This window comes from Equus asinus, chromosome 4 (genome assembly GCF_041296235.1).
Source record: "Equus asinus isolate D_3611 breed Donkey chromosome 4, EquAss-T2T_v2, whole genome shotgun sequence".
Classification (NCBI taxonomy): domain Eukaryota; kingdom Metazoa; phylum Chordata; class Mammalia; order Perissodactyla; family Equidae; genus Equus; species Equus asinus.
The window spans coordinates 35,501,878-35,981,902 of record NC_091793.1 but is presented as its reverse complement, the minus strand read 5'-3'; the positions used below and the strand labels follow the sequence as shown (position 1 = coordinate 35,981,902).

The 480,025-nt window shown below is 42.4% G+C and overlaps 3 protein-coding genes and 2 long non-coding RNA genes across 22 annotated transcripts; 3 read left to right on the top strand and 2 right to left on the bottom strand.

The window, feature by feature from the left end:
- Positions 1-2,782: 2,782 nt before the first annotated feature.
- NR2C1 (nuclear receptor subfamily 2 group C member 1) lies at positions 2,783-67,229 on the top strand. 11 transcript variants are annotated; one of them, XM_070507073.1, is made up of 15 exons: positions 2,783-3,012; positions 19,965-20,038; positions 23,643-23,873; positions 27,642-27,723; positions 28,945-29,124; positions 30,190-30,337; positions 30,440-30,530; positions 33,382-33,566; positions 34,751-34,916; positions 41,225-41,346; positions 60,115-60,254; positions 61,878-62,000; positions 63,726-63,831; positions 65,782-65,872; positions 65,996-67,229. In XM_070507073.1, the coding sequence occupies exons 2-15, from the start codon at positions 19,985-19,987 to the stop codon at positions 66,089-66,091; spliced, it is 1,815 nt and encodes a 604-aa protein (XP_070363174.1). In that variant the 5' UTR covers positions 2,783-3,012; positions 19,965-19,984; the 3' UTR covers positions 66,092-67,229. The 11 variants fall into 11 exon arrangements, with proteins under 11 accessions (XP_070363174.1, XP_070363168.1, XP_070363173.1 ...); XM_070507067.1 differs by having other exon boundaries at positions 61,863-62,000; XM_070507068.1 differs by lacking the exon at positions 2,783-3,012 and adding an exon at positions 3,382-3,713 and having other exon boundaries at positions 61,863-62,000.
- Positions 67,230-81,232: 14,003 nt separating this feature from the next.
- Positions 81,233-103,952, top strand: NDUFA12 (NADH:ubiquinone oxidoreductase subunit A12). Its single transcript, XM_014841234.3, has 4 exons — positions 81,233-81,464; positions 82,367-82,449; positions 86,274-86,361; positions 103,677-103,952. The coding sequence occupies exons 1-4, from the start codon at positions 81,379-81,381 to the stop codon at positions 103,855-103,857; spliced, it is 438 nt and encodes a 145-aa protein (XP_014696720.3). The 5' UTR covers positions 81,233-81,378; the 3' UTR covers positions 103,858-103,952.
- A 13,749-nt stretch (positions 103,953-117,701) lies between these two features.
- Positions 117,702-188,242, bottom strand: LOC139045052 (uncharacterized). Of its 2 annotated transcripts, none has more exons than XR_011502640.1 (4): positions 184,257-188,242; positions 183,901-184,156; positions 130,884-131,861; positions 117,702-129,987 (listed from the first exon to the last, which is right to left on the bottom strand). It is a non-coding gene; the product is annotated as an uncharacterized lncRNA (long non-coding RNA). The 2 variants fall into 2 exon arrangements; XR_011502639.1 differs by having other exon boundaries at positions 183,901-183,982.
- Positions 151,719-182,735, bottom strand: LOC139045053 (uncharacterized). Its single transcript, XR_011502641.1, has 3 exons — positions 182,567-182,735; positions 178,289-180,410; positions 151,719-152,613 (listed from the first exon to the last, which is right to left on the bottom strand). It is a non-coding gene; the product is annotated as an uncharacterized lncRNA (long non-coding RNA).
- TMCC3 (transmembrane and coiled-coil domain family 3) lies at positions 182,885-424,215 on the top strand. Of its 7 annotated transcripts, none has more exons than XM_070507060.1 (4): positions 182,885-183,033; positions 411,264-412,180; positions 414,196-414,331; positions 419,706-424,215. In XM_070507060.1, exons 1-4 carry the CDS (start codon positions 183,025-183,027, stop codon positions 420,006-420,008), a joined length of 1,365 nt encoding a protein of 454 aa, XP_070363161.1. In that variant the 5' UTR covers positions 182,885-183,024; the 3' UTR covers positions 420,009-424,215. The 7 variants fall into 7 exon arrangements, with proteins under 7 accessions (XP_070363161.1, XP_070363164.1, XP_044600518.2 ...); XM_070507063.1 differs by lacking the exon at positions 182,885-183,033 and adding an exon at positions 221,557-221,686; XM_044744583.2 differs by lacking the exon at positions 182,885-183,033 and adding an exon at positions 354,299-354,549.
- Positions 424,216-480,025: the final 55,810 nt, after the last annotated feature.

Below are 480,025 nucleotides of genomic sequence, written 5' to 3'. Positions count from 1 at the left end.
TGTGCTTCCATTATACTCATTTTTTGAAGTTTGAGATCCACTGTAGTCAAATGTAGTCAGTGGGATTTCCAGAGAAGTAAGTCCTGTTTCTCTTAAACTGCATGTTCCTTGAAGGAAATACTATATCTAAGATATCAGTTTCTCACAAAATACCTACCCTAGGTCTTTTAACAGAAAATATTTGTTGAAGAAAGTGAGGACAGGATTCTTGTCATCTACAACTCAGACACAGCCCCCAAAACGCCTACATTTTAACCCAGATATTAGACCTACACTGTCCACCATCCTACAAAGCCTTATTTGCAACCACCTGTTGGATATCTACACATGAGTCCTTCTTAAGCGTTTTAAACTTTACGTGACTAAAACTCCACTTTCTTTTCATTCAAATCCGTTTATTTTCTTCTGTAATATAAAAATACCTCTCTAAGCTCCAGAATCTGCCTCCACGTCTCAACAAGACTCTGCAGTTGCTCTTGTATCCTTTCCATCTTCATTCCCTTCTGTTTGTGCATAGGCCCTGGCTCAAGTCCTTGTTTCCTCTTCCCAGTGATTAGAATAACTTTTCTTCTAATTCCAATGCCTTCTTTGTGTGGTCCCATTATAAACACGCCAGAGCCATCTTCTAAAGTTCTTCAAAAATCTAGTTTCATCCCTGCTCTTTACAATCTTCATTGGCTTCCCACTGGCTTGGCATTGAACACTTTTCCTCAGGTATCATACAATTCAGCTAACCTCAACCCAACCTCCCTCTGTTCTCATTGTTTTCTTCTGTTTTCTTACTCTCTCCCCTATTTCTGCCTATTTATCCAAGACTTCTCTGTAACAGTTGATCCTAGTTTTCTCTCCCCTATTCCTCCAGACATCTAGTCTCTCCGTCCTCTGTGCTCCCACAGCCTTTAGTTCATAAACTTTCTTACGGTGCTTATCCATTCTGTTCTTGAGAACAGCAACGGTATCTTGTTCATTTGAGATTCCCCCCAGCATCTGGCGGAATGCCTTGCATGGAGTGGACACTCACTATTTTTTGGTGAATTAAATTACTTCAAATGGATCCCTTCTGATTCTTTTTTTTTTTTTTTTCTTGAGGGCCTCCAATGCATAAATATTCTGGAGCCTATACCATTTTTAATGTTATTTTCTAAAAGAAAATTTTATCTATGACTTTTTCCCACTTTGAGATAATTTCTAGTAGATTTTTTTTAAAGATACTAGAAAATATTCAAAAAGCCAAATATCAAATTCCTTTTTTGGGGGTGGAGGGTGGAAAAGATGAAGGGGGGTAGCTTTCTCTCATATAAGTTGGTCATAGCGTGTTAAGAACAAATTTTGAAATACTGTTGTTTTTTTAAATGACTTAAGGAATTTCTAGACACTTTTTACTTAAAGTGATAATAGTTTATATCTTATTGTCCATATAGAGATATAGATCCTTTATAAATAAAATATTAGCTTTGTAAATAATGTTAATATGTATTATATTTATACAAAATAAATTTACTATATCTACTTTTGGTGTGATGATATCTTTTAAACCATAACTTTTTTTGAGAGTCACACATTTAAAGATGACCTCACTGACCTGTTTTCCTGAAGCATAATTAGGGCAAGCTCTTCTTCACCCACAAATGATGTTCCCAAAATGGCTTCTACTCCCAAGTTTTAGTAAGTCTACTTATTGTGACTTAAGTGAGTTAATTGGATTGACTGTAGGTAAGCACAGGCATTCACACAGGCATGCATATTAGCCAGTGAGAATAGAGAAAAGGTCTCAGATTGCCTTTTTCTATCTTTCAAAGTATACCTTCTTAACTTTCACGTTTGGGACCAACTTAAGGATTTGGGGGTGGAGGAAGGAGGGGCTGCCTTAAAACCACCAAACACACAAAAGATGATAAAAGGAAGAGGGGGGCTTTTAGAGAATGAGGCATAAAGCATATTTCCATGATTAGGGATTGCTGCATGCCCTTTTTCTGTCCAGGTACCTAGTTCCAGAGGGAAATGACAGAGGAGACATTCTCCTTCCCAGTGCACATTTGTTTTTCCTGACTTGGGTTTCTGGCCTGAATCCCTGACGGCTTTTCTAGTGCCAACCAATACACTACTACAGAAATTTCGAGGACCTCTTCTGTTAAAGTCCAAACCACGCAGTTCTTTGCACACAGGGCAGCTCTTCCTGCCACACCTCCATGCCCTTGGGTACTCCTGTCAGAATGCGACGTTCAGTCCGTCAATGCTTCTCTTATTTCACCAGGCTTTAGTGACCATCAGGAATTGTTCTGCACGCTTGGGAACACACTGCTGAGCAAAACGGACAAAAACCAGCCTTCAGGAAGCTTAAGTTCTAATTACATTATATTCTTGCTTCATTTAGCCATTATACCTATGTACTCACAAGAGTTGATAAGTAAAACTTTGCTTTGCTCTACAGGATTCTGCCCTAGCTTGTCGTTTTAATTAATGAAACTTTATCTTATTGGGATCTGCCCAGACTCGTTAGTCCTCTAATAAACCTTAGAGTTTAAGGTAAGAGCCTATAACAGAGCCTAGTTTTCCAAAATTTAGAAACCTGTCTAAAACTGATGATCCATTATTACTGAACTCTGAAACGTTCTCAAAACTTCCTTTAACCACACGGCCTTTGGCAAACAGTACGCTAAGCGCACGCGGCTTCTCCAAGCGCCCGACAGGCGCGCGCGCCCTGCGGGGCAGGCTCCCTCCAAGCCGACAGAGGGCAGCCGACTTGCACAGCAACGTCACGACCTCGCCGCTTCTCCACACCACTAGTGCGCAGGCGCGGGCGGGAGCGCGCAACGCGGAGCCGAAGGAGGGGTCACGAACTCTGACCCCCCCAAATACACAAACCCAGAAAGCTCCCTGCCCCCACTTTTCTTTACCCTCCCCCCTTCAGCTTTCTCCAAGCTGTCTGTTTCCGGAGGGCCCCCAGCAGCCGCTGCCGCGGGACTGTCCGCTCTACGCCCGGCGCGGGACGTAGCGCGCGGAGAAGGGCCGGTAAGAAGTGCCGAGTGAGGAGAAAAGCGGCCGCGGCTGCGCCCGGGACGGGGGACCGGGGTGTCCCTTCATCCCAACTGCCAAGGGACGCGCCTCCAGGGCCCCCGAGCCTGCGGGCTCTGGGCGGCAGGGCCCGCCCGTCTGGCAGTGCCGCGCGGCGGCTCGGGTTGGGCTGGGAGAGCAGTGGGGCCGAGGCCGTCGCCGCGGGGCCGGGAGCCCGGAGAGGGGCTGGGGCGGCGGGCGCGGGAGGGAGGCCGCGAGCCTCGGCGCGCCCTGCAGCCTCTCCCGCGGCGCCTCTGACCTTTCACCTCCAGGAAAAGCTTCCGTCTCGGCGCCGCCGCCGCTTCCCCCGCCCCGTGGGCGCCCCGAGGCTCGGCGCTGGCGGACGCGGGAGAGGCCGGCCCCCGCCTCCAGGAGCGGCGAGCCGAGGCCCCCTCCCCGAGGGCCTCCTGCTAACTCATGCTGACACAGGAGGGACGGAGCACCCCGCAACCTTCGCGGCAGATGGGGCGAGGCCGGCCGCCGCCTGGGGACCTGTATCTTTTGAGGAAAAAAGTGGCCCGGGCCGGGGTCCTGCCTGCGCGGGGCACGTCCCGGCTTCCAGGAGCTCTTTTGTTCGGAAACCCTGCCCCCAGCCCCTGCGGAGAGCGTCCTGTGCGGTACACACGTTGCCAGGTTGTCTCATAACCTTCACGAAGTAGGTCAGCCGGTTTAAGAGAAAATAACTGGAAGGGAAAAGCAAAGAAAGACTCGAAAGGGAGCCCTTTGGGGTTTTGTGCCGCCGGAAGTTGTAAATAGACTTTCGACTTTGAGGTTTTAAAACAGTGTCTGCTGTGTGGGTGGTGGGTTGATGCACTTTGATTGTTTTTAGATTTTGCTGATATATCCAGTTGGTAGATCTAAAATATATTCTTACTTATTTCTTATAAAGAAGTGGGTGGCATGAAGTGTAACTAATTTCATCATTCTTTGTAGGGGCATTTCAGCCTTCTTTTGGGAAGAGTTTTGAGGGAGACACAAATCAAAGGCCACAGACATTCCCAAAATATCTCTCTTGTCTGTCACGCAGAGTATAATTCCCACCCTTGCGGAATAGAAAAGACAAAAAAGCAACATACAATAAGTAATTAATAGTATCAGTATAATTCTTTGCCTTTTTTGAGTCATAGGACCCTCTGCAACCTCTTGAAATCTTTTATGGAAAAATGCACCTTTATGTAAAATTTTGCATACAATATCAGAAGTTAACAGAAGTTTGTTCGTGAATCCTAGTTAACCATCTTAGTACACATAGTAAATGCTGGACCTTGCTAGAAAGATTGGATTAAAAGAAAAATTAGGGGGCCGGTCCAGTGGCATAGCGGTTAAGTTCCAGCCCGGCGTTCGCAGGTTTGATCCTGGGCACAGACCTGGCACCACTGATCCAGCCACACTGTGGCGGCATCCCACGTACAAAATAGAAGAAGATGGGCACCGATGTTAGCTCAGGGCCAGTCTTCCTCACAAAAAAGAAAATTTGAAATGTGTCTTAAAGGTCAGGTGGAATTTACATAAGGGAGGAGGAGCTTTGAATGGTATATCGGGGAATAAAGAACACCTCAGTTTGACCTGAGGAGAAGTCCCTCTTGGAACTGAGAGGAGATAAAATGGGAAAATGAGAAAGTCAAACTATAAAGGAGCTCTCCTTTCTGTCCACAGCGCCAGGCAGATTATAGAGGCTGAATAAATACTGAAAAAATACCAAAAGGAGGACTGAAACTTTATTCTTTAGCCATTAAGGAGACGCTGATGGTTCTGAAGCAGGAGACTAAGCATGTGTTGTCCGTTCAGTAAGCGTCCTGAGATCTGGCTACTTGTGAAAGCTGCTGACAAAAAGATGGGTTTTCCCTCCTTGGGACTTGGAATATACACCGAGATGGTTCTTGCCTTCTAGGGACTTTGCATATACACAAAGTTGCATATATTAAATAAACATTTAGGAAACTCAGTGCTGGCAGTAGCTGAAATTTTACCCCAAGGATTCTTGAAGGCCTTGGACTGGCCACAGGAGGTTTTATGAACTCCTTGAAATTCAGCATATACCATCATTTGTAGTGTGAATGAATGTGAACTTGTGTTTTCTGGTAAGGGAAACTTTAAGTTCCATCAGATTTTCAAAAAGATGTTTGACCCACTCTCCACTGAAAAAAAAAAAGAATCATTGTTTTATATCATATTTTCAAACATTTTGACTACACCTCACAGAAAGAAATACATTTGCTGCATGACTCAGCACACTCATACACACAGATTAAATTGAAATAAAGTCTTCAAAAGACTGTTCTTGGGCCACCCTGGTGGCACAGCGGTTAAGTTTGTAGTTTCTGCTTCGGTGGCCCAGGATTCACTGGTTCGGATCCCAGGTGTGGAGCTATGCACTGCTTGGCACGCCATGCTGTGGTAGGCATCCCACATATAAAGTAGAAGAAGGTGGGCAGAGATGTTAGCTCAGGGCCAGTCTTCCTCAGCAAAAAGGAAGATTGATGGCAGATAGTAGCTCAGGGCTAATCTTCCTCAAAAAAAAAAGTGTTCTTACCCTCACTGTACCCGATGCACTATTTTCTGTTTCCCCTTTTTTAAAAAAAAATCTGACCTAAGTTAGTTTCCCCATCCATAAGTGGCTTACAACACAAAGTTTACAAAATACTACTTTGGTTGACAACAGCCTACATTCAGTTGATGGGACTGTGACTGGTGGGGAAAGGGTTGAGGGGAGAGCGCATGTTGGGAAAAGAACATGAACTGTATGTAATGTTATCAAAGGGCACAGTCTTAAAATTTTGAATCTGAATGAAAGAAGGATGGCACCATTGACACTACAAATTTTTCTTTTCTATGGGGTAGATATGTAAAATTGAGATTAAGGTAAATGTGAAAAAAATCAGGGCCAAAAATGTAGGACTGTGTGTCTTTTGTATCTTAATTAGCTCTAGAGTAGTAAAGGCAGTGTCCTCGAGCTTTTTGCTTTGTCCTTTAGGCTAGTAAAAATACTTATCCTTCAGTGCCCAACTCAGATGTCTCTTCTGTAAGGTGTTCCCAGACCCTTCTTCTCCAGTGTAGTGGTTCTTCTGGGATCCTGTTGTTCATTTATTGAGTACTTTTTGTTCATTCAGCTAGCTTTCAAGGACTGCCTCGTACCTGTAAGAGACTGTTAGCCATTGCTTTAGATATTTTCACTTACATTGAATTTTTACAACAACATTTTGAGGTAGATTTTATTGAATCCATTTCATTTATTAGGAGACTCAGCTCAGATTAAGTGACTGACATAAAGTCATGCATAAAAATGGAATTGGAGCCCTGATGGATTGATTTAAGGTCCAAGACACTCTACTACCTGTATAAGCTCCCTCCCTCTGTTTCTCTATGTATTAGTCCATCTTAGTTTGCTTCATAACATTTAGTACATGGTAATTTAAAAAAATTTGTTTTCTCACTAAAACATAAGTTCGTAGGGCAGAGATCTTTTCTGTGTTGTTCAGTGTCAAGTCCCAGAGTCTCACAGTGCCTCATAGAATGTTTCAGTAAATACTTACTTGAGTTAAGATAGGGGTACGAGGCACTAACAATATAGGTTCACTGAAAAATTTAGTTCATTGAGGAACTGCACACTTCTTTTCCTTAGAAGTCTGTTATTGGAGATGGTGATTTACTCAAATAAGGGCAGGGTGCTTCAGAAGATAAATGGCACAAGATAACAGTAGACTACAGATGAAGGAATGCTTGCTTTTCTGATTGCAATAATAGATACCCATTTAAAAAGCATAAAGAAGAAAATAAGTGGCCCATAAATCTCCACCTAGAAAAGTCACCATTAACATTTGAAAATGTTTATTTTTAGTCCTTTGGTGTTTTGCATAGTTAAAATTGCAAATAAAATTTTGTTTCTTGATCTTCTTATTTAGTTTGTCGTAAGCATTTTTTCTTCATCATTAAACGTTTTTCTTATGCATGATTTTAACGCGAATTTTTCTTTGCACAATTCTTTGTCCTTTTTCTTTACTAAAATGTCACCTCAGTAAGGCCATCTCTGACCTCTTATTAAACATTGCAACCCTCCCAACCCCCCAACATTTTCTGTTACTAGTGCCTGTTCTGTTTTCCTCCATTTCTCTTTTCACCATTTGGTGATATTTTATATTTTATTTATTGTCTGTTTCATCCCACCAAAATGTAAACTTCACAAGGAAAAATTTGTTTTAATACTCCCTACTGTATTGCTAACACTTAGAAAAATGCCTGACCCCTTGGTAAACACTCAACAAGTATTTGTTGAATGAAAGAAGAATGTTGAATGAATTATTGGGTTAATGAGTATGAACTTTTTTTCTTTTTTGGAATTACCAGCATTATAATAGGTATTCTTTGGAAACTATCTGCAGTCTTTAGCATGGCTGACGGGTGGTGTAGGTCTGTGCCCGGGATCCAAACCTGTGAATTCCGGCCACCAAAGCAGAGTATGCGGAACTTAATTGCTATGCCACAGGGCCAGCCCCTCAGTATGAACATTTTTAAGGCTCTTGATAGACATTGGCAAATTGCTTTTCTAGGAAGGTTATAACAGTTCATTTAATCTTCCATCAACAATATGTAAGTAATGCCTGTTTTGTCTCATTTTTGGAGTTAAATTTAGTCTTGGAAAACAAGCATATATTGGTCTAGTGATTTTGTAGCATTCATGGTAGAGAGAACATATACAGGAAGAGTTTTGATGTTGGAGAATATAACCAGCCATGTTCAGAGGACTACAACATTAGTAGTACCCTTGAGATCTGTATATAGTGTTATAGCTGGTATGCATAAATATACAAGATACTTAGTTTTATGCTCATTTGCCTATTTTTAGAATAGTGTACTGCCTTTGTAAAGAATAATGATTCCTTTTAAATTTCATTTTATTTAGAAAACATTCAAGACTGTGTATCTCTTTTCCCTGTTACTGAATCTACCCTCGTAAGCCTCATTTTTTAGCTTCCCTTTAAAGCTGGCAATAAAATATGGACTGGTCACACAAAACTATTGTGATTCTTTTTGAACTCTGTCGGTAGTCCCTCTCCATCAAGAAGATTCTGTATATCAGTACATCAGAGTAACTGGTAATCCCTGATATCTTTTGTTTCATGAGAAAGTATAACAGCCTCTAGTCCTTAAGACTCCAGGACTCAAGTTTTTAACATTGAGGATTGCAGGGCTGCAATGCCCTCACTCCTTATGCCTTTTTACCAACTTAAAAAAACGAAAAAGGTTTTGGTGTGTTTGAAAAAAAATTCATCAATATTTTATTTTGTGAATTCTCTGGAAACTTTAGAGGCTATTTAAAACAACAGCTATAAAACTAACTTTGTCATTTACTAAACTACTCACAAATCAAGAAATTAGAAGGACCTCGATCTGGAAGTAGCCAAAAGTAGACCTCATGATAAAGTATTGTATAAGAATAAGATTTTTTTTTCCTCTCTTCTTTTTGGAATTTCTTCAACTGACAACAGAGCATTGAAGTCAATGCTGAATTAAATTTTTTGCATAGCTCAGTAGTCTTCAGTGGACTTCTGGTAGAAGAGTTCTGTCTATCAGTAGTAGTGGAAACAAGTTGAACTGGTTGCCTGGCTCATGATGATTGTATCAGTAACCCCGTCTATGCTGAGCCCCATCATTTGGTGAATAGGCTTTCCAGAAATGAAAGCTGCCGATCACATTAACCTTCCTTTTCCTCTTCCTGACCACCCCCTACAGTGATTAATCCAAGAGATGAGCACATAATCTGAACTGGGCCAATCAGAATCCATTACCAAGATTTTAAAATTGGAATTAGAGAAGACTACTTTTCCTTTCCTGGTGCCTTACTACAAAGTTGAATTTAAGAAGCCACATAGGGAGAAGCTGAAAGTAGAGAGGGACATTGGTGACAGCATCAGAAATCCTAGTTCTAGGATTTTTCCAAAGCTCAACTCTTCTGCAGTCCTAGCAGTGTATACTCCCCATTCCCCTTCCCCCTACACTTTTTATTCCTTAAACTAGCAGTAGTTGAGATTTTTATCACAACCAAAGTGACTAATGCACTCTCGTAAATAATCTGCTTTCATGTCAAAAATCTATTTTATTCTCACTAATTTTCATCATTCCCCGTTGCTTATTTTTTTCTATCAAAGTGAGTAATACTCTCCTCTGAAAATTTCTGAATTTTAGTCAAGCTTAATTAATTTGGATAAGATTTGTAATTAACTTAGTCTGCCTCTTTTTTATAAATGGTAAAAAAATTTATTTGAAATGAACAGGATTATGTGATGTATTTGAATTACTTCATGCATCTATTTACCTGTAAATGTTTATCATATTCCTGGATAGTTTAATGAGAGCAATAGGTAATGATGAAAATAGGATTATAGGTTTCATTTTGTATCACTGTGTCTATGCCTTCCTGGACTTGAGTCTTAAGATAATTTAATGAGCTGACTTGACAGACACCCAACAGTTTATAAGTAGGGTATGATAAATACTGTGAGGTCACAATGGAAGATATGTTTGGTTGGAGAGGGGGTCAGAAGGGGAAAGGTTTTTAGTCTCCCTTTCTGATCAAATCTGTTTCCCAGATTCTGCTCATTTCTGTTTCGCTGAACACAGATTGAGATGTATGATCACTGAAGTAAATATTCTAAAAACTTCCCTTGAGCATTCTTCTATAAAACAACATGAAATAAGGGCTCTAGACTATTGCAGTAGTGCAGAGGGTTTATATAGAGAGAATGAGAAAATTAACATGTTGGATCAGAAGATGGAATCCACCAAATATATGTATTTGTATATTTTTCTGAGGATGGTGTGTAGCTTTAGTCAGATTCTCTAAGAAGTTTGTAACTCCAAAAAGGGTTAAGAATCCATTGCAGTTTCCTGCTCTTCTCTTCCTAAACAGAAGGAAAAAAAAAATCTGAGTATTCCTGAATTCAGCACTCAAGAACAGTATTCCAAGAATATTAATGTTCAAATCCATTAGCATTGTGTTACCTATAGCATTTAATAACAGAGCACACCATTAAACATGAATGTCTATGTGCGTACATACATGTGCATCACTTATCGTACCCTCATACTTTTTGGTTTCTTTGGCTAAAATAATGATTTAGAATAGTTGTTAGCTCATATAATAGTACTGAGATTTGAATTCAAGCCTTCCTATTCATATACTGTTAAGTACTCAAGCAACATATAGAATAATTTATTTACCTAAGTTTTCATTACAAAGTAGTGTCTAGGATTCTAATGCACTGATAACACTGGTGTTGATTTTAGGATTTCTGCAAAAGATTCCTTTTCTTTAAGCTTTTTTATTTTAATTAATTTTTGTGGCAATACTTGTAATTAAAATTTAAAATGAACAAACACTTATTCATTGAAAAATAAGTCTCCAACTCATCCCTGTTCCCAAATTTCCAGTTCTTCTCCCTGAAGATAGTCATTGTAACCATTTTCTTATGTGTTCTTCCAGGTAGGTTTTCCTCTCTCTGGTTAGCATTTTAAAGCTTTCTTTACATAGATCTTGCACATTTCTTATTAGATTTATGCCTAAGTGTTGTGGTCTGAATTGTTTCCCCCCAAAATTGACCTGTTGAACTCCTCACTCCCAGTACCTCAGAATGTAACTGTATTTGGAGGTAAGGCCTTAAAAAAGGTAATTGAGTGAAAATAAGGTCATTAGAGTGGGCCCTTATCCGATAAGAGTCTTGTCTCTATAAGAGATTACAACACAGACACAAACAGAGGGAAGATGTGAAGATACAGAGAGAAGACAGCCATTTGAAGCCAAGGAGATACCGTGCCTTAGACTCCTAGCCTTCAGAATTTTGAAAAAAATTTTTGTTTAAACCACCTAGGCTGTGCTACTTTTTACATCAATAACAACCCAATACAGATTTTGGTACTGGGAAGTGAAGTGCTGCTATGACAAATACCTAAAAATGTGGAACTGAGAAATGGGTAGAGGCCGGAAGAGTTTTGAGATGCATGCTAGGAAAAGCCTAGATTACCTTGAAGAGATTGTTGGTAGAAATATGATGTCAAAGGTGATTCTGGTGAGAGTTGAGAAAGAAAAGAAGAGAGTTATTAAAGAAGCTTCTGTCGTCTGCGAGATACATATATCATCATGAATAGAATGTTGGTAGAAATATGAACATTAAAGGTGCTTCTTATGAAGTCTCGGGTGGAAATGAGTAACATTGGAAACTGGAGGAAAGGCAAACCTTGTTGTGAAGTGGCAAAGAACTTGACCATATTATGTTCTAGTGTTTTGTGGAAAGTAGAATTTGTAAGTGATGAGCTTAGATATTTATCTGGGGAAATTTCTAAGCAAAGTGTTGAAGACACAGCCTGGTTTATCCTTGCTGCTTATTGGTAAATGTGAGAGAAGAGAGGTAAGTCAAAGAAGGAATTGTTAAGAAAAATGGAACCAGAACTTGAAGATTTGGAAAATACTCAGCCTATCCATGTTGCCAAAAAAAAAAAAAAAACAACCCTGTTCTGGATAGACTACTTAGGGTGTGACTGGACAACCATTTGCTAAAGAGATTGTTGGCATGTGATTGGTGGATTCGATCAGCCATCTCAATAGAAGCCAGGAATAGAGATGGGGTTATCCATTAGAGGTGTGTAGAGGACTGCCTAGTCTTATGACTTGGACACCCATGAATCACATTGGACACAACAGGATATTTGCGAGCTTCCTCCCAGCAGAAATGCTGCCACTTTGGACTGAAGAGGACAGAGAACGGATGAAATGAGAGAAGGCTGTTGGACTTGTGAGATTCTACTGGATGGGCCATAGAGCTATTCAGTTTTGAACATGTGTTGTGTTCAAGGAAAGGGTAGAATGGCCCCCTGGGGCACACAGGCCCAGGGAGTGGCGGTTTCTTCTTGGTTGATTCAAGAGAGCTTGAGGCCCCTGCTTTTCTTTTCTTTTTTTTTTTTTTGAGGAAGATTAGCCCTGAGCTAACTGCTACCAATCCTCCTCTCTTTGCTGAGGAAGACTGGCCCTGTGCTAATATCTGTGCCCTTCTTCCTCTACTTTGTATGTGGGACGCCTACCACAGCATGGCATGCCAAGCAGTGCCATGTCCACAGCCAGGATCCAAACCGGTGAATCCCAGGCCACCAAAGCGGAACATCTGCACTTAACCGCTGCGCCACCAGGCCAGCCCCGATGGCCACTGCTTTTCAATCTAGTGAGAGATGGTTGGATGCTCAAGCTAAATATTCAATATTGCTTTCACAACTAATCCAAGCATTTACAAATTTATAAGTAGGGGCCAGCCTGGTGGCGCAGCGGTTAAGTGCACACATTCTGCGTCTTGGCGGCCCAGGGTTCCACTGGTTCGGATCCTGGGTGCAGACATGGCACTGCTTGGCAAGCCATGCTGTGGTAGGCATCCCACATAAAAAGTAGAGGAAGATGGGCACGATGTTAGCTCAGGGCCAGGCTTCCTCAGCAAAAGGAAGAGGACTGGCAGTAGTTAGCTCAGGGCTAATCTTCCTCAAAAAGAAAAAAAAAATTATAAGTAGAGAGACATCAGCATCATGGCGGAGTGAGCACTCTCCTTAGCCTCTCCCCCCAAAGATACAAGGAAAAAGGCCATTCATTTACCAACAGAGGGCATTCACACAAGACAAAAGACGTCCAAGAGACCCACGCAGTCATACATCTGAAGATGAAGATGCTGGACCCCCCAGAGGAAGTGGAAGGAGGTAAAAGGAATCTCCTCTCCCTCCTGAATGGCACTAACCCTGGGACTTTGCATGGCTCTGAGAGGAGGGGGTGAGGGGCAGCCATCCGCAGGAACACCATCACTCTCCAAGTTCCCTCACAACCTGTGGGAAAGCCCCACACAGAGGTAACTAAGCTATTGCAGGAGTGTCTTCATCAAGCTAGCACCCTAGGAGAGCGGATAGCAAGGGCAGAGTGAGAAGGTCCCCCGGGATGGTGCAGACAAAAGAAAGCGCTCCTCCCCCAACCCAGCACTCCAGCTCAGCCAGTTGGCCAAAGCACCAGCACAGATAGAAAAGCAGCAGCTGTGAGCAATCAGTGGATCACAGTGGGCTCAGAATATATAGCTCTTGAACCCCACCCATTGGCAGTAGGTAGAAGCTGCAACCAGATAATATCATCATGCAAAGGCACAAATCTATGCCGTCAAACAGCCTGAAAAAATCTGTTAAATCTCCAGACCAGAAGGAAAATGACAAGCACCCAGAAATCAATCATGAAGACACAGAAATTTATCATCTAAATGACAGAGATGCAAAATAGGTATCATAAAAAGACTCAGCAAGTTACAAGAAATTACAGATAGTTCAATGGAATCAGGAACTTCTTCACAAAAGAGATAGAAACCATTAAGAAAAACCAATCAGAAATGTTGGAGATGAAAAACACAATGAATGAGATAAAGGAAAATCTGGACTCCATGAATAACAGAGTAAAATAGAGGACAGAAATATAGAAATGCTTCAGACGGAGAAAGAGAGAGAACCAAGACTAAAAAGAAATGAAGTTCTCTGAGAAATATCTGACTCAATTAGGAAATCCAACATAAGGATTATAGGTATTCCAGAGGGAGGAAGAGAAGAATGGAGCAGAAAACTTGTTCAGAGAAATAATAGCTGAGAACTTCCCAACACTGGGGAGGTAACTGGATACAATTGAAAGAAGCCAATAGATCTCCTAACTATGTCAATGTAAAAAGACCTTCTTCGAGGCATATAGTAGTAAAGCTGGCAAAAGTAAATAACAAAGAAAAAATATTAAGATCAGCAAGGCAGAAGAAAATGGCTTACAAAGGAACCCCTATTAGGCATTCCTCGGATTTCTCAGCAGAAACCTCACAGGCTAGAACATAGGGGAATGATATATTCAAAATTCTGAAAGACAAAAACTTGCAGCCAGGAATATGCTATCCAACGAAAATATCCTTCAGATATGATGGAGAAATAAAAACGTTCTCAGATAAACAAATCTAAGGGAGTTCATTGCCACAAGACCCCTCTCCCAGAAGAAATGCTCAAGAAGGCCTCATACCTGGGACAAAAAAGAAAGAAAGAGGTTACAAAGCTTTGAGCAAGGACATAAATAGGTAGACAAGATCAGAAAATTGCAGCTTTCTATCAGAACAGGTTAGCTCACACTTAATTATAACATTAAAGATAAGGGGAAGGAAAACACCAAAAATAAATATAATCTCATCATTTTAACTACAAACCCACAACACAAGATGGAATAAGTTGTGACAATGATAACTTAAAAAGGGAAAAGGAAAGGGATGGAATTGGCTTAGTCTCAGGAAATCAGAGGCTTTCAGAAAATAGAATATCTCATCTACAAGATGTTTTGTACAAACCTGGTAACCGCTAAACAAATAATCGGAAGAGTGACACATATGATAAAGAGAAAACTAAGAAGACTGCCTAACTGAATTGGTAGTCCAAAATACACAGGATGAGAAACAAAGGAAACGCAGAAAGACTGGAAAACAAGCGATAAAATGGCAGCATTAAGCCTCCATGTATCAATAATCACTTTAAATGTAAATAGATTGAATTCTCCAATCAAAAGAGACAGAGTGGTGGGATGGATTGAACAACAAGACCCAACAATATTCTGCCTATAGGAAACACATCTCGGCTCCAAAGACAAACACAGGCTCACAGTGAAGGGATGAAAAATGATACTCCAAGCAAATGGCAAACAGAAGAAATCAGGTGTTGTGATACTTATATCAGACAAAGCAGACTTCAAGATAGAACAGATAATGAGAGACAAAGAAGGGCAGTATATAATGATAAAAGGGACACTCCAACAAGAAGCCGTAACACTTATAAATATATGTGCACCCACCACAGGAGCACCAAAGTACATAAGGTAACTATTAGCAAACCTAAAAGAAGATGTTAACAATAACACAATAATGGTTGGGGACCTTAACACCCCACTTACATCAATGGATGGATTATCCAGACAGAAAGTCAGCAGGGAAATAATGCATTTAAACAAAAAACTAGAGTAGGCGGACTTAATAGATATATGTGGAATACTCCATCCAAAAACAGCAGATTACACATTCTTCTCAAGTGTGCATGGAACATTCTCAAGGATGGACCATATGTTTGGAAAGAAGGCAAGCCTCAATAGATTTAAGAAGATTGAAATCATATCAAGCATCTTTTCCAACCATAGTACTGTGAAACTAGAACTCAACTACAAGAAAAAAGCTGGGAAAGTGACAAAGATGTGGAGACTAAACAGCATGCTACTGAACAAGCAATGTATCATTGAAGAAATTAAAGGGGAAATCAAAAAATATCTGGAGACAAATGAAAATAAAAAAACACAACACCAACTCATATGGGATACAGCAAAAGTGGTCCTAAGAGGGAAATTCATGGCAATACAGGCCCACTTTAACAAACAAGAAAAATCTCAAATACGCAATCTTAAACTACATCTAACAGAAGTAGAAAAAGAACAAACAAAGCTCAAAGTCAGCAGGAGTGAAATAATAAAAATTAGCATAGAAATAAATGAAATTGAACCAAAAAAAAAGTACAGTAGAAAGGATCAATGAAACAAAGTGCTGGTTGTTTGAGAAGATAAACAAGATAGACAAACCTTTAGCCAGACTCACTAAGAAAAAAAGACAGAAGGCTCAAGTAAATAAACTCAGAAATGAAAGAGGAGAAATTGCACCAGATACCACAGAAATACAAAAGATTATAAGAGAATACTATGAAAAACTATAGGCCAATAAATTGGACAATCTAGAAGAAATGGATAAATTCTTAGACTCATACTACCTCCCAAAACTGAATCAAGAAGAAATAGAGAATCTGAATAGACCAATCACAAGTAAAGAGATTGAAACAGTAATCAAAACCTCCCAAAAAATAAAAGTTCAGGACCAGATGACTTTTCTGGAGAATTCTACAAAACATTCAAAGCAGATTTAATATCTATACTTCTCAAACCATTCCAAATAATTGGAGAAGATGGAACACTTCCTCACACATTCTACAAGGCCAACATCACTCTGATACCAAAGCCAGATGAGGACAAAACAAAGAAGGAAAATTACAGGCCAATGTCACTGATAAACATAGATGCAAAAATCTTCAACAAAATATTGGCAAACCAAATACAGCAATATATTAAAAGGATCATACACATAATCAAGTGGGATTTATACCAGGGATGCAGGTATGGTTCAGCATCCGCAAGTCAATCAATGTGATACACCCACATTAAAAAATGAGGAATAAAAACCACATGATCATCTCAATAGGTGCAAGGAAAGTATTTGACAAGATCCGACATCCATTTATGATAAAAACTCAATAAAATGGATATCGAAGGAAAGTACCTCAACATAATAAAGGCCATATATGACAAACCCCCAGCCAATATCACACTCAATGGGAAAAAACTGAAAGCCATCCCTCTGAGAATAAGAACAAGACAAGGGTGCCCACTCTTACTCCGCATAGTACTGGAGGTTTTGGCCAGAAGTTAGACAAGAAGGAGTAAAAAAATTTCAAATAGGCAATGAAGAAGTGAAACTCTCTGTTCGTGGATGACATAATTTTATATATCGAAAACCCTGAAGAATCCATCAGAAAACTGTTAGAAATAACCAATAAGAACAGTGAAGTTGCAGGGTACAAAATCAACTTACAAAAAGTGGTTACGTTTCTAGTCTCTAATGACGAACTAACAGAAAGATAAGAATACAATCCCATTTACAATTACGAGAAGAAGTGTAAAATATCTAGGTATGAATTCAACCAAGGAGGTGAAAGACCCATACAATAAAAACTATAAGATGTTACTGAAAGAACTCGATGGTGACAAAAGAAATGGTTAAATGACCATACTCCCTAAACCAATCTGCAGATTCAGTACAATCCCAATCAGAATCCCAGTGACATTCTTCTTGGAAATAGAACAGAGAATCCTAAAATTCGTCTGGGACAACAAAAAATACCAAATAGCTAAAGCAAGCCTGAGAAAAAAGAACAAAGTCATAGGCATCGCAATCCCTGACTTCAAAATATACTACAAAGCTATAGTAATCAAAACAGCATGTTACTGGTATAAACACAGGCACACAGATCAATGGAACAAAATTGAAATCCCAGAAATAAAACCATACATCTATGGACAGCTAATCTTTAACAAAGGAGCTAAGAACATACAATGGAGAAAGGAAACTCTTCAATAAATGGTGTTGGGAAAACAGGACAGGCACATGCAAAAGAATGGAAGTATACCGTTATCTTTCGCCATACACAAAAATTAACTCAAAATGGGTCAAAGACTTGAAGGTAAGACCTGGAATCATAAAACTCCTAGCAGAAAATGCAGGCAGTACAGTCTTTGACATTGATCTTAGAAGGATCTTTTCAAATACATGTGTACTTGGACAAGGGAAAGAAAAGCAAAAATAAACAAGTGGGACTTCATCAAACTAAAGAGCTTCGACAAGGCAACAGAAACCAGGATCAGAAATAAAGGCAACCCACCAACTGTGAGAAAATATTTGCAAATCATATCTCTGACAAGGGGTAAATCTCCAAAATATATAAAGAACTCACAACTGAAAAACAAAGAAACAAACTGGATCAAAAAATGGGTAGATGATGTGAACAGACATTTTTCTGAAGAAGATATACAGATGGCCAATAGTACATGAAAAGATGTTCAACGTGACTAATATTGGGAATGCAAATCAAAACTACACTAAGATATTACCTTACACCTGTTTGAATGGCTATAATCACCAAGACAAAAATTAATTAATCTTTGAGAGGCTGTGGAGAAAAGGGAACCCTCATACACTGCTGGTGGGAATGAAACCTGGTGCAGCCACTATAGAAAACAGTATGGAGATTTCTCAAAAAATTAAAAATAGAAATACCGTACTACCCAGCTATCCTACTACTGGGTATTTATGCGAAAAACTTGAAATCAGCAATTCAAAGAGACTTATGCACCCGTATGTTCATTGCAGCGTTATTCACAATAGCCAAGATGTGAAAGCAACCCAAATGCCCATCGACAGATGATTGGATAAAGAAGATGTGGTGTGTACACACACACACACACACACACACACACACACAGGAATACTACTCAGCCATAAAAAAGGCAAAATCGTCCCATTCACAACCATGTGGATGGACCTTGTGGGGATTATGTTAAACGAAATAAGCCAGACAGAGAAGGGCAAACACCCTTTGATTTCATTCATATGTAGAAGATAAACAAACACATGGACAAAGAGAAGAGTTTACTGGTTACAAGAAGGAAAGGAGTTGGGGGTTGGCACAAGGGGTGAAGGGGCCCATTTATATGGTGACTGACAAAACATGTTATACAACTGAAATTTCACAGTGTTATAAACTATTACAACCTCAATAAAAAAATACTTTAGTTGAAAGAAAACCAATTCAGATAATTTGCCAATTAATATTATAATTACAGAATATTGGTGAACTTGACAAACAATATATAGTATGATAGAAATAATTTTTGTATTTTTGACTACCTGATATAGAGAAAAAGCAAAACTCAAAGTCAACCCGTTAATCTTACAGGCTCTCAAATCAATTTGAAGACAGTTTTACGTTAAATAAAAATTAACCTTAATATCTAAAAAAATTGCCATTGAGGGCCAGCCCAGTGGTGTAGTTGTTAGGTTTATGTGCCCCACTTCGGGGGCCCAGGTTCACAGTTTCAGATCCTGGGCTCAGACCTACACACCACTAATCAAGCCATGCTGTGGCGGCATTCCACATCCAAGTAGAGGAAGATTGGCAAGGATGTTAGCTCAGGGACAATCTTCCTCACCAAAAAAACAAAGTGCCACGAATGAAGAACAATCAGGAAATTTTAGAGAAATCTTCTGTCCTGAATGACTGCAATTATTTTCAGTTTTTATGATATATTGATTAAAAAGTATGTTAAATGGCTACAGTGATATGTTTGTTTACAGATAGGGTTGCCCTTATTTAAAGCAGTAAACTACTACTCTTGGTCTGTATGATCTCTCCTGTTTAGGCTTCAGTATCTTTGAAAAGTGACATTGTTTGATATTGGATTTTTTTTTCATCTTTTTTTTTTCAAGAAGAAGAAGATGATTAGCCCTGAGCTAACTGCTGCCAATCCTCCTCTTTTTGCTGAGGAAGACTAGCCCTGAGCTAACATCCGTGCCCATCTTCCTCTACTTTATGTGTGGGATGCCTACCACAGCATGGCTTGCCAAACGGTACCATGTCCATACCCAGGATCCGAACCGGCAAACCCCAGGCTGCCAAAGCAGAGTGTGCAAACTTAACCACTGTGTGCCCCAAGGATAGTTTTTTAAGTAGACATTTTCAAAATACCTAAAAGCAGAGAGAATAGTTCTATGAACCCCTTTATAAACTTTTATCAGTCTTCAGTAATTGTCAGCGCATAGCCAGTCTTGTTTTTTTGTCCCCCCCACCAACCTCAACTGGATTATTTTAAAACAAATCTTAACCATCATGTAATTTCATTTGTAAATTTTTCAATAAATATGTTTTTGGGGCCAGCCCTGTGGCCGAGTGGTTAAGTTCGCGACCTCCGCTTCCGTGGCCCGGGGTTTCGCTGGTTCGGATCTTGGGCGCAGGCCTAGCACTGCTCATCAAACCATGCTTTGGCAGCCTCCCATATGACACAACCAAAAGGATCTGCAACTAGAATATACAACTGTGTACTAGGGGAATTTGGGGTGAGAGAGAAAAAAAAAAAGGTGGTTGGCAACAGCAGATGTTAGCTCAGTTGCCAATCTTTAATAAATAAATAAATATGTTTTTATGGGTATAATTGTGAAAAAGCATCTTTTTATTTTTGGCAGGACATCTTGACAATTAGATCATGGCAACCATAGAAGAAATTGCACATCAAATTATTGAACAACAGATGGGAGAGGTATGTCTAGTTTACACTTCGTTCACTGACTCACCAAACTTATTTACACCAAATGTATATGCTAGGTTCTGGAGGTGTAGAGAGAAAAGATAACCCCAACTTTAAGGTAGCTTTAATCTAGTGAGAGAGAGTTGAGTAATCAGACAATCACAATAGAACGTGGTAAGTGCTATGATAGATAATGGTATAGGGTGCTCTGGGAGTACAGAAGAAAAACAGATAATGAAGAGTTGTGGAGGGTTATGGAGACCTGGTCAGGGAATGTTTTTGGAGGATGCAAAGTCTGAGGCAAGTCTTGATAGACCAGTGGGAGGAGATCCATCTCAACAAACAGATCTTCGTGTTTTAAACAATGTCCTATTCCTTAGTAAGAGGTACCATGATCCAGAGGTTTTCAAATTGTCTCCTAAGGATTCTTTGAGAGAGTTAACAAGTTCAAAACTGTTTTCATAATAATACTAAAATGTTATTTGCCTTTTCACTGTTATTCTCTCACGAGTATACAGTGGAATTTTCCAGGGACTATATAACATGTGATATTATATGATGAAGTGTGTCAACATTTAAAAGGTGTTCATAACTCATTGCACCAGTGTTTTCCAAGTGAGCAATGCATGTTATTACAAAATCAGTCATGAATAAAGGATCCATTTCAATTGCAGGATAGACCAATGGATTTTGTTATAATTTCTGATTGCACATTGCAACTAACCTTTAAAAAGCTACCACTTGTCAAATTTTGGTATAGTATCAAAGAATAGTTTCCACAGTTTGGAGAGGCTATTAAGATATTCTTCCCCCTTTGAACCAATAAATGTAAGGCTGGATTTTCTTTATATATTTTAACCAGAACAACATATTGCAAGAGATTGAATGCAGAGGCAGGTATGAGAATCCAGCTTCTATTAAGCCAGACATTAAAACAATTTGTGAGAACGTAAATCACTACCTCTAGCCCCACTAAATTTTTGTTTGGAAAATATACTTATCTTTCATTAAAAAATGTTATGTTATTTATGTTACTGTTTTATTTATTATTTATTAATGAATTAATAAATATTTTTAAAATTTCTCTGTTTGAATTTCTAATACAGTAAACTTCAGTAGATATAACCCACATATAAACCAAAGCCCTTTGGGACTCAGTAAGTTTTTAGAATGTAAACTGATCCTAAGACCTGAGAACTGTTTCCATAATCTATTTACTGTTCTTTGTTGCAGGCCATTTGGATTGCTTCAGTTTCCAGTTGTAACTATTATGCCATAGTAAACATCTTTTTACTCATTTAACCGAAATATTTCAACCCAATGCTAATTGTGCCCTGCATGCACCTAATGCTCTTTTCTCTAAGAAATGTGTGAGGGGCCGGCCCAATGGTGCAGCAGTTAAGTGTGCATGTTCCCCTTAGGCGGCCCAGGGTCCGCCGATTCGGATCCCGGGTGCAGACATGCCACTGCTTGGCAAGCCATGCTGTGGCAGGCGTCCCACATATAAAGTAGAGGAAGATGGGCACGATGTTAGCTCAGGGCCAGGCTTCCTCAGCAAAAAGAGGAGGATTGGTAACAGATACTAGCTCAGGGCTAATCTTCCTCAAAAACAAAAAACAACAAAAAAAAGAAATGTGTGAGCCACTAGCCTTTTATTCAATTCACAATGAATATTACTGATAGAAGTAACCCAAAAGAAAATTAACAGCAGCTTAAACTTTACGTGGTAAAATATATTACAGATTTACTGATTCAAAGTCACATCTTCTAGGTATCATTGAAAATTTGAAAAATTATTGGATGGAGACTGGACTTAGTAGAAATAACCTATGTAAAATAAAATTGACAACAGTTAAAACTGCACCTAGAAAAATAGGACATGGTAGAAATGATGATCAACAAAGGAAACTCAAATTGACAGCAGCTATAATCAATACAATCTGCCCTAGACAAAAACTGATGAGTGATTCAGAACTTTGTTGTAAATTTCACATAGAAAAATAATCTTGATAAAAGTAATTTCAGGGAAGTGGAAAAAAGTTGGAAACAAATCAAATTTTGCCATTTTAAAATTGAATCAAGAAATCCAATTGGCTTAATGAATTTACTCTGTAAAATATTTGTTCAACAAAAACAAACCCTCAATGCTGTGCTAGTTCTCTTTATTCATGAACTTGCTCTTCAGCCAGACTACTCCATCTCAGTACTTGGCAGTTCTGTCCTCCCAGTTGCGCAGGCCAAAATTTCCCAGTCATCCTTGACTCTTCTCTCCTCATATTCTTCATCCAGTCCATTAGCACATCTTGTCACCTCTCTCTTCATAAAATATCCCAAATCAAATCACCCCCAGTATGGCTACTACCCTATTCCCAGCCAGTATCTCTTCCCATGTATAATATCCAGATATTGCCAGTATCTGCAATAGCATCCCTTCTGGTCTCTTTTAATTCTACTCTTGAATATTCACAGTCTAGTCTTCATGCTAAATTTAGAATGATCCTTTTTGAAAAATATCCTGCCACTCTTCTGCTCCATAACCCCTCCAGTGGATCTCCATCTCACACAATAGGAAATCCAAACTTTATATGACTTATGAAGCCCTGTGTGATTTGGCTCCTGCTGTCACTCAGATCCCATCCTCTCCCATAATCCATCTCTTTCACTCTGTTTCACTCACGCAGCTCTCGTCCTATGCCTCTTGCCTCCTCCTGCTTCATGGCCTTCTTTTATGTTCTGTTTCCTCTACCTAAGCTGCTCTTCTCCTAGCTAGTCCTAAGCCTTGGTCTGTTACTTCACTCAGGTCTGTGCAAAAAGGTCATGTCCTGGGCTGGCCCCGTGGCCGAGTGGTTAAGTTCGCACGCTCCGGTGCAGGCGGCCCAGTGTTTCGTTGGTTCTAATCCTGGGCGCGGACATGGCACTGCTCATCAGACCACGCTGAGGCAGCATCCCACATGCCACAACTAGAAGGACCCACAACGAAATATACAACTATGTACCCGGGGGGCTTTGGGGAGAAAAAGGAGAAAAATAAAATCTTTAAAAAAAAAAAAAAAAAAAAAGTCATGTCCTGATTACCCTTATTCCATCAGTGACTCTCACCTTACCCTGTTTTAATGCTAACACTGTTATTTGCTTCATAGCAATTAATACTACCTGATAATGTTATTTGCTTATTGTTTTTTATCTGCTTTTCCTCACTAAAAAGCCTTATGAGAACAAAGACTTTGTTTTGTTTATTGCTGTATCTCAGGGCCTAGAACAAACAGTGCTTGGCAGGTAGAATGCACCTGGTATGTTTTTGTCTAAATGGAAGGTGGAAGAGAAGAGGAAGGAAGGAATGAAAATAGTGAGGTCCACATGTTCTTACTATTATACCGTTATTTATTTGCACGTTTGTTTATTTCTGTAGGATAGGAGTTCATGAAAGTATAAAAGGTGTTTAAAAGGTGTGTGTATGTATGTGCTAGTTTAAAAGGTGTGTGTAATGTGTAGTACATTGAATATATAGGTAATGGTGTGCTTTTCCAGCTCTGTTTGAAGGTATAACAAAATTGTATCCTTAGAGGAAAAAAAAGATTGAGTTGAATTGATTACTAATTTGACATGATTGTGTTAGATTGTTACAGAGCAGCAAACAGGCCAGAAAATCCAGATCGTGACAGCACTTGATCATAATACACAAGGCAAGCAGTTCCTCCTGACAAATCACGATGGCTCTACTCCAAGCAAAGTCATTCTGGCCAGGCAAGATTCTACTCCAGGGAAAGTTTTCCTCACAACTCCAGATGCAGCAGGTGTCAACCAGTTATTTTTTACAGCTCCTGATCTATCTGGGCAGCACCTCCAGGTAAATAACTATAAAAGTGTCTTTTCATCTTATACATGAAAAAATTAGAAAGCATGTCATAAGTCTTGCCATTAAGACTTTAAGTCTTGCATGTTCAGTAGGAAAAAACTTGCATAAAATTATGTGCTGTGCAGATTATCTATGGTGACTGCCCTCTCCTATGGGCGTCTATGCTTTTCCTCACAGCCATATATTTTGGGGGGCTCTTAGTTGCATGTAGGAAGATCCACTCTGGCTGGTTTGGCCAGGAAAGGATTTAGTAAAGGATGAGAGCTCAAAGAATTGTTGGGAAGGCTAGAGAAACAGTGCTAGGTCAGGTTTCCAAGAATAACTACTGGCACATGCTGCAGAACTGGCTTCTGAGAGACCTGCTACTTCTGCACAATTAGGAAACTGCCAGATCAGGAGCATCTTCTGGAGCTGCAGTTCGCCCAACCAAGCTGCCTGAGCCTTGAGCAAAAAGCTGCCAAATCAAGAAGTCAGAACTATAGCTGCCAGCTTTGTCGCTTTGCCTCTCTGTTTTCATCTACATCTTCACTGATGTAGCAAGCTGTCTACCCCACGGTCTGCTTTAACACTGGAACTCAGTTAGTAGTGTGGATTAACTTCACATCATTTTAATTTTTGCAAGTTGTACATCATTCTTCAAAGAGCCAGTTAAGACTTTTACACACTTCATGCCTGTGGTTATGTAGATATTTTTACTGGTGGTTGCTGTGATTGAATACAAATACAATGAATCCTTAAGTTTGCCTTCAGAGATTTTTTGGAGGGGAACGCCCACTTAAAATTGGATTACATATTTTGTGATGAACAACTGATCAAAGAAAATTCCTTTTAGGATTGCAAAACTCCTAATTCATAAAATAGAAAATTTTGCCTATATATCCTGATAGATTGTGTTATTCCTCCAATTATATCATTTATATTATGTTTAGAAATTGCTACGTTGTGGATGAGGATGACGTTGACCTCTTAGAGGTGGTTCCTGAGTTTACTAAGGAGGAGTTGTTAGAACTAAAACACGAATGAAGAAGAGGCAAGAGAAAAGGAAACTAGGAGAAGAAAAAGAAGGAGAACCCTCAATTAAATTCATAGTGAAGGGTTTAGCAGAAGCTTTTGCAGACATCAGCAAGCTCCATAAAACATGGACCCCAACACCAAAAGATTTTCATCAATGGAGAAGAATATTCGTGGTGCACTATCTACTTACAAGCAAATCTATGATGAAAAATGGATAGGATTTATAAGAAGTTATTTCATCAAGACAGAAGTCACTAAAAAATTTATAACATTATACATACCTTAGTTTTTGGGGTTTTTTGTTTGTTTTTTGAGGAAGATTAGCCCTGAGCTAACTGCTGCCAATCGTCCTCTTTTTGCTGAGGAAGGCTGGCCCTGAGCTAACATCCATGCCCATCTTCCTGTACTTTATATGTGGGACGCCCTCCACAGCATGGCTTGACAACGGGTGCCATGTCCAAACCTGGCGTCCAAACCGGCATACCCTGGGCCGCCGAAGCAAAACGTGTGAACTTAACTATAGCACCACTGGGCCAGCCCCCAGTTTATTTTTATTTTTATTAATAGACTTGATTTTAGTTATCGTGTCTCCTTATACTCCTCTTAGCTGTTTTAGTTTCTCAGACTTAACTTGTATTTGACAACCTTGACAGTTTTGAAGTATACTGTTTGGGTATGTTTAGGTTGCCCCACTATGGGACTTTGGCTGTTTTTTTTTTTTTCTTATTGTTAGACTGTGGTTGTGGGTTTTAGGAGGAGGATCACAGAGGTTAAGTGCCATTTTTATCACATCATATGAAGGGTACTTGACTATCATGTTTTATGTCTTGTGATGTTGACCTAGACCACCTGGCAGAAGTAATGTAATCAGATTTCTCCAGTGTAAATTTCTCCACTTTTTTTTTATTTCTTTTTTTTTCTTTTTCAGGGGAAGACTTGCCCTAAGCTAACATCCATTGTCAGTCTTCCTCCTTTTCTCTTCCTTTCCCCTCCTCCAAAGCCACAGTACATAGTTGTGTGTAGTTGTAAGTTTCTCTGGTTCTTCTATGTGAGCTACCACCAAAGCTTGGCTACTGACAGACAAGTGGTGTGGTTCCATGCCCAGGAACCAAACCCAGGCCACCACAGCAGAGTGTGCCGAACCTTAACCACCAGGCCATGAGGGCTGGCCCTATTTCTCTGTTTTAACAATAAAGATAATATTGGTGCTTTGCCTACTTTATGGATCATCTCTAAGGGCAATGAAAGAGAAATAAGTATAGGATGGAATTCCCCAGGTCCACGAAGATTTGATTTCTGGTCTAGTGACCTAAGATGGGATGTGGGCAAGTCTCTTAACCTCTCAATATCTCTTCTACTCTTAGGAATAATAGCAGATAAAAGATTAGCACCATTTACAATAGATATGCAATTCAGGAAAAGAATACTTTTCATAGATGCTTTCAAAGGACATCTAATACCAGAAATTGTTGGATATTTTTTTTAAGTTGGTTGGAGACTGGTTTTTATGGTGATAAAGGAAGAAATGATGCCACTATGATGTAGTAGGGACAGCCGTTTTTTTTTTGAGGAAGATTAGCCCTGAGCTAACTACTGCCAATCCTCCTCTTTTTGCTGAGGAAGACTGGCCCTGAGCTAACATCCACACCCATCTTCCTCTATGTGTGGGACGCATGGCTTTTGCCAAGCTGTGCCATGTCCGCACCTGGGATCTGAACTGGTGAACCCTGGGGTCGAGAAGCAGAACGTGCGTACTTAACCGCTGCGCCACCGGGCCAGCCCCTAGGGACAGCCATTTTAAGGACTGTTTAAAGTTTTTGAAATCAGAATTGCTCCTGAAGGCATTCCCACCCCTACGAGAAGAAAGTCAAAATAGAGGATTACTTTGTGGGTTGTTTTAAAGCAGGAGGAAGGGATTTACTAAATGCTGTATCATATTTTTTCAATTGGATTAATTTGTTCACGTTTCAAAAGATTGAAAGAAAATGGTGAAAAGGTTGAAGGATAACCCTAAAGAAGAAGCTGGTATTTCTTTGCCAACATTATTTTAGCCGTCCCTTGTGATGAGCTCTTTATATAATTTAAAGAGGCTTAGTTAGTAATTTGCCCAAAGCCACCACACCTAGTTCCACTGACTTGCTACCATTTATCAGACTCCAGAGTCCATGCTCTCAACCACTACCCCCAACCCAAATCTTAGCTCATTAAATGAAAAGTTTATACCTTTGTATATCAGTCATATTTCCATAATGATAAGTAAAAGTATATCAATAAAATGTTTTTTTTAGAAAATTATCTTTTTATGCTATTATAGTTTATTTTAGTGATGTCATTCCATGTGGAAAGGTTCTGAGCTGTTCGAAGACAAATGTAATAGGACTGATAACTACTGCAGTAATTTGGCATGTTCCGTGTGAATAATAAGTGCTTAATGGGTGAGATGCGTTAAGAAATACTCATATTTGTGTGCTTAACAGTCTTTTACTTTAATGAAATTGTTATGGAAAAATTAAGGTATTCTTACTGTCTTTGTTTCTTATAACATTGCAATTTTTATCTATATATAAAGAAAATTAAGAATAGTTCTATATATGCATAATAAAAGAATTCAAAAGTTTCAGAATAACTTATGAAAAAGAAAGCAAAAAGTAAGACTGAATGAATGTTCTTTTAATTTTTTACATGAGAGCATTATTGAGTAACAACAGATTACTTTTTTTTTTTGTTTTGGGGGGTTTTCTTTAGCTCTTAACAGATAATTCTTCCCCAGACCAAGGACCGAATAAAGTTTTTGATCTTTGCGTAGTATGTGGAGACAAAGCATCAGGTAACATTAAAAATAACCTCCTATATGTGTTGTGTCGTTAAAATAACCACCATTCTACCATGTGTTTTTCTACTGAAAGTAAAAAGAAAAAGGAGCATGTCATCTTTGTGGTTCATATTTGTGGCCTCTGAAATTTAACTGATTTTTCCCCAAAGTTTTTTATTCACCTAAAGATTTTTTCACTTCAGTGCAGTTTACTTTGATCTTGCAGTAACATAAAATGCATATTTCAAAGAATTCTGAAAGACAGTTTTGCTTTTTGAAAGTAAACTGTACGTGTGGAAATTTTTTTGAATGTGAAACCAGTTTTGTCAAAAAAATTGCTTTAAAAATTAGTTGTGATCCTTAATAATATATAATATGAAGTTAACTACCTGTTGAGCCCTCTTCTCATTTCAAGAATACAGAGTGACTTGACTTATTGAGATGGAGAAAGCTCTGGTTAACTTTATTTACTGCTCTACATAGCTGAGCAGACATTCTCCAAGCCTGTTACTAGTACTCAGGGCTATTCGTTTTAGTTCTGGCCATTGTTGCTTCATGCCAGAAATACACACCCATGTTCACTCATATGTATTCACAAGTGCCAGTGGGATATAGTTTAAGGGCCCAGTTTGTTTCCTCTCATTTTTAATCTTTTCCATAGCTTCATTACAAAAACCTCCACTAGAGCTTTTCCCAGAGTATGTTCAATTTGTTAATAGATATTGTGCCAAAGAAATTGTCTGTGAAATGATAGATTAATCAAAGTGTAACAGATTTCTCCAGAAATCTAAAAATTGGAACCCACAATGAGGAAGGATTGTTATAGTTCAAATACTAGCAGACATTGTATCCGTTTTTTGGAGCATAGTTTTCAAAATAAAATATCTTTATACAATAATTAACTAAACTGTAATTTATAAGTGATCTCAGAAATGAAAATAGTTGTTATGTTGAATCATAGGCTTATGGGTGATCTTGTTTCTTCTCTTTCCCAAGTTTTCCATACCATTGTGAAGGTTACTTTACAAAATTTAAGAACTCATATTGCTTAGTGTATTTTATCAGAAAATATGGTTGTTTCATTCTTTTTAGTAACTCCTAAAAATATTTTTCATGTCATAATCTAAAAAAATCTCAGTTTTATCTTATATATTGTTTACAGGAAAGAAATGGGCTTATTTCATTTCTGTTCTAAAATGTCTGACTTTTGTGTTTTCTTAAACATTTTGTCTCTAGGGCGTCATTATGGAGCAGTAACTTGTGAAGGCTGCAAAGGATTTTTTAAAAGAAGCATCCGAAAAAATTTAGTTTATTCATGTCGAGGATCAAAGGACTGTATTATCAATAAACACCATCGAAACCGCTGTCAATACTGCAGGTTACAGAGATGTATTGCATTTGGAATGAAACAAGATTGTATGTATTAGCTTTAAAGGAAAATACTTTTAAGGGTTCAGGCAAACTCTAAAAGTATGTTAAAATTAACACATTAAAATGTATCAAGTATATATGCTTTTTAATTTACAGTGTTCCAACTAAAAATATAAAAATATGTACATTCGTATATATTTTTAATAGGTAGAACAAATATTTATTGAGTGCCTATATGCCACACATGTATTTGTAGTTTGAACATGGTAGAAAAACAACACAGACACACAACTAACTAGATGCCAGTTTACTTTTTGATTAAACTATTAAAGTGATTAACAATATAATGACTAGTTAATATTGATGGCACTTTCACTATGCCTAAATCTGTGTAGTATATGGATTAACTTAATTATTCTCACAGCAAAGTTCTATGCAGTGGGTACTACTGTTATCCATTTTACATTTGAGTAAACAGAGAAATTGAGTAACTTGCCCCAGGTCACACAGTAAGTGGCAGAACTTGGATTTGAATCTTGGCAGGTCTTCTTTCCTCAGAAAATGTACATTTAACAACTACAGTATCCTATCTCCTAAACATCATGAAATAAAGTTCCTATAAAGTAAGTGAAATAAATTACCTATATTTTATAAATGAGACTAAGCAGTTGAATTACTTCTCAAAAATCTCCCTGCCCTTAGCTAAAAAAAACAGATCTAACTTTGGTCTTTTGTGACTCTCTAAGGTATTTTTGTCAGTTGGTAAATATTTCATTTTTTTACACTCTCATATAAATAGAAAAGGACTCCTAACTTCAATTTTTCCTCCTTGACACTGAGCTTCTAAAAATTAAGAATTCCTCTACATTTCTACCACAGTGGGGGTAGGGAGAGAAAAGAGAACTAGAGATGAAAATTGGCTGGTTTTACCCTTCTGACGTAACTTTTTTTTTTTGAACTTACAAATAATTTCTAAAGATAGGTGGTTATCTTTGGAGTTCAGTTATGGTAACTATGTCTCCCATTAGCAGCATTGCTGACCTTGAGCTTACATTTATAATTGCCTATAAATTCTGCATTGTGATATAATAGTTTAACGCATTTTTGTAGCTGTTCAATGTGAAAGAAAACCTATTGAAGTATCACGAGAAAAATCTTCCAACTGTGCCGCTTCAACAGAAAAAATCTACATCCGAAAAGACCTTCGAAGCCCATTAGCTGCAACTCCAACTTTTGTAACAGATAGTGAAACTGCAAGGTATAGTAAAAACAACAAACAAAATATATGTTAAATAGTAGCTGGTCATTTGTTTCTCTTCCCATTGAAACTAAGGCTAAAATTTGTACTTATTTGTTACAGGTCAGCAGGACTATTAGATTCAGGAATGTTTGTGAATATTCATCAGTCTGGAATAAAAACTGAGTCAACTGTGCTGATGACACCAGATAAGGTGTGTTTAGTGCAAAATAATTTAAAGCTTAAATTTTTTTAAGCTTTTAAAAATTTTTCCTTTTCTTTTTTTCTCCATCAATTTGGTCAATTGATTTGGTCTTAAATATTCCCCGTTACAAGTTGGCCTTTTTTTTAAAGATAAATTATCAGCTATTTGGTTGAAGTGTTTATTATTCCACTAGGTGAATTATAGCTTCAGTGTGAAAGTGACCAACATTTAAGTGTCTTCCAGGTTTCTTTCATCTTGAAACAAAAGTCCTCAGAAATAGAATTTATACTAAGTGCAAATTCTTAGTATTCCTTTCATGTTCTCCTACAGATTTTGTAGTGCCATAATACTTAAAATATTTCAGGTGAAGAGAAATTCTTAGCACACCTTACTCAAAACATTGACTTGAGTCAAAAGTAGGAATAGGTTTGTAAGAGCTCTCACAAATTTGTATCCAAGTTGTCTGACTTCTGATAGAGATTTGGAGCAGCTGTTTATTGAGCAAGGGGTATAAAGTAAAAAAAGTTTATTTAGATTGAGCATGTAGAGGTTTTGTAGTTTTCAGAAACCCCTTATGAGAACAAAAAGCAAAAATTTCTCCAGAAGACTCTTATCTGAAAACAGATTTTAGGGGCCCTCTGACTAGTGTTTTTCTCAGCCTGTACTGTGATCTGGTTTTATGTAACCTATAAGATTGTTCATTCTATTTATGGCCTGATTTGTTATATATTTGTTGCTTGATACTTTAAGGCACTCTAATACTTGTGCTCTGAAATGAAATTTCATCTGCCACTTACTAGCTGTGTAACCTTGGGCAAGTTATTTGATCTCTCAGTGCCTCACTTTCCTTCCTCATCTGTAAAATGGTGATAATGAATGTCTACCTTACAGATTGGGCTTTAGCATGTTATTATTGAGTAAAGAGATTTAGCCTCTTGCCATTTATTTTGAAATGATAAGATTTCACTTTAGCCTTCTACACAACTCAAGGTTAGAATGATAGTTACAATTTCATTGACATGTTAACTCCTTTAGGAAAAGTAAGGAAACTAAGTTTTGTTGTAAAATTACTGTTTGCTCAGACACTGTGCTTTTCTATATATCTTTGTATTAAATTATAATAAAACTTTGTGTGGTAAGTTTCTGACAAATGATCCCAGAACTGTCAAGTCACAGGATGAGGTCTTTTCACATTGCCTAGGAGTTTTTAGTGGCAAAAACTTAAAAATCTATTTGGATAGACATGTTATGGAATGGAAGAGAATGTATAAGTATTTGTCTTAGTTGGAAATTAAAACACCTAAAAATGTTAACTCTTTTTACTCATATAAGAAGGCTGGAGCACTGGCTTGGAGCATGGGCTTTCCCATCAGACAGACCTGAATTCCCATCCTGCCTCCACTATTTATTGCTGGAGAGCAATGGATAATTCCTGTCGGTAATGAAGGAATTATTTCTATTTCACAGGGTTGTTGTCAGGGTTAAATAAAATACATATATAAGTAGTAATCATGTAAGAACTCAGTAGCTGATGAGTTTTTCAGTAAATGATTCTGCAACCATTCATTAATTTGGGGAGAGCACAAAAATTGTTTTATTCTACTTATTCACCAAAATCAATTTCACATAAACTAAAGAATTGATATAGCAATGAAACATCAAGGAAACATATGTTCTCTTAGGATAAGAACATTAAAACCAAAAACCATAAAGGAATAATCAAAAATACCATTAAGGAATCCTGTCAGTAGGCTGTGGAAGGCAACTGAATGGCCTCTCATTAGATTAAGATGGGATAATTTGAGCATTTAAAAAAGAATGACTAATGAACTGAAACACATCAAGTATATAAAAATCTGTGAATTTAAAATGATACTCAGGGGCCGGCCCGGTGGCGCAGTGGTTAAGCACACACGTTCCACTTTTCAGTGGCCCGGGGTTTGCCGGTTCGGATCCAGGTGTGGACATGTCACCACTTGGCATGCCATGCTGTGGTAGGCATCCCACATATAAATTAGAGGAGGATGGGCGTGGATGTTAGCTCAGGGCTAGGCTTCCTCAGCAAAAAGAGGTGGACTGGCACTAGTTAACTCAGTGCTAATCTTCCGCAAAGAAATAAAATGATACTCAGAACTCATCTGTCACCATTAGAGGTTGCTAGGACATTGACTCATTGCTCTGAAAATTAATAAATGGAAGGAAAAATCAAGCACTTAATCTGCCTTTCCTATACAAATTATATTTCTGGATAGTCAAAGAGTTAAGGAGAGAAATTTCATCATGAAAGAATTATAGCTAATTAATGCATAAAGAATGTATACATCATTAACAAAAATAAAAACTGAAGACAGAGAAAAATATCATATATGTAAAGAGATTTCTCAGCTACACAGTGGCTGGTAAAAGTTGGCATCCTAGGAAGTCTGTGCAATAATACATTTACTTTTTTTTTTCTCTTTTTACTAATATTAATTTTATTACATCTATAAAACTTTATAGTTTGTATAATAAATTTTAGAAATTATCATAACGATATCAGAATTTTAACGCTAAAAAGAACTTGAAAGGTTATCTGATTTAATATCCTTTTACAGAGGAAGCAATTGATATGAGTAGATTAAGTGCAATTTTTGGCTTAAAATTTTCTATAAACATTCCCTAGGAAATGTGCCGAATGTTTTTAAACTTGTATTTTCCTCAAGCAGTTTCTAAAAACTAGGTGATCTTTGGTCATACTTTCTAGTTTTCACTTAGAGTACTTTTCTTTTGGCCTTTCATAACCTAGAATTAGATATTTCAGATTTACAAGTTTATTGATGCCAGCTTGCAGAATTTTAATACTTTTTTTTTTTTTTTTAAGGCTGAATCATGTCAGGGAGATTTAAGTACCTTGGCCAGTGTGGTTACATCATTAGCAAATCTTGGAAAAACTAAAGATCTTTCTCAAAATAATAATGAAATGTCTATGATTGAAAGCCTAAACAATGGTGATACCTCTGTGTGTGAATTTCGTCAAGAAACGCAGACCAATGGTGATGTTTCAAGGTAAGGTCTGTTTTGATCTTAAGTATCCTTTAGTATTGCTTAAAATATTTTTATGTTGAATACTACTTACAGAAATTTCAGAAAACAAGTATTTTTATTAGACTTAGAAAATTTGTCTTCGTAGATTTTCACTGAAAAACTGTATTCAATGTAAAATGTTGTCCAGCAGGTTACATTCTAAATAATGAGCAATAAGTGAATATTAGAAGATTAGAAACGTAGTCATAAAATTTAGGAATTTGTTTTCCTGCTAAAGATGATTTGGGTCTGACATTTCACATATCTTAGTTGCCGAATTTTATCTTCTGTGTATTTACACTTAAACATTTGTCTTAGTAGGCAGTCATGTTCATTTTTCCCCACCAATTTCTAGCGATGAAAGTAGATCAAAGACTTAGTTGAATCAACTACAATTTTAAGTTACACCTCAGAAAACATGTATTAGAATTCTATTTTTCATTCTCTTAATACTTAAGATGTAGAAATTAGATTTCTTCAGACTTTTTTTCATACACCGTTCATCATCTAAAATATTGGAAAAACTGCATTTAAGTGTCTCACTAAGTCCTTTGTTGAGCATGAGATTTTAAGGAATTCTAGAAGGCATCTCATTGAAAGATATGGGGAGCTATTTTGAATAATTATGTGCTAATATTGGTTAATTATTTGCCATCCTAATAGGAAATTCTTGCAGTTTAGATATAGCTATGTTACCACAAGTTTAAAAATATTCTCTGAATTTTTAAAGAAAATTGAAACCTAACTGTGTTGTGTAGACTACAGTAAGGTCAGCATACTTGCCCTTGTTCTTTCTAAATAACTTCTATGTGTAAAATAAATGGGCTGATATCTTGTATCGGGTGTATAACTTATAAAAGCGTACTTTCATACCAAAGTATGAGGATTTTTCTCCCCCTTAATTACATGAGTTTTTTTTTAAGACTTTAATTCTTTGGTAATACATTAGTATAATAATACAGTTTGTCATACTATACATAAGAATTTTAATTTGTTGCTTTTGGAGAGAGTCGTAGATGTCACTGAAATAGAGTGCTCAGTGATACACCAGTGTTCTGTTTTCTAATCAATTTTTGGGCCTAAATGTTAATTCCAGAATTTTATATAGAATTTTCATTTTATTGTGGAGATTGGCCAAGCTCACAGCTTCTGATGTCTCCTTATAGGGCTTTTGACACTCTTGCAAAAGCATTGAATCCTGGAGAGAGCACAACCTGTCAGAGCTCAGTAGAGGGCATGGAAGGAAGCGTACATCTTATTGCTGGAGACTCGAGCATAAATTACATCGAAAAAGAGGGGCCACTTCTCAGCGATTCACATGTAGCTTTCAGGGTATTTCCATATATATATTTTACGACTTTTATGTTGTGTTACCCATTTTGATTTTAATCTTCCTTTCAAAAATCGAAGTATATTTGTTATGCTTTTAAAGTCAGAAATATCCCTGATAGAATTCAAAACAGCAGCTAAAATGTATACATCTAGCTATATAAAATAATGGCTTAATGACATCCTGTTTATAAATCAGAATTATAATATCAATTAATGGATTTAAATCTAAAAAGTTAGCTTTTAGAACATTTAGACATAGTTCTTTGCTGTTGCTTTGTTTGTTTTAGCTGTAACTTGGCATTCATGATGTGTTGAATGCACTGGTTTTGTTCAATGCCTAGTTACTACTACTTCAGTATAAATCAGTATCTAAGACCCAGATATTCTGCTCTTACCATAGTAACTATGAAGAGCTCCATTAATTATGTATTACCCAATTTAGCTAGTTCTCAGCATTATTTTAAGCAGGTAAAATTATTTAGTACATTTTAACTTTTGGCTTTTAACTTTTTATACTTTAACCATTTTAGAGAAGGTATATTTGTAATTTCTTTTTTGCTCCCCTAAATACATTAATTGTGTTGGAAACAATACATGTAGAATATTAGAAAATAACTTTCTAGCATTTGATTTGTCATTCACATAATGTTTGGACCACAGCTATAGATGTGCTGACCGTTGAGGCCCTACATTAAGACCCTTCTGGGGGCTGGGCCAGTGGCACAGCAGTTAAGTTCGCAGGTTCCACTTTGGCTGCCTGGATTCACCGATTCAGATCCCAGGTACAGACCTATATGTACCACTTATCAAACCATGCTGTGGCAGGTGTCCCACATATAAAATAGAGGAAGAATGGGCACGGATAATAGCTCAGAGCTAATCTTCCTCAGCAAAAAGAGGAGGCTTGGCGGCAGTTGTTAGCTCAGGGATGATCTTCCTCAAAAAAAAAACACATTAAGACACTGCTGTTTTGACTGGTCCCTTTTTTTGGTGAGGAATATTGGCCCTAAGCTAACAGATCTGTTGCCAGTCTTCCTTTTTTTGCTTGAGGAAGATTGTCCCTGAGCTAATATCCGTGCCAGTCTTCCTCTATTTTGTATGTGGGATGCTACCACAGCATGGCTTGATGAGCAGCGTGTAGGTCTGCCCCTTGGATCTGAACCCTCGAACCCCAGGCTACTGAAGCAGGGCATGCAAACTTAACCACTGTGCCGCCAGGCCAGCCCATGACCCCTCCATTTTAACCACTCTATATCTTTGCTTTGTCAGCTATGAGTACTGTTAGCAAATGGTATGCAAAGTGATTGAAAGTACGTAGGAGATTTCAGTTAGCAATACATAGCAGCCCTGGAATACCTGAGGGTAATTGCTCCTAACTTTGCTATAGATTGTAAATTTCCATGTGTTTCTTAGGAGAATATCGACAGTTATCAAATAGATATGTGTATTACTGGTAGAAATAATGAACACAAATCTAACACCGGCCAAAACTGCATAAGATAAAATTTATATTTGCAAAATTTGACTTGGTAGAAATAGCCACAGAGAAAAATCACAGTGACTTAAATAATAATTGCTGTAATTTGATGTAGTCAATAAAACGTATCAATGAAATAGATCTTCATGTAAAATTTTACTGAAGATAATGTCTGGAAAAAAATTAGTAAAGTTTTATTTGCATCATACAAGAAAATTTTTTATGGGCACTGTAAGAAAAAGCAATGGGAATAATCAATGTCATCCTTAAAAATTGTAGTGGGAGCTATGGACAAGAATGGAGCAAAGCAAAACTGATTTTTCCCATTGTACTTTCTTACTCTAAATAAAAGATATTCTTTTGTTTGCTTAGTTTTACTTGCTGCCTTCAGATTTAAATGGGAAGGAAGGTGAAAAGGCAAATGGGGGACAAGGACTCACGCAAGAAAAAAGTATAGAGCACTTCCATAGAAAGTAGAAGTAGTTGCCTTTTTTTATTGTTGATATTGGTCCTCAGAATTTTTGATTCTTTCAAATATTTGTTTTAGACAGATGAATTAGGCAAGTTATAACTTTTTTCCTTTCTGGAATTGGCTTTTTTCCGTTCTGTCTTTGGCCTGCTGTACTCTGGGTACCCTCAGAATCAGCTCTGTAAAGTTTCTTGCCCTCCTCGGAAGCACAGCTCCTTCTTTCTTTGTTTCTGTCAACAGCTTCTGTGAAATCAAGAGCTTTACTTTTCAGTGACTTCTTAGCCCAGGACTTTCATGTTTAGTTCTTTAATTGAGGTTTTATGGTCATGAGTTTCAAGAGCTGACACCTGTAATCAACTCAATCCTCTTAATCGCCGAGCTAAATGGCGTTTTGTTCCTCTCACATTTTTATGTGTAGTATAGTTGGCAGCATGCTTGCATGTACGTTCTTTCATTTGAGCCTCACCCCAGGCTGTTGAGGAGGTTTGGATTTTTGTTGTCATGTTGTGAGTGAGAAAAAAGCTTTGGAGGTTTTCAATGTCTTGTTCAAAGCAGTCCAGACCGTAAGGAGAAATAGTCTAATAACGCAACTTGCATTTTGTTTCTGATGAATCTAAGACAATAGAAATACTTAACATTTTTGTTAAATTTTAGAGGTTTTGGTATGATTTCGTATACTTTATCTCACTTGATTCGTACAATTTCCTTATACAAATAGTCAAGGTGGGTAGTATTCCCATTTAGAAATAGGTATATGAGGCAGAGGGAGGTGATTTCCACAGCTGTTCTTCCCTGATGTTTATTATCTTATATTAGAATCACAATCCTTATACTCACCATATGTGATGTTTGGGACTCATCATCATTCTCCCCACGCTGCACTTATCTCTATTCTCTGAGTGAATCCTAACCCTTCTATTGTTTGAATTTCTCGCTTCCTCTTTATTTTTATCACCATATTTTAGGCCTTTTAAAATTTCTTAACCTGTCACAGTAATGTCTTTGTTTCCAGTCTCTCTTCTCCATTTTATCCTGTGCACTGGTAAGAGTGATACTTGTTAAAAATCAATCCAGTTATGTTATTCTGCTACCTAAAGCCCTTCAATAGCTTCCCGTTGCCTGTATTAGATAAGTTCCAATCTCTATAACTAGACATTTTAGGACCCTCCACATTCTGATCCAGTTGCCCATGATTTCTGACATACTGTTCCCTTTCTTAGCCCTTTCTATAGCTGATTCAATTTCCATTTTATTCTTCTCTTGAGACTATAGCACTTAGCTTAGTGGCTCACAGTGAACTCTCAGTAAATGGTTGCTGAATTATATGTAATCTGGGGTCATACAACTAATTAATGACAAGTTGGGAGTAGAATCCAGATCTCCTAACTCAAATCAAATGATTTTTTAAAAGCTATATCATTCAACCTATTATCAGAATTACATACAGAAACTGCTAGAAAGGTAATTGAGAACAAGTAATAACTTCTAAAATAGGTAGCCAAGTTTAGTTCATGTCACCACTCTTTAAAAAAATTGTTTCAATATATTAAAAGTGTATAATTTGAAAAATGTGTATAATTCAGTTTATAAACCTAAAAGTCCACAGGCATTTTAGAGAAGCTTTAACATCTCTGTAGTAGAAACTTACCTTCTCTGTATAGAGGAAGAAATCTTTGTCTTTTCAATCTAAAAGACTTGTTGAATGAATTCTTGTTTCTTCAGCCAGCATTGGCTTTCTCATTCATAGTGCTAAAGGTGTATCTTGCTTTAAGAAAATTAAGTATATAAAACAGATAAATTACGGGACATTTCCCTTAGAAAATAATACAACATGGTAGTCCTTTAAATAATGAATTCCTCTCGTGTATAGTGCCAATGTTTTCAATTTTATGATTAAAGCAACAAAAAGTTTTCAATATTACCACCACTATTGTGTAAATGAAAGTACATCTGTATCTTTTAGCCCTTGTATCCAATTCTACATAAGTATTTTATTTGTTTAAAAGCGATTTTAAACTATTTAGCAAAGGGTATTCTTTATTGTCATTTTGCATCTTACTCCTCCACCCTAAAACTAGTAATCTTTGGTAATTCCACTAATTTTTTAGGCCTTTTTCCCGACTCACTTTGGGCAGTTCGGAAAAGGTATGATAGTAACCAGTTTGTTTTTTATCTACTTATGTGTAGAAACAATTGCATCCTAATAATTACATTTACGATGTTTAATATCTGTTTGCCTTCAATTCTCTTAAGAATTGTCTTAAATAATATTTTAATTTACTGCTCCAGTAAACATTTCTCAGACATTTAAAAAATTATTACTTGGTACCATTTATAAATAGGTAAACCATTTGTGGTTAATACTGAACAAAGGCAGTTAATATTTTTTAGATTTTTATCTAACATTTCTGGAGAACTTTTACATCATTTTAATGAAAACTTTTTGATCTGTTTGGCATCATGGACACCTTTGAAAATCTGATGAAAGTTATATATCCATTCCCCAGAAAAATACATGTGGGCACATCCACCTTAGGTAGCCACTGTTAACTGTGTGGGGTATCCCTTCTGTCCTTTATATGTGTACCACATGCACTCTCTATCTTTAACATAAATTGGGTCATCTGCATAATGTTTTACAGTTTTTTTCCGCTTAGATGTCTGTGAGATGTTTTTTCTATGCCATTACATCTCAGTTTATCTTAGTAATTTTAATGCCTACAAGGTACTCTATAGCATGGATTATTCTTTTCCTTAGCCATGGAAATTTGGATTATTACCAGCATTTAATTTCTCTGTTAGGAGGACCACTACAATGGACATCCTTATGTGTGCTTTTTTGTGTGTGTGTATGCAAGTATTTTTCTGGAATAGAGATTTAGAAGTGGTGTTGCTGCAAATAATCAATAACCAATCTATAGATTTGAAAGATAAGATGAGATTTATTGGAGCCGAGGACTAGCCCAGAAGTGCAATCTCCACAGGGAAGAAAGCACTCCAGAGAACCGTAGTTTTTAGCATGGTAGTATACCATTTCAGAACAAAGAACATGAAGCATGACAGAATACAATTTTTTTTCGAAGTTACAAGGAGATGTCTTGCTGCAATTTAGCACATATGCAGCAGGTCAACTTGACCCTGGCTTTCTGGGAAGAAAGCTTATCTTCAAAGAAGTACTGGTATTGGCATCAGAGGGAGACATTCATGCCTGTGTCTAAGAGTGCATTCTATGCTTTGGGATAATGTTTGAAGCAGGTGTACAATGCATGTTTGGCAGGCCATAAGTCAGACTGCTCTAAGAAAAACAAGTTTTAGTTTGAATCAGGTTTAAACCAGAATGGCTTCCCCATATAACTCAGTATGTGAGAACTTATTCTTACTATTTTCATCAGTGTCATTATTAGATCGCAGGATGTATTTGGCTTTAAAATTTTGATAGATAGAGCCAACTTGCTCTCCAGCTTACCCACCCTCAGTAGTATGTGAATACTTGTTTCCCTGTATCATCACCTACACTTAATGTTATTGATCATTTCAATAATTTTAAAATAGAAGTAAATATTTCTTATGAGTGAAATTATATTTATAGCAATAAAGGTTCTCTTTAACAGGATTTTCAAAAATACTTTTAGAAGGTTTTGATATAGGATATTTATTTTCAACAGTGGTCACACGTTTAAAATAACTGCCTAAGGTCAGTGGTACAAATTGACAGCCTGTGAGTATTATAGCCACAGACACATTTTGTTTAACCTGATTAGATTAAATGGGGAGATTTCACTCAGAATCTGCTCTTTGAAAAATTGAAAGAGCAGGCATTGCTGAGCCAAAATTACCATATGTTTTCAGTGTGTTGAATTCAAGTCACAGCTGTGCCCTTTATCTGGGACTATACACTTCCCAGATGGCACCAGCAGGCCCACTTCACTCATTAATTACTCTCCTGACCCTCTAAGCATTTGAATTTGCTAAACCCCATAGTCTAAATGAAAGGGACATTTAACATACAGGATTGCTCCTTAAACTGAATTTGTTGTATACCGTTGTGAATAAAGGAAAAACATTTAGATCAAGGGAGAAGGTAACTCTTAAAAATAGAACCAGAGAATATCATGGTTGGTATTTATTAAGTAAGATTCTGTTTGCCTGAGTATTTCTTTCTTAGCATCTGTGATTTCCTCATTTATTCTGAATCCTGTCTTTAGCTGTAAATTCCAGTGACTTGGATTGAATTATTGGATTTGTCTTTTGGTAAATATATTAGACTCTTATTTGATATGTTTACATTTAACTTTTTCAAAGAAACGATAATTTAGAACTGTCCGTCATAAGATAATTTAGCTCAATCCCTGTTCCTCCCAGCTCACCATGCCCTCTCCTATGCCCGAGTACCTGAACGTGCACTACATTGGAGAGTCTGCCTCCAGACTGCTGTTCTTATCCATGCACTGGGCACTTTCGATTCCTTCCTTCCAGGCTCTAGGGTAAGTGTTTTGAAGTCCTGAATATAAATGTGATTTTGTAGCACAAATGTACATTAGAGGACTTTTATTTTGAGAGGATTTACATTAAAGGAAAAAAATGGTTTAGCATTTTAACTTTTGTCATTTATTTGACAAATTATGGCAGCCAGTATTTTCTGTGTATTATTTTTATGTGGAAGAGTATCCATAGTTCATAATTTGAGTAAGTTAACAATTCAAATGGAATATATGCAGTGGAGCTGATAAATCATGGCCAGGATTTGTAATAGGCCACCTTTGATTGACTTAAAGATAGGGAGACTGTAGGGATGTCCTAGGCTTTTTGTTTCCCTCCCGCCACCACTGTTTCATTGTTCATCTCAGGCATGTTAATAAGGAGCTGAAACTTGCATACAGTGAATATGTTTAAAAATAGACATAATTGTTTTCCAATGTGTGGTTGCAAAAAAAAGGGTGAGGAGGACAGAAAATGGAAACCCCATAGTATCACTGTGATAATTTAGAAGTTTGGTCCTACCATTAAGTGAACATCTATATTCTGTTTTCAAGTAATCACATGATAATGGAAAATGGTCTGTTAAGAAACCCATACTGTACCTAAAGTGTGCGAAATTTATTTAGATTGCTTTAAAGTCACTGGTATGAAGAGGCAAAGAGACCAGGGAAAAGGTTAAGCCCATAGTAAGAAAAGTATTCTGGTTACAGGACCCTGCTCACTGGTATGATTTCATGAACAGTTCACTTTTATATCCTGTATATGTGTTTTCCCATTTGCCAAATAGGATTAATAGCTGCCCATTCTTTATCCTTACAGCATATTTTGACTATAACTAATAAACGTATCTGAATCATGACTTTAAAAGGCATACACAGAACCCCACTGTAATTTGGCTTATTAATCGTTGTTGGATATACCATATATTAATCATGTACTTAAATAATACAGTTATATATCCTAAAAGCCTGATTTAGAATTGTTAAACTTTAAAATGATTGTTAGCTCTTTCTCTTAAAATAACATTTAACTTTGAGAATTTCTCCAGTCTGTTCTTTTAAGAAAACATTAAAATATAATGTAAATTTACATATTAGCACTGTTTTTTTTTTTAAAAGATTGGCACCTGAGGTAACGTCTGTTGCCAATCTTGCTTTTTTTTTTTTCTTCTTCTTTTCTCCAAAGCCCCCCAGTACATGGTTGTATATTCTAGTTGTAGGTCCTTCTGGTTCTGCTATGTGGGACACCACCTCAACATGGCCTGAGGAGCAGTGCCATGTCCACGCCCAGCATCCGAACCAGCGAACCCTGGGCCGCCGAGGCAGAGCGCGTGAACTTAAGCACTTGGCCATGGGGCTGGCCCCCATATTAGCAGTTTATTTTTAAAGTATTAAGTGTAGTTTTCTTAGCTTGAAACTGGCATACTTATACCTTGAACAGTAACCTGGTGATATTTTTCACAATACAGTAACAATTATTATAGTAAAACAACAAAAGAAAGGATTCTTGGAGTGATTTGAACTCCTTGAGTTATTTATAAGACCGCTGACCTTAGGTACTTCTGTTAAATTAATTGTGATTATCCTATGGAAATAATCCAAATGTTGAATAAACCAAAAATAAAGCTTGAGGTTTCTGCTTATAATATAATTTTATAGTGGCAGCCGCATTTCCCTGTGATCTGTATTGAAAATTAGTTTCAATGTAATAGCTACAGGATTATTTGCAATTAGAATTAACCATTGATGTAGCATTCAAGGCCATTAGTTGCTCTATAAACTTTTAATGATTATCCCTCTCTAGAAAATTTATAGTTTAAATTAATCTGATGTATGAGGACTATGTCTTAATGATGTAAAATTCTGTTATGTGGTAATAAAAGCTATTCTAAGTCTCCCAGAAACTAGCATTGGTTGCATTTTTATCCCTAGATACAAAACTTGGAAACAAAGCCCTCATTTTACAGAGAGAAACAGATAAGCAACATTAATCATTTTCCACAAGTGGAGCTTGTTTTGATCACTTACTTTAATGGAGGGGAACAGTAGCTTAAAGAATCTTAAACTATGGTTTGGTAAATTTGTATTTTACAAGGCTTCTGGGTTTTACAAGGATGTTGCTTTTCTGTTTAAGATTTGTAGTTTTGGTACTTACAGGAATTCAGTTGTTCAATTTTACCTGCATAATTTGCATAAGTGCACAGTAGTTGATTCAGTTAGGGGCACTTGGCATGATTTGTCTAGAATAAGGGCAGCAGTCCTCTCTACCTAGATTCTTAGAAAAGTTCCACGCCACCACCATTTGCTACAGGAGACTTTATTGAATAATTTAAGAAACTTTCCATTAAATAATAAGCTTGAAAGTTGGATCTTAAAATCTTCTGGAACAAAATAATGTTTACCGTAACTGTGGGTTTGAAACCAGCTCTGTTGCTGTATCACTGACTGTTTTTCCCTAAAGGCCATGCCTTCATTTCGAACAGATGCTGCCAGGTAAAATACAGTGCCTTGAGTTTATTCAAAAGTCGTATTCCTTTATCAAAATAAATAGTATAGGGCCCGCCCAGGAGCACAGTGGTTAAGTGCACACATTCCACTTCGGCAGCCTGGGGTTCGCCGGTTCGGATCCTGGGTGTGGACATGGCACTGCTCGGCAAGCCATGCTGTGGTAGGGGTCCCACATATAAAGTAGAGGAAGATGGGCACAAATGTTAGCTCAGGGCCAGTCTTCCTCAGCAAAAAGAGGAGGATTGGCAGCAGATGTTAGCTCAGGGCTGATCTTCCTCAAAAATAAATAAATAGTATAAATAATGATCTGATCTCCAATTATGAATACTGTGTACATATTTAATAAACATTGACAATATAGTACAGTAGTTAGAAGTACCTATTTCTAAAGGAAGTTGACATATTTATTGTTATGCAACTTAGTGCTTTTGCTTATTAACATTTGCATTGCTTTCAGCATACCTGACTGATAATTTAATTAGCTCCTCTACCCAGCTCCTTTTACTTCTCAACAGAAAGATGTTTTGAAAAGAGCTAGTATAATGTGACTGCAATAGTCATTTGTTTGTTTGTTTGTTTTCCTTAACAGGAAAAAACTGGTATCAAACATGCCCTTAGCATCACAAAATGTTAGCCTTAAATGGGAAGTCTCTACTGAGAAATTTCACTTTAGCATTTTACTTGCTAAAATTTGTAATGATTTTTAAGAGTACAGACTTTGAAACTTGGGTTCAAATACTGGATTTATTCATCTGCTAGCTTTGTTATTTAACTCAGGCTGCATTCCCACATCGTAAATTAGGAGCAGAAATGCTTCCTTGCCTGCTATACTACATAGCTGAGGTGATGAATGTAAATTTATCTAACCCAGCGCTGCTACAAAGTAGATAGTCAATGCTCATTTTCACTTATTCTCTTAGGAACCTTTTTTTTAAAGGGGATTTGCTTGGGTTTTTTCTGACAAACTTTTAAAAATCATATTTGGACAACGTAACTAGCTATACTTGAAGATCTTTTGTTTCTATTTCAGATAAAAATGTGAACAGATATCTTTCTATAACTGATGTCTACATTTAGCTCTTTCACTTTTCCTTTGGAAGCAAAATAATCTGGTAATTTATTCCTCAGTTGCCCCTTTCATCTTTTTTCCTTTGGGGGTACTCATAACAATTTTGATGATCCTCATTCTCTGCACTGATACCCCTTAACCTTTTCTCTGAGTCTCTGCCAACATCAAAGTACTTTTTTACTATGAGATACAGCACGGGACAGTAAGAACTTGATTTTTTTTTGGTGCGGGGGGTGAGGAAGATTGGCCCTGAGCTAACGTCTGTTACCAACCTTCCTCTTTTTGCTTGAGGAAGATTGTCACTGAGCTAACATCTATGCCAGTCTTCCTCTATTTTGTATGTGGGATGCCGCCACAGCGTGGCTTGAGCAGTGGTAGGTCCACACCCGGGATCCAAACCTGTGAACCCTTGGCTCTGTTCTTTTTCCTGTCCTGTGTTCACTAGTTAAGTACCCTAGTTAGCTGTTTCTTCTTTAAAACTTGAGGATCAGAAGTTAAGGTGAAAACTGACTTACTTCACACTTGAAGCATCATGTTTACTTTTTTTTTATTAAGATTATGATAGATTACAACCTTGTGAGATTTCAGTTGTACATTATTGTTAGTCATGTTGTGGGTACACCACTTCCTTTGTGCCCTCCCCCCATCCCCCCTTTTTCCCTGGTAACCACCGATCAGTTCTCCTTGTCTATATGTTAACTTCCACCTGTGAGTGGAGTCATACAGAGTTTGTCTTTCTCTGTCTGGCTTATTTTGCTTAACATAATACCCTCAAGGTCCATCCATGTTGTTGTGAATGGGACGATTTTATCTTTTGTTATGGCTGAGTAGTATTCCATGGTATATATATACCATATCTTCTTTATCCAATCATCACTTGATGGGCACTTAGGTTGCTTCCACATCTTGGCTGTTGTAAATAATGCTGCAACGAACATAGGGGTGCATGGGACTTCTGGAATTGCTGACTTCAGGTTCCTTGGATAGATACCCAGTAGTGGGATGGCTGGATCATGTGGTAGTTCTATTTTTAATTTTTTGAGAAATCTCCATACTGTTTTCCGTAGTGGCTGCACTAGTTTGCATTCCCACCAGCAGTGTATGAGGGGTCCTTTTTCTCCACAACCTCTCTAACATTTGTCACTTTTTGTTTTGGTTATTTTTGCCATTCTAACAGACATAAGGTGATATCTTAGTGTAGTTTTGAGTTGCATTTCCCAGATGATTAGTGATGATGAGCTTCTTTTCATGTGTCTATTGGCCATCCGTATATCTTTTTTGGAGAAATGTCTGTTCATGTTCCCTGCCCATTTTTTGATCGGGTTGTTTGATTTTTTGTTGTTGAGTTGTGTGAGTTCTTTATAAAAGTTGGATATATGACTTGCAAATATTTCTTCCCAATTGGTGGGTTGTTTTTTTGTTTCACTCCTGTGTTCCCTTGCCTTGAAGAAGCTCTTTAGTCTTATGAAGTCCCATTTGTTTATTCTTTCTATTGTTTCCCTTGTCTGAGAAGACATGGTGTCCAAAAAGATCCTTTTGATACTGATGTCAAAGAGTGTACAGCCTATATTTTCTTCTGGAAGCCTTATGGTTTCCGGTCTTACCTTTAGGTCTTTGATCCATTTTGAGTTAATTTTTGTGAATGGTGAAAAAGAATGGTCAATTTTCATTCTTTTACAAGTGGCTGTCCAGTTTTCCCAGCATAATTAGTGAAAGAGACTGTTTTCTCCATTGTATGCCCTCGGTTCCTTTGTTGAAGGTTAGCTGTCCATAGATGTGTGGTTTTATTTCTGGACTTTCAGTTCTGTTCCATTCATCTGCACCTGTTTTTGTACCAGTACCATGCTGTTTTGATTACTGTAGCTTTGTAGTATGTTTTGAAGTCAGGGATTTTCATGCCTCCAGCTTTGTTCTTTTTTCTCAGGATTGCTTTAGCGATTCAGGGTCTTTTGTTGCCCCACATGAATTTTAGGATTCTTTGTTCTATTTTTTTAAAGAATGTCATTGGGATTCTGATTGGGATAGCGTTGACTCTGTAGATTGCTTTAGGTGGAATGGACATTTTAACTGTTTATTCTTCCACTCCATGTGTGTGGAATGTCTTTCCATCTCTTTATGTCATCGTCAATTTCTTTCAGGAAAGCCTTATAGTTTTCATTGTATAGCTCTTTGACTTCCTTGGTTAAATTTACCCCAAGGTATTTTATTCTTTTTGTTGCGATTGTGAATGGGATTGTGTTGTTGAGTTCTTTTTCTGTTAGTTTGTTGTTAGAGTATAGAAATGCTACTGGTTTATGTATGTTGATTTTGTACCCTGCAACTATGCTGTAGTAGTTGATTATTTCTAATAGTTTTCCAGTGGATTATTTGGGGTATTTTATATATTAGATAATGTCATCTGCAAACGGCGAGAGTGTCACGTCTTCATTGGCTATTTGGATTCCTTTTATTTCTTTTTCCTGCCTAATTGCTCTGGCCAAAACCTCCAGTACTATGTTGAATAAGAGTAGTGAGAGTGGACACCCTTGTCTTGTTCCTGTTCTCAGAGGGATGGCTTTCAGTTTTGGCCCATTGGGTATGATGTTGGCTGTGGGTTTGTCATATATGGCCTTTATTATGTTGAGGTACTTTTCTTCTATACCCATTTTATTAAGAGTTTCTATCATAAATGGATGTTGGATCTTGTCGAATGCCTTCTCTGCATCTATTTAAATGATCATATGGTTTTTGTTTCTCATTTTGTTAATGTAGTGTATCACGTTGATTGCCTTGCAGATGTTGAACCATCCCTGTGTCCGTGGTTTAAATCCCATTTGATCATGGTGTGTGATCTTTTTAATGTACTGCTGTATTTGGTTTGCCAGAATTTTGTTGAGGTTTTTTGCATTTATGTTCATCAGTGAAATTGGCCTGTAGTTTTCCTTCTTTGTTTTGTCCTTGTCTGATTTTGGGATCAGGGTGATGTTGGCTTCATAGAATGTGTTAGGAAGTACTCCATCTTCCTCAGTTTTCTGGAATAGTTTGAAAAGGATAGGTATTAAATCTTTGAATCTTTAGTAGAATTCTCCAGAGAAGCTCTCTGGTCCTGGACTTTTATTTTGGGGGAATTTTTGATGACTGTTTGAATTTCTTGTGATTGGTCTATTCAGATTCTCTATTTCTTCCTGCTTCAGTTTTGGGAGGTTGTAACAGTCTGAGAATTTATCCATTTCTTCTAGGTTGTCCAGTTTGTTGGCATATAGTTTTTCATAGTATTCTCTTATGATCCTTTGTATTTCTGTGGTATCCATTGTGATTTCTCCTCTTTCATTTCTAGTTTTATGTATTTGCATCTTCTCTCTTTTTTTCTTAGTGACCCTGGCTGAGAGTTTGTCAATTTTGTTTATTTTCTCAGAGAACCAACTCTTTGTTTCATTGATCCTTTCTACTGTCTTTTTTTTTCAATTTCAGTTATTTCTGCTCTTTTATTATTTCCCTCCTTCTACTGACTTTAGGCTTTGTTCATCTTTTTCTAGTTCTGTCATGTGTTGTTTGAGATTGCTTATGTGAGATTTTTCTTCTTTATTGAGGTGAGCCTGTGTTGCAGTGAATTTCCCTCTTAGGACCACTTTTGCTGCATCCCAAATGAGTTGCTATGGCATGTTTTCATTTTCATCTGTCTCCAGATAACATTTGATTTCTTCTTTAATTTCTTCAGTGGTCCATTGGTTGTTCAGTGGGATGTTGTTTAATCTCCATTTTTGCCCCTTTCCCAACTTTATTCTTATAGTTGATTTCTAGTTTCCTAGCATCATGGTCAGAAAAGATGCTTGATGCTATTTCAACCCTCTTGAATTTGTTGAGGCTTGCTTTATTTCCCAGGATATGGTCTATCCTTGAGAATGTTCCATGTGCACTTGAGACGAATGTGTAACCTGCTGTTTTTGGATGGAGTGTTCTATATATATCTATTAAGTCCATCTGGTCTAGTTTTTCATTTAATTCTACAATTTCCATGTTAACTTTCTGTTTGGATGATCTATCCATTGGTGTTAGTGGAGTGTTGAGGTCCCCTACTATTATTGTATTGCTGTTGATATCTCCTTTTAGTTTTGTTGATAGTTCCTTTACATACTTTGGTGCTCCTGTGTTGAATGTATATATATTTATAAGTGTTATGTTTTCTTGTTGGAGTGTCCCTTTTATCATTATAAACTGCCCCTCTTTCTCTCTATCTGTTTTGCTTTGAAATCTACTTTGTCTGATATAAGTATGACGACACTTGCTTTCTTATGTTCATTATTAGCTTGGAGTATCATCTTCCATCCCTTCGCTCTGAATCTGTGTTTGTCTTTGGGGATGAGGTGTGTTTCCAGGAGGCAGCATATTGTTGGGTGTTGTTCTTTAATCCATCCTGCCACTCTTGTGTCTTTTGATTGAAGAATTCAATCCATTTACATTTAGAGTGATTATTGAAATGTGGGGGCCTAATGCTGCCATTTTATCGCTTGTTTTCCAGTTCTCTTGCATTTCCTTTGTTTCTCGTCCCATGATTTTTGGACTACCAATTCAAGTAGGTAGTTTTCTCTATTGGCTTACTTCTTATTTGTAATTTGTGTCTTTATTCTTGTTATTTGTTTAGTGGTTACCATGTGGTTTGTATAAAACATCTTATAGTTGAGATAGTCCATTTTCTGATAGCCTCTTATTTCCTTAGATTAAGCCATTCTATCCCTTTCCTCTTCCCCTTCCATGTTGTTGTTGTTGTCAGATTTTTTTCTTCTTCATCTTATGTTGTGAGTTTGTGGTTAAAATGACAACATTATATTTATTCTTGGTGTTTCCCTTCCTTTTATCTTTAATGTTATACTTAGCCTTTGCTAACCTGTTCTGATGGAGAGCTGCAACTTTCTGATTTTGTTGTTCTACTTATCTCCTTTGCTCTGGGTTTTGTAACCCCTTTCCTTTTTTTGTTTTTTCAGGTATGAGGGTCTTCCTGAGCATTTCTTGTAGGGGGGATCTTGGGGCAATGAACTCCCTTAACTTTTGTTTATCTGGGAAAGTTTTTATTTCTCCATCATATTTGAAGGATATTTTCGCTAGATAGAGTATTCTTGGCTGCAAGTTTTTGACCTTCAGAGTTTTGAATATATCATTCCACTCTCTTCTAGCCTGTAAGCTATCTGCTGAGAAATCTGCTGACAGCCTTATGGGGGTTACTGTGTAGGTTATTTTCTTCTGCCTTGCTGCCCTTAATATTTTCTCTGTGTCATTGACTTTTGCAAGCTTTACTACTGTATGCCTTAGGGTTGGTCTTCTTACATTGATAAAGTTTGGAGATCTATTAGCTTCTGTCACATGGAGTTCCGTCTCTCTCCCCAGGTTTGGGAAGTTCTCAGCCATTATTTCTTTGAACAGGCTTTCTGCCCCCTTCTCCTTGTCTTCTTCCTCTGGGATACCTATAATCCTTATATTGCATTTCCCAATTAAGCCAGATATTCCTCGGAGAGTTTCTTCATTTCTTTTTAGTCTTAGTTCTCTCTCCTCCTCTATCTGTAGCATTTCTATATTTGTATCCTCCAAATTGCTAATTCTGTCTGCTGTATTATCAACCCTACTGTTCAGAGTCCAGATTTTTCTTAATCTCCTGCATCTCCAATATTTGTGATTGGTTCTTCTTTATAGTGTCAAGGTCTTTTGTGACATAGCTCCTGAACTTGCTGAGTTGTCTATCTGTGTTCTCTTTTAATTCATTGAGTTTTTTAATGATGTCTATTTTGAATTCATTGTCATTTAGGTTATAGATTTCAGTGTCTTCGGGATTGTTTTCTGGGTACTTATCATTTTCCTTCTGTTCTGGACCTTTAATATATTTTTTCACACTGCTTGATGGTGTGGATTTGTGCCTCTGAATAGAGATAGAGCTTTGTTACTGCTTCTACTTGCTTCTACTGGTCAGGGTTGGGGGCAGCTGTGTAATCTGCACCAACCAGGATCCCTCTCAGCTGTTCCTCACCGAGCCTGGGCCCCTCCTTGTGATCACAGTGGCCCTGTGGGGTCTCTCGTCAGCTGCGTGGACAATCGAAAGGGGGCCTCAGGTTGCTGGTGCCTACTCTCACAGACCGCCTAGACACATTCCCTGCTTAGGGTCTACAGCGGTGTTATGGGCTTTCACAGTGGCCAGGAGCAAGTTCAGCTAGACTCGCAGCTCTGCCACCATCAAGTCCCACAAGAGCTCACTTGTCCACTATGGGCTGCAGCAGAGCTATGGGTATCTACTGCAGTCTGTGGTTAGCTCACCTAGCTGTGCCACTTCTGCGCCAGGGCCTTCCAGCCTTATGAGTGCCAGGCAGGGAGGGCCTCTCCACTAACGCTGAGCAGAGTCTTTCCCTCTAGCTTCTGTAGGACTGTGGATTTTTCCTCTGGACCAGGGAGCAGTCTCCCTGGGGCTCCAAATTGTCACTGCCCCCTCACACATCCCCCTGGGTCTCCCTTGTTCCCTTTGGGCCACAGCAGGGCTGTGTGTGTTAAATGCAGCCGATGGTTGCTCAGTTGGTGGAGCCCCTTTTGCCTCAGGGCCTCCCAGCAGTCTGATTGCTGGGCAGGGCCTCTCTTCTGAGGCCAAATAGAGGCTTTCCTGGCGGCTGCTGTGGGACTGTGGATTTTCCCACTGGGCTAAGGAGGAATCAGTGGGGGCTTAAGCCTGTAGTCACCTGTTTCTGCTGTCATGCCTCCAATGTGCGCGCACACCCACCCTTGGTGCTGTGGCGATGCTATGAGCGTATCAGCCGGTAGAAAGTCACTTGCAGGTGCTAGGCTGTCTGGGGGCCAGAGAGTTTTCACCTATCTCCACCTCCTCCTGGGGGAAAGTCCATCCACCTTCCAATGTATAGCAATGTGGGTCTCTCAGGCGTCCTGAGGTGCGGTGTGGATATCCTTTGTTGACCAGTGAATGTCCAATTAGTTGTAGTTCAAAGGGAGAGAGACAAAGAAAACTGCTCACTCCGCCATGTTACTGACCACATTCTAGATTTTTAGTAGGTGCTACCACATTGTCCTCCAAAAATATGATAAGCCATTTTATACTCACATCAGCAGTGTATGAAAATGAATGTTTATTTCCTCATATCCTCTTCAATTCTGGATTTTATCCATTTTTTCTGATAAATGAAAATAGTATCTTATCTTTTTTGTTGTTGGAGATTGAAATTTTAATCTTTTATATGGAGATTTTGAAATATTGATTTTCTTTTCACTTAAATTTTACTTTCAAATAGATTTTGATTGCCAGTTTCTTATGACGAGTAATCCTTCTCAGATAGTGAATGGAAAAGAGAGCTCTGCCTGGAGTTAAAATTTCACTTGAATAATTCCCAGTGAGAAAAACTACGTTCCGTAACTCTTAATTTGGCAATAATAGCTTTTGTTTGAGCATGTTCAAATCTTTTTTATTTTTTCAGTTATTTTATTGAGGTGTTATTGGTTTATAACATTGTATAGTTTCAGGTGTACATTATTATATATCAGCTTCTGCATGGACTGCATCATGCTCACCACCAATAGTCTAATTGTTATCTGTCATCATACATATGTGCCCCTTTGTCCCTTTCACCCACCCTTCTCTATCCCCTTCCCTGCTGGTAACCACTAATCTCTTCTCTTTGTCATGTGTTTATCTTCTACATATGAGTGAAATCATACAATGTTTGTCTTTCTCTGTCTGACTTATTTCGCGTAACATAATACCCTCAAGGTCCATCCATGTTGTTGCAAATGGGACGATTTTGTCTTGTTTTTTTCTCTTTTTAAAGATTGGCACCTGAGCTGACCACTGTTGCCAATCTTCTTTTTTTTCCTCCCCAAATCCCCCCAGTACATAGTTGTATATTTCAGTTATGGATCCTTCTAGTCGTGGCATGTGGGACGCCGCTTCAGCGTGGCCTGATGAGTGGTGCCATGTCCACGCCCAGGATCCGAAGCAGCAAAACCCTAGGGTGCTGCAGCAGAGTGCATGAACTTAACCACTTGGTCATGGGGCTGGCCCCGATTTTATCTTTTTTATAGACGAGTGGTATTCCATTGTGTGTGTATACCACATCTTCTTTGTCCAAACATCAGTCACTGGGCACGTGGGTTGGTTCCACTTCTTGGCTATTGTGAATAATGCTACAATGAACATAGGGGTGCGTAAATCTCTTTGAATTGTTTATTTCATGTTCTTTGGGGAAATACCCAGTATTGGGATAGCTGGATCATATAATATTTCTATTTTTAGTTTTTTAAGAAATCTCTATACTGTTTTCCATAGTGGCTGCACCAATTTAGTCCCACCAGCAGTGTATGAGGGTTCCCTTTTCTCCACATCCTCTTCAACAATTGTTTTTTTGTCATGCTAATTATAGCCATTCTGACAGGTCTAAGGTGATATCTCACTGTGGTTTTTATTTGCATTTCCCTAATATTTAGTGATATTGAACATCTTTTCATGTGCCTGTTGGCCATCTGTATATCTTCTTTGGAAAAATGTCTGCTCATATCCTTCTTTCCATTTTTTGATCAGGTTGTTTGTTTTTGTTGTTGTTGAGTTTTATGAATTCTTTATATATTTTGGAAATTATCCCCTTGTTGGATATATGATTTGCAAATATTTTCTCCCAGTTGGTGTGTTGTCTTTTCATTTTGTTCATGATTTCCTTTGCCTTGGAGAAGCTCTTTACTCTGATAGTCCCTTTTGTTTATTTTTTCTTTTGTTTCCCTTGACTGAGTAGATGTGGTATCCGAAAAGATGCTGCTAAGACCTTTGTCAGAGAGTGTTCTACCTATATTTTCTTGTAGGAGTTTTATGGTTTCAGGTCTTACATTAAAGTTTTTAATCCATTTTGAGTTCATTTTTGTGCATGGTGTAAGATGATGGTCTACTTTCATTCTTTTGCATGTGGCTGTTGAATTTTCCCAACACCGTTTATTGAAGAGACTTGCCTTTCTCCATTGTTAGGTTCTTGGCTCCTTTGTCAAAGATGAACTGTCCAGAGATGTGTGGTTTTATTTCTGGGCTTTCAGTTCTGTTCCGTTGATCTGTGTGCCTGTTTTTGTACCAATGCCATGCTGTTTTAATTACTGTAGCTTTGTAGTATAGTTTGAAGTCAGAGTCATGATGCTTCCAGCTTTGTTCTGTTCTCTCAGGATTGTTCTAGCTATTCAAGGCATTTTGTTGCGCCATATTAATTTTAGGATTCTTTGTTCTATTTCCATGAAGAATGTCATTGGGTTTCTGATTGGGATTGCATTCAATCTGTAGATTGCTTTAGGTAATAGTGACGTTTTAACTATGTTTATTCTTCAAATCCTTGTGCATGGAGTATCTTTTCCATTTCTTTATGTCATCATTGATTTCTTTCAGTAATGCCTTACAGTTTTTATTGTATAGGTCTTTCACCTCCTTGGTTGAATTTGTTCCTGGATATTTTATTCTCTGTGTCAATTATAAATGGTACTGTATCCTTGACTTCTCTTTCTGCTAGTTCATTACTAGTGTCTAAAAATGCAACTGACTTTTGTAAGTTGACTTTGGACCCTGCAACTTTGCTGTAGTTGGTGATTATTTCTTTCTTTTTTTATTTTTGAGGAAGATTAGCCCTGAGCTAACTGCTGCCAATCCTCCTCTTTTTTGCTGAGGAAGACTGGCCCTGAGCTAACATCCATGCCCATCTTCCTCTACTTTATGTATGGGACGCCTACCACAGCATGGCTTTTGCAAAGCAGTGCCATGTCTGCACCCAGAATCTGAACCAGCAAACCCTGGGCCACTGTGAAGCGGAATGTGAGAACTTAACCGCTGCGCCACCAGGCTGGCCCCGGTGATTATTTCTAATAGTTTTCTGGTGGATTCTTTAGGGTTTTCTGTATATAGAATCATTTCATCAGCAAACAGCAACAGTTTTACCTCTTCCTTTTCAATTTGGATACCTTTTATTTCTTTTTCTTGCCTGATTGCTCTGGCCAAAACCTCCAGTACTGTGTGGAGTAGGAATGGTGAGAGTTGGCACCCTTGTCTTCTTCCTGTTCTTAGAAAGATGGCTTTCAGTTTTTCACTGTTAAGTATGTTGTTGGCTGTAAGTTTATAGTATAATATACGGCCTTTATTTTGTCAAGGTACTTTCTTTCTATACCCATTTTATTGAGAGTTTTAATCATAAATCTATGTTGAATCTTGTCAAATGCTTTCTCTGCATCTATTGAGATGATCATGTGGTTTTTATTCCTCATTTTGTTAATGTGGTGTATCACATTGATTGATTTGCGGATGTTGAACCATCCTTGTGTCCCTGGTATAAATCCCATTTGATCATGGTGTATGATCCTTTTAATGTATTGCTGTACTGAGTTTGCCAATACTTTGTTGAGGATTTTTGCGTGTATGTTCATCAGTGATACCTGCCTGTCATTTTCCTTCTTTGTGTTGTCCTTGTCTGGTTTTGGTATCAGGGTGATATTGCCCTCCTAGAATGTGTTAGAAAGCATACTGTCTTCTTCATTTTTTGGAATAGTTTGAGAAGGATAGCTGTTAAATCTTTGAATGTTTGGTAGAATTTGCCAGAGAAGACATCTGGTCCTGGGCTTTTGTTTTTTGGAAGGTTTTTGATTACTGTTTTAATGTCTTTACGTGTGATTGGTCTATTCAGATTCTCTGTTGCTTCTTGATTTAGTTTTGGGAGGTTGTATGAGTCTAAGAATTTATCCATTTCTTCTAGATTGTCCAATTTGTTGGCGTATAGTTTTTCATAGTATTGTCCTAGTTCTTTCTATTTCTGTGGTTTCCATCCCTTCACTCTGAGCCTGTGTTTTTCTTTTGAGCTGAGATGTGTTTCCTGGAGCCAGCATATTCTTGGGTCTTGTTTTTTAATCCATCCAGCCTCTCTGTCTGTTTTGATTTGAGAATTCAATTTATTTACATTTAGAGTGATTACTGATATATGATGGCTTACTACTGCCATTGTATCTCTTGTTTTCCAATTATTCTATATTTCCATTGTTTCTCTTCCCTTGCTTTTCTGACTGCCATTTCAGTTTGGTGGTTTTTTCTGATAGTTTTCTATTTATGATTTGTGGCTCTATTCTGATTCTTCATTTAGTGGTTACCATGAGGTTTATGTAAAAGCCCTTATAGATGAAGTAGTCCATTTTCTAATAACATCTTATGTCCATTTGCCTAAGCACGTTCCATCCCTTTCCTCTTCTCCTTCTGAGTTACTGTTGTCACAAATTCTTTTTTGTGTTGTGAGTTTATGACTAAATTGAAATGTTTATAGTTATTTTTGATGCCTTCCTTCCCTTTATCTTTTATGTTATAATGAAGTGTTTCCTAACCTGTTATGATAGAATCCTGCAGTTTTCTTATTTTGTCTGTCTGTTTATCTCCTTGCACAAGGCTTTCTAAACCTTTGGCTTTTTCTTTCAGGTGGAAGGGCTTCCTTCATCATTTCTTGTAAGGGGGATCCGGTGGCGATGAACTCCCTCAGCTTTTGTTTATCCAGGAAAGCTTTTATTTCTCCATTGTAGCTGAAGGATAGTTTTGCTGGATAGAGTATTCTTGGCTGAAAGTTTCTGTCTTTCAGTATTTTGAATATACCATTCTAGTCTTTTCTAACCTGTAAGGTTTCTGCCAAGAAATCTGCTGAAAGCCTGATAGGGTTCCTTTGTTGGTTATTTTCTTCTGCCTTGCTGCCCTTAATGTTTTTTCTTTGTCAGTCTCTTTTGCCAGTTTTAATATTATATGCTTTGGAGAAGGTCTTTTTGCATTGATGTAATTAGGAGTTCTCTTGGTTTCATGTGCTTGTAAATCTAGTTTCTTCCCCAGGTTTGGGAAGTTCTCAGCTATTATTTCTTTCAACAAGCTCTCTGTTCCTTTCTCATTCTCTTCTCACTCTGGAATACCTATAATCCTTATATTGCTTTTCCTAATTGAGTCAGATATTTCTTGATGGATTTCTTCATTTTTAAAAAACCTTAGTTCTCTCTCCTCCTCTACCTGAAGTATTTCCATATTTCTGTCCTCTAGTTCACTAATTCTGTCCTCCATAGCATCAGCTGTATTTTTTTAATGGTTTCTAGATTATTTTTTTATGTTATTGTTTTCTTCATATACAGCATTTCTCTTTGGTTTGTTTTGTTTTGTTTTGGTATAGTTTTGATCTCTGGTGAAGTATTCCTTCTATTCATTAATTTTGTTCCTGAGCTCATTGCACTGTCTTTCTGAGTTTTCTTGTAACTCTCTGAGTTTCCTTATGACAGCTATTTTAAATTCTCTGTCATTTATATTGTAAATTTCTGTGACTTCAGTATTGGTTTCTGGAGACTGGTCTTTTTCCTTCTGCTCTGAAGTGTTACTGTAGTTCTTCATGGTGTTTGATGAATCGATCCTTTGTCGGCACATTTGTGGTAGTATCAGGTTGCAGATTCTACCTGCCACCACTGAGGGGATGGCAGAAGCTCTGTTTTCTGAGCTGCCCCTGTTTGCTGGAAGTTGTGCGAGTAGGGCTACTCTGCATTTGCCCAGACTGATCCCAGCCACTGTGCAGGTTGTGCTTACGGGGGCAGGGCATCTGCACTGGGCAGGCAGGTTGAGGCAGCTGGGGCCTCTGTGCTCAGCTGGGGACCGGCTGAGCTGCTGCACACTAGGCAAGAGGGGTGCCTACATGGGTGCTGAGCCAGTACTTGGTGTAGAGCATTCCCACTGGCAGGGCTGCCGTGGCACGATGGACACCCCCATGGGCTAAGCTGCAACTCTGAAATTGTTTGCACAGGCCGGGATGTCCCCACCTCATTTTACAGTCGCATCAGCTGCTGCATTAAGATCCACGAACTGGCTCACTCCTGCTAGGGAGGGGGAGGCAGAGGGGTGCACACACCTAGTTCCACAGCCTACCAGGTATCCAGTCTACTCACCTTCAGATGTATAGCCACATGGATCTCTCAGACCTCCGGTTGTGCTGTGCAGGGTATCCTCTGCTGATAAATGAATGTCCCTTTAGGGGAGAGACTAAGAGAACACCTCACCTCACTCCACCATGACTGACATCACTCTCCTCAATACTTAAATAAAATGCAGTGTTTGTAAAAAAAAAAAAAAAAAAAAAAGGCTATGATTCTTAACTTGATGAATGACTTCTGTTAAACATACTGATTATCCCAATTTTAAATATTTATTAGGGAGAAAAACATTTAAGTGCCTTTCATCAGGATGTTCTTACCAACTTAAATCTTTTTGAAGAAAGGGGAAAATATCTTATACTTTCATTATCTTATTTATAATAAAGTATATAGGTTTTGTTTTAAAGATTGTTTAATTGGAAAAGGTTCTGTGCCCACAGCTTTTCTCATTCTCTCTTTTCTAAGTTCTAACTTCTGCCTGTTCTATTACCTTCGCAATCAGAAATCACTTACTGGATTCCTTCTGTATTCCTGCTACTGTGCTGTTCACTGAGATACATAAATGAATAAGGAAGTCTCTGCCTTCAGTGAGGGTTTAATCTAGTACAGGAGACATACTCCTAAACCAATAAATCAGAATACCATTTAATAAGTATAAAATAGAAACGTATATGTGGCACTGAAGGGGGTATGATTAACTATCTTGGGAGAGGAATGTGGTAAGAGAATTTTTCTTCAAAAAATTGAGCTCCGAAATATATTTTAAGGGGTAAATAGGAATTAACTAGTAAAACAAGGTCAGGAAAAGACATTCCAAAAAAGGAGGACAGCATTTGTAATTCATTCAACAGTTTTTATTGAACATGTACTACGTGCTGGTTCTCACCTCAGCAGGTTTGCCCTTATTTATTCTTACTCTTCCTGGAATACTATTCTCCTAGATCTTTTTTTTTTTTTAGGTTCTTTCCCATCTTTTTTCTATTCACCTGTCAGCCCCTCAGAAAGGTCTTCTCCAGACACCTTACTCCCACCTCTGCCCCCCCCATTATGTAATTCATCATCCTACTTAATATTGTGGAACTTTTATTAATTGAAACTAGCTTAATGTTTGTATAATCATATGCATTTGTGTGCATAATGTTTATATAAAATATTCCAAGTGATGTATTTGTTTATGTTTCTCTTCTGTTTCATGAAGGCATTTAATCTATCTTGTTTATTGCTATTTCTCCAGTGCCTGGCATATACTTTATGTTATAACTTGTTCACATAATTCTTATATTTGAGTCTCATAATAACTCTGAGCAAGATATAGGGTGTAATGCTTTTCTGCATTTTATATGGCTAAGCACTTGAGACCTGAGAAGCTTATTTGCCTAATTTCAAATGGAAAATAAGTGGATGATAGGGGTTTAAAATCCCTGGTGTCTTGGCTTCGATTCTAATACTTTTTCTGCTCTCTCATGCTGCTGAGATTTCTTATTCAGAAGTTCAGGAAAGGACTTCTAAACTTTCTTATTTTTGTTAATCCTAGTGAAATCCTTGTTATCTCATTTATATGGATACTAATATCCCATCTGTACCATAGTTACAGAGTAAACTATTTCTCCCAGGAAATTGGTTGCTTACCCACCATCAAACAATGTTAATTACCCTTTCTAAAAAAATATTTACCTGCATTTAAAGCAAAAGAAAACTTGGGAAAGCTTTTTAAATGTATTCCTTTACTTTTAACTTTTTTAAAACAATCTTTTTTTTTTTTTAAGATTTTATTTTTCCTTTTTCTCCCAAAGCCTCCCAGTATGTAGTTGTGTATTTTTAGTTGTGGATCCTTCTTCTTGTGGCATGTGGGATGCCGCCTCAGCGTGGCTTGACGAGCGGCACCATGTCCGCACCCAGGATTCAAACTGGTGAAACCTGGGCTGCTGAAGCACAGTGTGAGACATTCAACCATTCGGCCACAAGGCCAGCCTGTAAAACAGTCTTTATTTCATCTGTTTCCATGAAATGTGGGATTAAAGCCCCAACTTATAGTGTGAAATACTACTTGGAACTGTTCTCATAAACTGGCTGATTGATTAATGAGCTAGCTAATATTTAAATTTCTAAGCCTTTCTTATCAATTGCTATCAGCTATACAAAACACAGAATTGATCAAGCCCAAGCCCAGTTGGTCTTTCTAGAATAGTTTTAGTTCAGTAATATTTTATTTTTAAATATCTGACTCAATTGTAAATTTTATAAAATATATGTTAATAATCTGTGACATGTTTGTTTTGTTTTAATAGGCAAGAAAACAGCATATCATTGGTAAAAGCTTATTGGAATGAACTTTTTACACTTGGTCTTGCCCAATGCTGGCAAGTGATGAATGTGGCAACTATATTAGCAACATTTGTCAATTGTCTTCACAGTAGCCTTCAACAAGGTAAAAAAAGCACCTTCTTAATTTCCTTTTCCAGGATATAAGATGGGGATCAGTTTTATAAAGCGTTATGATTTAAGTTAGATATCTGATCATTAATGTTTTAGATACCAACACCCTTTTTACTTTAGGTAATTTTCACATTTTGATAAATTCATTCTTTAATCACCCCAAAATATTTTTAAATGAGAGTATAACCAAATTAACACAAGTATCTTTACATCTGGCAGGCTGTTTCTGACAAGGCCTTGTGAATTTTTGCACTTTGGCATAAGTACCAAAGAATCCAGGGTTAACATATATAGAGGTGATCAAATCTTTATGAATATATACTTCCCACTAATTTTTAAACTGTCTTTCTTCATTGTAGCCCTTTGTATCCCAAGATAGGCTGATTTTTTTTTTTTTTTATTCAATTCATCAGGATGTATTCTCTCACTTGAACAGTATTGGAGAGTCACAGAACAGTCCTTACTCTCCTTTTCTTTTTCTTGATACCAAGGTGATTACAGCTCTTATTTATTTGAGGAGACAGGCAGTTACTGATTTATAACTGTTTAACTTCAGAATGGCTTGTGACTAACCAAAAGGATGTGCATCCTCAAATGAGAACTGCCTTTTGAGTTCAGAAATAATTTATAAATTGGGAATTACATTTTATTGCCTTAGCATATTCAATTTGCCATTGTTTTACATTATTTTTAAGTTATCTGCTTCCTCCTATTTAAGAACAGAGAAATCACCTTAAAATCTCATCAACAGTAGACCTACTAGAAGGGAGCACTACATACCCATCTTATTTAGGGACTCCTAGTCTTGATTGATTTCTCATAAATTTGTAATGTATTCTACAGCCTACCTTCACTTAAAGCTTTGGTTGACTCATCAAATGTGTTTTTTGTTTGGTTGGTGAGGAAGATTGGCCCTGAGCTAACATCTGTTGCCAATCTTCCTCTATTTTGTATGTGGGATGCCACCATAGCATGGCTTCATGAGTGATATGTAGGTCTGTGCCTAGGATCTGAACCTGCAAACCCCAGGCCACCAAAGCAGAGTGCATGAACCTAACCACTATGCCGCCAGGCTGGCCCCAGATGTGCTTTAAACATAAAAAATAAATTCAAAAAGTTATCATAAAACTTTGACTCAACTTTTGCCTTGGCAGTGTTTTTTGCTAAATATTTTTTTCTATTTTAGTAGTGTACCTAACTTTTAGAAATCTAAATGATTTTCGTCATCTTTTTTCAACCAATATAAGTTTAAATCCTGTTACCAAAATTTGAGTTTTTTGTAAAATTTTGGTTGACCAGTCTTTTAGGTGGTTGTCTTTACAGCTTATCTTCTCAAAGGTGTATTTTGAAAGGAAACATTACATTTGGGGTTTTTTTATACTAACAGCTTGTTTCATTTTTTTCTTGAATGAACAATGTCCGAAGATCATTAATTAGTTTCATTTTTACTTGCAGAGATACTGAATTTTAAACATGTATGGATTGGTTATATTCAAAGCTGGAAATTAGTGAGAAGGAAATATTTTGGATAGAAATAGTTGTGCATTTTAGCCAAAAACTAGAAGCTTTTGTTAGCTTGTTTCTTTGTTTTTAATTAAAGATAAAATGTCCACAGAAAGAAGAAAATTATTGATGGAGCACATCTTCAAACTACAGGAGTTTTGTAATAGCATGGTTAAACTCTGCATCGATGGATATGAATATGCCTACCTGAAGGCAATAGTACTGTTCAGTCCAGGTATGTAAACATTTACTTTTTATTTAAAATAAAGCATTTGATGGTGTAAAGAAATTGGAACCCTTGTACATCTGGTAAGAATGTAAAATGGTGCACTTAAAGTGGAAACAACCCAAGTGTCCATCAACAAATGAATGGATAAACAAATGTAATATATACATATAGTGGAATATCATTCAGCTATAAAAAGGAGAGAAATTCTGCTACATGCTACAAACATAGATGAAACTTGAAAACAGTATGCAAGTGAAAGAAGCCAGTCACAAAAGACCACATATTCTATGATTGCATTTATGTGAAATGTCTAGAACAATCAAGTTTGTGGAGACATTAGATGAGTGGCTCCTAGGGACTAATGAGAGGGGAGAATGGAGAGTGATTACTAATGGGTACAGAATTTCTTTTGGGGTAACAAAAATATTCTAAAATGAGACTGTGGTGATGGTTGCACAACTCTGTGAATATATTAAAAACCATTGAATTATTCACTTCAAATTGCTGAATTTTACAGATGTTAGACATTTATCTGGGTACGGAAAGGAAAGTTGAAGAAATCAGTAAAATGAAATCATAGACCTTTAGTTCTGTTGTCAATCAACATTTGAATTCTTAGGTATATTTTGCTAGACATCATTAAAAGTCAAATTGTTTTGTTAATGGGTTAAATTTTCAAACATCTTTTTAGAGTTACCAATAAATAGAAAATTGTCTCTCTTATTTTCCTGCCAGTTTCTAGTTTTCACATATAGTAAAATGACAAGTAAGCTCAATGAGAAATTTCTGAATAAGAAAAATTAACTGTTATCTTAAGCTCTATATTTTTTATTTTGGTGTGTATTTCTATTCCTATACATCATAATAAAATTACCTGAGGAAACCTGCTTCTTACCCTCAGTGATACCAATAAAATAATTAAAGCTTTTTTGTGCTGTTTCTTATAATGTTTCAGATAAGGTAATAACATGTATCTCCATTTTTATCACAACCCGTTTGCCACCTTCATTAAAATGGAAAAAACATAGATTTGAAGTTTGAATTATAATGAAATTGTATTATGTATTCCCAATATTTTCTATTTATTACTTTTTTATTCTTTTCAGGACAGAGCTTTCCATACTTTTCAATATATCTTAAGTTAGGCATAATTTTTATGAAGTTCCTTTAATATTTCCACTTTTGTGAAATTTTATAGTGACCATTGAAATATTTAAATACATTATTTCATATTTCTACATTATCATAAATTTTCTGATGGAGATAATGTTCACAGTTTTATAATTTCATAAGTACCTTTTTATGTAGCAATGGTGGGGAGGTTTTTCTCATAAACATAGTATAAAACATAAGCTGCAAATATTTTATTGTATTAAAAATGCTTTTTTAACTAAGCTGAGTCATTTTATTTTTTGTTCCTTTTGAAAGCAAAATGATCACACTCCCTTCCACCACTTTTGGAATAGAGAAAGCTATTTATTCTAGTAGAGCTCAGTGGTCTCAGTTTTGAGATATGTAGATGAGATAAAATAGTTTTAAAGATTTAAAGTACAGTGCTTGGTGTTTAGTAGGTGGGCTACTAAATATATTTGTGGAATGGAAGAGACACACATATGATGGGGATTCTTTTTTAACTAAACTATTCTTCCCATCCGCCTTCCATCTCCACTCTCGGTGCATTTTAAAATGAGCATTCAGAACTAGGGTAACATACATTCTTTAATATTTCAGATCATCCAGGCCTAGAAAACATGGAACAGATTGAGAAATTTCAGGAGAAGGCATACGTGGAATTCCAAGATTATATAACCAAAACATACCCAGATGACACCTACAGGTATCTAGAAGTTAAATACTATTTAACTAAATTCATCTTAAAACTTTTTTGTCAGTCTATTCATTATTTTCCATTCCAAGAGTAATTCAACATTTAGTCAACCTTGACCTTTGAAATTGCTGCTGTTAAAAGCGGTACTGCATTGTTGCAAGTGCTTTACATGTATTATGTCCTCCAGTTCTTCCATTTTATATGCGGAGACTTCAGCACAGAGAAGTTAAGTAACTTGCCCAAGATCACACAATAAACGGCAGAGCTGACTGTGAACCGAGGTAGTCTAACTCTAGCACCCAAACTCTATTTCTTAGCATGAAATAAGGGATTTTATTTGTAAAAGGGGAAAAATATGAATGAATACAAAAACCAGACTATTTTATACATAATTTTGAAATTTGGCTTATGACATTTCTACCAAGATATTTCTTAGCAGTGTCCTTTGAAAAAAATTGTTTTTTTATAAGATCAACTCAATTTTTGAAGGGGGACAGTATTATAGAGTAAACACATAACTATCAGAGCCAAAGTAGCTGGATTTGATCCCCTACCCTACCACTTACTAGCTATATGACCTTGGACAACTTACTCAACTTCTGTTTCAATTTCTCTACCTGTAAAATGGAAATAGTAGTACCCACATTTTACAATTAGTATAAAGATTAAATCAGTTAATATATGTGAAGAGCTTAGAACAGTGCCCTTTACACAGTAAGGGCTATATGATGTGTTTACTAATAATACTGTTAATTTAACAGCTTCAAACTAGTAAAAGAACATTTTACATAAAATGAGTTTTTATGTGTATTAAGTAATAGCTTTATAAGCCAGTTCTATCATGAAAATCAGCCTTAGTTTATCTAACCAGTTTTCCTGCCAGTTCTGTTAATACATTAACATTAGCTCAGCTGGTGGGAACAAACAGAACTGAGTAATTTGAGGAGTAGAGTACATGACTACAGGAAGATACTCAATCCTGGGCTGCTGGTCTCATTGGGTCTCAAGTATTAGAGTGCAAGGCCTTAGAGGAAGAATAAACATACCACAAGCTTTTTGGAAAAGTGGTTCTTTTGTTGTTGGTTTTGTTATGATTATTTTTTAGTTTTTTAAAGTGTCAAAAGTCATTGTATGCCTCATTATACAAATAAATACAGTATTTAAATTTCTCCTCCTCTTTGACATCTAGCTGTTTGGTGACCTCTGTTCTATTAGGTTCCAGGTGCTTTGACCTCTGGAACTCTTTCTCCGTTTCTTACATTCCTAGTTATTTAAAAATAATACATTGTTTTTGGATAGCAGTTTTCAACTTATAGTGTACTTTCACACAAGACATGGTCCTGCTTTTACAAACCTCACTAGCACGGGAACTGGCAGGGATCATTGCGTTAATCTTCACAACACTTGAGAGACAGGAAGTAAGTGGCTTAAACACATTCTCACAGCTAGGGGGCGGTTGAGTCAACATTTGAACCCAGTGTTAATCCCATGTTCTGTGCTCTTCATGGTAATAACTGTTGCCTGTTTTACCGTTTCCTGTAGTTTTTTGCAAAGAAAAACCAAGAAAACTATTATCATTGAACTTCGTGTGTCCTGATAACACAAAACATTGCTGTTCTTACAACCTCAAATGAGTTCTTAAGCCATTCTTAAATGTATAACTTGATCCGTGGTTTAATAACTTAGTTCCATGGTCCATACAGCCAAGTGGAGGCAGCACAGCGTAGCAGTTAAGAGCAAGGCTTTCCTATGAAGTCTGTCAAACTGCATTTATATCCAAGTGATTGTCATAACACTCTAAGGCTTGAGAATACTAAAGTTTTCATTTTAACTTTTGAAAATTAGATCTTTACTTGATTAGGCCACAAAGAATATACATGTAGAAATTACTCATATTTTCCTACTAAATCTCTCTTTGATTTACAACCTGTTCCCCTCTGCCCCTTTTTTACTTTTTAGGTTGTCCAGACTACTACTCAGATTGCCAGCTTTGAGATTGATGAATGCTACCATCACTGAAGAATTGTTTTTCAAAGGTCTCATTGGCAATGTACGAATTGACAGTGTCATCCCACATATTTTAAAAATGGAACCTGCAGATTATAACTCACAAATAATTGGTCACAGCATTTGAAAGCTGAGATCTCAGTGTAAACTTACTGTTCTTTTTCAGAACACAGAAGACACCAAATTGAACTCTTTGTTTCCAGGGCACCTGGAAATTTTGACTTTAAAGAGTAACCAAAAAACAAAGGTATTTTTATTTTAACTTCCATAAGAAGAATTTTTGAAGCGACTGGGCAGGTAGCAGGAATTAGAATTTCCTTTCCTGTCTTATTTAAGTAAATAAGAAATACTATGAATTTACTCTTGGTTAAGATGACACCTAAAGCCATCACCTCTTGATTATCTAAACTAAGATCTCTCGTTATATTTTATTTTATAAAACAAATAAATTAGTCGGTTTTTTCCCCAGAATTGTGTTCTCTTCATGTCTTTTATAATGAACTAGTACAAACACTTAATTATCAGAAATCCCTAAGAAGGATTTCCTTGCATTTTACTCTTCCATAATATACTATGTTTGTTTTAATTATCATGTCAAGAGAGGATTATTTTATGCCCCATGGTATAATGATAACATTAGAACTAGGGAAGTAATAATTGAATCTATATATTTTTTGTCTTTTGTAAATATCCTGGCACCCTTAGCATATACTAGTCTCATTGCTGGCAATGAGACATCAGCTGTTCGTGATCTTAAGAGTTGATTTCTTTAGTGTTGTATATTAGTTACAAGCACTTTTTATTTATGTATGTAGCAGAAAATTGTTTTTGAGAATAAGAGAGGGTTTGTGTTTTAATATTTTTGGTTTACTGCTGTGTTTTAAAAGTAGTAGAGACTGATTCAGCCCAGAATGTTTCAGTATTTCAAAATAGCATTAAAATTGTTGCTCTTCCATTCCACAGAAAGCATCTGACCTCTCTCCCTCTCTTCTGACCTGCATTATAACTTCCTCAACCTTCCATGGGTTTTAGCTAGGTTTTAGGTCATTACAAATACCCAATTTGTTAAATAATGGATTTATCATATTCAATCTGTGTTTTCAAGGTGAGTTAAATAATTATTTTAAAGCAAATTTATAGTTTGTAAAAATTTGTTTTTTCACGTGTAAACGAATATGCACTGATTTTTCACTGTAAATTGGGGAGAGCTCTTTTAACAAGAGTAGGAGCATCAGCCTGAAGCCTTGTTATTGCCACAGCAAAAGCATTTTAGACTCCTTGGATGTCTTCCACAGTAATGTTTTCCTTATCAAACCTGATACTGTTAAATATTTCTTTGCTCTGATTTCTGATGAATTATTTTGGTATGTCTATTTGTTGATTTTTTTTTTTAAAGAAAACAAATATGGAGATTTTATTGCACTCAGAGTACATTTTTTATGAAGATTTTTGCAATAGAAGCTGAATTTTTTGGGGAGGGGTATGGATTTTACTAATTGCTACTTTATAGTAAATCAAAAGTTTAAAAGTATCACTTACAGTCTTTACCAACTTATTAAGGGAAACTTTTCTCCCTATTTAAAACATGATTTTTGTTCAGCAGGTTTATATATAATTATCACCTGGGAAAAACTACATTTAGTACAAAATACTCAAATGGAAAAGTCAGTAGGTTTATACCTTTATAAACCCAATGAAGTAAGCCAAGGATTCAGGAAAATAATTCTTTAAAATAATGTACTGATGGTTAATTAAGATACATGTTTCTTTCAGGTATTTTTCCTAATTAAATTTGTAGTTATATTTGGAAGTGTTTTTAAAACTATATTAAAATGTGACCTGCATTACAAATTTCTGTTTCTTGCCAATATATTTGATTTCAGAGTCCTATTTGTTCAGTGTTTAGTCATCCCTCTGTTTGTTTGTTCTATTATTAAGAAATCTCTGGTAAGATTTATTAGAGTACTTCAGGAAGAGAAGAGTGTGGAAAACATTTCCATGGCCAGTATTTTAGGATTATTTGCAATTCAGTTTAAAGACTTGCAGCTAAATATTGCAGATGGACAATTTATTTTTTACTCTCCTGAAATCTCAGTAAAATGACAGTACAGTATAACCACACAAGGACAAATAAAACAGGAGAGAAGAAAAACTCTCTTATCTCTTGATCTTCTCTCTTATCAAGAGATAAGAGAGTTCAACACATTTTTAGAAAGAAAAGTGCAGGTAGAGAAGACTGCCTGAGTTAGCAGAGCCAGAACCAAGGAACCTCTAATCTGAGTGCTTGCAAAAGGCCATGCAGTGAGAAAGAAGCCAGCATACCTTGCAGTATCCAGCAAATGTGCTTATACCTGAGGAACCAGGTGCTCATATTCAGAGATGGTGCTTGGAACACTGAAACAAAAGGATTGGTTGCAAGTCTTATATAGAATCATTGAATTATCTTTCTCTACTCTTACTTAAACCAGGTGATCACTTTCTGTCCTTAGACTTTTTTGAGCAGGAGGCCAGAAGGTAATTCTCTTGAGAAATGGAACTGAAAGAGTATAGGACTTAAAGGATACCAGGGATATCAGAAGGCCTGGATTAGGTATAGGGTTAAAAATATGGCTTAAGTGAAAATCTGTGCTCTGAATGGGGTTTCCCTGTGTTTCCAGAATGATGGCCATCAGGTATAGGCTTCTCTGCCAGAATTTTTTCCTTTGGAGAAACTAATTGGCCCCAGAGAAAAGATCTCCATACACTTTTGGTGTACCTTGATAAAAAGCCTGCTTGCCACTTTATCACTCTCAGTGGACCCCACTAATTTCCAAGTCATATATGTATACATGGGGTTTCCATTTAGCTCTTTAATGCCTACTATTAAATATGAACTTAGAGTGAGGATCACCAGATATTTGAAGAAAATCTAATACATAAGAGATGAGATATTGGTCGGGTAGATACAATTCAGGGATCAGAAAAATATCCAACCCCAAATATAATTAATATTTTGAAAGAGAGTAGATGTTGTATATATTAAATGAGAAGAGTATGCTTTGAAAAGGAAAATTTGGAGCAAGAAACTGCCCCTGGAAATTAAAAATGATAGCTACGGCAATTCATTAGAGGGGTTGGAAGATAAAGTTGTTGAGGAACTTGCCCTGAAAGTATAACCAAAAGACAAAGAAATAGAAAATGAGAAGACAAAATTGGAGAATCAAGTCAGGAGGTCTAACATTTTAATAGTAAGAGTTTAAGAAAGAAGACTTAAGGAGGTAAGGAAATTATTGAATAATACAAGAAAAGTTCCACAAAAGGACATGCATCTCTAGGTTGAAAGGATCTCCACACTTTAAATGAAAAAGATCCATACCATCTTGAAATCAGAACAGTGTAGTCAAAGAGAAGATACTGTTTTGCTGCTTCTAGCAGTAGAGTGGCATAGATAACTGAAGGCCTTTGATCTGTTGCTGGGTTCACAGGAAGTCTGGCATGAGTTTTCAAAGAAGGCTAAGATTGTTACAGGTCATGAGTCTCCCCTGGTCCTGGCAGAGGCAAATATAAATCTTCTCTGGAGAAAATATCCATAATTTACACCAGAAGTTGGTACACTTTTCTGTAAAGGGCCAGAAAGTGAGTATTTTTTACTTTGCAGCCTATGTGGTTCCCCTAGCAACTACTCAACTCAGCTATTGTAGTGCAAAAGCAGCCATAGACAATACTTAAATGAATGTGCCTGGCTGTGATCTAATAAAACATTTACAAAAACAGGCAATGGACTGGACTTGGCCCTTGGGGCATAGTTTGTTGACCCCTAATATAGAACCTCAAGATTGTCACAAATTAAGCCCAACCAAATAAGAACTCACAAAATACCAAACTCACAAGGAAACAAGCCACTTGAGTGAGTTCAAAATAAGCAACACAAATAGACCCTGAAAGGCAATATTAGCTACATCATAACTGTTTATATGTTTTAAGATAAAAAGATGAAATCAAACAGGAAGAAACAGGACAACAAAAATGACCAAACAGATTTTAAAACAAGCCAAAACAACATTTAGAAATAAAAAACTTACTGAAATTTTTTAAATCACTCCATGGTGAAAGATTATGCCTTCAACACGTGCGTGTAATTCTAATGCCTTCTTAAAACTGCATTAAAACACAGCCAGAGGATTTTTTTTAAGGCATTATCTGACAAAGACAAAAATAATGGGAGAGAAATAAATGATAGCCACCAAATTTTGAAAGCTGGAAGGTAGATTAGTGGTGATCATCTTAGCAGACCTGAGAAGGCTGACTTGGCCTGCAGTGGGGAAAGCCAAGAAGCAACCTGATTTGTACCACAGATCCTCCAGGATGCTAACTCATGGCAGCATCTCCTCTGGAAGGGGAAATAGGGATTTGTTGAAAGTTTCTTTAGGAAGCAGACACACATGTACCAGAACGATAAAATTTAAAGGGCTGGTGATATCAAGTGTAGAGCATGTGGAGCACCAGGATGTGCATTGATGGTGAGAGTCTCAGTTGACATAACCACCTCTAGAAAGTAATTTTACTTTACATAGTGAAGTTCAATGTGCAGGTACCTGCTTATTTACCCTAGAGAAACTCTTACACATGTGCCAGGAGACATACAAAAATGTTCATGTCAGCATTGTAAGAGCAGAAAAACAGTTCAATACTCATTGACAGGAGAATGGATAAGTAAATTGTAGTATAGTCACCCAGTGGAATATTCTGCAACACCAAAAAAAGGAATAGAATACCAACATAGATTAATCCCAAAAAATCATGTTGTATCAAAAAAGCAAGCCCAGGGCCAACCCCAGTGGCCTAGTGGTTAAGTTCAGCACGTTCCACTTTGGCAGTCCAAGTGCACTTCCCAGGCGTGGACCTACACTGCTCTGTTGGCAGCCATGCTGTACTGGTGGCCCTATACTAAAAAGTAGGGGAATATTGGCACGGATGTTAGCTCAGGATGAATAATCCTCAGCAAAAAAAAAAAAAAAAAAACGAAAAACCAGAAGTATGCAAGAGTATGATTTAACCTGTTTGTTGAAAATAGGTTCAACAAAAATAAATAATAAACAATAGATAAATAATAAAAGTAATAGATTGTTGGGAGGTACTTATATAAATGGTAAAACTGACTTTTAATAAGCAAGGGAATTAGTAATAAATTTAGAATACTAGGTACTTCTGGAAGAGTAGGAGGAGGATGCACACAGGGAGGGACATAGAAAAGGCTTCCAAAGTATCAATAGTGTTCCAGTTTTCTATTGCTTTGTAACGAACTACCCCAAAACTTAGTGGTTTAAAACCACATTTCGTAGGATCATGAATCTTCAATGAGGACAGAGCTTGGCAGGGACAGCTTGTGTGCTCCATGCAGCCACAGCTGGGTCAGCTCAAAGGTGGGCTTTGGAATCTTTGGAATCAGGCATGTGGCTGGCGGTTGATAATTCAGGTGAGGCTGAAACCAGAACGCCTATTCCCTCTGTTTGACTTCCTCTTCATCAGAGAAGTCACAAAGGTCTGTGCAGAAGTGGCAAACTTCTGGAAAAGCACGTGGAACCAGAAACATTGCAGCCATTTGGGAGAAAGGAGATATATTAGCAGCTTCAAGAGAAACCCAATGTAAAGAAGGGCTTATCTTGACCAGATTTGTTGGTGCACCTTTTGTCTAATAGAGTTGTATTATAACTTGATAAATCAGAAACTTTGTGAGAAGTTAAAACAGTTGTATCATCTTGGATTAAAAGGTATAGAACAGCACACAATCAAAAGGCCTTTGGACCTTCACACTTCTTTGGACTTCTTCAAACTTCTTAGGAAGGCTAAGAAAACTACTCAGCTACAGACATGGGCTTCATTTTGTGAGAAATGAAGGGTAATTTCTGTGTGGCTGCTGGAGCAAGTGTTGAGAGAGAGAGACAACGCCAGGTAGAAGGAAGCCAGACAGTCTTTTCTAAGCTAACCTCAGTGTCTTAGTCTGTTCAAGCAAATATAACAAAATACCACAGACTGGGTAGCTAAAGACAACATACTTTTATTTTTCACTGTTCTGGATGTTGGAAGTCCAGGATCAGGGTGCCAGCATGGTCAGGTTCTTGTGAAGGCCCTCTTCTGGTTTGCAGACTGCTGACATCTCAGTGTTCTCACATTGTGGAAGGGGCTAAGCATCCCTCTGGAGCCTCTTCTGTAAGGCACTAATCCCATTCATGAGCCTCTACCCATATGACTTAAGCACTTCCCAAAGGCCCCACCTATTAATACTATCACCTTTTGGAGTTAGGATTTCAACATGAATTTTGGGAGGACACATTCTGACCACAGCACTCAGAAACCAAGCAGCATTCCTTCCATGTCACTTTATTCATTGAGGCAGACACAAAGGCCTCCAAAACTCACGGGGAGATACAATAAACTATACCTCTTGATGAGAGAGTGAAAAAATTCTAGAAGAGTGTAGGGAACTAGAATTTTTTGCAGCCATTTTTGGAAAACAATCTGTCACAGTATTCTATTTCTTAAACTCAATTGTAGACTCTTTAAGTAGACAATTTTGTACATATATTTCATAATATTTAATAGAAAAATAATCCTTAAGTGGAAGAAAATTAGGTACTCTTAGACTATCCCAGATCTCCACAATTCCCTGTATGGGGGCTGGGGGGTGGTGAGGTAAGTCCTTGAGAAGTTGTAAGCACAAATTGGCCCTTACATGGATACGTATCAGAAAAACCAGTAAATTATATTAGAAGAATGGAACAAGAATGTGTGTGTGTGTGTGTGTGTAGTGAAAGAGCTAAATCCTCATCTTCTGTGTTGGGAAGTCAGATATTGTCTAACGTTACAAAAATCAAGAAATAATATAAGCACATGATTTCGAGATATGGTAGTGAATACCAAAATAAGGAGCTATGGGTTGAAACTACTCCCAATTGTTCTTGGGAGTTGGAAATTGGGTCAGGAAGTGGACCTATATGATTCTTTTGACCAGCTACGTATATTCAATACACTAAATTTAAAAGAAGGGGAAAAAATATATGCACTAAACAGCAGATTAGATTGCTGAAGACAGAATTAAGGTTTCCGGCAATATTTTTGTTCACATGACCAGGGCAATATGTGAATGGATTCTGATATCTCCTTAGCTTTCTTTGGCTTTGTAATAATGATACTAATATCAGGTTATTGACAAAAATCAGAACAGGATGCTATGAAAAAGGAGCAATCAGAGATCAAGAAAGAGTCCTTGAAATCAAAGATATTAGTGTTGAAATGGAAAAAAATCTGTATCGGGACTGAATGGACTATACCCAGGTAAGGAAGAAATTAGTGAACTGATACATAAAGGTAAAGAACTGGCTCAGAATATAAAGCACAAAGTCGAAATGGAAAATGTGCGGGTGAAGTTAAAAGATATAGAAGATCCAGAAGGGCCAGTGTTCAACGAATATCCAGATTCCAGGAAAAAAAACAAAATAGAGGAGGAAAATTATTAAATGAACAATTTCTACAACTAAGAATGACAAATCTCCAAATTTAAAGATGGTATTGAATTCCAACAAGGATCAAACAAAACAAAACAAAAGCCCAAGATAAATCCTCGTGAAATTTTAGAACTTTAAAGACAAAGAGAAAAATAAATCTGAAAAACAAGTTCTTGCAAAGGAATAAACATCAGATTAGCAGCAAGATTCTCATCAACTATATTAGATATTAGAGGGCAATGGAACAATGCTTCCAAAGTCCTGTGAGAAAATCATTTTGAGGGCTGGCCCCGTGGCCGAGTGGTTAAGTTCGCGCGCTCCGCTGCAGGCGGCCCAGTGTTTCGTCGGTTCGAATCCTGGGCGCGGACATGGCACTGCTCGTCAGACCACGCTGAGGCAGCGTCCCACATGCCACAACTAGAGGAACCCACAACGAAGAATACACAACTATGTGCCGGGGGGCTTTGGGGAGAAAAAGGAAAAAATAAAATCTTTAAAAAAAAAAGAAAAAATCATTTTGAACCTAAAATTCTATGTCCAGGTAAATGATCGATCAGGAGGGAAATTTTATTTCCTACACGCATTTTTTGAAAAAAATGCCTCAATAAAGTACTCTAACAAAACAAATACAAACAAAAGAAAAACAAGCAAACCAACAAATGACAGAATTCTAAGAGAAAAATATGCAAGATCAAAGAAATAGTAAGACTCATTTATTCCAGAAGCACAAGATAATAGCTGTTCACCAGGCCTAAAGATAATTGATGAAAATTAAAACAGGAAGTCAAAATATTTAGTGGAAAAATTATTCAAGAAGGCATATGTTTCTTCTATTAAGAAGTAATTTATCAAACTAACATTTATTGAGTACTATGATATACCGGGTGCTGGGTTAAATATTTTATGTACCTTATTTAATCCTCACAATGGTCCCACGAGGTAGGCAGTATTAATAACAAATTACAAATTAGTAAACTGAGCCTTATAGAAGCTAAGCAACTTGCCCTATAAAGCTAGTAAGTGATAGAGCTGAGATTTCAATAAGCAAAAAACCCCAGGGAATGGCTCCCTAGAGAAATGGCTGATGGCGGTGCCGGCCTCGTGGCTGAGTGGTTAAGTTTGCACACTCTGCTTCAGTGGCCCAGGGTTTCGCCAGTTTGAATCCTGGGTGCCAACATAGCACCGCTCATCAAGCCACGCTGAGGTGGCATCCCACATAACACAGTCAGAAGGACGTGCAACTAGAGTATACAACTATGTACTGGGGGGCTTTGGGGAGAAGAAGAAGAAAAGAAAAAAAAAAGATTGGCAACAGCTGTTAGCTCAGGTGCCAATCTTAAAAAAAAAAAAAGAGAAATGACTGATTGCAGGTATAGGGCAGGAAACATACAAGGTAAGTTGGTGACATCTTGTCATACCAAAAGGAAGAAAACCATCAAAGATCACTGGGTTGCATCTCAAGGATTCAGGAACCTGAAGAGGTTTCTACTTGCCAAATATAAGACAATTTGGTAATTAGAGTAATAACTGCAATAGATTGAAACATATCAAACATTTAAATCCACGAGTTTGTAATCATACTTTAAAAGTGCTAGGGACATGGCAACCACGAAGAAAGACCTATAGAGGGTACACAAAAGAAAATTAGAAAGGAATCAAAGTAAGTCACTACAAAAAGTGAGACACAAAAGAAGGCAGCAAGAGAAGAAAAAGGAGCAAAACAACAAGATGTGCAGAAAATGAACAAAATGGCAATAGGAAGTCCTTCCTATCAGTAATTACTTTAAAATGTAAGTGGATTAAATTCTCCAGTCAAAAGACATTGAGTAGCTGAATGGATTAAGAAAAGATCCAACTATACACTACCTAAAGGAAACTCAATTTAGATGTAAGGACACACAAAGGCTGAAAGTGAGAGGATAGAAAAAGATATCCCATGCAAATAGTAACCAAAAGAGAGTAGGGGTAGCAAGAAAAAGAAAAAAAAGGCATCCAAATTGGAACGGAAGAAGTGAAACTCACTATTTGCAGATGACATGATTTTATATAGAGAAAACACTAAAGAATCCACAAAAAAACTTTTAGAAATAATAAATGAATACAGTAAAGTTGCAGGATACAAAATCAACATACAAATATCAGTTGCGTTTCTATATACTAACAACAAAGTAGCAGAATGAGAATTAAGAATATAATCCCATTTACAATCACAACAAAAACACAATACCTAGGAATAAACTTAACCAAAGAGATGAATGATGTCTACATTGAAAATTATAAAACATTGTTGAAAGAAATTGAAGAAGACACAAAGAAATGGAAAGATATTCCATGCTCTTGGATTGGAGGAATTAACAGTTAAAACTGCCCAAACTTCCCAAAGCAATCTACAGATTCAATACAATCCCTATCAAAGTTCCAACAACATTTTTCACTGAAACAGAACAAAGAATCCTAAAATTTATATGGAACTACAAAAGACCCTGAATAGCCCAAGGAATCCTGAGAAAAAAGAATGAAGCTGGCGGTATCACACTCCTCGATTCCAAAATATACTACAAAGCTATAGTAACCAAAACAGCATGATACTGGCACAAAAAAACTGATCAATGGAACAGAATCGAGAGTCCATAAATAAACCTACACATGTATGAATGGCTGATTTTCGACAAGGAGCCATTCGACAATGGAGAAGGGAAAGTCTCTTCAATAAGTTGTGTTGGGAAAACTGGACAGCCATATGCAAAAGAATGAAAGTAGACCATTATCGTATACCATACACAAAAATTAACTCAAAATGGATTAAAGATTTGAATGTAAGGCCAGAAACCATGAAACTTCTAGAAGAAAACATAGGCAGTACGCTCTTCAACATCGGTCTTAGCAGCATATTTTCAAGTACCATGTCTGATGGGGCAAGGGAAACAATAGAAAAAATAAACAAATGAGACTACATCAAACTAAAAAGCTTCTGCACAACAAAGGAAATGATCAACAAAATAAAAAGACAACCTAACAATTGTGAGAAGATATTTGCAAACTATGTATCTGATAAGGGGTTAATATCCAAAATATACAAAGAACTCATACATCTCAACAACAAAAAAACTAACGACCCAATTAAAAAATGAGAAAAGATCTGAACAGACATTTCTCCAAAGAAGATATACAGATGGCCAATGGGCACATGAAAAGATATTCAGGGGCCAGCCCGGTGGCGCAGCGGTTAAGTGTGCACGTTCCACTTCAGCGGCCCGGAGTTCGCCAATCCAGATCCCAGGTGCGGACATGGCACTGCTTGGCAAAGCCATGCTGTGGCAGGCATCCCACATATAAAGTAGAGGAAGACGGGCACAGATGTTAGCTGAGGGCCAGTCTTCCTCAGCAAAAAGAGGAGGATCAGCAGCAGATGTTAGCTCAGGGCTAATCTTCCTCAAAAAAAAAAAAAAAAAGATATTCAACATCATTAACTATCAGGGAATTGCAAATCAAAACTGCAATGAGATATTGTCTCACTCCCATCAGAATGGCTATAATTAACAAGACAGGAAACAACAAATGTTGGAGAGGATGTGGAGAGAAGGGAACCCTTATGCACTGCTGGTGGGAGTGCAAACTGGTGCAGCCACTACAGAAAACATTATGGAGATTCTTCAAAAAATTAAGAATAGAATTACATATGATCCAGCTATTCCACTGCTGGGTATTTATCCCAAGAACATGAAAACACAAATGCATAAAGATACATGCACCCCTATGTTCATTGCAGCATCATTCACAATAGCCAAGACTTGGAAGCAACCTCAGTGGCCATCAAGGGATGAAGGGATAGAAGACGTGGTATGTATACACAATGATATACTGCTCAGCCATAAGAAATGATGAAATCTGGCCATTTGTGACAAGATGGATGGACCTTGAAGGTACTATGCTAAGCAAAATAAGTCAGAGGGATAAAGTCAAATACCGCATGATCTCACTCATAAGTAGAAGATAAAAACAATAACAAACAACCATGTAGAGACAGAGATTGGATTGGTGGTTACCAGTGGAGAAGTGGGGAGGGAGGAAGGTGAAAGGAGTGATTAGGCACCTGTGTGTGCTGATGGATGGTACTTAGTCTTTGTGTGGCGAACATGATGTAATCTACACAGAAATTGAAACATAATGATGTACACCTGAAATTTATATAATGTTATAAACCAATGTTACCACAATAAAAAATAAATAAATGGAAAAAAAGAGAAGACTCAACAAAAATCAGAAATGAAAGGGGAGCCATTACAACTGATGCCACAGAAATAAAAAGGATTTTAAGAACCTATTATGAACCCTTATATGCCAACAAATTGGATAACCTAGAAGACAGAGATCAATTCCAGGAAACATACAACCCACCAAAACTGAATCATGAAGAAATAAAAAATATGAACAGACCTGTAACTACTAAAGAGATTGAATCAGTAATCATAAATCTCCCAATAAAGAAAAGCTCAGATGGTTTCAAAACAAGCTGGAAGGCTCACACTTCCTGATTTCAAAATATATTACAAAGCTACAGTAATCAAAACAGTGTGGTACTGGCATAAAGAAAGACTTATAGACCAACATAACAGAATAGAGTGCCCAGAAATAAACCCTCACATACATGGTCAAATGATCTTCAATAAGCATGCCAAGGCTACACAACAGGGAAGGGATAGTCTCTTCAGCAAATGGTGTTGGGAAAACTGGATATCCACATGCAGAAGAATGAAGTTGAGCCCTTATCTTACACCAAATGAAAGAATTACTCAAAATTGACCAAAGATCTATACATGAGACCTGAAACTTTAAAACTCCTGTAAGAAAACATAGGGGGAAAGCTTCATGACATTGGATTTGACAATAATTTCATGGATATGACACCAAAAGCAGAGGCAACAAAACAAAAATAGACAGATGGGTCTACATCAAACTTAGGAACTTCTGTGCAGCAAGGGAAACAACCAAGTGAGAAGGCAACCTACAGAAGAGGAGAAAACATTTGCAAACCCTATATCTGATAAAGGGTTAATAACCAGAATATATAAAGAACTCCTACAACTCATCAACTAAAAAATAAACTGATTTTTAAAAAGGAGCAAAGGACTTGAATAGACATTTCTCCAAAGAAGACATACAAATGGTCTACAAGCATATGAAAAGATGCTCCACATCACTAATCATCCGGGAAATGCAAATCAATGCTACAATAAGATATCACCTCACACCCATCAGAATGAGCACTATCAATAAAAAACAGAAAATAACAAACATTGGCAGGGATATGGTGAAATTGGAACCTTTCTGCACTGTTGGTGGGAATCTAACATGGTGCAGCCATTATGGAACACAATATGGAAATTCCTCAAAAAAATTTAAAATATAATTACCATATAATCCAGCATATATATATATATATATACACACACACACACATATGTGCACACACACACACTATATATATATATATATATATATATATACAGAAACACACCATTTCCGAGTATATATCCAAAAGAATTGAAAACAAGATCTGGAGGAGACAGCTGCACTTCCATGTTCATTTTAGCATTGTTCATAGTAGCCAAGAAGTGGAAGCAACCTAAAATGTCCATTGAAAGATGAATGGATAAAGAAAATGTGATATATACATACAATGGAATATTATTCCATCTTTAAAAACAAGAAAATCCTGTCACATGCTACAATATAGATGAACCTTAACAACATTATGCTAAGTAAAAGAAGCTAGTCACAAAAAGACAAGTCCTTCATGATTCGACTTATAGCAGGTATCTAAAGTAGTCACATTCTTAGAAACAGAAAGAAGAATGGTGGTTACCAGCGGCTGGGAGTAGAGGAAAAGGGGAGTTTTTGTTCAATGGATAGAGTTTCGGTCTTGCAAGATGAAAACGTTCTAGAGATCTGTTGCACAACAATGTGGATATAGTTAACATGACTGTACTGTACACTGAAAAATGGTTAAGATGGTAAATTTTATGTTGCGTTTTTTGCCACTATTAAAAAAGATTCTAGGAAACCACCTTATAATTTTGAAAACTGTTAAATAAGGGATAGAATCAACCACCTATCCTGCCTTTCGTATATGAACTGTATCTCAGGAACAAAAATAGTTGAGGGGAAGTTTCTCTTTACAGAAGAATTGTGGCTAATAAATGAAGAAATGAAGAAGGAATGAAATTATTTAGGCAATGCTCAGCAAATGGCTGCTAAAATCACAAAAAGTGAAACAAGCTGACACCATGTGTGTTTCCTCATGGAAAGATATCATCACCTATGAAATGTACTCAACAACGACAAGAATATGAACCCAAATGTGATCAAGCACTTAGGTCTAATTAGTAATATACAGGAAATACAGGAGATAGAGGAATGCAGGGACACAATCAACAAAATCTAGACGGTGGAAAATTCTACAGGAGAAACTGCCAGCTTCTTTGTTAAATAAGTTGGAAGGACAAAAAAAGCAGGGGGTGGAAAATGGCAGAACGTATAGATTAAAAGAAAACTAACCAGTTACAATATATAGACCTTATTTGGATAAACTGTAAAAAAATTCTGAAACAATTGGGGAAATTTGAACCCTCCTCAGTGGATATTTGATGATATTAAGGAATTATTAACTTTTTGATAAGAGATAATGGTAATATAGTTATGTTTTTAAAGAATTTTTAGATATACATGGAAATATTTCATATAGAATTTTTTAAAAACAGGAAAACAAAAAAGTGCATGAAAGTCACGGTTCGACGTAAAACAAATTCAAATGTGACATGATTTTGAGCAATTGGTAGAGTCTAAGAAAAGAAAATTTAATCCTAATATTTGGGAATTTTTCTTTTAGGGTTGAAGATTTAGTAGCATAAAATTATGTTCCTTCTATGAGTCCAGTCATAATACTTGGTCCTTTCAAGAAATAATATTGTTTCCATTTTTAAAACTCTTATATATACACCACTTATAGACAACCATGAAAGCTTCTAGTTGCAGATTAGAATGTAAATATTATATACCTTGACCTTTTTAAAGAAATGATATAGTAGATTGGAGTCTAGAAGAGCATATGTTGAGAAGTGGTGAAGGAAGTGACCATGTGGGTACATTTCTCATCTCAAATAGTAGTTTGGAATCAGAGAATGTTCTAAATTGATGGGTCAAGGAATATAGGTTTTAAAGCATATTTAAAATCATAAAGATAGATGCTAGAAAATTAGAAACAATAAGGTTAACACCCTTCTTCATTATTTAAAACATTTAAATATCATGCACAGATTATTTTTCTAATAATACATTTTAAATGTTTAAATTTTGAATTTTAACGTTGCAACTAAATCATCAAATCCTGGAGAGTAGATACTTAATCTCATACTTTTCTACTCCCCCTCTTCGATTGCCTACCTACAGAACGCTATATGGACTCAATATTGAATGTGCAACATTATTATGTGCTCAATATTGAATTTCTTAATGGTATCTTTTTTTTTTTAAGATTTGCACCTGACCTAACATCTGTTGCCAATCTTCTTTTTTCTTCTTCTTCTTTTTCTTGTTCTCCCCAAAGCCCCCCAGTACATGGTTGTATATTTTAGTTGTAGGTCCTTCTGGTTGTGCCCTTAATGGTATCTTGTTTCGAAAGAATCTTGGCACTAGAAAGAATTTTTAGAACAGTCTGAGCCAATCATTTTAGATAAGGAAACCGGGGTCCCCAAAGGAGGAACCTCCACCTGTAGAAGCCTAGTCTAGGTGAGTTTCCCACTACATGCCCTGCCTTCTAAATGCAACCTCTAAAAACTCCTAGAAGTTTACCGTGCCCTTGATGCTGAGGAAAATCAACCACGCCTTTTTTCGAAACCGGAAAGCGGCCGCACGGGGGAGCTCCAGACTCACGCATGCGCAGAACTACCTTGTCGCGCTGCTCCTGGGTAGGAACCTTCTGTCGTGGGCTCCCTGCAGCTGAGTGGACGCTTCCTCCCGGTGTGTTTTGCGCGGCGCACCCGGGAGGCTGTGCCTGCGGAGCAAGATGGAGTTCCTGCAGGTCCTGAGGCGCGGGCTGCAGCGGATCAGCGGCCACGGCGGCCTCCGCGGCTACCTGCGAGTTTTCTTCAGGTAGGCGGCCAGGGCCCTGCGCTCGGCCGCTGGCGCTGGACTTGCGCTGGCCGGTTTTTTGAAAAGGGGCCCGGACTTGGGTCACCTTGGAGAATCTGCAGCTCTTGTCAAGGGCAGCCGGCACATCTCGGCCTGGCTTCCGCGAGCGAAGCCTCTCTCCAGGGCTCTCCCGGACACGGGACCGAAGCCGGCTCTGGAGACAGAGCTGCGAGGTGGAGGCCAGGGCGTCTGGGCAGCGCCCCTGCCCTGCTTCCTGCGGCGTGATGAGCGTGGCCACACGCGCCCCGTGTGACCTTGGGGTAGCCTCTCCCTCCCCGGCCCCCGGGTGCCTCCTCTGTGCAGCGAGGCGGGGGGCGAGGCGATCGTCGGGTCCCGTCGAGTCCTGACAGGCGCCAGTTGGACGAGCCGCATCGTCCGCGGAAGCCGAACTGGAGACCCAGCGTAGAAGGCAAGAGCCAGGAAATCAAAGTGTTCTTTTAAGATGAATTACGTTGGCTTCTTGACTTCCTGAAGGTTTTTGTTAACTCTGGTGCCTCCTGGCCTAGGGATAGTGGGTAAAAGGAGTCTGGTAATTTGAAGATACAGCACCTGTGTATTCAGTGTGCTTTAAGCACGTCAGTTGGGTCAGTGTATCTTTGCTCGTGCTGTCTACACGGTGCTGGGGGCGACACGAGCAGGGGTTCTAGAGCTCTTACCCGAAGGCTGATTGTTCAGCAGTGGGTGGCGTGAGCCTGGAGGTGAAGGCTGGAAGCATACAGCTGGTAACCCTGCCCAGCCTCGCCTCGTGTTCTAGTTGATGCGGCAACCTTGGTTTCTGGAAGTTGGTATTGTCACCTTGTTTACGTTTCTGTTTTGAAAGAAGAATCATTCTAAAGTGTCTGTTTTCTTTTGGTCGTTCACAGGGCAAATGATGCGAGGGTTGGTACCTTAGTGGGGGAAGACAAGTATGGAAACAAATACTATGAAGACAACAAGCAATTTTTTGGTGAGTGCTGTATTTTTTGGTTTGACTCATGGGAGTGAGATTGAGATTTGATTTCACTCTATTTTTCATAATATACAAGGAGCTTTTACAAAGCACTTAAAAAGGGTGAAGAATTCACTAGAAAAGGGAAAAAAGGTAATTTACAGAGAAAGAAAACTAAAGGACCAACAAAGGCGTGAAAGGATGCTCATCCTCCTGTGTCATTACAGAAATGCAACTCAAAAAACAGTGCTGTTTTTCACCTATCAAATTTTGAAGTATTTGCCAATCTGATAAATCTCAATGTGGGGAAAGGCCGTAGGAGAATTATAGGTTAACACAGTCTTTTTGGAGGACATTTGGTAGTATTTGTCAAAATTTACATTGCATTTACCCTTTGTCCCAGCATTTCTACTTCTGAGAATTCATCCTACAAATATCCTTGCAAATCAAAGAGACCCATGGCAGCATTGTTTTAGTAGTAAATTCTAAAAGCAACATTAGTGTTCATCAGTTGGGTTCTGATGAATTACACATTTTTAGAACACTTTGTATCTATTAAGAATGATATAAACATAAATTTTATATAGATGTCAAAGATGTATGTGACATGAAAAACTCCAGGTGCAGAACAGTGTTTGGTAGCCTGAAAAGGAAAAAATATGTTTTTTGTGTCTGTATTAAATTTTGGAAGGAAACTCAAGAAACTTAGAGGTGGAATCAGAAGGTGGGGGTTCAACCATTTGTCCCTCCGCTTTTTAACTTTGTGGGTTGATTAACTTCTCTAAGCCTCAGTTTCTTTATCTATAAAATAGAATGATAATAATATTTGCCTCATAAAGTTATATAAAAAAATAGATGAAAAGTGAATGGAGCTTATCCTAATGTCGCAGCCTCAGCACTGTTGACCCTATGGGCCAGATAATTCTTTGCCGTGAGGAGCTGTTCTGTGTATTATAGAATATTTAGCAACATCGCTGGCGTCTCCCCCCTAGATGCCAGTGGCATCTCCCCTCTGCAGTTTTGACACCAAAAATGTCTCCAGACTGCCAAGCGTCCTGTGGACAGAATTCCCCCCTGTTGAGAACCACTGGCCTAATGCTTAGCACGTAAGTGCTCAATAAGTATTAGTACCATTGTTGTTGTTGTTATTACCTGAGCTATTGAATTTTTTTACCATCTGCATTTGTTACTTTTATTATTATAAAAAGTTTCTCTCTTGATTGAGATGAAAAGTATCAAAGAGGAAAAAAATATTAGTCTTCATCCAGGGGAAAAAAATATACTATGAAGTAATAATGGCCTAGCATTTATTGAGTGCTTACCGTGTGCCAGTGCTGTGCTAAGCACATAACATACATTGTCTGCTTTAATCTTCCACGTCTCCTTGAGATGCTTTAATCCTCCTGCCCCCGCCCCCCATTTTACAGATGAAGAAACTGAGTCATTGAGTTTAAGAATGTTTTTAGGAATATGTAAACGATGTGTCCATGTGTGGTTGCATTGGAAGCAAGCTGGTCTACAAGAGGTAAACAAGGTCTTAATACTCTAAAACCGTAATATTTTTAGTATTAACACAAATCATAGAGTTTTAGACCTGGAATAGATTTTAAGAGATTGTCTAAGAACTGTTGTTTTATAGATGAAGAAACTGAGGCCCGAGGAAGCGTCTGAACCAAAAAGACTTAAATAACACAACTAGGTAGTAGCAGAGCCGCAGGCCAGTGTTCTTTCTACTCACTTTATTGTTACAAACTGTAGCTTTAAATTTCCTTCCATCTTTTTTTTTCCTTCCTTCTTTCTTCATGTTGGAAATATCTTTATTTTTGCTAATTTGAAAAATAATATATGCTGTCGTAAAACATTAAAATTTGGTATATAAAATGAAAAATGAAACCTCCCAACCCTTGTAATTTTACTTCTTTTAATAGTTTAGCATATATATTTTTTAAAGATTCATTAATAAATCTATAAATGTACACTTTTTTTTATTTCATGGGATTTTGTTATGCATATTGTATATAAACTGAAATATTTTTACTTAAAAATCATGGGCCATTAGGCCCGGCGGCATAGTGGTTAAGTTCATACACTCTGCTTTGGCAGCCTGGGGTTCGCACAGGTCTGGGGCGCAAACCACTCGTCAAGCCATGCTGTGGGGGCATCCCACATGCCAAGTGGAGGAAGATTGGCACAGATGTTAGCTCAGGGCCCGTCTTCCTCAAGCAAAAAGAGGAAGACTGGCAAAAGATGTTACCTCAGGGCATATCTTCCTCACCAAAAATAAAAATAAAAATAAATCATGGGCCATTTTTCCATATTTGTAAGTTGGATGTATCTGTAGCCTTCTTTTTTGTTTGGGCATTTGTTTGTGTTTTCTTATTTAAAATTTTTTTCAGAGCAGTCTTTTTAATTGCAACACAATATTCCACTGTATGGAAGAACCATTATTTTTTCAAACCCCTCACTATTGATAACATTTAGATTGCCTTCGACTTTTTGCTATTACAAACAATGCTGCAGTGAACTTACTTATAACTACATCCACATTTGTTTGTTTAAATAGTCTAAGAATAAATTCCTGGAAGTGGAATTGTTGAGTCTGAATATGCACATTTAAAATTTATATATATATATTTCAAGATTGTTAAGGCCCAGCTCTATCATCATTGCCTAACTCTATGAAACCATTCCCAAGGTTTCCTCCATCTGCCTTCACATTCCCCCGCCTCACTGGGTTATAGTTTGCTTTTACTTATTCTCAAGATTGATTTCTCTAATAGAAGAAGCAAATCCTGACTGAAATCTGTATTTCTTTTAATAGATAAGATCATGTTTAGATAGCATTAGTCGATATTTGTTAATTATATATTTACCCAGGAAAACTCTGTAAATGCAGATTACCTTTTGCTTATTTCTTTAAAATTCATTATAGAGATGGATTCAGTATTACCTATTTGAGGGGTGGAGGCCCTGAGGAAGAAATAGAAGGAATTAAAACTTATATACTTATATGCCCAATGCTGAACTAGGTGTATGTGTGTGATATTTCGTTTTCATAGCAACTTTAAGATTTAGGTATAAATCATCTACTTTTAATAGATAAAGAAACTGAGGCTCATGAAATTTGCCTAATATCCACTGATAATAAGTGACAAACTCTTGATTGGAATCCAAATCTTTGCCCAGCTTGAGGTCCCAATAGAAACAGTTTTGTGTATTGTGGTTAGGCCCCCAACCATTTGACAAAAATTTGTTAAATAGAGAATGCAGCCATACTATTTTGATGATATCAACTGTCCTACTTATCTAACCATCATCTATAATGTTTACTTATTATTTATAACCACCAATTTCCAAAAGGATCTCCAGTGGTCATTTTAAAATATTTATATGGAAACATGTAATTCAAGAACAATTGCTGTGAGTACGTTTCTTCTGCCCAGGTCCCAGGAGGAGCAGCACTTCCTTTCCTGAATACCCTGAACAGCTGGGAACACCTTCTCCTACCCTCTCCACAACTGCCCTGGCTGGGGGCCTGGGGGAGAAGCAAGGGTTCTCCACTGTGGGAAAGGCCTAAGCCCCACCCACAGAGTGAGTCTTAGTCCCTGTGTGGGGACTTTGCTGTGGTGGCCACCAAGCTGCTAATAAAAGCTTCCACATACTTCTCGGAGCTTGCCTTCACTAATACACCCAGGGTGCTATTCCTCTAACATTTCTCTTATGTATAAAAGTATTTTCTTAATAAGAAGTTTGGTTTCTTTGATGTTCTGCAATTGTGGGGTTTTTTTTAAAGGTTGTCTGTATTTCCTCACATCTTTCTAAACATTCATCTTTCCACGCAGGCCGTCACCGATGGGTTATATATACTACGGAAATGAATGGCAAAAACACATACTGGGATGTAGATGGAAGCATGGTGCCACCTGAATGGTAAGCTAAGTCAACATTTTATTTTATTTGACTTGGCAATATTTGTTTTATTACACAAATATTTATTGGATATCTGTTTATTTATAAGGCAGTAAGTGGTGTTCTGAAAGCATCTGTCCCAGTTACAATGGCTACACAATAAGTTACCCTAAAACTTAGTGGCTTAAAATCCCATTAAGTATGTATCTCTTGTAGTTTTTGTGGGTCAGGAGTCCAGAGGAGGCACAACAAGGATGGCTTATCTCTGCTCTAGGACTTCTGAGGATTCAGGTAGAAGACTCAAAGGCTGGATACTAGAGTCATCTGAGGACTTGTTCACTCAGTGTCTGGCAGTTGACGGTGGCTGTCATCTGGGGCATTGGAAGGGAACACCCTCAGGTAGCCTGAGCATCCTCAGGCTCTGAGAGAGGGTGCCAGGCAGAAGCCATATTGCCTTATCCAGCTTGGTCTTGGAAATCATCTTGTATCAATTCTGCATTTCATTGGTCAAGGCAATTAGAAAACTCTGCCCAAGTTCAAGAGGAGAGAACATAGACTCTACCTCTTGATGGAGGTGTGTCAACATCACATTATATGTTGGGATATATATATAGTGTGGCTGTCTTTGCAGAGAAACAGTGTACCACAGTATCACCTGGCTGTGAGTGAAGGGAAAGGCAAAAAGAACTCTGACTTTGATTTTATTTGGCAGTTGACTTCAGGCAAGTTCCTTAACCTCTCTGGGGCTTAGTTTTCTCATCTGTAAAATGAGAGTGCCCAAATTTTTTAAGTCTCTAAAAACTATAATTTTATAATATACCTATTTTGAAATAAAACTCTAGATTCTTTTACTTATATTACCAAGTTTTGTATAAAATATTTTAAAGCATCGTACTTATATCTATTTCATAGATTGCTGAAATAATATCATATGGTTGCTATACAATTAAACTCTGGAGATCCTTTCTAGTTGGTCTGGTAAATTCTACCAACTAGGAATAAGTGTATCACGTTATCTGTGACATTTTATTTTAGTTGAACTTGATCATCAAGAATAGTTTGGGGCTCTATTGAGTAGAAACTGGGATAATCTCAGAGTACTATTCACTTCCATTCTGTAGTCTCAATTAGAAATCTAGGCGTGTGACATAAGTGAGTGAAGTGCAGATGTGAGGCAATAGGGAATAGTGGGGACTGTAATGAACTGAAAAGCACATAGTCCATAAAAGAAAGCAGCAGCCCTATTTATCTCTCCCTAGTTCCATTAGGTGAGAATTCAGCCAGGGATTTCTAGATAAAATTCTCCACGAGAAAGTGGAAGTTTGTATTTCTTTGTGAGATTCCTTATTTTTTTTAATGTTGATTTTTAAAAATATTTGTCAATTTAAATACAGCGCTATCCAATAGACCATTCTGTGATGATGGAAATGTTCTATATCTGCCATCTAGTAGGGTAGCCACTAGTCACATGTGGCCCAAAGCACTTTGAAATGTGGCTAATGCAACTAAGAAAGCGAATTTTTAAAATTTTATTTAAATAAAAATAGGCTACTTGATTGGACAGAATAGTTTAAAACAAAAATGTGTGAGCTAAACAAAATTTGTGTAAGATTTCAGCTACACGCTGTTTTCAACCTTTGATTTACTACTTGAACTAATTGGGAGCATTGGCTCCTGTCAGTGATGTAGTTTGAAAATAATGATGTTGGATTGTGTGTTTATAATAAAACTCGTTGGCTCAACATGAGAAAGCAGCACTGATGCTACATTTGAGGCTGGTTTTTGTGCTCTTTTTAATGGGAAATAATAACCTGTGGTTCTATTAAGGTCTGAGGAGCTGTAACTTTAAGTTTAGAACTGTCTCCCTTCTCCAAAGCAGCATTCTCTATGTCAGGGGCACTATTTGAGACCAAGGTGTCAAAGTGGGATGTTGGCTTTAACAGGTGAGGTGTCCTCCTAGTTTTTGTTTAGTTGATTGTTTTTTGGGTGGCGTTGGTCCTGGGATGATGTGGAAGGCATGTGGGCTGCCTTGTTCAAAGCCCTCATCTAACATGGGTGCTCAGGGTCTATATTTTGGATGATTAAGGGGGTGGGGGAGGGAACTGACTTAAATTATGTGAGGTGAAACACACTTAAAAGTGTAAAATGGTAAAAAAAATCTGAAAAGATAAAAGTACTGTTCAGCCAAGTAAGTCCTTTTATGTGATCTGAGATCACGTGAAAAAGAAGCTGAAAGCTGTAGAAGACATCACTCTAGCAGGTGCCTGAGGGTAACTGAGGATACCAAGCTGAATTTCTTTATGTGTTGGAGCCTCCTAAGGGCTGAGTACCTTTGGTGACCCTTGCTTGTAAGGGAAGCTTGAAGGCTTGTCAGACGTGGTGGTGGACAAGCTCACCTGTTTGTTTGAGGATACCAAGCTGAATTTCTTTATGTGTTGGAGCCTCCTAAGGGCTGAGTACCTTTGGTGACCCTTGCTTGTAAGGGAAGCTTGAAGGCTTGTCAGACGTGGTGGTGGACAAGCTCACCTGTTTGTTTCTCAGACTCCCTTTTGCTGAGTGTAATACTGCATCGTAGAATTCTAAATCTGTGGGTCATTACCTTTGATTAAATTTGAATAAATTTGAAGTTGAGTTGATTTATATTTAACTAGAAAGCCAGGTATTGTCTTAAATGTAGAGTAATGAATAACAAATACAATTTATCATCTTCATTCATTCAGTTAACTATTTATTGTGTACCTACCAGGTGCCAAGAGCTTTTGTAGGCACTGGGGATACAACAGTGAATAAAACAAAGTCCTTGCTCTCATGGAGGAGGCAGAAAAAGAAATGTGTTATGTACTTTAGGCAATGATAAATGCAAGGAAGATAATATGAAGCTGGCATTCATAAAGGGATAAAGAGCAAGGAGAGGGTCAGGTGGCTATTTTATACAGGGGTTAGGGAAGCCTTCTTTGAGGAAGTGACATTTGCAGGGGGGAGCAAAGAGGGGTTGGGTGGTGAAGAGCTCCAGGCAGCAGGAACCAGAGGTGCAAAAGCCCTGTGTATTTGAGATGTATTACTTGTATTCAAAGCACAGCAATACGGCCAATTTGGCTGGAAAGGAGTGAGTGAGGGCACGACGTTAAGCAATGAGGTAAGAGAATTGCTAGGCCTAGATCATGCAGATCTTGTAAGTCATGGTAAACACTTTGGCTTTTTTTCTAAATTTCTTTGGAAGTCACTGGAAGGTAAGGCAGGATGTGATGTGTTTTACAATTTTTTAAAATTGGGAGCAATCCCAAACTTTCTGAAAAGTTACAAGTATTGAGTCATTTCAAAGTAAGTTGCCAAAGTGATGCCCTTTCATTCACGGATGCTTTAGTGTGTAATTCCTACAAAGAAAGACATTCTCCTACATAACCACAATATAACCATCAAAGTCAGGAAATTAACAATGATGCACCACTGCTGTCTAATCTTCAGACTCTGTTCAACTTTCATCACTTGTCCCAACAATGTCCATTATAGCAAGAGAATCTAATTGTGCATTTCATGTGGATCTCATTTCTCTCTAGTTTCTCTCACACTGAATTGGTTCCTCAGCTTTTCCTTGATTTTTATGACCTTGACACTTGTGAAATTTACAGGCCAGTTATGTTGTAGAATGTCCCTCAATGTGGGTTTGACCAGTGTTTCCTCATGACGAGATTCAGGCTATGCATCTTTGGCAGGAATGTCACAGAAGCAGTGTCGGATTCTTACTGTTGCATTCTATTAAATGGGACCTGATTTTGATTTGTGTCATTACTGATAACATCTATCACTTAATTAGGGTGTGTCTGCCAGGTTTCTTGATTCCAAAGTTACTTATTTTCATTTGAAATTAATTAGCATTACGTGCAAAGATACTTTGAGGTTATATTACTATCCCGTTGCTCATCAAACTTTCAATCTACTCATTTATTTATTTATATAAGTATGAACTCTTATTTTAATCAATGAGTTATAATCCATGACTGTGATTGCTTCTTTTATTGCTCAAATTGAACTCAATTAGTGAGAACTTATCCAAGCTGCATTTGGGGTCCTTTTGACATGTCCCCGCCATTCTTGGAGAACTTTCTTGCTTTCTGACAAAACACGTTCCAGGTTCATCTTTTGTTTTCCCTATATCACCCATGGAGACAGTCATTTCCCTGAGGAGCCCTGTGTTTGCTTGTTTTGTTTTCCTGCTTACTGTTTTTTTAGTGGAAAATTGTATTTAGAAACTAAGATTTGAGTGCGAGGTATGCTCATTGCTGTTGGAGTGTCAGTGCTCTCAGGCCCTCTCAGTGGAGAAGCTAGGGAATATATGTTATGATTGTGTGTGTGTGTGTGTGTGTGTACATTTCTATGTCTGCATCTCTTTTTCTCTCTATATATTGAAAACTGTAGGTCTACAACAATGCCATGATTCCAGTCCAATACCACAGGTTATATTCTAGTTTTCTCTTTCCATATTTGTATCTGCTTTTTTCTTAATATAGTTATGTATTTGATCAGTTCCACTGTGTGTAACCAGGTTCCCGTTGCTGCCATCCCCCACATTGGACTCCCTCCTTACCCCACTTTGCCTCCAACACCCCACACCAGGTTGCCACCCTCCCACGCTGCCTGTGTGGGCACCCTCATCTCCCCATACAGGTTCTGACATGTTACTGGGCTACTGCAGCACTCCCTCTACCCACACCCATGCCGAGCACAGATGCCTACCTTGTTTGGCCACACCTAATGGCTTTTGGACTCTGATTTACATTTTTAAAGCATTTCTGTGCTGTGAAGAGAGGAAGAGAGCCATGCGCAAGTAGACTAATCACTGAGGAAGCTGTTTGTGCAGTTGTCTGGGCCAGAGATGATGATGGCTGAATCAGGTGCTAGTGATGCAGGTTGTGAGATTTGGGATTGTATCAGCTATCTATTACTGTGTAATAGGTTATCCCAAATTTAGTTTGAAACAATGAACATAATCTCACAGTTTCTGTGGGTAAAGAATTTGAGTGCAGCTTGGCTGGATACCTCTGGGACATGGTCTCTCACAAGGCTGCAGTCAAGATGGCCCCTGGGTCTGCAGTCATTGCAAAGTTTGACTTGGAAAGGATCCACTGCCAAACTCATTCACATGGCTGTGAACCTCAGAAGATTTGCTTCTGAGCTCACTCATGTGGGTCCCTCCACAAAGACACCTCATAACATGGCAGCTGGCTTGCTCAGAGCGAGCAATCAGAGTGAGCGAAAGAGGGCACCCAGGTTGGAAGCCATGGTCTTTTAAAACCTAATCTCAGAAGTGACATCCCACACTTCGCTGTGTTCTGTTTCTCAGAAGTAAGTCAGTAAGTCTAGCCCACACTGAAGGAGAGGGGTATCACAAGGGGGTGAATGCCAGGAGGATGTGCTCATTGGAGGCCATTTTAGAGGCTGCCTGCCACAGGGATATATTTTGAAGTAAGATGGAGTCAACAGGATCTGCTGATGGATCGGATTTCGAGACAAAAAGGATTCAAGGATGGATGACTTCAAGATGTTTGAACTGAACTACTGGAGGTGCATTTACTGAGAAGAGGAAGGCAGGGTAGGATGAGGGAAGCAGAATTGGAAGGGGGAGGTAAACAAGAGTTCTACTTTGTCCATGTTCAGTATGAGAGGCCTGTTAGACAACCAAGTGGGGATGGTGGGTAGACGGTTGAAAACATGGGTCTGGAGGTCAGGATAGGGGTTGGTGCTGGAGATAGGACTTAGTGTGGTTTTACCTAGTGTAGTAAACAATTTAACTTCATAATTATGGGTAAAAGGGTTAAGAGAATCTGACCTTCAGTTAAATGCTTAGCTCTCTTACCCTGGAAACCACATTAGGTTGTATCAACCATATTGCTAGATAAAACTCATCCTTGATTGGTAAATTGCCTCTGGATTGGGAGGAATTGTAAATGCCTGATGAGTTAGCTATGTTTGGACTTCGCTGTGCTGCTGCTCTTGGAACTGGCATGTCCCTTGTGGGAGTGGGGATCCTGAAGCCATGCCTCTGGCGCTGTTGTTATTAGAGGTGTTAGCTTCTGTGGAGCGTGAAGCTTTTAGGTCAGGGCAGCTCCGGCTCCTGTCTGATGTGGCTCTCATCTCCCTTGAGCCTGTGCTGTGTCATTTAGGGTGTCAAAATAGCTCCTGGATGGCTGAGTGAACTGTCACCTGCATGAACTACTGCAAAGACTCCCAGTGAGAGGAACACGTGATACCGCCCAGCTCACAAGGCTGGTTCCTGTCCTCCGTCCTTCTGAGTCATCTGATGCCAAGTGTGCCTGTGATAGTCTGTGAGTCCGTTCAGTAGCTGCATAATCTCACCTAGAGAAGGGTTTCCCTTCAGAAGCATCAGTGTTTTTGAAGGAGTCAGAGCATATCTTTAATGAACTTCTGTGGTTCACTTAATGTTCCCTAACCTTGTGGGAACATTAGGAATCTTGTAGGAAAATGAGTTCATTTTATCTATGTTGTCACAAGGCCTTCATTTCTTTGAATCTGTCAGCAGCCAGTAAAGCTGCTAGGTCTACTAGTAGATTAATAAAAGGTGTACATGATGGTGCAAACATCAGGAATGGGCAGTGGAGCTACACATACTTTGAAAATAAAAAACTTACTACCTAGGACCTGGTGCAGTGCTCAGCTTACAAACAGCTCAGTCATTCAACAAATATTTTTTGAGCAGCCCACTCTGTGTCAGGCACTGATAAGTTTATCCATTCACAGTGGTGAGCAAAATATATGGTCCTTGCTTTCTTAGAGTTCATAGTCACTTAATGAGTACTAACTGGTAGACTAATACTGTACTATAACTTAGCGTCTGTTATTTTTCTTTGTTACAGTACCTTCATTTTCTTATCTAAGTCTTATTCTCTTATGGGATCAGCAATGAGATTTTAATTTCTTTCTTTGGAATTTATATTAGTTTAACTTGATTGAATAGAATACTCAAAGTATTTCAGTGGATTGCAAATACCGTTTTTTACCATTTTTGATTGCCCTTAATTTTATCTTTGTTAGCTAATTAACACCATCTATACATTAATGCACAAAAGTCCTTATTTTCATTTTTATAGTAATAAACCAAGTAAGTAATCAGTATCCACGTGAAATTTGACAAGATAAAATGTTGAGGGTAGAAAGGTAGAAAGTTTTGGCTATTTTATGCGTAATAGTATAAAATTACTGTTTTCACTTACATCAGGAGAAACAAAGACGCTTTTTTTGTGGTTTAAAGTATTGGAACTCTGAAATCCTTTGTACCAAGTTAAAAAAAAAAAAACACGGCTTGTGTAGATTTTTCTCTACTGTGTATATACTTTTTTCCCCACTTGGTGGCACCTTCTGTTCATTTCTAAGTAACGTGTCTCTTCTTCCTCCATGTAGTACATTAGTCTCCTTGTATATTGATTTTTCTTATTAAAATTCATGGTTAATTACCAAGTAATACATAAATATATTCTTTTAAAAATAATAGTGTATGTTGAAAGATTTCTTTTTTTTTTTTTGATGAGGAAGATTCACCCCGAGCCAACATCAATTGCCAATCTTCCTCTTTTTTGGCTTGAGGAAGATTGGCCCTGAGCTAACATCTGTGCCAGTCTTCCTCTATTCTGTATGTGGGTCACTGCCATAGCATGGCCGCTGATGAGTGGTATAGGTCCACACCCAGGATCCGAACCCACAAACCCGGCCCACCAAAGCAGAGCGCACTGAACTTAACCACTATGCCATGGGGCCAGCCCCTGAAAGGTTTCTTTTTTTTAACAGGAAATAATTTTGTCCTTGAAGATTTTTCCAGTGCCATGGTGAAATTCACAAATGTTTTTGCTCTTGTATGGTTGATTTATATGAGATACTTAACATCATTGTGGTCAGCTTTTTTTCACTTGGCATAAGATGTTCTAGAAGCCTTTGTAGAGAAGTAGGGTAGCAGATGGGGGGATTACTTGGAGGTGATAGAGAGGAATCAAGGATGGTTCTTAGGTTTCAGGCTTGAGAGGTTGGATAGGTGGTGGCACGGTTCATTCAGAGGGGAAGACTAGGAGAAAGGTAGGTTGGGGAGGTGGAGGGTTGGGATCAGAAGCCTTTTTTGGACATAGTAAGTTTGAGATACCTGTCAGAAATCCAAGTGAATTGAAATGTCATGTAAACAGCTGGATATCTGAATCTGGAGCTTAGGACAGAGGTCAAGCCAGCAAAGAATGAGAAGTAGCTAGCAAGCTAAGAGGAAAGGCAAGAGAGATTAGCATTCAACAAACATGGAAAGACTAGCTGTGTTGATTATTACTGAGATGTCGAGTAAGATAAGGACAGAGAAGTGTCCATGGTGGTTTAGCACTATGAACTTCATTGAATCTAAATGGGATCTGCTATTGAAAAAATCTACAGAGATCAGAGGAGTTTAAAGAATCTGGAGGAGGGCAGGCATAATCCACACAGACTCCTAAGAGACAACCTCTGTCAACATTTGGTATATTTCCTTTAGTCCTTTTAAATAATTTTTTAGATAGTTGTGTTCATATTCATAGTCAATTTTATTTTCTGTTTTCTCTCTCAATATAATAAGCAATTTTCCATGTTATTAAAACAATCCTTATAATCCTTGTTAAAGTGTTTTTTTCCTGGGGCCCGGCCTGGTGGTGTAGTGGTTAAGCTCACTTGCTCCACTTTGGTGGCCCGGGGTTCATGGGTTTGGATCCTGGGCACAGACCTACACGCTGCTCATCAAGCCATGCTGTGGCGGCATCACACATACAAAATAGAGGGAGATTGGCACGGTGTTAGCTCAGCAACAGTCTTCCTCAAGCAAAAAGAAGAAGATTGGCAACAGATATTAGCTCAGGACCAATCTCTTCCTCACCAAAAAAAAAAAAAAAAAAATATATATATATATATATATGTATGTATGTATTTTAAAAGTGTACAATTGTTACAAAAAACTTGGAAAATCCAGAGAAATGCAAGGTGGAAACAAAAATAAACTTTAACTCCTTGGCCCAGAAACAAGCAGTTAACATTTCATTCACTGATTCAGCAAATATTTGAGGGTCGGTCTGCTTTTGAGTAGAGATGGAATGTTTTTAAAGGATCACAGTGTGGAGAACAGATTGTAGTTTAATTGGTCACACCTTCTTTAAAAGAAGGTTTGTGATTATAAATAACTTGTATAGATAAATATATGTGTATATATACATATCTGTTTATTATACACAATATTTTGTTTGCTTCCCCCTCCCCTCATTTAATATATCACAGATATTTTCCCCATTTCACTAAATATTCTCGTTGTCAGTTTGAGTTTTTTAGTGTCTGAGGGGCTTTTGTATGTTGAAAGGATTAATGGCAATTTGGGCTTAAAAATAATATTCTATTTATTACAGCTGCAAATTTTAAAACCTAATTGTTCTTAAGCCCTGAGATTCAATTTATAAATAGGATAACAAGATTAGTAAACTGAATATTTTTTGCATAAAAATAAAGAACAATAATATTCTCTTGTTCTTTGGTGAATGTTTGATAAACTCTAATGGAAAGGATTAAATTCTCCTAAACAATTATCTCCCTTTGCAGGCTTAGTTAATTGCATTCCTTTAAGCATTTTAGGTCACATTTATAAATGTAATGTATTTTCATTTTTTTTAAATGCCCAGTGTAGGTAGATTAACAAACCTATCAAGCAAAGTGTTCCTAGGCACTTAACTTCTTATTTACTCAAGGCAAAAATTTACGAGTCATCCTCAACTCTTCTTTCTCTAATATCCTCTCTCTCAGCAAGTTCTTTCTGCTTTACTTTCTGAATATATCCCACATCTGATCACTACTCCTGTGACTATTATCCTGGTCCAAGCCACAATTATCTCTTGCCTGGACTTCTATAACCTCTGAACTGGTCTGATTACATTCTTGCAATATATTAGTATTCTCTACTACGTAATTAGAGTGATTATTTTAAAGTGTAAATCAGATCACATCACATCTCTGCCCAGAACTACCTATCCCCTTGGCTTCCCATCGTGGTGAGAATTGAACCCCCAGCTCTTTACGTGGTCTGCAAGGCCTTACCTGATCTCGGCCTTGCCAGGCCCTGCACACACTGTCCTGTTCACTGCTCTGCTGACTCTCAACATAGCCACATTGGCCTTCTCGCTTTTCCTTGAACAGTGAGCAGCTCCCACATCGGTTACTTTGCACTAGCTGTTTCCCCAGATGTTGCACGGCTCATGCCTTCACTCTATTCGAGTGCCTGCTCCAGTGGCTCCTCAAACTACCCATCTTAAAGGGCCCTATTCTCTCACCCTCTGTCCCCTTGCCCTGCTCTGGTTTTTCCCTTGGTAGCATTTACCTCTGCCTGGCATTTTTTTATTTATTATTTAATGTTTACCCAAGTACCATGCTTCTTCATGATAAGAACTTTGTTCACTGTTGTGTTCCCTAAAACAGTGTCTAGCACATAGTAGTTGCTCGATAAATATTTGTTGCATGAATGTAGATATACTGTTTTACTTGAAACAACTGTTATTTTGTTTTTTGGATACAATGATTCTCTTCCCTTCTTTTAGCTGATCCACATAGGGTATGTCTGTCACTGCTTTCATAGCTTTTGTGTGAATTTGAAGCAGATTTACCTCTGCATTCCATTCTGACTTCAACCTGTCCTTTTTAATACCCTTGTCCCACTGAATCATTTCTTATAGTCTTTTAAAATATTATTCCCCTAAATAAATGCCTTCTCTCAATGGCAGAGAATATTGTCTTCTTCCTCTTAGTGTATCTGCTTAATCTAGCCTTTTTCAGATAGTGATTATTGTGTAAAATACTCTTTGAACTGAATTGAAATGTGTTACTCAGTACAATGAGTTACAAGATTCTTTTCAAAATAAATCCTAATGTTTACTTTATTTTCTGATCCAGAAAATCAAAATATTAAGAGGCTGTATTCTGAAAAACTATAAACTGCATGTTTAGGTAGATTTTCCTGTGTTACAGAATGTTACTTTTTTAATTTTTCTGTGTTAAAATGTGTTCATTATAAGCAGAAGACAAGATTGTTTTGATTATTTAAATTCATCTTTCGTTTAACACATTTCACTCACTGTTTAGTGCCTTGTTTAAGACTGATTCTAACATTTTACAAAGATGAGTTGTTGGAAAATTTCATACCTGGGGTGTGGAAATAAACTATGTGTTACTCTTGGTGAACAAGGCACTGCCCTTGATTCCAATTTCCAGAATAAATCTTTATTGTGTTGATAAATTAGAAATAGTCATATATAGAAAATTTTGAGGTTTTTAGATTTTAAAAAACAATTTGAACCTTTTCTATGTGACTGTAGTGAATGGCACTGAGGTGTGGAATTGACTGAGAAAACGTTTCCATTAAGGTAGACTGAGAGAAACAGTCTTTCTGCCACTAAAACATGAGCACTTCAGAGAGAGTGATTTTGTTTTTTTAATGATGGCTTGAGTGGGATGAAATGAGGTTAGAAGTAGACATGACCTATTTATAGTCTCAAAATAAATGACAGATGACTTGGGCAGGATTTAGAAAGCATCTCTAGGGGCCAGCCTGGTGGCGCAGCGGTTAAGTTTGCACGTTCCGCTTGGGCGGCCTGGGGTTCACCACTTCGGATCCCAAGTGTGGACATGGCACAACTTGGCAAGCCATACTGTGGTAGGCGTCCCACAAATAAAGTAGAGGAAGATGGGCACGGGTGTTAACTCAGGGCCAGGCTTCCTCAGCAAAAAGAGGAGGATTGGCAGCAGATGTTAGCTCTGGGCTAATCTTCCTCAAAAAAAAAAAAAAAGAAAAGAAAAAGAAAACATCTCTAGCTGGTTTGGATTAGAACGATTTTTCTTTTTAATAGCTTTCTGTCTTCTTATAAAGTAGTACATGTTCCTTACAGGAAATAACAAAGCAAATAAAAATAACCTATTATCCTACCACACAGAGATAAACTTGAACGCTTTGATGATATAGTCTTCTTTTTTTTTTTTTGGTGAGGATGACTGCCCTGAGCTAACATCTAAGCCAATCTTCCTCTGTTGTACATGGGATGCCACCACAGCATGTCTTGACGAGCAGTGCAAGGTCTGTGCCAGCTATCTGAACCTGTGAACCCTGGGCTACCGAAGTGGAGCACGCCAACTTAACCACTATGCCACCAGACCACCCCCATATATAGTCTTCTAATCTCTTCTTTTTCTATGCATATGCATCCTTTTGTTTTTGTTTTTAATGTAAGTGGGCTTTTTGAAGAGAGAGCCTGGATTTGAATCCTGGCTCCACTACCTTGGCAAGTTATTTAAACTCTTGGTGCCCCAGTTTCCTCCTTTATTAAATTGAGATAATATCTGTCTCATAGAGTTGTTATAAGGATTAAAGGAGTTAATATTTGTGAAGTGTTTAGAATGATGCCCATGACTTATAAATGCTGAGTATTGTTAAATAAAGTAAATAACCTGCTTTTTAGACTTAATGTTTTCTCATCATAAAATATGCTCTGTAACATAATTTTTAATGACACTTTAATCTTCCGTCATATGGATATGCCATGAATTATTTAAATATTCCCTGTTATTCTTGGTTTTGTTCTTTCCGTTTTTTCACTGTTATAAGTTGAACTGTGGACAACTTTCTTGTACTTAAGCATATACCCACTCAGCCTCATTTCCTTAAGGCGATTTCCTACAAGTAAAATTGTTGCATCCAGGAGTATACTACATGTCTCATAAGGTTTTGGTACCTCCTGCAAAATTGCCCTCAATATGCATTCTCAGGTAGATACAGTCATCTGTATATGAGTGTTGATTTTTCTATAACTTCACCAATATTGGGTATTATTATTTTTTTTAGTCTTTGCCAGTTTAGCAAGTAAAAAGTTATATCTTGTTTTAAATTGCATTGCTTTCATTAAGCTCTTTTTTGTTTGCCATTTTTATTTTTTCCTTTTATGACTTTTAATGTCTTTTGTCTGTTTTTCTATTGGATGTTTGACTTTTCTTTGCGATTTGTAATGATAGATGAACTACTTTTCTGTGTATTACAGCTATTTCCCCATTTCTTTTATTCTTTACTTTTGTTTGCAGAGTTGTAGGAGATAGGTATTTCAATTTTTATGTAGTAAAATTGCCATTTTTTTCTTTATTGCTTTTTGCCTTTGATATTAAGCTTAGAAATGGTCCTTCAAATTGTATAAGCATCAATATATCTTATAAATATTCACCCATATTGTACCTGAGCATTATTAATCTGTCTGGAATCTATTTGATATATGACGGGAAATCTAACTTGATTTCTTTTCCCCCAACAAAATTAATTATCCTAGCATAATTTGTTGAGAAGTGTTGACTTTCCCCAATAATTTGAAATGCCAACCTTATATATACTTTAGTCTGGGGGATTTTATTCTGTTTTATCATTGTACTTTTGTAGCAGTTTTTATACCATTCTAATGTTTGAGACTTTAATGTCTGGTAATGCCAACCTTCCTGACTGTTGTGAGTTTTCAAAATTTTCTTGGATAAACTTTAAGCTTATCCTTAGAATTATAATTGTCAAACCCTATTGGAATTTTGATTCAGATTGCATTTAATTAAAAATAATAGTTACTGGGGCTGGCCCAGTGGCGCAACGGTTGTGTTTGCGTGCTCCACTTCAGCGGCCTGGGGTTCACTGGTTCAGATCCTGGGTGTGGACCTATGCACCGCTTGTCAAGCCATGCTGTGGTAGGCATCCCACATATAAAGTAGAGGAAGATGGGCATTGATGTTAGCTCAGGGCCAATCTTCCTCAACAAAAAAGAAGAGGGTTCGTGGCAGATGTTAGCTCAGGGCTAATCTTCCTCAAAATAATAATAATAATAGTTACTGAGTTAAGTTTGAATTGGCTATCGTTTAATGAACTGTTTTTTAAATTTGTTAAATTTGTCAATCTGATCCTGGTGTTAGATTGATCACAGGATTTTGGCTGATACTTAGATGCCATCATAATCCTAACCCACGTTTCATCTATTGATTGTAATTAAGTTTCTGGTCAGAAGGTTCTCTTCGGCCATTGGGAAGCTGAGTTCAAGCCTCAGCTCTGTATCGTACATGCTGTGAGACCTTGGAAAAGTCATTTCAATTCTGTGTCCTCAATTTTAAAATATGAAGTACCTAGATTGGTATTAAATAAGTGACTGAGTGTATGTGTGACTATGTTTCATGAACTAAAAACAGTTTTAGAATGATGAATATTTTTACCTCAAAAAACAATCTGGAAGTTTTTCTGTAGTCTTTCACATTTATTTGAAAAATTGAAAAATCTTTGGCATTTCTGCGCTCTTTGATGTTAAGGAAAACCATCTAAAACATGAACATTATGGTCAGAAGTCAGCCTTGATTCCCCAAGTTAATAATGTATGTATGTCATCCAAAGAGAAGGAAATTCAAAACTGCCTCTATTTTAATGTTGTTGTTGGCTGTTACTTGGTAATGTTTTATCTCTGAGATTTTCTGAAAGGGAAGATTATGCTTTCTTATCTCTGTTGTTAATGCCAACCTTAAAGACTGTTTTCGTTTACACTGATTTTTAAAAATTATTTTATGTGATGTATATTTTTATTCCTTAAATTTGCTGTTCGGCTGTTCTAGTCTTCCTTCACAAGTGCATCGCTTTGTTTTGCACTTTGAATGGCCGACAGCCTCAAACTAGGGCTGGTTAAGTGAAGCAGTATCTTTTCAAAGATGGGAGAAGTCTTCTTTCCCTGTTGCTTTTTTTCCCCCCTATTTCTTGACACACTTTTTCCTCTTAACTGAAAATGCGATCAACCACTTAGGAGATTTGTTTCCATTTGAGTTGTGTTGTAATTGTGATTTAATACTTTTGTTTCCAGTTATTTTGACACAACTTCAATATGTTTGAGTACTGAGTTTTCCTCAAAATGTAATATATTTTCATTATAAATATTTATCTTTTTTATTTATAACTTTTTGCCTTTCTGCCAGTCTCCTTATTTGTAGTCTCACCAACCTTATCATCAAATTTAAGTAATTTCATATTTTGTCCTTGAAGATAATAACAGTGGTATAAAATTGAGGTGGATCTAATGCTGGCTGCAACACACTTCTAGACAGTGCTGTTAGTCAGTTAGTGCCTTAAATTAATTGGAATAAAAAGGACCCAGCTGAAAACCTGTTTTGCAAAAACTGTTTGGTGTGGAGATCTGAAAGGTATGATTTCTTTAGCTTTTATTTAATAACAACTGTAACAGAGGAGATATATTAGCCTAGCAGACTATAAACATTTTCTTGTTTCTTATAGTTCCTTATACTGCTGTAATGAGAATAAATTATCATTTACTCATTCCCTGACTTGCTGGTATCCTTACTGGATAAACATTTTCAGATTTTGTGTATTGTGGTAAAAAATATCTTTTAGTTTTCTTTAGCATCTTCTATTTCTCCGTGAGCTACAGTAACTGAATGGGCATATAAAAGCTTTGGACTGTGGTTCCTTAAATATCATTTTAACCTTCAGGAGTCTTGACAGCAATTATTTAAATAAAATTTTTCTTTAGTTACTTAAGCTGACTCAACAAGGCAAAAGTTAAATATTTCTGCTGTGCCTTAAGCTTACATAAAGCCTCTTGATAAGTAACAGCCTTGATTTTGACAGCTAATCCCTCCTTTGAGTGGCTCGTGGAGCCTGTCTCACCACTGTAGTGTCTCGCAGGGTTTCAGAGCTCATGTTAATAGTCGTGGTTTATTGGTCCAGGTCACTTTCACTAATCCCCAGTTTCCTTTGGAGGATGGAAGAGACACCAGCCCAGTGTATACAGACTTCATTGTTCATTGTGTTAGCTGATCGTGATACAATTATCTGTAGACACAAATAGAGCAACAGTAATAATATTTTATCTCTCTTCTTATTGGTTTTAGCCAGTTCCCTAGCTATATCTATCACTTATTGCTAGCAAATATTCTTAAACTTAATTAGCATCATAAATTTTTCTCATTAGCTTCAGTCTTAGTTATTTTACTGAAACTTCCTCCTCTTGCCCTTTTCTCTGTAGCTGGGCAATCTGTTTTTTTCTTGGAGCTGCAGTTCTATGCCTGTCCCCTCAGTCCCTTTTCCCACAGGGTCATCTCTGTCTTGTGAGCTCCAAGCCTTGGAAGATCTGGTATGAATTCTCTCTCCCCTACTTTCCCATATAAACTCAGCTTCCTGCTGAAGTCTGCCCTTTTTCCCTTGGATTTTGGTTCTTCCTTTATCTGTCATTAGAGAGACATTCCTCTGTGTACTCGAAGGAAGCACCCAGCTTCCTTCTTTTTTTTTAGGTTGGCACCTGAACTAACAACTGTTGAACTGTTGCCAATCTTCTCTCTTTTTTTTTTTCCTTCCTCTTCTCCCCAAAGCCCCCCAGTACACAGTTGTATATTCTAATTGTGAGTGCCTCTGGCTGTACTATGTGGGATGCCACCTCAACATGGCCTGATGAGCAGTGCCATGTCCACTCCCAGCACCCGAACCGGCGAATCCCTGGGCCACCGGAGCGGAGTACACGAACTTAACCGCTTGGCTCTGGGGCCAACTCCCCAGCTTCCTTCTTTAAGGACAGATTGCTGGCATCTCCCAGCAAATACCCTTTGAAATTAAACTGTTAAACTCTTAAAGCTGAAACACTTGTGAACTCTGGGCTGTGATTTAATAATTTTAATATAAGAAATTGTATGTTCTCAGTGTTCTGACTTATGCTTGAATTTAAGATACATGCAGAGACCTTCTTCTTCAGCAGGAGCCTCACTGGCTTTCAGACTAGAGCTTCATGAGCCAGAGCAACCTGAGCAGACTGAAACTCCAGAGTCAGCCTCCAGCATCGAATAGTGATACTGTATTTCATCAATTCTAAAATGCATTTTAGCATCTAAAGTTAGGATACGTGTTATAATCAATAGTATCATAATTTAATAGGCAGCATTTTTCTTTCTCAAAGATAATTAGGGCATACCTTAAAGTTGATAGTGTCCTAGATTTGATGAAATACAGTAATTAATGATAATAGCAATAGGTAACATTGGTTGAGTCCCTGCTATGCACAGGTATTTTTCTCGGTGCTTTGTGTGTATTATTCATTTAATCCTTAAACATCTTTAGGAAGTAAAGATGTTCAGATGACAAAACTAAGGCATAGAAAAGTTCAGCTAGTAAGTGATGGAGCTGAGATTTGAGCTCAAGTAACAAAATAGCTCCAGAGCTGTCCTCTTAACCCTCCTCCCACTACGCTACACTGCCTCTTCATAACTCTCTTTTTTCCTTCTTTAAGGCATCGTTGGCTTCACTCCATGACTGATGATCCTCCAACAACAAAACCACCTACTGCTCGTAAATTCATTTGGACAAACCATAAATTCAACGTGAGTGGCACTCCAGAACAATATGTACCTTATTCCACCACTAGAAAGAAGATTCAGGAGTGGGTCCCACCTTCAACACCTTACAAGTAAAGACAATGAAAAACAATTTAAACATGTAAAATATGGGGATTTCATGTAATTGCTTTTACTGCTGATTATTGACCTAATTAAAATTGTTTGATTAAGCAGTGTCTTTTGTGCCTTTTTGCCCTTAACTTTGTCATTTATCAACTGCAAAATAGAAGCTTACAGACATGGGTAATTGAAGTAAACTTCTGTTGAGAGAGCTGCCTGGTGTACAGTTCCCCCTTGCCCCAGTGGTCGTGTCTGTGCTTCGTGCCTCTGCCCCGCTACCATAGGATGTGGTTCTTATAGGAAGGGAGAAGGTGAAGGAGGGGGTACTTAGGAAATGGTCTAATTTGCAGCAATCTCTGACTCTGGTTAAGTAATCTTAGTGTCTCTAGGAATGAAAGCAACAGGCAGCCACCTTGGATGCTAACCTGATTTTTTTTGAAGCCAAAGTTATATATCTAGATAACAGACGCTTGAATCAAGCTAGAAGATCACAGCTTCTGTCTTAAGTCCTAGACCTGAGTTAATTCCTAGGACCAGAACCCTTGATTTAAGGGCTGTGCTGTAATAATTGCTATGTGTACTATGAACATTCCACCCAGCTACTCTTCAGGTGATGTATACTTGAAAAAGAAATATCCAGAATTTTCAGGGGTCAGTGGACACTTATTCCAAATTAGCACCAACTTTGGGGGTATTGAGAACACTATGGTCAGAACAGAGGTTAGGGGAGACAGATTGGACCCAATTCCAGTAAGCCCACTGGAACACTGAACTCTCCCCTTTTCCCCATCGCATGGTTTATTTCCTCAACTCCTAAGTGTAGATGGGATGGATGTCCTTTGCAGAATCTCAACATTGGCTACCTGCCCTGAGGAATATGTGTTCCTGTGGTAGAAGGCAAAGGGAAATGCATGGAGCATTCCTTCCCTACCAAAATAACAAGTGAAAACGCAGTATATCTCTGGGTAATTACAGAAGTTAGTACAACCATCAAAGGGTAGAAAGATACAAATGTGGTAGTTCCTATCATATCCTCAAGTGTATGGTGTATTTCCATTTGACCAGTGAGAAAAGTTGATGGGCCTTGGAGAATGACCATGGCCTCTACAATAAAACTTAATCTTGAGGTGATCCAAATTGTAGCTGCTGTTCCTGAAATGGTCTTTTATTGGAGCAATTTGGTACAGCCTCTGGCATTTGATATGTAACTATTGGTCCAACCACTGCATTTTTATCCGTTTTGGTTTGTAGAGTCCACCAGCAGTTGTTTGCTTTTACCCAGCAGAGACAGAAATAGCTTCATAAATCTGTCCCATGGATGTCAACTGTAGGCATTTGCTACACAAGGACATTTAATGCCTCACCAACCATAGGATGTCACGTTAGTCCAATATGTTGACATAGAGTAGGGAATACCAGATGCCCAAATGCCTTGGTAAGCCATGTATATGCCAAAGGATGGAATCTGAGTCTTGGAGAAGTACAGGCCCTTGACTCCTTAGTAAGATTCCCAAGGATTCAATGGTCTAGCACGTGTGAGATAGCCCCTCCAGTGTTCAGGACAAATTACTACACCTTGCCTGTTTTACAGCTGAGAAGGGTACAGTACCTTGTAGTGCCCTAGATTTTAGAGACAGCATATAACACGCAGGTTTCTGCACTTGTTTATTTACCAGGTGACCTGAAAATCTGGCAGTGCAAAAACGGTCTCTGTAGGAAGCCCATGCTGCCATCCAAGCAGCTCCACTGCTCAGCCCTCTCAGAATATCTGGAAGATTGGAATACTTACTGAAGTCAGAAACACATCTCTCCAGGAGAATCACAGTGGAAGCCCACAGGATTTTGGAGCAAGGCCATGACCCCCTTCAGGAAGATTACTATTTTCCTTTGGAGAAACAGCTCCAATTTGCTATTGGTATGTTGGAGACCATGGGACACCAGGTGCTCTCTGATCCACCTACTCATACAGTTGACCATTTCCAGTAGTACTCCATCACCCAGTACATGGGGCCAGGAAGGCACATTTAGTTTGTGTGAGCAGATTTCTTCCCATTTGTGCCGTTAACTACCCTATTCCCACACCTTGCCCCTACCAATCTGTCCCTCTGCCCTCTTGGAGAGTTGTTGGCCAATTAACTAAGAATGAAAAAAAGTTAAGCCTGGCTTTAGATGTTGTTGGACAATGTGTACTGTTGTATACCACAGCCCCTATTAGCAGTTGTCTTGAAGGGCACATCTCAGTAGGCAGGATTTCAAGCAATGCCTCTTATCAGGTACTTTGACTTGAGGAAACAAGACCTGAGTGAGGGTCTGTAACCACTCACTGGCTAGATGGTCTGAGACTTGGAAAGAGCAACATTGAAAATTGGGGTGAAGGTTTTGGGAAGGGCTTTGCAAGTAAGCCGTGAGGATTGGACCTAGAAAATGAGGAGATTTAGAATAAAGCAGCCAGATGCTTACAGGATTACCTCTCAAGCACAAATCCTTGTCTCACTGTTGACTTCTGGGGAACCCAACGTAAATCACATATCTAAGACCAGCAGCCTTGTGGTGGCAAATTCATTTCGTTGGACTTCTTCCATTTTGGAGGAAGCTGTTTGTTATAGAAACAGGAATGTATTCTGAATTTGGATCTGCTTTCCTTGCCTATCATACCTTGGCTAACACCAACATTCATGGGTTTAGAATGCCTTCTGCTTTATCATACATGAGACAGTGCCCCTGACCAAGAAAGAAAAGAGCAATGAACTCGTGTCCGTGGGAGTCCTTGCTTGTGTTTGTGATGTGCCCCTGTCCCCCTCTGAGACATTATCTTTCTCATTTCTCCCTCTATCACCCATCATATGTCCATCACACCAAACTTCTGTCTATTTTTAAGCAGCCAGGTTCATTCTTGTCTTGGGGCCTTTGCACATGCTGTTCCTGCTATCTGGAATAGTAATGTCTTGGTCTTGCTCTGTTTTGTGTCACTGATGTCTCACTTTACCAATATCACCTCTTCAGCAAGATGTTCTGTGTCCATCTAATCTAAAGCAGCCCCCTCAAAACTTCCTATTATTCTTTCATTTTATTCATATAAATTTGCTTGTTTTATTTTCTTCATAGTACTTATATTCCTTTTTGAGAAAAGACATGGACTTCCAGTAAATTATTCCAGTAACTAATCTGTGTTCGGCATTTACTGAACACCTACTATCTACCTGAAGTAAAATCGTATCAATCAGATTTAATAATTTTGCTAGAGGTAAGATAACAACTGAAACTAAACAGCAGCAGTCCTGAACAGCAAATTCTGAAATTTCAGGAAGTAAAAGCCCTCGTGGGAAATGACATTAAACATGCAAATAGTTATAAATAGGAAAATGAAAATGTTTCAATGAGCAATTTTTATAAGAGAAGGAAAAAAGTGCACTAATTGCCATGATGTCATGCTGTGTTTCCAAAAATAATGGTGATTATTTCAAGGGTTTGTAATCACTTGTGTGATCGGCTTGCAAAGACCTCCAGGCCTGCATCCATCCGTGCTTTAAATCATGCTCCTGCATATGGAGAAATCCTATTTATAACATTCTCCTCAAATAAAGGTTGTTTTGTACACTGGCGCCAAGTGTCCATCAGGATAAAATGCAGTTGCATTGTAAGTGCACAGTAATCAAGCCACATTTGTCAGCTCTGGCTCCAGGAAGGTAATGTCTGTGTATATTCCTAAGACTTATGGAAATAATGGAATTACAGAAGTGGACAGGTAGTGGCAGATTGTTTAACAAACGCATTGGTTCAGAACTAGTCTTAGAAAATTGTTTTCCAGGCTGATATCTGGTGTTGATCTAGTCCTCCTGGTCCAGAGCAAAGAGGACACATAAGGACCATTGTGTTGCACATCTCACCTGTGGGAATACCATATGAATGGTGTCCCTTGGAGTTGTGCAACATGTTAGTTCTGGGTTATCCACCAGGATGTGTCAGGGAGAGAATCCTGGAAATTCCTGGAAAGCGTATGTCTGGACATCTGTTGTTTGTGCTTGCCCAGCATCCCTTTTCCTTTCTTCTGTCATAGAAGACTGACTTCTCTTGGAGACCATCCCTCCCCTGCTTTCAACCATATGGGTCAGTGGATTTGCACCACTCTCTATTTCTCAGAGTATTGTATCCCACCGGCTTCAGTGATTGGTTCAGGAATGAATAAGTGACCCAAAACAAGCCAATGAAACTCAAGTCCAGGACTTTATTTGGAAATACTGGAAAATAGAATTCCTCATTCTATGAGATTGAAGCTTGGAGATATTTGCCAGGTATGGCTTGGAGGCACTACACCAAGGAAGGCAGCCTGAAAGTAAAGTCAAGGCAAAGGAAAGAGTAGCCAAGAGAAGGAACAAGACAGATTTGACACATGGCTCCAGATGTGCCTGAGGCCAAAATTTGCTTAGATTTTCCAGTTATGTGAACCTAATAAGTTTCCCTAACTTTTTCAGTTATGTGAACCTAAGAAGTTTCCCTAACTTTTTTTCTGAACCTAGAATAACTTAGGCTTTTTAAATTTGCAACTGAATGTTCTTACTGGTATAACATCCTTATGATTTTATTACTTCTCTGTAGTAATGAAATTTGTTATTGGTATGTACCATCTTCCTTGCTAGATGTAGCCCTGATTATGAGTTTACTGATTCTTAAATATGGGCTAATTATGAACCAGTGGTGTTTGTTAGGATTTATTATTGTAAACAAATAGCCTTATTTTAAAAACTTAAGGTTTGTGTTGAAGTGGATGCATACATTCCATGAAGCCTCTGTATGTGCATTTGTGGATATATCCAGGTCTTTAAAATTCCTGTAAGCGATGGCTCTTCTGGATGATTACAGTTAGGTAAAGGTCTGCAAATTTGCAGATTTGGCTGCATGTAGCCTGGACTTGGAACTTTGAGGCACAATAAAATTGCTAAAAAATTGACGATCATTTTTATGTCACTAAATAAGGCTAAGCATCAACCTCACAATCTTAGGTGATTTATGCTTTTCAAAGCAATAGAAAGAGGATGAAAAATTATGTGCTAGAAAATCTGCTTCCTAATTTGAAATTTAAATACTAAGTTACCATGAAAAATTATTTTCATATTCATGAAAAGCTATCTCTTTGCAGGTAGGATTAATAAATTTGTAATGTTAAGAGTTTCATCTAAGGCAACACAAATCACTAGAACCGTTAACTCTAACTTGAGCTGGGTGGAAAAAACAAAAAAATTACTTATGGAAGAAGCAATTGGCCCTATAAAGCTATCCACACAAAATATGCCTATCTCACAAGTGTCATCTAATCTAATAGCTCACGCTCAGAGAGGATGCCCATGGGGGTGGGGTTCGTCCTCAGAGTCTGGGAGGCATCTGTTGTTTGAAAAAGCACATACAACATTGAAACATAATTTTGTATTAGCAAAATGAATGAAACAATCCACTGTATTATTTTCATAACAAAAACTTCAAGAAACAAAACTCAGTAAGATTCTTGGCTGTTAGGACATGTAAATTAAAAAAAAGATTGAGGGGCTGGCCCCGTGGCCGAGTGGTTAAGTTCATGCACTCCACTGCGGCGGCCCAGGGTTTCGCTGGTTCGGATCCTGGGCGTGGGCATGGCACAGCTCATCAGGCCATGCTGAGGTGACGTCCCACGTGCCATAACTACAACTAGGACCCACAACTAGAATATACAACTATGTACCGGGGGGATTTGGGGAGAAAAGGAAAAAAGAAAAAAAAAATATTGGCAACAGTTGTTAGCTCAGGTGCCAATCTTTAAAAAAAAAAAAGATTGAGAATTGTGATCAACTGCTAACAGGTATAGGGTTTCTTTTTGGGGTGGTGGAAATTTTTAGAATCAGAGTGATAACAGATGCACAACATTGTGAATATACTAAAAACTACCAAGTTATACACCTTAAAATGGTGACTTTTGTGCCATGTGTCTTATCTCATTTTTTTAAAAAAGATTAAGAGACTCAGTTCTAATGCGTTATTAACAGTAATCCTGTATCCTCGGCATAAAAGAAAGTGACATTTACCCTACTATAGATCCCCTTAAAAATAACTCTGTCTCCTGGGCAAGCGCCATATGATTATTCCATCTTTTGGCAATTGCGCTTAACATAGATTGAACTGAGTCTCTCTGCAAATTCCGTTACCTGAAGGTAAGTACAGTGTGGCTTGAGGGTGGATAAGTTATAGAGTAAAGGTCTGGGCGGGGAGTGGCAAGGAAGGGAGGGAGGAGAAGGAGGATGGGGATGCTAAGTTCCTGAACATTATAAGACCACACAAAAATCTGACTGCACATAGGGAGGGCTGGAAGGCTGATCTGACCAGGATGTCCAGAGACTGGATTTTGATACATCTGGCTTGGGGAGAATCTTAGTTAAGAAGCTTTGGCTATAAAGAAAACCGATCTAAAAATGCCTTCAATAGTGAGACATTTAATAATGTTTATACTAAAGAATCTCTAGTTAGATTTTAGTAACATGGATAGTTTAGTAACATAGAGAGTTTCCTCAACATGGTGATTTATTCCCTTAGTTTCACTCCTTTTATAGTCCTAAAATGGCTACCACAGTTCTGGCCGTCACATGCAGATGACAACATCCAGAGCCAGGAAAAGGGAGATGCCTCTGTCTTATATCCTTTCTTGACAGCATGAAAATCTTCCCAGAATTTTTCAGCAGTCTCATTGACCTGAATTGCTTCTCATGCATTTCTAAACCAGTCACTTGACAAAGATCATAATACAACCATTGGTTTATTAATCAACAATCATTCCCAGAGGCTGGACAAGGACGCAGTCTTGTTGAAAGACATGTAGAGTGAACAAAATTAAGGTTTTGTTAGCAAAAACTGGAGTAATAACTCTTGGTTAGCATTAATCATGTCTGTCACAGAAAATCCTAATCTGAGCTTAGTGGTGCCCACCTGGCTCCAGTGGTGTCTTGATTAATATTCCCCAGTAGAGAAAGTGGCCTTGTCCACTGGAAAAAATACCATCCTACTGAGGCTTTGTCCAAAAATGTAGAGATCTCTTGACAACCTCCTCCTTATTTTGAATTATGTACTTCTCTGTGATCTTAGATGACCTTCCTTACTTAGGTAGTTTTACCAGAGAATCTCAAAAAAGGTTGTTGGTTTTGGAGGTGGCTTCCCCTACAGGCTGACCTGAATCTTTTAGTTTGAGAACTGAGATGACCATTAATATTTGTCATATAGCTGTGCTTGTTCCAGTTCTCTTACTGTGCCCACACCCTAAATTAAAATCCTTAGCTAGTTATCCACTGATAAAGGGGACCTAAGATCTTATTCTCACATTTTCTTCGTGGTCCCTTGGAGCTCCAAGTCTGCCTTACCTTCATTTCTTGTTAGTCGGTGTTTGATCATTGAGTTTGATACTGAGATTTCTTTTAGGGTCCTCGAATTAGCAACTGTTTCATTTTGCACACTGCAAATCTGTCTACTCTTTTTGGAGAACATTTTGGAATCTAAGAAATGAACTTTGTCCAACTATAAAGTACATTTGTACAATTTATGGTTCAATAATTATTTCAGAACATTCAGTTGTTAGACTCCACACAGTTTTGCTCTCTCCAGCATTCCTGAGTCAGGGAAGCAGTATGGCAGAGTGGGAAGATAACTGGCTCTAGAGTGGACCTAGGTCCACCCTAGAGCTTATTAGACATGTAGCTTCGGGCAACTTAAAGGATTCAATTTCCTTATCTGTGCCAAGGGGTAATTAAACCCTCCCCGCAGAGCTGTCAGGTAAAGCATCAGACGTGGTAGCTGTTAGTATTGTTATCACACCTTGGTCATCTTGGTAGAATCATAGGCAAAAGATCCAAAAACCAAACAAAAAATTTTAAATAATGATAATTTAGTTTACTGATTTACAGTTCTTGAAAGAATGATCAATTTTAGGCCTTTTTACTATTATTTATTTTAAATAAATAGAATCATATTAATACTGACTAGTTCAACAAAACTGTCAGTATAGATCACTATACATGAATGACAGAGACTTTTAAAAGTTATTTTATGTAATATTCCTTTGTTTTAATAAAAACTCAATTTTAAATTACTTTACTGATTAAAAAATTTCCAAGAAATTTGTTATATTTGGAAACAACTACATTTTTATCTTTATAGCAGCTTCTTTTTGTGGGAAAAATGGGATTTGATACTTTCAGAGATGTACAGCTAATGCCCTGCTTCCTATGGTGGCTAATTACAGATAGTTTAGGAAGCTCAGACCAAATCCATAGTACATTCCAGACAGCTGTGGATTCTGTAGTGTTTTGCCTTTGCCAAGGCAACTTAGACAAGCTCAGATAGTAGCAGGTTAAGAAAATCGCTCTCTTGATTCAATAAATGTGGTGGATATTTGTTATTTGCTCACTGCCAGTTTTTTCTCTTTCTGAAAATAGCATCCCCTTCCTTTGAGGAACTTTCTCCTTCCCATCCCAGCCCTGCTAACCAGAGTACCCCACCTCCTGTCCTTACATCAGGGGTGAGCATGGCCCAGGCCCAGCCAATCCTCGCACTGTCCTCCTGGCTGCAAATAGTGGCCCAGGAATAGGCATGCAGCCCATACCAGGCTAACCAAATCCTTCCCCAGGGTTTTTTCCAAGTGAAACTAGTAGGGAAAGTGCTCTTTCTTCCTGGGGCCACAAAATTATATAGAGCTCCAGGGTGGTTGGTGGCCACATTTTTAGCTTTGGAAAAAAGCCTAAGGAAATAACGGTAACACACAGAAAAGCAGAGAGAGGAAGGCCCAGGTGTGTGAAGTCCCTGGTCTCTAGTTCCGGAGGTCCTCAGAGCCGCCTGATTCATGGATGCTTTCCTTTGATTCTATGACTTACTCCTTTGCCCAAAACGCCATTTTTCTCATGAAGTTCATGCCAAATTTCTTTTATTGGCAGTAAAAACAGCCCTGACAAATGCAATAGGACATTAGGATTCTTCAGTTGGTACTTGGCTAACCATCAGTGCTTTCCAAATTTACAAAGAGGGTAATGGAAGAGAGTCGTTTTTATTCGTGTGAAACATGATTATTAGTGTCTTATTTAATACTATGTGGCTTTATAAGAGTAAATGTCATTTGTAATTAGATGAAAGGGATCTATTTGACAACCTTCTACGACCTTCAGTTTTCTACAGACAGAACATTGTTCTCTGGCTAAGGCTGTCACTCCAAACGTGGACTTTGATTGAGCATTGTGATTTGGGGCCATTTTTATGAGGCCTCCTTTAGCCTAACTCAGCCCTTTGCTCTTGCGTCATCTGTGCAGCATCCTAACAGAAGGTCAGCTTACAGTTGCTAGTTTTGATTTGACAGTCAGAACCTAGGTCCACGTTACTTCTGACCGCGTTTCAGTGGATCTTTCGCTTCTACTCATGGAGCTTGTGTCACTTGACGTTGATTTCTTTTCAGCTGTTGCTAGGATACACCATCAGCATCCATTCTTCCTTTAGAATTACAGCCAACTCAGGCTCTTCCTGACTTCTCAGTATTGCAAAAGCAGAGGCAATGTCAGAAGATTCCCATTCAATTTTGTGAAGGGTCATTGGGAGTGTTGTTGGGGACCAGGGCAGGGTAGGTACTAGCTACTCAACTCAAATGTCAGTTAGAGTCTTCCTGCTCCTTTAGGTCCAGATGAAATTGACTCAAACTCTCCCCTCTCCTCCGCATTTGAAGAAAGTCCAATAATCTGTCCAAGGATTTGGGGAAGGGTAGAGCTTATGTTCTTACAGATTAAGCTCTCGCTCTAGATTCTGATTTTTGTTGAATTAGTCCATTCCATAGAATATATAGTCCTATATATGCTGCTGATTTCTGCTCTACGTCAACACACATACAGAACTCAGCCCCTTCTCATAATTTCCAGAAAAAATTACTCACATTAGATATTTTAGTGCCTAGCTGACTTTAAAAGGAAGATTTGGGGTGACAGATGGTCTTATATTTAAAAAAGATTATCAATCACAAAATTAATATCAGATATTCATAAATGTCCTTCTCCACTCTGCTATGCCGCTTGCTTCTCCTCTCTTCCCTTCTCTTTCCTGTTGTTTCCTGCTCTGACAGGAAAAAAACAGGAAAGTGACTTCTCGTTTTTTAATACAGAACAATTCAGCTCTCATCTATCCTATGCCCAACTCTCTTTACGTATCTGAGGATTTCCCTTTGTCATTGCAGTGTATAAGGGCCCAGGTTATCAAAGGGTGGGGATGGGGTTCATCCTGTCTTACACCAGCATTTATGGGGCTCACTGTGCTGCGGGCTTGGTGCTAAGTGCATTTCATGTGCTATCTCATTTAATTCTCACAACCATCCTGTGAAGCAGGTGTTGTTATTGTCCATCTTACAAATGAGGAAACAGAGGCATAGAAAGATAAATGGCTGTGCCCAGGGACACTCACCTAGTTGATGTCAAATTCAAGTTTCAGTGTATTCTAGCAACCGCTAAAAAGAAACCCAAGCCAAGTGATTCAACATGATGACTTCATGGAGCTGCACACAGCCCTAGACTGCCCACCTTTGAACTCTTTCAGGTGAGAGAGAAATAAGTCTCTACTTTAAGCCATATTTTTTTTCATTTCTGTTACTAACAACTGAACAGAATTCCTAACTGGGACAGATCTACATTAGGGTTAAAAAAAAACAGAACTGTTGTCAATGTTTAAAAATTGGGAGATTACACATAATAATCTAGATTTCTGCTTTTTCTGGAAAAATTTAAAAACCTATCAACACTGGGCCTGTATTACCCTTGGCAATAATCTGCTACAGCTCAGCAACTAGTGGATAACTTGTTTATGTTACTTGCAGGTTTTTGAGTTTCTTTCGTCTCCATTTTTGTCACTTTGTGTCCCCAAATCTAGCAGACTGGTGAGCAGCAAGAGGGAGAGGTATTGTGGGACTGAGATGGAAGGTTGATGTTCCACCTTCTTCCCTACCTGGGGAAAGCCCTGTGATGGGACCTTTGCATTTCTAGACTCTGGAGGCTGTTGAGAGGGAGTTTGTCTTTGCTGAGGACTGAAGAAGAGGGGAGTGGCCTCTAACAAATCTGGAGTGTGGTGGCAGCAGTGATGATGGCCACTGGTGAGGTCTATGTACGGGTGGCAGTCCTGGAGAAGGTGGCTGAAGCAGTGGACTTCGCCTAAAACCCTGGCTTGAGTGTGAAAGTCAAGGAGCCCCTGAGGTCCAGCAGTGATGGCATTCCGTTGGAGATCAAACATGGCCCGCCCTGGAGAGCTGGAGGGATTTATATATCATGAGAAGGAAAATGCCACATAAGGTCGAGGGAGGAGGTGACTGACCCCTTGCTAGAGTTTGAGAATCTAGACTCTTGAGATGACACTCTTGGGAGCAAGAAAACTCCATCTCCAGACCTAGAAGCACGAAAACGCCCCATGGGACTGGGACTAGGACTAATCTCCTGGAATTGGATCTCATTTAGATGTTAACTAAATCAAAGTAAGGGAACAGAGAGGCGTCTTGGGACTCCCCAGAGCTTCCTTCACTGCTCTAATTGGTGCTGTGTTTATTCATTCGCTCATTTACCCATGCATGTATGCCTTTCCTCCCTCACCTCATTCCACAGAGGACTTGTGGCTGCTTACAAGAAGAATATCAGATTTTTTGCAGAATCAAATATAAGTACAATTAAAGATATACAGATGTAGTGGATATAATTTTTTAATTGAAAATATCTCTACTATATTTTTCTTGTTACAAAGCAATAAATGCATATTGTAGAAAATTTAGAAAATATAAACAAGAAAAGAAAAAAGATTTTAAAAGAGTATTCATGATCTGACCACCCAGAGAAAACCACTGGAAACACCTTAAAGTATATTTTCTCATTCTTTCTGTGCAAAAATGTAAATATTTTAATATTTTATAAATGTGTGATTATAACCTCCATGTTGTTTTCTAACCTGCTTTTTTTACTCAACCATATAATGTGAATATCATATAAAGTTACATTTTCATCTACAGCATTATTTTAAATGAATGAATAGAATTCCATTATAAGGATATATATTAATTTATTTAAATAATCACCTCACACCAGGCAAGACTTTGAAATTTACTGCTATATCCTGACATACTGGTTGGAGAATTCTACTTCAGAGCAACATAGTGGCTCTCTCAGTCTTGTGGATCCCTGGCATGAACCAAGGACAAGTAGCCCAGGAGGAAAAAAAAAAATCTATTGAACAATTGTCATGCTAACAAATCTATTTTACTATTCTTTTCTAAGCACAAAAGAATGTTCTCATTATTCTGTATCTTCCATGTTCTATAACTTGTTAGAGTTACTAACTGGGCTACCCTAACATTATTAATCATATCTGTTCTTTAAGTTGGGAAATTCTTGAGTGAATGAAGAGTAATCCATCTATTTGGGTTCAAGTAAGCCCAAAGTGACATGTAGAATGTTAGTATAGTGCTGGGTGTCAGGAAGAAACCATCCTTGTAAATAAATAAAGCGAGAACTTAACAGAACATTAACTCACTCTTTGGGGTGTGTCCTGTGAGTCCCTCCGAGAACACTGGGTAAAGTATATGTATCAAGATCCATCTTCAGAGATTATTCATGTGAGTCGTTTTCCTGTGGGTCTCATTTCATTTGGCGGAGCAGCTGCTAGCCAGCTGAGCAAGCCCACAGTCACACCACGGCAGCCTTCTATTCCAGTCATCATCATTTTTTTAAAGGACAAGTGAGTTCCAGGAGACTTTCAGTCTTTACCTTTATCTTTGATTTAGAATATGCATATATGCATTTCACCTATTCCTGTTCATCTGATGCTAGGACACCTATCGTTGGCTGTCCGACCTCTGTTCCCCTTCCTTCAGAGTAACAATATCCTGTTTATTTTAGGAAACCATCACTCCCACCATTCTCAGCCATGCAGAATTTATGTGATGGACTCCATAGCCATCTAATTAGAACCTGATTTACCTCCGCCTAGACACAGGGGTTGGGTCAAAGGTAGTCACAAGACTTAAGCTAGTCCCATCAGAGGTCCTTTGATTGGGAGTCTGGGCCACATAGTCCTTTCTCTTCTATTTGGTATTAATAAGGAAGCATGCCTCCAACTAGGAGAGCCAGCCTTAGAATAAGAGAGTAGACATGGGAGAAACTGAATCCTTTGAGTTGCTGGATCAAATCTTGTCCAAAGTCCATTCTACATTTGTCTCTTTCAAATATGTAAGCTAATAAATTCTTTTTCTAAGCCAGTTTGGGGAAGGTTTTCTAACGCCTACAGCTGAACGATACCTAACCTAACTGAAGCCGTTTGTGAAGAAACCGTAGCAGACTTCCAGCTGTCTTTCCTCTGATGGCCTTATTTACAAATTCTTATTCCTGTGTAACCCATGGGTTTTCTGCCCGTGAAGCCCACACACTGCCTTCTCATCACTGCCTTTATGTACCTTTCCTCTGTTCCATAGGTCCCAAGCATCCAAACTCCCTTTCTTTTTTTTTTTTTTAAGATTGGCACCTGAGCTAACAACTGTTGCCAGTATTTTTTTTTCCCTGCTTTTTCTCCCCAAATCCCCTGAGTACATAGTTGTATATTTTAATTGTGGGTCCTTCTAGTTGTGGCATGTGGGATGCCGCCTCAGCGTGGCCTGATGAGTGGTGCCATGTCTACGCCCAGGATCCAAACCAGGGAAACCCTGAGCCGCTGAAGCGGAGTGCCCGAACTTAACCACTCGGCCACAGGGCCAACCCTCCCTTTCTTTTCTTTATTTTATTTTATTATTTTTTCCTTTTTCTCCCCAAAGCCCCCCGGTACATAGCTGTATACTCTTCGTTGTAGGTCCCTCCAGCTGTAGCATGTGGGACGCTGCCCCAGCGTGGCCCGATGAGCAGTGCCATGTCCGCGCCCAGGATTGGAACCAACGAAACACTGGGCCGCCTGCAGCGGAGCACGCGAACCCAACCACTCGGCCATGGGGCCAGCCCCCCTCCCTTTCTTTTCAAAGCTGTCATCTCCCTCTCTGTCTCTGGGAGATTTTCTGTTTCCAAGAGTGGAAAAGAAATAGGACACAATCCCTCAGCTGCCTTCCCCTGGAAGGCAAGCACCTAGCACCTTTCTGACTTGAGGAGTTTGTTGCTAACACTTTGGGGAAATCTTTGGGGAAACAAAATTACAAACATGAAGTGTTTGCACAGTTTGCAGAAATCACTTGCTATTATTATTTTTGGGCTGTAAGACCTAGTTCCTGGCTGGTTCCAAGGTTTCCCCTTAAATGATGTTGGAAAGTTGTCCTAAAGTGTTTAGCCCAGGAAAATTCAAGCTGGTGTCTTTGCTAAGTCTGAGGACATTCTGAGTTGTAACCTAAACTTGTTTCCTCATTTTTGTGGCAGGTGTGGATTCCTAGGTCTCTCGTAAGAGGAAAGTACTTCCAAACTAGTCCCCAGAAGTTATTTCCTCGGGGTCAGGCCACTCCGCCCCTGCTTTATAGATGCCTCGTCTGCCCTTCTAGAAAAGCTCTCTGGTCCTTGTGAAACCTGCCCAGTGTAAATAACACCTATTGTTTATTCCTCAGCATTAAGTCTCTGCCTTCATGGTAAGAGTACCCCAGTTCCCTTAGGGGAGCCACCTCTCCCCACTCTTAATCACGCGGTTTAGGTGGGAACGCCCTTAGCTCCACATGTGGGCTCTGATGAACTCAAACCAATCAGCAAAGCCCATTTCTGACCACAGTGATTGGCCCACGATGGGCACATGACCCCATTAAGGCCAAAGAGACATGAGGAAATAGTTGCTGAAGTTCTTCACTAGACTTCAGCCTGGCTAGTGTCATCTCCTGTAACTTTGTGGATGCCTCACTGACTCCAGCCCCTGGAATTCTTCCCTTCTTTCTTGCCCAGATCTCTCTGTTTTACAAAATGTGCCCCTGGTGCTTTCTCAAGACAGATATTAATGCAGATCCTATTCTAACTAACGGTTGGTTCCTTTACCTCTTGTTCTAAACCAGGGATAACAAATGGGTTTTATCTTGTGGGTCAACTCTGATCAGTAAGTATTAGGTCCAAGATCTGTGCTAAAAAAGATTCTGAGGCCACCTCTGGCTTCATCAAGAAAGTGTGCAGTGATCACTTAGTAATGTCTGCCATGGACATGGGATGAAGAGTGACTATGAACCTCTTCTGGATATCACTGTTCTAAGTCAAGGTCTGAGCCTAACTTTCCTAGTAGTTGCATAGCCACCCAGACGTCTCCCTGCAGCTCCTGACTGCATGCATCTTTTGCTGGTTCATAACTCTTATGGGTACACCCAATAAACTCCTGCTCCTTGTGTGAGAAACACATGGACTTCACAGTCCTTTTGCAGACCTGAAATGATTGACAGATCCTAAGACAAATGACTTGCTTGGCACCTTTGCTGGGTTATATTATTTGCTCCTTCCATCTGTTCAAGTCTCTAGTGATTCATTCAGGTGTCCCAGTGGGGTTCCTTCCTCTTTCCTTCAGCTACGAAGGTCATTTTAGGATTATAGATTTACAATATCAAAATAGCTTAAACATGAATAGACATGATTTCCACCAAGAGAACAGGTGGGCTGTTGATCACACACCAACCCCCATCCATGACTAATGAAGTTTCATCTTTTTTATAGACATAGCTGAACCAAGCTTTATTCATGATTCTTTCCTTGAAACCACAGCAAAGTCTTTGGCACTCTAGAAATTCTGATTCCTGAGCAGAGCCCATTTGCATTTTAGCATTTGAGCCCTACGAACGTCTTAGTATGTTTAGCTTTGTGTTCTGTGATTATAAACCATTTCTTATATGGGTATCCATTGTAGTATGTAATCAGTGCCAAATTTCAGTTAATCTCACGGCTCAGAGACAGATCTGCCTGAGGTCCCACTCACCTTTGTCAGCATATTCTTACCAGCGATGGGAACAGTGATGAGGGCTCTGCATGGTATTTGCAGAGGGTGTCTACCCTGTGAGCCCCTCACCTCATGGTCTGAGCTGTGGAAGTGCAAGGGAGCCCGGAGTCTCCTGTAAGGATTGGAGAATCTCGAGATCCTGCATTTAATCACACCTGCAGAGCCCCTCTTACCATCTAAGGAAACAGGTTCCAAGGATTAAGACAGGATATCTTTCGGAGGCCCATTATTCAGACCTGCACAGACCTATAGCTAGAGGGGGACCTGCTGCCGAAGAGGATCTGCTCAGAAGGGACGAGGTTGGCCTGATGTCGTTTGCTTGTCCTACATTGTAACTGTTGGAAATATGATACAACCGCATACAGTCCACACAATTTAATGAAATTTTTACTGTGTAAGTCACGATTCTCCCTGTGGTAGACCTTTTGTGGTTTTGCCACCCAGGATCCATCTCCCTCTCTCAATATAGCCAGACTCGCTGAGTTCATCTCTAGCTCTGCCACTTACTGGCTGTGTGACCTTGGGGAATGTCCTTAAGCTGTCTGTGTCTCAGGCTCCTTATATGTAAAATAAAATGACAATTGTACCTCCAGTATACTGTTGTTGTGAGAATTAATTGAGTTAATGTTATAAAGTGTTTTGAACACTGCTTGGCACATCATTTAAACATGAGCTGTTGTTGCTATAACCCCAACTGTCCTCTGGTGAAACCTCTCTTCCCTTCCTTCAGTGTGTGTCTTTCAGAGTTGCCTCCCCTTCTCCCTCTGCTTGGGGTCAGATGTCTCACCGAAGCCCTCCCTGAGTCCAGGGTTTGCGGGCCCAACTCTCCAGAAAGAGAACTTCTTGGCCAGGGATGCAGAGTGGGTCTGGGGTAAAAATCAGCTTGCTCCTGATTAACTGCCCCTATTTGGCAAATGAAAGCTCTTCATTCTATAACCTTTCGTGATCCATGTTATAAAAGAAAATAATCCCATAACTCATAAATTCAAATTACTTTGTGAAAGCCATCAGTTCTGGCCTGGAGTAGGATGAGTGTTTCTGATCCAGCTTTCTCTGTCCTGCCAGGTCCCACTTCTCAGCACTACAGCTTCCACTGTGTCGGCGGTCATCTTCTCTCTCATTCTTTTTGTACTTGTGGATTTATACCTATTTTATTCTTCTACAGTCGTGTTATTGGGATTTCAGAAGGGAGAAGAGATGAAAGCCTGTGTTCAACCCCCTTTGTTTAACCATAAAGGCTTTCTGTACAGTCTTTAAGGAATCAAAGAAGCTTGGCTGGAACATGGGCAGGCGGCCTTGCCCTGGGCAGGCCATCTTTCCAAAGCCCTGAGCCACGCCAACTTATGTAGAAATTACATCCGCAAATCCCACGAACTATATTTGAGGAAATGTGAGCACTCAGAAACCTAATACACTTTAGGGTGAAATGTCTTCATTCTGAAAGAAATAATAAATGACATATTAAGAATTAATCCCTGTGTGTTGTTCGTTGAGAAGAATAGTCATGGCTCTGCAGCCTGTAGTCTCACAAAGGAGACCAGCTGGCTCTGGCTCCTGTGGCCTTTCACCACCCACGTCCCTGCTCTGCCTGCTTCAGGTATTGTCCTTGGCGCTTCTGGAAGGACACCGGCGTTGTGTCAGGATTGAGGGCATGTTCTGGTGGGCTTTTTTTTTTTTTACCATTGTCTTTCTTTGCTCCCTACCGCGTGAGAGGCTGTGGAGTCATGGCTAAACAGTCATCTGCCCCTTGCCCGGTTCTCTCTCCTGTTATCAGCTGCCACCACGACTACAGAACAAAAACAAGGAGAAACGAGGACATAATTCAGTCATCTGAAAATGACATTCAGGAAGCGCCAGTTGCTGACTCACTTACCTTGAAATAACACATCTTGACATCTCGGGCATCAGGATGAGCTGCCCATTCAGATAATTTTCTATAAATAGGCCCCAAGACCCTCTCACTTTACCTCTTCACACCCAAGCAATTCACGTAATAAAGTGTGATGCCCGAGGAAGATCCAGGTTTTGTGGAATCTAAAGCTTACACAGTTTGGGGGTAGGTGGGTGCTTTCCTTAGGAAAGAGAATGCAAAATTATGAACATAAAATTAAGTATGAAGTTGAATATTTACTGAAAAAAGGAAGAGAAATTATGGCAAATTAAATTTAAAAAGCTGACAAATACTACAAAAATCTAGAAAAATAATCTTTTTCTTTTTTGAGGAAGATTAGCCCTGAGCCTACTTCTGCCAATCCTCCTTTTTTCGCTGAGGAAGATTGGCCCTGAGCTAACATCCATGCCCATCGTCCTCTACTTTTTTTTTTTTACATGTGGGATGCCTGTCACAGCATGGCGTGCCAAGCGGTGCCATGTCTGCACGTGGGATCCGAACCATCGAACTCTGGGCCGCCGAAGCAGAACGTGGGCACTTAACTGCTGCACCACTGGGCCGGCCCTAGAAAAATAATATCTTTATTCTTTGACTACTTGACACATCTCTTTAATGCCTTTATCTGTATATTTTTTGATGACATACCTCTGTATACTTCTTCATATGACAATGATTTTGTAATATTTTCCATAGAAAGATAATTCAGTCTTTCCTCTAGCATGGTTAAATAATTTTTTTTATTATTGATATATTAGAAAAGGCTTTTCACTCTTAGAACTGGTTATTGGTAACTCATGTAAGTTTTTTAAATTGCCAAATTTGAGAACCCCTACATCATGTGTCTTTCACATACAAGCTGTAAGACTTCACACACATTTCAAGTTTTCTCGCACAAGGGCTAATCTTAAATACTTTTTGAACTGATGACTTCCTAACCAGTTTGTCATTGGTAACCCATTGTACTGGTGGATTATGATGTCTAGTATTGCAAATTAGATCAATATAAAAGCCTATTCTTTATTCTAAAACTTATCTCTTCCTCTTAATAATTCCTGCTTTGGGTATAATTTGAAAAAAAAAATTGTCTTACAAAAAGTGCTTCTCAATGTCAGAATAATTTCTATTGATTCTATTGCTTATTTATGACCCCCTTCTCTTCCCATTACCAGCTCCATTCCACACCATGAGGGGCCTCTCACAACGTGAGTGGACACTCTAGTCCACACATCCAGGATTTATCCATAACCTCCAGCAACCAGCCATGCCTCAACCAGCTGTTAGGCCAAGGGATGTGCACCCCTACAGCATGGTCCACTCTTGGGAGGCTGGACTTAGAGGAGAGGCCCATGTAGATCCCAGAAGCAGACTCCAGGCCATTTGGGCAGGGAATTCTGGGGTCCTGGGTACTCAAAGTAGGGGCGAGAATGGGAGGGCATAAATTCTGGGTTGGCATACCCCCTTGACCCTGAAGACTTCTCATCTTGAGGGGAGGGGTACAGCAGGAGGAGAGCCAGAGTGAGGCCCTTTAACATGTGGGGCCCAGGGCAGGAGCCCCTATTGCTCAAGTCCAAAGGTAGTGCTGAAATGCACCTCAACTTTCCTTTAACCAGATCTCCAAAATGTCCACACCCACTCTAATTCCACCCAACATGAGGGGAAGTGCAATGCAAATTTTACTGAAACGTGAGACTATGTTGAGTGCATTACTAGGGGTCTTCTAGGACCTTGGAAATCACCTGTGCAAGTGGGGGATTTCTTTGGTTTCACAGTAAGTTGCCTCTGTATAGTATAGCTATCACTTGGTGATCTGGCCCGTTGAATGAGCACCAGTCTCAAGGGTGGACCTCAGATTTAAATGTTTGTCTCATTCAGAACCAAAGTTTTAAGGGAATCTCTGTGCTGATCCTGGGCCTACATTCTCAGAACCACTTCTTGCCTTTCCCTTGTTCTGCTGCGTGTGTGAGGAGGCCAACACCAGCCTGCAGGAGACTGAGGGGGCAGGGGAGAAGCCAGGATATTTCTCCCTTTCCCTCTCTGCCTAAGGCTTCTTTCCCTGTTTCAAACTTTCACTAGACTTCTCTGCTTGATGGTTCCAGCTTTTCCTGGGTGACCTTGGGTTCTGAACACCAGCTCCTCCTTTTGTCCCTCTAGCTCAGTGGTTCTCAGCTGGGAAGATTTCTGTCTATCCCTCCTCCCTACCCCCCACCTTCCCCACTCACGCGACATTTAGCAATGTCTGGAAATAGTTTTGGTTGTTACAACTTGGGTGGAGGGTGCTACTGGCATCTAGTGGATAAAAGCCAGAGAGAACGGTAAACATCCTGTGATGCATAGGACAGCGCCCCCACGACAGGGGATTATCTGACCCAAAATGTCAGCAGTGCCCAGATCAAGAAAGCTGCTCTAGCCTAAGGCTACAGCAATGGTTGCTTCCGTTGTCAGTTTCAGGTTTGCCTCATTGTCGTGTTTGGTGCTTAGCTCTTCCATAATGTGTAATCAATTCCCTGTATTAAATTCCCTCTATTCGAACATTCAAACGGCTTCTGTTTTCCTGGTTAGATTGACCAGTGCATCCTGAAACTATTGGCCTCTTTTCTTTTTTCTTCTCTATTCAAATCCGTCAATGATAATTTCTCTGCCACCTCCCCATGAATTCTGGAAAATTTCACCTCCCCATCTGTATTAGTCACAGTTCTCCAGAGAAATAGAAACAATAAGATATATAGAGATATATATAGGGAGATTTATTATTGGAACTGGCTCATGGAGTTATGGAGGCTGAGAAGTCCCCTAGTCTGCTGTTTGCAAGGTTCCTGGAGAACCAGGAAGGTCAGTGGTGTAATTCAGTCTAAGTCTGAAGGCCCAAGAACCAGAAGCATCAATGTCCGAGGGCAGAAGATGGATGTCGCAACTCAAGCAAAGAGCAAATTTGTCCTTCTTCCGCTTTTTTGTTCTATTCAGGCCCTCAATGGATTGGACAATGCCTGTCTACTTTCATGAGGGCCATCTGCTTTACTCAGTCTACTGATCAAATGCTAATCTCTTCCAGAAGCACCCTCACAGGTATACTCAGAAATAAGGTCTTACCAGCTATCTGGGCATCCCTTAGCCCAGTCAAGTTAACGCATAAAATTAACCATCACACCATCCCACTGTTTTGGCTCAGAACTTTATAGTTTTCATAGAGTACTTTTTGATTAATAGATTCTTTTATTTTAAAATAAAGTCTCATCTAAGATTGTAAAATGAGCGGAAGAAAATGCATAACTTTCTTTTACTAAATAAAAATAGAGTACTCAATTTAATATAATCAATTTCCACTGTTCAGAATACTTTATTATTATAAAAATGCATTCAGTTAATTTAATATTACTCTAAACACAAAATGTAGATTAATTTAAACCTGATTAAAGTGAGGTCTTTGGGGATTCTTCTTAATTCTCTGTTAGGCAAAATTGAGGAGAGTTCTGTTTGGGTTTTTTCCTGTACTTTTTCATTTTCAGCATAAAGAGTTTAGTTATATTTATGGAATGCCAAAGTGACAAAGCAAAGAAAATACATTCTGAGCTTCCTCTTTGTTGGGGGATGTATGTATTCATTTCCCAGGGGTGTCATGACAAAGCATCAAAAACTGGGTGGCTTAGAATGACAGAAATCTATTGTCTCAGTTTTGGAGACCAGCAGTCCAAAATGAACATGTTGGCAGAGCCGTGCTCCCTCTGAAACTGCCAGGAAGGAACCATTCTGGGTCTCCCTCCTAGCTTCTGGGAGCCCGAGCATTCCTTGGCTTGCAGATGCTTCACTGCAACCCGCCATCTTCACAAGGCGCTCTCCCTGTGTCTTCACGTGGTCTTCCCCCTGTGTGTGTCTGTCTCTGCATCCAGATTTGCCCTTTCTATAAGAACGTCAGTTATGTTGGATTAGAGCCCACCCTACTGGCCTCATCTTAAATTGATTAACTCTACAAAGACCCTATTTCCAAATAAAATCCCGTTCTGAGGTATTGGGAATTAGGACTTAAATATATCTTTTTTTTTTTTTTTTTTGGCAGGAATGGGGTGGTCGAGGACACAATTCCACCATAACAGGGAATGTTCATATTTTTGTATTCTTTAAGATGATTTTTTGAGTGAGGGGACTTGTATGTGTATTTAGGTTATATATATATTTAGGTTATGTATATATATATATATAAGAAGATTAGCCCTGAGCTAACTGCTGCCAATCCTCCTCTTTTTGCTGAGGAAGACTGGTCCTGAGCTAACATCCATGCCCATCTTCCTCCACTTTATATGTGGGACGCCTACCACAGCATGGCTTGCCAAGCGGTGCCATGTCCGTACCCGGGATCAGAACCAGTGAACCCCAGGCCACCGAAGCAGAATGTGTGAACTTAACTGCTGTGCCACTGGGCCAGCCCCCTTTTTTTTTAATGAGTTTTCTTTGCTTCAGAGCCAAATCATTTTTAAAGGTATGGTTTTTGGTGAGGACTGGCCCTGAACTAACATCTGTTGCCAATCTTCCTCTTTTTTTTTCTCCCCAAAGCCCCAGTACATAGTTGTAAGTCCTTCTATTCTTCTATGTGGGATGCCACCACAGCATGGCTTGATGAGCAGTGTGTAGGTCCACGCCCAGGATCCATCGAAGCGTAGAACACAAACTTAACCACTACGCCACCAGCCAGCCCCCAAAAAGTATATTTTAAACTTTGCATTTCATTTAAGAATAGTTAGAACTCCTATTTGAAATAATAGTCTTTGGGGAATTTCTTCAACAAATACCCAGTAGGCATCTGCTAGGATTAGGTGTTGTGCTGGGCACTAAAGATGCACAAAACACAGTTCCACCTGTAGAGGAGTTCATCTCTAATGGGTGAAATGAATAGGAAAACAATTCTAATGCAGCCTGAGGAGTGCTGTAGTAGAGATCTGAGCAGGGGGTTTGTGAGAGTCTAGAGAATGGCTCAGACAACACTATCTGGAGGTGGAATCAGGGCTGGGTCAGGGGTGCGACATCCATCCGGAGCAAGGGAAGGGCAGCGCACGTCCCAGAAACTGTGTGCACAGACCCGGAGAGCAGGGGATGCTAAGAGAGGTGGGACCAGTCTGTGCCTGCAGCTCAGAGGAAGCATGGGCAAAAGAGTGAGGGGGTGGAGTGAGAGCAGAAGGCGGGCAAGCTGGGAAGAAGCAGGTCAATGTGCCCTGCTAAGGAGTTGGTGGTGAGCCACTGAATTTTGTAATCAAGGGTATAACATTATCAGATTTGTTTTAGAAGGATCCGTCTGAGGGCACTGCTGTAAAGGGTGGATTTTTTTTCTTTCTAAATTTAAAGCTCATTTCCTTGTCCTCGTCTTACTAATCTCTCAACAGCGTTCACCAGAGTTGACCGCTTCCTTCTTTTTGAAGTATTTTTCTCTTTTGGTCTCTATCCCCCTGACTGTGCTTGTTTCCCTCCTGGGTCCCAGCTTCTCTCCCTTTGTGACTCTTCCTCTGTGAGTCTCAAGACCATGCAGGAGAACCTCGAAGCTGGAACTTTCCCATTCTCTTCTCTCCCCTCTTTCCTGATAAATTCATCCAATCCCACGACTTCTAATTTGTACCCCAGCCCTGGCCTCTCCTTTGAGACCAGACTTATCCATCTAACTGCCTAACTCATTCTGCCACTGGGTCCCTATAGGCACCTCAAACTCAATTTCTTAAATCTGTTTCTTCCCCAGGCTTCCTCATCTCAGCAAATGGCCCCACATTCGCCCAAGTAGTTGCTCAAACCCCAGTGTCAAGATCAATCTTTAATTCCTCTCTGTCCTTCCTCACGCGCATACAAATCCATCTCTGGATCTTCCTGGTCCTACAACCAAAATATATCTTTAATCCATGCATTTCTCTCCATCTCCCCCACCATCCCCTTAGGATAAGTCCCCATTGTCTACTACCTAGACAATTGCAATGGCCTCCTAACAAGTCTCCCTACACATGCCCTTAACCATTCTACTCTGTGCCCAACCACTCTAATTATCTTACTAGGATTTTAACCACACAAGGCATTCAGTGTGGAACTTAGTTCTTACTACGGTCTGAAAGGCCTTCTATGATGTTTCCTACCTACCTTTTTAATCTCACCATTCCACCTTCCACCATGGCTTTCCTTCTGTTCCTTGAACACACCCATCCCTTTCCTGCCTCAGGGCCTTTGCACTTGCTGTTCTCTCTGTCTAGAACCCTCTCTCCAAATTCTTTGCATGGCAATATCTTTCTTATCCTTCAAGTCTCAGCTCACATATCACCTTCTCTGAGAGGCCTTCCGGGTCTATGCTAGCTAAAGGAGGTCTCCACACTTATTACTCTATCAGATTTGGAGTTTGTTGGTTTTTCTTGTTTATTTCTATCAGAGCACTTTTTATTCCCTCCCTCTACCTCACAAGTTAGGAGCCTGTCTACAATGTTTGTTACACAATATGATACTTCAGGGGGATTTCTAAATGTCCACCATCCACCAAGCACTTCCAATTCTCCCAACACCGTGCTTCTTCGTTTACATTATATCATTTCATCTCCCCAACAATCCTATGGGGGCGGAATTATTATCCATGCAAACAGTGGAGAAACTCTCTTAGAGAAGGTTAGATGACTTGCCCAAGGCCACATAGTTAGGAGCCTGTCTACAATGTTTGTTACACAATATGATACTTCAGGGGGATTTCTAAATGTCCACCATCCACCAAGCACTTCCAATTCTCCCAACACCGTGCTTCTTCGTTTACATTATATCATTTCATCTCCCCAACAATCCTATGGGGGTGGAATTATTATCCATGCAAACAGTGGAGAAACTCTCTTAGAGAAGGTTAGATGACTTGCCCAAGGCCACATACCCACTCAGAAGTAATGGAGGCAGAATTTGAGCCCATGTCTGTCTGGTTCTGGAATCCTCTCTCTCTTCCATGCTGTATGCCTCAGTGCCTGACCCTTAGAGGAGTCCGAAGAAACACAGAAAAAGCATAATTTACAATGCTACTTCTTTTCTTCTTTACCTGACTAACTTTAAACATTAACTTTCTGACATTTGGTGGATGTTCATTGGCCCATCATGCTTTCATTTGGGAAACTACCCTCTCCTTTGGCTGTATGGTGCCAAAGAGACTACCACTGCCCTTCCCTTCCCCACCCTGAGAGTGCGCATGTGACCTGGGCTGGCCAATCAGAATATTCCTTTCCCAGTCTCTGTGCCAGTACAGCAATGAGCATGTGATCTGAACCAGGCCAATCAGCATCCTCCTTGGGACTTTGCTGGGGCTCTGAGATCATCTTTCATTAGCACTACAGTCGTCAGGAGCTGCAAATGGCCATCTTAGTCTCAGAGAGAGAGGATGCTGAAGAGGAAGCCAAATAGAAGACAGAAGAGCTAAGAGATGGATGGAGAGGGAGACAGAATCAGAGACCTAATGTAATTTCAGCACTCAATCCCAACCATTTATTTATTTGATTATTCACTTAACATCTATCTACTCACTAAACCAGCTCCACAAGTGTACGACTTACGTCTTGCTTTTCTTCACCCTTGTCTTCCCAGTGCCCAAGACAGGGCCTGACAGCGAGTCAGTGCTCCATATATATCTGAATGATTGAGAGTCTTGCCTCTACCAGCAGTGTCTGAGCTCACAGCATAATGATAATATGCAAGAGAAATCGTTTCAATCTCCAGCTTTGGAATGAGCTGCCTGGTATGTGAGGCTTGATTAAAATTGGAGGAAGCTTAGTTAATCTTAGAGTCATATTCAATCTTATGATGTATAATGGGTCATTTTTCTAAAAAATTAGGTTATAATGGGTGTAGATTGAAATTGGGCAGCGATAATGCTTTCTTGCTCTATTCTTTACAAATGTATGTGATGTCTGAGGCACGGTAATTTAATTTGCTGCTAATATGTCTTTAAGCACACTGTCAGATTATAACCTGATTCGTCACTCTCATGGAGGCTAAAAATAGAGGATGACACAAGAGGTTAACATCACCTAGCGATGAGCGTTTTCTCAAAGGGAGGGGCATAAATTGGAGGAAGCACGTCACTCACTCCTATCCAAAGCCACAGGCTGGGTACCCCTGGGCTTGGCAATTGTTTCAGAATGAAGTGACTCCTGAACCGAAACTGCTGTCGTTCAGGGGTGGCAGTTTCCGAAGATGTGACGATGGACGATGGAAAACCTGCCCCCAGCCAGTCCCTGCTGAGCATTCCTCGGGGGCCATGCAGTGGTCCCTGATTGCCGGCTGCTGTCATCTGGCTTCCAGGGGAGCAATTCCAATACTGGGATGGACTGTGGGAAGGAAGAAAATTTGGAATTTCTTTTGAATTTTTCCAGGAAAACCGTTGATCTTGCATTGTGTCCCAGCTTCCCTCTTGGCAAAATAAAAATGGTTTATATTTTCCTCCCTGGGGTCTGCCAAGCCCTTAGGGATCCTCAGAGGAGAGACAGTACAAAAATAAAGGATGCAGTTTGTAAAGGTGCTGGCAAAAGGAAGGAGAGGTACTGACCTCTGATATCTCAGATCCAGGCAGCAGGATGAGTGAAACGCAGCAATTTCTGCACACTGCGGGGTCGGCAGAGTGCAGGACTAGAATTATGGGTGAGGGAGGAAGACAAACATCTACAGAACATGCAGCTCTGTGCCGGGCGTGGTAGTAGGTGTTACCTTAATAGGTGTTATCTCTTAGGTGTTACCTGCTCGCCTCATAGGTATTGCACGGCATACGGCGTTACCTTCATAAGTTGATATGTAACTATTCTCTAGATGAGGAAATGGACTCTCAGGGAAGTTAATAAAGAGGCAGCAGTCATCTGCAAGAATGGCTTCAAAGTCCCAGTGTCCTTCCCCTCCCCATTCCACCACGCTAGCTATATACATTTACAGGACATAAAAATGAGAGAGATTTGCCCCAGTGTAATGAGGACTCCAGGCCCATTCTAGGGGTCCCTGGTTTAGGGAGAAATGGGCACCTGCTCTGAGGGACAATGACAAGAATAATTACAGCAGCATGGAATTTTATTATTTGCTGTTTCGGGAAGCGGTGTAGTGTAGGGGGTAAAGATGTGAGCTTTGAGGCCTGACAAGATAAATATTAGCTCTGCCATTTCTAAACCTTGGACAAGTTACTTAAACTCTCTGTGCCTCAGTTCCTGAACTATAAAATGAAGAGAATCACAGTACTTACTTCAAAGGGTTTTTGCGAGGTTACCTGATAGAAGCCACGTAAATCCATGTAAAGTATTTGGAACACTTCCTGACACATCTCAAGGACTCGGCAAATGTAATAATTTCATATCTGCTCTTTGCAGGCTACTCATAGTGCTAATGACAACAATGCTTGGAATATTCCGCCTGTTATTCACGGAGTGACCCACTGACCACACTATGGCCAACCTTCTGCTTCTTGATGCTCTTGACCACAGAAACCTATCCCTTGAGGTCCAGAGCCAAGTGGCCTCCTCTCCTGGACAGCCTCTAGTTTTCCATCAAAATCTCAGCCCCTGCCTTTCCTCCCCCGAGCCAGGAGGCAGTGGTATGAGAAGGGAGGTTGAAACTAGACACGTCTGTCTCTGCTGTTTATCAGCTGGGTGATCTTAGACAAATTACATGCCTCTCCAAGCCACCATTTCCCCTCCGCCAGGTGCCTTGGGATTTGTGAAGACTGGAGGTAATGTATCTGGAGCATCTAGATCAGCATCTGGACCACGGTGGTCAGTCAATCAATCAATCAAGCTCTTCATGCAGGCAAAGAGGGAAATATTTTAGGCTAAATCCCTTTCGACAGCAGACTTCAAATTGGACATGTGGCCTTCAACACGTGTGTGCTCTCTCCTCCTGCTTGTTGGCAGAGTCACTGTTCTGGAGTGCCATGGATGTTTCGATAGGAAAGGGTTTCAGTGCCATTTACCAACAGGCTTAGCTCAACATTGCTGTATTAGGGTGCATTAAATTGTAACAAGACCTAATCATTTAGTGGCATGAATAAGGAAGTTTATTTCTTGCTCATAAAACTGTCCAGTGTGTGGTGTTCCCAGCTGGTTGGTGGCTCTGCTCCACAGGGTAATTCTGTGACTCAAGCTCTTTCCATCTAGCAGCTCTGCTCGATCTTAGGGCCTGTTGTCATCTGCGTGGTCCAAGTTGAGTCACCACATCCAGTTTCCAGCTGTTGGAAAGGAAAGGAGAAAATGGAAGAATGTAATGTGCACCTGCCCAGAAATGGCACACATCATTTCCACTAGTATTCCATAGGCTAGAATTTGGTCTCACAACCACGCCTAATGACGAGGGAGCCTGAGAAGAAGAAACAAGTTTTTTCTCTATCATAGTAGGTAAGGAGGAATTCTCCATTGGTGTCAAGGATCCTCTAGCAACTTCCTGATCTAAGTTCTAGAGCTTTAGCTCTGCTGAGGGCAGCTTCCTGCCAGAGCATGGTGGAACCCAGCTGGATACACTGCCCTGACTCTATCAGCCCCATCTCCACTTCCTCCACCATTCCTCCACCTTGATATTTCTGCTGTCAACCACTGTATCTCCCTTTTCTCCAACTCTTTTTTTTTTAAAGATTTTATTTTTCCTTTTTCTCCCCAAAGCCCCCCAATACATAGTTGTGTACTTTTAGTTGTGGGTTCTTCTAGTTGTGGCATGTGGGACACTGCCTCAGCACAGCCCAATGAGCAGTGCCACATCCACGCCCAGGATTCGAACCGGTGAAACCCTGGGCTGCCGAAGTGGAGCACTCGAACTTAACCATTCAGCCACGAAGCCGGCCCTCTTTCTAACTCTTGGTTAACTCTTCTTGTAAGTATGGACAATTAATTCCTAGTGGGACACCTGGCTCTTGCACCCTTAAGAGTGATAACAAAAAAGAGGTAGATACTATTATTACCCTCATATTACAGATAAAGAAGCTGGGGTATAGAACAATGAAATAACTTGTCCATGGTTACTAGTCACAGGTGACACTTTGAAAAGGGATGTTTCAATCCCCTTTGCTGGGTAGGGATTTTATTCCAGAATCTGGCCAAGGAGCGTACTGTGAAAATGCTACTCTTGCCAAACTAGCAGCCTTGATTTGTGAAGATTTGCATAAATATTTTTTTTTCCGATTTGCAGAAATATTCTTTGCTAACTGCTGTCTACCTTTTTGTCTATGCAGAATTGGTTTTTCTTTTTCCCTGATGGATAGAAGGCTTACATTTTTATGCAATAAAACCTGCTGATCTTTTCCTTTATGATTTTTTCTCCTTATTGCAGGCTTAAAAACATCGTCCTCCATTGAGAATGATGATAAATATTTGATTTGAATTTTTTCCAGTTTTTCAATGTTTGATTTTTTATATTATTTACTCTTATCTGTCTTTGGTTTTGTCTGTGGCTGTGGAAAAATGAAGATTCCCATTGTATTTAGTTTTGAATCTGCCAGACAGAGGATTTATTTCAAACAGGCTTAATTGAAGAAACTTCATACCAGTGACTGACCACCAAGAAATCTATTCCATATTGATAGTGGTACAATTGCTTAATACAAAGCTAGCAAGGTTCTAGACAGTGGACTGATTTTCCCAAGGCACGTGAGTTTATTTGACAGTCGTAGTGAGTGTACAGGATGCTGTTCAGGCACTGGCCACGTGCCGTTCCTGGCTCGTGCACCCATCTCTCAGGTGCTGTGAGTTTGGGCTGCTAAGCATTTACAGCTGCCCCTTCTCCAAAGAATTGCCCTCAGCCCAAAGGGAGCCACCCCACCCAGGAAATTGCACCCACCCCCAGTGGTAACCACCTGCCAATGACTGATTGACACAGGGGTGCAAAAGGCTCTCCTCCTTGCGTCAATGTGGGACCGACTCTGAGATGTGATTTGTTGCAGAGCTCCCCGTGGGATCATTCTGAAGCTCAACTCCAGCTGAGGCGCTCCCCTCGCTTAGCTCCTCCTGCCCGTCCTTCCCCTCACCCGCTGCCTGCTGAGTGGACTCCTTCATTAAACCGTGTGCACTGCAGTCCGTGTCTCAGGCTCTACTTCTAGGGAATGTGTAAGACAGTGAGAAAAGCCAATTTCCTATAACTAACAATCGAACAATCTAATTTATAGTCTAATATATAAAACATGTTTTACAAATTTTCTAGACATTACAGACTCAAGGTTAAGGGTTATATGTTTGAGAGTTTAAACAAACGTGTAATAAATTGTTAACTATACTGGAGAGTTTTTACCCTTAAATATTGAAACTGTTGTGATCAGGATTCTGGGAGATAATAAGAATTTTTGAACTTAAGATATTTGATCTACCAGGATGATATTTATTGGTCCTTGTTATTCTGAGGTTTCTGGGGGTGTAAATATTCCCTAATCTCCTCTCATCAGCTTATGAGAAGGGTAACATAACCCCAGGATTTTGAATTCTTCATGGACCTTTTCAGTGAGATTTTCTTCTCTCAAGCCTTATCAGTGAACACCATGGAGCACTTACCCTCCGTCTCTTTGAGTTGTAGTCAAAGCTGGAGCAAAACATTTCCACAGTGGCGTGAATTGATTTTGTTCTTTAGCTCGTACGCAGCATCAGCTATGGAATAATACTTCCCTTCCCCCCATAATTATTATTTTCCGAGGAGAAACCACTTGAGTACTAGCATTTCATTTTCTTTTCCATCCCAGGCGTGGCCTCCAAGGATTTTGGCTGTGCTCTACTGCACGTCTGAAGAAGCAGAGATGCAGGGACTTGCTTAAAGTGGGAGGGCCCAGCTTCGTGCTCAGAGTCCCAAGTACTAAAGGTACTGTTGTTCCTTCCTGGCCCCCAGCAGCACCTCAGTCTCTTGTGTTTTCACGCTTGTGCACTCAGCCACCTATGTTTGTGTCATTGATCTGTCAAGCAATGACCCTTCCCTCAGTGCCACCATATTCTGTCTCACTCCATTGGTTTATTAAAAATGAACACTATACGCGCTGTGTTTTGAAAATGAACTCTAACACTCCTGGGCCTTACTTTGGGTTCCTCTCTCTGTTCAAACAGAACAGCTGGAAGGTGATTCAATATTGATTTATTCGCTTTTTTGATTTAGATTATTTCTCTTTGCCTGAGATCCCAAGGGTACTGTTCAAAAACCTTCTTAAGCTGCACCGTGGAGGAACATAAGAGGCGGGGGTTTGGGCAGGGGAGAGCTGAGGAGCAAAAGGGTTAGTTGAGGAAGGGGGCAGGGGAGAAGCAAGGTTAGTGATGTTCTTCAGTTGGCTGTTGATCTGAGTGCTGTTGCATTTCTCCCAGTCTAAACCTCTCTTCTCTACTGCTCATCCTCCAATCCACAGGGCTGCACAAAGAGAAGAGTATGGAAAAAGCTTCAAATTAGGCTTTGGAGTTAGTTACACCTGGCTTTGTACTCAGCGCTTCCTATCTGTTGACCTTTGGAAAGTTCCTTGTATGCTCCCATATCTTGCGAGGTGCAGTATGTCATTTGGGATTTGTTTTAGGTGGATTCACGTTAGTTGGGCTTTTTCCAAAACCAGTTAGACTCAGATAAAGAAATTATCCTAAATTTTCAGATACCCCTGACCTTAATTACTTGGCCACTTGGTTTATGCTGCCAAGGCCCAGCATTTTTGAGGCAAAAAAGGGACATCTGGTCACCTTACCCCAACCCACAAGTCACTCACTCTTTCAAAGGCCCCTGCCCCAACACTGGACTCCCAGGGTTGTGGTTAGGGTCAAATGGCATGGTAGGAGATATAGGTACTATTATTACCAGCATCTCCATGTTATAGATATGTAAACTGAGACACAGAGAAGTTAGATAACTTGCCCAAGATCACACAGCTAGTAATTGACATAGTTATGGTTTGAACCCAGGCACAACTCACAACAGACCCAAATTTATAGTAAATAGTAAAAATGAAATAAAATTATGGGACAATATTATTTTTTCTTATATTTAAGTTTAGGTTATTTAGGTTTTTTGCATCTAGGCAATTTTCTTAGAATGAATAAAGATACATTTATTCATAATATTTCTCCAAGATAGCAGGATACATAATCTTCCATACTCAAATTTCTCAATATGATCAAAACAAGAATCATTTTATAAAAATCATTTGAGGGCTTCATCGGTTTTCCCAAGAGCCTCTCCAAAGCCTCTGGTATTCGAATAATTTTCTTTTGAAGTGCCGGTGCAATTGGTTTGATCGTATTTGCATTGCAGACTGGCACAATTAGCAAAATGAGACGTACGAGGACCTATGCTCACATTAAAAGGAGAAATGTTGTTTGAGTGGGGACTAATTTGATTTTAGCGAATATTTTCGTCTCATGATGACCTTTGCTTCACTGTGCAAACTGACAAAGCAGGGACTTGGATAATGAAGCCTGGGCTAATGAGGGCCTGCTGGCATTTTGCAGACATTAACTATCCTGCCTTCCTTAGAGAATGGCTACAGCTTAGCTGATCTGATGAAGATCAGCTAGAGGCTATCTGGTGAATTATTGAGGCAGACAAACTCTCACATAGCCCCAACGATCCCTGCCTCTTAGCGTCTATGCTCTTGTGTAATTCTCTCCTTGTGAGTGTTACTGAACCAGGCTCGTTTTGCCTGCCACACAGTATGCCAATCACTGAGACACTAAGTTTTGCAGCAGAGAAAGTGTTTATTCCTTAGGCAGCCTGGTGAGGAGACAGGACAATAAGTCTCAAATTCACCTCCCCCAAAATGGGGATTAGGGGTATTTATGGGATAAAGGAGCAGGGTGGTCTGAAGTGTGGGGATAGACAGTTGGAGGTAAGGATAAGTGAGGTAAGTGATGATCTGCGCAAGTGTAGTCAAGCTTCACGGCTCTTCATAGGACGCATGTTCACAAAACAATGGCGTTAGCATGATCTGAGGGTGGAGTTTTCGGTCCCCTGACATCAAAGGGTCACCTATAGGGCATTCGCAAAGGCTCAGTTGATGAGTCAGTGATCTTAAACAGCCTGAATTGGATGAGGAGTGGACTCTCAGTTCCTGAAAAACAATTTAAGCACCTGTTACCATGGTGATCCCAGCGTCAGAGATGTTATCTATAGGGTGCGCTTTAGTAATGCATTATCTAACTCTTTTTGCAAACAGACAACTGAGTATAGTTAAAGCAAGTTGGTGCCCGGTTTCAAGCATGGGTGGGCCAAGTGACTTGCCTGTAACCAACAGATAATGGGATATATGTGATGACATGTACACTGGTATGTTACATAAGGTTGTAACACCCATCTTACTAACAGACCCTCTTCCTTGCTGGCTTTGATGAAGCAAGTTGCCATGCTGTGAGCTGCCTTAAGGAGAGGCCCACATGGCAAGAACTGAGAGTAATCTTCAACTGAGAGCCAGCGAGTAAGTGGGGCCCTCAGTCCAACAACCTACAAGGAACTGAATTCTACCAAGAACCATGTGAGCTTATCAGTGGATCCTTCCCCAGTCAAACCTTGAGATAAGACTGCAGCCTTGACCAAGACTGTGATTGCAGCTTTCAGGTGAGACTCTAGAGTAGAGGACCTGACAAAGCCATGCCTGGACTCCTGACTACGGAAACTGTGAGATAATAAATGTATGTGGTTCTAAGCTACTAAGTTTGTAGTAATTTGTTATTGAGCAATAGATAATTAACACTACTATCATATTCAGAATCACTGGGTCATTGATTCCAATATTTCTTGACAGAATCCCATGTGCAGAACGCTGCACTATCTCTGGGGGTGCCTCAGTGAACAAGAGAGAAAATGGTGAACAAGAGATCTTCATAGAGCTTACAATCTAATGAACTGGATGACTGTGATATTGTGATTTGTATCAAGAAATATATGTTTGGCCTTCATCCCTGGTTTCTGGCACAAAGCTCCTAAAAACACTTGGAATTTACTGAGTGATAGGAGCATCTTTTGTTATTCATAAGGAGCCCCTTTTGAGCACACATGAGTTTGTGCTAATGAGGTGACAGGGTGGGACCCCTAGAAAGCCTGAGGATGGGGATGGCCACCAGAAAGACCAAGTGATTAAAAGGTTGGAACTTGCAGCTCCACCCACCGACCTCTGGGAAAGGGAAGGATGGGGGCCTGCAGATTAAGCTCTGTAAAAACTGTTGAACAACAAGATTTGATGAGCTTCTGGGTTGATGAACATATTTACATGCTGGCAGGATGGAGCACCCCAGTTCCATGAGGACAGATGCTCCCAAGCTTGGGACTCTTCCAGATCTCGCCCTATGTACCTCTTCATCTGACTGTTCATCCGTATCCTTTATAATAAACTGGTAAACATAAGCAAACATTTCTCTGAGTTCTGTGAGCTGCTCTAGCAAATTATTTGAAATGGAGGAGAGGGGTCATGGAAATCTCCAATTTATAGCTAGTCAGTCAGAAGCACAGGTGACAACCTAGACTTTCTATTGGCATCTGAAGTGCTGGCAGCCTTGTGGGCATGAGCCCTTAACCTTGGGTCTGAGGCTATCTGCATGTAGACAGTGTCAGAATTGAGTTAAATTTGTAAGATGCCCAGTCATTGTCTGCTGAGAATTGCTCATTGGTGTCAGAAAAAACACATCAGAATGACATTAAACAAATAATTTTTATGTGAATTCTGCACTTTAATTCTACTGTCAGCATTCAGGTCAGGAACCAGTATCATATGTCAACTTGGGCAAATGGCTTAGCTTCTCTGTGCCTCAGTTTCCTCATCTGTAAATGGGGATGATGATAGATCCTATGTCATAGGATTATTGTGAAAATTAAGTAAATTAATATATACAAAGCATTTTGGTTTATTATTTTAGTATGGAGGGATAGTTCCAGAGTCTTCCACCTAACCCTTCCTACCATAATGACATTCACATCACAGGTCAGGGAGCCAGTGTAAGCATTCTGCCAGTACTCCAGCTACAAATAAGCACTCAAGAACTGAGGAAATAACTTTAGGACGGGTTCAAGGATCACTAGGATCACTATGACTGGGCCTGCTGTGAGTGAGTCCGACTCTCACCTGTTTTCCGTAAACCTCCATACACCCCCCTGAGAACCACGGGTGACATTTGGAGCCTCCAGGGATTAACCTTGGCCAGGAGATAATAATAATCCCAAAAGACCTGTGTAAGTGCCTTTTCCCAGGGCTCAGTTGCCCCGGTAAATGGCTCCAAGTGCCTTTATTAAAGGAAAGGAGGAGGGCATCAGCATACACTGTGGTGCCATCACAGCGTTGTTCCTCAAGAACATCTGGTCTCCCCTTTATTCAAGGGGGTCTGGGTGTGGAAAGTGGCTCACGTGTGGAATTGGGTAAATGACTGTGATTGTCCATCATCGTGACTAAAGTCAGTCCTCTGATCCCCAGACTTAGATTTTGTTGTTGTTGTACAAATTAAGTAACACTTTAGTGCCCATGTATTTCAGCCCTAAAGACCCTACGGTCTATTGGACATCCTTGAATATCCCTTCTGATAATCACAGCTAAGCCTTCTGCTTATTTCAGGAATCACAACCTGCCTGTCTCTCCAGGAAACCTTTGTCTTCGGAAGTATCTCCCGCTCTCACCCCTGGCCTACAGAGGGCAAGTACTGTTCAAGAATGCTAATACTCCTCCCATCAGTGTTTTGGTTTTTTTGTGTGAAGTCGAGTGAGTAGATCAGGTATTATAAATCCACTCAAATGTTCCTGTTTCCTTAAGTCTTTGGATTCCCTTCTCTATATTACATCAAGGAATGTGTGGCATCTGAACTTCACAAGCACAGGCCACCACTGAGACTCAGTTTCAGACAAAAAGCAAGAAGTTTAAACCTCTTCCAGTTGTTTAGTCTAGCACATGGAATCCAGAATTTTTGGTAAGGGCACCTATATGACGAATTTGACCTGATCTAAAATTGTATTCTTCTCTTCCCAACACTCTCAAAATTCTTTCCCATAATCTTACGATGCTTTTGGTGTGTAAGCCCTTTCTTCCCAGGTTTGATTTTGATTTCAGGGCGTGCTAGAATCTGACTTTAGCTATGGGTCTAGAGTCAGTGAACAGAGGCAGGGGTGGGCCAGGAAGACACCCCCTTGCAAGATGATCATTCAGTGAACTCCTTAACAATGTCGTTGAACAAGACAGGGCCAGCCTCATCAGAATGGGAGGAAGGGCTATTTTCATTGGCCCAGGAAGCTCTGAGAGTTTTGGGGCTTTTAGATTCTTGGGGTTATCTGACACCTCCAAAATACCTCCATTCCTGTACTCAGGGGAAGAGCCACTTTTTCCAATAAATGTCCTGAAAGACTCGTGAGACTGAATTCAATCTACTTCGTAACTCATCAGTCTCCAGGCTCCGTCTCTGCCCCTGATTTTCAGCTTCATTAGCCCTGTGCCCGCGTGAGATAAAAAAGAGTACTCTATTTTAGAGAAGTCATAGAAACATCCTCATTCACTGATCATGCTTTGAAGTGAGAATTTAAGTCCCTAAGCCTGTGATTTTTTTCTTTAAATTTTATCATGCAATTAGACAGAACTACTCACCTCGTAGCCTCTACATTCCTCCCTCCTCTGTCCACCAGAGCCTTGCTTTCACTGGGCATTTCTTCCATGTGACTGTAGGTGATAATTTTGGTGTTTTGCCACTGGTGCCATGGACTCCTTCCAGCCCAACTCACGATATAATCAAAATGCAGTGTGATATTTACCTTCTACCAGCTCCTTAAACTTCATTCAGGGTTGGAAGAAGAGAAGATGATCTGCCTCTATACCTGGATGAAACTTCTGACAGCTTCTATGGCTTCTCTTTCCCTCCCTGCTTCCCCTCTACCTGCCTTCTGTCATTTTCTTTCTCTCTGAGGGCTGAAGGTAGGATAGAGATTAGAGAGAAAGCGGTAAGTGAGTTATGATGTGGTTGGACATTCTTCCTGGCTGCTTTACTCTGACTATGTGACATCCAGGCTTTTTTCTTTGGCCCTGCCAGAAATTCTAATTAATACCAAGTAATAAATTTCTACTGAAACTAACCAGAGTGGATTCTTTCCCCGAAAGACATGCCCAGGCATTGGGAATCTCATTGACGAGGTGACTTGGTTAGATTTGAAAGCAGTAAGGATGAGATTCAGGTAAAACACTGGCACCCAGCAGCAAAAATGTCACTAAAGCTATTGTGATAGAAGTTAGGATGATACTATTCCTGCCTCAGTTTAGATGAATGCATCAACAGATTATACCTTGCAATGCGAAAATTACAGTGAGACCAACCTCCCCCTCCCCAACCTCACCGTGCCACCTGGATTTATAACGGGAGTGAAGAACAACCTGTTCCACATCTCCTGGGGTTCTCAGGGAAGTCAGGGATGTAAACAGGGTCAGAGAGAGGCTATGGAGAAGAAGGCTGAGATTTTTTTTGAAGAGGATTTTGCTCTGGTTTAAGTCCTCTCCCCTTTGGACAAGGGGCACAGATACTATCTCTCAACTCCAGGCCTAGTGAGAGGGCCTCCAGCAGGCCACCAGGAAAGCTTTGAAATGTGTTCCTTGCAATTGGAAGACACAAAAGACTAGGGTCCAACCAATGACTAAGAAAGCTCAGTCAGGATGTGGACTGAAGTCCCACTGCACCAACAAAATACAGGATGTTAGGAAGGGCTGGCTAAGTGCTTTGGAGATGGAGGAGCCAGGAGGGCTGCTACATGGAATTACTGGGCACTCCCAGACTTTGTTGGGCCAAGGGATGAGGAGATTTCCCATGATTACACGCGGGTTACACTGGAGAAGGCCTCGGGTCCTATCCAATAGACCCTCTTAGAAGGACCTCAGCAGAAAGAAGCCAAACATGCACAGCTGGATATCCAGGGGCTGAGGAAAGAGCTGAAAGAGACCACTCAGAATAGCAAGACATCCACTTGAGTCAAGGGGACTGCAGGAGAGGGAGCCTGGAGAGAGAGGATCAGCTTGAGCCATCCTACAGGCCCCACAGGAGTCACCAGCGTTAATTGTCTGCAAGGCCCAGAGAACAAGAAGCCACCAGATCAAACGTCCATTACAAACTCTTACGAAAAAGTTTATGGTCCCAATCAATAAACTTTTGAACTATATAAAGCAAACGAATAAACAGAAAAACGCTCTTATGTATCTTTTGAATTTTGTACTATTGCATATAATACTTGTTCAAAATATAAATTAAGAAAAATTCCAACTCTTTTCTTATCCTCACTCCCCTTAGGCTATTGGGATCTTCCTAACGTCTTGCCTTGTCATTGTTCTTCAACATTGGTGATGCTTTTGATTGACCCTTTGATAGTCTTTGATCTCAGTCCTTCTAATGATATAAAGAGAAATGTGGTAATTTATTTAAAACATTTAGCACAGTCCTTGGCACATAGTAGGTAATGGACTCTGGCAATCCTCCCATTTCTCCTCTCCCTAATATTTATTGCCTAAGGTTATTCAAGTCTTGATTGTAAAGAACTCATTGAAACGTAGTAGGTGCATTTGAGGGGTTTTCCAGCTCACGTTCTGCAACTTAAACATGGGCATTGTGATACTGTGATTTATAATAAGAAATGTATATTTGGTCTTTGTCTTCCTTTCTGTCACTGGGCTCCTAAAAGTCTTGGAATTTCCTAAGTGACGAGAGCAATAAAGGTGTCTTGATATTCATAACAAACCCCTTTCCACCAAACACGGGTTTATGTTAATGAGGTGAATTTTGGAAAGCACCTAAGGAGGGGGGCTGGTTGCCAGGGGAACGGATTATGTGATTAGAGGGTTGAAACTTTCAGTCCTACGTACCCTCCCTGCCCCCCATGCCCCACACCCCTGCCCCCCTCACCACTGCCCCGTGACCTCGGGGAAGGGAAGAGGGGCAGGAGGTCGAATCATTTGCCAAAGGCCAATTATTTCATCAAGTATGCCTATGTAATGAAGCCTCCATAAAAACCTACAAGGATGGGGTTCAGAGAGATTCTGGGTTGGTGAACACGTGGAGGTGCTGGGAGAGTGTTGCCCCTGGAGAGGGCATGGAAGCGCCACACTCCTCCCCATATACCTTGCCCTATTGCATTTCTTCCATCTGCTTGTTCCTAAGTTATATCCTTGTATAATAGACCAGTAATCTAGTAAGTACAATGTTTCTGTGAGCCGCTGTAGCCAATTAATTAAACCCAAGGCGTGAGTCATGGGAACCTCCAATCTATAGCCAGTTGGTAAGAAGCACAGGTGACAACCTGGCCTTGCAATTGGTGTCTGAAGTTGGGGTGGGGAGAGTCTTTTGGACTGAGCCCTAATGGGATCTGATGCTATCTCCACGTGTCAGAACTGAGTTAAATTGTAGGGCCCAGTTAGTGTCTGCTGAAAATTGGAGACTTGCTTGGTAGTGCTGAAGAAACCATAGTAGAGACACTAATCCAAGCTAAACCATTAGACTTTTTTCTAGAGAAGGGGTTAGATGCTTGAGAGAGAAGATCACGTATAAACGGGATTAGAGGTGGTACCAAAACAGCCCAAAGATACACACCCTAGCTAAAGAAAGGAGGAGCAGAACCTGGGAAGCTGTATAGTCATCCTGGTGGTGAATATGGGCTCTCTAGTCAGGTTGCCTCAGATCCCTGCCCTGCCACTTACTGACTGTGGGGTCTTAGGCAAGGCACTCAAGCTCTGCAAGCTTCCATTTCTTCATCTATGAAATAGAGATAACAAAGGATTCTATCTCATTCAGTTTTGCTAATTGCTTTGGATGATTCCTATCATCTAGGTAATTTGATTTCTTGATTTAGTTTACCTGAAAGTTTATGTTTGAAAAACATTTCAATTCCCCAAGTCTTCATTCTCCAGTGAACTAATGATCCTGCATTGCATGTCTCCTGGGTGTTGTAGAATATCTGTAAACATAGTTAAGATGTTTTAAAAGAAGATTTTAGATCAGCTTTAATTTAAAACTCAGTATCTCGTCACTAAAAAGAATGGAAAAGAGCCTGAAGATCACCAAAGGTGTATAAGTGTGAAGTCTAGTTTAGCTCAGAGTTTTCTTAGAGAGAAAGTTTCTCTTTAAGGCTAGGTTGTCATCCATTCCCTGGGTGAATTGATTTGCTATGTTGTTCAGTAGGGTTAATCCCAAGCAGGAATAAGAAAGTGTGTCATTTCACAATTGGGTCAAGCACTTCATGTGAAATACAGAACTAAAAGTAAGCTTATGAAAATGTCTGTCTACAGTCGTACATTGCTTAACAATGGGGACAGGTTGTGAGAAAGGCGTCATTAGGTGATTTTGTCATTGTGCGAACATCACGGAGCGTGCTTACACAAACCTAGGTGGTATAGCCTACCATACACCTAGGCTACATGGTGCTAATCTTATGGGCCCACTGTCATGTATGTGGTCTGTCGGTGACTGAAATGTCATTATATGGCACATGATTCTACTTCTTTCCCAACTGAGCTCAAGGCAAGATCTCTGTGGCTAACTACCCACAGACCGTGATTTTATAAAGGTGACATTCAGACCTATAACCCTGGAATATAAGCTTTCTGTGGTCCCATTCTACTTTACTGAATTAATAGAAAAAATCTCACCATGCTAAATTATAAAGTATTTCTTTTAGTAGATGTCATTTCATAAATACCTTGTGAGTTGTAAAGAAGCCTTTGAAGGAAAATCCCACAGGTAATTTCATTTTAGTTTTCTTGGTTATTGTTTTTTAATTTTATTCTTTTCAAGGAAGATTGGCCCTAAGCTAACATCTGTGCCCATCTTCCTCTACTTTATATGTGGGATGCCTGCTACAGCAAGGCTTGATAAGTGGTGTGTAGGTCTGCGCCTGGGATCCGAACCAGCAAACCCTGAACCACCAAAGCGGAGCGTGCAAACTCAACCACTACACCACCAGACTGGCCCTATTTTCTTGGTTATTTTATTCCTTCACTTTTTAATTTTTTAAAGTAAATGTAATGCTATGAATCTGAATTTTCTGATTTCCTTGGCCTGTGGGTTGAAATGGGAACACATTTATGGTGATAACTCACATTTTGCCGAATTTATTTCACATCTTCAAGTTTCAGAGACTTGACTCCCCCCATTCAAGTCTTACTCAGTTATTTTGGGGAGGCCCCAGTGAGTATATTGCAAACGAGTCTGTCCACTACAGTTAGCAAGGGGTGTTCATGCTGTCTTCTTCCTGTGCTCTGACCACCTCCCCACAGCTGTTGCCCACTGAGCCATTTGAAGATGTGCATTTCCACAATCCACACAGCTTGTGTCCACAGGGATAAGGCTGAGGATTGTGCCACGAATGCCAGCTTCCAGTGATCCCCAGCCAGCCAACCCTTGTGATGCCAGAACAGTTCCATGCACCCTGGAATGCTAAATGTGCAAAGCTGGGCTGCATCCCTCACAGAAGAGAGCGAAGGCCCTGCCCTGTGTGGTACTTTGTCACTTGGGCACAAAAGCTGTGCTTCTTTTGGAGGGAAGCTGTGTAAGACAGAGGCTTCATCATCTGTTTGTGGCTTCTCTTGCTGCGCTGCTCAGACACGGATCGCTAAGACTGGCTGGGCAGTCCTCCCTGTCTATTCCCTCTTCCTGTGAAGGGACTGCTTGCTTCCTCTCATGCAAATCATCTCATGTAAATAGATGCCTCTTCTTTCAGTTCATCAGTGCATTTGTTGGAACTCTTTTGGTTTCAAATAACAGACATCAACTTGAGGCAGCAGAAGCGAATAAAGGGACTGAATTATAAAGCTCTTGGAGTGTCTGGTGAAATGAAATGGCAGGACTGCAGCTGGGCCTCCAGGAAAAAACAGGGCACTGAAAAGCTATCAGGATGGTCCCTGTCTTTTCCTGGTCCCCACACCACTAGGGGAAAAACATGCCTGTCCATAGGCTTTGCTGGGGAAATGCAGTGAACTGGCCATTTCTGAAGCATAAGGTGACGGTGAAGGTGGGGATTAGAGAAGGGGCTTGGTGTAGATTTCAGAGATGTGGGTGAGGGCCAGATCTAGGATGATTTTAACAAGTGGGAACTTGATCCTGAAGGCAATGAATGCCAGAGCCACTGAAGAGAGTGGAGTAGAGCCAACAAATGTCTATTATAGTTAGATCAGGCTGGTGGTATTCAGAGAATAGATTGGAGGGAGCAAGCCCAGAGTCAGGTAGAGTAGTTAGGACACTATTGCAATATGTAGTCTTGGAAGGAACTTCAGAAGTTATGCTGGGAGCAGCAATAGAGAGGGAGGGATGGACTGCAAAACAATTTAAATGATAGAATCCACAGCACTTGGCCATAGATTGGCTCTAAGGAGAGGGAGGAAAATCCTAAAATGATTGCTGGGTTGTTGGCCTTGAAGACTGGGTAAATGGTGGTGATATGGACTGAGATGGGGGCTATGGGAGAAGGGGGAGATTTTGTCTGGGGAAGATGTAATGGCATGCTTTCCGCAGCCTGGCTGGGACCAACCTGACTGTGCACACAGCAAATGAAGTCAACTTTGCATTGTTGAGTCGGGGCGGCCTAAAGGATGCTCAAGGGGTGACGTCTAGGAAGCCGTGAACATTGAATCCTGTCACTCTGGGAGAGGCAGCACTGGAGATTTACAGCAGACCTGGGACTCATCAGTATAAAATATGGTCGTTCAATCACGATACTGAATAATATGACCCAAGGACAGCGTATAGTAAGAACAGCAGTTGACACAGGATGGAAGCCTGGAGAACGCCCAGCATTTAACGGGAGAAGGAGGAGGGGATTGAGGAGGAAGAGGCCCAGGAAGGAGATAATTAGCAGTGTTAAACACAACAGAGAATGTCAATGAGATGATTAAAAGATGTCCGTTCATTCATTTATCCATAAAATATTTGTTCAGCACCCACTATGTTCAGTATGCTGTAGCAGCTAAGAGCTCAGGCTCTGGAGCCAGGATGCCTTAGAAACAAGATAGTATAATGTAATATAATAGTATAATAAATGCTATTATTATCATCTATCAGCTACTCTTCTGGACTCGAGGGATATAGCTGAGAACAAGACAGACTAAATCTCTGCTCTTATGGAATTTTCCATTCTATTTAGAGGTAAGGGAGTACAGGCCAACTAAAAACCAACAAGAAAATGACAGACAAGTGCTAAATAGAAAATAAAAGGATGATATGATGAGAGTGACGTGGGACAAAGAGAGGAATGAGAAAGAGAAGGCCTTTCTGAGGAGGTGACATTCATGCTGGACCTTGAATGTGAGGTAGGGATGAACCCTGAGAAGATATAAGGGCAGAGAGTTCCAGGTAAAATGTGAACAGACACAATGACCCTAAGACAGGAACAGGTTTGGTGTGTCCAAGAAAAAGAAAGAACCCACATTTATCTGACGTCACAGCCCATGATCTTTTCACTATACCTCATTGCCTTTCTGATGCAAGTCATATAAATAAAGCCACGGGGAAATAGGAAGCCCTAAAATTGGTGTGGCAGATACTAAGTTGGCTCACTCAACACGTTCTAACCTCTTTCTGTCCAGAAAGCTAAAAACTGCATTCTTAGACTCCTTGTAGCTAGATTGAAAAAAATTTTTTAAGGCTTTTTCTTTTTTCTCCCCAAAGCCCCAGTGCATAGTTGTATATCCTAGTTGTGGGTCCTTCTAGTTCTTCTACATGAGCTGCGGCCACAGCATGGCAACTGACAGATGAGTGGTGTGGTTCCGAGACTGGGAAGCAAACCCAGGCCACTGAAGTGGGAGAATGCTGAACGTTAACCACTAGGCCATCAGGCCTGGCTCTCGATTGAAACTTGTGACATAGTTTCTGCCAACTTGTGAGACACAGATGCAAGATGGCGGCTGAGCCCAGAGAGAGGGAGTCGATTCTCTGCTCAGCTGGGCAGTAGAAGCCCTCGGTTCTTCTGGGGCACACATTAACAGCTCCATCTTGTGGGAGAGCATCTTTTTCTGGCTGCATTGTTTCTGACCGAGTAGCATTCAAGCCTGGTTCTCTGGTCTTCCCAAAGTTTTGTAAGCTCTTTAGTTCCTTTCAAGTGTTTATTTCTGCTTAAGCCAGCTAGAGTGAATTCTGTTGTCTGCAACAAAGAACCTCAATTTATATAATTCCCTACTAATCCTGAAATCTCATCAGCCACTCAGCCTCTTCCCCCATCCCCCTGCTCTATACCATTCTTCTTTGGTAGATCTGCCTGTGTCTAAGAACAGGTGTATCAACCCCACTCCAGAACTGCCTCTCTTCAGCTGAGTCATCCAAGATGATTTGTCAAGACTTAAGATGAAAACAATCATCACAAGATGATATAAAAACAGGTAGAGAATAATAATGACTAGGAAAATAATAATAACAATAACACAGTAGTTATTCGTTTAACGAGTGCTTACTAGATGCTAGGGAATAAAGTAAGAGAATTACATGCATTGCCTAATTTTATCCTCAAAGTCCTATGAAGCATGTATCATTATCATGCACTTTTAAAGATGAGAGAACTGAGACCCAGAGAGGTCAAGTGACTTTCCCAAAGGCACACAGCTAGTAAATGGTGGAGGCAGGATTTCAACCTCTCGTCTAACTCTAGAGCCATACACTTAAAACCATGGGCTTGCTGTGTGCTGGACACTGAAACAAATGTTATCTTATTTAATCTGCTCAATGGTTATGTGAGGTGGATACTATTTTTCCAACATAATAGATAAGGAATTGAGTCTCAGAAAGACCAGGTAATCTGCTCAAGGTTCCAGGGCTCTTAGTGATAGAGCCACAAGCTGAACCAACATCTTCTGCCCCAAGGTCTAGGGTTCTTTCTGCTAAACCACACCTTTTCTTCCAGTTGAACTCACTAGTCTTAGGATTGAATTCAGCTGCATATTAGAGAGCCAGAAATAATAGTAGCTTAAGCAAACATGGGTGATAAAAAAGGATCAGAAGTAGGCAGTCTAGGCTAGTATGGAGGCTCTATAAAGGCAGGAACCCAAGTTCCTTCAGGCTTTCCATCCCACCAACCTTAAGGTGTAGCCTCTATTCTCGTGGTCTAAGACAGCTGCTGGAGCGCCAACTCTCATAATCATGTTCCAAGCAGTAGGGTAGAGGAAGGAACATAGAAAAAGAAAGACCAAATGACGCAATCTAGCTATCTTTTTTTTTTTTTTGAGGACGATTAGCCCTGAGCTAACATCTACTGCCAATCCTCCTCTTTTTGCTGAGGAAGACTGGCCCTGACTAACATCCGTGCCCATCTTCCTGTACTTTATATGTGGGATGCCTGCCACAGCACGGTGTGCCAAGCGGTGCCGTGTCCGCACCTGGGATCCGAACCGGTGAACCCCGGGCCGTCGAAGCAGAACATGCGCACTTAACCGCTGAGCCACCGGGCCTCCCCGATCTAGCTATCTTTAAAGGTTCCCCAGAAGCTGCTACATTTTACTTCTGCTTACATCTTGCTGGCCAGAACTAAATCACATGGTCATAGCTAATTCCAAAGGAGGCTGGGAAAATAGATCTTTCTTGAGGGCAGCCACGTCCCAGCTAAAAATGATGCATCCTTTACTAAGGCAGAAGGAAAGCGGATATTGGAAGAGGCAGATAGTAAGCGCTGCCCATCCCCTTTTGGTGTGAATCTTTAAAGGCTACTGTAGCTGTTAGGGTCCTAGCAGAAACAGATGGCACACTCAGAAGAATTTAAATGAAAATAAATTAATGGAGAGATTATTTTCAAAGGTTTGGGAAAGATTAAGGGAACTGTGCATGGACGGTGAGATATCCAGAAGCTAGAAACAGAAGGAAGTTGCTACCACCCCTAGACCCAAAGGGAGAGCGACCAGAGAGTAAAGACCCCAGCCCCCTATCCTCCCCTCCTCCTCTCTTCTGCAGGCAGCTCCCTGGGTCTACCCTGAGGGCGTGGGGGCCTGGGCGATGCAGCCCTAGCGACCAGACTTCTGGGGGCCTAGAGCAGGTAGGGGAGGGCAGAGGATGCTGTGCATCAAATGGGGACTATTCTGCATGGTCACCTCTGCAGGTGCCACCAAGCCTTATGTCTTTCCATGTACCGGGGCAAGGTGGCTGGCCCTTATGATGAGAAGAACAGCAGCAGTTCGAGTTCAAGGAGAGATGGAAGCTTCCAGTAAGGGTACAGGAGGGGGGCGTCCCCAGCTGTGGCTTGGAGATGTTGGAGGAAGGCTCTGTCAACTCAAGACTCAGTGCAGAAACGACACCACCACCTGCCTTCTCTTTGGCCAAAGAGGGCAAGGAAAGTTACCTGCTTTTTCTCTTTACTCTGTTTTACAGCTGCTGAGCGAGCTGCAAACAGTGTGCAAGAGTGAGTGGTTGGGTGGCTGCTTGGAACACAAATGCCCATGTGCATGCTTCTAAACCTCCCCATGTAGACAAGGGAACGCGAATGTCCATGTGCATACTTCCAGACCTCCTCATGCAGAGAGGGGAACGCAAACGCCTGTGTGCGTGCTTCTAAACCTCCCCACGCAGACAGGGGAACCAAACGCCTGTGTGCGTGCTTCTAAACCTCCCCACGCAGACAGGGGAACGCAAACGCCTGTGTGCGTGCTTCTAAACCTCCCCACGCAGACAGGGGAACCAGAATGCCTATGTGCTCGCTTCTAAACGTCCCCATGCAGGCTGAGAAGAGCAGGAAAACTGGGAAGCAAGAGAGATTCGTCTTCTCACAGTTTTCTCTCCTCTTTCTGATTCTGGATGTAAATTGCGTATTGTCTTATATTGCCTGCCATTGTTTCAAATGTATGTTTTTCTCCCTTAGACTTTTGCAGGATTGGTGTCCCACTTTACCTATGTCCTCCAACACCTAGCACCGAGGTAGTGTAGTACACAGTACCACAGTCCAGAAGACTTGGGGTCAAGAGCCTGCTTGCAAAGAGCACACACGGTCTGATTCCATTTGTAGGAAATATCCTGAATAGGCCGCTCTATAGAGACACAAGGGAGACTAGAGGCTGCCAGGGGCTGGGAGGGTAGGGGACGGGGAATGACCGCTAAAGGGGATGGGGTGCTTAGAGGAGTGACGAAAAGCTTCTAAAATTGATCATGGTGCTGGTTGCACAACTCAATGTACTAAAAACCACTGAATTTTACACTTTAAAAGGTGAGCTGTATGGGATGCGAATTATATCTCAACAAATCTGTAACAGAAAAAAAGATTCTCCTTGGCATTTATTTGCAGCTTCAGCATCTATAAAATGGCCATAGTAACATCAACTGCACAGAGCTGCTTCAAGGATTAAATGACATACTGTGTAGGAGGCAGTTAGCACTGTGCCTTGGTCATAGTGAGTGCTAAAAAAAGTTCACTCTCTTGGTATAATATGCTCTTTAAATGTTTGCCAGCGGATTCCTACATTTTTAAGTCAAAGGGGAATTAGTATAAAGATGAATGTGAAAGCAGAAAGGTTGCTTAGAAATCAGTCTAGGTCTAGCCTCTCATTTTGCAAATGAGAAATTAGTGATAAACCCAGAAAACTACCACTGATAAGAAAAGTTCGAAGGAGGTTATGAAAGAGTGAGTGAATTCGAGATCTTAGAAAGATAACCAGGGCCGGCCTGGTGGCGCAGCGGTTAAGTCTGCAGGTTCCGCTTCGGTGGCCTGGGGTTCCCAGTTTGGATCCCGGGTGTGGACATGGCACCACTTGGTAAGCCATGCTGTGGCAGGAGTCCCACCTATAAAGTAGAGGAATATGGACACGGATGTTAGCTCAGGGCCAGTCTTCCTCAGAAAAAGAAAAGGATTGGCGGCAGATGTTAGCTAGGGGCTAATTTCCTCCCCCCCCCAAAAAAACTAAGAAAGGTAACCATTTGCCACATTACTTAATTATATGCACCCTGCTGAGGCAGCAACACCCAACCTGGTTTGGCCCTTTGCAGGAAGAGCAGGTGGAAAGAGCAATTCCATAGCTCATTTTCATGGTAGAGAACTGGGTATGTGCTTACTAGAGTCTAAAACAGAACTTCATCCAGTTTATAATCTTAAAAATTCTATTAAAATTCCCTAAGTAGATTTTTTAAAGCAATCTAAGTTATTTTCCTTAATCTTAGAAATAATAAAAATATTAAATAACTGCTCCAAACTATTTACATGAGGGTTTTTTTTGAACTACATCTTTCTCTTTGTCCCTACAAACACACCCACAGGTAATTCTAAGATGCACAATTTTTTACAGCTTATCTCTGATCAACACACAACTTATAGCCAATGGCTTATTCTAGTTTAATTGACAGCATCATTTTCTTTCTTAGCTTTACGTAAAATACTGGTGCCTCAAAATGGATGACAAATTAAAGCATGGTACATGTACATACATATACTTAAAAGATGAACTAGAAATTTGTGCTGGTTGAATGTTCAGGAACACTAAAGTGGTGATAACTGATCCAAGTGTTAGAAAAACCAGAGTTCAAGCACTTCTCCTGGGGCACCGTCTGCTTTATGCGAATAGAATGTGCATCCTCGAACCTGGGAGGAGTTAATAGGCACTCCGGCCTGATTGATAGTTTTGCTAATATAATTCTGGAAAAATGATTAATCAACACAGCTATGCTTGGATATACCTGGATCCTTTTAGGACAAGAAACCATGAACATTTATTAGTTGCTGCATATTCTAGTATTCCACCCTTGGAATGCTCAATGTTTGTGCTGGGCTTCTGTAGGCAATGCTTCAGCTGTTAGGCGATGCTGCAGAAGCCAGCGGGTTGGCTGAGGCCTCCCACCTGAATCCGCAAAGCCTTTCTCTAATAGCTGTGCTTAGTTTAGGGGTGAAGGGATTTCTGCAGCTGAGAGGCTGAGTACTTGGCGTGCTTTGAAGGTCCCTAATGGATGTGCCGAAGGGTCTGACTGGCAAACTCCTCACAAAACAGCAATTGTCTAGATGCTGCTGAAGATAATTAATTCGGGCTTTGGAAAGCTTCCTTCTTGGTGCATTCAATTTAAAGGTCTCCTTCTCTCAGCGTGTGCCTGCAAACACAATTCCTGCAATGACAAGAGAGGATAATAAAAGCTGAAAGTATTGCCAGTACTGGCCTTTCGAACTCGCTTGGAGTTTCCATGGAAGTGGGCACCGGGGTGGATGGATTTGCTTTCTTCTCTGCTTGAGCAATGAGCATTTGCTGGTTGGTTTGGAGTGTTTAGAACAGTGTCCCCAGACACGTCTCCATCCAGAGCACGTGGGGAGCCAGAGACACTCGGGGAGACTGGCACATGGCTTTGCCCATGAGCCTCTTCTGCCAAACCAACCAAGCAGAAATACAAAACACGAAAGCTAGCCAGCCAGAAAAGATCTGTTCAGGATCATCCTGGAGTTTTGATTCCTAAGGTGGAAAAGAGTACAGAATGGAGTGTCCCCTGAAAGCTTGATTTCGGGGTGGGCAGCTGAAGCTGTCGGCAGAGGTGTTCTGTCCAGCTGGCATGAGCATGTCCAGAAGGCTCTTTCCATTCACTCATTCACTAAGTATGTATTGACACCTACTGTGCGTACACATTCTCCCAGGCGCTGCGGATACAGAAATAGCCAATAAAACAGACAAAATCTCTATACACGTGAGTCCTCCCTTCTAGAGGATGGAGACAAGAAGCAAACAGGTGAACAGATACATCCAGTAGTGATAAGTGATAAATACTGTGAAAAAAATAAGGCAGGTTTGGGGCCGGCACAGTGGCGTAGCGGTTAAGTTTGCACACTCCGCTTTGGTGGCCCAGGGTTTGCTGGTTCAGATCCCATGCATGGACATGGCATGGCTCACCAAACCATGCTTTGGCAGGTGTCCCACATATAAAAAATAGAGGAAGATGGGCTCAGATGTTAGCTCAGGGCCAATCTTCCTAAAAAAAAAAAAAGGCAGGTTAAGGGAGACGGGGTGCCCAGGTGAGGGCAGCTTATTGCTGTTTTATGCAGAGGGGCCCGTGTAGTCCTCTCTGATAGGGCGAGGTTGAGTAGTGTAGAGAGCTGAAGGACATTAGGGAGTAAGTGGTGGAGTGTGTCGGGTGGAGAGGAGAGCAAGTGCAGGCGCCCTCCTGTGGAAGCCTGCTCAGCATTGCAAGGACTGGAATGGAGGCCTAATGGCTGGAGCAGATGGAGCTGAGGAGAGTGGTGAGAGGCGAGGGCTACAGATCATAGTGGGCTTTTCAGGCTTTGGAAGGCCTCGACTTTCCTCTGAGATGAGAGGGTTTGGAAGAGTTTGAGCAGAGGGGTGATGTGATCTGAGTCCTGTTTTCACAAGAGAACTTGGGCTGCTGTGTGAAGAGCGCACCATGGCAGGAGCCAGGGTGGGAACAGGGAGACCAGCTGAGAGTCTGCTGCAATGGTCCAGGAGAAGAGGAGATGGCATGGTCCAGAAGAAGAGCAGATGGCATGGGCCAGGAGAAGAGGAGATGGCATGGACCGGCATGGTCCAGGAGAAGAGGAGATGGCATGGGCTGGGATGGTCCAGGAGAAGAGGAGATGGCATGGGCCAGGATGGTCCAGGAGAAGAGGAGATGGCATGGGCCAGGATGGTCCAGGAGAAGAGGAGATGGCATGGACTGTCATGGTCCAGGAGAAGAGGAGATGGCATGGACCGGGAGAAGAGGAGATGGCATGGACCGGGATGGGCCAGGAGAAGAGGAGATGGCATGGACCGGGAGAAGAGGAGATGGTGTGGACCAGGATGATCAGGGTGCAGATGGCAGGGGTGCTTTCATTCTAGGTGTATTTTGAATGTAGAACTGACAGGATTGGATGAGGGATGAGCTGATGGATCTGGTACCAGAGGCACGAGAAAGAGAGGAGTGAAGGGCAACCCTGAGTCTTTAGGTCTGCACAACTAGAAGAATGGAGTCATCATACATTGAACCAGGGGCACCGGAGGCAAAGCCAATTTTTCAAGTAAGATCCTGTTTTGGACTTGCTAAGTCTGAGACGTGCATTAGATATCCAAGTGGAGATGGTGAGCAGGCAGCTGTGAGTCAGTCACAAGAAAGTAGGATCCCAATCTGGTTTGCAAATGTTTGGGTGAGGTTTGTAACTAAACAAAGGGTCCTATCCTCTCTACCAAATACACCAGTCCAAACCTCTCCTGACACCCTCCCTCCCCACTCCACAGAAGCAATGACTGTAGGGGGAGTTGTCTCCTCCCTGAAGAGCTACCACCTTACCACCTGTGTACTTTCCATCTGTTATCATCCATTATGATATTGGGTAGTCAAGAGAATAGTGGCTTTAAACTGTAATTGGTACTTAAATAATCTTGGCTTTGCTGTGTGCTAGCTGTGTGACTTTGGGCAAGTCTCTTATCCTCTCTGAGCCTCAGTTTCCTGTTGTCCACATATCTCACAGGCTTGTTTTGACAATTGAATGGGGTTAATGTGTAAAGAGGCTACCCCTGCGTCTGGCAAATAAGAGGTAATTATAATAGTAAATAACATGTGTCAGGCTCTATTTTATACATCTTTTATATATTTGCTTAATTCTCACAACAACCCCATGAGGCAGATACTGTTATTATTTCCATTTTACAGATAAGGTTAAATAACTTGGCCAGCTTGCAACTCAAGCAGCCCAGCTGTAGGAATTATTCATTTAACCACTATGCTATACTGCTTCTTGAGAATATTCTAGAAATTTTCTTCTCTCTCATTTCCAAGTGTTTTTATTATATGGTTTCAGTTTTCAATTCACAGTTTTGTTTTTTCCTTGTTATTAAATTTTATTCATTATCTGACCCTAAGCCAACTGTTATCCCCTTTATACTAAAATAGGCAGTTTAATGCAATGGCAAGGAAAGAAAAATTCAAATTTTCTGAAACACAAGAGATAAGGCCTATTGCCAGCCTTCTCTGTGGGAAGCCGGGTCAGGGTGACTGGGCCCACGGAGGAAGCTGGAGACATGACTTTCTGCTTGAATAGACAGGAATTGACCAAAAAGAAAAATTATTTTTTTTGGAAAGCCATGAAAATCTGAACAAAGAGGGAGAGATTTGCATTTCAGAATGTTAGGAGAAATGGAAGTCTGTTTGTCCCCTGCGTGTCTGCATATGTATACATATACGTGAAAGTGTGTGCATGCTTGTGTTTGAAGGTGCGTGGTGCATGTGAATGAATGTGTGCACAGCGTGCGAGGGTGTGTGCATTTGGAATACGTAATACTTGTTCGCTACCAAAGGAGTTGGCCTGGTGAGGGTTTGGCAGCAAATGATGGGCTGGGATTAATTTTCTGGTTCATGCGTCTTCGAATCATTGGGCTGGTGACATTGAGAAGGGCAAATAGTCTCCAAGGAGAAAATAAAGTCATGTTCCCCATGAAATAGGTCTGTCATATTTAGCAGATGAAAATACAGGACTCCCCATTAAATTCGAATTTCAGATAAGCAACGAGTAATTCTTTAGTATAAATATGTTCCATGCAATATTTGGGACATCTTTTGCCAAAAAATTATTTATCTAAAATTCAAATCTAACTGGGCGTGCTGTATTTTATCTGACAACCTTCCCATGAAAGAGAATGAGTTTAAATATTTGCTGATTTTTAGAAATCTTTAAAATCCACAAACCACTTTTGGACTAGCAAAGATCTTTGGTTCTGGCTAAAGAGTCAACTCATTCTTTTCTTTCTAAGGAAGTCCCTTAACGACTTGGCACCCCCATCTGTGAAATGGGGAACTAGTCTGATGAGCACTCTATTCTCTCCCCAGGGGAAAACCCCACAGAATTTCACATCCTTATCTTCACGTATCATGGCCTGGGGCTCCTCACAGATCTTCATTCTCCACTTCAATAAAAATCCAATTAAGAATTTTGAAAAAGGATTCTTATGACATGCCTTAATAGCCAGCCAGTATCCTGCGGTGTTCAATTTCTTCTCTCTTTTCCCTCTCCCTACTTGCATAGTGACAGAATTCTTCCTTGTAGGCGAGTAGCAAACTCTGGGAAGTCTCTGTAAGGAAAGCACACTGATGGGAAGGCAGAGAGGAAATCTCCGTTGACTCCTGGGAAGCTCAAAGCAGGAACAGGTGAGGCCCAGGATGCAGAGGGCCTGTGATGGTGTGATGGGAGGGGAGCCCTTGGTGCCCAGGCTGGGCTTTGGACCACACGGGACTTCTTCCAACCGGAACAAAGTAGCATGTGGGGGTAAGGCTACCTCGTCTCTCAGCTAACAGTCCCTGGGTTCACACTGTGTCTGTCACTCTTGTGTCTGAACTAGAACCTCTTGGACCTCCGCTTTTCGCATCTGTAAAATGGCTAAATACGAGTGCCTACATCACAGAGTTATTATAAGGACTAAATGACAACATTAATAAAACCGTGTCTGGCTCCCAGGAAGCACTTAATAATTGTTGTCATTAATACTATTATTATTATCTGGGACTATTTTTCCAAATAAGTTCAGTTATAATTTTTATTAATAATCTTTTCTGATGGTAGATGTAATGCACATTCACAGAACAATATGTAAAAATATAGAAAAACCACAGGAAAAGAAAGTAAATCAGAAATACCCCACAAAGCTATCTCTGGTCTTTTTTTTCCCCTCTGTGTATGTACCAGTAGTTCTCAGTGCTGACAGTGCATCCGAACCACCTGGGAAGCTTTTAAAATACAGACACCTGGGCCCCAAACCAGATCTAATAAATCAGAACCTCTAGGGGTAGGGGTATGGAGTTGTATTTTTAAGAAAACATTCCAGAACATTCTATTGCAAAATCAGGCTTAAGAATCCTGGCAGTCACTTATACATGTGCCCTCTCTCTCTCTCATATATAGTTTTCAAACATTGGACAATATTGTACATTCGGTTTTGTAACCTGCTGCTGTCAAGTTGCTTTCTCTCTCATCATCATTCATCCACAATATCTTATTTTTTTCTTAAGGCTTCACCTGTGGTTTCTAGTAAGGCCCAATCCACTGCTTTTCATTCAGCGGTCCTCTCACAAAATGAATCCATTTAAAAATGTCATCCGTCCCGTCTTCTCTTGCCCTCCAGTCTACCACAGTTGGTGAAGAGAGACCCATTCACCGTTATCCTTTCTCCCCTTCTCTTGGATTTCAGCGCCCTAACTGGTGGCCTTGAGTGGCTCCAGCCTTTCAGTTGTCACTCTGTGGCTTTGTGGCTAAGGCCCGAGATCACGCTGGCAGGCATGTCAGCGCAGGTTTGCACATTTTCTTCCCTAAAATATTAATTTGACCCGTAACGCTCTTTTTCATTTAGCGCTCAGCCGACCATGGTGGTGGTGATTTCAGTTCGAAACAACCTCCAAGGACTCTGGGAGTAGGTTTCCTTGGCTGTTGAACTGACATTTTAGGAAAATAAAATGGCATTAAAACACCATAAAAACCCCTGGTAGACGGCTGTCTCCAATTACTGATTAATGGGAATGGACATGGGGTGAGCCAGGGCCTGAAACCAATTAAGAAGTAAGCGCCCAACCATTTATGCCCCTCGTGCTGCCAGTGTCTGAAATGACCACAATAAATGCCGTAGTCGCAGGACCGCGAACATCGCCCTGACTTTCTGTCCTCCTGGGCTGACACTCTAACTGCCGAATGGAAGCGCAAGTGATGGTCATTTGAAAATTCAGGCACCACAGAGAGAATTTTCCATGCTGGGAGCTAACATCGCCAAGCACCTGCAAACAGCCAAACAGCGTTAGATACTGTACGAAATGATTTCACAGCAGCTCTTCTCATTTTAGAGATAAGAAAACTGAGGTTTTTAGCTAGGAAAACCTGGAAGAGAGATCAAGGAAGCATATGCCTGGGCCGTGGGAGGTTTGATGATAACAAATCCTGCCTTCCCTTTGATGAGAAAAGGATCAGCAAAGTGCACGTGGAGAATGAAAGCAACTCTGAGCCTGGGTTCCGGCAGAATCTGGTTGACAAAGGACACGAAGGGACTTGTGAACCTCTTGTATAAGTCCAGATTCTTGGGTGCAAGTGGCAGAAATCAAACTCAAGCTAGCTTAAACTGAAACAGAAGACGCACAAGTGATGGTCGTTTGAAAATTCTTCAAAACCTCGTAGACCAGGGGTTTCTCGAGAAGAGCCTTGATGAAGTGTGCATTTGGGCATCATTTGTATGAGTAGCAGGAAGCATGGGGTATGGCAGGTTACCAACTGGTCTTTGAGTGAGGAAACCAGAGCGGGTCTGGACCCCAGAGCAGGACCATTTGCTTTGGTCTCTGGCCAGGCCAACTGAGGGATCATAATCAGGGCTGCAGGCCACTCTGAGGACAGCAGGGCACTGCAGAGAGAAGTCTGGCCTGGTTAGCACATGAACAGATGTGAACGAAGGAGAGTGCAGTTCCAGAGGAGTGCCGTGCCGGGGGCTCTCAAGGCTGATGGAGAAAGCATCGGGGACGGCCTCTCCTCTCTTGGGAGAGTAAACGTTTTAAACAGTGCCGGTAGGATGGCTTTCTATTTAAGAGCAAAAAGTGATGAAGATCATTAGAGAGATGAAGCGCATGAAATTAGCCAGGGTGTGCTGGCCTATCCCTCATCACAAACCTTAGCAACGGGAGTCTTAATGTGTGGAAACTTTTTATTGCAGTGGGAAAGAATGTGGGTGTTGTAGTCACACAGACTTGCAAGTTCTTCCCCTTCTAACTGGTTATTTAAAGCTCAGTTTCTTCCTCTATATAATGGGGATAGGTACCCACTCATAGGGTGGGGACTGAACAAGATAAGCGCATGCACAGTGGCTGGGACATGTTGTGCTGGTTTCCTATAGCTGATGGGGCCAGAAGGGAAGGGAAGTGAAAGTCTCAACAGCAGGCCGAGATGGCATGGGGTTGCTGTCAGGGGTGGCGGAAGGCTTAGCCTGAGGGGCAATACGACTCACGTCCCAGTCCCATCCGTGGCAGGGAAGGCCCCTACTGCCCTGGCTGAGGCCGGCCCACTCAGTGCGATGGTTTAATGATTTGCCAAGCTGGTGTGAGCATGGCCCTGCTCCGGTTGGTTGGTTAGCAAGGCTGGACTGATAACAGAAGTCATTCTGGGGTCTGCCAATGTTAAGAACGCTTCTCTTCTGTGGGGCAGTTTATACTGCAATTCTTTTTGATCCCAAATAATGGAAATTGTAGGATCCCAGAAGGCTGAGACCAGACAGAGGGATTTTACACTTCCCTTATCCCCTATCATATCAGACGCACCAGCCAAGTAATAGCCCCACAGCTCCTGTCTTCAGCCTGAATATGGGCTTCCTCAGTTTTCCAAACCATCCTCACCCCTGGGTGGTATCTCCCATTTGCCGGTGATGGTGGACAGCAGAGGAGTTGCCCAGGATCCAACCAAGTCTTTGCACCCTGACCAAATGCCCATGCCAGAGAAGGCTTGCTAACCCTCTTTATTCGTTTCCTCGGAGCAGAAACTGAGCATCCAGGGGGACATTTAATTTCATCTCTCCTTCCTGGACACCAAAGGAATGGTTTCTTCCCATTCTTGAAACAAGAACAGTAAGCAAGAATGATTACTAAACAAAGTGTGGTTTTCACGCAGAGGATTTACGTACTGGGAGGGAATGAAGATATTATTGTAAACTCAACAGATACTGATCTTAATCTGTTCATTGCTTCTGCTTTTCATTAGAAGAAAGAAAAGATTGCTACATGGCAGCAACGGCCAGGTCCTCAGGCACCAGAGAGAGAATTTTCCATGCTGGGAGCTAACATCACCAAGCACCTACAAACAGCATTAGATACTGTACGAAATGATTTCACAGCAGCTCTTCTCATTTTAGAGATAAGAAAACTGAGGTTTTTAGCTAGGAAAACCTGGAAGAGAGATCAAGGAAGCATATGCCTGGGCCGTGGGAGGTTTGATGATAACAAATCCTGCCTTCCCTTTGATGAGAAAAGGATCAGCAAAGTGCACGTGGAGAATGAAAGCAACTCTGAGCCTGGGTTCCAGCAGAATCTGGTTGACAAAGGACACGAAGGGACTTGTGAACCTCTTGTATAAGTCCAGATTCTTGGGTGCAAGTGACAGAAATCAAACTCAAGCTAGGTTAAGCTGAAAGAGAAGAAATATACCGGCTCATCTAACTGGGGAACCAGGAGTAGGCATGGGACGTGGATAGAATCAGGTATTTAAGTAACGTTTCCTCTCTCTTTTCTTTGCTCTCATTTTTTCTCATTACAGTCAGGCTTTTTACACTCAGCCAGGCTTGTATGATCCTTGCTCAGCAAGACTAGTGGAAAAAGCAAGTTCTCTCAATGAATATCAAATACACACGGTATGTCCTGAATATAAATGTAGAGAAGGACTCTGATAGGTCCTGTTTGTGTAGTGTCGCTGCCACTGTACCAATTATGATCACCATTGTCAGGGCGATAGGGTGCTATCGCAAGCCCATGTCCAGGGTAGAGCAGTAAATTGTGATTGACAACCCCACGTAAACTATATAGCCTGAGGGTGAAGGAGCTCCCCAAAGGAAGTCAGGGAAGCAGAGCCGACAAAAGAACAGATGCTCACTAGGCCCCTGAACTGACAAGTAGGATCTGAGTGACATCATTTTAATATTGATCCTTTTGTACCCTGATTACTCTAAATACGACAATATCACACACACCACGTGTATTAGTTTGCTGGGGCTGCTATAACAAAATACTACAGCCTAAGGGGCTTAAACCACAGAAATTTTCTTTCTCAGTTCTGGAGGTGGAAGTCTGAGATGAGGGTGCCAGCATGGTTGGGTCCTGGTGAGAACACTCTTCCCGGCTTGCAGATGTCTGCCTTCTTGCTGTGCACCCACGTGGCCTTTCCTCAGTGTGTGCACAGGGAGAAAGCACTCTGCTATCTCTTCCTCTCTTTATAAGGGCACCAGCTCTGCTGGATCAGGGTTCCACTCTTATGACCTCACTTAACCTTAATCCTCCATAAATGCCCTGTCTTCAGTATAATCACATGGCGGGTTACGGCTTCAACATATGAATCTGGGAGACAAAATTCAGTCTACAGTATCCTGGGATCTAGCTATTTCCAGAGGATACAGTCTACTTCTCTGTTCCATGAAAATATCAGTATTCTAAAAAACATTTCATTCTTGATAAATAACTGCTAGAAATATTTGAAATTCCAGGTAAGTGAGATTCAAAAGGGAAGAACTTGCATTGTCTCTCGATTCTAAGGTCCAGGAGGGCAGTGTTTCAGCCTGGAGCACAGCAGCAGAGCTGAGAAACATGTGAGCTGAGGAAAGTGGCCCTTGCTAAAGACATAACAAGATCAGTAGTTTGGGGGCCATTATCTCACCGTCATTGGATCCCAGTTGGGAACACAAAGGAGGGAGGGAGGCGGGGAGGGCCCCTGTTGTCACTGGGGCGTTGACTAATCTAGAATGTTGAGAGGCAGCCGGTTTCCTGCTGCTGCTTCCCCTGTCTGGTCTGGTTCTGGGTCTGAAGACACACCTGCTAATGATCAGCTCTGATGCTCTGCCTGCACTGTCCTCAGAGAAATAGAATTTTGGTGGAACAAAAGCATTTTTAACAGAACTAAATATGGTATATATACACATGCACACCGGATCAGTTAATTTAAAACCGGCCTCAGAAAAATTCTCATTCTCATGTTTTTAAAAATGTCCTCCTAAAACCTGGTGCAGTTTTTACAGTTTTTTCTGTTTATTCTCTTTACTGGGTTTTGTATTTCAGACCCAGTTATAGTTTGTTGCTGGGTTAAAGGAACTATTGCTGCTTCCTTAAATTTTTAAGAATAAAGAGGAACAGGTGTGACTGCTTCCAAACAGCACTCATTTTCATGGAGTGTTGGCTGCTTGCTCTGGAGCTGCCAGCCTGGGTACCAGGCCCACCTCACTATTTACCTGCTCTGTGGCTCTGGGCTGGTTAATCTTTCTTAGCCTCATAAAATTGTAGGATATATGAAATAATATATGCAAAGCACATATAACACAATGCCTATCCATAACAAATGCTCTAAAATGATAATGACATTATAATTATCCTTCTCTTTTGCAAATTGCTCCATGTCTCAAATGCAGGGGTCTAAAACTCAAATGCCTTCTGGGGCCAGTAAAATAATTTAAGTGTGTAAAGCTACTTGGCGTAGGGCAATAGGGAATGGAGGAAACTACGATGAAGGGGGGAGCGCATGCTCCGCCAAAAGAAAGTCACATTTTATAACAAAAAGGAAAGGAAGGAGGGGAGGAAAGTAGGCAACACTGCATGTGTCTGCTAGCTGGATCTGGGCCTGGAGCCACCAGTTTGCGACTCTTACTCTGATTTAAAGGTGAATATATTTTAAGGAGCTGAGTGAGCTATGTTTGGGAAACAGATCCCAGGTCTTAACCCTCAGTTTTCAACTGTTAGTGACAAAGGAATCTCCCTCTCAAATTTCTAACCAAGAGGAGTCAAGTCACTCTAAGTGCTTTGGGGTAAAGGACCGATCTGCCCCCAAACCAGCGCAAATGAGATACTCGACGATTTTCAATAATTTAGTATCAATGACAGCAACACAACAGCTCTGTCTTTATTTTTGTTTATTCTCAGGATGAGACTAGATTTGGAGACAGGCATTTTTCTGGTAATTGAATGGCATGATACTGGTTTCAAAGGTGAAGCTATGAGTTGCTTTGTTAGACACTCTCTGGGGACAAGCCTGAAAAATTCTATAAGCCATGGATAATATTTACTAATATGATTTGCAATCTATACACATTTATGTATGCTCTTTAAAGGAGAACAAGGGAGGGAGTTCAGGCTTTTCTTAACACGGAAAAGACAACACGATATGATTTGGGGAAGATGACAAGTATTCATATCCCTTTTCCAAAATCTCTCTTCCATGGTGCCTGAAATTGTTATATTACTCAGACCTTTGTTATAAGGACATTAGCATTCTTCTTAAAATATCACCTCCCAGGCAATCCTGGAAGAAATGTTACATTGAGCTGTTATCCGTCACTTATCCCCCATGTCCTGTTAGCTTATCAAATTCCAGTAACCTAGCTGTCTTCAAAGGAAGACAATAAGAGAGAAGTGATCTGAATCAGTAGATGCAGTAAAGGTGATGGCCCTCCCCAGTTGAGTGGACCTCATCCCATCTACTGAAGGCCTGAATAGAAGAAAAGACTAAGAGAGACTCCTCCCTGCCTGACTGTCTTTGAGCTGAGACACCAATCTTCTCCTGCCTTTGGACGTGGACTCAGACTCGGACTGAAACTCACAGCATTGCTTTCCTTGTTCTCGTGCCTTTGGACTCAGACTGGAACGACACCATCGACTTTCCTGGGTCTCCAGCTTGCCAACTGCAGATCTTGGACTTCTCAGCCTCCATAATCATGTGAGGCAATTCCTTACAGTAAATCTCCTTAGGTAGATAGGTAGATAGATAGATAGACAGACAGACAGGCAGACAGATAGTTATCCTCTTGGTTCTGTGTCTCTGGAGGGCCCAGACTAATGTAGGCATCCTCCTTGGTCTGGGCAGGGAGTCTTGGGAAGAGAGGGGAGTTGTAAGTATCACTTCATGGAAGCTGATATTTGGGCTGAATTCTGAAGAATACAGCAGAGTCAACAAGGAGGGAGATTGTTTATTGCATGCTTCAAGCCTCTGTCCCCAGATCTTTCCAGTTCAGAATTTTAATCAACTACTTGGGTGACTATATAAAACGCACATTTATCACTGGCAGATGGCACAAAGTTAAGAGAGATAAGGGTTACTTTGGACAGTGGCAAAGTCAGTGCTCGGAGAGGTCTTGGCAGGGTAGAGGAGGGGCCAAGTCCCACAAAATGAAGCTGAACAGAGGTCAGCGAAAGGCCTCGCACTTCTGTCAAGAAACAAGATAAAGCAAAACAACAAAAACAACCAGCTGCACAAGCTGGGCAGGGGGTGAGAGGTGGGGAAAAAAAGACATTAAAAAAAAATTATTGGGGCCAGCCCAGTGACATAGTGGTTAAGTTTGCAGGCTCTGCTTCTGCAGCCTGGGGTTCGCGGGTTTGGATCCTGGGCCTGGACCTACACACCACTCATCAAGCCATGCTGTGGCAGCAGCCTGCGTACAAAATAGAGGAAGATTGGCACAGATGTTCGCTCAGGGCCTATCTGCCTCACCAAAAAAAAAAATATGTATATTTTTTATGGAGATATTATTGACAGGTAACATTGTATTAGCTTCAGGTATACAACATAATGCTTTGATATATGTATATATTGCAAAATGATCACCACAATAAGTCTAATTAACATCCATCACAACACATAGTTACAATTTTTTTCTTATGATGAGAACTTTTAAGATTTACTCTCTTAGCAACTTTCAAATATACAATACAATATTGTTAACTGTAGTCCCCATGCTGTACATTACATCCCCAGGACTTATTTATCTCATAATTGGAAGTTTGTTCTTTTTGACCCCCTTCACCCATTTTGCCCATCCCCCACCCCACACCTCTGGCAACCACCAACCTGTTCTCTATCTCTACGAGTTTTGTTTTGTTTCTCTAGATTCCACACATAAATGAAATCACGCAGCATTTGTCTTTCTCTGTCTGCCTTATTTCACTTAGCATAATGCCCTCAACGTCCGTCCTTGTTGCTGCAAATGGCAAGAATTTTTCTTTTTTATGGCTGAATAATACTTTGTTGTATACAGATAGATAGAGAGATGGATAGATAGATACCATACCTTCTTTATCCATTCCTCCATCGATGGACACCTAGGTTGTTTCCATGTCTTGGCTACTGTGAATAATGCTGCAGTGAACATGGGGGTGTAAATATCTTTTTGAGCTAGTGATTTTGTTTCTTTGGATAAATATCCAGAAGTGGAATTGCTGGATCATATGCTAAAAAGATTTATTTATATTATATGTTTTAGTTCAGAAGTTGGCAAACTATGGTTCATCAGCCAAATTCAGCCAATTGCCTGTTTTTTGTAAATCAAGTTTTACGTATTGTCTATGGCTGCTTTCATGCCACAGCAGCAGAGTGGAGTAGTTGCAACAGAGACCGTATGGATTGCGAAGTCAAAAACACTTGCCATCTGGCTCTTTATAGAAAAGTTTGCTGATCCCTGGTCTAGTCCATACTGGGTTCAATGTGAGTCAACAGTGTGATATGTGCAATAAAAAAGCCAATTCTCTCTTAGGATCCACTTATAAAAATACAGATGTTTAAAATCATTTCTCAGTGATTTTACAATGAATGAACAAACACCCAAATAATGGCCCATCCTGGTCTTTGTGGCCCAGAGCCCACCAGAGTCCTGGGCTCCATACTGCGGATAGAGTTAAAGAGGGATTCTGGAGCTGGAAACTAGCAACTGGAGCTCAGTCTGAGGAAAGGGGTGAAGGGTATTGGGAATTGTATCAGGGACAAATGAAGGCAACAGAGTCTGAAGAAGCAACTGCCCAAGAGGGTTACCAACTGCATCAGTTGTTGATGACATTTATGTACACCACACACATAATGTCTGTATGATGACATTTACTGAGTCTTATGTACCAGGCTCTTTAAAGATATGATCTCATTCTATCCTCACAACAACCCTATGAGATTGGTAGTATAAGTATGCCTATTTTGCAAATGAGGAATCTGTGGCATAGAAGGATTAATTTGCCAAGATCATACAACCAACAAATGGAGAGGAGGAGATTCAATCTTTGCAATGTGACTACAGCCCATATGCTTAATTGTATACCATTAGCTGTCCTCTGTTATTTAAAGGGATATTAATAAGCTTGTCATCTGTGATTCTAATGGACAGAGCATCAGCCAGAGGAAACAGGAAAACAGATTCCAGCGCAATGCAAGGGAGACTTTTCAAATGTCCAGATATGGAACAAGTGTTTCAGTGGGGAGGAAACCCTGTCATTAGGGTGTGATCAAGTAGGAGCCAGACAACTTGGCCAAGATTTCAGAGAGAGGATACCAGAATGGATAAAAGCAGATGGTCTCCAAGATTCCTTCCCCCTCTGGAGTCTCTCATGGTCTGAGGCTTGGGACACTCCCTAGAATGGTTGGCTTAGGTCAGCAAGAGGCAGCAGTAGATTGGGACCTGGGAGAGAGGCCCTTTTCTAAGTATATGTGTTAACTTGTTTAATCCTCAACACAATTGAGTGAAAAGATATCACGAAAGTCATCATTGCCATTTTACAGATGCAAAAACTGAGTCATTTAGTGGCTACATAATTTATCCAGAGTCACACAACTAATAAGTATTAGAGGCAGGAGGTGAATTTAGGCAGTCCAACTCCAAAGCCTGTGCTCTTAAACATTTCCATATAAAAGTCTCTTATTAAGAGGGAATGTGTAATCTGAAAATGCTCCTTTTATTTCACCCTGCCTTCTCACCAAGATTTGGATACGTCCCCTTCCCGTATTGCAAACCACTGTGTTCCTAGACATTATTGGCAGCAGCTGCTAATGCAACAGTCTCATTTTGTCAGGTGATAATTTATAGGGTCTGATTCTTCTGCTTTGGAAATAGGCTCCAAGGTGGGGAGTTCCCAAATGCATCACAAACTCCTGCAGGCTAATCAAGCCGCAATGACTGTGCTCATTCTCTCAGAAGTCCCATCTGAATGTATAAACAATAATGGCCTACTCACAATATAGGTCTGGTTCCTGTTTAAGTATTATCTCTGCTGTGGGAACCACTGACTTTCCATATCTCTTCGACAGAGGCAAGGCCAAGCTTTAAACCAGTGATTTCTGCTTATTAATTTCCCCGATGGGCAAGGTGGAATTTGGCCATAATAGGGACTACACTTAACACATAGTAGGTGCTCAATATGTATTTGCTTAATACGTGCGATCCATTGGGATTTATTGACTTTGGGGAAATGAAGGTGTTGCGGTAATTTACTTTCCCTTATGGTGATTTTTGGACTTTGACAGTGAGTAACTAGTCTTATTTTAATTTTTTTCCCCCAAGAGATTTGTGCTTCCAGTAACTGGGCAACAAAAATGAAAGTATCTCCTAAATTGCATCACATTCTGGAATGTAAAAGTCTTGCTTCAGAAAAGTTGTTGTCATTATTTAGACAAAACAGTGTGTTTCTAGCCTGCTTTTCTTCCAGATCTTTTTCTCCATATTCAAAGAAAGCATTGCCAGTCCAATCAGGACATGAACATGAATTGTGAAATAATTGATTCACTCTATAGATAAGGATACAGGCTTTTGTGTCTAAGGAGACCGCTTGATTCACTGTGAGCAAGGACAGAGCGTTCCTTGCCTGGCTTATTTACCACGTGTTTTAACCACCCAGCCTCTCAGGGCAGCCTCCGTTCCAAAAGGACAGAGATTTGAGCTTGTTAGGGTGATGGCTTAGATAAGAGCCTTGTCACCAGTTCTGCACTTTTCTTCCTCCTCTCACTTCTGCTCAGGAACTAAGCTCCGTCACCTGATATGGCAAGACTGGCATCCTCCCAGTGGGTAAGTTTCCCAGAGACGGGGCACTATGTTGTGGGCTCCTCAATGGCAAGAGCTTTGTCTTACTGTCTTTGTACCCTGTCACCTTCTATACCACCTAGCACACAGGAAGTACTTAAGAAACGTTGGTTGGGCTATTCGACTGAGGCCCGTCCAGAATGCACACACTCTGTCACCCTCTCTCTCACCTCCCACATCCCGTCAGTCTCCAAACCCTGTGCATTTGCCCAGAGGTAATATTCAAAATATTAAACCAATAGTACAGCATGGACACTGACCAATCAGCCTTGGAGGTAGACCAGGATACTGAAGGCCCCTCCTGCGATGGACGTGAACCCTTTAGTTCCAGTTTTACTGAGGGGCATGTAGAGAAGGGACATTCAAGGGAGGGGAACTGGGGGTCGGAGCAGCAGCTACCTCCCAGCTGAAATGGAAGTATTTAAATATTTTAACAGTGGGACAGCTGTCCTTGTGCATACCAGCTGATCATATCTGCTTAATTCCCTCAAAGCCATCCAATACAGTGCAGCCAGACTTATCTTTTTTTCCCCCCAAAATGGAAATGTCATTTCTTTTCTCCCCAGATAAACATGGTTGTTGTAAAAATATAATAAAATAAAATGAGCTGGGAAGATGGTAGCTGCAGGATCGTTTCTGAAATTTTTCTGAATCTCCAGATAAAGACAGAACAGCTAGATGGCTAACTAAAAATGCAGGAACACATTTACGACAAAACTGGGTGACAAGATATCCCCCCAAATCTCTGTATACATGAAGACCTGCGTGGTATTAACGTCTGTGCAGAAGAAAGCAGAGGGAAGCTGTGGGGCGTTGGGTGGATCTGAGAACAGGAGAATCCCCAAACAGTCAACAGGCAGCCACTGGAAAGCATGGCCGGCCCATCCAAGAACAGCAGCTGTAACTGGGACCAGGTTTGCTGAGTCCAACAGCAGGAAAGTGGAACAGGTTTGCAGTGAAAACTGAAGGAGATGGAGCATTCCAGCCCCTATGAACTGTTGAAACAACCAGTGAGGGACCCCTTTCAAGACCGGACAGTAGAGAATGAAAAAAATAGGCCGCATGTAAGTGGAGGAAGGGAAGAGGGCCAGGAAATCTCAGAAAATAAGGTGCTGGGGTCCGGCCAGGTGGCGCAGCAGTTAAGTGTGCACGTTCTGCTTCAGCTGCCTAGGGTTCCCTGGCCCAATCCCTGGTGGAGAGATGGCACCACGTGTCAAGCCATGCTGTGGCAGGCATCCCACATATAAAGTAGAGGAAGATGGGCATGGATGTTAGCTCAGGGCCAGTCTTCCTCAAGCAAAAAGTGGAAGATTGGCAGCAGATGTTAGCTCAGGGCTAATCTTCCTAAAAAAAAAAAAAGAAAAAGAAAATAACGTGCTGTATTTTTTAGCTCCCATAAAAATATCAGGGAGCTCTGTTAAGTTAAAAAAAAACTACCTTGGGCCACACTTCCTCTTAAAATTTCAGGAAAACTGATTTTCCATAAAAATAAGCAATAAAAACTATCAAGATCAAATCCCACACAAAGCTATTTTAGGGAAAAAAATATGTGGAACAGAACAACATCTGTTCAGACAATGAAATCACACCAGAAAGACACGCCCACAGAAGCAAGACTATAACCTTCTATTTAAAAGCCAGTTAAAAGATATTAAGAACACGATAAAAGATATGAAAAAGTAAAAGATCAAATTAGAAAAAAATTTTAAATGAATGATAGAACTCAGGAAAGAATTGGGAATAAAAGAAATAAAGACCAAACTAAAAACAAATAAATACAATAGATAAGCCCTTAAGAAAAGCAGAATGTGAAAAGGAATTTTTTAAGTGTAAAAACAAATAATTAAGAAAAGAAAATTTCAAGAGAAAGTGACAAATATTGAGGAAAGGAAAAAAAGATCCAACATACAGACAATAGGAATCCCTGAAGACAAAAACTAAAGGAAGAAAACAGAACACACACTAAGATTACAATTTAAGACAATTTTCCCAAAGTTAAAAAAAATATTTGAAACTACACATGAAAAGAACACATGCACACTTGAAATGTGATACCAAAACTACCCATACTTACACATATTCTGGAAAAATTACTGTCGTTTAAAGAAAAAGAAAAACATTCCTTTGATCATTTAAGTAAAACAGCAAGAGAAAGAAAATTATATTAGTATCAGACTTTTTGAGAGCAATGATTTATCCCAGGAAAAACTAGAATAACATATTTAACTAATTTAAGATACTCAAGGAAAGAAAATGTGAACCAAGAATTTTATATACAGTAAAACTGACTTTCAAGTATTTAAGTATTTTAGCTGACAAATGTTATCAATAGACAAACTGTTATCAGTATTCAAGCACTCAGGGAATATTGTTCCCATGAACCTTTCAGAGGATTCTACTTGAGAACAAGCCTCAGACAAGAGCATGATGGTGAGAATTAAACGCACAGTTGTTTTTTTATTATTTTTTTAGATTTATTTTTATTTTTTATTTTATTTTATTTTTTTAAGATTTTATTTTTTTCCTTTTTCTCCCCAAAGCCCCCTGGTATATAGTTGTGTATTCTTCGTTGTGGGTTCTTCTAGTTGTGGCATGTGGGACGCTGCCTCAGCGTGGTTTGATGAGCAGTGCCATGTCCGCGCCCAGGATTCGAACCAACGGAACACTGGGCTGCCTGCAGCAGAGTGCGCAAACTTAACCACTCGGCCACGGGGCCAGCCCCCAGTTGTTTTTTTAATTAAGACAAGATGGGTGTTAAAAGCAAGAGAGTATGATATGTAATGGCTATATGATCAGATAATGTAGACATAGCACTATTTAAAAATGAGGGACCAGAGAGAGTAAATTCAAAAATGTTCTTTAACGTTTTCTGTAATAATATTTAGTAGTATCAGTACTGCCATTCTGAGACAGTTGTACGAAAATGTAAATTATTAATTATAGGATGTTCTAATTCTATCATCGTCTGTGTTCACAAGAGCCAGGATCCTGATTTGGAAGAAAGAAGGTACGGATATAACACAAAAAAGGCTCAGTAAAACCACACAAATTTAAATTGGAAGTATTAGTATTTCTATATCATCCAAGACTATACACACTATAATATGTGTATAGACTGTAGATTAAAAGAGACTTAAGTCTTGTAGTCTTAGCTCTGTGTCCTAAAGAGGCCTAAAGCTTTTGACCAAGGGAACCATATGGAGCATCTCTAGTACCAATATCATGGACTTGAGATGCCATTTACCACTAGATGAAATTAAGGCTTCTTAGATGCCTTATGGATGATTCTTGGAGAAATAGCGGGTTCCTATCTGGCACAGAAAATATACAAGATGAGTCTAGAACATTTTTCATACCCGATAGTAAGGAAAGTATCAAAAATTTTTAGGGACATGGCAGAAAAACCTCAGAAGCTGAATTGAAGAGTCTTTCACTGACCAAAGATGAGACAGTTTGAGCCTTCAGAAAGCATAATAATTGCAATTGATTAAAATCCATCAAATATGTTTAAATCCATGAATTGATACAAATATTTAAAAATATAAATGATCGCTTTGGGAAGATGATAGGAAACCAATTCATTGTCTTGAAAACAGGTAAAGAAAGAAATAGAACCAGGCATTTATCTTGCCTTTTCTGTGTAAACTGTAACACTGGGTAACCAATAGGGAGCAATTATTTCTTTATAAAAGCATTTCAATTAATGGAAAAAAAATAAATATACAACTAGAAATTTTATATTATTGTTATTTTTTTTTATTGAGGTATGTAGAAATCTTTATTTTGCAATCCTTAAAAAGTCAGTGGATTGAGGGGCTGGTGCTGTGGCCTAGTGGTTGAGTTTGGTGTGTTCCACTTCGGTGGCCTGGGTTTGGTTCCCAGGCATGACCTACACCACTCATTGCTGGCCATGCTGTTGCGGTGACCCACATACAAAATAGAAGAAGATTGGTACAGATGTTAGCTCAGGGCAAATCTTCCTCCGGAAAAAAAAGGTCAATGGATTGAGGTACTGATTAATAGCTGCTAACAGCACCAAAAGAGATACTGCCAGACATGACACGCCTCTTGATAAAAATGCAACACCACCAAAGAGAATCTGAATGCAGCTGCCATTTTGTAGGAAACACAGAGGACAGAGGAACAAATTGAAGTGACCACAACTGTACAAGCTGCAAAATCGAGACTGTGGGAGACTCGACAAGACAAATGCCCCACGAGTTCTTCAACAGATATGGGAAAAGAAAGGAAGGGAGAGGGAACCTGCAACTTCAGCAACACATCAGATTATTTTTAAATGGGCACGACATCTAGAAATGCTTCCACACCTGAGTGATAAAACTATAAAGAAATGTACAGAAACTAGGAATTAAAAAGTCAAGCTAGTACTTACTTTTGCAGGGAGGAGAGGGGATGGGATATGAGGGGTTTCTGCCTTATCTGGCAAAGTCGTATTTGTTGACTTGGGTGGTGGTTGCAAGAATGTTCACCTTAAAAAGCTATGCATTTGTTTTTTGTTTGAGTTTGTATCTGTGTTTTATTTTCAAATAAAAAGTTTAAAAATGATACTGAAAAATTGTAAACTTTCCCCTTAATTCTCTACCCTGACCTCAGAGATTAACACTGTTAACATTTTGGTGTTTGTCTTTCTAGACTTTTAAAAAAATTTTACTGAGGAAGTTTTGCCCTGAGCTAACATCTGTTGCCAGTCTTCCTCTTTTTTTGCCTTTTTTTTTTTTTTAGGAAGATTAGCCCTGAGCCAACATCTATGTCAATTTTCCTCCATTTTGCACGTAGGTCACCACCACAGCATGCCTGACAAGTAGTGTAGGTCCACACTGGGGATCTGAACCCAGGAATCCAGTCCGCCGAAGTGGAGAGCACCAAACTCAACCACCATGCCATGGGGCTGGCCCCCTTTCTAGAATTTTTAAAGCATTTAAGCATGTATGATATGTAGGTTTTATCTAACTGGGATTATTCTGCAGATGCAATTTTGAAACCAGTCTTTTTACTCAGCAATATATCATAGATATTTTTCCATGTCAAATCATCTAGAGCAGCCATATTCATTTATGATAAAAAAGTAATTATTTTTAAATAAAAATATCTGTTCCTAAACAAAAAGACAACCCACCAACTGAGAGAGAATATTTGCAAATCATATATCTGACAAGAGGTTAATCTCCAAAATATATAAAGAACTCACACAACTCAACAGCAAAAAACAACAACCTGATCAAAAAATGGGCAGAGGATGTGAACAGACATTTTCCCAAAGAAGATACACAGATGACCACTAGGCACATGAAATGATGTTCAACATCATTAATCATCAGAGAAATGCAAATCAAAACTACACTAAGATATCACCTTACACCCTTTAGAACGGCTATAATCACCAAGACAAAAAAATAACAAATGCTGGAGAGGATGTGGAGAAAAGGGAACCCTCATTCACTGCTGGTGGGAATGCAAACTGGTGCAGCCACTGTGGAAAACAGTATGGAGATTTCTCAAAAATTTTAAAATAGAAATATCATATAACCTAGCTATCTCACTACTGGGTATTTATCCAAAGAACTTTAAATCAACAATTCAAAGTGACTTATGCACCCCTATGTTCACTGCAGCATTATTCACAACAGCAACCCAAGTGCCCACTGACTGATGACTGGATAAAGAAGATGCAGTATATATATACACAATGGAATACTACTCAGCCATAAAAAAGACAAAATCACCCCATTCGCAACAACATGGATGGACCTTAAGGGTATTATGTTAAGCGAAATAAGCCAGACAGAGAAAGACAAACACTGTATGATTTCACTCCTATGTGGAAGATAAACTAACACAAGGACAAAGAGAACAGTTTAGTGGTTACTAGAGGGGAAATGGGGTTGGGGGGTGGGCACAAGGGGTGAAGGGGCACATTTATATGGTGACTGATAAATAACAAGGTACAACTGAAATTTCTCAATGTTATAAACTATTATGACCTCAACTAAAAAAACATCCGTTCTTTACCAAAAATTTCAGGCATTTCAGAAAAGTACAAAGAAAAGTAGCACATTCCTCAAAACCTTACCACCCAAAAAAGAAATCCTGCCATTGTAACTATGTGAGGTGATGGATGTTAACTAAAGTTCTTGTGACAATCATTTCGCAATATACGTATATCAAATCAATATGTTGTATACTCTAAGGTAATACAATGTTATATGTCAATTATATCTCAATAAAACTGGAAAAAATCTCACCACCCCAAAACAATGAGCGCTAATATAATTCAAGAAGTCTCTCTAAATATATAAAGGTAGGTGAGAGGGAGAATTTTATGATTATTTCCCAAAGTTATTTTAATTGAAATATCAAATTTAAGTTTCACTTTTACAGAAGAAAAAACTGCAATAAATGCAAATAATTCAGTTTCAGATAACTGTATTTTTCCACCGTAAGAGAAATGTTTTACAAGACATTCCTGAAGTTAAGAAAAAAAATTAGGAAATCATTGAGAGGTTAAAGTTGTGATATATCTCGACTAATTTCAGTTTCAGATGCTCACAATTGGTTCCCTGATGGTGAAAGATGAGATAATTAGTATTTTACTTCCTCCTTCTCTCACCTCCTGGTTTTTAAAATCTTTCTACTATGTTTACTTTGTGAGGATTCATAACATTTACATTTTGTTCCACAGCTAGAATTCCATCAGTTGTTTGGTCTTAGTTCCGTATTTACGCAGCTTACCTGCCTATCTTCAGTACTTTTACCTGTTACCTTGGTGTCTTCTGTTCCCGAATTCTTTTTTTTTTTTTTTAAATTCATCTCCTGGTCCTGATTGGTTGGATTTTATTAAGAAAGATTCATGGGGGTTTTACTCTCTCAGTTCTTTCATGCTTGAGACATCTACCTGTGGCTAGGTGTCATATTCCCAGGTCACACTTTTTTCTCTCCAAACTCTGTAGACATTGCTTCATTGTCTTCTGACATTGAGGTGGTTTGGAAATGTTTGTATCTAGCTTGCTTCCACCCTTACCCACCTCCACCTCTGTGGATGATTGTCTTTTCTGCCCAGATGTCTAAATAATTATTTTCCCTTAAAAATTAGTAACTTAACCTGGCTATATCTTGATGTTAGCTCAAAGTAGTTTTTTTCCTGGTATACAGTAGAACATTTCCTCTGCAGATTCTGTCCTTCCCTCATTTTAGGAAAATGTTCCTGTATTGTGTTTCTGAATGCATATTTTGTTGCATTTATTGGATTCCCTACATCAATTAGGGACACCAATTATCTTTATGTCTGATTATCTCTTGATTCATTTATTATCTTCTCTCTAATTGCTTTACTCCCTCTGCGCTTTCTCTTTGTATTTGCCATAATTATTTCAAGCCTTTTATCTATGCCATTAATTCAATTTTCAATTGTGTCTTTCCTGTTATTTGGCATTTCTAATTTATGTTTTGGATATATAATGGTGTTGTTTCAGTTCTTGATTCATTTCCTTAGCCCTGAAGTCTCCTTTTTACTCTCCTTCTGTCATTTTATTATTTCAACTTTGCGGTCTTATTTTCTCAGGTTCATATTCTTATTAAAGTCTTTATAGTGCAAGGCACTCCCTGGGGATCTCCTGTATCTTGGGGTTATGTTTTCTTCCAGATTGGTTTCTTCATAGTTCACCCATTATCTTCCTTCCTCCTCAGCCCTCCTTTTTTTGTCTGTACCACCGTTGCATGGTCATCATGCAGATTTTTCATCTCATTCTTGTTTAACAGGGGTGGCTCCAACCAGATCTTTTGGTCACTGTTATACAGTGTGGATGAAGTCTCCTCGCCCAACTTCCCACCTTAGTAGGATGAGCTTGTTGCCTTCTCTCTGCGCTAGTTTTTGTCCATTAGGTTAGGTATTAGGAAAAGGAGAATCTGTGATCATGTTTTACTCTACTATCTTTGCCCTGAAATCTTAGGATGGTTTTTCTAAAATACAAATTTTATCCTGCTTAAAATATCTTGCTTAAAACTCTTCAGTAGCTTCTCATTGCTTTTAGGGAAAATGTCTAAACTTCATAACTTACATCCAAAACGCTTCATTATTTGGCCCACCTACTTCCCTAGTCTCAGGTCTCCTATCATTCTCTACCTTATTTGCTAACTGATCACAGGAGGTTTTTTGCTGACCCTGGATCTGGCCTCGGAACCTTTCTGAACACAGGGTTTCAGGTAGCCTATTGGTCATCTGCTCTAGTTAAATCCCATCTAAAACTTAGTTCTAGTGTTCTCTTTCCTGGGGAGGTTTCCCAGAATAATCCTCCCTTCCTTGTCCAACATGTGCACCTCAGATATCATTCTTTTGGGCCTTTCTGTCATAGAATTTATCATACTTAACTGTAATTGTCTTTTACAGTATGGCATAATGGGTTTGGGAGCCAGAGTACCTGGGTTCAGAAATTAGCTCTGCCACTTGCTATCTGTGTGACTTTGGGGGACATTACATAAACTTTCTGTGCCTGTTTCCTTATGAGAATTAACTAAGTTAATGCATGTAAAACCTTCACTGAGCACATGCTCAATAAATATTATTTATTGCTTTTTATTAACCCTCTTGAATTTATTGATGCTTGCTTTGTTTCCCAAGATATGGTCTATCCTTGAGAATGTTCCATGCACGCTTGAGAAGAATGTGTAACCTGCTCTTTTTGGATGAAGTGTTCTATATATATCTATTAAGTCCATCTGGTCTAATTTTTCATTTAATTCTATAATTTCCTTGTTGATTTTCTGTCTGGATGATCTATCCATTGGTGTTAGTGGGGTGTTGAGGTCCCCTACTATTATTGTATTGTTGTTGATGTCTCCTTTTAGTTTTGTTAATAGTTTCTTTACAAATTTTGGTGCTGCTGTGTTGGGTGCGTATATATTTATAAGTGTTATGTCATCTTGGTGGAGTGTCCCTTTTATCACTATATACTGCCCCTCTTTGTCTTTCTTTATCTGTTTTGCTTTGAAGTCTACTTTGTCTGATATGAGTATGGCAACACCTGCTTTATTTTGTTCATTATTAGCTTGGAGTATTGTCTTCTATCCCTTCATATTGCTTTTTATTAAAATGAGCCATCACTGACAGCAATAATGGCCCCATGTCACCCAGAGGCCCTACCTGACTATCCAGGAGCTGTCCGTGGTGCTAAAATAATGTTCTTCATCACAGAACAATGTCCCCACCGTCTGTCATACATTTAGCCCTAAATGGGGTAAATCTGTGGCGTCTTTCCAGCTTAGCAGCAGATACAGAAACTGTTTCTCCCTTTCCATTTCCACAACCACCATCCTAGTCCTGGCCTTGGTCACCTCATCAGCTCCATTTGGTGTGAGTGAGGCGAGCCTCTTAACTGGTTTCCCTACCTCTGGACCATTTGATTGACCACGTTCACATTATCCTCCTCCAAACCTTTCTTTATATCAAGTTATGTCCCTACTCATTAACTCACAAGGATTTTTGAAAGAATAGAAGCAACTCAAATGGCAACATGAGGGAATAATTAAATGACAACACATTTATTAATGAGATGTGCACATTAAGCAGCCAATAAAGGTTATTATTAAGGCCATGTAAAAATATAAGAAACCATTTGGTGAGGAAAAATAGCAAACTACAATACGATTTTAACATCATTCATTTATTGAACATGTATCGAGTACCTATTTTGTGATAGGCCTTAGAGATGTAAGAATTATTAAGTCAGTCCCTTCTTTAAAGGAGCTCAGAGTCTAGCAGAAGAGAGAGCCATGTAAACAGATTGTAAACAGATATGTATGTGGACAAAGACCAATAAGAAGTATAGAAATATGTAAGTAGTATTGGGGTAGGAGTGTGGGTGAACTTTGTCTTTTAAAAAATCCATTAGGGAGTGAACCCAGGCACAGGATCTCAGAGGAGAGAGCAGAATCAAATTCCTCTGACAAAGGCTACATACAGCTCCAGGTAAGCTCTTCCCCATTCCACTCCTGAATCTTCAGGCCACCAAAACAACCCCAAAAAGGATCAGTGGAGTGCCCAATCCCCAGACTGTGGTTCAGAGAAGTCAAAAAGGCCTTGACAAGGACAAGAAGAAAAGAGATGGCATAGCAGCCATGCAGACCTTCTAGAGCAAAATAAATGAATATTTTTTGAGTGACTGTGATAATACAATAAAACAACTGGAGGAAATATGGGTAATGGTACCCTGATGAGTATCCCCAGCACCTCATTAACTGGCCACAAGGCTTACCTCCTCAGTTATGTGCCCTAGGATTCCCCAGGAGATCCGCTCTTTCCATCGTCACCACCTCCATGTTGTTGGTCATTCTGCTGTCATCTATCAAGGATATTCTTCACTCTTTTAATTCAAATCTTGTACCTTTTTTTAAGCTAAGGATTCACGTTCTTCAAGAGCTCTTTCTTAGTTAACTCTGTTCTATTCTATTATAAATACTTGAAAGTCAGTTTTACTAGATATAAAATTCTTGGCTCACATTTTCCCTACTTTGAAGAAGTTCCAGAGAAAGAAGAGTCTGTGACACATTAGCATCCACCTGTCATTGGTTAATTTCACAGGTTCTGGAGTCAGATTTGGATTAGATCTGCACCCCTTAGTAGCCATTAACCTTTGGAAAGTGTTTAATTTCGGTAAATCTTGTCTCCTAATCTATCCCATAGAGATAATACAACTATCTAATAGGGTTTGGTGAGGATGAAACAGATTGATACATGTAAATTGGCTTGTCACAGTGCCTGGGACATAGAAAGTGCTCAATACATGTAATGGTGACCACTTCACTTCCTTGAAATTATTCTTGATCTGTTTCAGGGAAATATGAATTGATTCAACCAATAACGTATGTCCCCTGTAGCAGGTATTTAACAGATGACTTCTGTAGGGTTCTAATTTAAGAACATGGTAAAGAAAAACAATATTTCATTACTAATGCATTTCCAAATGGAGGATGACAGACTGGTACGGAGTTATGCTAACTGGAAACATTTCTTATTTACAAAAAGTAGACCAAATTATTCATTTCTTTTTCACTATTCATGTGAAATTGTAAACTAGTTCATTTTGGCTCAACTTTATATCACATGCCCATCCATGTTAAAGAAGTTAGGTTGACCTCCCTATTGTAGTAAATTTCCTGCTGTATTTAAGTCAGAGGCCTAGGAATCCAGCCTGAAGATCAGGAGGCCTAAATATCACTGTTGTTTGTGACTAGTGGGGATGTTGTTATACAACTGAGAAAAAAGAAGAAAAGTCAAAAAAATACTATGTTCTCAAATATTTGGTGGTTTTCAAGGAAACAAACAAAATGCCTGAGTTTAGAAGGCGAATGGAGGTGTGATAATATGAAATAGAGACATAACTCTTATCATTAAAACACTTTGAAGATCCTTTAAATACATGATAGAAATAAAGACCCTCCTCCTCATCCTCCTCCCCCCAAAGAGGAAAACCTGATTCAGTCTAGTTTCGCTTTTAAATTGGTTCCTCAAGCTAGTTAACGATAGCATTGGAAACATGGGGATTTCCGTCAACGAGCAGTATGACTGTGTTCCGTTAGCATCTGATGTGTTGTCATTTATTTGGTACAGTTGAATAATTGTCTTGGTTTCTGAAGGGAGTTTAAAAACTATTCACGCTAACTAATGCTTGAAGATCACCCTAATAATTACTTAACTGAAACAGGCTCCTTCACACCAGGGGTCTTATTCAAGCTCAGTAAGAAATTAAGATTAATTGGATTAGATATTGCATTCACAAAGCAAAGATCGTTAATTAGAAGGAGGAGAGAGAGGTAGTGCAAAGGGTTCCTGGACCCAATTCCAAAGTATGTGGAGGCTTCCCCACACCAACGAGCAGTTCTCCGACAGACGCCAGCAGAGCGTTGGAGAATTCAACTCAATTCCGACACTATCTACCCAGAGAGAGAACCAGATTCCACAGGTAAAGGGCTTAGTCCTACAAGAACGCCCTCCACTTCAGATGCCAGTCGCAAGCCCGGGTTGTTACTGGCGTTTCTGACTGACTGGCTACAAACTGGAGATGCCAACGACCCCTCCCCGCCCAACTCAGGATGCCAACCACAAGCCCAGGCTGTTGCCTGCACTTCTGGCTGACTGGCTGTAAATCAGAGGTTCCCATGACACTCCTCCTCGGGTTGGATTACTTTGCTAGAAAGGCTCACAAAACTCAAGAAAACCTCTTTACTCCCTAGATTACCGATTTACTGCAAAGGATATGAATCAACAGCCGGATGAAGGGCTACAAGGGTGAGGTCATGGATAAAGGAGCTTCTGTCTTCTTGGAGTCTGGAACAGTGGCACGAGGGAGCGTTCTGGTCCCCCAATGCAGAAGCTCTCTGACAAAAAGACCAAAAGCTGTCCTTTTGGGTTTTTATGAAGCTTCATGACACAGTCATGATTGACTAACTCATTGGCCATTGGCAATTGATTCAACCTTAAGCTCCCCTCCACTCCCCCGAAATCAAGGGGTGGGGCTGAAAATTCCAATCCTCTAATCACACGCTAGTTCTCCTGGCAACTACTGCCCACTCTTGGGCGGAGTCCAAAAGTCACCTAACAAGATACCCATTTCATCTTTATGGCCCTGAAGGGTTTTCAGGAACTGAGGACAAGAGACCAAATATTATAACAGAAGATGCTTCCACTGCTATTATCTTTCAGGAAATTCCAAGGGTTTTGGGAGCTGTGAGCCAGGAACTGTGGACTGAAGACCAAATATATCTGAGAAATATATTTTGGTCATCTGAATGACCAAATACGTGTATTTCGTATAAATCACAATATCACAAGTAGTGTTGTAGAAAGCAGTGTAAGCACTGTAAAACAAGGGGCTGAGGTAAGATATCGTACAAACCAATGAAGGTGCTAACATTGTACCTCCAGGTTCAGATTACCCACAATGCCCAGGGCAAAATATTCACATGGTAATTCTCTAAAACTAGAACTTTATTTCTGGACAGGTCCTTAATGTATCTTTTTAGTCCAAGCCCTCATTTTACAGATGAGCAAGCTAAAGCCCAGAAATTAGAAATGTCTAATTTAACCTATGACAAAAGCTCATGTTTTCACTTTGATGAACACCTTTCTATTGCTGTACCTTTCATATGAAGCAGAGCACAAGAGGGCAGTAAAGCATGGGGATTAAGCGGGTAGGCCCTGGTGTCAGACTGCCTGCATTCAAATCCTGGCTGTGCCACCCACAAGCTGTTTGACCTTGGACAAATTACCCACCCTCTCTGAGCCTTAGTAGCTCCCTCTGAAAAACCGTAAAATCATAATACTCACTTCATAGGGTTGTGTGGATTGAAAGTGATAACATAGGAAAGGCCCATGGTACACGAGTAAGTACACTTACTAAAATTATTTCCCCAAAGGCAAAACATCAAAGACCAATTTGAAGAATTCATATCAAACAAGGAAAAAACCCACTGTGTGCAGATCATAAGTTAAAGTAAAAAGGGCATTAGCAGGCTTCATCAATTTCCTTCCTTTACTTTTTCTCCTAAAACGTCAGTCACCCTTCCTCTTATCTGTGCTAGTAGGCACCAAGGAGAAATCCAGACAAAACGTTTTTATTCATTGATCATAAGGGTACTTAGTCTGTTTAATCTCTAGTCTCTATAGTGCTGCTGACACTCTATCAGTGTTAGAAAATTATAAGGGTATTGCCTTGACAGTGCTGATCTGCCAGAATAATTGGCAGCCAGGCAATGGAAACGCCGAAACATTCCTCCGAAGTGTTTACCCAGCACAAGGCTTTGCATTCCCACCGCCGTTCCTGCTCACCTGTCACAGCCCGGTTTGAAAACACAAGCGTCCTTGTACGCTTTTCAAAGGATCCTTTGGTAAACAAGGGATATTTTTTTCTACATTGAATTCAGGCTGCCTTGAATTCTGTGCTGTTTGATTTAGTTTGTGTAGCAGTAGAAGCCGAATAGAAAAAGGCCAGACTTCTTCCCCAAGACCCACGTGTATCATTCCATCCTGCTCTTGTTCCTGAGGGTTTGGATCCTGCCTTCCCCTGGCTCAGGGGTGCGCAGTGTTCTCCTGATCTGGAGGAATAAATCCCCCTCCCTCATCGTTTTCCCAGAAGCATTAGCATTTGGGGATGGGCCCTCCCTGCTGTTTGGAGAAGTTGGGGTGGGGGATGAGAAGGCCGTTTGTGAAGAGGAAGCTTTGCACGCAGGAGTTTGCCAGGAAGCCCTGTGGGTTCTGCAGTAGTGGGGATGCAGGCCCCTTCCCCTGCTGAGCTCCTTCATCTGGCTAAGACTGGACCACGTCTCTCCCATGAGGTGGTCTTCCCTCCAGCCCTGGGTTGATCTGCTGTTTCCCACCAACTCTCACCCCACCCCTCCCCCATAAAGCTTTCTGAATGCCCAGGACTTCCAAAAGCCAATCGCAGAAGCCACAGAGGAGGAAGGGACACTAGTGGGCCGGCCACCTTCCCATCCAACGAGGAGAAAAGTACTTTTAAAGTGGTGAGAACGCCCACCTTAGTTCTCCACCAATCCCCTCTTGCTCTTCTAACTTCGCCGCGCGGTCGGCCCCAGCGTTCAACTCCAACCTTCTCCAGCCCAGAGCCGGGGTGGGGGCCGGGGGCAGACACCGGGGACCCGCTCCTTGCCGGGTCGGGCAGAAACTCGAAAGGAGGAGGAGAGGGGCGAAGCGGCCCAGGAAGGTGGCGACGCCGCGACGCGGGAAGAAGGGCCCCAGGGCCGGGAGGTCCTGGAGCTGTGCACGCGGGGGGCGGGCCCGGGAACCCCGCGGCCGGCGCGCCCCCGCCCGCCTGCCCCGCCCCGCCTCGCCTCGCGGAGGCCACCGCCCGCCCGCCCGCCGCTTCGCCGGCCGCGGCGCACGCGTGTGCGGGCGGGGCAGTGCGGAGCATCCCCGGTGCCTGACCTGGCCGCCTAACGCCCGTGCCCGCGCCCCCGGCCCGGACGGCCCGGCACCATGCGGAGGGTGAGTGCGCCGTCGCCCCCCGGGGCGCGAGGGGCAGGTGAGGAGGTCCTGGCGAGCGGGAGAGCGCGTCCCTCCGCCCCGCTCCAGGCTGCCGCCGCTGGCGGAGAGCCTCGCGGGGCAGCCGGGCGGGAAGGGCGCAGGGCGAGGCGGGCTCTTGCGGGGCCGCGGCCGTAGCCTAGGCGCGGGGAGGGCGCCCCTCGGACGATGGCGGGCGAGGGGGCTGGGAGGTCTCTCCCCGCAGAGGGCACTGGCCCCGCGCGCCCTGCGGCGGCACCGACACGTCGGGGCTCTCCCTGCGCCTCCCGGGGCCGGGGGAGGGGGTCTTCCCAGCGTCCCCGTCTCCGGCTTGGGGAGCCCCTCCGCGGCGCCCTGCATGCCCGCTTGGCTCGTTCCCCGCTGCGTTCGGCTGCCGCGCGCCGCGCTCCTTCCTGGAGCCTGATCCTTGGCCGCCGGGCGTCGGTTGGGCTCCCTCGGCGCGCACCCTAGGGAGGGCGCGCCCCAGGCCCAGGCTATGAGGGTGTGTGTTTCGGGGAGGCGGTCCCCACCCCAGACGTGCCCTCGCTCCTGGCGTTCGGAAGGCGCGAGGGAGTGTGAACTGGAGCTGCTCCCTCTGCCCGAGGAGCGGAGTCCCCGAGGCGGGCTCCCAGCACGTGCGCCCGGGGCGCCCGCGGCGGGGCTGCTTCCCAAACAGCGGGTGTGAGGGGCCCCTGGCGCAGCCTCCTCTCCGGCCAGAGCTCGCAGGAAAACTCCGGCCTACACACACACCTGCAGGGTTTATTCCACCTCAAGAAACAGCCTCGCAGGTTGGTGCTGCTTATTGTCAGCCCCGGAGAGCACGCCCGCGGGCCCTGCGCAGTTTCATCTTACCTGTCTGGGGGCGCTGATTGACAACGAAAGTGGTGGTGATCTCGTAAGTTCCCAGTCCCAATGTGCCGTCTGGATTTTAACCCTGGGGATGGAGGCCGCTTTAATCAAATGCACTTACAGAGTAGAAGGGTGGGAGAGCAAACTTAAGGAAGTCCACGTAGGTACCCTTGACGTTTTCCCAGACCACCTAAGGCCAACGCTGATCACAGTTTAGGCGCCAAGGAAAGGGTGATGGGTGTTTTCTGAAGAGACAAGGCTGAGAAGGAATGACAAAAACAGAAGACGATTCTTTCTCACTAGAGCCTGTGAGTTTCTCTGGGTTGCAGTTTGGGATGCCTTGTTCCTAAGGTATGTACCTGCCTATCGCTTTGGTCCCCTGATGGTCCTTTCGAAGATTTCTTCCTCTCAGCTGCTAGGTTGCTTCAAAGGGAACTCTGGCTTGTCCTTTTGCAGATGGCGCCAGAGTTGGGTCTTCTGTGTTTGTTGGGGGGAGAGGGGGGTTGGGGGTGGTATTCGGAGGCAATGGAGAGCAAGTGGAATTGGCCCCAGCTGCCTCTGGAAAGTCTGTTAGTGAGCAGGCATGGAAATTTACCTGACTTCCCTGTTGGAGTTAGTCCAAACCTGCTCAGGTGTTTCTGGGGCGAACAGGATTCCAGCCAGGCTGGCCAGCTAGTTTGACCTGCCGGGCACTGGTGGAGCAGAAATGAAAACTGGCGGGGTTACTTGTTTGAACTCCAAATTCAGGGGTCAGCAACCTCCTTTTACGCTCAGTGCTCCCGGGGTGACTAAGGCAAGCAGCTGGCGGGAGATCTGTAGGTCTAAGTAAGGTGTGTTAGAGGGAGAATCAAGATTTAGAGACGGAGGGCATTAAAGATGGAGAGCATCTTAAAATGTGATTTGCATACTACCTGCTTTAGGATGAAGGAGATGGATGCTTGCTAGACATGCAGCTTCCTGAGCTCTCCTTCAGACCTGCTTATGTGAATCTCTGGGACTGGAGCTCAGCAAGTTGCATTTTAAACCTCCAGCACCATCACCATAAGGCCTATGTGTTAAGCCCCTACCCTGTGTGGGCACTGTTCTAAGCCCCCGGAGTACAGTGGGGAGATGACAGCCAAGAGCCTTGTTCTTTTAGAGGCCACATTCTAGTTGAGAAATGAGACAGTAAAGAACTAAACATACCAATAATTTTGGATATTGATGAGTGCTATGAAGAAAATAAAGCAGGATAATGAAATGGGGAGCAAATCGGGGGATGAAGCCATTTTATTTTGCGTGTCAGGGAAGACATTTCTGAGGAATTGACATCTGGACTGTGAGTCACGTGATGAAAGGAAGCCAGCTCTGTGAAGGTTCGGGGAACGGTGTCCCAGACTGAGGGGCATCAGATGAAAGGCTCTGAGGCAGGAACGGGCTTGGCCTGTGTGAGAAACAGAAAGACGACTGTGAGCGGAAGCAGAGAGGAGCGTGTCCGGGGCGGGGAGAGTGGAGTGAAGTGAGGTTGGACACCAAGGTGGGGCTCAAGTTCTCTAGGGCCCCGTTGGCCATGGTAAGAAATTTGGATTTTAGCCCAAATGCAGAGGGATGTTATTTAGATAATTTTAAGCAGAGGACTAGAATGACATGCTCTGGTTTATTTTTTGAAGATCAACTTGGCTGTTGTGTGTGGAGTAGATGCTGGATTGGGTATGGAATTGTAAAGGGAGGCCACCTTAGTGTGCAGGGGTGATGGAGAGAGGTGGAGAGACAGGCGGTGTATACTGGAGGTACGGTCAAGTGAACTTGCTGATGTGGGAGGAAGAGAGAGGTGGGAATCCTCTCATGTACACCTAAGGTGGCTAATCATTGTGTGTGTGTGTGTGTGAGAAAGAGCAATGGAGAAGAGCAGGTGGTGCGGCCTCCGTTGGAATGCCCCCAGTGATAATGGGAAAATCGCAAACACTTAGTGAGCGTTTACTGTGTCCTTGGTACTGTGGGACATCAAGAGTCCTGTGAAATAGTAACCATTGTCACCATTTTGCAGACGTGATAAGAAAGGTTGAGTATCTAGGCCACTCAGCAGGTGTTGGAGCTGGGCTTTGAACCTGGGTTTGCCTGGCTCTTGCCATTTCGCTCTGCTGCCTGCGCACCGCCCGCTCCTGCCCCAGACCATTTCTGGTTCGGGAGAAGCAGCTGATTTAGCAGGTTGGCAGATGCGTGTGGCAACCTTTGGACTGGTGTGAGTCAGTAACTGCAGAGGGAGGGCAGACACACCTTAAGAAGGGACAGTGCTGACTTTCCTGTGGTCTTCCGGAGGGAAGGCGGGTGCAGAGGGAATGTAGAGAGGAGGAGCTCCGAAAATGCCCAGTCTCTGGGTTTCTCTGAGGAGGGGCTGAGATGGTGCATTCCTAGTCTGCCCAGTCCTTTCAAAGAGGCTGACTCTTCCTTCACCTCTTCATGCAGCCAGTTCATGTTTTGTTCTTTATTTTCACCTCCACAATGAGCTCTTTGCTGTGCAGAGCCAGGAGTTTCAGGATTGATTACTTAAAAATTATCTGTATTAGAGTTAGAAATCAGTTGTGGAAAATAATGATAATGGTAGCTACTGTTTATTGATTGCATTCTCTGTGCCAGGCATCTCTTGTCTCCTGTGTGATCGTAACAACCTTTTAAGTTAAAATTAATAGCTGATGCATTTACATAATATAAAATTCAAAAGATAGGAAAACGTTTCCAGTGGAAATTACCCCTCGTGTTCTGGTGGCCAGCCAGCTGTTCCCTTTTCCCAGAAGTAATTAATGTTGAACCTGTTTCTCGTGTCCTTCCAGAAATAATTTATGCAGATACGAGCAGTTACATATTCATCCTGTTTTCTCTTTTTTATACACAAATATAAATGGGAGCGTATAAGTAAAATGTTTTACACACAAATGTAAATGTAGTATATAAGGGCACTTTGCTTTTTTCCTTCGTATGAGATCAGTATTTGTAGATCTACCTGGGTTTTTTTATGGCTGCATGTGGGATGCCTTTATATGGATATACGAGAGTTGGTTGTTTCTAGTCTTTTGCTGTTACCAGCAGTGCTGCAGTGAATAATCGTAATATACGTGGTTTGACAAGTGTGCAAGTGTATCTGTATGAGAAATTTCTGGGCCAACCCATATGAGCATCTTTACCCTTGCTAGGTGAAGCAGCACAGTATGGGGGAAATATATATACGTATATATCCGAGTATAGCGCAGGCTTAGAGCCGGACTGCTTGAGGTTGAAGCATGACTCCGCCATTTACAAGCTGTGCAAGTCACTTAACCTCTCTCTGCCTCAGTTGCCTGATTTGTAAAATAGGAATAATAACGGTACCTGCCTAATAGGATTGTTGTGAATGTTGTGTCAGTTAGTTTGTGTTGCATAACAAATCACCCCAAAACTTAGTGGCTTAAAACAATAACTGTTTTACTCAGCCCCAGAGTCTGGGTGGCTCTTCTTGTCTGGGTCGGCCCAGCTGAGCTCAGCTGGGTTCTCTCATGCGTCTCTGGTCACCTGGTGGCTCAGATGGTAGCAGGAGGGTCCAGGCTGGCCTCACTCACATGTCTGGTAGTTGACAAGTAGATGGTGTCTGGGGACCTTGTTTGGGATGGCCCGTGATCTCTTATGCTCCAGTGCATTAGCTCAGGTCTCTTCATATGGTGGTCTCAGGGTTCCAGAGAGCAGCGAGAAATGGCAAACCCCAAGCACAAGCATTTTTCAAATTTCTGCTTGCGTCACATTCGCTCTTGTCCCATTGACCAAAGCAAGTGTCACCGCCAAGCTCGGAGTCTGTGTGAGAGGAGACGCCAAGGACAAGGATACAGGGAGGGGAATCATTGCTGCCACTTTTGCAGACAGTCTCCCACCAAAATTGAATGAGGTAATATTTGTAAAGTGACTAGTGTAGTGCCTGGCACATTGTGAGTGCTATATGGTGGTTAAATTAAAAAAAAAGAGAAATTACCAAATTGCCCTGCGTCTGCACCTCCTCCAGCAGTGTGTGAGTGTGCCCGTCCCCTGACACTGTATCAAAGTGCTGTATCTGTGGAGAGACAGGTGATCTTGTTCCCATTTCACAGAGGGAAAAAGTCATGCCCAGAGATGGTAAGTCATTTTACTGATGTAACGTCCAGGCCAAACAAGAATTTGACAGGGCTGGCCTGTTGGTGTAGTGGGTAAGTTTGGTGCAGTCTACTTCAGGGGCCTGGGTTTGTGGGTTCTGATCCCAAGTGCGGACCTATACCCCTTGTCAGCCATGCTGTGGTGCCATCCCACATACAAAGTAGAGGAAGATTGGCACAGATGTTAGCTCAGGGCGAATCTTCCTCAAGCAAAAAGGAAAAAAAAAAGAAGATTGGCAACAGATGTTAGTTCAGGGCTAATCTTCCTCAGCAAAACAAACAAAAAAGGAATTCGAATCCTCCTTCTCTCTGACTCTAGAGCACCTCACCTTGTCCTGCCACTCTAGACAGAGGTATGACTTCCGTGTCCCTAACTCTACCACCCACCGCTCTCCTGCCCTCGCTCATTTCATACCCCTCATTTCCCTTTCCTGTTTGGATCTCACTGGGTTGAGAAGAATCTGTCAGTCTGTTGAAGTGTTTGACAGTGATTTTGATTTCACCCGGGCCTACTGAATTCAAAGGAAGGCGTCCACAGAGATAGCGGGCTCTGTTATGTCTGTGAAGGGACGATAAAGGGAATCCTGCCACTTCACCTCTTTTAGACTGAGAAAATAGATGAATCTGGCCTTATTTTGTTTACTGTTTCTTCCTTTCTGTTCCTTACATCTTTTTGCTTCACTTTCTCCCTTACAACTCAGGATCTCCATGCCCAGGGGCAGGTGTGAAAGTAGGAGACATGATTTCTTGGTGGTTCAGGGCTCGGTCTCTGAAGACAGATTGCCCGGATTCAGACCCAGCTCAGCTGTTTAGTCGCTGCACGACTTGGCTTGGTAACCTGCGCTGGAGGGTTTTTCTGAGGTCTGGATGGCGATCTGTTCAGAGTGCTCAATTTTTCCTCCAGAGCAGGCTGCTTTTGCTTCTGCCTTCTCTGTTCTGTTTCACACCCTTTCTTCTCCCAACCTGTTCCACTGCCCCTGGATATGTCCCTTCCTCTAAGTGCCTTATGTGTAATCAGCTCCTTTCATCCTCACAGCAAACCTATGGAGTAAGTGCTACTTTATTCCCCTGTTCAAGTGAGGAAGCTCGAGGCTCAGTGGCTGAGGGATTTGCCCAGCGCACCAGAGCTAAAAAGTGGGGTAGCAGGGCTTTGAAAGCAAACTTTCTGGCAGCAGAGTCTGTGTTCTTAATGTTTATGCTAAGAACAAAAAACTAGGGTGGAACGTTGGGGATTTAAAATTGAGAGCTTCTGCTCTAGGTAAACTGCTGGTGAACTCGCATCCTTGGCAGAAGCTGGCTGCACCCAGCTGTGCCTTAGACCCAAAATCCCAGCACAAAAAAACAGAAACCTTCAATCCTTTTGCCAGAAGCCTTTCCACTTCAATCCCTGTAATCCTAACGAGACTTCAGACTGTGCCTCCCTCGTAGCTAAGGTGTGACTGTTAAAATACGTGGGGCTTTTTTTTTTAAGCTTTGAAAATCAAGCTGGCTCGTTCTGAGTCTTGCCATCTCTTGCGCCTTTTGATGGACTGCCTCTCGGTGGCAGACCATGTTTGCCAAAGCAACAGGAGAATAAAACATAAACACTGCAGATAATAAATGACTTTCTGAATTTAGAATTGTGCGTATCTTCAAGTTGAAGGGCACAACTGAGGCTGTTTCATAAGCTTTGTTTGCATGTAGACTAGATGTAATGTGGTAACACTCATCAAACAAATATTTAAAAGGAACTGGGAGTCTGTTGTGAGTGAGCAAGCCGGCATGGCCGGGATCTCCTCATAGAGTTTGCAGTCTATCTAAGAAGATAGTTAAGCAGTTCTGTGAATTGTGATGTACCGCAAAAGAAGTTGTTGCTAGGAGCTTGTAGTGGGAGCTCCTAACCTAGTCTGGGGGCTTCATAAAAGCCTTCCAGACCAGGTGACCATTTAGCTGGGTATGGGTAAGCAAGGGCAGCTGGAGACAGAGGAGGATGGCATTCCAGGTGGGATGAACAGCAGATGCCAAAGGGGAGAGGGGAAGGACACATTTAAGGAAGCGGGATGCAGTCAGCGTAGCTAAATGGGTAGAGTGCAAGGGGTAATGGCAGAAGTTGAGGTTGGAAAGATAGGGAGAGGCAGGGTCATGAAAGGCTGTGTAAGTCCTGTTGAGAAGTGTCTTAAGGGCAACACAAAGCCATTGAGAGGTTCTAGGTAGATTTTTCAAAATCAAATATTTGTTTCAGAAGGCTGCTTTGGCCACAAGGTAGAGAATGGACTGGAGGTAGGAAGACTGGTTAGGACGCTGTTAACAGTAATCCAGATGCCCTGGACTAAGGAGATGGTAAAGGGAGTGGAGAGATGTATTCTATTCAAGAGCTGTTGGAGCAGCAGCATCAGCAGGACTTAGAGAATGATAGGATGTGGGGTTACGGGAGGAGACGAGTTAAGAATGACAGACTCCCAGATTTCAACAGTGGTTCATCAAATCTGTTGTACATAAGAATCAGTTGGGGAGCATGTTAAAAGTGCGGGTTTCTGGGCAACCCCTAAGCTGTGGATTCAGTAGATCCATGGTCAGAGACCGGAATCTGCAATATCTAGTAGAGTAGACAATACTACAACCCAGCTATCTCACCGTTAGGTATATGTCTTAGAGAATCGCTAGCACTCTGTGACTTACATTTTTTTTAAAAAGGAAATATTTAATATATAAAAAAAGTATAAAGAAGAATACATTGACCCTTAGACACCCAGCCCCTGGTCTACGCCTGCCGGGCACTGTTGTTTCCAGCCAGCTACAGCTAAAGCTAAGTGATGCTCAGGACGTCAAAGCTTCCTGTGGTCCTTCCAGCATCATAAAAAGAATGCATTTGAGAGCAGCCGGCATTGATAACAGCTTTGGTAAATACGGTATTGGCTGAGTCTGTTGTATTTTCAATTAAGATTTTAGCTTTCACACAGCAGGGCTTTAATAGAAGTCATAAGCCTGTGAGTAGGTCGTTGAGAACGTTGAATACCTTTTTTAATGAACCAAATAGCAGGACTTTTGCTGCCATTCCAGGATTTTTTTTTTTAAGTTTTCTTCTGTCTCTCGTCTTTCCGATACATAGCTGAAGATAATTCTTTTTCCTCGCAACACCGTGTTATTCCCTCCACTCCATTAATTACTACCTTAGTTTTTTGGTCCCTTATAAAGCTTTTTAATCCTAGTAATCCAAGAGATAAACTAGTAGGTGGAATTTTCTGTTCTTTATAGTAGGCTGTGGTCAAAATCACACACATTGTTGACAGGATACGAAGAAATGAGACACATATCCCAAGGAGACTGGCCACGGCAAAAGGCGGTGTGATTGCTCTCTGCCAATACTTCATGCTTCCCTCAAAATGACCTCTCCAGGTTTTGGCAGCGGGCTCTGGATAACATCATGTTTCTGTAAATCAGCTCGGTTGTGCAGATATGATTTAGCTATTTATCCCCCAGGACGACAGGATGTTGGTTGATTTAGATTTGATGTTTAGAGAGAAATGAGGAGGCCAGCCCTACCCACTGCTTGCCTCCTTGTCGCGGGGTACAGGGACACGTTTGCCAGTACACCAAGATGTGAGCTTCCTGGCTTCGGGTTGACATTTACAAGGCATCTCCCATGAAAGAGATGAGCAGGAGACGGCATGGTCCAAACCATGGCAAGGCCTTCAGAGCCTTGCAGAGGTAGAGGACGCCACAGAGGTTCTCAAGAAAAGCAGTGAGTTAAATAGATACCTCAGCAGAATGGTGAATAAAATAGGGCAAATATGTACACATAAATGCAGTAAATTCCCATCTGTCCGGGTTTGTGACATGCCACGTGGTTACTGCCTTTTCTCAAAACTTCTTTCATCTATTCAATCATCCAACAAACAGTCACTGAATGCTGACTGGGTGTGTTTTGAAATTGAAAGCACTGAAAGCACTGGGGATTATGGTGAACTAGGTATCTCCTCATGTAGCTTACAGTCTGGAGTTTACAGCTTAGGTAATAAACAAAATTATAGCCGCTGCCCATTAAAAATACCAAATAATTGGGGAAAGAGGGAGAGTTTTAACACATCGATGTTCTGGACAATTGAGAATTACCATTTACACCTTAAATGGCTTCTCCAGTTTCAGATAAGTAGACATACCTGTAAGTAGTCTATTTATAAATGAGTAAACCGAAATCATGGTTCTGTTCATTCAGAAAATGTTTGTTGAGGAGCAGCTGTGCTCTCATTACTGTTTTAAATAGTGGGTTATAAAAGTGACAAAATTCCTGTCCTTAATGAGCTCACCATCTAAGTGAGAAGATGAGAAAATTAACAAAGAGCTTCCATATAGGTGATCAAGGCTTTCATGAAGGATGAAAAAAAATCTAGAAGAAGGGGGATGGGGCAGGTAATGCTGGTTGGAAGGAGGATGGCAATGAAGACTTTGAGCTGAGTCTTGAAGAATGAGTAAGGCGATGCCAGGCAGGCCAGGGGTTGGGGAGTTCACGTCAGATGGAGGGAACATCATGTACATTCCCAACTGAAAATAGTGCCTTCAGGGTGCACAGAGAGTGCATCTGGGAAGCAGCCAAAGATAAGCCTAGAAAGGGAAACAGCCACGTCTTGAAGGGCTCTGTGTGCCCTGGCAGTGTAGCTGGACTTTATCTGGCAGGCATGGAAAGCCTCTACTGTGTTTTGAGCACGATTGGATTAAATGATTAGATTTGCCTGTTGAGACTCAGGCTGAGGTAGTGTGCGCTTCCTAAGGTGTGGCTGAAGGTGTAAAGCCCAGAGGCGGGGAGGGAGCTCCAGGTAAGCAATGATGATGCCGTGGCGGAAGGATAATAATCGTCAGGTGTGCTTTGAGTTTGGTTCCAAATCAAAGAGAGTTTAATTGAAAATGAAAGAAACATATCTAAAAAGAAGTCATACGTTACAATTGAATCTGGTCTCCTCACTTAAAAACGAACAAAAACAACCTAGAATCATATTACAAGAGAAATAAAACTGCTTGTGCCTTTTGACCTGGTAATTCTATTAAGGGATTCCCGAGAAAACAATCTAGAGAAGAGAAAAATAACTTTGTTCAAAGAGGTTTTTAACTATACTACTCAAATAGCCAACAGATGAAAATAATCCAAATGTCTGAAAATAAGGGATGTTGGCCAAGTGTCATCTATCAAGATGACTGAATACTACATAAATATTAGAATAACCATAGCTATCCATGGGAACATGTATGGGGGAGAAGGGAAGACTCCAAAACAATATATACACAGTGACCACTACTGTAAGTTCCTACTATGTTGGCCCCAGTGCTGGGTTTTGGGAACACAAAAATAAGCCAGACACAGTCCCCGTCCTCTGAGATCTCCTAGTCCACTGAGAAAGCCAAAGTCTTACAATTACAACAATGCCAGGAGTTCTAGACCGAGCTGGGCACCATGAGAGCCCAGAAGAGGACTTTCCCAACTTAGAGCCTACACACAACACAACACAGCACAAACGTGGATGTTGAAATCAGTGGCAGAACTCAGTTGCAAATCTAGATGACCCCAACATGTACTTGTTAGTTTTGTTAGATTGTCCTGGACATGAAAACAGAAATTGTAGAATTTATGATCACTCAAATCCTCAAGAATATTTGCATGGAGCCCCTTAAGAGTCCTTGGACCCTGGTTTGAGAAACGAAGAACTAAAAATAGAAGAGTGGCCATGAGTAGAAGAGAAAGAAGACAAAGATTCTCCCCACAGTATTTATCTCCTGATTAGGATTGAGAGAGAGAGAAAGAGTCAGAGATGACATCGAAGATTGAAGCCTCAGCCTCTGGGAGAATGGCAGCAGGGCTCCCTGAAATGAGAAACCCAACGAGAAGATCAAGTCTGAGAGTGAAAAGTAAGTTCCTTTTCTGACTTACTGAGTCTGAGGAACATTTGGGAGAAGAGAGGTAGCGGTATTCAGGACTTGGCTGGAAATTTCTCTCTGGAGATTTGGAGCCGTAGGGTAGAGACTCAGTGTCCTGTCACCTTCTGAAGTTAGTTGAAGCTGGAAGTGGGTGCTGAACAGTAGGTATGAACTAGCTAACTAACATCACTAAATGTAGAGGATATACCCCTTTCAATCTCTCAAATATTTGTTATACATTTACTTAATTTCAAAGTAGTATCTCCATCAAGTTAATAAAATAATAATAAGTGGAATAAATAATAAAGGGTAATAATAAATTATCATAAATAATAAATGATGGAGTGAAGGATCAGGCTACGCACAGAGTAGATACATTGATATTTTTGCATGGGAAAAATTCTCTACTTTTATAATGAATATAATTTGGAGATATGATTTGACTAATATAATTAAGATGAAAGCTAGCTTTTTGCACAGTGGTATATTCATGACCATCTTTCTACCAAGCCTGTGAACTTCTAAGGGACGGACTATGGAACCACATCTCACGTAAGTTTCTAACACGGTATCTGGAAAATAGCAAATACTTAATATTTGTGGAAGGAATTTTGCAAACGGAATACTTTATGTGGCTCCCAGACGTTGGAAAGTTGTGCAGTACTGTAAGAGAGCATTTGTATGTATGTACATACTGCTGAGTTGTGTTGAAAACAGTTTGGGCTGCCAGTGTGGAGGTGCATGCTTCCACTCATTTGAAATCTACAATTACTCATATGTAAATTAGCGGCAGTGCAGAAAATGTGAGAAATTCAGAATCAATTTATCTTTTTAGTACTACTGAGATTCTTTTTGTGTTTCTGATCTGTATGTGCCAACACTACAATTATGTTATTTCCAGAAATAACTTGAAAAAAAACATTTTCAACGATGAGTTTTGAGTAGCAAAACTGGAAAGGATATTGCCAGTCTGTTGTACATTCGTGGTGTGCTGAATCTCAATGCTCTTTCTTTCACAAACGTGCTTCAATGCACAGAAGAAAGTGGAAACACTGTAAATCTCAGAGCCGCAGAGGGAGAGCTGAAGGAGGAGAAACACAATTTGGGGTTCATCCCCTGGGTTGGACGTCAAAACACCAGTTGTCTCTCTGTTTCCACTTGCTGAAACAGACATTCCCGAGAAGGTGAAGTGAAGGTAATTCTTCTTCTTTCTGACCCTCTCTTCCGATTCCCTTATGGTCTATGAAGACAAATGACATGAACTTTTAGGGGGAAAGTTGAAGCTAGAATTAAGAGGAAAGTGTTTGGTTTTTAAAAATCCGCCCGCTGAGGCTTATGAACAAAATGGAGCTTTCCAAACACGTAATAATTACCGAGGGCACCAGTTAAGAATATAACTTCCAGGTCCTCTCACAGAATCCTGATTCAGGAAGTTTGGGGTGAGACTGGGGATCTGTATTTTCCCGAAGCCTCCCCCCCCCCGCCTACTCCCACAAATGTTTCTAATAACAAGCCGGTTTTGTGAACCATGCACAAGAGACTGCACTCAGACTTAGCAAATAACATAATGGCTTTCCTATGGACGGCACTTCAGAGTTTGCAAAAAGCGCCTTCTCCTAAACTGTTTCATCCCCATTTCACAGATGAGGAAAATGAGGCTCGGAGTGGTCCAAGGTCACAAGCCTGTTTGTGTCAGGCAGTTCAGATGCCACAGTATAACGCTGCCTCCACTGCACCGTTATTCCAGCACCAACTTTCTGAGCACTGGTGAGCTCTAACCTGATCTTGGTTCTCATTTCACAGAGTGCCCATGCCTCCGACCAGCTATAACTGTGGTGTGCCTGGACAATTCTTGCACCCATCCATAGTTTAGAAAGACCTTCTGCATCCCAATTAACCACTTTTCACTATATAAGCACTAAAAAAAACCCTATTCAAATAGAACTTGAATAAATTTGTAGAATACTCACCTTGTAACACGCTAAAAGTAATTTCATTTTGGTAACTTGTAATGAGAGATTATCTGAAGATAAAGGAAGGAAACAAATGTATCCGTTTGTGCAAAGAAAGCAATGTCCATACCCTCCCTTCTAATTTCTGTAACATTCTGCTGCATGCCAGTTGCTTTATTTTTATTTCAATGCATAATTCTAAATTTCTAGTTAATGTAACTTACCAGAATCCCAAAGGATAGGAATAAGATCCCTTGGAATGAGGAAAGAGAGCCGTGAACATTAAATAAAGGTAGGTAGGGCTGTGTGTGTGTGCATGCGTGTGTGCATCTGCGGCAACTGAGGCAGGCAGGGGACTGACATCTTGGTTTGGGGTGCGTTTCTGGTTTCTGCCCATGTAGCTCTGCATAACCCACTGAGTTTGAGGATGGGCTGTGGCTGAAATGGCTGATTCACGTACTGGAAAACAAATTGCAGACAAACCTGGAACAAAGGGCATCTCTAATGCTGTAGGCAGATTATGCGCCACAGGCCAAATCCAGCAACATGATTTTTTGATGGCCCACAAGTTAAGAATGGTTTTAACATTTTTAAATGATTGAAAAAAATCAGAAGAATAATATTTTATGACGTGTGAAAATTATATGAAATTCGGATTTGTGTCCATAAATAAAGTTTTATTGGGACACTGCCATACTTATTCATTTTATGTATTGTCTAAGGCTGCTCTCATGCTTCAGTGGCAGGGTTAAGTAGTTGTGACAAGAGTCTGTATGACCATGAAGCCTAAAGTATTTGCTCTCTGGCCCTTCAAAGGAAAAGGTTGTCAATCCCTGGTTTAGGGGCTCTGTTAGGTTGCTTCCTGAAAACTGACTCTGATCTAGCCTTCGTTTGCTGAATATGAAATAAAATACTGAACTTAGAATCATCTCAGATATATTTTCTTTAATATTGACCCAAAAAGCATCCCACAGTCTAGTTACTTCTGCCTGAGTGTCCCAATATTGAATTGAGACTGTTCCTGTGGTTTCCTGCTCCAGAAGTAGGTCCAGGAGGGGCTTCTGCACGTTCAATTCCATTATTAGGATGACAGGTGCGTAAAGAGAGGCAGCCGAGTGTGCTAATCCAGCAGGACCCTCTGCGTGGGCTGTGTTTGAGCCTTCCCATTTTTTTGAGGAATGGATAGCTTTACCCTATTAGAAAATATCTCAAGCACTGTTGCCATTTTCTCAGCAGCATTCTTCAAAAATTGGAAATGCAGCATGTAAAGCGTAACTCCAGGTAGAACGGCGGGAGCTCTCTTCCACTGAGGGTCGGGGGGCGACTATCTGTAGTCCAGGCACATCGGGTCCGTTATCAGCAGCCTAATTTCTGCCATCGCTGAAGCAACACAAATTGGAAAGCATTCGCCGTTGTTGCGCCAGTCAGCTAATTCAACTGTCAGAACGTTTCAGACCCCGCAATTTAGACTGGGAAAAGTGGGGTGCCTCAGTCCATGGCAGTGCCCATTGGACTATTCCATGTCACAGCTTGCTTGGGAGTAGGAAAAAGAAATATCCTCCATTAAGAAATTAGTGTTTGTGAACACCCTGCAAAGCCAAATAATAAGCATATAGGTTTAGAATAAAAGTAACCAGAGTGGCTTATTATTAACATTCCAGGTACATATTTTAATTTGTGGCTTTTTCACACATGTTGATTGTTGATTCAGCTCTTTTTTTGTTTTTTAAGGGTTTGACGTTGGGGTTTTGTTTGGCTGGTTGTATGTGTTGGTTCAACTCAAAGTATTTTACCCACGTTTCAACCACCACCTCATCCAGCCCTCTTTCCCAGCATTTTTACCTAAACCCTCTGTGAGTGACAGTTTCCAGTTTCATAACATACCTAGTCCTTAGATTCCGAGGTAAGAAAGAAGGTGCCCTTACACTGAAGGAGTCTGCGCTTGTTCCCCTTTGACAACTTGGATATGCTTTAATGAGCCATCATTCGAGTCTGAATTCCAGCTCTGCCACGTATGGTTTGGAGGTGTGTGAATATGACGCTTCATTTCCCTGAGCCCCAGTTTCCACCTGGAAAATGGAGTTAATACTGCTTAAAATGATGGTTTCAACTCCGTAAACTTACTTAAATTCATTGAATTATACACTTGGCATTGGTCAATTTTATAATATGTAAATCATTCCTCGAAGTTATTAAAAAGTTAAATTTTTTTTTTTTGGTGAGGAAGATTGACCCTGAGCTAACATCTGTTGCCAATCTTCCTCCTTTTTTTTTTTTTCTCCTCAAAGCCCCAGCATATAGTTGTATATCCTAGTTGTAAGTCATTCTATTTCCTCTATGTAGGATGCTGCCACAGCATGGTTTGGTGAGCCATGTGTAGGTCTGCGCCCAGGATCCAAACTGACGAACCCCGGGCCGCTGAAGTGGAGCACATGAACTTAACCACTCGGCCATGGGGCCAGTCCCTAAAAAAGTTAATTTTTAAAAATTGTAGTTAAGGGAGGAAGCTGTGGCCAAGAAACCATCGGTGAATAAAGCAAGATGGAAGACGAGTTCGTTGAGAAGGGGAGACCAGAGGAAGGTCGGAGTAACCTGATCAAGCTAGAGGAGAGAGAAGACTTCAGGGGTGTGTCCAGGGGTCGTGTCTTATTTAAACCCCCTGCCTAGCTTCCCCTGACACCACGACTTTTCTCCCCTGCCCCTCACAGTCAGTCATGCTCTTTTCTAGACTGTATTTTGGATAAATTTTTTTGTAAATGCAATCATCACACTGCATTTGGTAACTATTTAAAAGTCTGCTTCTCTACCCTCATGCACTGCTGGTGGGAATGCACACTGGTGCAGCCACCATGGAAAACAGTGTGGAGATTTCTCAAAACATTAAAAATGGAAATACCACATGACCCAGATATCCCACTACTGAGTATTTATCCGAAGAATGTGAAATCAACCACTCAGTGTTCATTACAGCATTAGTCACAATAGCCAAGATGTGGAAGCAACCCAAATGCCCATCGATTGATGATTGGATAAAGAAGTAGTGGCATATATATGCAATGGAATACTATTCAGCCATAAAAAAGAATCACCCCATTCACAACAACGTGGATGGACCTTCAGGATATGATGTTAAGTGAAATAAGCCAGACAGAGAAACACAGACACCATATGATTTCACTCATTTGTGGAAGATAAACACACAAAGAGAACAGTTCACTGGTTACCGGGGGAAGGGGGTTGGGGGGTGGGCACAAAGGGTGAAGGTATGCACTTATATGGTAACTGACAAATAATAATATACAACTGAAATTTCACAATGTTGTGAACTATTATGACATCAATAAAAAAGAGAAAAAAGTCTGTTCGTCACTAAACTGTGAGTTCCTGGTGCTTGGGAGCTGTCTATTTTGCCAGTCCTAGTCCCTAACTCAGCCCAAGGGCTCAAGAATGTTAGATGAATGAAAGAATGAATCAATGTTGCTTACTGCAAAAAGCCAAAAAAAAAAAAGTGATGGTTTTGGAGCGTCAATGAAATATATATGCATATGCAAAGTGCTTAGCCCAGTGCCTTGCATGTAGCAAGCATTAAGGAAATGGTGGTTCTTTTTATTATTATTGACAAAGCATGCCAAGAACTCTGCTGCAGAAAGAATCCATTTTGAAGCAAAACTAGCCTACAAAATAAAAATGTTCAAGTGCATAGACCTAATTTTAGATGACCAGTTGTCCTATTTCCAAAGCTTAAGGGCCCAGATATTGGCCAGCTTTGAAAGACCTCACAGAGCTCTTTCCAATTTGTGATCAGAACCCCTCCAAGTCACAATTAGCAGCAATGCCACTCTCGCTAGACCCTGTATGTGCAGGCGGTAGCCATACTGTGAGTAGTAGTTATTGGGCTTGCTGAGGATTTTTCTTCAAGATTCTGGTCTGAATGAGAAGGGACAGAGGGTAAGAGAGAGCAAGAGAGAGTGTAAGCAAGAGACAGTGCTCCCAGCAGCCGCCTCGTCCTCTCCCCAGGGGTAGAACACTGTCCAGCATGTCAGGGAACTGCTGAACTATTTATTTAGCTGGTACTGGATGAGATTCTTCAGTCATTTAATAGATATTTATTGAGTCCCTACATGGGCCTGCCAGTATTCTAGGCACTATATACGTCAATGAAGAACACATTTAAACAAATTAGTAGGGAAATGCAGACCAAATCACAATGAGATAGCACCTTACACCTGTCAGAATGGCTATAATTAGCAAGACAAATGACAAATGTTGGAGAGGATGTGGTGAAAAGGGAACCCTCATACACTGCTGGTGGGAATGCAAACTGGTACAGCCACTATGGAAAACAGTATGGAGATTTCTCAAAAAATTAAAAGTAGAAATACCACATGACCCAGATATCCCACTACTGAGTATTTATCTGAAGAACGTGAAATCAACAATTCAAAGAGACGTATGCATCCCTAGGTTCATCACAGCATTATTCACCATAACCAAGACGTGGAAGCAACCCAAGTGTGTATCAACGGAAGATGTGGTATATATCTACAGTGGAATACTACTCAGCTATAAAAAAGACAAAATTGTGCCATTGCAACAACATGGATGGACCTTGAGGGTGTTATACTAAGTAAAATAAGCCAGACAGAGAAAGACAAACACCATATGATTTTACTCATATGTGGAAGATAAACACATGGATAAAGAGAAGGAGATTAGTGGTTACCAGAGAGGAAGGGGGTGGGGGAGGGTGAAAGGAGTAAAGGGGCATGTATATATGGTGACAGTTAAAAACTGGACTGTTGGTGGTGAACACGATGCAGTCTGTACAGAAACTGATATATAATAACGTACACCTGAAGTTTACAATGTTATATAGGCCAGTATGACCTCAATAAAATGATTAAAATTTTTTTTAAAAAACCTCAAAGCATTTAAACATTCTCAAGATCAATGAGGTGAGTCACTCTACCTATCATATACTAAGACTTAGTATAAATAAGTAGGAAATAAGATCTGAATAAGGAGCCCACAGACTCATCCACACATGGAGACTTGATATAGGACAAAGGTGGCGTGGCACGTTGGTAGGGAAAAGAAGTGTTGCTGGAAGTTATATCTATATAGGAAAAAACCGATTCCCTACCTCACTTAATACACTAAATTTAATTCCAAATGGATTAATGTTCTAAATATTAAAGACAAGACTAAAACTCTTATTAGAAAATGTAGGTAAATATCTTTAGTCTGCAGACATGGAAGGATTCCTTATGAAACAGAAAGCAAAAGCCTTAAAATAATGAATTGATAACCTTGAAAACATTAAAACTTATCCACATATTCCATTAAAAAAAGACACAAAGTGGAAAAATATATTTGCAGCTCAGTAAGAAAAAGACAATCCAAAAGAAAAATGAGCAAAAGCTATGAACAGATAAATTGGAGGAAACTCAAATGGCCATGAATACATAAAAATATGTTAACCACACTAGTAATCAGGGAACCACAAATTAAAACCACGATGAGATAATATTTCAGCCCTGTCAGATTTGCAAAAAAGTTAAAGTCGGGCAGTATTAAGTGTTTGGTAAAAATATAGGTCGTTCATCCACCGTTGATCTCTGGAGAAGAACACGGCAGTATCTAGCAGAACTGACGGTCTGCTTGTCCTGCAGCCCCACCACTCCACCCCAAATGCCCCAGCACTCACATACAAGTAGATACACAAAAGCATAGCAGCCCTGCTTTGAAACAGCCTAAATATATGGCAAAAAAGGGATAACAATTTTATAGTATTCTATTACAGGAATATACTTAGCTCTAAAAATTCATGATCAGCTACTGGTATCAGATGGATGAATCTCACGTATATAATGTTGAGCAAAAAAAAACAAATCACAGAAGAATCCATCCATCCATACATACACACAGGTGTATGCGTGATATACATAAAGTTTAAAGGCATGAAAAATAATCGCATATATTGCTTGAAGATGTATGTTTCTATAATAAAAGTGTTAAAGTGCGTAGATGTGTTAAATTCAGGATGGAGTCTACCTCTGGTTGGAAGGAAAGGTCCTGGGAGAGCTCCATCTCTATTGTTTTCTGTATTTTAGTGAGGCATAATTTACATACAGTGATACAGATGTTAAGTGTGCAGTTCAGTGAGTTTGACTGGTGTGTACACCCATGTGAACCACAGCCCTGTAAAGAAGTACATTTCCATCATCCCAGAAAATTCTTTCATGCCCCTTCCTAGTCAGTCCCCTCCAGCAGCCACTGTTTTGATTCCCAGCACCATAATTTATTTTTTCCTGTTCTAGAATTTCATATAAATAGAATCACACGGTATGTACTCTTTTGTGTCTAGCTTGGGTTCATCCATATTCGTGCATGTACAGTAAGTAGTATGTTCCTTTGTATGACTGAGTAGTATTCCATTTTATAAATTTACTACAGTCTAGCTGAGGGATTTTTTATTTTTAAGTTTTGGTGGATTCTTGGGTGTCAGAGTATGGCTGACGGGCCAGAAGGAGTGTTGTGCCCATGTGGCAGGTGGTGCAGAATGAGGCTATCTCCTGTCAGGACATGGGTGAGCAGTCACAGGGGCAGGTGAACGGTGCCTGGCACAAGGGAGAAAGCTGAATATTGAACGAAAGAGGACCAGAGTGGACAGAGGAAAGCAAGGACTTGAATCTGAAATTGATGTATGTTTCTCTTGCTCCATATCCAAGGCCATTGAAGTTTCCTTGGCCCTGAAATGCAAGGGAAGCTGATGTATTAGGCAGGGTTCTCCAGAGAAACAGACCAATAGGATGTGTATAAATATTAAAATATATATATATATATATATGTATAGATACACACACACACACACACACACACACACGAGGAGGTTTCTTACAGGAATTGACTTACACAATTATGGAGGCCAAGAAATCCCATGATCTGCTCTCTACAAGCTGGAGACCCAGGAAAGCCTGTGATATAATTCTGTCTGAGTTCAAAGGCCTAAGAATTGACCGATGGTATAAGTCCTGATCTGAGTCTGAATCCAGAGTATTGGGAGGGCACATGTGATATCCAGGAGCAGGAGAAGATGGATGTCTCAGGTCAAGCAGAGGGTGTGAATCTGCCTTTTGTTTTACTCCCTCAACTGACTAGATGATGCCCATCCGCAGTGGGGAGAGCCATCTGCTTTACTCAGTTCATCAATTCAAATGCTGACCTCTTCCAGAAACACCCTCACAGACACACCCAGAAATGATCTTTTACCAGCTACCTCGGCATCCTTTAGCCCAGTTGACACATAAAGTTAACCGTCACAGCTGGTTAATTCTTAAGTGCCCGTAAAAACACAAGTATGTGTTTCTAGAGGCCCCCTCTCTCTCCACCATGGGCGCTACAGAAAAGGCCAGGCTCTGGTAGCATAAAGGAGGAAAGTGAGGTGGAGACTATTTATAAGGATTGCTGGAAAAAACCCACACGTATAGAATGGATGGATGATTACTATTTGGGCCTGCAAGACTTCAGAATTCTCCAGATACTCAGAAGAGAGGAGGTTTCCTATTTTTTGGTTGTTGTCTGTCATCCACCCCACGTCCATCACCCCACCCCCCATCCCCGCCAATGAAGAGGACTAAAAATGAAGAGGACATTTTGGTGGAGAGAGGAGCAGATCAGCCCTAAGACCCGAGGGCCGTGAGATGGGGAGGCAGAGAGTGGGCTAGGGTGTTGGCTGGACCAGTTGTTCTTTTTGTTTGTTTTTTAGATTCTGGACATGTGAGGAATTGTGGTTTGGGGGAAAGCTATGAGACTGGGAGGCAGAAGTCCTGGGTTCTAGTCCTGAATCTGCCACAAATTCATGGTGACCAGAGTTGAATCTGGAGCAAGTCATTTGGATGTGGGCCTTCAGATTGTTTAGGAAACAATGAGGTTGGTCCCTGCACATGGGTTTGACATGGAGATCCCTCAATCTGAAGCAAAATCTGCAGAAAGGAAATGACTGTGGTTGGCTTTTCATGAAGCTGAGTGTGCTCAATAGATTTCTCCTTTCTTCTGAGATTGGATCTGTCCTCCTCTTGGATATTAAATTCCTTTCTTTTATGAAGTGATGGTGAAAGTAGATGGTGGTTGGATTGTTTTTATTTTTTAGTGACTTGGCTTGGCAAAATAAAAAGTTGGCAATGTTGTGTTAAGCCTTTAAATTCTGTTTGAAATTTTAGTGGTTTACAAAATCCATAATGCTCAGACGAGATATCCTTTTAAGTTCCTTTCAGTTCTGACAGTTGGAGATTGTAACCTTTTCTTGCCACTTGTGACTGTGAGGTGAGAAACGCAAGTTTCTGTCTGCATCCTGAGACAAGCCTGGGAAAGTCGCAGGGCCAGTATATGAGGGTTATAGATGCTTTGACTGAAACAAAACCCGGAGCATTACTTTAAATCTTTATTCGACCAAAGATTAGACCTGAAATCGTGGAGAAACACTGTCATCCGTCGCTAGAGGGAGTGTAAATTGGCCTGGTGGAGGGGTCAGCAAACCTTTTCTGTAAAGGACCAGAGAGTAAAATATTTTAAGTTTCTGGGTCACATGAGGTCTCTGTCACCTATTCCCCTCCCCCCTTTTTAAAAAACAACTCTTTAAAAATGCGTAAACATCTGTAGTTCATGGGCTGGATTTGGCCTATGGATCATAGTTTGCCAGCCCCTGACCCAGTGTCTATGGAAGGTGGTGTGACTTTATCTGTCCAAAGTTACAAGTGGACCATTATCCACAAGCTGAGGGATTCCACTGGCAGAAAGATGCGCTTGCCTCTGTAAAATGGCCTGAGTACATAGTTACTCATAGTAGCTTGGTGTGAAATTCCAAAATGCTGGAAACCACCTAAATATTCACTGATGGGAACTGGTTAAATAATAGATTATCCATACAGCAGAATGTGATATGATTTTTTAAAGAATGAGGCAGCTGTATATGGAATAACGCCTGATATACCGTTAAGAGGGGAAATCAGGGTGCAAAGCAATGTTTTTAGTGTGACACCGTTTCTTAGTTTAAGAAGAGTAGTATGTGTGTATGTGTGTGCACCTGTTATGCGTATAGAGTACTGGTAACTGGTTGTCGCTGACAAGTTGATTGAGTATCTTAGGAATAGAGATGATAGGGAAACTTACTTTTTACTTTATAGTATTTTCTAACTTATGAGTTTAGTGCCCTGTGCATGGATCATCTATTCCAAAAATAAATTGAATTTTTAAAAAATAACTGAAAGGAGGGAAATAATGGTAATCCTCATTGTGATCAAATTCAAAGTCCTTATTGTTTGAAGCAGATCTGAGTCTTCTTCAATCACGAGTGAACCTGCGCTGCCCTGAAAAACACACACAGTTGGCTCCCTTTGTACAAAGGTACTTTGACAGAATAATGGTCCTTTGTCAGCTTTTGATCATCTAAGGTGGTAGAATACCCGTCTCGAGAGGGTGGGTTTAAGGTTATGCTGTTGGTAGCGTTTCTTCTGATCTTTAAAATTGAGAGCAGTCATACCACAAGTTGACCTGGAGAATGAAGATACATGCAGAAAGTGTAGCTTGATAGCAAAATAAAATCCACAGCCATGGATTGTTGGCACTGGAAGGTTCCCTGAGGCTCGTCCAACTTCTTGGTTTTATTGGTGTGCTCAGCGGTCTAGAGCCGGCCCGTGAGCAGGCAGCTCTTGATTGCAAAGCCTGTTCCCCAGACTGCCCAGCTTCACACGTAGGATGACGTGGCGAAGGCTGCACCTTTAATGGGTGTTACTTGTACAGTCCCAACCTTTATTTCTCTGTATTCCTGACTCAGTAAAAGACAGAGATGCTCAGCAGTCATTGTCCTCTGAGTCATACCCAGCCACATCTCTGTGGTCTGCTGTGGAGTCTCTGTTCTCTCTCTTCTTTGACTTCCCACCTGGGACATCTTTGAACCTCTCACTTAGCAGGCTTGCTGCTTACCCTGACCAGAAGGCCCGGCTGCTTCTTTGGGTCCCTGAGAGAGCTAACGTGTTTGGGGAGAAAGACAGCGCTGTCTCTTCTAGAGGGAAAGGGTGACTTGTGGCCAAGCATTGTGGTTGGGAGAAGATGTGAGGGGGGGCTTCAGGGTCACTGATGTTTAGACGGAGTGAGCTGAAGACAGGAGATGTAGTGTGGTAGATTGCAAGGATGGCCAATTCTGCGCTTCTCCGTGATCCACGCCTTTTTCAGTTCTTTTTCCTAAAGAGGCAGAGTCTGTTTCCTCAACCCTGGAGTCTGACCTGGCCTTGTGACTTTGGCTCTGGCCAGTGGGGGGCTGTAGCAGTGATGAATGGTGTGCCGGTTCCAGGCCTCCACCTCAAGAGACTCCGCATGGTTCTGCTTGCTCTCTCGCGCTTCCACCGTTGCTGTGAGAATGTTGTCCGAGCAGAGCCAAACAACCATAGTTTCCCCAGCCAGGGACTTCTTGTGTCAGCGGACAACCAGCTGACTCTAGGGTGATAATTACACCAGGGTAAGTCTTCCCAGCCAAGATCAGCAGAACCACCTAACTGACCACCACACCTAACAGTAAGAGCTATAAGCACTTTCGTTGTATGCTGGACACGTTTCCGGATTGCTTCCTCTGCAGCATTATTGTGAAAATGCATCACTGATACATATGGGGGTGGAAATGAACAGGTGGTTGGCTCTGTGTTCAGACATGGAGAAACCAGCGTTTTCTTTCCACTCCTAGATAATACTGTCTGGAAACATGGAGAAGTGTTTCTGGTAGATAGAACAAAACAACAAAAAGCCAGGGCTGGGTCCTGCCATCAGGAAAGGATTGCAGAGTTGGCAAAGTGCTACAAAGGAACAGGGAGCCCTTAGGCGAGGACTGGATCTAGCAGGAGCTGTAGAAATGTCAGTGTACTATAATACTAGCATTTCAAAGACTGCCCTTCCTTCTCTGTAAACTGTTTAACTCCATCTGTTGGGGTTTCCCCCCTCTTACCATGGCATAATGGGTCGCTATTGCAATTTTACCAATGAACTTGTTTAAATTTCAAAATATCAGGTAACTCCCATGTTATTTATATAATTGATATCACACTCAAGTAGAAGAGCTACCCTAGTCATATGATTAAAAAAACCTGATAAAGCACATGAAGAAGTTACAAAAGAAACTCTAGTAGAAGAATCCTTCAGGATGTTGGTTTTATCCCAGGAATATAAGTATGTTTTTAGTGAGTCTGTAAATAGACCCTATGGTTGCTTGTTCCAGTAAGATAAACCTTATGCACACCCATTCTTATTTATTTATTTATTTTTGGTGAAGAAGACTGGCAACAGATATTAGCTCAGAGATAATCTTCCTTTTTTTGTGCTTGAGGAAGATTTCCCCTGAGATAACATCTGTGTCGATCTTCCTCTATTTTATATGTGGGATGCCACCACAGCATGGCTGGATGATGGTATATCGGTCCTCACCCAGGATCCGAACCTGTGAACCCTGGACTGCCAAAGTGGAGCATGTGAACCTAACCGCTATGCCACCAGGCTGGCCCCCTTAATTTTAAAAATAAAATTCTTGGAAAAATAGAATATTTACATAGCATGATTTAAGTATATGATAAACCAAAAAATGTGTACATGTATCCACATATATATATCTTAAACCAACATTTAACATCATACTTAGTGGGAAACACTAGACCTTTCCATTAAAATTTTTTTAAAAGACCTAGAACACAAGATAATGTTTATTATTGTTCTGGCATTGCTTGCCAGTGCAATAAAGCATGAAACATATTTGAAGTGGAGCTGATAATAGGAAGAAAAAAAATTTTTTTTTTTAGGAAGATTATCCCTGAGCTAACATCTGCTGCCAATCCTCCTCTTTTTGCTGAGGAAGACTGGCCCTGAGCTAACATCCGTGCCCATCTTCCTTTACTTTATATGTGGGATGCCTATCACAGCACATGGCTTGTCAAGCGGTACCGTTTCTGCCCCTGGGATCCGAACCGGTGAACCCTGGGCCACTGAAGCGGAACATGTGAACTTAACTGCTGCACTACTGGGCCAGCCCCTGAAAGAAAATTTTTAATAAACAATGTAATGACATGCCAGTGAAAACAAGCAAATGTATGATAACACTCCTAAAATTAATGAGAGCTCAGTAAACTTGTGGGTGCGTATATACATGAGGAATAATAGCTATAGTATATACCAGCAACAATTTGTTAGCTATAATGGGAAAAATGCTCCCATTCACACTAGCAGTAAAAAGCATAACACCCATGGAAAAACTCACAGCACATTGCTGGACTTTCGTAAACAAAAGGATTTATTAGGAGATAGTTTTTTGAAAATTTGAACAAATGAGACCTACAGGTTACCAGTTTGGGCTTCTTAGCTGGGGTTGCTCGTGTATCTGAGTCAGCTGCTGGGTTGGTTGGAGACTAGCTGGGGGACCTCATCTTTATACCACAAGTTTTCTCATCCTAGAGCAGGCTAAACCTGGCTTGTTCTCATGGCAGTCGAGCAGGGTTCCAAGAGAGTGAGCAGAAGTAAACAGAGCCTGTTGGGCCTAGGTTCAGAACTGGCACACTGTCAATTCTGCCACATTCTGTTGGCCAAAGCAACTTACAAGCACAGCCCAGCTTCAGGGGCTAGGAAATGACACCCCCACCCCCATGCCCTTGTTGGAAGAAGCCACAAAATCACGTTGGGAATAATGGATATGGATACAAGAGGGGTGGAGAATTTGGGGCCATTTTTGCAAATAACCTGTCAATGCATCTTAAAGAAAAAACAAAATGAGAAAATGTTACCCACTGATTACAGAAATAAACTATGAAGTAAAAGGCATGTGTTTGGGGGGGTGAGACTTTTTAAATGTTTTCCTTCAAGGTTATTGGGAAGATTTTTATGTTCTTGCTCGTGGCCGGTGGAGCGTTTAGGGACAGCTTGTCTTCAGAGGTAGCACTAAGCATTTAAGTCAAGCTGTTTTTAGAAGGAGGGAGGGGAAGCAAAATCCTCTCTGTAAATGAATTAATATTGATGCACACTCAGAATTTGTCCTTTGGGTGTGTCGGTAGCTCATCCTGTGTAGGTCTTAGCAAAGTGCTGAGTGAGGGGACCGCAGCCAGAAGCAACAGGCTGGAACCTCGCCGTGCTCAGAACCTTACCCATGTTTTCATCTTGTTCCCCATATGAATGGAATTTAGAAAAGGTCCTTGGTATAAAGACTCAGTTGAATAATTACGATGATACATGCCGTTCCTTCTTGATGTGTAATCATCACGGCTCCGGCATTAGTAAATAGTTGATAACTGAGAGATCTCGTGATGCTTCTCAAACTGGGAGTGACGAGGCACACCTACGGGTTTTGTGGAGACCTGAAGGCTTGGCATAAGCACAATGCATCTTCCTGGAGCATCAGTCTTGTTTTATTTTTAAACTTTTTTATTTTGAAGTAATCTTAGATTTACAGAAGAGTTGCAGATACAGTGTAGAGAATTCTTGTATATCCTTCACTTGCCTTCTCCTACTTGACACTAACATTTTACATAACCATGGTACACTTGTCAAAACTAAGAAATTTACATCAGTTCAGTACTGTTAACGTTAGTTATTAAGTACAGACTTCACTCAGATTTCCCCAGTTTTTCTACTAGTGTTCTTCTGTGTTCCAAGATCTAGTTCATGTTGCATTTACTTGTCATGTCTCATTCTCCTCCAGTGATGGCAGTGTTATCTTCCCTTGTCTTCCGTGACCTTCGCACTTCTGAAGAGTTGTGGTCAGGTACTTTGTAGAAAGTCGCTTGATTTGGGTTGTTCTAGTGTTTTCTCATGATTAGACTGAGGTTATGGATGTTGGGGAAGAGTACAATAGAGGTGATATGCCCTTCTCGTTGCGTCACATCAGGGAGTACATGGCGTCGACATGACTTACCACTGGTGATATTAACCTTGATCACTTGGTTTTAGGGTAGTGTCTGCCAGTTGTCACTACTTTAAAGTTACTATTTTTCCATTTCCACGATCTATTTATTAGAAGAAAATCACTGAGACCAGCCCATTGCTGGAGGGAAAGATGCAGAGGTGCTGGGGTTGGGGGAGGGTGCTTGTGAAACTCGTCACTGGGTCACAGGCTTGTGGGGACTAGTGGGAGCTGGGAGGACCCTGATGCTGCCCTCTGCTGTCTGTTCTGTGTCTTCTTTTTGGTCTGTTGTCTGTCGGCCCCTTCGTATGAGCTACAAGGAATCTCTGCAAGAGGTAAGCTGAGAACTCAAGCTGGAAGAAGTGGGGCCTGAAGACAAGCGAGGAAGATTCGCAGAGAAAGGTGTCCTGGTTAACTCAGTCTTCTTAGACCCCATGGGGAGTTCTCTCTGGGCTCTGGCTTAAGTGTGTCAGTGGCACCAGTGTCAGCAGATCTAGTTCTGCCATCTGGATGCTGAAAGGAAGGAAATTCTTGGTCCTCGCTGGGATCAGGGGATGGTCTCAGACTTGGAGAGTAGCTGGGAGCACCAGCCCGGATGGCTTGTCCCAGCCTTGCCCCCAGGAGGGGCCCACAGTTCCTTTTTTTGGCTATTTTGGTTTTTTTCTTTTTCGTTTTGGTGCCTGAGCTTCTGTCTCAGCCAGGGAAAGAAAGTGGGCTGCTGATTAGCTTTCTCCAGGATTCCTTTTTATCTAGATCTTTAGAATCTCTCACAGTTAAATTAGAGACTGCTGAAATCATCGCTCCCATTTTTTTCTCTGTTTGAAATTCATTCCTGGTTTACAGAGCTCTGCCCCTCCCTGACCCGACACTTTCAGGCGTCATCTTTCCCACTGGCTTGGGGGTTGGGGGTTGCCCTGCTCTCCATCTCTTGGTTGTCCTCATGCCCCCGCCCCGTCAAAGCTGCTCTATAGTCGGCCTTCAGCCATCTGAGACCAGGCCGGTGTCAAATTTCTTCTTTAAAAATAATCTTTATCTATTTTGGAAATTAACCTCTTTCGGATACGTGATTTGCAAATATTTTCTCCCAGTTGGTGGGCTGTCTTTTCATTTTGTTCATGGTTTCCTTTGCCTTGCAGAATCTTTTTAGTCTGATGTAGTCCCATTGGTTTATATTTTCTTTTGTTTCCCTTGCCTTGAGTAGACATGGTATTTGAAAAGATGTCAAAGAGCTTATAGCGTATATTTTCTTCTAAGAGTTTTATGGTTTCAGACCCTCCGTTCAAGTCTTTAATCCATTTTGAGTTAATTTTTGTATATGGCAGGAGGTAAGGGTCTACTTTCATTCTTTTGCGTGTGGCTGTCCAGTTTTCCCAACACCATTTATTGAAGAGACTTTCCTTTCTCTTTTGTATGTTCTTGGCTCCTATGTCAAAGATTAGCTGTCCAGAGATGTGTGGTTTTATTTCTGTTCTCTCAATTCTGTTCCATTGATCTTTGTATCTGTTGCCAGTACCATGCTGTTTTGATTACTATAGCTTTGTACTATAATTTGATTCAGGGAGTGTGATACCTCCAACTTTGTTCTTTTTTATCAGGATTATTTTGGCTATTTGGGGTCTTTTGTTTTTCCATGTAAATTTTAGGATTCTTTGTTCTATTTCCGTGAGGAACATCATTGGGATTCTGATTGGGATTGCATTGAATCTGTAGATTGCTTTAGTTAATATGGGCATTTTAACTATGTTTATTCTTCCAATCCACGAGCATAGATTATCTTTCCATTTCTGTATGTCTTCTTTGATTTCTTTCAATAATGTCATAGTATTCAGTGAAAATGTCTTTCACCTCCTTGGTTAAGTTTATTCCTAGGTTAACTTCCAAAATATATGAAGAACTCGTACAACTTAACAAAAAAAAAATGAACAACCCTGATCAAAAAATGGGCAGAGGATACGAACAGACATTTTTCCAAAGAAGATATACAGGTGGCCAACAGGCACATGAAAAGATGTTCAACATCACTAATTATTAGGGAAATGCAAATCAAAACTACAATGAGATATCACTTCACGTCCATCAGAATGGCTGTAATTAGCAAGACAAGAAATAACAAGTGTTGGAGACGGTGTGGAAAAAGGGAACCCTCATACACTGCTGGTGGGAATGCAAACTGCTGCAGCCACTACGGAAAACAGTATGGAGATTTCTCAAAAAATTAAACATAGAAATACCATATTATCCAGCTATTTGCTACTGGGTGTTTATCCAAAGAACAGGAAATCAACAATTCAAAAAGATTTGTTTACTGCAGCATCATTCACAATAGCCAAGACATGGAAGCAACCCAGTGCCCATCAACGGATGAGGATAAAGAAGATGTGGTGTATATATACATAATGGGATACTGCTTAGCCATAAACAAGACAGAATTGTGCCATTTACAACAACATAGATGGACCTTGGGGGTATTATGCTAAGTGAGATAAGTCAGAGAAAGACAAACACCATATAATTTCACTCATATGTGGAAGATAAACAAACACACATATAGATCCAGAGGACAGATTGGTGGTCACCAGAGGAAAAGGGGGTGGGGGGAGGGTGGAAGGGGTAAAGGGGCACATGTGTATGGTGATGAATAAAAACTAGACTATTGGTGGTGAATACAGTGCATTCTACACAGAAACTGAAATATGATGTATGCTTGAAATTTACACAACGTTATAAGCCAATGTGACCTCAGTAAAATAAAATAAAATTATTTTCTTGATTCCTGTACAAAAAAAGAATCTTTAAAACAAGTATTTATTTTGATTTCTAAAGTAATACATATCTGCTGCATAGGACTTGGGAAATAGAGAAGACATTAAAAGTCTACCATAATCCCACTGCCCAGAGAAAGCTGTTAATGTTTTGTTTATTTTCCGTCTGTCTCTTTTTGAAGTGTGTATGGGTTTGATTATTTAACATAATTGGAGCCATATTTTACCTAATGTTTTATATCATGTTCTTCTTGTGCTTTCATTTTCCCACTAGCTTCTGTTAACATGACGCTCGGTGAGTATAAATTTTGTGAAGTTAAATGAGGTTCTACTTATTTAATGACCACACGTTGGCTTTCTTTTTTCATATAATCCGCAGTGTTTTCACTTTCCTTTCCCCTGTTTTCGGGTGATGACAATGATGAGTTACATAGTCCTGACATCAGGCACTATTTTTGAAATGCTCTGTATTGGCACGTTTCATCCTCAGAATGGTCCACGGGTTTGGTGCTTTTATTAGCTGCTTATAGGCTGGATGAGGAAACGGAGATTAAGGAACTTGCCTGAAGTCACACACTCTAGGGGAAGGGATGGAACTGGATTTGAACATTGTCATCAGCTCAGAATCCATATTCCTAACTCCCTCGATAGTCCCCTCGTGAGCCCTTTCTTTTTGGGTCAGGGGCATGCTCTTTAATGGAGAGGGCAGATCGTAATCCAGAACAATAACGTTTTCCAGTTTTTGTGGGTGAAGCTTGGGGTTAGTCTCAGTTTGGCCACCTCCATGCTCTGTGATCTTTAGTACGTTACTTCACCTCCCTGGGCCCCTTTGGGCCTTCTCAGCTCTCAAGTTCTGTGACTGTAGTGGCAAAAGCAGAACAGAGGCAGCATTTAAGGACAGACCAAGAATGACAGGCACTTTATTCTCCACTCAGATTCCAGGGGCTCTTACATTTGGCCCCAGTAGCTGTTCCTGTGAGGGAATTGTTTTTCTCCCCAGTTTACTGAGCAGGGGGTAGGTGGTGCCCAGGAGAAATCCCCATAGAGGCAGTGAGGTTTTCTTGGACACTCAGCTAAAGCAGGCCTCACGCTAGGTGAATCCCATGACATACTTCCTTTGAATATTTTGAGGTCTTGGGGCTTTTGTGGCGGACCCGCAAGTGTGGAGACTGAGGAGCATGTGTCTGGCCCCTGTCACGTTGTTGGAGTCTCTTCCCAGATGTTCTCTGAGGTCTGTGGCTAGAAGGATTTGCTGGGAGACTCGGGTTCTTCAGGGGCAGGGCGTGCTGGTGGGTTAGAGGGCTGGGCTGGGCAGGCCAGAGGTGACCCCTCTGCTTTTCCTGACGTCAGTGGTGAGGTGTGGTCCGCCTGGTACCGCAGATATTTTTCCAGGATCCTGTCCCCTCACCCCTGCCCAGGGGAGAGAGAAGAGGAGAACTAGAAGATGCTTGTCTTGCTGCTGTGCAGTTTCCCTTCCCTTTTCATATAGACTTGAAAAAAAAAGGCTAGGGGTTTTTGAGCTTGGCCATGTCCCAGCTGTTTACCAGGAAGTGGCAGTTGTGCAGTACCACCCCTGGCCCTGCTCTGGGCTGTCGGCGCTTCTCTGGTGCGGGGTCTGGTAATCGTGTTCCCGTGCCAGCTCCTCTGGCAGATGGCTTTATTTTTCTAGTGTTATTTTCCCCTGTTTGCCAGGCATCTCCGAGGAGATGCTGACATTTTCTTCTTGGTCCAGTTCTCCTGGAAACAAACAACAAAGACGTACCTATTTAAAATTTTTTTTTTCTGTTGTTGACTTGGAAAATAGCTCGCCTTTGCCAGGGGATCGGACCGCTTTTGTTCTAGCCAGTGAAATGATTTGGGGGCTTTATCTCAAAGTCCACGCCCCTGAGATAACGAAGGAAGGTTCCGAGAAACTCTCGTTATGTTTGGGCACTGGGAGTGCAAATTAAATTGAACAGAGCAGTGATGAAGCACGAAATGTGCATTCAGGACACACAGGTCTCCATCATATTTTCAAGCTTCCTGAGGGAACCAGGGTCATAGTGCTGGTAAGGATGATGTGTTGATAATAAAAATAATAACGTGAGCATCTGTTGAATACTTACCGTGTGCTGGCTAGGGTGCTCCTTTAAACAACTCTGTGGTATGTATGAATTCTGTTTTACAGGAATAAGAAACTGAGGCTCAGGCCAAGTTGCTTGCTCAAGGTCACCTAGTAAGTGGGAGAGCTGGGTTTCAGACACAGATTGAGCCCACGATCCCCATTTCCAGGCAAACTGCCTCCAAAATCATGTTATAAGAGAATCTAGGCATTTATAGCTTCAAATTCAAATTTTGAGAGACCTGAAGAAATGGCTTCTGATAAGTAAAACAGGAAAAAAAAGGAAAATTTGTTCTTCCTTGCCATTAGGTTTCTTTGAACCGAGCATACCTTATACAATGAATATAACTAAAAGATCTGCCCTCTGATCCAGGCCTGCTAGTTCATTTGTCTCAGGGCTATATACTGCCTTTTTTTTGGTGAGGAAGATTGGCCCTGAGCTAACATCTCTTGCCAGTCTTCCTCTATTTTGCTGTGGGTCACTGCCACAGCATGGTTTGATGAGTGGTGTGGGTCCCTGCCTGGGATCTGAACCCCTAAACCCAGGCTACCAAAGCAGAGTGTGCTGAACTTAACCACTATGCCATGGAGCCAGCCCCTATACCGTTTTTGAAAAAGAGTTTTATTGAGTTATAATTTACATATCATAAAATTCTATTATAAATTTAGTGATTTTTAGTGAATTTATAGTGCAGACATCCCCATAATCCATGTTTAGAACATTTCCATTACTGCAAAAAGTGGTCTTGTCCCTGTTTGCAGTCATTGTCTGCCCCACCCCCAGCCCCAGGCAACCACTAGTCTGCTTGCTTTCTCTCTAGATTTGCCTTTTCTGGAAATTTCACATAAACGGAATAATTCAATGTATATAGTCTTTTGTGTCTGGCTTTTTTTCACTTAGTGTAATGTTTTTGACATTTGTCAGTGTTGTAATGTGTATTAATAGTTCATTTTAATAGTTCATTTTAATGCTGATCCTTTTTCATGCTGAATAATATTTCGTTCTATGGATATGCCGCATTTTGTTAATTCACTCACCAGTTGATTAATTTTTGGCTATTATGACTAATGCTGCTGTGATCATTTGTGTGCAAGTCTTTATGTGGACAGATGTTTTCAATTCTCTTTGGTAGACACCTGGGTGTGAATTTGCTGGTATGTTTAACATATGGTATGTTTAACTTTTTAAACAAACTGTTAAACTGTTTTCCAAAGTGGCTATACCATTTTACCTTCCCACAGTTGAGGCACGAGGGGGTTCCAGTGGCTTCACATCCTTGTCAACATTTGATATTATCTGCCTTTTTGATTATAGCCTTTCTAGTGGAGGTGTGGGGGCATCTCATTGTGGTTTTAATGTGCATCTCCCTAAATAAATAATGCTGTGGAGCATCTTTGCAGATGCTAATAACCTTTGCTTATTAGCTATTCTTATATCTTCTTTGGTGAAATGTCCATTCAATTTTTTGCCTATTTTTTACTTGGGTTCTTTGTCTTCTTATTATCATTGAATTGTAAGAGTTCTTTATATATTCTGGAAATAAATCCCTTATCAGATATGATTTGTAAATATTTTCTCCTATCTGTGGCTTATCTTTTCATTTTCTTAATCATGACTTTTGAAGAGCAAAGCTTTCAGTTTTGTTTAAGTCCAGTTCATCAGTTTTTTCTTTTGCAGATTTTGCTTGGACTATGTCTTTTAGCCTGTCTCTTTGGTTTATTCTTAGCTTGAGAGCCCCAGTTTTCACTCTCACATCCTCCCCAGAGCCTGCATTTATTCCTGTTGAGGACAGGAGGCAAAGCCCAGCCTCCAAGTTCTCTCACTAACACTCTGTGGCCGGCACACTGCTGGAATCTCATGAGCAGGCCTCGGGCACTCTGGTTACCAAATCTTGAGACGAAGGTGAAATTAGATCTGCCTTGGCAGTTTACAACTGAGAGTCAGAAAAGAAAAAACAATGGCTCCATATGGAAGTGTTTTCTTTTTTGAAAGTTCATTGGATGCTTCTCTGCTTATTGATAACCATCAGAAATAATAAATATCCCTTACATTGCTTTGAGGTTTTCAGAGTTTATTCACCTTTATCATCTCATTTAAGTCCTTTTACACATAAGGAATGGAAAGATCTAAGTATAATAGAAAGGTATTTAACAAAAACAAGTAGTTAATATTTGAGACACAAGTATTATTTAATCATTTTTCCAGGGCCTACCAAGAATGTTTTAAAATGCTCACCATTCATCACGTAAAGATGGGTTGGAGGAGAGATGAACACTAGGCTTTGTCTACTAATTTGATGAATCTCAGCCATAATCAATCCTAGAATTGTGGTTCTTGGTGTTGGAAGGTACCTTAAAACTTTGGGCTGCATCCTCTTACCCCCACAGGAATCCTCAGGTTGTTCTCGCGGCACATAACCCTCTGTTTGGTTCCCAGCCATGTCCAACAAAGGAGAGCTTATAAATTCTCAAGCCCGTGGGATCAATTCTTGGATAATTTTAAGTATTAGAAAATTATTTCATCTATGGACCATAACATTCCCCTGTAATTTTCACCCTTTGGCAACACAAAACAATGCCGTTCTTTATTGGCAATTCTTCAAATATTTGAGTAGCTACCTTAAACCTTCATGTCTACAGGTCCACATACCTCCTGTTCCATTAACTAGAGCCAGTTAATTTGGATTCTAGACCTATAGCCATTCCAGTCACCTCTTGCTAGATACCCTTTAGATTGTCCATATCTTTTGTGTCCAAATCAGACCTACCCATCAGGCATGGCCTGGCTGTAGAGTTTAGTGAGCCTGGTGCTTCCTTTGGTGTGGCCGGGGGCTACCTAGTGGGGAGAGTTATTTTTTTTCCTCCTGTGGATTTTGGTCAAAATTACTCTCTTTTTATTTAATTGCTGTTTTAAACATAAATTCAGCACTTTACAGTTAATATTATTCCTTAATATTAATGATAACACTAATAACTACCTTCTCTTCAGAATTCACCATGTTTATCTTGTGTTTTCCCCAGGATTTGCCTTTTGGGATCATTTTGAATCTTGTTTCTTCCCTTTTCTTGTTTCTTTCCCAAGAAACTTCTCTCAATCTATTGAGAGAGAAGTTTGCATATCTAGTTCCTACCCGTCTGGTGTCCTCTGTACCAGGTATGTTTTGCTTTGGGCTGGTTTCTCATGATGATGGGTGTGTGGGAGGCAGAGCCCATGGCGGGGAGTAAAGCTGCCTGGATCTCTGCACGTGTGTCCATGTACTCCTCCAGACCCTCTTGGTCCTGGGGGAACATGGCTCATTATTACACATTTCTGCTCTTTTGTGGATCAAGTCAGGTTCTCCAGATCATTGCCCCATATGGTTTATATAGTGATGATTAGGAAGTACTTGGACCCATTTAGAGAAAAAGTGATGAAGATGAATTTAAAACAAAATAGAAGAAGAAAAAAAGATGCACAATTTTTTCATTTTAAAATCTGTACTTCATCGTCTCAGCCCTAACGTTTCTTTCCCAATCTGTTCCATCCTACAGTCGCTGTGTTTAGGTCATCAGTGCCCCCTCCATGCTGTGAACTAAGCATCTCTCAACTGCTCCTCATCAGAAACTGAGTCGCTCTTTTAAAAAATGTTGTAGTTTGTGTTTTCAGGTGATGTTTTTCTTCCTGAGCAAGGAATGGGCTGTTTGCTGGAGAACCTGATGACTCATAGAAGAGCAGATTCAAAATAGGAGAAAATATTTGCAAATCATGTATCTGACGAGGACTTGTATCCGGGATACACACACACACATATACATGCATACATAAATACATACATATAACTCTTACAACTTCACAATGAAATCAACTCCTTTAAAAATGGGCAAAAGATTTGAATAGACATTTCTCTGAAGAAGATGCAGATGGCCCATAAACACATGAAAAGATGTTCAGCATCACTAGTCGTTAGGGAAATGCAAATTAAATCATAAATAATACCATTTCACACCAACAAGAATGGCTAAAATAAAGGAGGCAGAGGGCTGGCCCCGTGGCCGAGTGGTTAAGTTCGCGCGCTCTGCTGCAGGCAACGTGTTTCGTTGGTTCGAATCCTGGGCGTGGACATGGCACTGCTCATCAGACCACGCTGAGGCGGCGTCCCACATGCCACAACTAGAAGGACCCACAACGAAGAATATACAACTATGTACCGGGGGGCTTTGGGGAGAAAAAGGAAAAAAATAAAATCTTTAAACAAAAAAAATAAATAAAAAAATAAAGGAGGCAGACAATAACAAGTGTTGATGAGATTGTGGGGAAATTTGAACCCTCAACCACTGCTAGTTAGATTATAAGGTGGTGCAGCCACTTTGGAAAACGGTTTGGCATGTCCTCAAAATGCGAACATAGGCTTACCACGTGACTCAGGATTCCACTTCTGGACCAAAAAGAAGTGTGAACATATGTCCACAGAAAAACGTGGCAGGTTGTCTTTTTATTTTTGAGTTGTAAGAGTTTTTAAAAAATATGGTTTGGATGCAAGTCTCTTGTCAGGTATGTGATTTGCAAATGTTTCCTCCCATTTTGTCTTTTTGCTTTGTTGATGATGTCTTTGATGCGCAAAAGTTTTTAATTTTGACGAAGTCTCATTTATCTGTTTTTTCTCTTGTCGCTTGTACTTTTAGTTCTGTATGTTTTTGAAGTGCTAGAAACATCAGTTTATTATTCTGGCGCCGTTGGTTGCTATCATACACAAGAGGAGCTAGCTGTGAGTAATTGAATAATTAATGTACTTTGTTAGCAAAGAGTGACAAGCCCGCACAACTCTGAGGTTCGGTGTATTGATGGTTCTCCTTGTTTATCTTTGTATCTAACCTCCCCCCCCCAGCACCATGCATATAATAGATGCTCAAAAAATACTTGTTGACTGAATCCAGAAAGGAAAATTTGTCTTTGCCAAAGACCTAAACTGTGTTTTGTTCAGGCTTTGAAGATAGGTCTGAATTCAAATCTCAGCTCCCCTTATGGTGTGGCCTTTCCTAAGCCTCTCAACCTCCTGGAACCTCAGTTTCCACATCAATAAAAGAAAGAGTAGTGTTTATCTTGGAGGATTGTGGTAAAGATCGCATATAAAACCCTTTGCACACATAGAGTCTGCCAATAGCACTAACTGTTTATGTCAATTAATTGACCTATATCTTAGTTTCTCGATTTAGTAAAATAGGAATGATGCTCATCTTTAGCCAGTCAGTCATGTACGTAAAGATTCATGAGACAGTGGACTCCATTCTTCCCTGCTTCCTTTGATAAGTAAAATAGTCCATTTCCAAGAACCTCAGAGAACCTTCCTCTGTTCCTGACCATCTCTATTTCTGTGGAATCCGTGTTGAAGGAACTTTGAGTGTATAAGCTGGTTGCACTACCTAACACAGTAGCCATAGGCCACATGTGGTTATTTAAGTTATCATTAACCGACATGGAAAATTCGGTTCCTCAGTTGCACTAGCCGCACTCCAAGCGCTGAGTAGCCACATGTGGCTCGTGGCTACCATATTGAACAGTGCTTGTATGAAACATTTTCGTCATCACAGAAAGTTCTGCTGGGCAGCACTGGAGGCAAATGTTGGACAATTTTAACAATTTTGTTGTTCAACAGCAGAGCCTTCGAGACGTGGCTTTTCCATTTGCTCAGTGAAGTGGCCCCTCCCCGGCACCTCTGCTCCCCCACTGAGGGCATGCCCAGGCTCAAGGACCATGAGTGCTTTAGAATCCTGGGCAACAAAGAGTTACGGCACCCAGGATGGTTTTATTCTTTGTTATTTCAGAAATTTCAGCTTCCTCTCTGCTGATGCCGTACCTTCTTAAGCGAGTTTGGTCATTAGGAAGGCCAGTAGGGGGCCCTTTGGTGCAGTTACGGTCAGGTGACTATCACAGTGACCTGAGGGGGAATGCGTCCCCAAATCCCTGATTTCCTGTGAGATGTCAGGTGCTAGAACAAAACCTATTTTACAAACAGATATTTAAGATTCTGGACATTTTGTCCAGGTATAGAATTAAGATAATGTTCCAGAGATTGGAGTCTTTGGAGATATTGACAAGGAACCCCTGAACGTTCCTCTCTGCTTTTGACATCATTGAACTGACATCAGTGGATTTCTTCCTGACGACTTCGGGCATCTTGTAATTAGGTTGTAATGCACCTGCATCCTTCTCCCTGACTTAAAGCAGGAGGAGAGTGAAATTCTTTTGGTGGACAGGTTTGCTCCCCTTCTTTCTTCTTATCCTCCAAATCTTCTGAAATCATGCTTCCTTCCTAGAATTCATGGGTCCCTTTCCTGGGTGTGGGACACACCTCAGATAGATCCTGAGGATGGTTTCTTTTTAACTTGATCCAAGACATGAAAACATGCATTAAGTAAGGGACTGTGGGAATGCAGAAGGGTCAGTATTCTTTCTCCTCTGCTTTTAAGCAAGTGTTGCCTTTGCCAAGCCAGGAGAATGAACCTGTAGTCACTCTAAGTGGGAAGAAGTGATTAATTTAGACTGTTTCAACGTTTCCAAGACCTAGAGTCTAGAATGTTCCTTGGGAAAGGAGGGCTGTGGTTAAGTAAGTTTTCAAACAATGAACGAAGCACAACTCAACAGATTTCTTTCCTGAAAGGGGCTCAGGACCTTTAATATGTTGATGGGCATTGTGGATTTCCAGGAGAGGAGTATAGTGTGTATTTCCCAAACTGACTTGCTCTTAGAACCCTTACATAGCCCAGCATTTGGGGGGACTAGCGGCCCACAGGACACCCATTAAGGAATTGCTGGACTGAAGGATGATGTTCTGCATGACAGGAAAACACCCACAGCGGGAGAGAGCGAATGGAGCGATTTGGTAAATACTTCTGCTTTTCGTTTCTCAGTTTCTCAATTTTTGTTTCTCGGTGATTATTTTTAGCCCGAACAGTAGTCATTTGAAGCTCTCATAAACGCATGGGCCCTTATCAGACAAGAGTGCCCTAAACCTGGTGGAATCAGGGGCATCATCTGGCTTGAAGAGAAGGTAAAAATGGCTTTCTGATTTTTTTTTTTAAAGGAACCTTTTAGTGAAGCTGCTAATTCAGTTCTTTCTGGGATACGTTTAGGGTCTGCTAAATGTATATTTCTGCTTCAAGGTACAATCACATTCTAAGAAATCAGCAATTTATAGGCAATTCTTATATGATGAAGATCCATTAATGGCTTTTAGAAGACATCTAAAGCTCTGAGGGCAAATTCTGTTGTCAAGGGGATAGATTATGTGTGCATCTTGCTTCTATTACTACTTTTCTCAGCAAATTAACTAAATGAACTTCTATTTAACTTGGTCTAATAGTGTTAGCCAGCATAGTGCCTGATAATAACAACAGCAGTAATAATGACTAACATTTCTTAAGTGGCCACTGTCTGCTAGGCGCTGTTCTGAGTACTGTTCATGTGTGAACTCTCTTAATCCTCACAGAGATGCAGTGAGGTAGCTGTTGTTTTCCTGCTTTCTCAGTGGGAAAATACTGTAGGCATTCTACAATAGCAAGGGCTAGGATTAATTATCGGGTCTGTGTTCATAGCAGTGAATAACAAAGTGTATTTTATAGTATGTTTTCTTTAACTTTGAAGTGCTAATTTTCATAAAATCCTGGATATAGTATATAGTACAGAATTGATTTGGCAGTTAATTTGTTCTTCTTAAGATATCTATCATACGTTTTATGAGTTCTGATTTGGAATTGTCAGATGTCGGTGGATGCTAAAAAAGTGGAATTGACTTGTGTTTTTTCACCAGCCTTTTCTTGGGCCGGTTTCTGCGTTTGATGCTAGGAAGGCAGAGGCGACTGAGCCACAGTCCCTGTCCTCACAGACTTGTCATCAAAGGAGGAAGAGGTGTAATCCTCCAAATAGTTAACATTCCTTAAGCCGTGACAGGGAAAGTGGTTTCTTGCATTTTATTTTAAGAAGACAAAGAGGAAAAATCTGTAGGCTGCAGTGGGACAGGAAGTCGGGGAAAAGCCACAGGTCTCAGATGATTTTTTTCCCAGCTTTATTGAGATATTATTGACATTTATGTAAGTTGAAGGTATATAATGTGATGATTTGATATGTGTGTATGTTGCAAGGTGATTACCAAAATAAGGTTAGTTAACCTCCCTATCCCCTTACGCAATTAGTGTTTTTTTCGTAGTGGTAACATTTAAGATCTACTCCCTTAACAACTTGCAAGTGTGTGATACAGTGCTGTTAATTATAGTCACCGTGCTGTTCCTTAGATCCCCAGAACTGATCATCTTAAAGCTGGAAGTTGGCGCCCTTTGACCTACATTCCCCCATTTCCCCCACCCCCCAGCCTCTGGCAACCACCCTTCTACCGTCTATTCCTGTAAGCGTGGCCTTTTTAGATTTCACGTGTAAGTGAGAACAGACACTTTTTGCCTTTGTTTGGGTGACTTATTTCTCTCAGCACCATGGGTCCAGTGGGTCCCTTGGATGACTTCCAAGTTGTTCTGCAGCCCTCACTTGATTGGATCCCCCAGGACAGTCAGCTTCGGGTGGTCGCATAAAGCCACTGCTGACCCAGGATTCTGACTGCGGGGGGCGGTGGGGTTAGCAGGGAGAGAGAATCACAGCTATGAAAGGAATACCAAAGACCCCTTTGATGACTCCTGGATGCCCTCTCCAGGGCGGGGCCAGCTGTGCTTTGCTTAGTGCAAATGAAGAGAGGACAGCCAAGGTTGATGGGTGAATTCTCTTGTGATGAAAAATGGGAGTCTGGCCACGTGCCTGGTTGTTACGGGCCTCCTTCGACACAGGATTTGGGTTATTCTTGATGCACGGTGAGCCCCTGGCCGGGGCCCTGTGACCCATGTTAGGCCCTGGCCACAAAGCCCAGACTTCCCTCGGTTGCATGGACTTTAAAAACAAGGAGGGAGGTAGGAGGCAGAATCTCCCGGGCTATTCTGCACAAAGCCCCATTTTAGGTTGGTCGGCAGGGCTCTGAGCTCTTGGAGAAGCCACGTCTAGCAGCCAACACAGGACCTTACTGTAACCTGGAACGTGCCTCCCCGGCCCCCGAATTCCCCTTGCTGCTCGGTGTGCTGGGGTAATTCACTGTTCTTCTGTTGGGTTGCGTGATTTCACAGGTAATGATGCTCTCTGGATAAAATGATTGACTGAAAGCAATCTTGGGAAGGTTTTGCTTTTCAACCATGTATATTGAGTGCTTCCTATGTGCCAGGTGTTGTTCTAAGTATTTGTTGTGTCCTTAACTTATCTAGTCTCACCACAGCCCCCTGAAGTGTGTGTCACTATCCCCACTTAACTGACCAGGAAATGGACCATCAGAGAGGTTGAATGACTTGTCCAAACCAAGACTCAAATCAGAACGTCTGGTTTTGGGGGACTGTGGTTTGGCGTCTGCCTCAGGCAGGAATCTAGTTAAATCATCCTGGGAAGATGGAAATCTTTGTTTAAAAAAAAATCATCTAGGTACATGGCTGTAAACAAAGAAACAAAAATATCGTCTTTATTATTGTAGCCGTCATGTGATTGTTTATCTCCAGACATGACCGAGAGACTTTGAGTCATTTTTGGCTCCTTAGTTCTCTGGCCTGGGTGTCTGGATGGTGGTGGTGAGAAGCGAGCAGAGGACTAAGGAATTAACTTGATGGTCATTACCTCTAGGTCAGGAGACGAGACACGAATAAAATGTGGTATAATATAGCCCCGAATTGGAGGGGCCTGGAATGACTCAAGATGAGAATAAGCCCTTCCTGCCTCTGCCTCCCTCCTCGCTTCGCTGAACCGTCACTCTCCCCGTCTGTGATTGCCTGTCAGAACGTAAACTCGGACCTTTGTTTTGTTGCTTCCTGTATCCCCAGTGGCTGGCACATCAAAGGTACTCAGTGTTTGTTGAAAAAGTGAATAAAGAAATGGATAAATCTCATGTGGCTAAACATTTTGACTTTCTAGGTAGCAACATGGGAGTTGCTATCCTGTCTGTGGCAACAGCAATGACAGAAAGACACAGACTCTCCCAATTTTTAGAGGACAGGGCCCCACCGCCTGCCCTGACCCCAGCCAGCCATCCCAGGAGTGTGGCTGCTCCCCTGAGCTGTGATGGGGCTGAGGACCGGGGCGGTGCCTGGTCCACCCACGCTGCTCACTTAGGGAAGATCAGCAGCCACCCCGTCATTGGCACACCCCTGGTGGTTGCGAGGGTCCTTTAGGTTCTGGAGCCCCCAACAGTTGATTCCACCTACTCCGTCCACCTCAGTGGCTGCTTCCATAGAGGGATGACCCCGAGAGCTTCCTGCTGTGCCATTTTGTGAGACGTCACTCCTGAAAGCCTTGCTTTTAAATGGGGAAAACTTGTTCTTTATAGCAGAAGGAGCACCTGCAGGGAGATGCACCAGCCAGAGGTTCCCTTCCTTCCGTGTCTGTTGGGTACCTTTTGGGGTCCCCGCCCTCAAGGAGTTCACTGGGCAGGGGGGCAAGAGGCACGTGAAATGGAAAACTTACAGTTCCACAGAAGTGATGGAAATGCCGCAACAGAAGTAAGAACAAAATGCTCGGGGGACAAAAGGGACGGGGGGAGGGCTTTGGGGCTGTCGTAAAACTTCATGAATAAGGGAAAACTTTATTTCTCCAGGCACATCAAGGTGCTTGGTTAGCCGAAGGTCCAGACAAAGGGTGGTAACTGGTCTCCTCGCGCTCTCTGCTTCCTCCCGTCCTCTTCATGCCTGGGCCTCACTCCAGTCGCACTGTCAGCCTCACTGTCATGGAAACGGCTCTTGTCTGCTTCACTGTCAGCTCCTCAGAAGCCTGCCCCCACCACCCTGTTCCAAATGGCACGCCTGTCTCTGTCCTCTTACTCTGCTTTATTTTCGTTCATAGCTGTGAGACTCCGGCATTACGTCTATGAACGGGCAAGTGATATTCCTTGAATGCACGTATTCGTTTATTCAGCTGATATTGATTGAAGCCCACCGTGTGTCAGGCCCTGCTCTCGGCTCTGGAGACAAGTGGACAGGACCAAGTCCTGGTTTCGTGGGGTTTACGTTCTAGTGTGGAGAGGCAGGCCAAAGCCAAATAAACAAGTAGGATAATTTCTGGTAGTGGTAAGTGTATGAAGGAAATAAAATAGGGTGATAAGATGGTGACCGGTGGCTGAGGGAGAGCCACTTTCAATTGGGTGGTCAGGGAAGGCTTCAGAACTGTGAGACACATTTCTGTTGTTTAAGCACCTAGTTTGTGATACTTGGTTACAACAATGCTAGGAAACTGATACACCAGCCTTGGAAAGTTATGGGTCTGGGTATATAGTGTTTCCAGCAGAGGAAACAGCAAGTGCAAAGGCCCTGAGGCAGGAACTGTATTAACTAGCTAGCTCTCTGCATTGTAATTGTTTCCATATGCACCCTCCTTCCTTAGACTGTGAGCTCCTGAAGAACAAAGACAGTCTCTTATTTGTCATTATTCCCCTGCGCCTAGCACAGTACCTGACACAGGATGGGCGCTCAGAAGATACACATTTAACCTGTGCACATATGTTCCTTTAGCTGTAAATCTACCTTATTGTTTAGGACGCAGCTTGTTTTTAAACTCTCCAGCTCATCCTGAAGGTGTTAAATGTATTCCTTGGGATTCTTCTGCTGCAAGTTACAGACACTAATGGCTTAAATAATTAATTAATTGACTTGCGTAAACAGAACTTAGAAAAGCAGGCAGCACTGTGTGCCTCAGGTACAGATGGACCCACAGACTCGCACAGCCTACCCCACCCCTCTTTTTATCCATCCCTCTCTCGTTTTGCCCCTCTCCACGGTTGGCCCCATGCTCTAAGCACTTCCTTGTGCCTCCAGGTAGGGGGGTACAGCGCCCTGGCCACTTCGGAGTCATAGCCTTGCAGCTGTCCATCGAGGGGAGGATGAGGACAGTTTCTTCCTGGCTTCAGTAGAATGAACTCAGACATGGTCTCTGCCTGGTTATTCTGGGTCACGTATGCCCAGCCTTCTGGCAGAGGGTAGGATACAGGGCAGGTTCAGCTCTTCCAGAATCATACAGGCTGGAGGGAGAGGAGCGATTCCCAAAGGACACCTGCCTCTCTGAAATCAGGGAACATCAGGGAGAGTGTCCCCTAGTGGCTCTGAGCCCAGGCTCTGGAACTGCACTGCCTGGGTTGGAATCCTGACTCTGCCACTTGCCAGCTGTTGGACCTTGGGCATGTTACTCTCTGTGCCTCAGTTTCCTACCTACTCAGGGAGTGGTGTGAGGATGAAATGGGCCAGTACACATGAAGCCCTTGAACAGTGCCTGGCACGTTGTAAGTGTGGTCTCTCTGAGTGTTGTTTATTACTGTTGTTGTTGTAGAAGAGTACGTTGGTAAATGTGGAATAGTTACAGTAATAAGGTTGAGGAGAATAAGGTTGGCACTGTCCTGAATGCTGAAGTCATCCTTTCAGAGTCACCCTTTTCCTAGATAGTGTCTTTTTCTTATTCCTCTTTTCTTCCTGTTCTCTGCATAGGAAAACAACACACTGATCCTAATGAGATATTTTTAAAACAGTATTTTAAAGATATCGTCATATTTCCTCTTTGTTATTTGGGAACAGCTGGTTCATTTACCCATCAGCCAGTTCCTAACCCCTCAAGAGTTTTGTCTTTAAAATGCACATTCATGTATCTTATTAGGACGCTGAAGGTGGTTTTATCAGTTTGTCTTTGCTAGAAGATGGATGCATTTTCATTAGGCGTAAGCTGAAGGGGACCTGTTTTATGGCGGCTGGTAGGATTCGAGTGCGGAATCTGTAAGGCCTTCAGATTTCGAGAGCCAAAGCCTCAGGTGGAGTCTGAAGATTAATAATAAAAACAGTTACTGTGTATTGAGTGCTTCCTGTTTGCCATCACTGTGCCAAGCGTGTCACGTGGAGCATCTCATTGGTCCTCACAGAAGCCTTTCGAGATGGCTAACCTGTCCGTTTCACAGAGGAGCAAACGGAGGCTCTGGGAAGGGAAGCAGCTCGGCAGAGTTCTTCTGGACACTGAGCGGGGGGGTCTGTGGCTTAGGCGCAGGCTCTTCAGCCTAGTGTCTCAGCTTCCACCACTTACTTGGTGACCGTCATTTGCCCATACAGGATCATGACGGGCGAAAGACAGATTTCAAGTTCAAAAAACCAAAGCAAAAAACAAAAGAAAGGAAAGAAGTATCAGACAGTGCAACCTGCTGCAGATAAACAAATAGCGTCATAGGCTGTTGATCTGTAAAGAAGGTTTCCAGATTACTGTAGGAATCCTGACGTGTTAGTTCCACTACTTTACTTTAAAAAGTATATATATATATTTTTATATCATATATATGTTAAAAATTAATCTACGTAAGAAAGCAACACACTGATCTTAATTCAGATACTTCTAAAATGTTATTTTAAAGATGTATTTCCTCTTTGTTATTTGGGACTCCGAAGTCTAAATGGGATGCCACATATACACTTCTCCTTAAATCCACAAATGACCTCTGTTTTCAGACAAGAGGAAAAGAAACTAATGTCTGAGATGGGCCTTTCGTCATTTTCCTGTCTCTCACAGAGAAACGGCTGCTGTGCATGCTCTGGTGTACCCAAATGGAGGAGGAGGGAAAAAAACCTTTTTCCCTCTACCGTCCTAGGTTCTCCAGCTGAAGCCCTGTAAATTGGACGGACAGAAGACAGGTTCACAAGAAAAAAACAAAAGTTTGCTAACATGTACATCATGCATACACGTATGGGAGCATGCAGATGAGCAACTGAGAGGGGTGGTTAAACTTGGCCTTACATAGCATCTTAACAGAAGAGCAGTAAGTTTTCAGAGAAGTCACAAGACAAAGGAAAAGAACTGCTAGGGGCGGCAAATTGCGGGAAGGCAAATATGTGGGGAATCTAATGGTGGATGAGGGCTAGTTTTAGCAAGGGTTGTTAGACAGAAAACTCTGGTGCCTTCTCTGGGCTGACAAGGGTCTAGAATTATCTCTGGTGATTACCTTATGCCTCTCGTGGTAGAGAGGGGACTGGGGACACCTTTACAAGTTTGTGTCCTGCTTTATGTAAATAGGGGAGGGGCAGAGAGTTTTTCTAGTATCTACTGCTTCTCAGTTGTCTTCGGCTCAAAATAATCCTTGCGCTAAAGTAGCATATTTTGGGGCGGCGTATTCTACTCTTTGGGGATGTATTATGGGCTAAATCATTTTTTCCACCGAGAATGCCCGCACTTCTCCTGATATTGGAGACACGTCAATGAACAAGACAGATGCACCTGCCCCTCCCTGGAGCTCACAGACCAGTTGGGGAATACAGGCAGTGAAGAAGTACATGAGTGTAATATAAAGTGTATCAGATGGTGAAACTATGGAGAAAAATAGAGCAAGAAGAGGGAAAGAGAGCGCATTGAGGGAAAGGTTGTAGTTTAAAATAGAGCGATCAGGGAAAGGCCTCAGTAACAGTGTGCATTTGAATGAATAGCTGAGAAAGGTGAGGGAGTGAGCCTGTGGGTGCCCAGGGACGTGTTCCAAGTAGAGGGCATAGTGAGTGTGTAAATGAGGGCTGGCCGGAGGTGGGTGGGGGTCTAAGTGGAGATGAAGTCGGAGAGCTCAATGGAAGTGAGCAGGGTAAGATCCTGGGAGGACTTGTGAGCTATTGTAAGGACTTTGGATTTAACCCTCAGTACGCTGGGAGTCAGAGTCCGGGGGCTGAACACCTGGAAGGGCAGGGTGCCCATTGACTGCAGTGACCTTTTCCTGAGGGCAGAGTTGGGGGGAATATAGGAGTTCATTTTGGGGCAGGAGATGCCCGTTAGACATCCTGGCAGAGAGGCAGGGCAGGCAGCTGAGAGTAAGTCTGGAGTTCCCAGATGGGGATACGCCTTTGGGATTCATCAGCATGTGGACTGTGTTTGAATCCGTGTAACTGGATGAGAAGACCAAGGGGATTAGTGTAGACAAAGCGGCCTGGGACTAAACCCTGGGACACTCCCTGAGGCGGGGGGCTGAGGGTGAAGTAGCAAAGGAGACCTGGAAGGAGCAGCCGGGGGAGAGAGGAAAATCTGGTAGAGTGGTATCTTGGAAGTGAAGGAAAAAGGCTTCAAAGAGGAGAGAGTGTCACCGTATCGAATGCACTGATAGGTCAGTCAAGATGACCCAGAACTGACCACTGGATTTAGCAATGGCCACTGGAGGTCATTGTTGCTATTACATTGGGAGCTGACTGCTGACTAGTGCCATCTGTCAGGGCTTTTCTCTGCAGAGTGGACATGAGGCACTCCAGTGCACGCTCGGTGGCTTAGATTCAACTTTTTTTTACTCTACCATCCCAGTAAAATCGCTGCCCACACCTGTCCTTGCAGATGTGCCGTTTTAAGGCTGAGGGGAGTTCTAGTCCAGCCGCCGCGTCTTTGGCTGCGGAGAGCAAGGCTTAGACCGGTTAAGTGTTGCAAACAGGTTTGCTCATGGTGGAACCAGGACAAGCCAGGCTTCTGAGTGCCAGGCCTGTTGTCCTGTCCACACACCTGGCCTGTTCTGCTTAAAGGTGCCGAAGTCAAAGAATGTCAATTCTAGTGCATAGAGAGCAGCTCCTTCCTTGTCCCTCTGATCCTTACTGTTTGCTTTCTATCCGCTTGTCGAGCATAGATAGAATACTATACTCCAGAATGCTCTGGCGTTCTGGATTCGCCAAAACTGGGTTTGAATCCTAGTTCTTCCGCTCACTAGCTGTATGACTTTGGGCAGATTAATTCATCTCAGTTAGCCTCAGTTTCTTCATCTGCAAAATGGGGATGATGATGACACCCCATAGAGTTGTGAGCATTACACTGTCGCTTGCCTGTAAAGCGCTTTGCATGGTGCCAGTACTTAATCAGAGCTCCATACGTGATGGTTCTTACGATTGTTAGGACTTTAGTTTCTAGGGTGTTGTTCTTGTTAAAACCATCTTTAAAAAATATTTTTAATTGATGCCATTGCCTGGGGTTTATTTACGAAACAGATTGAGTAGAATTACACCCACAAATCTGTTAAGATTTTCCCTAAAGAAGTTACCAGCTGTCTTTTTTTTCCCCCTAGTTGCTGCTACTGGGGGGAAAACACCAACAAAACCACCTAAAACAACATACTGCACACTCAGGGAAAATACATAATTTGTTCCCCTTTATCAGCACTGAGAAAGCAGAACTGTCAGTTTCCAATTCCCGGCTTGCCATCACTCACGCAGGGAGGCAGCCGCGGGAGGAGGCAGCGGACGTGTCAGGCATGCCTGAGAACTTCTTAGCTGGGCTCTAGTGTTGACGGGCCTTCAAGATGCTTAAGGCTTACTCCCGCCGTGTAGAACACCTTGGTGGTTCCGGTTGGGAATAATACAGGTTTTTTTCAAATGAATCTGCACCAATTCTTTTCAAAATATATATAAAAAATTCGTTGGTAAGGGCCAGTTAAATGCTAATGTGTGTGTATAGATTTGCCTTTCTCAAATCAGCATCAGGTTAAAAAAATTATTGGCCAGCCTAAACCTTTAGTAACAGCAGAAAAGCATTTCTTAATTCCAATCATTTCTTTCTTTCTTTTTCTTTTTGTCAGTGAGCTGTTTTCCTGACTCGTGTGTGTGTGTGTGTGTGTCTACAGCAGAGCTTGAGAAAGAAGATGGCAGGGAGCATAAAGGAAAAGTGTGAGCTATAGAATATTTTTCAAAATTGTTGCAATTGTATTTCTTTAAGCACACACGGACTTGAACTCACTCCAAGGTGTTTCTGCCTGTGTTGTTAGAGTGGGATCTGATGTAGCGAACAGAAAAGATAAATGTGTTTAATTGGTAATTAATAGCATCATTTATTTACATTCATGCAATAGATAGTGGAATTCCAATTATATGCTGGACACTGTGCTCAGTGTAGGCCAATAAATAATAATTAATGCTAACTCCTTTTAGTAAGCTTTAAGATTATGAAAATAACATGAAAATGGTAAAGAATTCTATGTTACAAAAGTACAGTGAAAAATGAATTTCTTTTCCATCTTAGACTATCAGATTTTCTTGGTATTCTTTCCCTAGGATTTCACTGCGTATTCGTTTATTTACATATCTTCTTCACCTTCTTATTTTTGAATACAAATGGCATACTTTAAAGAGCATTCCACCTCTTCTTTTTTCATTCAGTGGTCGTTCTGACTAACATGTTAGCACTGACCGGCCTACCCCAGCGGTTTTATTACAGTTGCATAGCGTTCCGTTGTGTGGATGTGCAGTTATGTGCCGCATAGCGACGTTTCGGTCAGCGACGGGCGGCATACACAATCGTGGTCCCACAAGATTAGGACCATGTAGCCTAGGTGTGTCATAGGCTATACTGTCTAGGTTTGTGTAAGTACACCATATGATGGTCACATGACAAAATTGCCTAATGATGCATTTCTCAGAACATATCCTCGTTGTTAAGCAATGCATGGCTGTACCATAATTTAATTTTCCAGACTTCTAAGTTATTTTAAAATGGAGACGTTACTTCCTGGATGACAGAGTTCTCTTTTAATGAGAATTATACAAGATAATGTCTATGCTTGCTGCTCCAGTGCTGGCACATAATAGATTCACAAGAAATATTAGTAGGCTGGATGAATTGCTTGTTCATTTGTTTTTATGCATACTGTTTTTCTTTATAGATAATGAAAAAATAAAATTCAGAACTAGGAATTATCACATATTCCGAACTAATGGAGCCTATGTTATTAGGCTCGTGTCTTATCATCTGGATCCCTGCCACCTAATTTGCACAGTGATATACTCAGTAGGTGTCCCCGATGACGACAACATGAATAGGTCCATCAGCGGACCACAGAGGAAGTGGTAGCTCTCTACAGGCCTGCAAACTCTGTGGCATGCGCCCTTCTGTCTGGCAGGCATTTTAATTTGAATTAATGACAGAGGGCTTAAACTCAGACAGTTCAGACTCTAAAAGCATGTAAACATCGGTCTGAATTGTTCTCAGTTTTTCAAGCCTGTACGATCTGACTCTGAAAACCCCAGCACTGCGCTTTCGGTGGAGGGCCTTCTGTGTTTCGCTTCAGGCGCGTCTTGGTCCAGCAGACAGATGGTCTCCTTCAAGGTCCTCGGACAACATAGGGGTTTTGGACGTTGATTTAGTTGTGATTTGTCTGCTGATCAGATGTCACCGGTGTTTGGAGGGCTCGTGGTGGTGAGCTTCCCTGCTGGTCACCGTGGACATCACCGAGATGTGTCGGGTACGGGCTGTGCCCTGGGGCAGCTCGCAGGTTGCTTTGGGGCCACAACGCCACCCCCAGACAGCAAGCAGTGTGGTGCGTCCTGGCGATAGGAGCAGGGCTCTGGGGAGACAGCCTGACTTCCCCTCTCTAGCGGTGTGACCTTGGCAAGGTAGTTGACATCTTTGCCTCAGTTTCCTCATCTGGAGAATGGAGATAATAATAGTACTTACCTCGTTGTGAGTATTAAATGACTTAGTACATGGAAGGTGCTTGAACAGTGCCTGACACATGAGTGCTTAGTAATTGTTAGCTGTTGTTACCATGACGTCTAGCACTGCAAAGTGGAAAAGGAGATGATACACAGCTCCTGGGCTTCCAGATGCCAGCCTCTGTGCTAAGTGCCTCACATTCGCTCTTGCATCCCGTCCTTAGAATGCCCTGTGAAGTAAGATAGGGTCAAGATGAGAAAACTGGGGCTCAGAGAGGTTAAGTAGCTACCCAAGATCACACAGCCATTAAGTGATTTGAATCTGTATCTGATTCAAAAACTATGCTCTTCCCTCTAAACAGTATTTCTAAGGGGAGAAAGAAGGAAGGAGTCTTCATTTTGTGGATAAGGAACGAGGCTCAGCACATTTATGCAACTTGCCCAAGATCACATGGAAACCCAGATTTTCTTAGCCCAAATCCCACAGTGTTTCTAGACACTTGTAGGGCTGACATGTAAAGGGGGACAAACTAGAATATCTTGCTCCGGAGGAGAGAGCCAGGACCAGGGCATCAAAATAGCTGCTTGGGGTAAATGTAAGGGAAGTCCTGCTCACGAAGCTGTCCAGTGGGAAAGGAGGTGGGAGTGTATTTCTCTGGGCTGTCAGGGAGTTTGGAGGTAGGCTGTCCAGAGTTAGTTAGGATGGCTCCACAGGGCACTGGGGACCGGGGCACAGGGCGCTGGCCCTCTTTGTTGCACATCTCCCCAGAATCCACAAAGCCCAGCACAGGGCTCCGGCTGTGTGGCTCTGAAGGTCTTTCACGTACAGCAATTTTATCAAATTAACTGGAGCTTTTATGCCTTTGGGGAAACAGGCTATGGGAGATTTATTTTTTCTTATTAGTCTTATGTCCTGCAGTGTTTTCTTGATTTACTTTTCTTTTATATGCCACCATTTTATGAATTCAATGTTATACATCTTTTCAGTCTATTTAGTACCTATCGATCCTTTTGTGTGTGTCCTAAAGTCTGCCCCGAGGCCTTCAGTTGCTGGTAAAGAATGATTACTATGCCAGCTAGTGAAAATAGGAGTGGCACCATGTGACGCTGTGCTTAGGGGAATTGAGTGAAGGCTAGGTTTGCTTTATTATTCTAGGAAGAAAATACCGCTTATTAGAATATTTCCTGTTGAGATCTGTTATTTTCCAGTTTTTTTTCCTTACCTTAATTTGCTCATTCCTGGGAGAAAGTCATATTTTTTTTTTAAAGATTTTATTTTTTCCTTTTTCTCCCCAAAGCCCCCCGGTACATAGTTGTATATTCTTCATTGTGGGTTCTTCCAGTTGTGGCATGTGGGATGCTGCCTCAGCCTGGCTTGATGAGCGGTGCTACGTCCGCGCCCAGGATTTGAACCAATGAAACACTGGGCCGCCTGCAGCTGAGCACGCGAACCCAACCACTCGGCCACGGGGCCAGCCCCAGAAAGTCGTATTTTTTAAATGAAATCATTTACTCAACAGTTCTGAGCGATACCGATGCCATCCCTGCCTCCATATAGTTTACCAAATAGCAAGAAGTACAAGTGCAGTTGACTGTAAGAAATGCTGTGATGGAAGAGTGGAAGGTGCTGTAGGCACACGTGGGGGAGGCGCCTAACCCAGTATGTGGAGGTGAGGGAGGGCTTCCTGAGAAGATAAATTCAGGGTGAGCCCTGAGGGTGATAGGAACTAGCCACAAGAAGATTCTTCCAGGCAGATGAAGCAACATGCATAAACACCGAGAGCAGAAGGGAATGCTGGGGCTTTTGAGGGACTCAGGGGTGTTTTGCTGTTGAGAGACTGGAGGCAGCGGGTGCAGACTGGTCAATTTTGGCTAGCTCACAAAAATCATATGAGCCACATAAGGGATCCTTAGGGCATTGAGATGCCATTACAGGATTAAAACTGGGGACTGACATCTGAGATTTGAGTTGCAGAAGGGTCATGGCAGTTGGGGGTGGAGAGTATTTGAGCACGTGCAAAAAATGCCCTGAGGTGGAAAGAGCTGAATGTGAATGAGGAACCTAAAAGGTGGCCAGCTTGACTGGAGTGCGGGAAACAATGGGGAGGGGCCCTGTTTAAGGCTGGAGTCTCCACTTTGAGTCTTGTAGTCATAATGATTTTTTACTTTATCCTAATAACACCATTACTTGAGCTTCCGTGTAGCGGATGGACTGGGGCCAGGGGTGGCAACAGGAGCAGAGAGAAACCAGTTAGGAAACCACTAGTGACCCAGGGAAGAGAGAGGTGGTGATGGCTTGGACTGAGATGATCGAGTAGAAGAAACGGAGAGAAGGGACCCAACTTGCATAAAATTTGAAGAACTTGCTACGGGGCAAGGGAGAGAGATTCAAAGGAGAGTCAGGTGTTTATGCCCAGGCTGGTGTTTGGTTATGAGTTGCAGAGATGCCGACTCATGTGGTTGTCCACAGAGTAGACTGGTCTGCGAGGCCAGTAGAGGACAGCCTCAGGATGGTGCCAGTGGTTGCCCAAATGCTAACCAAATAATTCACTGGACACCTCGAGAGGAGCTCCTTGCTGTTGGGCAGGAAGGAAAGCTGAGGTTTATAGTGTGATCCTACGGCGTGCTTGCCTCTGGAGCTAAATCTCATCCTTCTCCCCCTCCTCCTGGGTACCTTTTATCTGTTGCTCTTGGTTCTGGCCTCTGGAGCCTAGTAGAGCAAGGGCAATCCTCCACATGATGCATGTTGCACCACAGCCATCCTGTTACCTGGTCTTCCCCAAGGCCCGCAGCCCATTCCTTCAGCCGGTCCTCATGGGGCTTCTTGTCGAAGCCCTTTGCCAACCTGTCAGTCACCTTCCCTCACACACCTTCCATGGTGTATTGTCCTTCCCAAAGTGTGATGGATTGCAGCTGGCTGCCATCTTGACAGCAGAGACGAAGGCCTTAGGAGAAGAGGGCACAAATTCTTTAACATTTATATTTCTGGTTATAAAAGGTAATATTTACTCATAGAAGAAAATTCAAAAATACAGAAAAGTAGAAGGAAGAAAAACGTAAATTCCTGTCATAGTATGATCTAGAGATAACTAGCTTAAATTTTGTTTTAATTCTAATCTTTTCTATGTGTATTTATTAATTGTTAAATGCGTGTAGATAGACCTCCTGCTTTTATATTCAACTTTTTCGTGTCATTGAAAGTTCTCATTGCCATTATTTTATTGAACTGTTTCCTGATATAGTAAGTTGTTTGCAGTTTTTCACTTTTATAAATAACATGCAGTTGCGCGTAAATAACAGCATCGCAGCACATAAATCTTGTTTGCGTGTCTCATCTCCTTAGGATGGGTTCCTAGGATGGAATTACTGGTGCAAACCTTTTTTGGGCTCTTGGTATATACATGGCCAGATTGTCCTCCAGAAGATACTTAACCCATTCTTCTCCCTAGCCCCGCACCAAGGGTAGGTGAACTTGTCCATTTCATTAAGCCCTCACCCAGTCCAGAGGATGTGATAGATGGAGATATAGGTCCCAATTATGAGGAGGGCAGGCATAGATGGAATACGACTAAGTCAAACACCTACCATTTTTGAAGGCTGGCGTGTGCCAGGCACTTGCTAAACATGTTTCATGTATTTATATCAAGTATTTCTCACATCGGCTCTACACGTCGGGTGCTAGTACAGATAAAGAAATAGACACACAGAAGTTAAGTGACTTGCCCAAGGTCACACAGATAGTTTAACAGTGAAGATAATTTTGGGACAAGTAACAGAGTACTTGACCAGTAGAGGCTTTAGTTCTAGATTTTTACAAAGTGGCCCTTTTTTCTCCGAGTGTAACATACATACAGAAAAGCACACACATCTTCAGTGGTGTTACTTGATAGAGTATCACCGTTACCAGCCCTGTAACCACCACCCAGATGGCGAAGTGGGATGGGCTGGCCCCGTGGCCGAGTGGTTGAGGTCACACGCTCTGCTTCCACGGCCCAGGGCTTCGCTGGTTCAGATCCTGGGCGCGGACATGGCACCACTCATCAAGCCATGCTGAGACAGCGTCCCACATGCCACAACTGGAAGGACCCACAACTAAAATATACAACTATGTACTGGGGGGACTTGGGGGTAAAAAAGCAGGAAAAAAAAAGAAGATTGGCAACAGTTGTTAGCTCAGGTGCCAATCTTTAAAAAAAAAAAAAAAAGAAGTGGGATGTTCTCAACATCCCCAGAGCAAACCTGGCGGCCCCTCCTAAGCAGGATTCTTCACCTCATCCGCAAAAGTCACCACCGTTCTCATTTCTAACATTGTAGGTTAGTTTTGCCCATTTTTGAACCTTATAGCAATGAAAGCATGGTGTAAAGACTTTTTTTGCTTCTTTCCCTCAATATTGTGCTTGTGAGATTAATTTATTGTGTGTAGCAGTAATCTGTGCATTTTTATTACTGGAGAGCATCCCTGTTGTGTGATTATACCACAGTTTATCATCTTCCCGTTGTTGGACGTTGCATGGTTTCTGGTTTGGGGCTGCTGTGACTAATGTGGTCCTGAACTTTCTCGTACAGCAAAGGACACACACGTGCTTCAGGCCAGGGGTACTGTTATGTTGTTCTCTGCTTTTCTGTGTCTAAAACATTTCTTTAAAAAAACTATTATGTGTGTTTGTGTGTGAGAGAGAGAACACACACACATGTGCGCACACATGCACATGCACAGAAAGAAGCGAGGCTGGGGGTCTCGAGGGACCTGCTGAGGGAAAGGGCTGCAGGTCCTCCGGCAGAGACCCTGGTCGCAGGCTCAGAGTGATGGTTGCCCCAGTGGCGGGACGTTGACCCTGCTGCCGGCAGCTCTGGACAGGAGGCGCTGCAGGAGGGGGATGTTGCTCTAATTTAATTACGAATCTCAGGGAAGCAAGTAATGAGACTCTCCTACCTCCTGTGCTGGATGGAAGATGCCGCTGGATGCCCCTCAGGTCTTTCCGGTGTTTGCAGAGCGAGGGGTGAGGGACTGTGTCTGTCCTTACAGGGTCATGCATCTCTGCCCAAAAGGAGTGTAAACACCAGAGATTTGGGTCCAAAAGCTGGTCAGTTCCCCTAATAGGTTGTATCTGAACTTGGAAGATTGTAAGAGCACATGGGAAAGGTAGGACCAGGTGATCAAATGTTCTGGTGGCCTGGGGCCACCCCTGGCCCCACGTGCTTTCCTGCTGCCGTTGTTAATTGCATCGTGTTGTCCTGATGTGTGTAATAAGTTACATGGTGAACCACTTAGACATGGTGTTTGAGGCTCTGCCAGTTACATGCATTGTGACCTTAGACAGTTACTCTACCTCTCTCAGCTTCATTTTGCACATCTGTGACACAGGGTTGTAGGAAAGATTAAGTGGGGCAGTAGATGCCAGGCCTTTAGCCCTGTCCTGACTCACAAAAAGGACTTGGATTTTAAGGCCTTTTATTTTATTTATTTATTTATTTTTTTAGGAAGATTAGCCCTGAGCTAACACCAATGCCAGTCCTCCTCCTTTTGCTGAAGAAGACTGGCCCTGAGCTAACATCTGGGCCCATCTTCCTCTATTTTATATGTGGGAAACCCACACAGCATGGCTTGATAAGCTGTCCTAGGTCTGTGCCTGGGATTTGAACTGGCCAACCCCGGGCCACTGAAGCAGAACTTGCGAACTTAACCAGTACACCACTGGGCCGGCCCCTTTAATGCCTTTAAAATTTATCTTTGCTTTTGTTATCGTAGCTGGAATTTTCTTGAAACAATGATGATAAACTGTGAATGTCTGAGACAGTGGAGGCTGGGAAGTTATGTGTTTTCTCCATTTTACCTCTTAAAGAATTTCCTTTTCTTCTTCCCAGGATAGAAAGAATAACAGTTAGGGCTTTCCTTCGGGGTTGCTCTCCAAAGGCAGAAGCTCACAGCGTCTGAATTGTGAACTAAGCGTCAGTGAAGCAAGGTTGGCCTTAGACGCCTCAGTCTTCACTTCCGGGGAGCAATGAAGAGACCCTGAGGTCGTATTCAGTATTTATGGGGTGACATGCAGTCTGGTTTATGCCTGTTGTCCTGGTGTCATTAGTAATAGTGTTCCCTTTCCCTTGCCAACGTGTCTCAGTTTGGACAATAAATTATATGGTTACCCTAAATATTTAGGATCTCTCTAAATATTTAAGCATCTCTTTTTTTTTTTTTTGGAGGAAGATTAGCCCTGAGCTAACATCTGCTGCCAATCCTCCTCTTTTTGCTGAGGAAGACTGGCCTTGAGCTGACACCCGTGCCCATCTTCCTCTACTTTATATGTGGGATGCCTGCCACAGCATGGCTTGACAAGTGGTGCCATGTCCGCACCCGGGATCCAGACTGTCGAACTCCGGGCTGCTGAAGAGGAACATGTGCACTTAGTCACTGTGCCTCCGGGCCGGCCCTGTGTAAGCATATCTTGAGGTTAGGAGTCTTAGACTAGAAACAAGGAAAATATTCATAAATAGCAGAATGGATAAGTAAATTGTGATGTATTCCCACAACCTATCAGTGAAAATGAAGTATAATTATGTGTGTAAACATGGATAAAACTCAAAAAACAAATAGTGAAAAAGCAAGTTGCAGAAGAATACCTGCTGTATAATTTCACTTACATGAAGTTTAATAGAGCAAAATTAAATGATTTATCACTTAGGGATACATATATATGAACTGTAACTATAAAGAAAAGCAAAAGAATGATTAACTCAAAATTGACCTTGGTGTTTACCTGTGCTGAGCAGGGGCAAGAAAGGACTGGGAATCATAGAAGGACACAAAAGGCTTCACACATACTGATTTTATTCTATTTCTTTTTTTTTTTAAAGTTATGCTTTTTTTTTTTTTTTTTTGGTGAGGAAGATTGGCCCTGAGCTAACATCTGTTGCCAATCTGCCCCCCTTCTTTCCCCCTCTCCAAAGCCCCAGTACATAGCTGTATATCCTAGTTGTAAGCCATTCCAGTTCTTCTATGTGGGACGCCACCACAGCATGGCTTGATGAGTGGTGTGTAGGTCTGCGCCCAGGATCCAAACCAGCAAACCCTGGGCTGCTGAAGTGGAGCACGCAAACTTAACCGCTTGGCCCTTGGGCCGGCCTCTATTCTGTTTCTTAAACTGGGATGGGTACATGGCTATTTCATTACTGTTCTTTTATTTAAAGAGGCATACATGTTGTGTACACTCTTGATTCCTTGGGATATTTCACTCACAAAAAAGCAAATAGATAAGAAAAACGTATACACAGAATACCAATAAAACAAGATGCTGTGTGACGTCGGATTGTCCCCCTTGTTTGTGTGTGTGGTTCGGGCTGATGGTTCATAGCTGAGTGCGTCTGGGGCCAGGGTGGGCAGACTGTGAGCTCTGAGGGAGAAGAGAGTGGTGGTTTGATGGCTTTAAATCTTTAGGGCTCTGGTGCTTCCAGGGCGAGCATTTGGTCTTGTTTCTTTCTCCTGCCGGTGACACTGCTACCTGCTAATGTGCTGACATTCATGGAGTGACCATTTTGTTAATCCCTTAACGTATATTATGTCTTTTAATCCCCCAAAAAGCGCTGTGAGATTCTGTTGTCGCCTCCATTGTCAGGTTAAGGACAGTGGCGCACAGAGGGGTTAGGAAGTCCACGAGGGAGGCGGGCGTCTGCACTGGGAATCTGACCTCATCCTCCCAGGCTGCTGCTGCCCCGGGGACTGATCTGGGACTGAGGTGGGGCCGTGCCCGACACTGTCAGCTGTCCGGAAGGCCCTCACCCCTTCGTATTTTTGAGGGTGACGTCTTTGTCAGGCTCCCCTTGCCCCACGTCTCAGCTGACAGCGAGTCCCTGTGGCTCTGTTGACAGGATGGCTGCTCTCCTGGGACCCTGGGAGAGCGAGCTTCCAGCCCCTGACACAGGTGCTTGGGGTGTGGCTGTTTTCTGCAGAGCAGAACCATGGGTACCTCAGATGCCCTTGGCCTCGCTGATCTGGACTTGGATCTTAGAAATGGGTGGGAAGGGGCTGACCCGAACAGTCCTGGCCAACTTTGAATACTCACTTCTCCACTTGAATTCATAGACTTAGTGTGGTTATCTCAAGAAAAAAAATGTATTATTTAGTGAAAGAAAAAAGGAGGGGACACTGTGGACGGAGTTGAGTCGATCCCAGCTGGAGGGACACTGCGGTCAGAGAGAGGCCACTCAGTGGAATAAAACAGCCCGGCCCCCATTGTGAGGCCCTGCTCTGCCGCCTTCCTAGCTGTGGCCTTTGGCAGGTTGCCTCGCCTCATGGAGGCCTGGTCTTCTCATCTGTAGGTTAGAGATGGTGTGACTATATCAGAGTGTTTTTCGCCCCAAAGCCATTACTCTTTCCTTCCTTGTGAACGAGTGACCAGAGGTCATTTAAACTTAGGAAAGATGGGCCCTGCCCCTGGCCTGAAGGGGCAGGCATGGCATGCCTTCTGGTCCATCAGATGTAAGGCGGAGTCTGCTCTGGGGCTTCTGGGTCCCTGATCAAAATAAATTTTTTTAAATGAACGCAAATGTATTTATTTTTTATAGGCTTATTAGGATTCATGGCTTAAAAACACAGTAAATGGCTACACCCTTAAAATCTTTCATGGTTATTCCTTTAAACAGGCGCCCAGGGAACAGTGCTTTTATACGCAGCAAGTGTTTCTGGTAGAGGATTATTCTAATGAGGCAAAGTCTCTCTTTTCAGCTCCCAATTCCCTTTCAGTCCAGTTGCCGTCATTAAACTGCGCTTTCGTTTAGTGTGCTGGAAGTTGGAGAAATGAGTGCATTATCGTCAAAGCATGCGAGGCTAGTGCTTTGCGTGATTATTGCTGGAACTAGTCCTCAGGTTTCGCATCTGTCACTCTCACCCTCCAGTGCCCTAGTTTGCGATTCTGCCCAAGCAAAGTTCTAGTTACTGTTTTTAATCATTTTCAAACCCTGCTGTGGATTGTCTCGTCACCCACAGGTGCTTTTTCTTCACGGCACATTTTTGCTTGAGGCAGACTCCCTGTGATGATTCCCAATTTGTTAAAATAAGAGAAAGAATATTCATAACTTGCTTGGTGCCGCTGACAAAGTGGATGTTTCAACATCATCTTAGGGCAAGGGGTGGGAGCCCCGGCTGGTTGCCTTCAATTATAGAAAAGTGGAGAAACTGAGGCCCTCATCCTCCTGGGAGAGGGGGGGAGGGAAAGTCTGATCTCCTGCAGAGCTTGCTGTGTCCAGGCGAGGGGGAGAGTTGCCGTGAGAAGGTGGGGAGGAACGAGGGAGGTGGGTGAATGGGACCGCGGTGTTGGATCTGTGGGCCAAGCCTGGAATGAGGAGGAGCAGGCCAGGGATGCTGTTAAAAGTGTTTACCAACCAGGACAAAACAAGCACTGTCCCTAACTGCTGTGGGCCAGGCGCTGGGGCTGTGTCACTCCTGACCTCGTGGAGGAGGTCTGGCTGCTGGAGGAGAGACCACTTAGCAGGGGGACAGCAAAGAGGCTTGAGATCCGAGAATACCTAAAAATATGAAGAAGTGGCACAACCGGACTGCAGCATACAAGCGGAAAATCAACTCTGAACAAAACCCTTTGTGTTCCCCCAAAATGACGCTGTGTAGGAAAAGGGCAGGCAGGCGCTCTGCCTTGCCTGGAGTGTGCACATAGTAGGTGCTGGATAAATATCTACTGCAAGAATTCATAAACGATTGTGCCCCGAAATGATGTCTCAGAAATCCTCCCTGTGTGCTAAGAGGAGAATCAATTTTCATGAGAACATTCCTGTGTTTTGCTGGGTTTGGGATTGCTTGTATTTTATATGATTTCCAAAACATGAAACAACGGCGTGGATAGGAAAGGAAAAATTGTATGTCCTTGTAGAGGGAAGAGAATAGTTTTTCCTTTAAATAGAATCAGAGAGCTATTGGATCTCCTGGTGTTTTGCTTTTGTGCTCTATCTCGTAAAATAATTGATGCAGGGCAGAGATCGATAGCCTTTACAAGGGCAGCTGGTTCAGGGTTTTACAGGGGCGACGTTAGATGGTCTGAAATATCTGTGTTGGAGAATTAGAATGGGATGTGCTTTTTTCTGATGAGAAGACATGAATAGAAAATGAGAGCAATCACTTTCTAACCACAGGCTCTGTATCAGGATGAAACATGGTGTTGTGTTTTAAGGCAGAATGTCTCCTCGAGGATCCTGAAGGTGTCAGCTGGCATGGCAGAGTCAGGCAGCATCTGTTTTATAATGAATAAAATTTTTACTGTGGCCTGTGAATGCCAAATTAACCCCAGTAAAGAAGTGCGTATCATAAAAGCTTTGAGCGGTGGATACTTCTGATGAGCTCACTTAGGAGGGGCTCGACTGTATGCTGTTTTTGGTGGAATATGAAAGACTCCTGGTAGTTTGTTTATTTGACTTACCCTGCTCCTGCCTAAAAAGAAGGTGAAGTGACTTTCAACAGATGCATAATAATGAAACTAGTAGAGTGGGTCTAGAAATTGAAAGTCAGAACTAAGGAAAAGAAGAGAATGTCAAAATACTGTCCATAAGTGTTAAAATAGATCTTTTGATAGATTTTACATGGAGCTTCCTGGTAGCTATGGCAAAAAGGGAAACATGATAAGGTATGTTACACTTTTTGAAAGGAGAGAGCATGGCAGTTTCTTAGAGGAGATAAACTTTTTCTAAAACCTTACAGCTATTATTATCATTATTATTATTCTGGAGCTGATGACTTAATTTTGACCATTCAGTTTGCTTGCCTCTTTCCCCTCTTGTTTCTTTAACTAGTAGTCCTTTCCTTCACAGACTCCACATTGTAAGTCATTTACTCATTATTAGAGCTGTTAGGACATACAGAGAACGAGAGGAGGTAAATTCAGAGTAGTCAGCTTTGTAGCTGGTTACAGTTCTGGTTAAAGCTGTATACAATATGTCATTTTAACTCAGTTTACGCTGTTGATCTGGAAAACTCTTTATTCTCCCAGACCAAAGAACAGAGAATTACTTATATTTTTAAAATACCTGTGACTTTATATAAAGCCCATTTAGCTTTGCATTGGGCTGGGGATTAGAGCCCCAAACCAGTCAGTTAGTGTTAAAACGTGAAAAGAGTTGTGTGCTTGGTCTGGAAGTAAGCAGATATTAATTCAGGAGGATGACCATAAATTGGAAGAAAACTGAGGGCCTTTTATTCCTTTGGGTTCCAAGCTGAGGGGAGGTTCAGAATCACCCAGCGAGCTTTTTGCAAAAGGCAGACTGTCAGGCCCCATCCTGTACCGAGTGGATTAGATTCCCAAATGGTGGCCCAGGTATGTAGCTTTCATTGTTTTGTTGTTTTGATTTTAAGGTCTCTTGATTGTTCTGCGAATCAGTCTGGCTTTGGAACTGCTGTCCATCTATTGGCAAAGGGAAAAAAATCCTCCCTCTGTGCTGTCAGTTGCCTTAGTCACCCCTCTGCATCAGACAAGTTTCCTGAGTAGGAATAGGGGCTTACTGTAGGGGTCCTAAGTTGTCCAGGCCAGGCCTGCTAAAAAAAAAAGACAGAAAGAACGAAAGAAAGAAATTCAAGCATCACCTTGGAAAATCAGAGAGAGCAGCAGCTCAGTGAGATTTCCGGGGAAAATGAGAGAGGACAAATTAAACATAACCCCATGTTGTCAGGGGAAATGCTGGACTCACAAGGGTCAGAAAGACACCCCCCCAGTCTGTGTTTGCCTTGGCCTTCCCTGGTGTCGTATCCCACTTATAACAATAGCGGCACTGAGGTGGAGAGATTGCTGTGTGTTAGGTTCCGTGCTAAACTCTGCATGTGTCCTCTCATATTACCTGCAAACAGTTCTGTGGAGTAGATACTGTAGTTTTCATTGCCAGTGACTAAACAGGCCTAGAGAATTAAGTGAGTTAGGCAGGGCCACGCCTAGCAAATGACAGGTTTGGGATTCAAAGCCCAGATCTGAATGACCCTTGAATTCAACTTGAATAAAATAAAGTGATACTTTTGAATATTTTTGTTCATTAAGTGCTACATTTTTGTTCAAAAGCCTCAACCCACACATCTGTTTGATCAAATTCTGCTCAGTACTTGGGTTGATAGAAGAGCATCCATTTAATCGTCCATATCATGGACCTCAAACATTCACATAAGGCTTTCTCTGTGCCCGACCCCGACAAGACACAGATACCCAAGGACTCAGCCCCGAGGAAACTCATGCTACAGAGCAGCACTGTCTCATGGGAATGTAGTGTGAGCCACGTATGGAATTTTAAACTTTCTCATTTTAAAATTAGACAAAAAGGTAATTTAAAATTTAAAAAAAAGTTTAAAAGAAGATGAATTTAATTTTAGTAATATATTTTAATTGACCCAATATCATTTGACCATCTAATTAATATAAAATCTTTAAAATTAAATACTTTAAATTCTTTTTTTAAAGTATTTTTAACACATTTTAACACTTCAAAAGGTGGTGCGTTTTATACTTATAGCACACCTCTGTTCAGACCAGCTGCAACTCAAGTGTTTAATAGCCAGCTGTGGCTCGTGGCTACCATATTGGATGGTGTAGGTCTGGAATGGGGGGGGGACACACAAATGTAATTTTTACACAATGTGGTAAAAGAAGAGGCAGAAATGTGTCCACGAGGTCTTAGAGCCGCCCACTTCCTCCGTTCTGATGGGGCTTAAGGGGTCGGTTATATCATGCAGAGCCATCTGCTTTTGGGTTTTGGTTTATTTTAATCCAAATCTTCTTTCTTTAATCTCATTGTAAAAATAGTAAAAACTTTTATAAAAAGACAACAGACTCAGCATCTTTCCATTTTTCTTTCTTTCTTGCTTTCTTTCTTTCTTTTTTTTTTTTTTTTTGAGGAAGACTGGCCCTGAGCTAACATCTGTGCCCGTCTTCCTCTACTTTATATGTGGGACGCCTGCCACAGCATGGCTTGCGGAGCGGTGCCATGTCCACACCCGGAATCCGAACCGGTGAACCCTGGGCCACCAAAGCAGAATGTGCACACTTAACTGCTGCACCACCAGGCTGGCCCTCCATTTTTCTTTTATAAAGGCTTTTTCACCCAGGTTTATTAAGCAAATAATTAGTGAATGCTTACCTTGAGTCATGCTAGACAAAATGCATATTATTCAGGACTTTTGGTGTTAATAACAGAAACCCAATTCACATTGGCTTAAGTAAAATGATGTTTCTTACAATGTTAGGTATGGCTGGACCCAGGCTCACAGACAAAGCCACCAAGGCTCATGGCTTCCCTCTCCAGCTCTGCGTTCTTTGATTGGTTTTCACCCTCAAGCAGGTGGCATGTTGGCAAGATGGCCTCCAGCAACTCCAGGCTTAAATTTTACTAGTGTACTAATTGATGGGAAGTGAGCACTTCTTTCCCCAAAGTTCGTGGAAAAACCTTGAGGTTGCACTGACTTGAGTCACATGCCCTCCTCTAAATCGATCCTGTGCCTGGGGCATGTGACGTGCTGATTGGTCAGGCCTGGGACCTGGCCCACCACAGGAGTCTGGGGAGTGGCTCTCCCAAGAGGAATCAAGGTTCTGTTAGGGAAGAAGGAGAAATGGTCGTTAGGGAAGAACCACTGGTGCCCACTGCATGTCCTTGCCTTCAGGAAGCTTATAATGGGAGAAGCTCACACAAAAACTGCGTAGTCACAAACTCTAGTAATTGTCCTCGAGAAAGGTGCGCGATGCTGTTAGCGCTCACAATGGGAGTCCCGAGCTAGTCCAGGTCCTTAGAAGGTTCCCCCTGAGAAAGCGATGTTTGAGTTGAGCTCTGATGAGTGAGTATAAGTTAAATTCATGTCCTCATTTGTGTACATTTAATGTATATCTAATTATAATCAACACTTTATGTTCACTTCATACGGTAAAGTTTTTGTTTGTACATGGTTCTCATTTTGAATGAGAATATACTATAACTATATAATATAATACAATGTTTTTAATACTAATTCAATCCTACTGTACAGTTGAGTATCTCTTTTCTCTCCTCACTGAATATTCTGCAACAAACATGTTTGTGTGTATAATTGGTTTTGCTGTTGAAGAAAATGCAGGAAATGGAGTTAGTGGATCAAAGAATATGCCCACCTTTACCATTGTACCACTTTCTGAAAGCATCGATGAAGTTTCTGTCACATCCTCATCATGGAGCCTCTTCTTGGCTGTCTCCAAGCAGTTTATCAGCAGCTCTTTTCATCTCCTTTGACTCACCTCTGCGACCTGTTCTCCCCAGGTTCTTGTTAATCTTTGCAGCTAGAGTTCTGCAAATTTCTCGTAATTCGCCCTTATTGACATCAGTGATGCCCTCCTTTTAAAGTACCCATTTATTGTATTTTGAGTTTCTAGCATATTGAATGTTGTGGCAGAGCCTGCTAGTTGTGCCAACATTTATTCTCTTTTTTCCAGAACCCACACGTTTTAGTGGGCACGTAGCCATCCAGAATAAAGACCGCATTTCCCAGCCTCCTTTACAACCAGAGGAGGCCAGGTGCCTGGTTCCGGCTCGTAGGACGTGGGTAGAAGGGTTGTTGGTAGCTTCTAGGATCCTTTTGAAAAACTTGATGGGTGCTTTTTGCCCTCTTTTTCTTGTTTATCCCTTCCTCCACCCTTCTGCCTGGAACACAGTTATGATGACTGGTGCTTTAGCCGCCATGATGGATCATGAGAACAAGGGCCATACTCGAAGGATGTAGGAACAGTGACCTAGAAGCCTTTTGGTTCTGTGAGGACTTTAAGGACCAGAGCTAGCATACTTAGCCCTGTGCTGCTTGCCTCTGGACTTTCACATGTAAGAAAAATGCATTTTAATCGTCTTTAAATCTTTCTTTTGGGTCTTTGCTACCCATAACTGAATCCAACCCTAACTGATGACTCGTGTTCATGTAAAAGAGGCCACATCCACAATTTACGTGTCTCAGCTATTATCATTTATTTATTAGACATGAATATTTCATGGTTAGGCTGAAAGTTGAGAGCAAAGTAAAAGCAAATTGCAACGATCAAGTGCTTTTCTCAATTCTTTTCTTACTATACTCCTTTCTGTTAAAAAAAAATCATCTTGATAAATAGCTATGTTTGTTGAGCTCTTGTGCGTATTTCATTTCCTCTCTTACGAGGAGGTATAATTGCTGTCCCCATTTTACAGATAAGAGAATTGAAGCTGGAAAAGATTGGTTAACTCTCAGTTTCACTCGTCTAACAAGAGGTGGAGTTTGACTCTATGCTGGATCTTCCTGACTCCAGAGCCCACTGTTTTACCCGTGTAGCTGAGCCATCCCCTTGTGTATGCTGACCTCTCTCCCAGGAGCACTGACCCTCTCTCTACCTTCATTGCCTGGTTACTTCTATGCACCTTAAGTCTTCACTCCTCCAGCAAGCCTTCCTTGACTTCTCCATGCCATTCCATAAGCCTGCTGCCTTCATAGCACCTTATACATCTTCTATACCCATTTATCACGTCTTATTGGCCATGTTGCTTATTTGTCTCCTGTGGTACATGCTGAGGTCCTGGGGAGGGTAGGGGTGGCTTGAGTCTTATTCTTTATTTTATCCCGAGAACCTTGCATGGTGCCTGACACATAATAGATGCTTAGTAAATATTTTTTGAGTTATTAAATGAACTCCTGTGGCCATCCAGAAGATGTTTCAGCTACTTTTTTAAAGCTCTTTTTGGGCATAGATTATTCTAACTAATCCCTCTGCTAGAACTTTTTCTTATTCTGGGGTAGTCTTGTGCCGTAGTGAAATTTCTCTCTAATTTTCAGAGACTTGATTTGGTAGATAATTTAGCCTGTGGTCTACATGGCATCTTCTCTTCGTTCTCAGCAGGCCTGCTCTGCTGTTAATGATTTCACAGTGTGAATAGACTTGCATACTATTAAACTGCAGTCAGGAAAAAATGAGACCGTTGTAAACAAGCATATGCATGAATTCATTCAGGAAGATGACTATCTGGATCCCAAATTGCATAATCATTCCCTTTTTATATTTAATGGACGAATAAGAGGTTTCGGCTTTTCAGAGAGTTGGAAGATGTGCTGTTGTGCTGGAGTGGGGAAGAAACCAGAGCGTCCCTGGTGTAGTCGGGCTGATTGCAGTGTCATTCAGTCCAACCTTTACCCTCATTCAGAAGATGTGCAGGTGGAACGAGCTCGAATCCCGTTCGTGGGATTGAAAATACATTCCTAATCTGAAACTTCCTCCAGGGCGCAGGGTCCTTGTTTTGACCGTGTCTGAATCCCCAGCCCTCAGCACAGTACCCCACGTGGTGTAGACCCTCCTCAGATATGGGAACCAACAGAAGGCATTTCCTTTACCTTTGCTGTCTCCTCTAACTCAGAAAGTTGCTTCTTGGATTGCTTCAACTTTTTACTTCTTGTGCTTTTGGACGCTCTTACCTGTTGGCATAGAATTTGGCGGGAAAGAGCAAGGTGATGAACTGAAACCCAAGGACGGGGAACGAACTAACTGCTCCCCTCTTCTTCATCTCTTTTTTGACTGTTTTCAATTGTGCAGTTCAGTGGCATTAAGTCCATTGACTTGGTTGTGCAGCTGTCGCCACTCTCCATCTCCAGAACTCTTTTCATTTTCCAGAACTGAAACTCGGACCCGTTGAACCCTAACTCCCCATTCTCCTCCCCTCAGCCTGTGGTAATCACCGTTCTTCTTTCTGTCTCTGAATTTGACCACTTGAAGTACCTTATATAAGTGGAATTGTACCGTATTTGTCCTTTTGTGACTGGCTCATTTCACTTAGCATAATACCTACAAGTTTCACCTATGTTATAGCATATGTCAGAATCTCCTTTCTTCTTAAGCCTGAATATTATTCCAGTGAATGTACCCATCTCATTTTGTTTACCCACTCATCAGTTAATGGACACTTTAGTTGCTTCCCCCTTTTGCCTCTTGTGAGTAATGCTGCTAAGAACGTGGGTGCAGAAATATGCCGTCATCTTAATTTCACCTCCCCTATAGGGTGCATACCAAGAGGATCCTGAAGATTCTTTAGCATCATCAAAATTAAAAATGTGTGCTTCAAAGGACACTATCAAGAAAGTGAGGGGCCAGCCCGTGGCTGAGTGGTTAAGTTCGCGTGCTCTGCTGCGGCGGCCCAGTGTTTCACCAGTTCAAATCCGGGGCGCGGACATGGCACTGCTCATTGGGCCACGCTGGGGCAGCGTCCCACATGCCACAACTGGAAGGACCCACAACTAAAAATACACAACTATGTATGGGGGAGCTTTGGGGGAAAAAAGGAAAAATAAAATCTTTAAAAAAAAAAAGAAAGTGAAAAGACAACTCATACCATAGGAGGAAATATTTTCAAATCACATGAGTGACTTGTATCCAGAATATAGAAAGAACTCTTACAATTCGACAATAACAACAAAAAAACCCAAATAACCCGATTAAAAAAGTGGGCCAAGGACTTGAATAGACGTTTCTCTAAAGAAGATATACGAATGGCCAATAAGCACATGATAAAATGCTCAACATCATCATTAGTCATCATGGACATGCAAATCAAAACCACTTGAGATACCACTTCACATCCACTAGGGTGACAGTAATCAAAGAGGCAGGCTGCGACGGGTGTTGGCAAGGATGTGTAAAAGTTGGAACTCATACACTGCTGGTGAGAACGCAACGTGGTACAGCTGCTTTGGAATAGCTTGACATTTCCTCAAAAAGCTGAACATAAAGTTACCATATGACCCAGCAATTCCACTCTAGGTATATATTGAAGAGCAATGAAACATGTCACACAAACCTTGTACAAAATGTTCACGGCAACATTATTCATAATAGCTAAAAAAAGTGGAAACAACCCAAATGTTCTACAGCTGATATATGGAGAAACAAAATGCGGTATATTCATATAATGAAATATTATTTGCTAATAAAAAGAATGAAGTATGATACATTCTATAACGTGGATGAACCTCAAAAACTTTATGCTAAGTGAAAGAAGCTAGTCACAAAATACCACATAATGTATGATTCCATTTATATAAAATGTCCAGATTAGGCAAATCTATAGAGACAGAAAATGTTTAATAGTTACTTAGAGTGGAAGGAGGGGACAGGTGGCATGGGAGAATGGAGAGTGACCACTAACGTGTGTAAGATTTCATTTTAGTCTGATGAAAATGTTCTAAAATTAGATTATGGTGATGGTTGCAATATACTAATATCCTAAAACCCATTGACTTCTATACTCTAAATGGGTAAACTTTATGGTGTGTAAATAGTATCTCAAGCTGTTGAAAATAACTTTAGCAGCAATAGCCCATAATTCCACAAGGTGAGAGTGTCATATCATGAAAGCAGTCTTTATTAACCCTCCATAAAATAGAATACTATACTATTTTTGGAGAAGAAATTATGGAATTTGCCAATGAAAATATGAGGGAAAAAGAAAATGAAAATATTTTGCTTCCCAAGGTTGTAGAAAATCAACACTTTGGCAATATTTATCCATTTCCCAAAAATGCGGCATTTTTTTCTTTCATAAATGAGGACAGAATTAATGAAATTGAACTTTGCTTCAGAGGACTTTAACAAACCTTAAAGATATTTTTGTTCTGTCTTTCCCTTGGTGTGTAAGTCTGTCTCTGACTTGTAGGCTACTGGGCAGTGGGCACCCTCTATGTCTGTCTTCTATACGTCTAGATCGCTGTATGTCTGGACTTCTCACCTGAAGTTGTCTCCTCCTTGTGCGTGATTCTCTTCTTCCCCAGTTGGTGTTTAGTCCCTGCCACTCAGCTGACCTTTGATAAACCATGAGTCCCTCTATCCTCCGTCTACGTCAGTCAGTCTTAGCCACCAGTAGGTGTGGTGAAGACCGAGAGAGATTTACCTGTTAATCTTTTGAAAATGTTTTACCTAGTAAATTAATTTAAATTGAGCGTTGTCTGTAGATTTCATTTATCCACATCCTTCCTGGCTTTGGTTTCCAAATGGCCAAACATTGATTGGACTCTCCTTTAACTCTTAGCTCCCATTGCCTTTATGATCCCCCTCACACAGGGCCCTGGCTCATTCTCTTCACCAGACTGTGGAATCCTGGGAGGACCAGGGACAGCTTTACACTTTTCGTTGTGCCTTGCGCTGTGTAGGTGTTTAGTAATCATTTGTTGGGTGGATAATTCTGGTAGATGGAACTTAAGGACATAAGCCACAGAAAAGTAGTTCCTATGTGGCAGCTTTGTTTTGTTATCTGCTAAAAGAATGTTACACCACCAGCTGAGAGAAGTGCTTACTGCGTGATCGATCATGACGTGGGTTTACAAGCATGCTAACATGGCGTTATAAGCATGCTAACATGCTAACAAAGCACAGGTATTAAACCACAAGAATGAAAAGTAAGGTTTGGCTTTTCTTCCTGATAATCTGTGAATAAAATTTGTCAGTCCAGAATCTCCCAAAGGCACCTCTGGAATGTGAGCTCTGGGTGTCTTTTGGGGTTTTGTGGGCGGGATTATCAGAGCCATTGGTCCTGTCAAGTGGTTTGACCAAGAGGAAGATAGATCTAATTCAGAGCCATGCACAGCCTTTTAAAACAAAAGTCTTGTTTCCCAGTGTCTTGGTTTGTACTATGACTTGATTTGAGTTGGCTGTGAAGAATGTAAGTGATTGTTCTCAAGTTCCCATGTGTTTTAAAATTTTTGTTAGAACCAGGATGTTTTAATGGTTACCATAGCAGAGTAGAAGACAAAAGCTTAACTTCCATTTCAGCAAGATGAGCTTTAGAGATGGAGGAACTGAGGATGTGAGTGAATGCGACTGATGTAAAGGTCTCCGTTCTTCTCCACATTGGTGACCAGCGCCAGAGGGACAAGAAGCTGCGGGCCTGACCTCACTGATGCGCAGCCTTCCCTCCACAGCTCTGGGTTCTGTGTCCTCTCTTCCCACCACCTCCCGTGTTTTCAGGGAGGAAGAGCCTTGCCCCAAACGTCCGGAGACCTGAGTCTGGGACCTGCCCTTCCTTTGACTTTGGACGGGCGTTAGCCTAGGGCATCCTGTTTCCTAGGTGGCACGTTGAACATTTGTGGGGACATTTTAGGTTGTCACAGTTATGGGTGTTACATTATGTAGGAGTTCGACTTCATTTCAGGATAATAAAGGTGGTGCTATGAGTATTATAAAAAGAGGGTGGTGGATCTTTAGCACTGGGGACCACTTGAGTAGATCATCGGGCTCTCTAAGCTTTAATTTACCTTTTTCTGAAATGGAGATGATGCCTGTCCTAGCCATCTCTCAGAATTATTTTGAAGATCAAATGTGGAAATAACGTGAATCTGACTCTCTCTGAGTGTGTTTCCTTGACTGCAAAATGGAGACAGTGCCGGCTTAGCCACGCCCTCGTAAGGGTTAAGTAGGTCACATATGTGAAGCACGTGGTGAGTGGTAAGCAGATTGCAACGAAAATGTGTCCACCATCAGTTAATTATTTGATCCTGACTTCCTGCCATTGAGTGCGCTCCCTCACCTCCTGTCTTCCTGGTGTCTGGATATGTTTGATGTTCCCTCTTTACATCCCAGACCTCACTGTGTGCTTTCTCTGGATTTTTTTTTTTTTCCATCTTCTCTGCCTGTCCTGATCTGCTCTTTCCTAAAAATTTCTCTTGTCTAACCTTGCATCAGGCCCAGCCGGAAGTGTCTTCTCCGTCTGTGCGTCTCCTGTTCAGTCGTTTACTCCTTGGAAGGATTGCTTGCAACTCTGTTGATTTTCCGCACCCGGGAGACACGCTCTAGGATGAAACAGACCGGCAAACCTAACCCTTTTCTTCCGTGAGGACAATAACCACCCAAGCAGTAAAGCTAAATAGTTATAGACTTTTCAATCAGGAAAGAGCTTTAGGGAATTACTCTTCATTGCATAGAATAGGTGCTTTACATACTTCATATCCTTTTTTTCTCATAATAGTATTAAAACGTAAGTATGGTTACTCACATTTTATAGGCAAAGAATCTGAGACTCAGAGATGTTAAATAACTTGCCCAAGGTCACTCATCTAGAAGGAGAAGGGCAATTGAAACCTCTCTCTTTGTCTTCAAAACCCAACTTCCACTATTTTATTCTCTGTCTTAAGGGAAATGAAGTTTTAATCATCACTGGAAAATAGTGTTTGGGATAACAAATCTGAAAGAGTCAATATTAAATTAAAAAAACATGAAACAGCAGTCTTCTCCAGTGTAGGAACAGCGAAGGCGTGGACGCTGAGGAACAGGTGTTAGATGGCCACATCAGATGCCAGATGGTTGTTTTGCTAGGATACCAAAGGAGGGGACAGGGGCTCATCCTCAACTGTCATGAGAAAACCCAGGAAAGCATACAGAATGCAGCAGCAAGCAAGTTTGACTACCATGGTGGCAAGTGCCCAGATGGGGTCTGGGTCCCAGCTCTACGGCTCTTTCAGCTGTGGGACCTTGGGCAGCTTCCTTATTTGTCCTTTCTGTGCCTCAGTTTCTGTGTTTGTAGAATATGGGGATGGTAATAGACCTACCCCTCAGGGTAGTTGTGAAAAGAAAAGAGATAATACACATAGAGATTTAGAACAGTGCCTGGCACATGATAAGGACTCCATAAGTGGTGGTGCTTCTTGTTATTATTGTTAATATTGAGGCTGAGGAAAGTATTGCAGAGACAACTTCAAAATTCCTGCTGCTTGGCAGGGGCCAGAAGCCGACGGCGTCGAATCAGTCTCAGAGGCCTCATGGCTGTGTGATCAGATCCTTGCTAACTCTGTGGACGGTCCTTCCAAGGTTCTCCCACCCACGTGTGTCTGGCAGTGTGTCCAGTGAAGGCAGGCCTTAGAGCCGGGCCACACTCTGCAATAACAGTAATAATTTTCTCTAAGAGACAAGCTTGAGGCGCTAAGCAGTTGTGATATTAAAAGCAAATAGCAACACACTCTGTTCTTCCTCCAGGAATCCAGGAGAGAGGCATGAATAGTTTATGAAGGTTTTTTATTTGCCGATCAGAGCCTTAATAAAGTTCGGTTTGCCTGCTTTTACTGCTTCGGTTATTAACTGTGTAAGGCTGTGTGCGCCTGAAGGCACCTGTTTGGCTGGCAAGGTGTTGAGGAACACCAGGGAGAGATTTCCTGATGAGATGCGGAAAACGTTAAAGGGCTAGATCTCGAAAGGGAATCTCAGCCTGTTCCTGGCCTCGCTGTTCTGGCCAGCTGTGGGCAGCTGCTCCTCTCCTCCCCACTGGAACATGGGAATGAGACCGAGATGGTCATCTAACCGACTGGCACTTGCTCATGCCGTGTGGGAAATGGCAGTTATTCTTTCTTCAGCTTCCTTTGATGCACCTTATGATACCTGTGTGGTTGTTTCCTCTTCATAAAGGCCTTAGAGCTGTGCTGCCAGCTGCAGGCGCACAGCCCTGCTGGTCACGGGCTTATGTGGCTCTGTGGCCATGACATGAAGCTTAGTTGCTAACAGAGAGGGTCCTCACCAGCCTTTACACCTGCCCCAGGGTCCCTTTCCCTAGAATTCCAGGAGGCCCACAGTGGCAACCCTGTCCCTAATTTCTAGGGTTTGGAAAAGCTGCTGTTGAATGGGGCCCTTGCTGTACAAAACACCATGGTTCAGAAAGATGGGAATGAAAGAGCCATGGGCAGTACCTGCGGCGGCTCCTTCCTAGGACTTCCCACAGCCGGAAATGCCGCTGCTGTTCAGGTGACAGCCACTCATTGTGTTTTCCCTGCCAGCTCAGGGTGGCGCGGGCCCTGCCCTTGCCCAGGAGAGCAAAGGGAGGGAGGTCAGGGAGGTTGGGTGTGGGAGGAGGTGCCGTGGCTCGCCCTCTGTTCTCTGAACGGTGCCCGAGAGGATTTCTCATAAACCGTACATGGAGATGCAAAAAATGAACAAATATTCTCCGTTTTTATTCCTAAAGGTCAACTTCATGTCTTAGCCCCTGTCGTGCATTAATAATGTGACATTCACTGGGCTCTTAACGTTTCTCATTAAATCCTCACAGCCCTCTGAGGAAATTACTAGTACCCTCATCTTTACAAAAAGGAAACCAAATCTGGGGCCAGCCTGGTGGCATAGTGGTTAAGTTCATACACACTACTTTGGAGGCCCAGGGTTCCCAGGCCCGGATCCCAGGCAGGGACCTATATACCACTTATCAAGCCATGCTGTGGCTTGTGTCCCACATATACAATAGAGGGAGATGGGCACAGATGTTAGCTCAGAGCCAATCTTCCTCAGCAAAAAGAGGAGGATTGACAGCAGATGTTAGCTCAGGGCTAATCTTCCTCAGCAAAAAAAAAAAAGGAAACCAAATCTGAGAGAGATTAACCTTCCCACAGTGTCCCATCTAGTAAGAGATGGCACAAGAATTTGAACCCAGGTCCAACTGCAAGGTCATCCATTTAGCCACGATGCTAAGCTTTCTCTTGGCTTTGTGTCCTTTATTCTTCTCTAACTCCACAGTGTAAATGCTGCCTGCAATATGTTGAGACCATTTCCTGGTCTGTGATTTGCATTGGTAAATTCATGTAAATTGATTTTTTAATATTCAGCTTTCTGTGCTTGGAGGTTCATTTCCATTCAGTTTCTTTATGCTCTGTAACGAGGAGCCTTCCTCTTTTGAACAGAGCACGGAATGTTCAGACATCCAGGACATGCCCAGGGGAGCCCTGAGGGAGAATCTCTGGTGGGAGGAGCTTACCAAGGGGACCGTGTTCTTCCTTCTCTCCCCTCCTGGTCTCCCTTCCTCTGATCCCTGCCACTCTTCTCCCCAACAGAGATCCTAATTCCCCTCTTTCTTTCCAGCCCGAAGCCCTTTCTTGAGGCATATGTGAGAAGTGAATTGACATTTTCAAAAGACCTTTTGCTGAACAGCAGGGAAAACCAAACGAAATTAGTAACAGAAAAGTATTTTTTTAACTGCATGTTTCTGTTTCTAAAACTATGAATTTTCCTGAGCCACTAACCCTTTGCCCTAAGATGGTTACCCTTTAGCACTTAATAGATGTGAACAACCTCCCAGCCCTTTGCCTGGCCTATAGGTGCCTTCTTATTTTCCCAGCCCCTGGGATCTTGTTTGTTTGCCACCCATTCCTTTTTGAAGTGCAAACCTTTTTCTCTAGATAGGGTCCTCACAATCAATTCTAGTTTCCAGTCTGCAGTATAGTGATGGTTTTAATATAAGTCCACAAATTCTCCTCCATTTATTAGGTGGAGACTAATTCTCTTCCCTTTGAGTGTGGTCTGTGCTCGATGACTCACTTCTAATTACTAGAAAGTTGAGGAAGTGATGGTGTTAGATCTTGGAGACTAGGTCATAAAAGGCACCGTGGTTTCCATTTTGCTCTCCTTTGGATTACTAGTTCTGGGGGAAGCCAGCTGCCACGTCGTGAGGATGTTGAATCCTGTGGAGAGGCCCACATGGCAAGGAAATGCTGGCTTCCTGCCAACAGCCATGTGAGCGAGCCACTGTGGAAATAGATCTTCCAGCCCCACTCAAGCCTTCAGATGAGCACAGCCCCACGTGGCGTCTTGACTGCAAACTCTTGAGAGATCTGGAGCCAGAACAAGCTAAGCTGAGCCACCCAGCTAAGCTGCTCCTGAATTCCTGACCCACAGAATCTGTGACATAATAAATGTTTGTTGTTTTAGACCACTAAGTTTTGGGAGTAACTTGTTATGTAGCAACATATAATCAATATAGGTCTGCACCTAATTTTTGAGTGCTATTTGGGGCAATGATTGTTATATACTAATTTTCCCATCTTTACTTTCAGTTTGTTCTCATGTTTAGGAACTTACCAGCTAGGTAGATTATTTAAGCTAAGCTTCCGTTTCTTTCTTTCTAAGATGAGGATAATAATAGATTCTACCTCAATGAGTTGTTGTGGGTACCTGGTTCGTAGTAGGGCACTCAATGAATGGGGAGCTGCTAGTATTTTTAGTATATTCCCAACTAATAGAATTCTTGGTTCCTCTCACTTTTTAACAATCCATTCTTTTCTCTTACTGCTACAAACTTCTCACTTCCTTGAGAAACCTGGTCAAGAACTTCCTGTAATACGTGGACATGGGTCTCTTTTTGTCCTTACCGTGTTGTACTATGGCTGATTGTGTATGGATCTCCCCGATTGACAATAAGCTTTGTGAGGATAGGGAGGAACCTCCTGTGTTTCTGTAGTACCTAAGACCAAATAAGTGAATGGATAAGTTACACAGCGTCCTCTACTGTATTTGCACATAAGTTGTTATTGGCACTTAATGTCATTAAAATGAGTAACTCCCATCTCCAGCCAAAGAGGGTACCTATTAAAAAACAAAAGTCAACTGAAGAATCTGTCGTTCCTTTTGCTCTCTGCCTTTCCAGCCCAAGAAACCTATGATTTTATTGCTGACTTGTTGTGGGTAGATAATTGCTCCATATTTTTTGGTCCGTAATTTTTTAGCCTATAGGGGCCATGTGGAAGTCAGCGAAAATGTTGCTGTGAGAACTTCTTCACAATAACTGAAATATAGTTGATTATTTGAGGCATTCTACATTTGAAACTATGATTCCAATTATTTACGCACAAATTTTCATAGAGAGAACATTAAACATTTTTCTCTAATGTTAGAAGGCAGTGTAGATCAGGGAAAGTGAACAGGATTGTTTCTGACCTCAGTCCAAATCCGGATTCCAGAATTAACAAGCTATGTAGCTGCCCAGCTGTGGCCCCAGCTGTTTTTCGCCGAGTGTCCGTGTGTTCGACAGTGAACAACGTCAGAGAATACTACTTACCCCACCCTACCCCTAGCCAGGCTTCCATGAATCTTCCCATCCTATATTCCCTTTCTCTGGTGTCTGCTGATCTATTAGACACTTAGTAGGTATTTACCATATACCAAACAATGCTGGGCACAGGGGCTCTACCTATAAACAAGACCTCGACTCTACCCCTTAGGACTTCCTGACTGATAAGTTGGGGTCTGCATGCGGTGTGAATGGGTACCAGGCAGCTCTCCAGCATGGCATTATTGGGTTAAATTTCTCTTAGCACAAATTCTGGGTCACATTCAGCCCCTGGTGATTGCATCTTTCCAGTTGGTAGGTTTGTGGGCTGTGGAGCACTGCAGTGTGTGTTTACTTTCAGTCTTGCTCTGCTGAGGGAAATCTGAGACTTCTTATTCTGCTGTTAAAATGTTAATTAGTTATACCTGAGACTGTAAACATCCTGTAAGCCAAAATTAGTCACTTTAATACTTCTTCTGCTGAAGCCAAATGGGAGGGAAGCCAGAACTGGTGGAATGTGAGCCTGATGCTCCAGAACCAAAGGCAAAGGGATGCTCAGCAGAATTTAACCAGGGAGGAGGGACTGTCCCCATGGTAAACACGAAACCAGTCAGGAGGGTCCTAGAAGCTGCAAAAAGACAACTTGTTCCTGTGGCCCAGTGTCTTTTCTGGTAGTTCTTGACAAAATGTGTCTATCCAAAGCGTCCCATCCCGTCCCGTCCCGTCCCATCCCAGCCCAGTGCCTGCTACAAATCAGAAGTAGTGCAGACACAAGAGACGAGGTTCTTATTCCCAAGAACTCTGTGATCTAATAGAGATGGATAATTGACAGTTACAACATGGTATTAGAGATTTTAAAAAAGCATTAGCATCCAGTGTTGGTAAAGAAAAAAGGAGATGAATATTCTTAAAACTGATGCTGAGAGAATTAATTGATGCAGTTGTTCTGAAGAGCGATTTGGTAATACTGAAATGCTCTAATTTGTATTTCCATTTGTCAAACAATCCCACTTACAGGAATCTATCTGGAGCACATAATAATGGAAATGTGCGTGGATGTGTAAGAATGTTTATTATTGATTCTTATGATAGCCAACAAATGAAATGTCCAGCAATCGATTATTAGTTAGTGACAACCTTGTCTGGACATAAATTGGAATATAATGCAGTCTTGAAACAATGTATTTTGGAAGAAAGGTGAGTGATCTATGAAATGTTAATGCCACGTTGTTAAATGAAAAGAGTGGGTCATAAAACAAGAAGAATAATGTTCCAATTTTATAGTATATTTATAATAAATATATGCATAAAAAACAATGTTGACGGCTGTCTCTGAATTACTTTAATCTTCAAATTCTTGTTCTTTGTGGATTCCCAAATTTTCTACAATGAACATGAATCACCTTTGTAGGCACGAAAAGCTGTTAACACTAGTAACGGTAGTAATATTACTAGCTACTAGTATAGCAACAGTTGTAATAGAAGTGCAGCTTGGCTAAGGGCTTTGGCCAAGTGCTCTGGGGCACCGAGACGAGAGTTCAGGAGCGGAGCTCAGCTGGAACGAAGCTGTTCTGTTTCTCATGTTCCCATGGGTACATTGATTCATCAACAAATACCTGTGTTTGCACATGTGAGTCAGGCAATCAGGTTAGAGAGGTAGGCAGGAGCCAGATCCTCTAGGGCTGTGCAGGCCATGTTAGGGTTTTGGATTTTATTCTAAATGAGATGGGAACTTTTGGAGGATTTTAAACTGAGGAGTGGCATGATCTGATCACGTTGTCTGCTCGTATTCTGTCAGAGGTAGGTGTGGAGAGAGGGCTGCCTGTTGAAGTGTTTGGAGAGCTGGAGTCCTTGCACTGCCACATGTTTGTCCACTTCAGTGCTGGCTCCATACGGTCAGGGAGGTGGCTGTGAGCCCCTGTGTGCCAGACAGCTTTCACTGGCCGCTCCGGATCCCCCTTCTCCACCCTGCTCGGAGCCTGGGACGTGGACTTGTGTGAACCAGTTGCCAGGTTCCCTCACCTGCTGGTTTCCCATGGTTTCAGCCAGTGGGGAGGCCAGCGAGAGTGGTCGGCGGGGAGAAGAGCGATACTGGGGGGATTTGCCTGACTTCCTCCCTGTTAAGTCGCCTCTGGCTGCTGAGTCCCTCAGCCGCAGGTTTCAGCTCCTGTCGAGGAGACTCCCGACCTTACTCTCCTCCTGCTGTCGGTAAATGTTCTCTCCCTTAACCCCTTCGGGCCGGGGTCGTGACAGTCCCTGTGGTTATGAGTCCTGGGGTGCGGTACTATCTCCTGAGGTTTCCCGACACTGCCCTTGCCTTTGCAAACACTCCCTTTATTAGTCTCCCCTCAAGTTAACGCACTTTGAGTTTGCATCTGTTTCTAGCAGGCACTCTGTCTGATGACCCACCTTCTTCCTGGTGAGATCTGGGATGTTCTGACTGAACAGGAGCCCGCAGCCCAGAGTGGCCTTGCTGAGGGCTTCCTTTAGTGGAACTTTCCAGAATAGGCCTGGATAGCCGTGGTTCCAGCTGAGGTCTAGGGAAGCGGATGCATTCAAGGGCACTTCTAGGTGATCAAAGAAATTAGAACACAGATGGGCTATTTGGTTATATTAAGGATTTATTGTCAAATTCTTTAGATATAATAGTTGTGTGGTTGTGTTTTAAAAAAGTCTTTTTAGAAATACATCCTAAAGTATTTATGGGTGAAATAGGATATTTGGGATCAATTTCAAAATTATGCGTGGGGAGGTGGATATTGATTGGGAGTTTAACCATAAATTAATAATTTATAACTAACACTTGATGATAGTTACATGGGAATTCAATGCATTTTGATGTTCTCTCTCTTTTGTATGTTTGAAGTTTTTATAATAAAAAGTTTGCAGTTCACATGCCAACATAGGTTTGGTGGAAGATGAGCCCCCCAGAAAATATCTCTTAAGTCCTCTTACTTCTTGAGAAGCAAACTAATGTATAACCTCCCTTTCTATGTGATGTTTACTACTCAGCCACTCACTGATGTTAAGCATCTTTTCAGAGGCTGTTTTGGGGTCGTCTGTCATCAAGAAGTGGCAGAGTGTTTTGCCATAACGACAGCAGAGGATGTTTTAAGTTATGCTGTCCTTTGTACTTTCTAAAATAATGTCTCCCATGGGAATAAGCTCACTGGATGGCAGGGTTTGCTTTTAGATTGGGTTAAAGTTGCACCAAAACAGTGGTTTTTCAGGGAAGTCAAAGGGTGCTGTGGAGACAGGGTACCGGGCTGAGAAACTGGGATGCCCTTGGGGTGTCTCAGCCTTCTCCCCAGCAAGCTGTGTGGGTTTGGACGTGTCATTTAGCTTCTCTAAGCCTCAATTTCCATATGTAAGGAGTAAGAGGATTGGACCAATTTCTCTAGTCCCTTCCAATTGCCACCATTTTATTTTTAATGATGCCTTTCTGACTAAATATATTCATGCTCACGAGAGAAAATCAGAAGCATGTGGAAAACGCAAACACAGAAATAAAAATTGCCTTAGCTCTGCCACCCAGAAGATAGCTCTTCATGTTTTCAATGCCTATACACGTTATCGTTCTGGAGAATCAAATTTGTGTAACGTATTTTGTTGAACAACTAATCTGTAGGTTATGTCGGCCATTGAAGGAGTATAAAGATGAATAAACGTGGTCTCCAGGAGTTGGTAATTGAATGGCAAACACTGTTCCCGACATCTTTATACGTCAGGTACTTCCCTCGAGAGAGAGAAGCCTTTCCATCTGTCACTTAAATCTGCCGAGTTTTAATGCCATTTGTGATATAGTTTTGCTCATATTTGAAGACTTTTTTTCTGAATGTTATTTCTTCTGATTATGTGGACGAGGAGAGCTCTATAGGCAGGCTCACGAGGAAGGGCCAGACTTTCTCCATTATCTTCAGTTCCTTTGATTGTTTACCCCAAGCGCATCAGGGCTGACGGGGAGAAGCAGCTTGTCTGCTGTGACTCTCACCTGCTCCTCCTCAGGCCACACTGCCGCCTCTGATGGAGGCGTGATGAGCAGTGTGACAGCCACAGAGGGGGAAGGCTGACAGCGGAGGAGAAAACCTTAGGAGTAACGGATCCTCTGGAAGCCAGCCCACCCCTTCCTCCCTGGGACAGTTCACCTTGCAACAGGAAGCTGCAAGAAAGCCTAGAAATCTGGCCTAACATGATAAAAAGGGGGAGAGAGCAGGAGGAAGGGTGGGAATATGGAGAGACTTATTCAGCTTATTTGGATGAAATGTGTTAATAAAGGCCGCTGAACTGACATCTAGCATGCCAGGGATGCTATATTTAATCATGAAGTTTGGGTGTGTTTTCCACTCCAGTTTTGAAGTGGAGATATGTGATCCCTGCCCGGCAGGATGCTCTGCTCACACAATGCCATCCTGTGACCGCGCCCTGGTTTCAGGGGAATCTGGGTCTGCAGCTGGAGCAATTAAGAGCAGTTTTCTTGCAGTATACTCACCTTTCCTGAATGTGACATCCCCACACCCCCTCCAATAGATGGAAGATTAGTTCAAATAGTAAATACTGTATTTATTTTTTCTACCACAACTTTTGAGTACGATTTTTTTGAATTTAAATTAGATGAATGTTGATTGCCATTCCTTTATTTGGAAAAGATCTTTCGCTCACTCCCAGAAATGAAATCTGTCTTCCAAGGTGCAGGAAAGAGACAGGAAAGAAGAAACAAATATTACTAAAGAAATGATTACTAATTAATGGCATGCATTTGAGATTTCCTCATTCTCAAGGAATTTGGGCCTGACTGTATCTTATTTGGGTATTATCCAGAAAGGCAGTTAGAAACAGAGAAAAATAAAACAGCGTCCAAGGCTGAAAATCCATGTTGGTTTCAATGTGGAGAAGGAAATTCAAATCCCATCACAGAAATGGACCTTGGAAAATCTACGTTGCTCATCAGAGTGACACAGATAGCACACAGCATAGGAACTCCGGTGCTCTTCATCTTGAAAGGTTCAGGAATAACATGCTTGCGGTCTACAGATGTTTGAAGGGCTGGCATGTGAAGAGGGGTTAATTTTTTTTCTGCATGTGTTGCAAAGGGGTTGAACTGATATGTTACTGTGTGAAAACTATGGAGAGACGGATTTCTCCGTGGTGTAAGGGGACGTTTCTAAGGAGCTGGACAAAGATGGAGGGACGTCTCTGCAGAGAGAGGTAGAAGGTTTCTGGTCACTGTGCAGAGGCCGGGCGGCTGCTCATCCTCTCTACTGATTCCACTCTTCCTCTTGCTGCCACCCTCCAACCACACTTGTTTTCTTCTGTTCCCCAAAGAAGCCAAGCTCTTTTCCACACTGTCCTTACCTCTGCCTGGAACCCCCCTTCCCCCACTCCCTTTCAGCCTGCTGAATCTTGCTTTTCCCTTAGGTCTCAGCTTAACTGTCACATCCTGATAGTTTATCTCAAGGTCTTTCCTGACCCCCTTATCTAAAGAAGCCCTTACTGTTAAAACTATACTATAACACCTTGTGTTTTTCCATGAAGGCACTTAACAAATTTGTGCACATATGTATGTGTGTATAGACATACACGTATATATCACACGTATGTCATATATATCTCACATACACACACACGTTTATATAAAACAACACAAATATAATTTGTGTGACCGTTTATTTAATATATATTTCACCACTAGAAGGCGAGCTTTGCCAAAGGTAACGTGTCTGTTTTGTTCACTCCTCTATTCTGTTGTGTACAGCGCTTAGAACATAGAAGGCGCTCAATAAATGTGTTAAATGGATAATGAATTAACGAGATTCAAGCCCCACAGTGTCTGGATTAGTATTCCTCTAAGAGCAGACGTGAACCACTAGAGGTGATTTTAGGGCCGGGATCCAGCACTATGTAATATTGCATCACCTTGGGTGAAAGTAATTTCTTTTCAATTTACTTTCAATCCTGATTTTGTCAAAGAGGAAAGTTTGGTTTGGTGACAGTCTTTAATCGCCTCTGTAACACTTACCCATCTCCTTTGTCAACGCAGAGAGAGATCGATCAGGCCTCAGCAAGCAACACTCTAGCTGAAATTTCATAATATATATATGTTTTTTATTGTATTCATTTGTTGGTTGCCTTTTCTTTGTGGCAAGTGATATTGATTTTTTCTTTATGGAAGTGATGCAAAGTTTTCGATTTAAAATAAAACTATATAAGTGAAAATGTGAGTTTATTTAATGAAAAATACTAAGGAAATAGTACTACAGTTGTGATATGATGGTGGTTCTTGAATGATTGGAATTTTGGTTTTTGAAGGGTCTGAAATTTTGGAACCACCTAGAAGGTCACTGCTTCCTAAGAACCCATCGCAAACCAGTACAGATCCATAACAAAGGAAATGCAGTAGGCTCAGCGTTTCCTAAAGCTGAATTTATCCATTTTATTCTGATAGCGTGTTTGTTTTTCATATTAAAGTATCCTTTTCCAAAATAGATGGTGATTTTTAAAAATGTCCTCAAGTTGGTGAAATAAAGTGTTGGCAGCCCCATGTTGTTCCTTCCCCGTTAATTATGTAGTGATGATAGCGTGGGGGAGGCAATGTCACCTGCCTTGGAATCCGAAAAGCTGGGACTTGCTCCTATTGGAGGACCTTAGTGGTCCCTTCCAGTGTGGAGAATGGATTTAATGGTTGCAGGTAAAATCTTGTCTGCCCTCTGTGCACATAGCTATGGAGGCAGAATATCCCACTGTGTGTGTGAGAGTGAGTGTGTGTGTCTGTTGGTCCCCAACGTATGTGCAGATGTATCATACCACCCTTCCTGTTAAAAGGATTTGTGTGTTTTCCATTTATTTCAAATAGGGATTCTAAGTACTACATTTATATTGAAAAGGGTGTGTAAATAATTGTAGAAATGATCAGTAGTATATGAGGAATAATGGGAGAGAGGGATGGTTGGGACACACAGGAAGGGAGGTGGTTTTCCTTTAGCAACTTCTTCCATTAGAGAGAGGAAAGCGATGGGAGGGGTCTGAGGGTGGTGGCTCCCAGATGGGAGGATGGCAGAATGAGGGCAGCAGCCTCCCCATTTCCTGAGGCGGGGTGTCAGGGGCTGGGCAAGGAGGAGAGCAGGGGAGAGGCAGGCTGGTCATCTATGGAAGGATCCAAAGGTCAGGTGCTGCTGAGCACCAGGAGGCCTCTGTCACACTGGCAGCAGCCTGAGAGAAGTCAGCCTGTTGCGGCTTTGTTGTGACTGTGACCTTTTCCTGCTGTTTGTATCTGTGCTGAATTTGCTTTACTTATAGAACTTAAACCCTGGGGCTAAGACTCTCTTGCCCCTGTTAGAAATATAGCAGAGATCTTAACACTAGAGAGATTATGGCCTTACTGATCGAATCAGTTTTGGCAACTGGCTGATTAAAAACATCCAAAGAACCAGACCCTTGAAGTGACTTAGCCTAAATGTAACCTGTGGTCAGTGTTTTGGCTTTACTCTTGAACTGCTGCCCTTGGTGACATAGTTACTGTGGTCAGTATCATTTGTTACCATCTGAGCTGGTTATCCATGGTGCCGACGTGTGTTTGTGTGTGTGCATGTGTGTGCTCACACATCTCCAAGTCAGTGACTCCTGTTAATGTTTGGATCTGAGCCATGTAATCAAAGGTCAACACCCTCAACTCAGCAAATACTCAGTGGATATTTATGAAGCACCTGCTGTTTGTTACGCATCATGGGGTCACTCTGGGAATGGTATGCGTTCATGTGTACTCATGCTTGCAACTCACGTTCACAGCAGCATCACATAAGTTAAGGTGAAACAAGTGCTATGGGAAAGAAATCAACCGAATACTCAAGGATCCCAGAGGAAGAATCATTTAATCCTAGGAGGAGAATTTAAGGAGGCCTTATTGAAGAGACATTTGATCTGGGCCCCAAAAAGAGGGCAGGGGGTGCCGGAGAGATGGTAAGGATATGCCAGCCTGACGTAATGAAAGCATGAGGAAAAAGGTGAGAAAGATTTGTTCAGGGAATGGTGCCCTGTGAAGTACACCCCTAGATTCTCGCTCAGTACTTGGATAACAGCGTTGGTAAGGAATGTCTTTACACTCGCTGTTCTGGGCAGGCTGCCCAGCAGTGGCCCTAGATGGTACTGATGGAAGCGTGTGAATGCTGCAGGGCAATGGAAGTCAGGAGGCAATGCAGATTGACGCTAGAAGAATTTAGACCTAATCTGCAGTCATCAGTTAATAAATGTCTTTGTAAAGAAGGTTCCAGTACATACTGATATTTGGGGGTATGTGTTTAAGAACATACAGACTGTTTGACATAAGACCAAATGAATAATGTTACACCCAGCAGAGACTGATTTTCTCTGATACTTAGACTGTGGTCAACAGAACTATATTTTGCTTTTGAAAGTCAGAATTCTTTTAATGTAACATGCTTAAAGATAGCTTCCTACTTTAAAGGATGTTTTTCATCCCGAGAGATGATCTTTTTCCAAAATAATCCGAATGGTACACTTTTAAATTAAAAACTCCTTGAAACTGATGAGCAGAACTACAAATTCGCTGCTTCTACTGTTAATCAGTCTGCGTTAAACTGAGCGGTCCTTCTAAGTGTTTGCCAGCAGGTGGGGGCAGTGCTGTCTGTGCAGTTCAAGTTCCCTTTTCTTTCTTTCTTTATTATGTATAAAATAAATACTGTCTGTTCATTGTGGGAGAAATTAGCACATTGGGGATGCACCGGCAGGAGTCACAGAATCCCCCCTCCGTAGATAATCTCTGCTAAAGTTCTGGCGTATGACAGCCTTCGTGCAAACTGACCCAAGCCCGTTCAGTAGTTCACGGTTAACAAGGTCATTTTGGGAGCTATCCGTATCCTCCAATGATTACAGATCCTTGGAGGTGAGGACCATGGGTCTCCATCACCACAACCTCCCTAAGAGGCGGAAGGATAAAGCAAAAGCAGTTCTCAGAACCAAACCCTGCCACCGGGACAAACCTGCACCAAGCGGGCACACAGCCTGTGCTGGGAACATCCAGTTCCCAGCGGGGACCCGGCTCCCGGGCTTCCAGGCGCTCAGAGCGCCTGCGTGAATGACTGTGGCGTCTGCGGCGGCCGCGTGGTGTCGGTCGAGTCCGCTAACCTCATGGACCAGCTCAGGCCTCAGAACCCGCCGTAACACGGGGCTCCAGGGACTTAGGCTGCTGGGTTCGCTTAGTTCTCATACCCGGGTCGTGAGAAGGCAGAACTGCCGTGTCTAACATTTCAGGCTGATCCATATGTTTTGAACGCCTGTCTTTTTATCAATAAAAAATCGCTTCTAATATCCATTGTGCTTATTTAACAAACCCTCTGATATTGATCAAAGATAGTTGAAGCCTTACAATAACCACCTCTGGATTGTCGACTTTTGACTAGAGTCTTTCAAATGCTAACTAACTGCTCTGAGGGTATAAATTAAAATTCACACATCTGTAAATCACACTCTTTTTGCTGCAGTATTTTGAAGAGAATTAGAGACAATCTTTTGGTTTTTTGCTGAGGAAGATTTTGCCCTGAGCTAACATCTGTGCCAGTCTTCTATTTTGTATGTGGGTTGATGCCATAGCATGGCTGTGGACATGTGGTGTGGGTCCATGCCCGGGAACTGACCCCAGGCCACCAAAAGTGGAGCCCATTGAACTTAGCCACTAGGGCACAGGCTGGCCCCTAGAGACAGTTTTTTAATTTATGTGTAGAGTTTGTATGGATAAGTTGCTTAACACTTTTCAATTTATATTCTTTATATGTGCATATATTGCTTAACAAAAGTGGAATTGTGTGCTAATATGGTTTTATAACCTGCCTTTGTCATTAATAATATATTATGAATATATTTCCAAATCAATATGTATACTTCTGCCTTACCAATTTTAATGACTGCATAGTATTCCATTTTATAACAATTTACTCATGGCTCACTGTTAATGGACATTTGTGATTTCAGCAACTTGCTATTTTAAGCATCACTATAAAGATTGTCTTTGTACATGTTTCTTTGTGGACTTGTTTATTTTATTAGAATATACTCCTAGAAACGGAATTACTGAATCATAGGGTATACACATTAAAAAAATGTTTGAAACAAAATTTCGGATTACTCTGAAAGAATGTAGCAATCCATAGTCTCACCAGCATCTGCTTTCTTAAATACCCTTCCACGCTATAAATAATATTAAAAAAAAAACATTTGCCCATCTGATAGGTAAAAAATGGTCACTCATGTTAATCTTATTAGCGAGGCTGGACTTCTATTTATTTATTTTTAATAAGGTGTTTTTCATTGTTCTATCGCACACAATTCTTTTTTTGTTTAAAATCATAGATGATACATTTTATTTTTTTAATTAAGGTATAATTGACATACATTATATCAGTTTCAGGTGCATGACATAATGATTCAATGTTTGTATGTATTGTGAAATAATCCCCACAATGTCTAATTGACATCCATCACCATATATAGTGACAGGATTTTTTTTCTTATGATGGATTCTTTTAAGATTTACTCTCTTAGCAACTTTAAAATATGCAATACAATGTTATTAACTATAGATGACATCCCCATGGCTTATTAGGACTTTAGAAAATATATTTGCAATTTGCATTTCTCCTTTTATTATTATTTCAAATGTTGGTAGTGTAGGAAGATTAACCCTCCATATGTTTACTCCACTTATCAGTTGCCAGATGCCTTAAAATTATTTATTTTTTAGATTGGGAAATATAAAGTCAACTTAAAGCATTTTAAATCATCATATTTTCCTAATTGAAGCCCTTGTCCAAAAGTGGGGCAGTGTTTTATTGTGCCTTTTCTGGTACTCCCCCTAGGATCAGTTGGGCATTGTTTTAGACCCTCCTTTAGAAAGGGCTAAGGATACTTTTTAGCTCCCGGACTATTCAGAGACATGGTGAGCCGCTTGGGTCATCAGCACTTAAACCTGCCAAAGTGATACTCATAACAACACAATGTGAAATGAGAGCTTCAAGTTCTTGAATTAATTTGATGGATGTAGACAGCCAAAAAGACCGTTTAAACAGCAGAGGGATACTTCTTCTGCAGAATTACCTACTTTTCTTGTCTGCAGTTGATTCAACTAAGCAGAAAATCGCTCTATCTTCACTTCGTCTGCTGGTGTGTTTTGAGGAAGTGGGATAGGGAATAATTCCTCCTCCTTCTACCCCCTCACTGTTTTAGAATTCAACTTACAGATCCTCGACCAAAATAGCAGATCTGAGAGAGGTGTTTCTAAGTTGTTTAGGCATAGGAAAAGAAGGCTCTGCTTCCAAATGTAGATGACCTTCCACCCCATGGCGACCAAAAACCTTCTCCCTCCTCCACTTCCACCTGTTGCCTGATGCTCAGAATTGCTTTAAAAAAGATAGGCCCTCTGAAGGATTTTCATTTATGGCTAAGGCCCAAAATTAACATAGTTGAAAGGTACGAATGACTGTAAGTTCGCGCTGAAGTATAAATGACTTACGTTAGATCTTTCTGAGAGAAGGATTGGGCTCCCAAAAGGGGATGAGGTGAGGGAGCTCCACCAAGAAGAAAGAACTAGAAAGGGAGAAGCTGGGGTCCAGAATGGCAGACTTGGTCTAAAACTCACCTTGGATGACAGGTTTGCCTTTGAGGGGTCTTTTCCATTGTGTCACTGGTATTTGTAATGGAGCCATTTGTGAGCGAATTGGCATCTTGTTTACTTCATCTCGCTTGTCCGGTGGCTTAGAAGAATTTTCTGTCTCCCTCTGCCTCTCCCAGGCCACACTAACAAAGTTATAGTAGGTATTTAGGGAAAATTTGGTTTTTAATTCTTTAATAGATGCCCTCCTTGTGTACGTCTGCTCTTCAGATGCTTCCTACTGAGTAAAATAGCGGCTCTGCACTCTTGAAGATCCTTGATCCGCTCTTCTCGGCAGTGTTCCTGTCTCTCTGAACATGTCCTTCAGTTCTCGTACTTCTGCTGTTTACTCGCTGTCCCACCTCTCTCGCTGTGTCCCCTTCACTGCTGTTCTCACGTCCCCCAAGCCAAAACCCCACATTTCTGTTTCTTCTTATTCAGTCTTCCTTAAATTCCGTCTCCTGGACTCCTCTGTCTCCTGTATTCAAACAACGCTAAACTGTTTCTGAAGAAGCGCTTTCACTAAAATCTCTGTTCTTTTGTATCTGTCACTGTACAATTAGTAAACTTTTTTTAAAAAAGACACTTTTTAAAATACAAAAGGAATGTATTGTCATTGTAAAAAATGTAAATACAGAGTAAATGAGAATGAAATTCTCTCTTCCCATCCCCACCCTGCCAGCTCTAATATGTCTCATGTGGTTTGTTATATATCTTTCAGACTTTTCCTGTTTATATACAAACATCCTTATGTGTAGAAAATATACAAAATTATTTCTATAAAAATAAGATCACACTATTCTATAACTTGCCTTTTAAAACTTAATATGCCAAATATAAATTTTATTTTATTCTTTTTCATGGCTATATTGTTCTGGCATATGGCTATATCATAATTTATATAAACAATCACGTGTTGATGGACATTTAAGTTATTTCCAGTGTCATCTTGTTATATACAGTGATGCAATAAACACCTTTTTACGCAGACCTTTGTGTGTCTTTCCTGGCATTCCTCTCAGTAGAAGAGGAACATCTGGGTCAAGGGTATGCACATTTTAAATACTGATAAATAGTCTTAGATTGCCCGCTAAAGAGGCTGTACTTATACTGATTTATACTCCTCTTGGCAAACTGTCATTCAGTCTTCAAGTCTCACCTTACGTGTCACCTTCTTAGCGAAGCCGGACTCATCATCTTTACCTCCAGGCAGCATGCAGTGTCCCTCCGTTCTTCTCAGGTGTCCCACCCAAGTACTGTTTCATTCTCAAATTTTGGTGCCTGTCTCATTATTTGAATATTTGTTAAATAATCTGTGTCTACCACACCACCATCTTTATTTTTCCTTTTGAGTTTTTTTCTGATTTTAAAAGTATCCCATCTTCACTCTATGAAATGCCACCATTCTGAAAATATCTTTCATTAAGGAAATGGCAAAGATGTTTGTCTATTTCAGATAGTTTTCCTCTGTGCTGCCCGCACATACCTGTCTTGTTGGCTCTTACAGCATGTACCGTACGCATCGTCTCACCCCCAAGCCTGACTTCCTAGAGGGAAGGGACCCTGTCTTTCCATCCTTGTGCCCCAGCACTTAATATGGCATCTGGTACACAGTGCATGCCCAGTAAATGTTTGTCACCTGAAAGAACGGGGATTGAGACAAGCCTCAGAAAACACGCCAAGTTGAGTAAGCACCTCTAGTAGAGCCTGGTGTGACCTAGGGATTGTTTTTGCTTAGCCTCCTTTAAAAGGGATGGCTGTGCACAGATTCTCCCACAGTGCCAGGCTCTCAACAGAAACTCTAATGCTGATGAAAGTCACCCTCTCTAGATGATTTGGTTTCATAGCTGTTAGGACCTGTTTAGTCCCTCTAACAAAGCAAATGCAGGAGCCGGGGAAGCAGTTATTAGCTGAGGGAGATTGGTTTACTGATGTGATTTGTTGCTGTGTGTGTTTATTATCCACTGACTCTGAACTCATGAAGTCAATGTTCCCTGCGTTCTGCTGAGCCAGGCAATCTGGTGAAATAAGAACTGAAGCCAGGCACTGTTCAGGTTCCAGAATCTCACAGCAGCAATGATAATAGCTCCCGTGTATTGAATGCCTAACGTGTATTGGATGTTTTACATGCCGTTTAATCCTCATAAAACCCTATTGTTTTTCTCCAGGTTCCAGATGATCTTCAGCTTCAGGGAGGTAAACTTTCCAAGGTCACACAGCTATTCAGTGGTAGTGTCTGGCTTTGAATCTGAGTCTTTTTAGTTTTAAACCATCTTTACTCCCTTCTTTTGACCCCCTTTCCTTGTCCCCAAGCCCCCCAAATGGTCCTTCCATTATGAAACAGGAAAAGTAGATTGTCTGATAGAAAAACTTGGAGTCCCTTCTCTTGTTCATTGAAAAGACTATTTGAATCCTTGAGAAAACACCTTATCTTTAGTGTCATTTTATTCTCCTCTTCTAAAATCATAGACCCCTGCAGATCCAAGGAGTCTGCTAGTTCACATTCTTCTAGGGGAGGAGGGGCAACTTTCCATTGCAGAAGAAAGACTTCAGATTTCCCTGCATGACTGTAAAGTCTGGCGTCGCCTTGGACTTACTATGGGCGCAGAGCTCGAGTTGAACAGAATCAGACATCATAGGTCAACTGTAAACTCGAACCGGAAACCAAAGGCTAGGCTCAGCCATGTGCCCCATGAGGGGTTCCCATGGGGACGTTGCCCCAAACCATGTTCCTACCAAGAGGCTAAACAAGCTTTTGCAGGTTTCTTTTTGATTCTATTCATCCCATCCCAGATAGTCAAACACTTCTTTCATTTTTCCTGATGTGTGGAAAAGGGCATACACGGGTGTCCACTGTGGAAAAGAATGTCCACAACCCCTTATCTGAACTTTTTAAGGAAATTCTTTGCTTGTTACACCCCTAGTGGGACTAGGATAGCACTCGGCAATCAGACATGTTAATATATCTGCAGTAAGACATATGATTATTCGTGTTCGATAAAGTAAAGACTATAATAAATACATGTCATTTCAGGTCAGATTTTTATTACTGAATGATTTGCACACATATAGGAAAAAACTGTCAGTTTTCAGGACTCTTTGGGTTTCAGAATTATAGATAAAGGATTGTGGACTAGAATTTTCTCCTTTTCTGCACTGGTAGAAATTTAACTCATGGACCACCAACAATATGTCTGAGAGAGGATCCTCATGCACCTTGTAAAAAGCAAAATAAACTTCATTTTCATGGAGGAGACCCTGACATTTAGGGTCTGCTTGGCTCCGTTCCTCTGTGTGTCCATTTGGTAGGTTAGTTCCAAGCTTGACAGTTCTCAGGGGTGGAGAATTCTCTCAGGATGCTCTCCGTGAACCCCAGCCCAACCAGTTCCTTCAGCCGCCTTCTCCCTGTCCTCTCCTGAGTGGATCTGGAGAACAGTTTCCATCACCGTCGTTGTGAGGACCGGGCACACCTCACAGTACTCAGCAGGCTGCTTTTGTGGATGACACACACTCCCCAAGCCTTTGTTCCTTGGTTTTGGGAGCCTTCACCATGGAAACCATTTTGGCTCATCTCATTCCATCCCCAGGTGGTCTCTGAGGCTTTGCCCACACGGTGCCACGCTGAAAAACGCAGTCTGGCCCACAGTCATTGCTTATTTTGGCTTACGGCACGATCCCAGGGATCTTGCTGCAGAGGGATGGGCTTCCCCATGCCTGGTGGCCAGGCTACTGTCTCTCACCGTGCTCAGTGCAAGACACATGCCCTTCTTACACCCATGGTGATGCCTCGTGGTTTCCAGAGCCATTCTGAGATAAGGACAGGCCAAAGCCAGATGGTTGACAGACTCCTGTTCCTGCTCTCACTTTGGTTCCTTTAGGCCTCTTACGTTCTGTTTAGCTATTGCTTTTCCAGTTCGCAGAGTACGTCAAGCAGCGAGTGTCTTCAGAAGCTATTTATTCCATGAAGTGTCTGGCCGGTATCGCTGGTGGCTGGAGTTAGACAGCTGGTACCATCAGCTTCTCCCAGCACCTGATTTATCAGGATGCAACATTCGTGCCATGTGGCTCTTCCGCAGGCCAAGAATCTTGAGTCAGCCTGGTGACTTAAATTGCCCAGGAAACAATGTCTGGTGAGACCTCAGGATTTACAGCCTGTTCCCAAGCTGCCAGGTTTTCTCTGGAATTCTTGCTGACACAGTTTACTCCCATAACCTCCCAGCTCTGTGGGGATGTATAAATCTTTGAACTTTTCTGCCGAATACACTTTCTTGCCTGCAGGGCCTTGAACAGGGGTCCAAAGAAGATGGGCTTCAGGGGACCCATGAACTTCTGGAAACTGTGGGCACTATTTCGTACGGACATTTTTTGTGAGGAGAGGTTTCCACTGAGTTATCAGCATCATAGCCTAAAGCAATGTAGCCTCAGAAAAAATATTTAGTCTTCTGAGCAACTGGAAAATGAGAATAATAGTAGCTCTTACCACATTCATTTGAATGGGGATGAAATGAGGAAATGAATATAAACTGCCTAGTACAGTATCTGTAAGCATTCAATGTTAGTTATCATTATTTCTCTGAATCTTTGATCCTCAAAGGTTATAGTTACATGTGACTGCCTTTTATTCCTTAGAGTTAGGTAGCAGATATACTGGTAATATTAGCGACATTTTTATAGCCCATTATGCCATATGAAGAATCTTGGCAGGACTGCCTCAAGGATCCTTACAGCATCCTTGTTGGTAGGTGGGAAGGAATGCTTAACTCTCCCATTTTACAGACGAGGAAACTGAGGCTCAAGAGAGACCAAGATCACCCAGCTAATCAGGCTCAGAAGAGTGGATCCTGCTCGCAGTCTGGGGGACAAACAGGTCATAACGCAAGCAGTTACAGTTCAGAGTGTGAAGAGTGATGGCACGCATCGAAGTACAGGATGTTAAGGCAGCCAGAGGTCAGGGCAGGCTTCCTGGAAGAAGCAACACAATCTGAGCTCTGAACCATAGGTAGGAATAGGCCAGGCGAAGAGTGGGCTGCAAGAGCATTGCATGTGGAGGCATCAGCAGGTGCCAGTTCCCAGAGGCAGGGAGGCCACAGGGGATGGGTGACGAGCACAAACTTAGGGCAAAAGCACAGTTTCCTGGGACCGCCCACCTGCCCCAAAAGAGATGACTATCTGAAGAAAAAGGAATAGAGAATGAAGTTCAGATTTGTCCACGTACCTACAAACCATGCAGCCATTTAAAATAATTCTGAGGAAGACTAACAACATGAGGATGTGTATGGCCTGTGAAGTGAGGAAGAGTGTTTATAAAATTGCCTAAATACCATGATTTCGGCTGTGTAGAGATGCATGTGTCAAGGACAAAGACTTAGAGTTAAGTGGAAGGAGAGTAACTCTTGTGTTAAGGTGATAACGTCTCTCAGACTCGTGTTATATTAATATGTTTGCAAGTTTTGTTTTAGTTGTCTGTTTTTCTGTCCCCTGCGCGGTTAGGGTTCCAGCATCCCTCTGGGCATCCAGCCTCTTTAGTTCTGATTCTTGAATTCATGAGTTCATTTCGTGCTTGCCCTGTTCCAGGCACGCTGCGTGGGCAAGTATCAGTTGTGTCTGTGTGTCCATCCCTGACAGGGTCTTCTCTCAGCCCAGCCCCTGACCCCTGGAGACCCCCTCCCTCCAGGGCTGGATAAAATCGCCTGCCCCCTCACTTCTTCTCAGCGACACCTTCATTAATATCCCCCTTTTGTTCTCGTGAGGAGAAAGAAAAGGCAACGCCCGCGGGTGAACAAGGCTCCTTCCAGGATCCAGAGGGGATGATGCAGCAGAGAAATTAAGTAACCAGAGAGGTGACGACTGGAATAACTGGGTATCAGGCAGAAACGTCCGTGTGACCTGGCTTATTACTGTTTGGAGGCTGGTGCTTTTGGAAACGTGCCTGGCTCCTTCCGAGCTTTTCTCAGGGATCAAAGGCTTTGTTTGCTCTGAGCGGGTTTCTAAGCAGTTCTTTGGGAACCTTCCCATTGCAGGTCAGTGAGAAAAAAAGCGGCACGCTGCCCTTAGACTGGGCATCCAGAAGCAGCCCCTTTACCTGCTGGCAGTCTGTCTGTATGTTCTGTGCGTCTCTAAGGCTGTGTCCCTTCTGAAGGCAGCCTCAGGACACAGGGACAGTTAAAAATTGTGTTTAAGACACGATATGTGGTATTTGCTTTAAAATGCTCCAACACTCACACGCAGAGTGTGGGAAGACATGAAATAAGAAGAGCGAAGGTTACATGGGCTCATTGTACTATTCCTTTTACCTTACGTTTGAAGATTTTCACAAGAAAAAAATTTGTAAGTAACATTAAAAGACTGAATACAAATTACCAGAAAAATATGAAAAGCCCCACGTGCCAGTATCCCCTCTGATCCCGTTGGGGACAGCCAACCCCAGATGCCGTGGCCCTCCCTGGGCCCTAGAGTTCAGTGGAGTGGGAGCTAATGAGCCAGGGGAAGCAGAGATGGCAGCTGTCCATGGACACTGGGCTCCCCTCAGCTCTCTGAGCGTTATTGCAAGTTACTAGCTCCCCAGAGCAGTTGATTCATCCATTGCTTTCCATGAGGATCTGATTGTGTGCTCGGTTAGAGGTGAGGAAACTGTCATTCGTTTGCTCATTCATTCATTCCTCCAAGGTTGACTGAGCACTGTCCTAGAAGCTGAGGATATAGCGGTTATGTTTATGCTCAGGTTGAGGATACATTCCACTGTGGGCAGACAGGTACACGTATAAGTAAGCACGACCATTTCAGGTGGCACTAAGTGAGCACCATGAAGAAAATCACACAGGACGACAGGAAGGTCAGGGAAGACCCAGAGCTCCTTTAGGTTGGGTGATGAGAGAAGACCCTCGAGGAGCTGCTATTGGAGATGAGTCACAAACGATGAGAAAGAGCCAGTGGCATATCTAGGGGACCAGCTTTCCAAACAGAGAACCGCAGAGACGAGAGGCAGCCTTGACGCGGTGGGAGGTGAGTACACCGAAGGTGCCATGTGGGCGCTGCCTTTAGCAACTTTCTTCCTTTTCTTTACTCCTTTTTGTGTCTCTTTATTCCTTTCAAAATTGTTTCTTCCCACAGATCAGCTTCTCTCTCTGGGTTCCATTTTCCAGTCATTTGTCTTTGTGACCCGTCTCTGAGCCCCCGCAGGTGTTCTGCATGGACTTTGGTCGGGGAGCCCCATGGTGCTGAGAGGAGACCAGGCTCCCACAGATGGGAAGATTTGTATGGATTCGAATTGTAACGCACCACCAGCAGCGTTTGCATTGCCCTGATGAATTGCAAGTCCGAATTCAGCCATCAGTCCTTTAAAGCCCACATTCAAATCTTTCCTTTTTCACAAGTTGAATCAGAGATGTTTAGTGGTAAAAGGAAACTTAGAAATTATATTCAAATGAGGTGTTTTTTTTGGCTTATCTGATTTTTAATTTTTTAAAAAATGACAATTCCCTGTATTGGAAAAATGAGGAGATGAAAACTCACATATACTGCTGGTTAGAGTACAAATTGGTATTGGCCTTAAAAATGTGCACGCCCTTTGACCGAGAAATTCCATCTCTAGGAGTTTATTCCAAGAAAACCATCAGGGATGTGTCCAAAGGTTTGTCTATAACAATCTTCATGACAGAGTTTATAGGGTTAAATGGGGAATGATCTAAGTGTTGAATAATAGGAAACTGGGTAAATGAATTGTATCACATCTCCATGATAGAATACTTTATAGCCATTTTAAATGATGTTGTAGGAGATCAATTCAATGGCATAGACAGCTGTTTACATTACATGTTGTGTTATATTTTATGTCAGCCATTGGCTTCATCTAATAAATCACTGCTAGTGACTGAGTTACCCAGGGATTCATTTTTCTCACACAAGAAGGTGGGACGCCGGCGGCTGCTCCCGTCGGTTTGGTGGTTCAGCAGCGTGAGGACTACCTCTCTGCAGTTCCTAGGAGCTTTCTAATACTTGTTTTTTTAATCAAGTTCGTAATAGTTTACATCAGTGCGAGATTTCAGTTGTACGTTGTTTCTTGACTGTCACCACATAAGTGCTCCCCTTCACCCCCTGTGCCCACCCCCCACCCGCCTTCCCCTGGTAACCACTGAACTGTTTTCTTTGTCCATGTGCATGTTCATATTCCACATACGAGTGAAATCATCTGGTGTTTGTCTTTCTCAGTCTGGCTTATTTCGCTTAGCATCATTCCCTCCAGGTTCCTTGTTGCAAATGGGATGATTTTTTTCTGGCTGAGTAGTATTCCATTGTATATATATATATACCACATCTTTATCCAATCATCAGTCAGTGGGCACTTGGGTTTCTTCCATGTCTTGGCTATTGTGAATAGTGCTGCAATGAACGTAGGGGTGCATATGTTACTTTGGATTGTTGATTTCAAGTTGTTTGGGTAGACACCCAGTAGGGGGATAGCTGGATGAACTTTCTAATACTTGACACCTCATAGTCACAAGAAGGCTGCTACAGCTTCAGGCATAGACTCCACCTCTGGAGCAGAGAGCAAGTGAAGGTGGCAACTGCTGCTTCTCTACCTTTTATGTTAGGAAAGCAAAAGCTTTCCTGGAAGCCCCTAGCTACCACCTCTTTACATTTTATTGGCCAAAACCCTATCACTGGCCACCCCAAGTGGAGATCTGCAAAAGAAATAGGGACTAACTAGGAAGAGACATGCAGAAAGATGAGGGGGAAGCTTTCTAGGCAAAGGAAAATAATTACGACCTTTCCCAAGGTATGTCTGAGAGCTGCAGAATATTAATATTTTTCATGGGAAAGAAGTATTATGGTTAAATAAAGTTAAGGAAGCTTAATGGGGGCCCACCTGGTGGTGCAGCGGTTAAGTTCTCACACTTTGGCGGCCCAGGGTTCACCAGTTCAGATCCCGGGTGCGGACATGGCACCACTTGGCAAGCCATGCTGTGGCAGGCGTCCCACATATAAAGTAGAGGAAGATGGGCATGGATGTTAGCTCAGGGCCAGTCTTCCTCAGCAAAAGAGAGGAGGATTGGTGGCAGATGTTAGCTCAGGGCTAATCTTCCTCAAAAAAAAAAAAAAAAGAAAGGAAGCTTAACAGGTTTGCAGAAAGTTCCAAACTTTCTTCAGCTCTTTTTTTCACACACCATGTTAGCAGACCACTTCTCTCTAGAGCTCTCGAGGTTTTTATAATGTTTATTTATTCTACTGAGTGTCATTGAATTGAATGACATAGATCAATTCATATTTTTACCTAATTTTTAATTTTCAAATACCACCAGTTCTCCTTTTCCTCACTATTTTTATCACATTTTGGAGCAGATTTTAAATTTGGAGAGGGGATAATTCTGAGGACATTTCTGGAAACCGACTCTTGGCGTTGCCTTCAGTTCACCGTAGGAGGGCTGATGTGAAGGAATGAGACACGAGGGATAAGAAGGTAAATTGGTTTTTAAAAATTGAGTAGATAAGGATTTGAAGGAATTTTTAGTAATCCTGGGGATTGTTTTTCTTGTCTTCAAGGTTGCAGAGTCTACTTGGTGAGTAGAGAGTTGTTTAAACCCAACAGAAGGGCAGCATACACTGGGTTTCAGATTGATTGCTGTGAGAACCCAGAAAAATGAGAGATGGCTGCATCTCTTCGAATTTGTTCCACCTGAGCGAGCCAGCCCCCTCGCTCTCTGAGGATGGTTGGCTGAGTAATGAGCAGCACCTCAAAGAGGAGAAGCCGGAATGCCAGGAAGTATCTGGATCCTGCTCACCCTGGATGTGCCAGGATTCCAGCCTTTCATCCTCCCTGGGGGTTCGGGCTCCTTCCAGTTCCCATTGCCATATGCAGAGTAGGATTGAATCCTCACAGCCTCTTCCTGCCTTTCTCCTGGAGTGCTCCAAAGCTTCAAAAGGTGTTCCTCCCTTTGCTTGCAAAGTAGCTATCTGTGGGTGGAAAAAGCAGGATCTTTGGAATCAGGCTGGGTTTGAGCCCTGGCTTATCACTTAGGACATTTTGCTTACCCTCTCTGAGCCTCAATTTGATCATCTATAAAATGGGGATCATTAATATCCGTTTCCTAAGATTACTGAGTTTGAAACATGATAATATGTGCAAAGCAGTGTGTAAACCTGGTGCATTGTAGGTATTCAGTAACTGCCTGGGTCTTCATTAGACCCCCTTTACCTTGGAAATAAAGTTGAAGCCCTTTAGATAGAAACCCTAGACCATGGGTCCTAGGCCCGTCATGACCCGTCCCCTCCCCTTGTCTTCCATCCCACTCCCATCACTTCCTGCCCGGTGCTTCAGACTCCAGCCACATCCCAGGCTGCTTCCCCTCTCTGCTTCTGCTTTACTGCCCTTTGCTCAGCTCAAGTTCCATTCACCGTTTAAGACTCAGCTCTGTGAAACAAGCCAGAACAAAAGCCAACATACGGATGATGCTGTCTTTATGAAGTCCAAGCACACGTTGAACTAATCTATGGTGGTGGAAGTCAGAAACGGGAACGGGGAGAGGTTGACTGGAAAGGGGCATGAGGGAACTTTCTGGGCCTGGGAAATGTTCTAAATCTTGATTTTGATAGTGGCTATACAAATGTATGCAGTTGTCAAAACCCGTCAAACTGAATATTTAGCATCTGTGCGTTTTGTTGTATATTAATATCTTAAAAGAAAAAAAAAAAGGCATGCGCATCCTCCCACCCCCCCGGGAATCTGTCCCTGGCCCGCCCAGGCTGGATTTAAGCCTCCCTTTGTGTAGATAAAGGATCCAGCACATACTAGCTTCACAGTAACCACTAGTCCAGTAACAGGGCAGAAAATTTACCACACTACACTCATAGTTGCACAGAAAGTGTAGCTTATTTTTCTAGGGCTTATCCCATCTTCCTTTGAGCCCCTCCTCTCCTCCAAGCTGGATAACAGAGGAAAACCAAGTTTTATTCCATTCTAGTAACTGTCTCAACCAACACCTGAAATGGGCTCTTTAGGTGACTCAGTTTTTTGTTCGAATGTCTCAGTCTTTCAGAGCCCTGTCCCCACTCCAGTTCCTCCTCAGGATGGCACCTGAGTGTAGCAGAGGAGAGAGGTTTGCATGACTGCGCAGTGTCAGGGATAATGGGGCCTCAAAGCCGTGATGACTCTTCTGGGTCTTGTTTGTGCCAGGTCTGGGCTGCTCCCTGGAGCCTAGCAGCTGAAATGCATCTGGCGCTGCCTGGCTTCTCAGGATGTTGTGTGGGCAACATCCAGTGGAGGCCATGGGGCTGTTCATTCATCACTGACCTCCAGGTCCCTGTGTGCTGCTAACCCATCAGCCCTCAAATACAAAAGGGGAAAAAGCATAACGATGTATTGTAACATTATCCCCATTTATTATCGTTATTCACTCAGCCTCTGGCATAGTTTCTGGCCACAAATGTTTGGTGCCTTAATTAACATATATTAGCTCCCCTTCCTCGTTCATCTGATCATTTCTTCTCTTCCCTTGAAGGGGGATGGAAGGGAGAGAGATCCTTACATGCTCAAAGCAGCATTTGGGAGATAAGACACTTGGTACTCAAACGATACGGGATTTCATACTTTTTAGATAATAAGGCAGAAGAAAACTGCCCATATTCTCTAAATTTATTGAAACCCTAGGTATTGTCAGTAAACAAAACAATAATAAGTCGTTATTACAATAAACATTTATAAAGTGCCTTACAGTAATTTTTGCACAACATGGTGGCTGGCTCATTGTAAGCGCTCGGTGAATTGCTGCTGCTGTTACAGCTGTTATTTTAACCTCGGCACTGTCCCTCTTTCTCAGATTAAGTTTTGATCCCTTTTCACAGATCAGGAAACTGAGGCTCTGATACAGTGACCTGCCCAAGAGCACTGTGTCGAGGGTGCTGGAGGCAGGTTGTCAACCTAGATCTTCCTGCTCCCTCTCCCAGGCTCCCTTCTCTTCCTCAGTCTCCTTGGCTCCTCCTCCATACCTGTCTCCCAGCCCCTCCGGTTCTCTTACAGAGTCTTGCGTGAGACAGGATTTCCCAATTTAAAGCAGCCCACAGGGAAAACCTGAAATTCTAAGACCTCATCTTCTTAGGACTTAAGCACAACCGAGCCACACGGGGTTAAAAAAATTTGCTTTTGATTTTGTCCAGCAGGTAAATTGAGCAATAAAGAAAAAGTATGAGCATGTTTAAACAATTGTTTAATGTCTCCAGCTTCTAACATTAGATCATCTATACACACACACAAACACCTGATAAATTGTTTTAGTAGGTATTGATGAGAGCAGAATGCATGCTACTCATTTTCTTCAGGCTTGCTAAGAGCTTTTTACATTGATTTAGAAGGTAATGCCCACCTGGAACCATTTCTAATTCCAGCAAACAAACCACCCTAGAGAAACTCTGAATTCTCTTGGCAGTTTGCAAATAGGTCATTAGTGTTACCGTTACTCTGCAGAAAACAAAAGTGAGCAAACCTTTTGACCTGAGTGTAGAAATCGAGACCTTTCTCCTGATGTTCAGTAGGAAGAGAGCTGGCCCAGGAGCGAGGTCTTCAGGCAGGAGGAGAATTAATCATTTAGTACCTTCCATTGTGACTCGACTGTGCTGCCTGTGCCAGTGGGCTCCATACCATTGTGCAGGTTAATAATTCACACTTGCAATGGCTTTGACCTCCCTGAGTTGGCTTCCTTATGAGCAGAGAGCACCCAACCATAGGAGGACACACCCTGGTCTCTGGGTGAGCTTCCATAAGGTCAGATCTTTGTTTGGCTCCCCCTTACTGCATCACTTGTTTCCGGTTCCGAGTGCTAATCCACAGTGCAGGGCACAGGAAGGCCAGCTGGTGTGGGGTGTGGGTTGAGTAATGGCCTCCAACAATCCAGATTCTGAAGCAGCCTCCACGAAGTGCATGAGGGGGTCCACTGAGCCTGGTTCTCCATGTGGAATGGGGCACTGGTGATGCCTTGAAGCTGAGGCTTGGAGGAATCATTTAACCTTCCAGAGCCTCACCTCCTCAGCCTCCAAAACCAGACCCGTAGTCCTCGCCCTGCCTGCCTCATGGGGGAGGAAGTGATAACACTGACACTTGGTAAATGTTTACAGTTTAAAGCACCTTTAAATGTAAGCTGTTTGCAAAAGGTCAAATACTCTGTGCTTCCACTCACTGAGCCACCTAGACCAATAAACTTCACAGAGACAGGAAGTAGCATGGTGGTTACCAGAGGCTGGAGGGAGGCAGGGATGGGGGTTATTGTTTAATGGGTATGGAGTTACAGTTTGGGAAGATGCAAAAGTTCTGGAGAGAGAAAGTGGTGATGGTTTTGCACAATGGTGTGAATGCACTTAATGCCACTGAACTATACACTTAAAAATGGTTAAAATGGTAAATTTTACATTATGTATATTTTAGCACACTTAAACATACTTAAGTTGTTTCAACGTTCCCATACCCGGGATTCATCACAAGCTGACCTCGAATAGCAGCCTCCCCACTTCTACAGGTCCTTGGAATGGGACCCCAAACGCCCTTCTCAGTCTTCTGTGGCCCCCTCCTCTGAGTGCACTGGTTGGGTAGAGGTCGCTTGACATCGCCACGTCTGCGTGAGCACCAGCTTGTGCTGGGTTCTGCACCAGGCTCTGGACACACAGATAGACGGATGGCATGGCCACCACCCGCCTTGCCTGCCTGGCTCCCTTTCCTTCCATGCTGCTCTGTTTGCTGTGCTGGTCCTTCAGCTAGAGTGCACTCTTTCCCTTCTTTCCCTGAAAATCCTCCTCGTCCTTAAAGTGCCAGCTCCGATGCCACCTCCCTTCTGGAAGCATTCCCTCAACCCAGCCAAAATTAATCTCCCCTCCTCCTGAACTCCCACAGCCACCTCTTATATCTCCATTTAGCACATATTTCATTCTGTCAGGTAATACGGCCGTTTATAGTTCTGCCTCTCTTGTTGGATATATATTGGGATTTTTATAGTTCCAAGTGAGAGAAACCAGCTGGAGCCAGCCTTAGCATAAAAGTCATTTATCAGAATACGGGTGCCTTCCCAGACCAAGACAGTTCCTGGCTGTCTCTGTTCCTGCTTCCCTCGTCTCTGCCTGCTTCCTGGTCCATGTGGCAGGAGCAGATGGCACTCCAGGCTCCCAGGGATGGTTTCTATTCTGCTTTGGTCCAGTGATCACCTCTTGACCAATTAACTGTGGCCAAGGGAACAGGATCACACGTACACATAGGGTGGCCAAAGCCCATGTATGCTGGAGAGGGGAGCCCCTGAGGGGTTAGTGTGAGCTGAACTCTGCAGGATTGGACACTGCAGACCACTCGGTCCTTCCAGCTTCCTCCCTGAGCTCCCCACTCTGCTCCCTACCCCACCACCATGGTGTTCTTCCTGCCTCTCTGGCCATTTTTTTTTGTTTTCTTGTTTGTGGATGCTGCTTCTTTCATCCATCCCTAATATTAGTGTTCTCTAAGGTTTCACTATGCATCTTCCCATTTTGTTCATTTTCTTTAGATGATCTCAGTGAGTCCTATGACATCAATAGCTAACTGTTTGCATTCAAATTATAGTTGCAGCTCAGATCTGAGTGCCTGACCCATACATTCTGTTGCCTAGTGGTTATCTCCATGAGGTATCCCACAGTGGACAAAACTGCGTGTACCATCTGCCTGTCACCCTCTGTGACACCCCCATTAACCTGGCTCCTGAAGTCTCCATTTCTGTGAATGGTGTCACCAGCCACCCTCTGTCACCCCTGAGGTCATCGTAATGCCCTCCTGTTTTGTCTTGCATGAATCCCGTCAGGCACCCGACCCCGTTCCCTTTTACCTCCTGTCCACTGCCATGGCCTTCATTCAGGCCTGCATTGTTTCTTACTATCTTGTAACTGGCCGCCTTGTGCCACCTTGCAGTTTGCTTCCCCGTAGTGCAGCCCATATGATCTTTGTAAGTAAAAAAATCTGGTTATGTCAATCCCTTGCTTAAACTCCTTCAGTGGCTCCTCACTGCCATTGGAATAAAGGTCAGACTTCAAGGTGTGATACACAGCACTCTCCCTCCCCTCCCAGCCTTTCTATGCAAGTTTACCTCTTGCGTTCTCTCCCACCTTATAGTTTCTGAATGTGCCTTGTTCTCTGAGAGACCCCTCCATGCCTTCTTTTTTGGAATAAATAAGTAGATAGGATTCATTATTTACAAATGAAGCATTAACATAAGAGTGAGTAAAGAAGCACAGAGTGCTTCTCAATTTACAAGAGGGGGAGAGATGAAGTCCTTAGGTTCAGGGGAGGTGTATCTACCTCTGTGGTGTCTATTTAAAAGCCTGCTGTTGAGACCAAGAATAGTAATAACCCTGTGTCAAATATACCAGGCACCTAGAAACCTACTTCCACCAAAAAACCAAAAAAGGCCTAAAGGTTCCGACAGTGTAATTGGACATGCCCTAAGGTAGACCATGTTAAACCTGTGTCCCATATCGGAATCTCTTGCATCAAAGGTGGAAGCTGGAAGAAGCTTAACTGTCTACACAATTGGCACAGCCCTTAAACTGACTAACTTTCCTAACTTCTGTTAGGCTTTGCCTCAGTGACTGAAATGGGACTTGCTTTGGGGCTGGGAAAGGTCATGTTGGTGAGAAAGAAGATGGGAACACATGTTGAGTAAACAGCCAACAGCCTCTGTAACAACCTTGGTTTGGTGTTTCATGATGATCCATGTTTTACACTGCTCCACACCAGATTGCTTACTTCCTGGTATCTGCACTGAGTCACTAATTACAGAGATTTCTCTATCTTGATAGCTACAGTTGCCCAAGGTTCAAACTTTTGAGTATAACCTTCTGTCTTGTACTATTCTATTAATAATGTTTGGTTGCAAATAACCAAAAACTCAAAGAACAGTGGTTTAAACAAATACCGGTGTATTTTTCTCAATGATAGGACGTCTAGAGGTAGGCTGGCTCAGCTTCTCACCAGAGCCACTTGGCACATTGGCTTTCATCCTCATGGAGATGACATGGTGGCATCAGGTCTACCTTTAAGGGGAGAAGAAGAGTAGGAAAAGAGTTTTTCTTGCCAACTGTCTCTTTTTATTAAGAACCAGAAACAGACTTTTACTTAGTTTTTATTCACCAGAACCATGATACATGGCCATCTATGACTTCAAGGGAGGCTGGGAAAGAATATATTTAGCAGGGCATATTAAAGTACTGAACAAAATTGGGGTTATATTAACAAGAAAGGAGTAAGGGTTAGTACATTCACGGCTGACAGGGTCTGTCTATCTTGCATCAAATGTGTTTCTATTGCCATAGCTACTCATCGTATTTTCTATTGCTGAAATCCTTTTAGTGTTGTTGTTTTAGCTCTTGAAGTTCAATGTGTTCTCATACTTTTGCAGAATGCTGCAGAATGCAGTTTTACATTGGATAACCCTGGCTTTAAATGGGCAAAAGATACTGGTTGGACTAAGTGTTTTCTGGAAACCACACTCCCGAATTGTATCAGTTTTTCCACTATGGAGCTATTTAATCCGACATTTCTAATATGTATTCAAATCTTGTTACTCTTCTGTTAATAACGGTGAGTCTGGATGGTCTGCGCTTGACGCCGGAACATTAGAACGACTCAGTGCACACATGGAGACTTCGTTCGCATCTCTACTGCTTGTATCAGTCATTCTTCACAATTGTTTAATTTTATGATGTAAATTTGTTGGGATTAAACTTGAACAGCTCATAAATAGTATAATTAATTTTTGTTCCACTTCAGTTCCGGTTACTAATTGATTTAAACCCACTGCTGTGTATTCTCTCTTTTCCCCATATATTCCCTGGATCACAACACCCTGGCGCTATTTTACTTTCCACCACAATTGTGAGATCTGGGAGTCCATGAACCGCATCTGTCTTGTTTATCATCTGCTTAGCAGAGTGCCTGGCTCATAGTAGGTACATCATAAACCTCGGTTGAATAATTCGATTACCAAATGACTCTTGACAATAATCAGCTACATAGCAGCAGCAGAGGCAGTCCCAGCTGGCCTACTGGTTCCTGTGTGCCAACCAATGTTTTATTTAAAAAGAAAAAGTAGAAAACATAGGCTACACACTAGACTATGTCCAGCTATCTTTGGCCATTTCGGTTGTATATTTAGGCTGTATTTGGATATTTGAACTGTATTAGGATATTTGGGTATGGTTGTTTCCTGTTTTCCTCTGAAAGGTATTTATGTTTTATAGTCCAAGTGCCCAGAAAGAGAATGGCTTCGTGATTCCAGTTCCCGAGGCCCAGGGAATTGTTAGGATTGCTCTGACTCAGGTCAGAGTCTGCCCCTGCACCGGGCGTCTGTGTCCAGGAGGTGGGCCACTTGTAAAGTTCTTTTTGTAAGCAGTTAAGTAGGGGTGGAAGCAATGCCTAGAGAAGAGGTTTGAGGCAGACAATCCCGTGGAATGACAAGGCCGCCTCACTGGTTTTGCTGTTGAACTGCTTCAAGCCCACCTCACTGTGTGTAACACAGGCGCACTCGCATTTCATTTATTCATTTACTCAGTGATCATCGAGCACCAGCTGTGGATCGATGTCCAGTTTTGTGGTCTGCTGCTGACCCGCTGTATGTTCCTTGTGCTCTCTATGCATTAGTTTCCTTATCTGAAAAATAAATAAATTAGGGACTGGCCCGGTGGCATAGCGGTTAAGTTTGCACTCTCTGCTTTGGTGGCCTGGGGTTGACTAGTTTGGATCCTGGGTGTGGAGCTACACACTGTTTATCAAGCCATGCTGTGGTGGCATCCCACATACAAAATAGAGGGGGATGGGCATGGATATTAGCTCAGGGCTAATCTTCCTCAGTAAATAAATAAATAATGTGGTAATACTTTATAGGATTGTTTTGAGGATAAAATGAGATTTTATGTATACATCCTATATATATGTAATATATATTAATGTAGGTATAGAACATCTGTTATGTTATATATAATTGTACATAAACTTGGCGCAGTGCCTGGCACCTGAGTATTAATGAAACGTCAGCTGTTACAAGTCCACAGTCCCTTTTACATAGTTCTAAAAATTGAAAGCTCTTGACAACCAAAATTTCTTCATAACTTTGGCAGAAAATTCTGACCTGATTTGAATTAAATGACTTGCAAAGCCTGACCTGAAGGGATGTGAGGATGTTTTAAGGCTTTATTTAGTCACTTAGTGTGAATATTCACACGTTGTGCTTCAGAAATATCAGTGTGGCAGATTACAGGGTGCTGCCCCAGCTCCGCTGGCAAAGTTACATAATATTATCATTTTCAAGTGAAAAATTCTGGATTCCAAAACACATCTGGGCCCAGGGTTTCAAATGAGGGATTGTGGTCCTTGTATTATCTTTTACCAGTCTCATCCTCATCAGCCACACTAGATGAATGGATTATAGCCTCTGCCTGGAAGGAACTCTCAGAGCCCTGAGTGGATTAATGTCAGTGGCGTGTGTCAGAAGCTAGGTCAGAGGTAACCAGGGGTCCAGGGAGCACTGGGACAGCCCTTAACTCACGTAATGTGGAGAAGGTGATGGGGTTAAGGAAAGCATCTCAAAGGGGATGCCTGAGATGAGACTGGAAGAATCCGGTGTCTCCTCGTGTCAGGCCTGGTGTGGGGGACTGAGGATTAGGCAATGAAGAAAGCCAGCGTTGCCCCAGCCCGGAGGCAGCCCACTGTGCTTTGTAGAAGGCAGCAGCTGCCACTAAATAAGAGATTGCAGATGTGATAAGGGGTGTTCTGGATGCTGTGGGAGCCCATGAGAGGGAGCCAGCCTTGTCTCAGGGGTCAGAGGAGGCCTCCCTGCCCGTGTTACATCTGGTCTGAGAACCAGAGAAGGGATGACTAGGAGGAAGCCAGGTGAAGAAGCTGCAAACGCATGGAACAGGTGGAGGAAAGTGTGTGTCAAGGGTCAGGAGGCTCTGGAAAGCCTGCCCCTTTCAAAAACCTGAGAGAAGTCAGTGTGGTTGGAGGAGACAGCCAGCAGACGGATGGTGCGAGAGAAGAGGGTAGATCACAGGGCTAAGTCAGACTACCACGGGGTGGGGTGCCCGTAGTCTGGTCTCTCAGTGTGGAAGTCCTGCTTTAAGGCTATTGTCCCAGCATTATTATTAATAGCACTGTCTGTCCCTGTTTGAACCATTAAAGTGTATGCTCCACCCTACTTAAAGGCCAACTTGGGGAACTGAGAATTTATCCTTAGGGAAGTGGGAATCCATTGAAAGATTTTAAACAATGCACATTTAGAAAAGTTATTTGGGATGATCTGGGCCACTAGGCTTTGCACAATAAAAAGGTCTTTTGTCTTATTCTCCTGATCATTCTGTTGGTCCCACGGGTTGCTGGAATAGACCCAGGGAAATAAACTCGAATGCTGGTCGGCAGAATGACCTTTGCTGCCCTAAGAGAGTGGAACTGTTTGCTAGTCTCTGTGTGTGCATGCTCATGGAAATGGAACCAGTATCTGACTATCCTGTGAAATGAAAATGTTCCCTCTCCTTAGCTGAACTCTCCGGAGTTCCTGTGTTGTCTGGACCACCCTCTGAAACAATTAGAGGTCTGTTTCTGAAAATTCAGGAAGGGTGGTGGCCTTTTCTTTCCTTTCTCCCTGAGTCTGGGGCGTGCATTTGCCTGTGTGCAAGCCCGTGCTCAGAAGCCTGCCTTTCCCGGTTTGATTTTCCTTCTTGGCCAGAGCCAGCAGTTGGCAGACACTTATTTAGCAGTCTCCTGATTTCAGCCAAGAAAAGACAGAGGAGAATTCAGGAAAACCCAAGATTCGTGTTTTACATTTGAGTAGGATGCTTGCAGTGCCTCAGAGAGACACAGATTCACCCCTTTGGGAATTCCCGTACTCTTGGTTCTTATTTCTGTCACATTTTGAGCTCTCCTGTCTGCTGCTGGGAAGGTGGAAAGATACAAGCTACGTGACAGCTGGTAATCCCCTTTAGGCCTGACAGTGGGGTGCATTTAAGGAGGTTTAGCGATAAGAAGATTAGTCCTCCGTGATGAGAAGGAATTGCAACTGTTCAAAGCTGTGAAAAGGCTCCAGTATGGGCTAGTGCCCTCAACTTGATGGTGGCGGTGAAGATAGGCTGTTGTAGATGGGAGGAGGTTAACGGAGCGCCCCTGGGTGAGCAACTGGGGACCCAGTGAGGGACCCTAGTCAGGCTGGCGCTCACCTGGGTGAGTTCATCTCAGTCTGGTAAACCGGGAAATGGCACCCGGAGAGATGAGTGATTCATCTCTCGGGCAGACTCACATAAACACATACACACAACGCGCACACACGCACACATGAAATACCAAAATTTATTAATTTACTCTCAAGTTAAATACTTGCAGTTTCCCCCCAAACACAAGCTAAGTTATAATTTGAAAGCCTAAAAAAAAAAGCCTTTTGTCATTTTATTCTTTAAAAAACCATGGTCTGTAGCCCAGTCCATATTCCATCTAGGGCAAACTCCGCAGTGAGAACATTGGTGTTTTAGAATGTGTCTACTACAGTCCATCAAGTTGCACGTACTCGCTGTAGTGAGGTTTTCAGACTTGGGGTCTCTGACCATGCACCAGGAGTCTGAGAGCACCACAGATTTGGGGGTGTTTGTGCACGTGTGTATTTCTCTGGGGAAAGAATCTATATATAGCTTTCATGAGATCCTCGCCAGAAAAAAAAAGGTGAGACATGTGGACATCCACAGCTGGCTAATAATTTGACACCCTTTGAAGTGATGTTTTTTAATACTTGTGTAGTATGTACTTAAAGGGATGGTGTATAAGATGGCACTCAGCTTTTCCACCATTGTCCCAAAAAATTCAACTCCGATCTCTACTTGTGTTTGCCGGTTAGCATAAGCGAAGCCCTGCAGATATCTAGATCTGTCATTACCTCCACACCGCCTTCCCTTCCAGTATTGAAACAGTTCTTAATAAGAGGAGAAAGCGTTCTGTGAAAAAGGGAGGTATTTCCATTAATGAAGGCTGAGGGAGTTGGGCAAAGCATGAAGAAATGGGCTTCTAGAGTTATTGACCAATGCCGTGTTCTTCAAGGATGTCTCCAGATGGTGTTATTCCTAAAAGCCTTCTATAAATGCTGTCAGTGTTCCCAGCAGAGGAATAGCATTGCGCTTTATTGGCCGACAGAGAGCACGCTTTGCATTCTAGGGTGAGACCCGAGCTGTTCGGGAGGTAGCCGTGCACACAGCCACTCGGGCTCACCCTGCCGGCATGGGGTGTGGTGGTTCAGGCTCTGCCCCGCCCCTCCTGGGGCCTCTGCTTCCATTCTTGGATGCCTGCTTTGCCGTGGACTTTGGATTCTAGGCTGGCTTGATGGGATGTTTAATGCAGTGTCACTGTGGGGCTCTGATTCCATTCCCTGTCTCTCCTTGAATTTCACAGGTGAGATGCTGGCAACTCTCCCCACCTTTTCCATCTGATTTTTGGCCCGTTTCTATTTATGGCTCCAATACTCCTGTTTCAATAACAACAGATCTCAGGGATGATGCTGACTCTCATATGAAACTGGCACAGGACAATAGCAATTAAGCATTAGCTGTAACCTAGCTTTAATTTTCTTTGAAATCTTAGTGTAGAGTGTTCTCACTAAGGGCTTATCAGAGACTCTTCCACATTGTGTATTTTTATAATATTTAAACTTTTCTTGAACATGTATGATTTTTGTGTGTGGTTTGTATGACTGTAATTAAAGCAGCGCTCAGAACACCCAGTTCTCAGCGTTGGCTCCAGCACTTGGATCCACACGTGTGATGGAGGTGGAGGTGAGTTTTCCAGTGAGGGATCAGCAGACTTATTGTGCAGTGGGCCAGGGAGTAAATATTTTAGGCTTTGTAGGCGTATGGTCTCCATCTCAGCTACTCACCTCTGCAGCTGTAGTGCAAAAGCAGCCGTAGATAATACGTAAACAAATGGAGTGGCTTTGTGCCAATACAACTTTTCTATAAGCGCTGAAATGTGAATTTCATGAAATTTTCACATCACAAAGTATTATTCCTCTTTTGATTTTTCTTTCAACCGTTGAAAAATGTAAAAATCATTCTTAGCTTCTGGGTCATGCAAAAACAGACGGTGGGCTGCATTTGACTGATCCTGGTCTTCATCAACTTAGCACAAAAGTAGGCTGTAGGGAGAGAAGTCATAAAAGTAAGCTGTGAGGATAGAAGTCGGTCAGTGTTTGCAGCTAGGGGTGCGGTGGGGATTGACTCATAAGGGCCAGCAGGTGACTTTCTGGCATTACGGCAATGTTCTGTGTCTTGTTAAGGGTGTGGGTTTCACAAGCGAGTACATTTGTCAAAACCAATCAAAGGTGTATTTAAGATCTGAACATTTCTTTGTGTGTACATTTTACTTCAATAAAAAGAAAAGGAACAATTGTTGCATAAAAACTACAAAATCTCAGTGGCATGTAATAGACAGTAAGTATTTAATCGCTCATTCACAAGTCTGTGGGTCAGCTGAGGCGGCTCTGCACGATCGTGTACCTCTTCTGGGCTAGAGGCTGGACGCAGGTAGGTCTTCTCTTGGTGATGGCATAAGCACAGACAGCAAAGTGAACAGCGTGTGCACATTTCAATCCTCCACATGTTATATTGCTTGAACGCAGCCTGACTGCAAGTGGCTATGTATCCTAGTTTAAGAAAATGTAAGTAAGATGCAAAAAAGCTGCATCTCTTATGTACAAAACCTGCCAAATCTGAACCTTTGAAAGGATGGCAAATGAAATCATAGAAGAGCAAAACAAGACTGAATATAACCAAGTCCCAGATATGTTTCCAGATAAAAATAGGTTTCTGGCAGATCAGAAAGGGCAGGGCCTCTGTTGTCCATGCAGTGGTGAGCACACCTGAGCTGGTGCTCCCTCTGCCTAGCCCTCCAGATGGTGATGCTGTCACTCTGCTCATGCAGCAGGCTCTCCCTGAGTGAACTCATCCTGTCCTTGGCTTCCACAGCCCCCTTTTGCCGCAGCCTGGCCTCTTGAGCTCTAGACCCTCATTTGCAGCTGCCCACTCTGTCTCCCAGATTTGAATGCACCCAAAGCTGGCCTCGTGAACTGATGCTTCGTGTTCCTCTCTCAGTGAAACAGCACCATTAGCAAGCCAGGCATGTAGGAATCGTCCCAAACTCTTCACTCTCTTTCATCCCCAAATCCAAGTACTGGCTGTATCTAACTGACCCATCCCCCTAAATATTTCACAAATTCTTCATGTTGCCATGGTCCTGTTTCACGATCTCATCATGATTTACCAGGACTGTTGCAGTAGCCTCTATGCTGGTCTCTGCACTACCCCTTCTTCCACTCTACCCGGAAGGACATCATCTGATCGTGCCACTCTCTTTCCCATTTGTGTGTCTGTGTTTTTAACGGCAGTTGCTCCAGAAAAGCGCACTTGGAGTCTGGAATGGGAGGGAGACTTACTTTTTATTACATGTCTTTTTATGGAGTTAGACCGTCTTACCGTGAGTATGTGTTTTTAATTTTGAAATACAATAATTATAAAAAGAAATATTAGGGGCCAGCCTGGTGGTGTAAGTTTGCATGATCCACTTTGGCTGCCCAGGGTTCACAGGTTCGGATCCTGGGCACAGACCTAGTGCCACTCATCAAGCCATTCTGTGGCAGAGTCCCACATACAAAGTAGAGGAAGCTTGGCAGAGATGTCAGCTCAGGGCCACTCTTCCTCACACAAAAGGAAAAAAATGCAAGAATTTGTGGCTGGATTTTATGATTCATTGGCGTCAGAGAAGGAAGTAGAAGGAAGGGTCAGATGATTTTGAAACGTGAAGCCTGAATTACTGGGAGATGATGGTGTTTGGGGAGCTAAGCAACATGCTGATATTCTGCAGTTATAAATTAAGGGCTTCGTCTTACAGCTCATGGATCACAAGCCTCGCCAGGCAGCATAGGGCCGCTTGGCTTCCTAAACCCCACTGCTTCTCCAGAGCAGGTTAGTGTTTCCATACGAGCCCTTAGTTGCATCCAGCGTAATGAGTAAATGCTGGTGCAGTACAGCATTAAGTTCAAAAACCAGGCTTTGGAATCATGATTCCAGATCCAAACACATTCTAATTCTGTAAATTTGGGCAAATTACCTGACTTCTTTGAACTATACTCCTCTCATCTGTGCAATGAGGAGTATTAGTAGTGCCTCCTCCATAACGGTATTTTGGGAATGAGATATTTCATGTAGAGCTCTTACTACAGTGTCTAGTTCGTCTTATACACTTGGTGAATACTAGCTATTTCTGTTAATAAACTGTGTGAGAAGCAGTTTTCCTCTTTTTGCTTGAAAACCTCCCCTGCCCAGAAGATCCTGCGTTTGGCAGCTGCAGCTCGCTGACCGGCTGTGTTGGGTTGGGTCCACTATGATTCATCCCTCAGAGTCGTCTTTACATTTTATGTTACTCATGTTTTCTCAGCCCTGTCCCCTCACTCCACCTGTACCCTCACCCCAATATTTTGTAGGCTTTACCGTTGCTTTCACTGCATTTCATCTTGTTTAGTCGTACCCTGAGAACAGATCTAGAATGAAAATATCGATGAGTTTGAAAAGCAGGGCAATGATGGGATTGTATTTGGTTTTTAAAAGAACAGGTTGTTAGGCAGGAGGGACCGCAAGGAGGCCCATTAGGAGGCTGTGGCTGTCATCACAGGAGAGACATGGCGGAGGCCCGGGTTAAGGTGGTGGCAGCGAGATGGAGAGGAATGAACAGATTTTGGTTACAGAGCCAACAGGAACTGCTGATGGCGTGTTGGTGGGCATACAGAAGAAAAAGAAATCAAGGGTGATGCTGAATTGGGACTTATGCACGCAGGTGCCGTTTATTGAAATGGGGAAGACAGGAAACGGAAGAGACGTAGAGGGAAATGGTGCATTCTGTTTTGGACATGTTAAGACTTAAGATGCCTATCAGACATCCAAGTCTGTGTCGAATAAGCGATGGCTCCATCAGCAGAGGTTTCAGAAGAGAGATCATCTGCGTGTCCCCTCACCCCAGACACTGCCTGCCCTCCCACAGAATTTCTCTGATGCCACCGTCCCTGACAGACTCCCGGCTGACGAAACTTGACCCAGTGTGGCGTTTTACTCCGTGTTTTTATCTTTCATCCTGGGCTCATTTTTCACTGCCTCCTCAGTGTAAGCTGAATGAGCAATTAACAGAGTCTAAAATGATGCCCAGTATGTTTGATAACTAAAGAGTGATGAAAAACCATTTAGATTAATTTGTGCCCCAAATGTGTACTGTTATTCGGTGCTTTTTCAGAGAGCTAAATGGGTTTTGTGAATTTTAATTGATGTTTAACTTTTAATTGTGTTCCTGTTGGGTAGCCAGTTGGAACGATGCCTAATAAGATGATGGGTGCACACACATTTGCATACGGCAGGCCTTGGGGGACAGCCAGGGAGAGAGGGGCTGGAAGTAAAGGGAGTGGATAAAATGGAAACACATTTGTTTTCAGAAAAATGAAAAATTGCTGAATACTTTTGTTTTCTAGCCATCTTAAATAATGTAAGGTTTACTATTTTCTCTCGTTGTTGTTATTTTTTTCTTTTTCAGAAATAACTTGTGTTGTAAGAGGAACTAGGTTGTTATTTACAATGGAAAGAATTCTGATTTGCGTAAGTGTACAGTTCAGATTATGAGCCAGACCAACAAGATGTTGTTTACTCACCATCTTTTCTCTGTGAAGTGCTTTGCTCAGTGCTGTAGGGGGTACAGTAATTAGGCTGCTTTTTGGCCAAATCATTGGCTTGAGCAATAAGGAAATTTGTTATCTTACACAAGAAGAAGTAGGGCGGCCTGCAGGCACAGTGTCAAGTTCCTGCTCTCCTCGGTGATTCTCAGGGCTCTGCCCTCATCTTTAGGTGAGGAGCAAGATGGCTGCAGTGATTCCAGGCATCACATCCAGATCTGATAACATCCAAAGGAAAAAGAAGGGTTGTCTTTTCCTTGTGTGTCTTAAGTGAAATCATCTTTCCTAGAAGCCCCTCAGCAGACTCTCCTCACATCCCATGTGCCAAGATTGGGTCACATGCCCATTTGTAAACCAGCCACTGGCTGAGGAAATGGAATAGACTTAGACCAGGGGTTGGCAAACTACTGCTAGCCCCTTGTTTTTATAAATAAAGTCTTATTGGCACAAGCCATGCCCATTCATTTACATATTGCCTGTTGCTATATGGGAGTGACCTGTGCTTGGACTTGAGGTGTCCAGGCCATACTGGTCAGAGTTCCTTCAAGGTGAGGAAAATGAAACCAGAAGCAATAGACCAGGAGGGCTGGCAGGAAGTAGGCAGACGTTCAAGACTGGACTCCAGGGGCCGGCCCGGTTGCATAATGGTTAAGTTCACATGCTTTGCTTCGGTGACCCAAGGTTTGTGGGTTTGCATCCCGGCTGCAGACCTACATACCACTCATCAAGCCATGCTGTGGTGGCATCCCACATACAAAAAATAGAGGAAGATTGGCACAGATGTTAACTCAGGGACGATCTTCCTCAAGCAAAAAAGAGGAAGATTGGCAACAGGTGTTAGCTCAGGGCCAGTCTTCCTCACCAAAAAAAAAAAAAAAAAAAAAAATTGGACTCCAGTCCTCTCTGAGAACTGAGGGGAGCCCAGGGAAGAAGTGCTCTGGGAAGAAGTGCTGAGGATTACAACAAGATCAAGGAATGGGGCTACACTGAGGAAAGTGTACCAGGGTTCAGGACACTGTCGTTGGAGTCTGCCAAAACATTCTCTATCCAGGCCTTCCTCCGTGTGTGTGCCTGGGACAGGTTACTTGACATTTCTGAGGCTTAGTTTTTGCATTTGTTCAATGGGGATGGTAATAATATCTGCTTCCCAGAATTGTTGGGAGAATTAAATGTGGTTTATTAAATGCTTGGTGCAGTTCCTGAGTTGTATAGTAGAAGTTCTGTCAGCCACCTTAGGCTACATTTACAGATAGGGAGCTGCTGACGAATTCCAGAACATATTCCCTGTTAGCAGGGATTTCCTCTTGCAGTGGCTCTGAATCCTGGCTGTACGTTAGAATCACTTCAGGAGCTTTTTAAAAAATACCGATTGTTAAAAGGATAGCCAGATCAATTCAGTCCAAACCCCTGGAGTTAGAACAAGGCATTGATACTTTTTAAAGCTCTCCAGATGATTCTGATCTGCAGCCAGCACTGAGAACCATTGTCTTAATGTATCGTCAGCCTTGGTTGTCGTTGGCTCAGGGCCTCACTGAATCTGCAGGTGGACCCCTCTGGGGAGACAGCCTGCTAGGGCTGTGGCCCGTGGAAACTGACAGGCAACTCTGAGCTTGAGATGAGCAGACAGAGAAGGGAAGCTGCTAAAAACCAGACCCACAAACACATTCACCAATGCCACCCATGTGCCTGAAAAGAAGCACTGAGTGGAGTGGGGAGAGAACAGGCCACCTGAACTCTGAGCTGATCAGGCACACTTGGGGTGTTGTTTTTAGGAGGGATGGAGATGAAAGCAGACACTGTCTTTGCCAGGCCTCTGGACTGAGCTGGGAAGAGTAGCAGTGTTGAGATAGGCGGCCTGTGCCCAGGCATCGCTGTCCAGTGGAGCAGATCACAGCATAAGACATTTGCCCAGAGTTTTCAGTCTGGGGAGACACAGTATGCGGAGAGGAGGAGATACGTAGGTTCAGGAAGCAGAGCAAGGGGTCAAGAGCTGCATTTCGATGAGCATTCTCAGGCTGCTGAGATGCAAACATTGAGAGGTAGAAACAGGGTTGACTGATAGAGCTAGAACACGCATGCGTTGTTAAAAGCCAGTTGAGAAATAAATTCCACAGACGCTGAGCCATTGGCACACTTCCTGGGTCAAAGACATATTCTTAAAGCACCAAGAAAACACCAGGTGGAAAGAGAGCAGGATGATAAAAGGAACACAGATTGTGTTCAGTGAACAGCAGTCAAAGAACTCAGGATGTTGAGCCTAGAGAAGGCTGGATAGCTGAGTGTCTTAAGATACTGGAAATATCAACTTGTAGAAGAATGTTTTGGACCACTGAATAGACTTTACAGGGCATCAGACTTTTGCTCAGTGGTAAGAAATTGTTTTCGCATCAGGACTTCAAACTAGGATAAGATTATGTCTTGTGAGATGGTAAACTTCCTGTCACTGGACATATTCAAGCTGACATCATGAGGGGGTTCTAGTAGGACTGGGTCAGTGTAAGGGCTTCAGGTCCTCCACTCTCATTTCAGCAGGCTCAATACAACTTTTATTTGATAAGGTGTTGTGTCGCATTGCAGGATTTTTTTTTCTGAGGAAGATTAGCCCTGAGCTAACATCTGTGCCAGTCTTCCTCTATTTTGTATGTGGGTCACTGCCACAACATGGCTGCTGACAAGTGGCGTAGGTCCACACCGCTGAAGCAGAGTGCACTGAACTTAAGCACTAGGCCATGGGGCCAGCCCCTAGAATTTCATTTCTTAAGGGGTTATGCCCCCTCCCCAACTTGGGTTGTTATGTTTCCTTGATTTCTATAACAAGGAAAGAAGCCTTCTGTCTTCCTAGCAGTCCCCATTTTCATTTAGGGATCTGTGTGTTTCTGGGGAAGCTGACCGTACCTTCATCAGGAGGTGGAGCGTGTGTGAGGGTAAGCTGATTTGTCCCTCTTGCCACTGTGAGGTTGAAGGTCACATGACTCAATCTGGACCAATCAGAGTGGATTTCAGGACTGTCATGGAGAAGGCTGGGACACAGACATGCTCTTTTTCTCGCTTGACTTGAGCAAGAAATTTGTGGTCCGGGGAGCTGGAGGTGGTGGCTGTCGTGCAGCTATGGTAAGGCTAGTTTCAGAATGAGCTGACCTAAGGAGTGGAGAAATAGAGAAAATGGGGTCTCTGGCGACATCACCCTATGTCACCACACATCTGCTGGGTTAAACTTTGCCGAGTGCCCAAACTACTTCTGGACTTTCCAAATATATAAATTCCCTTTATGTTTAAGCCCATTTGACTTAGGTCTTCTTTGACTTAGAACCAGAAGATTCTTCAGTGATCAATATGGTGGTTATTTTTGAGGGGCAGAGTTAGAGCTTTCATTTTATCAGTCACTTAAGTGTATTGGCTAAATTGTCTATAGTTAACATGGATTGCTTTTTTTTTTTTAAGATTTTATTTTTCCTTTTTCTCCCAAAGCCCTCCGGTACATAGTTGTGTATTTTTAATTGTGGGTCCCTCTAGTTGTGGCATGTGGGACGCTGCCTCAGCAAGGCTTGATAAGCGGTGTCACATCTGCGCCCAGGATCCGAACCGGTGAAACCCTGGGCCGCCAAAGTGGAGCATGCGAACCCAACCACTCGGCCACGGGGCTGGCCCCAACATGGATTACTTTTGTCACGAAAAGTAACAGCAAAAATAATCTATTGACATGTAACTGCAGCATCCACCCTGCGTGGGAGTTAGTTATCTAGGAAGGTAGACATTGTTCACTAGGGCTGAACCGGACACACTGACGGCTAAGCCCATCTGTCTGTTGCTTCACGTGGCCCTCTGATGACTGCTTGCACGGCCATCTGTGTTCTTGTCCTACTGATAATTCACTAGTTTTGTAAATTCACTTTTTAAACAATTTTGCTATATTGGTGCACTCTTGTCTAGTTACTCCTTTGGGGACAGAGAAACAGAGAAATACCGTCTAATGAAACTGTGCCTTTTCCCACTGCTGACTTTTTTCTACTTTTTGAGCAGTGAAGGAACTGAGTGCTGTGCTGTCAGTGATTTCATTTTTCCCTCCTCTTGACTTATTAAAAAAATACATTTTTGTGGCCAATTTTAAATTAATAGATATATATATTTTTTTCTTTTTTTGAGGAAGATTAGTGCTGAGCTAACTGCTGCCAATCCTCCTCTTTTTGCTGAGGAAGACTGGCCCTGAGCTAACATCCATGCCCATCTTCCTCTACTTTATACATGGGACACCTACCACAGCATGGCGTGCCAAGCGGTGCCATGTCGGCACCTGGGATCCGAACCAGTGAACCCCCGGCCACCGAAGCGGAACGTGCGCACTTAACCGCTATGCCACCAGGCTGGCCGTGGTTTTGGCTTTATTTAGTTAAATAGACTCATGATGCGTGTTGATCTACAACTTTCTTTTTGTTTGGGGAGGGGCTTAACATGTCATGGACATTTTGCCGTTTAAGTTCGTATTGGAGCAGTTGATGATTTTTTTTCCCTAAAGAGAACAAAATCCTTTGCGTCTAACGGTGCAGCCTGTGCACCGCAGCGGGTAGTTTTGGCTCTTTGTGGGGAATACCTGCACTTGGAGCCTGGCGTTGCTGTGGGCTTTCGTCACAGCTGTAGTTGCGAGTCTTGGGCAGTTCCCACTCGTCTGATTGTGAGTCTTGCCAGCGCAGGATCCCCCGCGTCAGCCCCAGCTGCCTCCACAGGATTTTGCTGTCCGACTGCAGTCATAAAACCTGTTGGAAAATTCAACAGTCTCTGTTGTCTACTGTCTGGGGGACAAACATTTGTGAAAGCTAGAAAAGCATTGTTGAATTCCTGTTGCTTTTTTGTGATTTTATATAATGTGAATTCTTAGTAATTCATATTCATTGATAAGAGAGAGAATTTGTGTGAGAGGGTGGTTTGTTTTTAAAAGAATAGGGTGGATGGGGCCAGCCCGGTGGCTCAGCGGTTAAGTTCACACGTTCCGCTTCAGCGGCCCAGGGTTGACAGGTTTGGATCCCAGGTGCAGACCTACACACTGCTTGTCAAGCCATGCTGTGGTAGGCATCTCACATATAATGTAGAGGAAGATGGGCACAGATGTTAGCTCAGGGCCAGTCTTCCTCAGCAAAAAAAGGAGGGTTGGCAGCAGATGTTAGCTCAGGGCTAATCTTCCTCAAAAAAGAAAAAAGAATAGGGTGGATGAGTAGGTGACCCACCTTGGCTCCTTGATGGAGCTTTCTGTTATTGTTATGCTGGAGAATTGACACAGTTTAATTCCAGTGCACCTTTCAATGTCTGCTCTTGTTCATTTCCCTTTTATCCTGAGGGGAGAAAGACTATCTAAGCCTAGAGTACCTTGTCTTTCTCCCTTACCCCCAGGAACACAGTGAATATCATACTTTTCATGATGTATTTTCAAAGTGCTTTAAAATATTGCTCTGATCATTTCATCATCTCATCACATAGTTTCAGAGCAGCTGCTCTGTGCCAGTCTCAGTACCAGGCCTTTGGGGGCAGGGTATGCAAGATATATCAGTTTTCACATCATTGTCGTCTGGGTGGACGTGCTGAGGTTGGGCATTGAGAAAGGATGGATCTATGGTTAGAGGGGTGAGTATTTGTTAAACAGGCGTCTTTGTGTATTTATGCGGTAATGACAGGTACCGATACATTACCATGAGCTAAGTGCCTTTCTAAAAGTTTTGTATCAGTTATCTCATTTAATACAGAAAACCTTATGATGTATGTGCTCTTCTCATTCCCCTTTTATAAACAAGAAACTGAGGCACAGAGTTTAAAGAATTTGCTCAAAATCACATAGCCAAAAAGTGACATAATCTGGATTTAAACTCAGACGACCCAACTCTGGAATCTGTGCTCGTTGTGGAGTTATTACTAAGGAATCTATTGGCTCATTGATATATTGCATTAGTGGCTTCCAGTTTTTAACAAAGAAAAAGATAGTTAATTATTGTTAACCATCAATGTCCCTGGAGTCTATTGAGTTTTCAACCTGTGACACATGTTGAAGATACGGCTCTCAGCAGATACCATATCATATTGCAGTCGGGGGTCAGAACTAATTTCTAGATGTACGGAAAACTGATCGAATTTTTACTGTGTGTTGGTACTTTGAGGGGGTGAAATTTTACCTGTTTCAGAGTCTAGAGTCCTATCAGAATGAATCTGATTCTGTCACTTGCAGTGTTGTCTGCGGTAAAAAGATCTATTGAGCTGTTATTTTTGTTAAGTCAATTTTACCACTTTCAGTTATTCCGCATGAAGTTTACCTCAGTGTGTGAAAGGGTATGTTTCCCCAGTGTGCCTAAGTGTGTACAGAGATGTGTATATGCATGTATACATGCTCTGCTTAATGAAAATCTCAGTCCACTGCTAGATTCTTGTTGTGTGTGGCCCGTACTCAGTGATTCTAAACTCTTTCAATTGGGAATCGAGTCTGAAGCTAAGAACTCCACGTTACTACAAGCCAGGCTGTGGAACCCTCAGTTTGCACTCATAGTCCCAGATGACCTTTTCTCCTCCTCATTTCATTGTGATGATGATGACAGCCTCATTCACTGGACGTTGACTTTGTGCCACACTTTGGATTAAGCACTTTACCTGTATTATCTCATTTAATCCTCAGAATAACCCTCTGGGGTAAGTATTGTTATTCTCGTTTTACACGTGAAGCAGCGAAGGCTTTTAGACGGGTGAAGTTACTCGTCCAAAGTCACGTAGGTATAAGTGGGAACATAAACCCAGGTTTGTCTGCCTCCAAGGTCAGTTGGTTTCCTGTGTGGAGACACCGAGGCCTTGATGAAGGAAGGAAGATGTTCAGAGCGGTGTGTGCTTGTTTGAGAGTATGTGTGTATGTAGTTTAATTTAAAAAGATAAGCAACAGTAACTATAGCTTCTTATGCACTGGTGAAGTAGAAGGACATTCGAGTTTGTATCCTAGCTCTGTTTAAGACAAAGATATTAAATCAATTTTTCTGAGTCTGAGTTCCCTCATCTGTAAAATGAAGATGATAATACCCATTTAATCTACATTGTAAGGTTGTTGTTAGGATTAGATGAGATAATGGAAATGCAGTGCTGAGTAAGTACTGCACACATGTAAGGAGCTCTTAGCCAGTACTTTCATCCCTCCCTCCCAGGAACTTTTAAAACTCATTTCTTGGGGGGCCAGCCCCAAGGCCAAGAGGTTAAGTTCTTGCACTCTGCTTCAGGGGCCCAGGGTTTCACCAGTTTGGATCCTGGGCGTGGACATGGCACCGCTCATCAGGCCACACTGAGGCGGTGTCCCACATGCCACAACCAGAGGCTCTCACAACTAGAATATACAACTACATACCAGGGGGCTTTGGGGAGAAGAAGACGATTGGTAACAAATGTTAGGTCAAGTGCCAATCTTTAAAAAAAAACCATTTCTTGGGATTAAAATTAGATACTTCCGTGGATTTACTTTAACAGATTCCTTAAAAAGGACTTAGTGCTGTTTTTTACTTCATTCATTCAGCTAACTTTTGTTGACTATCTCCTAAACAGTGGCATTGTTGCTGGAGGCGCAACAATGACTGAGACCTCGTCACAGACTGTTCAGGACATTTCTTTTTGGTAGGATTGCTGTCTGTAATCCAGTCTAACCCAACCACATGCTAACGGACCACATGTAAAGTGAGCAGGGTCAAATTCCTCCTGTGGCCGCCCAGACTCAGCTGCATGAAGAAATCTCGGGGCAGATGGGGCATCCAGCACCTGTTCTGATGTTGCCTATTGTCCTGGGGGTGAGTGAGGGATGGGGCAAGGCTTCGAGGGAAGCAAAGGGACAGCTATCCCCAGACGCCGGGACACAATGTGGGGCCCTCTTTGGGCTTCGTCACAGCCCAAACTCAAGAGGCCCCTACCAAGTTTGTTTACACTGGAACTGCCTGTGTAGTTTTTTAAATCCCCCAAAATGGAAAGAACCACGTTTTCCTCTCAGCCCACCGGTAAACAAGAATGGAAAATAGACTCTAGTCCATTTTGAATATATTTAAATTGTGTGTGCTGCAAAATTTCGCACTGGCACTGTTTGTTTAGCGTTTGAACTGAAGACAGTCCTCGAGGCAGCTAGACTGGAGAGAAATGTCGCTCAGTTCACTGTTTACTGAGCGCTTCCTAAGGTAGGCATCGTGCGAGATCAGAACACACACCGTCACATCCAACAGGAATCATCAGAACTCCAGCAGCAAGACCTCTGGATCTTTTAGATGCCACGCTGTTGGTCCAGGCGCTAATGCAGTACCAGAAACTCGGAGACCATCGATCTCATTCCCCCAGGAGGGTGGGCAGATAAGTCGTCTGAGACCTGGAAAGGTAGAGAGTGCAAGGTTTGAGCGTTCATTAGGGAAAGCATTAAAATCACCTCTGTGTTCTCAGATAGCAAATGTATGCACCTGCCCTGCTCATCCCCATACTGCCCCATGCACACGTGTACACACGTAAACACATCAGTTTCAGAAGGCCACCAGCAAGTACACTTAGAACCAGTAAAATATGTAATTTAGGGTAGTGAGAGGGACACGCTTTGCTGGGAAAAGGAGGAGGAGAATACGTTTCTATTTCTAAAAGTTGGGATCAGAACTGTTTTCCAAAACATCATTTAACTGAGTCAGTGCAGCAGAGGTTAGCTTGTAGGGGAATTATAGCTTAATGGAAACAACAGCAGCATCAGGCTTGGGTTGCACATTTTAAAGCAGTAAAGTGATAGTGAACCCAAATGCCAGTCCCTGCGCCTCCCCCAGCGGCAGCTGTCACTGTGTGGGTGGACTTGGCTGTGCGTGTCTCAGCTCACCCTGATGTGTTCCTGTGTTGTGTTGCACTGTCGGCGAGCACATGGTGGCCACTGCAGAGCGTCCCAGGCTCGTGCTAGAGACCATCTGACCCGTAGGTAACCAGGAGAGTCAGAGCCTCAGAATCCACACACAGACTGGCTTACACTTTTCATTTAAACTGTGCTTGAAGCTTGAAATGTTTCCAGCTGTACACATATTAGAGGAGAGGATCTTCAAAAATTACAGTGGTATTCCAAAAGAGGCCTCGGTGATTCTAAATGGCCGGCAGGGCAGGCCAGAGGTCATTGAGTATTCAGGCTGTATGAGAGAAAGAAATCTCCAATGGGATTGCTCGGACGGACGGGCAGCTGGGACAGCCGCCTTTCCTGCCCTGCAGCATGCTAACAGCAAGACAGATATTCCTAGGGCCCAATCTTTGTGCCCTTCTGCTCCTGGGGAAATTAACTCCCATTCCTGTTCCTCCAGCTCCACCCTCACTGAGTACATTCTGTTCTTTCAGTGATTTTTCAGGAATTTTTGAGAGGCTATGGTATACTCAGCTCCTGGTCTAGGTAGAAATCAGAGGGGGCTGCTGATCACTCAGTCTCCAGACCTCCTGCCTGGGACGTGCATCCTCATCTTCTCCAGGCCACCAGTTCTGAAAGAAGAAGGAGGGAAGTTCCAGATGTGCCAGGGATTAAATATGTATGGATGCATATAGTGGTTACAAAATTTAAAGGGTATAAAGTAGATCTCTTTCCCAACCCTGTCCTCTCCCCAGAAACAACCACTATTAAGATTCAGTCTATTCTTACAAATATATTCTATTCATATGTAAATGTATATGCATATTGAATTATCCTCTTTATTTTCACAGATGGTAGCATACTATACATATTATTCCCTGCTTACTTTTTTCCCTTGTCTTGGGAATTGTTCCAGGATAGCACATGGAGAGTTGCTGTATTCTTTTTTAATAGCAAGAGAATGTTTGTTCCATTGTTTAGATAAACCATCATTTACTTAACCAGTCTTTTATTGTTGGACATTTTGGCTGTACGATCTTTTGCTATCCCAACAATACTTAATTGAATATCTTTGAACATATATCTTTGGGCACATATGCTAATTTGTCTATAGAATCAGTTTGCAGAAGAATTACTAGGCCAGATAGTATATTAATAGAAAATGCCAAGTTGCCTTCCTGTACAGGATTTATTCATTTACACTTTCCAAGTGATGCATAAGAATATATCCCCCTGATCACCTTTTCCCTATCCTTATCCCCTTCTAGGCCATAGCAGAGTCTGTCAATTATAGGGGAAAAGGTTTGGGGCTGGATATGAGCATAAATATTTTTAAAGCTCACCCTGTGTGTGTTAGTAGTCTTTCAATTAGTTACAAGCCACAGATAATCTACCTCAGGAACCAAAAATTTAAAAAGAAAAAAAAGAATTTATTGGCATATATAACAAAAGTCCAAAGTCAAAATGTGGATCAGGCATAGCTGGATCCAGGAAGAGCTGCCATCCATTCCAGGGGACACCATCACACTGTTTCTAATACAATGTGAATGTGCCCCCTGGAGTTAGTGGCCCTGTGTTCGGGGCACAGTTGAAGTCGTGGGGACTTGGTCTCTTTCCACTTCTAAACCCTGTTTTCTTGGGGTTTGCTTCATTCTCAGGCAGGCCTTCTCCAGGTAGTAGCCCTGGTAGCTCTAGGCTTATCAACTTTATCAACTTTATAACCTAAGAACCAAGAGCTTCCCTTTCTCTGTAGATGGAGCAGAAGTTCAACAAGTGAGCTTCATTGACCTGGCTTGGGTCAGATGCTCATTCTTGACAATCACTTCTGGGAATACCTTTTAATTTGCTTGCCCATAATCCATCCCGTCTTCTTCTGATAATAGCACCTTGATTGATTTTCTTCAGCTCTCGGTCAACATGGTCTGGGGCCCTCTCTTCCTCCAGGGGTGAGCATGCTACCCCAGCACCCATCCTACCAACGACCAAAGCAATTCTGAATCTCAGATACCACCACTAACCATCTGTAGGCTAGATGAGAGCTTCTCAAACTCAGGAGAGTTACAGCTGAAGAAGAGGGTTACAAATATGCACACAGACCACCTGGGGATCTTGTACTAGAGCAGATTCTAATTCATTAGATCTGAGGTGGGGCCCGAGATCCTGCAGGCTTTTGGGTGATGCTGATGCTGCTGCTGCAAGGGCCATATTTTGAAGCAGGGGATAGAGTGCGGAGGCCATGATCTCTTTAAGTTTCTTCTAATCTAAGAATTTTGAGATGTCATAGCGTGTACAGAAGGATATGAAACAAACAAAATCTCCACAAGCAATCAATTCCAGTTTGTTTCCATTTCGCAAAGAGAAGTCGCCGTTATGATTGCATTTATCAAGGTATTATTAAACATTTGTTCATTTTAGAAATACAATTCTATTGCCTGTCTTGGTAGGGAGCAGGGAGGAAGCCTTTGCTGAATTGTTCCTAAAGAATTGTACTTCTGACCAATATTGGCAAGAAAATAACTTCCTTCTGGGAACTATGAGCTCTCTGTTGTCTTAGTGAAAAAAACTGCCACTGCTTCCACCATCAAGCCAGTAACTTATTAGAGTTTTGCCTGAGGAACCAATCTGCCCTTGGCAGACACTGGGCTTTATGTATCTAGTGATGCCATCATAGCTGGGTGGCCTGGGAGCAAATTCTGGGGACGATATACTGGTTTCTTGAGAATAACAAAATCAATATCTCTCTTGTGGCCAGCTACTCTTTAGGTTTTCTTTTTAAATGAATTCTTTTCTCATCATCTCTCAGAACCAATACCTCAATCCAAGACTAGCTTGAATAGCATTAAAGATTTTCTTTGCTGTCCCTAATTCAGATCAGGTATTGAATGGACCCCCCTCCCCAGCACTACTTATTGAATCAGAAAAATGATTTCTTCTGTAAAGCAATTTCATGCCTTGTTATCCCCAATATGTCTCTAAAATGCAAAGTTAGATGGCATTACCAGAAAGCCCCTATTCATTTCAGAGATTGAAAGGAGAAAAGAAATTTTTTGAAGAGGCTCAACAAGCCCGTGACACCATCCACTTGGCATCTTCATTTGCTTTTAAATCATGCCTCCTGCAAGGAAAGCTGTGGCCTCAAACACTTGTGTCATTATGTAAATAGGGGTTAATGAATTGATTGTACAAAGTGTACTGTGATTGAGAGATTGGCTCTTTTTATGAGAAAGTAACGGAAAGACAGCTGGATTTTTCTTCTGCTTTCTTTGGGCATCCTAATACTCTTCTATTTTACAGATTTGGCCTTTACCAGAAGGCTAGTATAGAGAATTCTGCAGAATTCTCATCTTGCATTTCATTTTCTTATTGTTAAATAAAGCCAGTTCCATCTGTAAGCTTGGAAAGCTTTAAGACTTAGTTATTAAAAGGTAACATCTCCTCTATAAATACTGATCCTTTATAAATGCTGTAGTGTCCACATTTGCCTTTTGAGATTGATGTATCCATCCCCTTAATTAACTTAAAATGCTCAAGAAATGGGAAGTTTAGTCCCCCTCCTGCTCTCTGTATCAACAGCGGGCTCACTGAGTGGCAGAGCTGCCCGTAGGTGATGCCCAGGCTGGCAAGTGCCGAATCAACCAATTGACTTTGAAGGTGGAAGAGAAGGAAGAGGGGCGTTTATTGCAGCAAGGGATCATCTTCATCCATTAGCAATATAAATAGCAGGAGAGAGATGATTTGGGGATTTGTCAACTGGCTGAATGCTATTTTTCTTTATTGAACACCTGCTGCGTTCCAAGGCATGGGCGTGGGTTCTGGGTAAACAGTGATGAATCCCACATACTGGGTGTGTAGTGATGAGCCCTGACTTCATGGAGATAACTTAAATGAGCCATTTCTTTGGGCTTTACTTTTAAAATGAGGCTAACTCCTCACCTCCCAGGGGTGCTATGATAATCAAACACACTTAGAAAAAGTATGAAGTGTTAAACAGTTGTAGAGTTCTTTAGGTCAACGTGGTTACACAGCCTCAGCAACATCCTTAACCTTGAACTCTCCAGGGTCAGCTGTTTTGCTTGTTATCTGCTTTCATGAAGTCATCCTCAAATGGCCCTCCTTTGCTGTTTTGTGACAGTTGCATTTTCCTCTCCAAAGATGATCCCATTTTCCTGATCCTTGATCAATGCCAGCTTCTTATCTGCTTGGCAAAATAGTCTTCAAAAGGAGGAGCCTGCTAACTAAGAAATTTCATAGGCATTTGATGGGAACTCAGAAAGAGAAAAATGACTATTCATAAAAGACATTAAGAAAAAATCAAAAGTAATTTTCTGTGTTTTATACACAATAAAAATCAGATACTTAAAATAACACCCCAGGATACAATTATCATGAGACATTGCTGTCATTTCCTAGAGTTAGAAATAAACAGAACAGTTTTGGAGTTGGGCGAGGAGCCAGGCTTGTCGTTTGTGGATGGGAATGATGGGGGTCGTGCTCTGAGCCAGAGAGCGGGCTGCGTGGGGCTCTCTCGGGATTACCCTGGAGCAGCTGAGACTTGAAAACATGCGGGGAGAGTTTCTAAGAATGCCTGTGCCATACGGGTAGGGGGAGGATCTCAATGCTTGCATTTAGAGACCTCTGGCCTGTCACAGAGTCTCCCAGGGTACAGATTTTTGGCTCATTTCACAAATTTTGTGTGTTATCTGCTAATTGAGGGACTCCGTCCTCCCATCTCCAGTTCTGACGTCCAGGGCAATGTATGTTTCTCTGTCTCTCTCTGTTCTGTGACCCTGTCTGTGCCTCTCTCCCACCCCAACCTCCTCCGCCCCACATAGATGATTTCATCACTAAGAACGAGAAAGCCCAGCAAACATCAAATCCGGGCCCCCTAAAGAAATGTGCTAAAGCGTCTTGTTTTCCACTTTGTTAATTGTACAGTTAAGAGGTCGTCTTATGAATGAAGGGTTGCTTCTTTTTTCCATCCTCTGACAAAGAGGCTGCTTGGTGGGTAGTTAGCATCACGGTGGAGTGCAGTGTTGGCAAACGTTTTCCTAAAGGGCCAGATAGTAAAGATTCTAAGCTTTGTGGGCCATACAGTAGCTGTCACAACTGTTGAACTTGGCCGAGGTATCGTAGAAGTGCTGATAGGCAATATGTGAACAAGGAGCGTAGCTGTTAAATTTGAATCTTATATAAATTTTACGTGTCATGAAATATTCTTCTTTTGACTTGTTTACTGTTTGAAGGCACAGAAACCAGGCTTAGCCTCTAGGCCTCGTGGAAACAGGCAGCAGCTTGGGTTTGGCCCACAGAGCATCACAGTTTGCCAGCCCCTGGTGTTGCGGGAGAAATGCAGAACTAGGAGTGAGAAGCCTTGCGTTCCAGCCTCAGTCTTACTACTTTTTAACCTTGACCTAGTCCTTGAATGTCTAACCTCAGTTTCTGTATCTGCAAAATGAGTATCGAGAGAGGCGGAAAGGTGATTTTTAAGTTGAGAAACCTGGCACGACATCAACCAGGTGATCGGGGTGACATCATCAGTGGTCAGTCATGTTGATAGAATGTCCCCTTAATAGGTGATGAAAATGGCGCTTCACTTCTGTGGCTGTCCCCGTAGAAACCTAATACTCCAGTCTAAAGATGAGAAAAATGTCAGACAAACACACATTGAGGGACATTCTGGAAAATACCTCACCAGTATTCCTCAAAACCGTCCAGGTCATCCAAAACAAGGAAAGTCTGAGAAACTGTCACAGACCAGAGACGACTAAGGAGACAGGATGAGTACATGTGAAGCAGCCTGGAGGTGGGATCTTGGCACAGAAAAAGGACATTTGGGAAAAATTAGTGACACCTGAGTAAAGTGTGGAGTTAATAGTATTGGGTCCGTGTTGATTCCTTAGGGGTGGCCCATGTACCATGATAATGTCAGATATTAACATTAGGGGGATCTAGGTTAGGAGATTATGGGAACTCTGTACTATCTTTGCAATTTTGCAGTAGATCTAAAACTATTCTAACATAAAATGCTTATTTATGTTAAAAAAAGTAACTAAGAAAGAAACATCTCCAGGATTGAGCAGTTGATTAGGGTTGGAGGGCAAGGGAGAAGGAGAAATAAAGATTATGTCAAAGTCTTCAGCCTGAGTACCTGGGCAGATAGCCATGCCACTGGACAGAAGTCACGAATGTCGGAGGCAAATCAGGATTGGAATAGAAAATAACGAACTTGGAGTTCCAGGGACACATCCAGGAATGTGAGGTACCACTTAACACTTAAAGTGATGGAACACTCAGAAAGGGCTTTTGGATTTCAGATGTTTTGGTTAAAATGATCTCCAGCTCTGCAGTATGTGACATTTAAGTCTTAATTTAAGAAAGAAAGATTAACTGGATTAAATAATAATAGAGTTATTGGACATTGTGCTAGAAGCTGGACCCCTGCTCGTGTGTGTATGTCTCTACGTGCGTATATTTATCCTGTCGTCATTAATGCATCGCTTGGAGCTTGGAGAGCTATAAGCCCCTCTTTATTTGCAAAAGGAGTTTAAGTCGTGTTGCCAAGTGGAAGATTATTTATTAAAATGACTCATTAGCCAGAGCCAGCCCATTTTCTTTAGCAAATAAGTGCTAGTTGTGTTGACCCACACTGGAGAGAGTGTTTTGTTTACTTCAGACAAGAAGTAAGAGCTTTGTTTGAGTCATTCCTTTTTCTGTCTCACCCTACTTATATTTTACAGCCAGAATTGCTTCAAAAGTGCACACGGGCCTTCATCAGAGGCCTGTGATGTTTGCTGTGCATTAACAATGTACACGATAAAACCGCAGCCGAGACCTCACACTGCATTGGTAGTGAACAGACAGTTCACAACAGAAGAACTTCAGATGGCAATAAATGTATGAAAAAATTAAACCTTATAAATAATCAAAGATATTTAATTAAACAGATGTCAATGAGATGGTAAAGATAGTGAAGAAATAAAGGACCCTGTGCTGGCAAGGGTATGAGGAAGAGTACTCTGGTGTGAATGTCAATCCATAGGATCTTTTGGGAGGGAAGTTTGAAATCTATATTCCAAACTTGAAAATGTGTATATTCTTTGTTCCAGCAACTCCACTTCTAGGAGACTGTCATAAGGAAATAATGGGACAGGCGTGTAAAGATATCCGTAAAAATTGATCAGTTAAGCACTATTTAAATAGTGAAACATGGGCTGGCCTGGTGGTGTAGTGGTTGAGTTCACATGTGCCACTTGGGTGGCCTGGGGTTCACAGGTTCAGATCCCGGACATGGACCTATACACCTCTAGTCAAGCCATGCTGTGGTGGCGTCCCACATACAAAATAGAGGAAGACTGGCGCAAATGTTAGCTCAGGGTTAATCTTCCTCAAGCAAACAGAGGAGGATTAGCAATAGATGTTAGCTCAGGGCTAATCTTCCTCACCAATAAATAAATAATCAAATAAATAGTGAAACATTGGACACAATATCCAATAATAGGACATTGGTGAGCATCAACATTGTAGATGTAGCTATTATAACAGAAAGACTTGCATTATTAAGTTTTTGTAAAAACATATTTCAAAATGAATTCATAGTCCAGTTTATGTAAAAATGTATGTGTGCATTTGTGTTTCTATAGGAACATATGCTAAATTTTATTTTTTTATATGCTAAATTTTATTTTTTTTATATGCTAAATTTTAAATGCCTTTAAAATGTAGATGCAAATAAAAATGCTTTAAAATTTAAAACAGAATGTAGAGTCTCTTGGTAAATCCTGAGTGGTATAAACCACTTGTCTCATAAATTACTATTATTTGTAGCCTAAAATATGTTCCCATCACCACCCATACTCTCCCTCTCCAACATAATCCTTTCTTAAATAAAAGTTATAGCTCATCGTAAATTATTGAGTAAAGATTTTTATTCACAGTATAAAGAATCTAGTGTTGTCTTAACCAAAGAGAAGCCAATAAATAGTTGTCATGCCTTAGTTTTGTTTTATGCTACAGTAGTTGAAACACCCCAGACAGTGCTTCATAAAAAATACTATTCTTAAGTATGCAGGGTGAAAAAAATGAGATTTGGGGTAAAATTTTTTTTCTTCACTTTGATGTCATTAATTTATATCTTGCCTCATTCCAAATGTATTTAACGTATGTAGATCTCTCAATAGAATGTGTGCTGAGCATAAAAATGTGTTCATACACAAGAACAAACCAGCTATACTGTTATACTGCCTCCAAGGTCGTGATGATTTATAGAGGACAGAATGTATTTCCAAAAACATGCAGAATCTCTGAACTAGAGACTTGACTTTTAACACAAGAATGAAATGATTCAGAATCATCTTTCTTCCCAGGTCAATAGGAAACCAGTGTGGCCATGTAGTTCCGGTCAGTCAGGGAGTAGAGCTTGCGAGAAAGAGCTGACCTTAACCAGCGGGATCCTTAAGTAGATAAAGCTTCATGTAACCACACACAGCCTGAGAGAGCCAAAGAAGAGAGGAAGGGGAAAGGGGAGAGGGGAGAGGGAAAGGCCATAGATCCTCTGCCCTTTGCCAGGCACTAAGCCTAAAGGCTTATTGTGCGCTGGCTCGTTTAGCAAGCTGCAGGCCCATCTATAATGTTCAGATGGTAGCTGGAGCTAAATATTTCTGAATAAATCAATCCTCTTCCTGATGTTGCTCTCACCAGCTGCATCCCGTGGGCAGCCATCGGCTAGATCAGCCGGTTATGCAGTTACTTGCTAATGATCCCAGATTTCCCCTCCTCCCACCTCTACTCAGAACTGCAGGAGCCACTGCTTCAGCTGTGTGCCTGAGCCGGGGCAAGGAGGGCTCGGGATTATTTGAAGAGGTCCACCAGATGCCTCAGATTTCATAGACAGGGATGTCAACAGGACTGCATTTTCATCTCGCTAATTTGTATCCGCCTTTTTCCAGAAAGGATTTGAGGTGCTGAAATCTTCCTGCAGTATGTGTCCTGTGAGACGTTTCCTAGGACGGAGAACTTAGGAACCCCACAGAGAAGCATAATATTTTAAAGAAAAGCAAGACAAGACAGTGAGGAAGGTAAACTTCTCCCTCTGTGTGGAAAGGAGCAAAAGGAACAGGGGAGAACTGTTTAGGATGGTTGGTCACGGGAGGGGGTGCTCCCACTGCAGATGCTTTAGTGATTAAAGTAGGTGGCGCAGGTGAAGGGTGAGCACTTGGCTTCGTAGGCAGGTCTGCCTCTGAGTCTTTCCCAACATCAGGAAGCCTTCTTCCTGTGTTAGGACAACTTCAAGCCAAGATTCCTTCCAGAACCTTGAGTCCAGTGAATTCCATACTCGTTATCCCTGCCATGCTTAGCTATACCTAAAATGTCAGCTCTCTTATGCTGCCATCCCCTTATTATTGTGCACCCTTCCATCTTCCCATCCCCTTACCACTATTCCAGACCCTCCCCATGCTCCTCAAGGCATGCGCCCTGCTAACACCTCCTATTTGCAAAGTCTCAAACAGGCCCGTGGACTAAGAGTAGCCCTCTGCCATGTTTTGTGCAGCCTGCACACTCCACTTTTATCCCTACATGGCAGCCACTGACAAGAGCCAAGAATCTGCTGTCTCCATGAGAGGGGAGGCCACGCCCTCCTGTTTGCCAAAGTCCCTACCACTCCCTATTGTTTCCCCAATCCTGGCAGTGTTTCATTTCATGGTCTGGGTGGTGGACAGATGAGTGTGTTCAGTTTGTGAAAATTCATACAGCACTTATCATTTTGCGTTTTCCTGTGTGTATGTTATATATCAGTTTTTTAATTAATTAAAAAACAGAATCTTGATTTCCCCAGATAAACCCTATGTAGTAGACTTTATTATTTTTTCCATTTTGTAGATGAGGATATGGGGACATGGAAAGGTCAAGCAGTGTGTCCATGGCCATATGGCTGGTACGTGACAGAGCTAGGAATCACACCCAGGCAGCCTATGCTCTTGACTCCTATGGTTTACTTCCTCCCAGGAGAGTTGGTTCAGTCATGAGATATTCTATTTGTGGTTTCTCTTTGCTGCCACTTCAATATCCAAAACATGATTTTCAGAAATGCATTTACATTATTTCTTTTATATGGTAGATTAAAGATGGCCATAAATTCTTTGCAACTCCTCCTATTGAGATGTGGGATCAAATTCCCCTCCTTTGAAATTGAGCTGGCCTTAATGATTTGCCTCATTGGTAGAATGCAGCGGAAATGACACCATGTGACATACAGGGTGAACTATAAGATGACTTGCAGCATCTGCCTTGGCTTCTTTGATCTCTGACTCTTACAACCCAGTTGCCATGCTGTGAGGAAGCTCAAGGAGCCCCGTCGAGAGGCCCACAAAGAAAGGAAATAAGGACACTGTCTGACAGCCCCAGCCGAGCTCCCAGCCTACAGCCAGCACCAACTTAACCAGCCGTGTGAGTGAGCCATCTTGCCAGTGGATCCTCCAGCCTCGGTTGAGTGATCCCACTTAATGCCTATAGAGCAGAGATGAGCTGTCCCCACTGAGCACTGCCCAGATTGCAGATTTCATGAGCAAAATAAATGATTATCGTTGTTTTAAGCCGCTAAATTTTGACATAGTATGTTGTACAGCAATTGGTGATTGGAACACCCACCAACTTAACCAACATAAATTAGAATCAAATGTAAAGTCAAAAAAGGGTTCATTTTCTTTAATATTGGTGCTATTATAGGAAGTGACCTCTTATAGTGCTATTATAGGAAAATGCTTAACTCTTAATTCAAACCATCCCTGAAAATCATCCCAGAAATTATTTTTGCATTGTTAAAGTGATTTTTCTCTGTCTTCACTAAAGCAAATACCAAAGACTATCTACGTTAGCACAGATTTACTGACCAAATTGGAATCTTCTAAGAAAAAAACATTTGCTGGTAGAATGTCAACAAAGTGCCATCAAAATAATTGCGGAAACTAAATCAAGGTAAAATCAGATTCTATGTGAATCTGTGAGTCACTGGAAATTATGTATAAGAACTACAGTGTGAAGTTAGTTCCTCATACTAGCTAAAAGGGCAAAAGAATAAAACTGAGCATTTTTGTTTGGGGCTTCCCACTCCCCCTAGACGTTGCTTGACAAATAATCTCCTCACCGGACCGCAAAATTACATGGGCCAGCAGACCTGACCAGCCAAGTTGGAGAGTGATTGATTATCAGGGTGGTGTGTTTACTGCAAAGGAAAGTTGCAGGGTTATCACTCCCACTTCTCCTGAGCCCTTTCCAATACATACTCCCTGTGCTCAGTATTCCTTACAAGATAAGCGAGGAGGGGAAGAAACGCCCTTGAATGCATGGCTGGTGATAAAATGCCTTTGAGAAACTTGGTAGGGTAGTGGCGGTGGTGAAATACCCATTAGAAAGTTGATGGGTCTATGAAAACTTAAGGTGGCCACTTTATACAGTAGAATGAAAAAAGCATGTTTTCAGACAAACAGGAGGTATTGTGTCAAGCAATTTGTTTGATATATAGATGGATGAATATGACATAGTGAATTAGAAAGAGAGGTGTTTTTCCAAAAGGCTGACAGGATCTGTTCTCTTAGACCAGCAGTGCTGCTCAGTTCTGCAGCTCGGGTGTAGAAGCAGACACAGACAATAGATAAAAACAAACCGATGTGGCTGTGTGCCAAGACAACTTAATTTATGGACATTGAAAACTGAATTTCATGTAATTTTCATGTGCCACAAAATCTTCTTCTGATTTTTTCCAACCATTTAAAAACGTGAAAACCGTTCTTAGCTCACAGGCTGTACAAAACCAAGGGGCAGGCTGGGTTTGGCCCACGGGCCACAGTTTGCTGACCCCTGTTGTCATTTGAGTCAGGGAAGCTGGGTGATTGCTGAGAGAGGAAGTGGCTTGCCCTCCACTTTCTACTTTGTAAACTTTTGTATTTTGGGAACTTTTTAGAATAAGTATGCATGACTTTTAGAATAAAAAAAATTAAAGCTATGTCCATGTTAGGGTCAAAAAAGAAAAGTCTCTATACAAGGCCTTGTTCTGTTTCAGTGGAAAAAGGATAAGTGATAGCCCTTGGGACTCATGTTCAAATACTTCAAGATCTCATTCGTTCACACTCACCCACTCAGAATTTGCTGGAAGGTCCCTTTTGCTCATTCTAAAAAGAAGAGATTTATTTATCAACTTAAATTGTAAACAGTTTAAGACAAATGGTGTTACTAATTGTAACTTATTTTCATCTGCTTGTTAAAGCAGGCCTATTAGAATATCTGCCAGAGGAGACTGTGCGCCAAGATCAAGATGCTCGAAAGCAATGCCATGTTTCTTTTTAGTGCTGTGTTACTCAGACTACTCTCTTCTCTCATTTTACCCACAATTTGTTACTCTTTTGTGGTACCTATCTTGGGCTAATTTGCATTGGGGATTTTCTGTTCTTCTTTTTGTCCATGATAATTCTCTGTAAATTACGAAGCCATGGTACTGGCTCTGACAGATTTCATTCATGTCAACATCGTATAGATTTTATTCACAGCTTTTATTGATTGATTCATTCAACAAGTGTTTACTGATTGCTTCCATGGACCAGGCATTGTTCTAGGGGAGTGTGATGTGGTGAGGGTGAAATGTTCGGTGTCAGACGGGGTTCACAGTAATTACTCTTCTGTCTCTTCTTTGTGATGTAGTTCATGAAGCCTCAGTTTCCTCATCTTTAAAATGGGGGAAATGATACCCACTTCAGGAGATTGTTATAAGGGATATTTGTCCTTCTGATCATAACTATTGTCATCATCAATGTCATTATTAATAGCTCATATTTATTGACTGTGTATCGTGTCCTGTCATAGGCACTTTATATGTGTTATCTCATTTAATTCTCTCGATAACACTGCAAGATAGGTCCTATTATTTTTCCCATTTTACAGATGAAAAACTGGGATGGAAAGAGATTACAAGTCTGTTCCGGGTTACACAGCTCATGATGACATGATATGTGTGAAAGTCCCTCCACTGGGCCTGGCGCGTGATAGGTGCTCACTGTGTGTCCCTTTGTCCCCCCACACACCGCACCCCTTGCTGCCTAGCAACAGATGTTGAGGGACCACATCCTTGTGGGTGGTTTGTGGGCTGGTAGAGAAACCCCATTCCTTCCTTCTTTCTCCTCCAGGCCTCTTAAGATTGGTTACGTCCCTTAGGATGCTTCTAAGGTGTCCTTCTATTCATTTATCCTGAAGGCTTCAGCTTGGGCCAGCAACAAGACTCCAGTATCAGCTAGAGTCCAAAAGAGAGCTAGATGATACACGCAAATCTGGTACTTGAAGAGAATTAATAAAGAAATTCCTTACAAAGGTGGAGAGAAGACGCAGGAGATAGTGCAGGGCTACTTCAGGCTGATGCCAGCCCTAGACCCGAAGAGGAAGCGAGTGGCTACTAGAACCCGTGGACAAGATGGGGGTGGGTGCCTGGCCAGAGCGTGACTTTTGATGAAGGGATACAGCCAGCCCCCAGTGAGCCAGCGAGAGAGAAATGGGGGAATGACTATCCAGCCTCACTCTTCTCTCTCCCTCCCCTGCCAGTGCCCAGGGGTGAGCCACACTGGGAGCCCTTGATGTGGTCCGTGTAGATTGGGCTCCCAGAGAAGGTTGAGTAGATCCTAAGAGACAAGTGGAAGAGATTCAGCACTGGTGCCACCCCTGGGCATGACTGGGAAACGGTGAGGTGGACTGAAGATACAGTTTCTCACGCTTCTTGGTATTTGTGCACATTCAAGCATTCTTGGCTCCAGCTATTTAACAGATGGCCAGATCCACCAGGTAGACAGTGACAAATTACTTTTTTAAGTGCACATGTGGGAAAAGTCTCTTGCAGTGATTTAGTTGGAGGACAACGAGTTGGAGTTGGTACTTCCACGAAGCCTTTGAGTCTGATTCCCCATCTCATTAGCCATAATCTTAAAATCTCAGTTCACTTACATAAAATGAGCATAGTAATACATCCTCTCAGGGACGTGTGAGGCTTCAACTAATCCAAGTCTATACAGTTTTTGAGATTTTTCATGAAGATAAGTCTTATTGTGATGAGTATCGTACGAACTAGTAGTTAGACGTAAATCTCTTAAGTTAGATTTGAGATAAAAGTGCCCTTGACTTTGGATTGCTGATTCTGTGACATATTTTGGACTCTCACATCCTAGAGGTTCATCTTGGAGGTGAATAGCTTGACTTGAAAGGTCATGGGGTTTTTCTCTGACATGTTGAGTGTTAGATGGTCTCAGGCATGCTGACCAGGATGATAACGGGGGCAGAATGAACCACTTGAATCACCTGTCTAAACCCTCCTTCATTATTGTACTCAGGGCTGAAACCCAGAATAAATTACTGAAATATAAATTGAACATGTAAAAACCATCACAACATATCTACCAAGGACCTTAAGGTTTAGACAGTATGTAGGTAACCATGGGGCATAACTGGAACTCTCACATGTTACTCATGGGAATGTCAGTTGGTTCAGCCATTTTGAAAGACTAGCAGTTTCCGCCAAAGCCATACACATCCCTACCCCATGGACAGCAGTTCCACTCCTGGATGCACACACAAGAGATGAGTGCGTGTGCCCACCAAAGACATGCACAGGACTGTCCCTGGCGGCCTTATTCCCAAGAGCCCCAAACTAGTTACCCCAATGGACATCGACAGGAAAATGGGGAAAACAAGTTGGAGTACTTTCATACAGTGATATAAAAATTCTTCCAACTGTATACTTTAGATTGTGTAGTTTACCCTTTTTACTTTCTGTATATTATACTTGAATAAAAATGTTTTTTAAAAAAAGTGTATTGAATGTTGCAGCCAAACCCTGGCCAAGGTCAATGATAATACCAGGAAAACACAATGAAACACTTACCTTACTACAGAGTGTACATAAATACATTTTTTCTGGAGAGTTTGCCAATGCATATAAAATGCCTTAGGAATGAGCGTATGTCTGACCTAGCAATGTCCTCTAGAAATCATTAATAACATATGTACAAATTTATCCATAAAGGATGTTTGTTTCAACGACCTTTGTAACATTAAGTATTTGGAGACAATCCAATGTTCAATTTAGAGAATTGGTAAATACGTCCTGTAATAATATGCAACTCTTTAAAAAACATAGTGGAGAAAGGGGCTGTGTTTGCATTCATGCGTGTTTCTGTTGAGGAAACAAGATAGACATAGCAGAGACTCCAGAAAATGGAGTTAGTTGACTCGAAAAATGGCTTTAGTGATGATGAAGACATTTCAAATCTGTACACTGCATCAAGTTAATAGATGTTAGTAGACATCTGATTACACGTTGTTCACGTCCCTGGGAGATGAATGTCAGTCTTCCTTCTTTGAGTCAACTTATTCTCCTGTTTTTTGGTTTAGCCTTGGCTTTAAGGTCTGTGCGTCTGATTGAGGGTCAGCAAATGCAGTCTTGTCTGTGGCCTGACGTGGCAGTTTTCGTTTTTAGCAATAGGGCTGCTTAAAGAGGCTCTAGGCCTCTGAGAGAGGCTGTTAGTGTAGGTCTAGAGACAGGCTAAGCAGTAAAGCCACTGAAGAGAAAACTGTTGGATGAAGTTGAAGGCTGAAAACATTCCAGTAATAAAATCCTACTGTGATTTTAGTAACCATTAAATATCTTTTTAGCGTTGTCTCTAAGAAACCCACTTGGAGACATCCAGACTTTCTAAAATTTAATATCCTCTCCTGTGGAAATAATGTTACATGCTAATTAATTGTCATGCTGCAACATTATTCAAATTGGTAATGTAACTCCCCAAGCTTATATAACATTTTGACTATTTTGTCAAGAAAGGGATCCTCAGAAATGTATTTCTGTCTCTTCTTTTGGCCAAAGGAAAAATTGGGTCAGTGATCCTGGTAGGTTCCTTATTTTGAACAGTGCACATAAGAGATTTTGTACTGTGTTTTGTGTGTGTGTGTGTGAGGAAAAGTGGCCTTGACATCTGTTGCCAAGCTTCCTCTTTTTGCTTGAGGAAGATTGTCACTGAGCTCATATCTGGGCCAGTCTTCCGCTGTTTTGTATGTGGGATGCCGCCACAGCGTGGCTTGAGGAGTGGTGGTAGGTCCGCACCCGGGATCGGAACCTGCCAACCTGGGGCCGCTGGAATGGAGCACACAAACGTAACCACTATGCCACCAGGTTGGCCCTTGTACTGTCGATTTTAAAACCTTTTTTTTTTTCAAGTTAGCCAGAAATGTTTGAAAGGGGGTAATTTTTTCATTGGGAAGGAAAAGATCATCTCATTTTCAAGGTTGCCTTATATTCAGCTGTTTTTGTAAACTTCTCAGAGCCTCGATTTCTGCATCTGTAAAATGCAAATAATAATGCTACAGCATCTTAATGGTATTAGAAGAATTAAATAGTGTCTGGCATGAGGCAAGAGCTTGAAAAAATTGTGCCTCTGTGTATGTATATCTGTGTGTCCATGCATTCTAACTCACATGCCTATAGCGCTGTACAAGAGTCATTATCTTAGTTTCTCATCTCCCACCTAGCACCATATTAGGCACAAACTAGGCACCACCATTTTTGTCTGAAGCTCCCTTTTCTGGTTTTTCATATATGGGGGAAAAAAGCTTTGATGATGTATATTTTATTCTCCGGGCCACACCAACCAGAGGTTTCAGTAGAATTACAGATATTTTCTAGTAAAATTAAACATGACAGCATGGAGTTTAACTTCTTCCAAAACTCTCCTTTTTGTTCAAGAGGATTCTTGTAGTCCCCTGTCCTTCTGTGTCATTCATTCATTCGTTCCACAGATAACTGCTGAGCAGCAGTCATGACTCGTGCACACAGCTGGGTGCTGGAGACACAGTGAGGAAAACGAGAGGCCCCTGCCTTCGCTCATGGAGATTATGTTCTGCTAGGGGTGCCCTCATGGGGTCATTTCTTTTGCTGCTCCAGTGTTCACCGAGCAGTTCCCAGCCCCCATTCCCCTGGTGCTTATGAGCTGGTCCTGGAGTTCAGCCACTTGCTTGAGTGGACACAGCTGGCCTCTGAGCGGTGAGCGTCCCTGCCTTCCAAGCAAAGAAGCCCGCACCTCGTTTTCCTTGCTGGACCTCTAAATAGGTCCATGGTTACCTACCACATAGTGATCCGAGCCTTCTCTCCAGGAACTCCATTGACACGAACTTATTGTTGCCCAGAATCTTGGCTCAAGACTTGAAAAATATCCCCTAAACAAATAGCGGGTTATCTGAGGCTTGTCCGCGTGATTTACTAGCATCTTTGTGATGTGACAGGAAAACCGGGGAAGTGTGTCAGCCCCTATTGGCGTGAACCAGAGAGATTTTCAGAGAAGGGTGAGGGATTCCAGTCCAGACTCTCTCCAGATTCTTGAAACAGCGTGGATTATGCTAAGATAAAAAGCAGAAGTAAACACTAAAACTGTGAACAAAGAATGAACACAAAGGGGGGAAATCCTTCTATGGAAACATGCTTTCCTTTGGGGGAGAAAAACAAGAACCTGCTAAAACATCTGTCAGCCCGAGTAATAAATGGAGGCTGGCTGGAGTCTGCCCAGTGCCGCCTCAGTCCACATTTCTTTGCTAAAACATTATGTTTTTAAGTGGAAGTTAATATTTGGCAGCTCAGGGATTGATGTTGCAGACACCGGCTCCATTGTAGAGTGGGGACACAAACAACAAATTGGGAAGGTCATTTGCGGAGAGGGTCAGTAAAGTGAGGAAACACAAGCAAATTCCATGAAGTCTGGCGTGAAGGTAGAGACGGCTCAATCGGAGAAGTTACTGCTCCCGAGTGACGCATTTGTTCATTAACGTAATGTTTGTTGCGCATCCGCTCTGTGTCTTACATTGTGCCGGGCTCTGGGGACACAGCGGAGGTTGGGGTGGGGAGGAGCTAACATCGCAGTGGTTGGGGCTTTGTGTTGACGACTCCACCACCCTGAGAGCCACACCGTCCCCGCGCTGGGAGGTGCTGGAGCCGACCTCAAACCAGTCTTCCCGACTCCAGAGCTCACTGCCTCTCTGTTGTTTTGGAATCTCTATTCTGTTGTCGTTTTGTTTTTGTTTTTAGTTTTAATCACAGCTAAAAAGCTTTATTTCTGATGCGGCATGCCACCTTTCCTTAGATCCTTGGAAGCTCCTTTGGGCCACAGTGTTGTTTGATCCCGAGAACCACATTCTCGGGCGTTATGACTGATTCCACCGTCTCTGTCCAGCTCCTCTGCTTTCCCCTCAGCCCCTGAAGGGGTTTCATGTCTAAGCTCTGAATAGTGCTTTCTGTTGCCAAATATTCTTTCTGAAGTCCCCCCAAGACTTTCTCTGCTCCCTCCCCAAGACGGACACAAAAGCCTCCTCTCTCCAGACCAGACTTTCAGTATAAACCAAAATGAAAGCAAAGAAAGAGACTCAGTGAATTGCTGACAACACTCCAGGATTTTCACTTTTCTCGTACTGAAGTCAAATTCTATTTGAAAGACAAAGACATGTTTGCAGTTGAACGTGATAAAACATAGGGCCGTCCAGATGTTCCATTCAGAGAGCTCTAATGCAGAGGCTCCAGAAGAATCATAAATAAGCATGATTATGAAAACCTTATAAGACTTTATGTCTGTGTCTTTAATTTAAATCATTCATTCATTCAGTGTGTATTCATTGAGCACCTACCATGTGCCAAGGCCTGCAGTGCTGGGGATCCATGTGGCAGTAAAGGAAGCAGATGGAAGAATTCTTGCTTTATAGAGCTTATCTCCTGGCTCCATGAATATTTACGGGGAAACGGTCAGTAGACCTGACAAGTGAGCACGTTGTATGATGTGTGAGGAAGTGATAAGTGCTAAGAAGAAAAATAAAGCCGGGAAGATAGGGACTCTTGGGGTGTGGCTGCAATGCGGTGGGAAGCGAGCGATGGGCATTCAGATATCTTGAGGGACAGCATTCCAGTCAGAGGCAGCAGCAAGTAGGGAGGCCCTGAGAAGACAAGCCTGGTGTGTGTTCTAGGAAAAGTCACACCAGCCCGCCTGGAGCAGAGGGTAAAGTGGTAGGTGAGGTCCGGCTGTGCTGGTTCTTGTAGGATTTTGGCTTTTCTCTGCATGAGACGGGAGCCACTAAGTTGTTTTGAGCAGGAGTGACAAGATTTGACTTCATTTTAATGGGGTTACTGGGGTCAAGAGAGGCATTTTTAAGGATGGGGGAAACAACAGCATGTTTGTGTGCAGTTGGAAACGATCCACGGAGAGCGATCGTGTGATGCTGCGGCAAAGAGGGGAGAATTGCTGGCATGATTCCCTTGAGGAGGGAGGGGTCGGGATCCGGGCAGCAGCGGGGAAGGCACAGATGGAGGTGGGGGATCCACGTGCTGGTGGCAACTCACGGAAGTTCTCTCCTGAGTGCTCCATCTTTTTTGCAGAGAAGTAGAAAACAAGAATGTGAGCCAAGAGTGAGGATGGGAGAGGAGGAGGTGTCAGAGGTGTGAGAAGTGAGTATGAATTAGCCATCTAGGAGGGAGGGAGAGTAAATGGACCAGGGAAGTGTGGTAGGATCAGCAGGTGGCAATCTTGGTTTCTGGTCATGAACCTAAATGAGACCAGCCTCGTGGGTATATGCTTTTCTCCAGCCACATTGAACTGCATGAGTGTAGGCACAGAGTAAGTGGAGAGTCAGATTTAACCAAAGCGGAGGTTTTGCTGGGGGAGTGTTATGAAGGGAAGGAAAGGCAAGGGAATTGGGGGTATATGTAAGTGAGTGGTGATAAGCTGCTTAAGAAGTTAAGTGCAGATATGGAGAATGTCACTAATAGTGAAAAGGTGGTAGCATTGGTGCATCCTAGGTCTCCTTGGATTGCGAGGGCACTAAAGGGAGTGAGCTGGAAATCAAGGAAGTGATGGTTGGGATGCTTGAAATGGAGGATGGAGGCAGTGTGGTTTTGGAAGTGACATGGTCCAGGGCATGACTGTGGGCGAAGCTGAGGTAGGGTGGAGGACAAGGTATTTGACGGAAAGGAACATAGAGGCAGGGAGTTTGGGAGGCTCCTCTGTGGATTTTGGAATCACCAAGTATTTTATCACATGAATGATGATGGCAAAGGTAACAGTGAGTCAGGGGCTAAGCTCTTCAAAGAATGAGGAGAGTGATGGTGAGGGGTATGGCTCTAGCGATAACTGCAGCAAAGAGGGGTAGGTAGTCTGTGGTGTAGTCTGATGACAATAGCTCTTGAAAGTTGGTGAGTATAGAGAGGAAGGCAGATCATTGACAAGGAGGGGCAAGGAGGCTGGCTGTGGCGCAATGGGAGTGGGAGAGAAAACAGCAGAAGGACCAGTGTCCTCAGGGAAGACCTAGGCTTCAGTTAGGATAAGAAAGTGGAGACAGTGTTCAAAGTTTGGGGATAGAGGACTGTGCTGGTGATGGACTGTGGATTCTGAGGACAGAGTGGAAGGGTTTGGGGCATTGGGCTGTCAGAACTGTAAGGGGGGGTGATCATCATCATTTGATGATCATGTTGATGATGATGATGTTCATTTGCCTGCCTCCCTGGAGATTCTGGGCTGTAGAGATGAACCTTAGGTCCATCCAAGGACCTCACCACTGAACTCAGTTTAAAAATTCAATCACCTCTTGCTTGTATTTTAAATAAAACATCCAATGCTCTTTTACAGAGTTCAAATTATGTTGCCTAGAATTTGCAAAAACACGCATTGAAAACAACGATGACCACCAATTAATTATTCCTGCTGATGCGGGTGTTCTGAATGTGTTTTCACAGGATATCCTTGATAGAGCAGATGCCTTTCTGTCCTTGAACACGGCTAAGGACAATGCAGCCTGCCCCAGCCAGGGTTGCATTTTGTTGGCCAGATCCAAACCTCTCGGGTTCTTGCAGGAAGTGGGTTTCTAAAAATTTCCAAAGGCTGTGGCGAGAGTTCTCATGTGCCCAAGACACAGATGTAATTAGTAAGAGCTAAAGGGTTCTTTATGTCTTTGTTAAATCATCTGAAGCCTCAGGGGCCATTATTTTAAGTGAAGTTATTTTAAATTTCCAGGTTGGTTGTCAAATCTCTTTATTTTTATTAGATGAAGAGTAGGGTTGTTTCCTTAACCGTCGTCCCTCCTTATCCCCAGCAGTTCTTTGTAATTAAACCTCCTGGTCCTGCAAGCCAAGGTGATTGCACAAATACAGAAACTTGTCAGTTTATCATCTACCTAACACACTAAATGCCAGACAATAATTTTTAAATTCCCTCTCGTGAATTATGTTAAGTGAAATAAGCCAGCGAGAGAAAGATAATCTGTGTATGACTCCACTCATATGAGGAATTTAAAACTATGGACCAAGAACAGTTTAGTGGATACCAGGGGAAAGGCGGGGTAGGGGGTGGGCACAAAGGGTGAAGTGGTGCACCTACAACATGACTGACAAACATTAATGTACAATTGAAATTTCACAAGATTGTAACCTATCAATAACTCAATAAAAAAAAATTTTTTAAAAAATACTTTCACAGCAAAAAAAAAAAAATTCCCTCTCGTATTTTGCTTTAAGGGAGTATTTTTTCCTCCCGGTTGCAGGTAGAACACCGTCTAATCTAAAGAGAGAGACACTGGAATTGAACATAAATATAGGGAATACACTTACTCTCTGTGAGTTTCTTGAATGAATGAATGAATGAATATTTGATTATACTGTAAAGACTCTCTTAACCTCCAAGTGTTTCCAGACATTGACCTGAATCTCGAGTATGAAATCCTGCAAGAAAAGTAGGAACTGCTTGAAACTCACAACATAGAAATACAGATTCTTGAGTGTGTCTAATAGTAAGTCCTTCTGTCAATTTGGGCAGGTGGCTTAGCTTCTTAGGTCCTTCGCTTTATCATAAAAAATCAGGACATTCGACTGAAACTGTAGAATTATGTAGAGTATTAAGGGATCATGAGGATTTTCTAATTTCCCTAAAAAAAAAAACCAGTTCATTTCCTTCTCCATTATGCTGTACTGAGCTTTAAGCCACTTCCAAATCAAAAAGTCAATGATTCCGACTTTAAAAGTAGTTTCAAAATTGTGGTGACTGTGGAAGCAGATTTGCACACGCCCGTCGCCCCCGCCATCCACACCCCGTGCCTAGTGAGCCATCTCTGAGGAGTTTTGGATAAAAATCCTACGTCATAGTTATGGTTGTGTAACTCTGTGAATGTACTAAAAAACATTGGATTTTACACTTTAAATGGGTGGATGGTATGTAAGTGAATTATACATTGATAAAGCTAGGTCAGAATTCTTTTGTTTGTGGGTGGTAGAAACTGACTCTTACCGACTCAAGCAAAAAAACGGGAGAGCCCATGTCATTGAAAAGTCCCACACTGGGCGTCCAGTTGTGATTAGGTTCTGGTCTCAAACAATAGCAGTGAACCCCAGACGTTCTCTCCATCTCTCAGCCCTCTGTCCTCTGTGGGAGCTTCCCTCTCAGGAAGACTTTCTCCACAGGTGGCCCCTGGCAGTTCTCAGCTTATATTTTTACCAACTTCACAACTCTAGCAGAAAACATCTCCAGCAAAAGTTCTGAGACTGAGTGTCATTGGCTTGGTTTGGGTCACATGAGCATCCAATAATAATAACATTTATTATTATTATCCAATAATGATAACACTTACCATGCACCAACTTTATTTTTACAACATCCCATTTTTTAGATGAAGAAATTGAGGCACCGAGAGGTTAAGTAACTTGCCCAGGATCACACAGTAGTGAGTGTAGGAGCTGGATTTGAAACTCAGGCAGTCTGCCCCTAGAGTTTGTGGTTTTCTTGGTCTTAAATGCTGTGCTGCCACCTCACTGGAGTCAAGGAAAAGGAATGTTCTGACCGGCCAGTCCTAGAGGGGATCCAATATTTACAACTGCATTCTCTCCTGAGACCCTGTGTTCCCGACCTTTGAGGACTGATTATATATATGTATAAAATATATGTCACATGGATATATCTCATACCAGATGTTAATGATCTAGGTTTGTGAGCGCCGTCTGCTTCAGAGACTGCTGCCAGTTCTGCATCCTATTCTCCGTAATCACCAACATCACTCTGACCGTAGCCCTTTGCAAAGGAAGCCTCAGTTTGTCAGGAATAATAAGACTCAGGCCTCCTTGTTCCAGAATCAGGAGAACCATGTCAAGATCCTGGCCTGCCGTGAAGAAAATTAGACCAGTACACAGCTTTGGGAAGGAACAATAGAGTCAGTGTTCAGTGCTTCATCAGCAACAAGGAGTTAAGAGAGACTTTAAAAGCTACTCACCAGAAAAAATCATGACTAACAGAAATGCCCATTACTGTGGAATCCAAGGAATAGGCTTAAAATGAACGTTAGTTTTAAAAAATGTAGATGTAGAGTTAGAGAATTAGAGGAAGTTTTTCCATCTTTTTCTGCTGCAGGAAATAAACCTATGCGTGATAACTCTTTCTAAGGTGTCAGTTGTGCCCCTGTTTTCAGTGTGGTTCCCAGGACCTCTGGCATTGGGATCACCTGGGATGCTCTTCATTAAATCATACTCCCTTGTGGGCCCAACAATCTGCATTTGTTAAACACCCTAAGTGATTATAATGTCCACTGAAGTTTGAGCATCATCGTTGTAGGTGGCTGGGGAAAATTGACTAGGATCCTAGAAGTTGGACTTTAGGAGTCTTAAGTTGAACCAAGGGCAACATCCAGAGGAGGCAGGAAAGGGAGAGGCTCACAACCTCGGATTTCAAGCAGCTTTAATTGGTGGCCGGCACCGCTACAGTTTGCGCCTCCTCCTTTGTGTTCAGAGGTGTGGGTGTCATTCCAGCTCTGTGGAGCAGAAAAGAATAGCGCGAACCCATGAACTTCAGTAGAAAACTTTTCAGATGCAAAAATTGCTCCTGTGAGCTATAAACCATGACTAGCAACAGTAGCAATTAATATTAATAATAGCAATTGTTACATAGTAAGAGCTAACGTATTGAGTGCACTGTGCTAAGCATTTTATATGCAGCGTCCCATTCTGTTGTCCCAGTCACCTGATGAATAGGGGCTGATGTTACCTCCGTTGTCAGATAAGGAGATGGAGGCATGCACAATAAGTAACTTGTCGCACATCACAAAGGTGGGGGCAGAGTTGGGACTGAGGGGCTGCAGGACACGCTACCCCAGACTACGGCACCTTGGCATATGGAATATTTTAAGCTGGAGGAGTTTGAGAAAACAGCAGAAGTGGGAAGGTCACTCTGACCTCCCTCCCCCTGCGCCCTTGTCCCCTGAAACAGGTCGTGGAGCCCTCGTCTGAGAGGTGGCCTCCGTGTACCTGGAAGAAGGGAACATCCTTATCTCCAAAGACAAAGGGACACCAAGAGGAATCCTAACAAACAGGCCTTGCTAAGCTTTTTATTTACACTTCTCTCGTACTCCTCAAGCGATCATGTTCCTCCTCGTGTGACTGTCCACTCCTCATCACACTGCACGTAAAAATACTCAGGTCCAGCTGCTTCGTCGGGTGTTCCTTTCCTTATGGAGGCTCCTGTGTCAGGCAATACGTCCATTAAAGAGATGTATTTGCTTTTCTGCTTTTCATCTGTCTTTGTTGGTTCACTTTGCAGACCCAGCCAGGGACCCTAAGAGGGCTGAGGACAACTTCTCCGCCCTTGCAGAGCTCATTCCGACGAGTCCATTTAGCATCAAAGCCCATGTGCTTTCACCTTTGAGCCGTGCCGCCTTATTCTCTCAACAGGAATGTATTCTTCTCCAGGTAAAAACAGAGAATCTGAAGAAACATTGACTGCAACACACGTAAGTTTATAATAACACACTTACCTGAAAAGAAAGACACCCCTTCACCCCAGGACACGCCATTCTGAAGGATCCATTTGAGGTGCACAGAGGCACTTCTTTCATGTCTCAGATACTTGGTCACCAAAATTAGGAAACAATGGTGCCCGTGTCCTGTGGGCTCCTTTGATGCTTCTAGAAAGTTTCAGGGGTCAGATTTCTCCAGTTCTCTGGGTCTTGGATTCTTGACTTTGGAAGGCTGGTGAAAATGGCTGCTCTTGACCTGTCCTAAAGCCTTTTGCTGGATTAAGGATGGGGTAGACAGAGCACGCCTGGAAAAATCAGCCACAGCAGTCTGTCTAGAGATATATAAATCCACACTGTTACCACCCAAGTGGGCTCGTCTGCTCGCCGCAAGGCATGCCAGTAGTCAGGAGGCACTGTGGTGGAGAGAAAGGACTTTCCTATAGCTTGCTAGCAAGATGGAAGATGGGTGACTCATGTCCAAAAGAACCATCTCACAGAAGACTACAGGCTGGTTGTATATGGGGCCAGTCTCCAGGTGGGGGAGGTGGCTTGGTCTCTGGGTGGGGCAGACATCTGGTCCCAGTTCCTGGTAGTCCTTTGTTTTACTGGATATGCATCAAAGAATGGAGCAGCTGCCCTACACCCTGAGCTTTCAGTTGTCATTGATGATGGCTGTCTGCATAGGCTCTCTGCCCCGGGGTCATCACATTCCTGAGGAGCTCAAAAGAACAAAGTTACCATCTTAAAGCAGCTGAGAGGGGCCACAAAATCTACGGAACAGGTCTGGGCTAGTTAGTCAGAGGTCATTTACAGTTACAATATGATTTCTTTTCTACAATATGGCTTCCCTTATGTGAACCTTGTGTTGAGCAGGTATCAACACTGACAAATAAAAATGGCAAGCAATAGGATATATTGGAAAATATGAGGAAGCCATTTGGTATAAACGTAATTCGGCCTGACCTTGTCTTTCCAAAAGGGCCTGACCGAGGACGTTGAGCATGCATTGTATATATGCTTTAGATATTCCCTATGGCAAGAACGAAGGCCCTTGAGATAAAGGTGCAACTTCCCTCCCCCGCCCAACGTTGGCATCTCCTTAAGGATTAAGCATCTTTCCTTAGGCTAGAAACTGATTGCTGCACTCACCTGTGACCACCCAGCTCAAGACAATAGACTTGCCTCTTGCTACGCCCTCCAAGAGAGCAGACCCACTACCTGCTGTGTCCGTCAAGCGCTGTGCTGACAGGGCAATCTTGTGACTCTTGTGGGAGGGACATTTCAATCATACGTGAAACGTCCTGCTTGGGGGTATATAACCACTCTGTACACCTCACTTCTTTGGTGCCCGTTCTTCCTTCGGAAAGAAAGGCCCCGGGCCATGGTCCTCAGATTTCAGCTCAGAATAAACTCACCCAAATTTTCATTTATAGATTGGTTATGGATTATTTTCGTCGACAGCACCAAAGTATTTTTGCTCAAATTCAAGCCCCCACTTTTAGCCAGGCCCTGAGTTAATGTACTGGGGTATCCGAAGATGCACGACCTCACGAATTCATAGAGCAGATGGGTCACGTGCACAGATCATCGGTGGAAGGCAGCATGCAGTAGGGTGTGCGAGCTCTGGAGTCACACTGCCTAGCCCAAGCCCCCTGCCCCCACTACCCTTCACCTTCCTCAGCCTGTTTTCTTGTCTGCAAAAGAGAATAATAATAATTGCGTGTTCACATGGAGGTCATTGTGAGGATCAAATGAAATAAAATGTATAAAGTGCTTCACTTGATACCAGTCCCATAGGATATGCTCAGTAAGTCATCTCATTACCAGCTCTTATGACTGTTGTAAACAAAATAATATTTGTGGCAAGAGGAAGGAGATATTGCTTCTAGTAATCGAGGAAGACTTCTTGGAGGATGAGCATTTGACCTGGGCCCACATGGGAGGAATTTCTGTGAGAGAGGAGGAGTTATTCCATCCAGCGGGAACATAACTTGCAAAAGCTCAGAGATGGGGCGGGCAAGGCACGTGCAGGGCATGGTGGGAGATGCAGATATGGCTGAGCTCCAGAGGGTGGGGGAGCTGCAGCAAGGGAAGGGGCAAAGCCTGGTCAGAGGGAGTCTGTGGAAGGTTTCAAATGGCGAGCATCATCGTATTAATTCCCCCGTCCACACTTCAGTCTTAGTGCCAAATACCCAGGAAAGAAGAATTCTACTGTCTTTTTTTTTTTTTTTTTAATACTCATGATCCTAGCTGGAGCTGACTTGGAGGCAAGGAGAATTCCCTAGCAGCCTTAGGAGGCAACAAGGATTCCTCCTGAAGTCACTGGCCTCTCAACTCTTTTATAAGCCATGAGTGCATTACTGGAGCTCCACTCTCGCCTCAGCCCACATGCCTGGCCACAGCCACAGGGGCCTGAGCAGCCCAGAAGACAGTGTGATTTGGGTGTTACTGTCACCGGGCAGCCCAGGACCCCGGGCCCTGGGGTGAGGGGGAGGAAGAAGAACCAGGCTCCTTTCTCAAGGACAGAAGAGGATGCCGGGAAGAATTGTGCTGAGAGGGTGATTTGAACTGTTATCTACTTGGATGTGGGTCTGACTCACTCCCACTCAGAGGTTCTTGGAGCCCAGAATGTTACCCAAGAGAAACGCCTGATGCGTTTGGTCTCTGTAACGCTTAATCCACTGCCTCGGCCCCCGTGCAACATTTTCAATATTTGTGATATCCAGTGAGAGCTAAAGGGCAGGCCTCGTATGTTTTACAATTAAAGGAGTTAAAAGTAAAGCCCTAATGGTTGTCTACCATCTTTGTCCCTCTAATTGGAGGTGGATTCATCTGTGTCTCCGTAGGAAATGGCCGTGGGGAATTGGTGCATGGCTGGCGTCACTGTGATCTCGTCTGAAGGCCTGGTTTCGGAAATGTTTAAGGGAGCGTCTCGCCACTCAGCTGGTCTATAATTAGACTGGCTGTACTGGTTTGAGTTAATGCACAGGCGTTTACTCGGTGGCGGGACTTGCGCACAGAACTGGTACACTGTCAGACCCAGAGCAAACTGAAAGTATGTCACACTTGAGCGTTTCCAGAGAGCAGACATGGCCCCAAGCTTAGGCCTCGCTTAACCTGATTCTCAGGAAACTGCTTCAACAGCACCAGTTGGAGGAATGGAAGGTAAACAGGCAGGCATTTCTAAATATGTGACACGTGGCATTGTTAAGCTATCCCTGAATTTTTTTCCCCCTTGAATCAGTTGGGGAATGTTTGTACACATATCCAGACAGGTTGCTTCCAGGCTGTGTACATTGTAATAAGTATCTTTTAATGCTTACTATCCATCACAAGAAATACTGGAAATACCTTGCATGTGTACAAAGCACTTTTCCTGCCTCCACCTCATCTGATTCTGCCCAGAACCAAGAGAAGCATAATAAATATTATCCTGACACTGAAGTTGGGTGACTTGCACAGGGGACAAAGTTAAACAGTGGCTGGCCCAGAAGGGGCAGTCAGTTAGGTTTTCTGCCTCCAAATACAGCCTGTGGGCTTCTCCTCCACGTTGTCACATAGTCAGATGGCTTGATTGATCTTTCTAAAGCCCTGATTTTTCAGCTTCCCCAGAGAACAGGAGGAGGTCATCCTTTTGTTTCTTTCTTTTGTCGACCCAATTGCACATCTTCTCTTCCATAGATTTCTCCATCTCGTAGGATGTGGGAAGCAAATTTTATGCATAGCCAAGGATTTTTTTAAAAACCAAATTCATAAACAAAATCTGAATTTCTTTGGAGCCGGAAACAGGGAAAACAAATACCTTATCTATGCTGATTGCGTGTATAGACATGCTAACCAAACCTCTCAAAAGGGGTTGGGTTTTAGAAATTCACGTTATTTTGTTGTCACCTAAAATAAACCCCTCCTTTAACTGCAGACCTAGCTGTCTCTTCAGTCTTCCTTTTCACAGGCCAGCTCTGGAGAGAGCAGGCTGCCTCCCTGTCCTCATTTCCTCCCTCCCTCTCATCTCTCCCTCCTCTCCAGTTGGGCCACTGCCCAGGTTTTTGTTAAGGTCACCAGTGGTCTCCAGGTGAATCCATTCAGTGGACGGTTTTTAGGCCTCAATTTAATTCCTCTCTTAGAAGGATTTAGTACACATCGTGACCTTGGGAAAGTTACTTAACTTCTCTGAGTTTTTTATACAGCGAGGGTAGCACCTTCCTCCCAGGCTTGTGAGCACAGTGTGTGCTACACTGATAAGCAACAAGAAACAGTAACCGTCACTTATGTAGCCATGCGCTTCCTTGGTCTCCGTGATGCTGTGTTTCCTTGTTTTCCTCCCACATCTCTGGTCCTTTTTACTTTTCTATGGTATCATGAAATGTGGAATTTATTCATTCCACAAATAATTTAGCAAGTTCATGCCAGGAAATTTTCTTGGCTCTGGGGGTACATCAGTGAGCAAAATTAAATTGCTGGCTTCATGAGTTACATTTGGGGCTGAGGTATTATAAAAATTAATATACAATAGACTAGATGATGACTGATGTGTATTAAATATAAATATAGTATATAACAAGTATAATAGATAATACTGTATTATATATATAATGAGCTATATGTCAGGTGGACATATTAGCTGTTAGTAAGTTTTAGAAAGCAGGAAAAGGATATGGATGAATGTTGCATTTAGGACGCTCAGGGAAGTCCTCACTGATTGGCCGATATTTAACCAGAGACCTCAGGAAGTGAAGGAGTAATATGTATGGAATATCTAGAAGAAGGCCATTCAGGCAAAGGGAATAGCAAGTGCAAAGGCCCTGTGGTGGGGAATGCTTGGTACATTTGAGGAACAGCAAGAAAGCCAGTGTGTGGCCAGCCTGGTGGCCTAGTGGTTAAGTTTGGCATGCTCTACTTCAGCAACCCAGGTTTGGTTCCTGGGCGTGGACTTTTTTTTTTTTTTTTTTAAAAACAAGAGTAGGTATGGTACGTATGCATGTTCACTTATTTATTTGGTTTTACCAGAAAGAAACTATACTCCCTGGTTCCATCCAAACTGCAGCCAGAGTGACCTAAAATGACCACAAATAATAATAACCATCTGGTCCTGTGACACCTTTGCTTAGAAGTGATCAGTGGTTTCTTTTTTTTTTCTTCCCAAAGTCCCCCATGATGAGGATTTTAGGCTAGTTAATTCTAAAACTGCAGATGAGAAGCAGGCTCCAAGGAGTGGAATTTGCTCTCCACTCGCCCTTTGATGAGAGAGATTTGCATTTGTGAAGGATCTCTGGAAACTCTTAATGGGGAAGGCAAGAACTTAAGTTGTTTACTGTCTGGCAACTTCATGTAACTGACTCCCCCCCCCCCCCCCCCCCCCCCCCGCCAATCCTCCTTTGTCTTTGGCTGAGGATAACATTTAAGCGGTGGCTTCTGCCATTTACTCAATCCGGTTTGATTCTTATCTAAAAGTTGTGGGACCGCCCAATGGCCAGACCCTACCGGCACTGGTACCATTTTAACTTTTTTTTGTCTTGTAAAGAGATAACTCACATACCTATGCCTTAAATTTAGCCTTACTCTCCACCCATGTTTGCAGCAGAAGCGGCAGCAGCGGCTCCTCCTGCCCGTGGGCCCTGTCCCCACGCAGCAGCTCTGACTGCCCATGGGTCCTGTCCCCAAGCTATTCCACGCTATTCTCTAAATAAAAGAGCACTACTGCCAGACCTTGAGAGTCCAAGAAATCTTTCTTTCGACTCCTCGGCTCACCGACCCCACATCATCCCATGCATAGTTGTAGGTCATTCTAGTTCTTCTGTGTGGGGTGCCACCACAGCATGTCTTGATGAGCAGTGTGTAGGTCCATGCCCAGGATCTGAACTAGCGAGCCCTGGGCCACCAAAGTGGAGCACAGGAACCTAACCACTCAGCCACGGGACCGGCCCCCTGATCAATGGTTTCTAATGGCACTGACAATAAATTCTCAATCCCCTCATCTGGCCCACCAGGCCCTGTATGATCCAGGACTGTCCTCTCTCAGCTTCACCCCTTTCTTTTTCCAGCTACACTGAATTTATCTGCATTTCTCAAATACACGACTCTCCCCTCTGCTGGCTTTCTCTATCCCTTCTGTACCCACTTAGAACTGTTCTTCCTTTAGGCCTTGACTTAAGCGTCTCTTTGTCAGGGAATCCTTCCCAAGTCCTGGGTCTGGTGAGGTCTCCCTGTCATGTGCCCTCATCACCCCTCTGTTTCTTCCTCAGAGCCTGGACCTCACTGCACTTACTTGTTTAATGTCTGTCTTCTCCAATCAATGCTTTGCTCCATCGGCCAGGTTCTGCTGGTGGTCTCATTCTGCTGCTTTCTTCCTGCAGCCTGGCCAGACCTGACACACAGTAGGCCCTCAGTAAATATCAACTGACTGGTTGGCTTGGGTTTCGCTGTAAATGTCAGGGTATTTCATAAAACAAAATGTTTTCCAAGTGAAGATTGACGTTGCCACTCTCATTCGTTTGGTGATCCATTTCAATAACAGAAGAGAGGTACAGTAATTGTATGAACGGTACCTCTTAAAAAACGGAAATAGATTTTCCAAGAGGAATGGTGAACTAAGAGAGCAGGAGGGCCGAGGTAATCCCAGGCTTCATTTCACTTCGTCCTGTTTCATAAACTGTGATGATTTTATCTGCCTAATTCAGTAAAATGGGGTTCCTCACAATCTAAATTTGAATTGAATATTCATAAGTGAATATTCATAATTTGCTCTCTGAGTTGAGGTTCAAGAGAAGTCTGGGATAGTGAAGATAGAAAGTATCTTCACAAACCCATAAATCCAAGATTAAGGTACTTTGGGCCTCTCTCCCCACCCACAAGGTTGCCGTCTGAAGCAGCACGTGCCTTTGGCGGAGCTGGTGCTGTGGCCCGGTATGCTTTACGATTGGTATAGTAAAGTCCGTGAAATAAGGGACAGGTTTCCAGCTTCCATTGGTGTAGGAGGCACTCAAGTCCTGCCAAAAGTTTTTTCCGTTTTGAAAAGAATTATCTGGAGCTGAAAGACTTCAGCTTCCTTTTTTAAGACATGGCTCCCTTTTCTTCAGGAAATGTGTGTTTCTGCCGGGATACCAATGGATTGAAAACACTGAAGGAAGTCGATTTGATTCACTGAATATACTCTTGGCAACTGAGAGGAGGCTATCTGAGATTAAAAAAGAATAATGACCGGGTTTGTCAGAGCAACCCTCTGGATTACAAAACCGCACAAGGTTACACGGTCATTGTGCTTGGAACTTTTCGGTCCTTCTCTTTTTAAAAACACTGCCTAATTACAGATGTGTTGACATGAAAACAAAAGCAGCGCATTCGCTTCCCAGTTTCCATTCTGCTGACTATGACCCAAGGGCAGACTTAGATTTTCAGAGTGATCGTAGAGAAAATTGAGTATTATTAAGGAAAAACAATTTTAACTTTAGACTCTAACCTTGTGCATTAAATGTGAGTAGGACACAAAAAGTCTGCCATTGAGTGTTACTTGCTGTCTGTTGAAAACTAATATTATGCTGCTGAGCTCCTACAAATAGTAATAGTGTGACCGCGCAAAGGGGACAATCTGCTTGCCACAAGACAAAATCCAATCGTTAAGATGGTGGCAGAGAAAGGGCATTTTATTACAGCTTGCTAGCAAGAGGGAAGATGGCCGACCAATGCCCAAAAGAAGCATCTTAAGGGGGCCACAGAATCTTGAAGCAGTTATATAGGCCAGCAGGTTATAGGGGAGGGGGTTAGGAGTGTTGACTCTCTGGTGTTACACACTGGGAGTCGGCACACCAGATCTTTCAGTTGTCATTGATGATTGCTATCAGCATAGACTCTGGAGGGTCATCACATTCCTAAGGAACTCAAAAGAACGAAGTTATCGTCTTGTCGCAGCTGGGAGGTATATGCACTAGCAGGGGCCATAAAATCCACAGAGCAGGTGGATCTCTTGGAGGGTGCAAATCCAGCTGGAGGTCATTCAAAGTTACGACATGGTCTCTTTTCTGCAGTATGGCTTCCCTTATGTCAACCTCGTGTTGAGCCGGTTTCAATAGTACCTGCCCTTTGAGCTGTTTTTATTGCAGTGGTAATAGATCCCGTAATCACTCATGCGATTCAGACTTCGAGTGTGGGGGTGTGAGGGTGACCATGTTTACAGGGCTTGGAGTCCATAGGTGTGAAGCATCAGCTATCATTAGCTTTGTCATCCAGCCGTGAGGAGCAGCGAGTTTAGCTGTAGATGAGTAGTTACCAAGCTATATCAAATAAATATCAATTATTTATTCTCTCTGCCAAATAAAACTCTTTCTAATTAACAGGATCACAGAAATGGAGCACCAGTGCTCAGTTTGATGAAACATTTCCCGACTACAGTTCTATGAAACAAATACAAGGTTCTAAGAAGCGTTCACATTTAAATAGGCTTGAAATATTTTAAACGTGTGCTGTAAACTTTCTTGGCTTGGTTTCTGGTGTCAGATCGTCTTGGGTTGGAATCAATTACAGCTGAATCTTGTACCTTTTCGTGTCTCACCATGCACATCAGGTGATGGGTGTAGAAGATGTCCGCAGCAAATTTGCTATCAGGTGAGACACACTCAAGCTAACTGCATTGCATTTTCGTTCAAATAATTGCATTCAAAATAAAAACACTCGAAAAATTATGGAATTTTTCATCACTGATTAATTAAGGTTAAATAGCCAGGATTTCACCTGATGTGCACCTAAATATGTATTAATTTAGACTTTCTTAAGTAAATGTCAATTATGCTGCCCAAATAGAAACCAGTAACAATCCAGAGATTGGATAGTAGGCAATAAACCCAAGGTTTTGAGTAGCTGGTGAATCTAATTTTGTGTAATGCCATTAGAAATATCAGTTTTGAACTTAATCATATAACTTAGTTCTGTTTATTTTCTTTGAAAGTGTGGAAAATGGGAAAGGGTTGGTGTGTGGTATCAGACAGACAGGTTTCGGTCAGTCGCTCCGAGTGACAGTGGGCAAGTTTCCGAACCTTGCAGTCTCAGCCCTGCTGTCCTAGGACTGTGGCAAGGATGCCATGAGGTGTGTGTGTGTAAAAGTGCCTAGGAGGGGTCCCAGCCACCCAGCAGTTGCCCACAGTAACTGTAAAGTCTCTCTTCTCCCACTTCTCTTCTTTCTCCAGCTCTCTCATGATTAGCAAGTCATTTGACATACCCGTGCCTCAGTTTCCTCGTCTAAAAAAGAAGGGTGGATCAAACGCTCTTGAAGGTTCTGAAAAGTCCTACAATTCTAGGCTTTAAAAGTGTAAATACTTTTAAAAAATGGTTCCTACTTGGAAAAAATAGTTACCACACTTAGAAGTATGATTGCGATGTAAATGAAAATATCTACAGACCATGAACTGTGTCTGTTCTTCATGCTAACAGTAAACTTCCTGAGAGCCAGTTAATCGGAAAATCCAGAAAGTGTCAACAGTTTCTTGCATTCACCTTAAAAGAGCAGTGAAATTCCACATCCTGCAGTCTTGAGTAAATGGAGGGATGTAAATATTTATGGGAATGAGAGTGGAGCAGAGGGAAGATCCGCTTTGTCTACTGGTGGGTGGTGACACATCTATGGATCATTGCGCTAAGCATTTAATAGTCCCGGCTGTTGGAAATGTGTATTCGGAGGTACTTTGAACGTGCTGTAAGCTACCTAGAAATTGGCAGGGAGGTAATCCTGGAGAGATTCCAAACTCTGCAGCAGACCAGGAAATCCAATATAAATCAATATGTCAAGATAAAATCCCAGCTTTGACCAAGTTCTTTAAGTATATTTATTTAGGGATAGTATAGACTGTTAACAGCAGAATCGGGACTTGCTGGTCTCAGGTTCAGTTCTTTGGGGGTATGTCTATTTGATCTGACAAACCCACTCCTCATTTGAGCCAGCAATGGCAGAACTTTCTCCTGCCCCCCGAGTTGCTATCGCATTATCTCCATTGATAAGTCCTTGTCTCCCAAGTCCTTTTAAGTAGATTATATCTCGTTTCAAAAATGAATCACTGAGTCTTATAAGAACTTTATATTTCTCTTTCCTTCCTAACCTCTTTTGCACACCAGGAACTCACTTGGTGAGCCCTGTCCTGGCGTTTCATTCAGAGAAGCACCATTTCAGTACATTCTTACCTCATCGATAGTGTGTTTATTTTTCTGACTGCTCTTCTTTCTTTAAAATCTCAATTCACTGGTTTCCCTGTTCTCTCATCTCTTCTGTTCCTCTCCCCACACTCTCGTTTTCTGCCCCTTTATCACTGGGCCCTACACATATGTTTTACACAGAGGGATGGCATATTGAGAATTGTAGCTGCTCCGAAGGAGAAAAGACGGGATATCTTGCAGGAGCTGTTAAAGACATTTAAAGGATCATTACCTCTCTAGTTCTCTCTTTTGGTGAAATTCTTTACGTAACTCTGTCTCTATGTGAAATTAAAGTAGGAGTTTAAGAGAGTATGTACCTCGTCAAAATGAGCAGTTTTCAACAAAAGAAATCAGGGTTTTATTTTCCCAGGGACATCAAGTTTCTCGGTCTGTTTAGAGATCTCTTTTCCTTCCCTTCCCAGCAGCTGCTCCTCCTTGCCTCACAGCATGCTCGCTTACATATATTTGCCAATTAATCATCATGTAATTGGTGTTTTGGGCTGAATTGTGTGTCCTGAAATTCATGTGTTGAAGCCCTAACCCCCAGTACCTCAGAATATGACTGTATTTGGAGGGAGGGTCTTTAACGAGGTGCTGAAGTTAAAATGAGGCCGCTAGGTAGGGCCCTATTCCAGTCTGGCTGCTGTCCTTATAAGGACATTTGAACACACTGGAACACCAGGATGCGTGTACACAGAGGGGTGACCACATGAAGAGGCAAGGCATCCAGGGGCAGCCGTCTGCAGGCCAAGGAGAGAGGCCTCGGGGAAGACAGCCCTGCCGGCACCTTGATCTTGGACTTCGTCCTCCAGAACTGTGAGAAAGAGAAATTTCTGTTGTTTAAGCCCCCCAGTCTGTGATATCTTGTTCTGACAGCCCCACAAACTGATACAAAGGGTCATAGCAATACCACATCTGTGTTAGGAGATCACCACAGGGTCAAACAGAGAATCCAAGATAGGAGATCTGGAAAACAGGGTGAAACGACTCTCAAGCAGGAAAGAAACTCCCTTGAGGGATGGACTGGAACATACGTGGTATGTAATGTGTTTGAAACATTCTCTTTCTGTCAAAGCTCCGTTTTGGGGTTTTGGCCTCCCTCGAAGCCAGGGAAGAAACTTCACCTCAGGCTCAGAACTACAGAAGTGAGCAACCCTGCGGCATCCAGAGAGAGCTGTCTCCGGGCTGAGGCTCGGAATGCCTGCTGCGTGGGGTTAACCGGCTTAGATCTGGGCGAGGGAGGGTAAAACAGCCCAGGTGGAGGTGATTCGAGCCGTGCTGCTTAATAGCCCTGGGGCACTGTCACTGTTCGGCTGGATTTTGGTTTCACCTTTATGAAGGTAGCTTCAAAGAAGTCTTTAGAAGTGCTTTGCACAGTAACTGAGTCCCTCCGTGTGTTTATTGGCCTCGCCCTCAGTTCAAAAATTTTGACCTTCGTAAAGCCACGATGACTTATGGCTTGGTACAATACTTTAAAGAAGAAAAAAATGTTTGATGTACACTGTTGTGGGGACATCTTGAAAATAAGTCCTTCAAAACCATCATTTCTGTTCCTTTTTATTTCCGTTGGGTAGGAACAATGTATTAACAATGTATAATTCATGTATTGTGTAGTCTGCTTGGAATTCTCAATAAATCATTATTAATAGAAAATATGACATAATTCTCAGAGACCTGCATTTTTATTTTGGTTTGAGATAAGGACCTCCTGCAGTTTTACATTTTTCTGTGTGAACTACCAATATTTTCCTTTTCCCATTGATTTATAATGCTGTCTCTGTGATAGATTATGCTTCCAAATATGCATGCACCTGTTTCTGAGATCTCTCTTCATTGATCCATATGCTTATTCCTAGTCATGTTAACTGAATTGCTGTTACTTATAAAATGACTTGATATCTGGAATGGAGAACCCACCCTGCTTACCCCCACTTGCCATATTTTTTCCCCAAAGTTATATGTTTTCTTCCACTGAATTTTAAAATAAGCTGAAGTTTAGGAAAACCTTTCTTGATTGGGTTCTGTTTCATTTGTCAATTGATTTAGGGAAAATTGACATCTGATTGATACTGTATCTTTCCTTCCATGAGCATGGAATCCCTCAGAATTAGTTTTAGGCTTTCTGTTATAGAACAATGAATTTTTTGAAAACACTGTATTCGTATCTCCAAACATTTGTGGAAGGATTTCCACTGCGATAACTGTGCTCGGCATTGATGGATATTTACAATGAGCAAGTTAGTCTTCTGTTTCAAAAAGAACAGAATCTAGTAGAGAGGGGTATGGTAGACATATACACAATTTATTTAATATTCGTTAGGCTGTCATGAATACTGTGCTAAAGTTATATATAACATGCTGCTACCAGGGAAAGAAGATTAATTTTGACCTGAGAGATCACCTAGAGGAAAGAGCCGTGTTTAATGCGTGTATTACTATGTTTATGTAATATTTGTCTCGTATTTTCTATAATGAGATGTAGAGAATACTTGTCAGCCTCTGTGTTTTCATATTTTGGCAACTAAATGAAAGTGGCCTTTGTTTTTTATGTTGACATATTCTCAGTATAAAAAATATTAATGAGATACTTTGCATTTTTATACTGTCCTTAAAATGTAATTTAATTAAAATTAAATAAAATTTGGGGCCAGCCTGGTGATGCGGCGGTTAAGTTTGCACGTTCTGCTTTGGTGGGCTGAGTTCGCCAGTTCAGATCCTGGATACGGACCTATGCACTGCTTGTCAAGCCATGCTTTGGCAGGCGTCCCACATATACACTAGAGGAAGATGGGCACGGATGTTAGCTCAGGACTGGTCTTCCTCAGCAAAAAGAGGAGGATTGGTGGCAGATGTTAACTCAGGGCTAATCTTCCTCAAAAAAAAAAAAAAATTAATTTAAAATTCAGTTCCTCAGTCTCAGTAGGCACATTTCAAGTGCTCATTGGCCACGTGTGGGTAGTGTCTACTGTACTGGACCATGCACGTTTAGGCATTTATTATACAATAATAAATTATTATGCAATTTATTAACATTTATTATATAATTAACATTTATTATACAATTACTCTTGATATCTAAAATATTAAAAGCACAGCAATTTGGATGTTTCTGGTCTGGAGTTTTATGAATAATATATATTCCAATTGATAATCTATATTCTAATTGATTATATCTGAAACATTCTGATTTTTTTGAATTGAAGAAAATGCAATTCTGTTTGTAAAGGATCTTCCCAGTGGAGCATTGTCTAAAAAATAGTTTTGCAATTACAAGTGTCAGGAGGCTACAGTGAAACTTATGGGTTTTCTTTGCTGTTTGGGTGGAGCAGAAATTCTAAATCCAGCTTTACAAACTGTTTGGTCTCTTCTCAGATCTTTTATTTGTTTTTCTTCTTATTACTTCCAAGATTCTCTGTTTGCAGTTGAAATGAATATTGTTTTTAACTCCAGTGACGAAACCTTGCTGATATTCTGAAAAATATGCTACCAGGGAAAGAAGATTAATTTTGCATGTATATGTGTGTGCTCAGTGCATGCTCATGCTTGTGAGCAGGTGTGCCGGTTGCTGGCTCCCCTGTATACACCTTGGTATTATATTAGATACTTTAAATTTTGTGCCTGGTATAGCAGTTTTCTCCTTTTGTGAAAGACATTCCTTCAGTGGAATGCCAGAAATATTAACTGGGAGTGCATCAGCCACAGCCGATCTGGGAAGAAGCAATGAGAAATAATAGAACTATAGAATACCTTTCAAAACTGTCAGTTAGGATAGTGAGTTCTTTAAATACTTGGAGGAAATTTAACCTTCGCTTCCAAAGTGATATGAGAATTGATTTCTCTTTTTGTGAAACTTGAAATGCAAAACTGAAAATGTAGAAGTGCTTGGAAATGATTAAAAAAATAAAAAGAGGTGCAAGGAGCCTTCAGATGGAGGATAAAGTCATAATTTTGAATGTCAAAAGCCCTGTTTGTTCTTTCTTTAGGGGAAGAACTGGTAACAAGAGGCTTAGAATATAGCAGTGATCTTCTTGGGGTTCTTAGGAATGCTGGATGTTCATTAAACTGGGAGAAACAGGGAAAGGTCGGGCAGGTGGTGGGGGCAAGTCGGGTTCATATCAGTTAACTGTTATGTGAGGGGACATCAATAGTGGGGTTTCCAGATGCACTGAGCTTCTTCCCCTTTCATGTTCTGAGTAGTGTCAGCATAGGCGTTTCATTAAGAGACAGCCATTGTTGGGGCTCACCCGGTGGCGTAGTGGTTAAGTTCTCATGCTCCGCTTCAGCAGCCTGGGGTTCATAGGTTTGGATCCTGGGCATGGATCTAGCACCACTCGTGTCAAGCCATGCTGTGGCAGCATCCCACGTGAAACAGAGGAAGATCGGCCCAGATATTAGCTCAGTGACAGTCTTCCTCAAGCAGAAAGAGGAAGATTGGCAACAGATGTTAGCTCAGGGCCAATCTTCCTCACACACACACAAAAAACAAGAGACAGTCATTGTTTAATGGGTGCAGTTATTCCCATTCTACACATGAGGAAACTGAGGCCTATAAAAAGTAAATCATCCAAGGATATACACCTGGTAAATGAGCTCTGGAGCCAGACATCCCTGGAATTCGGACTCCACTTTTGCCATTTTTGAGCTGGGCGTGCTTGGTCAAACCACTTCCTCTCTTCAGAGACCCTGGCTGCTACTCAGTGAAATGGGAAAATAGCAGCGCTGCCATGGTAGCTGCTGGGGCGGGCTGGGGATTTGGCGTAACTTAGAAGTGATGTATTTAAAGCTCCTGGTACAGATGAAGCAGGCTCAATAAATAATAACTATGATCATTTGCTGACTCTGTACAGAATACTACAGAGATGCTGTAGGAAGACAGAAAAGAAGTGGAGAAAGATTTTTTTTCTTACTCTTCAGTAGCAAGATTTTGGGCTTCTATCGACCATTTTACCCTAAACATTTGATGGGGGTGGGAGGGTGGGGCAGGAAGTGTCACCATTTGTGATACTTCACACCAGGCGTTTCCTCAGGCTCTGTGTCAGCTCTGCCTACATAAAACAGAAAAACCCTACTTTGTAAAGTGAATTAAGATAATGGGAAATAGGCTCTGGTTAGCATTTTCACGCAGAACATTTGATTTCCAGCAACAGACTGCTGACGGTAATTGGGAAATAACTGTCCTGCAATTTACTTATCCATTCTGCCGTCGATGACAGTTGGGTTGTTTCCAGATGGGGACGATTACCGCTATGAACATCCTCGTCTGTGTGTCCTGCTTGACTTATGTCCTCTAGGGTATCTGCGGAGGAGTGGAGAGGCTGGGCCATAAGGTACATGTGTACATGGCTTCGACTTTATGAGATTGTGCCAAATCGTGCTTCAAAAGGGTTGTACTGTTTACACTGCCACCTCCAGTGTGTGAGAGTTCCTGCTGCTCCAGGCCATTGCCAACACTAAGTATCATCATACTTTTTAATTTTTGTCAATCTGGTGGGCTTTTTCTGATTTTGTTTATGGCATAACATCATTGCATAAACATCGCCCACATGATTACAAATTCTTCCTAAGTATAATTCGTAATACATGTACTGTATTTTCTGTAGGTATCATAATTTATATAATCGGCCCTTTATTCTTCATAAACAATTGTTTCATAAACAATCCTTTAGATTGTTTCCAACTGTTCAGAATGGTGAAACACTGTGATGGAAGGTGTTTGCCTATAAAACTTTTCCTGTATTGTATTATTTCTTTAGGATAGATTCTTAGAAGTGGAATTATTTGGTCAAAGCGTACAAGCAAAAAGAAACTATGTTATGTGTGGGAGTGGATACCTCCAGGGACAAAGGGAATTGATGATTCGTGAAAAAGGAGGAAGGTTGCCTTTCTTGGTCCTGCGGGTTTGCAGACTCTGGGGTGGTAGCAGTGGCATCTGCAGGAGCCCAGGGGGAGGGGACAGGCTGGAGTCCAGAGTCAGGGCCCAGAGCTTAGCCAGAGGCCTAGCTTTCTTTCTAGTGCTGTTCCCAAAATTTGTCATAGTGAGGTATGACTTTGGAATACAGACTTTTCCTTAGTAGAACACTTTGCAGGATCACAGCATAAATCCTTTAAGTCTTACTGGGTAAGGAGAAGAAGAAATTACATGAAGACAGATTTTAGGTTTTGTTTTGTTTCCTACAGACATTTATGGAGCTCTCATTTGGAAGTGCTCTACATACATTATGTGTTTTACAATAATATGAGGTGGGTTCTATTATCATCCTCAGCATGTGAATGAGAGAATTGAAGCTTTATAGCTAGTAGGGAGCAGCACCAAGATTTGAATCCAGCCAGTCTGTCTCCAGTGTATCACACTGCCTCGCTGTAACGGCGCAAGATCATTTATACTTAAACATTGATGTGAGTGGTATAAGCAACAGATACTGTCAGAATTCACAGAGGGGAGAGATGAGTGTGGACTGGAGTGGACAAGGAAGGCTTCAGCAAGCAGCTGCCTCTCTTTTGATAGGACCGTGACGTGGACTGTTTTTAGACATCACATTGGATTTCTCCGGCAGTTTCATCTCCCACCATCCTTATCTTGCACAATGAATTGATAAAATGCAAAGTGAATTCACGGACAGTGTGTTCCAAAGTGTAGCCAGCTCATCCTCCAGATTCAGTATGTGCTTAATGAAAAAGAATTGTGCTGGGCTGGCCGTGCATAGAATAGAGTTGGCTAGAGGTCTCCAGAGAACTGCTTCCCCTGTGATTGAATGAATAGGAACCCTCAGCTTCACAGCTCTAGTTAAAAACTTAACCAAACGGAACACTCTGTGCCTAGTGCAAAGTAAGGCATTTTCATCTACGTTGGTTTTCTGTCCTTGTTGTAGACTTCTGGGAAAACGCAATAGCAGACAGCCAAGAGTCATACACAGCCAGTGAAACTCTTTCCTAGTAAATGATAGGGTCAAAAGGTTAGAAATAACAAAGCACTCACGTTATAATTTGTGTGAATATGATATAAAACAAAGACTCAGACCAATATAGGAACCCCCCAATAGCACAGAGCACACAAATTTATGGAATTCTCTACTCAACCTTACAATGTAAATTTTTACTAAACAACTCAGTATGTAATGAGTCACTTTGAACCTGAACCAAGTCTGTGTACTTATATACTCTTCCAACCAAATCAGGACTTAATTGTCAGTCATTTATTCAACAGAAACTTTCTAGAATCACTGCTTTCTGTCAGGCACTGTGCTGGGCACTGGCAGGCCGAGAATACAGGACACTGCCCTTGGCCCTCAAGTTCTTCATGGTTGACTTGAGCTTCAGACACAGTGGACGCTACTGTGGCCAGGTACTGATGGCAGTGGTCACATTAATGGGCACCACCACAGCCTCTCCTTTGCTCCTCGGTTTCTACAGCTGGTCGCCTCCTCTGGAGTAATAAAGGGCCAGAACCTGCAAGAACTTTGCTCTGTGGGCAACTTCTCCAGAGATAAAAAATCCCTATACTTCCCACTCCTGCTTGCCGTGTTGTTCCCCTCCCTTCCCAAATGCAAAGTTTTTCCTGTGAAAGTTACCACAATTGCACCTAAATTTAAAATACGTTCTTAATTAAAATTTTAATTTTGAGATTATTGTAGATTCAATGTAGTTGTAAGGAACAATACAGAGAGATCCTGTATACCCTTTACCCAGTTTCCCCTGAGGTAACATCTTGCAAAACTATAGTACAAATATCATATTAACATGGATACAATCCACAGTCTTACTCAGATTTTAGCAGTTTTGTTTGTATTTATTACAGTGTGTGTGTGTGTATTCTCTGCAGTTTTATCACATGAGTAGGTCCTATCCACCAGAGCATCAAGATAGAAAACAGTTCCGTCACCACAGGACCTCTGGTGTTGCCGTTTTATAACCACACCCACCCTACCTCTTGCAACCCCCTTCCACGCCTGGAAACTTCTGATCCTCAATATAAACATATGTATATATATCTGATCAGCATGCATTCACCTCAAGCTAGTTGAATAAATTTTTAAAATCTGATTTCTTTTCTCTCTCTGTCCTTAAATCCTCAGGAAAAAAAGCTTACTGTACTTTTTGTCTTATAAATCTCTCCCCCAGTGAGAACGCTTTCCTGTACTATGAAGTCAAAATGGAATATAAAAGGAAGTACGTTGTCCTTTCCTCTGTAAAAGGCTTACATTTTCATCTTTAAAATCAGACTTTCCTTTATGTCTATTTCCCTCTCGCTGCTGTGGTGACGTGGTAAGCCTGAAACACCTAGGAGGGCAAGTTCAAGAGGAGACCACTTGCGTCCTTGTCCTGCTCCTGAACCTAGGACATAGCTATCTTTGCATCTGTAGCAACCTTTCTTTTTTTTTTTTTTTTGACTGTCTGTCTCCCTGTCTAGGTGGGATGTCCCTTCAGGATTGGACCACGTTGTACTCATTTTTATCTTTCCAGCACCAAGAACAGAGCCTGTCACACCAACGGTGCTCAGTAAATAATTAGAGAATTCACAAACTTCAGTAACTAGTCCGTATCTGAAAATTGGTAACATTCATCATTCAGCAAATTTTCATTCTTATATATTATTCATTCCAACCTCTTGAGGGCAAAAGCTACCTTTTGCTTATGTCTTAGTCATTTTTTAAATCCCAGAGCTTGGAAAATAAGCGGACATTTAATAAATGTTGGATTCATCCATTCATTCAACAAGTATGTGTTGAATACAGTTTACTATGTTAGGAACCATCGGGAATATACACACTTACCTTCTGGTAACCTACGATCGAGTGGAGGCGGGCACATGTAGATTATCACATCAGATATTTAAATAGCATGATAAAATATTGTAACTTTTGTGTTAAAATGAGTTGTGTTATAACTAGTTTCACAGTCCACAGGAGTCATCTGGCATGGACTGGCCAAGGACGGCTCTCTAGCTAGTGGGCTGAGAAAACTCTGCCCCCACTAGACTTCTCTGCTCACTCCCCCTCTGTTCATGCATCCACGGTTCTCACCTTCTCTTGAAATGCTGCCCTTCTCTTCATCTTCTTTCTACCCATAGCCAACATCGAATGTTGTATTAGGATTCTTGAAACCGGCTTAAGCAAGAAGAGGAGTACATTGCTTCATATAACTGGGAAGGGGGTCCAGCCATGTCTGATGTGGTGCATCGACTGCCATGACGGCAGCCAGCAATGTCTCCCATCCCTATATGCACACACTACGCCTTCCATCAAGAGGTACATCCTATTTCTCCTGTCTTTGAGTCTGGGCTGGTATTTCAACTCGTTTTGACCAATAGAATGTGACAGAAGTGATACTCTGCGGTTCCAGGCTAGGTCTTTGGAGGTTTGGCAGCTTTTGTTTTTGCTCTCCTGGAACCGAGTCACCATATAAAGAAGTCCAGCTACCCTGATGGAGAGAGAGGAGCCCTGGAAGATAAAAGACTATAAAATAGAAAAACACTGGGGCCGGCCTGGTGGTGTAGTGGTTAAGTTTGCTCACTCTGCTTCAGCAGCCTGGGGTTTGTGGGTTCCGATCCCAGGCGCCAACCTGCACTCCACTCATCAAGCCATGCTGTGGCAGCGTCCCACATACAAAATAGGGGAAGATGGGTATAGCTGTTAGCTCAGGGACAATCTTCCTAAGCAAAAAGAGTAAGATTGGCAAGAGATGTTAGCTCAGGGCCAATCTTCCTCACCAAAAAAAAAATAATATATATATATATATATATGTTAAGCAAAATATAAACATATGCAAATAGAGACAGAGGCCTGGCCAGCCCCAGAAATTCCAGCCCCCATTCCTATAGGTGCTGACACGTGAGTGAAGCCATCTTGGAATACTCTGGCCCCAGCCAGTGTCACATGGAGCAGAGAAAAGCCAGCCCCCTAGGAGGCCTGCTCAATTACAGAATCATGAGCAAATAAATGAATGGGAGTTGTTGCAAGCCTGTACATTTTAGGGTGGTTTGTCATTCAGCAATAGATAATGGAAAAAGCTGGATTTAGTGCTCTAACAATTCCGTTATTGAGTTTTTCTCCTTTCATGGCCCTGCTTTCCTCAGGGAGGCTGTCTTTGTGGTAGCAAGGCTGTCCACCACCACAGCAGGCTTGCGTTCTACCAGTTTAGCAACGCCTACTGAAAGGACACACCTCTTTCCTAGTAGTTCCAGCAGAAGTCTCAGGGGAACTCTGATTGGCTCTGGCCGGGTCATGTACCTGTCCCTGCACAGGTCTCAGCCACTCGGATTGGCCAAGGCTGGATCATGTGCCTTTCCCTGGAGTCAGAGATGGGGCGTGGTCGGCCTCACGTAAGCCACTTGGATTGAGGGTAGGGTAGGATAGGGCCCAACAGAAAAATCCTGGCACTGTTTGGAGAATAAAGAGCTGGATGCTGGGCAGGCAAAAACAAGTATGCACCACAGAAGTCAAGCGTAATCGTGTCTCTTTTATGAAGCCCTTTCTGGTCATTCCAAACTTTAAACTATTACGGCTCAAATGACCTGTTCCACTTCTTTGAGTCTTAGCATGTGGTGCCTTATTGTGCTGTCTACACTTTGGAAGTAAATTATTTCACAACCGAGATTTTGTACCTTTGTTTTCCTTATTGTTCTGACTGCATTTGTTATTTAAATATGTGATTTTTTTTTCATTTCTTTTTGCAGAGAGAGGCTTTTGGAAGTATCTTCAGAGGCACAGACACTTCCTACAGTGACAGGAGAAATTTGCATGTTCTCTCTCTCTCAGTCTTTCTGCCTTTCTCAGGGACTGACAAAACCCTAGGCATTTCCTCCAAAGGAAGGGACATGGTCTGTTTCCCCCTTTCGGTCTTATTTACCCATAGGAAAGCCGAATGGTGATCAGCACGACTTGTTTTCTTTCTTTTCTGGGGAGCTTGCTCTTGTGCTATTTAATTTGTGTTTTTTAAAAAATTATTTTGTATGAGTGCCCAGTAGAGCAGCTTTTGGGCAACTAACTTATGAAATAAATCTAAATGAGGTAAAAAAGAACATTTTAATTGAAATTTAAGTAAGCCTAATGAAGTTTTAATTCATCCTTTTCATTGAGGGTCAGCATTTCCAGGATAGAGTTCTAAGGAACACCGAGACAGTGATATGCATGGAAAGGAGATGCCTTTGGTGCACCGACCAAAGCCCAGCCTTGGTTTGTCAGCGACCTCATTTAGGTCCGGCCTCTCTAAGATGGTGCACACACTCCTCAGTAATATACTTCTTATAGCCCTAAGTAGCTGGAGAAAAGAAACAAAACAGGTATCAGGTAAATGAGAGGGAAAACCCAGAGATGGACTCAGAGATTTTCAGAATGGATCTTTGAAAGATTAAATTGACATGATGACTAAAGTTAATAATAAAAGACTACCTTGCCTTTATATCAAGCTTTATACCTGTAAAAGTGTTATTACGTTTATTTGAGAAGTGACTAGTGACCCTCACTAGTGACTTAAATCCTGGGATTAAGGATGCTGTCATCACATCTGTCCCTTGAGTCTTTGTTTTCTTTAAAATTTTGAATTGTTCTAAAATATTGTGTGTGTGTGTGTGTGTAAATGAACACATAGCCAGTGTACCAATAGTCATTTGTTAAACAGAGCCTTGTTTATAATCTTGTACCCCTCTCCTATTGGATCCTTCTTCATCTCCCGCCAGAGAGAAATACTGTCCTGAAATTTATCACTCTTGCTTTTCTTAATAGTTTTACTATATATCTTTATTCCCCCCAAAAACTAAGTTGTTTATTCTTCATATTTTTTGAATTTACATGAATAGAATCTTCCTGCATGTAATTTTGTGTGGTTTGCTTTTTTTGTTGTTTCTCAGTATTCTTTGTGAAATTCATCCATATTGATCTTTTTAGCTCAGATTCTGTCTGTGGTTTATCTTTTCACTTTGTTATTGTTTCTTTTCATAAGCAGAAGTTTAAAAATTTTAATGTAGTCAAATCTTTATGGTTTATGCTTTTTGTGACCTGCTTTTCATGACTTGAGATTATAATGAGATTCTCCCATTTTCTTTTCACAGTTTTAAAAGTTATGTTTTTTTCTCCTTTAGGTCTTTAATATATCTGGTATTGATTTTTGTGTATAGATTATGCCACTCCACACTCCTTTGCTCAGAAATGTCCACATCTTCTTATCTTCCTCAGAATTAAAGTCAGAGTTCTTAAAAATAGCCTAAATGGCCCCACATGATGCACCCCTGTGAAATATCTCTGACTTCATCTCCTACTGTCTTTTCCAGTGAACGCTGGCCTCCATGCTCTTTTTTGACCACTCCCCAGATGTTCCTGCCTCAGGGCCTTTGTACCTGTTCTTTGGGTCTGAAATTTTTAGAAATTTACATCATTGGCTCCCTCAATTCTCAGGTGTCTGCTCAAATGTCACCTTATCGTGGAGGCCTTCTCTGGCCACCCTAGCTAAAAATCACACACACGTATATCCCAGCATTTGATCTCTCTCTTCTCTGCTTTGGAAGAACTTACCTGAAAAACTCTGTGGGCCCCGTGTAGTTGTGTGTGTGAGTCTGTGTGCCTGTGTCTCTGTGTGTGTGTGTGCACGTGCATGCAAATATTCATGTGGTGGGGGGAGAGTATTTTAAAGTGTTGATTAAATTTGTTGAACGGTTTTAGGACTATATATGGGGTTTTCTGTTTCGTCTTGTTAGTTTTAATGTTACCAGTTTGCTCTATTCAAAAATATTTTTTATTTTACTTTCAAATAGTTAATATATGCACACAATTCAAGCATTCAAGTTTAAAAAACATATGCAGTGAAAAATAAATCTCTCTGCTATCCCTGCCTCCTAGCTGCCTAGTTCCCTTTTCCTGCCATCAGTTTCTTGTCTATTTCCCTAGTTTCTTGTGTATACTCCCAGAAACATGCTCTGCGTATATAAGCACATACATATATTGTTTTTACCTAAATGGTGGAATAACACATATATTATTCTGCCCGTTGCTTTTTTCCACTTAACCACGTATGTTGGAGATATTTTCATAGCTCTACATAGAGATCTGCCTCATTCTACTACAGTTACCTGATACTCCACTGGATGGGTGTATCATCATTTACTTGCTCAGTCTCCTTCTGCAGGACATTAGGTTGTTCTCAGTCTTTGCAATGGCCTTCTATCCAGTGTCCCTTACCAGTGGCTATCAGATACATCTTCATCTTAAATTTCCACTCTGATATTATTTCCCCATTCGGAAACCTCCAGACCCTGCCCACAGAATAAGGCTGAACTTCCTAGTCTTGAAGGCAGAGCCCGCACCACATGGTCTCCACCAGCTTTTTCCATCATGTCCTATTCCTGAAGACACCCCCTAAACTGATGACTTGAGGTTTTCCAAATACCTTAGTTTTTATCCCCAGTATTTTCCTTCAGCCTGCACCACACTCCCCCCTCAACCTGTGAAGGGGCGGAGCAAATCCCTCTTTTTCTTCTAGGCTGGTCAGATTGACTCTGACTCCTCTCTGGAGCAGCTGCACTTTCATATTTCAACCCCATGTTCCAGCAGTGCACCCGACATCAGCAGCCCAGGTGTTCTGAATGTTGGTTTAGGTAACATATTTAACTTTCACCAGTCAGTCCTTTCTCTTGTACACTCCCAATTCCTTGTGGGCAGGGACTTTGTGGAAATAGGAAATACTAAAATGAAAAGATATGTCTTGACTTTCCAGTAGCCTACAACGTAAAGGTGAGCCAGACATGCAAAATTAAAATACACAACATCGCAGGATCTATGTCTAAGTGAAAGTGTGTTCTATGCTCACTGGAATCGTAAGAAAAATACGGGTTTTGTTTTTTTTTTAAATCTCTGGTCCGTCCCTAAAGCAGGATCTGGCACATGGTGGATGCCCAGTAAATGCATGCTGAATAAAAGAGTAACAGAGGCGTTTAAGGCAAGCCTCAACATCTTGCCAAAAAGCTATCTTTTATCATAAGCATACAAATAAGTCAACAAATAGTGTAGCTGTCGCTCATCTTTTGAGGAAAAAGAGGGCGGTGTGGGAGGGGGTGGAATCAAGTCTCGGCAAGGGAAGGCGGCGTAGCGATCGCGGTGCAGAGGGGTCTCCGGGAACCGCGGGGCGCGCAGGGGGAGGCGGGGACGGGGAGGGGGAGGAGCCTCTCGCGTCCCTGCCCCGCCTCCCCGCCCACCCCGCGGCGGTGGCGGCGGCGGCGCAGGGCGGCCGCGCGGGTGTCGGCGACAGCTGCGGCAGCCCGCGCCGCCCCCTCGACCGCGGCTCCCGGGGCGAGCCCGAGCACGGCGGGCAGCTCGCGGCGCGGCGGCCCCGGGGGACGGGAAAGTTGCCAGCGCGGGCGCCGAGATGCCGGGCAGCGACACCCCGCTCACCGTGGACCGGACCTACTCCGACCCGGGCCGGCACCGCTGCAAGAGACGGGTGAGCGGCGGGGGCGCCGGGCAGAGCGGCGAGGCCGGGTGGGCTCTGGCTCCCGGGTTCAGAAACTCGCCCTCCCCGCGTCTCGCTGCTGCCTCCGTCCCTCTCTCCCTCGGCGGCTGCCCCGGGTCCGGGCTTCCGCCACTGTGTCCGAGCTGCCGGGGCTGGGAAGGGGGGCGCTGGAGCCCGGCCTGCGGCTCCGAGACCCCCGCTCCGCCGCCGGGGTGGGGGACAGAGCAGCCCCCGGGCCCTCCGCCCCTCGGTCCCTGCGCGCCTGGCGGGGATGCCCGGCTCTCCCCGACGGCCCGCGCTCCGCCGCCCTCTCCGCCAGGGAGCGCCCGCGCGCGTGGGAACCCGCCCCCCGCCGCCCCGAGGCCCCGGCTGGACGGCCCCTCTTCCGTGCGGATCGCCCGGGCTGCCGCCGCCACTGCCCAGCCCTCGGGGCTCCGGGCTCGGGCCCGGCGGCCGGCGCGCAAGAGGCGGCACGGGCGGCCCAGTCTCCCGCGGCGCTGCGCCCGCCCGGATCGCCCGGGGAAAAAGTCACTCTTGGCGCTGCCTCTCCGGAGTTTCTTGCCGTGCCGAGCAGGCGCCCTCGCCATTGTTTGCAGTGTAATTTGCTGTTGCTGATTTTGGCTGTGGGCGAAAATAGCTCTTCTGAGCTTGCAGCAGAGACGAGCCCTGTAGTGCTTCATAATACGGACGGAGGCCGCAGCCTCGGCGCCGGGCCCTCCACCCCAAGAAGCCCCCGCCCCCTCGGGGGTGCTTTGCCCTCCGGGGCTCTTGAGCCGTCGAGGCTGGACGCCGGGCGCGACGCTCCGTTCTCCCCTTGGCTGACTGAAGTGCCACTTAGAACAGCGCCTCCTCCGCCCTGGCATTTGTTCTGGCAGGGGACACCTGGAGTTGCCCCGTGCTCCTCACTTCTCTGAGATGTCAGGATAAAGTTCACGAGGCTAGAGTCGTGCTCAGTTTTGGGCCTGCCGCCTCCAAGAGCTAGAGGCCAGCCGGATGGGAAAAGCAGGCATAGTGACAGAAAAGTGGCGCGGCTCCTTGTGCAGGATTTGGGTGTTCCATCGTAATTTGGAGAAGTAATTCAGTTACCCCAGAAGTGAAGTAACTAGTTCCAGGTATATTGCCTGGCTTCCCCTTTTTCCTTTAGCATCTGTCAATCAATTTAACAGAACGATTTAAGTTTTTACAGATTAAATCTATTTGGTGGATAGTACTTAATTCCTGCATCCACTCCACTGTCCTCTTCCCCCCTCAAAAGAATTCTCTTATTTTTTGCACTTTCTTTAAAAGATTCATAACAATTCAGGAGGAAAATAGCCAGAAACTCCATTTGGAAGAAAAGATTGAAAAAAGATCTTTGGTTACCTAAAGTTACAAGTTTATGGAAGGGTAACTGCTGGTTAACACAGAGTTAACTACGGGGGAAAAAAAAAAGAAAAAAAAAAAGGAGATCGTTTTCTCACGTGTTTGTAATTGGGGAAAGTCTCTAAAGTTAACAGGAGAAATTTCATACTTAAAAAAAAAGTGTGGAAGATTGGTTTCTCTTGTCACAGCTATCGTCTTTGTGTAAACAACAGGATCAGTAATCTTTGAGGGATGGATGGCTCGTGGTGAGCTCATTTAAACAGTTTGGCCAAACTCATTCTTAGAACCTGTGTAGTGGGGATGAAGTTTGTACTTCAACTTCGTAGATGGAAAGTGGCAAAGCGGACACGTAACTTAACTCCTTGCAGACTTTGTCTCTGCCACGTCTGCCATTGTTCCATTTCCGCACCGGTCTTTTCTGTTCAAGTACCGCACCCTTATGTGAAGGGGGTTCCTTATTTTCTTTAAACCTCTGCCAACAATGTTATAGCTACTACGTTGTTTTGTTAGCCTGGAGATACCTGGTTGTTAAACAGACCATGTATTCAAACTGAGTTAGACGTTCTGTGTGCTGATTGTTCTAAATTAGCTTATTGGGCAAATGATATCTGGTGAGGATGAGAAGAAGCCAGACCCAAGAGGGCCAGAACTTTAGCAGACAGTGATCGTAAGTTCTACAGTAGTGACGCTGAGATTCCCATTTAAACTGCTTGACCATCTGCTTGGAGGGTGTTTATTCTTGAGACAGCGAGAAATAGCGAGAATTAGTGGAAATTTTGTAAACTCCTGAGGACTTTCCTCCAGTGGGGCTGATGTAATTTTGAGTCTGTCTTTAAGGCTGCAAGAAGCCCTGCTGTAAAGAAGGGGGAGCAGGAACAGTTTTCCTGTGCGGAAAGTGTTTATCCCACTAGAAGATTCTAGCTCCTGTTTTGTGGAGCTCACTGTGAAGCTGTGAAGATATATTTTATTTACACTCAGAAAGTATGTGATGCAAAAGGAAAACATCAAGGTGTCTTAGGGTTTAATTTCTTGATGTCACCCTCTCCTTGGCGTTAAAGCATCTAGTCTAAGACTTTAACCTTTTTGTGGACTCATTTGGTAAATTAGCTCCCCCAAAACACTATGGTGAGAACTGGAGGTGCTCGTGAAGAATTGATTAGCCTTTCAGAGAGAGTTTTCTCCTAGGAATGGCCTAAGACTCTATGAGATCAACTTCTTGGTTACCGAATGGTCATTTTTTTGAGTTCAAAATTGATACCCTGGGGCTGGCCCGGTGGCGCAGTGGTTAAGTGTGCTTGTTCTGCCTCGGTGGCCCGGGTTTTGCTGGTTCGGATTCCCGGTACGGACATGGCACCACTTGGCAGGCCATGCTGCGGTAGGCGTACCACATAGAAAGTAGAGGAAGATGGGCACGGATGTTAGCTCAGGGCCAGTCTTCCTCAGCAAAAAGAGGAGGATTGGCAGCAGTTAGCTCAGGGCTAATCTTCCTCAAAAAAAAAAAAAAGAAAAAAACTGATACCCTGTTGAGATAACGGGGAAAATCCACATCTCTCTTACTGAGCTTGGTTAAGCCTTTAAGACTGGAGTAATAATGAGGCAGTGTACTATTTTAACATTACAGAAGTCTGTTTTTACAGCCAGGTGGACTAACCTAGATTCCCCTGCCCCCCCGGGAAAATTTAATACAACTAATAAATTCTGTGATTGTCTCTTGGCTGACAAGTCTGGATCATTCGCATTTTTAAACTTCATTTGGGTAAGACACAGAAATGGTGCAGGTTAACTCCATGCACGTAATAGCCCTCTGCTTAAAAGAAGGAGCATTTGCAATTAGAATCCTGCTTTTTTTTTCATGCCCTAGATAGGTAAAGCCTATCCTCTTTTTAAGAATACAGGCAGTCTGCTTTTTATAAAACAGTAACTAGTTTTTATTAATCAGTTATTTGTGAATCAAACTTTTGTTAGTCAGCTGTAATTTTGAATGTTCTGAAATGCCACCGTCAGCCACTTGGGTCTAGTGGTGAACAGCTGGGGCTGCAGGATCGGACCCACCTGGATCGTAGTCTGGCTCTTCACACTTCCCAGCTGGGTGACCACGGGGGCAGGGTCTAACCTTTCTCAGCCTCCACTACCCCGTCTGTAAAAGAGGCGATAATAGCCCTTACTTCTTTTTTTTGTTTTTACTTTTTATTTATTTGTTTATTTTTTGGTGAGGAAGATTGGCCCTGAGCTAACATCTGTTGCCAGTCTTTCTCTTTCTGCTTGAGGAGGATTAGCCCTGAGCTAACATCTGTGTCAATCTTCCCCTGTTTTGTGCCCAGCGTGGCTTCCACGAGTAGTGTGTAGGTCCACCCTCGGGATCTGAACCCTTGAACCCTAGACTGCCAAAGCAGAGTGCACAAACTTAAGCACTATGCCACCGGGTGGGCCCCAGCCCTTACTTCTGAGAGTGATTATGATGAGTCTTCTATACGAGAACGTTTGTTTAAAAATAAAATGGTTGTGGGGCTGGCCCGGTGGTGCAGCAGTTAAGTTCACACGTTCCGCTTCAGCGGCCCAGTTTGGATCCCAGGTGTGGACCTACACACCACTTGGCATGCCATGCTGTGGCAGGCGTCCCACATATAAAGTGGAAGAAGATGGGCACAGATGTTCGCTCAGGGCCAATCTTCCTCAGCAAAAAGAGGAAGATTGGCAGCAGATGTTAGCTCAGGGCTAATCTTCCTCAAAAAAAAAATGTGTGCACTCAAGTCTTAGCTAGTTTTATCTGTGTGTAAGGTGAGTAATTTTTTTCTTGTTCTGTTGGTACCACTACTAATCAGAACTAGTCATCGTGAGTGCCCACCCTCCCTCAATCTCTGAGCTATCACTCATTCCATTGGGTCTTTCTTTGACATTTCTCTGGAGTCAGCTCCTTCCTCCCTATCCCGCAGTCTTCTCCCATCTTAGTTTACCCACTTAGGACCAGGAAGAGATAACTGGTGCATTGGCTTCCTCATTGCTCTATAATTCCATCAACCTCTGTTCCATCCTGCCTGCAGGGACCAGAGTGTTCTGCCTGCAGAATCACTTTCATTAGGCTAGCCCCTCCCCACCGTACTGGGCTTGCGTTAGTGGTGCAACCTTGGACCCTGTAATCATCCCAAGTCTCGATTTCCTTTTCCACCCCGTAGGGGTGTTGTGAGGAATAAATACAGTAATGTGTATAAAAAGGTACACAGTAAGAACTCAGTAGATGATAGCCATTTTTGTTCTTACTATATAAGAACTGTTCATAAGCTTGAAAATGGAAAGACTGCTAATTTTGTGAATAGAGACTTTTCTGGCATTTTTAGCATTTGTCCCTCCCTCCATCATGTGTTCCTAATCACACTGATTGTTTATATATGTTTACATGTTTGTAAACTATAGACACTGGCATTTTGAAAGCAAGAGGCTTCATTCATTCAACAAACACTTGTGGAGCACCTACTGTGTGCTAGCTGCTATTCGAGGCATCTGAATATGTAATGGTGAGCGAAACAGAAGCTTACTATCTGATGATTATATCTTATTTGTACGTGTGGCCTCAGGAAATACCCTTCTCTTTTATGGGAGGAAATGATGATAGTAAGTAAAAACTCCCGAACGTCTGAAGTAAAACCTGTGTTGGGCATGAGTGCCACTTGGAGTACATCTTTGTGTCCTGTGATTCGGAAATAGATCCAGAATGGCGTGATGAGTAATGGCCAAGTCAAGGAGAGGAGTATGTCATAGCCGTGCTCTCAGCGGGAATGGTTGGGCAGCGATGTCATAAGTTGATGATTGCATGCTTATTTCCTGGGCAGGAACTAGAGTGGGTGAAACAGACATCTTTCGCAGGTGACCCTGACCTGGTGGAGTGGTAAACTGAGTAGTTTGTGAGTACAATTTTAATCAGTGATTTGTTCTAGTCTAAAGAGTTAATTAAAGGGGCTGTGCATAATGACGAGTGTCTTGAGTCACATTTTTCTTAAATTTAGGGCGGATAGATTGATGTGGTGTGTGTTTTGTGAGCTCTGCTTTGCTGCAGGCTCACGGTTCTCCCCTTAGAGGAGAGAAAATTGCCAGCCGCCAGCAGCGCGCCCGCTCGTCACATCCGTTGTGGAACACCGAGACGGCTGCTGCCAAGTTGGGTGGCGGGATGTGCTGGCTTCTGACCCACGGCCTGAATTTCCAGGGCTGCTGTGAAGGTCAGAAATCAGCCTAGTCCTTCTGGATGGAAACTGCCGTGTCTTGACTCAGGAGAGGCTGCAGCTTTTAGCCCTGCTGTTTCTGAATTGTGTTTTTCTGGTTTCAGTGGGGAGTGGTGAGAAGGAAGGAAGACAACCATGAATCACTGTGAATCAGAGTGTGGAGTTTACATTCCTTAGAAAAGGAACATCAGGATATATGATCTGAGCATAATCCAACCATTGCCGTTGTCTTAGAGGGGAAGGATGCTACTTAGAGGAAAACATAGTATATTTGACTAAAACATAGAATATACGTTATTCCTCCGTGAGGAGGCGGAAGAAACATAAATGAAAAGAAGATTGCTGGAGCAGTAACGATGATGATAGCTAACATAGACTGATTCCTTACTATACACCAGGCACGTTGCGTTAAGCATTTCAGATGCACTGTCTCCACCTCAAATGCACTGTCTCCTTAATCCCCACTATATCCTATTTATAGTTCCATTTTACAGCTGAGGGAGATGAGGCCCCGGGCAGATTAAGTAGTTTGTCTGGGGTCCTGTGGCTATTAGGAAATGGTGGAGCTAGGACTTGATGTAGCTAGATCTAATTCCAGAGCTTGCATTTTAACCACTTCTATATCTTCTGCTTCTGAGATAGATAATGGAGAGGAGCTCCGTCTTAATAAACCTGTTGAATGCTTGGAGGTGGATGTGCTTAGCTTCTGCAGGGCACCCAGCTAAACTGTGTGTCTGACGTTCTTATGACACAGCACTATGTCAGTCCTTTGCATATAGTCATATGTATCCAGTAAACAGTTGATGAATGAATGATTTAGTGATTATTTATGAACTTTTTTTTTAAAGATTGGCACCTGAGCTGACATCTGTTGCCAATGTTCTTTTCTTCTTCTTCTCCTCCCCAAAGCCCCCCAGGCCATAGTTGTATATTCTAGTTGTGGGTCCTCCCGGTTGTGCTATGTGGGACACTGCCTCAGCCGGCCCCTTATGAACTTTTCCTAATGCCTAGGATCTAAGAATTTTGCCAGTAGTGTGGAGAAGGTTTAAAGGCTGTTAAATAAGATCGTGATTTAAGAAATCAGTAAAGAGCCATCTTCTAGCCTGACATTGGGTCTCCAGAGGATGCTATGTTGAAGGACATAATGGGGTGGCTCTTCCTGGTGACAGTCAAGTCACAATCTGGCCTCACCAGATCTCCCTGTAGGATGCTGTCCTCACTGGACTGAGGCGTGTGCTTCTCATACTTAGCACAGAGGGTTGGAAATTAGACTCAAAGGATTTATCATGTTGGGACTGGAAGGGAATTTAGACATTAACTCTAGACCATTCCATTTGTAGAAGTAGAAAAGTGACATCCAGCCAGATTGTAACCAGTGGCATTATGTAACTAGTACAGACTGATTGGGACTAGCCATTGTATCAGCGTATCAGCTTCTGTCTTAAAAGAGAATTCCTTAAAACTGCTGTAAATATTTTTAAATACCAAGTTAATTGCTAAGTTATATGAGCTAAACACCTTGAAATTAAACTAGGTAGAATGAGAATTTAAAATTATTTTCAGTAGAGAACTAATTGGACAGATTTACAGTTTTGTGAGTTTTCTAGGTGAAAAAAGTGAATTTGGATGATTTAGTGTTAGGCCAATATCCTTCTGAATTTATTTCTAGATTTTTGGCGGGGCTGAGGCGAAGAAGGGTGACAATTCATATATTAGGTACTTAGCTGCAGTGGATCCGCTACCATTTCTTTAAAATGATCCTTTCTGAGGTCCCTTTTATTGTCATTTTTTTCAAAATAAAGTTTTGAGAAATGAGTTCCTCTTTGTCTTGACTGTCCACTTCTTGGGATAGGCTATTGGGAGAAAGCAGTATGCCAGATGCGTACATCATGGAGTATGTCACGTATGTGTTCACCTAGAATTCACCCTGAGTCTTCTCTTGCCTCTGAAGCTGTCTGTTCCTGAGTCTCTCACCGAGAGCATCTTCCAGCACCAGGTGTCTTTAGGATATATAGTTTTCATACAACACAGCCCCTAAACACAAACCAAAAACGTCATCTCATTCTTAGCCAAAGAAGCACTTACCTGCTCCAGCACTGGGGGGAAGACAGAGATAGGATCCATTGGCCTGTTGAGAGATGGCAAGTCCGGTCCCCAGTGCAGGGCCTCCTGAGGGAAAGTCTGTGTCATTTCTGCCTTCACGCTGACTCGAGAGCCCAACCCGGAATAAGGCCTGGCTTTACCGTGTAGTACGAGACATTTCTACCTAGCTGTTCCACAGGCACCTCAAAGTCTTTATGTCAGACTTAATTCATTCTCTCAAATCCCCCCTCCCGTTCCTGGTTAATACTTTTCCCCTATAGCCAGCCGATCCCCAAACCAGGTGCGCCTGGGAAGCTCCCTCAGTCATCCCCCTTGCCCACCATGTCCAATAGTTTGCTTCTTCCGTTTTCCCAGCCACCTTTTCCTCTTTATCCCCGCTTAGATTACTTCTGGATCTGAGGACTGGTGAAGGGTTAGTGGCATGGACACTGGAGTCAAACCTGAATGTCAGCTCCTCCACTTAGCAGCTGTGTGAACAGCCATGAGAGCTGCGTTAGCAAAGCCGTTAGGGCATGTGTTGTTCTGACGTTGAGTCATGCGCTGTCTACCGCAGAGGTTCCCAATCTTCAGTCATGCCCACACCTCCCACACACAGCTTCACACCGCCTGTACTATTATTTACTTAATATTTCCAACCCAATTCACTCCTTAAAACTTAAATTTATTTTTCCAGTATCAATATTACTGTTCTAACTAAATATTTTCTGGGCCTTTGAGGCCTATAGCACCAGATTAAAAAGAAGCTTAGCAAATGCTGGAGCTTTGTTCGAGAGCTCTTAGCACCAGACAGAGACTTTCTCCTGGGCCGGACCAACTCGACTGGATGAAGGATTGTTTTCGACGGAATAACTCGCTCACTGAGATCTGTGTTATTTAATGCTTTTATTTTATACTACCTTAACTAATCCAGAACCATTTAGGAAAACACTGGTCTTAATCTGTCGTCTCTTCTCTTTTCTTTATGAAATACTTTTTTAGACCTGTGGCCTAGAAGATGCTTAGAAATTTTTTGTTTCATGGATTTTGAAAATTTGGGTCATTGAATGTTTTGGGATGAACAAAAGCCCACTTTGGTGAGTTGAGGGCAGCCTTGTCTGGGTAGGAATACTTGTGTGTTTGCTTTTTTCTTTTGAGGAAGATTAGCCCTGAGCTAACATCTGCCACCAATCCTCCTCTTTTTGCTGAGGAAGACTGGCCCTGAGCTAACATCCATGCCCATCTTCCTCTGCTTTCTATGTGGGACGCCTACCACAGCATGGCTTGCCAAGCGGTGCCATGTCTGCACCCGGGATCCGAACTGGTGAACCCCGGGCCACCGAAGCGGAACGTGTGAACTTAACCACTGCGCCACCAGGCCGGCCCCTGAGAAGGAATACTTGGAAGAGGTTGGGAAAAGGAGAGTTGTGGCTGTTCCAGGCTGTGTGTCTAGTCTTCTGAAGACCTGAGAGAAACCGAGGCAATGGAAGGCCTTAGGCTAAAGAGTGGAACATCCAGAAGATACGGATTCTTTGGGAATTTCAGGCAAGGAGAGAAAGTGGGTGGAGAAGAAATTTAAGCTCTGTGTTTTTCTGAAGTAAAGTTGGTTCTAATTAAGATGTGTATGTAGGCTTGTTGTAATGTAAGGACATTAAATGGTGCCTTGAGCTGCAGCCTTTCACAGAAATTTTGCTATAAGCACTTGTCCAAAAATAAAGTATAGCCATAGTGAAAGCAGTGCTTCAGCACCTCAGTGTATTTACTCCACTGTGTGCAACTTTGTGTTGGGGCCAAAAATCCCTTTTTTGGGTCTTCGTAAAGATGTTGTCGTAATCCAGAAGGCCTGGAACTCGACTGTAGAGAGTCAGTGGTGTACTATTTTAAGCTCACTAATTGGAACAGGTGGCCTCTATTTGAGACTGAATCGTAGTTGGCGGAGGTTTTAATTTATCTGAAAATCTGAGGCCCATTCAGTCAGAGCTGTTCAGGCTGGGTATCGGCATCAGCAGAGCACTTGAAAGCTCCCACCATTAAAAGCACAGAGAAGTGGAGGAAGATGGAAGAAATGCAGTTTAGTAGTTGACTCAATCCTTAAATGTTGGATGTAGAGCTGGTGAAGGAACGTGACTGAGTGAGGGATGTCCAGATGCTCGAGAGGGCCACTTGTAACTGTTTCTCCAGATGAGGAAAATGTCTGTAAGTCTCTCCTTTGAATCCACCCTGTAAGATGGCGTGGTTCAAGAGGACTTGATGCTGTGCTCGTGTTTTTAGAGGTGTTGGCACATCTTCAGGTGTGAGGTGGAGGGGTGTGCCCAGGTGACTCAGCTTGCTCCAGTTGAGACACTGTAAGACACCTCTAGTGAAATCAGAGAGGGTCTGCAGATTATGAAGGCTTCTCCAACTGGACCACTCCTTTATTTTTACAGTAAATGTATGCTTTGTCTAGTATCTTGACCATATCTTGCTTTAAATCCTTCAACAGGACAGAATCCCAATTTCTTAGCCCGGCACCCGGAGTCACCCATCTGACCTTTGTCATTCACCCACGCTCAGCCCTTGAGCTGTGACCTCCTTTTTTTGTGGACTCCCACACCTCCCCTCTGTACCTGCGGGCACCTGCTCCATCCTCTTGCACAGGGGTGGTTGTGTTCTTTTATCTGGGCGTGGAGCCTGGTACATAGTTGGGGCTTTGTAAATACCGATCGAATGAGCGAGTGTGGGTATGTTGTGAAATTGCACTCTGGGACTTGAGAAGCTGGCAAACATAGTCCACTCTTGATCAATGTCCACGTAGATTAACCTGCCTTGTTTTAATTGCTGTGCAGGATTCCATTGTGTATGGGTATTGCATGATTTATTTAACCATTTCCTTGTTAAGGGACACATGTATTGCTTTCAGTCTTTAGTTAATAGGGCTCTTAAGTGACTGCCCTTGAACATGTTTGTTTTTGCACATGTGAAGAATATGTTAGTGGGCTAAATTATTGAAGTAGAATTGCTCAGCCAAGGGAATGTTCATTTTAAATTATGATATTGTGAAATTGGACACTGAACCTATTCTGTGTCATATGCTAGGAGCTGGGGGGGGGGCGTGCGGCAGTGAACACAAGTGATACCACTTTCTATAACCATCAGTGTATGAACGTGTCTCAGCTCACACCTCTCTGACACAGCATATGGTAACATTTATTTATTTATTTTTGGTGCGGAACATCGGCCCTGAGCTACCGTCTGTTGCCAGACTTCCTCTTTTTGCTTGAGGAAGATTGTCGCTGAGCTAACATCTGCTACCAATCCTCCTCTTTTTGCTGAGGAAGACTGGCCCTGAGCTAACATCCGTGCCCATCTTCCTCTACTTTCTATGTGGGATGCCTACCACAGTATGGCTTGCCAAGCGGTGCCATGTCCGCACCCGGGATCCGAACCGGTGAACCCAGGGCCGCTGAAGCGGAACGTGCGCACTTAACCGCTGCACCGCCGGGCTGGCCCCTGATCGTATTTTTTTAAATTTTCATTTTGAAACAATTACAGACCTACAGGAAGTTGTAAAAACTAGTACAAAGATGTCCTGTGTATCCCTCACCCAGATTTTCCCAGTGGTCATATCTTATGTAACTATAGTGCAATAGGTTGATCATATTTTCACAGACTTAAAAACCATTTGTCTTCGTTATGAACTGTTTTTGTTTTCTGGCCAGTTATCTGTTGGGTTATTAATCTAAGTTCATTTATGGAAGTTTCTTACTTATTAAATAAGTTGTGTTGCACATACATTTTTTCCAGTTTGTCGTTCCTGACTGTATTAGTTTTCTACTATTGTGTAACAAGTTACTGTGAATTTAGCAACTTAAAACAAGACCTATTTATCAGCTCGCAGTTTCCGTGGGCCAGGAGTCCAGGGACAGCTTACCTGTGTCCTCTGCTCAGTTTCATCAGCCTGAAATCAAGGTGCCAGCCAGGACTTCAGTCTTATGTGAGGCTTGGAATTCTTTTCCAAGCTCTCTAGTTGTTTACTGCATCTCTGTTGCTTTTGTCTCTAACCTCTAGACCCTCTTTTGAAGGGCTCACCTGATTTAGTCCGGGCCCACCCAGGTAGTTCACCTTTTGATTAACTAAAGTCAACTGATTAGGAACCTTTATTACATCTGCAAAATTCTTTCAGCTTTGCCATATAAAGTAACCTAATCATGGGAGTGAAATCCTATAGTATTAATTTGCTCACATACAGGAAGTATCATAGAGGGTGTGTGCTCCAGCAGGTGGGAATCTTGGGGGCCACCTTAGAATTCTGCCCTCTGCCCTGACTTAATGATGTTTTGTGTGTGCTGAGCATAGAGCTAGCATATAGCAAACACTAAAGAAGTATTAGCCAGACTTTGCCATGAAGAAATTTTAAAAATTTTAGGGCTTACAGGTTTGTGTCATGTTTAGAATGGCCTTTCATAGATTGAGATTCTTTAAAAAACCAAAACTCCATGTTCTTCTGATACATTTTATGATTTTTATTTTTATCTATTTTAGTCTTTGATCCAGTTAGAATTTGATTCCCTTTGGAATGTCTACACAGTTATTCCTGCACCATTTTCTGCATAGTTACCTCTTTTTAAAAATACACTGCTGTCCATATGTATAGTTTTATTTTTGTAAATTTCCGCTTTTTTCTCGGTTTTAAAACTATTGAACGCAAAGGTTGTTATTTTGGTGCATTTATTCAGGATTATCTTCCTATCCCTTGCTCCTCAAACCAGGATTTGAGACGAGCATTTTGAGAACTCTGACTCATTCATTTTAGAAACTTTCAAATAGGCATGATCCCAGTGTCATTTACAGTAAGGAAAGACGAAAAGATGGCGGGGAGGAGATGGCAAAGTTTTGTGTCTTTAAAATTTGGTTTTGGGCCCGCCCAGTGGCTCAGCGGTTAAGTGCGCACATTCTGCTTTGGCGGCCCGGGGTTCACCAGTTCGGATCCCAGGTGCTGACATGGCACCGCTTGGCAAGCCATGCTGTGGTAGGTGTCCCATATATAAAGTGGAGGAAGTGGGCACGGATGTTAGCTCAGGGCCAGTCTTCCTCAGCAAAAAGAGGAGGATTGACAGCAGCTGTTAGCTCAGGGCTAATCTTCCTCAAAAAATAAAAATAAATAAAAATTTACTTTCAGTTCTCTTTTGAACTAGATATTATCTCTCAACAATTTCTGCTTTATAGAGTCCTTCCCTTCCACATGTTGGCAAAAGCTGTTCCAGTATAAACAGTGTGTATTCTTGCTTCCCAAACCACCGTTACTGTGCATTGCCATGTTAATTGCTTGTGGTCCACCATCCTAGCTGGGGAGATGGAAGAGCAGGAAACCAGCCTAACTTTGTGTTCTGCAGGGCAGCAGACCACGTCCAGCTCGAGTTCCTCTCACTTGGTACACATATTTAGCACCCTGTGCTGGCCTTGGTCCTGGGAAGTTTAAGTTGATTTGTCATTCATGTTAGGATAATGAATACAATGTTTCAATGCAAGATTTCAGATTTGTAGGTAATAAGCTGTTTATTTGGCTTAATTACCCTTATTTGTAGGTAGTTACCCCTGTGGCTTGCTAAATAAATAGATATTCAGGGGTTGTTACGTGCACCTCTGTTAATTATCGAGAGGTCCACCTGCCTTGTGATCTCTGCATCCGACACAGAGGGAGGTTAAAACTGTCAGCTGTGCCCAGAAACTAACACTTCAGTATATTAATGGGGGAATAAATATGCCTATCACAGGCACTTTCATTTGGGAAAGGCGCCGTGCTTGTAAAAACCCCCTGACTTAAGCCAATTCTCAAGTAATATGTGTTGTATAAAGCCAGCCAAAGTTTACCTCACGTGCTGAGCAATTTAGTGGTACTCCCTGAATTGGCATCTGTGTGGTATGTGGGCACCAAATTAAAGTGAGAGTCTTCTTTCGTTCCAGTAGCTCAGTTATGTCCTGTTACCCCCTGGGGAGCTTGTGCAGCTCATTTTTATACCAAGTCATTGTCTGTGTCTAGCACCCAGAAATGGTCTACAGTTTGAGTGGGTGGGAGCATTTTAAATTCTGTTGAGAAATTTGACTGGCACTCTGGCCATTTAAAATGACCTAATAGCAAGAAAGTATTTGAAATAGTGGGTGCTCAAATGAAGCTCTCATTTTTAAAGAAAGACTTAAAGTGAGGGCTCCTGAGCTTTGTTGCCATTTAAGCTCAGTTTTGCAAACTGAGCACCATTCCAACAGAATTTTGGGGGGAGCTTTTATTTCTTTGGGGAAATAGTCTTGTATTTATGAGGCTTTCTTTAAATGTTGATGCCAGCTGATGTTTTTGATACAATTTGTTACACATTTGGGGTAATTTTAATGGTAACAGATTGGTAAGTAAGAATAATACATATACTGTTGAAAGACAAGGAGACACTAAGTCTGTATACAAAGATTATTTTATGTTTTTTGATACTTTAGACATTTCTGAAATTACAGTTACTTTGTTAGCAAATAATTCTTTAAAATAATTGTTCCTTAGTTTATTTACACAATAACCTAAAATGAGCCTGGATGTTTTTCCAGGGCAGCTCGCTTATTAAACTCTCAGTGGGTTTTAATTTTCTTATGTTTATGCTTGCTGTGGTTGTTGAATTTAATTTAAGGTTGAAGTTAATGTCCTGTGGAAGTAAATGCAGTGACATCAAATTCCGAAATTATAAGGTAATGAAATGGCCCATCAGAAACAGCAACTTACCCCATATTTAAAAAGTAAACCAGACTCACAAAGGGAAGAATGTTCTGAGCATGAGGAAAACCCATATCAAATCATTAACCAAATAGTTCTGGTTAAATAGTTAGTAGGCAAATTTATTTTTAATTACTAAATGCCTCAAACATGGAAAAAAACATTAAAAAATATGATACTTGTATACTTACCTGCTAGATTTAACAGATGTTAACATTTTGCCATGTCCGCATCATATTTCTGTCACTTATTTTTAAGAAATAAATGGTCCCAGGTAGAGCTATCTAGATATCTTCTCTCTTTGTACTTCCTCAGAGGTCTGCATAACCTGCACTGTGGTGTTTCATCCCTTTGATTGTTTTGTTTTGTTTTTTGAGGAAGATTAGCCCTGATCTAACATCTGCTGCCAATCCTCCTCTTTTTGCTGAGGAAGACTGGCCCTGAGCTAACATCTGTGCCCACTTCCTCCACTTTATATGTGGGACACCTACCACAGCATGGCTTGCCAAGCGGTGCCATATCCACACCCGGGATCCGAACCGGCAAACCCTGGGCCGCCAAAGCGGAATGTGCGCACTTAACCGCTGTGCCACTGGGCCAGCCCAGCTTTGATTGTTTTTTGTTTTTTTTTTTTTAAAGATTTTATTTTTTCCTTTTTCTCCCCAAAGCCCCCCAGTACATAGCTGTATATTCTTCGTTGTGGGTCCTTCTAGTTGTGGCATGTGGGACGCTGCCTCAGCGTGGTCTGACGAGCAGTGCCATGTCCGCACCCAGGATTCGAACCAACGAAACACTGGGCCGCCTGCAGCGGAGCGCGCGAACTTAACCACTCGGCCACGGGGCCAGCCCCAGCTTTGATTGTTTTTATATGTTGAGTGAATCCATAAGCAATATACAATTTTGTTTCTTGTATTAAATATTTATATAAATGGCATCTGTTTTCTAACTTGCTATTTTTTCAACATACTGTTTTTAAAATGTATCCTACTTCCGTCTCTTTTTTTTTTTTTTTAAAGATTGGCACCTGAGCTAGGAACTGTTGCCAATCTTCTTTTTTTTTTTTTTTCTGCTTTTTCTTCCCAAACCCCCCCAGTACGTATTTGTATATTTTAGTTGTGGGTCCTGTCTCATTTTTTACTGCTGTGCATTATTTCAGTGTACGAATAAAGCAGAGTGTGTTTATAGCTGTTCTCCTAATGCCGGACAGGTAGGTTGATTCTGAGAAGGTCTGTTTACTTGTGGGAGAGTGTCTCTAGGGAAGATACCTACTAGTGACGTTACTGGGGCAGAGGAGAAAGAATATCTTCAACTTTATTAAGTAGCTTTGTCAAGTAGTTGTACTTACAAGCGTGATTGTTTTTAAGGCCACATTTTAATATCTGCCATAGGAAATTTTCATAATAATGCTAGATTTGCATGGGTGTTGAATAGCGTTTGTTTAAAGTTTGTGTGCTTTTTAATTTTGCCTGAAAGGAAATATAAAGTTATTTTGAATTGGCTAGTGGGCAGTCTTTTGGACCCTGTCAAGGATTTTGCATCCCTGCTCTTGTTAATGTCTGTAAAAGCTGATGTGTCAATATTTTGTTTATTGAGATATAATTTACATACAGTAAAACTCCCCTTTTTAAGTGTACACTTCTATGATTATGAACTTGTAACTATCATCCAATTAAGACAGAATATTTCCATCACCCCAAAAATTCCCTCTTGCCCCTTTTATAGTCATCCTCTCTCTCTGCTGTCCTCAGCCCTGGCAGCCATCGATCTGATTTCTGTCCTTAGGATTTTGCCTTTTCCACAGGATGCAGTGTAAATGGAATCAGACAGTGTGTAGCCTTTCTGAGTGTGGCTTCTTTCACTTAGCATAATGCTTTTGAGAGTCCTTCATGTTGTGACATGTATCAATAGTTCATTCGTTTTGGTTGATAAGTAGTATCAGCATATTTTTAGGAGTACTGAAGTGTGTATGTATGAACAGAGATGAGAAATGACTTAAATCCCATGCCCCTCATGTGACTGAATTTCCCTCAGTTTTCCTCATGTCACGACCCAGAGTATTGAGAAAAGTTCAGCGCGTCTATTTCCACAGTTAGGAAGGATGTTAATTTGTAATCCTGTTCCTTTTTAAATGTTACTTCAGAATATAAAATGTTAAGCACTACCTATTATTGTGTGTAAACATCAAATTAGGGCCAGTGTTCTATGTCTTAACCCAGTGGATTTTGTATATTCGTACCTATTTCTAGGGGGGAAGCTCCATAGCTTTCTTTGGAATAGTTCTCAGTGGTGGCAGATGACCTTTAAAGAAGATGCAGATCCGCCGGTCTCATGTAAGCTCGTGTTTCAGAATTAACAGCATCAGTTTATAGAGGTATATTTCTTAATACGCCGAGAGGTCACGCTTTTATGTTGATTGGAAGTTTACAGAATATATGCAGAGAAGAGGCCATTTTTTCTTTTTAAAGATTTTATTTTTTCCTTTTTCTCCCCAAAGCCCCCCGGTACATAGTTGTGTATTCTTCGTTGTGGGTTCTTCTAGTTGTGGCATGTGGGACGCTGCCTCAGCATGGTCTGATGAGCAGTGCCATGTCCGCGCCCAGGATTCGAACCAACGAAACACTGGGCCGCCTGCAGCAGAGCGCGCGAACTTAACCACTCGGCCACGGGGCCAGCCCCAAGAGGCCATTTTTCTTTATAAAGTGGCACATGTAAATAGAATATTAGGAAAGCTGGCATGAGGGAGTTGTTCCACCAGCAATTCGACAAAGCCTTCGCGTGGGTTAGCACAGTTCTTACAGCACCACCAAAACGTAGGTACAGTTACCCTCATTTTGTGGGCAAAGAACTGAGGCTCCAACAGGGGAAAATGATTTGTGCAAGATCATACTAAGAGCTGAAAAGGCTAGAACTTGAAGCCGGATTGGTCTGCATTCCAGAGCCTTGTGCCCCTAACCATTAGGCGGAACTGCCTCAACATCTGAGAGGACAGAGACACAGAAACCCAGATGTGGACACCGGTTACCTCTGGGTAGTAGAATGATGAGTGCTTTGTTTTTCTTCCTCTGGCTTTTTGGTATTTTCCTAGCTTTTCTAAAACAAACGTGTTTTGCCATTAAATGTAGCTAAATAATAAGCAGCTTTTGTCCTGAGAAGGAGAAGGTAAATCACATTCATGCTGTAGCTTTCTGATTTCCTCTTCATTTTGCCCTGGGTCTGGGGAAGGGTCACTGATCAAGACTTGTGACCAATGGCAGCGCTGGGTGTTAGGGACCGCCAGCTGCACACCCTGGAGTGTGGATCTGGAATTCTCTCCTGGCTTTCTTCTCAGGCAGGGCCGGTTTGAAGCAGACTAGGCCCAAACTCGAGATCTCAGTAGAAAACGTAAGGAGAGGCTGCCTTCCCCAGGGCTGCCTTCATTGTTCCAAGTGCTTCATCGTGGGCCCGGCACTGTGCTGGGTGCTGAGATCAGGCAGATGTGGGCACCGGCCTCGAGCTCAGGCTAGGGGGACAGACCTGCAGACAGATAATGACAGTGCTCCAGGGAGCCCTGGCCTCACATGGACCCTTCCGGAAAGAACTGACCCAGAGCCCACCCTGAGAGGCTCTAGACCAGAAGGAGTAGGTGTCAGCCTTCCTGGTCCATCTCCCTTCGTGCTCACCCCTCCTGATAGTTGTTTGCAGGCCATTTTTGGGAGAGGAAGACAGATGGTCCCAATTTTTGCTGTTTTGGTTCTTATTAGCCCTTTGATATGTATTTTGCGTGTGTGTGTGTGTATATATTTTTATATCCTCATACAAAGGAAATACTATATCATGGGCATCACAGATAGGTAATTTGACTCAGATGGAAGAAGGATGCTGCAGAAAAGGGAGGAACAGAGATGTGAATTGTCATGGCAACCAGCAGGTTTTTATAGTGGAACGCTGCCTTTGTAACCCAAACCAGTCACCTTTTTTTCTAACTACAGAAAACAGACTGATGCAAACTCAAGAAATTATAGTACCGTCTCTCAGTGGGGTCTTACTTGCTTTTGGGAAACAGTCTTGCAGTGATGTCAGTTCCTTCATAGAATTTCAGAGCTGAAAGGCACCCTGCAAGGCCTTAGAATTTTATGAAGTCAGGTACTGATGGCTTTCTCATTATTATCTGTCACCCTCTTTTCCACACCACCCCCCCAACCAGTCTAATCCACATGGCCAGGAATTTTATGAGGGATTAGAATGGGGATGAGTTTGGAGATTGGCAGACTGGCATTCTGTGGCACAGCCTCCTTCCAGGGGAAGAGGATTCCATCTCCCGTCCTTTGAGTGCTTTTGCTGTTTGACCTTGTATGACCTCGTTGTGCTTGTTTCTTCACCATCCTTCGCTCTCTAGACTCAGCAAACACCCAGATGCTCAGGATATCTCCCCCCTGCCAGTCACGAGGTCTGCCCATCGCTGTCTGAGGACTCCTGGAGAATTGAACCCTTGTGGTTTTCTTTGGGTGGCTCTAGTGAGGTTACATACCTGAGGTACAAAGGGTCGGTGTCAGAAAAGAGCCCTTGTGTGAACAGGTGGAGCTTAACTTGGGAAAGTAAGGACCTCCTGGAGTGTCCCGCTGAGTTTTGTTGATTAGCGCTTTGAGAGAAGTCAAAAACACAGGCTGCCTCTTCCTTCCCCTAACTTTCTGGCCTAAGGAGTCCCCTTCACCCAGGACCACACCTTGAGTGTGAGAGCTCTGGGACCCCCTAATGTGCTGCCCTGGATGGTCGCGTCAAGGTTGGTGGTGCTGTGTCTCCACAGCATGTGGCATGGGAAAGGAGTCGCTCGGGCACCTTTCATGGCACTGGATTTAAGAGTGAGCTCCCTTTCAGCCCTTGGGTTGGCTTCTTCCCAGGCCTGACTGCCCTATTGTCATCTCATCGCCCCTTCCACCAGGTCAGAAGTGTAGTATGTGGGAGATGTCAGGCAGAGTCCATTCCTAAGCAGCAAAGGCATGGATCATGCTTGTGATCATTCTCCGTTCAGCCTAATTCAACAGATATGTATTGAGCACCTACTGTGTGCCAGGCATCCCAGGGAACAAAAGAAACATCCCCTCCCCCATTGAGCTTGTGTTCTAGTAAGGCAAGGCAGACAAACTAGACCCACGGTAAATATACAGTATGTTAAGTGGTGATGAGTAAAATGTTGAAAAAGAAAGGGGACGGGGATGAAGAGGCCTCAGGTGCAGGGTAGGCAGAAGCAGGTTTAAATAGGAGACTCAAGGAAAGCTCTTCTCAGAGATTGCATTGAGGGAAGATTGAGGAAGTAAGCTAAGGAGGAGTGTCCCAGGGAGAGGGAACAGCAAGTACAGACTCCCTGTGACAGGAGTGTGCTTGTTGTGTGAGGCCCATCAAAGAGGCCCTGTGGATGGAGTGGGGTGAACAAGGAGTTGAGTAATAGGACATGAGGTCCGAGGGGTAGTGGGGAGGCCAGTTCATGGGCCAATACATGTTTTACAGGGATCACCTTATCTGCTGAATTAAAAATTGATTGTAAGTGGGCATGGGCTGGTGCAGGGAGACCTATGGGGCTGGTAAGAGTGGCTTGGACCAGGGTGCTATGTAGGGAAGGAAGACAAGTCCTCTATCCTCTGGATCCTTCTGACTGGGCTATGAATTAAATTTGCATGAGACTAACAGGAGAAAATCAGACAAAGCTTTATAACATGTATACATGGGCAAGACCCAGGAAAACTGAGCAACTCACCAAAATGGCGGAGGCTTTTGTTTTAAATACCATCTTCAGCTAAAGACAAAGGAGGATGTTGGGGGTGGGGGAGTCAGTTATGGGAGATTACCAGACAAGTACAGTAAACAAGACTAAGGTTAATATGCAGATTTAAGTCCTTGCCTTCCGCATTGATAAGAGTTTCTAGAGATAAGGTCATCCCCCCTTCCTGGTGCAGAGAGGGAGACACCTTTACAGATGGAAATTTCCCTTATCTTACAAAGGGTAAATTCTACTTCTCCGAGCTTCTCCCATGTCTGCAGTTTTTAAAAGTAACCAGCCCAAAATAATCCTCATGCCAAAGAGACACATTTTGGGGTCGCCAATTCCAGTCCCCTACACTAGCAGTGGAGGTGATAAGTGATCTTTTAAATACAGGCCATTTTTCAGCCCTCCTTTGGTGTGCTAAGAGCTTTGAAGAAGCAGCATAGTGCCAGGGCTCTGGGGACACTGGGTCTAGTTTTTAAATCCTGGTTCTGCCACTTGCAAGCTGTGTGAACTCAGGCACTTTGCTGAAACCGTCTGAGCTACAGTATAAGTCTTTCCTTCTGAGGATGTGGAAGGCTTCCATAAGACAAGGTACCAAAAGGGTCTTCCCCCGACTCTTTCTCAACTCAGATCCCTCTTGGGTGCTTCCCCACCCAAGTTGTGCCCAAGTCCATTGTGAGCCTTTGTATTCTTGTCACTTGTGGTTCTCTTGTCTCCCTCCCCACCAGAGAGTGAGTGGGGATCGGATCTCCACTGCTTGGCATGTCATGTAAAATAAATATTTGGATGGATAGAGAAACGAGAGGAAGCAAGGAAGGAAAGAAAGAATGAATTAAGAATTTCATGCATAGATATTAGTGTAATATTTGAGTTCACACATTCCAACAGACAGCAGGACTTTTTCTTTTCAGAGTTCAATGTTTAAGGACATCAAATGATTAGTTAAGGCCTTGGCTACATATTTTATTTAAATAAGTCTAATTAGGGAAGACACGTACTCTTATTTCCATATTTTAAAATTTATCTTCTCCCTGCTTTTGGCTTGTAGAAAAATGTTTGTTCAAAGATGGTAATTGGTGTTTTTACTTAGATGTTATTTGAGAATAAAGATTTTGTTAGCAGATTTCATCAACTGTCTGGGGACGTTTTGCCCCAATATTTTATTCCGAAAATTTGCAAATAAAGACAGAAAAATACAAAGGTAATTATTTAAATTAACAGTGCCTTAATATACGGATGATCTAACGCTCTTCACACTGTCACTATGGTAGGGACTCCTACAACGCAAGTGTTCTTGAGTTTGGAATGCTTCTGTTCCCCACTCTGGGATCTGGAAAGGCTGGATCCTAGCATAACTTTTCTGTTAGAAAAATTCTGTGTGACACCTTCGGTCACCATGAGACCATTGACCTTCATCTGACCCCCTGCATCATTTATATTTAACGTCAGTGTTATAGACTGAATTGTATGCCCTCCAAAAGTTAGGTGGCGTCTGTGATATTGTAATTTATAATAAGAAATGTATATTTGGTCTTCATCCCTATTTCTGGCACAAAGCTCCTAAAACCCTTGGAATTTCCTAAGTGATAAGAGGAATGAAAGAGAAAGGAGCATCTTTTGTTTTTCCTGTAAGCCTTTCCTATCCTCCTTTGACCACACCTAAGTCTGTATTAATGCGGTGACTTTTGGAAAGCCCCTAAGGATGAGGCTGGTCACCAGGGGAACCACCTGTGATTAGAGAATTGATTTAGGCCCACCCCTCACCTCCAGGGAGGGGAGAAGGGGAGTCGGGTTCATTTAATCACCAGTGGCCAGTGATTTAATGTGTCCTGCCTTTGTAATGAATAAGAACCTGAAAGGACAGGGTTCGGAGAGCTTCCAGGTTGGTGAACACGTGGGAATTTGGGCATAGCGGCTCCCAGAGAGGACGTACAAACTCCAGCCCCTTCCCACATCCCTTGCCCTGTGCATCTCTTCCATCTGGCTGTTTCTGAGTAATATCCTTTTATAATAACCCAGTGATCTGAATTAGTAACTGTTTTCCTGAGCCACTCTAGCAAATTAATTAACTGGAGGAGGGGGGTCATGGGAACCTCCAGTCTGTAGCCAGTTGGTCAGAAGCAGAAGTGACAGCCTGGACTTGCAATTGGTGTCTGAAGGTGTGTGGGGGCTGTCTTGGGGACCGAGCCCTCAACCTGTGGGATCTGATGTTATCTCCAGGTAGATAGTGTCAGAATTGAGTTAAATTGTAGGACACTCAACTGGTGGTGTAGAATTGTTTGGTGTGGGGACCCCCCCCAACACATCACACACATTTGGTGACAGAAGTGTAACAGTAGTGTGAGAGTAGAGGAGACACAGAAATGAGTTTTTCCTTGACAAAGTCCTAAGCCCCAGCACCTCAGAATATGACCTTCCTTAGAAATAGGGTCTTTACAGAGGTAATCAAGTTAAAACGAGGTCGTTAGGGTGGGCCCTACTCCAGTATGGTTGGCGTCCTCTTAAAAAGGGGGAATTTGGAGACTGCCGTGCACAGAGGAAAGAGAACGGGAAGACACAGGGAGAACACCTAAGATGTGAAGGGGGCGGAGAGGAGTGATGCAGCCACAAGCCTGGGAATGCCCAGGCCACTGCCTGAGGCTGCTAGAGGCTGGGAGACGGCACAGCGTGGAGCATGGCCTTGCTGACGCCTTGATTGCAGGCCTCCAGAACTGAGATAATAACTTTCTGTTGTTTTAAGGCACCCGGTTTGTGATCCTTTGTTACTGCAGCCCTGGGAAACTTACACAGTCCGTATGTTTAAGCGTGTTTCCTGTCGACGCATGACAACAACAGAAGTACCAGTACCTGGCACCAGCACAAGTAGAGGTACAAAAGGCCTTGAAACCCTAGGACAATAGTTAACAGGTGGTTGTCTCTGTCATCCTCCAAATGCGCTTAATCTTCTCTGCCATCTAAATAAACAGCATTTGTAGCAAACTCATAGAACCCCAGGAATATGTCTGGACTCAGTTTGAAAAACACAGGTGTAGGAATAAGAGAAGCAGCTCAGACTTTGGTTCTGAGTTCAAATCCTGTCTCTACTTTGCAACTAGGTGACCCTGGTCACCTTGCATTATCTTTTTGCACCTGTAGAGTGAAAATGATACTCTCTCCCCTGTGGATTGTGGCTGGAGAATTAGAAGTAGTGAGAACAGTCTGGCATTGAGCCTTGCACGTAGCAGGTGTCAGCGATCAGTTGAGGCACGAGGCTGGGGTGAAGGGAAGAACCCAGTGAGGGAAACTGGAAATGGCTTGGCTGGAGTAGGATAGATCCTGGCCTGGGAGACAGATGGGGTCTGACTTACTGTATGAACTTTACCCAAGAGATTTTCATCCAAGTGGTTTTCCCCCTCAGATAAAAAGTCACAGATTCCTGTGCTCGAGTGGGCCCAGAAGGGGGCATCTGGTTCAGGCATGAGCCTTGTGTCCTTAACAAGGTATGAAGATCCCAGAGACAAAGTCACTTGTCCAAGGTCAGAAAGTCTTGCCACTTGGGCTATTTTTTGTTTAATAGGACAACCAAAAACCAAAACATGATTGTGTTGGCTTTTCCTTTTTAAATAGCTTTATTGAGATATAATTCACATATCATACAATTGACCCATTTAAAGTCTACAATTTAATGGAATTTAGTATATACACACAGTTGTGCAGTCAACACCACAATCAATTTTAGAACATTTTCATCATCCCCAAAAGAAACTCTGTGCCCATTAGCAATCACTCTCCATTTCCTCCCTCCCAAAACCCCCAGGCCAAGGCAACCACTGATTGACTTTCTGTCTCTGTGGATTTGCCTGTTCTGGACATTTTCTGTAAATGGAATCAGACATAATGTGGTCTTTTGTGTCTGGCTTTTTTCCATCACCATAATGTTTTTAAGGTTCATCGATGTTGTAGCATGTAGCATGTATCAGTACTTCATTCCTTTTTATGGCAGAATAATATTCCATGGTATGAATATACCACGTTTAATTTATCTGTTCATCAGTTGATGGACATTTGGGTTGTTTCCCAAATTGACATAACAGCCATTTGGCTGTTATGATTAATGCTGCTACGAATATTTGTGTACAAGTTTTTGTGTAGGTATATCTTTTCATTTCTCTTGGGTATATACCTAGGAGCGGTATTATTGGGTCATATGGTAATTCTATGTTGAACCTTTTGAGGAACGGCCAGTGTTTTCCACAGTAACTACACCAGTTTACCCTCCCACCAGCAGTTTATGAGAGTTCTGCTCTCTCTGTATCCTTGTCAGCACTTGTTATTATCTGTCTTCTGATTATAGCCGTCCTAGTGGGTATGAAGTGGTTTCTCATTGTAGTTTTATGTTTGTTTTAAAAATTTCTTTTAATGAAAGTAGTTGTATTCATTATACAAGGAAATAGGTAAAATATCTTTAGCTGAAAGGCTGGTATAATTAATAATATAACTTCAAAATTAACTTTCATGCTTTACTACATTCCTTCTAGACATTTCTTGAAGCTGGTTATCCGAAACCAGAGTTGGATGGAATAATTGTTGTGAGTTTGCATGGCTTGACTTTTACTCTGTTGCTGAAATCACATGAGAACAAGCACCTCGAGCTCCATGGCCCTCCCGACTAGAGCATCCAGGGTTGGAAGGCTTGTCAGCAGCCAGCCTTTCGAGGGATGTGGTAGGTGTCTGGCCTCATGTCATCTTAGGCAAGTGACCAGAGCATCTACTCATGATTCTCTCAAGGGACAACCGCTGCTGTGCAGATGCAGTAGTTATAAGTGGATACAGCCCGAACTGGCCCCTTGTACCGGTAAAGATAGACTCCATGCTGTCTTTACAGACAGGCTTTACAGGCTGCACGTTCTATGGTAAAGAACAAGAAGCCTAACAAAATGCACAGCACCTGTGAGGCCAGAAATAAATGTTGCTTGAATGAATGAATAGCTCTGGCTTTGGGAGCCAGACACCATCCTAGTGTGGCAGCTTGGGCAAGCTACTTAAGCTGTCTGAGCATTTGTCCCTTATCTGCAAAACAGAGATGGAAATGCCTCTCTTGCCGTGTTCTCGAGATGACGTAAAGTGCCCGGCTCATGGTAGGCACGCAACAAATGTTAATTCTCTTTCTTTAAGTAGCCCTCTTACTCGTCTCAGATATATTTCTCTCCAGATTTAGTCCAGCACCAGATACGACAGAACACAGGGTCAATTGTCCTGTTTAGCTTTTCTTAACAGAGAAATAATGAGCTCTTGGCAAAAATTAAGTGTTGGTGGAAATGGATATTGCAATTTGGTAGCTGCTGATTGACACATGTTTGCTAAACAGCTCCTCAAATTTCAGGAAGCCTGCCTAGAAGGGAAAAAAGGGAAGAAATCCTTAGAACATTTTTACCCTCTGCCAGGTACTTATTTACAACATCATCATCTTTGGAATGTCCCAGCTGAAAAATTTTTAGAAAATATTCACTAGCTTTGGCTCAGGAATTCAAGTTAGCCTGCAGGAAAGCTTAAACTTCAATGGATATAAAAGGGTTGGGTCCTGTTTGGAGCCTCTTTTCCTTAGAAATTATTTTTTTTAAGAAAGGGCTGTTCTTTTGGTCACTAGGTCTTTTTTTAGACCTACAGGGAAGTCATAGTAACAGGCTCCATGTCTGACTGGGTTCCATGGCAACAAAGGGTTGTGACTTTATTAGAGGAGAGTTGAGCATGCCAGGAAAGATAAAAATCAGAGTATGGAAAATGTCTGACCAGATGAATGTGTTTTTTGGACCGTGTGCCCTGGAATGAAAAGGTTTCCTGAGTTGGCATCAGTCTCCATGACAAATTTGAATCCCACTGGGTTATCATTAGGTCATAGGGATCAGCACCTATTTCCAAAAGACCTGTCTGCATCTTCGCTTTTATTCATTCATTCATCCTTTTTTATATCTCGGTCTATTAAAAAAAAAAAGATACCGAAACAGTAACGGTAAGAACCTAACCGGAGATGATTCTGAATTCAAAGGTAGAAAAGAAATTCAGCACGTCCTTTGTGGAACTGATTAGAGCTGTAAATTATGAGACCGTGTGGGAGGGCCAATTAGAGGCAATTATAACTCGAGTGAACTCTCCCCGTATTAAAGCTTGCTGTGTGCTTTCCAAGCTGGGGGTTTCGTTTCCCATCCATGTTTCTCGTGGATGCCTTTAGAGATCCTGACTCCAGGGCCAGGTTGTGGAATCGCTGTAGGAGCTGTCCTCTTCACTCTCCTAACAGCAAGGCGCAGGCTGATGCTCTCACCAAAAGTGTGTGATTATTAGGGTTCCCTTGCTAAAGGTTCTAACATCTGACCAAGCAATAGTGAGAGCTGAGGACTTTGAATCATCCTCACCTGGTTATAAATGTGTGGGGCTGTATTTCCTTTTCTCTCAGGTGTTCTGTGGTACATTTCTCCACATCCTGATATGGAAAGTGAAAGAACTCCGAGGTGCCAGTTACCCTTTTAAACCAGGGGCACTTTCTGACATGCCCTCTGGGTCCAGACTTCATTAGTCACTTACTTATGACCTCATCATGGTGAATCAGAAACTTCACAGATACTCTTAAGTAGCATTGGTGCAAGAGGAAGGAATTACCTCACCAGGTTTCGGGTGTCCCAGCTATCATTAATTAGCTCCAAAGTTCTTGGGAAAATTAGTTAATTTCTTGGTCCTTGGTTTCCTTATCTTAAAATGAGGAGTTTGGCCTGAATTGGTGTTTCCCAAACCTCCCTGTTTGTAAGAATACGCTGGGTTAACACGCAGAACCTCTATTGGAGATTCTGATTTGCTAGGTCTTGAGTGGGGCTGAGAGGCAGGGGCCTCAGGTGATCAGATGTTCAGGAAATACCAGACTGGCTCAGTAGTTATCAAACCTTATGTGGGCATAGGAATGGTGTGGGAGTGGGAGGGAGAAAGGCTGTCTAATGCAGACCCCCCCCAGGTTCTGGCCCTGAACCATTGGTCTAGGCAGGATCCGGGAGTCAGGTGATTGCAGCCACAGTTCGAGAAACACTGGTGTACACTATTCGAACCCTCTTCCAGCCCCAGAGATGGCTCTTGTGTATATTGCCCCTGACCGAGTGCCTGGAGGGCTCTGCTCATACCCAGTGCCGGCCGCAACTCCATTCAGTGTTTTAGAAAGTATTAGTTTTAAAATCTTGAAGTTGTGCAGTTGTGAACACCTTTGTTCGTAGAATTTTCTCCTCTATGCTGTGTTGTTTCCTTTGGGTTCCACAGTCTTTGCTAGGCATACCAGCAGCATAGGAATTACCTGGGGAGCTTGTTAAAAAATACAGAGATTTGGGACTCCAAGACCTAAAGATTCAGTAAGTCCTATACAGGGCCTGGGCATTAGTCTTTTTTTTTTTTTTTTTTTAACTTGAAGCATTTTGTGTTTCTTCTTTTTTTTTTCTTTTTAAGGTTTTGACAGGTTGTGGGCTTCTCACCTCTCCTCCTAATCTCACCCCAGTTTCCAGAGTAAAACTAAGTTTAAATTGAAACACACATGTTCGGCACAAGGAATTGGTTAAATTGAGCCACTTAGATTTATAAGAAGAGTCTGTAACACATACAGCAGGTGCCTTAGAGAAAAAAACTGATGCTCTGAGACCAAGACAACAAGTTTAATGATGAAATGATTAAGTGCTGGATCAAACACATTTTAATGTGTAATGCCCTGTAGAATTTCTATAGTTGCCTTTTTTGTTCTGTTTTCTGTTTAACAAAGATTAACGTTGTTAAATGAAGAGGTTAGTAGATCAAGTTCATAGGAAAAAAAATTCCATAGTACTAAAGGGCACGGACAGAGTGAAGTTTCTCTCTCCAACTTGTTATCCTCAGAGATAAGCGCTGTTATGTTCCTCATGTATCTTTACAGAAATGTTTTCTGCACAAAACATATATGTCCATTGTTTATTTACTCATTTCCTATTGATGTACAGTTTAAGTTCCTTGTAGCATGGTTTTTTTCCCCCATGTTTGTTTTGCTTTGTAATACCATGAGGAATATTTTTGTACATCTTTTTTCTGTAACCATATATGGATAAGTTTCTAAAAGCAAAATTGTTGAGCCAAGGGATCTGTGTCTTTTAATAAGGATAGATGAGGACAAAGTGTCCTTCCAAAGGGTTGTACCAATTTACTGGGGAAATTTTTTATCTTCAGAAGACTTTCCTGCCCAGTTGCTTCTGACGCAGCAGGTAGGCAGTTGGTCATCCTTGTCTGCTTGAAGCCTGAGACTCACACCACGGCCTCCGAGAGAAGGAATTAAATGGGGTATTGCGTAAGAAAGAGGAGAATTCAAAAGGTATCTCAGGTTCAGAGGGAGAAGAGAATAGGGGATGGCTTAGTCAAGCAGGTAGCCGACCCTGAACCTACAAGGAGAGTGCTTTGGGTCACACGAGGTCACGGAACCTGAACTCGGTTCTGAGGAAAGTAAGACAACCCTGGAGCATAATGTGATAGTGAGAAAACCATCCTCTAGATTACGGTAAATGGGTTCCTGGATGCCATCTGCTCCTTTGGGCAGTTTTGGGTGGAGCATTATGGTGATAAGATGCTCTTCATTTTACACAATGTGAGTCGTGGTACAGTTAGACGTGTGTGTGTGTATTTCAAAGTAATGTTTAAGTTGAAAGAATTATGTCTCAGTGGTCTTTCACTCAGACTGTGTACGTCTCCTTAGTGTCTGAGGGATAGCTAATGCAGATCAGGAGCCAGGTGGCATGGGGATGTTGTTGGTTTAGTGGCAGGTGCCATCTAATCTGGCTGTCTCTCTTCCTTCTTTTTGCCACCTACTGGCAGCAAGATAGGAAAAGATCTTACAGACACACAGAAAACTAGGTGAGTCTATTCCTGTCTGGGAGGTTCACGTCTATTCACGGCAGAGATGAATTGGGAGGTATCTTGGGTCTGTATGTCAGTGAGAGTCAAAATCTTAGAGGTTGGCTAAAAGGGATGGCCAGGTGTATTGTGAGTTTAAAGGGAGCCATCCAGAGTCCAGACAATCTGGGAGCAGCAAGAACCTCAAGTTAGAACTAGGCATGTTGGGGAGAAGGTACGTCTTCCTTAGCACTTAGAGGCCAGAGTGCCCCTCGATCTTGCCATCCTTGAGCCATACCACATGTGGCCAAGTTGGAGACAGCCAGGAGTAAAACAGGCCCCTAAGACTACAGTTCTGAATTGAATCATTCTCTACCTTTTGTCAAAATTATTAAATAAGCCAAATGACTAGAGAGCTTTGAGGCAATTGTCAAATAATTTTATATTAGAAACTTGAGTGGATTTTTTGGGGGGATATTTATGACTGAGACACAGAACATGAGGGTAGGTATCTAGGCTGATGATGAAAGAATGGGAAAGATGAAGCTCCCAGGAAAGGATCAGGAAGGAAGAAAGAGGTGATCGTGAATGTGTTTTAGCAACTAAGTTGGAGAGGAAATAAAATACCCAGTGACCAGGATATTTTCAGACTAGGAAGGCAGCCATAAAAATAGGCAAGACAAATTGGAGCTCAAAGTTGAAGGCAAAACCGGAAGAAAAATGAACAAGCTTGGCTCTGTGGAATTGAATTCTGTGTGCCTTCGTGGTCAGTCTGATTTTTAAATCTTATTGTAGTTTGAAAATATTCATTTTAAGAGTTATAAATAGAACAAGCAAAATGAGCCTAGCAAAGAAAGTATATATTTCTTATATAAAAAGTATGCTATTGATTTAACATTTGGTTGGAGGCAAGATCCATTTGCTAGAATTTATTATTTAACATTTAAGGCCTTTACTTGAACTGAGCCAGAGGACAGAGGCCATGCAATATAACTTTGGTGGACACTCTTCCTCTTAAATATTACGGTATAGCTTTACGCAGAAGTAAAGTTTTGTTACTTTGTCTAGGTTTTATTAGACTGACAAAATTCTCTCTCTTTTCCAAACCCCATTGCTCTTTTCTCCCCCATCACACTGCCCAACACAAAATTAAATCAATACCACTTAAACCACATAACAATTTTGAGGTCTTTGCATTAGTTATTTAATGTCAAGGGCAGGAAACCCCTGGTCTCTGGACCATTCTGGCCTGAGTTTTTCCTGTGATTTACAGCAGTTCAAATATTTGAGAATCTGTTCTTACAAGGAAGGTCAAAAGGGATTTAAAGACCAGTGACTGACAGGAAGGAAGCTTGTAATCTGTTGCAGGGGTTAGTGCTCAAATTATTATAGTGCAAAGCAGTATATGATCACGAAAGGGCAAGAGAAAAATATTAAATGTCTTCTGGGTCTGGCATGACATCAGGACCTTTTCTGATCTCATTAATTTCTAGGAGGAATTTCCTCAGATGAGACAAGCGTCTCAAAAAGATTAATTTACTTGCCCAAGGTCATGCAGCTGCTAAATGGCAGAGCTGGGGTTCGATCCTGTCTGCCTGACCATAGAGGCCCCGCACGTCCCCTCAGTAAGTTGCCCGAAAGCACTGTCACGGATGGGCTCCAATTCTGTTTCCTCAGCCCCGTCTCTGTCAGCATTTGTCTGGACAGCTGTGCTTCAGATTCCCATGGGAACCTCAGGTTCATCGCGCCTGAGGCTGGGTCCTCTCCATTCCGACTCTCCTGCTCCTCCTGCCTCTCTTCAGTTGTCCATCTTGTGAATGATCTTATTGGCCACCAGACGGAATGAGACAGAAGTGGGGTTTCCCTTGACTCCCCCGCTTAGCCCCACATGCAAGTGGTGTCCTGTCCTTTTGACGCTGCCTCCTTCGTTTGCCTCGAATGCCATGCCCTCCTTCCCGCCACCCTGCCGCCAGCTCTCAGCACCTCCTGCCCTGGATCATGGCAGCCAGCTCCAGTTGGCTCCACTGGAAATGCATTTTCTCTCCTGCTGTCTCGGAGGGACTTGTCTGAAACAGGGATCTGATCATCCTAATCCGGTTAGCGGCCGCCACACGGCCTGTCGGGTGAAATCCAAACACCTCAGCACGATTTCACTGGAACCCTCGCAGTCTGATCTCTGTCTGCCGACCCGGTTCTTCTGCCTTGACAGTATCCTCTAAATCCTTACCTGCTGTCTGGCTACCTGGTTCAGAATTCACTTTCCTGAAGCACCTTCTGACTGACAAGTCTTTCTTCCCTCTCCCCTCCCCCTTGGCTGCCCCTCCCAAGTGCCGCCCTTATGGTACCACTTAGGCCTCTCCTGGGGCTCATGAGTGGCTGCCATTGTTTTCCTCGCCACTAGACCGGGTGGGTGTGCCCTTTGCAGCTCCAGCATGTCTCGCTGCGCCTGACACGCAAGGGCACCAGTGAGCATCTGTCTCATGAATGGAGCAACAGAGGAGAGTCCCCTGACTGCACTCACCGCCTTGGAGCCACTGCCCTTCCCTAAGTGCCAGGACTGCTTACTGCTCGCTCTGCCTTCACGTTGCCTTCCTTCACGTTGGGGCCTCCTGGGCTCAGTTCACTGCTTTACATTGACTCTGCCCAACCACAGTTTGTCGAATCGAACCCATTTCCTCGTCGGGTTAACCGGGCGTGCTGGCCCGAGTGTCCTCCAAGGTTCTCTTGAGTTGTGTGCTAACAGGACTCCGTTCTAGTCTGCCTCCTGGCAAAGATCAGAACGTGCATCTTTTTTTCTGGCAGCACAAAGAGCCCGTTTGTCCAGCAATGGGTTGAATGCAGTGCATTATTGCTGGCAGTTGTCTTGGTTCCAGTGCAGGGCGTGGAGTTTCTCTGAGACAAACACAGGAATGCCCAGAGATATGTGAGCAGTCTCTCCAAAGTCCGGGGTGAGTCATCCAGTTAGGTGCTGTCGGCGTAGCCGGCCTGCCTGCCTTGCAGACTCAGATGCCTCTCAGGCAGGAGCGTGAGCTGGCTGCTGATCCTGGTCTGCTCCCTAATTTGTTCTGTGGCGTGTGGTAAGTCCCTTCCCCGCTCTCTCATTTCAGCCAGACCGTGTGAATGTGTATTGTAGAGCTTTGTGGTCAGTAATATTCTATGAGATGCTTGGAAGAAACGCAGATTATTTTTGTGCTCTTAATAGTTGTCTTTGTGCTTGCCCAAATCGCTCCGTAATTTCTCAGCAGGTTTCTAGATATTTAAATTCCCTAAACTCCCAATGAGCCACCAAACTCCTTGTTGTTTGGTCCTTTAAAAATGTAAATCCATCATGTGTGGTTTAAGAGAGGAACAAATGTTTGGGTGTGAGTGAGCCGGCTGCTGGCTGGAGAAGAGCCAGCTCTCCTCCCGCTTCCCCGTCAGCTCGAAAGTAATCCTGGGTCTCGCCAGACTGAGTTGGAATCTGACTTTGTACTTTAGTATCCGGTCTTCCGACAAGTGGATATCACAGAGTCCTTCCCTCCCTGGAAACTCCAGACTCCATGAAACTGACTCTGTGTGACAGTGTCAGCCGCTGTCAGTCCCGCGTGAGAGAGAAAAGTGGGTTGGAAGGAGGGAGAGGCAGCAGCGGTGGGGAAGCGTCGTGTGCATCTAAAGAATCCGGCCCCTCTGGCCGTCCTCGGCCACCCCGTGGTGACAGACGCAGGGCTCCCTGTTGGGTGGCGAAGGTTCTATTTCACCTGAATTCTGCCCTGTGAGCTGCTTGAACCCATGGGAAATCCATCTTCAATTTCTGGCTTTGTATGTCTGTGTCATGGAAAGACTTCTGTATATTGCTACCAAATAAGCAAAATCTTTCTTTCATTTTCTGGACGTATAAAATATTTGAACACATTAATTCACGTGATTTTTTTCTCAATTAGTTCTGTATCAAAAGTTTGTCTGGAATGTCACGAAGGTGGGCTTACTGTTTATGATGATCCCCACTCAGCCTTGAGAAACTAAAACAGTTGGGGGTAGGAGAGGGGTATGGGACGTTGGAAGGGTTAACTGCTTAACATTTGATCCTTCGCATCTTGGAGATTAAGTTTCTGCTATTAAAAAAAAAATTGGACGGGGCCGGTTGTTCTAACAGCAGAACATCTTATCTTAATAGCCTCCTAGCCTTGTGAGCACACCCGTTGACAGAGATTGACAGTTTGATGTGCGTGGTTTCAGTTGGAATGAAAGGGGAAAATTGCCACTGAAACTGCTAGAGCACTGCTTGTGAAATAGCCATGGCCGCCTTCTGTGCGAGGCTGTTCCGAAGGATGGAGCAAGGGGTCGCTTCTTGCCAGCCACTGGTTGGCAGGCTCTTCTGGAGAAGCCCTCTCAGTGCTGGCCGGCCCCTCCCGGCTCTTCCTCCTCCTGGTTCCTCTAAGTTTACCGGCTACAAACATGGATGGTTTGCACGCTGCTTGGGGGTTAATCTCTAGCCTGGGGGAAATTTGGGAGCTCTCTGCTGACTTTCACATTCCTGGGTGTGAACCAGTGAGGGTAATGACCCAGGAAGGCTAAGTTAGGACCTATTGCAGGGGCTGGCCTGAGGGTCTTTGAGTCCAGGTCACTATTTAAGTAGGGCCTCAAATTTAGGTTTTAACTAAGCTTTACTTAACCAACAAGTTAGGTATAGAGCCAGAGATAGAGCGATAAGATTAAAAGATGTTATTTATCATATTACTTAGACACACACGCACATTTATTTTACCGTGTAATTTATTCCATAGTTTTTATTTTTAAATGTTTGTAAATTGTAGAATATTATGCATAGAAGATATTACATTTAAAAATTATAAAAATACCTGCAACCCAGGGTAAGAAATCGAACTTGACCTGGTGACCTTTTCTTGACCCTATTCCCTTGCTTTGTCTGTCATTTTACCACCTATGTGTTTATACCTAAACAAGAGTTTGCCTGCATTTGATCTTTATAAAGTAGAATTCATACTGCCTGTGTTCTTCTTTGACTCACTGCTTTTTTCGGTTTTTTTTTTTTTCTTAATGAGGAAGATTGGCCCTGAGCGAACATGTGTTGCCAATCTTCCTCTTTTTGCTTGAGGAATATTGTCCCTGAGCTAACACCATGCCCGTCTTCCTCTATTTTGTATGTGGAACGCCACCACAGCATGGCTTGATAAGCAATGTATAGGTCTGCGCCCGGGTTGTGAACTCCAGGCCACTGAAGCAGAGCATGCAAACTTAACCACTATGCCACCAGGCTGGCCCCTTGACTTGCTTCTTTTAAGATTTATCTATTTTAATTTGCGTAGCTATGATTGATTTCGTTCCACCATATAAATGCACACCATGTATGTAAATCCATTCTATTGTCTGCCCACCATTGGGTTATTTCTGGGTACTGGTGGTGGTGGGTTTTGTTTTCTGTTGTGAACTTTGCTGCTATGAATATTTTTAATGCCCTCTCCTAACATGGGCATTGTTCCTAGGAATGGAATTTCTGGGTCTTCAGGGCATGTGCGTGTTCAATACCAAACAATTTTTAGTATTTTAAGAATTCATTAAAGGTAAACATTTCAAATATATCTTGTAATCTGATTTCAGCATTGCTTCATTTAAAAATACATCCTAGAACCATCCAAAAAGGATTTTACATGGAAGTAGTCCTGTCCTTCTTTGGCTTCTGAGAAACTTCAACCTTAAGGAGATAGCTTTATGGCTTTTTGTAGTTGTTCTTACAGAAACCATTTTTGAAGGACAAAACCAAACTTTAAAACCTGAAAGTCACAAATAAAACGGTCTGGCCCTCAGGAGTCACATGAGCTGTATGCAAACGGTCACTACACAGACTCGGTGACTCTCTTCGGCCACCTGCCACGAGGAGGTATATATATGTCCGTCACATACTGCCGGTGTCTGCAGCTGTGCTGTTCTCAGTGAGGAGCCTGTATGGGCAACACCATTGTCCACACAATACAGATTCAAAATGGTGAGCATTCGGAAACTGAGTTGTCGATAGAAATGCTTCAATAGCATTGGTCCCTTGAGGAGAAGGCATTTTGTGAAAAGTTATATAAGAACAATATAACATTAGTATGCATTATTTTCTATGGGATTTTCATTTGAAAACATATTTCTGACTTGTCATTTCCAGCTTAGTTTCATGAAATTTTTTTAGAACTACCTTTTAAGACACGGTTTTACTTCCTTGGGAAATTGGATTTAAAAGCCCTCTTTCAGTAGGAAGTTATTGTACATGTGATCACAGAAACTAAATCATCAGGTTAGTTTGAGTTACAAAATTGCCTACTATCCTGAATACCGAGGCCAGTTGTTTTGCTATTATTAGTGAAAGCGTGGGTCCTCAGAGGAAACAAGGACGTATCTTGAGTGTGCTAATGGAGTTTTGCAGTAGTAACATGTTAGTAGTGCTTTGAGCCTGCAGGCACTGGGGACTTACGTAAAAATATGAAAATAACAAGGTGAATAAAAACAAACTATACCAAGAAAAGAATATAAAACAAAAGTGTCTCTGTCCCCAGATGCCTAATCCTATTCCCCAGAGGTAACTGCCATCCACAATTCCTAAGATATTTTTCTAGAAATGTTCATACAAATGAAGTACACTTGTACACATTTATATAAACCTACCACTGCCCCTTTTTTAAAACACAAATGAGTGTGTACTGTAGACATACTCTGCATGTCACTTTTTTCCCCGTGACAGTTTAGCTTCCTGTGGTAGCCCATTCACATCCACCTGCATTTTACTGGCTGCATCGTTTTCCATTGTACTAGAATTTTTTAAAGTGGTTCCCCATTGATGGATGTCTCTGCTGATTCCAGAATTGGAAACAGGTGGTGGTGGTGGTGGTGGTGGTGGTGGTAGTGGTACAAGCAGACTCTCCTCTTAGAAACAGCAAATAATAGAAGAAAGAGGCAAAGACATGTACATACTTTCATCTCCATCTGTTCTTTAAATCTCTTTAATTTTTTTGCCTGCTTTAATGTGTTTAGAGAACTATATGGAAGCCCCAAAGGGCTAGTTTCTTTTTCTTCTTGCCTTTCTTCCGTGTGATAGTTATGATGATGGAAGAGATTGTGATGTTTAACTAAGGATCTGAGGAAAAGGAATGTACTTAAATTTATTGGCGAAAGAACTGGGAGATTCCAGTTCTCTTCTCTCCTGCCTCTAGTGCAAACAGCACCCTATTGTAATGGGATTATTGTTTGTAACCTGATTAACAAGCCTTTCTTATAATTCGTCTATTTGGAGGTGGAGGAGTTTCATTACAAGAGTTTATTGCATTACTGTTTCTCCCATGGTGTGTCTATTGCCTATCTAAACACTATTTTCCTTCCCTCTTCCTGGCTGGCAGAGCCGGCTCCCGCAATACAGGCTGGAATGTGAGACGCTGATTTCACAGCCTCCCTTGCAGCTAGCGCACAGGCGGATGACTCAGTCCTGGCCAAACGGACCTAAGGGGAAATCCACTGAGGAGTTCCTGGAAAATGTTTTTCTCCCTAATAAAATGTGAAAGAAGAGCAGTCTACTTGTCTATAGCCATGAGTTCTGTACACAGGATTCTTAGAACTGTGGTAGCTCTCGCCTCTGTAAGGGAATGGGCAAATATCCTGAGAATAGTGGAGTAAAACGATGGAAGGAGCTTCAGTCTTTGATAACATTTTTAAGCCACTAACCTAGCCCTGCTCTCTGATCTTCTTAGTTTGTGAGCTCATAAGGACCCTTATTATTGAACTTCTTTTATTCGGTTACTGAAATTATCCCACCTGATGTAGAATTTTACCCATAGGAAATAATATCAAAGTACAAAACAACTCAGTTATAAGACAGTGGAGTGCCTATTGTGTTCAAAAGACAGTGCGAACCTCTGGGACTGCAAAAAGAAAAAAGTAACTAATAATAAGAGACAGTAAAGGATTTACTGCAAGAGGGACTCAGACAAGAGCCCCAGGAGTTCTGAGTAAGAACTTAATGCTAGGTTGGAGGTGATAAGAAATGACTTCGTGTAGAAAAGGTTAAATTGAGCCAGACTCTGAAGAACCCCAAGGTTTTGCTAAGTAGAGAGCTGAGATGGCATTCCAGGAAGCCTGAGGTTTTAGAAAGACCATAGGCTATGGAATCAGACTTGAGTTGGAACTCTGGCTCTTCACTCACTAGTTCGTGACCTTGTCAAAGGCCTTGATTTCTTTGATAGTCATCATGATAGACTAAACCTAACTTGTAGAATTTGAGTGAGGGTTAGAGACAAAATATGTCACATCTGTCATGGTGATGGGTACGTAGCAGGTAGAGAGTAGACAGTGAAGTGACAGGGATGGTAAGACTGCATGGCAGTGAGGGATAGTGCATGAGCAGAGGTGAGCTGAGCTAGCCGAAATGATCTGGGCATGTTCTTGCTGTGGTCAGAGTTCACCTGGATTAAGCCATTTGGTCCGGGTAAGAGGATGTGAATGTAAAACTTGGAGAGAGACCGGTTTGGGTCAGGACGTGGAGGACCTTGACTTCCGACTAACGGAATTTCAACCTCATCCTGTAGACAGCCTATGTGGTGACTGTTAAGGTGGGCAGCCTGGAGGCAGTGAGATGAGTTAGGAGATTGTTGCAGTGGTCCAGATGTGCTGTAAAAAGCCCTAGACCACACACGTATCAGATGTTGGAGAGAAGGGAAGGTTAGGTGTTAGAGTATGAGAACAGAAAGAGAACTTAGTAGTGTGTGAGGCAAGGGCAGGGAAAGACTTGGCAATGAGTCCTGAAGACTGAATGCCTGTCAGTTGTTTAGTGTGAAATTCAGAACAGACTTGTAACTTTCAGATAATCATTCCCAGGTTGGGACACGAGCATTTGGCAACACTTATTGAAATTTTTGATGGAAGATGCTGGATAAGTTGCCCAAATCTGCTTGTCATTTAATTCTTTCCTAATTATGTCTCTCACTTTCCCACTGTTTTTATAGCTATTGGTTCTTTTGAAAGATGTGCCCCTTAGTAAAATAAACATACCCAAGCCTCTGATTAGATCTGATTGAACACTTTGAATCAATCCTATAATATGAAGTGTATATTCATTGATTATTGGCTACGTGTTTACCCAGGATGAAAAGCAATTGAGCAGAGTCTTTCTCTGATTGTGGTTCTTACAGATGTATTTACAGTGGCCGTGTTAATCAGTCATAACAACATCTGAAGTAATGATTGACATCAGAGGGATCATCAAGTATAGAAATCAAAGAAATTTCAGTTCATTAAATTTGCGGTATTATCTTGGGGTGAATAAGGTTTCATGATGTCCTCCAACATTTTGAAATGCTAAATAAGGCGGGTGGACTGGATCAAATTAGTAAAGTACACCACTTTGGAATACCGTTATGTAGTTAGCAGCAGGAGTCTTATTAAGTTCGCCAGCTTTCCCAATATAAGGCAAAAAGAAAACCCCATTGTTCATTTGTCTTAGGGAACTAGCCTCAAGAAAGGCATTCTTGGGGCCAGCCTGGTGGCAGGGTGGTTAAGTTCACGTGCTCCACCTCGGTGGTCCAGAGTTTGCAGGTTTAGATCCCGGGCGGGGACCTAGCCCCACTCGTCAAGCCATGCTGTGGCGGCATCCCACATAAAATAGAGGAAGATTGGCACAGGTGTTAGCTCAGTGACTCAAGCAAAAAGAACGAGAATGGCAACAGATGTTAACTCAGGACCAATCTTCCTCACACGTGAATAAAGAAAGAAAAAGAAAAAGAAAGGCATTCTTCTAATTGGGCATAAACTTAACATATTTTGCAATGGTAATTCTGCGCACAGGTAGTTCTGTAATAAGCTCAGAGCAGGTGTCCTGTCTGCTTGTGGCCTCGTTGGGAAGTTAGGGCACTAAGCCAGGTGCAGACCCAGGATTTGGTTTATTACAGTTCCCAGTATAGAGAAAAAAAGCATCTGGCCTTAAAACTCTCCCAGACTGCTTTCTATCTTCCACACACTTTTTTTCCCCTTTTACTAACCTGATTTGGACTTTTCATGTTTTCAGACAGAATTTGAGACATAATAGATATAGAATGTAGAGAGATGTACCGTGCTGCTTTCCTGTGGTCAGAAGAATCTGGGATATTTTCCATAACTCTGGATTAGAGCGAGGAGAACATGATTTGCAGCGTACGTTGAAGGATTTCTCTTTTTCCATCCATAAATGAAAGACAAAAGGAATGGTACTCTCTGGGGAAGTCATCTTTACCTCCTGCCGTTTCTTTCATCCCAGGTGAAAATGTTGTTCTTTGTAACTTGTCGAGCCCTCTGATGAAAAGCAACAGGGCTGTGATAATTGGAATTGGTTTCGCGTTTCAGGGTCCCCAGAAGAGAGATGAGTGGAGTTGGAGTAAATTATCAATCATGTATTTATGAGACGAATGCCTGATTTTCCCTCATGTGATGGGTAATATTATTTTAGGTGAGAACTCAGCTGTCCTTAGCTTCAAATGATGTTTGCTTTTTGTTGTTGTTAAATAGCAGATCTGGTTCTGTCATCTGGGCATCCCAGAGAGAGGCCCACTTAGTGCTGGTATGCACTGCAGTGTGGGCGTATAGGCACACATCGACCAAGTCCTACAGATTCATCAATGAATCCTTCCTGTGTGACTGTGTGCAACACATGAACCAGATCTGAAATCCCTGTGTACAGCGTAGTCACAGTTCTGTGTTTTTATTTTTTTTAAAGTTTGTTTTTTATTTTTATTTTATCTATTTATTTATTTATTTATTTTGAGGAAGATTAGCCCTGAGCTAACTACTGCCAATCCTCCTCTTTTTGCTGAGGAAGACTGGCCCTGAGCTAACTATTGCCCATCTTCCTCTACTTTATATGTGGGACACCTACCACAGCATGGCTTTTGCCAAGCGGTGCCATGTCCACACCCAGGATCCGAACCGGTGAACCCCGGGCTGCCGAGAAGCGGAACTTGCACACTTAACCTGTGTTTTTAAAAAATGAATAAGAATCTAAACAGTGTCTATATTTAAGGGAGGATTTTATGGGTGATTTTTTCCCCCATTTTTTTTGGTATTTCAACATTTTACTTTTATGATTTAAAAAATTCCCCACCAACTTTAAAACCCCGGCCCCCCTCTTGCCTCTGTGGTGAAGTGTCAAGTCTAGCATGGTTTACAGAGCTTGCCGCAGGCTGCCTGTATTCTTCAGTCTCGTGCCTCTTCCCTTCGGAAATATTTGCCCTGCACCTCCTTTTTTGCCCAACCCTTAATCATACCCTGATTTAGAATGACCCATTTAGTCCTTCTAAATTCTCAACACCCCAAGAAGCTTTTAGGTTCTTAAATACTCTTTTTGCCTCTGTGTACACTGTGCTCCTTGCTCGGTTCTCTTGGCTGATTTTTTTTTTTTATTCGCCCTGAGCTAACATCTCTTGCCAATCTTCCGCTCTTTTTTCCCCTCCCCAAAGCCCCAGTACATAGTTGTATATTCTAGTTGTAGGTCCTTCTAGTTCTTCGACATGAGCTGCTGCCACAGCATGGCAACCGACAGATGAGTGATGTGGTTCCACATCTCTTGGCTGGTTTTTGAGCCTCTTCTTCTAAGTCAGTCAAGTATCGTCTTCCAAGAAGCTGTCCCCCTGAATCCTCTGGTTACTTATTTCTGCCTGTTCGTCCCCTGAAAGTACTTGTTACATTTTTCTGCAGTTGTGTAGTTCTGTCTCCTTGCCCAAACAGTGAACTCCTAGGGCACAGTTTATCATATTTATTTTTCTGATTCCAGTGCTTTTAGCATACCGCCTGCTCACGAAAGATGCCCAGAAAAACATTTTTGAAGTGGAATTTCTGTCTTTTGGGGGGGGGCCTGGTTTGGAACCTAAATTAATCAATTCTGTTAAGCTATCATAAAAACAATTTGGGCTGAGTAAGTGAGTAAGCCCTCATTGTACTTCGTGTGCTTTTAGTTAAATTCAGCCTCTTTGAGAAACATTGGCTTTCTAAATAGCTATTCTGTAATGAACCAGGGCAGTTGCAGTCTGCATCAACGTGGTATTTAGGATTTTGCCACGTTTTGCAGAAATTAAGAGTGAGTATTTTTGTGTCTAAATTTGATGTGGTCACACCACAGATATTAATGCCTTGCTAGTATACTGTACAGATTTCAACTCTTTTTCTGTGTTTTGTACATTTGCTCTTGTATATTCTGGTACTAAAAACAAATATTTATTAAGTAGTGTCATGAAAGTTTCACATACTTTAAAAATGTTAAAGAGCTGACAGAATGCAGTATGAATTGACACAGTAATGAAATTCAAGTTCTTTTCCTGCTAGAGTTGAACACTACTGTATGTTAATCAACATTCATTTTTTGAGTACCTGCAATGTTATATAGGTCCCGTAGAGAGAAAGTAGTAATTTCGACAGCTCCTGCATTTTCATTGTCTGAGTCTTTTTGTGTATTTTGTGTTTTACTTTTTTGAGGAGTAACTTACGGCAAAGTGCAGACGTCTTAAATGTACGGTTGGATGGTTTTACCTGTGTGTGCACTTGTCACTGTCACGTGCATTGATGTTGAGAGCACCCAGCGCTCCCTCGTGCCACCTTCTGGTGAATCATTCTCCCTGCCCCTGCTCCCTGCCCAGGTGACCCCTGATCTGACCTCCGTATCACTGGAATCATACAGCATTACGCTTTTGTGTGTGGTGACTTTCATTAAGTATGGCAGACCTGAAATTCATCTATGTCATTGTATGTTAGTTGTTTGTTCTTTTGCTTGCTGCATATGGTTTTTAACTGCTTTTTGTTTAATTTTCCTTTTGGTGAGTAAGATTTATTATAAGGAAGGGTAAATATTCAATTTGTGTTAATTGGTATGTGCTGATGATTTAGTTTATCAACAAGACTGTTGGCATTTTGCGTGAGGGCCGCCAGCCTTACAGACCTAGTAGGAACAGAATTGTGGAGGAGACGATCTGCAAGGCCTCAGAGGTTGTGAAGCTCAGCCATTTTGTTTTCTCAAATGAGGGACCTAAGCCTGGAGAGTTAACTAGAGCCGGCTCCCCTGATCCCTCTAGTCCAGGTTTTATTCTGAGGTGACGATGCTGTGTCACAGTCCAGCCTTGACCATACGGATGACTCCAGTCAACAGGAGAGCAATCTTGAAAATTTAGAAATTTAGAAATCTGTAATCAGCAAGATTTAAAACGTTGGCTCATAATGGGTAGAATTTCAATTATCTGGAAATTTCTTCACTCATCTATCACACTTCCCTCTTAGTGTCAATTAAATGTAAATTAGACAGAGTTCCTCTGTTCAGGGAACTAATTCTTTTATTAGAACCAATTCTTAAGGGAGAAGGAAGAGTAAAGTTTTAACCAGCACTCGTGTTTATTATGACACTTTCAGTTTCAATGCATTGTTTTGAACTTGTGCCATTCCCGGACGTAGTCCTTTTAAAGCCTTGATGAAAACCACAAAGATTATTCTTAGGATGAGAAGTCTTAGGGTAAATTCTGATTCTCTAATCTCTGCAAGGAAAAAACTAGTTCTTAATCTTATAACTTCCTGCTAAGGTAGTGATGATTCATAGAAAGGATTTTCAAGGAGAGATTTGTGGACTCATAGCAATGGAAAATTAAATCCTTTATTGACCCATTGGTCAGAAAGTCACCACAGAACACTCTCGAGGATGTTAGAGCCTCCTTAAATATAATCAGGAAACAGAGATAAGTGGCTTGTCTTTTTCCTAATTATAAAGCACTATGTTTCAAACAGGGTTGAAACCATTAGTTGATCAGGAAATGGATTTAATGAGTGAGAACTATCGCTTTATATTTTTATATGCAAAAGCAGAAGGAAGAGTACAGCAAATACCCATCTACCTTATGCAAGTTCAACAATTAAAATTTTTTGTATTTGCTTAGGTGTGTTTGCGTGTGTAATCTGTCTCAAAGTAAGTTACACATGGACTTCAGGGTACTTTGTCTCTGATACATATGTAAAAACAAGGACTTTTTCTACATAGTAACACGCCTCATAAATTAATTATAATTTCCTAATATGCATTTCTCAAAAAATGAGCTAACAATTTAAAAAATACAGTTGTATTGCGTGTAGTAAAGATAAGTATTATTTCATAAAACTTGTGTTTCAATTACGTGTGTGTGTATATGTGCACACATCTGGGTATGTATTGGAAAACACATGTTTCTTACTGTGGGTCTCATTCAGAATTTGGAATATACTGCTTTATAGCATAGAGACGTTGGTTACATGAATAAGTATTTGCTACTCAGTGATACCGCTAGTTCTGTGCTGAGTGTTGTTTGGCATCTAAAAAAGTGAATCCTTTCAGGAACCTAAAATTCCAGCAAGGAAGATAAAACAAGTAGAGACTCACTCAACAGTACAGATAAGAGCCCACATGGATCAGGAAGGAGAGGAAGTAACATGGGCAGGAGTCTTTTGGAAAGGCCTCATGGAAGAAGTCTTGAGGGGATGGTAGGATTTGGCTAAGACAGAGGCCTTAGAAATGGTATGTCCAGAAGGGAATGTAATCTAAGTTTTGAGGTTAATAAAAAAAAGCACAGAAATGTGTCTCATGCACTACAGCACTGAGGTCTGTCTGGTGGGTGCTGGTAGGAAGGAGGAAGACACTGGATAGTTGGAATAGGAAAAATTACTCAGGGATTAAGTACTAGCAGGAGGAGGAGCCCAGTTCCTTTATTAAAGGAAGAACCCTTGTACATCTTGGGCAGTGTTGTAATGTGATTAAAGTGGAAGTTTGGAAGATTAGTGTAGTGACTCTCTATGGACTGGATGGAAGAAATAAAACGTTGAAAGCGTTGAAACCTTGTTAAACTCTTGCCCTTTGTATGGGTGAGATGGGAAGTGAGGGTCTGGATTCAGGTGGATGGACCTGGGGATGGAATGGAAGGGCCAACCTAGAGAGAAATTACTGGACAAAGAAAGAAAAAAATTAGTGGCAGTTTGAATAAGGGAATGAAGGAGAGAGAACCTGGGAAAAAGTAGAGCATGACGCCGTTGATAGGTGGGGTCATGGAATTTACTATACCCTGGTCCAAAACACCCCCCTGCGGCCATTATCTATAAAAACGAGCTTCCACACCATGATACACTCAAGAAGTAGTTTAGGAGGCTTTTCAGAGGAATAGCAAGTTATAATCATTAGGTAAGCTTTTCTAATGCTGTTTTCCCTTGTGCGGCTTAAAGACTTAGCGATGGGAGATGTTAGCCGTCTGTCTGTCTTTAGGGTCTTAATTTCGAGTCCTACTTTTACTGAAAATAGCAACATAGAAGGCTAATGATACTTACTTTAAAAATTAAGGACCAGATATTGAGGTTTTAAATTTTAGTTGTTAGAGGTACTATACCTTTTCAGAAGTCAGATTAAATCTCTCAAATACTAGGTCATCTGCTTTTGGGTACGTGGGCATCTTTTAAAAATTATCATCTTTACTGTTCAGTTCAGGTTCATTGAAACTTGATCCTTAAGGGACCTCCCGGTTTGAGTTTGAGACCCTGCTTGTCTTTTCTCCTACCTGTCTGCTGCAAGATGCATGTGTGTACACAGGAGATCCCATGCATGGAGGGGGGCCGGGGCAGGGGCAGCGAGCAACTGTCAGCTTCTACTGGAAGAGCTTAATCATCATGGCCATAGCATTATCATTGTTCTTGGCTGTGGGCTCTTCTGAAGTTCCCCCCTATTTAGGGTATATCATCTTTAATAAATGACAGCATACCCTAAAGCACTTACTCAGTACGAGGCCCTGTTCCAAGCACTTCACAAATATTAATTCATTTAATCCTCACAATCACCCTGTGAAAGATACTTCTGTCCCCCACTTTACAGATGAGGAAACTGAGGCATAGAAAGTAACTTGCCCACAGTGATACAATCAATGTGGCAGAGCTGAGATTGGAACCTACACAGTCTGGTTCGTCACCTGTGCTACCGCTGTGACACAGTTAACCTCTGTTTAGGAAACGTGCCTTTGGAATCAGGGCTTTCCTATGAATCCTGAGCTGGCTGGTTGCTACAAGGGTTGTGAGTGGGCCCTGGAGGGCTGTTCCCTCTGTTTGGAAATGCAGTCAACCCAAATAGAGACTCAGGTTCTAAGAAGGGTCACGGTAGAGTGTTTATCTGAAGAATCACAATCCACAATTCAGTTTATTTCTTTGTCGTTTCCTTTGTCCCAAATTACAAAACAATGTGTTCCTAGAGGACTATTCTCTATCAGAAATTTGCAACTTTGGTGCTTTAAGCTGCTGTGGCTGTGGGAGAAGGAAGCTGCCTCTTATCTGCATCCTGGTAGCAGAGCACCTAATGATTATAGTATGTATTAGAGCTTTAGCAGAAAGAAGGAGTTTACGTACAAGCTGGCATGTTCCACTGGTGTTTAGAAATTATTGGTGGTTGAAACAGAAGCAACCTACATTTTTTATTATACAAGGTATCTTGGGATTTAAGCTAATTTTTTATTTTACTTATTAATGTCAAATTGGGAACGTCTCCAGTGATTGCCTTGTGGCACCAAGAACTGTCTAAAGCTGTCTGTTAGCATTTTCTCTTCTGGTTTCTCTCCGTACATATTTTTCACTTTGCAGTGTTTAATGGTAACCGAATGATTTAAGTCAACTAAATTTTAGGGGTCGTAGGGGGATGTGAAACATGTTCATGTCTAGTAAAGGGTCTGGCCTAGGCAGTGGGCTCTCAGTAAAAGGGAGGGATGTTATTAGAGCCCAGAGCCTGGAGCCAGCTGGAATCCCAGCTCTGCCACTTCCTAGCTTTATGACTTCAGACAAGTCACTCAGCTTTTCCCATCTGCAAAATGGGAATAATCATTCTAATCTCAGATTCTTGAAGGAAAAATAATGTATATGAAGCATTTAGAAAATTATTTCATGCTTAATAAGTCCTCGGTAACTGGTAGCTTCTTTTTATATAATAAATTTGAACTATCTTGCCGGAATCCTGTCCTCTTGGCCCATTCTTCTCGAGGCCTGCTTTTGCCATTTAAACAAGTCCTTGCTCTTAGACTTTGGAGGATAAAAAGGCTCCTTTATTTCCGTGTTCACGTTCTTCTGAATTGTAATTTCCTAAGGGACAAGGAACTGCGCTTGATAATCTTGCTGGTACGTTAGATAAATTATTTTTAAAGGTCCTTCATTGAATGCAATGCAAGACTGCTTCCTTTTGCCGTCACAGATAATGGGTTGAGTTAAAACATGGGTGTGTGAGAAGGAGCAGGCACCGGGTTCTCTGCAGTGGTCAGGATGGCAACCACAAGGGGAGTGTCGCCTAGGGAGGAAGGGAGGATACCCGTATGCGCTGTGCATTGTGGATCTTAGTGTTTATCATTCGGTAATTGATCATCTGTATTCCGCCTGGAGCGACAGAGAGCCATGAGACACATCGGCTTCCTGAATATTTGATCTCTTGCATGAATCAAAAGCCATTAACAGTCCATAGTCCAGTCTGTCTTGAAAGCAATCCAGCCCAACCTCAGCTGCAGGTTCTTCTTGATTTTATTGCATACAGCTGAGAGGATGTAAACATGAGGGACAAACTGGCTGCCCCAGTTGGCCGTTTGTCAACCACTGATTCATGCCACAGATACTGAGGTCCTGTTGAGGGAGGAATGTGGAGCAAGACACAGGTGGCTTATGAAACATTCCCTCCCCTCGAGGCTTCAAGATAGTGGAGGAACAAATGTTACACAGATACTAACTATACCTAGAGAATAAGCACTGTAAAAGGGGTAAATGCACATTTGTGGGAGAACACAAAGGAAGCCAGCAATTCCAGCTGGGCCTGAGAGTGGGGAGGCTCATGGAAGAGAGAGTGTTTGAGTTGGTGCTTGATACGTAAGGGATGGAGGCCACGCTGGGGTGGGGAACTAGCAGGCTCTTAACACACAGAAATAGGAACATGCGTGAAGCATCCAGGGGCTTATCGGACCAGTGGAATGAGATGCAGGTTAAAAGGTTAGCTCTTGGTGCAAATCCTGCTTCTGTGTCTTACCAGCTGTAACCACACCTTACTTGATGGCTCCTCACTCCCAAATCTATAAAGAATAGCTAGTGATTGCTACTTCGTGGAGCAGTGGGGATTAAATGAGAGTATATATAAAGCTCCGACCTAACTCTAGTGCCTTGTGCAAAGATGTGCTTGAAATGTCATTATGGCTGAGTCTACTGGAATATGGCTAAGAGAGGACCCTGATCAAGAGAGTTTTAAATTCTTTACTTAGGATTTCACACTTTACGGAACTTTAAAGTTTTCAGAAGGAAGAAGACATGGTCCGATTTATCTTTTTAGCAGATCATTTTATTCGGCCCAAGGAAGTCGGAGTTTTTACATTGATTGTCCTCATTTGAAGATCCAACACAACTTCAAAGTAAGGTGTTTTTTCCGTACTCGAAATAAATACTAAAATGTTGGTTGAATGCACTTTTAATGGACGTTAAAATTTTTTCTTTAAATTTAATGCTATTTACTATTTTGGTAGAACTAAAAGCGGTTTTTTATTTCTGATTGCTATTTGTTGATAATACTGCTGGCTTATATTAGAAAAAAACAAAATTGCTCAAAGGAAATAACCTCAGTATTGCAAAAGGGAAAGAAATTGATATAGGTCAGTTTTCCTTTCATTCCCTCAAAACTAAGTTATTTCCAAGCCCTGCCTGATGACTAGTAGTATTCTGAATCGTTTACAACAAAATTCTATACCACAAATCATCTGGTACGTATGTTCCCCCCCAACCACAATATTTGTTATAGTACCAAAAAAATAAATAATAAAACCCTAACCTGCAGAGAATAACTTAATTATGAGGCTTAGGTCTGTTTTGGGAATGCACTCCAGGGCCAGAGTTCCAAATGCGATTTCCTGGTTCAGTCTCATATAGCAGCTTTTTAAAGGATATGGGCCAAGCCGTGACCCTTAGTGCGGCTTTCTCTGGGTGCCCTGGGAATGGGGAGTAGAAGTAGCTGTGCCAGTTTATGAGCTGAGTGTGTTTGCCCACATCCTGCCTATTACATATGGGAATGAGAATATACTATTCATCTCCAGGGAGGATGACCTACCTAGTGTCTGTAGATTCAGGTACACCTACCTCTTTCCACTAAGAGTCAGGTTAGGATAAGGCACATAGAAAATGTAGGTAGAATAGCAGTAATAGCCAAAAGTCAAAAAAGGAGGGGAAAGCAGAAAGACTAATCCCCAGGTCTAACAGTTACTCCTGAGTTTGGTTCTGAACTTCTTAGCATCCAAGGCAAAAAGGGAAACATAATCATTGTTATCTGATAGACACTCCTATCATAGTTCACTGCTATATTCACTGATGTATTTACCCAAGAAGCTAGACTAGGTAGACAAATTACTTTCCCATTTGTATAGGGCACCGGTAAGGAACAGAGCATGGATTGAAATGAAGTTATTTGGGTTTGTATTCAAGCTGCTTCTTTCAAAAACAGGGATTAGGCCAAGTGAGAGCTCTAAGGATTCCCCCAGCTCTGGAAGTCCAGCTCCTGTTGCAGGTCAGCACCTCTCGTAGGCACTGTGTGTGTGTGTCTGCGAGGGTGCTGCCATCCCTCGAAGACCCCTTCAGATGGGGGATGCTGCAAGACTGCAGGACGGTGCTGCATCTGTAACTGTCATTCAGAAACTTACTAAGCACACATCCCTCCCAAGAACACCCATCCTCCATGTTTTGGGGGTCAGGGAGGCCGTGAATAAATGCTACAGGAAAAGGAGGAGGCTGGGCCTCCTGTCCTGGGCTGGAGGCGGAACTGCCTTTCAGGCCGGAGCTGCCAGGGCAGGCCATTCTTTCCCTCATCTTTTAGAGCTGCCTCTGCTCCCTCCGTTCCTGGAGGTGGTTCTCTTGGAGGAGAACGTGCTGTTCCCAGCTCTCCCCCAGCCCTCAAGCCAAGTGCTGAGGTCTTTTTCCTAGGAAGGTTTTACTCACAGACACTGTCAGGAACTGATGGGGAATAGCATGCTTGGGTGGGAAAGATGCCAGAACCCCCTTGAAGTTGTTGGTTCTCGCTCACCCCTTCCCTCAGTTTCTTCTGAATGTAGGAACTAAAAGCCTCATTGACGTTTATGCTACATTTAGTCCTAAAATTGGGGCTTCCTGCTTCCCCTTCTTCAGAACTCGCTGTCCCACGGCTCCCCACAAGAAGGAACTGTGAGCCTTTGCTTCAAGAAGGCCAAGTTCTTCGTGCCCAGGCCTGGAGAGGTGACGAGAGATGTTAGGCACTTGCTTCCCTTTCCCAAACTTGCTTATTTTTGAGGTACATGGGGTCCCCAGAGACCCCTTCTTCTTGGAATAGCCCTCTCTGGCTTCTGCCTCCCGTTCCTGCACAGTTCCCTCCCCAGGGGACCAGGCCGTCCTTTATCTGTAATTGGTACTCAATATAGGTTGCTTGATTTTCATTATCATAGCCTTCCCCTCCCCCCTTCATCAAGGCACAGTCTTTTAAAATCTGGCCTTTCCCCCCTTTAATTTTATTCTTATGTAGATTGTACAATATGTAGTAAGTCTTTACCAAGTCAGACTAATTTTGTAAGGGATTAGTTTGTGTTAATTGAAAGTGTGAGTTATAAGCTATCTTGAAGAAATATGTATGTTCTAGTGCTTGTAACTCAAAGTAGGCTACCAGTCTTGCCTGGTAGAAGCTTAATGAGAAGATAATTATTTTTAATTACAATATCAAGTGTTTGTAAGTGCTTGAAGATGTTTGAAGAATTGGTTTTTGAGAACCTTAAACACTGCCTGATCTCCTCTACACTTAATTTGCAGTGTCTGTGGATAAAGGATTGAGCTATCAAAAGAACGCATATTCCAGCCCCTGTTCCAAATGGTCCTAAATGCCAATGGAATAAGATTTACTTTCCCCACAGTCAAGAACTAGCACTTTGACGCCACTGATTTTCTTTTGTCAGAGATGCTGAGAGAGGAAGAGGTGGGGGAAAAATAAACCTTTATGGTAAAACTAGTGACTCAATTCCCGTTGTGTACACCGTGAACTTATTTCAAGTTCAGAGTGTACTGTTGTCAAACTTGAACTCTGAAAGGAAGTGAGCTTTGTCTAAACAAATTAGAACGAACATTTTACCAACACACTTTATTAATAAAAATATCCCTTTGGATACTCTGTGAAGGTCTGTAAGGTTTTTCATTTCTAGCATGCACTGGGGTAAGGTGGCTTTCTTCTAAAATATAGGTGTTGAATATTCTATACAGGTATTACATGAATATGTGCATTGTGTCGTGATAAGGAAGCCTGTCAAGGCTTCAGGGTTATTTCTCCAGTACAGCTTCACTCAGTAAACCAAGTGTTTGATGCCAGGGTTAGTGACTTGCTCAGCGTCCCGGGTTCCATGTTCACTGACTGGCTAGACATGTTGCACATGCGTGTCAAGTGACACAACATAGCAAGCAGGAGGATGGCTTAGTACCCTTGTGTATATTACTTGTAGGAAAGTGATATAAAGCTCGTATTCTTCTGGTAGAACATTCAGAGGTGCCCACTTCCGGGCCAGGCTGAGCAGCCCTTGTTCTCTCGGCTCTGTCACCCAGCATAGGGGAGGTGTCTTACCCTTCTCTCCAGGGACGTCTGTGGCTTATCTGCTGAGCGCACATAGGTCCAGATAGCAGCCCTTCACCTGTTAGGCCCGTAGACATCACCTGCTTCTCCATAGGTCTCTTACCTACTTTCTTTTCTGATTTTTACCTTCTGTTTCTCTCATCCTCTTTCTTCTCTTAGTGATTGTAAATGCTTGGCCATGATTCTGACAAAAGCAGTGAGCTTTGTTATCCTTCTAAATATTTTGCCTAAATCGCTGTTTATATTTTAGAGCATGGGGGAAGAAGAATGGAATTACAGGCTGATGCAAACCTGGGATTGCTGTTGCTCCAGGCAGCAGTACCACGGCTGGGGGTAGAAAGTTCCATGGAGGATGATTTCAAGTTCAGCCGGAGGGAGAATTTTCTGACTAAGCCAAACCCTGAGAGTCCACACGTGCTCTGGATGACCATGTTAGGGACCGTGCAGACCGGTTCTCACAGGGTTGGTGCCTGAGCTTGTCCAGCATCTTGTGAAGCCTTGTATATTTCGTATATCTGAGCTGAGCCCCAGCTAAGCTATTTGTTATCCATGGACCTCAAAGAAACATTTATATATTCTTCATAAGCGTTGCTTTTCTCATAAAATATGTTTGGTGTGAAGAATATATAAAATATGTTAAAAAAATATTTAGCATAATGCCTGACTCATAATAAAAGTACTCAGTCATTATTGTTAGGGAGGCAGGCCCGGAGACAGATGGCCTGGATTTCAGTCCTAGCTCTGCCATGTACTAGCTGTGTGCCCCTAGGCAATTTACTTAACTTCTCTGTGCCTGGTTTTTTCATCTGTAAAATAGTAATTATAGTAGAACCTATCTCAAAGTTTTTAACAAATAAGATACCGCACATGTCACTAACGTGACATTTTTCCTCCGTGCACGTGGTAGGATTGTACCTCCCTGTCCTGTGCCTCCCGTGAAGTTAGGGAGGGTCAATGGGATGAGTGGAAGAAGTCCTTCAGAGCCAGTGGGCAATTCACCAAGGCCCTGCCCCTGCCGTGGCCTCAGGCAGCGTTCCAGAAGGTAGAGGCTCCCTTGCAACCTGGGACCCTCAGCTGACTCCCAGCAGCCTAGTTAGCGTGAACGGACGTGTTTAGCACAGCAGACTTGTTAGCATAAACCTCTTTTTTTTAAGCCACTGAGGTTTTGACATTGTTACCACAGCAAAGCCTAGCACATTCTGACTGGTGCATGATAGAAACAGCCTTGATGCTCCACCTGACATGACAGTTGAACTGAAACGTGCAAGAGTCCAGCATGTCAGCGGTGTTGACTCAGACTCCGAGGCCACGGAGACCTGTGACACCCTGTGGATAGTGGGCACGCAGCTCCTTTGTGGGCCTGTCTGTAACTGCCCTCGCGTGTGCTGTGACATACCTAGTGCCTGGGACGTGACGGCCAGTTGGAAGGACCTGATCCTCTCCTTGTGTGACTGGGCTCAGGTGGCTTTTCTTTCAGCAAAGGTTCATCGTATCCGGCCTCGGGACTAAGCTGGCCCTCGTTATCTGTCGCCTCGTTCTGATGTCTCTGTGCCCCTGCACCTTCTGGTCCCTCTGTGACCTCCAGAGCCTCAGGGGACTCCTGCCTCTGTCCCTGCCCTCCAGGCGTCCACAGGAGGCCCCCCATTCTCCTTTCCAGGTCTCCTGGGTGGGGGTCTGGGTGGTGTGCCTCTGCATTGCTGTCTTTCCCTTTCTGTTCCCTTCCCTCTGCAGCTTTCGGGGTAAATACAGCGTGTCCTCGGGGACCTCCCCCTTTTGAAGCCTGACCCGTGTGTCTGAGCAGCGCCAGTGCTGATGGCACTGTGCCTGCGTCCCGGTGAGTGAGGCGAGCTCACTTGGGGCGTCGTGCTGGAGGCCTGGGTGGTTGCGGAGATGACTCAGGGCCAGGTTTTGACGTCTGTCCAGGGCTTAAGCTGTTCCTTAGCTTTTGTTCCAGAACACTGAGGCGACAGTGGAAACGTCTCTGCTGTCGGAAGGAAAACATTATCAGGAATGGCTTTTCACTAGGATGCTGGTGGCCTGTCTTTCATGTAAAGTAATAATAGCTGAGTAATTCCAAGTAAACTGAAAGAGGCCAGCAGTCATTTTTAAAAACAACATTTCCTTCTGCCAAAATGGTAATTCGAGTTCTTTATTTTTTAAAAATTGGAAAATATGAAAGCATAATAGAAAGAATGACTCCGCGTAACTCCACGGTGCAAATATAACCATAGTTAACACTGGGCAGTTTGTTTTCCTTTGAGTTTTTACGTACAGGTACATTTTTAAATGAAATTGGGAAGATCACAAAGCAAACCTTTATTGAAACTATTCTCTGTGCCAGGAAGTCTTTAAGTACTTTATACACGTTACTTCTCTTATTCCTCATGACTCTTTGAAGAATCATTATCTCCATTTTATAGAAGAGGAGACTGAGGTGCAGAGAGGCCAAGTCATTTTTCCAAGGTCACACAGCTCATAAGAGTGGTGCCAAAATGGGAACCAAAGCAGCCTGTCTCCAGAGCCCAGGGTCCTGCCTCCTCCATGACGCTCTCCCAGTAAAGGTGGCTTGGATTACATTCATGGAATTGTGCAGGGTTAGTTCTGAGTTGTCTGGTTCCATCTCCTCACTCTATAGATTAGGAAATCGAAGATCGCAGATGCAGTTTGCTTTACCTGAGAACACGTAGCTGGTCATTGTCAGTGCCGAAACTGGAACACGCGTCTCCTGGGCCGCAGTCCATATGCACCTTGACTCTGGGCACCTTCGAACCTGTCGTCCTCCCCGCGTCCCAGCCCTGAAACAGCTGCACTATACTGTTGACCTCAGATTAGATGGAGGACGAGGGACTCTCACAGCTGTCTTCCCAACATGCACATGAAATGCCAGTTTGTGTTCAGGGAGTATGTTTGTGTTCAGTTGTGTACGGGACCCTGGTGATGATGTGTTAGCCGGCTCGGAATTATCCTGCAGAGCTAGGGCCATAAACGACTGACAGGTGCGGCCCAGTTTTTCACCCTCATCAAACATTTAACTGAGATTTGCTGACAAGCCCTAAGAGCAATTGATCTGAGCTTTAAATGCTGTTCCTTTCGCCAACATGGAATCTCAAGGACATACCAAGCATTGTTACAATTTTAAAGCAAGCTAGAAGTCAGCCAGCCATCTGTGTGTCAACATTCCTGCATTTAAGAGGCTGCCCTGCCCGCAGTCCGCAAGGGAACGAGGCCATTGCGTCGAGACGCCGGCGTCGGGTGGCCCGCTGCGGTGGGGATGAGCGTTAGAGGAAGGACTGGTGGTGACTTCTGCCGTGTGCTGTGAGGTGAGCTCCAGAAAGCTCGGTGTCTGCAGATGTGGTGGTGGACTTCTCGATAGAGAATACCAAGCAGGTGGTTTTATTTTTTATAATTTATCCTGATCTTATCTGAGCTCCCGGAGGGCAAGAACAGGTGTTTAAGAATCTCGCCAACAGTGTGGAGCAAGAAAAGACAAGAAGAGTACGTGATGTATTAGTCAAAATGAATGTATCCTGTTAGAAGTCAGCCTTGTGCTTAGACCGGGAGGCGAGGGTGACGTGGTTGACCGGGCAAGAGGGGAGCGTCTGTTCTGTTTTTTAAACTGGGTCCTGGTCACACAGTGTGTTCAGTTTGTGAAAACTCACTGACTCTTATCCTTATTAAATATGCTCTTTTCTGTGTGTAAATTTTACGTCAAAAGTTTCAAAGTCCTTATTTGTGTTTGTGTATCTTGCTACACATCGATACTCAGAAAATCTCCTTTAGTTGAATCAGTTTGAAATGATGTCAGATCTATTACCTAGGTGTTGGGAAAACCTGTCTACCTGGAACTGTCTGGTCTGGATGGGCAGAACTTCCAAGGTCATCTTTGAGTCTTATCAAAATGTATCCTAGACGACTTCAGGGTTGACTCTCCTGGGATAAAGAATGATGTCACTTTAGTTCAGCCGACATTTATGGATGGCCTCCTGTGAATAAGGGGCAGTGCTAGCACTACAAGCTGGGTACAGGTGTGGCACCATCTCTCCCCTAAGGAGCCTGCGCTCTGGGGCGGTTAAAGTCCACAGATGAGTGATAAAACAGGAGGAAAGTGGCGCCACCAAAGCACCACGGAGCATCATGGAAAGGAAAGGCAGCTTTCCAACGAAACTAGGAAAAGCTTCCTGGAGGAGTGGCATTTTGAAATGGATCTTAAAGAATGTGTAGGATTTTGATAAGCAGTGGTGGATGGGTGGCAGGCATTGAGAATATCATACATCCGAGGAAATCCATAGAAAATTCATGTACGTTCTGGAAACTTTGGGTTGTATGGTTTGCTTAAGATGAATGGCATCCATTAGGTGCAAGGCTAGGCCTGAAAGGTAAGCGAGGGCCTTACAGTGGCCAGGCTGTGTTGTTTAATTTGGGAGCCATTAGTGGGCAAAAGAAAGTTTCTGAGAAGTAGAGTAGTGTAATCAGATGGGATCCCTCCAGTAAAATCAAATCTCCAGCCTTGTGATTGTATGATCACTGTTAATTACCCTGTCTGCCCCAAATAAACATTTCCTAGGTTTAGTGCATTCTTTGTCACTGTAATTTGAGCCCATTCCAGTTTGGGTTGACTAGTGAGCCATACGTCCATAGCTTCCTTGAGCTTCCTGTGGTCGTCTCTCTGGACTTGAAGATGGTTATGATGTACCTTCTTTAGTCCCTGCACCCATCCCTCCCTCTTGACCAGGTGAAGTCACAGTTCCTGTACCCTGTTGTCATACATCTGAGTTGTGTAGGAGGCCTGACCCACTGAGCTGGGATCGGGTTCATCTCTGCCGTTGGGCTCCCTCCTCTGCGAAAAAATACTGGGCAGGATTTTTCATGTGGCAAAGTGTTGTTAATCCTCATTGTTGGAAATGGTCTGCATTCAAGTCTAGCTCACTTGGGCAGTGTGAGGTCTCTTATCGTCTTACTAATTTTTTTGCTGGGTCAGCCTACTGTTTTCTAAAAAAAGTAACTTGTGCTGAATATTGTCTTGTCTCCCATTCAGTTTCTGCTGAGACTATGTCAAGGCATGGTTCTATTCAAAGCCTCCTTAACGTGACAAGTAAGGTGCTTCAGTGTACATCTTACGAATCTTTGTTTCGAGATGGTGTTCAGACTCTTCAAAGACCAGTTGTTAGTCCTCTGGGGACACTAGTAGTAGAAAGTCCTGATGTGGAAAGAGGACCAGAGTTAAGGTGACTTGGATTCAAATCCTGGCTCTTTAACTCTCAGTATGGATTTAACACATGCTTTGCCTGGGCTGGTGGCGGGGATCAGACAAGACAGCCCACGTGAATACCCACAGCGCTTGGCACACAGATGACGCTCGCCTTTCCCTTTCAGAGCACAAGCCAGCCACGCCCCTTGCCAGGGCGCTCAATGATACTTTGCCTTCTTTTCTCCAGGTGGCCCTTGAGTGAGAAAGCTATTTCACATGGTCTTAGAACTATCACTGTTTTGTTTTTCAATCACCGTGGTTGTGGTTTGGGGTTGTTTCCACATCAAAATACTGTTGTCGTATTAATTATTAAAATTATCCTTGTATTGTATTCTGTCACATCTGTTTAATGATTCTGTTAAGAAAATAATGTCTGGTGTTGATGAATGTACCTGCTGGAAATTTACTTTTTTTTTCTTTTTTCCTTCTCCCTCTGTTAAATGATTGCGTTCTGAATTGGATGCGTTGCCTACAAGGGTAAAGTTCCCAGTGAAGGGGGCGTGGTGGGCATCCTGATTACCTGGCACTTTGGGAAGCCAGAACCAACTGGTCACCTCGTTCCCTTATGCGTTTTCCACCCTGGCAACTGAAAGCTGCCATCTAGTCAGAGAGAAAGTTGGGTACCCTAGGAGATCTGGATCTCACAGTTGGTTAGTACACAGGGATGCAGGAAAGAGTGGGACTATCCTGTGGTTCAACTTGCGAAGAGAGTAGGGAGTTTTTATCTTGTGAACACTTGCAGTTTGAAAATCTGGGACTTGAAGTATGGCTGCTGTGTGTGTACAGATTCTGTCACGGTCGTTGTCCTTCTGACTTCAAATCTGAAAGCACTCCTGCCATGTCTCTTTCAGGTAGAGCGTCATGACATGAATACCCTAAGCCTGCCCCTCAACATACGCCGAGGGGGCTCAGACACCAACCTCAACTTCGACGTACCAGATGGCATCCTGGACTTCCACAAGGTCAAACTCAGCGCAGACAGCCTGAAGCAGAAAATCCTAAAGGTAACAGAGCAGATAAAAATAGAGCAGACGTCCCGTGATGGGAACGTGGCGGAGTATCTGAAGCTGGTCAGCAGCGCGGACAAGCAGCAGGCCAGCCGGATCAAGCAAGTCTTTGAGAAGAAGAATCAGAAGTCAGCTCACTCGATCGCCCAGCTGCAGAAGAAATTAGAACAGTATCATAGAAAGCTCAAGGAGATCGAACAGAACGGAGCCTCCAAAAGCTCAAAAGACTTTTCCAAAGACCACCTGAAGGACATCCAGCACTCTCTGAAAGATGCCCAAGCCAAGTCTCGAACGGCGCCCGGCAACATGGAGAGCAGTAAATCGGGCATGCCAGGGGTGTCCCTCACTCCTCCCGTGTTCGTCTTCAATAAGTCCAGGGAGTTTGCCAACCTGATCCGGAATAAGTTTGGCAGCGCCGACAACATCGCTCACTTAAAGAATTCCTTAGAGGAGTTTAGGCCCGAGGCGAGTGCCAGGGTCTACGGGGGCAGCGCGACCATTGTGAACAAGCCCAAGTATGGCAGTGACGACGAGTGTTCAAGTGGCACGTCGGGTTCTGCCGACAGCAATGGGAACCAGTCGTTTGGGGCTGGTGGAGCCGGCACGCTGGACAGCCAGGGGAAGCTCACCATGATCCTGGAGGAGCTGCGAGAGATCAAGGACACCCAGGCGCAGCTGGCTGAGGACATCGAGGCGCTGAAGGTGCAGTTTAAGAGAGAATATGGTTTTATTTCTCAGACCCTGCAAGAGGAGAGATACAGGTATTTCAGACTCTTCTTTTAGAAGCATGAGTTAATAATTGCAGAGAGATTGTCTGCTTGAAAATGATGTGCTAACGGTTGTGTTTTCCATAAATATGGATATGGGTCAAAAGGCAGTTAGGAATCAATAGATCTTTCCATATTTCATGATTCTAAGCTTTTTAATTTGCGGCTTATAGTTTAGAGAAAGACGTTATACTTGTGGGACTATTAAAATGTCACCGTATAGTCTATGACTCATGTGCATATTAAGCTCCTAATTCAGTAGACTTCTGTTGTAAAGTCTCATTACACTAATTCAGAGATCACTATTTGATTTCCCTCCGTAATAACCATCAAGTAAAAAACTAATTTATTGTCCAGCCAGGTAGATTTTATTTGGTATATCAGTCTTGAAGTCTTTATATAGTGTATTTTTTTAATGTACTATATTTTGCCTGTCAAACTGTTCACCCTAAATGAAGAACTTTCCAAAGAAATCTTAAGAGTGAAGTATAAATTCAAATCTTGTAGATTATATTAGCTAATTTTAAAAGGTATTGTGTAGGCTGGCTTTTATGTGCTTATAGCTTATTAATGGAAGGTGGGTATGCCCAAATAGGAGGTGATTTTCCACCGTTTTACCAAGAAAAAGATCCCCCAAAAGTTTTCTGATCAAAATGAATACGTTAACTTCTAGAAAAGTAGATTAAAAAGTGAATGCCTATTACATACTGTAAGATTTAAATTTTGACTTTAGCTTACATGTTTTACATCTGACATGTGGTTTTATGTAAGTATTAATTTAGAAATGTGCCTTTTTTCAGCTCTCATATTTTATGACACACATTTTTTAAACTTCCCGCATATGTCTTTGATTCGGGTTTCTTTGTCACGTAAGAGCTGTTGTAGAGTCACCGCTTTTCCAGATAACACTGACTTCGACTCCATCTCAGGAGTCTGGGATGCAGCACTCTCTGGACCAAATTTTATCCCAAGTCACAAGTACCCGTTTACATAAAGTTAGGGCAGGTTTTGTTCTCATTTGTCACGTAGTTGTTTGTCATCTCTATAATTCAGCCTCTCACTCTGTTGCTCACTTTAAGGGATCTTTAAAAGGCTGGTTTGCAACACCAACAATGGACACCAGTGAAGTGCTGCCTGAGAATAATCGTTAAATCTGTATTAAGTTTTTTGTGTCTCATTTTTTTAAATGATTCTATCGGGTGACCTATACGAGCATCTAAAACGAGCGTTGATCGAAGTCACTCCAGGCTAATCATCTTCCCCAAATAGTACCTCCTGTTTCAAAATAAGCAGTGTGAGTTTTCAGATACCAGACAAATTCCTCTTCTGAGATGGGTGGGGGATGGGAACGGGACTCTGTACTTCAGTTACTTTAGATTTGGACTTTTAGAAATACCACCTGATAAGCCATCTATGATTTGTAGCAAGCTTAATTTTTTATTGGTATTTAAGTTCCAAGAGCTGAAAAACGTATTCAGAATCAGTATGCGCCCTGGGAAATAGTGGAATTGGCTCCGTTGTAGGAGTTGGTTCTTTCCTCTTTGGCTCTCTGGCTCCTGAGAGCCGCGGCCGTGAACCACCAGGCGCTGTGGGGCAGGAGAGGGAGAAGCACCCAGATGCCAGCGGGTCCTTGTCTTGAGTGGGAGCCCGGACAGCCCTGTCTCCTGGCTGGCCCTGGTGAATGCGCCAGCTGATGAGGTCTGGCCTCTCGTCACCACAGCCAGCCAAGGTGCTCATCTGATGTGGGTGGAAAAGCCAGATTTGGTTTGCACGGAACTGGGTGGTGAGGACAGAGTTGAGACTGCCGGTGTTTCTAGAGCCAGAATTCGGTGTTATCCAAAGACCTGTTCCCCACATCCAGACTTACTCTTTTGGAAGCAGTCTGCCAGGGGATGAAAACAAGCCACGGGGCACTGGCAGCAGTGAGATATAAAGGACGTAATTCTAGAATGTGCCATTAGAAGACCTTTGAAGTGTCATGCTCAGAATCGGCTGCTCTCTTTGCAAAGGTACGAGCGATTGGAAGACCAGCTCCATGACATGACGGACCTGCATCAGCACGAGACGGCCAACCTGAAACAGGAGCTGGCCAGCATCGAGGAGAAGGTAGCCTACCAGGCGTACGAGCGCTCGCGGGACATCCAGGTACCTTTCCCCTGACGTTAGACACTCGTGCGGCTCTTTCCAGCCTTGACTCCATTGAACACATTAAGTGTGGTACCGCGAAGCCCTGAAGGACTTCTGGCACATAGAGCAGCATGTTTTCTCTGCACAAACGTTTCTCCACCTTATTAACCCCGTTAGCTCATGCACAGATGTCACTGAGTAAAGAGGCCAGTCTCTGTGCACTTTCTGCCTAAATTAGTTGACAGATATTTATTATCTACCCCAAATCCATCACCTGTACCCTTTTCTCCCCAGCAACACCAAACTTTCTTTTTTTGTTTTTTGATGAGGAAGATTGTCCCTGAGCTAACATTTGTGCCCATCTTCCTCTATTTTATATATGGGACATCGCCTCAGCGTGGCTTGATGAGCGGTGTGTAGTTCCACACCCAGGATCCGAACCGGTGAATCCTGGGCCACCAAAGCAGAGCACACACACTTAACCACTGGGCCATGGGGCTGGCCCCAACGCCAAAATTTTAAAAAATTTTAAAACATGAAACAAACGTTGCCTTCAAGAAGCTTTTACTGCCTAGATGGGGAGTCAGGAGTAGCTCAGCTGCGAAACAGCTCACGACAACGTGAGCAAGGGCCAGATTACATGGCGCAGACACTCAGAGCCACAGAAATTCAGTCATGCGATGCCCAGCAAGCTGTGGACTGGTGGAGCCATCGGTTGTTAGTGGTCAAACTGGATTTCAGCCCCAGGCCTGCCACTTGCCAGCTGTGTGGCCCTGAGCAAAGCTTGAGGCTGTCCACTCATCTGTAAGATAACAGCTTTCTATCTGTAAGAATGCCAAGCACTCAAGTGCATACCATGGGCCAAGCTCGAGCAAAGCACTTACATGTCTCTTTTTTCCCCATTTACTCCTCACAGCAACCCTTTAAGGTAATTCCTGCCATTCTCCCCATTTCTCAGACGTGAAGACCAAGGCACAGAGAGGTTAAGGGACTTGAACAGGGTCTTGCAAATAATCCTTGAGTCATGAATATGAGCGAATGTCCTGGAGAAGGTGGGACTTGAAGGGATGGATGGAAGGAAGAGGTAACTGGATCAGTATAAACGGGGGCATGTTCCAGTATTAATGTGCTGCTGGTGTGCAGTGAAACAACCTGGGCTTCTGGAGCGCCTTTTCAATTTATTTTGCTGTTAGAGGGTCTCTCCCCCACCCCCCCAGTTTTATTGGGGATATAATTGACATATAACTTTATATTAGTTTAAGGTATATAGCCTAAAGATTTGATTTTTGTAGATATTGTGAAATGACACCGTAAGAAGTCTAGTTAGCATCCACCACCTCACACAGTTGCAATTTTTTTCTTCTGATGAGAACTTTTCAGATCTACTGTCTTAGCAACTTTCAAATATATAATACAGTATTGTTAACTGTAGTTGCCATGCTGTACATTACATCCCCAGGACTTAATTATCTTATAACTGCAAGTGTGTTCCTTTTGACTGCTTTCACCCATTCTGCCTACCCCCCACCTCTGGCAACCACCAGTCTGTTTTCTGTTTCTATGAGTTTGACTTTTTTAGATTCCACACGTAAGTGAAATCCAACAGTATTTATCTTTCTGTGTCTGACTTTTTTTTTTTTTTTTGAGGAAGATTAGCCCTGAGCTAACTCCTTCCAATCCTCCTCTTTTTGCTAAGGAAGACTGCCCCTGAGCTAACATCCATGCCCGTCTTCCTCTACTTTATATGTGGGACACCTGCCACAGCATGGCTTGCCAAGAGGTGCCATGTCCATACCTGGGATCCGAACCGGCGAACCCCGGGCCGCTGAAGCGGAACATGCACACTTAACCGCTGTGCCACCGGGCCGGCCCCCATGTTTCCGTGTCTTGACGGTTGTGAATAATGCTTCAGTGAAGATGGGGGTACAGATATCTCTCCTAGATTTCATTTACTTTGGGTAAACAGCCAGAAGTGGAATTGCCACATCCTATGGCAGTTCTATTTTTAATCTTTTGAGGAACCTCCAAACTGTTTTCCATAGTGGCTGTATCAATGTACATTCCATTGATCACCTTTTTTGAAAAAATGAAAAAATGTACTCTTCAAGTAAAGCTCAGCTCCATTACAAATTTTCTCTGTAGGCAGTGGTTATTTTCTCCAGCCCCACCTCTACAAGGGAGAAAACTGAGACGTAGAGAGAGATTTCTCCCACAGTGTGTGAGCTGGAGTCTCGGCTCCCCGCGTTTTGTTCCCCTCTGTGTCGAGGCCTGAGCCTGTGCTTAACCCCAGTCGTTGGCTTGGACAATTCTGGGAGCCACAGTCTCAGAGCTCAAAGGAAACATTTGCCTGTGAAGATCGTGGGACAGAAGACACTTGGGGATTTCTGCCCCTGCTGTGGGTTAGCAGATCAGCTTCGCCACTGACTGGTTTGAAAAATGTGACCCCTTTTCAACGTTAAGTGTTGCCAGGTGAACAGTGCTGTCAGTTTTATTCGATCATTCTATTTTAGAACATGTCTGGGATGCCACTGGAGTGTGTCTGAATGTGTGCTTTTCTTATTTAGGGGATAATTTGGGTTAATATTGTTTTTCCTTTTTTAAAGAAACATACTTTAGGGATGAAGGGGTAAGATAAAGGGAGGGACTTCACAAAGGAAGCTTAGAAAGTCAGAAGAGTTCGTTTCAACACTTTCTGGTTTCATCTCTAGCTCAGAAGTGCAAAGAGGACATTAGTACGAGTAGCGGAAGGGGGTCTTTCTGGTCATGATGGTTAGAACCCTGCCTCTACCGCTTACTCTGTGACCCTGGACAGGTCAGCTCTCTGTGCTGTGTCTCAGTGTCCTCATCTATAAGGTAGAAGTATTAATGAGCTCTACCTCAAAAGGTTGTCAAGAAGATGAAATGAGAGAATACATGGCAAGTGCTTGAATCCTTGCCTGACACTTAATAGACAGTCAAAAAATACATGCTGGCTGTTCTTTGCATTCTATTGGTGAGGCACCATCTTCCTCAGGGCTTCTCGCAGTTGGGTTTGCTCAGCCTCATCTTTCTTTCTTGTTCCTTTTGTTCTTGCGGACAGGGTTACACAAGAGGACAGGCCAAGACAGATGACAGTGGCTGTTGCCTCTAGGGATGCAAGGCTGGCGGTGTTTTAAGCAATAGAGGTTTCTTTTGTTTTTAACCCTGAATTCCCAATTAAAAGGGTTTAAAGATAATCCTCTCCTCTGTTCCTATCTCCAGGAAGTTAAATACTGGACCCAAGGAAGTACTGAAGAGTGTGGGGCTGAATATGTCTTAGTGGGAGCTTGGACCCACTAAGGGCTGCAAATTCCTTGCAATTCACTACTTAGTTTCCTTGGAGTTTTCTTTTGGTTAAAAACTTTGACAGCAATTCTAAGGCAATTCTAGGATCAGTCTACTTAGATATGTAATTCATTTGCCCAATCCAAGATTAATGAATATGCCTGAAATGTTGATCTTTTGTCTTGTTCTGTCACCTTTTCCGTGCCTTGCCTAAACTGAAGGAAACCTTGGGCCCAAGTGGTTGAAAGGAATGCATGATTTCTGGGGCGCATGCCTATTATCATTGAAAACCAGCACTTTTTAGAACGTGAAGATCTGAAGAAGTTTTACCCTTTTTGTGGGTAGCCTGTGTAATGAAAAGTTACTATAGTAACAGAACCTTGTTCCTTGGCCCATAGAGAATATTCAGCAGAAGAAAAGCAAATCAATGCTGGAGCCATTATGCTTATTTAAAATCTGAAAAGATGGCTGTCTCTATTTGAATTGAGCAAACACCTGTTGGTGAATGAGTTACAGTGGGCTATGGACGAAATGGATCTCGGCTTGTGTACTGCCTCTAGTTAGGTTCTTTTCTCCCGAGAGGCGTAGGGTTTTTCTCCCTCGAGCCTCACAGCCCGTTACTGGCACCCCGTCTCTGGAGTATTCAGCCAGGACGTAGCCCCCGCTGCACACCTGGCCCTGGCTCCGAGCACCGTGGGCCTCATCTCCATCCTCAGGCAGCCGTGGGCTCTTGGTTGGGGAGGAGGGCTGGCGGGAGACTTGACCTGGTCTGACGGGTTCAGGAAAGCCTCCCTCAGGACGTAACAGTCAAGGTGGGACCTGAAAGGCAAATGTTAGATCCAGAGATGAAGAGAGGACGGAGCTGGGAGGCACACATTTCAGGCACAGTACACAGCACGTACAAAGGCCCGAATGTGCTCCTTTCAGAACTTTAAAAAGCCAGTATGGCTAGAACCCCCTGAGGGGGGCAGGGGGCTGGCATTAAGTGAGGCAGGAGAGAGTGGCTGGGCCTGGGCTGTGCAAGACCTCAGAGGGCCATGTTCCAGATTTGAAAGCTTTATGAAAAGGAGTGACATCAGGTATGCATCTTTGGGTTGCTGTGTGGAAAATGGATTCACTGGGGCTGAGGAACAAGGGTGTGTGGAGAAGTTAGTGTGAGCTTATCACAAGCAAGAGGTCCTGGTGACTTAGCTTGGGGTGGTGACTAGGGGAGGGGAGAGAAATGGACCAATTGAGATAGATAGCGGATGTTGCACCGATGAGGCTGGGTGGTGGATTAGATGAGAGGGGTATCGAGGAATGCCTCTCAGGCTTCAGGTTCCCTGAGAAGGGAACACTGGGAGGGAAACACGGTTGACAGCAGGTAGCAGGTAGGTGCAACACGTGAATCCACATTTGGCCATGTTGCATTTGAGGTGCTTTTAAGAAGCTCAGATGGAGATGTCAAGGAGGCATGTGGGTCGATCTCAGAAGAGATGGCTGGGCTAGAGATATGCTCGGAGTCCCCGTGCCTCAGTAATTGAAGCCTTGGAAAGAGTGAGATCTGGGCATAACGTCCTGAGGAATGCAGTGTTCAAAGAGCAGGAAGAAGCAGAGTTGCCCCACGGTCAGTCCCGTCCCCTCACTTCTCCCTCCATCCTAGGGTGCACGCAGGCCTGAGCAGTGGAAATAAGGACTAGCAATTGGAGATACCACCTACTCCATGCCTGGAGGTAGTCGGCAATCACAAAATGGAACCCCACCCCTTCTCTGTTTTGTCCCCTATGGTACAACAGATGCCAACATTTTATGCACTTTATTTCAAATATGGGTGGAGTCGAAAAACTTAACCCTGATTCCTCATTCGTGGTGTCTTATGGTTGCCACACATGCTCATCCTGTCCGTGAACAATAGGATAAACTAGGCCTTGCGATTCCTCTTTTGCTTCTTTGTCTGTCATCGTCCTCATCATTGTCATTTCAGCTATTTGAAGCTGCCTGAGCATCCAGCATTCTGAGCTGGGGGGCTTGCATGCATGTCCGAGCACGCGCTCACGCGTTGCCCGTGGTCTCAACAGCGTTTGATCCTCGCTCTTCCTCTTGCCTACAGGAAGCCTTGGAGTCCTGCCAGACTCGCATCTCGAAGCTGGAGCTGCACCAGCAGGAGCAGCAGGTGCTGCAGACGGACACCGTGAATGCCAAAGTTCTCCTGGGCAAGTGCATCAACGTGGTCCTGGCCTTCATGACTGTGATCTTGGTGTGCGTGTCTACCATCGCCAAGTTCGTCTCGCCCATGATGAAGAGCCGCTTCCACATTGTCGGCACCTTCTTTGCTGTGACTCTTCTTGCAATATTTTGTAAAAACTGGGACCATATTCTGTGTGCCATAGAAAGGATAATAATACCAAGATGAGGCTCACTGCCTGCTGTCCTCCAGTTCTTTCAAGTTGTTATTTTAAAGAAAACTCTGTGCATTCTCCCAAACTTTAAAAAGAGGTGGTGCCGACGGAAGATTACGAGGAGGACTGGGCTGTGCGTTGTAAATAACTCCGAGTCTCTGAACTTGGTAGCAGTTACCAGCTCAGCCTCTGCCTGGTTAACGTGACTCTGTTTCCGAGCTCTCCCCACCTTGCTCTCTGCCTTAATCAGACCAGATTTCCTGCCCGCCTGACTAGCCCAGCGTAGTAAACCTCTGATTATTGACCACCTGCATAACTAGTGATGCAGAAGACAAAGGGTTTTCAATCTCTGTAGCCTCTTTCAAAATTGAGCTTTACTGTTGCCACTGGTGCATTTTCCCTGAGTCCTGTACGCAGCAAGGATGTGCCACGACTTGGGGACGGGAAGGAGCACGGGCGCTGGCTGTGTTGAACACTTGTGGCCCATGGAAGCACAGGAAATCCCGAGTAATCTGTCCCCCTTGTCCACAGATGCCCGTAGGTCCCATATGTATCCAGTGTCCACAGTGGTCAATTACGTGTGACTCTTCGTAACATGGAAATCTCATCACACACCCATTTATCCATCAGAAGTCTGACTTAGGTGTTCTGTTGCACTTTAGGTGGTAAGACACGAGGGTTTATGAATGGGGCTTTGCCTCCTTACCCCCAGGGAGCCGCACACCTGATTTCCTCTTCACAGGCTATCAAATGCCCCACCTTCAAAGCATGCAGAAATGCTTCCAAACCCCTCCTCAAATCGTGGTTTTAACATTAATTCGGGGTCCTGCCAGCACTGCTCTGGAGTTTGTGTCTCGGCAAATCTTAATTGTGAGAAACCGCTTTCGAGGATGTGATTCACTTTCTGTGATTCACTTTATTCACAGGGCTGCGAGGGATTGCAAAGCTTACTCAGTAAATGAAAACAAATGATGCTCGTCTTGCAGGGTTTTTTTCTCAGAGAAGGACAGCAGGCTCATAGTTTATTAAACTAACATGCACTGAGATAGGAACCCTGGAAGCAGGAAGAAGGTATGGCATGTGGTCTAAGTGGGTGGCAGTTAGATCAGTGGGAACAACTCACTTGGATGGAGAAGGTCCTCTTAGGACCCTGAAAGACCAGGGGGAATAAAATAAATTAGATCCAGTGTCTGAGTCAAGGTCGCCACATGTCTCTTAGGATCTTACTGAAAGTGAGTTCTAAGGTAATAGAGTGGCCACACTTCCACTGAGGTGAGAGCATTCAAAGTTGACATCTTTGGCCTCTTTGGGGATGCCATTCACTGTCTTTAGCCCAGATGATGCTTTCCTTTAAATCTCTTTCCCTGTGTACATAACAAAAAGGAAAACAGAGAAGATTTTAACAGAAACTGCTATTCAGCCCACCACCCCCTCCATCATATGAAGGCAGAAAGATACATGTTAGTGTACATTTTCTTCTAGGAAACATCAGATCGCCCAGATTAAGTGCAATATTTTGCAAACAGCTGCTCTTAGGGAAATCTCCTGAAAAAATGTGACAGTGTGCCATGGTCTGAGAGAATGGAACAGTCAAGCATTTTGTACAAGTCCAGTGTGTGTGAGACTCATACAACTCAGAGCTTTCTCTTTTTTTTTTAAGTTTACAATTCACTGGTTTTAGTAAATTCACAAACTTAGGCAACTATCTAATTCCATATCTAACTCAAGCTTTTTAAAATAATAAACATCATTTCTTGAAATCTTTGGCTATATAGTATTCTGGATTCAGGGAAGAGGGAGTTACTGGTCCCACCCCCATCTCGTGGCTGTGTCAGACTCTCCCTGCGTCCCCCAAGTTGGCTGTCAATACACTGTGATCCATCAAATCCAGGGAACAGAAAAGGGTTCCAGGCCCAGGGCAGGAAGGGAGGAAGAATGGTATGCTTCCTTTTGCTTTTATATTTCAATGGCTGGCATCCCCCTTTATCTGTGGGCATCAGTCTCCATGTGGGCTGAGGGCTGGGTGTAACTTACACCCCTAAAATAAGCGGCCTTCTGGGTGGGCTCCTTTTGATCTCTATGGATCTTTCTCAGGCACTTTGGACATGCCAGGGGTTGGGGTGGGTATAGATGCTGCTCTTAGTTTAGGGAGAGTGAGATTTCTAGCCCTGGAGGTTAAGGGCTCTGGGAGGATTCTAGAAAACTTGGGGTTCCTTCTCAGGTCTCCACACTCCGCTCGTCACTCAGCCTAGCAAGTTTGCTTTGGCGCTTTCCAGACCTGTGAACAGTGAGTCTCCTCCCCAGGGGGAGAAGTGGAGAAGACGACGGAAAGGAACACAGTCCGCCCCCTCCAGTCTAGAGCGGTTAACAGAAGCTGCTAGAAACTGGCTCTCTTCAGAAGTATCATGGCGTCTAAATCAGCCCACCTGGTCATGAATTCTTTTTAAAGAATTCATATTTCCAATGATTCTCATTAAATATCAAATAATGTTGTTTTCACCTAGATGTGCTCAGCCTGCACGGCATATTTATTTTGGAGTCTTGCTGAAAGTTCCTGAAGCTTTTTAATAAGATTATATACTCCAAGGAGACTTGCACTCTCTCTCTGCAGTTTTTTATTCTCTTCTTTGGGAATGAACCCCCTCTACTGCTTGTTTTCTTCACTGTGTAAGGAGATTAAATGAAGTTTTATAAATATACAATTAAAAACAGTGATCTAGCTATGACATATCCTGGAATTGGATATTTAATTTGCACTTAAGCCAACGCCCTTTTCCCCCACCTTTCACAGGTGGTAAATGTCTCGTGCATGCCTAAAGATGACACCAGCTATTGGACACTCAGTGAACATTCGTGAGGAATTTAAGACGCTGGCCCTTGGGTTCTGGCACTGGGCTTTTTGGTGACATATTATTTTCATGATCACCAAGATAATGATAGTTTGCTGAGGACAAAACAAAAACCTAAAAATACTCTCTTGTGGGTTTTGAATCGGTTAGTCCAGTTTATATCTTGAGTATGATTAAGCCAGAACAAAACATCCTCCCCCAAACCCCCCCAAAAAAGTCAAACTTGAAATGAAGCAGAAAACAAAAGGACTCCACTGCTGGTTTTGGACAGTGAAAGTAGGATCAGTCCCAGGTTTCTAGCTTGTCCCATTAGTGGTTTTGCTTACATAGTTGTTGTAATCTATTGATAAACTGAAGTCTTCTGCCGCTGCTCCCCTTTGCATTTCAGCCCGTAATGCTGTTATCCCTGTCTGTCAATTAGCATCCATGCGATTCTAGCCCCTCTCCTACTTTATCACTCTTGTTTTCGTTTGAATATTGCCCCACTATGTATGTTTATTGCCCTGCTATTTCTCTGGCACATCAGGTTTAATTATGTTCAATAATAGCGAGGGGAACCAGCTTCCCTCAGGCAACTAATTACTTTTGTCCTTTTTGTTTGGATTTGACATACCGAATTATTTTGTATCAAATGGGAATGTTTTTGTATTGAATCCAAATCTAATTATGTTGGTTGGGGAAAACATTTAAATATACTTGTTAATATGAATGTGTGATTAAACAACCTATTTTGCATATTTCTATCATTTTGAGGAACGGGGGTAGGGGTAAGACAAAATGGCATTATTTAAAATTCAGGGCTTTATCTGGAGAGAGAGATTGCAAGAAGAGTAGCACGTGTTCCCAATCCCTGGGAAGAATGAGATTGGCCTGTTTACATCAGAAGTATTCAAGAAGCTAGAGGAAAATAGTACAGTTAACAAGAGTTTGGTAACCCATAAGCTGTAAAGCAGAACTAACCTGCGATTTTCTAAAGTCAGTACAATTCTCTGTTTATAAGAAGCTGGAAAGTAATGTACCTCGATTGTTTTGGGAACGATTTATGTGTTACAATTTTAATTTATTTAAAGCTGTGTTTGTCCTAAGAGAAATGTTTCAACAAAACGTGCTCTCCGACGAAGATCTGTTTAGGCAGTAGTTAGCAGCTCTGAAAGTAGAAACTGGAAGTGTTTATTGTGAGGTCTGTGGAGAACTTCCATTTTGCGGGATCCTATATAGTTTTGTGTCAGCCTAAAATTGTAAATTCTCTGGAGATCTTCACCCCATTCAAAGCAGGAGCCGTTATTTTTTTAAACAAACACTTGATGTTAGCTTTCATGTTAAATAAAGACCTAGATTTCTTAAATTTTCACATTGGTCAGAGCCCATCTCAATAGCAAACTTGTCTACGTGTGTGTATAATCAGTTTTTTAAGTAGACTTTTTTACAGCAGTCTTAGGGTCACAGCAAACGTGATCGGAAGGTACAGAGATTTCCCACGTACCCCTTGTCCCCCACAGCCATAACCTCCCCTACCATCAGCATCCCCGACCAGAGGGTACATTTGTTACAGTTGATGAACCTACATTAACATGTCATTATCACCCAAAATCCATCATTTTCATTAGGATTCACTCTTGTATATTCTATGGCTTTTGACAAATGTGTACTGATGTCTATCCACCAATCACCAGAGTAGTTACACTGTCCTAAAAACCCTCTGGCTCCACCTATTCTCCCCCCTCCCCCCCCGACCCTGTAATCAATTTTTAAACTGATTTCAAGTCTATTCCATAGAAAGTTGTCCCTGTGATGTGCAGCCCGGTCCTTGAGCCGTAGGCGCATGGGGGAAGGATGCTTTATTCACAGTCAGTACCTGGAAGGCTGGGAAATGTGTCCTAGTGTTGTGGAAAGGATTGTGGAAGGACGCTGAGGGCAAAGCAGGAGACATCATGAGCTGGAGTGAGAAAGACAAGAACAAGGTCAGTGCCAAGACAGGTGTGCACACAGGAGTGAGCAGACCCCTCTGACTGAAGCAGGCTGTTTAGTGGGTTTCTCCTTTGTGTGGTGTTTGCAGGCACTCGGTGTTCGTAGTGAGGTCACTCATCTGAACCAGTCCTCTGGTGTAGGCATCATCGTCCCTGTTATACGGGTGAAACTGAAGCTCAGACACATGCGCTTGTCCCGAGGTCAGAGCTAGTGAAGGAGGGACTCGGCTCTCTTTGCCTTTTCCTGATTCTGCCTTTTTAGCTCTCCTCTTCTAGTCACCTCCATACCCTGTGCAATTTTCTCCATTGGTCATCCAGCAGCCACCCTGCACAAATAAAATAACCAGGATGCTTAGATGATAGAAAAATTCATAAATACATCAGCCCATTCCTTGCCCTGGCAAACAGAGCGTATTTCAATATTTGGGAATCTAATGGGACTCCACTGTTGTTTTGTACACACATTGTCATTTGATGCCTGAAGATGTAAATACAGAAAATGGAAGTGATTGCGTTAACTGTGTGTTCAGCTCAGCATACTCCCAAATGTTGCTTTAAGGAAAACACCTTATCAAGTCTGTGTTTCCTTAATATTAAGAGATGGGAAGAGAGTTTGGTTAGTCAGGTTCTAGCCAATAATGAAAGATATTGCTATAGAATAAAGTAATGCTTTGCAATTTTGAATAGTATATGGACTCCTAATGGAAAAAATTATCTTGGACTCCTGAGAATGTCCATAGTCACAAGTTGACAAAGTGACTTAAAGCCTCAATGGCAATTCATAATAATAGCTTTTCTTAATTTGCAATCACAAGATGGCAGATTATCTACAGCCCTGCATACAGTGTTACTTTCCAATAGGTACGACGATGAGATGTAGAAATTTCTAGGACACAGAATTATCACGGCGATACCAAACAGCACCTCTCTGGGCTTTCATAGATGTGGGGTAACAGCTAACATCCTTTGAGCATTTACTGTGTACAATGCTCTGTGCCAAATGCTTTGCATGTAATTGTTCTAAGACCCAATAATATAGGCACTATTATCCCTGCTTAACAGATGAAGAAACTGAGGTTCAGAGTGGCTAAATGACTAGCAACATCATGTTGCAGGTAATGGTGGAACTGTTTATTCGTCCCCAAGCTGGTGTGACTCTGGAGCCTACACTGGTAAACATTACCCTGCACTATAATAGAAAGGATTGAGAGGCTGGCCCAGTGGTGCAGTGGTTAAGTTCGCATGCTTTGCTTTGGCAACCTGGGGTTCGCGGGTTCAGGTCTGGGCGTGGACCTACGCACCTCTCATCAAGCCATGGTAAGGCGGAGTCCCACATATGAAATAGAGGAAGATTGCCACAGATGTTAGTTCAGCAACAATCTTCCTCAAGCAAAAAGAGGAAGATTGGCAACAGATGTTAGCTCAGGGCCAATCTTCCTCACAAAAAAAAAAGAAAAAAGAGGGGATTGAGCAATTGGCTTCTAGTCACCCCAGGTCCTGCGAGGTGGATGACTCCCCTGGAGCCCTAGAAGGGGTCCCTTTTAACCCTAGGACTGGAGCAGTCAGTACTGTAGTTGCAGATTGTGCATTTACACTTTTGCCCGGCTGGTGAACTATGGTGAGGGCAGTTCCTGAAGCTGGTCTTTATCCTCATTCTTTGAAGAGACGTGGACTGAGAGATTTGTGGATGAAGAGAATGGAAAGCTGTCAATTAAAGAAACTTCTACACCCTCCCTGGCTTCCTGAACTTCTTAGGGTATATAATTGGCAGTTGGCTTAGCTGAGTATTTATCAGCTTTTTTGCTTAGCTCTGAGACGGTGGCATCCCTGGTGGCTTCTGCTCTGCACTCCATGACATCTGCTACCATCTGTGGTGGCTACCTCTGCAATTTCTCTCCTTGCTAAGCCAGCCAGAATTTCTCCCCTGCCGGGTCTTTAACTTGACTAAAGCAGCTAACAGGAACGAGTGTCAGCCGTGTTAACAGCTGTTTTCTTGGTGGTTACTCTGCTCTGGCTCAGGCACTGGGAATTCGATTTTTTTCCTTTGTCTTTTCTGCTTAGAAATAAGCTACTGAGTAGTAGAAAGAAAGCAGAGTCATGCCTTGGTCTGTACTAACGGTAAAGGGACTCCATTTGCCAAAGAAACTTTCAGAAGCCTGGATTCTTCTCTGAGTCTTGGACTGTCCACACCATAAGCAGTGATGCTGATGGAGCCTTCCACTGGGTGCTTCCGCCAGAAGTGGTTTGAACTGCTGTTCACTCATCATCCTTCCCGTGGCTTGAATCCCAGGCCCTCTACCTGCAGGGAACTGTAGACAGACCCACCGACAGGACATAGACACCCCTACACAGTGGCTCAAGCTGGCAGGGAGACAGTCACAGGCCCGAATTCACCGAGAGCTGGTCTTCCCTAGACCCCACGGTCAGCAGTGTAGCAAGATGACTTCCTGCTACGCATAGGGCTTCCCCGCGTCAAGGAGAAACAGTCACCTAAGAGTCAATGAGAACCATGTATGGAGTTGGGATGGAGGAGGCCCATTCAGTCACTCAACAAGTATTTTTCCTCAAAGGAAAAGCCGGAAGGACACAAGAAGGCTGAAGGCTGGTGGCTGGCTCTCTTGGCAGAGCTGGAGTGTGGGCGGGAGCCTGTGGTTGGTCCTCTTGGAGGCGGGGATCCTGGCTGGCCAGCTGCGGTGCGTCCTCCGGTATCCAGTTCGCAGAGCTGGTTCACACTCCCCCTGAGAGCTCTCCACTCTGCTCGGGCTCCCAGCCGGGCTGAGGGATATCAGCCTGTCCTCCTGGGGCAGGACTGAGCTATCCAGCCAGTCAGGGCGTTTCAGCTCCTTGGCAGCTATTTATATTTGAAAGTAATCAATGCCTTTACTTGTTCTTGCGAGGTATGTTCTTGACAGAGTTGGGTGAGCATGAATGAGTGTCACAGGAGTGGTCACCTTTATTGCTAATAAAGTAGCATCCGAACTGTTGCATCCCATGTGGGAGGTCCAGCTTGAAACCATGGAGGCCTCCACCTACCCGCAGTCTGATTAACCTGCGGAACGTGTCTAACCTCTCAGAGTCTCCCTTTCCTAAGGTTAAATGCCCAGGGTTGTGAGGTTTAGACAAAGTTCTTGGAACAGGGATTTCAGTCGTTCAGTGTGTTTATTGAGCAGCTACTGTGTGGCAGGCACTGCTGTAGGCACACGGACGCAAAATAATTTTCCTGTCCTCACGGGGGTTACAGTCTGGTGGGAGGAGACGGATGATAAGCAAAAACATAATATAATACTCAGCAGTGGTAAGGGCCATGCTCTAAGCACTTCACCTAAAATTAAACCTAACCTCGATATTCTCAGAAAATGAACTTCCTGAGTGTTTTTTCCCAGCTCCATGTCACAGAGGGCCAAGTGGAAATATTTCTAGGGCAGAGACATGCAGCACACGGCAGGGGCACTGGGATGATGTGGGGTGGTTCTGTTTGCAAAGGGAGTGAGATGCTCCTGGGATTCCTGCTCCTTTCAGCTTGAAATGAATAACATGCAAATGAGCACCTGGGTCTGAGTCAGCAGTGAGTAACACCTCTTGCGGGATGCTGAGCCCTGAGCACACAACACGGCCTCCCCTGCTGGCACCTCCGCATCCCTGAGGAGCTTCTCACAGGCGGCCTCTGTGCCCTGACCCCTAGCCCTCGCCCATGCCACCCTGCCCAGTCACAACCCCGGGTCAGGCCAGCTGTTCACTGCACCTGCGCCCAGGCCCATGGGCCCAGCTTGATGAAACAGCGTTACTGGAAGCCTGGGGCCTCCTCACCACCTGGGGCCTCGGTGTGTCTTCCTACAGCAAGGGACAAGGAAAAGGCTCCCCTCTCCTGGAGCTACCTTCCCCAGTGGCTCTCGCCACAAGGAGGACAGGGACCCCTACTCGTCAGGCTTGAACTCTCTCAACGGCCCCCTCCCACATGCTTCTCCATCCCCGCATCCAAGATGGACCGTCCCACCTGTGCTCGCCTTCTCCCCACCCCACATCTTGAGAGATTGCTCCTCTGTCCTCAAGCCCTGTGCCTTCAATGTCTGTTTTTCCATGAATTCACTTCAACTTGCACAACTGTCCACACTGCAGCTGTTCTAAACCCACTTTTTTGGATCCTGCCTTTCCTCCACTCAGTATTCCTTCTCTTCCCCTTCACCACCACATTTCTTAAAGGAATAGTCTCCACTCCCCTCTCCCAGGACTTCTTCATCCACTAAAAACTGGTATCAGCCACTAAAACTCACCTAAAACTTCTCTCAGTGGGGTTACCAATGAGCCGTTTGCTTCTAGGGTGCACACTTTGCAGCCTGTATGTTTCTGTAATTGAAGCATTTTGCTTCCATTGAGTGTTTCCTTGACTTCACTCTCTGGTTCTCCTGCAACTTTTGATCACTGTCTAGTCTGCATTTCACCCCCTTTGTACAGACTCCCCATGATTCAACCGTCATCTCTGTGACTAGCACCATCTCTCTGGAGTGAGTACCTGCCCCTTTTTTTAGCCACAGACCCATACTTCCAATTATTTACCCTTCATCTCTATGTAGATATCCTTAGGGCTCTTCAAAATATAAAACCAAGATCATTGTTTTGCCCTTTGCGTCAAAGCTGCTCTTTTGTACCTAATTTCATCGCCGTCCACCCATCCCCCCAAACTAGAAACCTCGGAGGCGTCCTCCTCTTCCTCACCAGCACCACCCAGTCATGTCGGTTCTGCCTTCTAAATAACCCCCAATTGTTCTCCTCACTGTATCCCACCTGCCACTACCATGGTTCAGGGCACTATTATTTCTCCCCGGGACAGTTTAACACCCTCCTAAATGGTCCCCTGGGCTCCGGATTTGCCCCCACCCAGTCCCTTCCCCATATGACTGCCAGTGTGATCTTTCTAAAATGCAAATCAGATCAGCCTGTTCCACTGCAGGGGTTCCCACGCCCACAGGGTCAAGTCTGAATTTCTGAGGGAAGCCCACAAGGTCCTCGAGGTACTGGAGCCCACCCGACTCCCCAGCCTCGTGCCCCACCTCCTGCCCCAGGCTCCACAGCCGGCCAGAACCCACCTTGCTATTTCACACCCTTGGGCCACGTGCAAGTCCTTCCTTCTGCCTATGATCACATTTCTCCTTCTTATTCTTCAAGACCCTCTCACACGTCAGCTCCGTGAAGCCCTTCTCATTCTGTTTTCTGTGAAGGAATGCTCTGTTATAATCCTTTTATCCTAATGATTGGGAAGTGTTGGTTTTACGTCTGTCTCCTCTAGCAGACAGTGCGTTCCTTGTGGCCCAAGCCATAGCCTGCGCCGTGGTTCTCCCCAGGACCTCACTGAGTGCCAGCACGGCCAATAGATGCCATGAGCAGAGAAGCTATAGCGTGTGGGAATGAAATCTCTAGTGGGGCTATTTCCTTCCCCACCAGATGGTGAGCCCCTGGTGGCCTGGGACCATGTCTCTCTCTTCTTTATCTGCCATTCCTATTGGTGTTCAATAAATATTATTGAATACGAATTGGGTTTACTCAAACTTTCTACCAGACCAACCCTCCCCCACCCCGCCCCCAAGCAAAAGGGTAAAGATATCTAACTAGAACAATGCCACTTCTGAAGCTTCCCCTCAACCTCGTGTTCCAGATCCCGCCCTTGGCCTCACCCTGCCCTTCTCCCCTTGCCGGTGCCAGAAGGAAGGAAGTCTGGGGCCATAAAGCAGGTCTCATAAAACCTTGCTGGGGTCCAAAGTCCACCCTGGCTGAAAATAGAGCACACCTCAGAGCCTAGCGCCAGACTGGCTTTTGGTACTTTTCACTTTTCTTGAAATGGTGACCACATTTCTGGAATCAAAACAAGGAAACACGAACTTTTCACTGATAAAGAGGAACAGTTCCTGTTCATTGCCTGTGTTGTTTACTGGGCACAGGGCGTGGGGGTTTTATGGGTTCTGTGAGTTCATCCCACCACAGCCCCGGGGATGGGCTGCTGGCTGCCCTCCTCTCACTTTACACTTCACCCCATCAGGGGCACGAAGCTGCGACCTGCCTTGGGGATCCTGAAATAGACTATCTGGGATTTCAGGGATTTCTGAGGACAGTGGGGCAGAATATTGGAAAGTTTGAATTTCTAGTTTCTGAGTTTTCTAGGGTGTTTGGAAGCCATTATCTCGGAATAGACGGGGTAGGTGTTACAGGGAGGGGCCCAGCCTCCAGCTACAGTCCTGCATGCTCCCGAGGCCGGCGTCTCTCACTGGAGCCTCCTTGGAACTCCAGGGGCTTCCAGCCTCCAATCTGGCACCGGGTCTAGGTCAGCTTCTAGGTCCCAAGCTATACATTTACGTATAAGGTATATTTATATGCTAGTAGTGCACAAAGAAAATACATATGTGGTATATAACCACGTATACTATATATTTAGAGATATTTAGTTCATTTAGGTACATAGAATTTATTGATTTAAAAAAATTTTTTTAAATTTTGAAATGATCGCAAACTTAGAGAAAAGTTCGATTTCAGTGCAAAGAATTACATTTTTCCTGAACCACTTGAGAGTAAGTTGACAACTGATGTCCAGTCACCCACAAATACTTTACTGTGTAATTCCTAAAAATAAGGACATTCTCCTGCATACCCATGATACTACCATCAAAATCAGGAAATTAAATAGCTCTGTTGTTGGCATCCAACCCTCAGACCCCATTCAAGTTTCCCTAGTTGCCCCAATAATGTCCTTTGCGGCCAAAGGATCCTGTTCAGAATTGTGAGTTCATTTAGCTCTCTTTCGTCTCCTTCTGCCTGAAACAGTTCCTCCGTCTCTCCTTGACTTTCATGATCTTGGTGCTTTTGAAGATTACAGGCCAGTTATTTTGTATCATCTGCCTCAGTCTGGTGTTTTCTTATGATTAGATTCAGGTTAAACATCTTTGGCAGGAATGTCACAGAAGTGACGCCCTGTTCTCGTTGCATCCTGTCAGGTGGGCCGCAGTCTCAGTGTGTCCCATAACTGATGGTTTTGCTTTGATCACTTGATTAGGGTGGTGTCTGCCAGGCTCCTTCACTGTAAAGACACTTTCCCCTTGGTAATTAATAGGTGTTTTGTGGGGAGGTACTTTGTGCCTCCTGTTTCTCATCGAACTTTCAATTTATTCATTTATTTACTTATATCACTATGGCCTCATGGCTTCCTATTTTATTCAAAGGGTTATAATCCATGATGATTATTATTCATTTTAATGACATGTTTTCCCCTGTTTGGCCATTGGAAACACATTCAAGCTGTCATTTGTGTCCTTTTGCTGTGTCCTTATCATTCTTTGAGCACCCCTTGCTTTTTTTGGCACAAGATGTTCCAGGCTCATCTTGTACTTTGCCTGCCCTAGACCTGGAAATGGCCGTTTTTGCATGGAGTCTGGGTTCCTTTTAGTGGAAAATAGTGTTTAAAAGGCAAGCTCTAGGTGCTGGCTTTGCTCTTTGCTACTGGGGCGTCAGCACTCCCAGGCCCTCTCAGTGGTCGGAGGGAGGGAATGCACATGGCATTTGTGTATGGGTGTGTGTACAATGTGTAATATGATCTGTGCACATGCACACGTCTGTGATGGACTGAATGTTAGTGTCCCCAAAATTCATCTGTTGAAGCCCTAACCCGCAATGAGACGATATTTGGAGGTCGGGCCTTTGGGTTGGATTAGGTCATTGGAGTGGTTTCTTCATGATGACATTAGTGGCCTTATCAGAAGAGGAAGAGAGAGATCCCTCTCTCCGTGTACGTGCCCTGCGGAGAGGCCAGGTGAGGACACAGTGAGGAGGTGCCGTCTCTAAGCCAGGAAGGGGCCCCATGGGGGTCATAAATCTGCCACACCTTGATCTTCCACTTGCCCAGCCTCTGGAACTGTGAGAAAGAAATGCCTGTTGTTTAAGCAACGCAGTTTCTGGTATTTTGTTCTAGCGGCCCCAGCTGACTAAGGCAGCGTCTGTATTTGTTTACACATATATTCACATAGATCTGTGCTTATTTCTGCATTTGTCTGGATATTGAAAACCATGAGTGCACACCGGTACCTCTGATCCCAGTCCGACGCCCCTGAATTCATTCAAGTTTTCTTCCTTTTCCATGTTTGCAACTCTCTTCTCCAACAGTGAAACACTGGCTTCCCTTGTCTCTAATATACTTAACTCATTTGCCTAATGCCCTGTAGGCAACCCAGTTCCCATTTCTGCCACCCACCCCTCCCCCGTGTGAGTGCTCTGGGGTCTAACACTCGCCATCAGGCTGCCTCTCCACTGGGTTGCCCTCCTCACCCTAGTGCAGTCTGAGACACCCTGGCTGGGGGCCACCCCGATGCGGGGCTGCCGTCCCCACCCTGCTCAGACTCTGACGTACAAGCAAGGCCTCTTCACCCTGCTGCGCTCTCAGTGCCTGTGCCAGGCCAACCCCACCCTGTGTCTTCATCACCCTGCTTGAGCTCCGCCACCCCACTCTAGGCCACCAACCCCCTCCCCCCTTGCCCCCATGGATCCCTACCTTACTGTGCCCCACTCATCACTCATGGCTTTAGCACTCAGTTGTCCAGGAAGGGAACAGGGAGAGGAAGAGCAATTTTATTGTGGGGTTTTTTTTTTCTGATTATTTTAGAAATACATAATGATTTGGAAATACAGAAAGAACAAAGAAGAAGATGAAAAGATCTCCATTAATTCTTCTACCCAGAAAAAAACCATTATTATCCTTTTCCCTCCAAAAGTGTCAAACAAAAATAACAACCTACGTTTCTTTAGTTGAAAAAGGAGTCCATGCATATGGTTGAAAACTTCGAAAGTAATGCTCCCTTCCTCCCACCCCGATCCCCGGCCCCTCCCCGAGGCAGCTGCTGGTATCTATGTCTTGTGCATCCACTATTTTCTATGCGTGTACAATATATGTGTGTTACATTTGTCATCCAGATTTGACTTTGGCTTTCTGACGTACTTCCTGTTATTCTTTTTCCTCTGCATATATATAATTTAACAAAAGATTAACATTTTCCTATGTTCCTATATTTAGATTCTTCCAAAGTATCATTTTAAATGGCTGCATAATTTTCCATCATATACATGTTTCATTTGTCAAATCTGCTGTTGTGGGACATTTGCAGTTTTTACTATTATAAATTACCAGCTTTGACTTTGTCGTGTCAGGAGAGTCACGGAGCCAGCTCAGCATGGTGAAGGGGTCCAGCTGCTTTCCACAGCTGGAAATAGACTCTTGAGCTAAAACAATGGAGGTTTATTTTTCTTATGAATAAGCATTTCAGAGGTGGGTGGCTAAACCAAAGTTTTGAGCAAGATGCCAGAATACAAAGATAAAATTCCAAAGCCAGGTCATTGTATGTAGGACTTCCATAGCGAGTGATTGGGAACTCTCCATAAGCTCTTGAACCCCTCACCCATTTGAGGACATAAAGGATTGGGGGAGGGGAGGGAAAAAAAAGGATTCTCGAATTTTTTTTTTTTAAAGTATGCTTTTTGGTGAGGAGATTGGCCCTGAGCTAACATCTGTTGCCAATCTTCCCCTCCCTTTTTTTTCCTCCCCAAAGTCCCAGTATATGGTTGTATGTCCTAGTTGCAAGTCCTTCTAGCTCTTCTCTGTGGGATGCCGCCACAGCGTGGCTTGATGAGCAGTGTATAGTTCCGCGCCCAGGATCTGAACCGGTGAACCCCCAGCCACTGAAGCGGAGTGTGTGAATTTAACTGCTACGCCACCAGGCAGCCCCCTTGAATTGGTTTTTAATTCGGCTTTCTTCTAAGGTGGCTGGGGTGGAGGTTCCACCACCCTCATCTTAAAGTGGGTCTCAAAGAGAGCTCTGACTGACAAGTGAGAAAGCTAAAGAGGCCTGTGGCTGCCAGGTCGGGCAGGGCTGGGTTGGGGTCAGCCACAAGGACGCCCAGTGTTCCCATCAGTCTGACATGGGCCACAGAGCAAGAGATGTGCGTGGGATGAACTGGATTGAGCCGATAGGTGGGGGTGGGGAAATCCCAGCAGAAGGAAGCGAGAGGTGGACCAGCATCCCTGTGGGGCTGAGGAAGGGGCCCCAGAAGAGATGCATCCCCTCAGGTCCAGAGAAGTGTAGGAAGAATCCCCAGAGATGGAACCTTCCAAGAGCCCACAGAAACACCCACAAGAAAGTCAGCTTTCACATCTGCTGGGACCAGAGAGCCCCAGCCGTCTTGCAGCAGTGCCTGTTTGAGAAAGACCCTCCCCATGGCTCCAGCACTCACCAGCCCACACCCTGACCTGAAGGGATCAAGTGCAGCTTGGCAGGCTGGCAGAGGTAAGAGTCTTGTGGAAGGAGATGCATGAGGTGGAAGAAGAGAGAAGCCAGCCATGTGCCCCTTTCCACCTCAGGCTTTGGGCCTGACACAGGCCTGGTGGGGGAGGGGAGAGTTGATGCATAATCAGGTTCAGGGCTTTTATTAATCTTGGACCATTTTAATTCCAGAATTGCAACTGTGTTTGCTATTGAAAATTACTTTGGACTGTCTGTTACCTAAGAGCGAGGACCAAAGTTACGGGTTTGTCAGAGTTTTCATCTAGAAGAAGGGAGATGTTATGCCCACTGAACCATTTCCTGGGTTGGTGGGAAACAACAGTAGAGTTCATTTTTATCACATCTCAAGAACCGTGTGCGCCACATATGAGTTGCAAGCAGAGTAAAAGGGGCTTAAGCAACAGGGATTTTTCTCACCTAAAAAGAAGTTGGGAGGTAGGTGGCTACAAGGTTAGTTCATCAGCTCAGTGAAGGCCAAGGACCAAGCTCATCCCACCTTTTTGTTCTGCTAGCCCCAGTGCTGTCTCCTTTTCTAGCCACAAGATGGCTGTCCTAGATCCAGCCATCACATTCTCGCACAGAAAAACGTGACAGGAGTTGTAGGCTCTCCTCACTTGCTTCTTGCCTTTTACAGAGAAGAAAATCTCAGTCTTCAAGACCAGCCTTATAACTTGTGGGCCAGAATGGATCATAGGACCGCACTTACAACATGTTTCCTGAGGGAATAGTCTCCACTTCCTTATCTCCAAGACTCCTGGAACCACTGCAAAGGAGAAGCAGTGCCTCCCTCCCATAAACTGCTTCCAGTGAGGTCATCAGTTACTCAGTGGCCAAAACCAGTACCTATATTTCTCAGCCCTGGTCTTACTTGATTTCTAGTCCTCTCCCTGCTCTTTGAAACTCTGTCCTCCACTCCACTCTCCTGGGTCTTCTTTCACTTCGCCACCACTGTTCAGGGTTCTGTGGCTCCATTATCCGCAGTCCACCTCCTTCCAACACACTCTCCATGGTTTCAGCTATCACCTGTGTGACAAATGCTACCGCAATTACGCAGTTAGTACCTACCTCTCTTCTGAGCTCTCGATCCAATTTTAAGTTTCCTATAAAATGTCCATACATGGATGTTCCTGGAGCACCTCAGAATAAAAAATCAAGGACATGGTTTTTCCTCACCAGATCTGTTCTTTCTGTACTCTTTCCTTCCATTCAAGTCACCACCACCACCTGAGCTAAGAACCTCAAGAGCATCTTCCTCATCATGGCCACCGTTGAGTCATGTCAATTCTGCCTTCTAAATATATCTCAAATTTCTTGTCTTTCCATCTCAGTTGCCACTAGGTTGCTTCTGGTTCAGTTCTTCCCAGGACAGTTGTAGCAGCCTCTTAACTACTGCCCCTTTTCCTTTCTTCCTGCCCTGTATGAGGATATGATGCCTGGAACTGTGCCAGCCCTGTTGCAACCATGGGGTGACAAGAGTGAGAACTAATAGCCAATTGCTGAAGATGGCAGAAAAATGGAAAGAGGCTGGGTCCCTGTCAGCTCTGTTGAGCAGCTGAATCAATGCCAGGAATCATCTACTTGCAGACTTCTTGTGATGTGAGGTCATAAATATCTGCCCAGCTTAAGCTCCTGTTAATGTTTGTTGATTACATCATAAGGCATTCCTAACTGACACAGGGGGTGGGAAGATGGAGGAAATAGTATGGGCATACTTGTGATATGCTGACATGGCAATCTTGAACTAGCTATTTTAGTGTGAAGGATATTTTTAGGTAGCTGAGGAAAAACACAAATTATTAAATATTTGATGTTTTATTGTTGATGTCATTGAGTAATGTGTTCGTCAGATATCATACCCAGCTCTCTATATGAACCCTCACCTGATCGCTCATTTGGTCCCTTTCACTTAAGATTGCTTTTCATTTTTAAGATAAAGCAGTATTTTGAGTAATTTTGTGGAAGATGTTTTAAAATGGTCCCATCAAACATCTCCTGGGTCAAAATGGTCACATGAAATAGGCCTCTATCAAATGTGCATTTGGGTAAAGACACGTGGAGCAGGAATGCGTGCAGTCAGTTAAGGCTGCAGCAAGTATGTCCTGTTTGGTTGGGTGGCAGTGAATGCCTTGAGCCTGGAGAATGGGTGGGGTGACGTGGGGTCTAGTGGAATCAGAGAATGGGTGATTCGAGAGTAGGATGGGAATCCTTTCCCGAGGGGCGGGGGGCGCATTTAACGGGGGCATTTATGGCTCCATCCCATCCAGCCTCTTTGCTCTCAGTGCACCTCTAGGTGACCTCTCTTGGGTTAATCATGTGAAACCCATAGCACGGCTGCCCCTATGTCATGCGGGAATCATGACCACCTCCTGCGCTGAGGTCTAATGTCCATCTTAGGGTGTAGGAGTGGTAATCTGGTTGGAAGCAGGGCCTGGGGTCCTTGTCTTGAAGCTATAGGTGTTTCCAGTGGCTGCTGTTGGTTGCTTAGGGGAAACACTAGGCAGAATCCCTGTTGTGCCACAGGACCCAGAGGCTAATGGGGACAACACAGAGCTCTCGGCCCCTTGGGAAGCAATTCCATTCATATTCAGAAGTGCGGATTGATTTGAGTATGTGTTGACGACAATCACGGGGCGTCTGTGGTCAAGACTGAGAATGAAGAATTAAGCATCCATCACCAAGTAGAAAACCCTGGGACCAGCAGTCACCCCGTTCTTAATAACTAGACCTCCAAAGACCGTGGTCCCCATCCCCAGGCTCTACCCCTCCCCAAACCGTCCCTTCAACGTGGCTCTTCTGACCACAGTATTTTCCAGACTTTATTAGGTGCCACTGGTTAGTTATTTATGAAGAAATTGCTTCAAGTCCCAGTGTTGAAGAGCTGTCTGTGAGTAAATGAAAGAAATACACTTAATAAACGTCACTGTAAATGAAGAAACACACTTAATAAACAGTCACTGCTGACCACTGGAGAAGTCTCGTCTTTTGTCCATATCATGTCTTCTAATATTTTTTTCTCTTAGAGAAGACTGTGAGGGGAGTGGGCATTTCCCCCTTTGGACCTGTCAGCACGAGAATTCCATGTGTGTGTAGACTCTGGTCACGTCCTATGATCACCACGTCTGTGTCTGGGGAACCAGCAAGGTTCCTGGGTATGATGATCCTCATTGCTGAGGTTGCAGCAGCCTCTAGGGGTTGCCATGGGTTACTGAGTGCTTGGCACTGTGTCTGGGATCAGTTTAAAGCGAGAGCTCTCAGGATTTCCTCCAGGTGTCCCCAGGGGGCAAAGAGGATCTGAAGGCTGGCCCTCCCACCACCTCCATCCAATTCCAGGGGCTGGGACTGGTTAGCCAAGGCGCAAAGGAAGGAAGCAGGCAGACCTATGGACAGTGGGCTTGCCAAGATCTGCCTAAGAGTTACTCCGACTCTAAGTGCATGCACACACATGCACATGCACACACAGCAACCTGCTCTGAATGGGGCATGCATTTGAGTCATTACCCCTCTCACTGAAAGCCCATTCCCCCTCCACCCCCTGGGCTTCTCCAGTTCTTCCCGGGTCCCACCTCCTCATTCTCCAAATACAAGCACGTGGGGCCCAGAGAGCTGTTGCTGAGGGCATTTAGCTCTTCAGCCAGAGTGTTCCAGGCTCTAGTTTTTATGATTTATCTCAAAATTAAATCTAATCTCATCACTCCTGCTTAAGAGCTTTCAGCGCTTTCCCGTTATCACAAGGATGAAGGTGAAATTCCTGGCGTGGCTTACGGGGGACCCCTTTCCCACCTCTCCCCGCCCTCTCCTGACACACCATCTCCAGTTCGAGGCCGGTGAAGTCCTTTTAGTGCTTCAGATGCTCTGCTCGCTCTCACTCCTGAGCTTCTGCAACGCGGCGCCCTCCGGTAACAGCTCTACATACTGCGTGACTTTCTAATATCTAATAGTGTGTGTGTATGTGTGTGTGTGTGTGTGTGTATCATCGTATATTTGGCAGGGCGCCTGTGATTTGCCCACTGCAGAGCCCTGAGCTCCTGCTCTGAAGGATACCAAAGGGGTTTAAGACAGTTCCTACTTTCATAGGGTTTTACCTTCTACTTGGGTCTATAAGACATGAACACGTGAAACACCCAGGAAAAATTGTGTTAAACCAGAGGTTGCAAACTGGAGGCCTGTGGGCTGAATCTAGCCCTTAAATGGGTCTTGTTTGGCAATAACAATCTTAGCTGGAACACTTCTTTCCCGATTTTTTTTATCGTGGTAAAACACAGGTATCATAAAATTTACTATCTTAACCATTTTTAAGTGTGCAGCTCAGTAGGATTAAGTCCATCTCACATTGTTGTGCAACTGTTACCACCATCCATCTCCAGAACTCTTTTTATCTTGCAAAACTGAAACTGTGTCCCCATGATACATTAACTCCCCAACCCCTCCCCCAGCCCTGGAAACCACCGTTCTACTTTCCGTCTATATGATTTTTGACTACTCTAGGTACCTTATATAAAATGAATCATGCAGTATTTGTCTTTTTGTGACTGGCTTATTTCATTTAGGGTTGTCTTCAAGGTTCGTTCCTATTGTAGCACATGTCAGAATTTCCTTCCTTTTTAAGGCTGAATCATATTCCATTGTATGTATACACCACACTTTGCTTATTCATTTGTCCGTCAGTGGACACTAGGGTTGCTTCCACCTTTTGGCTGTGAACACGGATGTACAAGTATCTCTTCGAGACCTTGCTCGTGACTCTTTTGAGTGTATACCCAGAAGAGAAATTGCTGGATCAAATGATAATTCTATTTTTAATTTTTTGAGGAACCACCATGCTGTTTTACACAGTGGCTGTACCATTTTGCATTCCCACCAATAGTGTGCAATTGTTCCAATTTCTCCACATCCTTATCACCATTTACCTTCTGTTTTCAGTAGCCATCCTAATGGGTGTGAGGTGGCCAGCACAATTTTTAAAATTTTTTGAATTGGTTGCCAATGTTTAAAAATCAGATTTCCTGTTTTGTTTTGTTTTAAATCTAGATTCCCAGTTTCTTTTGAAAATTTGGAAAACTCTGGCAGCCCAGGTGCCTGTACTTGCCCCTGGTGACAACTGGCTGGAGCAGAGAGCAGCAGCTGCTTTTGCACAGGGCCAGGCCTGCACGCCGGTGCCCCTGGGCCCTCTCCCCGTGGGCTCCTGGACATGCCGGACAAGGGCAGGCGCCTGTCCCCTAGCACTGCCGCTTTAGCCCACAGCACTGCAGGAAGGGAGAAAAAGGTTCCTTGTGTCCATCCTCCATTCAAGGTGAGAAAACTAAAGGCAGGCAGGAAGCCTGGGAGCCAGCCTGTTTTCTGTGATGGTGTGCGTCACAGATGTTTAATTTGCAGGCACTATGTTTCTTCTCCTTAGCCACTTCACTCACGTGAGTTCTCTTCCTGGCCCCTGTAGGCATTTGGGTTTGTGATCCTTGCATTAAACTGTGATGCCTCTCAGCCACCAGGTGGTTTTTTTTTTTAAATTCGATGTATTGTATTGTGCAATGATACAATGTATTGTAATATGATTGCCATTGTAGCGATCATTAGCACCTCTATCACATTACATCATTATCCCTTCTTTTTATTGGTTGGCATCAGGTTCTAGTCTCTCTCTCTTTTTTTTAAAGATTGGCACCTGAGCTAACAACGGTTGCCAATCTTTTTTTTTTTTGCTTTTTCTCCCCAAATCCCTCCGGTACATAGTTGTTTATTTTAGTTGTGGGTCCTTCTAGTTGTGGCATGTGGGACGCCACCTCAACATGGCCTGATGAGCCGTGCCATGTCCATGCCTAGGATCCGAACCAGCAAAACCCTGGGCCACCAAATCAGAGCACATGAACTTAACCACTCACCCACAAGGCTGGCCCCAAGTTGTAGTCTCTTAGAAAGTTTGATCATTATGATACGATATTGTTGTCTATATTCTCTACACTGTGCATTAGGTCTCTAGGGCCTATTTACTACTTGTTGTAAGTTTGTGCCCTTAAATAACATCTGTCTTGTCCCCCCACCTCCCATCCACTGGTAACAACCATTTTACTTTCTGTTTTTACAAGTTTGGCTTTTTTAGATTCCACGTAAGTGATATTGTACAGTACTTCTCTTTCTTTCTCTGACTTATCTCACTTAGCACACTGTGCTCAAGGTCCATCCTTGCTGTTGCAAGTGGCAGGTTGTCTTTTCTTGGTCGCTTGGTTTTCTGAGAAAACAGCTTCACCGTGAGCTTGGCTAATCAAAGACGTTTGGAGAAAGGAGGTAGAATTTCACCTGTGACTTGAAAGGTGGCATATTAGTTTGCTAGGGCTGCCAGAAAAAAGCACAGACAGGGTGACAAACAGCAGGGGTTTAGTTTCTCACAGTTCTGGAGGCTGGAAGTCAGACCAAGGTGTCTGCAGGGTTGGTTTCTGCTGAGGCCTCTCTCCTTGGCTTGCAGATGGCCGTCGTCTCCCTGTGTCTTCACATCATCTCCCCTTTGTACGTGTCTGTGTCCTAACCTCCTCTTCTTGTAAGAACACCAGTCATATTGTATCGGACCCACCCATATGACCTCATTTTACCCTAATAACCTCTTTAAAAACCTTATCTCCAAATACAGTCACATTCTGAGGCACTGGGGGTTAGGACTTCAACATACGAATTTGGAGAGGACACAATTCAGTCTATGACAGATGGGTAGGAGTGGGAAGGAAGAGAGTAAAGGTACAGTGGGCTTATATTTTATCTTCCCAGCACCTGTATTAGTTTCCTATTGCTGCTGTAACAAATTGCCACAAACTTATTAGCTTAAATAACACACATTTATTTTCTTACAGCTCTGGAAGTCCTAAAATGAAGCGTTGGCAGGACTACAATTCTTCTGCAGGCAATAGGGGAGAATCTGTTCCCAGGCTTTTTCCAGCCTATGGAGGCTGCTGGCATTCCTTGGCTCATGGCCCCCATTACTCAGACCTCTGCTTCCATCATTACATCTCCTTCTCTGTCTCTGATTCTCCTGCCTCCTTCTTATAATGACCTAGTGATTACATTGAGCCCACCTGGGTAATCCAGGATAATCTCCCATTTCAAGATCCTAAACTTAATCACCTTTTCAAAGTCCCTTTGCCACATTAGGTAACATATTCACAGTTCCAGGGGTTAGGACGTGGACATCTTTGGGGCTCCATTGTTCTGCCTACCAGAGCACCCCTCCCTTCTTCCCTACTCCAGCCTTGAAGACCTAATGGGGAGCTAGCCATCATAGCACCCTACTACAAGGGTCACATGACCCAATCTGGCCCAATCTGAGTCCTTTGGGGGATTTCCCCTTGTGTGGCAAAGCAATGCAGTTTGAGGGTGGAGGGAGGGTGGAGATCAAACCTCTTGTGTGGCCAAAGTTTTAGTCTGCACTCTCAGAGACAGAAACGGAGCTGGAGAGAAGGACAGATGGAGAGTCCTGGCAGTGTTTCCAGCCAGTGGTTCCTGAGGCCAGCACTTTGGGAATCAACATATTTTCCATTTAGTTTGTTTCAGTTGGGTTTCTGTCCCTGGAAATCAAAATCATCTTGACATATACAGAAGCTATTTTGAATGAAGGCCAGGCTGTTGGGTGGGGGGAGTGTGGGCGGAGACAGCAGGAGCCAAGGTGCATCTGTCTTGAAGCTTAGGAAGCTCAAGCTTCAAGGCCACTCACTTACATGAGTCCTTCCACGGCCCTGGGTGGGACTCATGTTCATATGTTTTTGAAAAATTTTTAGGAGCTGCCTCAGCTGCAGTAATTAACACCACATGGGTCTCTTTCCATTTCAGCTTCCCCTCCATTAGATCCCCCATCTCCCCAGCTCTGACACGACCATGGGCATTTTTGAAAACCAGCTGGGGGAAATTGGGTTGAGGATACGTTTAGTGTGTGTTAAATGGGATGTATTTATATGGCTTCCAGTTGTTTCTTTAAGTGTGCTCACTGGTTTTGAGAATACTCCTGCTGCCCTGACTCACCTAGCCTGGTGACGAGAAGGTGCAGGGCTAGTGATGGTGTCATGACGCGAATGTCTTTCACAATGCTCGCCACCAGAGATAGGTAGGGGGTGAGGAGAAACAAGTTGGAAACACACAGAGCTGAAGGTTGGTCTGTTGAAAAATTCTTCCAATCATCAGATGTGTAAAATTGGAACATGGGGGATGGAATTCTTGACTTCTGGTCAAAATTAAAACCTCCCCTGTCAGGAATATACCAGATAAAGCTACATAAACATACTATACTTTTTTACTTTTTTGAAGGACATTGTACAAAATCGAATTCATCAGGATTCCTGTGGATTTAATCCTGTAGGATGAAAACAATAGTGAATATGTCTGTGTGTGGTTCATGCATCCTAATGTATCAGGCTATGTCTTAGCACGACATTAGCAATAACAGGTTGTGAAGCTAAAATAAACTTTTCTAAACGATCAGCCACACTAGAAAAAAAGCCTGAAATCTCTTTCTGTTCCCTCTGTGGACAACAGTGTTTCAAACTTACTGTGATATGAAGAGACAATCAAAGAGTATGCAGCCAAAAAAGAAAGAATAAAGTATTGTAGAAGTGTGTTAAGACAATTAATTAACATAAGCTAATGTTATTTTCTGTATTTTGTGTTTTTGTGGTGTTTTCCAGCTTTTAAAACTTTGTGATTTGTTACTATTTATTTTCTCCTTCTATTCACTTTTGTATTTAATTTTGTACTTATAATTTTGCCTTCATTTTCTTTAAAAGAGTGAACATCATTCAGGCCAAGTAAACCTGCATCAGCCCCCGTGCATAGGCTGCAATGAAGAGATGGGAACAGCCAGCCTGCCCAGGACAGAGGCTGAGAACTGGGGAATCACAGCCAGCAGGTAGAGAGGGAGAGAGGTGGGGGATGCTGATGATGGAGGATGTGAAAAGCCAGGGGAGGGGAGGGCGGGCCCACTGAGGTTGACAGTGGGTGTAGCGTGGGTTCCCATCAAGGAGAGTGACATGAGAGAGGGGTTCCTCTTCTCTGGGAACAGATGCTTTCCAGCTGCTTCACCCTTCTGCACCTGTAATGAGTGGAGAGATGATTAAAGATTAAAACAGGCGGTACCTTCCAGAATCCTGAAAAAGAGTCAAAAAATCGTCACCCTCTGAAACAGAGATTTATAAGAACCGAAATCAAACAGATGAGGGTTATCATAGTTCGGGTGTTTCCAAAATCTCTCAAGATTCCTCAAGGAGTAGGGGAGCCTTTCTACTCATCAGGAGTTGAGAGTGTATCCTAAACCCATCAGGGAAGCACCAGTTTAAATGCAACTAATGAAAGATGCAATTTCCAAGAATACTGCTAAACAGATATTGGCATATGATAAAGTATTTAAAAAGCAAATTAAAAAGTGGCAGTCACACACATACACACACAGATGAATAAACTTGACTAAAAATAATCTATAGGGCAGAAACTATATAATGGCTTTTATCCAAAGACAAATGACATATAGGGGAAAATATTTGTAACTCATATCATAGCCAAAAATTCATTTTCCTAATATATCAGAGTTTCTATAAATTGATTTTTAAAGAAGACCAACAATGTAATAGAAAAATCGTTCATTAGGAAGGAAATACAAATGCCTCTTAGACCTATGGAGAGATAGCAAACCTTATTCACAGTAAGAAAATGCAAAATAAGGTTATATTGCAATATCACCTTTAAACTATCAGATTGGCAGAGATAAAAGAAAGTTTGGTAAATGTGTGGGGAAATAAGCTCTCTCATAAATTGTTGGTAGGAGTGTAGATACAATTTCTGTGGAGAGCAGTTTGGGATATCTATCCAAATTACAAGCGCATATACCCAATGACTCAGCAATTTGACTGCTGAGAATTTATCCTATAGATGTGGTCACATATGCATGATATGACATATATACAAGATTATTTGCAACACTCTTTGAAATAACAAACAATGGGAACCCCTATGTTCACTGCAGCGTTATTCACAATAGCCAAGATTTGGAAGCAACTCAAGTGCCCATAGACTGATGACTGGATAAAGATGTGATACATATATATAAACAATGGAATACTACTCAGCCAGAAAAAGAGAAAATTGTCCTATTTGCAACAGCATGGATGGACCTTGAGGGCATTATGTTAACCAAAATAAGCCAGACAGAGAAAGACAAACACTGTATGATTTTACTCATGTGTGGAAGATAAACAAATTCATGGATAAAGAGAACAGATTTATGGTTACCAGAGGGGAAGGGGGTCGGGGGCTGAGCAAAAGGGGTAAAGGGGGACACATGTATGGTGACGGATAAAAATTAGACCATTAGTGGTGAGCACAATGCAGTCTATACAGAAACTGATTTATAATAATTTATACCTCAAATTACACAATGTTATAAGCCAATATGACCTCAGTAAAACAATAGGAGGCAGCTTGCATGTCCATCTACAGGAGACCAAATAAATGCTGTACATCCACACTTTGAAATATTACTCAGCTGTATTACAGAATGAAGAAGCTTTATTTGAACTGACATGAAATGATCTTTAAGTTATACAAAGGGAAGCAAGCAAAGTGTAGAAGTGTGAAGTGCTCTCCTATTACTGTGTTTGAAGGGCCAGGTGGGAGGGATGTAGCTAGGTGTGTGCATTGTTTGAATAAGCATAAAATCTCTGTAACGATGCACAAGAAACTCATACATCAGTTGCCTCCAGAGAAAAGCTCTGGGTGTCTAGGGGAGGAGGACGTACCTTCCTGGAACAGAGTGGCATCGCAGTAGTTGTGACAGACTCAGTGACAGTTAACTGAGGGCTGGCCTTAGGGCAGGCACTTTGGCAGGTGCCGGGGAGGCAGCTGTTAGTAAAACAGACAAGTGTCCTGCCCTTATGGAGCTGACACCCTAGTGAACAAAACTGGCAATAAACAAATAAAATATGTGGGTGGATAGATGATGGACGGACAGATGGAAGGAAAGAAAGGCAGAGAGAGAGAAAGGCAGGTCAAGTACTTTGAGGAAAATTAAAAATGGCGAGTGGAGAGAGAGTAAATGGGGTTGGCAATTATTTTAGACAGGGTGGTGGGTCAGAGAAGGTCTCATTTCACCCAGATATCTGGCATTGGAGCATCCAGGGGACACATACAAAGGCCTGAAGTGGATATTTTGAGAAATGGTAAGGAGGCCAGTGGGGCTCAAGCAGAGAGAGGGAAGGGTACCATGACAGCTGACTGAAATGCATCCCCACATTTCACAGCCATTCTGCAGGAGCAGTGCAGCCTGCCCTGGCCTGCTGGGGGTGGCGCCAAGCCCTCAGGGATTCCCAAGGAAGACTCATCCCCTGTCTAAACTTTCAACGTTTGACCAGAACAGGACAGCTCCAGCTTTAGAACTGTGGGAGGTAAATGGGTTGGTACAGTCCACGTTCTGGGGTGATGTCTATCTTTTAGCCAATGCTCCTAATGACTTTTCTCTGAAGTAACCTTCCGGGACCAAGGCAGCCCTCTAACAACTCCAGTTCCATTGCCCAAATATTTGCCCCCGCAGCACAAAAGTGGTGCTCCATTCTCCTAGCGCCTATGTGTCTTGGAAGGAAGCAGATGTCAACACCTCTTCTGATCCTGGCTGTACCTGAGCCTCTGTGTCCCCGGAGTCGTCACAGATGAATCAGCCTTCTGTGCTGCTCTTCGGAAAGATGACTGGGCTCCCGTGAGACCACAGCTTCCCCAGTGGGTGCCTTTTCTCTGTATGACATGTGCTGTGTAAGCTCCGGTCGCACTGGGTCCTCACTCTTTAAGACAACAAATCTCCGGGGGAAGAGGGTTATGTCTGCGTAATTGGAGAGTTGGCTGTATCCAGAGAGAAGTGTTTGCAGAGCACATCAAGAGCCAACCCAGGGACCCACGCGTTTGCTCAGCATCCACATGGCAAACAGCAAGAGCCTCCCTTGAATGCAAGGGTCAGAAAGGGATTTTCCTCGAACAGAAGCAAGCCTCTGGGGTGATGGCTCCTTCAGAAGGCCACAGTGTTGCAAAGGGTGTTCTGACATGGTGCCAGGCCTCCCTCGCCTCGTCTGAAAAGGACACAAAGAATCTTTTCTCTCCCATTTTGCTTTCTAGTAGCAGAACCGACCCTGGATTACTGAGGGGGTCCTGGGCTTGTTTCAGGGTCCAGGTGTCTGGAACCAGAGCCCCAAGGCCAGCTGCAGGGAGCCGGGGTGGAGAAGGAGGGGGCCCCACTAGCTGTGCTGAAAACGAAGGCCCAAGGCTCTCCGCACATGATTAGTGATGAGAAGCTAGTTGCCTGGTAACCGCAGCCCCCTCCCCCCTCTATCCATACCCCTCAGGCTGCATGTAATGTTTGGTGACATTTTTCCTTTCATAGCGGAGACAGGGAGTTGCCCCTTAATTAGCTGAAGGTGGGGTCCACCCGTTCCCCTTGCTAGCTTATTGATCAGACTCCTGATTAGAAATCATCCCCCCAAAGCATTTAATTATTAATTGCACGTTAATAATGGCTGTGCCAAGATAAGCCCACAGATAGCTGTTCATATACAGAAGAGCTTAGACCAAGACCTGACATATAAGAAGTGCTGCCCAAAAATTAGCTGTTCAAATAATTAGCACTCTCTCTCTTCTAGAAGATTCAAGTAGTAAGATCTGCACTGGGCTGACTCTTTTCAAAGAGCTTTGCTATTTTCTCTCAGAATGCTACAGCCAGAAGAGTCCCAGGAGAACACACCCTCCCCCAAACTGCCTCCTTGTACAGAGGGGGAAACTGAGGCACAACAAGGCAAAGTGACTTTGCCAAGGTCACACAGCTCATGGTGACTGAATCCAAACCTCCTGGTCTCAGGCTCTTTCCACTACACCTCTGGCCTTCAAACTTTAGTGTTGCTTAAGAATCTCACCAGGAGTCCATCAACAATGCAGATTTATGATAACTCCCCCCCCCCCCCCCAGCCCAGTGTTAGTGCCCTTGAGCTGTAACACATTACCACAACCTTAGTGGTTTAAAACAACACAAATTTATTATTGACAGTTCTGGAGGTCAGAAGTCCCGAAGTGGGTCTTTGGGACTAAAAGCAAGGTGTTGGCAGAGCTGAGTTCCTTCTGGAGACTCCAGGGAAGAAGCCGTTCCTTGCCTTTTCCAGCTTTTCGAAGCTGCCTGCATTCCTTGGCTCATGGCTGCATCACGCCCATCTCTGCTTCTGTCATCACATCTTCTTCTCTGCCTCTCCTGCCTCCCTCTTTCCCTGCTAAGGACCCTTGTGATTACATGCCCTCCCCGCTCCCCCACCCCCCATAATCTAGGGTAGTCTCCCCATCTCAAGATCCTAAATTTAGTCACAACTGCAAAGTGCCTTTTGCCCCGTAAGGTAAGGTATTCACAGGTCCTGGGGTTTGGGACGCGGACATCTTGGGGGGTTCGTTCTGCTTGGGTCTCCTGAGTGGAGCCCAGGAATCTGTGTCTTGAACAGCTCCTCTGACAGTGCAGCAGCTGCCACGCTCCGGAAACACTGCCCCGTCCCTGCTGCCTCCCTCTCGCTTCCCCTTCACAATGAAACGATGTGATTGGCAGGGCAAGGGCATTATGTCCATTTTATAAGAGAAGCTCAAGGCTGAGAAGGGTGAATTGCTAGCCCAAGTTCCCACAGCTCGAGTTGGTTTGAAACCCACGTCCGCTATCCCCACACTCAGTGTGCTTTTTCCTCCAGCACAGTCACCACCTGGTTCTCCCCTGCAACAGACTCCCGCCGGGGAGCCTGCTCCCCTGGTCTTACGCTGCAGGAATCCAGGGTCCAGAACGGGTCAAGGGGCCTGCCCACGGCTCTCCATCCTACCGCAGGCGTCACCGCCACTCCCTCCAGCGGTCCAGCAGGGATCAGACATCCGCTTGCTTTCCCGCGTGGAGATCTATCCTTACCCAGCTGCTGAGAAACACTTTAACACAATGAGATTGATTACATTAATTTCAAATGCTTGGGACAGGAACATCTGAGCCTCTGGTGGGTTCTCTACACAGAGCAGGCTCATGGGAGTTCGGGGCTGGAAAAGACCGGGGTGTGGGGGTGACAGGCCTTTTCTGTTCACGTCCCCTGAGGAAAAAATAACAAAGGAGACCCTCAGCCGCTGATGCGCAAGTGTGTGGATGAGCGCTAGGGGGCAGCGTTTGTCCAGGAATGGGAGAGCAGGTGCCACTTCCCTTTGTAAGTGTTAAGGGTGATTCTAAAAGGGCGAGCTCGGAGTGTGAAGGGTCCTTACCTTCAGTATAGCCTTAGTCAATAGGTTTCTAACTGGGCTATTAATCTGGAAATAAATGTAAAATAAGAAACCCAGGGGGTGGGTTGAGAGCGGATGCAATGTGAATAATGATCAGCCCACGAATGATTTTTTAAAGGGTCAATTGTCTCATGATCTTTGTTCTTCTTTAATGTGAATTGACTCCTGATCACTACTTGGCAATTTGTCATAAAGCAGTAGGTCTAAGTATTGAGAAACACCAAATAATATTTTAAGAGTTTTCCAGTATATAGTCTGTAGCTGGAAAACATAAAAAAATAATTTTTTTTCTTGGCAAATTAATATGATTATGTACACATACTAACCCACAGATGCTCGTCCTCACGCCTTCCGTGTGCTGTCCCCCCACCTGAGTGGAACAATCACTGCAGAGGTGGAAGGACAACAGCAACACACTGGATCCCTCGCTTGGGAATTAACCCCAATAACACACGACTCAGCCATCCGTGAAGTAGTGACATTTGCACATATTTGAATTGGCAGTGGTCTGAGGATTCTCACTTGTTTAGAACAATAATAACTATCACATGTCTATAGTTAACAATACTGTATTTCATATTTGAAAGTTGCTAAGAGAATAGATCTTAAAAGTTCTCATCACAAGGGAAAATAATTTTGCGACTATGGTGATGGATGTTAACTAGAATTATTGTGGTGATCATTTCGAAATACAGATCTTCCTTGATTTACAATGGCTTCTGTCCCAATAAACCCATTACAAGTTGAAAAGATTCTGAGTTGAAAATGCATTTAATATATCTTATCTACTGAACATCATAGCTTAGCCCGGCCTACCTTAAATGTGCTCAGAACACCTACATTAGCCTACAGTTGGGCAAAATCATCCAACACAAAGCCTATTTTATAATACAGTGTTGCCTATCTCGTGTAATTTATTGAATACTGTACTGAAAGTGAAAAATAGAATGGTTGTGGGTACAGAATGGTTGTCAGTGGATCAGTGGTTGACCCTGGTGACCGTGGGCTGATTGGGAGCTGCCATGCCCAGCATCGTGAGAGAGGATCGTCCCACGTATCGCTAGCCTCAGGGAGAGATCACAATTCAAAATCTGAAGTACGGTTTCTGCTGAATGTGTATTGCTTTCACACCAATGCAAAGTCCAAATATCGTTATATCAAACCATCATAAGTTGGGGACCATCTGTTTTTACAAATATCAAATCATTATGTTGTACACTTGAAACTAATCTAATGTTATATGTCAATTATATCTCAATAAGAAAACCAGTATCTACCATAAATGAGAATGTATTAGGCACCAGGCACTGGGCTTTTCTTGCATGATCTCATTTAAGCAATATAACTCCATAAGATAGATACTATTATTATTATCCTTATTTTACAGTTGAAGAAACTCAAACTAATAGGGGTTAAATGAGTTGTTCAAGATTACCCAGCTAGGAGGTAGTTCATCCAGGATCAGGCTGTTATCTGTCTCACACTAAAGCCCAGGTTCTTAGCTCCTGTCTTTCTGGAAGCCCGAGCAATCCTATCTGGATGGAAGAGAACTGGGTCATATATTCTGACACTTTCCATTCTCATCTGAGCATGGTGCTGACATGGCGGGTGGTCAGAAAAGTGGGTCTACCCCTCTGTTAAATCTTAAGCTCTTATAATGAGGCAAATACTTAATAACTCAAGTAGTCAAAATGAATATAAGACAACCTCAATGTTAGAGATCTTTGGGGCATCAAAAGTCCAGATTAATGTACAGAGTCCAGAGCTATCCCCAGCTCTGAGATCTGCAGGAACCCGGTGCTGGTGTCAGAGGGAAGTTTGTACAGGATGGAAATGTAACAGGATGATGTGAGGTGAACAGGATTATCCTCCCAAGCTCCTGGCTTAAGAGTATGGATGGATCCTTCTCCTGCTCACAAGCCCTTGAGTTTGGGGGCTGTAGAGTTGCAGGAGGATGGCCATGTGTTGGGCAAAGAGAGGTGTGTATTGGAGAAATGCTGCACGCGGCCGTGAGCTGGGGGTTAGCTGGAAGAGGAAGCCAAATTTCTCAAGGGACCACCAGAAGCTGCTTGGCACTGAGTGCCAGGGCAGGCCCCGCGGCCACTTGGTCAGCCAGAGCGAACGACAGTGCTGCCACAGGCAATCACAGAAGAACATATCCCATTCTGCCTTTTCTTCCTCTTCCCCCAAAGGGAAGGAGTGGGGTGGGAGTGAGTAGACCGCAGCTGCACTCCCTTCCCCACCCCCCCAAATCTTCAATAGCCTATGGCCTAGTCTACGATAGAGGCAAGGAGGAAAGCTCTGAATCAAATATAAGATTGAAATTTTACACTGAACGGAGCTGAATCTTGATAATGAGAGAGAAACTGTTTTGATAACTAAAATGATGAAAAGTTATAGCATCAGACTAGGATACATATGGCTAATGGAGCCTGCTACCCAGTGGGAAAGGTACATTCCACGAAGCATAACTGATAGATTTGGGGAAGGAAAAATCCATTTCGTGTTTATCCCCCCAGAGAATTGACGATCTTCACTAAACCTGTTACTCAAAGGAAAATCAATAAATATTATATATTCTGCCACATGTGAGAGACTGCAGCCTGCCGTTTCACACTGCACAGTTAGAGCCTGCGTGTGCGAGGGACACACGGCTCTCCAGGACTTTGTTCTTACAGGATGATTGGGGACCTCAAATGATGGTGGAAGAAACCAAGGATTTCTCTTCTTATCAAGATTGTAATTATAGGGACTGGCCAGGTGGCGCAGCGGTTAAGAGTACATGTTCCTCCTTGCTGGCCCAGGGTTCACTGGGCCAGATCCCGGGTGTGGACATGGCACCGCTTGACAAGCCATGCTGTGGCAGGCGTCCCACATATAAAGTAGAGGAAGATGGGCACGGATGTTAGCTCAGGGCCAGTCTTCCTCAGCAAAAAGAGGAGGATTGGCAGCAGTTAGCTCAGGGCTAATCTTCTTCAAAAAAACAATCATACACACTAACAAAATATTTTTTTAAAAAAAGATTGTAATTATAACTCTTTCTTCTGCTCTCACAAGTGCTAGGTTAGAACATTCATCTTCTGAAGTGCCCTCCCTCTGTTCAAAGACTTCTGCCCTCTGAGAGTTCTGGATTGATCCCCACCTGTATCTCCCTCGTGAACTTTGAGAGCTCACCTTGAGCCCTGGGCTTCAGAAGGGCTATATAGTATGAACTTAATTTGCAGACATAATGATGATAACTCACCCAACCGTGAGTTCTTTCCACCCCTTCACTATATAGACTGGGGTAGTGCAAGAACCCATAGACAGACACATCCACAGGAGAAGGCTAGAGCCCAGACATAGACCCAAGGACTATATGCTAATCCACTCTGTGATAAAAGATGACATCACCAATCCACAGGAAAAGGAAAGAACATTCCATAAAAAGTGCTTGGATAATGGATTAACTTACATGTAGAAAAACAACCATTTAATTCTCACTTCACATCCATCAATTTCTAATGGATCAAAGACTTAGAGGTAATAAATGAAAGAATAAAATGTAAAAGGAAACCTAAGTGAATATTTATCAGACCTTGGATTGGGGAAGGATTTTAAAAGCTTAACAACAATAAAGAAATCACATAGGAAAAAATGATAACTTTGAATATATAAAATTTCTAAATGTATACCAAAAAACAATGTAAATACAATCAAAAGGTATGGTAGTAACATGGCCCATTAATCCCCCTTGCACCAGCTGACAGCAAGCCAACAGCCACCTTGTGAGTGAGACCATGCTAGAACATCTGTTCCCCGGCCATGCCACCAGCTGGTATCGGATGCATGAATGAGCGTAGCTGAGATGAGCCACACCTGGTCCAGGACATCAGCTACAGCCTGCTGACCCATAGATTTGTGAGCATTAGTGAATGTTTTTTGGTTTAGAACACTAAGTTTTAAGGCAAATTTAAGTTGTTATGCAGAATTAGACAAATGGTACAAAAGGGAAATGACAAATTGGAACAAATATGTCCAAGAAATATGAAAACTAAAGAGTAAAATCTTTAGTATGTAATGAGGTCTTATAAATCAATAAGAAAAACATCTGCCATAGAGAAATGGATAGAGGATGTGAGCAGACAAGTCATTAAGAAAGAATGAGAAATGGCTAATAAACTAATGAAAAATATTAAACCTCACAAAAGTAAAAGAAGTGCAGTGTAAGCATTAAACCATACATATTTTTTACTTGTTCAATTAACAGCAATGTAAAAATATTCAATTACGATGAATGTGGTAGCGTGATGGGCACTCTCAAATCTACAGATGGAAATATAATTAACAAAACATTTCTGGAAAGCAATTTAGCAAGATTTAGAAAAAGCTTTTGGGGCAAAAGCAGTTGGTTGGTGTGGAATATTGCATTATTGTTCCCAATTCCTCATCATGCTCTTTGCATGATTTTGTAGTCCCTTCTTCTAGGAGCAAAGTATATTTTCTTGCATATTGATGTTGTGCTTGGCCTTGTGACTGTTTTTGGCTAACGGAATGTTAACAAATGTGTGCTTCCAGCAGAGGTTTTAGTATCCTCTGGTTTCAAGTTTGTTCCCTTGCATTTCTCCTTTTACCACAAGAAGAGCTTCTCCTGTGTACTCCTGCCCCTTCAGCCAGGGTCCCAGAGTGACACATGGCTTTGGGAAGCTGGAAGTGGTAATAGCTGAATAGTGTTTGGAATCTCCACATAAAAACAGACAAAACAATTAAATAGCAAACCCCCAAATCCACAGACATTTCCACCAAAACCAGGTGAGAAGGTATCCCCGTGAACTCTGAAATACAAGCAGGTGAGGGTAAATCATTGATAGCCACAAGACCTGCATGATATCAGCAGCTGTGCAGGAGAAAGCAGAGGCAAGCAGTGGGGCATCGAACAAACCTGAGAACAAGAAAGCCTTAAAATATCCAACAGGTGTTCACTGGAAAGCTCAGCAGGCTAACTTTAGAACAACAGGTGAAACTGTTTTGCTTACTCCAATTAGCAGGTGAGTGCAAGGGGGCTGCCGAAAGTTCTGGAAGGTCTGGAGCACTCTAGCCCCTGTGAACTCTCCAAACTCACCACCTAGGCTGCCTTTCAGGACAGGGCCCTTCCCTGAGGATGCTGCTGGGAGTGAAATTAAAACTGAGTGGACTACGCACTATAGAGATGAAGGAAAGAAGGTCCAGATAAAAGTGGATGAGGGGAGCATGTCAGGGAAATCTTGCAAAGCTATATTTTTTGCACTGTATGAAACACAACAGAATAAGTACCTTTGTGAAGTTAGAAAATGTATCCTGAACAAAGCTTCCTTCTAAAATTTCAAGAAAACTAAATTCATACAAAAATGATCTATTGAGGTCAAATCTCATACAAAGTCATTGTAAGAAAAATGAGAATAAGAAACAGAATAATATCCCTACAGATAATGAAAGAAGGCCAGGAAGGAGTTGCTTAAAAAGAAAGACAGAGAGAAAAAGGAAAAGCAAGATAGAATGTACTATTTCAAATTGAGCTAAAAGATATTAAGAATGTGATACAAAACATGAAAGAATAAATTAATGAGAAATAGAAAAACTCAGAAGTGAAATGACAGAAGTCAAGAGAAATGTAGAAATAAAATAAATGAAGACTAAACTGCAAGGAACCCAGTGAATAAATACACAGATAGTGCCTTGAGAAATAGAAGGTGAAAATAAGGAAAATTTTAAAAATCAAAAATTAAGAAGATTAAGAAAGAGATAAAGATTTGAGAAACAATACGACTCTTGAATGAATATAGGCAAAGAAGATCCAACATATGGTGAACAGAAGTTCCTGAATAAGGAAACAAAAGCAAGAGAATTGAACAAATACTAAATACTATAATTCACACAAAACTTTGTGAAATAAAATAGATTTGAAAGTACATATTAAAAGAGCACACTATGCATATGAGAATATTGAACTGAATGCCCAACACCAAGACGTATTCTAGTAAAATTTCTGGACTTTAAAGAAAAAGAAAAAAATTCTTTAGGCATTTAGGCAAAAAGAGTATGTGGCTTATAAGAGAAGGAAGATGATTATTATTTTTTTTAAATTGCTTTCTCTCCCCAAATCCCCCCGGTACATGGTTGTACATTTTAATTGTGGGTCCTTCTAGTTGTGGCATGCGGGATGCCGCCTCAACATGGCCTGATGTGTGGTGCCATGTCTGCACCCAGGATGCAAACTGGCGAAACCCTGGGCTGCCAAAGCGGAGCGTGTGAACTTAATCACTGGGCCACCGGGCCTGCCCCCAGAGAAGGAAGATTATTATTAGACTTTTTGACTGTGACACTTCATGTCAGAAGAAAATGGAATAGTACATTTAGGATACTCAAGAAAAAAAATGTGATTTTCAAGTATAAAAGACACAGGCAAGCTGGTATGAAGATGCAGGAATTTAGGAAATACTGTTCCTATGAGTACTTCCTGAGGAATCTATTAGAGAACAGGCTTCAGACAACCAAAACAACTAGAGAGACTTTGACACAAGGAATGACAGTGAGTATTAAGCGTATAGTTGCTTGTGGATGAGGACTAAATAAGAATAAAACAGAGAATATGGTATGTGATGATTATATACCTTGACAATGTAGATGTATTACAACTAAAAAATAATTTTATTATTATTATTTTTAGAGAATGGGTATAGGATATGCAAAATTTTTTAAAAATTCTTTTTAGTAATCGTAATTGGTGATGATTCTGAGTATCGTTTTGAAACTCTTCTGTGTATAATGTAGGATAAAGTAAATGAGCAATCGTGGGATATTCTGTCATCGCTCATGTCTGTGAGAACCAAAACCAGGATTCTTGTTGTGGAAGGAGATTCAAAAGTAATACAAAAGAGGTTATGGAATAACTCTGCAGTCCTGAATTTGAACTCATGAAATGTATCATCTTCAAAAATATAGTTCCTAGTTCTATTCACTGAAAAAGCCCAGAAATATTGACCAACTCATCCAATAGCATTGAACATCCCTGAAGCCCAGGTTGTGGTTATGAAATGCCATTTTCCACTAAAAGAAAACCAGGGTTTCTAGGCATTGAGCATTAATGGCTGCTAACATAAAAAAGCAGTGAAAACCAGACATCACCCGTAGACTTGCCACAAGGGTTGAACCTGAGTTTACTGAAGCCTCTAGATCCAGCTGCTCATTTGCAGAAAATACAGAGGACAAAGGGACATGTTGAATTGCACCATGAATCTGCAGTCAGCAAAATCCAGACTGTGGGAAACTCTATAGGTCAAGAGCCCAAGTTCTTAAACAGATAAATTGAAAGGAAAGAAAGGAATAGAGAGGGAAACTGTAGATTTAAGAGACCTAAACGATATATCAAATTTTTAGAAAGACTGAACCATGGGGTCTATGGATGTGTATGCAAATGATTAAGCCATAAACAAATGCAAAGAAGTGATTATTATAAGAGTTAGAATGGTGGTTATTTTGGGGGGAAGGGCTGTATTTGGGATAGGCCACATAGGAGGGGTTCCGGGTGTCTGGCAAAGTTCTCTTTCTTCACCGAAGTGGTGGTTACAAGGTTATTTGTCTTATAATTCACTAATATATACACTTGTTTTGCATTATTTTTTAATTTATATTTTGTTTTACAATAAAAAGTTAAAACAAAAAACAAATGAACAAAAATAACCACATGTGGAGGAGACCTGAGCCCAACCACAGAGAGGTCTAGCCAGCCTAGCTCAGTCAGTCTTCAATCGGCCCAAGACATGAGCAAGAAAAAAATGCTTACTGGTTTTTACCCTTATGTTCTGGGGTAATTTGTTACACACAGCACTATTGTGACTTTTACTATCTAATACAGTTGACAAGAGCTATATCAAACCTCTTCTTATGTCATTATTGAATCTGGAAAGGGCCAGATACTTCTTTCCCTAGTCTCTCTAACAGCAAATGATGGCCATGTGACGCCATAATGGAAATAACCAGTAAGGGAATTCTGTTAAGGGATTTATGGGAAAGATTTTCTTTTCTTTTTTTCTTTTTGAGAAAGATCAGCCCTGAGCTAACATCTGCTGCCAATCCTCCTCTTTTTGCAGAGGAAGACTGGCCCTGAGCTAACATCTGTGCCCATCTTCTTCTACTTTACCTGTGGGACGCCTGCCACAGCATAGCTTGCCAAGCAGTGCCATGTGCACACCTGGGATCCGAACTGGCAAACCCTGAGCTGCCAAAGCGGAACGTGTGCACTTAACTGCTGTGCCACTGGGCTGGCCCCCAAATTTTCTTTTCTAATTAAAGGATAGTGGTATATGAGAAGTCTGTTTTGCTGTCCTGGCTTCATACACCCCTCCTTTCCTGAGTTTGCTTATGTGACAACGTGATGCTTGGAGCCATGTTGCCACCATGAGTAATAAGCACAAGGATGAAAAGGCAACACTCTGAGGATGTTGGAGCAAAAAAAATGAGAGTTGAATTTCTTGATTACTTCTTTGCATTTCCCTACCTTCTTTCAGACTTCTTGGTTATGTAAGCAATAAATATTCCAGTTGTTAGTTAGCCTTTCTGTTACTTGCAGCTGACTTTCTATTACTTCCTAACTTAGCTTAAAAATGTTTATAAGTCTTTAACCCAGTGGTCCCATTTCCATCAACTTAGATTAAGAAAGTAATCCAAGATATAATCAAAGGATATTTATCAAGGCATTATCTATAAAGAGGAAAAACAGAAGACAATCTAAAATTTCAATATAAAAGAATGATTAAATAAATAAAATATCAATAAGATGATATATTATACATCCATTAACGTTCATGTTTTTGGAGAATAAGGATATGGAAAATGCTCATGTATAATAAAAAATTAATACATAAAACTGTGTAAGTGATATCAAAGAAAATGGCAGAATAAAGACCTCTAAAATTTCTCTCTCCAATAAAAGCACTGAGAAAACTGGCAAAATTATCAGAATCAACCAAAGAATGTTGATTCAAGAAAAATGACTGGATTTCAGTAAAAACGGTGAGCTTTGTGGCATTTTAATTTGCCCTATTCCCACCCTCCTTTTGCCAGATCTGCCATAGCCTTGAAAACAAACATCCCACAATCATGTTGGAAATCATGGCAGCCACCAGAGGGAACAGAAAAGGGTTGGAGCTCCTTCAAAGTACCATTTGCAGAGAAAAGTCATTATTTGATCTATCTGGTGGTTCCCTGGAAGATCACACTCACAAGGCTGTCTTTATTTGACTTGACCCAAAGGTCCCCCACTGTGAATAGCCTTTCCCCAGGGACATTTGTCAAAAACAATCAGAAGCAATTGCTTAATAGTAATGGCTGCCTTAGCTAGTGGATAACATTGGGGAAACAATAGGCTAACCTAAAAGCTTAAAAGAAAAATCCAGGGAATGAGAGGCCCACAGGGGGCTTGGAAAAACTTCAATATATTTCTGGGAATCCAGAAAGCTGTGTGCATGCATATGGCTGTGCATATGACAGGGGCTATGTGCATACTCAAGAAGGCATGTAAAGGGCCTAAGATCTCACCTCTGGCTAACCTTGAGGCCCTGAGCAAGCAGGAAGTGAAGGCTAAGGCAGAGTCGTCAACTGCCTTTCAACTGTCTGAGTGTTGAAAGCATGCCCCAACATGCATGCAGAGCCCCTCAACAAAGACTGGGAGCCTTATTGGTTCCAGACATTTAAAGAAATTGACCACTAAGCTGAGTAGACACTTCAGTGGCCACACACAACAAAGAATACAGACTTTACAGAATTAGTTCAGAAAGTCACTAGATAAACAAAAAGCAACAATCAGAAGCAATGACACCAACAAACTTGGGATTTCCAGAGTTATCTTATTATATTATTTTAAATGATCAGTTTTCAGCAACAAAAAAACAGAAACATGCAAAAAAAAGAAACCCTAAAAAAATATGACACTCATAGGTATATACCTAAAATGAAAACATATGTCCACGTAAAAACATGTACATGAATGTTCATAGCAGCATTATTCATAGGAGCCAAAAGAAGTAGAAACAACACAAATTTTCATCAACTGGTGAATGGACAATGAAATGTGGTATATCCTTACAATAGAATATATCAAGCTATAAAAAGGAATGAAGCTCCAATACATACTACAACATGGATGAACCTGGAAAACGTTATGCTAAGTGAAAGAAGCCAGACACAAAAGGCCACATATTATATGATTCCATTCATAGAAAATGTCCAGAATAGGCAAATCCATAAAGACAGAATGTAAATTAGTGGTTTCTGGGGATTTGAGGGGAGGCGGAATGGGATGTGAGTGCTGATGGGTATGAGATTTCTTCAGATTGATGAAAATATTCTGGGATTGGATAATGGTGATGGTTGTACAACTTTGTGAGTATACGAAAGACCGCTGAATTGTACACCTTAAAAGGGTGGATTTCACAGTATGTGAATTACATCTCAATGATAAAAACAAAGCCCGTCTGAATGGTATGATCCCAATTGTGTTTAAAATATTGTATTTGAAACAAATTTTGTGCAACTTGTCAAAATCTCCTCACTACCTTCTTCTTTCTCTTTGTTGATTGGTGCACGACACTAAGTCACTTCTTCACCTCCAGACTCTGTCGAAATGTCACACCATGGGACATGGGATCTGATTTCATGTGTGGCCACCAAACGGCTGTTTGATGTAACTTAGAAGTTGAGGAACATTAGTTCCATGTGCGTGAACCTGGATTAATAGGGATTAGGAGACAGGCAGGAATTAGATAATAATTTCCCTATATTTCTCCATTCCTTGGACCACTCCAATGTGGTTTGTCTTTACAAACCTCTCAAAGTCCCTCATACCAAGTGAACGCCTCTGCAGAGCAACTTGCTGTCTCTTTGTGGCTTGTCACAGAGTGATGGCCAGCATGATAATGCTTCACTTTGCATTCCTCCCCGTCTTTCCTTCCTCACCATCCCTCTGCTCATCACCCGTCAACCCTGTGCTTGCACTTCCCAAATAAAGTGTCAGCACTTTAATCCTTGCCACTGCTTTTTGGAGCACCCAGGCTAAGAAAAATGCATCTACATTTTAAAACTCAAATGAAACTTCCTAATATCGACAGTGGTAATTATGGAATCAAGGGGCTTTTATTTTCTTCTTTACTTTTTGGTGTTATCCAAATTTTCAATAATGAATATATTTTTCACATTTAGAAAAATAAAACAAAAAACACAAAGCAACTGGTTCAAGAGAATCCTTTTTACTTACCCAGAAATTAGTCAGCCATCTAAATAGTCTCTTGGTTTAGTACCAAAATAGTCTTTTGGCACTTGCTGAGAATAGATACAATTCACTCATTTATTCATTCAGCAAATATTTTTTGAGTGCCTACTATATGTCACACACTTCTAGGAAATTGGGATCTATTTGTGGGCCAGTCAACATCTTTATTTTCTATATCCTAATGGGGAGAGTCAGGCAATAACTGAATAAACAAGAAAATATATGTCACTTGTGGTAGGTGCTTTAAAGAATAAAGCTGGGTAGACTGATTGTGAACAATGGAGGTGGTATAGGGTGATATTTTAGTTAGGGACTGCTGCTCTAAAGGTGACGTTTGAGTTGAGAATTAGATGAAGTAAAGGAGATAACCACATGGACTTCTGGGGCAAAGGGAATATTCTAGGCAGAAAGAACAGCAAATGCAAAGGCCCTGAGGCAGCACAGTGCTTGACATATTTGAGTGGGAGTATCCATAGCTTGTTTGAGGAAAAGCAGGGAGGTCAGCGTGGCTGGAGCAGAGAGATAGGGCAGAGAGTGGTAGCAGAGGAGGTCAAAGTGGTGGCAGGGTCCCAAGGACGGAGCGCCTTCTAGGCCTTGGTAAGGACTTTGGATCGGCCTTGAGAGAGATGGGAAGCCATTGGAGGATTTAAAGAATTTTTTTGGATAAAATTTATAATCTTAACCATTCTTCAGTGTATAGTTCAGTGGCATTAAGTACATTCACATTGTTGTCCAACCATCATCTCCATTCATCTCTGGAACAGTTTCATCATCCCAAACTCAGACCTCGTACCCAGTAAATAACAACCTCCCACTCCCCTCTCCTCCCAGTCCCTGGTAACCACAGTTCTACTTTCTGTCTCTAGGAGTTTGACTATTCTAGATATCTTGTATAAGTGGAATCACAGAAGATTTATCCTGTATGTCTGGCTTATTTCACTTAGCATAATGTCCTTAAGGTTCACCCATGTTGTAGCAAGTGTCAGAATTTCATCGGAGGGTTTTGAGCTGGGGAGTGATGACTTTACTCACACTTCAGAAGGATAACTCTGGATGTTTTGTGGGAAGAGACTGTAGGCAACAAAGATAGAAACATAAAGGCAGATTACAAGGCCATTGTAAAGTCCAGATGAGAGACGACGGTGAACTGGACTGGGGTTGTCGTGGTGGAAATGAGGAGACATTTCAGAATCAAGATCTATTTTGAAGGCAGGGCTGACCACATTTGCTGATGGATTGGAAGTCAGGTATGAGAAAGAGTACAGGCAAGGATGCTCTGAGGAGTGGTGCCTGACAACTGGTAAAGAGGAGTAGTACTTCACAGAAATGGCCAAGAATGCAGGTGAAGTAGGAGGTGGCAGTGCTGCTGCTGGTGGTGTGTATGTATGTGTGTGTTAAAGTTTAATTTTGATCATATCAAGTTTGGAATGATTACTAGACCTCCAAGTGGAGATATAGAATAGACAGTGGATATGTGAGACCATAGAGTTCAAGGGAGAGGAGAGAAGTTAGGGCTTGAGATAGACAATTTGGTGTCATCAGCCCATAAAAGGTATTTAATCCCTGGATCTGGATGAAAGCCCTCAGGACCTCAGTGCAAATCTAGACAAGAAGAGGCCTAAGGATGAGTGCCGGGGCCCTCTGATGCTCAGAGGCCAGGAAGATGGAGATAATCCAGCAAACGAGATTGAGAGGCAAGGCCTAGTCCATTATGGGCACAACCCTGAAAGAGAGGGTCAGTGAAGAGAATGTTTCAGGAGGATGGAGTCACCAAGAAAGGTGAAGACTGAAAATGACCTCGAGAATGACAAGGGGGAGGTTTCCTGGGACTTTATCAAGATTGGTTTCTCATCACTGTTCCACATCCCTCATGAAGCCATTTTTGGGAGCTCTCCTTTATTCTCCTAGAGGGGCTTTGGTGGGAGTTGAAGAGAGTGAGAAAGTGTCCTAAATCTAATGAGTGCTGTTCCCAAGGGGCCTCCCAGCCTCTACCTACTCTGAGTCATGTGAGGTCTTGCTGCTGAAGTTAGTGCTGCCTTGACTCCTGCAACCAGCTCACTTAGCTTCTCCTTGGACTTCCCATCACCCCTTGGATCACAGATTAGCCAGTGTTTTCAGAGTTTGTTCTCGTGGCCCCCAGTCCTATGTTTAGGCTTTACCTCCTTGCCCTGTCAAGTTTGACTTCATACAGAAACTTTCCATTTATCATGCTTCCTGCTCCGTCTTCTTGACTATTTGCATCCATTCAATGTTTTTTCCTCTCTTGCCTGCTGACCACATCTCTTCTCATCATTTAAATTGTAGATTTACATTCATCTTCACTTCCTGCCACCCACTGCCAAACTGGGAAACATCTATTAGTCATTCTGTGAAAATTTTTGAGTGTCTACTGTGCAAAGCCTTATCATATATGCTACACAGTATAGCAATAATTTTGTCACAGTCTTTGTCTTCAACTTCCTTCCAAGGTAATTTGGGAGAGAAAAAAAATTAATATGTAAAATTAGAGGAAATATAACTAGGCAATAAATCATGTTTTCTAAAAATTGCCATCAATTCATATTGATACCAAATGGGAGTCAGGGACAATGGCATTTAAGCTGGGACATTCAAAGATGAGAACGACTGGACTAGTAGAGAGGAAAGTGGTGGGCAACCCAGGAAAAGAAAAGATCAGCAAAGCCTTGATGACAGAGCAGTGCAAGGAAAGGTAGATTTGATCCAGACTGTAGAGTATGAAGCCTTAGGTGCAAGGAGTTTAAGGGTGGGTGCTCAAGAGCTTTTGAATAATGCAAAAGCAGCCCTGGGAAGAACAGCTTGGAAGCTGTGGTTAGCATGGAGAATTAGACAAGGGGACTAGGAAAAAGACTAGTGAAGTAGTCCAGCTCTGACAAGATAAGAGTCTGGGTTTTGAACCCGTGTAGACAGAGAGCGCCTCTTCCCTCAGAACTCCAGCCATGCATTTCTCGTTGGCCTGGGTTTGGTGGGGAGCCATCCCTGAGCAAATCTCATGGCAACGGATATGTGGTGTTCTGATTGGCTAGGCTGTGGATCTGGGGTGGGAGGCGGCCAGCTCTACCCAATCATGGTCTGAGAGAGGGAGAGGGGTGGTCCCAAAGGAAAATCAACACCCATTACCAGAAGGGAGGACAGATGCTGGGAATGTAAAATCAGCCCTCCTCCCCCTCCCACTTGTCCTTCCCCCACCACAGGCTAACCCACCACTCCCTTGAAACTTGTCCTGATGGCACCTACATCACGAAGACAAAAGACCTGTCAGGCCTTATCGTCATCTGACTTCTCTACTGTATTGCACACTATCCTGCCCTCGAAATACAAGTATTTTCCAAGATTCAATATTTAGCTCAGTCTCTTCTCACTCTCCCCATTTTCTCCTTCCTTGGCTCCCTCAGAAGAGTTGATGCACTTTCTCCTGCCATCTGTCTTGACATACTTCTGTCGTTGCACATCTTACACGGCATTGGGATGATTTGTGTGTGTATTAGAGATCCTCACGTGCATCTTTGTGGCTCCAGCTCCTGGCACCTAGTAAGATGGACTTAATGTCTAAGAAGAAATGGGGTATGCTAGCAACAGGGGGGAACAAAAGACAATGTCATGACTTTGAGCCCAGGATTCAATGACAGAAATAGGGAAGTCAGTTTTGGAGAAAAGAGAGTGAATTTGACTTTAGATGTGTTGTGTCAGGGATGGCGGGACCCCCAAGCAGAAACATCCAGTGGAGACAATTGAAGGTACACCTTGTGTTAGGAGGAGTCCACTAGCTGTAAGTTTGTGAGGGTAGAGACCTTATCCATCTTGTTCTAGCTTCTAGAACATGCCACAAAGTGTTCAAGAAATATTTGTTGAATTACTGAAATACGTACAGGGAAGTCACAGCTGAAGCCATGTGAGCAAATGAGATTTCTAAGAATGGGCACAGAGCCAGGCCTGACCCCAGGGGAACGGCCCCGCATTTAAGAGGAAGGATGAAGACAAGCAATCACATGCAGGCAGACCACACGTGCAACAAACAAGGGGGAGGCCTTTCTCTCCATGTGCCCCTTTTTTTCGGGAAAAAAGTCTTTCCTAGAACCCTTCTATCCAATCCCCCACATTCCATTGCCTAGAATTAGTCTAGAATGCCAGGCTGCAACAGACGCTGAGGAAGCAAATGTATGGCGTTTTCAGACTCTAGAAAGACTCTATAGTTTGATTTTGATGGCAAGGAAAAAAGGGAAGGTGCAGGGATGGCTAAAGAGTCTCGTCTGACGCTCAGAGGGAAGGGAAGTTCTAAAGGAGGGGATGCGGCACTGCAGAGTTGATAAAAGGACAGACTGACTTTGGGGACATTCTTTTAGGTTCAAAGGGTTCTTCCAGATGACTTCTTCTAGTACTTTAGACAACGTGCAAATGACCCAGAGGAAACCACATCTCCTTCCCCAGCCGCTGCTGTTTATGTCCTTCTCATCAGCAGCACCAGGATCTCAGTTTGAACACTTAAAGCAACACTAGGATGTCTGTTCTCCTCCAGGTCAGGGAGAAAGTTGAATTTAAATAACTTCAGAGCAGTAGGGCACTACGGGGATGCTGACTTTGAGATTTGCCAGATGGGTCAGGCCTATTTGCAGTCTTAAAAAGGGCTGAAATCACAGCCCTGACCCAAAGCTGCAGGGAGCAGAAAGTGCAGGCTTCCCCTCCTGGAAACTGCCTCAAGTAGAATGTTACCACAAAAGAATTCATTTTCCTGTTCCTTATCCCCGCCTGCAGTCGGGCCTGGACTCCTGCTCCCAGGGGCGCATTACAGCTGTGGAAGCTGGAAAAGGAGAGGAACCAAGGATTTCATAATGCTGTGTTTATGAGCTGATAACAGCTAGAAGAAGGGAAAAGTGCAGGCAGCAAGAAGTACTGGGGAAACGGCTGGCCTGGTGGAGGCTGTGGAGAAGCCACCCCAGACAGACAGCAGGACAGGGAAAGGCCTGTGACAGGCAGGGAAGGGAGAGAAGCCGCTAACAGGTCAGCGGCGGCCTTCACCCACTTATATGTGGAATCTAAAAAAAGCCAAACTCATAGGAACAGAGGGTAGAAGAGAGGTTACCGGGGGTAGGGGAAATGGAGAGAAGTTGGTCAAAAGGTACAAACTTCCAGCTAGGAGATTAACAAGTTCTGGGGGCTAATATACAGCATGGTGATTACAGTTAATAGGACCGTATTATATACTTGCAAGTTGCTAAGAAGATCTTCAGTGTTCTCACCACGAAGAAGAAATGGTCATTATGTGACAGGTTGGAGGTGTTGGCTACAAGTATGGTGGTAATCATCATTTTGCAATATATCAGTGTATCAAATCGACACGCTGTACACCTTAAACTTACACAATGTTCTATGCCAATTCTATCTCACTAAGCTGGGGAGAGAAAAAAAGAGGCCTTCACAGTGTCGGGACCATGACGGAAACGTTTGCAAAAAGCAGCAGGCTTATTGTGATAGCATTTTTGGAGCACTGTTCCTTGCCAGGCGCCGTTCGACATCTTGACTTGTATTGTCTCTCTTACTTGGTGGGTAGTCTTATTTTTCTTACATTACAGATAAACAAACGGAAACAGAGAGGTTAAGAAGTCGCTTACTCCCAATTTCCAAGTTACCGAAGGGAGAAGCCAGGGTGTCAGTGAAGGCAGTCTGACTCTGCCAGCACTTGTGAACCGCAATGCTGAACTCCTTCCAGCTCGGGGACGCAGGCTTCCTTATCACTCGGCAGACACGTCTCCGGTCACTGGGGGAAGCTGAATTTCCACGGAGAAATGAGCATCTCCTGGCCTCTTTGCCCTGCTTGCTTACGACTGAGGAAGCACGTGCCTCCTTCCACGTGGCAAACAGCTGCGGGGTCCATCCGGGCTCTCCCTGAAACATGCATCTGCGTAGGGAGCAGACTAGACCCTAGCTGTTGGGAATGTGGGCTCTGGAGCCAGACTGCTCGGGTTTGAATTCTGGCTCTGCCAATTACCGAGTTTGTTCCCTGAGCAAGTTCCTTAATGCTCTGTTCTTTACTTCTCCATCTGTAAAATGAGATTGATGATAAAATTACTTACCTCATAGCATTGTTGTGAAAATTATGTGTGTATATATATTTTTATGCATTATAAAAATTATATGTAATCAATTATATATAAATTATATGCTGTATATAAATATATATACATATATATTTTTTTTTTGCTGAGGAAGATTTGCCCTGAGCTAACATCTGTTGCCAGTCTTCCTCTTTTTGTATGTGGGTCACTGCCACTGACAGACAAGTGGTGTAGGTCTGTGCCTGGGAACTAAACCCAGGCTGCCAAAGCAGAGCATGCTGAACTTAACCACTAGGCAACCAGGGCTGACCCTATACATATATTTTATATATACCAAATGTGTTATACATATTTTATATATAAAACTCCCTCTCTCTATAAAACTATATATATATATATAAAATTCAAAACAAGACCTAGAACATAGTAAATGCCATATGTGTCAGCGTTTATTGTTAATGGGTCATTCCTTCTTCCTCTGAAGGGACAAACATTGTGGAGGAAGATGGAAATCCCTGGAAGACCTGAGGATTCTTCTTCTCTAAGCCCCTGAGCTATTTCTTAAGCAGAGGCAGTGTGACTCTCTGTCATGTTGTTTCATGACTCTCTGTTCTAGTTGGTTTGTGTCTCTGGGGGAGGTACTAACGCAAAAGTGCAGAACTACGATCTTCGCCAATACTTTCTCCTACTAATTGGGGTTTGGAAACTAGTTCTTCAAGGCGGTAACTGCCCAGATATTATTCACATTCCAGGCCCAGCTTAAATATGAGCATTTCCATGAAGCCTTGCTGATTCTCACTTGGAAATAAATTTTCCACAGTCTGTGCTTCATCTTTACATGCTTCATCCTCTTGTGACACTTGTTATCATTTTAAAGCAAGTTGGAACATTTTTGTATATCTTTTAGTCCGGTTTATCGAGGTATACTTTGAATACAGTTAAACTCACCATTTTTAGTGTACAGTTCTGAGTTTTAACACACATTCAGCTGTGTAACCATCAGCACCATAGTCAAGTTATCTAACATACCCAACCCCAAATAATTGCCTCGGGCCCCTTTGTAGCCAACCCGTCCTGCAATCCTAGCCCCAGGAATCCACTGGTTTGTGTTCTGTCCCTAAAGTTTGCCTTCCCCAGAATGTCATATAAACGGAATCATACAGTGTGTAGACTTCTGCGTCTCATTTCTTTCACTTAGCATAGTGTGTGGGATTCATCCCAGTTGGTGCATGTATCGATAGTTTACTCCTTTTTAGTGCTGAGTAGAATAGTAGTATTCTATCAGGTGGATGTATCACAGTTCATTTCTCCATTCAGCTGTTGAAGGACATTTGCATTCTTTCAGGGTTTTTTTTTCTTTTTTGTATTTTTTGCTGAGGAAGATTCACCTGGAGCTAACCTCTCTGCCAGTCTTCCTCTATTTTGTATGTGGGTTGCTGCCACAGCATGGCTGCGGAGGAGTAGTGTAGGTCCACACTCGGGAACTGGACCCTGACCCACCAAGGCAGAGCATGCCAAACTTAACCACTAGGCCATGGGACTGGTTCCCTCTTTCAGTTTTTTTTGAGGATGATTAGCCCTGAGCTAACTACTGCCAATCTTCCTCTTTTTGCTGAGGAAGACTGGCCCTGAGCTAACATCCATGCCCATCTTCCTCTACTTTATATGTGGGATGCGTAGCACAGCATGGCCTGCCAAGTGGTGCCATGTCCGCACCCAGGATCTGAACTCGTGAACCCTGGGCCGCTGAGAAGTGGAACGTGAGAACTTAACCGCTGTGCCACCCGGCCAGCCCTCAGTTTTTTAAGATAATGAGTAAAGCTGCTCATTTGCATACGAGTTTTTGTGTGAATATATTTCTCCTTTCTCTTGGGGGACCTTTTGGAATGGGCTTGCTGGGTGTTATGGTAAGTGTATGTTGAACTTTGTAAGAAACTGTCAAACTGTTCCCCAAGTGGTTGTGCCATTTTTCCTGCTTATCCAACAGAGAATTCCAGTTACTTTGTACTTAATGTAGTCAATGTCTTTCCTCCCCACCTTCTCCCCCTCCCTCTGCTGCTCTCCCTTTCGTTGGTGTTATAATAGGTGTGTAGGGGAGTCAACTTTCTGTTGAAGTGTAATATACATACAGGAAAGTGCAGAAATCGTGTTTCAAGCTTGCTGAACTTTTACAGAGTGAATGTTCCCATGTAACCACCACGCAGATCAGAAACCAGAGCATCACCAGTCCCAGAGTTATGGACTGAATGTTTGTGTCCCTCCCCGAATTCATATGTTGAAATCCTAAGCTCCACCGTGATGGTATTAGGAGGCGGGGCCTTTGGGACGTGATTAGGTCATGAGGGTAGAGCCCTTGTGAATGGGATTAGTGCCCTTATAAAAGAGACATTAGAGAGATTGCTGCCTCTCTCTCTGCTCCAACCCAAAGGCAACCTTATTCTGACTTCTTTCACCATAGATTAGTTTTTGAACCTTCTATAAATAAAATCATACACTATGTACTCCGTTGTGTAGCTTCTTTTGCTCGATATTGTTTGAGAGATTCATCCATATTGTCAGTTGTAGTTTGTTTATTTTCTTGCCATAGAGCACTCCATTGTGTGAATATATCACAATTTTTAAATATATTCTATTATTCATGGTCATTTGGGTTGTTGTTTTTTTCTATTATGAATAATGCACCTATGAACATTCTTGTTGACATTTGGGAGGTACCCAAGACTACTGTCAGGTTTGATAATTTACTAGAAGGACTCTCAGAACTTGGAAAGAAAATTGTTGTACTCACAGTTATGGTTTATTACAGAGTAAGAATACAGACTAAAATCAGCAGTGGGGAAAGGTCATAGGGCAGAGTCCAGGAGAGTTCCAGGTGTGAGCTTCCAGCTGTCTTCTCCCAGTGGCAGACAGCGCTTACCTCTCCCAGCAATGATGTGTGGCACTCTGCATGGGTTATTGCCAACCAGGGAAGTTCACCCCAGCCTTGGGGTCCAGGGATTTTATTGAGGATAGGTCATGTAGATATGGTGGCTGCCCATGCGGCTGTCCTTAGTTTTCAGTTCCTCCAAAGGTCAAGCTGATACCACGTGGCCCAAGGCCCTGACCATAAATCACATTGTTAGCATAGACCATCTGGTGTGGCCCAAAGCCCCAGTAAACAAAGACATTCTCCTTAGGCAAGGGCTTAGAGGTTACCTCCTAGGAGCTGGTCGAGGACCAAACCTTTCTTTGGGCAAGGTTAATACTTTATTGCACCCTTACTTGTCTGTGTCTTTTGGTGAACATACGCAGCATTTCTGTTGGATGTATACCTAGGAATAGAGATGCTGTGTCACAGCTTATGCATATGTTCAACTTTAGTAGTTATTATCAATATACAATCAATAAATACAATCAATAAACTACAATCAATAGTTTTCCAAATTAGCTGTTTAGCAGCTATTTTATTTGTACCAACCCTTTTTCCAAAATATCAATTTATATCCTCACCAGCAGTGTATGAAAGCTCCTGTTGCACCATGTCTTCTCCAACACTTGCTATTACCCAGATGTTTCCTTTTACTTATTTTAGCCATTCCGGTGGGTGGGTAGTAGAATCTCACTGTGCTTTTGATTTGCATATCCCTGGTGAATAATGATGATGAATATGTTTCTTTGTGCTTATTAGTCATTTGGATAACCTTGAAACTTATTATTACCAACTTCCTGTATTGTAATTTAATTCCGTTCAACTCAACAGTCTTATAAAACACCTACCATGTGCCAGACCCTGTGCCGAGGCAACGAGGAATGGAATAGTGAGCAAAATCTAGTTCATGCCTTCGCCCTCCCCATATGCACACATACAGAAAAAGCTCTTGTTTCATTGATACGGGAAGATTCCCAATATATTCTAAGTGAAAAAAAAGGTGCAGAAAAAATGTGTGTAGTATGTTACCATGCGTGTGAAATGAATACATGCACACACACACACACATATATATATATTCTTGAGTTATGCATAAGCATTTTTCAGGAGGATAAACAGAAACTATAATAGCTACTTGTAAAAGAAGAACCCTAAGTGAATGGGGAGTGATGGGGAGAGGAGAGAGATTTTTCACTGTTTATCATTTTATACTCTGATGTGTGGGCATTTTGTAAATCTTTTTACATAAACCTAAATAATCGTTTTACCTTTTAAAATCATTGTATAGAAATATTTAAGAAAAGACAAATATTGCATTTTCTGTCTACGAAATGGTTTATAGTCCAGTTGGGAGGGATTGTGGGGGAGTTATGGACACTAGTGTGAGAAGTCCTGTGAAGGGGAGAATACAGGATCCTTTGGGAAAACACACAAGGACCACCTAATCCAGGATTTTTTTGAGGAAGTGGATTTCATGTAAAGTTTCCCAGAAGAGCTAAAGTCAAAGCTGAGACTGAAGGGCTGTGGGACTTAGTCTGGGAAAGAAAGTGGGACGTGGGAAGGATGTAGTTGATGGAGGCCACAACCTGGGCCTGAAGGTGGGGTGGAGTGTTGCAGGCTCGGAACTGTGAGCAGTTCCGTGTCGGGGACGGGGCGTGGGGAGGGGAGGCAGCGGTGAACTGGGGCCCGATCTTGAAAGCTTTGTAGACTCTGGATGCCTAAGGCCACTTTAGGGTGTTTAAAGCAGGAGAGTGACAAGAACACATTTCCATTTTAGTAAGATGGCTTTGGCTGCAGAGAGAATGGATCGTAGGACCACAGGCTGGAGGAGGCTGGAGGAGGCTGGAGGGAGTGTGGCATCATGGGTAAGTACCTGGGCTTTGGAGTCAAAGCCACTTAACCTGCTTCTGTTAATAGAGAAAATAGCACCTCCTTCACAGAACTGGTGGGAAAGTAGAATGAGAAAATGGGTACAGGGCCATTATCACAGTGCTCAATACACAGCAAACCTTGAATAAGTATTAGATATTGTTATGATCTTATCCTGAGTCTGACTGCTTTTCACCGTCTGTGCCTCGACATCTCTTACCCCGGGAACCATCTTCTTTCACCTGAAGCATGAGAGTACCCTCTAATGGGTCAGCCAGCTGCCATGCCTGCCCCCATCCCTCTATTCTTTTGTGTGTGTGTGTGTGTGAGGAAGATTGCTGCTGAGCCAACATCTTCGCCAGCCTTCCTCTGTTTTATGTGGGAGACAGCCACAGCGTGGCTTGCCGAGCAGTGCTAGGTCCCCGCCCGGGATCCGAACCTACAAACCTGGCCACAGAAGCAGAGTGTGGGAACATAACCACCAGGCCAGCCCGCCATTGTCTATTCTTTACAGCAGCCAGAGAGGTTCTTTCAAAATGTGACTCAATCACAGACAAAAGCTTAATTTTCCTAGACTGTGAAGAGCTGCGAAAAGACTGACAACCCAGTAGAAAAATAAGCAAAGAAGATAAATAGGCAATTCACAGAAAGAAATACTAATGGCTCTGAAGTATATGAATAATTGCCGACCTCATTCATAATAAGCAACATGCAAATTAAAACCATCTTTTTTCACCTATCAGATTGGCAAAGACCAAAGAGTTTGATAATACCCTGTTCGATCATTGCAAGCAACATGCTCCTGGTGGGATGGTAACTTGGTACAACCTTAAAGGAAGGCAGTCTGGCAATACCTATCAAAATGCCAAAGCACAAACTTTTGTACATAGCCATTTAATTATATGAATTTACCTTACAGCTATAGTGTTACTTGTGCAAATTATCTGTAAAATAAATTATTAATTTCAGCATTATTTGCAATGGCAGGATATGACTGATCCCCAGGCACCTCTTTGACCTAATTTCTTATCACTCTTTCCCCTTGAACACTAAACTCAAGCCACTCTGACAAATGTATGATTTCTAACATGCCAAGTATTGTTCCTGCCTCAAAGCTATTGCGTATGCTATTCCCTCTGCCTGGAATGCTGTTCCCTCTGATAGCCAAATGGTTCAGTCCCTCTTTTCATTTAGTTCTCTGTTCAGATGGCATCTCCTGAGAGAGGCCTTCTCTGACTACCCCATTTAAGTAGCAGCTCCTCATCACTTTCTATGCCATTATAATGCTCTATCAGTTAGCTTTTGCTGTGTAACAAGCCATACCAAAATCTAGTGGCTAAAACAACAACCACCATTTATTATTTTTTATCATTCTGAGAGTAGGTTTGTCATTTCTTCTGGCCTGGGCTGCCTTGGCTGTGGCTGGATGGTCTAGCTGGCCCCATTTATGTGTGTGGGATCTCAGCTGGGACAGCTGAAATGGCTGGGACAATTGGCACTTGTTGAAATGGTAGCAGAAGAATTCCCAGAAGCGAGAGTAAGCAGGGTCAATACACAAGCACTTGTCAAGCTCCTACTTGCATCAAATTTGCTAATGTCATCTTGGCTAAAACATGTCACATTGTTGAGCCAGAGTCATAGTGGGGGAATACCCAACGTGTGATTGGGGACCATTGCTGCAACATTGGACCATAGATTCTTCATAGCACTTATCACCATTAGACATGATATTACGCATTTGTTTGTTAACTGCATCCTTCTTCAACAAGAAAGTCCTCATGAAGGCAGGGGCTTTGTTTTCTTCATTGCTTATCTCTCCAGCACCTAAAAAAGTGCTTGGGGGCTGGCCTGGTGGTGTAGCAGTTAAGTTTGCTCGGTCTGCTTTGGTGGCCCTGGGGTTTGCCGGTTCGGATCCTGTGTGTGGACCTACACACTGCTTGTCGGGCCATGCTGTGCTAGGCGTCCCACATATAAAAAAGTAGAGGAAGATGGGCACGGATGTTAGCTTAGGGCCAGCCTTCCTCAGCAAAAAAGAGGAGGATTGGCAGCAGATGTTAACTCAGGGCTAATCTTCCTCAAAAAAAAAAGTGCTTGGCATATACGGGGCACTCAATACATATTCATAGTATAAGCAAATTAATGAATAGGGAGATAGTTAGGAGACTGTTGCAATAAAAAGAGGAGAAGGGGAGCAGGAATGATATGACCTAAACTATAGCGATGGCTGTGGAGATGGAGAGAAGCAACTGAAGTCGCTGGATTGGAGAGGTATTAAGAGAGAGTGTAAACAAAAACTTAGTGATTGCTGGTATGTGGGAAATAAGAGAGAGAAGTCAAAGATATGTCATGTTTCTCACTTGGCCAATGTGTTTATTGATTAGTACCCTAAATCCTAAATTAGTACCTAAATCCATCTAAAAAAACCTAAGCCAAAGGGAAACATATTGGAAAGATATTGGGGTAGATCAGATAGTTGAAGGGTTGTACAACCAAATGGCAAAAGGGAGGGAATGCAGTTGGGTCTCAAGAAAACTGGGTCAAGTCTCAAACATGACCTTGACTTTGTAATTCTCTTCACTATTTGTCTTTTTGGGTATTGGCTGTATTTTCTCTCACTATCGATTTTGTTTCCCTAGCTTTAATGCCACTGGCAACTCCTAAGTTTCAAACTGTAGGGGTAATTGTTTTTTCCTACCTTTGGTTGTAAAAAATTCTATGGTAGAAGTCTTACCGACCCATTTCTCCACCAATCAACTGTGGCCTGTGGGGTGGAGTGCCCTGACAGGCCCAACTCAGACCAGTTGCCCACTCCGGACTAACTGTTTAAGGGCTGGGAGATGGGACCATGAAGAACTTGGTAGTGTGGCTGGAACCACATCACTGGTGTAAGAGGGAGAGACAGTCACGAAAGAAGGGGGTGCCATTCACAGACACAGGGAACTCAGGAGAAGATTTTGGATGAATGTGTGTGCACCTTTAAAAAAAATCTCTGTTATTGAACTCTATTTAGGGCAGCATCTGTGTCTGATTCATCCCTCAAAGAATTATATACACACCCACACATATATACATTTTACTAAAAATAAAATCCTATTGTCTTAGTACTTGTTTCTTAATGTATCATTTAAACCCTCTGCTATAGGATTTTGATGATAATAATATTCTAAGCTGTGGATATGCTAGAATTCATTTAACTAATTTTCTATTGATAGACATTTAAGTGCTCCAAAGTTTTGTTTGTTAGGTTTGCTATTATAATATATAATATATATGTGCAAAGTTTGGGACCCAAAGACCACCCTCACTTCTGATACCAAATGCAAGTTTGGACGTCCCCAAGATGACTCTCAGGTTTAATAATTTGCTAAAAGGACAGAACTCACTGAAAACTGTTGTACTCATGGTTTTACAGTTTATTACAGTGAGAGGATAGAGATTAAAATCAACCATGGGAAGAGGTGCATGGGGCAGAGGCCAGGAGAGTTCCAGCGGGAAGCTTCCAGTTATCCTTTCAGCCCTAACTCCTCCCAGAAACAATCACGTGACAATACACATGGAGCACTGCCAACCAGGGATGCTCACCTGAACCCTTGTGTCCAGAGTTTCTCCTGGGGCTTGGTCACAGAGAGATGGCTGACTGCCTGCATGGCTGACCTTAGGCTCCAGCGCCTGCAGAGGGTGAGCTGCATGTAGCTCAAGGCCCCCACCGTAAATCCATTGTTCACATAGACAATCTGGTGTGGTCCAAAGGCCGCGGGTAAACAAAGACACTCTCATCAAGCAGGACTTGCCAAAGGCTTAGAGATTACCTGCCAGGAGCTGAGAGCAAAGGCCAGACCTCTCTTTGGGTAAGGGTAATTTTTCACTACACAGTATGTAAGATACATATACTGCAATGAGCATCCCAATAGTTGTATCTTTAAAAAAAATGTTTTATTGTCTTTATAAAAAAGAACACATGTCCTTTATAAAACAAAACAAACAACATAGTAAAGTAAAACAATGGGAGCAAATTCAGCCCAAATTCAATCACTAGGAGACAACGATGATCAATACATTAGTGTGTGTCCTCCCAGACATTTTTGTATTCTGTTTATACACATAATAGGTATAGAGTTTTATATAAACAAAATCATTCTGTTCATGTTGCATAATACCTGGTTTCTGGATATTTAAGTTTTTAAAATTGTTTTTATTAAGCAATGACTAGATACAAAAAATGTTTATGAAATAAAAAGAAGCACATTTATCACCCAAAACCCTTAACTTACCACCAAGTTTAAGGGGGAAAAAAACTCAACATTTTTGTTACCTTTGAAGTCCCTTGTGTGCCTCTCTCCAAACTCCTCCTCCTTCCTCGCCCTCAGGGGTAACCACTGTCCTGAGTTGATGTCTATCATAACCTTGTTTTTAGTTTTGCCACATATATTTGTTTCTCTAAACAATGTACGAATTAGTTTTGCATCTCATTGATCTTTATACAAGTGGAATCATACTATGTACATTATTCTGCAACTTGCTCTTTCCTTACCACACAATGTTCTTGAGATCATCCATGTCATTGCAAGTAGATGTGATTCACTCATTTTCACTTCTGTGTTTATTCATCTGTTGCACTGTTGATTGACGATTGGGTTTCTTTCTGTTTTCTTGGTCTTACAGTGTGGATATGAACACGTGCACAAGCGTTTCTCTTGACTACATGCCCAAGAGTACAACTGCTGGGCCATAAGATATGCACATCTTCAGCCTTATCAGATAATGTCAAATTGTTTTTCCAAAGTGGTCGCGCCAGCTTACATTCCCCCTGGAAGTGTAGAAGCGTTCCAATGACTTTACATTCCCACTGACACTCGATATTTTATGTTTATATCTTTGTGCACGATCATGCTGTCCAAAGGAAAATCAGAAACTTGTGATAAGGATTGCCAAATTGCTCCTCGAAAAGGTCTTACCACTTTACACTCCCACTACCATTATGTGAAAATCTGTTTCCTCACACCTTGCCAATACTGAAAACTATAATTTTTTAATATTTGCCAATTTTAATTTTAATATTTTCCAAATGGCTAGATGAAAAAGTTCTAATTTTAGTTTGCATTCTTTGTTTGCTAGAGAAATTATGTAGTTTTAATGTTTTTTGATATTTGTGTTTCTTCTTACATAAAATGTCTTTTCATATAAAATTGTGGTTTTTGTAGCTCCAAGGTCAGGGGGATGAGAGTGGAGCATTGAGTAATGAAAACTTTTCAGATGGAGTCAAGAGGCACGGTTCTGTGCAAGCAGAAGAAAAAATGAAATTAACTCTGGAGATTTTATTATTTCAATTTTACTATGGCTTTCACTCTAATTGAAAGGAAACTAGAGATATTAGATTTTGACAAACTATCAAATTAAATTTTGTTTTCACTGTATGAAACTTACAAATCATGTACTAGATAATTAGAAAGATATTTAAAAATAGCATTTACATAATTGGATTTGATAGAAGCACATCTACAAATAACCTAGACTTGTTCATTTTCTCTAATGATCTCAAAATAATGTCCACATTAGCTTTTATGTTTTGTAATGAAAAAGCTGAAACCACAGGAGGATAAATGATATTTGGAAGGTCACAGCAAGTCAATATCAAGGTCAAGAGTAAGATTAATTTTCACTCTATCATGATGGTCCAAGCTCTTCAACCCTCCTGCAAATTTTTTACTTACTAGGAATTTAAGTGTTTTGAAGATGAAAGACTTCAGCCAAAGAATTGTTAGTTAAAATACAAAACAAAAACATTAGCACTGAGAGTTTCTCAAGTGTTGAAAGCTAAGTGTTTTAATGCTAAAATCCTTGACATTTAAAGCTCAGGAACCAAGCTTACTGAAAGCCAACTAACATGCAAATTATAACAATTTATTTCTCTCAGGCCTTCGCGTGCTTCTTTCTGGTGCCAGAAGTAGAGTGAGATATTTGAGATTCAAACTCTTTGGAAAATTGTATAAATTAGAACTATAATCTGCATGGAAGAATATCCTGTTCCTTCCCCTAGGAACTGGCTGGACTTTACACCCAATTTTGGGTCATTATAGAGGGATCAGCTATGAGAGACATCCATGACGGGGTTGGGAACAGGCTATCCCAAAAGATGGCGCTTTAGCATGATGCATATTTTAAGCTGAAGGAATTTGAGAAACCGCCTGTCCAAGACGAACTCTGACCTTCCCTTGAAGCAGATCCTGAAACCCTCATAGGAGAGGGGCCCTCCCTGTACAGGCTGCCCCCGCTATCCGAAAGTTGGCTTTACGCCAGACCCAAATTCGTACCCGTTTTCACTAACCCAAAGAAATCCAGAGGATTTTCGCTTTTACGAAAAAAAGGCGAAAAACGAAAATAGTGTTCAGCGTTTGTTTTGCAGCAAGCTGTGTGCACCCCAAGCAGCGAGAGTGGCGCCGCCAAGCTCCTTGCCCGGGAGCTACACTCAGCCTCTCAGCATCGTGCGCCGTAGCCTTGCACGGCGCCTGTGAGCGTCTGTGCTTTATCTCCATTTATTTTGGTGGATTATTTTTTGAGTCCGAGAATGCTCAAAAGTTTTTCCCATATAAATTATTGGTAATTGCTTCTTTGCTTTAGGCCATTACAAAAGGTTTCCTAGGAACGCTCTGGTTTTGGATAGCGGGGGAAACCCGTACATGGTGGGCAGGAGCATCCTGATCTGCGACGACAGAGGGACGCCGAGAGGAATCTGAATGAACAGGCCTCGCTAAGCGTCCCCCAGTCTACTGCATTTCGCTCATGCCATTTGTCCATGACGTCTCTCTGCGACTGTCCACTCTTCATCAGACCTAGCATAAAAACGCTCAGGTTTAACTGCTCTTTCTGGTCTTCATTTCCTCATGAAGACTCTCGTGTTATATAAAACTTATGTTAATTAAATTTGTACACTTTTCTCTTGTTAATCTGCCTTTTGTTACAGGCGCCCCAGCCAAGAACTTAGGTAGAGGAAAAATATTTTTCCTCTGCTCTTTTTCCTCAGGCTGCCCTTTGCCTCCTCATGCTTCAGGTTTTGGAATCCTGTGCCTTCCTCATGTCTTTGTTCCTCATAAGTTGTTTAGATAGAATTTTAGTGCCAATAATTAATGAATGAAAATGAGAGGCAATGATCTGGTATGGTTGTCAATTCTAGTCCCAAAGTTAACATTTTGGCATAATGTTCTTTGCTTGAAAACAGCTGGGTAAACACCTTGGGAATTTGGTGGGGAAGGATGTGATGGGGAATATGTTTTCTTCTTTCAGGGAATTTAGCCCTGTTTCTGAGGGAGTAGAAACTGTGATGTGGTGTTCTCTCTCTTTTGTCTCTCCCCCCCACCCCCCCAGCTGGAAGAGTTCACGGGAGGATAAGGTAGGTTTTTGGTGTTTAGGAGCCCTTCCAATTCCATTCCATCACGGCCCCTCTCCTTTCCCTTTCATCTCAAACCTAGGGTCTTGGGGTATTCAGACATCAGTCTTGAGTTAGAACAAACTAATCTAACTGGAAATCATCCTGAAAAGCTAAAAATAGGGAGGTAGTTAAAAGCAATTTTGGAGTAAAATAGTCCTTGGATGGGAACCTGGCACTGTATTTCTCTTTTTTTCTCTTCCTTCTTTCCCTTTGTTAATGACTGTTTATTGAGCACCTCCTACATGCTCCTAGGCTTTGAGAATGTAGAAATGCAAAAGATAGTTAGAGTCCCTGACCCTGTGGAGCTTATACTAGTGAGAGGGGGGAAGATAGTAAAGATTTCTGATACTGGTAAGTGCTCTTAATAAAAATGATGCCATGGACCGAAAACTCCAATAGGAGACCACTTTAGATGAGGTAACCTCTAAGAAAATGATATTTGAGCTGAAACGTGAAGGATGAAAAAGAGCCAGCTAGAAAGATGAGCTGAGAGAAGTTTGAGACAGTTCATACTGTTTATACTGCAAAATCCCAGAGGCAAAAAGAGCTCGATGTGTTCGAGGGAAGGAAAGGAGAATATTGGGATTAAAGCAGAGTGATGGAGGGGCACAACTACAGGAGACTAGACCAGGAAGGAGGAGCTAGACCATGCAGGGTCTTCTAGGCAATAGTCCGGAGTTCAAATCACATTCTAGAGCAATGGGAAGCCGTTGAAAGCTTTAAAGTTGCATGACCTGGTTTGTGATTTCAAACGCTGATTCTGGCTGTTCTTTGGAGAGTGGAAGCAGAGGCCTTGGTTAGAAAGTTACTGATTAGGAGTCCAGGGAAAAGACAGTCGCCTTCATTAAAGTGGTGGCAATGGAGATGAAAAGAAGTAGATTTAAGATAGATTTCGGGTATAAATCTGAAGTAATTTGTTTATACATTAGCAGTGGGGTGTAAAGGAAAGAGAGAAGTCAAAGATGACTCTTAGGAATTTTGGTTTGAGCATCCAGGCCGGGCAATGCTGTCATTACTGAGGCAGGGAAGGCTGAAGGACAGGAGTTGTTTAAGATTTATTA

Coding starts and splice junctions, on each gene's coding strand:
- NR2C1 (XM_070507067.1), top strand. CDS start 19,985: ATGGCAACCATAGAAGAAATTGCACATCAAATTATTGAACAACAGATG. Junction 20,039..23,642: donor TTGAACAACAGATGGGAGAG/GTATGTCTAGTT, acceptor TGATTGTGTTAG/ATTGTTACAGAGCAGCAAAC. Junction 33,567..34,750: donor ACCAATGGTGATGTTTCAAG/GTAAGGTCTGTT, acceptor GTCTCCTTATAG/GGCTTTTGACACTCTTGCAA.
- NDUFA12 (XM_014841234.3), top strand. CDS start 81,379: ATGGAGTTCCTGCAGGTCCTGAGGCGCGGGCTGCAGCGGATCAGCGGC. Junction 81,465..82,366: donor TACCTGCGAGTTTTCTTCAG/GTAGGCGGCCAG, acceptor GGTCGTTCACAG/GGCAAATGATGCGAGGGTTG. Junction 86,362..103,676: donor AGCATGGTGCCACCTGAATG/GTAAGCTAAGTC, acceptor TCCTTCTTTAAG/GCATCGTTGGCTTCACTCCA.
- TMCC3 (XM_044744583.2), top strand. CDS start 354,475: ATGCCGGGCAGCGACACCCCGCTCACCGTGGACCGGACCTACTCCGAC. Junction 412,181..414,195: donor CTGCAAGAGGAGAGATACAG/GTATTTCAGACT, acceptor CTCTTTGCAAAG/GTACGAGCGATTGGAAGACC. Junction 414,332..419,705: donor AGCGCTCGCGGGACATCCAG/GTACCTTTCCCC, acceptor TCTTGCCTACAG/GAAGCCTTGGAGTCCTGCCA.